This window comes from Triturus cristatus, chromosome 6 (genome assembly GCF_964204655.1).
Source record: "Triturus cristatus chromosome 6, aTriCri1.1, whole genome shotgun sequence".
NCBI lineage: Eukaryota > Metazoa > Chordata > Amphibia > Caudata > Salamandridae > Triturus > Triturus cristatus.
This window is the reverse complement of record NC_140589.1, coordinates 1,838,324,956-1,838,901,671: the sequence shown is the minus strand read 5'-3', so window position 1 is coordinate 1,838,901,671 and position 576,716 is coordinate 1,838,324,956. Positions and strand designations below refer to the sequence as shown.

At 46.6% G+C, this 576,716-nt stretch overlaps 1 protein-coding gene across 1 annotated transcript; it reads right to left on the bottom strand.

The window, feature by feature from the left end:
- Window positions 1-90,320: 90,320 nt before the first annotated feature.
- Window positions 90,321-561,094, bottom strand: MPV17 (mitochondrial inner membrane protein MPV17). The gene is made up of 8 exons (XM_085613272.1): window positions 560,967-561,094; window positions 480,772-480,849; window positions 295,441-295,556; window positions 282,986-283,078; window positions 276,599-276,694; window positions 152,381-152,413; window positions 104,593-104,645; window positions 90,321-91,176 (listed from the first exon to the last, which is right to left on the bottom strand). The coding sequence occupies exons 2-8, from the start codon at window positions 480,842-480,844 to the stop codon at window positions 91,107-91,109; spliced, it is 534 nt and encodes a 177-aa protein (XP_085469398.1). The 5' UTR covers window positions 480,845-480,849; window positions 560,967-561,094; the 3' UTR covers window positions 90,321-91,106.
- Between the last annotated feature and the right edge of the window lie 15,622 nt (window positions 561,095-576,716).

The following is a 576,716-nucleotide window of genomic DNA, read 5'->3' as shown; positions in this document are numbered from 1 at the left end:
GAGTGACTGCTCTAGGTACCAGATGAATTTCTGTAAGCTGCAGAGTGACTGCTGTAGGTACCTGATGTATGACAAATGTATGATTATATGCTGCAGAGTGACTCCTATAGGTACCCGATGAATGACTGTAAGCTACAGAGTGACTCCTATAGGTACCAGATGAATGACTGTAAGCTGCAGAGTGACTGCTCTAGGCACCAGATGTATGACTGTAAGCTGCAGAGTGACTGCTCTAGACACCAGATGTATGACAGATGTATGATTAAAGGCTGCAGAGTGACTACTCTAGGTACCAGATGAATGACTGTAAGCTGCAGAGTTACTGCTCTAGGCACCAGATGTATGATTATAGGCTGCAGAGTGACTGCTCTAGGTACCAGATGAATGATTATAGGCTGCAGAGTGACTGCTCTAGGTACCAGATGTATGACTGTAAGCTGCAGAGTGAGTGCTCTAGGTACCAGATGTATGACAGATGTATGATTATATGCTACAGAGTGACTGCTCTAGGTACTAGATGAATGACTGTAAGCTGCCGAGTGACTGCTCTAGGCACCAGATGTATGATTATAGGCTGCAGAGTGACTGCTCCACGTACCAGATGAAGGACTGTAATCTGCAGAGTCACTGCTCTAGACACCAGATGTATGATTATAGGCTGCAGAGTGGATGCTCTAGGTACCAGATGTATGACAGATGTTTGATTATAGGCTGCAGAGTGACTGCTCTAGGTACCAGATGAATGACTGTAAGCTGCAGAGTGACTGCTCTAGGTACCAGATGTATGGCATATGTATGATTATAGGCTGCAGAGTGACTGCTCTAGGTACCAGATGTATGGCAGATGTATGATTATAGGCTGCAGAGTGACTGCTCTAGGCACCAGATGAATGACTGTAAGCTGCAGAGTGACGCTGTAGGTACCAGTAGGCTGCTGAGTGACTGCTCTAGGTACCAGATGGATGACTGTAAGCTGCAGTGTGACTGCTCTAGGTACCAGATGTATGACAGCTGTATGATTATAAGCTGCAGAGTGCCTGCTCTAGGTACCAGACGAATGACTGTAAACTGCAGAGTGACTGCTCTAGGTACCAGATGAATAACTGTAAGCTGCGGAGTGACTGCTGTAGGTACCAGATGTATGACTGTAGGCTGCGGAGTGACTGCTCTGATTACTAGATGAATTACTGTAAGCTGCCGAGTGACTGCTGTAGGTACCAGATGTATGACTGTAGGCTGCAGAGTGACTGCTCTAGGCACCAGATGTATGACAGATATATGATTATAGGCTGCAGAGTGACTACTCTAGGTACCAGATGAATGACTGTAAGCTGCAAAGTGACTGCTCACAGTACCAGATGTATGACAGATGTATGAATATAGGCTGCAGAGTGACTGCTCTAGGTACCAGATGAATGACTGTAAGCTGCGTAGTGACTGCTGTATGTACCAGATGTATGACAGATGTATAATTATAGGCTGCAGAGTGACTGCTCTAGGTACCAGATGAATTTCTGTAAGCTGCAGAGTGACTGCTGTAGGTACCTGATGTATGACAAATGTATAATTATATGCTGCAGAGTGACTGCTTTAGGTACCAGATGTATGACAGATGTATGATTCTAGGCTGCAGAGTGCCAGCTTTAGGTACCAGGTGAATGACTGTAAGCTGCAGAGTGACTGCTCTAGGCACCAGATGTATGACAGATGTATTATTATAGGGTGCAGAGTGACTGCTCTAGGTACCAGATGTATGACAGATGTAGGATTATAGTCTGCTGAGTGCCTGCTCTATGTACCGGATGAATGACTGTAAGCTGCAGAGTGACTGCTCTAGGTACCAGATGTATGACAGATGTATGATTCTAGGCTGCAGAGTGCCAGCTTTAGGTACCAGGTGAATGACTGTAAGCTGCAGAGTGACTGCTCTAGGCACCAGATGTATGACAGATGTATTATTATAGGGTGCAGAGTGACTGCTCTAGGTACCAGATGTATGACAGATGTAGGATTATAGGCTGCTGAGTGACTGCTCTAGGTACCAGATGAATGACTGTAAGCTGCAGAGTGACTGCTCTAGGCACCAGATGTATGATTATAGGCTACAGAGTGACTGCTCTACATACCAGATGAATGACTGTAATCTGCAGAGTGACTGCTCTAGGCACCAGATGTATGATTATAGGCTGCAGAGTGGCTGCTCTAGGTACCAGATGTATGACAGATGTATGAGTATAGGCTGCAGAGTGTCTGCTCTAGGTACCATATGAATGACTGTAAGCTGCAGAGTGACTGCTCTAGGCACCAGATGAATGAATGTAATCTGCAGAGTGACTGCTCTAGGCACCAGATGAATGACTGTAAGATGCAGAGTGACTGCTGTAAGTACCTGTAGGCTGCAGAGTGACTGCTCTAGGTACCAGATGAATGACTGATGTATAATTATAGGCTGCAGAGTGACTGCTGTAGATGCCAGATGTATGACTGTAGGCTGCGGAGGGACTGCTCTGGTTACTAGATGAATTACTGTAAGCTGCCGAGTGACTGCTGTAGGTACCAGATGTATGACTGTAGGCTGCAGAGTGACTGCTCTAGGCACCAGATGTATGACAGATGTATGATTATAGGCTGCAGAGTGACTACTCTAGGTACCAGATGAATGACTGTAAGCTGCAAAGTGACAGCTCAAAGTACCAGATGTATGACAGATGTATGAATATAGGCTGCAGAGTGACTGCTTTAGGCACCAGATGAATGACTGTAAGCTGCAGAGTGACTGCTCTAGGTACAAGATGAATGACTGTAAGCTGCGGAGTGACTGCTGTATGTACCAGATGTATGACAGATGCATAATTATAGGCTGCAGAGTGACTGCTCTAGGTACCAGATGAATTACTGTAAGCTGCAGAGTGACTGCTGTAGGTACCAGATGTATGACAGATGTATGATTCTAGGCTGCGGAGTGCCAGCTCCAGGTACCAGGTGAATGACGTAAGCTGCAGAGTGACTGCTTTAGGCACCAGATGTATGACAGATGTATTATTATAGGGTGCAGAGTGACTGCTCTAGGTACCAGATGTATGACAGATGTAGGATTATAGGCTGCTGAGTGCCTGCTCTATGTACCGGATGAATGACTGTAAGCTGCAGAGTGACTGCTCTAGGTACCAGATGTATGACAGGTGTATGATTATAGGCTGCAGAGTGACTGCTCTAGGTACCAGATGAATGACTGTAAGCTGCAGAGTGACTGCTCTAGGCACCAGATGTATGATTATAGGCTACAGAGTGACTACTCTACGTACCAGATGAATGACTGTAATCTGCAGAGTGACTGCTCTAGGCACCAGATGTATGATTATAGGCTGCAGAGTGGCTGCTCTAGGTACCAGATGTATGACAGATGTATGAGTATAGGCTGCAGAGTGTCTGCTCTAGGTACCATATGAATGACTGTAAGCTGCAGAGTGACTGCTCTAGGTACCAGATGTATGATTATTGGCTGCAGAGTGACTGCTCTAGGTACCAGATGTATGACAGATGTATGATTATAGGCCGCAGAGTGACTGCTCTAGGTACTAGATGAATGACTGTAAGCTGCAGAGTGACTGCTGTAAGTACCTGTAGGCTGCAGAGTGACTGATCTAGGTACCAGATGAATGACTGTAAGCTGCAATGTGACTGCTCTAGGTACCAGATGTATGACAGATGTATGATTATAAGCTGCACAGTGCCTGCTCTAGGTACCAGACGAATGACTGTAAACTGCAGAATGACTCCTCTAGGTACCAGATGTATGACATATGTATGATTATAGGCCGCAGAGTGACTGCTCTAGGTACTAGATGAATGACTGTAAGCTGCAGAGTGACTGCTCTAGGTACCTGATGTATGATTATAGGCTGCACAGTGACTGCTCTAGGCACCAGATGAATGACTGTATGCTTCAGAGTGACTGCTCTAGGCACCAGACGAATGACTGTAAGCTGCAGAGTGACTGCTCTAGGCACCAGATGTATGACAGATGTATGATTATAGGCTGCAGTGTGACTGCTCTAGGCACCAGATGTATGATTATAGCCTTTAGAGTGACTGCACTAGGTACTATTGCGTGCTAACAGGCCATCAAAGCGCTCTGAAGCATGCAAAGGTAGCTTCTTGGCCCTATGCCAAAGTAAATAAGTACGAAGGAAGACGTGGCATTCAAAAGGTGGAAATGGCGCTCCATGGGCAGCCTCGGGTCCCAAGATCCGTTGGGTGATTATCATATGACATGAACTGGTGTAGGGCCTTGGAAGGGGCAGGTGTCAGTCGGGAAAGGGAGGGGTGGCAGGGACGCTGCTTGTATTAGATCGTTCATAATTGTGTTTTCAATGATATAAATTAATGAGAGCGCCGCTGTAGGAGCCGAAAAGGGTTTGCAGGGACCGCCCGCTAAGATTTCCTGGAAAAAAAAGGCACTGGTATTAGCTGGCAAGATATCTCAGCGAGTTGCACTGATCTGATGTGGTCTGCAGGTCTATCCTCCCAAGGTCGGTAAACCTTGAAATTGGACAATCGCGACCTCGCCTATCTGCAGCGCCCTGAAACTGCAGAGGTGCTAAAGAGAAAACAGGTTACATCAGAGAGCTGAGATTATTAGATGTTAAAACACCCCAAAGACGAAAAAAAGTGGGGTAACAGCCCCGGTAATGCCTTCGTTCTTCAGACTGCATTGAGCGCCCCCCTGAATTCTCTGCATGAGGGTGATTACCGGGGGTACAACCCCCATGCACTGGCCCTTGGAGACTGCACGGGGCGAGCAGTCCTCAGGAATAATTTCCGTGGACAGCTGCATATTTTCCTTTACATGCAAGGTATTTTTCTCTCTTAGATATGTATTTAGAAGCGGAATCCCTTGACCCCTTCCGGGTTTCACCAGGAGGCATGCGTCATAACGTGTATTTGTAAACATGCGCATTTGCAAAGCGCATGCTCATTCAGAAGAGCATCTTGGCGCCAAATTACAGATGTGTATTTACCCAACTCAATGGTACTCATTTTATCAACCTCAGAAGGATGAAAGGCTGAGCTGACTCGCAGGGATTTGAACCTGTGACCATCAAGTTAAACATAGGCCCCAACAGTGGACATGTTAGTCCGATAAGAGCCAGGTGTACAAAATTCTCATTTTTGTAGGAATCGGTATTTAGGAAATGCAAAATGGAATGTACAACATTTAGAGTAGATTCGCTTTTAGGAAATCGCAAATTGGAAATGCTATTGCATTCCCACCTATGGGCTAAACAGGAAATCCAAACCCAAGGGGGCCTCGGGGCTTGAGGCCCCCCAGGAGGCACCCCGGAATTCATAGTGCAGATGTCACATTAAAAAATGCATTTATATGCATGAAGTAATTTTGCACATGGTTACCATTGACTTTGAGTAGAGGGTATTAGGAACTGCTTTGTACATGTGCTTTAGGAATTGTAAATAGGGAATCATCGCGGTCGCAATTTAAATCGCAAACTGCGACCGGTTTATGGCCTTGGACATATGAAAAGACAGTTTTACATTTTTAAGACGCCAAAATAGCGATTTGTCACGTTTAGAAATGCAAAAGGCTTTCATACATCTGGCTGCACGCCATCAGACCTGTCAGTCTAGATGCTTTTGATGACCAAGAAGTGTTTCATTCTTTGGCAGAATCACAGATTCTTGTAAATCATTAAGCGCTTTAAGCGCTAGCAAAACGTCCTGTCGGGACTAGAATGGGAAAACACCCAGCCGTACCTTTTGTTCCCCTGTGCGGATGAGCATAAACGATAGCCTGCCAGATATGAGCTGACCACGCCAAGTGAACGTCACGTTTGGTGCAAGTCCATATACAGTCGCCAACATTTATAGGGAAGTCAAAAAGTGCCTTTTCAATGGAAAGTGCTGCAGAACCAGAACTACGTGGTGGCGACTGCCCCGGTGTTAAGAATCCACTAAACACAATTAAAAGCCAAAGTACAGCTATGGTCAGTTCGTTGACAAGAACTTAGCATATATTTAAAAAACCTCTGAAATTCACTGGAAAAACAAGGATACATTGTAGTTATGGTTACAAAACCAACCCTAAATACCACTGAAATTCGCCAGTTGTGGTTAGATAGAGTAACCATAACTAATGTCGACGTCATGCACTACTTATGACCTCACATATGATATGTTAAATGACATCATCAATGTCATCTCAAATGACACAGGTGAATCACTGATGACGTCACCCATTATACTGCAGTTGGAATGACTCTACAAATCCTTACAAAAAGAATTGCAAAAAGGGGTCCTGTCCATGTGTAGGAGAGGCGGACTGCCCGCTGGCATTGGAGGGAAGGCTCGGCCATGGACCAGGCTGCGGATTCAACCCCGCTGCGCACAGCCTGTTACCTACATAAGAAGGCACAGGTGCAATTATTTGCCCTACTGTTTTTTTGTTGCCCCTAAGCATTCTGAGCTAAAGTGGACACCAGCATTATTGACATGTCTGATATTCACCCAAAGAATACATAGAATTGATTTATAAATGTATCTATAGATGTACATATTTATGTTTTAATCTGCCTTTTCCTCTTTCTCTGACTCATCTAAAACCTTCTACACTCCAACAGACTCCCAAACATGCTTTCCAAGCTCTTCTCTCTTTCTATCCAGTTCATCCAACCTACAGGTGCCCACGCCCACGACCACCACCATCTCAAATCATCCAACACTTCTCCACTCCAATGACTCTGTCCCTATTGAAGACATTGGAGTGAGTGCAAGAGACCTCAAGAGTGCAAGAGACCTCAAGAGTGCAAGAGATCTCAAGAGCACAAACTTACCACAAAGAGTACTACAAGGCAAGGGAAGCACGTGATACTAATCCAATAAGTCAGTGGTTCCTAAACTGTGTGCCGTGGCTCCCTGGGGAGCCGCCAAACCTAGCCAGGGGAGCCATGCACCAAGCACTTTAATGCATTTAATGTTGAAGGGTCTGTTGGCTTTAGTTAAACTAATTAGACTTAAACGCATGATGTCGATGATTTGTTAGTGACATGCCTAAAGCTGTAAACGTAGTACTTAATTGATGGCATGTCGAGGGAGATGATCTCCATATTTCACTGGATACCCACGTTCCAACACTCCCAAAGTGAGTGGAAGATGCCTGATTTATTTTGTTAGACTCGTTAATAGTTTCATTTTTTTCCAAATGCATTTTACACCAAAGCAAGTTATCAGGAAAGCACAGTTGTCCTGTCAATTAAACACACCAAGTATTATTAAGTATTGACATTTGTACTTGAATCATAGGTACTTTCAGTACACATTTCTTTCAGGCCTGGTCTCTCCTGGGGCACAGGGAAGTACAACACCATATATGGCATAATGCCAACATTTCGACGCAAGAAAGAGGGACTTTATAAAAAAAAAAAAAGAGGTATTTATTTTACTTTCAATGATTTGGAGGCAATTTTAGGGAGGGGACAGCAAAAATAAAGCTGCATGTGGTTTACAAAATCATGAGTCACGCTGCTGAGACAGGTGTGTTTGCACGTATGACATGGGTAGAAATGGAAGTGTATGCAAATATTCTTCAAACGCAGAAACACTTTGGCAATGGGGCCTATATGCATAGGGGTGCTAACTAGCACTGTAAGTGGGATAAAGTTTGAGAGGGAACTCTAAATAAGCCATGGGCAAAGAAGTGTAACTAAGAATATTTTATTAGGAGCGCCGCCTTAGTAATACGAAACACTCTGCGTATATGATTATAATACCTTCATCAGATTCATCCCAATAATTTTCAGGGAGAAAATGCAAGTACTCCCGAGGCCGGGCTTACAACACCCCACCCTCCCAAAAAAATAACAGTAGGGAGCCACGGGCAATAGCCAATGGGTCAAGGGAGCCACGGGTCGAAACAGTTTGGGAACCACTGCCATAAGTGTTTACCTCTAACCTCGGGTTCTGGAGTAGCAAGCTTCTCATCTCAAATCATCCAACACTTCTCCACTCCAATGACTCTGTCCCTATTGAGACATCGGAGTGAGTGCAAGAGACCTCAAGAGTGCAAGAGACCTCAAGAGTGCAAGAGACCTCAAGAGTGCAAGAGACCTCAAGAGTACAAACTTACCACCAAGAATACTACAAGGAAAGGGAAGCACGTGATACTAATCCCATAAGTGTTTACCTCTAACCTCGGGTTCTGGAGTAGCAAGCTTCTCATCTCAAATCATCCAACACTTCTCCACTCCAATGACTCTGTCCCTATTGAAGACATTGGAGTGAGTGCAAGAGACCTCAAGAGTGCAAGAGACCTCAAGAGTGCAAGAGACCTCAAGAGTACAAACTTACCACAAAGAGTACTACAAGGAAAGGGAAGCACGTGATACTAATCCCATAAGTGTTTACCTCTAACCTCGGGTTCTGGAGTAGCAAGCTTCTCATCTCAAATCATCCAACACTTCTCCACTCCAATGACTCTGTCCCTATTGAAGACATTGGAGTGAGTGCAAGAGACCTCAAGAGTGCAAGAGACCTCAAGAGTGCAAGAGACCTCAAGAGCACAAACTTACCACCAAGAGTACTACAAGGAAAGGGAAGCACGTGATACTAATCCCATAAATGTTTACCTCTAACCTTGGGTTCTGGAGTAGCAAGCTTCTCATCGCAAAGCACACCAACACATCCTCAGGGATAGTAAGCGCCATATTAATACCATTTACAATTATAATGACGTGTTTACAATGACGACGTTAGTGAACGGAGGTGGATAAGCGAGGCTCTGAGCAGATGTGCATCAGCAGCTGTGACGAAGGCTGAGAGACCCTGGGACGGGGGAGGGAGCCACCTTTAATGCTTAGAACCGAGTAAGTGCCTGAGTTGTGTATAAAATGTCATTTATTTTATAAAAACAAGCTCAAATCCTGGTCCATTAGGCCGTGGGCAGTACAGCCCAGAAATGTATTTGCACATTATTTACACACCTTCCGAGCACCCCCTGAAGGTCAGTCTCCCAAGACTGTGTTGAATGCTTCCTGTTGAGGTAGATTTGGGGGGGGGGGGGTCCTAGCCGACACTTTGAATTACTTTATTAATCCTGAGTGTGGTTCCCCCCCTCGACTCAACCAGTGCTCTGAAGCATCTATTGGTTGTACTAACCTTTAATAATCACAACTGAAAACACAAACAATAAATATATAAATATAAAAGTATGCATCTACTAAGTGTTTCAGCACATCAGCCATAATGTTGCACTTCTTAGGATTTATTTCCTAGTTGTTGGTACAGGTGCTTGCTGGGACATTGGCAGACATCCTGCACTTTTTAGGGTTTATTTCCTAGTTCTTGGTACAGGTGCTTGCTGGGACATTGGCAGCCATCTTGCAATTCTTAGGGTTTATTTCCTAGCTGTTGGTACAGGTGCTTGCTGGGACATTGGCAGCCATCTTGCAATTCTTAGGGTGTACTTGCTAGCTGTTGGTACAGGTGCTTGCTGGGACATTGGCAGCCATCTTGCAATTCTTAGGGTTTATTTCCTAGCTGTTGGTAGAGGTGCTTGCTGGGACATTGGCAGCCATCTTGCCTAAACCCAACTCTTCCTACAGAATCTGTCATTGCTCTTTGGCAGACCTGGACAAATTGCACCTTTGGGGGCTGCCTTATGTTGGATAAAGGCTTGCTATTCTCCGACTGCAACGATACAAAGAACCAATGACAATCTATAAATCTAATGAGACATACACTTCATTCATTTGCCTACTGGTTGTCAATCAAATCAATTTCAAAGACTTCCATGGCTTTTCTAGCAGTGCCTTGACCACCCCCACACTGCCTTTACTACCACTTTGGTTCCAGGTGCCCGAAGCTATCCGTTGGTGGTATGTGGCACTAGAGAAGACCCCATTCACATCAAATCAACGTCATGGGGAAGCTGCTCCGATGGAACAAGGCTTAATTCTGCACGGCAGGACCCCCCGTCTCAGCGGTCTTCCTTTAATGAGAGTAGACTCGCTGACATGCATTCCCATCAGCTCCCATCGCTCCTTAATAACTCCATGCAAGTTGGTGTTAATTCAAAATTAGCAGCACATTTCCTCAACATCTGGCTTCAGCTGGTCCCGCCGCTGAGCAGCTTGCTGCTTATGCTGGGTCTGTCGAGAATTCACTTGACAGACAGGATCACCAAGGAAGTGGCAATTACGAATGCGTGGGTGGGCAGGCGCGATTCGCGAAGAGTCGAGGGTGAGAGTGTCAGGCAGAAAAGATTCTACTTGACACTCCAGACTAAATCAATGTCTAAACAGGGTTTTTTGCATTAATTTCCAGGATTTCGGACACAGCAAAAATTGCTCAATCTAGCAAAAAAGCAAGTTGGAGGGCCACACACAGCCCTGCTACATTCCTCTTAAAATGCTCAGTTTATATAGCTTGCATCTAATAACACATTGTTTTTTATATTGTGCTTCGTACTGCTCTTCTGCTGCTTCTAAGTGTGAGAATGAACATAAATATAATGGTGGTCAATTTACCATCCTCAAAACAACGGCAGGATGGAAGGATGAGTCTAGCTTGCTGGGATACACAGTTGCAACCTTCATATTAGCACCTTTGTGAGCTGCGGTTATAGTGTTGGTGAACCAAGGACCCGCCCCACAAATGGTCCATCATCCTTGTCCCCGGCCTAACAATATAGTTTTTTTTACTTTAGTACATACCTGACCAACTTGTCCAAGGAAACACACTCTCTTTCTTCCCTAAAGGGAGAATACCTTTAAACGTGATCCCTTAGCCCGAAGCCTACCCTTCCTGAAAGACTAAAAGACAGAGGTGCATATTCACAGAGAAATGGCGCCTCGCCGTATTATTTAAAAAATGCCGGGATGCGCAGTATTCACAAGAATACAAGGCACCCCTGTGTTTTCCCTTACACTGGTGCTATAAAAAGCTGCCTAGCGGCAAAGCAGGCAGCTCTGCACCATGGCGCAAGGGTGTCGTTATTACAGGGAATAATTGTTATGTGCAGGTAGGGGCATCTTCCTGCACATAAATAGTCATCAAAGGTGATTTGCTCCTTCTATGTGGGCTGCAGAATGCCCCCGTACACCCATTGCACGCCCCTTTCATGCAAATACCTGTATGAAAGGGTACGATATTTACAAAGAGGCGTTAAGCCATGTAAAGTGGATTAACGTGCTTTGTAAATATGGAGCAGGGCATTGCGCTGCCGGAGCGGCCTAAAAAGTGATGCTCCGGTGTTGCAATGCCCTTGTAAATATGCCCCAGAGACTCCCAAACCACATCCTATTTCTCCTTCAATGGTAAGGATCAGTTTATCCAAGTAGATGGTAAGATGATGAGTTTCTACTGAACACTGGTTGTGTCCTCCTAGAGCGCCCACAGTTGTTACACTTTGGCGCTGCCTCAGATTACGCGTTTAGCAAATTAGAGGTTAAAACTGTTCTCTTATGCTCCCTTACCTGGTTTCGGGACCTCCTCTAGAGGTTCTGGAGAAGGAGAACATATTTCCCTTTGTGAATGGTGGGCTTGTCTTAGTGGACATGTTCTGTCCACATAGGATTCATTTAGAGTTGCACACACTGGGATGGGCCTTAGTGGTGCTGGTGCAAACAAATATTATAAAGTGGGGCCCTTACCTAGCTCGTAAACTCTCTACCGTGTAACCCTAGTGGGCGGGAGGTTTCAGAAAACACCTTCCTACTTCCTGTTAGTCCTCGTGATGACTTCCTGTCAGTCCTCGTGATGACTTCCTGTAAGTCCTCGTTGTGATGACTTCCAAATTTGGGATCAGGGCAAGCACACAGTCCGCATCCCCTGTCCAATCTCTTCTCAGGGATGTTCATACTCTCGCAGATTAGTTACAACAGGAGTTTGACCGTTCAAGTACCCTGTCAATAATCGAACAGATGGTTGGCTTTCTCCCCAATGTGCTATTTGATGATCGATGCCCAGCGGCAGCAGCACCCAGTTCCCTGATAGCAGCCAGATGACGTATGGTTGCAGGCATGGAAAGATGACACATCTCAAAAAGCTCTCCTTAGGTGTCTTTCATTGTCAGGTGCTGTTCGGTCAGCATATGGAAGAGGTGGTCAAGAAGTCAGCAGAAGACCGTCAAAAAATGGCTCCGGTACACCCCCTTTGGCAGAGTTAGAGTCTTTGGATACAAAAGACTTGTTGGTCGCAGGGGTCTTATTACTGGGGGGCGTGCCCCATTAGGGGGGCCTCAGGTGATCCCAGAGGGATAACAGTTCTATCTTTCAGCAGAAACATAAGCAGCAGTAACCCTCTGTAATGGGCCATCACTAACATGTCTATCCCGGCTGGGAGAAGGCGTCAAAAGGGAAGGGACTCCAAACACTCTTCAATTCCCCCACCCCCATTTCCAATAATCACATTTTGGATACTTTTAGAAATGAGTAAGGCCTGTGTGACCAGAATAGTATGTTTGGCAATCATGTGTTTCGCTGCATTTTTAAAAAGGCAACAGAACGTAACTGCAATGTTTAAAATAAACATTGCCAGTTTCATAGAATAATTGTGAAAACTTTGGAGGGGGGCCCAATGATTTTTCTCTTCACTGAGGGGGGCACGGCATAAAAAAGTTTGAATACCACTGCTCTACAACCTCAAAAGATTCACCACGTCCCTTTCGAGGCAGGGGGCATAGCTGAGGTGCCCATGTAGCTGACAGATCCCAGCAAGTTTCCACCTCCCTATTTGCCCCTACCACCAAATCCTGACTATGCCAGGGAGCTTTCTCAGGATGTTGGGGGTCAGCTCAAGAACTGTGCAACATTGCAATATATATATAGGGGACAGGAATCCGACAGTTGCTACCGGCTACACAGGTGGCATTGGAGGCGTGGGCCAAACTCACCAGATGCACCGGGTGGGTGAACAGAGTGACAAGAGAAACGCCTCTAGCGGAGGGGGCGATGATGCGGGAACGGAAGAAACTCTGGGGAGGTTGCAAATCCGCTGGAGCAGAAGTATATTCTCTTGGGTCTTCCAACTGACGCGGATGTCCCGCGGGCTAAACTCCTCTTTTGCAACTTGGGCTTGGTGGTGACGAAGAGGGATGTAGCAAAACACTCGGGGGGTGCCAGAGATCCGGACCCTGTGGAATGGAGGACGGGGATGGATATGTTCATGGCGGCGGAGAGGGTCACCTATGAGAGTAGGGAGTGCCCAAGTAAATCTTTCACAGTCTGGAAGAATTGGTGAAAGTACTACAACTTAGACCCCATCGAGGGCGAAACCAGGCCTTCGCTGTGACAAGCCTGAAGTTCATACCATAGTGCCTTTATGCTTTTTGCAAGTATAATTGTGATTCTACTCTGTTGTTGGACGCTGCACTATGTATGCCTATGACGATGCTGTGACGTCTTACTTCCCTCCACTGTTTTGGTATTGTTATGGGTCCAGGTTCGCATCCTCCTTTGTTGTTCGCACTGATAAACAAAATAAAAATATTGTTTTAAAAAATCATTGTTTTAATGTATGCAATGCCACAGTTTCAGACCAATGGGTGCCATGCATTATAAACTCAGGTTATCAGATTCACTTTCGAGAGCTTCCTCCAGATGCTTTCGGAATAGCTTTAGAATCTCGGTGGATGATTGGCTGCAGGCACTGCATCAGAGTCTTCAGGGTAGGATGGACAAGGCAGCAATCATTCCAGTTTCCGAAAGAGGCCGGGCCTGTTATTCAATTCTCATGGCATTTTCGACCAGTATTGGGCTTAAAGAAAGTCGGTATCTTTGTGATGCAAACATTCAAGATGGTGACACTGTATGTGATCATTTAATTGGTGAGGAAGCTTAGTCGCCTCTCTCAACGCTCTATATGCCCACCTCAACACTCCAACAGATCTAAACTCACAAAGATATCTAAGGTTCTGTGTCATGGAAGGAGAGATGCAATCAAAGTGCTCTGTGAGTTTCCACAAAAGTGCTGGCACCATTGATGAGTATCCTGCACTCTCAAGGTATGGGAGTGGGTGTGTCTGCATGTAGGTGATTGGTGATTGGTTCGTGTGTTCCTCCTTTGTTTGGAAAGGGTGTGGAAATGTGGCAGAAGTTTGCTCTTCAGTTCACTGGAGCAGTGTTCTGCACAAACCAGGCCAGGTGTTGCTGCCCAGTTATGGAAAGCAGAATCTGAGGATGGTGCTCTCCAGACTGTGGGAAAGGCAGCATGCTCCAGCACGAGACGGGCTGAGGGCGCAGGGCCACAGTGCACGTATGTCATGGTGGTCCATGGGCGGATCAAACCTTCTCCCACTGGTCCAAAGTCTGCTCCAGCGGCACTCTCCAGCATCATGGAATACAAAATCATGGTCCTGGTGAAGCTGAGAATCTATAATGGTGGGTGGAGGATGAGCATTTAGATCAGGGTGGTCTTTCAGATTCCCAAGACCTTTACTCATAAAGGGAAATGCAAGTGGTAGAGGATGGGGGGCTTCTTTGGAGAAAAACCAACTGCAGGACCTCTTGAGACAGGAAAAAAGACCCAACCCTTCTAACTGGAGAGAGATGCCAGGGATTTGGCAAGCTCTCCTCCAAGAGGCAGTAAAGACCAGAACAGACTGTAGTACAGCAATGGCACACAAAAACCATCTCGTGTCATATTCCAAAGCTGTCAGCACTTGCTCTTACAGCCGAGAGTTGGGTAGAAGCTTTTCCCATCTCTCCCCATTTACTTTCCAGGGAGGGATCATGGACATGTGGATCATCTAAGTAGGGTTTTTCCATCCTCAGCATCCACGTGTTGCATCAGATTCATTTTTAGGAAATAACAACCAGAGTTGGTATCCTGTGGTTGAACCTTCTGCCCTAAGTTTGTTCACTTGTGCCATCAGTAAAAGTTTGGAAGCTAGATGATGTCACTTCCAAGGCCAAAGGGTCCCCTACATGCACTTCCTCCATTTCCATTAGTAATCGCGTAATTATCGGTAATTCCGCATCAGAGAGTAACGCAGATATACCAAAATTACTTTAATTACTTTGGCATAATTGAAATTCTGCTCATGCCTACAAATAATCCCAAACCTCCCAAGAATTAGCAAAAATTTAGCAATTGTTTTTTTTTTAATGTGGAAGTCGTGCTGCGCAAAACAGCATGTTTTTTTAAAAGATTGGTATTATTTCATGCAACACGACGCAGTAAGGGAACTTGCTTGCTGCGTTGCGTGAAAGGGAGACAGCAGAAATGCTCTACATTTACAAAGATATCAAGCGTTTCTGCTCTCTCCTTGCACTGGCACACTCTATGTTGCCTAGCATCAATGCACGCACCCTTGCACCATTGTGCAAGAGTGCCTACACTACAGGCACAATTGTTTTTATTCAGGAAGAGAGACCTTCCAGTACAAAAACAATCCAAAGAGGCATTTTCCTCTTTCTATGCCTGGACCAGAATGAACCACGCATAGAAAGAGGAAATAATGAGGAGAAAAAAAGTTTTTTCCCCGCGTTACGCCATCCTCTAAGAGGCGTTCCGATTTGACTCAATCATAGGTTTACAAACCTTTGTAAATTTGGAATTGCGTCAAATCAATAGGCGGAAGCACAGGAATGCCCAAGATCCACCCATAGAACGCATTTCTGCTCAAAATGTAACATAACATAGTGGAAGCCGCTGCACTGTGTTACATTTATTTACGAAGCCATGCAAGGTCGCCCAAATTGCCCCTTGCGTTGCTTTGTGAATCTCACAGAAGCCTTTGCGCTGTACTTGCGTTGCATTGCACAATGCAAAGACAACGCAAAGGCTTAGTACACCTGGACCCTCATCTTTTGTAGCAATCCCCTTTGTCCATGTTTACACAGAAGCCATTGAGTGAGTACATTAAGAACCTTGAATCACTTTACCTTTGTTTCAGCAGCCACATCATACACCTTTTTCCAGTCACATCCACGACCATCCCTGGTTCTCAATCAATATCAATATGTATCTTTATTTGGTTACATTTAAAACTATAAAAGCGTAAATCTGAATAAAAACAAAAAATATCATAAAAACAATAAAAAGATATATTAAAAATTAGCCACTAAATTAAACTTCCGAGTGTCATGACAGCGTTTAAAAAACATGCGACATTAAAAAGAATAAACGCATCAGGTAACATCTATAAGAACGGGAGAGCTGGACAAACTTGTGAGAAGCCTCTATCTCTAAGTATTGGAACAGCGAAAATTATCCTGGGCACGGTGTCAAATTGGCACAACATAATAAAATCTATTGGGTCCTGTGGAAACTATTGTCGCAGCCGCAGGGACCAGGATAGGCTAATGATAGATGTAATACATTAAATCTAAACCTAATATGCAGAGATCTTTCCCTGTGTTTTTCACCAGTGCTAGATAAGGCTCCATGTCCTGGGTCGCAGTTAACATAACATCCTTTCAGATGGTGGGGTTCAGCAATTGTGACTCCTCTCTTAACAGAATATTCTGTTCTACAAAGCGGTCTCTCACCCATTTATAATCCGTCTTAAGTATACCCTCGGGGTTACCAAATAAGTCCATCCCTGGTTCAATTACTCATGAGCCACCCTTCCACACCCACAATGATATTAGCACAATGTCACAGCACCCATGTGTGAATACATATTTCTCACAGACTTCCTTTTCCCATATGTGTCAGAGCTCTTTCTGTATCTTAAAAACCATTCATAGGGCCCGCCAACACCTAGCGCCAGGAGTGGTGTAGTCCCGACATGAACTTTGGTTCTCCCTGACTGGAGCTGTCACTCTATTGAGTTCAGTAGCAGGTGATGATCATTCTAATAAGAATGACAGACAAGGGTTGTAGGTTCAAAGCTTTATATAATAAACTATAAACATGCTACAAAATATAAACCGTTGGGAAAATTTGGCAGCAAAGCACATGTCATAAGTACAAAGAACTCAGTACAGTTCTAGGTGAAATCTGGCATAGATGAACCTTCTAAGAGTGGGGAAAGGGGCGATCCCTTCCCATAGGACTCTATGTCCTTTTATAGGACTTTAGACAAAGACAGTGAAACATCCTACATGGCTACACATTTCTCAAGATATGCACCAATAGGGAACAAGCAATATGAAACATTTTATTACAGAATATTTTTGAGGATTTTTTCATGGTAGCACTATATGGGTGTGGCCGGGTCTGGTGGCTTAGTGGACTAATTCATCCACTGTAGTGGAGTTTGTTCGACCTCATGGTGACAGGTTCAAATCCCATCAGGTCCACACAGCATTTCATCCTTCTGAGGTAGATAAAATGAGTACCATTGAGTTGGGTGACCATAAACATCTGTTATTCAGTGCAAAGATACCCATGGGTGAATGTGTGCTTTACAAATACACGTTATGTTATGATGAGGAATTTGTAGACATTCTCACAGTTAGTTCGGCAGTACCATGGATACATCCTCATCACCTGGAAAAGAGTCGTTGATACATAGTGAAGAGGTCTCTAGGAAAACTTGTCCGTTTCTTTAGTATGAGCCTTGCAATTAGTTATTTGGAACGAAAGAACGACAACAATAACATGTGATATTGGTGATGTCGGTACAAGACGGGGTGCATTGTAAACACAATTTGAGTTAGGAAAGGCATTGAAGAAAGAAAGGAGATCAGCTCCCACAACTCCCCCCACTGATGATTTCAACTTTATTACAAAACGTCACTCATTAATTTCAGGTTCTTCTTGTTGGATTCTTCCCAATCCTTCATGGTGTCATAAGGGTCACATGGCATTTCTTCAACCTTTACATGAAGTCTCTTCCTCTTTCTTCCTCTTGTTGCTGACAGATTCTTGAACCCACAATCCATACCATTTGATGATGAAATTCTTTGCAAAATTTAAAGGAAACAAGCACACAAGCAACATAAGCAAAAAAGGGGTTAGAGGCAGTTTCAGAATTAAATCCCCCCCCCCCCCCCACAAACACACTACCAAGCCCTTCTCCTATCTTAGCAAATCTCTTTCCATTGGATCCAAATATTGCTCCTATTCCTTCCCAGGCACCTGATTCCTTCAGCTCAGTTAGTTCATGCATTATATTCGTAATGTTAGTGATGTAGTTGTCTGGCTGCTTATCTATGCATGGAATGTATGCACAACATTCCTGAGCGTGAATGACTGCAAACTCCGCCTTCCTGTGGGAGGAGCAAGTCCAATGCGAGGCAACTCTGCATAATCATAGCTCTCATTGCAAGCATCTCTGAATTTATTACAGCTAACGCACCTGTTGTGTTCGTGGCAAGCCGATCAACTAAGGTGGCTCATTTTCTAATCTTAACATCATTTAATGCCACTCCAAAGGAAGGAATGAGTGCTCCACAAATGTCACCAAGGATCTGAAGAAGGCTACACTAACCTCTGCTTATGTATTGTTTAAGAGGAAATTCGAACTCATTTTTAGTAATATATATTCTAGGGAAAACTAAAGCTACAGAACAGCTACCAGTCCAGTTACGTGGTAGCTGGAAAAAAGCTGATTTTACATACACATAATAGTTCACTTTTATACTTGTATGCAAGTTTGAGAAGGGCTACTCTTTCACCATAGTTTCTCATTGCGCTCTGGATGGCATATGATGCACAAAAATCACTTCTTAGCAACCTCAATATTCAATCTAAGGGGTGGTTTCTTTAGTCTCTCTTCACCTTTCCCAATAATATGTTCTGCACTAGTCTTTTCCTCCCCCATTCATCTATTTTTTGAATTTATTTATTCTCACATTCACTTTATCTATAAACACCTTCTCATCTTGGTTAATTTTGCATGTTATGCCATGCATGGTCTTTTTAGAAGTGCTCACATTAATTAAGAGGGTAAAACATTTAATCATATACTCCCACTGATCCGTTGACTTAAACCTTTGATAAGAGCAAGAAATATGTTTAGTAGTCCACAAATACAAATTTCAGTGTCCATGGATCATCAAAGTCAGAATAAAACAGTGTGATTTAACTCTGCCGATAGAAAAGGTTCAAGAATGCAGAGCAAGGGAAGGAATAGGACAGAGCTGAGTAGAAGTATGCGGCTCCCTCAGCTGCAGAGGCTGGAAGACAGGAGCAGGCACAGCAATCTTTCACCTCAGTGAAATTCACATATTCGGCTGACATTTGATAATATATATGAGAACTATACACACTCTCCTGCTGGTAAGGTGGGCCGCTCTATTCCGAAGGGAAGGTCTAGCTATAGGTGCAAAGGCAGTATTGATTGATACATAAGAGATATCCCATCCCAACAAATAGACATCCAACAAGCATCCAAGCATAGAAACAGAAATGGTAACCGCCATACTTATAAGTAAAGATTTGCAGCATGGCTGCACCACGTCAATCCAAATCAGATCAAGGAAATTTTAAGTGGAGTGGTTAGTTCTCTAAGTCCTGTTCTACCGTTCCTACCCTATCTTGAAATGTACTGGTATTTTTATTCTGCTTGAACCGGAGGCCTAAGGGAACTATTTTCCTCTGACTGTTGCCCTAACTCCCTATCCATCCTCTCAATGGTTGTCAATAGTAAGTCTGAGTAGGTTCCTGTTGTGATGTCCTTTTGTCTCAGGGAGGCTCGTCAACATCTGTGAGACAGTAGACAGAGTTGAACCTGATTTTGGCAAGGTATGTCCAGTCAGGACCTGAGTACTTCAGATTGACCTTTCTTTCTCGTTTAGGTTGCTTGATACAGGTCGAATCTACAATGTAGATTTGGTCAATCTGTTCTTGCTCATCTACCTTACTGTCTTCACTAATCATTCTGTAGTCTCTTTTTGGGTGTTAACAGTCTCTTCTGGGTTGCTGTAGGCGTTGGCCAACAGTCTTCAGCTGTATTTCGACCGTTAGAGGTGCATGAGCTCTCTGGTTCAGATGAGGCAGACTCACTCTCTAAGGTGGAGCTTCATTGTCCTGTCCCAGCCTCTACTCCTTGTGAGATTTGCTGTTGTTGATTGGTCTCATGCTTCCACGAGTTTTGGCTGTCCCGGTATATGCATAGCCTTAATCCAGTAAGGGGTATCACATTTGTTGCTGGGACAACAGCATTCTCACTGACCTCTTGCTCCGAGTGAGACTCCTCTGATGAGCACCGTGGACTATCAGTCTAGTTTCCCTCTTCTTCAGAGGTCTTAGACAATCCAAACCTGGGGCGACTCAAGCAATTAGTGGGTATTGGCTCCACTACTTCCTATTCGTGCCTTGCCCTCTAGGTAATGGAGACGTGAATCCAATTCGGCAGACTGGCACACTTGATAGCGGTGCTGGTGACCAGGATCACCTGGTAGGGCTCTCTCCAGTGTTCGTCCAGGCAGGACTTCTGGACATGCCTCTTGGTGTGAATCCAGTCACCAGGGTTCAGATCATGCCCTGGGAACCCTCGAACAGCTGGAGTAGCGGCATTGACCTGAAGAGAGATAGAATGCACCACATCAGACAATCCCTTGTAGTACTCGAGGACAGGTTATCTGTGATATTCACTAGGGTGGCTGCTGGGACAGGAGATATTCGCATGGCTATTCCAATTAACACCTCATGGGGTGACAAACCACTTCTTTTACAGCGGGTACTTCAGGTACTAATGAGCACTAAAGGAAGAGCGTCAGGCTACTTCAGTGACGTGGAGGCACAAGCTTTGGCCAATTTAGCTTGGATCATCCCATTCAGTCTTTCGACAGCATCTGATGGCTCAGATCTGTAGCTGCAGTGGAATCTATGGTCAATCCCTAAAGCACTACATAATAACTGCATCATCGCACTCTTGAAATGGGTTCCTTGAACCGATTCAAGATGAACGGGCATCCCGAATTGCAGTATCAACTTCTGCAACAGTAGCTTGGCGACTGTTAGGCTTTCACATCCCCTGGTGGAATATGCCTCAACCAATCATGAGAACAGGCACATAATGATGAGGCTATACCTCGATTTTTTACATCAGGGAATCTCCACAAAATGGCTCTGGAGATGGTTGAAGGTACCATCAGACTTCCTGATGTGACTCATGGCCACTGCAAATTTCTTCCCACATTCTGCTTCTGACGAGGAAGCAAAAGACACACAATTGATGGACGGAATGCAGAACAAATCAAAACATTAAAGAGATCTGGGTTAAATCCATCATTCTTTTTCTCACCATGCCACCCCAGTTTAGACTTGTCCATATACAAATCAGTCTTGACCCTGTGCCTCATGGGAACAGTCCAGCCCAAACTGCCAAACCAGGTCCTCCCTGGACCGGAATCAAGCATCCTAGGACTGATTTCAGAGTGTCACCCCTCATCAGCCAGGATAGCTTGAATCCAGTGGCACAGTGAGCCCGGGACCCACATCTGGGCCAACCTGGTGCACTTAGGAGGAGGAAGCAAAAAACACACAATTGATGGACAGAATGCAGAACAAATCAAAACATTCACCCCCAGTCAAGAGATCTGGGTTAAATCCATCATTCTTTTGCTCACCATGCCCCCCCAGTTTAGACCTGGCCATATGCAAATCAGTCTTCACCCTGTGCCTCATGGGAACAGTCCAGGCCGAAATACCAAGCCAGGTCCTCCCTGGACCGGAAAAAAGCATCGGAGGATAGGAAAAGGTGTCAGTGCGTGACAACTTCCTTAGAAGTACGCTCACATTGAATGAGTAGAGTAGCATACCGCTACAGAGCTTGCTCTAAGATGCTCTCCCCTCTGCAGTCCTGATTGAAGTCCCTTCGGGCTCTGTCCCTAACACCAACACAAAAATCGTAGGACACACCCATCTTCATATCACGCGCTCATCCCATCCAGCTGGACACCTCCTTGTAGGTAACTTTCCATGCAGCAACGGTGCTCCCAGGCTCTTGCTTGATGACCTTGATTCCCAGGCCTTCTCCAGGGAGAATGAACACCGTCCCACGTTACCAGTACCACTTGTTCAAATGTATCCTCTCCTCCCTAAGCCTAGCTTCTAAAACAAAAGCCTTATTCTTACTAACAATGATGAATTTCTCCACCTGCAACAGAAACGTGAGAAAAAGCAGACTGCATACACATTTATACTGGCAAACTCGTCTAGAGAGCCAAGGAAAATTACACATGAGTGTAAGAAAGTGGCTCTGTATATACTGAACCAAAGCAAGGTTCAGGGTGCACAGAGTCCACAGTCCCCAGAGGTTTGTCAGAGGCTAAAGTTAGATATAACCTTACTCTCTAAAGTGGTAGCTTGATCGAGCAGTAAGGCAGTACCAGAGGACAGTGTAAAGCATTTGTTGTACACACTCAGTCAGCAAATGGTCTCACACACTCAAGAACTGAACTCTAGGCCAATCGTTTTGTATATAAAAATATATAGTTGTTTTATTTTAGAACCACCAATAGGTATCAAAATACTTTCTCAGAATAAAATGCTGTAGTTGTATACTTTTCAATAAGCAATAGACTTTTAAATGCAATTGTTACAGTTGTTGCAATAGGTAACACAATTCAAACACAATTATAACATTGAACTCAATGGGAGTAAATGCAATTTCAGTTACTTTGCGTATGATTTTCTTACTCAGGGTTGGATCCTGGATTCAACCCTGGTGCATTTCCTGTAAACAGTTGAAAGAAATCGTTTTTGTTACTCAGGCGATTTTTAAGGAATATTTGTATGTTTCAAAAATCGACGCTTAGAAGAATTTCTGGTAAAAACCAGGCAATGTTATCCTATGGAGGAAAATCAAGTTATCGGTAAGTGCAGTTGTGATTAATTTACAGGGTCAAGGCTGGGCACCAACATCCAGCACTGGGATCTCTCCTGATAACAGGTGAGTAATTTCGTTTTCGTTATTCGGCTGATTTTTGGTGAATATTTTAAAGTTTCAAAACTCGACACTTGGTAGAAATTCCAAGAGAAACCAGTCAATGTTACCCCATGGAGAAAAAGTGAGTTATCGGCTTTCAGATAAGTACTCGACTGGCAGAGTTAAGGTTCTGGGCATAGACTCAGGGGTCTCCCAGGGTCAGGTAGGTATAGTTGTTACACCCTCAGCGGCACAGGGGCAGCCGGGTGCAGAGAGAGTTAGGTCTAATGTTAGCCTTTGATTGGTGGCTGCTAGCAGGCAGGCCACGCGGCTGTGGGAGCTGGACTCCTGGTCACTCACTCAAGGCAAGTGGGGAAGGAAAATAGGATAGAGGTTGCACTCCCAGGGGCACTCTGGCAGCTGGGTGCAAGGTGTTTTTGAGCCTTCGGGCACTCAATGTATTTCAATGGAGAAGCTACCAGATGAACACAGGTTGCAAGCTCGGGGACGAAGATTCTTCAGGTGCAACCACCACTTCGAGAGGTAAGTTGGGTAGCTGTAGGATAGGTAGGCACCCAGGAGTTGGGCACAGGGAGCCGCAGGGCGTCGGGTGCAGGGGTTCCTTTTGGCGTCGGGAAATCTTACGCTCTGCTGGTCGCGGTTGGAGGGGTCCCTGGTTCTGAGGCTGCAGGCGTCGTCAAGAGCGTCGAGGAGGGTGCTTAGGTACTTGATTCTTGGTCACAGTCGCCGGGGGACGTCTTCGTGGTCTTTGTCCACTCAGGCACAGGCCGGGCTCGGCGGGTGCAGAGTGTGCAGGAGTCGCGGTTCCTGGCTGGCACCAGGCGTTTGTTACTTGCTTTGAGTAGAACCACTGCTCGTGGGAGTCCCAGTCTCTTAGAGTCACAAGGCAGTCAGGTCCTCCGGAGTTTTCGAGGTTGCTGACTGTTAGAAGGCGACCTCAGAGGGGCCCGGAGGGGGCCCTGACTGTCCTGAGACCAACCCTCGAGGTATCGTAGCCGGGCACTGGCGGGAGACTCCTCAGGGAAGGAATCTCGTATCTAGGATCGTACACTCGGCACCACACGACAAAGAGACACCACACCGAGAGTTCTTAAGAGCAAATCTTTATCAGATCGGAGTGGTAAGATCTTTATGATCAGCAAGGCAATATATATACAAGTAGAGCGCGGGCTCACAAAGTCTTGGAGGGGGGTTAGGAGGTAGCGGGACAGTCTTTGGGGGAATGGATCAAATGCAGGAGCGTATCCGGCGCACAGCTCACAATCCTCGAGCTGGGGGTTACGCTTGTCGTCGTGGGGTCCGGCGGGACCAAGGGAGCCTGGGGGCGCTGCGAGATACTCAGCAGGCTCGAGTACAAGTTCGGAGGTCTTACGATCTTCAGGGAGCCGCGAGTCACTCAGCAGGGCTCAAGCACAAGTTCGGAGGTCTTACGATCTTCAGGGATCCGCGAGTCACTCAGCAGGGCTCAAGCACAAGTTCGGAGGTCTTACGATCTTCAGGGAGCCGCGAGTCACTCAGCAGGGCTCAAGCACAAGTTCGGAGGTCTTACGATCTTTCAGGGAGCCGCGAGTCACTCAGCAGGGCTCAGGTGTTTCCAAGGCGAATCTGCCGGACAGTCCCAGGGCACCCCTTGTTATAGGGCGACTCCTCTTTGATGTCCGGAGTCTGTGCAGGCAGGGGTCTTGTCACCTGGGGGTCGCTTGTTGGGGGTTTCCTGCCATTGTCCTTTGATCCTTTCAGGGCCGGGTCGGGAGGAGCCCCAGACACCCAGCAGGCGTGGAACCAGCCCTCGGGGAGGCCGGCGGGTCGATCGAAACCCACCTTCCCAGGGAAGCGCAGAGGTGTGATGGAAACTGCTCCTCCCTCTCTCATCCCAAGGGGAGCGCGATGTCCTCCAGCCGGAGTGGCGCCTGTAGGCTAGGGTCGCGCTGGGGCCGGGCGGCCATCTTGGTGCATGAAGTGGGCACGCGGGCCCGGGGTGGCCGAAGGAGGAAGGCCTACGGACGGGGGAAGTCCGGGTCGGGTGTGTGTGTTCTGGTGGGAAGGATCGGCCAGGCCAGGGGCTCGGGGCTGGTGTGAGGTGCAGGGGTCAGGTCTGACTATGTTACGAGGGCCGGGTCTAACACGCGTCCCCCCCAGCTGAAAGCCGGAGAGAACTACCCATCTTCTTGGGGGTTCTCTTCGCTGAGGCGGAAGAATCGGGAGAGGCCATCGGCGTTGGCGTGGTCCGTACCAGGGCGATGTTCCACGGTGAAATCCATCCCCTGGAGGGAGATTGACCACCGCAGAAGCTTGGGGTTTTCTCCTCGCATCTGCATGAGCCATCGCAAGGGGCGATGGTCGGTCTGGACCCTGAAATGGGTGCCGAACAGGTAAGGGCGTAGTTTCTTGAGGGCCCAGACTACTGCGAACGCCTCGCGCTCGATGGTACTCCATCTCTGTTCCCGGGGCAACAGCCTTCGGCTGAGGAAGGCCACGGGCTGGTCCAGACCCTGGTCATTTACTTGGGAGAGGACGGCCCCGATGCCATGCTCGGAGGCATCAGTTTGTACCACAAACTCTTTGGAGTAGTCGGGGGCCTGGAGGACGGGGGCCGTACACATGGCCGTTTTCAGGGCATTGAACGCCTCTTGGCAGGCAGGGGACCATTGTACCTTCTTGGGCTGCTTCTTGGACGTGAGCCCCGTGAGGGGACCGACCAGGCTGCCGTAATTCCGGATGAATCTCCGATAGTAGCCCGTGAGGCCCAGAAAGGCTCGGACCTCTGTTTGGGTAGTGGGAGGTTCCCAGGCTAGGATGGCGTCGATTTTCGGCTGTAGAGGGGCGACCTGCACGCTTCCGACCTGGTGCCCCAGGTAGGTTACCGAACCTTGCCCAATCTGGCATTTGCTGGCTTTCACGGTGAGGCCCGCCTGGCGTAGGGCGGTTAGCACCCTCCGGAGGTGTTGGAGGTGCTCGCTCCATTCGGAACTAAAAACTGCGATATCGTCGAGATATGCAGCGCTGAATTTTTCCAGCCCGGCCAGGACTCTATTTACCAGTCGCTGGAAGGTGGCCGGGGCATTTTTCATCCCGAAGGGCATTACGCGAAAGCGATAGTGCCCATCCGGGGTGGAGAAGGCGGACCGCTCCTTGGCTCCCTCTCTGAGCGCAATTTGCCAGTAGCCGCAGGTGAGATCGAAGGTGCTGAGGAACCGTGCAGCTCCGAGCCGGACAATGAGCTCGTCGGCTCGGGGAATGGGGTGGGCATCGGCTCGGGTGACCTCATTGAGTCCCCGGTAGTCCACGCAAAAGCGGAGTTCCGGGGCGACCCCGGGGGCGGCTGCTTTTGGGACCAGGACCACGGGGCTGGCCCAGGGGCTGTCTGAGGGTTCGATCACGCCTAGGGTCAACATTTTCGAGACTTCGGCTTGGATACAGGACCGGACCCGATCGGGGACTCGGTAGGCTCGGTGTCTCACTGGTGGGCTGTCCCCGGTATCCACATCATGGACACACCAGTCGGTGACCTTGGGGACCAGGGAGAAAAGGTCCGGAAACTGCCCTAGGAGCTGGCGGCAATCCTCACGTTGCTGGGGAGTGAGAGACGGGGAGAGGTTCACTCCTTCTACGGAGCCGTCCTTCTCCTTGGTGCATAGAAGATCGGGGAGAGGATCCGACTCTTCTTCGGACCCGTCGTCAGTGGCCAGTAGGAGGCTCAGCTCTGTCCGCACAAACTGGGGCTTGAGGCGGTTCACGTGGAGGACCCGGAGGGGGTCCCGGGGTGACTGGACGTCTACCAAGTACGTGACCGGGCTCTTTCGCTCAACTACTTTGAAGGGCCCAGTCCATTTATCCTGGAGAGCGCAGGGTTTCACGGGGGCCATGACCCACACCAGCTGGCCCGGCTGAAACTCGACTAGCGCGGCATTCTCGTCGTACCAGCGCTTCATCTCCTCCTGACTCGCCTCCAGATTGGCCTCTGCCATTTCCCGGAACCTCCTAGTCTGATTGCGGAGGGTCAGGACGTAACGGAACACGTCTCGGGGGGTGCCTCGGGGCGCCGCCTCCCACTCTTCTTTGACCAGGCTGAGAGGCCCCCTGACGGGGTGCCCGTAGAGTAGCTCGAAGGGGCTGAAACCCAAGGATTTCTGGGGAACTTCTCGGTATGCGAATAGGAGGCAGGGGAGCAGGAGGTCCCACTTACGCCGGAGGGGCTCTTCCAGGCCCGCGATCATCCCCTTCAGAGTCCGGTTAAACCGCTCTACCAGGCCGTTTCCTTGGGGGTGGTACGGGGTGGTGAACTTGTAGGACACCCCGCACTGTTGCCATAAGGACCTCATGTATCGGGAGATAAAGTTGGTACCGCGATCGCTCACGACCTCGCGGGGAAAACCCATGCGGGAGAAGATCCCCATCAGCGCCCGGCCCACCACGGGGGCCGTGACGGTGCGCAGGGGGATGGCCTCAGGGTAACGAGTGGCATGGTCCACCAAGACGAGGATGAACCGGTGCCCCTGGGAAGTTGGGGGTCCAGAGGTCCTACAATGTCGATCCCGACCCGCTCAAAAGGGGTACTGACGACAGGGAAGGGCTGGAGGGGAGCCTTGCGCTTCCCTCCACTCTTCCCACTGGCCTGGCACGTGGGACAGGACTTGCAGTGGGCTTCTACATCCGCTTTCATTCTGGGCCAGTAGAAGTGAGTCACGAGGCGACTGTATGTTTTGTCCTGACCCAAGTGGCCTGCGAGGGGGACGTCGTGAGCCAAGCCCAGGAGGAGGTCTCGGAAGCGTAGGGGTACCACCAGCACTCGGCCGGTCCCTAGCTCCACCGACTTCTGTTCGCTGTACAGAAGGTCATTCTCCCAATAGACCCGGTGCGTCCCCGTCTGGTGGCCTGCGGCCTGGGCCTCTGCCTGTTGCTGGGGCCCGACCAGGGAGGGACAGGTAGCCTGCTCTCGGCAGAACTCCTCTCGGGAGGGGCCCCCTTCGTGGCGCCACTGTGCTAATTCGGGCAGATCGCCTAACTCGGTGTCTGGGGTGGAGTCGGAAGGCGGTGGTTCGTCACTGGCGAGCGACTCTTCCGGTGAGGGGATGTGGGGGCCCTCGGCCGGGACCATCCCATCTTCAGGGGTCGGGGCGTCGTCGACGTCCCTCAGGGGGGTCAGTCGAGTCGCCATGGATCGAGTGGTGGCGCACACCCACTCAGGGAGGCCCATCATCCCTAGGTGGGTCTTGCGCTCAACTTGCCCCCAGGGGGAACTTTCCAGGTCGTCCCCCAGGAGACAGTCGACGGGCTGGGATGTTCTCACTGCGACCTTCAGTTTACCGACCACCCCTCCCCACTCGAAAGGCACCAGGGCTACCTTACATAGGCTTTCTGTGTTGTCGGCTGAAATGACAGGGCAAAATACGTTGGGGAGGACCTGGTCCTCGTGGACTAAATGGCTGAGGACACCGGTGATGCTGGCCCCGGTGTCACGGAGGGCTTCTACTTGGTGGCCATTGATCGTGACGAGCTGCCCATATTTCTTTGTGTTAGAGGGCAGGAGGCTCCCAGGGACCATCTCTCTATCTCCTAAGGACACTAGGGCCATAGCGGCGGGTTCCCACTCCTCGGCCTCCTCAACCTCCTCCCCCAGGGCTACATTGGCTATCTGTCTAGCGGGGGGTGCTGCCTGGTTGGTGCATGGGGCCATGGGGCATTCAGGGTCGTTGGCGTAATGCCCGGGCTTCTGGCATCGGAAACAAGTGATGGTTACCCGGTGCCCCCGTCTCAGGGGGGGGCCGGATACAGCTGGTGGGGGTGCCGGGAAAGGCGGAGGTTGGGACTTCGTGGGGCTAGTCTGGGGCTCTCTCTGCCCTCCCTGGTTTCCCCCCCCTCTCTGGCGGGGTGGTCCCTGACTGGCTCGGGGGTACTCTCCTACAGGGCCCCGGGAGACCCGGGTGTTGGTCCAGCGATCCGCCTCGACAGCCAGCTTTCTCGGGTCCGTGAGCTTGCTGTCGAGCAGATGCTGGCGTAGTTCCACAAAGCAGTTGGCAGCCAGGTGTTCCCATAACATAAGGTCAGTTAGTTCTTCCAGGGTGGTTACCTTGCTGCCCTTGATCCACCCATCGAAGGCACGGCTGAAGAAATTCACATATTCCACCCAGGTGGTACCCGGGATCTTCCGGCAGTCCCGGAACCGCTGGCGGTACATCTCCGGGGTGAGGCCGTACCTTGTGAAGAGGGCCACTTTCATGTGTTCATATGAGGGCTGCATGGAGGTGGGTAGGTCGAGCAGGGTGTCTCTTCCTTCGCTCAGGAACCGTCCCCATAACCCAGCCCCCCAATCCTTCTGCGGGACCCGGTGGGAGGTCATGGCGACCTCGTAGGCCCGAAACCACTGCTGAATGTCATCATTCTTGTAATATTCCTTGACCACATCCTTGGGGATGTGGACCTTCTGTTCGGTCGGGGCGGCCGCCTCCCGGTTCCCCGGGGGCCGCGCTTCTTCGCTTCTTGCTTTCAGTTCTATTTCCTTCAAACTGCGTTCATGTTCTAGTTGAAGTCTCCTTCCCTCGTGTTCTCGTTGGAGTTTCTTCTCTTCCAGTTCTCCTTGCACTCGCAACTGTTCTACTGCTAGCTTTTTCTCGGCTAATTTCAACTCGCCCTCAATTTTGAGTTTGGCTAATTCGAGCTCGTGATGGCGACTTTTTTCTCTGTCTGCGAGTTCCTCCGGCGATAGGCCCCCGTCTGGTACGAAGCCTCGCACCTGGTTGCTGCTGCGTTCTCCTTGGGAGTGTCCTGCTTCGTCGTGGGGCTCCACCGCTCCTTCTGGGCGGGGGGCTCCCGAATCCACCCAAGCTTTCAGTGCCTTTTGCATATCTTCTTTGGTGTTGAGACCAGTGGTAGCGATTCTGAGTTCCTTACAGAATTGCTTTAGTTCCCTGTGAGTGTACTCTTCCAGCTGTTCCACCTGGAACACGGTACTGGCGTCGTCTTCTACGAGAACCACGGTGTTTCCTTCTGCCATCTTTGTCGGTAGTGCATCAGCCGTTCACGGTACGATCTCTAGATTATGGGCCCGAATCCCGTCGCTTGCCACCAATGTTAGAAGGCGACCTCAGAGGGGCCCGGAGGGGGCCCTGACTGTCCTGAGACCAACCCTCGAGGTATCGTAGCCGGGCACTGGCGGGAGACTCCTCAGGGGAGGAATCTCGTATCTAGGATCGTACACTCGGCACCACACGACAAAGAGACACCACACCGAGAGTTCTTAAGAGCAAATCTTTATCAGATCGGAGTGGTAAGATCTTTATGATCAGCAAGGCAATATATATACAAGTAGAGCGCGGGCTCACAAAGTCTTGGAGGGGTGTTAGGAGGTAGCGGGACAGTCTTTGGGGGAATGGATCAAATGCAGGAGCGTATCCGGCGCACAGCTCACAATCCTCGAGCTGGGGGTTACGCTTGTCGTCGTGGGGTCCGGCGGGACCAAGGGAGTCTGGGGGCGCTGCGAGATACTCAGCAGGCTCGAGTACAAGTTCGGAGGTCTTACGATCTTCAGGGAGCCGCGAGTCACTCAGCAGGGCTCAAGCACAAGTTCGGAGGTCTTACGATCTTCAGGGAGCCGCGAGTCACTCAGCAGGGCTCAAGCACAAGTTCTGAGGTCTTACGATCTTCAGGGAGCCGCGAGTCACTCAGCAGGGCTCAAGCACAAGTTCGGAGGTCTTACGATCTTTCAGGGAGCCGCAAGTCACTCAGCAGGGCTCAGGTGTTTCCAAGGCGAATCTGCCGGACAGTCCCAGGGCACCCCTTGTTATAGGGCGACTCCTCTTTGATGTCCGGAGTCTGTGCAGGCAGGGGTCTTGTCACCTGGGGGTCGCTTGTTGGGGGTTTCCTGCCATTGTCCTTTGATCCTTTCAGGGCCGGGTCGGGAGGGGCCCCAGACACCCAGCAGGCGTGGAGCCAGCCCTCGGGGAGGCCGGCGGGTCGATCGAAACCCACCTTCCCAGGGAAGCGCAGAGGTGTGATGGAAACTGCTCCTCCCTCTCTCATCCCAAGGGGAGCGCGATGTCCTCCAGCCGGAGTGGCGCCTGTAGGCTAGGGTCGCGCTGGGGCCGGGCGGCCATCTTGGTGCATGAAGTGGGCACGCGGGCCCGGGGTGGCCGAAGGAGGAAGGCCTACGGACGGGGGAAGTCCGGGTCGGGTGTGTGTGTTCTGGTGGGAAGGATCGGCCAGGCCAGGGGCTCGGGGCTGGTGTGAGGTGCAGGGGTCAGGTCTGACTATGTTACGAGGGCCGGGTCTAACACTGACCACTGGAGATGCCGGGTTTTAGCAGGGGCAGGTTCGAGGGTCGACAGGCCTGTAGGGCTGGGGCCAAGTCAGTTGGTGTCTTCCTCTTGTTAGCAGCTGCACGGCAGGTCTACTTTCTTCTTGTTCTTCTTGCTTGTTTCGGAATCTCAGGAAGAAAGGTCCAGGGTGCCCCAAAATACTAAATTTAGGGGCGTTACAGGTAGGTAGAGGTCAGGGTCCAATGGGTCCCTTCTCTGGGGTGGGTACACCCCGTAGCCTGCCACTCTCCAGTGGTAGGGGGGCAGGAGCCTAGTCCTGATTGGGTAGGGCTCCCCATCCTCAAGATGGCGAGAGCCGGGACTTGTGCTTCACCTCGCCTCCCCCACCTGAAGGGTGGGGTTGGCAGAGGCTGGTACACCCCCTTTCCTCACTTAGGTTTTCCCGACGATCTTCCCGCCAGAGTGGGGGGTCAGAACCGGTGGGGGCCAGTTGCTGAGTACAGCAAGTGGCCTGGAGAAGCTCACAAAGGCGGCATGCCTATGAAGCTTCCCCTGCCCATCCTTGGGGAGGAGACCAAGCACCTCGCCCAGGATGTGCATTGTTGCAGACCCACGAGACTGGATGGCTCTCTACCCAGGGGTCCAGCAAAATGTCTGGGTGGCAGCCTAGGCAGCCTCTCAGGCAGGACGCTGGTTGTTGGTTAGGTTCAGGGGGCATCTCTAAGATGCCCTCAGTCGTGCATCTTACATTAAATCCCACACTGGCATTAGTGTGAGTTTAATGTGCTGAGAAGTTTGATATCAAACTTCTCAGTCTTCAGTGCCGCCATCATGGTGCTGTGGAGTTTGTGATGACGACCTCCCAGCACCATATACTCTTAATGGCAGCACTGCACTTACAGTGCCCAGGAATGGACCTGAGTACTGTAGGGGTAAAGGGCTCATGTACTTGTACCCACACCACTGGCATAGGGCACTCAGCTAGAAGGGTGACTGAGGTATGCCAGGGCAGTGTGTTTTGTGGGCATGGCACACAGGGATGTGTGCCATGTCGACTCTCTGTTTTGTTCTGCACCATGACACTCAGCCTGCAAAGGTAGTGTGTGTGTGTGTCAGGGTACAGGGCCTCTAAGAGTGGCACAATAAGTGCTGCAGCCCTTAGGGGTCTTCTCTGGTCACAGGGCCCTGGGTACCTAGGGTACCATTTACCAGGGGATGACATGTGGCCAGAGATGCCAATTGGGTTTAGGGTTCAATACAGTTTTTAGGGAAGGAACACAGGCCCTGGGGTCCTGATTGGCAGGGCCCCAGGGCACATCAAGTCAAAGAGCATCAGTAGTCTGGCAACAAAAAAAAGAAAGAGGGGGGTTTACTGCAACAGAAACCCACTTTCTCACAATGAGGCCTACAGAAATCGGATAACATAAGAATCAATATCATACTTCATTAAGGACACATATACATGAACATTATTACTGTGCACGTGCAAATCAATACGTCGCATTACAGCAAATTAATTTCTCATTAGTCACTTGTAAAATCAAAACATCAAGACCTCTTCATGTAGTACACGATTACAATGAAAATTTCTTCTTGTTATACAGACCCATCTCTATCACTTCACTTCACAGGTTACTACATTACACATCCTAATAATCAAATGTTAACACGACAAAGGATTATATGTGGGAGCGAACTACCCACGATTATAATGCACCCCTACAAATGAAAGAGCACAAGCGTGCTCTATCAAATGCATCAATAGGTGACATACTGCTGTGTTTCCCCCTCAAAAATAATCACAGAGGAGCTGGACTGGTGCTAGTTGTGATGTTCTCATGCTCACGGCTGTGTGCTGCTCTTGCAAACAGGACCGAGCCTGAGTGAGTTCTAGGCTTGTAAGATTTAAAATAGTGCAAAAGGGTATGACACTAAACTCTCCGGGAAAGGGCCAGATTATAAAGGGCCAGGATTCAGCTTCTTCGTGGTGGGAGCTGCAGAGCAGCACTGAGCAAAGCTCGGCACGGCAGGGTTCAAAATGTTATTGCATCACTGAGAATATGTGCAGTCTTGTTTACACACAGGCTGTGGAAAGAACTTCCTTGTTAAGTCCATTTCTGCAAAACAGGGAAATTGATCAGACTCAAGACCTGGCTCTTCGGCTGATCACAGCAAGAACAAAGCGCCTGCTTACCCTCGTGGTTGTTTAGCCGCTCTACAAATCCTGATTGTGTGATTGATTGATATCCCCCATACAGTAATGCAGATGTAATCCTCTGCAAAATGGGTACAAGTAATCCGCCCCAATCATATACTCTGACAAAGATGCGAAGAAGGGAGGCGATCTGAAGTTTCATCTGGCCAAATTCGAATTTGCAAAGATCACGTGCTCTCTTGCTGGACAAGGGGCTGCGCGTGGACTTTGCTTCCTACTTGCACCTTGACCGTTGCACGGTGTTACATGTATGATGCTGGGGTTCTCATAATGGTGGTCTCTTGTTTCATCGTTTGCGGCTGACAAATCCCCTACTTTGAAAGTTTAGTTATTTATTTTTTTTGTATTCTTTTTATTTGCATTTTTTTCCTTGTCACAAAACAAGAACAACCAAACAGACAGGTCATCACTGGTCATCACACCCATTTTGCTTGTCTCCCACCGCCCCCCTCCCCCTTCATACGAGGAGCCAGTTCAATAGTTGCTCCGCACCATTGCACCATCGTCCTTAATGTTCGTATCCGCCCATGCTTCTGGGCTATCCATGCCCTCCTTGGACCGTGTAGGAACCCCCTCTCAGCCACCCTTCTAGGGACCCCCCTCCAGGCCATGATATTTCCTCCACCTAGACCACACTCTGCTACATTTCTTGGGACATCCCCATGCCTTGTATGTAACCCTTTCTGCTGCCATGTAAAGGTCGAGACCCCTCCTCCATTCCTCCAGTCTGGGTGGCGCGGGCGCTCCCCAGTATTTCACCACGTCCCTTTTAGCTACCACTAGGGCCAGAACCAAGAAGGTCAGCAGTGGGCGAGTGAGATCTACATCGTTGGTCATGCCCAGTAACACCAGTTTGGGATCTTCCTGCAATGGAACCTCTAGCACTTTACCTAGTTCCCCCAGGATCCCTCGCCAATACGTCTGAATCTGTGGGCACTTCCAGAGTATGTGATAAAAGTCCCCCCCTTCCCTTGCGCATCGCAGACAGGTCGTGTCCCCTATCTTCCCCATTTTGTACAACCGTATTCTGTCAAAGTAGGTCCTATGCAGGATATTAAATTGTATCAGCCGCAGCCGAGACTTAATCGCCACTTCTCGTGGATGCATGAGAACTGTGTTCCAATCCACTTCGTCCATCTCACCCACTTCTTTCTCCCAGGTCACTCTAAGCGCCCCCAGAGTGTCGGGCATGTTGTACATGAGGGTCCGATTTGTGAGGGACACCGCTTTCTCTATCATGTGGTCCTGCAATAGGCGCCCCTCCAAGGGTGCGTATTCCGGGAGTGAGGCTGTCTGCAGCCCTCCCGCCCTCCATGCATGCTTCAGCTGAGCATATTTGTAGTATTGCGTGGGGAGTAAGCCAAATTCCGTCCTAAGTACCGAGAACGACTTCAGTTCCCCTCTTACTAGCACGTCCCCCACTGTCGAAATCCCAATGGTGTCCCAGTGTTTGAACCCTTTCAACTTATTCAGTTCCGGTAACCAGGCGCAGTGCCATAAAGGCGTTTGTCTAGTAACTTTCTTATCCCATCCAATCACCCGGTTCGCCCTTTGCCATATCGCCAGGGTGAGTCTAGTTGCCGTCAATAGCTGTCCCGTTCCTTTACCACCATATAGGTAGTGGTTGTATGAGTGTGTGCTCATGGCGAACCGTTCTAAAGCATATGTTGGGTGCGTGGCTGGGACATGGAACCAGTCGTTAATGGACACTAGGTGTTCCGCCCAGTAGTAGGCTTCAACGTTAGGAAGTGAGATCCCCCCGCTATATTGGTGTCGCTGCAGGGTCTTTAGCACCACCCTGGGTTGCTTGCCTAACCAAAGGAAGCTACGGACCTCTGAGTCGATCTCCCGGAAGACCCCTCTGGGAACTGGATAGTATTCATTTTGGAACGCGTACAGGAACCTGGGCAGCGTCATCATCTTAAACATGGCTGCGCGCCCCAGGATCGTAAGCGGCAACCGTCGCCATCTGTTCGCGTCCTCTATGAAGGTTTTGAAAACCCTCCCTACATTCCTGTCATATGAGACGTTCTGGTCAAGCGTTAGAAACACACCCAGATAATGAAACCCTTCCTTCGTTGTCTGGAGCCTGTCCGGAAGACACGGCCACTGCTCTTGCCCCTTCGGGTCGTACAATACCGACTTGTGACAGTTAACCCTGTATCCCGAGTGGGCTCCGTACCGCTCTAGCTCTCAAAAGATTATCGGGATCGTCGTGGCCGGGTGGGTAACATAGAGAAGGACATCATCCGCATAGAGGGATATTTTTTCCTCCATCTCATCCTGCGGTCCCTTTCGAAAACCCCTAATCCCTGGGTGTTGCCTGACTATTGCCGCCAGTACCTCTATTGTCATTGTGAAAAGCTGGGGGGACAAGGGGCACCCCTGCCGTGTGCCCCTGCAGATAGGGAAATCCCTGGAGGTGACCCCATTTACTCTCACTCGTGCTCTTGGATCCGTATACAGTAGTCTTATCCATTGGCGGAAGACGGGTCCGAAGCCCATTCGCCCCAGGACCCCCTCCAGGAAGGGCCAATGCACTGCATCGAATGCCTTCTCTGCGTCCAGTGAGAGAAACCAGTGGGGATCCTGCCTTCCGCTCACCTCCTGTAGCCAGTTATGCAATCTCCGCAAATTAAGTCTCATCGCTCTGCTTGGGAGAAAGCCCGTCTGGTCCAGGTGAACCAATCCCGGGAGCACCCTCCGCAGCCTGAGGGCCAGCACCATCGCCAATAGTTTCACTTCAGTGTTAAGAAGGGAGATCGGGCGATATGAGGTGTACTCCTCCGTCTGCCTCACTTCCTTACAGATCGGGATGATCGTGGCCAGTCGCAGGTCCGGGGGGAGGCTCCCCTCTTCTTGCGCTCCCTCGAAGAGCGCCAGCAAATGGCGAGCCAGAAGGTCCGCCGTCTTTTTAAAGAATTCCGCCTGGAACCCATTCGGGCCCGGCGCTTTCCCCACCCGGAGCCTGGTCAGCGCCTTTTTGACCTCGTCTAACGTGAGGGGAGCCTCCAGCTCTTTGAGGTCCCCATCTGCGAGCACTGGTAGGTCAAGATCTGCCATGTACTTCAGTGCGTCGTCCTGCGTGCCCAGGTCCCGTGCCGCATAAAATGCCCTAAAGTGCGCCACGAATGCCTCCGAAATCTGAGCATCGGAACGCACCAGGTTCCCCAGCGCATCTCTCACTTGCTCTATCCACCTCGCGTCCCTCTCCTTTCTACTTAACAACGCCAGCAACTTGCCCGACTTGTCTCCGACGTCATATAGACGTTGGAGCGTCGCCATCGCCTGTTTTTTGGCTTCTCTCGTGGCGAGATCCCTATATTGCCGTTGAACGTCGAGTAACTGACGGAGTGTCCCCCGTGCCTTACCAATGAGATAGTCTCTCTCTAACTGTAATATGTGACGTTCCATCATATGCAATTCCCTCTGCATTTCCCTATTCTCTTCTGCAATCCGATCCTGGACCCTACCCCTCATGACCGCCTTCATGGACTCCCAGAAGGTCACTGGTGACGATACCGAGCCCTCATTGTCGGCTAAGCAGACTTTAACATCCGCTCGTATGCCCTTCAGTACCTTCAAGTTCTGCAGGTCCCACGCTGATACCCGCCAGTGCCCCTGTCCTTGTATCCGGTTTCCTATTTTCACCACAAGAGGCGAGTGATCTAATAAACCCCTCGCTTTATACTCGGCTAAATCCCCCCTAGCCAGCATGTGTCGAGCCATGAAGATATAGTCCAGTCTGGAGTACACCTTGTGGGCAGCACCAGAGAAAAATGAATAGTCTCGCCGTTCCGGGTGTAACCATCTCCAAAGATCTGTCAAACCTATAGCCTCAATCATGTTGGCAAGGGCAGTCGGGGGTAGGTCTCGAAAGTTTAGTTTTTTAAATCTTACAGTAGGGGCGGGCACCATCTTTACAGCTCTGAATAACAGCAGCATTAACATTACTCTAACCCAACTGGACACATCTTCCCCAAGGACAGCAAGGCCTGGAAATTCCAGCTGACCAAGAAATGACAAGCAGGACCTAAACCAAGCAATACATATGAGCCCGCGATCGGATTGGCATTCATTAAACCCTAACCAGTTTCACGCCATTGACCGCAAACGTGCCGTCTGCCTCGCTGTCTCATTGCACAGACGGGGTGGACTTTAAAGCAAGGATACAAATAATCTATCCACGACTGAAAGTGATGTCATTCAACCAGCTTTATACAACCTTCAATCCGATCAATATGATTTATTTGATACACTCTTCTGAATTAAGCAGCTGCGACCACAATAAAATGTTAACTCGTCATCTCAGCTTCCATCCCGGCTCAGGAGGCAGGCTTTACTGTCTTCAGACACTTTTATAGGTCTATCCTGAGATAACTTAATGGGAACTTTCTAATAAGAGTGCCTCCAAGACCCAATCTATCTCCTTAAATGGCCACACCGGCCTGTTTACAGCGTCATTACCTCAGAACTGCTGTAGTAAAAGTAGCATTTCTAGGAAAAGATGGCTCCAGACGGAGACCTGTAAACTTGTCAAATCCTAAATTGTAAGTCACAGTCACTAGAAGAGAGGTCAGCCCCCTGCTCTCTGCTAATGTCAGGCTGCACATATATGCCTTAATAGTGGGAAGGGAACAGGTAGACACAGGCGGGCACAGTATGGCTCCCAGGTGCCATCTTCTTTCTAAGACATGGCTTTAGGACTATATGAATGCAAAATTGGCAACTTGTGTGGAGAGGCCTCCTAGAACATGAACACAGCTTGTGCTCCCATATCACGAATTCCTAATGACAGGGAGTGTCTACCAGGTCACACCGTGGAGGCGGGGCTAACACTTCATACAATGGGGCGGAGCTATCCTTAGAGCCATTATAAGTAAATAGAGTGATCAATTGTGCATTTTGAAAATATTGGTCAAACCCAGTAAAATGACAGCAAGCATGTTTTAGTTGATTTTACAATGTTTGTAGGCTACTGATAGAGATCTTTAAAGGAGGGGATCGAGTGATTTGACACCTAAAATCGTTTTCTACAGATATCAATACAAGGCGCACTAGAACCAGTTTTCGTAAAGTCATTTCAAGATGGCAACACATTTTACTAATTCTCTACAAATTCCTTCTGTGAAATGCCAATGAGCTCTTGAAATAAATCTAATTTCTTCTTCAAAAAGATGTCCCTGTCAGACTGAGCACAAAAAAGTACGTTTGCAGTCTTCTTGCCGCGACGTTGCAACATATGCTTGTTTGAGGCCACACTCACTGACAGGTCTAGAACTACTCAGCTTTGTGGGTTAATGCACCTGATTTCGGGATGTGTGACTGGCAAGTCTTGGGTTTGATTCCTAATGCATATTTCACTCCTCCCGAGACTGAATAAATGAGTAGCAATCATGAAATGCAATAGTACCACCTTTTTAATTATTCTGCCTGGAATTTGCGCTATTCGTAATACAAAATGAGATAGTTCTTGTTCCCACCCGACATCGGGTAGCTCTCAACCACCCGACATCGCGTAGCTCTCACATGAGATGACTGAGCTGCATCTCTGCAGGAAGTCATTAGGCCTAAAGAACTAGCAAAAGAGGTTGTTGCCTTAAAATGATTTTCAACAAATGGAGTTCTCATGTGCAAAGGATACAGGTATTCCTTCAAGCTCTGAAAGTGTAGAATGTGTGGAATGTGTGGCTAATGGGCAATGTTGTGCCAAGAGGTCACTCCAACAGAAACAGTGTATCTTGATAGTAATATGGTGTAATAACAACAATCATGCTTTCAATTCCGCTCTGAAGCTTGAACTAAAACTCGTCACCATCCCCACCAACAGGGCAGGACACACCCTTGACCCTATCTTCACAAGAGGTAACAACATCCACTTCAGCCACACCACGGAACCCCCATGGACAGACCACCACTGCGTACACTTCCACGTCGTCAAACCCACGGCGCCCAAACCTGCACCCTGCCCCCAACAATGAAAGTGGAGCAAAATCACTGAGGAGTAGCTCAACTCCACTCTCAACCGTGATGCCCCGCCACCTCGACCGACGCCAACCTCACAGCCAAAGAACTCCACAGATAGATCTCCAACTGCGCAGACGAGCTCACACCCCTATGTAACCTTGACAGACAGCGCCCCTGGAAGGCCACCTGGTTCACCGCCGACCTCCAAGAATCCAGGTGCACCTGCAGACGTCTCAAGAACTGGAGAAACAGCAAATCTTCAGAAGACCACACCACCTACAAGAACGCCATGACAGAATACCACCAACGCATCAGATCCACCAAAAGGACCTTCATCCAGAACAAGTTCCTCGCCAACTTCAGCAACTCCAAGGAACTCTTCAGCATCACCTAGGAATTCACCAAACCCCCCAGCAATTGAATTGATCAAAGGCCTTTAAGACAACTTCAAGGACCAGACATCTGACTCCGAAACCACTCCATCCTCCAGCAACGCCAGCCAGCCAGCCCACCATATCCTCCTGGGCCCCAGTCACCACTGAAAACACCGTATCGACCATGAAAGGCATCCACTCAGGAGCCCCAACAGACCCCTGCCCCCCACAACACATCTTCCACAGAGCCGCTGCTTCCATCGCTCCAGAACTACAATGCACCATCAACTCCACCTTCAAAACTGGCATTTTTCCCGAAGACTGGAAACGTACAGAAGTCAGACCCCTACTCAAGAAGCCCTCACCAGATCCCACGGACCTCAAGAACTACCGATCTCCCTCCTCCCCTTCTTGGCAAAAGTCACTGAGAAGACCGTCAACATCCAACTAATGAAATTCATCAAAGAAAACTCCATCCTGGACCCCTCCCAATCCAGATTCCACAGCAACCACAGCACAGAGACCGATCTACTTGCCGCCACAGACGACATCCGCACCCTCCTCGACCAAGGACACACCACAGCCCTGATCCTACTCGACCTCTCTGCAGCATTTGACACCATCTTCCACCGCACACTCACCGCCAGACTCCACGAAGCTGGCATACAGGGAACTGCCCTTGACTGGCTCCGCTCCTTCCTCACCAGCAGAACCCAAAGAATCAGACTTCTACCCTTCTTCTCCGAACCCACGGAAACAACTGCGGAGTACCCCAAGGATCAGCCCCACATTCTTCAACATCTACATGGCCCCCTTCACTGCCATTGTCAGACAGCACTGACTCAGCATAGTATCCTACGCTGACGACACCTAGCTCATCCACTCCCTCACCAAGGACCCCATCACCACCAGACTCAACTTCCAGGAAGGAAAGAAAGACGTCACATCCTGGATAAGAAGCAGCGGCCTGAAGTTCAACTCAGAGAAGACAGAGGTCCTTATCCTCAGGCCCTCCCCCTTGGCATGGGACAACTTCAGGTGACCCACTGCCCTCGGCAGCCCACTCACCTCCATGGATGATGCCCAAAACCTCAGCATCATGCTCGACTCCTCCCTATCCATGACCTGACAGGTCAACGCCGTCGCCTCCACCTTCTTCAACACCCTCTGCAATCTCCGAAAGACCTTCAAATGGATCCCCCCTGAATCAAGGAAGACTGTCACCCACGCACTCATAACCAGCAGAATGGACTATGGAAACGCCCTCTACAACGGGATCAACGAGTCTCTGCTCTGCAAACTCCAGACCATACAGAACAGCGCAGCCAGACTCGTCCTCACCCAGCCCCTGCATAACCTCCACTGGCTCCCCTTCAAGAAAAGAGTAACCTTCAAGATACTCACCCATGCCAACAAATGCCTCCACAACACCAGACCCCAATATCTCAATGACAGAATCTCCTTTCACATACCCAAGAGAAACCTCCAATCCGCCGACCTCACCCTCGCCGGACACCCGCGCATCCGCAGAGAAAGAAAAGGTGGAAGAACCTTCTCCTGCATCACGGCCAAGACCTGGAACGAGTTGCCGATCAACATCAGGCGCGCCCCACCCTGCACATCTTCAGGAAGACCCTCAAGACCTGGCTCCTTAACTGACCGGAGCTGCTTCTCCCCCAACCCCAGTGCCTTGAGACCCTCATGGGTGAGTGGCACACTTACAATTTCCCTGATTGATTGAAGCCACCAGCACATACAGTGTCAAATCTAATAAAATATTAATGTTGTTTCCAAATCCTGTATGTGCAATGTGCATTATAAAATGCAATATTTGTTACAAATTCTCTGAGATTCCTTTGAGAAGAATGCCCATATTCTCAATAAGGATCGGTCGTGAATGTATGGCCCAGGTCTGCCTTCTTTAAAAGGGGTCTGACGACCCCTTTCTTCCATCTGCTAGGGACATGAAAACAAGTGTTATGGGTGAAGGTAAGAATAGGGGTAGATGTGAAACTAAGGGCTTCAATTCGAGAAACACCCACCATAATTCTGCCGTGCTTTCGCCACACCAAACTCGCCGTTACCCTGCTCCTCGCCTCTATTAGAGTAGGCGGAAGGGCCCTGTTGACACTGGCTGAGCCTCAGCCGGCAATGGGGATGTATACCTCCATCGGCAATGCTGATGTCAATCTAGGACGTCAATGCTGACGTATACCTCTGACCTGGCAGCCCATCTGTCAAGGGGACACCAAGTCACAATGACAGCCGTCCCACTCTTTCGAGGGCGGGGCAACCATCACTCATGTTTCCTGCTGAGGCACGGTAGATAGAGATGGGGACAATGTAAAATGGCCCCCCGCATGCAGGGAGAAAGCTCCCTGCATCTCAGGCTATCTCTGTTTTGTATTGAGACAACAAACTCCAGCTTTGACAGTTTATTTTCTCAGTACAAAGAAGTCTGACAAGTGGGAGCTTTAAAAATGGTGCCTGCTTATTAATTTCCCTTATATCTTTCAATTCTCAACCCACTTTACCCTCTTTGCTATATCTTTATAAATATGTCAATGATACTTGCATATTAAAATAAGTGTACTTATAAACTTACTCTTTATATCATATAAGATGCTTTATGTAAATTTCTAATTTTCTACGTTTTATGTGAAAATGATATTCTATATGCTTAAAATGTTATTTGCAATTATATATCTTTATATATGTATTTATTACAAGTGTTTTCAATAAAAAATTTCGACACAAAAAAAAATGGTGCCTGCTCAGCAAGCCTGCAGTGCTCTGAAAGGGCGGCTGCTGCCACGGCTGCCCTCACGGCACAGAAATCCCAGCCAGGTAGGTGGGGATCTTTAGAAGGTTGGACAGTCCGCGCCAGAGTGGCGGAGGCCATGAGCTTTGTCCCCGTGGCAGAGAGCCAGACTGCGCACCAGTTCTAAATGCCCCCCTATGCATGGTCAGCACGGTTGTAGTAGGCAGGCAGTTGACATATCAAGCCAGTCTGGTGGTCTTTGTATATCGCCCATATCTATGCATGATTTTGAGGAACTATTGAGTTATCCTCTATGATGTTATCATAGTGCAAGAGCAAAGACAGAGCTGATGATTGTACTAAAATGAATTCATGGGTCACTCTAATCAGATAAACAAAAACAAAATGGTGCAAAATGTTGTGCGGGCAGCGAGGAGCCGCAGGGAGGTCATCGGAGCTGCAGAGGAAGCTGGCTGGAGCAGAGCCTCTGAACCTTTGCCAGAGAGTAAATGCTGCAGCAGTTCCAGTAAAATATAAATGTCAAGTGTTTTTATGTTCCGCCTAGTAATAAGCACTTTACGACTCAGTGGATGAGGGGATTATTTAAAAGGCAGATACTGTATCATTTACTTGTACTGTTTTTGTAAAACAGGATGCCAGAAGCTTCCATAAATCCCTTATAGACGCAGTGTGTTGTGCAGGTGCCCACACAAGGAAGGTCTCAGGGTCTTGCTTCGATCAAACACCGGGTCCAACCTTTGCATCACTCAGTATAGCACAACAGGCAACCCTGTGACCCAAACAGGATCAAGGTATTAATTATACCCAAGGCTCACATGGTTCCGAGGGCAATCATTCAAAACACAATCTTATCTAATGGAGCTGGAGTCCCCACCATCTGTAAGAACTTCCAACGGGTCAGCAAAGTCTTACATGACAAAAAGCTGCTCATATTTTATTTATATATATTATTTTACAAGGCAGTATATATGGTTGAGGAGATATATCTTGTTGCAGTGCAGCGGCAATATCCCTGAGAAACATCTCGCTGCTCAGTAAGTAAAGTGCATTGGAGGTGCAAATTAGATATTTTACAAAAGATAGCAAATTCTGAATTTAAAAGAAGAACTAGAGACTAAAATCCTCACTGGTTGACACTTGTTCTCATCCAGATACATTACAATGTCCAGTTACTTACTGAACTTTAGCCTAATTAGGTCTTGTTCTTAATCAACAGCAAATTAACGTTTCAGACCCAAAAGGCAACTTAATCGAGGCTTCCTCAGGGCTGATCCAATAAATTACAGTAAACACTTGGACTCCACTAAAACACCACAAAAGCATTTACAAGCGAAATTCAAATACAGTTCATTTAACACAGTAGTCATCATGCTTGAAAAACAGGTAGTCCCCTTCAGCTGTGGTTCCCGGGGCTTGCTGCGTGGTTGCTCCATGAAGCAAGCGATCATGTGAGAGCAGAGAAGTGCACCAGTGGAATGAGGAAAAGCAGCAGGTCACGTCAGGAGAAGGTATGAAAACCTACACTGAGACAGCGCCCAACAAGAGATGATGATCAGAAAGGGGCATCACTAGTGCCTTGTGCAGCAAGAGATCATGTGGAAGAGAAGCAGGTCAACATAGACCTGTGTGCAAAGAGCAATTCACCAAAGCCTGTGACACAGGATATTAGGTAGTGGGTCACCACGTTACTATGGTGATGTGCAGGAAGAGCACAGTACGGGTACAAAACGAACACGGGCTTGTGCAGCAGCAGATCATGCAAAGACGATGAGCTCATCTGGGTCCTGAACACAAAGTGCTCACTCTAGTTCTCTGCAGCAAGACAGCATGTGCAAGAAGGAAACCAAGGCCTTGGGCAGCAGAATACTATGTGCAAACCAAGATGGTCGCTAGAGCCTGTTGAGCGCGGGTTGGTGGGGTCTCCAGACAAATGGTAGAGCAATTGTGAGGCACATTTTGGTATTGCCAGAGGAACGGTTCACTCAATAATAGGGAGGGGGGGGCTCAAGATCTGAAGGTGCACCCCATCCTGGTGCCTACCTTGCACCCCTATAAGGATGACCATGTCACCATGAATATGGAGCAGAAGATCTGGTGAAAGAGGAGCAGTTAATTCAGCTGCAAGGTAAAATTGGCATCTAGAGTTCACTTCCTGGTTTCCACCATAAATATTCTGCTTGGTTAAGGGGGCCAGGGCATCAACAGAGAAGAGATGAGTAACTGAGCATGGGCAGCATCTGCATGGAGAGAGATGATAACAGCATCATTGTCCAGGAAGTCATCAGCAGTCACAGCAGGATGAGGGCCTCGGCATGAAGACATGATCACCAGGACTGTCCGTCGGACAGAAGCATGTGCAGGGCGAGGAGATCATGCGTGCCCTCGGAAGGAAAGCGAATCAGCAAGAAAATCTAACAGGGTAGCCATGGATCAAATGTAGATAGGAAACATCAACAGGGCCTGAAGAAGGTACACATGACCCTCTTGGTATCAGATGTGTTCACATTGAGATCGGGCTGGTGCTTTCAGTTGTACCCATCTTGCAAGGTATACGTGCAAGGCTTAGAGGCTCAAGGTTTGTTCACTCTCCTGCTCTGCGCTATGATGCTGGAGCTCATTGTAGAGAGGGAGGAGAAGGTATGGCTACCTCCACAGCCTCCCTCAATTCATTATGCAGCAACACACACATGGTACACAGAGTACTGCCATCACACCCCCTCCCCCAATGAAAGTTCAACAGTGAGCCTTTCTTTAACGGCATTGAGCTGGGCCGTGCTCCCTGCTCAGACCTTATGGGCAGTGTCATCAACTACTGTACTTGTACCTGTCTCCTCTTAGGCTTCCAACTTCTCCTGGATCTGCAGCACGCTGTGTTCGGCTGCCCCGTCCATCCCTTAGTGCCCGATGTCCACCTGTAGTGTCCTGCTGCCTATCACAGGCTGTGTCTCTCCTCCACTCTAAACAACAGTGCCAGCCGGGCCCCACCTACTGCTCGCTGCACTGGCTGGGAGGCCATGGGCTCCTAGACCCTGCAGGACCTAGGACACAGCCAGTGGAGTACATAATCCCAAGTTGCCCCCACACGTCCTGTAGAAGAATGTCAACCAAGCATCCTTCCACAATAAATGTGAATGTTACTGCACAAATTGCATCACTCATAACATGTTAAATGACATCATTCATGACAACACTGATTAAATCTCAGATAACATCATTGATGACACCACATTGAACAAGTTTTAAAGAGAAACAATATAACAATGTATTTGTTTCTCCGTCAATCACAGCCTCCAAGGGCCCTTTGAATAGTGGGTGCACCCCCCATGGGAGAGAGGGTCATCCACAGGCCTCTGCTCATTTGAAGGGGCAAGAGAGCATAGGAATAACTGGGGTGCAGGAGTGTGCAAGCCCGGCAATAGGACCAGAGGCTCTGCTGGGATGCATTGGAAGGTACAGCCTAGAGCTGGAATGTTGAATGAGTGGTAATGGACTGCATGTGGGTGATTGGACATAGTGCAACAAAGTGTGTGGTGGGTCAGAGGTAAGAGAGTATATCTCCTCCCACAAAACCCACCTCTAACAGTGACCTTTGTCAATGACTAGCACAGCTACACCTTGCCCTGGGATCTGAGTTTTATCAAAGGTGTGGTGGAAGGGGACAGGGGGGTCACATTTATTTTCATAATTGAACCCAGGAAGGTATTGTGGACGGACGTGATTTATTTTAATCCACCCAGATGCATTGCACAGATAACAGCATACCTCACTCTGAATGTGAACTCCCTTGCAATACAATAATGACCACAGCATGCATGGCACATCACATACATATACATTAATTTCCCTCAGTTTTTAGGTCGAGCCTAGAACAGCGCATGCGCTGCTTGCTCGACTTTTAGTAAGGGGGTTTTCAAAGTGCTACCTGAGGCTTTTGCTGGCCTCAAGCTTGCATTCACGCGAGCATGCACGCGCGCAGCCGCCATCTGTCTTTTCTCCGTCACGGTAATTAAGTGCATCGCGATCACTTTCACCAACTAAGTGCATCGCGATGCACTTTCACTTTAGGCACCCGCACGGCCAATGCTTTTCGTGCGCGCTTGTTACTTCTTCCACTTTGTTCTCAATATCTATCAGTTCAGTTATTTTTTGACTGAGCCAAGGTGCTCTATAAAAATATTACTTTCTCTCTTCAACAACCCACTCATCTCCTGGACTTCTGTCACCACTTCTCCTGCCAACTCTTGCCTGTGCTGCTTGTGAATATTTTCCTTTCCCTCCTCCTACCTTCAGAAACCCTTTTGTCTTCCTCTCCACATCAGTCTTTCATATTTTTCTCATGCCATAACTCCTCTTAAAACACACCTGCGGCCTCTCATGATCTGCCCGCCCACTCCTTGTAAACAGCCGCTCGTCTGCGCCTCTTTCATGCATGCAATTAGGTGTGAAAGATTCCATTAATGGACGGAGAGCACTTTGGGTAAAATGTTATTTACATGTTCAATGATAAAAGGCGCTCAGCACACAATTTGCGCTCTCATTTACTGTCTGAGCCCACTCACTTTATCCAGTTGGGCGAGTTTTTCTCTTCTTTGTTGAAGACGTTGTTTTGTCATGGAGGCCGACGGCGACATGGATAGAAGGTGGGTACACAGTTCGCGTTTTTGGGCACATTGCCACCTAGTCATTTAGCGCAACCTGATATTTTGACCTCCAGCAGTACACTTCTGGTTACTGAGTACATTTTCTTAAGATATCTGCATCACTGATTTGGTGCATTGGTGCTTTATCAGTATTTATTCAATTGTAGCCTGGTGCCAGAAAATGCCACTTCACAGCACTACTTAGGTCATCGGACTGAGCGCAGGTGGAAACAGTGTCTTTACCAATGTTTGGTCGGAGCACGTCTCAGTGTTGGCAGATGCAGGGGCACTGTGGAGGGTGGTCTATCTGCTTGGTCCGCATTAGATAGAAGCCTTCTATTGATGTGCATGCTGCCAATGCGGTGGGTTTTAGGATGACACTTGTTATTTGAGGGGTTTGGTCCCAAGATCTGCGTGGCATGTTCATGTTCTGCCACCCTTGTTGAAAAGGAGGGTTTCAGGGCTAAAGTTGCTGCCAGATTGCTCCATTAGTGGGGCATTGATAGAGTTAATGTTTCTGCCGGCATGTTTCTGCTGTCTAGTTGGGCTCAAAAACGTGGCCTGGTTGTGGAGGCTCTGGGAAAATTCTTGAATTCAAAGATTGTCCAGAAGTGGGCAATAACACGTTTCCATCGAACATTTTAAAGATACACTGTCAGGAAGCTCTGTATTTTGCCATCGAGTAGCCTGGTTTTGATTGTACCAGCTCACCAGCTATGACATCATCGCACCTTGCAACCTATCGCACTACCAAGCTCCAAATGGGTCACAAAGCAAACATGGCTAAACCCTGAACATCTCTGAGAGAAGTTTGTCAGATAAAACCCTGTTTGCCCTGTGCAGTTGTGGGCATGGTTAAGAAAGAACAGCAAACAAACTCCATTAACAATCTGAAAAGGGAAGCCAGTGTTAGAATTTTGGGCACACTCCAGTGTTCAAAGAGGATTCTCCTACTACGGTGGTAAATTGTTTTGCAATCTGTTGGAGCTCCAGAGTGAAGGAATCAGCCAGGGGTGTGTAAAGATTACAAGCTGCCGTCAATCCAAAGGGAAGTGACCCCCAAAATTTGGGGTACCATAATGCTCTCCCTGTCATCAGCAGGGCATCCACCACGTTGGACGTCAATTCACCAAAATGCAAGAGGTAGCGGAAGGTACGTCACATGCCCCTTGACCTTCACTTTCACTCACACATACATATGCTTGTACATACACTCACATTCACACATACACACACCCTCTGCCTACACACGCACACACACACACACACACACACTCTGTCTTACATAAACACACTTAAACGGCAAGTACGCACACAACATACATACATTTAAAAGCATTTTTTTTTTACTTAAGCTGCCGGGGAAAGTCATATTCCCGCTATTTGCAAATAATGTAATGTTATTTACTACTAATATAATAAGAAATTGACAAAATAAACGAGGTGAGTGAAGCCCCCACTCACATCCATAAGGACGAGCTGCTTCTGTCCTGCCACTGATTTTGCCACTGGTGTCGCTAGGGGTCGCAAAGACAATGCAAGGGGTCACAAGGGCAATGCTAAGGGTGCAGTAGCGACACCTAGTGGCCCCTAAATGACGTCCATGTCGAGCACTGGGTGCTGCAGGTGGCTCGATTGGTTGTTGCCGTGGCTCATCTTCCAACAGTCATCACAGAATTGACCGGAGTTCGTGTCAGAGGCGTTGCATTGAACAACCACTCTTACTGGATCTCACTTATAAGGTGCCACCACATTATAAACAAGCATTGGCAAAGCCAATAGGTCTCGCCTTTGGGACCTTATACGTGTTTAGCCATGCAACAGTTAATGTTGTTGCAGTAAGGATATTGTGCTGCATAACTAAATACTTATAATGTCCCAAAGGCAAGACCTATTGGCTCTCTACCTCTATCTCTACCTCTCTCTCTCTACCTCTCTCTTCCTCTCTACACTCCTCTCTCTACACACCTCTCTCTACACACCTCTCTCTGCCCACCTCTCTCTACACACCTCTTTCTCTCTCTCTACACACCTCTCTCTCTCTCTCTCTCTACACACCTCTCTCTCTCTCTCTCTCTACACACCTCTCTCTCTCTCGCTCTACACACCTCTCTCTCTCTCTCGCTCTACACACCTCTCTCTCTCTCGCTCTACACACCTCTCTCTCTCTCTACACACCTCTCTCTCTCTCTACACACCTCTCTCTCTCTCTCTACACACCTCTCTCTCTATACACACCTCTCTCTCTGTACCTCTAAGTGGCAGCCGGAGCCTGATAGCACTGCTTGTCCTTTAAAAAAAAAAACAAGCATTGGCATAGCCAATAGGTCTCGCCTTTGGGACCTTATAAGTGTTTAACCATGCAACAGTTAATGTTGTTGCACCAAGGATATTGTGCTGCATAACTAAATACTTATCAGGTCCCAAAAGCGAGACCTATTATCTACGCCAATGCTTGTTATTATATGGAATGTTTGAGATACACCGAGCAAGACTCTCAGAAGAAAATCAATTCCACCTTGGGTCTGGGGGTCCAGGGAAGGTAACAGAGGAAATAAGACCACTGAGTGCTTGAGATGTGCAACGAAGGCCCCATTCCTTTTACAGGCTGCACTACAACGATGGGCCCACCAGTACTGGGATTGCCAGGTCCTTCACCCATGGGCCCAGCCTATGAAGGGTGGCGGGGGGCATAGTACTAGAAGACAAGGCACTGCTCCACACTGTAAAGAGACAACACCTCTGCACTTGAGGAGATGAAGCCTCGATCCCCACTTGGCCACAGATGCACAGTGTCATTTCAGACAAGATGCATTCGAAGTTGTGGGATGAGCATGGGCCACAAGATGCAAAGTTACACAAATTATCAACAACCCAGTGTGTATCAAATCTCAAAGCTAACACGAGCTCTGCTTGTAGAGGAAAGATGAACGATGGGTTCCTGCTCCTGAGTGAGCTGGTCTTGGCCACAAAGGGATCCTGTCTCTCTAAATGCAGCCTTCAGACTCTGTGATACCTCCCATAACAGATAACACCTGCCATCTCCTAGCCCTACCTGGTCCATAGGCATGGGGTGCCAGGGTAATGTGGCAAGGCCTCAGCACATTCGCCCACATGCCAGCAACGCGCCGTAGCATAAAAGAAATCAGAAAACGTGGACTATTCTGCAGGTAAATGCCCTCGAGTCAAAGAGAAGCCTTTGCAGTAGGAATGAGGCCACTTTCATCAGAGGCAGACTGACCTATAGGGAAATCCAGAGGTTTCTCACAACAGGCCGGTAGGTCTGGTGTCGAGTCATTCATGTCTGGCAGATGCTTCCACATGAGTTACTTTGCCCCAGCCCTACCAGCACTTCAGTGGTATCAATCTGCCATTATCGACAAAACTTACTGGAGACTCACCAGCAGTGCTACAAGGCAGGGGGAAGGGACCTCTCTTAAGGAGGGTTGGGTTGGCCCCGTGTGCTCTGGTTCAAATGAGGGGCATTTTAATTTTCTGCCTACCCCCTTGAGTGTAACTTGTCTGCAGAAGTTCTCCTCGACACAATGATGGTCAGTTAGGCGTGCTCCTCCATTCGCCTTTTAAGCTAGATACGGTTTACACACTCTGGAATTGTGGAAGCTAACATGATAATGTGTGCTCTACAAGGATACCTTGCAGAATGGCATGCTGACAATACCTTTAATCTGAGGGATAAATATGCAGCCAAAGGAAACAAGCATTTGCAATGCAATAGGTCTCGCATTTATGAGAGTTTGATCTATTGGAACTGTAAATGCCAATACCTTTTATTTATGTGTTTTTTTTACACAGATAAATAAAGGGCATTGTCATTTACAATGCCAATAGCTTGAACTCTCGCAGAGACCTATTGCATTTGAAATGCGTTAGGGGAGAGCATGTCCTGTCTTTTCCTGCTGGCAACAGCCGGCAGGACAAAGCACTTTGAGAAAATAGTGCTCAGAGGCTGTAATTAAAGCCTACTAGCAACAACACACATAACAGGCAATGTCCTCGTGGGAGGTTACGAAATGGGAAAAGGCGGTACTAAGGAGGGAATACTAATCTTATTGACTAATGAAAAGCCAAACTTTACAATGGACAGTGGCACAAGCCAATGTAACAAGAAATACCCCAACTGGGCAGTGATTGGCTGGCACATAGGCTATCGACTGTCTGTCAAACGCGTTAACTGGCCGATTGGATGATATGATGATTGGCTAATTAGATGGCAGACTGACTAGCTGGTTGGCTGACAGACTGAATGGCCACCTGCCTGGTTGAATGACTGCCTAGCTAATTGACTTGCTAACTGACAAACTGAATGCCAGGCAGGATACTGGGATGGCTGACTGACTGTCTTACTGGTAGACTGACTGGCAGGCTGACTATCTGTCAATCTGGCTGGTTATCTGGGAAGTTGGCTGACACCCAGAATTACTGCATCTCAATATATTAGACTGACAGGCTGACTTACAGATTGTCTAGATATTTCTCTAGCTGGAAATTCTGGTGTAAATGCAGAAGCTCACCAATCTCTGCCAAATCAAAGCCAGGTAGAATAAACAGGGAGGAGGCGGTCTCAAAGTCTAGACACCCACTTCCGGAACGAACCAGAGCTATGCTCCTCAGATCAGCTTAACCACCTGAAGTTCAGGAAAGACCTCTATTTAGATGAGAGGATGTAGCCTAATGGCTAGAGCGGGCAACCTCGAAGCTGAGAAACCGGGTTCCAGTCTCGGCAGGGACGTTCAACATCTTGTGATTTTGTACAAATCAGTTAATCACCCCGTGCCCAACAAAAATGAATGTGTCCGTTTGTAACGTAACTGGTGCTCATGTACAGCGCCCTGATACCTTGAATCGAGTGCGCGCTATATAAAACTCCCAAAAAGAACAATGCCTTTAGCTCACAGGTGACTGATCAAGAAGACGCTCCTCCTGGTGCATAGCTCGACCCCCTCCCCCCTCACAAGGACACCAAGTTTCCACAGGTCGGAAAAAATGTCCGCACGGCCCCCGTCACCAGAGCTTGGAATTAACCGAGTCGCACACGGAGTCCACCTCATAGCGCTCCGAATAAGCTACAAAGCCCCGGGTTTTAGCGCTATACGAAACTCCTTCTAAAAATAATAATGACACCTAGAAATAGTGACTCTGGTGCATGGGCGTAGGAAGTGTGGGGGACGCGGGGGATATATCCCCCCCCAGATTTTGGAGTGGGGGGGACACGGGGGACAAGGGTGGGGGGGACGAGGGGACAAAGGAATTTCCCCTCTCCCTTCTGTTATCGCAGGGCCATTAGCACGCGAAACTGACCTCAGGCTTCAGCAGTGCACACATGCAAGCGCAGAAAGGGCTGCTGGCCTCTAAACTGCCATGCCCTATTATATTCTAGGGACTTAAAAGTAGTTCTAATCCCCCTGCCCTATTATGTACTAGGGCCTTATAGGAGAGGTCATGCCAATCATAGGGGTACCCTAGCCCATAGTGCACCCTAGTGTATGTAGGTGTTTTCACTGTATTTTTAAGTGCCTCTTTCAGAATAGCACTGGCTGTTTAGGCAGAGGCCAGGGTCAGTCAGTCAGGTACCAACAGTACCAGTCAGCAAAAAGTTGGGGAGTGCCTAGGGCGGCTTTGCAACACTAGAGAAACACAAACTCAGAATGTAAAACACAACACCATGGTTGGGGGGTTCTCTTCAATAATCAGAATTGATTTCTATCCTAATGAACCCATTTTCCAACATTAGGATAAGGAAAGACTGGGGAAAAATCATAACGTTCTAATCTATACATTGAAGTTTTTATGCAGCTCTTTGATGACGGTTAATAGCTCACTGTTCAATGTTAGGATTTTAACTTATAAACTTCAAATACTAAAAGAATATCTCAGACAAAAGCAGTAACTCACTGACCTTTCGAATTAAAACTTTCACTAGACAAGCCTTCGATCTCTCTCAAAAAAAGAACATTAATCACCAAAGTTATCTTCACATTTTTATTGTTGCCTGAAAATTGCTGGAGACCAGGAATGCAGCAGCAGGTACTTTTCAAACCCTAATGCACTTGCAAACATGACGCCCCCACCCTAAGTCAGCGGCCTTGGTTTGCTTTGCGCATTAAGATGCAAGATTCATATATATGTTTTTTTAAACATTTGGTCTCATTACTATATGAATGTAAATAACAATAAAGCATACATGCAAACTGTGACTACATGCCTGCTTTTCTCAATATTTCACTTCGAAAGTATGCGATTGTATTTGTTTAATGGGCGGTGATTTGTATAGGGTCACTGGAAAGTGCACAAGGTTGTCCCTGTCCCCCCCCAGAATTTTAGTGTCTCCTACGCCCCTGCTCTGGTGCAAAACACATCGTGAGGATGACGCTGTTTAACTTAAATGTGTCTGAAACCTCTCAATGTCTCCACATAGAACAAGACAAAAAACGTACGTGTTCCCTGAAAAGCACTTCCATATGAAGTGTTTTGTTTACTTTTATGGGTGTTATTTCAGACGTTGGATCTCAGTCGCAGGAACACAACTCTGTGGTCAGTGTGCCAGCTGCAGAGAGGTGTGTGTGCCCTACAGCCGCAGAAAGCCGGGTCACACGCACAGTCTGGCTTCAGAGGACGCACTGCACATCCAAAGCTGTTTCGCACCCCCTTTTTGCACTCAGGACCTCGGGGTGCGTCTTGTGTGAATAGTTTTTGTGTTGTTTTTTTTTTGTTGACAAACCCATGGGTCTCACTGTCGAGAAATCAGCGATCTGCGCGCTTTCCACTCCAGCGTCACAAGTCCCGATACAGTGTTCAATTCACAGCACCGCCCACTTGGTTACGTCGTATTTATTTATTTGAGTTTTGTGCTACACTCGACCCGAAGGTATCAGAGCGCTTTACACGAGCACCAGTTGCATTACAGACGACACATTCATTTCTAGACATGCGAAGAATAGGTGATTTGCCCAGAATCACAGGATGTGTGAGCCTCCCACCACACTCGAACCTGGCTCCCCAGCTTCAAGGTCGGCGGCTCTGGTCGTTAAGCCACCCCACCCCCCCTTGAATTATATAATATAATATAAAATTTTACTGTTCGTTCTCTGCGTAATGCGGTTTCTTCGGTGTGTGATTATCTCTGTGAACCTTACATGCTGTACGTGAAGCAGAGCAGTGAAGGATTTGAAGACTAACAACTGTCATTGACAACGCCTAGAAATGAAAAGGTGCCGCATGACGCCAGGCGCGCAACACCCATTGGACTCAAAGGGCTTCAGGCCCCCCCCCCGTCGTGTGTGGCAGCCCAGGATGAGACACCTTCCCGGGCAAAAAAGCAGCCGCACCCGAGCACTTCACAGGTCTTTAAAAGACCACTTGCATGTTAATGAGGCCTCGCTGTTGTTTCACCCCTTCTAAGAGCCCCTGCAGCTCCACTCTGCCTATTGCTTAAAGATTCAGCCCCCCCCGAAATTTGGCTATAGTTGCTACACACTGCATCGCTAAGCGTGAGACCTAAAAAGTGTTATAACAGGACCCAGGCAAAAATAATGCCAAGCAGGCTGACAGATTGTTACAACCCACTTGGAATTCTTATATTTTTAAACCCTGACCTCTATGCTCAGGGAGTTTTTGTGCTTACCAGTGATGGGCAATGTTGCAATTTAAATGCCTGGCACATCATACCCTGGCAGGGGTCTGAATTAGGAAACTCAGCTCAAATAGGGCAGACCGCCTGACGTATTAGTGGTAAGCGCATTTTGATGGCTAGACCAGCGCCTATTGTCAACTGGCAGGCAAGGGCCCCTCTTGTAAAGTCCACCATCTGGAGTTACAGGTACCGCTGGTATCAGTAACTTGAGGAGGCGGAAATACCAGAATAACCACAAGGTGCACCATGGCACTCAGAATGGAAAGGGAAACTGCTGGGTTCTAAAGGTTTATGGTAGGGCAACCCACCCTCCCAAACTATAAATGACCCTCATAGGTTTTACATTTTGGTTGACAGATTTAATTTGCATCAGCACATCCCTTATAAACATTCTCCTTTATTCAAAAGTCAGTGACAACAACATAGAGTCAGACCCTTCACTTCAATTCTGTAAATAAAAATCATTACTGAGGGGCGTGGCTGAGCGAGGAAACAAGATGGCAGGCATCCTAGCTCGACACCTGCACTAAGCGTGTAATATCCCCTAAAAAATCCTGATTAATATCCGCCAATCAGCTCTAGCGGAGAGTACAATTGCAGCGTGGTGGCCCCGGGACTGCTGGGGGGCTCCTTTGATCGCTGTAACGTTCCCAATCTCAGAAGACTCACGGCGCGACCTGGATTGGAAAGTCAGACAAAATCAGCGACCTTCGAGGTTCAAAGGCTGAAGGGGGTGCGGAGGGCATGAGGGAGAAGCGTTCGCCCCACCCCCACCGGCGATTGGCTCCTCGTGTGAGCCGGTCGCCACAGGGAGATGTATCCTGCTATGGTCTTGGTGGTCTTGGCGGGACCAGCCGCCGCCCTCCCATGGTCTCCGGTTGAAGTGTAGCCCTCAGACCCAACCACCCAATGCGGGACGGAGCTGCCCGAGCACGGAGAGCCTCGCTGCAGGACCTGTGTACCCTGGCACTGCGGACTGAGGGAGCTCTGTCTGGGGGAGTGGACAGCCAGCGAGAGTGACTACTACCCGGGCTGCTCTCGGGGGGGGGGGGGTTGGAGGGGGGGGGGTTGTGGAGTGGAGCCCCTCCTGATGAATAGACTACTTGGGGAGAAGACAAACGGGGGGGTCACCCTCGCTGACTTCCAGGGACCCGAAACTGCCCTAGTCCCCCCTCCCCACGGTTGCAGGATACTCTGACTTCTGACTTCATGAACCTAGGGGTCGCATGGATTGGCATCAAAATAGTGGGCACAGCACACGGAGCGAATAGACTATGGGAGTGTGTGCTGGCATTGCTGGGGGCATGAGCTCATACGCTCTCCTAACAGGCCTGGTGGAGGGTGGGAAACCTCCCCTCAGACAGGCGCTGACGAGGGACTGGTGACATCTTTCCTCCCCCCACTCCTGCAACAGGTACTATACTTGAACGCGCAGACACATGAGACTGGGCTTCGCCCTTAGGCTCGACTAGAACTGCGGTGGGGGATTAGAAATTACAGCCACTCATATTTGGAGTTGTGTGGCTTGACTGGTCGGACCCCACCAGGGCAACAGATTGGATCAATATGCTTTTCTCATGGTAAGCCAGGAGACCCCATTGCAGGTACCAGTTAGGGGCAGGGGGGATTGAGAAGCCCCCACACTGCTGGACTTGATACGGGTGGTCCAGGACAATAAATTGATCTTGGAGTTCAAAATAGACAATGTCTCGGTGGAGATGGCTCTTTTGCGAGTGGACCTCCGCAAAGTCAGCAACAGGGTGAAATCAACAGAAATGGCCATCTTCGCCCTGAAGGAGGAAGTCAAGGCACTTAAGTCAACGTGTCCATGCTTCAAAATGATGCTACTGTTCCACTTGTCCGTGTGAAGGATGTGGAGGGGCGGACACGCTGCAATAACGTGCATCTCATGGGATTGCCGGAGAAGGAAGAGGGCCCTAGTGTGGACCTATTTGTGTAGGATTTGGTCCATAATCATGTAAAACAGAAAGACCTCTCCAGGTTTTTCTCTGTGGAACATGCCCACAGGTCACCGATCCCCACTTTTTAGGACTGGGCAGTCTCCCTGTATGATAATAGCGAGGATATTCAACTATCGAGATGTCATCCAACAAACAGTCTGCCGTCTCGGAGACCTGAAATACAAAAATACCACCATTCATATTTTTACAGATTTTACTGTGGTGGTCCAAAAGCAACAACGCTCCTTTGATGAAGTTAAATGCCACCTGCGAGTCCAAGTATATGATACTCTATCCTAACAAATTGCGCATCATCGCCAACAGGAAAACATGGAACTTTTTGACTTCAAAGGAGACATGGGACTGGCTAGAGTTTACTATTGTGATCAGTTCTTGATTACTTGGTTTCACTTTTATTGTTGAACTAGTTTAGCTCATCATGTTTGGGGCGACAGGCTCCTAACAAATTGAGGTGGCAGGTGTTTTACAGCTGCAATGCCAAGAGGCGGGGTGGGATCAGGAGGGAGAGGGTTGTTGGTGGGGAATGTTGGAAGTTTCTTCAGAATGTTTTGTTCTGTGTGATGGGCGTGTATGCTGGAGGTATGCATGATGATGATCCTAGAATACATACTTTAGATGTGCAATGAATGATACAGACAAATGACTGACACCAGTGAGACTCCGAGGGAGAGCCTTATGTCGATCCCTCCTGGAATGTTAATGGATTGGGACGTGAAATCAAACAGGGTTAATTTTCCAATGCCTTAACCCCTTCGCTGCCAGGCCTTTTCCCCTCCTGTGCCACGCCCTTTTTTGGCTATTTGGGGTAGTGCGCGCTTAGACCCCTGTAACTTTTTGACCACATAAGGTATCCACGCCAAATTTGCGTCCTTTTCTTCCAACATCATGGGGATTCTAAAGGTACTCAGGGTTTGTGGATTCTCCCAGAGGGGTCACAGAAATGAGCCAAAATACAGCAAAATTATGTTTTTTTTCGGAAAAATTGGAAAAACTGGCTGCAATGAAAGCATCTGGGTTTTTCCCTGCAAATGTTATCAAAAAAGGGTTTGTGGGGTTGAAATCACCATTTTCCCAGCTTTTCGGGGATACCAGACTTTTGTCAGAAACCCAACATTTTTTACACAGTTTTGGCATTTTTCTGGGACATAGCCTAATTTTGCTATTTTTTGTGCTTTTAACCTCCTTCCAGTTAATGGCAGAAATGGGTACAAAAGCAATAATGGATCCTGGAGAGCTATACATTTTCGAGAAGAAGAAAAAATTCTGAATTCAGCAAGGGGTCATTTGTGTAGATCCATCAAGGTTTTTTTATATAAACTAACAGTTAAATATAGGATAAATTGAAAATTAGTTGAAAAAAAAAGCCTTTCGTGTCAACGTTTTCACCTGTAACTTCTTCTAATTATGACAGCTCTTTGAAAGCAATATACCATTACATCCGCTGGACATTACTGGTTGTGGGGATAAATAGGACTTGTAGATTCACCAAGAACCCGACGAACCCAGAGCCAAAAACTGAGCAGCAACTTGTAATGGTTTTTTTATTATGTACCGGGTATATAGTAATTATTCTGTAAAAATGTGTACATGGAAAAATCGGTATGAAAGACACCTATGTATTTCTGAAATGGGAACAAAATATAGAGTTTAGAAACAGTAGATATTTGCACATTTCTGAAATGGGAATACTCATACTAGCATGAGAATTATCAGTCATTTTTTAGAATGACTTATTTTTTACACAATATCTTTCATCTGGAAGGCAGAAATGCATCGAAAGTCAATAGATAATAACAGTTCCTTTACAAAACTGAATTACCCTAAGTCTCCCGATAAAAATGGTACCTCACTTGTGTGGGTAGGCATAGTGCCCGCGACAGGAAACGGCGCAAAACGCAACGTGGTCACAACTCAATATCGCAGTGAAAATTTACCCTTTTTTGGCAAAGTGCCTAGCTCTAGTTTTTGAACCCTAGCTCTGCGGGCACCTTGGGAAACCTAGCAAACCTATACATTTTTGAAAACTACACACCCAGGGGAATCCAGGATGGGGTGACTTGACGGCCTCCCACCAGGGTCTGTTACCCAGAATCCCTTGCAAACCTAAAAAATTGACAAAAAAACCACATTTTCCCCACATTTCTGTGGTGGAAAGTTCCGGAATCTGCGTGGATCCACAAATTTCCACCCACCCCGTGTTCCCCAAAGTCGTACGAGAAAAACGGTACCTCACTTGTGTGGGTCGGCCTAGTGCCCGCGACAGGAAACGGCGCAAAACGCAACGTGGTCACACCTCAATTTCGCAGTGAAAAATGACCCATTTTTGGCAAAATGTCTAGCTGTAGTTTTTGAACCCTAGCTCTGCGGGCACCTTGGGAAACCTAGCAAACCTATACATTTTTGAAAACTAGACACCCAGGGGAATCCAGGATGGGGTGACTTGACTGCCTCCCACCAGGGTCTGTTACCCAGAATCCCTTGCAAACCTAAAAAATTGACAAACAAAACACATTTTCCACACATTTCTGTGGTGGAAAGTTCCGGAATCTGCGTGGATCCACAAATTTCCACCCACCCCGCGTTCCCCAAAGTCTTACGAGAAAAACGGTACCTCACTTGTGTGGGTCGGCCTAGTGCCCGCGACAGGAAACGGCGCAAAACGCAACGTGGTCACACCTCAATTTCGCAGTGAAAAATAACCCTTTTTTGGCATAATGTCTAGCTGTAGTTTTTGAACCCTAGCTCTGCGGGCACCTTGAGAAACCTAGCAAACCTATACATTTTTGAAAACTAGACACCCAGGGGAATCCAGGATGGGGTGACTTGACTGCCTTCCACCAGGGTCTGTTACCCAGAATCCCTTGCAAACCTAAACAATTTACAAAAAAAACACATTTTCCACACATTTCTGTGGTGGAAAGTTCCGGAATCTGCGTGGATCCACAAATTTCCACCCACCCCGCGTTCCCCAAAGTCTTACGAGAAAAACGGTACCTCACTTGTGTGGGTCGGCCTAGTGCCCGCAACAGGAAACGGCGCAAAACGCAACGTGGTCACACCTCAATTTCGCAGTGAAAAATAACCCTTTTTTGGCATAATGTCTAGCTGTAGTTTTTGAACCCTAGCTCTGCGGGCACCTTGAGAAACCTAGCAAACCTATACATTTTTGAAAACTAGACACCCAGGGGAATCCAGGATGGGGTGACTTGACTGCCTTCCACCAGGGTCTGTTACCCAGAATCCCTTGCAAACCTAAACAATTTACAAAAAAACCACATTTTCCACACATTTCTGTGGTGGAAAGTTCCGGAATCTGCGTGGATCCACAAATTTCCACCCACCCCGCGTTCCCCAAAGTCTTACGAGAAAAACGGTACCTCACTTGTGTGGGTCGGCCTAGTGCCCGCAACAGGAAACGGCGCAAAACGCAACGTGGTCACACCTCAATTTCGCAGTGAAAAATGACCCTTTTTTGGCAAAATGTCTAGCTGTAGTTTTTGAATCCTAGCTCTGTGGGCACCTTGAGAAACCTAGCAAACCTATACATTTTTGAAAACTAGACACCCAGGGGAATCCAGGATGGGGTGACTTGACTGCCTCCCACCAGGGTCTGTTACCCAGAATCCCTTGCAAACCTAAACAATTGACAAAAAAACACATTTTCCACACATTTCTGTGGTGGAAAGTTCCGGAATCTGCGTGGATCCACAAATTTCCACCCACCCCGCGTTCCCCAAAGTCTTACGAGAAAAACGGTACCTCACTTGTGTGGGTCGGCCTAGTGCCCGCGACAGGAAACGGCGCAAAACGCAACGTGGTCACACCTCAATTTCGCAGTGAAAAATGACCCTTTTTTGGCAAAATGTCTAGCTGTAGTTTTTGAACCCTAGCTCTGCGGGCACCTTGGGAAACCTAGCAAACCTATACATTTTTGAAAACTAGACACCGGTGTGCTTCCAGGGAGGCATGGCTTGCGTGGATCCCCCAACGTTTCCTTACCCAGAATCCCCTGCAAACGTCAATTTTAGCTGAAAAAATCACATTTTTCACACATTTTTGTGTGGGAAAGTTGAGGCATCACCGGGCTGACACAAATTTCCTACCACCCAGTGTTCCCCCAGGTCTCCCGATAAAATCGGTGCCTCACTCGTGTGGGAGGCCCAAGTACCCGCGACAGGCAAGGCCCCAAAACGTATTGAGGCGACATGAAAATTGCCTACCTCAAAACGACCTGGTTTTGCAAGGGGGGTCACCTGGGTTTTTGGCCCCGTGCTCGGCGGCCACCTAGGGGAACCTACCAAACCCACACATTTCTGAGAACTAGACACCCGGGGGATTCAAGGGAGGTATGGCTTGCGTGGATCCCCCAACGTTTCCTTACCCAGAATGCCCTGCAAACCTCAAATTTAGCTGAAAACATCACCTTTTTCACACATTTTTGTGTGGGAAAGTTGAGGCATCACCGGGCTGACACAAATTTCCTACCACCCAGCGTTCCCCCGGGTCTCCCGATAAAAACGGTGCCTCACTCATGTGGGAGGCCCAAGTACCCACGACAGGCAAGGCCCCAAAACGTATTGAGGCGACATGAAAATTGCCTACCTCAAAACGACCTGGTTTTGCAAGGGGGGTCACCTGGGTTTTTGGCCCGGTGCTCGGCGGCCACCTAGGGGAACCTACCAAACCCACACATTTCTGAAAACTAGACACCCGGGGGATTCCAGGGAGGTATGGCGTGCGTGGATCCCCCAACGTTTCCTTACCCAGAATGCCCTGCAAACCTCAAATTTAGCTGAAAACATCACCTTTTTCACACATTTTTGTGTGGGAAAGTTGAGGCATCACCGGGCTGACACAAATTTCCTACCACCCAGCGTTCCCCCGGGTCTCCCGATAAAAACGGTGCCTCACTCGTGTGGGAGCCCCAAGTACCCGCGACTGGCAAGGCCCCAAAACGTATTGAGGCGACATGAAAATTGCCTACCTCAAAACAACCTGGTTTTGCAAGGGGGGTCACCTGGGATTTTGGCCCCGTGCTCGGCGGTCACCTAGGGGAACCTACCAAACCCACACATTTCTGAAAACTAGACACCCGGGGGATTCCAGGGAGGTATGGCTTGCGTGGATCCCCCAACGTTTCCTTACCCAGAATGCCCTGCAAACCTCAAATTTAGCTGAAAACATCACCTTTTTCACTCATTTTTGTGTGGGAAAGTTGAGGCATCACCGGGCTGACACAAATTTCCTACCACCCAGCGTTCCCCCGGGTCTCCCGATAAAAACGGTGCCTCACTCGTGTGGGAGGCCCAAGTACCCGCGACAGGCAAGGCCCCAAAACGTATTGAGGCGACATGAAAATTGCCTACCTCAAAACGACCTGGTTTTGCAAAGGGGGTCACCTGGGGTTTTGGCCCGGTGCTCAGCGGCCACCTAGGGGAACCTACCAAACCCACACATTTCTGAAAACTAGACACCCGGGGGATTCTAGGGAGGTATGGCTTGCGTGGATCCCCCAATGTTTCCTTACCCAGAATGCCCTGCAAACCTCAAACTTAGCTGAAAACATCACCTTTTTCACACATTTGTGTGTGGGAAAGTTGAGGCATCACCGGGCTGACACAAATTTCCTACTACCCAGCGTTCCCCCGGGTCTCCCAATAAAAACGGTGCCTCACTCGTGTGGGAGGCCCAAGTACCCGCGACAGGCAAGGGCCCAAAACGTAGTGAGGCGCACTACGTTTAGGACCCTTGCCTGTTGAGGCGCACTACGGTTTGGACCCTTGCCTGTCGCGGGTACTTGGGCCTCCCACATGAGTGAGGCACCGTTTTTATCGGGAGACCCGGGGGAACACTGGGTGGTAGGAAATTTGTGTCAGCCCTGTGATGCCTCAACTTTACAACACAAAAATGTGTGAAAAAGGTGTTTTTTTCAGCTAAATTTGAGGTTTGCAGGGCATTCTGGGTAAGGAAACGTTGGGGGATCCACGCAGGCCATACCTCCCTGGAATCCCCCGGGTGTCTAGTTTTCAGAAATGTGTGGGTTTGGTAGGTTCCCCTAGGTGGCCGCCGAGCACCGGGCCAAAAACCCAGGTGACCCCCCCTTCCAAAACCAGGTCGTTTTGAGGTAGGCAATTTTCATGTCGCCTCAATACGTTTTGGGGCCTTGCCTGTCGCGGGTACTTGGGCCTCCCACACGAGTGAGGCACCGTTTTTATCGGGAGACCCGGGGGAACGCTGGGTGGTAGGAAATTTGTGTCAGCCCGGTGGTGCCTCAACTTTCCCACACAAAAATGTGTGAAAAAGATGTTTTTTTCAGCTAAATTTGAGGTTTGCAGGGCATTCTGGGTAAGGAAACGTTGGGGGATCCACGCAAGCCATACCTCCCTAGAATCCCCCGGGTGTCTAGTTTTCAGAAATGTGTGGGTTTGGTAGGTTCCCCTAGGTGGCCGCCGAGCATGGGGCCTAAATCCCAGGTGACCCCCCTTGCAAAACCAGGTCGATTTGATGTAGGCAATTTTCTTGTCGCCTCAATACGTTTTGGGGCCTTGCCTGTCGTGGGTACTTGGGCCTCCCACACGAGTGAGGCACCGTTTTTATCGGGAGACCCGGGGGAACGCTGGGTGGTAGGAAATTTGTGTCAGCCCGGTGATGCCTCAACTTTCCCACACAAAAATGTGTGAAAAAGGTGATGTTTTCAGCTAAGTTTGAGGTTTGCCGGGCATTCTGGGTAAGGAAACATTGGGGGATCCACACAAGCCATACCTCCCTAGAATCCCCCGGGTGTCTAGTTTTCAGAAATGTGTGGGTTTGGTAGGTTCCCCTAGGTGGCCGCTGAGCACCGGGCCAAAAACCCAGGTGACCCCCTGTTAGACCTGTCAGCCCTTTGGCAGTTCCCTCCTCATTTTATTATTTTCGTCCCTTTCCCCCCTTCTCATTTTTTCTGTCTACCAAACTTTTTGGGTGCTGATGTAGAGGTTCTGGGCGCTTCACTCTCACTACCTGAGGGGGAGGCGCAAGGTGCTCCACTGAGGAAAACTAGAGAAGGGAGGTGAGATTCTAAAATGGTGGCACCAACTGTCACCTCAGCACCTGGACCCTGACTGCCATGGGAGGTTCCGGAACCTTCTGGGCCCCTCTGGCAGGTCAGGCCCAAGGTGATAGAGGTGACAGGAGGGTGGCCATTTTAGGATAGAGCTGAGCAGCCGGTTCGCCAGGAGTAAGGCACCTGAGTGGGGAGGTGGCTGCGCTAGTCAGGGAGTGACAGGTCTCTGGGCCTGCGGTGTTTCCCTTGCCAGTGATAACACCCCCAACCTGTTGACCGGTCCCTGGGTGCTGCCAGTGATTTCAGTTATCCCAGCATCTGTGGAGGACTTGAGGAGGAGCGAATCCCTGTTCTCTTCGTCTGAGAGAGGGCCATTGCAGGGGGCTAGCGTCTGACAGCTCCGCCGTCGCCTGGGATTGTCACCGTTACCGATGCTGGGAAAGATGTGGGTGCCCCTGCCCTGAGGGTCCTATCAGTTTCAGCCCTGGTGCGTGAGAGGATTGGCACCGTGTCACTTCCATCTCCCCTCCTTCCCGAGTGCTGCCTCAACCCCTGGTTGCCCCCCCTCCCCCCGATTGCCCGGACAAGGGATTACCTGCTGGACTTCGGCCGTATCTGCCGACAACGTGAGGCCCGAAGTGAGGGATCGGCCCCGGGTGTGCGGCGGCGGTGGTGCATCGCGTCAGGAGAGCGGTGGAGGGCCTCTGGCGGGAAGTGCATGCGGGGCAGCTGTGAAGCCGCTGCCCGAGTCACCTGTGTGGGGGCCGGAGCGCCGGCCGCTGATTGAGTAGGAGCGGAGGCCGCGCCTCCACCAGACGTGCTTTTCCCGGCCTGGAGCGCAGGAGTGGTGGGCGGGCCAACTGCGTAACCTCCCCGTCAGGTGACCGGAGGCGAGGAGGAGGTTCCGGCTCAGGAGAGGGGGTGTGCTCATCGACGACGAACGACGGAGGTTTCCGTCAATTGAAGGAAGAGCCTGAAAAGGGGAAACCTGGGTGGGAGGTGGCCCCGTGGGGACAAGTTTCGCATACCAAGGGCCATGAGTGGATCTCCCCTGTGATTCTTCCCCCCCTGCGACCCCCTTGAGGGAGAACATCGCGCGATCTCGCGAGCTGCCAGGACATCGGATGGACAGTAAGGAGAGTCACTGTGCGCTGAGGGGAGAGTAACTGTGCGCTGAGGGGAGAGTAACTGTGTGCTGAGGGGAGAGTAATTGTGCGCTGAGGGGGAACTTTGCCAAAGCTTTAAGGAGGGCAAGACCAGCAACGCCGGTGTTAGTTATTGGCAGTATAGAGCCCCCATGTGCCTGACTAGAGTGAGGGGAAAGGTAGAGCAAGCTCCAGTCACAGAAAGCACTGGGAATTTGAGTGTCCCAGAGGTGGTGTAGAATCAGTGTAGAAACTCCCGTATAGCTACCTGAAGTAATCCCTGGGTTGTCAACGGTACTACTCATGCCCCGATAAGTGGTACTGGGCCAGGACAGTCCGATAACCCTCCTGATTAGTTACGGATTACCCTGGGTTTTAAAGAGGGGTTAGGCGTCCTTCCAGAGTCCAGGTGTTATGCGTAACCCACATAGAGAGTGTTAATGATAAGCCAAGTTCGAAGTAATTTTTCATGTAAAATGTTGTCAAGAATTACTTGGAAATGCTAAACTGAAATGTAACTGTGTGTTAAATTTAAAAAAAAACATTGGATGAAAAGTTAATGTTGATCTGTAAGGTCCAGTTGTGCCTTAAGCGATAGAGGAACGTTCAAAGGAAAACGAAATGGAATGTTTCATGCTGTAATGTCAAAGTGAACATCCGATTTTGATGAGAAAGAGATGAGATAAAGTCTTGGAGTAATCTTTAAAATTTGATCGGTGTAGTGTCCTTTCTTTTGGGTGGTGCTGCGCAAGATTGCGAGCTGGGTAGGATGCAAGCATGAGAGGCCAAGTGGAGATGTAAGCCTGTTGACCTGAGCCAAGCTACCCCTAGGACATAGGTCCAACAAATTGGTGCTCAGCGGTGGGATCCTTATTCAGTGCTTGCATCCGCTTAGTAGCAGTTTTGCGTGCGTCACCACCTACACCTGATTGTTTTAACTGGAGTTTTCTCCAGATTGTTTTCCTGATTGGAGGTTTTCAAAATTGTCCCGTGTTATACTTCCTTTCTAGGGAAGGTCTTCCAGTGTGAAGTTCTTTTTGACTGTGTTGGGGTCCCATCTGGTAGGATGGAGTTTGAGTTGGGTAGGCTGGAGGAATATACGGTGACCCAATTGAAGGAATTCTGCCAGGAGAGGGAGGTATTCTTTAAGCAGGGGGCGAGGAAAATAGAGCTCCAAGCTAGCTTAAGAGCCTGGGTTATGGCCCACCCTAGCGGGAAACGGGAGGAGGAACCAGGACTAGACCTCCCGGAAGAAACTGAAGTCCTTTTTCCCCCTGGGAGCGGCAATATGGACGTCAGATCTAGGGCCCCCTCAAGAGTGGGTAGTAGTGCTTCAGGGGGGAGCCTGTCCTCTGCTGATCTAGTTGACCGAAGGGAGGAGAGGCAGTTCAGAATGGATCTGGCCCGGTTGGAAAAAGAGAGAGAGGAGGTTCCTCCATGAACTCCATTTAAAGGAATTAGAGCTCAAAGCCCTACAGCTTGGAACCCCCAGCAGTCCTGTTGGTGGCAGCATACCGAGAGAAATCCCCAGAGAGTCCAGGCCTTACCTGCCCAAAGATGTAGTCGCCAGCTATGGTGTCGGGGATGACATCGTAAAATGGCTGGCTGCCTATGAGGTCTCCCTAAGAGCCCATGGGGTCCCCGAAGCTCAGTGTGGGGGGTGGCCTATATAGGTATATGCCTCCGGTGGGGAGGGATGCCTTGTTAGCATTTGAACAGCAAGATCAGACCACTTACCCCATCATGAAGGTCGCCCTAGTGAGGAAATTTGGGTTGACCCCTGAAAAATTCAGGCAGAGGTTTCGGGGCAGTCAAAAGTTGGCCACCCAGAATTGGGTAGACTTCTTGGACTATGCCAAGAAGGCCTTAGAGGGCTGGGTGCAGGGCAGTGAAGTCAAGGACTATGAGGGACTGTACAATTTAATTTTAAAGGAGCACCTCCTCGAGAAAAGTTTTCCGGAGCTGCGTCAGCACCTGGTGGACAGCAAGCTAACTAATCCTAGGAAGCTTGCAGAGGAGGCGGATATCTGGGCGAGTACCAGGGTATCCTCAAAAGGGACTGGAGGGAATTTCCAAGGGACTGGACAGGGCGCCCCCCAGAAGAAAGAGGGGGGAGACAAAAAGAAGGAGTTCTCCAAAGGCCCCCAAAAGAGTTCACAAGGGAAGGGAGTAGGATTCCCTCCTAAGGTTGGCCCCCACAAACCCCCTTATCCTGACCGTGGTCAGCAGCCTAGGGTTGTCCGATGTTATGAGTGTGGTGAGGTTGGGCACTATAAGGGAGATGCCAAGTGTCCCAAGAGACCACACCCTCCCATTGGAGGAAAGACCCCTGGGGTGGCAAGTGTAGTGCTCGGGGAGGAGTTGCCCCTAGATGAGGGAGGTGAGCGGGCAGGGCTAACCTTAGTGTCCTTAGGGGATTGTGAGATGGTTCCGAAGACCCAGGTGCCCTCGAATACTACTAAGTACAGGCAATGGGTCACCATCAATGCCCAGAGGGTGGAGGCTCTGAGGGACACAGGAGCCAGCATGACTATGGTAAGGAGTCAGCTGGTGTCCCCAGAGCAGGTGGTTCCCAATGTAGTCCACCAGGTTGTGATGGCTGACAACCGAGAGGGTCACTATCCGGTGGCCCAGATTCCCTTTGAGTGGGGAGGGGTTGCGGGTCCTCTACGAGTTGCGATAAGCCCCGCCATGCCAGTCGACTGCCTGTTGGGAAATGACCTTGAACACTCGGCGTGGAAGGAGGTCGAGTTCAGGGCCCACATGGAAATGTTGGGGACCCCTGAGTGGACATGTGCCAATACCCGGTCCGTGACTGCCCGTAGAGGGGATTCACAGACGTTGGAGCCTGGGACAAAGGCCCACCTAGCTGCCGGAAAGGGTAAACGGGGACGGGGGAAGCCTGCCCCGGCATCTGACCCTCTAAAGGTGGATGGGGCAACTGAAATGGTCCCGGAGTCTACGGAGGGGGATGTAACTTCCCTGGAGGGCTTACCGACCCCTGCAGACTGGCAGGTGGAGGGAGGACCTACTAGGGAAGAGTTTTGTCGGGCCCAGAAGGAGTGCCCTACCCTTGAGGGTTTACGGCGGCAGGCCAAAGCCCAGGCAGCGGGTAACGATTTGGGGAACTTCCACATATATTGGGAAGATGGACTCCTGTATAGCGAACCCAAGGCTCCGGTGCATGGTTCATCCCGGGCCTTGGTGGTTCCCCAGCGTTACCGAGCCTTCCTATTGGGATTGGCTCACGAAATACCCTTGGCAGGACACTTGGGACAAGACAAGACCTTTGCTCGACTTGTCCCTCATTTCTACTGGCCTCAGATGAGGATTACGTCCGATACTTTTTGTAGGACGTGTGTAACCTGCCAAGCTAGTGGGAAGACAGGGGTGAAGCTGAAGGCTCCCCTGGAACCACTGCCTGTCGTTGGTACCCCCTTTGAGAGGGTGGGCATCGACATTGTCGGGCCATTGGATCCACCAACGTCTGCCGGTCACTGGTTTATCCTGGTTCTGGTGGATCATGCCACACGGTACCCAGAGGCCATCCCTCTGAGGACTATTACTGCACCTGCAGTGGCACGGGCCCTTATGGGAATTTTTACCCGGATGGGATTCCCCAAGGAAGTGGTGTCGGACAGAGGTACCAACTTCATGTCGGCCTATATGCGGGCTATGTGGAAAGAGTGTGGAGTCACTTACCGGTTCTCCACCCCTTATCACCCCCAGACCAATGGTCTGGTGGAGAGGTTTAACAAAACCTTAAAGGGCATGATCCGGAGTCTGCCCGAGAGCCTGCGGAGGAAATGGGACATCCTCCTTCCTTGTTTGCTGTTTTCTTACAGGAAGGTACCACAGAAGGGAGTGGGCTTCAGCCCCTTCGAGCTGTTGTACGGGCACCCTGTGCGTGGACCCCTCAGCCTGGTGAAGGATGGATGGGAAAAGACTCCCAGAAAACTTCCCCCGGATGTGGTGAGCTACATGCTGGCCTTTCGTAGCCAAATGGCTAGGTTGTGGAAGCAAGCTTCTGAAAACCTAGAAGCCAGCCAAACGGTCATGAAGGAATGGTATGACCGAAACGCTCACCCGGTGGAGCTGGAGCCTGGCCAGAAGGTGTGGGTGATGGAACCTGGAGAGCTTAGCGCCCTCCAGGATCGCTGGACAGGCCCCTTTGAGGTGGTTGAGAAGAAGGGCAAAGTCACCTACGTGGTAGATCTTAAGACCCCCAGGCAGCCCCATCGGGTGCTCCATGTCAACCGCCTCAAGCCTCACCAAGAGAGACCCGAGGTCACTTTAATGATGGTAACTGATGGGTCAGAGGAAGAGGAGAGTGAGCCCCTTCCTGATCTTTTTGCGTCCCAAGAGAAGGATGGGTCGGTGGAGGGAGTGATCCTATCACCATCCCTAACTCCTGAACAGCGGAGAGACTGCCACTGCGTGTTGGAACAGTTTGCTTCCTTGTTCTCCCTTATCCCGGGAAGGACTCATCTGTGTACCCATGACGTGGACACAGGGGACAGCCCACCTGTGAAGTCCAAGTCCTACCGACTGTCGGATAAGGTGAAGGCTAGCATCCATGGAGAAGTTACCAAGATGCTAGAGCTAGGAGTGATTGAGCCTTCGAGTAGTCCCTGGTCCAGTCCGGTGGTACTGGTACCAAAAGCTGCCCCACCGGGCACTACCCCAGAACTCCGGTTCTGTGTGGATACAGGGGACTGAATTCGGTGACAAAAACAGATGCTCATCCTATCCCGAGGGCGGATGAGCTCATTGACCGGTTGGGAGCTGCCCAATATCTCAGTACCTTTGACCTTACATCCGGGTACTGGCAGATTTCCCTGACAGATGGAGCCAAGGAAAGGTCAGCCTTCTCCACACCTGAGGGTCACTACCAGTTCTGTGTGATGCCCTTTGGGCTCAAGAACGCCCCTGCTACGTTCCAGCGGTTGGTGAACCAGGTCCTCTCTGGAATGGAAGCCTTCTCGGTTGCGTACCTGGATGACATCGCTGTCTTCAGCCGCAACTGGAAGGACCATTTGTGTCACCTTCAGGCTGTTCTTCAGGCTTTGCAGCAGGCAGGTCTGACGATCAAAGCCAGTAAGTGCCAGATCGGGCAGGGGTCGGTAGTGTACCTCGGTCACTTGGTGGGTCGGGGCAAGGTGCAACCCCTCCAGGCCAAGATCGAAACCATCATGGCCTGGGAACCCCCCAAGACTCAGACAGAGGTCCGGGCCTTCTTGGGCCTCACTGGTTACTACCGACGCTTTGTCAAGGGATACGGTACTATCGTGGCCCCCTTGACTGAGCTCACTTCCAAAAAGCATCCTCGACGGGTAATCTGGACCGAGGGATGTCAACAAGCCTTTGACACCTTGAAAAAGGCCATGTGTGAGGCACCTGTTCTCAGGGCCCCTGACTTCGCCAAGGAGTTCATCGTCCAGACAGATGCGTCGGAGCACGGTATAGGGGCAGTGCTGTCGCAACTCAATGACGAGGGTCTAGACCAACCGGTGGTTTTCCTGTCTAGGAGACTACTCCCCCGGGAACAGAGGTGGAGTGCAATTGAGAGGGAGGCTTTTGCGGTGGTGTGGGCTCTGAAGAAGCTGCGGCCATACCTGTTTGGCTCGCACTTCCTGGTTCAGACCGACCATCGGCCCCTCAGGTGGCTGATGCAAATGAGGGGCGAGAATCCCAAGCTATTGAGGTGGTCCATTTCCCTACAGGGAATGGACTTTAGGGTGGAACATCGCCCCGGAGTGGACCACGCCAATGCTGACGGTCTATCCAGGTATTTCCGACTTAGTGAAGAGGACTCCCAAGGGGTTGGGTAGATCTCCCCACTTTCAGCTGGGGGGGACACGTGTTAGACCTGTCAGCCCTTTGGCAGTTCCCTCCTCATTTTATTATTTTCGTCCCTTTCCCCCTTCTCATTTTTTCTGTCTACCAAACTTTTTGGGTGCTGATGTAGAGGTTCTGGGCGCTTCACCCTCACTACCTGAGGGGGTGGCGCAAGGTGCTCCACTGAGGAAAACTAGAGAAGGGAGGTGAGATTCTAAAATGGTGGCACCAACTGTCACCTCAGCACCTGGACCCTGACTGCCATGGGAGGTTCCGGAACCTTCTGGGCCCCTCTGGCAGGTCAGGCCCAAGGTGATAAATAGAGGTGACAGGAGGGCGGCCATTTTAGGATAGAGCTGAGCAGCCGGTTCGCCAGGAGTAAGGCACCTGAGTGGGGAGGTGGCTGCGCTAGTCAGGGAGTGACAGGTCTCTGGGCCTGCGGTGTTTCCCTTGCCAGTGATAACACCCCCAACCTGTTGACCGGTCCCTGGGTGCTGCCAGTGATTTCAGTTATCCCAGCATCTGTGGAGGACTTGAGGAGGAGCGAATCCCTGTTCTCTTCGTCTGAGAGAGGGCCATTGCAGGGGGCTAGCGTCTGACAGCTCCGCCGTCACCTGGGATTGTCACCGTTACCGATGCTGGGAAAGATGTGGGTGCCCCTGCCCTGAGGGTCCTATCAGTTTCAGCCCTGGTGCGTGAGAGGATTGGCACCGTGTCACTTCCATCTCCCCTCCTTCCCGAGTGCTGCCTCAACCCCTGGTTGCCCCCCCTCCCCCCGATTGCCCGGACAAGGGATTACCTGCTGGACTTCGGCCGTATCTGCCGACAACGTGTGGCCCGAAGTGAGGGATCGGCCCCGGGTGTGCGGCGGCGGTGGTGCATCGCGTCAGGAGAGCGGTGGAGGGCCTCTGGTGGGAAGTGCATGCGGGGCAGCTGTGAAGCCGCTGCCCGAGTCACCTGTGTGGGGGCCGGAGCGCTGGCCGCTGATTGAGTAGGAGCGGAGGCCGCGCCTCCACCAGACATGCTGTTCCCGGCCTGGAGCGCAGGAGTGGTGGGCGGGCCAACTGCGTAACCTCCCCGTCAGGTGACCGGAGGCGAGGAGGAGGTTCCGGCTCAGGAGAGGGGGTGTGTTCATCGACGACGAACGACGGAGGTTTCCGTCAATTGAAGGAAGAGCCTGAAAAGGGGAAACCTGGGTGGGAGGTGGCCCCGTGGGGACAAGTTTCGCATACCAAGGGCCATGAGTGGATCTCCCCTGTGATTCTTCCCCCCCTGCGACCCCCTCGAGGGAGAACATCGCGCGATCTCGCGAGCTGCCAGGACATCGGATGGACAGTAAGGAGAGTCACTGTGCGCTGAGGGGAGAGTAACCGTGTGCTGAGGGGAGAGTAATTGTGCGCTGAGGGGGAACTTTGCCAAAGCTTTAAGGAGGGCAAGACCAGCAACGCAGGTGTTAGTTATTGGCAGTATAGAGCCCCCATGTGCCTGACTAGAGTGAGGGGAAAGGTAGAGCAAGCTCCAGTCACAGAAAGCGCTGGGAATTTGAGTGTCCCAGAGGTGGTGTAGAATCAGTGTACAAACTCCCGTATAGCTACCTGAAGTAATCCCTGGGTTGTCAACGGTACTAATCATGCCCCGATAAGTGGTACTGGGCCAGGACAGTCCGATAACCCTCCTGATTAGTTACGGATTACCCTGGGTTTCAAAGAGGGGTTAGGCGTCCTTCCAGAGTCCAGGTGTTATGCTAACCCACATAGAGAGTGTTAATGATAAGCCAAGTTCGTAGTAATTTTTCATGTAAAATGTTGTCAAGAATTACTTGGAAATGCTAAACTGAAATGTAACTGTGTGTTAAATTTAAAAAAAACATTGGATGAAAAGTTAATGTTGATCTGTAAGGTCCAGTTGTGCCTTAAGAGATAGAGGAACGTTCAAAGGAAAACGAAATGGAATGTTTCATGTTGTAATGTCAAAGTAAACATCCGATTTTGATGAGAAAGAGATGAGATAAAGTCTTGGAGTAATCTTTAAAATTTGATCGGTGTAGTGTCCTTTCTTTTGGGTGGTGCTGCGCAAGATTGCGAGCTGGGTAGGATGCAAGCATGAGAGGCCAAGTGGAGATGTAAGCCTGTTGACCTGAGCCAAGCTACCCCTGGGACATAGGTCCAACACCCCCTTTGCAAAACCAGGTCGTTTTGAGGTAGGCAATTTTCATGTCGCCTCAATACGTTTTGGGGCCTTGCCTGTCGCGGGTACTTGGGCCTCCCACACGAGTGAGGCACCGTTTTTATCGGGAGACCCGGGGGAACGCTGGGTGGTAGGAAATTTGTGGGTTTGGTAGGTTCCCCTAGGTGGCCGCTGAGCACCGGGCCAAAAACCCAGGTGACCCCCCCCTTGCAAAACCAGGTCGTTTTGAGGTAGGCAATTTTCATGTCGCCTCAATACGTTTTGGGACCTTGCCTGTCGCGGGTACTTGGGCCTCCCACACGAGTGAGGCACCGTTTTTATCGGGAGACCCGGGGGAACGCTGGGTGGTAGGAAATTTGTGTCAGCCCGGTGATACCACAACTTTCCCACACAAAAATGTGTGAAAAAGGTGATTTTTTTTAGCTAAATTTGAGGTTTGCAGGGCATTCTGGGTAAGGAAACTTTGGGGGATCCACGCAAACCATACCTCCCTGGAATCCCCCGGGTGTCTAGTTTTCAGAAATGTGTGGGTTTGGTAGGTTTCCCTAGGTGGCCGCCAAGCCCGGGGCCAAAAACTCATAGGACCACCTTTGCAAAACCAGGTTGTTTTGTGATAGGTAATTTTGATGTCTCCTCAATACGTTTTGGGCCCTTGCCTGACGCGGGCACTATGCCTACCCACACAAGTGAGGTACCATTTTTCTCTGAAGACTTTGGGGAACGCAGGGTGGGTGGAATTTTGTGGACCCACGCAGATTCCAGAACTTTCCGACAAAGAAATGTGAGGAAAAAGTGTTATTTTGAACACATTTTTAGGTTTGCAATGGATTCTGGGTAACAGAACCTTGTGAGAGCCAGTGAAGTCACCCCATCCAGGATTCCCCTTGGTGTCTAGTTTTAAAGAATGTACAGTTTTGCTAGGTTTGCCTACGTGCCAACTGCGCTAGGGCCCAAAATCCACAGGTATGCACATTGCTAAAAAAAAAATCAGAGCCCAGTGGGCTTTCTGCCGCCCTGGGGGGGAATCGGGGAAGGGGGTTTCATCCTGATATGCCCCTAAAGGGGCAGAAGACTGTGGCTATTTTTTGTGGGGGTGGGGGCATTGGTATGACCATTTTGGGTAGCCCCCACCCCCCCGCATAAAAAAAATCCTGCATACTCGCTGGCGCCTACTGGGCTTTCTGCCCCCCCAGGGGGCAGATCAGGAGCCACTGCCACCATCTGCCCTCCCGGGGGGCAGAAAGACTGGAATTTCTCTGGGGGTGGGGTATTGTCATGCCCATTTTGGGGAGCCCCTACCCCTACACTAATAAAACAAAAAAATCCATGGTTTCTAGTCGGCATTCTGCGCCCCCAGGGGGGGCCAGATTGGGGGCTACAGCTCCCATCTGCCTCCTGGGGGGCAGAAAGACTGACATTTTTGGGGGGGGAGAGTGGGGGCATTGGCGTGCCCGTTTCGGGCAGCCCACACCCTAAAAACACCCTAAAAACAATTGTCCGCACCAGAGGGATTCCCTAGGGTATGCCTCATGACGAGCTGGACTCGTCATGGGCACAGCGCGACTGTGCTCCATGACGAGTCCAGCTCGTCATGGGCATACAAGGGGTTAAATACAGAGCTCCGGATTTGGTGCTACTCTAGGAGACCCACTTGATGGTAGTCAAATGAAAGATGTTGACCAGTGGGGGATATTGCTTGGAAGTTCATGCAGGTTACACCTCTGGCTCTACAGGGTTTGCTATATTACTGAGACAAACCTTTCCCTGGAGTGTGCCCCGTGTCGGCCAATGACCAGGGGTGCTTTGCCCTGGTGGTTGGGAGATGGACTGGCTTAATCACGATAATGAGCTGCGGACTTAACAGACTTGGGGACCCTACTTCTGTAGGTTCCTAGCGGGAAGCTTGTCGTGGGGGGGACTTAAATCTGGTCAAGAAATGAGGCCATGGACCGGGCAAGAAAGGGTGGCCCCAGAGGCTGTCCGCATTTGAAGCAATTTCTGGTGATGTGAGGCCTAGTGGACGCATCAGGACACTGCAACCCTTCTACATGACAATACTCCTTCTACTCAGAGGAACACAACTTATACTCGCAGTTAGATCACCTACGTACATAGGGTTTACACTTGCCCATTGTCTCGAGTACCTGCTTCTTGGCCTGAGGGATCTCAGATCACTCACCACTTTATGTGGAAGTGGGTATACATAGGCGTAGAGACCTTAGAAGCTGGAAATTAAACCCTTGGTTATAAAAAACAAAAGGGAGTAGTAGACAAACTGCACATACCACTGAACACTATTTTCAAGAAAATACTAATAACAATGCAGCCGGAATGTTACTCTGGGAGAAAATGGTGCTGCGGGGGCTGGCATCATCAATGGCAGCGGCCATGTGAAAGGACAGGTGGAAACCGACGCAGAACATCAAAAAACACCCATTACGTTAAGAAAGGCAAAATGTGGAGCAATCCAGCAAGAGTTTGCTACTGCACCTACAACTCACCCGGCCGGAATACCATAACTTAACCACCAACGCAGCATGTAACCACTATATAGCGTTCAACGGCGTCTTTAAGAGGTGTGCAACAAAGTAGGGAATCTAATGGCATGGAAGCGTAGGAGGACGGAGACAGCACGAGGGTGGGAGAAATTATATATATATATATAATGACCGCCATTATATGGAGCCCCCATACATCAGTGCTGACAGGTGACTTGCGCAGCCAAGATGGCAGACGCAATCTAACATGGCTCTGACAAAGAACTCTATTTATGCACCTAAATTCTCTTTTTTCGCCAGCCACTGACACCTGAAACAATGATGATCGTACCCCTTGTGGCACCTTGCACAGGTGGAACTGCCCCGTTCACTGACACGACCCTGTGGCCACTGGAGATGTGCTGAGACCATGTCACCCTGCCCCTTGCTTTAATTGGGCCTAGACTTGCTGTAATGCCACTATACTGCACCAACCAGTGTGGCATTCACCGACCGGCCGCTTCTGCCTGCAGGGTCCTAGCCTGGACATCGGCAGTGACATCATTGGAGCAAGAGGGTGCCCCAGCCACGTAAAACAACCCCTGGCTGGAGCACCGAGTCATGGTAAGGCCTGCACACACTTAAGGGAGGCGTTGTTGCCCCCTTACAAACGCAGCCCTGGTCTGGCCACTCTGATGCGTGTGCTGCCCGGTGCACTACACGGAGGCTGCTGCAGTACATGGCTCGCTGCGGGGCAGCGAGGGCCTGAGTGATGCACTGCTGGCAGCAGACTGAGCCCCTAGCCCTGCCTTGACACCAGGCTTGCTGTGAGGATCACCGGTGGCAGTAGGACTTGAGCCTCCTCAATGCTCCGTTAAACAGTGCTGCCAAGAGACCCCCACTGGAGCACAAAAATAGCCTGGAGGCATATGCTGCATGACTCAGAGACAGGGAGAGACATAATCCCCCTAGGCAGTGCCTCGGACGCTCCCTGGAGCTGGGCTGCTTCGTGCTCCACACACTAGCCAATTGCTTAGGCCTGAAGGTTTCCTGATCTACACCTGAGCCCACCATAAGACGAGGGAGTGGGGCCAGTGTTTTGCAAAGGACTTTAACACCCCCCGGTCAACACTGAGGAAAGTGATGTTCTCTGCTGCAATCAGATTTGCTCTGTGCCGTGCCCACACTGGTATCCCTTTTCACCTGTTGGCTAACTGTACCCCAGGTGGCCATCTGCAATTGAGTGTAGCACACTTCGTTCTCCAGTCTGCATCCCTCTGTCCTCTAAACAGCTGACTGCACTGGCACCCTTGCTGTAGTGCTACACTGCCTGGCCACACTGGGCTGCTCATGCTTTGGTGCCTGTGTGGGTCGACAGGCATCAGGAAGCGGGTTCTCCAGCGCAGTAGTCTGAAGTTCTCTCCTGGAACTCGCAACCGTTCTGCACTACCATGGGGGGGGGGGGGGGCTTATGCTTGGGCACCCAGAATACACCTTTGAGCACGTCCATGACTACCGGCATGGCGACTAGTGGCCCTAATTTCTCGGATATCTCTGGCCATCCCCTCTCCATCAGGGACAAACTGGACATAGTTCTGGAAGCCATAGAGAAAACGTGCACTTCTCTAGAGAGCACCCCATAAAAACAAGATAAAAAATGTGACAATGAACCTCACACTGCTTTATGGGGATCACTGCAAACTAGCCGATAAAGTTCACAACAAGAAGTAAGCCATTGTTGAACTTCAGTCACAATCCCAGAAAATTGAAGTGTCCCCTGCAAACATTTACATACTGGGTTCATGCACTGGAGTGCAGGACAGAAGATGCAGAGTGTCATTCCAGGAAAAACAACGTCCACGTGGTCAGCCTCCCGGAGAGAACTGAGGGACACGACGTGGTAACCTACATTAAGCGCTGGATGCGAGACCTGCTTCCACCGGCTGCTCTTTCACAGTTCTACTCAATTGAAAGGGCCCACTCAGAGCGTCCCAGCGAGGAAGCCTCTACCTGGCTTTAATCCCACACCGTTGCTGTTCCGCTTACTTCATTACTGTGATTCCATTCTGTGGGAAACTCAGGAACTCAAAGACATTGTTGTTGAAAATGCCCGCGTGATGTTTTTCCCGTATTACACTGTGGCGGTGCAATAACAAAGGAATTCCATCTTGGCTGTCAAACGTCACCTCCGTGAACTAGAACTCCGAAATTCACTCTTATTCCCTGTCCACCTCAGAGTAGGCGCCAATGGGACAACGCGCTTCTTTGAATCCCTGGGGGATGTGTGAGATTAGCTGGAGACATTAGGACCTATAGCCACTCGCCGGTCTCAGTCGGAGACAGCAGCGCAGCATGACACTGCCGGGGACCACCATCAGGGATGCTTGCCAAAGTGATCGCCCAGGTCAAACACGGCCCCCTATCTCGAGCAGGTTATACTGGAAAGACGCCGCGCTCTGCAGATAGCAGCCGCGATACGAGAGGCCACCCAGAGTTCAGACCATGAAGATTGCTCTACCAAATCCTTGAGTGATGACAGCTCCTCTGTCACTTGGCCCTCTGGGATGGACTCGGCAATTTCTCCTGATGTCACACCGCAAACATCTGAAGTATACTCTGCAATTCAGGGACAATCCATTTGATAAGTCACCATTCTCTAATGCCTATTGTTACTTAACCAGTATTTCTTACATTGTTTTTCTTTGCAGCAGACACTTTCTTGATATATGTTTCAGCAGTTCCTTGCGGTGCTTTACTATCACAGTGTACTAGTCTCAGACCTTAAAGCTGCGCCCCTGAGGGTGTGCCGATCACCTACCTCTTGCTAGCGCCCACATGTCCTCACTACTACTGACACGTGATCGCACGGTCTCTGTGCCTCCTTGTCATGTTTCACTGACAAAATTAAGTTGCTCTGGACCCTGCCGTGGCCCTCAGGTGGGGAACTGCTCACCTATTCTATTCTCCAGAACTTATACTGGCAACCCAAATCGGGCTTCCCAGTGCTATCATAATTAGAGAAGTGAGTGAATTAAAAAAGAACAGGACAGAGTTAAGAGAAAAGATGTGTCTTCAGTTTTTTTCTGAACCTCGCAAAGTTGTCCTCCAATCTGAGGCTGGTAGGCAGAGAGTTTGAAAGCCTAGGTGCGAGGTAGGCAAAAGACCTGCCCCCAATTCTATTTTACTTAATTCTGGGGACAAACAGCAGTCCACAATTGTTAATGCTAACTGGTGCATACACAGCTTTATCACATGGGGTACCCCATCCTTGGTTGCTGGAACCTCAGTCTTTTTTCCCTCTTTGTAGTTTGCATTGCCGTCTTTGACGCATACAGTTCGGCAGTTTGGGCGGATACATGTTGTCACTCTGCTCTAATGGTATTAGTTGTTCTGTCTTGGTTTTCTTCTCAGTTGAACGTTTCTGTTATATGGGACCTGGCCAGATCACCCACACCTACATGATGCTCGCATTGCCAATGCTCTGTGTGAGGTAGCCAATATTACACCTTCCTCCATTGACAACATGAACCACCCTAATGTTATCACCTGGAATGTGTGGGGAATGCATACGCTCTCATGCCGATATTCTGTTTACTCATATCGCAAACACTGCTTCACCCACGTAGCATTACTGCAAGAAAAACACTTAACACTCCCAGAAGCCACAAAGCTCCATAAGCGATGGCTCGGCCAGGTGTTTGCCACCAACTTCTCCTCCTATGCTAGGGGCGCTCTGATCTGGGTTAGGCCAGGGGTCCCCAGCCATGGCAGAAGATGTCGTTGCAGATAGAGAGGGTAGCTATACATTTATTGAAGGGCGTTTAGACAGTAGCCATATCCTCATCGCCACCACATAGGCACCTAGCACAGACCAAGTTTCATTTCTACACAGCTTATCTGACACGCTCTCCCGCCGGGGCAGGGTTCCATGGCTTATAGGAGGTAATTAATTGCATCATGAGTACTGATCTTAAGCGTACCTTCCTTCGTTGCCATGCACAACTGCAACCTCCAGCACCCAGGCATTGCAAGACTGGCTTCTGCACTGGCAGCTAGTTGACTTCTGGTAACTGCGCAATGCAAGAGTGTACTCCTTTTTCTCCTCAGCACACCACCTACATTTTAGGATCGACTGGTTGGTCGCTACGCCTAAGCTACTTCCATCACACATATTGACTACCTAGGCCACACTCACTCAGATCATAACCCTTAATACTTACAACTCACATGGGACACTGCCCCCCCCACCTGGAGACTGCAAACAGCAGTGTTAGAAGATCCCCCCTTCCGCACGTCACTTAGCCCTGCTATTAATGATTATTTTGAGCATAATAACGGAATGGCAGCCACCAGAGTGATCGAATGAGACGCATTCAAGGTGGTGATTGCTTAGAGGTAAATGGGAACATACATATGCAGCTTGACCAAGACATATCCCAAATCAAACGCAAACTCCTAGACCATGAAACTTGAGCGGCACGTAACGTGGCGGAGTCTCACCGCCTAGCAGTGGCTCAATGCGAACATGCTTCGCTATTAAAGAGAATGCGCTGTCTTAACTATGCTGCTCATTCGACTCATACCCACGCCACTGCTGATAAATCTGGTTCATGGCTGGCATAGCTGATACGTTAAGATCAACCATGACATCCCATTATGGGGTTGCGTTCTGTTGCTATGCTCCATACGCACAATATACACGAGCTGACATACCACTACACCTCGTTATACCCGTCAGTGTCGAGTGCCACTTCGAGATGACATCAGCCCCTTCCTCACCAGTGTGCCACTACCCCCATCATGCCAGATCAACAGACGGAACTTGATACCCCCATAACTATCTTTGAAATACAGGAAGCAATACACGCCCTTGACGCAGGAAAGACCCTGGCCCAACACGGCCTGCCAGAAAAAGTTTACAAATCCTATACCCCCCTCCTTGCCCGCAAACACTGTATGAAGAGGCCTTATCAGACTCATACATCACTGCCTCCCTTCTCAAGGCACTACGAATATCCCTCCCCAAGCCAAACAGGGTTCACAATGCACAGGCCTCGTATAGAGCCTTGGTGTTGCTTAGTGCTGGCCAAAGTTCTCATGGACAGGCTGGCACCTCTGATCCTGATACTGGTCCATCCAGACCAGAACAGATTTATCCCGGCCAGCAACATCTCTCTTAACTTACAGCGTTTCTTTTGTGTCCTGAAGTATGCTCTGCATCAGTGGCCCGAGCAGGTTGCCTGATACTAGACCTAGAGAAGGCTTTTCACTCCCTGGAGTGGGCCCTTCTGTTTGAAACACAACCGTGTTATGGAATCTGGAATTATTTTATTCGATTGGTCAAACTGCAGTACAACCTGCCACTAGCTAGGGTTTAAACAAGCTTCCTCATCTCGGAACCAGTTAACATATGGAAAGGCTCCCGCCAAGGCTGCCCGCTCTCCCCACTTCTCTTCTCCCTGTCAAAAGAGCCACTGGCAGTTGCCCTTTAGAAGCAGGGAGGTGAATGGGGCATTCCCCTTCGTGACGGCGTTCAGTCCATCTCGCTTCATACAGATGACCTGCTATTTTACCATAGAGATGTGCACTCAATTCCTGCAACGATCGCCCTGACACTCAATTGATTTGCGGACCTCTCTGGTCCAAAAGTCAACTGGGCTAAATCTTGTCTGTTCCCCTTCACACCCACCCTCCCAAACCCAGACTTTAATTTAAACAGGGTTCCAATAACCTGGCAACATGCCACATTCCGGTACCTAGGTGGCCAGGTATATCACTCACCTATGGACCTGTTTGACTGCAATTTCGCATGAGCTACCACATCGCTACTGGCCCAGGTGGCCTTTTGGCAGACATTACTGTCGTTGGCGGAAGGACGAATAGCCCTCCTTAAGATGGTTGCCCTCCCCATTCCACCACCCTTTTTTCGCTACTTCGAGAAATTAATGAGGGAATTCATTTGGAACAAATCTCCCTGCAGGGTGGCCCTTTTGAAGCTTTACTTGCCCACAGACCAGGATGGACTTGCTGTACCAAACCTCGAACATTACTATCTTGCCTCCCAGCTCCAACGGGTGGCTAAATGGCTAGCAGCTGACTGATACTGCCTCAACACTGCCCGCCTGGAGCTTCCCCAACACTCTTCACTAGTTCCATCCTTGCACCTGGGTGACAACACCTGACCCTATGCTACACCCAGGGGACACAGCATCATCTTGCCAGCAGAACACGCTGCCTGGCACACAGTGGAGTTTCACACCTGGGGGATCTTTACCGTGATGGTACCCTCCTGTTGCAATCAGAACTTTTTTTTACAAATTTTGGTTTGCAGAGATGGTTCCCGACTTCAGTTTTTGAAGGTTCTGGTCTGTGTGAGTGAAGGGGCGACCCTTTCCGGTAGCCACGGTGCTGCGGACAACTAGAGCAGACTGTGCCTTTCAGAAGGAGTCCCAAAGAGGAAAAAGCGTGAAGGGAAAAAACCTCTTACTGCAGATGGAGACTACAGAAATGAAAAGGAGGCGAAAAGGAGAAGACCAAGGAAAAAGGCCAGAAGACCTCAGCAAGGAAAATAGACCAACAGGAGCGAGGACACACTAATGGAGCAAAGAGTGTTGCAATGCTCGGAAATAAAAGCTTTGGCTCTTTATAAACCTACAGCCAGGAAGTGATATAATAGGAAGTAAGTACTCGCCATCTTGGATAGGGAAATGGTAGTGAAAAAGATAGGAAAGGTCACCATCTGAGTATGGTGTAATAAAACCCCTCCTAAAGCCTTCTTGGAGCAAGGCTGTGGAATCATGGCACGAAGAAAGGCAATCACATGGCCCCATGCAGAAGTAAGGCTATTCTGATATCTCTCTTCTTCCACAGGCCAGTGGTAACAACTGCAGCGCTAATTATATATACTACAAGAGGTCGCTGTTCCAGAGCTGGAACCGCAACATCTCCTGAACATTTCAGGCTGCCGTACTACTTTGCGGTGTGCCTGAAAGGGAAAAGAAAGTGAGGGCGTTGCAGGACGTACCCGTGACATTCTAATACCTATACAGGGCCGTTGCCCTGCGACTGCGACGCACCCGAGCAGAAATGCGAGGCACTGCGGCGGTGAGGAGAGGGGCGCTGTGGGCTGACACACAGCCCGCCCCAGTGTGGAGGAGAACACCACGGGCGACCACACAGCCCACGGGGTGTGGAAGAGAACGCCCCAGGCGGCCACATTGCCCACAGAATTGTGGAGGAGTATGCTGCGGGCTGTTGTATAACCTGCCGCGTAACACCTCCACCCATACGAGTCATTGATGGAGGACGATGGCCTGTCTCTGGCCATTTCCTTCTATACAATTCCCCGATCATGACGTTAGGGAACAAATGGGAAGATATGGCACACGAGCACCCGAAACACATGTGATGGGACTGGGCCGATACCTGATATACTTGTTTGCTAATTTGTTGGGAACCAAGGTCGTAAAACAGCTCACACCCCTACACCATCACTGGGAGGTAGACAAGGCTTGCCCCTGCTCGGACAAAGAATGGGCTGCGTTCTTGGAAAGCTCAGTTCAGATTCCACACAACGCTCGTTTCCGGTTTATTCAAATTTGCATCATACAAAGAGCCTACCTTACCCCCAATAAAATAAATAGTTTCTTTCACCACACTGATGCTGCCTGCCCTTGCTGTCATCTGGTTGATGCAGATCTACTCCATATGCTGTGGGCCTGTCCATCCCTTCACCGCTACTGGCAAGGCGTTACACTTCACTTATCTACTTGTACTGGCCGCCCTGTATTACACACATGGGAAATATGCCTCCTGGATCTCTACCGTAGAGACAGAAAACAGAGTCGCCTCCTGCTTCCTTGACCTAGGACTGCTGACAGCCTAACAGCTCATTACACAGCTGTGGAAATCACATGAGCCCCCAGCTCTTGCAGCCTGGACACAATCCCTCATTGCATGGGCCCAGGCAGAGACTGTTGCCCTGCACAGGGAAAATAACCTAGGGATGAGCAAATTTCCCACAGCCACCAACTGGGACACTCTCCTGATCGATCTCCAGACCACCATACAACACGCCACTAATGCCCCAATTGGCCCTTTAGAGGATGGAGCGTTAGCGATAGTTCACCAGTCTCAACTAATCACAAGGCATTCCCAAGTCATCTGGCCGTTCCCCACCCACTATGTTCCAGGATTTCAAACTGTTGCATTAACTAGCTTCGTCATGTATTCTCCTGACCAATTACAATGTATGTGGCTGAATTGAGGGGAGGGCACAGGCTCAGGTTTCTTTCTTTGATTGTTATTTCACTCAAAACTAGAATAGTTGATCTATTTCTCAATAGAGGTGTAGCCCTATCAGCGGGCTACTATACTTGTATCAACCTTGTCTCCTGCATGGTTGTGTTCAGTGTGACGGACATTTACATGTTAATGTATGGCCAGTTCCTTTCGACACTGTTCTTGTTTGTAGAATGAAATTTGTGATATGCAATAGCACTCAACGGGTGGGGAGCTATACTACTCATGTAAATGTACCATGACTCGTTTTTACGATTTGCTATCAACCAAGGAAAAAACTAATAAACAGATTCAAACAAAAAAAATCAGGGCGGCCAGGTGACAGACGAGATACAGGCCTTTCTCCAAGATAATCTCCTTCCTCAGCTCTCATGGGCTAAGGCGGATACATAGTGGCCATCTATGAAACAAAAGTATCCTAACAGGCCGACACATATAAGAAACGTGCTCCAGATATGAGACAAGGCTCTTCACCAGATGCGGTGGCCTGCAACGCTAACAAGGGTCACCCCGCTCTGGAACTCCTGGGGATCACCCGAGCTACCAGACCTGTTGGGCTTCCATTACAGGGATCTAATAGGGATTGCCTCCCTTAGGGACATCTTGGGGGGGATCCTCCATGAAGACCTCCAGAGAACTCAGGGAGGAGTACCGGAAGCCCGAGGAGAAAGTCTTCCACTATCTGGGCCTTCAACATGCCCTTAATGGGGGCGTCCTGAATGGCACTCAGATACCAGATGCCAATCCGCTGGATGATAGGATACTGGCGTAACCAGAGATGCAAGGTGATATCTTTGATATACAGAAAACTCATGAATAATCTACCTAATACCCTGGAGCCTCTGCAGGAACCATGGGATCGAGATCTGGGTAGGATGCTTGGACGAGAAATGGACCGAGGCGCTCATGGGGTCGAGAGAGGTGGCAATCAAGGCTGGGTTCCAACTTGCTCAACTAAATATCCTACACATTACTCCGTACACGAGGGTGCTGATGGCTAGGATTGGTAGAGCTGACAGAGATGATGCTGCCGGGGCTGTAGGCAGGGCGGAACCTTCTTACATATACTGTGGGAATGCCCTGCACTACAATCATATTGGAGGAGGGAGGTGCAGACCCTGGCGAGTGTAGAGGGTATTCCACTGACACCGGAAGCGAATCTGTGTGTCTGGAGCATGAGGGGGGATAAGGAATGTACAAGATATCAACGCCTGTTCTGTAACTGGGGTGTGATGATAGCTAGATGCAATATTGCACAATTATGGGGTGCACAGACAATACCCCAATTAGAACGGTGGAGGACAGACATGGACTGGTGCATGGGAAATGAACAAAGGGCCCAATTCACAAAGGTAAAGTTAGACCAAAAGTCTAACTTTACTCGTAGTAACTTCCCTTTGTGAATACAAAAAAGAAGTAAAGTTAGGGCCCGATTCACAGATTTAACTTAAGACAAAATCCTAAACTTACTACCATTTTGGTATTCACAGAATGCACTTACTACTTTTGGAATTCACAGAATGGATTTACGACTACTAACTTTACGTCCGCACTCGGGCCGGAAATTCCGGGCCGGAGGCGGAGCTTCCGGCCCGGAGGCGGAGCTTCCGGCCCAGAGGTGGGGATTCCGGCCAGTGGCGGAGATTTAGCCATGTCCAAAATCTCCACCTATGGGCCGGAAGCTCCGCCTCCGGGCCGGAAGCCCCGCCACCGGGCCGGAAGCTCCGCCTCCGGGCCGGAATTTCCGGCCCGAGTGCGGACGTAAAGTTAGTAGTCGTAAATCCATTCTGTGAATACCAAAAGTAGTAAGTGCATTCTGTGAATACCAAAAGCAGTAAGTGCATTCTGTGAATACCAAAATGGTAGTAAGTTTAGGATTTTGTCTTAAGTTAGTTCTGTGAATCGTGCCCACAGACTTTTGGTCAAAGTTAGACTCTTGGTCTAAGTTAGACTTTTGGTTTAACTTTACCCTTGTGAATCGGGCCCGAAGTGTTTATGAAGGGAGGGGGTGTCGGAATAGATTTTTAAACATTTGGAAACTGTGGAGGAATTCTGTGGCTTGTTACTTGTAATCCCGAACTCGAGATGTGGCCCTGGTGGAGTGAATGCTTTCCCATTGGGCCCCGAGAGGGAATGATGGACTTGTGCTGCTATATATGAGTTCTGATGTGGGCATTTCGTCCTGGACAGACGCATGCTTGAGAGCAAGGTCACGCCTCACGCTGGACGAGGCATAATGTTGGTGATTTGCTATATGCTAATAAGCAGAACTTTACAAAAATGTGTTATTGTTGAGTAACTTTAGAACCCCCAAGCATGCATTTCTTTTTGCAAGGCAGCTAACAATTTTCTATAAATCAAGAACGGATGTACATTATCTCAGGATTTACAGAGCCTCTTTTCTCACCTAAAGGTCACCTTTGACTAAGTAAAGGTTGTTGCAAGTGCTGAATAATAGTTCCTTGCCTTTGTTGTGATCGCTGCATGAAACAAGAAGCATGTTGGGCATTATTAGGGCTGGATTCTCAGAACTACATAAAAGCATTCTTTCGTCTTGCCTTTATTCTCCTCCCTAACTTTCTTCTATTCTTTCTTTCACTAGTCTTACTACTACTCTTAATCCTACTTACTCTTACCTCATCATATTTGTATTTACTCCTTTTATTACTAAAACCTACTCATGTTCTTAATCATATACTTACTTTTATTTCTACTTTTACTCATACACTAAGTGCCACAGTAGGGAACAAAATCATACCCAGAAAAATTGTTCAGGCGAGACCCAGGCTGCAGGAGCTAAACCTAGTACTGGGCAACGGAGGCTTGGCTCTGTCATGGCAACCCAGCCTGCTATGAAAGATGCCCCAATGCCCCGAACCTGCCTCCCGCCGGGAAAACAGCAGTCACCATTCTGCCCCACCAACACTTACACAAGCTGCTAATTATGCGGCGTCTTACTCTTATTCTCACCTATTCTTACTTCATTTCTTACTCCTACATAATCTTACTTACTCCTAGGAAGTTATTACAAATCTTACTCCTACTCGTCAATGCTTAGAGTACTCACAACTGTCTATCAACCAGCATTGAAGCCTATATAGGATGCTGGATAGGTGCATTAAGACCTCATGTGGTGAACACCACTAATACCAATGGAGTAAATGAATCTCTTCTTTAGAGAATTCTTGATGAGCAGGAACGTAAAAAATGTGACCTTCCCCAGTCAGTAGTGGAGTACCTATGGGCATGGACAGAGGTTACAGAGGAGGGGTAGGAAGTACATGGTATAGCACAGCAAGATCTACGCACAGGTAACCACATATAGAAAGTGGCTGAGAGCAGCCAGGTACAGAAGGTGGCTGAGGGCCAGCCAGGTACAGAAGGTGGCTGAGGGCCAGCCAGGTACAGAAGGTGGCTGAGGGCCAGCCATGTACAGAAGGTGGCTGAGGGCCAGCCATGTACAGAAGGTGGCTGAGGGCCAGCCAGGTACAGAAGGTAGCTGAGGGCCAGCCAGGTACAAAAGGTGGCAGCAGGCCAGCCATGTACAGAAGGTGGCTGAGGGCCAGCCATGTACAGAAGGTGGCTGAGGGCCAACCAGGTACAGAAGGTGGCTGAGGGCCAGCCAGGTACAGAAGGTGGCAGCAGGCCAGCCATGTACAGAAGGTGGCTGAGGGCCAGCCATGTACAGAAGGTGGCAGAGGGCCAGCCAGGTACAGAAGATGGCTGAGGGCCAGCCATGTACAGAAGGTGACTGAGGGCCAGCCATGTACAGAAGGTGGCTGAGGGTCAGCCATGTACAGAAGATGGCGGAGGGCCAGCCATGTACAGAAGGTGGCTGAGGGCCAGCCAGGTACAGAAGGTGGCTGAGGGCAGCCATGTACAGAAGGTGGCTGAGGGCCAGCCATGTACAGAAGGTGGCTGAGGGCCAGTCACGTACAGAAGGAGGCTGAGGGCAGCCATGTACGGAAGGTGGCTGAGGGCCAGCCATGTACAGAAGGTGGCTGAGGGCCAGCCAGGTTCAGAAGGTGGCTGAGGGCCAGCCAGGTACAGAAGGTGGCTGAGGGCCAGCCATGTACAGAAGGTGGCTGAGGGCCAGCCATGTACAGAAGGTGGCTGAGGGCCAGCCAGGTACAGAAGGTGGCTGAGGGCCAGCCAGGTACAGAAGGTGCCAGCAGGCCAGCCATGTACAGAAGGTGGCTGAGGGCCAGCCATGTACAGAAGGTGGCCGAGGGCCAGCCAGGTACAGAAGGTGGCCGAGGGCCAGCCAGGTATAGAAGGTGGCTGAGGACCAGCCATGTACAGAAGGTGACTGAGGGCCAGCCATGTACGGAAGGTGGCTGAGGGCCAGCCAGGTACAGAAGGTGGCTGAGGGCCAGCCAGGTACAGAAGGTGGCTGAGGGCCAGCCAGGTACAGTAGAGGGCTGAGGGCCAGCCAGGTACAGAAGGTGGCTGAGGGCCAGCCAGGTACAGAAGGTGGCTGAGGGCAGCCATGTACAGAAGGTGGCTGAGGGCCAGCCATGTACAGAAGGTGGCTGAGGGCCAGTCACGTACAGAAGGAGGCTGAGGGCAGCCATGTACGGAAGGTGGCTGAGGGCCAGCCATGTACAGAAGGTGGCTGAGGGCCAGCCATGTACAGAAGGTGGCTGAGGGCCAGCCAGGTACAGAAGGTGGCTGAGGGACAGCCAGGTACAGAAGGTGGGAGCAGGCCAGCCATGTACAGAAGGTGGCTGAGGGCCAGCCATGTACAGAAGGTGGCTGAAGGCCAGCCAGGTACAGAAGGTGGCTGAGGGCCAGCCAGGTACAGAAGGTGGCAGCAGGCCAGCCATGTACAGAAGGTGGCTGAGGGCCAGCCATGTACAGAAGGTGGCCGAGGGCCAGCCAGGTACAGAAGGTGGCCGAGGGCCAGCCAGGTATAGAAGGTGGCTGAGGGCCAGCCATGTACAGAAGGTGACTGAGGGCCAGCTATGTATGGAAGGTGGCTGAGGGCCAGCCAGGTACAGAAGGTGGCTGAGGGCCAGCCAGGTACAGAAGGTGGCTGAGGGCCAGCCAGGTACAGAAGATGGCTGAGGGCCAGCCAGGTACAGAAGGTGGCTGAGGGCCAGCCAGGTACAGAAGATGGCTGAGGGCCAGCCAGGTACAGAAGGTAGCTGAGGGCCAGCCAGGTACAGAAGGTGGCTGAGGGCCAGCCAGGTACAGAAGGTGGCTGCGGGCCAGCCATGTACAGAAGGTGGCTGAGGGCCAGCCACGTACAGAAGGAGGCTGAGGGCAGCCATGTACGGAAGATGGCTGAGAGCCAGCCCCTACACCAAGAGTCTTTTGGGAACAGCCATCGCCTGCACCATGTGACCTCTGCAGACCTGGGGAGTGATTGGAGAGCATGACAGAAAGTCTAGTCACATATTCCCAGGTCCAGTGGCGTAGCTTTAGGTGGGGCGTTACACTCCCCTAATATATGTATTATTTAATAAATAGTTGGGTACGTGAGCTTTCAGTCGGGTAAGGTGCCTGTCAGATTTCACAAATAATGTGAGCCTTTAGACCTCTTATGAGCTGCTTCCCATATAATGATATGTCAGCATGATCGTCAGAAAATCTGAAGCTCACACCCACCCAGTCTTACTCATCGAGCTATACCACCTGCTCAGGTCTTAACGAAGGATGGAGGCGGAAAGAGCAATTTCTCAGGACAGAGGTTGACTGCGCATTGCCCCTTATCTAGTATGTCAAAAAACAACAAAAATACAGAGCACCTCGCTGAGGCTTGAACTATTACATGTTTCGATCCATTCCGAAACAGCTGTTACTGAAGGAATATGAACCCTCACCCTCCTAGGGTGGCATGCTTCACCAGCTGGTCCCTATGTAGCACTGGGTGGCACCCTGACAGCTCTCTTCACAACTAGACTCCTGCTAAGTACGCTGTCCATTGGAAAAAGGATGTGTTATGTCTCAAAATAGAAAGTATGTATAGAAATTTAAATTGTGTAGGGTTGTGCTATCAATTGGCAGCTCTAGTCACAAATGTAACCATTGATAACATAACAGATGGCATTATCACTTCGGCATTGACATCGTCAACGTCACTGACAACTGGTAGTTTGCACATATGTTTGCTGACACTGGAAATACACTTCTCTAGCTATACATATATCGAATGTTAGGATACATGGATTCTGAAGATTGTAAACCATGTCTACTCATGTCTATGAATATTTTCTAGTAACTGCTTCTCCAACAGTCATTAATAACTACATCCGCACAGATGATCTCAGAAATGACATGACGGTGATATGACTGATACTACATATCGCATCGCCAAGCAAATTATCAATTAAATCACAGAGACTGCACACAACAACACTTTTGTACATCAGTGGAAATACAGCCGAGTCCTCTGTGAGGACATCTGTATGCAGACAGTGGTACTGCAGACTTGTGATCGTAATCAACATAAATGAGGGTTTGTATTCCTACCTAACTGAGTAAACCATCTTATTTGAGGTACACGCAAGGATGAAAGGTATAAAGTCAAATGTCAGGGATGGACTGAGAGGAAGGGAGCTAATGAGGTGATTGCACCTTGTACGCTAATAAAGCTTGCACAGATGAAGGAAAGTATTACATGGGGCCCCAAAGTTAAGACAAATACAAAAAGTACATGGGAAGTAAAAGGTAACAAAACAAATCAGCAAGACTTTAATGCATTACATATGTTTGCACATAAATCAAGTTTGATGGTTTGTTTGTCTGCCATAGTCATATTTATGCATGATTCTGGCCGTACACAGCAGGAACTCCAGTCACGCAGTCGCTGGGCTTTCTCCGCACAACAGGAAACAGGCCGTGCTGGTGCCACAGGGAAGTGAAGGAAGCCAACTTCTATTGATAGAACTGGAAAGGATACTCAGTGTTCAGCACTATCACCATTTACTGGAAGATGACAGATGAATCATCCCCTGGGGGACCAGCAGGATCAAACTCCTGCCACTGCCAACTGGGTCTCACCTGAGCCTGATCGCAAGCTCGCAAAATCAGTGCCAGCAGTAGAGCCTCTCGTCGCCAGATGGTGGGCCGAGTTTTACATACTATCTCGTACAACCTCTTAAAGCAAAAAACAGTAAAGTCATTATTTTATTATGTTCTCTTTTGTTCAAATTCTACACAATTTAAGTTTGAAAACAGATCAAACGGGATGATAAATACAGGTACAAACCTAGGGAAGGTAGGCAGACATACAAGATAAAAAACAGACTGCCACCTACTTAAACATAAAGATTATGATATGTGCATGTGAAAAAGTCAGTGATAAATCGAATATGCATAAAATGGCGACTGGTTCCACATCATTTATTTAGTAACAAATGAATTGTACTAACAGTGATAACACATTCCAAAGATGGAAAACCCGTAATTCCACGTTAAGTTGCGCAGTACCCCTGAGTGCGTACAGTTTTACACCTTGTTTGCCTTCCACGACAGGTAGACATTCCAGAAAATAGCAACGACTTGTACAACGGCTAGCCTGGAAAAGGAGACACAGAAAAAGAACCTTCTTAGAAGATGATTCTGAAACTACAGAAAGTCACAGATGCTTTACATGGTTATAATTGACCCCTTCTGTCTGCCAGACGCAGTGCAGTCCTGTCACTTGCTTCTTGGTTTCATGCCATTCTCCTTGGCTGATCTTGCATGCTTAGCCAGCCCCTTGTCTTCAGTGTCCCATTGCATGCCCCTATCTCTTCAAACCCCAATCCCACCTCTTCATGATCCCTTCCTGATCCCACCACACACACCTTTGGGTGTTGTCTGCATTTTATAAAACTAAAAATAAATTCATACAATAACCTTTGATAGACACAGCATCTCAAGGACAATAGACGTGAGGGGCACAGTTTCTGATACACCCAGCATTTGTAGAAGACATCTTCAAGGAGCACGCCTCTAAGGTTCAACGAATCTGAAGGAGGCGGATTCTGCTGGACACATTAAGGGTACAGTGTTTTAATGCTCACAAAAAGTACGTTCTCTAAAGAAATGTACGTCCTAGGGACAGCTTGTACATTACAATAAAGTATCTGAAAATGTCGGTCTAGTTGGGGATAAAGAAAGACCTTTTCTGTAAGGACGAGAACACGCTATGGCCTCCGTTACTTCCCCTTTTTAGGTCTCGCCTGACCCAGCGCATGCGCTGGTCTGGCAAGACTTATTGAGAGGGCTCCAAAAAGTGCTACCAGGTCAGCCTAGAGCTACAGTGCATGTGCGCGGGCGCGCGGGCCACTTTTACCGCGATTACTTTCACCTTAGCGGCCGCATGGCCGCTTTGATGTTTGATCGCTATCACTTTCACTTTTGCGGCCGCAAGGCCGCTTGGCATAGCCAATAGGTCTCGCTTTTGGGACCTTATAAGTGTTTAGTTATGCAACTGTTGCATGGCTAAACACTTATAAGGTCCCAAAGGCGAGACCTATTGGCTATGCCAATGCTTTTTACTTTGTTCTCACGGGGTCTCTTCCTCTTGCCGGGACCCCGTCATAGAAGGAAGGACTCAGACCACACCACGGGTGAGGGGGGCCCAATGAATACAATAAGGGAATATTAGAGATTTGGTCTAGGCTTTTTTCTGTGTGGGTGGAGGGTCTGAGTCTCCATACCCTTCCCTAAATACGTTCCGCACTCGATTATTTTGTATTTGGGTGTCGGAGTGCCATCCCATATTGGACTGACAATGACTTCTTATTATTGGGTTCCCAGACCCCCGTAATACTTAATGCCCCTAAGGTTGGTGCGGCTTTTGATAACGGATATTCTTCTTTTGATTAGAGGAAGGAATGGAGTTTTTTATGATTTACATGCTAGATAGAGATAATTACCCAGGTATGGCTTTTCAGAGAGACCCCATTGAATATAAAGCAGGGCTCTCCTTCATTGACTTTAACTATATATTTCATGCACGCCATGCATGCAGTGGCAGCCGCTCCATTAGGGCGTCGCCCTACTGTTTTCTCGCTGCGCCAGAAACAGAAAATAAAACGGTATTTAAAATACCATTTTATTTCCTGCTTCTCGCGCTGCGAGAAAGCAGATGTCAGGGGTATGCCTGGTAGGGGGTGGGTGGGAGGGATTGCCTGGTTGGGGCAGGCGTGTGGGCGGGTCAGAGAGGAGTGGCTTGCACCACTCTAAGTGCCCAGACTGCTTGGCAGTCATGCGTCATGTGCCTTTTCTCTATGTAGGCTGCATGCAGCCTACATAGAGAAAATGGCATCCTTACTGGTGCCCGGCTGGACGCCGCCCGGGGCTCAGCGCCAATCACAACGCTGCCTTCACAGGAGGGGAGGGAGCAGCATGCCTGTTCCTGTGTTTGAAAGCAGCAGAGGCGGCACGGGACCCGGCCGAGCAGCAGAGGTAGACCCGGACCCGGCCGAGCAGCAGAGGCAGACCCGGTCAGGTAAGTTACTTTTCACATCTTCCCCCCTCCCCCCTCCAATACCCGCGCGACCCCCACCCCAACACCCGCGCGACCCCCCCCCGAATATTAAGTGCCGCGAGTCGCGACTGCTTCTTTGAACCGTAGACTGTAAATCTAGTTATGCCGCATTTCCTCATATCGAGGACTGTGGGCAAGACGTTGTCCTGTGCTGCTCTCATGTGTAGGCAGACGAATGGCCTTCTTCTGTTGCTGGAAGAGTTTCATAGTTTAGCACTCAGGGCACGTGCTTTCTACAAACCTAACCGCCCCTTTCTGGTGCAACTAAGCACATCATTGCTGCACTTATTTAATTTTTGCAGTTTGACATTGCGGAACGGTATTGGCGCACTTTACATGAGCGCCGGTTACAATACACAACAGCGCATTCATTTTTCTACGGCACGGGGAGATTAAGTGATTTGCCTCATAATCACAGGATGTTGAACTGAAACCGAGACTTGGTTCCATAGCTCAAAAGTCAGCAGGTCCGCCCCATCCTCTCTCTTGCAACAAAGCGAGAAAGAAAGTGATTTGGGAAGGAATGTTTCTCCTTCCTGAGGAATTAGTGGTAGAAGGTCAAAGTTAAAATGCGTCACAGCAGAAGTGCATACATGTGTGGGGGAATGCCTGCTGAGTTGAATGTCTAATGTGTGTCTTAATGGTGTGGTAGTCCTCTAATTCGCCTTCCGCACTCAGTAATTCCCTTTGGAGCCTCAGGAGGTTAATCAAGTGCGATGCTCGTTGCCACATGACTAAAGTCAACAGACACCTGCGAACTAAACATACTGTAAAACCACCTTGCTAAAGAAATTGAAGTACAGTCATGTGAGTTTGTCAGATATAAAAATAGAAGCCGTCCGCACTCATGGGGTTTGCCGGCACCCTGCTGAGCATTTCCCCTTAAACTGTTGGTTGATGTGTCTCCGTGCTCCCCTGGCAACTGAAATCTGGCTGTATTTTGGACTCATGTATTTCATTTACACGTTCACTGAGTGCCAGCACTGGGCCAAGCTTCAGAAACATAACGATAGAAATGTTTCTGACGCTAAGCCCTGCTTAATGGTATATTGCTTAGAGGTTTGTGGCACTGGCAGGGCCTAGCTTCAGAAACATTTCTATCTACATGTTGTTATATGACATCCCTTTATTAATGTAATAGCTGCACTTTCACAATTGCTTTATTAACCTTCTTGCTTCTCAAATTTGCTTAAAAATGCACCATTTACCCACTCTTTTTTCAAATTTTTCACGGGGGAAAACCCCCGAACCCTCCTTAAGTTGTTTGAGTTCATTTGCTGCGCTCGCTCGCCGCTGTGTACTCAGACAGAACGTTTACGCCCCACCACTTTCAAATGTCACCAGCCACCACTGCATGCATGCCACTCTGTTTGATTTTTACATGAATTGCACATGATTGCCTTGGTCTACACCACTGCCATGTGTCCCTTTGTTTTTTTTCACTAGCCGAGTTTTAAGTGGGGTACCTTATGGCTGAAGAGAGGTAATAACATCCTTCTAATCAGATGACACACACACAATTTGTTTTGTAGGTGCCCGTTTTCAATTTTACACAAATGTTGGCCAGACTACAAATGGATCATAATGCTATGGTTTTTTTTTACAGATGAGATGGTGTATTCATCACCCGCTATATATACGGGCTACAAACCTTTGACGGCCAGTATAAACATCTGTGCTGAGCATTTGTTTTATTATTATTTTTGACTTTCTATAAGCAGAGTGACTAGATTTTCTATTTGGTCCTCAGGAATGCCCATGAACTCCGGTGGAGGTCGATAGAGGGCAGAAACATGTTGACCTCTAGTAGAAGTATATTTGTTGATAACCCCTAGTCCTCTTTGGTTTTAATCTTGTACTAGGGTACCACTGAATAAAAGTTATTGGGTCCCCTGGAGACAGTTTTAATATTTTCACATTTACACATTACTTTTTCATTTGCACTCTGCCCCTTACTCACCGATTCCTTCTGCCTCCTCTATTCAAAAACACCTCAGGTCCTCTTCAGATCTTCGTCTGAAGAGTTGTAGCCCAAACCTGGGACCTTGCGGCCTGGGTGTGAGGAGGGAGCCCCATGATGAGGCATGTCACCTTCGGGTGAGTGAGGGTTCTCGTCCTTAAAGAAAAGGTCTTTCTTTATCCCCAATTAAACCGATATTTTCAGATACTTTAGTGTAATGTACTCGCTGTCCCTAGGACGTACATTTCTTTAGAGAAAGTACTTTTTGTGAGTTAGAACTTATACAGGGAGTGGTACACTCTCCTACTGGGGCTTCTGCCCCAGATCGTTAGTGTGTATTTCTCCATTAAACTGGTATGTCAGTGGGTGGCACAGCAGATGCAGTCAATGAACTGTGGTAGGAACAGCTTCAGTGGCCGCTTAAGCTTATATTTAATAGCTTCCTTGCAACATACAAAATACCACACTCAAAGGTGACATTTTGGAACCTGTGCCCAGTACTAGCCCTATTATAACCCTCCTCCCACAACCATCAACATGAATTGAAGCTCCTGGGGGTATGGCTAGTGGCCGAGAAAGTTGGCTGCATCCTAAGAGAGCTCTCTGTCAGTCGCCCTAATATCTCCTGCCTAGAATCCATCAGCGGGGACGTCTGGAGTCTCCCCTGTGGATGGGGCCGGTGATCCTGGCCTTGGTGACCCCACCATAACACAATGGCGGTGGCCGCCTTTCAGCACAAATCTGTCTCCATCGGGGAACCCTGACAGGTATCACAGCTCGGCATCCGAGGAGGACCCGCGGCGGGTCAGATGTGGCATGTGAGAGGGCGGCACAGGTGCCGGTGGCGGGCTGATCCAAAGAAGGTGACAGTGGTGCGGAGGTTTTGCCGGTCCTGTGCGCAGGGCCGCGGCAGTTCCCTGGGGAAGAAGCAGATTGCTGGGCCCTACTTCTAGGACCTGACTGGTAGCGCTGGTGAACCCACTGGAGGGCGCGGGCTGAGGTTGCTGTGTTGTGGGGGCCCCGGAGCACGCATTAGCCTGGAGGCACGCTGGTTGAATGCCTCCATCCAGCAGACAGGGCCCCGGACACCTGGGGGCCGGTGTGTGGACCTGTCTGGGGCTCCCTTATACCTGGACTGTTGGTCCCCTGAGGGGTGTCAGCGGCGCGACTGCGGTACCAGATGAGTGGTGCGATTGGCAGCTGCTGGGGATCTGCGCAGTGTATCACTGCCTGTGGAATGTCTTCTGCTTCAGGCCGGCCGACCGGCCACTGCCATCGCGGTGGTACCGACTGTTCATAACTAGTGCTGTGCTCCTACCTGGTCTGATGCTGCGAGGGGACGATAGCTGTTTCCCGTGTTCTTCTGCTAGGCCCGCCTAGTTTGGGAGTCTGACCACCGGTGCGCGCTACATTTTTGGTGCACCCGTTCAGTGCTGGCTTTGACTGTGAAAGGCCCTCTCTCTGAGCCCGTAAAAGCGTCTACTCCTGCGACTGCTCTCACTGGACATGGGAAAGAAGTAGAGCATTTCGGGAGCCAACGATGGGCTCTAGGTCTGGCCTGGAGTACACCCGCTGCAGGGCAAACTTCCAGAGGGGGTAGCAGAGGGCGCTGGAAGGCCCTGTGCTGGGGAGACTGCTGACACTACACTAGTGCAGATCCTGGAGGCCATTAACAAATCCAGAGATTCCCTGAAGCACAAGATTGAATCGCTGGTCATGCACCAAAGACCCTTGTGATGACCACTGCAAGCTGAGCGATAGAGCAGTAGAGACTGAGGCAGCCTCCACGGCGATCCTACCACGCTTGGATGCCCCAGAGACAAAAGTATGTGACCTCCTCGCTAGGAGGGTGAAGACACCGTGGAGATGCAGTGATGTAGTGCTTCATTCACTGAAGTGAACAGGGAACTCAGAGATGCGATGCTCGCTATATGCTACTGTTCTCGGTCCGGCTCAAACTTATGGTGGACTACAACACCTTCTTCTTTGACAGCCCTGCGGCTTCCTGGGAATGCCTTGAAACAACATAGGGCAGGTACGGATGACGTCCCTTGTAATGGACCCCCATGACTTAAGATAAACAGGAGCAGATGCCGTAGTTGACCTCGAGTGGTCAGGTCCTTGGAGGCTCAGGTCAAGCGAGGCCTCCAGGTAGCGCTCGAGATTGCCAACTCATTTGCTGCAGGTAAGACTAGCAGATGCACATCTGGGTCGAGCCAGATCATCACAGACTCACTCAGAGGATGAGCAAGATGTTGACCTGAGACCTAGGCCAGAGGTTATTGATTGACAGGTCACAAGTGGGATGGCTTATAGCCTGCAGACAAACGCGCAAACAGGAAACCTTAGATCAATCCTACAGATAGGCGCAGCAACACTACAATGGTCAAGGGAGATTGGCCCCAATAAAGCACGCACGCCCGGAGGGGGTATGCACACTCCTAAAACACCATAAAGTCAGATGCCACACGAGTTAGGATCAGGATACAGCACACGCACTGATCATGCGCTCTCCATGCCAGACATCTGGACACGTTACCCACTGGCCACATTGTGTCCACGATAGGTCGAGGCCCACCTGCATTTCCCATTAGACAATTCATTTTGGACTCCAAAGGCAGCACATTCTGCACTATACATGGATTACCGGAAACCTTGTATTATGTACGATGAACTGTATAAAAGGAGGCCGCAGTCCCATTGTAAATTGAGACAGACTCTGTGCCTGTAACTGTTCTCCCGCCACTATGTTTAATCAAACAAACTGTTCCTGTTTTGCCAAACGCCTCTTGTTTTTTCAAGGTATTTCATGTTCAAGCGACAACGTATCTCGGCCAAATCTACCTGGAGGCTGACTTAGAGTCCACTTTCAGAGAACCTCTACCAACTCTTATCAGTGACTATGTTGATGACATTGCGGGGTCAACAGGGAATGTGGCTACTGAATAGGAGGTGTTCGAGGTAGTGGTCCAGGGATTCGGCATTGGGCAGTCGGTGGGACTGTGTAAGTTGCTGACAGATCGGCTGACAGCACTGGAAAATGATCTGGTGGACGTAGAGCGCCCCCTCCCCACTGATCAGGCGGCATGCCCTAGACTGCTGGAGCAAAGAGAAAAGATTATGGTAGTCGCTGAGCAATTGCGCTCCCTCAAATGGAGAGACTACTTGGACAGCTCGCATGTGGAGAGAGGGCGTGTAGGTAGGCTTCTTGCTTGACTGATTCGAGAGGACCAGCGCATTCATTACACTACCCACATCAGGCATAGCCAGGGTCACCGAGTATACTTGCAGAATGAGATTCTTGATGTCTTCACATCTTACTATCGGGATTTAAATGGTGAACAACTGGAGACCTCGGCTGCGGTACTGGATGGGTTCCTGGGATAGAGCACAGCTCCCGCACCTGGACGCTGAGAACCAGGAGACCTTGGGGGGGGTCTTATCCTAGAGTAAGAGATTAGGGCCGCCATAGCAGACCTGGCAGGGAGGGAAACACCGGGTACCAAAGGCCTATGTGCTGAGTTCTATCAGACTTATGCTGTGGACATGACCTCTAGATTTGCTGTGCTCTATGCCCACTCATTGGAAGTGGGACGCCTGCCAGCTACCCCTCGGGACACTCTTATTGTTTCGGTATCCAAGCAAGGAGGGGATCGTTCCGAAGTGGGGGCATATCGACCATTATTGATGTTAAACATTGATAACTAAATACTGAGCAAAATATTGGCGGGTGCATGCATAACCAACTGGCCACACTTGTCCATAGTGATCAGAATGGTTACAGTGCAACACCTCATACAACATCCGTAGATAGTTTTGCCTCCAGGATGAGATGCCGGAAGAATATTCCTGAGGTGCCCTGGAGAACTCTGTAGACTTGTGCAAAGCCTTTGAAACGCTGGGCGGGTCCTACTTGCAGGAGGTGCTGTGGAGGAGGAATCTGGGTCCTCGTTGAATGTGCGAGCCTGTATGAAGGTGGGGGGCAGCATCTCGGAATCCTCACGGGTGTTTCAGTGAAAGTGTCAGGGTTGCACCCTTTCCCCAATGTTCTTTGCATTTGCTGTGAAACCCTTTGCCAGTATAATGAGGATTGAGGGCATCCCCTGAGGTATACCATTTCAAGCAAAAGTACATGTAGTGTCCCTGTATGCGGACAACATGTTAATTTATCTGTGACATCCTGACTTGGGTATTCCGTGGTGCATATCCGCATTGGAGGATTTGGGTTAAGCCTCGGGACTTACAACAAATTGGGAAAAAACATATGCCTTCCCCCGGTCCCTGATTGGACGGACACACTTGTTCTGTATCGGACCGACACATTCAATGGGCACCAACTCAGCTGGAGAATTTGGGGGTGCATCTATTCCACAGTAAAGAGGGCATGCAGGAAGTTAACCTGGTGACTACGTTGCGGGCACTTAGAGGTGGTGTTAAATGTTGGCGATCTATTAGGTTTCCCATTTGGAAAGATTTGCTCTTAACACGATGGTGGTCCTTCCAAGGGTCCAAAATGTCTTCACTAATCTCCCGATTTGGATACCCAAGGGTTGGTTTAAGTCCCTTGATGCTGTACTCCGGAAATTAGTCTGGGATGGAGGGCGGAATTTTGTGTTCCTTGCCACCTTACCAGAAGCTGTGGCCTTGGGAGTCCCTGACATGCAATTGTACTTCCTCTTAGTGCAGTTGCAGTAGCTGGCCAGATGGTTAGTGGGTACAGATGCTCAGGATCTTGGGGTGTTTCCAGGCAGGGGTGCCCTTGCGGCTTGGCTGCTGGGACGGGTTCACGTGGAATGCCCCATCATCGCAACTTTTGCCTTTTGCGAAGAGATGTTGAAGTGCTCTGGCGGCGAGACTGCATCATCCAGTACTCTATGCACCGGTGATTTCACTGGTGGTAGTTCCTGCCTGTAAGGAAGGATACTTCAAGGAGCGCAGATTGGAGCAATGGCTTGAGGTTGGTATAGAGGCTGTAGGGGATTGCTACGCTAAGGGCACGTTGCCTATAATGGAGTCTTTGATGCAAAAGAGTGGTCTCCCTGGCACCCATTTCCTCATGTATGGGGTGACCATGCGGAGCTTGTGGGCCAGACAGAGCCCCGGACCCTTGAGTTGCTGCAGGTCCTTCTAAGTTACGGACATGGGCGCAAGGTGGTCTCGTGGCTTTACAAACTAGCATTGGAAATGGTCATGGGTGATCTGTCACGTAGACGTGAATGCTGGGAGGCAGTACTGGGACGGTGGTTTCAGGATATGTAGTGGGGTTTGGCTATGGAATAAGTCAACAAGGTCTTGCAGAACACTCGCGTGAAATATACGCAATTTAACTACATCCATACCACATTATCTGACCCCCCCCCCGAGAATAAATGTTATGCAGCAGACGGACCACATGCAATGTCCTAGATGTGCCCTGAGAGATGTTGGATTTTTGCATAAGGTGTGGGAATGCCCTGCAATTAGGCGATTCTGGAGTGCAGCGACAGCTGATGTGGAATGTACACTGGGTAAGAGGGATGTTGGCTCGATGGCCCTTTGTTTGTTGGGCATTTACCCACGGAAAAGACAGCGTAGAGTGCATGACAGATTTATTGATCTAGCCATGGGTCTTGGTGATAAGGGTAATCGCCCTTCATTGGAGATTGTGGGAAGGTCCCCGCACACTTGTTGGAGCTCATCTCTGGAGCTATGGGCCAGGGAAGAGGCTGTGGCTCTACGGTGTGAGAAGAGACGTGTGTCCGGAGACAGCCTTTGCGGGACTCTGGGTAGAAGTGTTAGAGGCATTTCTCGCTTGTAGCGAGAAGGAAATCCTTGCCCCATATCACCATAACACATGAGGGCCTAAGCGGGACACACATCAGTGTAGCGTATCAGCATATTTACTCACACAGCCAGGACAACCATAGCGTATGCCTGGCCATTATATGGCATTTTTTTGCCTCCCTCTCTGCCCATTTGAGATGTTATCATTACTTATGTCCACCCGCTCTGCTGAGTCTAGTGCACAAACGGTTATGAGTAATCTCTTATGTCTGCCAAGTTATGAGTCACAGTTTCAAGTTTATCTTAGTTTCTCTAAATGTTTCCTCCTATGCAGGGTTGGGTTGAGACGTTGATACCCAAAGGATGGGGGGGGGGGGAGTAGGGGAAATGCTGATTGTTTGTGTCTATATTAGGGGCTGTCTCCACTGTTCAGCTATATGTAATATTTGATGTGGGAGGGCATTGCTTCATGTCTATTTTACAGCTGCTCATACATACATGCCATGATGGGGCGTGCCAGCCCTGACCTGCCACTGTATTTGAAGAAATGTCAATAAAGACATATTTAAAATAACATTTCTCCTGAGGATTGAGGTGGAAGTAGCACCCTACTAACAGCCCCAACCTGACATCTTTCATTCTTAGTTTGTCCATCACCTCCTAACAGGATCAAGTTCTACTAACCTCACAAACCTGCTCCTTTTCAAATGATCCAACCCATTCAACCCCTCAGCAGGCAGGGACCTCACCACTTCCTGCCATCTCTGTATTTCAGTCTCTACGGCTCTCTCAAAAGGAAAGACCCCAAGTCACCAATGCGCCCCTCTTCTAATACAGCCATATGTAACATCTATTGAACTAGTCCTTTGCAAGCCTGGTATCCTCTGTTGCACCTAGTCACCAACTAACTCCATCCCTTTCAATTATTGCCCTGTTAAATTCCTCCCTTTTTTGTCAACCAGCTTCCTACCTTAAAAAGAATGCACCCACGTATTAGACTTTTCTCAGAATACTCTCCACGGAGGGGGCTAACTCTAGATTAAAAATCATTAACTACCGACACGTAAATACCTAGTGCAGGAGGGTACTTTGGAAGTTCTTAAAAATGTGATTCTCGTCCTCGGTGTTCTGGGTTATGTTAACATTGGGTGAGTGACTCAGAATATGAAACATGAGTTTCCAGGCAAGGGGCCTAGCTCTGGCCACATCCAGCCAAAGTCCAGTAGTTTTGAGAATGTAAAGAAGGCTGCTCATACCTTAGCCATAGCTACTGAGTTTCCACCACACCATCCTTTTGAGGCCAGAGGTCAAGCGCCCCAAATAAATCACAAAACTCAAGTGGAAATGTGGACCACGTGGAAGTGCGCGTGCATCGCTGACAGATGCCCCAATAAACTCCAGAGCTATGAAAGATTTCACAATATGCAAATCTGTGACATTGGGAAGGAAGGAGTACTGGGTGGATCCTGATTGAACATATGGCTTCTGACATCTAGGAGTTGGGTTGGGAATTTTGGTCAATTACCACTGCTTTCTCAAGCTGTCCTCCAGCAACAAAGCTAGACACTCCTCAGATGAAGACGTAGAATGACTAGAGGTCGGAGGAGGGTCAACCGCCTGTCACGCACTTGCCCGTTGGCCCGCTGGATCAATATGCTCAATGTCACATCAGTCTGTCGCACCTCACAAGGGGTATGATTCTTTGTCTCTTCTGCTAAGCACCATATAAGTTTACTACACAGACTCCTCTCGAAAGATGTACGCTCCACCCCAGAACTGTATGTTCAGGGTACTGTACGTATCCTACCGAAAAGGCACACCACGGTGTGTGGTGTAGCTTTGAAGGTGTGTGATCAGGAATAAGTGAGGTCTGGTTGTTTATGAAGTGTTGTACACAGAACAGCATGGTGTATGGCTGCCAGTTGATACCGGACAGCGGGTTACTAGTGTGCGATTGGAGGCTGGAGTCAGCAGGTAATTGAAACTGCGCTGGACTGCATGTGGAACAGTGTTTTTTAACATATTTACATTAACCATATTTACAGCCTGAGGCAGCAGTTGTAGCCAAGTCACACCAGTTTGGCTAATTGCTAAAGCCACAATTAGAGCCCAGGTCTCCAGTGTCCAAGGTCAGCAGCTAATTCACTAGGTAAGGTCGCTTCTCACCAGATGAAGGCTGGGTTTGGCCATGAATGAGTATTAACAGGGTGGGGCATGTGCCACAAGATTTGGGTGCAGGGGCGGGGCTTAGACTGGATGTGGGCGTGGCCACCCATCATTTTTAGAGCTTGACGAAATGTGTGTTCCTAGTAGTACAGAATAATTTAAAGTTAAATACAAAGAACATGCTGGAGACCAAGGGTCTGATGTATCGTTGTGTTGTAATGGAAAATACTTTGCATTGTGATGGAAGAGTAACATGTATCCAATGGCAGAATTCCCTCCACCCGGTGTGGTGATAGAAATCCCACTGCGGTTCTCGTTTGGATCCAGCACCTCGTTCTCAAGTCACATGATTTTGCTTCCTCTTCAATCAACTCTCAATAAGTCCGTCAATAGACTTTATGTGAGCCAAAGGGAAACAAACCGCAGACTCGATGGCGTGGACAAGAGCTATGAGACGGAGTGTGGTCTGCACTGAACACACGCACAGATGCGACAAGTGTAACTTGCTATATTGTTACTATGAGGGTATTGGTGCCCCTCGCTTCCCTCATCAATGGTAATGGATGGCATGCTCCACTCTGTCCATCTCCATATGTACCATCAACCGGCTAGAAGTGGGGACCATGGACTGTTAGAGATGTGACTCCAGATCAAAGGGTCATAAGAAGAAAAGTCTCAGGAGAGTCACAGTAAGAAGGCAATAAAGTCACCCACAGGAAAGTTGATTACCACATGAAACGATTTTCTAGCAATGTCAGTATCAGAGTTCAGCCAGGCTCATGGCACACGCAGGAGAGGGCTCGAAGTTTAAAATTAAAGACAGGGCTTTAAAATATCTAGATTCTTTTGAGAGAAGTAGCAGGCAGGGAGTAGGCAGACTAGATGGGCCCGGCGGACTCTGGCTGCTGCCAATATTTAGCCCTCTTCGATGTCTTTGTCACTCTGTATATATCGCTTTGCTAAATATTGCCTGTGATTCTTTAAGAAATGTCACCCAGTCAAAAGGTATGTGGCCAGGTACATCATCTGACTGAGGCCCACAGCTGTGGTGGTCGGAGGGGAGACTATAGAGGTTTTAACTGTCCAGCGCGTCAGGGGACATGAAGTCGTCGTACAAGTCCACAGATGCACACGCAGGTACACACATGCGCAAACATACACTTGAAACACAGAAAGACAACAAATTAGAGATAGCACTGACCGCATCAGACAAATTACATGCAAGATAAAGCCCCTCATCCTGGAGGCGCACAGATAAAGGAGCTGTCACGATGGACCAGTGGCCAAATGCATGCTGATTGACCAACGTGGTGTTCTGGAGGACTTGAGTCTGAATGCTGGCAAAGTAGACTCAGCTTTCCATCCTTCTGGGATAAGTAAACTGAGCACCATCAATTGGATTACAGCAAAATCGGTTATTTGCAGTGCTTAGAAATGGCAGAATTGTGTCAGAAAACGCTTATTATTACTAAAGCACAACACATGGACATATAATAACAGGACCTTGCCTTATGTGGAGGCCTATTAACGAGTATGACATGAGGAAGGTTTCAAAGTGGTCCTACCTGTAATGCAGAGGTATGAAATAAAAATTAGCCATCTGTACAGCTGGCCAGATCTAAAAGAAAAAAAACACAAATTAACAAAGCAAAATATATACAAAAACAAATATGGTGAGTGAAAGAAAAGGAACAGCTAGATTACTAGTAACATAGAATATTCCTAACTTCGGTCTCCCTAGGAGGAGACATGTATCTTATGTTTTTACAAAAATTGTGTGTCATGTAGTTGTATTGATACTGCAGAATACACACTCTGAGCCCGATTCACAAAGTGACTTACGACTCGTAAAGCTATGACTGCGGAGTCTCTTCACTCATGGCTGATCCTCCACACTGCAGAATACACATTCTGAGCTCGATTCACAAAGTGACTTACGGCTCGTAAAGCTATGACTGCGGAGTCTCTTCACTTGGGGCGGATCATTCGCACTGCAGAATACACACTACAGACCCATATCCTTGATTGATTCGGTTGTTAAAGTTTTAGGCAAAGTTATTTTAGGTAAGATCACAGATTGGGCTGACGATAATAAAATTATAAGTAACTTACAATATGGATTTCGTAAAGGTCGAGGTACCATGGATCAATGCTTGAATCTTTTTATGCTAATAGGAAAATATACGATGGCTAAGGAGGGCACGCTGAAGTTGGCATTTATGGACTTGACCTCAGCATTCGACCTGGTTAACAGGTCGAAGCTGTGGTCTATTCTGTTAGTAATGGGTCTGGATCCGCCCTTGGTCTATTTTTTAGTAGATCTTCATCGTGATCTTACCGCCTCGATTAGGTTGTCCCAGGATGGTAGGTGTTCCAAACCCTTTAAATCCAGGAGAGCGGTTCGACAGGGGTGCATTATGACACCCCTGCTTTTTACCTTATACATTAATGCCCTGGATAAAACTTTGGTTAAAGCGAGTCTGGACATTCCGCGGGTAGGAGACACTTTAGTTCCAGTTCTCCTATATGCAGACGACGCTGTACTACTGGCCAGAACGGCGGTAGGTTTACAGCGTCTATTAGATGCATTTGGAGAGTTTATGCTGTCCCTGGACCTGATTGTAAACATAGGTAAATCGCATGTTCTGTCAACAGGCCGTAGAGCTACAAAATCAAGAACTTTTTATTGTAATGGAGGCTTAGTGTCTTATTTAGGGGTAGTTTTCGATGAAAAGAGTACTTGGGCCCCACAGCAAAAATTAAACAAGAACGCAGTAATTAGATCAACCTCTGCTGTATTAGGTTTTGCTAAACGATTGGGGGCAAGACCAATGGAGGCCATTATTAAAATATACACTTCTAAGTGTCTGGCCATAGCAGGATACGGCTCCGCTATTTGGGGATATAAACCCCAACCAGATTTACAGGTAGCAGAAAATAGTTTTTTGCGGAAACTCCTTTCACTACCGCAATCTACCCCTAATTTTTCTCTGCACGAGGAATTAGGATTGGGATTTTTATCTGATACTCTGAGCTTGGCGCCGTTACTCTGCTGGCTCAGAGTGTGGCTTAATCCAGATTTAACCCTCAATCAAGAGATACTTCGGGATTGTGTTAAATTGGATAGAGTGAGTAATATTAAGTGGCTGGTTTATGTCAAATCTATGTTCTCTCAACTGGGACGCCAGGAGCTATATGATCTCCCAGAAAACATTAGGAAGGATGATCTGAAATGGGTGAAAAGTAATTTTACAAAAATGATGATGATGGAAAGGGAAGGGAATGAGTTACAAAAACCATTAGTAAGGGCTCATTCTCTAATAAAAACAACCTTGATAATAGAACCCTACCTGCTTATAGTTACTAAACCATTTCATCGTTGGCTCCTGACTAGATTCCGATTTAATCTAATACATTTTACCCTGGGGGACTATCCGATTTGGTCTAAACCTGAGGATGCAGGATTATGTACCTGTGACAATCACTCTATTCAAGATACTCTACATTTTTTATTGTTCTGTAAACACTATTCTACGATCCGGAAGAAGTTTTTGGTTCCCTTACTATGTAAGAAGGGCTTTCTTCAGGCCAAACCTGCCTTACTCTATTTATAAATGTTAACCAATACCTGGGAAACTTTTTGTATAGCGTCTTTTTTAGTGGCCGCAGTTAGGTTGAGGGGTAGATTCATAGCCAATAGAAACTTTTCGTTTGTTTAGATACTATAAGATCTTTATGGCTCGGTACTCCTTCTGTGACCATGCTTTTATGCACTTTAGCTTTGCGAGCAATGTAATAATTTTTATGAATGGTTTTATGATGAGCTTAATAGTGTTATTTATTGTATTTGTATATGAATGTAAATGTTGTCTTGTACTTTTATGATTTTAATTAATCGATTAAAGTGGATTGATGATGATGACTGCGGAGTCTCTTCACTTGGGGCGGATCCTTCGCACTGCAGAATACACACTCTAAGCCCGATTCACAAAGTGACTTACGACTCATAAAGCTATGACTGCGGAGTCTCTTCACTCGGGGCGGATCCTCCGCACTGCAGATTACACACTCTGAGCCCGATTCACAAAGTGACTTACGACTCGTAAAGCTATGACTGCGGAGTCTCTTCACTCATGGCGGATCCTCCGCACTGCAGAATACACACTCTGAGACCAATTCACAAAGTGACTTATGACTCGTAAAGCTACGACTGCGGAGTCTCTTCACTTGGGGCGGATCATTCGCACTGCAAAATACACACTCTGAGCCCGATTCACAAAGTGACTTACGACTCGTAAAGCTATGACTGCCGAGTCTCTTCACTCATGGCTGATCCTCCACACTGCAGAATACACACTCTGAGCCCGATTCACAAAGTGACTTATGACTCGTAAAGCTACGACTGCGGAGTCTCTTCACTTGGGGCAGATCATTCGCACTGCAGAATACACACTCTGAGCCCGATTCACAAAGTGACTTACGACTCGTAAAGCTATGACTGCGGAGTCTCTTCACTCGGGGCGGATCCTCCGCACTGCAGAATACACACTCTGAGCCCGATTCACAAAGTGACTTACGGCTCTAAAAAGCTACGACTGCGGAGTCTCTTCATTCATGGCGGATCCTCCGCACTGCAGAATACACACTCTGAGACCAATTCACAAAGTGACTTACGACTCGTAAAGCTATGAATGCGGAGTCTCTTCACTCATGGCGGATCCTCCGCGCTGCAAAATACACACTCTGAGACCAATCCACAAAGTGAATTACGACTCGTAAAGCTATGACTGCGGAGTCTCTTCACTCATGGTGGATCCTCCGCAACTGTAGTCTCAGTGTGGAGAATCTGCCACAAGTGTTGCGACTCCGCACTCATAACTTTACGAGTCGTAAGTCCCTTTGTGAATCAGGCCCGCAATAAATGTGAATTATGCGAACTCCTATCAAAATTTGTCTTATGACGTGGCAGAGAAAGCCAGAATCAAAACCTGAAGGGTTTTGTGGTTTCCCTCCTTTTTACCCAGTTCTTCCCGTTGGTCCCCAGTCATGGCAAGCGCTGCCAGGCTTACGCAGCTTTCCTCTGCAGACACCACCATTAACTGAGGATTTTGGTATGTTTTAGGCTCAAGTCTGCCAAAAGCCTGAGAGCAGGGCTAGTCAAGGAGAAGTCCTCAAGAGTAATGGCAGATACAAATACATTGATTAATGGCTCCACCATACCTCGGTAACCCATCAACATATAGCCACATTTTTCACTCTTTATTAATAAAGTCAACACTAGACCCACAAGTCCAGGGGTATGTTTGGTCTGTCCAATGAAGTCTAATTTCTTGATTACTGGAACGAGCATCGTCTGCTCAGGTGCAGAGTTCAGCATCCTGGAAGCCTTCAGGTTGGCCTCTGGCCGAGCTTCAGCACCACACTGGTGTCTGCACTCGGATGGAAGTGGACAGCAGAGTGATCTAGGCCTTCATGCCTTTTAGCAACTTTCAACATGATCAACTATCTGCTGCTCCCACAGCCCCTTTCTCGTCTTGGCATCAAGGGTCGAAAACCAGATTACCCCAGATTACTTCATTTTTTTCTAATTGGCTCAATGTAAAATACTCAGTGAGCTCTATGGCAATCTACAAATAAACTTGTATCCTGGGGATTTCCACAAGCCACAACATGCCATCCTTCTTTCCAATCGCTAGATACAGCTACTTACCGAATGGCTCAACTCTATGGAGCCCTCTTTTTATGTAAACCAACGATACAGGGATTATCCTGACCCTAAAACATTGTCTGAAAAAGCTGACAGGGTATCAGGACACTCCTGTCTGGCAATGATTAGGTTTTAAATGGCTGGCGACAAACTTCTAACAAACAGAACTCTGACACAACAAATACACTGCTGACCACCACCGCCCCTTAAGGTTGATGTATTGTTTATTATTTTTCCCTATTGGGTCCTTCTTGATGGACATTGTTTTAATTCTTCCAGGTGGACTTTGGGTTTTTGTTGAATTACAAGATACTTTGTGGTTGTTCTGTTTTTGGCTTTCGCTCATTTCTTCTCATACTTTTTTACCCCATGATCATCTGCAAGGCATTCTCAACTTCAGCTCACATCACACACCCGCGTCTTATCATTCACGCTTTATATACATTTCAAAGAGTAATTCTTCATCCTATAGAGCAGACATTATTTGGGAAACACTTTATGTAGAAACCAGACATGGGTCTTACAGGTTGATGCTGCTCAGGCTTCAAGTCTAATAATGGAGGAGTGCTCTGTGGCCGGTTCAAATACTGAGGCAGCATCCAAGGGTGAGGATCATGGATAGAATGTGAAGCGGTTATTCCACTGGCAGGTTTCCATCGGATGATGCCTTCTCTTTAGGTGACTCTGAAAATGTCCATGCCGCACAGCGAAGCAGTCTTGCTGTTCCTTCACAAGCCCAATCTGTGTCATGAGACAGTGGTGTTGGAGCACAATCCACAGGGAACAGAGATGCTATGCAGAGGCCAGAAACCTAACAGTGACCAGCCTATAATTTCTCCCTTTACTGCAGTTGCTGGAATTAAAATCAATACTGGACATTTTTCTACTATTGGCTGCTTACAACTTTCTGGGGATGACGTGCTCCTTGAAGAAACTGAGCAGCAAACTAATTTGAGTGCCCACCAGCTTTTGGGGGTAGTATGAAGGAACCCTGGATTGCCACCTCACACAGAGAGTACAAGTAATTTGGGGGCTTATATTGCTCATGGAAATATTGCACAAGTCACCAGTACAGCACTGGCTTTACATCTGACGCACACAATGCGTGAGGTGTCCATCATCAAAACACCGCTGGAAGACGGATGTCCTTCGTGGGCTTTGACTTGGTCAATATCATCATCCCTCATATAAAGCCGGACGGTGTCTTGACTTTATCTATTGAGGATGTTGCAGTATCAATACTTTGCTGACCTCATTCCAGAAAGAAAGCAACAGTTGTGATGTCCCTTCACAAGCACAATCTGAGCTGTGAGACACAGTGGTGTCGGTACACAATCCGCAGGGCACAGAGATGCCACGCACAGCACAGAAAAGGTCCTAATTTAGCAACCTAATCCTTTCCAGCTGGCGGTGTGCAAAATTTACATTATTTGCTTTTGCGTAATTACGCAAAATTATGGCAAAATAACGCCAAATTACATTTTATTACGTGAAACGCAAATCTGTAATTTTTAGCTATGATTTAGCACGATATACATCCTGGCATCAACTTTAGACATCTGGGCGCCATAACATAAAAACACAGCGAACAACAGCTGACTGCTTTCTGTTATTCCTGTGGATGTGCGGGAAATTGTTACAGCGAATGGCATGTAGTTACGCAAAGTTGCATAATGTCAGGGATTTCATGTGACAAGAGTAAAGTGGAGTTCCAAAATTACGCAAACTATGCCAGCGTATTTTTAATTTTGCCCAGGTCTATTTCCAGCTTCTAATTCCTCCTTTTACTGGAATTGCTTGATCACTTTGCTGACTTCATTCCAGCAACAAAGAGTCAGCCACAGAGTTTGAACTCAGCAAAGAAGGTTGTGGGAGGAGGGACTACTCTTCCCAGTGTTGCTTCACTTTGTACCACACAAAGGTGAAGTTCTGGGAGGTTAATTGATGTTGAACAGTCAGTTAAATTCACAAACTGTATTTTGTAGTATGTAAATTAGTACTACAGCAGTACTACACTATGCTATTCACTACGGGTGGAGTACTTCACCTCTCCTATCTTTTCTGTGTGTAGATGTCTGCCATGGTGGTGAAGATCTCCACGCTCGTAAGCATATGTTTTAGTAGTAAATGTTGGAAACAGAAGAGGGAGTTGCTGGAAAATGGGGAATACTTACTATAAAATGGGACGGGTTCAGGGAGGAGTAAGGAGGGGTTTAGGGACAGATAAACACCTACCCAAAAGCAGTAAGACCACTGCTAGTTACAATCTGTCCTTCTATAGTTACTACAGACAACAAGCATTTTTAATGCAATAGGTCTCACATTTACGCAAGTTTAATCTATTGGCATTGTAAATGACAATGCATTTTATTTATGTTTTATAAACCAAAACATAAATAAAAGGCATTGTCATTTACAATGCCAATAGCTCAAACTCGCGTAAATGTGAGACATATTGCTTTGCAAATGGTAGGCATCACGGATAATGGGAGGGTGGGCGGGCAGGAGGGAGAAGGCACAGACAGCAGGCGGGCGGGGGGAGGGGCGGGAGAAGGCATGGACAAAAGGGAGGAAGAGTGGGAGTAAACGAGGCACAACAACAGGGGAGAGGGGGTAAAGAAGGCACCAAAGCACGTTGTGAAGTAGTAAGAGAAACTGAATAAAGAAAATAGTGCTCACAGTCTAAATAACATGTACTGTGTAACAACCAAATTAAAGACCCCAGTCGCCATGGGAGGTGGCAAATGAAGAGGAGGGACAAACAAGCTTTATTTACGAATCAGAAGCCATCATTTAGGACAGACAATTACACAAGCCAGTGGCCAAATATGGGCCTAGAGTGGGCGGGCCTTCTATTCGCTACTCCACCACAAAAGTCTTGCAGAGCAGCGTATGCGCACTGGCTCTAGGCTCGACCTAAAAAGGACGCAAAACAGCAGTATATGTATTCCAAATCAGCCTTGAACTACGTCCAGCAGCACACATAGCTACTCAAAGGTCCTGCAACAGACTCAAAAAGAAAATAATGGAGCCAACAAATAACCATACAATATTTTACAAACTAATTGAACCTTTTTTGCATTATGAAGTTCCTAATTTGTGATTTTTTTAATTAAATCCTGTGTAATGTTGCCTCCAGTTTTTTTACTCCTGGATACTCATCCAATGATTTTTGAAAGAAAAGACAAATAAATGTTATCAAAAAGCTAATATTGTTTAAGATCCTATTTTTACTTAAAAGCAAATCCTGTTGAATTTTATAACATGGTTAAATAAAATGTCAAAATCAAAGTAAATCCTGTTAAATTTTATAAGAAGGCCTACAACACTTACAACACACCTGGTTATGTAAGGAGTGATTGTTCGAAACTCCACCACCCATCTAGAGGTAATACACCAACCAACCACACCCAGCCTGACCATGTAAGAAATTAACTCACACATCAAACAACTTTTTCTGCCTTCACTACAAAAAAGGCCTTGTGACAGATGCATGTAGGCCGGCCACCATTCGGGTGACCAGATGGAGGGTGGAAATCCCGTATAATAATCTCTGTCTTGTCTCTATTTAGCTTGAGCTGGTTAGACTGCATACAAAGAGCATCTGCAGAAAAGCAGTAGATTTCACTACATTTTCTTACCCAGTATTACAGCTATGCCTAATTAAAGAATTTTCTTTTCATTTCCAGGGGAGACTAATGCAGAATTTGAGTCCCTTGTTGCCCGCACCCAGGGAACTGTGCCAATTGGGGGCATTTCTGAAGACTAGCGACCTACGCGAATCAAGGGTGATGTGGCTTGCATGGATCTCCATACATTTTCTTACCCAGAATGCCCTGTAAATTTAAAAGAATGGATGAAGAAAATCAATTGCCACATGTTTTTGTAACAGACAATTCGGGGACATACAGCCAATGACAAAAGTCTAACCGACCTAACTTACCAACTTCTTACAATGAAAATGGTGGCCCACATGTGCGGGTGGCCAGAGTGCATGTGGCAAGAAAGGACCAAACTGTGACCCTGAGAAATACAGTGACTTCGCATAATTACCCTTTTCCTCCATTCCAGTCCGGTACAATGTAGTTTTCAAAAAATGTCCGGGTCTTGGAGGCAGCTAACCGCAGGCCCAATTACGGCAGCTGTCCCCATTCACAAAATTGATGTAACTCAAAATATATAGCTGAGCTGGATGTTTCCATGATGTGTTTTGGGCCTTTCCTGTCCAGGGAAACTCCCCACCCACACAGGTGGGTTAGAGTTTTTGTCAGGATTGGAATTCTGGGTGGTAGGAGTTTTTCATTTCCCACATGTTCCAAGTTTGCTGCTTGCAGGGCATTCTGCATAGGAAAACATGCCAGGATTCACGCAAGTCACACCACCCTGGATTCTCCTGGGGCTTTACTTTTTAAAGTTTGTAGGATCCTTGGGCGAAAAACAAAACTGCCATTTGGCAGCACTGAAAACAGGACTGGCACTCACCTATAGCCTTCAGCTGTGGGTTTCAAGTGGAAAACGACTCAGTACCTAGAGTGCATTCTGGTCAGTGCAGCGCATCAATGTAAAGCTGCAGTTCTTCCAGTGAAGAAAAACTTCAGAACTTTTCATCTGTTTCACTAGTTTATTTTCTTAGCTTGTAGCTTGATAACTATCAATTTATATCAATCTTTCAATTTCTAAGCCCCAAACACGTGTTTCGGTCTTCATGAGCATTTATGTGGACAGCAGGTACTGTCTGCCAAACTTGTTTGCAGGATAAAGTCCAGTCCCTTCTCAACTCTTCAGCAAACAGCACGGTACTGCAAGGGTCATCTCTCTCTGGTGCATAACCATTGGCAGTGGCACTATTTTGTGCAAAAAACAAAAACCTCCATTTGGGTAAGAAAATTAATGAATGGAAGAAATTAATAGTATGAAATATTGGCAGAAATTAATAGTCGTACAAAACAAAAATGGAGAGAAAGGGATTTTCACAATAAATTGGAGGGGATACTCCTGGTCCCCTTGTAAATATTACAACAAACAAGAATAAGGAGTATACCCAATCGACAGAGCCCTGTCTTAATGGTATTTTGAAAAAAGGAGAGCACAGAAAAGGAAAATGTATTTTCTTAAAAAGACCCCTCACTCACCAACCTAGTTCATCATTGGGGTCCCACCCGAATGGCCGAGTGCCATCCAGGTGTGCTGCGACACCTGAGTACAGTGGAGCTGGTTATTTTGATTGTGAGGGTGAGTGAAAAAGTGTTGATTAAAAATTGGCCAGATTTAACCCATTCAAAACATTATTTATTCTAGGGCAATTGGACAATATTAAAAGGGTTGTTAAGATACCGTACTAGGTTAGATTGACCTACAGTATCTTTCAGTGGATAAAAAGTGCAAAAAAGTGCAGGAAAAGCGGTCTACATGTTTCAACCATCAGTTGTTACTACCAGGTTTTCGTCAGGACTAGTGAAAACGTGACCCGGGCGGTATACACTTGCTAAGGTGTACCCTACCCTTGGTCACTGTAGCCTAACCATCTACTCACGGTTAGGTGTCCTTCACCCTCGACCGACAAACTCATTGGCCAGATGAGGCTCCCTCTCCTAACGGCCAAACTGAAGTAGTGAAAAATCTGTGTGTCAAGATTGCCAAACTACTAACTTTGCAAATCCAAATAAATTTGGCAGTCGGTACATGTTTTGGACTACTGCGCACGGCCAAAATGTTTCTGTGAATCCTCTCCTTGCTTGTTAGGATCACAGTTCTTCTGCCTTTAGTGGTGTCTTGACTGGATCATGCTAATGCCCTTTATGTAGGACTTCCACAATATCAACTACAGAAATTACAAAGAGTTGAGAACGCAGCTGCTCGCCTGAGCTTACATCTACCCAAGAGAGCCTCTATTACTACTTACTGGCTCTTATGCATAGGGCGCTGCACCAGTCTGGCTCATATTATCTGTCCTCTAGAATCCAATGCTACTCTCCCTCTAGATCTTTGCACTCTTCAGTTGGCCAAAGGTCCGAGGGTAAGACAAGCCAGATCCGGAGGCAGATCTTTTTCTCTTTTCGACTCCCAAGTCTGGAACAAATTGCCTGTTAAAATTCGCCAAGTGAACAATGAAGAATCATTTAGAAAGCAACTTAAGACTTGGCTTTTCACTTTTTAATGAGTTTTTTAAAAATCTTCTGACTCTTATTTCCCATGTAGTGCTGGGACACTTCTCTGGGTAGCCGGGCGCTTTACAAATTCCATTCATTCACAAAAGGTGATGGAAGTTGTTTGCCGTAAGTCTAACCACTGGCAATTGCTTGGGGTAGCATTCCACCCAACTGGTCTTTTACCCACTTTGCCTCTTCAGTTTGGATCCAACCATATATTTGCCAGTCCTCTTTTGAATATTGCAAAATGAAGGTTTTTGTTACAGTTATGACTGCTTTCCTTGGCACTGGAAGGCGTATGGAATATCAACGGCAGGAAGTGCGACTTTCATGCTTGAGGAGGATAAGGAGTCAGACCTCAGGAGAACATGTCTGAGACCTGCAGCCTCTGGGCCAAACAAAGAAAGAGCTAGTCACACAGGAGGAGAGAACACCCTGGCCAATGCATACTGCAAACAAGTTCACCTGGTCAGTTGGAGGTGGACCCAGAGCCTTTCAGCCAAACAAACGGACAAGTATTCACAGAGGAGCATAGACTACCCCAGCCAATGTTCACATGGTCAGGTTCTTATGTTCTTCCCTTTGTACCAACAGACGTGTGATCAACAGTGAACACCTCTGTCTCAAGAAGGTGTGCAGAAAACTGTAAGAGCCTCTCTCACAGCAAGGTTCATCATTGGTCACATAAGACAGTGACGGTAATACTCCGGTCTTGGATATATCTCTCGCAGAGGAAGCTTACTAAACTGAAGCAGTCACAGCAGCATAGCTTTGAAGTTCTTCAGCCAATTCACAGCAGGCTGTCAGAAGGCAGGGCAGTCTTCCTCCTTCTCCTACATGTCACACCAACAGCAGGCCTTCAGTCCTCAAGTGTGATCTGAGTTTATGAGACGGCAGCCAACTTTCCTGTGCCAAATTTGATCCTTCCTGTGCCAGGTGTATGAAGCTTCCACTCAAAGTCAAAGAAGAACATGAATACCTGGCTCACAAGACCGGCAGATATGGCAAACAGTGTCTGTCGGAGTCCTTTACGGCACCTAAGGCAGCCAGCAAGGAATCCCCCCACTCGGCTGAATGGACCAGCCAGGTGGTCCGATCCTTCCATGATAAGATTGTGATGATCCTTCAGTCTTTTCTTGGGGAGACAGAGGGGGACTTGCCCTCACCTCACATTTCCGATGGAATAACCAGGCTCCAGTTTCCTCCGGCCCTTTCACAATTCCCGTCACTGTCACAATTCCCGGGTATAGATTTGGATGAATCACTTGCATACCTCAAGTGCCTTAAGTTGTGCTCACCGGGAGACGCTTGCCCAGCTAAATTATTACCCACCCTAGTCTTTAGTATAAACCACTTAGTTAATAAGGTGCTCAACTCATCTCTTTCTACGTGCATTGTGCCATCCCTCTGGAAGCAGGCAAAAATCCTGCCACTCCGTAAAAAAACCTAGCACGAACCTGAATGGTCCCACGAATTATAGGCAAATTTCCCTCCTCCCAGCGTTCTTCAAGGTGTTGGAGAAACATGTCAACTGGGCGATCTCGGATTATGCTGAAAGGCACAATCTTTTGCATTCCACTCAATCTGGCTTTAGGGCTAACTACGGCACCGAGACACCTCTGTTGGAGGTGAGGGAGCACCTCAAGGAAAAGATGGATCAGGGGGGCAGAGCGATTCTCATACTACTTGATCTGTCGGCGGAGTTTGACATGGTGCCACACGATATGCTCCTTGATAGACTGAGGTACATTGGCATCGAGGGTCTGGCATTAGCCTGGATAACATCCTTCCTGAAGGATAGAAATCAGGAAATATGGATCACCCTTTTGCAGCACCCATGCCCAACATGAAGGCAGGAGACCCTCAGGGCTCTATTCTGAGCCCGACTCTTTTTAATTTATATATGTCTCCCCTAGCCCCCCTGGCTGAGGCAAACGGCGCCAAGAAAATTTTGTATGCTGATGATACTCAGCTTAGCTTTTCTTTTGGCAAAGGTGCAGACTTTGACGGGGACGCAATCAGATCCTGTCTCATGATGGTTTTTAAATAGATCCTGTCTCATGATGGGTTTTAAATGGTTGAAAGTAAACCAGCTTAAATGCAACCCTGACAAATCAGCGGTAGTTTTCTTTGGCCAGCCTTCTGTGAGAAACTGGAGTCTCTGGTGGCCGGAGGAATTGTCACCCCCAAGCGTTGCCCAAATCACAGTAAAAAACCTTGGTATCTACATTTATAATGCCCTCTCTACAAGAGCCTAGGTCCAGACCCTGATGGGTACTTGTGTTGGCATACTTCGCATGCTTAAAAAATTCCTTGGGCTCCTTCCACCTGACTCCAGGAAGATAGTCGTTCAGGCTTAGGTGGTGTCTAGATTAGACTATGCCAATACTTTATTTGTATATATGTAGAGAACAAGGGTACCCCAATAGTAAGGCCAGGGGTAATAAATATAGTTGAAAAAGACAGTGGTCTGAGGTGAGGCCAATAAGGTCCTCGGGTAGCCAGGGCTACTATTATTTCAAGTGTAGCCTTCGTCTAGGTTTTGTTAGTGAAAGGAGAGTCCCAACAGGACTGGAAAAACAATATATGCGGGGACACAAGGTTGTACGAATGACATCACATTTATTAACATCATAAACGGAGTATCATTCACATTTAGGAACTAGTCCCGGTGCTCACACAAGAGGTCAAGGTGCGTGAAGTGATAGGTGCTAGTGACTTAAAATTTACATTGCATTGACAACATTGTACAAAACACCGGAGGTCTTAAGTTATGTAAAAGGAGTTTCGGTTGTGAAAGTCGACGCCGTTTCGATCTCCTTAGTTAGAGATCATCATCAGGACGAGAAAACGTGTGAGCTGGTAGGATCTGGCAGCGTGACGCTACTTGCTAGGATCGTCGTAGGGTTGTTAATAAAGTAGTTCCGTAGAATATGGTACAAGTATGAGAAGGGTCCAACCAGCCAGCGTGGTTCGTACTATATGCTTTGAATCCGTCGGGTCAATCACAGAGGACCATGGTGCCCGTGGGGGACAGTTAGAAGAAGAATCAGGGTAGACTGGATCCTGGTTACAGCCGGTACACTCAGCATTCAGTTAATGGCGCTGACTAACCCACGCCGGTCGACTGCAGCGCCATTAACTGAATGCTGACCTCTTTCCTAACTTGAAGCATGGCTGGGCGATCATGATCGATACCGATAGATACAGGGATGCTGTTCCACCCTGGGTGGGGTGTTCTCTTCTACCAGATTCACCACACACTCAGCACACCCCCCTAGACTTTGTTAGGGTGTTGCTTCTTCCAGGCCACATGCTGATCTGTTCAAACTGGCATGATCTAGGGAGGTGGTCACAAAGAGTCCTTTAAAAGGCTTGCTGATACATAACCTGGCTGTAGTGGCCGCTCCAGCAAGGGGACGAGGAATGAGCTGCAGAGGGAACAAGCGATGCAAGGGAACGAGGAAACAAACAGTCTCACAGGCTATTCTGTCAAACTCAAACAATCGATCAATAAGGACTTGTAGAGTGCGGCTAAACACCTGTGAGGGTATCCAGGCGCTGCGATCTTGCTGCTATCAGTCGAGGAGCCATGTCTTGAGTCCCTTTCTAAACTCCATGAGTGAAGATGCTGTTCGGAGGTGGAGGGGAAGGTCGTTCCAAGACTTGGCTGCGAGGTAGAAGAAGGGGCGCCCTCCCCTGTACCTTTGACAATGCATGGAGTGTGTGCGGGGGTGAGGTTAGCAGAGCGCCTGATTCTCGAGGGTTGGTGGGAGTTCAGGTAGCTCAGAGACCTAATGACTATCAATAGGGTGCCAACAATAGCCATGTAATAATTTGTATATGGGGTGGTAGACACCAGGTTTACAGGTGGCTTGCTAGGTCTTTTTAGTGATGCTGTACGAATATTCCCCGCTCTTCTATATAACGGTGATTGCGGTATGCTTTATCGTGACGACCGGTCTGGTACTCGGATGGTTTGGTTTGGATGTTCCTGTTATTTTAAGGAATTCCAAAGAACGGGAATCAACAACCAAAATATCTGAGAAACGTATGAGAAAAGTGAAAAATCCGTTTGGCTTGGGAATCGCTGACCCAGCGACTGCATCATTGAAAGGATGCCTTGGGTGAGCTGACTGGCCACAACTGAAGGTCCGACTCTTCCTGTGCGGGGATATTAACTGTTGGGACTGCGAGGACCAGTGTGCTTTGCTGCATCTTTATTGACCGCACCTGGGTCCTCTTCCCGGCTCCTCCTCCCTCCTCCCTCGGCTACATAACGCCTCGCGACCCCGCTTCGCGGGCCCCGCTCGCAGGCGAGGACATTGTTCTTTTACCTTCTTTAATCTGCAGGATGCCTTGGGTGAGCTGACTGGCCACAACTGAAGGTCCGACTCTTCCTGTGCGGGGATATTAACTGTTGGGACTGCGAGGACCAGTGTGCTTTGCTGCATCTTTATTGACCGCACCTGGGTCCTCTTCCCGGCTCCTCCTCCCTCGGCTACATAACGCCTCGCGGCCCCCGCTTCGCGGGAGCCGCTCGCAGGCGAGGACATTGTTCTTTTACCTTCTTTAATCTGCAGAATGCCTTGGGTGAGCTGACTAGCCACAACTGAAGGTCCGACTCTTCCTGTGCGGGGATATTAACTGTTGGGACTGCGAGGACCAGTGTGCTTTGCTGCATCTTTATTGACCGCACCTGGGTCCTCTTCCCGGCTCCTCCTCCCTCCTCCCTCGGCTACATAACGCCTCGCGGCCCCCGCTTCGCGGGCGCCGCTCGCAGGCGAGGACATTGTTCTTTTACCTTCTTTAATCTGCAGGATGCCTTGGGTGAGCTGACTGGCCACAACTGAAGGTCCGACTCTTCCTGTGCGGGGATATTAACTGTTGGGACTGCGAGGACCAGTGTGCTTTGCTGCATCTTTATTGACCGCACCTGGGTCCTCTTCCCGGCTCCTCCTCCCTCCTCCCTCGGCCTCACGTCCACTTAAGTCACGCCTAGTCTCGCGTGAGCGGGACGCGTGCGGGGCGCAGTCCGGGGCTAAGCCCGGGCAAAGGGCGGGCCCTCTGTGGCCCTCAGAGGCACGAGGAGACCGAACCGGGCCTATATATTAACGTATTGTTGTAGACTCCCTGGGTACATATTCTAGTTTGTTGTAATATTGCTATGGCTAAATCTGTGGACAAACATTTACCGTTAAATGTAGGGGGTAGTAACAAGGGGACACTAGACGATTATTTTCCTAGGGTTGCTGTAGATAATGCAAGGGAGAGTGTACTTGCAGAGCGCAGGGCGGAACGGCGCCGCTCCATTGAATGTATGAAAAATAGATCGTCTGTGGAATCTATGCACCAAACTTTGCCCCCTAATGTAAGTTACCCTATTGGAACTCAGGATTTATTATTTACAGATAATGTTCCCATACTTTTACGAGATTCTCCCCCCCTCTTTGACATTCTCATCAGCTCATATATAAATAATAATGTACCCTTCCCTAGCAATCCCACTATTGGTGGTTAAGGTTGCTAAAAAGAAGGTTGGGAAAACTGTTAAGTCTAAAATTCTAGGACCTCCGCCTACTAAAAGAAGGAAGAGGGTAGGTGTTCCACAAAGATGTAAGATCAACCATTCTGAGTTTGGTAAAACATTAAGGGCCCCTATAACGACTGCACTTACGTCAAAGTCCAGCGTATTGACTACTTCACCTTTATTGGTTCCCTTAGAAACAGCTATAGCCCCAAAAGCTTCAGCAGTAGTCGAATCTCCTTCATCTGGCCCAGCCATTTCTTCACATTGTCCGACTAAGGAAATATTTCCTGCTGCTGCCCTCGAGAGTATTGAATGTTTAATAAGGTCACTTGTATTACCCATATTAGAGAGGCTAAAAAAGATGGAGCAACGGTTGGGGGACCTAGAATTGGCTATTAGCAATAATGTGGGGTTACTTAAGGACTTTGTAAATTTGGCGCCCCCTTCTGTTGCACCAGTGATCCCTTCTATGTCAGATATTCACAATGGCGTAAGCATAAATAGTAATTCCATTACTAGTGCTCAACGTGGAGCTATTCCCCCCAAAATAGCTCAACAACTGGTACAGCCTGACTCTGGCGAAGCTTCAAAGGGTAGGAATCGACCTCCTATAGGAATTTTGCAAGATGAGAGGGGAAGCACCAGCCCTGTTAGGGCTGTGGATCACAAGAGGCGCCAAGTTCAACTACCTCCTGAAGCGGTTCCCTATGTGATAGTGCGTATGGGAGTTCCGATATTGGAGAAGGGTAGGAGGGAAGGGTTCTTTCAGTTAAAAAATAAAGCCATGTATTGGCTTAGCCAAAATAGACCCCTTCCTCCTAATGTTAATGGCGAGATTTTGCACGTTCGGCGACTCCCCTGGTTGGGATGCAGAGCCAAAGACATTGAGGGGGACCTAATTGTTATCAACTTTAGAGATCCTAGAGCAGTTAATTACATTTTAAATTATATCCCAGGGAAAACTAGCACTTCAATTCTCCCGTGTGATTTGACATATTTTTATCCGAGACCCCTAGCGACCCCTATGATGTACCCTGGGGCTACAGTGCGTCCGCAGTTATTACTGCCTGCTCCATTTATACCTTTAAATAATTGGCATACAACTTATGCACCCAATCTCGTGCCTATTGAAAATGCACCTGGATGGGATACTGTACCCCCCAGGAGCTATAGATATAGTTCTAGGAGGGCAGACTATCGGTTACCATTCACCCCGTTGGAAGTTACTAACAGATTTGATGCCTTTTCAGGCTTCGATGATTGCGACTGACAGGGGGGATCCCCTAAGGGTATGCCGCCCACTACCGAGCATCAGGCTCTAAATGACAAGTTAATCCCCCCAGTGCAAACTTTGTTATTGGAACAATTTATCCATCCTGTAACTGCCCCCTCCCCTACTGACCAACTCTCACTGACTTGTGAGAATGAGCCTGCAATAGAAATTAGTTCTGTAGTGACTAATGATGTTTCTGATTCCTTGGACTATGATCCAATTAGTCCAGAACTGCCGTCTGCTTATGTCAAAATTCTTTCTTGGAATGTGGCGGGACTCAAGAGCAAATTGCCTATTCCTGAGTGGGGCTCTTTTATGGCCCTACACGACATCTGTATGCTGCAGGAAACTTGGGCATTAAAAAGAAGTATAGCCCAGGGATTTGCTGTGTACGATATTTTGGCAAGTAAGGGTGAGAAGGGCAGAGCTATGGGGGGATTGTCTATATGGGTCGGCACGCACTTGGGAGCTAAGGCATCGCAAATTCCAACTTATTCGTTGGATGTCCAGTGCGTATTGCTGACAACTCTAAAAGGGACAAATATTGCCATGATTAATGTATACTCAAGGCAAGTCAGGCGGGGCCTTGTGTCTGAGGCTATTGAAACCTTGCTGACCCTTATCCAGTCAATGGACTCTTCCACTGTGTTAATAGTGGGAGGTGATTTCAATTGCCATTTTGAACCACTTATGGACACGAATTCGGCCGGCCTGGATGATGTTGATTCATTGTGGATTATCCCCGAGCCATTGACTACTCGGGTTAAGGCTTGGACCCCCTTAGTTTTACAATTACAGTCATTTGCGCTCATCACTTCTCTACGAGCATGTAACGGGAGGGTTGAACCCGATAGACCTGGGAAAGCCACATTTAATCGACTAAACCAGTCCTCAATTATTGATTATATCGTTGTAGAAGCTAGACATTGGGATAGGGTGCATGAGTTTAGGGTCACTGAAAGATCTGACAGTGACCATAATGCCCTGGTACTCTCATTAAAGATGGGGAGCTTCGGGTTGAAATGTCAAACATTGGGTGAAAATTGTGCCACAGCGCCTCTTATTATCTCAAATAGTAGACGTAGGGTTAAATGGCCAGAATTCCAGATGTCCGACAGCAAACTTGCTGCATTATATGAGATCATTATTCCATTCATTGAAGAGATGGGGAATATCGGTCACTTAGGTAGGGCATCTGATATACATAACAAACTGGTCATAGCAATTAAAGATATTTTCTGCACAGAGAGAAGGGAAAATCGGTTGCGGACTACGTCCGCTCCGTGGTATAATGCCTCTTGTCGCAATGCAAGAAGGGCACTCTTTAGAGTTTTAAAAATTAATAATAGGGAGGCTGTTAAAACACAACGCTCTGCGTATAAAAAGGCACTTCTTAAGGCAAAGAGAGAATGGGAGGCCACTAAGTGGGAGAATTTGGGATCCGCACTTACTAATAAGAATCCTAAACTATTCTGGACCCTGGTTGCAACTGGACTTGGTGGGCATGTCCCTGCATTTGTCCCCAATATAGCCCCTTCTGCTTGGGAAAGTCATTTTTGCGCTCTTTATGGCACTTCTGAATCTGGTGGTACGTTTGTTAATACTACCGAACCCCAGCGATCCCAAAGGGCTAGCGGGGCAGCAGATCCTGGGCGGTCAATTATTGACCGTCCATGCTTTCCTGCAGATGAACTAATTACCTTGTCCGAGGTAGAGGTAGCATTAGGAACTTTGCTCCCAAACAAGGCTCCAGGCTTGGACAAACTGCCAGGAGACCGGTTTCGCACACAACCAAAAATATGGGCCCCTTATTTGGTTACACTTTTCAATGGCATTTTGCAGGGTGACGACTTGCCTCCCACATGGCTAGGAGCAGAAATCGTGCCTATTTTAAAAAAGGGTTGCCCACTAACTCCCTCTAACTATAGACCCATCAGTCTTATTGATACATCGCAAAAGCTGATGGGGAGGGTTATTCTTGATAGGATCCTTGGGTGGATTGAGGAAAAGGGGATTTTATCTACATTCCAGGCAGGATTTAGGTCTGGCACTTCCACCTTAGACCAGATATTCCACCTGCAGGTCCTTTATTGGAAAACAGCAAAAGTGGAGGGTGTCAGCCTCTACCTTGTGTTTGTGGACCTGCGGGCTGCTTTTGATCTGATCCCGCGTGCAAAACTATGGAAAGTACTGGCAGATTTAAGCCTCCCACCCTACCTGCTAGCTATCCTCTCGAGGCTCCACTTAAACAATTTTGCGCGGGTTAGGAGTGGGAGGTATGGTGAACTTACAGACCAATTCCCTGTCCTAAAAGGAGTTCGTCAAGGGTGTGTGTTGGCACCAACCTTGTTTAGCCTCTACATAAATGGCCTAGTAGATCACTTGAATGGTGTGGCAAATAACGATGCCCCTAGATTGGCCACAGGCAGAGTGCCCGCTCTGATGTTTGCAGACGACACTTTGTTGCTGTCTAAAACATCAACGGGCATTCAAAAAATCCTTGATGGTTTTGTGGAATTTTGTGACCTTCGGGGGTTGGAAATCAATATAGGCAAAACAAAGTTTATGATCTTCAACCCCCCCAAAAGGGTGCGTCCAAATCCAGTACTTCATGATGCACCCTTGGAAAGGGTCAAGACATTCACTTATCTGGGTCTTACTCTAACTGAGAATTTTGATTGGCACAAGCAGATTGCCAAATCTACGCTTAGGCTATCTCAGCTGGCGGGGGGACTGAGCAAAGTTTTTAAGGAATCTACTTATAGGCCGGTTTCCCCTGTACTTGAAATATAAAGTCGCCAAGCAAGAATGGCAGCAATTTATGGGGCTGAATTGTGGGGGCATAAGCAGATTGTGGATCTTAAAAAGGTGGAGCAATCTTTTGCTAGAAACTTAGTTGGACTACCGCCTAGCACGCCATTGATCCCTCTCAGATTCGATCTTGGCCTGTCTCCAATAGAAGAGATCATAAGTGCTAGACCAATTATGTATTGGAAGAGGTTGTGGTCTGTTCCTGAATTAGCTGATTACAGAGCAGAATTTTCTGAGATTTGGCCTATTCTTAAACACAAAACTATTCCAGGGCTTCAGTATATTAGTAGAGTTAGTGCCCGGCTCGGTTTTCCTGGACTAGGGGACACTCCTGAGATCTGTTGCACTGGGATATCTAAGAATACACTCCTCTCTCAGCTACGCTCGTTAAACCATCAAACATTAATGAGCTCTACATTATTGGGTAGGTTGACATCCGAGTTCCTCTCTGTAAAACCAGAACCTAAGGCTGAGGAATTCATGGATTTAATTGAACCCCCAGCTGCTCGAAAGCTGTATATTCAGCTAAGGCATGGTACCCTTCCTATAGGGTCCTTTACCTCTAAATGGTCCAAGTCTAGCATTGATACTTGCGCCACATGCATCCATACAACCGAGAACATCTTCCATGTATTGTTCTTTTGCCCTGCCTATTCTGCAATCAGGAAACGTTGGCTGATTCCTATCTGCAAGAACTTGGGATTTTTGCATTTTACACAGGCTTGCAGAATACTGATCTATGATACCTATCCTCCCATCGTGTTTGTGGTTTCTCGCTATTTGCTTTATATGTGGCGTATGAGGCAGAACTTTTTAAGTTAATTTTTGTGTTCAATGTTTTTTCTAATGTTATGTGTTGTATTAACTTATAGGTGAACTTTCCCTTTTTTTCTTGTTGATACAGTTTATATGTACTTTTTATGGTCTGTTGACCGAAATAAAGTTATTACAACAACAACAACAGCTAGGCAGTTTGATAAAAAATTGTAGAGCTCCTGCCAGAAGACTCGTGACATGAGTCTCCTCTGCTGAAAACATTAGAGATCAGTCACAAATGTTGAAACGAGGACTAGGACAACATAGGGATACCATACCAGGGACATTCCACCCTACAGTAGCCTTACCGGGTCTCCAAAAATTAAATGACTTCTATGAAAAGAAGACATCACAAATTACTTCCACATCATCAACCTCAAGATACTATCACATCCATCACGACAGTTGGAGATGCATCCAACGAAGATCAGAGCACGTGGCATACTGGATGAATGCACGGAGAAGGAAGGTATAAACAAACAAGGACTATATGGATCACATGCTCAATAACTAAGGAGCAACAGAACTGAGGGGTCAAATTAGTGGTAAAAAACATTAAGGAAGGTAAACCAGAGGCAAATAATCATCAAAGCATCAACTACAGCAGGGTTGGTTAAAATGGCAATGAGAGGCAGACTTCAGTAACCGTGACCGCAGTGTCTGCTGGGCATGGGGTGTGCTCTGCGATCATGCCCTGTGTCCAATGCCCCTTCGCTCAGTGTCCATAGGGCACAGGGTGGGCCCTTTTGCCACATCTAAAACTCACTGCCTTTTTCCGCGAAGCCTGCTGGATATGGTCTTTGTGAAGTTTTTGGCTTTGTCACTTTACAAGGATTCCTTATCAGAATTTCACAGGTAAATAAAAATGTTGGGAATCCCCATAAATTCTACTATGAACAATCTACACGCAACTTCCAACGCTTAGGCCTGAGAGGTATGTTGTTTTTGGAAAGCTTTGTGCAGATTCATCTTATGAAGCTGAAGTTACAAGTAATCCAAAAAACAGCTGTACTGATATGCACTGGTACCAATGGGTACTGGGAGAAGGGCAGGTCTGGGGGTATATCCTACAAGGAGTACATACTCGTACCAGCGCAGGGTTACGGTTAGCGTCCGCATCAAGGCTAGGATTAGTGGGTGCAGTGGGAAGGAAAACTCACTCTAAGTGGGGCATGGAAGGAAAACAGTCTCCCTCTGGCTCAAGTTCCTGAGTGAATCCTTGTCAATGCTGCTTTGGCTTTTCAAGCCCATCTGGCACTGCAGCGGACCAGCTTGAGGTGGTTTGTGTGCGGGCTGTTTTTGTGGTCTTATATCGGCTCACGAGACCAAAACAAAATGGCCGACATTAGCCCTTCCAAGCTGGCCAATAAGGCAGGGCCAGGTGCCTGGAAGGTCAGCCCTACACTGCTCTTTTTGCATGGCATATATACTCGCTGTACTATAGAGAGTAATCAGTGACGAAGGTTCCCCTGCCAGGTTCTAGACCTCCGAAGGCGCCCCGAAAGGAACCGTGGAGGAGGATGGGAGAACCACTGTGCACGTCACATGCTTATGCAAGGCCAAGGTTAACAAACTCAAGCAGGAAACCCACAAAAGTTTGCTCCATAAAAAAAATGTTCTGCATAGAAAGAGAAAGCAGATCCAGCATCCGTGCCATCATATAACCGTGTGAGCTGTCCCGCCATTAATGCACATGGCATGCTTGCTTGAAAATGTGTAAATAAATGCAGTAACACAAGAGTGGCGCCACGTAAAAGCGGGGCCTGAGGAGGAATTACCCCTGTGCCCTTCCTCGCCCCCGTTCTGGGGAAGGGGGTTGTATACCACCAGGATGTAGGTTTGTCCCAAGGAGCGTATGGTCATCCGTTCCTTTCATTCTGTGTTCATTAGTCCTTTCTTTCTTTCTCTTGTATGGCTGATGCTTTATTTGGATTCACAGTTTCTCGGCTTCGCTAATGCAGATTGGTAATGAGAGGGGTGGGAGTCCAGCTGGAACATATTTTAGTGTGAGGGTGCTGCCATCAAAATGACATCAATGAAGTCATAAGAGTTTGTGACACAAAGAACAAGTGTAGCAAATGAGCCACAAACATTCAGCAACAGTAAGGGTGCAGTATGTAGCCAGCTGTGTATTTTGGAACACACTTCTGCAAATATATTACTGAAGCATGGTGTGGGAGTGCCCCGTCATTTACAGAACACACTTCTGCAAATATATCACTGAAGCATGGTGTGGGAGTGCCCCGTCATTTACAGAACACACTTCTGCAAATATATCACTGAAGCATGGTGTGGGAGTGCCCCGTCATTTACAGAACACACTTCTGCAAATATGTCACTGAAGCATGGTGTGGGAGTGCCCCGTCATTTACAGAACACACTTCTGCAAATATGTCACTGAAGCATGGTGTGGGAGTGCCCCGTCATTTACAGAACACACTTCTGCAAATATGTCACTGAAGCATGGTGTGGGAGTGCCCCGTCATTTACAGAACACACTTCTGCAAATATGTCACTGAGGCATGGTGTGGGAGTGCCCCGTCATTTACAGAACACACTTCTGCAAATATGTCACTGAGGCATGGTGTGGGAGTGCCCCGTCATTTACAGAACACACTTCTGCAAATATATCACTGAAGCATGGTGTGGGAGTGCCCCGTCATTTACAGAACACACTTCTGCAAATATATCACTGAAGCATGGTGTGGGAGTGCCCCGTCATTTACAGAACACACTTCTGCAAATATATCACTGAAGCATGGTGTGGGAGTGCCCCGTCATTTACAGAACACACTTCTGCAAATATATCACTGAAGCATGGTGTGGGAGTGCCCCGTCATTTACAGAACACACTTCTGCAAATATATCACTGAAGCATGGTGTGGGAGTGCCCCGTCATTTACAGAACACACTTCTGCAAATATATCACTGAAGCCTGGTGTGGGAGTGCCCCGTCATTTACAGAACACACTTCTGCAAATATATCACTGAAGTATGGTGTGGGAGTGCCCCGTCATTTACAGAACACACTTCTGCAAATTTATCACTGAAGCATGGTGTGGGAGTGGCCCGTCATTTACAGAACACACTTCTGCAAATATGTCACTGAAGCATGGTGTGGGAGTGCCCCGTCATTTACAGAACACACTTCTGCAAATATGTCACTGAAGCATGGTGTGGGAGTGCCCCGTCATTTACAGAACACACTCCTGCAAATATGTCACTGAAGCATGGTGTGGGAGTGCCCCGTCATTTACAGAACACACTTCTGCAAATATATCACTGAAGCATGGTGTGGGAGTGCCCCGTCATTTACAGAACACACTTCTGCAAATATGTCACTGAAGCATGGTGTGGGAGTGCCCCGTCATTTACAGAACACACTTCTGCAAATATGTCACTGAAGCATGGTGTGGGAGTGCCCCCTCATTTACAGAACACACTTCTGCAAATATGTCACTGAAGCATGGTGTGGGAGTGCCCCCTCATTTACAGAACACACTTCTGCAAATATGTCACTGAAGCATGGTGTGGGAGTGCCCCGTCATTTACAGAACACACTCCTGCAAATATGTCACTGAAGCACGGTGTGGGAGTGCCCCCTCATTTACAGAACACACTCCTGCAAATATGTCACTGAAGCACGGTGTGGGAGTGCCCCGTCATTTACAGAACACACTTCTGCAAATATATCACTGAAGCATGGTGTGGGAGTGCCCCCTCATTTACAGAACACACTCCTGCAAATATGTCACTGAAGCACGGTGTGGGAGTGCCCCGTCATTTACAGAACACACTTCTGCAAATATGTCACTGAAGCACGGTGTGGGAGTGCCCCGTCATTTACAGAACACACTTCTGCAAATATATCACTGAAGCATGGTGTGGGATTGCCCCGTCATTTACAGAACACACTTCTGCAAATATATCACTGAAGCATGGTGTGGGAGTGCCTCGTCATTTACAGAACACAATTCTGCAAATATGTCACTGAAGCATGGTGTGGGAGTGCCCCGTCATTTACAGAACACACTTCTGCAAATATGTCACTGAAGCATGGTGTGGGAGTGCCCCGTCATTTACAGAACACACTTCTGCAAATATATCACTGAAGCATGGTGTGGGAGTGCCCCGTCATTTACAGAACACACTTCTGCAAATATATCACTGAAGCATGGTGTGGGAGTGCCCCGTCATTTACAGAACACACTTCTGGAAATATATCACTGAAGCATGGTGTGGGAGTGCCCCGTCATTTACAGAACACACTTCTGCAAATATATCACTGAAGCATGGTGTGGGAGTGCCCCGTCATTTACAGAACACACTTCTGCAAATATGTCACTGAAGCATGGTGTGGGAGTGCCCCGTCATTTACAGAACAAACTTCTGCAAATATATCACTGAAGCATGGTGTGGGAGTGCCCCGTCACTTACAGAACACACTTCTGCAAATATGTCACTGAAGCATGGTGTGGGAGTGCCCCGTCATTTACAGAACACACTTCTGCAAATATGTCACTGAAGCATGGTGTGGGAGTGCCCCGTCATTTACAGAACACACTTCTGCAAATATGTCACTGAAGCATGGTGTGGGAGTGTCCCGTCATTTACAGAACACACTTCTGCAAATATGTCACTGAGGCATGGTGTGGGAGTGCCCCGTCATTTACAGAACACACTTCTGCAAATATGTCACTGAAGCATGGTGTGGGAGTGCCCCGTCATTTACAGAACACACTTCTGCAAATACATCACTGAAGCATGGTGTGGGAGTGCCCCGTCATTTACAGAACACACTTCTGCAAATATATCACTGAAGCATGGTGTGTGAGTGCCCTGTCATTTACAGAACACACTTCTGCAAATATATCACTGAAGCATGGTGTGGGAGTGCCCCGTCATTTACAGAACACACTTCTGGAAATATATCACTGAAGCATGGTGTGGGAGTGCCCCGTCATTTACAGAACACACTTCTGGAAATATATCACTGAAGCATGGTGTGGGAGTGCCCCGTCATTTACAGAACACACTTCTGCAAATATATCACTGAAGCATGGTGTGGGAGTGCCCCGTCATTTACAGAACACACTTCTGCAAATATGTCACTGAAGCATGGTGTGGGAGTGCCCCGTCATTTACAGAACACACTTCTGCAAATATATCACTGAAGCATGGTGTGGGAGTGCCCCGTCATTTACAGAACACACTTCTGCAAATATATCACTGAAGCATGGTGTGGGAGTGCCCCGTCATTTACAGAACACACTTCTGCAAATATATCACTGAAGCATGGTGTGTGAGTGCCCTGTCATTTACAGAACACACTTCTGCAAATATATCACTGAAGCATGGTGTGTGAGTGCCCTGTCATTTACAGAACACACTTCTGGAAATATATCACTGAAGCATGGTGTGGGAGTGCCCCGTCATTTACAGACTGCACATTTCCTATTGAAATTGTCTCTAAATGTACACATTCAGTTTTACTGATAAAAGTGTTTCTATTAATATTCATCATTTGTGCACCAACTATATGTCTTGATTTGTTTGCTCCTATTAAAATCTTTCCATTATACTTCCGAATCACCAACATTTGTGCTTAATTTGTGCTGGTATATTTTGAAATATGTATATTGTTTATTTATAGGTATTCAGATGGTGTGTGTTTAAAAAAATTGATACCCTACAACCCGTCCTTCTCCCCCCCCCCCCGCCCCAGCGCAAGATTGTCATGTAGTTGCATTTTACGAAATCCTCTCAATTTGCAGTCAAAGAAAGAAAAGTAGGCAGCAATTAATCAGGAGACATAAGGTGGGATGTGACCTCTATGTTTGAATGCGCAGCAAATGTGACAAGATAAAAACAAAAAAATTGAAAGGCCTTTTTTGGCTCATTGATTTTCTGAACTCTGCCATGGTGTTTTTTCCGGTGCTGCAGCCCCCACTCCTCTCACTTCCAGCGCCTTTAAGGAGGGGAGACTTAGCAGACACAATGGGGTGTTAATGTAATGAGAGGCTGCTGTCTCCCATGGCGTGTTCTGCTTACTTATGGGTGAGACGTGATTGCTGTTGACAGCGCCCTCATACAAAAATCGTTCCGCAGGCATTCGTTGACTTGAAAGAGAGGAACAGAAATAACGTACAGTAAGTGACGAAATGAACACGTATATTCTTTAAATAATAACTCGGAAATAACAACACCCCTGAAACGCCAACATCACGAACGCACGTCTCGATGGATAAAAGGTCACTGAACCGAGGATATGACCCGGAAGGCATCATGACAGGTGACTCGTGACGCGCCCTGTTATGGTAACCCCAGAAACACGTGGGAACTCTCGGAGCTCGTGGGCGTGCCGTGGGCCATACCAAAAGAACAGTGGCACGACGAAAAGGGCACTACTAGAATAGTACATGGAATAATGAATGGGTTATTCTTTCTAGGATGCTTTTGTTTCCTTATAGGAGGCTTAGGAGCAATCGGCTCCGAACCCTGTGGCTTTCCCAAATTTACCCCCGCCCCATTTTCACCGGACATCTCCATGGCCCCTAATGTCACCTGAGCGGGGGACCCTGCCCTGGGTTATTTCTAGGTCTCACAAATCACAGCACTGTAAATGCGTGCTTCCGCCCCTCTTACATAGTGCCTAGCCTGCTCGCTTCTCTGCTCCCCAGCCGATATCTAGGCCCCCACGTGGCCCGGCATAAGTGGCGACAAGAACAAGTTACTTACCTTCGGTATCGATGTATCTGAAAGAGACATAGGTTAGTTATAGATTCCTTACCTTAGAATTACCCCCAGGCGTCAAACTGGATCCGTAGAATTTCTTCTTAGCAGTACCCTTGCGCCTCGGTAGGTGGCGTCGGTCGACTCCACGTCCGTCGTCGGCGTCATGTTCACCGGGACGACGTAACAGTGCCTATTTAGACGCTGCTCCTGCGCGCTGACTTCAGTTCTGACACGACTTTCCACGCCGAGAAGCGCAGAGACATGCAATACACTGACCACTGTTGAGCTAAAACTATGGCCCTGCAAGGGAGTCCCTGTCCCTAGAAGTCACTTCGCAGAGCGGGAAGGCTGGGTGGGGCAGTAAGGAATCTAGAACTAACCTATGTCTACTACAAATGCATTGTTACCGAAGATAAGTAACTTGTTCATCTGAAAGAGACAGTTAGTTATAGATTCCTTACCTTAGTATAGATACCCAGCAATACCAACGCCGGAGGAGGGTCTGAGTACCAAGTTCACACAAGAAAGTCCTGGAGGACAGAACAGGCAACATAGCTGTTCCTCCGGACTTGGCTGTCCGGGCAGTAATGTCTGGTGAATATGTGCAAGGATGCCCACGTGGCTGCCTGATAGATATCAAGGAGTGGAACTCCACGTGCAAGAGCAGTGGTGGCAACCATAGTTCTGGTGGAAGGAGCTCGGAGCCCCACTGGAGATTCCTTTTTTGCCAAAGCGTAACAGATTTTAATACAAAGGACAAACCATCTAGAGATGGTACGCTTTTGAACAGCCCGACCTTTCTTGGCACCTACGTAGCCAACGAAGAGTTGATCATCCACCCAGAAATCTTTTGTGCGGTCAAGGTAGGACTGCGCACATTTGAGGTCCAGACGGCCAGACGGTGGAGTCTCTCCTCCTCCTTGGAAGGGTGCGGGGGTGGGAAAAAGGTGGGCAAAGTAATGGTGTGCCCAATTGGAGGGAACGAGAATCTTGTCCTAAGCACCACTTTGTCCGGATGCACAGAGAAGAAAGTGGGCTTAGAAGAAAGAGCTTGAAGCTCACTCACACTGCGAGCAGAGGTGATGGCAACAAGGAATGCTATCTTCAGAGTGAGGAGCCTGAGAGGACAGTTGTGAAGAGGCTTGAATGGAGCACACATAAGATAAGTTAAGACAAGGTTCAAGTCACACTGGGGCATTACAAAGGGCGATGGAGGAAAGAGATGAGTATTGCCCTTAAAGAACCTATTCACAATAGGGGACTTGAACAAAGATGGCTGATCTGTTAGCCGAAGGAAAGCAGAGATGGTCGCAAGATAGTCCTCAAGAGTGCCTACAGCAGACCCTTGCTGGGCGAAAGAAAGTATATACCAAAGGACCTCTGAAAGAGGGGCGGAATGGGGATCCACAGCCTTTCCTGTGCACCATGCCACAAACTTATTCCATCAACAGGAGTATACCATTTTAGTGGAGGGACGCCTGGCAGCCAAGATGACATTACAGACTTTGGGTGGAAGGACAAAATCTGTCAACAGTCACCGCTCAATCTCCATGCAAGGAGGTGGAGGCTGGACAGGTTCGGGTGAAGAACTCTTCCCTGCTGCTGTGACAGAAGAGCCTCCCTAAGAGGTAGTCTGAGTGGAGGATCGATAGCCATGCTCAGGAGCTCTGGGTACCAGACTCTTCATGCCCAGTCCGCAGCCACAGGAATAACATAGGCCCGGTAGCACTTCACCTTCTTCAGCACTTGGGGCAGAAGTGGTACAGGCGGAAAGGCGTACAGGAGGTAGCAATTCCACACGTAACAAAAAGTGTTGGTAAGGGAGCGCCGCCTCGGAAACTCCAGCGCACAGAATTGCTGATATTGCACGTTCTCTTCGGTGGCGAACAGATCTAACCAAAACTCTCCCCACCGCTGAAAGAGACCTTGCACCAGCTCAGTGAAGACGCCATTTGTGATCTACCAGGCACCGGCGGCTGAGTTTGTCCGCCCTGGCGTTCAGAGACCCTGCCAGGTGTTGAACCACCAGGGTCATGCCCTGATGTTCCAGCCATGTCCAGAGACGAAGAGCCTCTTGACATAGGTTCCACAACCCCACCCGCCCTGTTTGTTGCAGCACCACATGGCAGTGGCTTTGTCCGTGAACACATGCACCACTTTCCCCTCTAGAGAGGGAAGAAATGCCTTCAGTGCCAGGCGGATCGCCCGGAACTCCAGAAGGTTGATATGGAGCCCTGACTGTGCCGGAGACCAGACGCATCTGATCTCCGCCTCTCCCAGATGGCTGCCCCATTACAGGAGTCACGCATGTGTCACTGCTGTGACATCTAGGTGGGGAAGGGAGAAGGATCTGACTCAGACCCAAGCTTGATTCATTAGCCACCACTGCAGTTGTTGCACATTTCCCTCCGAGATCCGGACATAGTTGGAATGATTCCCCTGATGCTGCGCCCACTGGAACTTCAGGTCCCGCTTCAGAGCCCGCATATGCCATCTGCATTGATCCATCAGCAGGATGCAGGAGGCCATGAGGCCCAGCAACATCAAAGTCACTTTCAACGAAATCCAGGATAGAGGCTGAAACATCGGTAACATAGCCCTAATATCCCGGACTCGCTGCTCGGGAGGCTAGGCCCTAATCTGCACTGTGTCCAGACCAGCTCAGATAAATGGGAGCATTTGAGAGGGAGTCAGGTTTACTTCAGCACGTTGATAGTGAACCTCAGCGAATGCAGGAGGTTCGCCGTAGTCTGGAGGCGGGAGATGAGCCATACCGCCTGTATGTATTTATTTCTTCCTGGCACAGTGTACTATTAACGACATCGGTCCCGATTTACGGGCCGTTTTTTTCACAGCTGCCTTCACTGCTATTTGGCGAAGCTGACGAGGCCTGACCTGGAATTAGGGAGGGTAGGCACAGCGTTGTTGTGTTTTTCGGCATACTCACCCTCATAGTACATGTGGCTTTAAGAGCACAGCAGATCACTTATGATCACACTCATGAGTCAAGATTAATGACATTTGGACACCTCTCCCATATGCACACTAGTCACACCATAGACCCGCGATGTCACTTCTTAGTGAGCATTCTTGCCACCCAGTCTAGCCTTACACATGGACCACTTGACCACCACTTATTCTAGTTTTAAGCATTCCAGGGACATTCTTGCCCCTCTCCATCCACTTGCATGCTTGTGTCTAGTTAGGTTCCCCACCGAGGCACTTTCCGACACACCAGCATGCAGAGATATACTATCCACATGACATTAGACTGTTATTAACGGCCTTGGAATGTGTTCTCTTCCCCTTTTCTCCCCCTATGTGTGCTTTTTGTCTCCTCTATAGGCCGTAACAAGGGACACGATAGACGACGTGTCTCCTATCTCTTGCTTTGCAACTACTTTCCTACAATTAGGACTCATGGGTTTATAGGGTGTCTCTTTCCCGACTCCCATTTGACATACCTTACTCTTTTGGTCCTGATGAAGCGCCCCCAGATCCACTAGGGACTATCTATGGCGCGAAACATGTCGACCCCCTGACACACTCACTTTATTCACTACACGGGTGAGAGAAGAGGGATTGTATTTGTTCCTTTTCCCCTCTCACACAGGCAACTGAGATTGCTTCTCCATCCCCGTGATATATTTTACCTGGACCCCGAGGACACCCTCAATAAATTGCAAGTGTCCTTGGGCTCTTTTTAGAACTCACTCACCACACCACTTACACTTAGCCCCACACACCCCCATGCACAAATGCGGCAAACTCCTTGAAGATCTCCGACAAAGAGCCCCGTCAAACGGGCCCGTGAGGGACTGCAGCGCCACCCCCACGAGGAGCATAAGCCCGATGATGATGCTATACACCTGTTTGGGTGTGTGAGGGCACTTACAGATCCACATAGGAGTACCTTCACTCTTTCTCGGCACACTCTAACCATCTTGGAGACACTGCACATCCTTCTTAAGCCTAACTGGCTGTCTGAATCTCTCTTACTTTATCCTTTAGGAACTGTTACCATCAGACTGCTGTTGCATTTAACTTGGGAGCCCTGGTACAGGACCTTTTCTAATAGCTCCTCGTCCCCCCCTCCTTTGTTGATATGGCGGGAGATGACAGCCTGGGCCAAGCACGCCTTCTCTAGCCAGTCGTCTAGATAGGGTAAGACTGGAACCTCTGATCTACGCAGATGAGCTGCCACCACCGCTATCACTTTCATGAACACCCGAGGGCACTGGTAAGGCCAAGGGGAGCAAGGTGAACTGAAAATGCTTGTGGCCTACAGTGAACCGCAGGTAGCGCCCGTGGGCTGGCAGGACGCGGATGTGAAAATAGGTGTCCTGCAATTCCAACGCTACCATCCAGTCTCCAGGGTCGAGGGCAGACAGGACGTGAGCCAAGGTTAGCATTTTGAACTTCTCCTTCCGGAGGAAGCGACTGAGGGTCCTGAGGACTAGAATAGGACGCAGGCCCGTGTCATTCTTGGGCACCAGAAAGTAGCGGGAATAACAACCACAACTTACTTCTGGCGTATGAACCTTTTCAATAGCTCCCTTGGCCAAGAGAGCTAAGACTTCCTGGCGGAAAAGCGCAAAATGATCCTCCGACATGCGATCGAAAGACCGTGGCATGGAGGGAGGGCAGTCTCTAAGGGGAGGGAGTAGCCCCTTCGGACTATCTGTAAAACCCACCTATTCGACGTGATAGTTTGCCAGTGGGGAAGGTGATGACGAATCCTGCTGCCCACTTGCCTTGGTGGTCCTGAAAAGTCGGACTAGGAAGGTTTGGAGGCCGCTGCAGGGGGGAAAGAGTGGACTGGCCCGCCCGCTATCTCCCAGACCCATGTCACTGGGTCCCACGTCCGCGGCCACGCAGAGACTGGGCAGCTTGCGTGAACCGGTGGCTGGACTGGGATGGACGTGGTGGGGTGCCCCTTCCGTAGCCACGAAAGGGGCAAAAAGCAGACTGAGGTGGACGGGACGACGCTGCAAGGCCAAAGGATCTGGCTGTAGGTCGAGAATCCTTAAATCGCTCCAGTGCAGTGTCTGCTTTGTCGCCAAAAAGGTGACGGCCATCAAAGGGCATATCCAGGAAAGTTGACTGGACATCCCCTGAAAAGCCAGACTTCCTCAACCAGGCATAGCGCCTAAGGGCTACCAACGTGGCAATTGTTCTGCCCAGTGAGTTGGTGGTATCCAGTCCACAGCGAATAGTGAATTTTGCTGCATCTCTTTTATCTGCCACTGCTTGGGAGAGAACGGCCGAGGCCTCCTCCGGGCACTGAGGCAGCACCGGAGCGACCGTATCCATGATGGTATGGGAGTATCAGCCCAAGAAGCACACGGTATTCACGGACCGCAGTGCCATGCTGGAGGAAGAGAACATGCACTTCCCAAGATGATACTGCTACTTGAATTCCCTATCCGGTGGAGCAGAAGGGAATGCGCCCTTGGAGGATGAGGCTTGGACTACCAAGTTTTTGGGGGAAGGGTGTTGGGTGAGGAAAACTGGGTCACCTGGAGCAGGGTGGCGGCGGGCAATCGTCCGTTCCACAGGAGCCCCTGTGCTGGGCTTCGACCAGGTGCCCAGAAGAATGTCAGTGAGGGCTTTGTTGAACGGCAAAAGAGGTTCAGAGGAGATTGCCTCAGGTTGAAGCACCTCTGTCAGGAGATTAGTCCTCACAGCCACTGAAGGAAGCTCCAGGCCCAGGGCTTCAGCTGCCCTTTGCACCACCACAGAGTAAGACGCTCCCTCCTCTGTAGCCACGGTAGGGAGAGAAAGCATGGCAAGGTCTTGGGAAGTGTCCAGACCACTGCCGTCACCCAGGTCCTCTCTCCAGTCCGGCTCTTCAAGCTGATCTATTAAAGGGTCAGGTGACCCCTCCCAATCCTCATCACCACCTTCTGGCCCATAGGAAACATCAGGGATAAAAAAGGGGAACAAAAGTACCCTCCAGCATTGCATTTGACATCGGCCAACGCCGATCTGGCTCCAACACGGGGGTGAGGTTGGGGACGGCGTCGGTCGGGGGGGGCACGACAATGCCAGGGTCGCCCGAAGGCACGCCGGCGGAGTCGGGCTGCCCAAAGATTGAATGGAGGGCTTCGTAAAATGCATAAAGCTAGGCAGGGGACGCTCCTGGAAACGGAGCGAGGAGCGGAGCCGTCCCAGAAGTGGGCACCGAAGACGGAGCATTGGAGCGACGACGCTCCAGGTCCCGTGTCGCGTGAGCCGACTGACGGGGAGAAGGCGCAGAGTGCCGGTGCTTCTTCGCCTTCTTCTTGTGCTTCGACTTACCCTAAGACTTGGAGGACTTTGAGTGCGACGAGGTGTGGGGGCTCCGCACCGGGTCTCAAGACCTTCCTCTCGAACGAGACCAGGAACGACGTGAAGCCGACTGCTGGGCCTCAAAGAGCTTTCGGGAACGCATCGCAAAGACTTTGGATTCATGGCCCGGTAGTCGGAGCACGACTTCAGATCATGATCGCGCTCCAAGCACCAGAGGCACACGTGGTGTGGGTCCGTCACAGACATCAGTTTGTGACAGGCCTCGCAGGGCTTGAAGCCCGTCTGACAATGGGACATCACTCGTGCATCAGGAGTCGAAGACTCAAAAAAGAAGTCGAAAAAAGCTTAGTCAAAAAGTGACTAAAGGGGTAGCTTCCTCCGGATCTGCGCTGGGCTGGCACGGAAAAATAAAGAACTGACGTCAGCACGTGGGGGCGGCATCTAAATAGGCACAGCAGCATCATCCCGGCAAACACGAATCCTACGACGGACGCAGAGTCAACTTGCGCCACCTACCAACAAGCAGGGGTAATGCTAAGAAAAAATTATCTGGATCCAGTCTGAAACCTGGGGGTAATTCTAAGGTAAGGACTATATAACTAACTGTCTCTTCCAGATCATCGCGGTACACACAGTAAATGCTACAGCGCGGGGCACGGTATTTCCCGGTTGCAGCATAACCTCTCCACATGTGGAAAATAGGGAACAATGTGTCAATTTCCTTCATTACGAACGGCAAAACATAGAAATTTGCTTTTCTAGCAGCACAAATATCACCTGGTAAAATCTGTACGCGGAAAAAAATACAGACTGTGAATTCTGCACACAACTTGGAATCCCAATTTGGGAAAATGCTGACACCTAGAAAAGGCCTTCCTTTGTGCAGCTTCTTAGATTGTTTCCTCGTGGTCCTAGCATACTTCTGACTTCATGCCTTGCTTAAACTAAACTCTCAGGTGACTCCTCCCTCCATCTGATGTCAATCACTCAGGGGCCTGATTCACAAAGTATTCTTTCTTGGCAGTATCTCATGGCCTGGCAATATTCAATGGCAATATTCTGCACACCTTATTTAAACTTGGATGTGCAAAACCCCACCAGCACCCACACATAATTACCTATTTCTTGGAAGAGGTCTAGTGGAATTTTACATGTCCATTCGCAAATGGTGAAAATCTGCCTTTCTGCACTTAATAGCCCGTATATGCAAATATAACATTAGGATTTATTTGTGCCGGTTTCTGGTTGAGCCTGCCTGCAAAAGCAGGAGAACACAAACAAACTTATGAGTTTCTGTGTACAAGTGCCACATGCCAGGCATTCCCCACTGTACGAACAGACTCAAATTTACAGTGTTCAAAGGTGGTAAGACACCAGTTTCTAGTTTCTTTAGGCACTTGAATTCACAAGTGGCCTAGATGTGCATGACTGCTCTAGGGATTCTCTGTGAATCCTATGAAAGAGGGAACTTTCTACCACACTAAGGCAGTTTGCAGTTCTATTTTAAAACGTTAATCGTAAGGTATAGGTAGATATATCTAGGGCCATGTATATTAAACTCACCAGGTGTGATGTGGTACCAAGGTCAGGCGCTAGCCCCAACTGCGGGATTAAAACTCAAACATACAGAGACTCTCACTCTGATTAACCTCGGCTCCATGACTGCCTGTCTACCGCGGTCGTGTAGATGAACAACTACTGCCTCGAGTTGAGTTTGGGCAACAGTTAATAGATGTAGGTCTCCCATCTTTCCGGACCTCAGACAGGTGGCTGTCTACTCTTGGGTATGGTCCCAAATCTAGCTCTTGTGTCCATAATCCGGGTCCTAATGTGTCCATCATCTCAGCTGTTCCTCCCATTTGGAACAGTTGCTTTCACCTCCTTTTTTTTAAATCGGCAGGTCCTTCCGAAAATCTTAAGACTAACTCCCTGTGGACGCTTGCTGTATGTTCATCCAGGCAGTGGTTGGTTCCCTCAGGAATTACAGCACTGCCCTATATCAGGGCCATCCTCACTCCCAACTTCATCGACTCCACCTGGTGCAGAAAGCGACAGCCCATCCTGGCCATGCCTTGAGTTCCCAACATCTCAGATATCTGCATTGGCTCCGTTTCTAAAAGTCTTTGCATTTTTGACAATAGATGAGTTTATCAAGAACTCATTTATTGCTTGAAGACTATCCGTTTCCTTCACTATTTCATCTCCTATCTACTCCTGTTTTCAAATGTTTATAGAACTCATAAGGGCAGAACTCTTTCTTCTATCTTGTTGCCAGGATATGGAATTTCTATCCTTTATCCATTCGCTTGACTTTTAGTCATCTTGGCTTCAGAAAATTCTTAAACATGGCTATTTGGTCAGTAACTCCTTCAGCCTTCTGCTCTTCTAGTTCCCCTAGATGTCAGGAAGTCCTAAAAGATAATTGTATGCTATCAATAAATTAAAATAATAAAATAAATATGGAACACACAGACACTGATGGATACATGCTGCCTTTTCAGGCTTACCGCAGATTATTGAAATTATTAATTGTATGTAAATATATATTGCATGGATGTCTTACAATTCTATCATGGATTTATTGTAAACACCCTCGCACTAAAAAGACTCCACGGAAGCACATGAATATGTACAATGGGCTACACGATGAATCAGTCGCTCATTATATCCTTCACACTTTCGGAAGACACACCGCATGAATGCGGCTCTCCCTTGAACTCAAGAGATGTCCTACAAAAGGAAGCCAACAGACAACAGGTTGTGGTGCTTATGGGTGTTGTAAAAGTTACCAAAACGGCTAGAAGTTACTGCTAGGCTCTAGCGGAGCCCAAAGAGGCTGAGCATTTCTCAGTCACGCAAAATGAAGTGTCTGGATCCCATCAGTTCATCGTGGCCAGCCAGGTTTAGGTGAGGGTTCAGCTTGAACTGCTCAGTTGGGGCTGGTTGTGGTTCCATTTTAGATCCACATGTTGATTCTCAATCAACATTACAATGAAAACACCCTATCCTAATTTTACTGCGAGGATCCCTTGGACGCATGAGGGTGGGTGAAGACTGGGTAGCTCATTTTCTGAAGGTATCTCATGTATATCCTTCCGAATAAATCTGATGATTGTACAGGATTCCTGGGGCTGTGCCCAGTGACAGAATAAAGGTGCCTGGGCTTGAAGCTTGACCTTTTTTAGAGCTTTGGCGTTGCAAATGGACAAGCTTTGAAGACCTGAAATGATGGGAGAGCATGCACTGGGTAGGTTTGTAGCCATGACTGTATTGGCCGGTTGGGCAGCCAAACAACGTCTACAGGGGCTGCAGCATAGGCGGCTGATGGGGCGCCTTTAACCTCTGGTTACCAGCTGGATGAACTATTGCAGGTGCCTGATGAAAATCTAGGAAAGGTGTGAAAAGTGGAAATCAGCATGGCTAAAGGCTGGTGATGGTAAACGTTTAGAACTTCAATTGAAAGCCACCTGTCACTCTTGTCTGCACATCAGCACCAAAACACGCTCAACACATACTGCCTGTGCTTTTTGAATGTACCACTCTGTGCGCCCCAGCTCCCACCCTGTGCACTGTACAATGTTCTCACTATGCGTCATTTCTGACCTCAATTACCACTTTACCTGTTGGAAATGTGGGCATCGGTTTTCTGTCAATAAAAAGAGCATTACGAAGTGAGCTTTGCTAACATTAGCCTGTGTTTACACTGTCCTCCATCTTGCCTCAGCATCCAATATATCACATGATAACTGCTGCTGAATAAAACTTGTCTAGTTTTCACTCGAGTAAGCAGAAAGTGTTTTCAGAGAAATTTCCCTTGTACTAAATCAAGGACAGTTCTCACTGTCCCAGGCTTAGGTTAAAACAATGTATCAGCTTAACTGTGCAGCTAAGACTGTGCGAATTGTTGAATCTCAATGGACAACTATCCAAAGAGGATCCTCAAAGGTGTCCTGTAGTAAAATGTTTCTTCTGCTTGTTTCCTTTTGTGCCAAACCTTGAGAATCGTGTATTCCCACAGAATGAATGAAAGTTTATATCTAAAGTCCTATACACGTGTGTGGATTGCTGTAACAAGAGAGACTTCCCTTTTCCCCATCTTAGAAGGCGAATCTATGACAGATTTTACTCCAGAACTTTACTTATTTCATGTACTTATGACGTATATGCTTTGCTGTTAAACTTTTTTATGGCACTTTTTTGTAATTTGCCTTTTAATTCTTATATAAAGCATTGAAACGAGAATCTTTGTCTGTCATTCTTATGCGAGAATGTTTCAGCATTAGTGTATGGGTTCCCGTACCTAGAAAGTGACAGTTTTGTCTGGGAGCACAAAAGTCTGTATCGGGACTACACCGCTCCCTCTCCTAGATGCTGGCCTGCCCCATAAGTTAAAAATGAACACAGATTTGTGCAGACAGATCAATGCTTGTGATTTACAAAATGTGTAAAGGTGTAATTACGTCTAAATGTTTCTCACGTTTCTATGTGTGATAACATTTATTTTATTTGTTGCTTTTGTTTAGTGCTCAAACTTTCAGCAGAATGATTCTGAGCACTAATAAAACATAGCATGCCCACACAAGTTGATGGAAAACTGCTCTCATGTACAATGGCCCACTTTCCTAATGTGACAAAGATAATGTATAGGTTAGTCTTTAAACATAAGTAAATATATTTACAGACAAAAGAAGACATATACATTAATGTTTGGATTATATGTGGATACACACATTGCAACCATATAGTGGTATTCCACTGACCTTCTAGTGGACTGCTCCCTTCCCTGCACAGCTCCACCTTGGGCAGTATTACAGAAGGTACCCTGGTGCCCCTGGGGAAGTCAAGCTAGCCTGGCTGATGAGGGGTGAAACCCCGAAACTGGTCCTAGGATGCTTGTTTCCAGTCCAGGGAGGACCTGGCCTGGCAGTTCGGGCTGGACTGTTCCCATTGGGCGCAGGGTCAAGACTGATTTGCATATGGCTGGGTTCAAACTGGAATTGCATGGGGAGCACAAAAACGATGGATTTAGGCCCAGAACTCTGTACTGGGGTGAATGTATGACATTGTTCTACATTCTGTTCGTCAATTGCTCTTTTCACATTTGTCACCCCGAGTGGGACGGGTATGCTCAGACGTGGGTCGTGGGCTCTCCATGCCACTTGAGTCAAGCTAGACTGGCTGATGAGGGCTGAAAGCCCGAAACCGGTCCTAGGATGCTTGTTTTCAGTCCAGGGAGGACCTGGCTTGGCAGTTCGGGCTGGACTGTTCCCATAGGGAGCAGGGTCAAGACTGATTTGCATATGGCTGGGTTCAAACTGGGATGGCAAGGGGAGCATAAAAACAATGGATTTAGGTCCAGGACTCTGTATTTGGGTGAATGTATGACATTGTTCTGCATTCTGTCCATCAATTGTTCTTTTTGCACAACGTAGGACCAGCAAATCTGAACCGCCGCCTTGCATTCCATGTACCCGCCAGATAACTTCACTCCACCCAACTTGCCCTGACCACCATCCCACAGATCCACAAGACCAGAACTGGCCAAAACCTGGAACACCCTGCTCCTCCACCTCAGGCAATCCCCATCGCTGACCCAATTCAGGAAGGATCTCAAGATCTGGCTCTTACGTCTGGGTAAGGGGGTTCAGTCAATCAGCAGCCCCCCCCATGCCATGAGACCCTTACGGGTGAGTAGCCATGCTATACAAACCCCTGATTGATTCATTGATATACTTGTATGCTTATACATTTAATGTAGCGAACTACACCCGTTTCTATCTTGAAAATAGACACTTTCCTATTAATTTGAATATTATGAATAGCTTTAAATAAACTTTCTCTGATTTCACTTTATGGAAAACATTGGTGCTTTGCCTATTTTTTAAGGCTGGTGACTTAATGATGCTTAATTTCATAGCTCTCTACCTCAACCTCCCATAACAGAAAAACAGGTACAGAGATGGGCCAGGGAAAGACATGGGAGGGGAACAAGAGGAGAAGAACAAGTTACTTACCTTCGGTAACGCTTTTTCTGGTGGATACAGTATCTGCCTGTGGATTCCTCACCTTGTGAATATCCCCTGCGCCAGCAACATTCGAAAAAGTTTGTAGCTCTCCACGCCGACGAGGACGACGTCACAATAGCATGGCTCCGCACACAGCTCCGCTGACGTCACTGGAGCCATAAGAGGGCCTCATCGGCATGATGATGTCAGTTCCGCCCTTTTTTTCCGTGCCTTCGAGGCACACGGACAGACCAACAACAATATATATACAGTATACACAGTACATAATATTCAAACCAACACACACAGTGTGAAGTCAATGCAGGAAAGCAAAAGAAATAACACACTTCCTTTGACAGTAACAGATACAATGGGCCATATGTAGATAATTTCTATTTACCGATTCATAAATACCGAATTTTACAGATTCGGTATTTATGAATCGGTAAATAGAATGTAGGTAAACATTCGGTAATTATTACCGAATCGGTAATATTCGGTATTACTGATTCGGTATTTACCGAATCGGTAATAATGCATCCCTTCCAATTCATTCCTATGGGCCTGGAGGCCCATAGGAATGAATGGGAAGCCATTCACTATTACCGATTCGGTAAATACCGAATCGGTAATAGGGGGAGCATATTCATGGGTGGCAGGGTGTCACATTGACACCCTGTTGCACCCCTGAATCGTGCATGTGTGCACATGTGGCGCACATACATGCCCTAAGGGCATGTATGTCTGCCACATGGCACTTTTCAAAAAGCACAAAATTGCTTTTTAAAAGGTATTCGTTATTTACCACCAACTTGGTGGTAAATAACGAATCCAGAAACCAAAAATGCACTCACTTGAGTGCCCCCTACATAGGATTTCAGGATTCTGTAATTTACCGAATCGGTATTTTACCGATTTCTTAAAATTCCGATTCGGTAAATTACCGAATCCTGAAATCCAGCCACCATACCAGTCGGTAACGGGATATTTACCGATTTTCGGCCGTTACCGACCGGTATTTAGGTACCTACATATGGCCCAATATCACTATTGTTGGTATACAAGGGTGGACAACGGGGAGGAGGGTGGGTCAGTGAGGAATCCACAGGCAGATACTGTATCCACCAGAAAAAGCGTTACCGAAGATAAGTAACTTGTTCTTCTGATGGATACATCTGCCAGTGGATTCCTCACCTTGTGAATAGATTCCCAAAGCAGTCCCACTCCCAGAGGAGGGTGTCCACCCTTCTATACCAAAAAGTTCTGAAGGATGGAACGTGCAAAGTGTCCGTCCCTCCTCACCTCGGTATCCAAGCAGTAATGCTTCGCGAAAGTGTGGAGGGAGGTCCAAGTTGCCGCTCTACAAATGTCCTCCACAGGAACACCTCTAGATAAGGCAGATGTAGAAGACTTTGCCCTGGTAGAATGAGCTCTTATACCCTCTGGAGGTTCCTTACCAGCCAAAGAGTAACAAATCTTGATGCACAAGATAATCCATCTGGAAAGGGTGCGCTTGTGCACCGCTCTGCCTTTCCTGCAGCCAATGAAGCCCATGAAGAGCTGGTCATCCACTCGAAAGTCTTTAGTTCTATCAAGGTAAAAATTCACCGCCCTTTTAGTGTCCAAGCGGTGAAGCTGCTCCTCCTCCTTGGAAGGGTGAGGGGGAGGATAGAAGGTAGGAAGGGTAATGGACTGCCCCAGATGGAAAGGAGTTACCACCTTAGGCAGAAAAGCAGCCCTGGTCCTGAGTACCATTCTTTCAGCATGAATGGTCAAGAACGGGGGTTTTGAACTTAGAGCTTGAAGCTCACTTACCCTCCTTGCCGAGGTAATGGCAATGAGAAAAACTGTTTTAAAAGACAATAGCCTTAAGGGACACTTGTGCAAAGGTTCACAGAGAGAACCCATTAAGTAAGTTAAGACAAGATTTAAGTCCCACTGAGGCTCAATAAATGGAGTTGGTGGAAATTTGTTGGTAAGGCCCTTAATGAACCGTAATACAATAGGTGAGTTAAACAAGGAGGGCTGATCCGAAAAGCAAAGGAATGCCGACAAAGCCGATAAATAACCCTTCACAGTAGCTACAGCAAAGCCTTGATGAGCTAGAGAGAGAGCAAACTGAAGGATGTTGGATAAACGAGCCCTCAAAGGGTCAATAGACTTCTCCCCACACCAATGGACAAATTTGGACCACCTATAGGAATAGATAGATTTGGTGGAAGGACGCCTGGCAGACAAAATCACGTCTACCACGTCAGGCAGGAGAGAAAAAGAATTCAGGTTGCCCCGTTCAATCTCCAGGCATGAAGGTGTAAGCTCTGGAGGTGGGGGTGTAGAACCTGCCCCTGCGACTGCGAGAGGAGGTCTGCCCTGAGAGGGAGACGGAGCGGAGGGCACGAGGAGAGGTGGAGAAGATCTGTATATCACACCCTTCTTGGCCAATCCGGGGCAATCACGATGACTTGGGCCCGGTCTTGGCAAATCTTCCTCAGAACCCAAGGAATCAAGGGTATGGGAGGAAACGCGTAAAGGAGATGTGAGTCCCATCTCAACTGAAATGCATCCCCCAAAGCTCCCAGCATCAGATACTGGAGACTACAGAATAACAGGCAGTGAGTGTTCTCGTGAGTGGCAAACAGGTCCACCCGAGATTGCCTTCCACGCTCCACCAAGACAGATCCGCTGCAGCTTCTTTGGAGATCCTCACAGACTCCCTGAGATCTCCATTGTGCTGATACCACTGCCTGCGGAGGCACCACTGGAGCACCCTCATGTGCCAGCGTGCATGGTTGACCAACAGAATGCAGGAAGCAAACAGACCGAGCAGACGAAGGACCTTCAGGACTGGAACGACCGCTCCATTGTAAAACAAGGGAATCATTTCCTGTGTGTCGAGAATCCTTTGTGGAGGTGGGAATGCTCGACACACAGTAGTGTCCAGTACCACCCCTATGAACAGGTTGCGTTGAGAGGGCACCAGGTGAGATTTGGGCACGTTTATCGAGAAACCCAATTTGTACAACAGCTGAGTTGTAACCTGCAGATGATGAAGCACCTTCTCTGGCGACTCCGCTTTGATCAGCCAGTCGTCCAGATAGGGGAAAACTGGAATCCCCAATCTTCTGAGATGGGCTGCCACCACTGCCATCACCTTGGTGAAGACTCGAGGTGCAGTAGTAAGACCAAACGGGAGAACTGCGCAAACTGATAATGTTGCGACCCTACCGTAAAACGGAGCTACTTCCTGTGCGACTCCAGGATCGGAATATGAAAATACGCATCCTGCAAGTCGATCGACACCATCCAGTCCTCCTGTTGCAGCGCTTGAAGAACCTGCACAAGGGTGAGCATCTTGAACTTCTCTTGCTTCAGAAAAAGGTTCAAGATCCTGAGATCCAGGATTGGACGTAGCCTGCCATCCTTCTTGGGTATCAGGAAATACCGGGCGTAGCCAAACTGACCCCTTTCCCGCTCTGGAGCCACCTCTATCGCACCTTTTTTTAGTAATGTTAGGACTTCCTCCTGCAGGAGAAGAAGGTGGTACTCCGAGCAAGCACCTTGGCAAGGAGGGTAATTTGGAGGGAATTCTCGAAAGGGAAGAGTATATCCATTTTCCACAAGATTTAGAACCCAAAGATCTGTAGTGACCGATTCCCAATCTTGCAGAAAATGGGTAAGCCGACCCCCCACAGGACCAACATGATCCAGAATGGTGGATCTAGGGCTGCTTTGCATTGGTAGGAGGGAGGGAGGAGGAGGAGGAGGGTTGACGACCTCGAGGGAGACCTCTGTTTCTACCCCTGTAGCTCTTATACAGGGTATTTTGCTGCTGCTGCTGAGGCTGTCTGTAGGTCCGAAAGGACGACCTCCCAAAACCTCTGAACCTTCTGAATGAAGAACCTCTAGGCTGAGCCTGCAGGCCCAGAGACTTGGCTGTGGCTTTGCTGTCCTTAAACCTCTACAAGGCTGCATCTGCTTTCTTCCCAAACAGTCCAGAACCATCAAAGGGTAGATCCAGAAGTGTAGCCTGCACATCTGGAGAGAACTCCGACGACTTAAGCCAAGCACTTCTTCTAGTGCCAACCTGAAGAGCCCATGATCCTGGCAACAGAGTCCGCATTGTCCAAACCACTCTGTCGAGCTGCAGCTTGAGTGTCCAAAAAGACCTCATTAAAATTCTGCCTGTCCTCCTCTGACAATTTAGGAGTCAACAGTTTTGCAGAATCCATCAGGGCGTGGATGTAATGGCCCAAAAGGCAGGTGGCATTTGTGGACTTCAAGGCCATACTTGCCGAAGAGAACACCTTCAGTTCTTGGCCGACTGGTCAAGCTTTTTTAGACTCTCTGTCGCCAGGAACTTGAGGAAAAGCTCCAGAAGACTTTCTCGAACAGGCAGCCTGAACCACCAGACTCTCAGGAGAAGGATGGGAAGTTAGAAAGTCCGGATCTCCTGGAGCTGCCCTGTACCTACTAGCAACAGATTTAGACACTGCCGGAGCCAAAAAGGGCTTACGCAAAACCTCCATAACTGGCTCAGTGATGGCATTGTTAAAAGGAAGCAAAGGTTCTACCACAGTGGAGGGGGAATGAAGAACCTCCGTCAAGATGTTTGACTTAAATTCAGCAGTTGGGAGCTGCAAGTCCAAGAGCTCCGCCGCCTTCCTTATAACTGTGTGGTAAGGAACCACATCCTTAGAGGGAGCATCTGATGGAGGAGAAAGCTCCCATTTTGGGGACATATCAAGGCCACTTGCCTCCTTTAATTCTTCAAAAAAGTCACCCGACTCCTGAAGTTCACCCTCTTCAATTTCCTCTGCTTGATACCTCTGTTCTTCCAAGATCCTCTGCGCCTCCCGCCTGGATCTCATCCTCGGAACCGGCGTCGGTGGCGCCGCACACGACTCTGGCGGAGCCGGAGCCGGCGTCGAAAACGGATCCGGAGGCACAGCCTGAGTTGAACGAGGTCGAGCTGGAGTCAGAGAAGAAGGGAGTGGCGTCGACGTCCTCGGCGCCGGGAAATGCCAAGACGGCGCGGCTGGAAAGAATGGCATAAAGGGAGCCTGAGCATAGGCCTGAGGAACCCCCAAATTAAAGGCCATTGGACCCACGGGACCCGAAGGTGCTCCAGAGGGGTACATAGCTCTTGAAAAGACACCATACATGGCATTCAAATAATGCGATGGGTCTTGTCCCGGGCCAGGAAAGGGGGGGTAAGGCTCAGACTGAGGCATTACCGGACTCGGGCCAATCGGCGCCGACGGTGGAGCCAATGGAGTCGACGACTCATCAGGAACCGGAGCCTCTTCCACCGGAGCCGGAGAATGCATCGGCGTCAGAGATGGAGCCGGAGAACACTACAGAGAAGCTGCAGGCGAAGCCGGGCGAACAGGTGAAGCCAGATTCGACACAGAAGGTGAGGGAGACACATAGTCCTTACGACGTCGAGGAACTGGTGAAGTCGATCTCGGAGCCGTCTCCTTATCTGAACGGCATCGAGAGCTATGCCTCTTCTTCTTTTTATGTTTCTTTAACTTTGAAGCATGACCCGACGTCAACTTCGAACCCGACCTCGACCGGGACCTCGAACGCCTTCGACCTCTCTTCTCCTTTCTCATTTTCGCTATGAATAGCTTGGCTTCTCTCTCCTTTAAGGCCTTTGGGTTCATATTGCGGCAGCAAGAGCACCCCTTGACGACGTGATCCGATGACAGGCACCAGACACAATCTTCGTGTGGATCCGTGATGGAAATGTGTTTACCACACTCTCTACAGGCTTGAACCCTGACTTCTTCATCGACATCTTTAAGAAAGAAGCACGATGAGACCAGAAACACAGCAGAAACACTAAGTAACTAGAAAAGCTACGGAGAGTCCCCAAAAACCGTTAGCGTCGACGGCGCGGAAAAAAGGGAACTGACGTCATCACGCCGACGCGGCCCTCTTATGGCTTCAGGGACGTCAGCGGAACCGCGTGCGGAGCAAGGCTATTGTAATGTCGTCCTCATCGGCGTGGAGAGCTACAAACATTTCGGAATGTTGCCAGCACAGGGGATATTCTCAACGTGAAGAATCCACTGGCAGATGTATCCATCAGAAAGGGCAAAGCGGCAAAGAGCAGAGGCAATGATGTAATAGGTCCCAAAAATGGAATGAGGAAGATTCCGGTGGATAGAAAAAGAAGAGAGAAAGAGAGAGAGAGAGGGAGAGGGAGAGAGAGAGAGAGAGAGAGAGAGAGAGAGAGATGAAGTGGGAAGAAACACGTTACACTGCTATAGGGTCCTAAGACAGCTACCGGAGTATTGTGCCACGGCTGTGTATGGTTGTTAGTCTGGCCCTATGTGCCTGTACCATGAAAGAGTGAGTGAATGAGGCTGTGAGTAGATGAGTGAATGACGTCACATATGCCAGCTCTATGCTGCTAGTTAGTTACCAGGTGCTCAATATACAAGTTTTACACCTGAATGCTACATTGATAACCATGTCTTCTGAGAGGTTGGCCTAAGGTTGGCAATCTCTGCCAAAAGGGGTAACTATGGGTGCAGTTTTGCAAGTCATATCCCCCAAACGATTAGCCCGCTGCAAATATTCCTCTGCCAACTGAGTGGTCTCTATGTAGCATGGCATGATAGTGAGTTGAGAACTGGGTGTTTACTTTCCAGCTGCTCATCCAGGCAGAACGCATCATAAAATGTCCAATTCTCAAAGAAAGCTATGCATTTACTCCCATGGGCACACGACTATATCTGGAGTAAACTTTGGACATTTTTAGAATTCACAACAAATTCCAGAAGTACTTCTAAAAAGTTGCTCCTAGCAGAAGTACGGGGGGGATCCTTTTGAGAATTCAACGAGTTTTACCTGTGGATGACATTTTCATGGGTAACTATGATAAGTGTATATTTAAGAGTGTACATTCCATCCAAAAGTCTATTTCCACTTCACATCTTTTTTTCGACATGCAGAAATTATTTTCCCTCTTTTTGTAGGGTGAGTTCCCTGCACGTCCCCACTCTACATGGGAATATAATTCTGCCTTTTGAAGGAGTAAATATTTGACCTTGTCTAGTGTGGAGACTTGTATTGAAGAAGTTATGTATATCTACAAACTTGAATGTTAGTGGGTGTTCACATCTTCACACTGTGACGCCCAAAACACGTCCGTTGGAGCAAACGATGCAATATTAAGTTAATATACATATAAATACACAACTGTAAATACACAATTGTAAATACACAACGCGAGATTACAGGCTTAACTGCAAATAAGCCTAAATTCAACTTGGCTGCGCCCATAAGTTTGTGAATGGTACATATCTTACAGAGACAACCCCACAGGTGCAAAGTATTGTCTACATTGAAAGATATATTCAGATTTCACGCAACAAAACTCTCCAGAGAAAGAAAGATCTCTCCCAAGTACAGAGTTTAGAAAGACTTCGGAGAGACATAAAACAATGTTTATCCCTTGACAGAAGGTAAACAGCGCACTATGATCAGGACGCAAACTTCCAATCATAAAGTGCAGTTTACAGTGCCGTCGTGTGAACCACCCCTCCCCCCCCCCCACAGTTTTACCACACACCCTACATGTTGCTTCACATTGGCACATAAATAAAGTAAAGAAACTCCTCATTCCTCGCTTCCCCAGTCAGTGACTGCCAGGGCCACGCGCTGTCACGTAAGAGAGAGAAACAGAAGCGAGGAGGAACAGAGAACTCTGCTGGAGAGAAACACTGCTCCTGGGCACAGTACATTTCATCAGGTGCCCTTCAGAACTGCAAGTAAAACATCTATGGATCGGCTGCCAAAAAACACTTGAAAATATACCAAGTTAAGTGCACCATTAGGCATTAATTGTGGCACATATCTCCGTGGGCAGGAGAACCCCCTGTGTCCAGTGGTGGAGTTGGCCTGCCTTTGTACACTTGCTCGCACTGTATCGCTTGGGATGGGGTGAACTTTTTGTTCCAGGGCTGTTTTCTGGTTCCCGCTGGCCACGCACTCCCACCCAGTCCTGTTAATCTCACTGTACTCACATAGTAGTTGGTGATGAGGGCATCGGGGTAGTCCTGGAAAAGAGAGAGTTGGAGAGGTTAATGGAAGTACCCTTCAACACTCACTTGGATCAAACAGACATGACTTGTGCTAGGTCACTCGCATGATTCCCAAACTCACCATCTGCCCCACAACCAGCCCCAGATTCACAGTCACCCACTTCATCACAACTTCCCCAGTCCTGAGCCAGGCATTTTCATGGATACCTGAAGCCTACCTCATCGTATTGAGGCCATGGTAATGGGCTGAATCTAGGGCCTGCTATGTTCCGGGTGGACCTACTCCAGGTGCATACTTCACCGCCAATGTAGGTGATACAGAACATATCACCCCAGCACCAAAGTAAGCTAGGGTGGGTCTGGAGTGTGCTTGAAACCTCTGTCTTAAGATCATGTTCTGTTATGAGAAGGGCCCCCAGCTTCATTGCACGAAGGAAGACAGTTTCAGTCACTGACGGAAACTCTCATCCATTGGGCGGTTATCGGCCCAGAAAAGAACAAGAAGGTCAGGCGTGGGTCAAAGCGGTTATAGCCCAGCATAGAACAAGAAAGGTCAGGCAAAGGTCAGGGTGGTTACTGCCCAGCTAGAATAAGGAAGGTCAGGCAAGGGTTAAGGTGATAATAGCCGAGCATAGAACAAAAAGGGCCAGGCAAGGACAGGTTGGTTATCGCCAAGCGCAGAACAAGGAAGGTCAGGCGAGGGTTACGGTGGTTGTAGCTCAGCACAGAACAAGAAAGGTCAGGTGAAGGTCAGGGGGGTAAATGCCTAGCTAGAATAAGGAAGGTCAGGCAAGGGTTAAGGTGATTATAGCCGAGCATAGAACAAAAAGGGCCAGGCAAGGACAGGTTGGTTATCGCCAAGCGTAGAACAAGGAAGGTCAGGCGAGGGTTACGGTGGTTATAGCTCAGCACAGAACAAGAAAGGTCCGGCGAAGGTCAGGCTAGTTACTGCCCAGCTAGAACAGGCCAAAGGTGAGACAGGGACATCTGTTTGAATGAACATGTGCTGTAAGCAGAAGGACCCTGACATAGGCGAACATGTGTAAAAATAAATGACACATAAAACATGATTAAATCTTACTGAAAACAAGCATAAGGTCGTTAGCAACAACAGTGCAAGCAGTGGCAATGAATGGTTGCAGAGGTATGGTCAGACTATACAAATGAAGTGAGGTGACAAGCAACACAGTGTCAGAAGTGCAGCCAGATATGAGAACAATCTGAGACATTCACCGGAACAACTAAGAGATCTCTCTGAATGGATACATGAATAGATGTAAAATGCCCCTCTCAGCTACAATATTCTTAGTTAACGAGAGGTGCCTACACACCTGGGCACGCTGAGTGACTGTCTCATACAGTGTATATCCTGATTTGCTCAGCAGGCAAACTCACTGGTCTCCACTTACATACCCACCTCCATTTTCATAGTGATGTAAATGTAATTTATCTGGGGCGCTAGGTGGCGCACGACCGAGATGGCCGCACCCCAGTGAGGCTCCGGCTGCTTGGCTCCTTATTCTTCATTAATCCTTAGTCCCCTGCACCTTGATCAGCAGTGGAGCGGTGCGATTTATCCTCTCTGCCTGCCTGCTGCCTCCGGTGAAGGTTTGGCTGGTGCGTGGCTCTCCGGATTGCTACCGAAGCTGCTCGTGCTGCGAGGCGGGCTCTGTTGGGGGACTTGCCTGGAGCCCTGCCCGGCGGCAGCGGCCACTCGAGTGCCGCTGCGCCCGCGTGGCTGATAGGCCGCTTTGGAGGAGACGGGCCCCGCGGAGCGTGATTCTGATGCGGGTGCTCCTGCTGGCCGCTCGTGCTGTCCTGAAGGTCATCGCTGCCTGCTGCTGCCTGTTGATTGATGTGGGGACGGTGAGTGTGGCGCCGGCGGCTCCTGGTCATTTCATCGCGGCCTGCACTGGCGGACTTCGGCGGCGCGGTGGTGATTCCTGTGCTTGTCTGGAGTGACTGCTTGGCCTGGTAGCGGGAGTCTGAGACTTCGCACTCCCTCCCCCCACGCGCTGCCTCTGTGAGCATCTTTGGACCCTTCTGGTGCTGCCGGTTTGCTGATCGGGCCCTGTGACACCGAGCCTGGCTTCTTTTACACCCCGTGGAGCTGGGTCGGGCCTCTGGGGAGTTGCCAGGTTTATCCTTGGCCCGCGCCTGGGCTCTTGCTTTCTTCTGCCTTTTCAGTGACGTTGTTGGCTCCCCGTGTGGGCCCTGGGGGGTCCCCGGGGCAGTGCTGTTACAGTCTGTCTCTGCGGTGCCGCCTGACTGCCTGCGGCTGGTGAGTTGGCCCCCCTCGGCATCAGACTCTACAAGTCTGCCTTGTTGGTGCTTTACCCGGCCTACATATTCCTGCCTGCCTGACCCGGGGGTTACATCGGATCTATACCTCCACATCTGCCGACTGGCTGGGGTTCGTGGCTTGGACTGCCTGCTCATCGGTGGGGCCCAGATGGGACTGGTTTAGTATAAGTGGCTGCCTCTGCAGGGGAGTGCCCCGCTCTGCCTCTATTATATTAGCCTCTGATGGGTTGGTTGGCTCCCCATGTTTGCCCCTGCGGGGGCTTGCATTCTCTCCCGCCGCTTTGGACTGCTTGAACCGTCCGGAGCTCTTGAGAGGGTGCGGTGGTCACTAGGCGCCCCAGGCATTTTGGTGCTCCTGGTTGCTGGCCGTGGCGGATCCTTACCCTTGTGCGCGGACTGCAGGTCCTTCCTGCTGCCATGGGGAAGTCGGACAGACGTCAGTCCCGACTGGTTTTTGATACCAAGAAGGCGGCCACGCGATCGACGCCGGATGACTCGACCCTGGAAGCTGGTGCGGCGTCGCAGTCACAATTATCGACCCACGGTGATGATGTCAAGGCGTTGCTCCTCGCCTTACAGCAGGGAATGTCTGACTTGTCAGGCAAGATGGACACCATGAACTCTCGGCTGGACTTTCTTGTCCAGAAGGTGAATAAACACGATGGGCAGATTAAGGAGGCTGAGCGCCGCATTTCGGACAATGAGGATGCCACCGCACAGATGCAGAGACAGGTGGCACAAATGGACAAACTCCTCAAGGTAATCGCCGCTAAAAATGAGGACTCAGAGGCTCGCAGTCGCCGGAACAACTTTCGGATCATGGGCATTCCGGAGACCACCAACACGGGCCGCATGGAGGAGTATGTTGAGCGGCTGCTGCGCGGCGCCAGTGATGGGAATCCTTTCTCTGCCCAATTCATCGTGGAACGGGCTTATCGCTCTCTAGGGCCGCGGCCTCCGGTTGGTGGGTGCCCCAGGCCTATTGTGGCCCGACTTCTCAACTATCGCGATCGTGATGCGGCCCTGCGACTAGCGCGAGAGCAGAAGTCCTTACAATATGATGGCGTGGAGTTCACTATCTTCCCGGACTTCACCGTTGCGGAGCAGGAGACGTGTCGCAAATTCCTGGGAGTCAAACAGAAGCTCCGCAGGGCCCATATTGAGTACGCCCTCTTGTACCTGGCGCGCCTCAGAGTTTCACACCGAGGGAAAACCATCATCTTTACTAACTCGCATCAAGTAGATGAATTCCTAAAATCGCTCCCCCGACATTCTCCAGGTGGTGTGTCGAGTGGTCGGGCCTCTGGACCGGCTTCTCCTTCAGCGGACTGAGGTCTCTCGGGCGTCTGTGGGCCGAGATGGCGACTCCTGGGCTCCTCGCAGTTCTATCTCTGCTCCCTCTGCCGGACGGCTTTTGTGACTGTGGTGGGTCCTATCTGGTCGCCCCGCACTGCTCTCTTGCCGGGGCCCTTGAACTTTCGCCTGCTGGATGAGCGCAGATAGAGGCCCACTTGAATTACTTTAGCTGGGACAGTTCTACTTACTCTTTAGTTGTTTTATGACCAAGTCTCTTCAACGCAAAGGATAACCCTATACGCATAGCCAAGCACCCCTCTCTCTCCCTTTGCCTGGGTCTTCCCCCTTTGGGACACTGAGTCGTTGGTTGACCGGGCGGAGAGGTTTCTGTGTGGCCCCGGTGACCCCCCTACACGGGTATTCCCCCCTTCTTTTTTTGTGGCTCTTCCAAGGGCTGCTTGTACAATCTCCTGTTGTTTGTAATGACTTGTTCTGGTTTTTAGACATTTGTTGGGATGGGGCTCTTCCGGCACGATTGGGGTGCTGTTGTGGGAGGGGGTGGGTGGGGAACTTTTACTGCGGGTTCCAGGTTCTAGTACTGTCCATCTTCAAACATTCTTACTAGCATACGTCGGCACGTATTTATGCCTTTTTCTTTGTAGGGTATCCACCAGTAGCGCATTCACTACCATGCAATGCCGTTGACTACTGCCCCATTACGCCTACACCTACTCACGTGGAATGTTAGAGGATTAGGGGACCCCCGGAAGCGTCGTCAGCTCTTGGCCTATCTTGACAGACATCATGTTCATATAGCGATGCTTCAAGAGACTCATACTGATCCCCATAGGTTGACTTGCTTTGGAGGCAGGTGGGCTGCAGTTCGGGTCTTCTCCTCTTACTCTACATATTCCCGTGGCACCCTTATACTAATCAAAAGGGGCGTTCCTTTTGTTCTGGGGGGCTCGTTAAGTGACCGCTCCGGCAGGCATTGCATACTCTGGGGTGTCTTGGAGACACAATCAGTTACATTGGTCAGTTGTTATGGTCCAAACGTGGACAATCCTGATTATTACGCTACACTTTGGGGGCAAATCTTGAATGTGGGCTCGACTCATATACTCTGGGGCGGGGACCTGAACACAACCCTGTGTCCTGGACTGGACCGTTCTCAAGCCATGCCCCACCACTATACCAAAACCCAGCGCGCACTCTCGGAACTCCTCTCTGCACATGGGCTCATAGATGCGTGGAGGCAGCTTCATCCGGGGAAGAAGTAGGGCACGCCTTGATTACTGGTTGGTCTCCCGGGGGGTAGGCCCATGGCTTGTTGCCATTACCCACATGGCCAGAACACTCTCGGACCATGCACCCGTGCTCCTACAGGTGATGCTCCTGCACTCTGTCGGCCCCCCCCCCCTCCCCTTTAGTTGGTGGTTGGTGCCGGAGGCAATGCTTGATGCTGTGTTCCGAGCGGAGCTTGGCGCGGAGATAACCAATTTTTTTTATCGTAACAGAGGATCAGTTACCGGGGTGGGCACCCCCTGGGACGCTTTTAAAGTCACAATTCGCGGTTTTTGCATGTCAAAGAGCTTTGGTGTCCTCCGGGACATCCGGCGGGAGCTGCGCTGACTGGAGGGGGAACTCAAACAGTTGGAGGTGGACATGTGGCGGGACGCGTCGGGTGCCCAGGCGGCTGTGCTGCGTGATCAGCTCACCGAATATACGGAGGCGGCCGAGCGTGAGACTTTCTTTCGGGGAAAATATTTCATTGTGTGCCGGTACGGGGAGGGGGAGAGGCCGGGGAGGGCGTTGGCCGCGGAGGTGCGACAACCTCGCTTCTCTAATTATATCCTCGACATCTTGGATGCTGCGAGAACGCGACACAGAGAGAGCCGTGATATATTATAGGTCTTCACCTCCTTTTACGAGGACTTGTACACTTCGCGCCGGGACTGCACCTCTAGACTTCGCTCCTTTCTTTCAAAATATCACTCTTGGCTGGCTGGGGAACTCCCAGCGTGAATTTCTGGATGCGCCTTTTGAAGGAGATGAGTCTCGAGAGGCAATCATGAAGATGAAGTCGGGGAGGGCCCCGGGCTCTGATGGTCTGCCAGTGGACTTTTACAAGGCCTACATCGAGCGGTTAATACCCATATTACGGGAGGTTTACGAGGAGGCTTTGGAGGCTCAGCTTCTTCCGGACACTATGAGGGAAGCGCTCATCGTCTCACTCTTAAAACCTGGCAAGCCTGCTGACCGATGCAATTCGTACAGGCCCCTGTCCCTTATCTACACCGACGCAAAGATTCTCGCGAAGCTCCTAGCGAACCGGCTCAGTCTCCTGATGGGAGTAACTGGTTTTACCTGACCAGGCGGGTTTCATACCGGGCAGGGCGACCTCCCACAACCTACGCACCCTATTCTCCATCATGCACAACGTCGATCCCCAACTGGCGCTCGTGGCGGTCTTTTTAGATGCCACGAAAGCCTTTGACTCGGTGGAGTGGGACTACCTGTTCACCACTCTTCAGAATATGGGCCTTTCTGTTCGGTTTTTGGCCTGGATACGCCTGCTCTATAGTTCCCCCACTGCTAGGGTGAGAATAAATGGGCATATCTCTCCGTCCATCAGGCTCACGAGGGGCACCCGGCAGGGCTGCCCGCTCTCGCCGCTTCTTTTTGCCTTAGTATTGGAGCCACTCGCGGCGAAACTCAGGCAGTATCATCAAGAGAAAGCCCTTCGGTGCCTGCTCCATCCCATCTTGATTTCTTTATATGCGGATGACGTCACCCTTTATGTGAAGCATCCCCAACATAACCTTAATCCGCTGTTGCGGGAATTTGTGCGCTTCGGTGGGCTTTCAGGGAACATGATCAACTGGGCTAAATCCCAGGTATTTCCGCTCACCGCTGCGGCGGTGCCATTTGACATTGACTACCCAATTGAATGGTGTACGGAGGAGGTGCGGTATTTGGGGGTGCAGATCGTTAATGATCGGGAGGAGCTCTTACGTTGTAACTATGGTCGTGCACTGGAGCACATTACGGGCTGCATTAACAGGTGAATAGCCCTTCCCCTCACTATCGCGGGGCATATATCACTCATCAAAATGATTATCCTCACTAAGTTTTTATACTTATTCTTAAATATACCATTGTATCCCGGCAAACCCTTTTTTAAGATGCTTCGGTCGGAGCTCATTCCACTAGTATGGGGGGGGGGGGGAAACAGCTACGTCTGCAGTGGGATATCCTTACTCGTCCTTACTCGCAGGGAGGATTCGATATCCCTAACTTCGAACTTTACTATCTGTGTGCTTAGGCGCACTTTGCGCGTTATTGGTTCCATCCCACCCGGTACATGCCGCAGGTGGCTACGGAGCACTGGCTGACACATCCTCTTCCACTGGACGGGTTCCTCCTGTCTTGCCCTGCGGGACGCCCGGAAGGCCTATCTTCAGTAGACTGCACTGTCAGGGCCTGGCAACGTCTCTCCCACTTACTCAGGGTGCAGATGCTCTGCTCTCCATTGCTGCCTCTCACGTATCATCCCAAAATGCCCCTACTTCAAGAGGGAATTTTCTTTCAGACCAAGACTTAGTTTGGCATTACTTGTTGGGGAGACCTTTATTTGAACGGCATATTCAAGTCCATGGCGCAACTCTTTCAAAAGGCCCCGCCCTCCCCTATGGATGTCTTTCTCTATGTGCGCTTGCGACAGGGCATAAGGGAACACACACCCTCCTATCCACAGGAGCCCCCCACGGTCGATCCGCTTCACCACTTACTGTGCGCACCTGAGGCCTCGCACCTTGTGTCCACTCTATACCATAGCCTATACATGGACATGGAATACGCTCCGTGCCCTGCGCGTGCCAAATGGTGCGCTGACCTGGGACATGACATTACTGACTTGCAGTGGGTCTATTGTTGCAAACAGACTGAGCTCGGGTCCTCAAATAGCCGGTTGCGCATTACCCACTACAAATTTCTCCATCAACTGTACTATACACCCATCCGTTTATATCGCTATGGGCTGCGGGACAGCGCACGATGTGATAGGTGCAGAGCAGATAATACAGATTTTTTACATTTGTCCTGGGATTGTGGGGAAGTGCACACATATTGGCAACAGGTATTTGATGATTTGGAGCTTATGTTACCGCTGACGCTTCCGAGATCCCCCTTACTTGCACTGCTGGGTTACACTGCTGAGCTGCCTGCAGCACACAGTAGATTCATCACTGTTGTTACGTTGTTAGCCAGACGCAGGGTAGCTTGTAGATGGGGTAGGGGCAGGGCACCTAAGTTTAAGGACTGGCTCAGTGACATGATCCTTTGGCAGGAGCAGCTGACCACCTATGCGGATCTCCTCCCTGCGCCCGCTAGACCCCATGACATATGGGCTCCCTTCACCTCGTATCTCCGGGAACATCCTGTCAGCCCTGCTGTTGATTAGCACCCACTCTACTCATAGTCTTACACAGTTAATTCCGGATTTACTCCCTGTACGCTTTTGTGGGACACCCTGCCGGGGGAAGGTTCTTTTTTTTGCCTGTTTTCTTACGCTTTAGCGAATGGGCACCGTTGGATCATGGATCTGTATCGGCGCATTGGTGCTGATGCCGGCACTTGCATTGGTCTCCATTGAACTTTGGACAGTTTACCTCCACGAATTTACTGATTTGGTGTATGTGATTGGAACGCTTGTACCATGTTGATTGTGCTCCGATGGTATTATATGTACTGGAACCCTACTGTAGATGTAGTTTGTTTGAAAAATTGATAAATAAAGTTAATTTTTTTTTTATAATTTATCATTTTTTAAACCAGCTCTGCATCTTTGGAGAGCCACTGATGCTAAATTAACCTTTGGAGGCGGGTGTGATGGCGCGTAGATCTTGGCCGCAGGTATGAAAAATACACTCATGGGCATAAGTCTAGAGTCGACTGATCTTACGCACTGCACCGTCCATGCCTCAGTCCCCTGTTCCTGAACTAAAAACGAATCCGATACCACCGGAGAAGAACCTGGCAGTCAGCAACGTCAACGCTCCTTCCAGAGCCCTAAGTCAGTAAGGAGAGGAGGTCGGGGCTTCTCTGCACTAGACCCAGTCTATGGAACCATCTGCTAGTCGTCTGAGAGGCATCACCAATCTGAGCTGTCAATCCAACGAGTACTTCTAATCTGTCTCTCACCTAGACATGTCTGCCTAAGCCATTAGTTCATTATTGTGGCAAGGAATCCATTGAGGTGACTGACTGTGAGCTCAACAAGTTAGATAAATCAATTAATGGAAGAATAAAGAGGAAGCAAAGGCCGCTGGTTGGATAAAGCGCTTTACTACAAGGTGAGCAGTTGTGCTCAAAGATACCTTTAGGCGGAAGAGAAATCAGCTTGGCGCATCACTGAAAAAAGTGCACTTCTTGAGTCCAGCTGCCGCGCACACCTGGATCCAAGTATTGCCTGAGCCAGTTTTCCAGTAGGAACAGATCATGGCAAGCACTTGTCTCAGAGACAGATAACCATGACAGTAATTGTAAGTGTGTAACAATGCCATGTGGTTTGCAAGAACAGTCGCCTACACTTCGTGTCTAAGGTTAACTACTGCTCGCGAACAACCATCAGTGCAGATGAGTCAATCCCCGGTCATTCCAGCGCTAAGAATATAGAAATGTTCCAGCAGACTTGTCAGTTACAGCACAAGCCTCTTGCTCATACTCTAGTCTCACCCACCATTTTTGGACTTCGCTATGTATGATGGGGGAGATCCATTTGTCTCCCAATGGATCTGCGTGACCTTTGCACTGACCTTGAGCTGACCCTTGACGCATGATAAATTGTACCAATCACTACAGTCTTTACACAGACTCAAGGGTCAGCCAAGGTGCCCAGTATTTTTATTGTGGTGTTGACTTGCTGTCAAGACCAAGCACCATGTATAGCGCAAACCAGTGTCTACTTAAGAAGCTGGGTTCTAGTACAGCTTACAAGACCAGGCAACAGAAGAGCTCATCTTTTTAAAGAGATTTTAAGGCTGATTTAGAGTTTGGCAGGGAGGATACCCCATCGCAACGGAGTACCCTCTCCGGCAATCCCTCGGTCCGTGTACCTGATGTTGAGTCAGGTGGACCAACAGTGTGGCAGGGACAGAGCCTACTCCGGCTCTGTCGTCGACACACTCCTCCGACAGACTGACGAAGTATGGGCTGTCGGAGTTAAGCCGTTCTATTATCCCTTCAACTTAGAGTGAGTGGTCGAACTGCTTGTTTTGCTCTCAGTCACTGCCAGGTTTTAGCAGTGAGGAGCAGCACAATAAAAAAATTACCCCATGTCGTGTGGAGGCCATTAGTTTAAAAATTTTCAAAAACAAGCTCCCGCTTTAGGAGTTTGTTTTCTAAAAAAGTGAAGTTTTGTAAACAATTGACAGCAGTCGTTATGTTTGACAGAGCCATCCGTCAAACGTTTATCGCATTGACAGACACTGCTATGATGGTGATTCCTGACAAGGTTAAGAGAGATCCTCAGGGCCAGCAGACATCTCCAAATTTGGAGAAGGGAATTTCTGTTAAATCAACAAAGTAGTTTACTCCATCACCCTTATGAACATTACTCTGTCCTCCAAACTCTAAATCAGGCACCTTGTCATAGTCACATGCCACAACTTCCACATGATTAGCTCTCTCAGTAGATGCTTGCACTGTCACACGCTTGGCAAACTGTCCACTGTCTAGAACAGAATTTGTGGTTAATTGAAATGTTGCGCAAAGGAGTGTCGGCCGAACCCTGCTTTTACACTTCTCGGAACAGCATTTAGGGATTATGATGTGGATTTCAGGTCTCTTGAGGACTGGACTAGGGAACAGATGTGTCTGTGTATCTACTTGTAGATTGAAATAAGAGTTCAAGATGTCCACAAGAGGGTTAATGGTTGGAGTAAGGACACACGGTGTTAAAAGGTAATCTTATGGTTGAAATAAGAGTATATTATGTCAACATGTGGGTTTATGGTTGGAATAAGGGTAAATGTATTAAGAGTTGGGCTTATGGTTAGAATAAGGGTAAATGATGTAAAAAGGTGGGATTATCGTTGGAATAGGGGAATATGATGTCAAGAGGTGGGCTTGTGGTTGCAATAAGGGTAAATGATGTCAAGGGGTGGGCTTGTGGTTGGAATAAGGGTAAATGATGTCAAAAGGTGAGCTTATTGTTGGAATAAGGGTAAATGATGTCAAGAGGTGGGCTTATTGTTGGAATACGGGTAAATGAAGTCAAGAGGTTGGCTTATTGTTGGAATAAGGGTAAATGATGTCAAGAGGTGGGCTTATTGTTGGAATAAGGGTAAATGATGTCAAGAGGTGGGCTTATTGTTGGAATAAGGGTAAATGATGTCAAGAGGTGGGCTTATTGTTGGAATAAGGGTAAATGATGTCAAGAGGTGAGCTTATTGTTGGAATAAGGGTAAATGATGTCAAAAGGTGGGCTTATTGTTGGAATAAGGGTAAATGATGTCAAAAGGTGGGCTTATTGTTGGAATAAGGGTAAATGATGTCAAGAGGTGGGCTTATTGTTGGAATAAGGGTAAATGATGTCAAAAGATGAGCTTATTGTTGGAATAAGGGTAAATGATGTCAAGAGGTGGGCTTATTGTTGGAATAAGGGTAAATGATGTCAAAAGATGAGCTTATTGTTGGAATAAGGGTAAATGATGTCAAGAGGTGGGCTTATGGTTGGAAAAAGGGAACACAATGTCAAGAGCTAGGCTTATAGTTGGAATAAGGGTTCAACATGTTACGAGGTGTGCTTATGGTTGGAATAAGGGTAAATGATGTCAAACAGTGAGCTTATGGTTGGAATAGGGGAACATGATGTCAAAAGGTGAGCTTATTGTTGGAATAAAGGTAAATGATGTCAAGAGGTGGGCTTATTGTTGGAATACGGGTAAATGAAGTCAAGAGGTTGGCTTATTGTTGGAATAAGGGTAAATGATGTCAAGAGGTGGGCTTATTGTTGGAATACGGGTAAATGATGTCAAAAGGTGAGCTTATGGTTGGAATAGGGGAACATGATGTCAAAAGGTGAGCTTATTGTTGGAATAAAGGTAAATGATGTCAAGAGGTGGGCTTATTGTTGGAATACGGGTAAATGAAGTCAAGAGGTTGGCTTATTGTTGGAATAAGGGTAAATGATGTCAAAAGGTGGGCTTATTGTTGGAATATGGGTAAATGATGTCAAAAGGTGAGCTTATTGTTGGAATACGGGTAAATGAAGTCAAGAGGTTGGCTTATTGTTGGAATAAGGGTAAATGATGTCTAGAGGTGGGCTTATTGTTGGAATACGGGTAAATGATGTCAAAAGGTGGGCTTATTGTTGGAATACGGGTAAATGATGTCAAAAGGTGAGTTTATTGTTGGAATACGGGTAAATGATGTCAAAAGGTGAGCTTATTGTTGGAATATGGATAAATGATGTCAAAAGGTGAGCTTATTGTTGGAATAAGGGTAAATGATGTCAAGAGGTGGGCTTGTTGTTGGAATAAGGGTAAATAATGTTAAGAGGTGGGCTTATTGTTGGAATAAGGGTAAATTATGTCAAAAGGTGAGCTTATTGTTGGAATAAGGGTAAATGATGTCAAGAGGTTAGCTTATTGTTGGAATAAGGGTAAATGATGTCAAGAGGTGGGCTTATTGTTGGAATAAGGGTAAATTATGTCAAAAGGTGAGCTTATTGTTGGAATAAGGGTAAATGATGTCAAGAGGTTAGCTTATTGTTGGAATAAGGGTAAATGATGTCAAGAGGTGGGCTTATTGTTGGAATACGGGTAAATGATGTCAAAAGGTGGGCTTATTGTTGGAATATGGGTAAATGATGTCAAAAGGTGAGCTTATTGTTGGAATACGGGTAAATGATGTCAAAAGGTGAGCTTATTGTTGGAATATGGGTAAATGATGTCAAAAGGTGAGCTTATTGTTGGAATAAGGGTAAATGATGTCAAGAGGTGGGCTTATTGTTGGAATAAGGGTAAATAATGTCAAGAGGTGGGCTTATTGTTGGAATACGGGTAAATGAAGTCAAGAGGTTGGCTTATTGTTGGAATAAGGGTAAATGATGTCAAGAGGTGGGCTTATTGTTGGAATATAGGTAAATGATGTCAAGAGGTTGGCTTATTGTTGGAATAAGGGTAAATGATGTCAAGAGGTGGGCTTATGGTTGGAAAAAGGGAACACAATGTCAAGAGCTAGGCTTATAGTTGGAATAAAGGTTCACCATGTTACGAGGTGTGCTTATGGTTGGAATAAGGGTGCATTATGTCAATAGGTGGGCTTATGGTTGGAATAAGGATACACAGTGTCAGGAGATGGATTTATGCTTGGAATAAGGGGGCTACAAGATGCCGAGAGGTGGGCTTATGGTGTGGAATAAGGGTACCAGTTGTGAACAGAGGGTTAATGGATTGGAATAAGAGTACGAGGTGTGAATAGTGTTTTGGGATTGGAATGCAGGTGGGTTTCTAGAATGTAATACGGGGGGACGTTGCAAACAGAGTATTTCATAAATTGTAATAAACGGTATAACGTGTAAAAAGGTATATCCATGGATTAAAATTAATTGAATCCCCCACCCCACCCCCAAGAATACAAGCGCTGAACCTCTTTACCTACTAAAAGCGAGTTGAGTAGGTGGACTCTGAACCCTGAACAATTTAAGAAAGAAACATGAGACACTCTGAGGAGAGAACCTGTCTATGCATCTTGTAAAATATCTGTTGCATGTACCCTGGGAGTGGGAAGATTCCAGATCTGATGATGGGGGAAGGGAAGAACAGATGTGATCCGGACAAACACAGTAACGGGAAAATATACTGGATAAAGAAAGCGATCTGAGTAAGCATGTGCGTGTTGTACCACACACTTAAAAAACTAATAAAAACGACGTTATTAAAAAAACATGAAATAAACATGTCTGTTCAGTTAATGCTTGTTACAAGGCATTAGAAATGTGTGTTCAAGGTCCTGGAGTATGGATGCAAAGAGTGAATAGGTTAGGGACAGATAAACCGTAACCAGATCCAGGGTAGCACTGGAGGAAGGTACAAGGCACGGACTGTTGAGGAAGGCGCAAGGCGAGGACACTGGAGGGAGGTACAAGGATTGGACACTGAAGGAAGATACAAGGCACGGATACTGGAGGAAGGTACAGGCCACAGGCACTGAAGGAAGGGTACAAGGCACGGACACGGGAGGAAGGTACAGGGCACGGACTGTTGAGGAAGGCGCAAGGCGAGGACACTGGAGGGAGGTACAAGGATTGGACACTGGAGTAAGGTACAGGACTCGGACACTGGAGGAAGGTACAGGGCACAGGCACTGAAGGAAGGGTACAAGGCACGGACACGGGAGGAAGGTACAGGGCACAGGCACTGGAGGAAGGGTACAAGGCACGGACACTGGAGGAAGGTACAAGGCACAGACACTGAATGAGGTAGAAGGCACGGAAACTGGAGAAAAGTACAGGGCACAGATTGTTGAGGAAGAGGCAAGGCACGGATACTTGAGGGACACTCGAGGGAGGTATAAGGCGCGGATACTGGAGGGAGCTACAAGGCGCGGACACTGGATGAAGGTACAAAGCGCAGACACTGGATGAAGGTACAAGGCACGGACACTGGAGGGAGGTACAAGGTGCAGATACTGGAGGGAGGTACAAGGATTGGACACTGGAGGAAGATACAAGGCACGGACCCTGGATGAAGGTACAAGGCACAGACACTGGAGGAAGGTACAGGGCACGGACACTGGAGGAAGGTACAGGGCACGGACACTGGAGGAAGGTACAGGGCATAGGCACTGGAGGAAGGGTACAAGGCACGGACACTGGAGGAAGGTACAAGGCACAGACACTGAAGGAAGGTAGAAGGCACAGAAACTGGAGAAAGGTACAGGGCACGGACTGTTGAGGAAGAGGCAGGGCACGGATACTGGAGGGACACTGGAGGGAGGCATAAGGCGCGGATACTGGAGGGAGATACAAGGCGCGGACACTGGATGAAGGTACAAGGCACAGACACTGGAGGAAGGTACAGGGCACGGACACTGGAGGAAGGTACAGGGCACGGACACTGGAGGAAGGTACAGGGCACGGACACTGGAGGAAGGTACAGGGCATAGGCACTGGAGGAAGGGTACAAGGCACGGACACTGGAGGAAGGTACAAGGCACAGACACTGAAGGAAGGTAGAAGGCACGGAAACTGGAGAAAGGTACAGGGCACAGACTGTTGAGGAAGAGGCAGGGCACGGATACTGGAGGGACACTGGAGGGAGGCATAAGGCGCGGATACTGGAGGGAGCTACAAGGCGCGGACACTGGAGAAAGGTACAAGGATCTCGCACTGGAGGAAAGTACAAGGCACAGGCACTGAAGGAAGGTACAGGCCACAGAACCTGGAGGACGGTACGAGGCACGAGTACTGGAGGAAGGTACAAGGCAAAGGCACTGGAGGATGGGTACAAGGCACGGACACTGGGGGATGATACAAGGCAAGGACACCGGAGGAAGGTACAAGCTACACACACGTCTACTCAAGGATTAGAATTTGAGAATAACCTGTAAACAAGGATGCTCAGGGATTACAAGGACTGGGAGGGACTGAGTAGAAAGATATGTATTGCATACTAAACTAAGGCAGTCATGGGGCATGCAAGGCTACATAGTCTTGAATCCACGTCATGCCTCTTTAATCCATCACCAGACCCTCCCACACCCGTTGTCCCTCTTTTGCAGGTTCCTGCTTTCGCCCTTTATCACTGGTTTCCAGTTTTACTTCTCCTCCTTCTTCTTTCCCCTTTGTGAATTTTCCCCTCTCTTGCTCTCAGTAAATGTCTGATGAGGAAAAACAAGTGCTGGTCACCAAAAATGAGGGACCCCCCCCCCCGACTGAATTGAAGCACTTCATATCACACCCCTTAGTTGAAAAATGACATTTCACGCCGCTAGTTCATTTTTGTTTTATGATCAATCTCCAAAGTTAATTTCTACTCCTGTTAGAAGTACAAGAAAACGATTTTCTCATAATACTTATATCTTTTCTTTATAAATAAATTACATTTCATCTTTCATACATCTTTTAATTAGTCTGTTCTATGTCAGAACCAATGCTCAGTGCCTTTCAGTAATAAAACCTTCTCCAAAGTATGTTATCTAAAAGAAATCAAATGAAAACCAAAACATAGCTTCATCCGCACTTTAAAAAAACATAAAGGGGCCGATTCACAGAACTAATCTGAGATAAAATCCTAAACTTACTACTTTTGGTATTCACAGAAGACATTTAGTAGTAGTAAAGTTTGGAATCCTCAATGCCTTCTGTGAATACCAAAAGTAGTAAGTTTAGGATTTTATCTCAGATTAGTTCTGAGAATCAGCCCCAAAGTGATTCACTTCTCTAGGAAATATCTCCACTTTAACCCCCCTTGCTGTCAATATATGCACAGCTATTGGCTGGTAGTCCTTATTGGCAGCATGGAAAGTCAAAGAAGGCCTACTTACTGTTTACTATAATTAAAAATAATAAAAAATCAATAATTGTTATGTTAGAGTAAAATTCAGCCATCATAGAAATCTCAAAACCTTAATCACGGACATCTAACTGGACAACCCAAAGGAAAAAAATATGTAAAATGTAACTGCCGGAAAAATACTCTCATAATGTAAGAGCAAAAAAGTGTATATCCTTAGGTGCCAAACATCAATTTCTTGGCTTTACTGGTATGCACATAGGGCCTGATGCACAAAGGTAGGCTTATACTTTTGTATAGGTTTACGATTTTTTGCAATATACAGTGGATTTTTACGAGTAGTATCCTTACGACTGCGTAGACTACGCACGTAAAAAGATAGGCAGTCGTATAGATGCTACTCATATAAATTGCTTTGTGAATTGCAAAAGATTCGTAAACTTCCAAAAACGTGAATGAGGCCCATAATGTTCAAAGAGGCAGAGGCTGGAGGTAGCAACGTAAAGCAGGTTCATGTACACATAGGTAGCTTACATGCTAACAAAGGAGCAGTAACATGGATGATGGACTCAAACCCTATGTCTGACTGCAAGAGAAGGAGGGGGCAGGAGGGGTCTGCCAGCTCTCCACGGGCGTCTAATGAATAAATAATCATTGTAATTCTCTCCGGAGGTCCAGTTAATTGGTCTCAATGTGGGGCATTCTAGCGCTTCATCTCCTGAGACGCTGGTTTCTTTGGCGCCATGTTGGGGATCCGGATAACTAATTAACAGGTACAAGTCAAACGGAGTGGGCAAGAGCTGGGCACCCAGTGTACCTGGCACCTCCAAGGGTACCACGTCAGCTCACCTTCACCTGCTTCACTAATCACGACAACTGTTTCTTCTCTCACAGGACACGTCACATCTACTTGTACACACTGAGGCTGACTGGTGTGGAATAACCGCAAAAGAACATGACATGGGTGAGGGATGACAGCAAAACAACATCAAACATGGTTGAGGGATGACAGCAAAACAGCATCAAACATGGGTGAGTGATGACAGCAAAACAACATCAAACATGGTTGAGGGATGACAGCAAAGCAGCATCAAACATGGTTGAGGGATGACAGCAAAACAGCATCAAACATGGTTGAGGGATGACAGCAAAACAGCATCAAACATGGGTGAGTGATGACAGCAAAACAACATCAAACATGGTTGAGGGATGACAGCAAAACAGCATCAAACATGGGTAAGGGATGACAGCAAAACAGCATCAAACATGGTTGAGGGATGACAGCAAAACAGCATCAAACATGGGTGAGTGATGACAGCAAAACAGCATCAAACATGGGCGAGTGATGACAGCAAAACAACATCAAACATGGTTGAGGGATGACAGCAAAGCAGCATCAAACATGGTTGAGGGATGACAGCAAAACAGCATCAAACATGGTTGAGGGATGACAGCAAAACAGCATCAAACATGGGTGAGTGATGACAGCAAAACAACATCAAACATGGTTGAGGGATGACAGCAAAACAGCATCAAACATGGGTAAGGGATGACAGCAAAACAGCATCAAACATGGTTGAGGGATGACAGCAAAACAGCATCAAACATGGGCGAGTGATGACAGCAAAACAACATCAAACATGGGTGAGAAATAACGGCAAAAGAAAATAGGACATGGGTGAGGGATGACAGCAACACAACTTCAAGCATGGGTGAGGTATGACAGCAAATCAACATGAAACATGGGTAAGCAATGACAGCAACACAACATCAAGCATGGGTGAAGTATGACAGCAAATCAACATGAAACATAGGTAAACAATGACAGCAACACAACATCAAGCATGGGTGAGGGATCAAGCATGGGTGAAGGATAACAGCAAAACAATATCATGCATGGGTGAGAGATGGCAGCAAACCAACGTCAAACATGGGTGAGGGCTGGCAGCAAACCAACATCAAACATGGGTGAGGGCTGGCAGCAAACCAACATCAAACATGTGTGAGGGATAACAGCAGAACAACATCAAACATGGGTGAGGGATGACAGCTAAACCACTTCAAACATGAGTGAGGAATAACAGCAAAAGAAAACAGGACATGGGTGAGGGATCAAGCATGGGTGAAGGATAACAGCAAAGCAATATTATGCATGGGTGAGGGATGGCAGCAAACCAACATCAAACATGGGTGAGGGCTGGCAGCAAACCAACATCAAACATGGGTGAGGGATAACAGCAAATCAACATGAAACATGGGTAAGCAATGACAGCAACACAACATCAAGCATGGGTGAAGTATGACAGCAAATCAACATGAAACATAGGTAAACAATGACAGCAACACAACATCAAGCATGGGTGAGGGATCAAGCATGGGTGAAGGATAACAGCAAAACAATATTATGCATGGGTGAGAGATGGCAGCAAACCAACGTCAAACATGGGTGAGGGCTGGCAGCAAACCAACATCAAACATGGGTGAGGGATAACAGCAAAACAATATCAAACATGGGTGAGGGATGACAGCCAAACCACTTCAAACATGAGTGAGGAATAACAGCAAAAGAAAACAGGACATGGGTAAGGGATAACAGCAAAACAACATCAAACATGGGAGAGGGATTATAGCAAAACAACATCAAACATGGGTAAGGGATGACAGCAAAACAACATCAAACATGGGTGAAGAATAACAGCAAATGAAAGCAAGACATGGGTGAAAGATGACAGCAAAACAACATCAAACATGGGTAAGGGATGACAGCAAAACAACATCAAACGTGGGTGAGGGATGACAGCAAAACAACATCAAATGTGGGTGAGGGATGAAAGCAAAACAGCATCAAACATGGGTGAGGGATGACAGCAAAACAAAATCAAACATGGGTGAGGAATACAGCAAAAAGAAAATAGGACATGAGTGAGGGATGACAGCAACACAACTTCAAGCATGGGTGAGGGCTGGCAGCAAACCAACATCAAACATGGGTAAGGGATAACAGCAGAACAACATCACACATGGGTGAGGGATGACAGCTAAACCAGTTCAAACATGGGTGAGGAATAACAGCAAAACAAAAAAGGACATGGGTGAGGGATGACAGCAAAACAACATCAAACATGGGTAAGGGATGACAGCAAAACAATAGCAAACATGGGTAAGGGATGACAACAAAACAAAAACAAACATGGATGAGGTGTGACACCAAAACAACATCAAACGCGGATGAGGAGTGACAGCAAAACCACATCAAACGTGGATGAGGAATGACAGCAAATCAACATCAAGCATGGGTAAGGAATGACAGCAAAACAACATCAAGCATGGGTGAGGGATCAAGCAAGGGTGAAGTATAACAGCAAAACAACATTATGCATGGGTAAGGGATGGCAGCAAATCAACGTCAAACATGGGTGAGGGCTGGCAGCAAACCAACGTCAAACATGGGTGAGGGATAACAGCAAAACAGCAAACATGGGTGAGGGATGACAGCCAAACCACTTCAAACATGGGTGAGGAATAACAGCAAAAGAAAACAGGACATGGGTGAGGGATGACAGCAAAACAACATCAAACATGGGTAAGGGATGACAGCAAAACAACATCAAACATGGGTGAAGAATAATAGCAAATGAAAACAAGACATGGGTGAAAGATGACAGCAAAACAACATCAAACATGGGTAAGGGATGACAGCAAAACAACATCAAACATGGGTGAAGAATAATAGCAAATGAAAACAAGACATGGGTGAAAGATGACAGCAAAACAACATCAAACATGGGAGAGGGATTATAGCAAAACAACATCAAACATGGGTACGGGATGACAGCAAAACAACATCAAACATGGGTGAAGAATAACAGCAAATGAAAGCAAGACATGGGTGAAAGATGACAGCAAAACAACATCAAACATGGGTAAGGGATGACAGCAAAACAACATCAAATGTGGGTGAGGGATGACAGCAAAACAACATCAAACGTGGCAGAGGGATGAAAGCAAAACAGCATCAAACATGGGTGAGGGATGACAGCAAAACAAAATCAAACATGGGTGAGGAATACAGCAAAAAGAAAACAGGACATGAGTGAGGGATGACAGCAACACAACTTCAAGCATGGGTGAGGTATGACAGCAAATCAACATCAAACATGCGTTAGGGATCAAGCATGGGTTACGGATAACAGCAAAACAATATTATGCATGGGTGAGGGATGGCAGCAAACCAAAGTCAAACATGGGTGAGGGCTGGCAGCAAACCAACATCAAACATGGGTGAGGGATAACAGCAGAACAACATCAAACATGGGTGAGGGATGACAGCTAAACCAGTTCAAACATGGGTGAGGAATAACAGCAAAACAAAAAAGGACATGGGTGAGGGATGACAGCAAAACAACATTAAACATGGGTAAGGTATGACAGCAAAACAATAGCAAACATGGGTAAGGGATGACAGCAAAACAAAAACAAACATGGATGAGGTGTGACAACAAAACAACATCAAACGCGGATGAGGAATGACAGCAAAACCACATCAAACGTGGATGAGGAATGACAGTAAAACAATATCAAGCATGGGTAAGGGATGACAGCAAAACAACATCAAGCATGGGTGAGGGATCAAGCAAGGGTGAAGGATAACAGCAAAACAACATTATGCATCGGTGAGGGATGGCAGCAAATCAACGTCAAACATGGGTGAGGGCTGGCAGCAAACCAACATCAAACATGGGTGAGTATTAACAGCAAAACAACATCAAGCATGGGGTGAGGGGTGACAGCAACCATGGGTGAGAGGTGACAGCTTACCAACATCAAACATGGGTGAGAGAATGTGATTGGTGCCATGCCACACACATCTCAAAATGGATCTTGTGGCAGAGAAAACAGAGAAAGCTACTTCCTGAACAGGAGATGGGTGAGGGATAACAGCAAAACAATATCAAACATGGGTGAGGGATGACAGCCAAACCACTTCAAACATGGGTGAGGAATAACAGCAAAAGAAAACAGGACATGGGTAAGGGATAACAGCAAAACAACATCAAACATGGGAGAGGGATTATAGCAAAACAACATCAAACATGGGTAAGGGATGACAGCAAAACAACATCAAACATGGGTAAGGGATGACAGCAAAACAACATCAAACATGGGTGAAGAATAGTAGCAAATGAAAACAAGACATGGGTGAAAGATGACAGCAAAACAACATCAAACATGGGTAAGGGATGACAGCAAAACAACATCAAACATGGGTGAAGAATAATAGCAAATGAAAACAAGACATGGATGAAAGATGACAGCAAAACAACATCAAACATGGGAGAGGGATTATAGCAAAACAACATCAAACATGGGTACGGGATGACAGCAAAACAACATCAAACATGGGTGAAGAATAACAGCAAATGAAAGCAAGACATGGGTGAAAGATGACAGCAAAACAACATCAAACATGGGTAAGGGATGACAGCAAAACAACATCAAATGTGGGTGAGGGATGACAGCAAAACAACATCAAACGTGGCAGAGGGATGAAAGCAAAACAGCATCAAACATGGGTGAGGGATGACAGCAAAACAAAATCAAACATGGGTGAGGAATACAGCAAAAAGAAAACAGGACATGAGTGAGGGATGACAGCAACACAACTTCAAGCATGGGTGAGGTATGACAGCAAATCAACATCAAACATGCGTTAGGGATCAAGCATGGGTTACGGATAACAGCAAAACAATATTATGCATGGGTGAGGGATGGCAGCAAACCAAAGTCAAACATGGGTGAGGGCTGGCAGCAAACCAACATCAAACATGGGTGAGGGATAACAGCAGAACAACATCAAACATGGGTGAGGGATGACAGCTAAACCAGTTCAAACATGGGTGAGGAATAACAGCAAAACAAAAAAGAACATGGGTGAGGGATGACAGCAAAACAACATCAAACATGGGTAAGGTATGACAGCAAAACAATAGCAAACATGGGTAAGGGATGACAGCAAAACAAAAACAAACATGGATGAGGTGTGACAACAAAACAACATCAAACGCGGATGAGGAATGACAGCAAAACCACATCAAACGTGGATGAGGAATGACAGCAAAACAATATCAAGCATGGGTAAGGGATGACAGCAAAACAACATCAAGCATGGGTGAGGGATCAAGCAAGGGTGAAGGATAACAGCAAAACAACATTATGCATGGGTGAGGGATGGCAGCAAATCAACGTCAAACATGGGTGAGGGCTGGCAGCAAACCAACATCAAACATGGGTGAGTATTAACAGCAAAACAACATCAAGCATGGGGTGAGGGGTGACAGCAACCATGGGTGAGAGGTGACAGCTTACCAACATCAAACATGGGTGAGAGAATGTGATTGGTGCCATGCCACACACATCTCAAAATGGATCTTGTGGCAGAGAAAACAGAGAAAGCTACTTCCTGAACAGGAGAATGATTTGGTTTAAGTTATTTCATATTTAAAGTACAGCATACGCATGAACAGGCTGCTCACAACAAGAAAATGCAAAGCCCGTAGGTCTAGTCTTTGGGACCTACTGGCTTTGACAGTCGTTTTAGCATTGCTTTACAGTATCTGTAATGTTATGCAGCATGGCTAAAAAACAGGAAAATAAATCCTATGTGGACAACTCTGTTATTTTGTAGTTGCAGGCGCACAAGCATACACACCCCTAGAATGTAATTCTTTATTTATATTTAACAATTGGAGATTGTTGAGGGGACGGTTATGGGTGGAGGAAAAGAACTTAGGTGAGGAAAGCAACATAGAGGGCAGAAGCACGAAGGGCAGGAAAGCAACAGGAGGGTGAAGGGGGGCAAGCAGAAGCAACTCTTGGGTGTGCGGGGGTGGAGCAGCATAGACGGGGTGGGTTGGAAAAGCAACAAGGAAAGCGCAGGGAGGGAAGCAGAGACAGCAACATGCAGGTGGTGGAACAGAGTGAACAAGAGAGAGTGCAAAGTAGTAGGGGGCGATTTTCAATGGTAGGGCAGAGTGGGGGATGGACGGATGACGAGACAATAAAAAAACACTTACCTGCCGTATCGCGCTCCTCTCCACTGCTAGCAGAAGCCCCGATAGTTCACCGGCGCGAATCCTGGCGCTGCTTTTAGCAGCATGAAAGCGGCGTATAATTTGGCCTGAGTGCCCTCGATTTGTGCTCGCAGTGAGACTGGGAGCCTGTGCCTGCTCTCTACAACCTGGCAACACAGCTGGGGATGGAGAGAGCTTCAGTGCGCATGACGGTTCGACTGTCATGAGACGGCCGGCCAAACTATCATGTGCACTGATAACAGTGCAAAATACTCCCCCTGGCCCCGACCCCAAGCCTCGGCTCTGAGAGCCAAAATAAAACAAGAATACGTATAAACAAGGGTTTATTTTGCATTTTTTTGGCTGCTTGCGTGGGGGTGACGCTCCACCACCATAGCAGAGGAGCCGTCGTTGGTGCACCGTCTAGTTAACGCACACGGGGGGGGGGGGGGGTAAAAGGGCAAAGTTGTTTAAAAGTGAAAGTGTACTAAGAGTGATTTGAAGGACTAAGTAATGGTAAAAAAACTTTTTTTTTATAATGCAGAGATAAGTGGGAAGGCAGAGAAAGGGGCAAAGGAGTACTCTCATTCAGTGCTTTCAGACAAAGTAAAAAAGCAGACACTTGTGGAAGTATAACAGGAGATAATCAGAGAGATGTAAACAGCCGATGCTCCACGGGAGGGACGGAGATTAGACGGATGGGCGAAAACTAATACAACCATCGAATATAAAGCAAAATAATAAGACTGACAAAACAAAAAAGTGAATGGAGAGCAAAGGAAGGCTCAGAAAGCAACATGTCCCCAGTTACTCTTCAGCAACCAGACAGGTGCGCTGTCCGGCAGGCTTCGACCTAAAACAGGAGTCATCAAAGACAAATAGTTGCAAAATAAAACAAGCATTGGAAATGCAATAGGTCTCGCCTTTGTTCAAGTTAAAGCAATTTGCTTTGCTAATGGTATTGTTTTATATCTTTGTATTAATCAGTGTATTTTGTGATATGTTGTGATTTTATGTTTTTAGAATTATATTTGTTAGCTATGTAGTAGTTTAACGCATAGTTTAGTAGGAGAGAAGCAGTGCTTAAGATTTGGGAAGGAGAATTATTAGAAGAATAGTATGAGGGTTAATGAAGTATAGTGAGGATTAGAATACTATGTGGCAGAAGAAAGGCGCGCGGGCATTAAATAGGGAGAAGGAATGAAGTGTGGATGAGTTTAGTGTTGTTTTGAATGTAGGAAAGTATGGAGAGCAGAATGAGGTATATTGGTATTGTAAATGACAGTGCTTTTTATTTATGTTTTTAAAAAACAAAACATAAATAAAAGGCATTGCCATTTACAATGTCAATAGCTCAAAATCGTGTACTTGCGAGACCTATTGCATTGCAAATGCTTGTTAAACCCAGAGATAATTATATTGACCATACATTTCGTGACAGGCTTCACTGTCTTAGAGAACTTATCATGGGAGCAGTTAAGAGGAGAAAAGGCAGGTACTGTTACAGAACCATTGGCTCTTGCACCTGCCGTAACTCTTTCACGTGGACAGGCAGTGCCACGCCAGCGCGTCTTAATACTGCGCATTTAAGGGTCTGCAAACTCCCTGGCTCCTTTAAGTGCCTCATTTGCATTGGTCAGGTGGGCCACGCAGTTAAAGTCGCCCTGTACGAAGAGGCTTCCCGAGGCTAGTACTACAAAGAGATAGTGTTCACCTTTCCCGGGGATTGAATAAACAGTAACCAAACCCCCACGGGCCTGGCAGGGCCGGGTCTAGGCCCATGCAGTCCACCGGAGGACACACCCATGCGCTGAAGTTACTAGCTCCCCTGACACGCAATACACCGTAGAGGGCGATGCTGGTCAGTATTTCTGAGAGGGAGGGAAAGGCAAGGCATTTATACTCACTCATAAATCCTTTTCACAGAGGCAGCTGATCTGTTAAAATGCGGAGACTCTTGGAGGGAGGGAGAGAGAGAGAGTCTCACCCTTCTACCATTATGGCAGAGGTTTTGAGAGAAAAAGGGCGTAGCCATCAGTAGTACAGAAGGTACAGTGGTATCAGAGCCAAGAGTTGTGAGGGGCTCAGTCCACGCAATTTTAGCTGCCGGGCAGGTTGGACTAGGTTAGAAAATAGGCCGGGCATCATAATTAAATTAACCCCCCTCCCCACCAATTACAGAATTGGATAGCTAAAAAAATGAAATAGCCTTAATTGCCAATCGGACTCGTTTTCAGCTTGTAGAGACGCTGTATAGGGGCTGTGCAGAGTATGGGAGACCGCGTTTATTGTGCTTGCTGCAGGCAATGTTTGTGGTAACGTGAGGCCCACAAACAGACGAAAAAACGGCCCACCAACTGACCTGTTCATCCAGGCCATCGGGAACTGCCCGACTGCCCTAAAGGCCAGTCTGACCCTGCAGTCGAGGGTCCAGGTCCCCTGTCCTTGCTTGCATTAGGGGCAAAAACACTCAGAAGGGTGTTTGTGAAGCGACCCTCACAGTGAATACCAAGGAACAGCCACATGGCACACAAGAAATACCAAGAACTTTTAAGATGACTATAAAGAAAACACCCAAGAAAAATAGACGCCTCAAATACAGGCTGGCATTCACACAGTCACGCATTAAAAAAATCAGCGACTTAGTGTCTATGTGGGCCGGAAAGCGCCTTGGGGTTTCAAGTGCTATTCAAATAGTGAAATACACCAACTCCGCCCCTTGGCCCACTATATAAACACATCTACTAGAAAACGTGATGGACTCCCAACATTAGCTTATGCCGAGGAATATGCCAAAGGTGAGCGGAAAGCGAGTCACCTGCACGGAGAGATCAATTCAAATTCAGTGAAAAGCATAACAAAAGTATTCTACTGGATGAAAGAGGGGGAGAGGTTATGCGTGACTTATATGAAAGGTTAGAGGAGTAAAGAATGTCCGAGACAGGGGTCGGCAGAGAGCGTCCCGCCCACAGCTGTCACTCACCCCATAAAATGTGATGGACTCCCAACATTAGCTTATGCCGATCTCTCCAGTAGCACGTGCATGAAGCTGTCCACCTCATCCCGGAGGCTGCTGTGCGCACGCAGCGGCATGGGCAGGAAGCCTTACACCTCTTTGTTGCACACGAACATCTGCACTTCTACATGTTCCCAGGTGAGAAAAGTAAGACAAAACAAGCTAGGAACACACCCCCCTACGTCACGCCAAACAAAGATGGTGTCGGCCTGTCCACATGGGCCGTCCTAAAAGTGGACAAGGCGGTAACCCAAAAGCCCGATGTTTAATCACGTGCCAGCGTTTAACATAAACAATGATGCAAGCCAATTGAAAACAAGGGCGTGGCATAAAGTCCCCTTCTGAAACCGTATCGATTCCAAAAGACACTCACAGAGCGAGTAGCGCAGGCGCGCTGCAACGCCAGGCGAGACCTAAAAAAGACACCCAGCTTTACTAAAAGCAATGCAAGAGGATATCACTGCTAACCACAGAGGTAGGTTGTTCTGTAGATTAAACCCTTGCAGCCTGAAGGTTCTTTCTCCCACGCGGAAGCGCTGAAAACTCAGGAGAAACATAAGTAAAAGAGACTACGAACAAAGAGAGAGCCCTTGAATCCAGGGCCCAGAGAGATGGGTAAGAAAAGAGTGAGCAAGTGTGGAAGACTCAATGTCCTAAACAGATACCTTGAATTTGAATCCTCAGCCTCAAAGCAGCCAGTGAAGATCTCAGCACACGTGACACACCTTGGGAGTAACAGTGTGCTATACAAGTGTCTCCTGCTCTCACTACACACTGAAGTTTAGCAAGGACACAGTACGGCAGGCCTAAGTAAATGCTGTCGCAGAAGTTCACTTTGCAAAGCACAGATGGAACTACAGCTGGTCTGTGAAGGTCTAATGCCCAATAAGGATGAGCTCTTGACAATAAACATAGCATGAATGTGGGCATAACCAGTGAACTCTTCATCTAGTACCATGCCCAATGGTTGCAGCCATATTTGAGGTTCATCCAATCCATGTCTGCAGCTCCTGATCAGCTGAGCTTGGGATTTTTGTAGTTCAGTTGAGATAGCAGTGTCCCATCCGAAAGGCAGTCATGGAGACTAAACAGAGATCACGCAGGGGCTATTGAGGCAGACAATGAATTGTGTGTCATCTGCATATGATATCCCTCTGCGGCTGAAAGTATGAATGATCTCGGGTAAGGGGTGAACATATACGGTGGAGGACAGAGTAGGTGGAGATACGTATAACTAGCGCACTCCAAAGGGAACAAAGAGGCACATGGCAAGATCTATGGCAACCTAAAATGGCAAGCGGATTTGTGGGCCGCGATCAGAAGATAGATATTGGATACATTGCATATCTGCATGGACATAGACTCCACGACCGCCAGAGCAGTGGTGAGTGCCCTTCCATCCCATTGGAAGGAGAAATGGCTAGATCTCAGCAAACTGGTGCACATCAGGCAACAGCATGGGTGTATATAGTGCTTTGGAGGCAACTGAAACAGGCTGGCTATAGGGACTGCAGTATCAGTTAGAAATGATGATTTGGACGTTCATGACTTAGCTGCCATTTGACAAATTCTCATGGCCATTTGTAAACAGCCTTCAATGTATATTACCAAACAGAAGAATAGAGCAAAGTGCCAAATTCACTGAAATAGACAGCCATATTCCATGTCAGAGGAGTGATAGAGAGAGGCCTAGAGATCTTTACCTCTAGGAAAAGAGCACCTAAGAAAGTGAGGATGAGAAAACATACGTTATTGTTATTTATAGAGGGTTGGTATGTCAACAGTCTCTCCCAAGATCTGTGCACGGCAATAGATCACCACACTAGTGCCGACTGCTTGCCCCAAGCAATAACTAGTGTGCAGACCAGCACAAATCACATATTTAGCCGCATCCTGACCATTTTGAATGGTTTAAGCCATGAAGGCTCTAACCTCTTCCAGGACGGCGGGTAAGATCTCGCTTGCCTTGTTACAGAGGGCCTGAGTGTAGAGGCAAATCGCGTGGACTCACCTCAGGGCTAGGTTGGCCTAATAAAATGTTTCTTTCCCAAATGCTTCAACCCCTTTCAACTCACTGTCAGGGAGGGATCATGGGGAATGAATTAGGACTCACCTTCCTGGCGTAGGAAGCTGAGTAAAAAAGTCAGGGTTGCCAAGTGCTGGTCTTTGCCATCTGGCTACCAGCCTGTTCCCTGGTGGGCAAGAACAAGGCTTAGACCAAGTGCCCATAAGGCTATCAGTTAGAGATTTGTTGAACTGCAGTAAGGGCCCAGAAGAAACAGGCAAAGGCTGTAGAAATCCAGTAAGGATGTTTGTTTTAACTTCAACAGAAGGTAGTTGTAAGGTACGGTACCTCAGCAGCACGTCTAACGACTACAGTAAAGGATGTACTCCCTTCGATTGGCGGCCCAAGGGCTGAAATCAGTTCTGTGTCAGGGGAAGTACCAAGCCCACTGGCCTCCAGCAAATCCACATATGCGCTGTCATTGTCATAATGTGGGGATAACTCATCCCCATCATCACTATTGTCTAAGCTGATGGCGCAACTGAGGACATCTTCATGGTGGAGAGAAGGTATTGTCTGAATCCGGCTGTACGGGAACTAGGTGCACCGGCGTGAAGTCAGAGTGCAACCTTATCGGATTAAGATGGATTCGGTCAGCTTCGAACACCACAGTCAGCAGCAGATCCCCTGCTGGCAGCAGTGACATTGTGGCCGGTGTTGATGGAAAAGGGACAGACACAGGTCTTGGATCTGGAATGGTGGTCGGCACTTGTGTCTGTGCAAAACATGAGGAGGGTTTCAGGGGCTCAGAAGGCATCGGAGATGGATCAGCTAGCGATAACCTGACTGGAGGCCCCTGCGGATACTTTGGGCCTGAAGGCACCAGAGGGAACAGGAAAAGTGACAAAAATATACAGCATGACCTCCTTAAAGACCTTAATGATTTGTAGCATCACTGATGGCCTGGGGAACTTGGGGTGCATCAGGATCAGCCCAGGAGCCCACGAGCGAGGATCAAGCGGTACCTTGACGCCCTTGCGACTTCTCTTCAGATAGAGAATAGTGGGATAGGGTCCAGTCCTACTTTGCTTTCTTGTGTTTCCTCTTCAGTTTGGACTTTGACTTACTGGATGACTTCGACCGTGAAGGAGACCTGTTGCAAGATCAGTCTCAAGAGCGGTAATGGGTCCTCCTCCTCGACTAAAAGCGGGAAGTGAAGTTCATGGTTGCTTTCCATGTTCTGTGACATTCAGCTTTCGGATGCATGAGGCCACATTCATCATATAACTTGAAGCTGTGCCGCAATCCCAAACACCAATGGCTCACCTCATGTGGGTCCGTCACAGACATCTGTTTACGACAGTCATGGCATGGTTTGAACCCTGTAGTTTTAGGTGGGGACAGTTATCCCTTGCACACTGGAATTCAGTTTGAATACCTTGTTTAACTGACAAAAAATGGCGTGGAGCTCTAGATACATGTTCAAAGACTCAGAAAGAAAAGAACTGTAGTCAGTGGGCATACATGCAACATGCTCCCTTACTTCTGGGGTGGAACAAAGCTGGCTCAGAGCCACACAGCGCCACCTAGTGGCGTGTAGGAGCACTGCTATGAAATCTTCTGGACACAGTCTGGTACTTTGGGAATATTCTTAAGGTGAGGAATCTGCAGTTAGAAGCGTCCATTAGAACTAAAAAGTCATAAATGGGTTATACAAATATCTCAAAACAAATCAGCAGGATGGAAAGAACAAATGGTGTTCCTTTGTAATTCTGAAATGTGATGGAAAAAACTATTTTAATAGGGTCAAAACAACCCAGACTCTTGGGTGATGCATAAATGCTAAATATGTTCAGATACTCGATTTCCAAATGTTATTGTTTGTGCACCTTATACCTTTCACAGTGAATCTGCGTGTCTGATACACATTTAGTAGCCATTTCAATGGAAAATGTGCTCTTTGGAAACGGCTCAACCCTACTAGGCCATGCTTTCTCATATATTCAGGGCAATGTACTCCAAAATGCACTGATAGGCATAAATGACATCCCTCGTGAATGGGTGTGTCTAATTTATTACACTTGTTCTTTGTGAGACACTTGGATTTTTCACTGTCCCTAAGGCTTCAGTGATGTAACAAGTGGTGTACCGAAAATTGAGGGGGCTTCCTTGCAAAGTATATGGAGGGGGCCCGCCACTCTCCCACCCAGTCACAGCTTTCCCGCCACCCATGCACAGTGCCAGGGGGCCCCCTGGAGCTGCCCCCATTCCCCTGGCATGGGCTCTCGTTACACAACTGGATGTAACACTCATTGCAGAACTCGCAATTTGAAAACCGTTCCAGCAGCACTGCTCAATACTGTTCACCAAGCCGCATGGACACAGGGAAGACTGTAAGGGGAAGGTGCCCAGCCCACCATTCCCACACCTGTGCCTCGCACAGGGCCAGACGAAGTGTGTGAAGGTACCTGGAAGTGATTTGTAAAGATGTGTGCACAACCCATCATTGCTACACCTGTGCCTCGCACGGAGGAAGGCGTGTGAAGATATCCGGAAAGGATATGTAAAGATGTGTGCGCAGCCCACCACTGCCACACCTGTGCCACGCACAGAGCCAGAGGTAGGTGTGTGAAGATATTTAGAAAGGGTTTGTAAAGATGTGTGCACAGCTCACCACTTCCACACCTGTGCCTCGCACAGAGCCAGAGGTAGGCGTGTGAAGATATCCAGAAAGGATTTGTAAAGATGTGTGCACAGCCCACCATTCCCACACCTGTGCCTCACACAGGGCCAGACGAAGTGTGTGAAGGTACCTGGAAGTGATTTGTAAAGATGTGTGCACAACCCATCATTGCTACACCTGTGCCTCGCACGGAGGAAGGCGTGTGAAGATATCCGGAAAGGATATGTAAAGATGTGTGCGCAGCCCACCATGCCTCGCACAGAGCCAGAGGTAGGCGTGTGAAGAAGTCCAGAAAGGATTTGTAAAGATGTGTGCACAGCCCACCATTCCCACGCCTGTGCCTCGCACAGAGCCAGAGGTAGGCGTGTGAAGAAGTCCAGAAAGGATTTGTAAAGATGTGTGCACAGCCCACCATTCCCACACCTGTGCCTCGCACAGAGCCAGAGGTAGGCGTGTGAAGATATTTAGAAAGGATTTGTAAAGATGTGTGCACAGCCCACCATTCCCACACCTGTGCCTCGCACAGAGCCAGAGGAAGGCGACTGAAGATATCCAGAAAGGGTTTGTAAAGATGTGTGCACAGCCCACCACTGCCACACCTGTGCCTCGCACAGAGCCAGAGGTAGGCGTGTGAAGATATTTAGAAAGGGTTTGTAAAGATGTGGCGACATTTTAACCTGCATTCGAGGCCAACACGCTCTGTCTCACCTGCCAGATTCCCTGGGTGCTGTTTCGCGACCTTCGTTGTCTCCCTCCCGCCGCCGCCATCCTCAACGCGGCCGCTGTGCGGAGGGGGACTACCCTTCCCAGGATCCTTTGCAGCGGACAGGAAGCGGAACCTGAACCCGCCTCCTGTATTCTCGCGCCTGGAGGCGCTTAAAAGCAACGTGAGCCCCCGCCTCGCGGGTCCGTGCGCGGGCAGCGCCGGGCTAAGCCCGGGCAAAGGACGGGCCGTCTGTGGCCGTCCGGGGCCGACAGAGGCCGGGCTGGGCCAACCCCTTTGGTCTTCCAATTAGATGGACTTGCTGTGTAGGTAAGATTGGGTGGAAAACATCTACTCGCGTTTGCACTTGAGAGTTCTGGTTTGCTTATGAGGATGGGGAAAATGGTGCCCACTAATGGACCCATCCGGCCTAATACCAGACAGAATACATCTATTAATACCCCTCTCCCAAGTCTAACAGCCATAGACCGCATGTTACAGAAAACCATCGGGGTTGTTGTATCAGCAATAGAGACCACTGAAAGACGCCTCTCACTCCCTATTGGATGTGCCCCTCCTGTATTGCCGGTTGATTCATCTACTACCGTGGCTAATTCCTGCGATTCTATGCTGTTGACCTCCTATATTGGATTACCAGGCCCTCGTAAAAGTACTGAATCTTCTACAGTGGCTCATATTGTACAACCTGATTTGTCACCCAGGGTAAGCAGACTTTCGACTACCCCGGATCTTCAGGGACAGGACTTAAGTACAGATTTTCAACCACCTAATGACATTATTGATCTAGATGGTAGTATTACCCATTTGTCACCTAATGTTTCAGACTCAGCAACAACTAATGTTGCTACTTCACCGGTTAGAACTAGAGGGCAAAAGGCCAAAAGCAAGTTAAAGCACATAGAGAAAATTCAGCCCGCATATAAACAAAGGGGCAAAACCTGCAGGAATTATTCTAAAAAGGCAGGTAACCTATTTGGCCGTAAGGGGGCGTTACCTGTAACTCAGCCAAATGCTCCTGTTGTCCAGTGTGATGATATCGTACATATGGTTGGCAAGGAGGGTTTTTGGGAGAAGATGGAATCTTTATTTTCGACACGCATAGGGCCCATTTTAGACAAAATATGTGATTTAGAAGTACGGATGGATTCCATCGAACAACACTTAACACAAATCCCCCACTTATTTAAGTCTACCCAATCGTTACTGGTTACCCCGCAAATGGAACCTACTATAAATAAACCTGCATCTGAAGCTGTTCCACGTATGACTGTGGGTGTTAAGGACAAACCAAGTGGCCCAGTCATCCAACATTCAGCCCCTAGTACTTTACCCCATAGCACTAACAACAACAGTTGTAATTTGACTGCTCAGGGGAATCATGAAGAGAATGGTATAGCTCCGCAGGAAAAAGCTGTCACCTTTATGGAAGGCACCGAGAAACATGGAGGCTCAGCAACAGATCAGTTAAGGGGCACTCGTCAATTTGATGATTTTAAAAGTAATAATGTCCCTCCTGTTATGAACCTGCCACCCGAGTGCGGAGCATATGTCGCAGTTTTGTGTAACATCCCCAGATTACGGAAAGGGCAATTGGAAACAAATGCTTCTCTTAAAAACAAAACCCTTTATTGGTTAAGCAAGAATTGTGGGTTCTCAATCCTAGATGCTGACCAGATCTTGCTTACTCAAAGAGTGGGTTGGATAGGCCCTACATCTAAAGGTTTTGAAGGGGACTGCGTCATTATTAATTTTGGATCACCTTTTTGGGTTCATAAAGGTTTATCTAGAGCCCCTCCGCCTTCTAGTTGGGAATATAATACTACCCTCTTGCCACTTGCCTATTTTTATAAATTCCCTGTCTTTAACAATTCAGTTTTTGGCCATAGGGCACCTCACGTTAGGAACAAGTGGCTGCCTATGGGACCTGTGGGTAGTTCTGTGTTCTCCCCTTTACCACTCTATAATAGGTTTCAATGTCTGTCACAATTGGAGGATAACGATTGACACGGAACTTCACTAGATAACATAGTGGGAAATTCAGATAAGGGGAATATGGCGAACCCCAACATATTTATGAGGCAAAGTGAAGTCATTGCCAATTGTCAGGAACCTATTATAACGAATGGGTCACTGGTTATAAATGACTCTAGTGCGCCTGATATTTTAACAGCTAGCATACTCAGCGAGCCCATCGTGAATTTGGAAGTACCAACAAACAGGTACAATGATAAGATCGCCAAGATCCCAGAAGGGTATTCATTAACAACCTGGAACATCGCAGGTCTTGGAAGCAAATTAGGTACTCCCTTTTGGCTGGATTTTATTAACCGTGGAAGTGACATAATTTGTTTCCAAGAAACATGGTGTACAGATTGCGTCACTGTGGAAGGTTACACCTCATATTGTGTTGATGCGATACCTTCTCCAATGGGAAGAGCTAAGGGAGGACTATTGTTGCTTATCTCAACTAAACTGATTGGATGTAAAGTTATCTCTTACTCTATAATTGACAGTTCTAGTCAAGTTTTGCGCCTAACATTCCCTGTTGGAAAGGATCTGGTTCTAATTAATTTTTATAATAATAACTTTCGCAGGGATAGGGGAGCTTGCTTAGTTTCACTGGAAAAAGAATTGGATAATGTATTAAATATCTCACCTAAGTTGACTGTTGTTGTGTGGGTGGGTGATTTTAATATCCAAGCTTGTCCCACCACATTCATTAACTCATGTGGTTATATGAACTCTTATTCATCCACTGTAGGGACTAAGGACGATATGATACATTTCCCTCATTGTGACTATGGCATGACCCTTAATGCTCTAATGGCCAAACTTGACCTTGAGCTACTGGATTGCACCGAGAGAAAGGGCCATATTAAATGTCCATCATTCACTGGCCGAGATGCAAACAGTAATATTGATCACATCTTATTAACTAGGAATAGTCCCTATGTGGACCTTTGGATAACTGAACAGGTGGTTAGTGACCACAATAGTATTTCCATAGTCCTGTTGGCATGGGGTAACAAATTGACTAATACTGATTCCACAATTACTGATATTCTACCCATCAGACCGAATGGAATGAGAATCAAATGGGATGGTGTAGACCCACATAAGATCCAATCGGTTGTGGTAAATAGTTGTAGGGACAGCATTAATTACTGTCTAAGGGATGAGGTTACCTCTGGTAAACTTTGTATGGAATTCACTAATATTAATAAGGTGATAAGCGATGTTTCAACCCGGAAATCCAAAGGCCCAAAACATGATGGTAAGAAGTGGTTCAATTCTGAATGCACGGAGATATTAACTAACTTAAAGTTAGCTTTAAAGTCCAAACCCCGTGACAAAACTTTAGTCCGTAAATTACGATATGCTTATAAACAAGCTGTCCTTGCCCATAAAAAGGCGATGAGATCAGATGCCTGGGATAAGCTAGGCTTCGCAAGTGAAACCGGAAATATAAAATTATTTTGGGAAATTATAAATAGTCCCTTTTTAAAGGATGATCATATCCCTGAGCTGACGTCCCATGTTAATTGCACGGAATGGATAGAACATTTTTCTAATATTTTTAATCCAGATAAGGTTTTTTTAGATCAGTTTTTATTAAATAATTCTATTTGGCCATTTGTGCCACTGATGATTGGCGTCGATGAGGTGCCGGAAGGGATGGCAAATAGTAAAGGGGGCAAGGCACCAGGCCCGGACGGTGTCCCGATCGACTTATATAAAGCCGAAATAGATCTATGGGCACCAATCCTGACAAGAATTTTTAATGCTGCATCTGAGGGGGATTTTCCAAAATCTTGGGCAGAATCATTGATTGTCCCTCTATACAAGAAGGGTTCTCGATCCGAAGCATGTAATTACCGCCCTATTTCATTGTTAGATTCTTCAATTAAAGTACTAAGTAGGGTACTATTAAAAAGATTGGAAGACTGGGCTGCAGATTCAGACATTCTAACCCCAGTTCAATATGGGTTCAGGAAAGGCATTGGGACTATCGAGCAATGTCTTAATCTGGATTTGCTTATTAATAAATATACCACAGTGAAAGGAGGTAACTTGTTTTTATGTTTCGCTGATTTGAGCAGTGCATTTGATTTGGTGGACCACTCGCTCCTTTGGCCAGTATTGCTTGACCTTGGTGCACCGGAGGAGATAGTATTCTTTCTAGCAAGACTTTATGAAAAACTCTCTTGCAGTGTACGCTATGGGCCCACTGGCGAGCGAACTCCCTTCTTCACCGTGCGTAGAGGTATAAGGCAAGGATGTGTTATGGCACCTTTTTTATTCTCTCTCTTTATTAATCAAATTGCTTCAATTTTAAACAATATTTCAGCTGATGCTCCCAAAATTGACAATATGGTCGTCTCAGTATTGTTATACGCGGACGACGCGGTCCTAATTTCCCGCACCCCTTTGGGCTTACAACGTCTTATTGATGCTTTTACTCATTTTATAAATGGCAGGAAATTGTTGATTAATAAATCCAAGACTTTTACAATGACTTGTGGTAAAAAATCAAAGTCACCATGCTCCTTTTTCCTAGAAGGCTCAAAGATCCAAGCTGTTAAAACATTCTGTTATTTAGGTATTAATTTTGATGGCAACGGTAAATGGACTAATGAGAAAGTAAATATTGGACATAAAGTAAATAGGAATTCTAATGGTATTTTTCGTTTTGCAACGAAAATAGGGGACTATAGAATAAAGGACATGGTCACCATATATAATGCGAGATGCGTTTCTTCAGCTCTATATGGAGCTGGATTATGGGGTTACTCCTCCACTGCCCAACTCCAGATAAATGAAAACAGCTTCCTCAAACGCCTGTTATGTGTCCCGGCTGCAGCCTCCACAGATTTGATTCACCAGGAAACTGGCCTCAATTATATTTCTGACCTGGCTGCAGTACGCCCTCTACTATTATGGCGTGCAATATGGCACAAGAAGGAAACTGCATTCACACAGTCTGTAATTAAAGACTGCCTTAAGCTAGATTTATGTCATCGTATTCCGTGGCTAAATTACATTACTTCTTGGTTTAATACTCTGTTTGGAATTAACATTCATTCAGAGTATATAATACCCCTTTCGAAGAAGGAAATTAAAGACACGTTCATACTGTATAAGATGGAAGAAAGAAGTCAGCTATTTCGGTCTCAAAAAACCTCTGTCTTTTATAGGCAGCTTAGCCTTAAGAGTGGGCTACAGTCGTATTTGGTGGATGTGACTATTAAATCGCACCGTTTTGTTTTAGTACGTTTAAGACTAGGCATTGTACACCATCTTGTTTCCTTCCCTGTTATAGGGGCAGGTTCCAATTCAAACTGCCCATGTGACAACGTTTCTAAACAAAGTTGCTGCCATTTCCTGCTATTTTGTAAATTTTATGTCTTTTTAAGGAAGTTTTATTTGAAACCTATCCTTTTAAAATACAATATTCGTTCTACAGCTGACGCAATGAACTTGTTATGTTCCCTCCAAAGCCCTGACGTCTGCTTCTATGTTGCATCTTTTATTCTGAAGTGTAGAGCTGCCAGGAAATCCATAGTTTTATGAATTGTGCAACGTGTTCTACAATGGCTATCATGTATACGTGTATAAGTTATTATGACTATTTTGTGGTGCCATAGATAGACTCATGTCCACCCATGATAATTTACATATATTTGTAATAAACTAGTGCAAGGTTATTCTGATACACTTGAACTTGTGCATTAGTTTTATTATGGCATGGGGGTGCCTTTTATCATGTCATGGATTTCACACCTAGGCACACGTCACTTTATTCTTGGTACCGAATGTTTCTTAGATTAGTGAATTTTTGCTTCTTGAATAACAATTTTCCATACCTAAACTTTGTACTATGCACATATCACTTTATCTGTAAGTGGAGTTTATAATTTGTTCGATTCCTAGTCCACTGTGCAACATGCAACAATTTTTAAAAAATGACATTTGTCGGATTTTTATTGATGTGTATTTATGTATGGTTCTTTTTCAGTCCGTGCAAGATACTGGTCCCGGCTCAGTGATTTATCATTAGTTGTAATTAAGTCAAATATGTGTCTTAAATTTTTAATATGTATCATTATGTGTGTTCAGCTTATGTGGTTGTATTAAAAGCTTTTTTGACTTGACGTGAGCACAGCCCACCACTGCCACACCTGTGCCTCGCACAGAGCCAGAGGAAGGCGACTGAAGAAATCCAGAAAGGGTTTGTAAAGATGTGAGCACAACTCCCACCCACACAAAAGGTGTCGGCAGAAGATGAACAGCGGGTGCTGTGAGGCATGCTGGGTCACTGTGATACTTGTGTAAAACATTTACTGCAAGAACACCCGGCGCACATAACACGTGTCCGCTGCGCACTTTCACACCGCTCACACAGATAGGGGCATAAAAAGGGCAAGAATGTGGAAACTGTACGTGCGGCGCTCTTGAATTTTACATTTTATGTGTACCGGGCGCTTTCACCACCACCTAAGAGCTAAAAAGTGCAATACCTAAGCAGACGCACTTTGCGTTCAGCTCACAAGCGCTACTTGTTTCGCGCCTATTTGAATTAAGTTACCAGAGGCAGGCGACGGGAATGCACATCGTTAACTTCTGCGAGAGAAGCCTGTCAGATACAATGCACACTTGTGAAAACTATACGTTTACTGTGACGTCTTGGCCAAACATGGCCACCGACGAAGGTAAGGTATTGTGACTCTTCTCTTAGCAGTCACGAGGGAGGAATCACGACTTCACGCCGCTAAGTGGGGGGTAAGAGAGGCCTGCCATGTCCTTTGGCGGGTAGAACTGGCCCTGGTGCAGACGGCCCGGGGCAGCCAGTAGCACCCTGTGTCACGCACAGAGCAGAGAACAGCTTTCACAGCCGTACCTGCAAAAGCGTGACGGGCAGCCAGCCATCGTGGGCACTGGTGCCAGGCTGGAAGGGCCCGGAGGGAAAGGGACACACCTGGGAGGCACGAGTGGGCAGGAGCTGGCGCGTACATACAGCCAGGCCTCTCGGTGCCAGCGGGCAGCCATGCGGAGGCACCCGTCCAGCTCTGGCGGGAATCCCCCACCTGTTCCCGGGAACCCGCCTGAGCTGCAACCCTGGGGCACACGCAGCCGCTGGCACCGGCGTGATGATGAGCCCGCCTGAGTGCCAGCTCTGGGGCGGCCGCTGGCACATGGGTGCAGAGCGCCGCGCTACCTGCTGCCACATCAAAAGAACATACTGGCACACTCCTCTCCTGGCTGTCCCGCGTCCTTATACCCATCTCGGAATCCTCCTGTTTCCCTACACCCCTCCCGCGTCCCTCGCGTGCCTCTGCTCCCCCCCCCCCCCTCCAGTTATCTCTCGCTTCCTCCTTTACAACCTTCACTTTTCCACTGTTTAAAGCTGCGCGCCCGTTTCATATCATCCTCCCACCACTGTTCTCTTCTCTCTCGTCTCTTCTCTGTCTCCCTCTTCGCTCCGCTCTCTGTGGTCTACATACCCCTTTCTTTCACGTCCCTACACTTCTGTCCATCGCGCTGCATACACACCCACGTCTCACGCACCACTCCCTCCCCTCCTCACCCTTCGCTTCTCGTCTCTCTCCTCGCCACCTTTTGTGTCCTCTCTCCTCCTTTCTCTTTATTCCGAGGGTGACCAGACGTCGCGGACCTCCCAGGACAGACCCTGTTTTCAGGGTCCCGAACCTTTCTACAGTTTAAATGCATGCCTCGGTTTCTGGGACAAAGGTCAGGTCATTCTGCAAAGCAGATTTGAAAAGTGCCTCTGCTTTCTTTCCCGGGCGCATCCGATGCGCGCGCGCGCACAGACACCCGCACGCACGCACACACGCGCGCGGTTTTTGCTTTTCAAAATCTACACACATATTCATGCCTACCCTTTCTAGTCTTATTATTTTCTGTAGATTTTATACGGCACAAACACGGCCCGAAAGTACTGGAGGCTTTACATGAGCATCAGTTACATTACATAAGGACACACCCATTCATGTTTGTTAGGCACAGGGAGATGAAGTGATTTGCCCAGAATCACAGAAAGTGGAGCTTGTGATGTCGTAGACATGATGTAATGGGAAGCTTCCTCGGAATGGTTAATTATTGTGGCCGTTTTATTCGAGATCTAACGACCCTTAATCAACCACTGTGGGAGCTCACAAAGGACTCCGTCCCGTGGGCCGGGACCGAGGAACATGTCAAGGCGTGCCAAGACATTAAGGCGGCCCTGTCGGCTAGCACCACCTTAGCCTTCTTTGATCACCGGAAACTGACGATGGTTGCTGTGGACGCTGGGCCGAAAAGATTAGGGGCGGTGCTGCTGCAACGAAACCACGCAGAAGAGGACTGGGCTCCCGTGGCCTTCGCCAGCCCCTCGCTGATTGACACGGAGCAGCGGTACTCAGATAGAAAAGGAGGCCATCGCGATCCATTGGGGTGGCGCTACTTTCATCCTTATGTATATGGGAACCCCTTTGTTGTTACGTCGGATCACAAGCCGCTGTTGGCCCTATTCTCAGGAACGTCGTCCAAACCGCCCCTAGGATAGAAAAAATGGATGTTGAAATTGCAAGATTACAACTGTCGAGTGTCATATCAACCAGGATCTCGAAACTCGGCGGACTACTTATCTCGCCATCCAAGGGCAGCGACGGCTCAGGAAGAAATAGACGCAGCAGACACAGAAGAGTACGTTCGCTGTATCACTGCGAGGTCGTGTCCCCTTCCGCTATCCATGGAGACGTTGAGAGAGGAAACGAGCAAGGATGAGTGCTTGCAGAGAATCAAGCAGGTTCTGAACCATCGGAACTGCCATCGAGCACAAGATGAGTGGAAGATACTCACTCAAGAGGCCCGACGCATTATGGAAAGCCTGTAACATATCAGGGAGGAACTGACTGAAGACCCCACAGGGTGCCTGCTGCAAGGTCATCATTTGGTAATCCCGTCTGCCCTAACAGCCAGGGTAATCCAACTTGCCCATATTGGCCACCAAGGAATGGTCAAGACTAAGTCACGACTGCCGACCAAGGTATGGTTTCCATTGATGGACGAACATGTAGAAGCAGTGGTCCGAGCATGTCAGTGGTGTCAGGCAACAGGAGAGGCCACTCATCCCGCTTCAATAATAACGGAGCCCCGTCCCCGTCGCCCCTGGACGTGCGTAAGTCTTGATTTTGGAAGCCTTCCGGACGGCAGACACACCTTCGTAGCCAGTGACGATCATTCAAATTACCCGGAGGTGGAGATAATCCCGTCGCTGAGTGCGACTGAAGTCATCCCGAAGATAGAAAAGGTGATGGCAACTCATGGCATTTTTCAAGAACTAAAAACTGATAACGGACCCCCGTTCCAGGGTCTGGAGATGGCTACATACCTGACCTCCTTAGGCATTAAGCACTGGCGAATTACCCCGAGGTGGCCGCAAGCCAACGGGGAGGTAGAGAGGTTTATGCGGACTCTGAACAAGGTGATACGCATAGCCCAGGAACACCGTCAGTCTGTAGAACTTGCTATTTTTACATTTCTACGAAGTTACCGACAAACCCCGCATTCCACCGCGGGGGTTGCCCCCAGACATCTGTCCATGGGCTAGGTAGTCACCGATTCAATCCCACATCACCCAAGGTGGCGCCCAGAAGGTCCGAATGATGAGCAGATTGATGCTCATAGGCAGAATGCACACGCCCAAATCAGCAGACGCCGGAGGGCTCAACCAGCGCGATTGAGAGTAGGTGACATGGTCCAGCTAAGGAATCAACTGACCCACAGCAAGTTCCAACTACCGTATGAGAAAAATCCATGGGTGATTGTCCATCTGAAAGGAACTTGAGTCACAGCCAGGAGGTGTGGTGAAACGGTGACACGGAACATCTCCTACTTCAAGAAGTTTCATCCATTACCTGATGTCTCGCAGGGCCTGAGTGTGCCCCAGTCTGGAACTGAGGAAAGACAGGAGTCTGAAGCTGGAGATGAAACTGCATCAGACAGCATCCTTAATCCTGCCTCTGGCGATAGCCTTACCCCGGATAGACCTTCCAACGCTGAGCGGTGTCCTGATCCCACACAAAGCCCCCCTGAGCTCATGAGAGTCCCTCAGGACAATGATGCAGAAGGAGAACAGAGTGGGCGTGGAAGCTCTCAATATCGCCTCCGGCAGAATCCTGAGTCGACCCGTAAGCTGAAGGACTACTTCACGTAAGACTGTTCTAGTTTATCTGAAATGTGTTCACTCTGTTTGGCATTAATGCAGTGGCCGCTATGTGTTTGTTTATTTTTGGGGAGGAATGTGATGTCGTAGCCATGATGTAATGAGTGCGGCCACTGGACTCTTGAAAGAGGACTCAGGGAGAGGGCTGTAGGCGCAGTATTCCCCATGGGCTTGATAAACCCTACTATGATCCGAGGTCATGTGACCCGTAGCCAATAAAGAGGCTCCCGCGGACGTGACGTCAGTTGGCGCGCGAACGCGGGAGCAGTAAGCAACTATAAAGGCTCAGCGTCGTTATTCCATTAGCGGCCCAACTCTACGCCGTGGCTGCAAGTGGTGGGCTTAAGCATTGCCCCACAACATAACAGAGCTGACCCCAAAACTTGAACCTGGTTCCCCAGCTCCAAAGTCGGAAGCTCTGACCCTAACACCAGATCCTCAGGACCTTTTCATTTAGGCCCATGCACTTCCCTCGATGTTCCCTGTCCATCGCTCCCTCCCCTCCTCACTCTTCTCTTGTCTCTCTCTTCGCCACCTCTTCCATGCCTCCGTCTCTAATCTTCAGGCCTCGTCTCTCATGACCTATTCTTACAGGCCCTACACTTCCCTCCATGCCTCCTGTCCATCGCTCCTTCCCCTCTTCACCCTTCTCTTGTCTCTCTTGTCCACCTCTTCCGTGCCTCCCTCTCTGCTCTTCAGGCCTCCTCTCTCTAGTCTTATGACCCTTCCTTGACGCCTGCGCACTTCTCTCGTTGAGTACTACTAGCAGTTGTATCAGTAGTAAGGAGAAAGTCTCAGTAGAAGCGCACCCAGCAGCTGTGGAGAAAGTTTTGAGTACTACTAGCAGTTGTATCAGAAGTAACGAGAGGAGTCTCAGTACAGGCACACCCAGCAGCCATGGAAAACGTTTCAAGTACTACTAGTAGTATAAGTAGTAACAAGGGAAGTCTCAGGACAGGCGCGCCCAGCAGCTGTCAAGAACGTTTCGAGTACTAGTAGTAGTAGTATCAGTAGCAACGAGAGGAGTCTCAGTACAGGCACACCCAGCAGCTGTCAAGAATGTTTCGACTACTACTAGTAGTATCAGTAGTAACGAGAGGAGTCTCAGTACAGGCGCGCCCCAGCAGCCGTGGAGAAAGTTTCGAGTACTACTAGCAGTTGTATCAGTAGTAACGAGCAGAGGCTCAGTAGAGGCGAGCCCAGCAGCCGTGGAGAAAGTTTTGAGTACTACTAGCAGTTGTATCAGTAGTAACAAGAGGAGTCTCAGTAGAGGCGCGCCCAGCAGCAGTGGAGAAAGTTTCGAGTACTACTAGCAGTTGTATCAGTAGTAACGAGCAGAGGCTCAGTAGAGGCGAGCCCAGCAGCCGTGGAGAATGTTTTGAGTGCTACTAGTAGTAGTATCAGTAGTAACGAGAGGAGTCTTAGTAGAGGCGCCCAACAGCTTGGAGAAACTTTCGACTAGTAGTAGTATCATTAGTAACGAGAGGAGTCTCAGTACAGGCACACCCATCAGCCGTGGAGAATGTTTTGAGTACTACTAGTAGTAGTATCAGTAGTAACAAGAGGAGTCTCAGTAGATGCGCGCCCAGCAGCAGTGGAGAAAGTTTCAAGTACTACTAGCAGTTGTATCAGTAGTAACGAAAGGAGTTTCAGTATAAGCACACCCAGCACCGTGGAGAACGTTTCGATTACTACTAGTAGTAGTATCAGAAGGAACGAGAGGAGTCTCAGTACAGGCGCCCAGCAGCTGTCAAGAATGTTTGGACTACTACTAGTAGTAGTATCAGTAGTAACAAGGAGTCTCAGTACAGGCACGCCCAGCAGCAGTGGAGAAAGTTTTGAGTACTATTAGCAGTTGTATCAGTAGTATCTAGAGGAGTCACAGTACAGGCAAACCCAGCAGCCATGAATGTTTCGAGTACTACTAGTAGTAGTTTAAGTAGTAACGAGAGGAGTCTCAGTACAGGCACACCCAGCAGCCGTGGAGGAAGTTTTGAGTGCTACTAGTAGTAGTATCAGTAGTAACGAGAGGAGTCTCAGTACAGGCACACCCAGCAGCCGTGGAGAACGTTTCGAGTACTACTAGTAGCAGTATCAGTAGTAACAAGAGGAGTCTCAGTAGAGGCATGCCCAGCAGCCGTGGAGAAAGTTTCGAGTACTACTAGTAGTAGTATCAGTAGTAACGAGAGGAGTCTCAGTACAGGCACACCCAGCAGCTGTCAAGAATGTTTCGACTACTACTAGTAGTATCAGTAGTAACGAGAGGAGTCTCAGTACAGGCGCGCCCCAGCAGCCGTGGAGAAAGTTTCGAGTACTACTAGCAGTTGTATCAGTAGTAACGAGCAGAGGCTCAGTAGAGGCGAGCCCAGCAACCGTGGAGAAAGTTTTGAGTACTACTAGCAGTTGTATCAGTAGTAACAAGAGGAGTCTCAGTAGAGGCGCGCCCAGCAGCAGTGGAGAAAGTTTCGAGTACTACTAGCAGTTGTATCAGTAGTAACGAGCAGAGGCTCAGTAGAGGCGAGCCCAGCAGCCGTGGAGAAAGTTTTGAGTACTACTAGCAGTTGTATCAGTAGTAACGAGAGGAGTCTCAGTACAGGCGCGCCCCAGCAGCCGTGGAGAAAGTTTCGAGTACTACTAGCAGTTGTATCAGTAGTAACGAGCAGAAGCTCAGTAGAGGCGAGCCCAGCAGCCGTGGAGAATGTTTTGAGTGCTACTAGTAGTAGTATCAGTAGTAACGAGAGGAGTCTTAGTAGAGGCACACCCATCAGCCGTGGAGAATGTTTTGAGTACTACTAGTAGTAGTATCAGTAGTAACAAGAGGAGTCTCAGTAGATGCGCGCCCAGCAGCAGTGGAGAAAGTTTCAAGTACTACTAGCAGTTGTATCAGTAGTAACGAAAGGAATTTCAGTATAAGCACACCCAGCACCGTGGAGAACGTTTCGATTACTACTAGTAGTAGTATCAGAAGGAACGAGAGGAGTCTCAGTACAGGCGCCCAGCAGCTGTCAAGAATGTTTGGACTACTACTAGTAGTAGTATCAGTAGTAACAAGGAGTCTCAGTACAGGCACGCCCAGCAGCAGTGGAGAAAGTTTTGAGTACTATTAGCAGTTGTATCAGTAGTATCTAGAGGAGTCACAGTACAGGCAAACCCAGCAGCCATGAATGTTTCGAGTACTACTAGTAGTAGTATAAGACGTAACGAGAGGAGTCTCAGTACAGGCACACCCAGCAGCCGTGGAGGAAGTTTTGAGTGCTACTAGTAGTAGTATCAGTAGTAACGAGAGGAGTCTCAGTACAGGCACACCCAGCAGCCGTGGAGAACGTTTCGAGTACTACTAGTAGCAGTATCAGTAGTAACAAGAGGAGTCTCAGTAGAGGCATGCCCAGCAGCCGTGGAGAAAGTTTCGAGTACTACTAGTAGTAGTATCAGTAGTAACAAGAGGAGTCTCAGTACAGGCACACCCAGCAGCCGTGGAGAACGTTTCGAGTACTACTAGTAGCAGTATCAGTAGTAACAAGAGGAGTCTCAGTAGAGGCACGCCCAGCAGCCGTGGAGAAAGTTTTGAGTACTACTAGCAGTTGTATCAGTAGTATCTAGAGGAGTCACAGTACAGGCAAACCCAGCAGCCATGAACGTTTCGAGTACTACTAGTAGTATCAGTAGTAACAAGAGGAGTCTCAGTAGAGGCGTGCCCTGCAACCGTGGAGAAAGTTTTGAGTACTACTAGTAGTAGTATCAGTAGTAACGAGAGGAGTCTCAGTAGAGGCACGCCCAGCAGCCGTGGAGAAAGTTTTGAGTACTACTAGCAGTAGTATCAGTAGTAAGAATAGAAGTCTCAGTAGTAGTAATATCAGTAATGAATGCAGCCCCAGTGCCGGCGCCTCCAGCAGCAAGTGTGCTCTTGGTCAGGCGATGTAGGGGCCTTTATTTCACTGTGAGGCGGGCGGGAGGCGTAGGTACAGCACGCTCTTGGCAGCAGGGGTTTATCATTGGGGGTTCCAGGGTTTTTATCCTGAAACCCAAGGGAGTGTATGAAGGACCCTCCACGGACAGGGGCTCTCTGTGGCCTGGGCTCTCTGGGAGGAAGTAAGGGCACCTGAGTGGGCACCGCCTGGAGGCCGCGGGGTGCCCCGAGGGCAGGTGCTGGGGAGAGAAGTGGGCGGGAGAAGGGAGGGCGGGGAGACAGACCGAGAGAGAGAAAGAGAGAGAGAGAGGGCAGAGACAGCGAGAGTGACAGAGCGAGAGAGAGAGGGGAAAGAGAGAGAAAGAGAGAGGGAGAGAGAAAGAGAGAGATGGAGAGAGGAGGGGGAGAGAGGAGAGAGAGAGGGAGGGAGAGAGATAGAGAGAGCGGGAGTGGAGAGAGAGAGAGGAGAGAAAGAAAGAAGGGAGAGAGAGCAGGAGAAAGAGGGGAGAGAGAGTGGGAGAGAGAGGAGAGAGGGAGGGAGGGGGAGAGAGAGGGGGAGAGAAAGAGAGCAAGAGAGAGAGCGAGAGAGAGAGCGCAAGAGAGAGTGAAGAGAAAGAGAGATAGAGAGAGGGAGAGGAGCGAGGGAGAGAGAGAGGGAGAAAGTGAGCGGGCGAGAGACAGAGAGCGGTAGAGAGAGAAAGAGGAGGGAGAGGGAGAGAGAGAGTTTGAGAGGGAGAGAGAGAGAGGAGAGGGAGAGCGCGAGAGAGGAGAGGGGGAGAGAGAGAGAGAGAGAGAGAGAGAGAGAGAGGAGAGAGAGAGGAGAGAGGGAGGGAGGAGAGAGAGAGGAGAGAGAGAGAGCGAGTGGGAGAGAGCGAGAGAAAGAGAGAGCGCGAGAGAGGAGAGGGAGGGGGAGAGAGAGAGGGAGAGAGAGAGAGAGAGAGAGAGAGAGGAGAGAGAGAGGAGAGAGCGAGTGGGAGAGAGCGAGAGAAAGAGAGAGCAAGAGAGAGAGAGAGAGAGAGTGAGAGAGAGAGCGGGAGGGAGAGGGAGGGTTGAGGAGAGAGAGAGAGCAAGAGAGGAGAGAGAGGGAGGAATGGAGGCAGGGAGGGAGGGAGAGAGCGAGAGTGAAAGAGATGGAGAGAGCGAGAAAGAGCCAGAGAGAGAGAGCAAGAGAGAGGGGAGGGAGGTAGAGAGAGAGAAAGAGAGAGAGGGAGAGAGAGAGAGAGAAAGAGAGAGCGAGCGAGAGAGATCGAGAGGAGCAGAGAGACAGAGTGGGAGAGAGAGAGAGAGAGAGCGGGAGAGCGAGCTTGAGAGAGCGAGAGAGAACCAGAGAGAGAGGGGAGCGGGAGCGGGAGCGGGAGAGAGCGGGACAGAGAGAGAGCGGGAGAGAGGCAGAGATAGCGGGAGAGAGAGCGAGTGAGAGAACGAGAGAGCGGGAGAGGAGCGAGAGAGGGAGAGGAGAGAGAGAGAGAGACATAGAGAGAGGAGAGAGAGGGAGGGAGGGGGAGAGAGAGAGCGAGAGAGAAAAAGAGAGAGACAGAGGGCGCTGGAGAGAGAGAGAGAGATTGGGAGAGAGAGAGGGAAAGAGAGTGAGTGAGTGAGAGAGAGAGCGAGAGAGAGCGAGAGGGAGGGAGAGAAGGAGAGAGAGAGCGCGAGAGAGAGGAATACATTAATATTTTACTACTATTTTTATACTGAACCAAATGTCTCCAGACGTCTGAGAGCTTTATCTGATCTGAAGAACATTTTTGAGATCAAGTATACGTGTTCCAGCAAAATGGAGCATTCGTGAGAGAGTTAACGTAATGTTCATATATTGTCAGCTACGTTTCAGCATAGTTAATATTGTGTTTTCCCTTTCACACATTTACACAGTTTACGTTATGGAATGAGTGTCACATAGAACAACCTCACGCCTCTGTGTGTGCAGCTCAGCTAGATATCTGCGTAGTTAGCTTAAGTTCCTGCTATACGTCAAGCTATACGTCACGGAGGTATAGAGAGGACGAACGAAACAGAGGGAATGAGATGAATGGAGAGACAGTGGGTGGATGGAGAAGAGAGTAGGACTGGGAGAAAAATGTATTACACTGGCAAAAAGTGAGTAATGCCCACATTTCACAGCATGAAATTTTGCATTACGCAAGTTTGCGTGATTTTGTCAAGCAAGAAAATTGTGTATGCAGAATATATATTGGCCAAGAACCTTTTTCGTCTGCCAGTATCTCACAAGACTTAGTTTACCCGAAGTGCAGATGCGCGTGGAAAGATCACTCAAAATGCCTGCAAACCACATTTTGCTCTAAAAGTACAATTTTGTGAAAATGTAAAGGCAATGCAAGGAATTTCGCAGGAATAATTCCGTTTTTGCCCATCATTAGAAGACACCTGACGCTGTTAGAAGTTAAGTGCCTCACCCAATCCAGACATCCCTTAGCATTCTGGTATACAAAGCTTGCATTTTCAATTGGTAATACAAACTACAAGTGTCAAACAACACAGACAAGCATTGGCAAAGCCAACAGGGTTTACTTTATTAAGTTAACACTAATATGCAGAGACTATTTCGGTCTCGTCTTTGAGTGACTGCCCCTCTCTGTGCCTTCTGGGTATGTATGTACCCTGTTTTTCAACCGTCTTGTAGCGCCATCCAGCAAGCTACACAGTGTCAAGGCACACAGACTGTGCACACTTGTGCACGCCTGCTTGTACAGGCATTAGCACATTAAAGTCCGAATATCTTGGATACATTTTCCATGCCATTTTGTGGAAAGACCAATGTTTCTATACTAGTTTCTCCACCTCAAACGGGCACGCCATTTCATAGTCCATGAGCCCAGGCGCTCATTTTGTGGCTATCCTCGGGATTCTACGCAGCGCTGAAATGAGTCCACGCATTTAAATTCACTATTATAAACACAGGGCTGCAAAGTGCTCTTTCATTCACTCTTTTCTTGAAATTCTGTTACATGAACACTGTTATATTCAGTGTCAACGGTAGATGCTTCCTTGTGAAAATACGCCACGCGCAAACACGCCGCGCGCAAACACCACCAGCTAATCCGCACCACAAAAAGGACATCGTTCCAAGAACGACTGGACAACAACGCACACAACAGCAGGGAACTCTTCAGCATCGTAAAAGAGCTCTCCAACCCCAGCGCCAGCAACAACATCACACCATCGCAAGACCTCTGCAACTCCCTCGCCACGTTCTTCCACCGCAAGATCGCCGACATACACGACAGCTTCGGCGCCCAGACCCCGCCTCCAGCCATCGAACCAACGCCACCTACCGCCACCCTCAATGCCTGGACACCCACCAGCACTGAAGTCACCACCCACGTGATGAACACCATCCACTCCGGCTCTCCCTCCGACCCATGCCCTCACCACATCTTCAACAAAGCCGACACCATAATCGCACCCCAACTCCGCAACGTCATAAACAACTCCTTCACATCCGCCACCTTCCCAGAGAGCTGGAAGCACGCAGAAATCAACGCCCTACTGAAGAAACCCACAGCGGACCCTAAAGACCTCAAGAACTTCCGCCCCATCTCTCTTCTCCCCTTCCCCGCAAAAGTCATCGAGAAGACCGTCAACAAACAGCTGACTGCATTCCTCGAGACAAACGGTTCCCTCGACCCATCCCAGTTTCCGAGCCAATCACAGCACCGAGACCGCCCTCATCGCAGCCACCGACGACATCAGGACCCGGCTCGACAATGGGGAAACGGCCGCTCTCATCCTCCTAGACCTCTCGGCCGCATTCGATACCGTCTGCCACCGCACCCTAATCATCTGCCTCTGGAACGCTGGGATCCAGGGAAAGGCCCTAGACTGGATCGCCTCGTTCCTCTCCGACAGAACCCAACGAGTCCGCCTCCCCCCCTTCCGCTCCGCGGCCACCAAGATCATCTGCGGCGTACCCCAGGGATCCTCGCTGAGCCCCACCCTCTTCAATATCTACATGAGCCCCCTCGCCGCCATCGCACGCAAACACAACCTCAACATCATCTCCTACGCCGACGACACCCAGCTGATACTCTCCCTCACCAAAGACCCCGCTACCGCCAAAACCAGCTTCCAGGAAGGAATGAGAGACATCGTGGATTGGATGAAGCTCAGCTGGCTGAAACTGAACTCAGACCAAACGGAAGTCCTCATCCTAGGTCCTTCCCCATCCGCCTGGGACGACTCCTGGTGGCCCACTGCGCTGGGCACCGCACTGACACCCACGGACCATGCACGCAACCTGGGATTCATCCTGGACTCCTCCCTCACGATGACCAAGCAAGTCAACGTCATCTCTTCCACATGCTTCAACACCCTGCGCATGCTCAGAAAGATCTTCCGGTGGGTCCCCACCGGAACCAGGAAGACGGTCACCCAGGCCCTTGTCACCAGCCGACTAGACTACGGGAACGCCCTCTACGCCGGAACCCCGGCCAAACTGCAGAAAAGACTCCAGCGCATACAGAACGCATCCACACGACTCATCCTCGACATCCCCCGCCACAGCCACATATCCCCCCACCTGAGAGACCTGCACTGGCCCCCCGTCAACAAGAGAATCACGTTCAGGCTCCTCACCCACGCACACAAAGCGCTCCACGACATGGGCCCCGAATACCTCAACAACCGCCTCACGTTCTACACACCATCCCACCCGCTCCGCTCCACCAGCCTCGCCCAGGCCACCGTCCCACGGATCCGCAGAACCAACACCTCAAGACCTGGCTATTCACGCAGTAGCAGCAGACCCCCCTACCCCCCATCAGCGCCTTGAGACCCGCACGGGTGAGTAGCGCGCTCTATAAATGTTTTGATTGATTGATTGATTGAAAACTCAGCCTCTGACCCCCCCTGGGTAAAACATTATGGCGTGGTCCCTTCAGTTATCAGCTCCATCGCCGAGTGTTTTAGGAAACCTTTCACAAAAAGCGCATTAGGCGCTTCAGGGCGCTGGCCTGTCACACGCCTCTGCTCCAGGCTGATAAGCACCTTTCTTCCAAGCTGACATGTACATATTGATTCCATAAGTGGGCCGTGGTCCCCCAGTGACCCCAGCTGCATCTTTTAAACTCCTGGTGTGCAATTACCAACAGCGGCTCACACTTTAGTGGGACTAATCATTGAATGTGCCTTCGCCTCTGCCCTTTGTCACGAGGGGGGCTCACTCTGATGGGGGTGCAAACAACCTGCGTCCTGAGGATGCCAGATGACAACAAAGACAAACCCCTGGGATGGGATGATTTCCTCATCTGGAGACGGCAGATCAATTCATAATGAGAGGGGCTCTTTGTGTGGCTTGGGTCAAGCCCACTCCTTTATTTACGTAATTACATCCCTGTAAGGGGAAAAGGCTGCAATGGCCCCAGAGGAAAACAAACTCAATACAGAGAGACGTCATTTTCATGTCAGTGGAAGGCCGGCTGTAACAGCAGTCCTGGGAAGGGGCAACTCCAGCTCCGCCCAACAAGGAGAGCTCGAGAGATTGATGCCTAAGCTGGCACTAAACAGTTATTTTAAGGTGTCAGACCTTTTCAGGCAGGTAAAACGTCCTTCCCTTCAATAGCAAACTGCCCCCGGGGCCAGGAGGGACGTAGCGTTCGCTCACATTCCTCTGGTACCAATAAGGGACCGTCATGCACTGGGTTGGGACATTATGTTGGGGTTTAATAATGAATAAACAGATTGCAACTCATTTGCCACGCAGTGGGCAAAAGGGACACATTAGGTCTTGTATCATGAGACATAAAATATTGAAAATGATTTTTATAAGTCTTGCAGTATCAATGGCTGCCTCATATGTTGGCCTAATGCTATCTTCGTCAGTGTATGAACATGGCTGGGGTGAGAACTCTGTAGCTCTTCTGGTGTCATAAATGGTTAAAGGATGGCCAGAGTTAAATGTTGATGCAAAGCTCTCCAGACAAAATCCCCCAATAGTCCTTTTTTATATGTCCTTTTCGTGCTCCAACCGGGTAGCGGGATAGGCACCAGCGCCCGACAAATATATGCAATGCCCAATATCACTGTTGATTCCTGGTGAGCAAGTGATGGATCACACATCAGGTCTTGAATGTAGTATCCAAAGATTATTCTTTCATTTTCATTAATTTCCTCCAGCTAACACGCGTTTTGTCAGGCTCCTTTTATCACAACTTTCTCAGGGCTAGAAAATAATAAACACTATCTAGAGAGGGGGGACTAGGAGCAGTTTTTGAAAGAAGGGGAAGGTCCTGTACCTGTGCTCCTAAGGCAATATTCTACAACAAAGTGGTAACAGTTCCTAAGAAAGAAGAGAACAAGGACTCTACAACCAAATCATGGTTCTGAGTGACTTGTGGATGTCTCTAAATAGTGTTGAGTGTGCTTGAAGTGGGGATGAACCTCCTGTTGACTCTTGTGCCCTCACACACCTTTGCGAGTGTAAAGCATCATCATCGGGCAATGCTCCTCGTGGGGGTGGCGCTGCAGTACCTCACAGGCCCTTCAGGAGGGCTCTTTGATGGAGATCTTTTTAGGAGGTGCCGCACTTGCGCATGTGGGTATGTGGGCCAAGTGAATTAGTGCAAGTGAAGTTAAAATTCTCTATGAGTACCCAGATACGTTTAATGTTGGGTCCTTTAGGTAAGTTAAAAAGTAGCGGGGTTTGGAGACTCTCCTTCAAACAAATAAAGGGAGGGACCAGTGTGTTCCCGCCGCTCTCAAACCGTAAGAAAAGTGTGTGGTGTACTAAAGGTGAATGGTGGTCGACATGTTTCACGCAACCTGTTGGTCCCTAGTGGATCCCTATGCGCTTCATCAGGACCGTGTGCATAGAGTGATAAATAATGGGAATCAGGGAAAGACAACTTATAATCCCACTTTACCTATCGTCAGGTCAAATAAGACGTCTCTGTGTCCAAGATACGTGTTATCGGTGTTCTCAAAAACCCAATCCCTCCCCACGTTGAAGAAGGGCCACGTTGGCGAGTGGTCAGGCTGCCGAGTGGAGAAGCGTCTCTCCCTCGTTGTGGTGCCTCTTAATCTGTCGTCTGATCAGGTTTCGCTGGTTTTTGAGGGAGAAGGGGAGAGGGTTTTGTGACTGGCAGGGGGAAAAAGCACAGGGGTAACTATACAGTAAATTAGTCCCATGTCGATGAGGACAGTATGTGCAAAATTATATATATATATCAATTCAGTGAAAGACCCATAGCCACAATACAAAATGTATATATATGTGTGCATGGGTAACCATATGGTTGGGATCTCCCAAATGAGGCAAAAATTGCCTAACTTGGAATTCCATACACCATGAATACTAAGTTAAAAAAATGGTCAATATTGGACAGGTAAAGATAATAATAGCATTCTAAAATAACCACCAGTTATATGTGCCTGTCCACATCCCCTGCGCGAAAGCATGGGACTAATTTACTGTATAGTTACTCCTGTGCTGTTTCCCTCAGCCAGTCACAAAACCCTCTCCCCCTCCCCGCCCTTTCTCGTCCCCCCCCCCACACATTTTTTCATTAAGGCTCCCCTAGGAAAGCACTACCAGATGGGAGATGTTTGCTTAATAGATTGACAATTTATGTTCTATATTATGTGAATCTGTTTGGATCATGTGATATCAACTTTCAGATTATTGTGGCTGGATTTGATATATTTGAACCCTTATTGTGGGGCTTCATCTTGAATTAATTTGGAATTTTATTGTGAATAAACCTCGGATAACTATATCTAGCACTTATAAGTGAGATTATTTACGTTTACTCTATGTCTTGTAACCCTGGGCCCCCACTCCATTATCCTTTCTTTTCCTTCTATTTTACGTAGCTCAATTGATTAATTTTCGATTGATTCTTGTTTATTGTATGATTCTTTCTCATTCTTTTCTATTTTTTCTCTTTTTCTTTCTTTCACTTTCTACTCTGACTGATTATTGCAATCCGAAAATAAATGTATTGCACTGTTCGTTTGATAATATAGTTTGATTTCATTTTGATGTATTTTGTGTCTACCCTATGACCCTTTTCTAGTATTTACTTTTTTTCTTTATCTCCCTTTTTCTCATCAACTCTTATAATCTAAATATGGAATGTACTGCACTCCATTTTGTATTATATATATATGTTTATAGGCATATATATGTTATTATTTGTATTGTGAGTTAGTGTAGTGTGTTGTTCTATGTAGATTGATTTAGTAATATGTCCTTGGCTATATGGTGTCTTTTATTAGTATGTTATAAGGATATTACTTTTGAATATTAAGATTTTTGTAATATGTGTATGTATGTGTTTAATTTCATGTTTATTATTAGTGTTGTATATATATATGTGTTGTGGGTGTTTATGTGCTGCCTCATGTCAATTTTTGCAGCCCTGATGAAGTTCCTTTGAAAGGAACGAAACGGGTTGGATGATGTAGCGTTTGTTTTACTAAGAAGAATAAAAGAAATTTAAAGGACTTCCTTAAAAGTTTGTGACTTCTTTCCTGGTGCACCTTCCATGAGTAAAAAAACATATACCCTGGGTGTACTTCTGTAACTTTCTTTAAAAACTTGCGTTAACCGAGAACTTTGGTTTTTATAAAAATTCTATCTACCTATCGGTTGGCTTCACCATGAGTGACAGCATTCTACTTTTATCAAAAGGAGCATATCGGCACACAGCATAGTTTTGTTCAGTGCCAGGGATTAATGTGTGCTTTTTGAGAGCAAAACTTATTTTTGGCACTATTTGCTATAATGGTGTGGGTCTGGCAGGTCCCACAGCAGTAAAGTTTTACAAAAACTATATCAAAATAAAACACATGTCTGAATGCCAATGTCAGACCTGCTGGGTTCGCCAATGTTTGTTTATTTTCACTTTGCCCATAATCTTGATGAACCTGGTTACACTGAGTTTCCATTATGAATATTTTTGGAAATACTAGCATGTAACAACATTTTTTATTAAACAATGCTTCAAAGAAATGGTACCTAAAATTTCACATTAGTTTAGCGAAACGTTTATCCTAGTAGCATTTTTTGAATATTTTATTTTGAAAGCAAAGAATCAACATTGCTTTCAAGCTTCTGCAAATATTTGCATCTAATCAGAGAACAGTCTGGGAGCATTGTACGTAGCCTCATATTAAACTTTGCAAATGTGTGTACACATTTTTATAATGGACCCACTGTCAGTAGTGCAATTTGAGCTTACATTTCCTTACAGTGCTCGCCCTAATAATAAACTTTCCATTAAGGAACCTTTAATACTAGCTGGAACAGTATTCATACATGGACACAAATGTTACCCTAACTGCAGACAATGGCCTTCCCAGATCCATAATGTGATACTGTAAACTGGTAGATAAAGGGCTTATGCTGCAGGGGGTTGGGCTTACTTGTCCCAAGTACAAAATAAATGTGAAAACTTGTTGTCCTTGACCCCAACAATATGTTCTGGGCGTTGGGCTATAGGAATTCCACACCCCTGACTGTCATACAGTGGAGTGGGGTAGACTGGAGAAGAGTGTCCTAAAGTGCAGTGGAACACAGTGTCATAAAGTGGAGTGGCGTAGAATGGAGTCAAAGAGATTGGATTGGAGTGTGGAAGAGTGCAGTGACATAGACTATCATGGAGTGGAGTGTCTTAGAGTCAGTGGAATGGCATATAGTGGTATGGCGTAGAATGGCGTAGAGTGGAGTATCGAATAGTGTTGTAGAGTGGAGTAGAGTACAGAGGCGTAGAAAAGTGTTGTAGAGTGGAGTGGCAGAACTTGAGTGGAGTGGTTAGAATGGAGTGGCATAGAGTGGTGCAGAGTGGCATAGAGTAGACGAGTGTCAGAATTGAGTGACGTTGAGTGGAGTAGTGAGGTAAACTGGCGTAGAGTGGAGTGTTGTGGAGTGTCATACAGTGGAGTAGAGTGTGAGAGAGGCTATTATAGAGCTGAGTGGCGTAGAGTGGAAGGGCATACAGTGCAGCAGGTTGTCATGGAGCGGCTTTGGGATGAGTGGCATAGAGTGGAGTAAAAATGTCATAGACTGGAGTGGTGTAGAGTGTTGTGGAGTGGCAAAGAGTCGCGTGGCGTAGAGTGGAATGTTGTAGAATGGCGTGAAGTGTTGCAGAGTGGAGTATCGCAGATTGGAGTATCGTGGAGTTGAGTGTCGTAGAGTGGAGTGGAGCAGAGTATCCTAGAGTGAACTGTTATAGAGTGGAGTAAAGTGACATACAGTCAAATGCATAGAGTGGAGCAGAGTATTGTAGTGTGGAGTGGCATAGGGCATTGCAGAATGGAGTGGCATAGAGTGTCATAGAGTAGAGAGGCGTACAGTGGAGCAGCATAAAGTGGAGCGGTGTACAGTGGATAAGAGTGTTGTGGCGTAACATGGCGTAGATTGGAGAGGCTTACAGTGGAGTAGAGTGTTGTAGAGTGGAGTGGCATAAAGTGGTGTCGTACAGAGTGTCATGGAGCATCGTAGAGTGCAGTGGAGTATAGTGTCATACAGTAGAGTGGAGTAGAGTGTTGAAGAGGAGAGTGGCTTAGAGTGGAATAAGGTGCAATGGAGTGGTATAGAGTTGAGTAGAGTTGCAAGGAGTGGCGTAGAGTGGAGTAAAGTGGCATAGAGTGGAGTGGCGTAAAGTGGCATACATTGGAGTGGCATAGATTGGCATGGCATAGGCTGGAGTGGCGTAGAGTGGAGTAGAGAATCATTGGGTGAAGTGGCGTAGTGTGGAGTGGCAGAAAGTGGAGTAGCTTAGCGTGGCATACAGTGGAGTGGCACAGAGTGTAGTAGAGTGTCGTGAAGTAGAGTGTCGCAGAATGGCGTGGCAGTAGTGTCGTGGAGTGGTGTAGAGTAGAGTGGAATGGCGTAGAGTGGAGTAAAGTGGCGTGGAGTGTCGTAGAGTGAAGTAGAGAAGAGTGTTGTTGAGTGGAGGAGAGTGTCTTAGTGTGGAGTGGCATAGAGTAGAGTGGAGTTGTGTGTTGTAGAGTGGAGTAGAAAGTCCAAGAGTGGTGTGGCATAGAGTGGAATATAGTGTTGTAATTTAGAGTAGAGTGGAGTCTTGCGGAGTGCAGTACAGTGGAGTGTCGTACAGTGGCGTACAGTGGAGTGGTTGCATACAGTGGAATAAAGTATTTTGGAATGGATTGTCGTACGGTGGAGTACAGAGCCGTTGAGTGAAGTGGCATAGAGTGCCATTGAGTGGAGTGTCGTAGAAAAGAGTAGATAGTCGTAGAGTGGAATACAGTTTCATAGAATGGAGAAGAGTGGAGTGACACAGAGGTGCCGATTTTGATGTGTGTGCTAAAGTGGAGTAAAATCAATTTTTGGAGGCTTAAGTATTTCATCCAGAATCGGTATTTCCATTCTGTTTTGTTCCTTAGAAAAGTGTCTTAAACCTGACCATTACTCCAAAAATATTGGAGGAAATTACATTTCCTCCACCGACAGTTCATCTCCAAAAATCCGGAGATCCTTCCATGATTACAACTGTTGGTAATTTTTACCCCCAAATGAGTTGTTATGCAGCTAACTTTGATCCCACTTACCTACAGTTTTCTAGTGTTATTTTTGGAGGTATTTTCCTCCAGGGAGAAGCTGGAGTTAGCAATTTCATTTTGCTTCTCTGACAAGGTTTGTGGTAATTTCATCTCGGGAAACTAGTTATATCTTTGTCATTTGTGTTTTATTATGATATTATGCAAGTTTATCAAAATGGCAGCATAGGAGCAGGTTTGTGGAACCACGTTTTATATCTTGTGCAGAGACAAGTGCCTGTTCAGTCTGCTGTTGACCCTCGACAGGATGTGGCATACCCTCATGCACTACAAACTACAAGAAGGTACAAGCAGCGCATCTGCAGATGTAGAGTTGATCTTTTTGCAATGTCAGATGAACACATTTTAAAAAACTGCAGGCTTGATTCTCACACAATATTATTGGCCTAACTCTAGTGTGGTTAATTGGGTCTGTTTGAGAGCATGGGTGAAGAATGGGCGGAGAACACATTCTGTCAGAAAATGCAGATTTTTGCCACAGACAAAGGAGTGCATCACACCATATGTACACCTTGATAGAAAAGTAAGAGCTAGGAACAAAAAAAATGGAATGTTTTGAAACCCTGTGACTGAACCCTGCAACAGCACAAATCCTACGATTAGTGTCATTTACACTCGGTAATTAGCTCCAGACTTCTTGGACTCCACAATACATGCCATAAAGCAACATAGCCAAAACATATGCAAGATATATACATTAATGAAAACCAGATGTCCAGGCTCCAACTAACACACGTCCACTTAAACTGCAGACCAGAAAGGAGGGCGGTCGTTTTAAAGGCTCTAACACGACCCTTGTTGTTTGACAACACAGAAATTACTAGATAAGAGGTTTGCTACAGACCATAGGCGGTAATTACAATAGTGAACTGAGTAACAGGAAAAATACAATTTGAAATTTGTGTTATTTGACAATGAGTTTTTTTAAAAAAAATAAATGTGCATCATATGTAAAGCTTGTGCAAATTTACACTGACTCACATATCAATGTGACCATAAACTATCCCTAGAAATTCACGTTTTTCCATATGTAAAACAACAGAGGCCTGATTTCTCTAAACCTGCTTCCAGCCCTCATGCATTACTGTGTACATTGAAATCATTGCCATCTTGCGCAGATCATGCTGGTAGTAAAAGTCTCATCTACTAAAGTGAGGCTCTATGTGAGGAATTAATTTCTGAAGCTTTAAAACAATGAGCAACCTTTCAAAGTGCAATGGAACAATGGCACTTCTTTCAAATGCCATATTTCTATAAAAAAAAATTTAAAGAGGTCAGCCCATAAATGCACAGTGGGCCTATAAATTAGAGAATTATAATGTAACCTCTTTGAATTAAAGGTCTAATTCTCTGAACAGAAAAATGTTTCTGTTATTTTCCTGAACCAGGCTTTTCCAGCAGCAGCTACATTTCGAATGATTTATTGGCAGCAAAGTTCACAGGCCAGTTGTCTGTCAGCTTACAAAAATGTAAACACCAGTGACAGGCTTTGCTTTAACTCCACAAATTTGACTCCGACACATTTGTGACAATTTCTAATGGTTGCTAGGCAAGCCCTTCTAAAATATCGACAAAATACCAACTCTCTACCGAGGACTTAATTGGAACCTTCAAAATAGGTTCATAAATAACATTACACTTCGGATGCTACACAGTCGAAAGAGAAATGGAGATAATTCATTGTTCTTCTCTTAGAACAAAATCGGCACCAGAGTGGACAAAATGGTTAGAACAGATCACACCAGCCCTCAAGATCCTCAGCTGGCTTCCCATCGAAGGAAGATGCATTTTCAAGACTGCCTGTATCTCCCACAAAGCCCTTCAAACACGTACCCCCAACTATCGAGACAACAAACTCACGAAAGCAGGAAGAACCAGAACTCTGAGAAGTGCCTTCTCACTTCCTCTCATACCTCCCAAACTAAAAAGGAAATCAACCCAGACTCACTCTTTTTCTGGAAATGCACCCTGCATATGGAACACTCTCCCTAGAGATCTATGAGGCAACACCTCCTTCTCTTGCTTCAAAAGAGACATAAAACTCCTTCTCCTCAACAAATACTTTAACACATAGGCGAACTGAACTATGTTTAAATATCTCTTTTTCTAGGATTACACCCTCTGTGATAGTCGGTTGTTTGATTGCTTCAACTGTCTGTTAGATCTTTCTCTCCCTTAACTCATACTGTTCTAATTGCCTGCATACGGTAACCACCCTAATTGCCTAACGATTCTCCTTGTATCTATTTATGCTTGTACTCGAATCAAAGTGTCTTGCATTATAAGTAAGCAACATCATTATATTGGTTTTTTCATGGTTATGTAAAGCGCTCTGATACCTTCGGGTCTAGCTAGCGCTATATAAAACCTATAAATAAATAAATAAATAAGGTGTCATGCGAGGATGTTCTTCCCCACCATGGTCAATGTAGACACTGTTGACATGAGTGAGATGATGAACGGGTGCAGTATGATGTTGCTGCCAGTAATCAGGGTTAGACTCCCATATGTGGCAAAAGTGAGTTACATGTTGTCTGTACTCGTACCCCAGTTGAGGGACTATGATTGTTTTTGCAGCCAAGGGCTCTCTGACATGAACTAGGATAGCACTGAGAGGAGGTGGCAACTCAGTGATGGTGGCATTTTAGTTTTCATCTATATTATTAAACTAATTGATGGAAAATGCACTCTTTTTCGTTATGAAACCCAAATGTTTGATGTGACCACTGCAGATGTCTGATTATATGATCAAAGAGTCACAGAATTGAATCCTGATTGGTGCAGATGGAATAGTGACTTATGTATTTATAGTAATATGAGGTCCAAACCTGTAACAAGATGCACTGTGAATATGTAAGAAATCATTTTAAATTTGTATTACACATAGTATAAGATAGGTTGCCTCAACATGATTTACTGCTTAAGTTAAAACAAGTGCTTTCAAAGTATATATTTTATTAATAAGAAATCAGACTGTACCTAGTGCATACATTTTTTTAAGTGTCCATTAAAAGTACGCTTTACAGAACTCAGCTGATAACACCCGTACATTACCTTTTAAAAAGAATACATCTTTGTTACCATAAAAACTCACGTGACTCCAACGATTAAAGCCTATACTGGCTTTCAAGCAGCATTTGCGTTTGGTGATTAACCAAATGCACACATTTACATTTCTTTCAGGTAGCAGGCACCCTGTTGAGGCCTGCGACTTCTTTAGCTCTTTGTCCTTCATTCATCTCCACAGCACAGGAGACCCCTGAACCTCCCCAATTGCGCTTCCTTCACTTTCACACAGGCCCCTCAAGCTTTAAATTAACAGTTCAGGAACGGCTGTTTTTTTCTAACAAAAGCATATACATTTGTTTTGTTTACATTCTTAGTGTGTTTCCTCGTTCTTAATTCTGTATGATGATAGTTAAGTGTTCTTATTGGAATCTGTTGTGTCATAACAGAATGTATCTTTTGAGTAGCGCAGACAGTTACTGGGATTGAGAAGAACTGTTTGTATGCTGGTCAGCTCTTCGACTTATTAAAAGGATATTACTATTATTCGTGATTCCTGCATCTTCATTACACTGGCGACGGGATGTCGAAGAGCGGATGAACCCACATCAACCTCGGAAGCATAATTTAAGAAGATTGGCCAAAGCTGTGATCCGAAGTTGCCGACAAATGCTGATTGGGAACATTAGAAGTTAAAAAAAAAATAAACCGGAGCAACTGGAGCGGACACGTGAGCTGAATCTTTAAAGAACTCGAACTTAATTATTATCAGATATTTAGGTATTTGACAAGAGAATCCCACCGCTGTGTCTCGAGCGCGCCTCCGCTACCGCTGTGTCTCGAGCGCGTCTCTGCTGCCTGCATCTTGTGCGCGATCATCAAGCTGCTGTTTGTGTCTGCCTCGAGCGAGTGAGCGTGATAGCAACGTGCGTGCGTAACCTTGCGTACGCGTTGCTAGGATACCGTTAATCCGAGGCACAACAAGAATATAACGCGTAGTCGAGAGGCAATCCAGGTTGGGGATGAACTGGGACAAGTCCACGATTTTACCATTAACAGACTGTACTCAAGAAAGTTCGCGCACTTTTGGTTTTTCATGCAGAAATATATGCCACATTTAGCTGTGGAGGCGGACACTGCATATCCAGGGAGGGAGGTAATTTGAGGGAAATTAACCTGGTTAGTTGCACTGTCTGGGCATGGGGTGCCCTTGCCACCCGTGCTAGGAGAGATCATATATATGCACCTGTTATCCAATCGTTGCCCATCCAGGAATCTCACGGTGCAGGAGCGTGGGCCCTTGACGACCTTCAAGGTGCAGGGATTACTAAATTAGGGGACACATACCAAAACGGTACATTCTTATATCTCACTGATTTTCAAGCCGGTCAATCAAATAAAGCAATGCACGGTTTCATATATGCCAGGCTGCGCGTGGCGGTGCGCTCCTTTTACCTGGACTTTCCTCAGGAACCATGCGGGCTAAAGGCATTACAAGCGGTGCCAAAAGGAGGTGAAAGCAGAGGGCTGAATGCTGTCTTGGAGGTCCCCCTTCCCGGGAAAACTGGGAGGTTTGCTGCAAACTGACTGCCAATGGTAATCTCCGTATTATTCATTTTAAATATTTGAAGCAGATATACTACACCCCAGGACAATTGTTGAAATTTGGGCTGCGGGATGATGCGAGATACCCTAGATGCCGGCAGGATGGAGCGGATTTCATTCACTTAGCATGGGATGCCCTGCTATAATGATTTTCTGGCAGAGTAGTGAGGGCTCTTACAGATATAACACTGGAAAAAGATTGAATGCTCGCCAGAGGTATGTTTGTTGGGGCTTCTAAAAAGAATCAAACCATGTAACTGACGTATAGTTGCTATAGCCACTCTGTTTGCTAAGCGTTCTGTTGCTATGCACTGGAACACCAAGGCAGTACCAACCTTGGTCAAATGGACTCGAGATCTCGTTTTCTGTAAGAAACGAATGAATGTTTACGCCGGAGACCTACAGGCCTAGAGACTTTTGGGCGCTACTCACCACGCACTTGTAAGAGCACCCCGACCTAGTATAAGTGTATTAATAAAATTAGCTATTGGAGTTACAATGCTGTGATAAGATATGAAGTTGCATTGCTGTACACTGTCGAACATGTGGCATGTTGCTTCCTTCTCCTTACCTGCTCTGCCATGGGGGTGTTGGCATGAAGGTGGGTGGAGGTAGGTTGGAGTTACATAAAACAAAAACACTGCTGTATATTATGTGTTTTTTTGTATCTCTGCTGCAATATGATTGTAATAATTGCTACTGTTTGCATATGGTGATTCAATCAAAAAAATTAAAAAGGAGACAATGGTAGGAAGGAGACCAGCAGAGTCACATTCTGACGCAGAGCCCTGATCGTCCTGAACCCTGGGGTCCCAGAGTAATGCCCATGAGACATAGGGAAGGATCTCTGTGTAGCATCAAATATATGGCACCTGAAGAGCGAGCACTATGTGGGGGCTAATATTTTTGCTTACAAATGGACAGAGCAGCCTCCTCAGGGACAGATGCCTTGAGGAAGGTGGGGAGATATCAGGGCCCGTTAATTTTATTTTATTTCATTTAAGGGCCATCACTACCATTAGTGCAGCAGCTGAGTGACCCTGGGGCCAGGGGTCTAGGGGGCCACTGCACCCCAAATATGGCTGTCTTATTAGCAAAAAGGGTTGGGGCCAATTTTCCTAGCTAGTATTAGGGCCCAGGTCACCCTTGCTGTACAGGGAACAGGGCCAAAACAACAGGGGCGAGATGTGGGGCTTCCCCCCTCCCTTTTTTAGGTCTCGCCTGGCTATCGCGTAAGAGATCGCTCAGCGAAACTTATGTAGGGGCTTCAGAAAATGCTCCCAAAGGCTTCCCAGGCGGATCGGGTGGCGGTTACTCGCACAACCACGCGCATTCCATTTGCCACCAGCTACTTCCTGCGCGTGCGCCGCCTCACGCATTCAGAGAGATTTAGTAAGGGGCACAAGACCTTAGGAATGCGGTTTATGGCCAGTGCATGTGAGGCATTCAAGCTGGCATCTGACTTAAAAGCAGCAGACTGCTTTTGCCAGTGCGCGCTCTGCCTCACTTCCTGCATCCCTTCTTACAACAATTAACTTTCGTTATAACTCACACCCCATATGCTCGTTCCCTCCCACTCTTCCTTTGATGTCCGCTTTTCTTGTTGTTTACGAACCACGCCACACACTGCTGCATGCCACATACTGCTGCACGCCACACACTGCTGCACGCCGCACACTGCTGCATGCCGCACACTACCGCATGCCACACACTGCTGCATTACACACTGCTGCATTACACACTGCTGCATTACACACTGCTGCACGCCTCACACTGCTACACGAAACACTTCTGCACGCCTCACACTGCTGCACGCCACGCCTCACACTGCTGCACGCCTCACACTGCTGCACGCCACACACTGCTGCACACCACACTGCTGCACGCCGCACACTGCTGCACGCCGCACACTGCTACACGCCGCACACTGCTGCACGCCACACACTGCTGCACGCCACACTGCTGCACGCCACACACTGCTGCACGCCACACACTGCTGCACACCCCACACTGCTGCACGACGCAAACTGCTGCACGCCACACACTGTTGCACGCCGCACACTGCTGCACGCCACACACTGCTGCACGCCACACACTGCTGCACGCCGCACACTGCTGCATGCCGCACACTGCTGCATGCCGCACACTGCTGCACGCCACACACTGCTGCACGCCTCACACTGCTGCACGCCGCACACTGCTGCACGCCTCACACTGCTGCACGCCGCACACTGCTGCACGCCGCACACTGCTACACGCCGCACACTGCTGCACACTGCTGCACGCCACACACTGCTGCACGCCACACACTGCTGCACGCCACACACTGCTGCACACCCCACACTGCTGCACGCCGCACACTGCTACATGAAACACTGCTGCACGCGACACAATGCTACACGAAACACTGCTGCACGCCTCACACTGCTGTACGCCACACACTGCTGCACGCCACACACTGCTGCACGCCGCACACTGCTGCACGCCGCACACTGCTTTCATGCGAGTTTATGCTACTGACATTGTAAATAACAATGCTTTTTATTTGTTTTAAAACCAAAACATAAATAGCTCAAACTCTTATAAATGCGAGACCTATTGCATTGCAAATGCTTGTTTAAGATAAAGCGGCTGACAGACAGCTTTAGGCCTCAGGCTGAGCAGAGGAGATAGGCTGTTTCGCAGGGCGGTAGGCATCATTGATGCTGCAGGTGCAGAACAGGAGGGATCCAGGGGTGCGAGGGCCAACCAGAACCCAATGAGGCAATTTTACTACCCTTCCTTCCTTCCTTAGGGCCCAGAGCACCATTGCTATGCCAGTCCTGCTTTGGGCCTCGGACCAATGGCTCAAGGGAAGGGAAACTTGTAGCAGAGAAGACACTCTAGCTGGGCCTGAGAGGGATGAGGCTAGATGGGGGCCGTTGTTATAACAAAGGGCTGAGGAGAGACAATTTAGCTGGGCCTGAGAGGGATGGCAGAGGGGGATGGGGCTAGATGGGGGCTGTTGTTATAACAAAGGGCTGAGGAGAGACAACTTAGCTGGGCCTGAGAGGGATGGCAGAGGGGGATGGGGCTAGATGGGGGCCGTTGTTATAACAAAGGGCTGAGGAGAGACAACTTAGCTGGGCCTGAGAGGGATGTCAGAGGGGGATGGGGCTAGATGGGGGCTGTTGTTATAACAAAGGGCTGAGGAGAGACAACTTAGCTGGGCCTGAGAGGGATGTCAGAGGGGGATGGGACTAGATGGGGGCCGTTGTTATAACAAAGGGCTGAGGAGAGACAACTTAGCTGGGCCTGAGAGGGGTGGCAGAGGGGGATGGGGCTAGATGGGGGCCGTTGTTATAACAAAGGGCTGAGGAGAGACAAATTAGCTGGGCCTGAGAGGGATGGCAGAGGGGGATGGGGCTAGATGGGGCCGTTGTTATAACAAAGAGCTGAGGAGAGACAACTTAGCTGGGCCTGAGAGAGATGGCAGAGGGGGATGAGGCTAGATGGGGGCCGTTGTTATAACAAAGGGCTGAGGAGAGACACTTTAGCTGGGCCTGAGAGGGATGGCAGAGGGGGATGGGGCTAGATGGGGGCCGTTGTTATAACAAAGGGCTGAGGAGAGACAACTTAGCTGGGCCTGAGAGGGGTGGCAGAGGGGGATGGGGCTAGATGGGGGCCGTTGTTATAACAAAGGGCTGAGAAGAGACAACTTAGCTGGGCCTGAGAGAGATGGCAGAGAGGGATGAGGCTAGATGGGGCCGTTGTTATAACAAAGAGCTGAGGAGATACAACTTAGCTGGGCCTGAGAGAGATGGCAGAGGGGGATGAGGCTAGATGGGGGCCGTTGTTATAACAAAGGGCTGAGGAGAGACACTTTAGCTGGGCCTGAGAGGGATGGCAGAGGGGGATGGGGCTAGATGGGGGCCGTTGTTATAACAAAGGGCTGAGAAGAGACAACTTAGCTGGGCCTGAGAGGGGTGGCAGAGGGGGATGGGGCTAGATGGGGGCCGTTGTTATAACAAAGGGCTGAGGAGAGACAAATTAGCTGGGCCTGAGAGGGATGGCAGAGGGGGATGGGGCTAGATGGGGGCCGTTGTTATAACAAAGGGCTGAGGAGAGACAACTTAGCTGGGCCTGAGAGAGATGGCAGAGAGGGATGAGGCTAGATGGGGGCCGTTGTTATAACAAAGGGCTGAGTAAAGGGCCCACTTTACAAGGCAGTAGCTATCCTGGTGAAGCAGCTGCCGTGGGCACGGGGACCAAGGGGTCTAAGGGGTCCTCTGCAACACATTTATGACTGTCTTACTTTACAAAAGGGGTACGGGCTCGTTTCCATGCTAGCCGTAGGGCCGAGGACATCCTTAGTGCGAAGATGGGAGCAACATGTGGAAGCTCAGTGTTTCTGAAAGGGACAGAGTCTGTTTCAAGACTGGAGTGAGGGCCAGGCAAGGTGGAGAAGGTATGAAGTAGGCCGAGATGGCAGCCTGCTACTCGGGTCTGCAGCTATCAGTGCAGCAGGTGCACCGGAGCCCACCACACCCTAATTATGAGCAGTAGTGTGTTTGGTCAATTTCTGTTTTTGTTTGATATATTTGCCCTTTTATAATTCTCTCATTTAGTGATTTAGTGTGGATTATGAGCGACAGAAAGAGTCCCCTGAAATGATGACGGAACCTGAAAACGTTTTGCTGAGGGGGCTCCCTACAAAAACATTTGAATACCTCTGCCCAAGAGACACCCCTAGGGTGATTCCGGGCATAAAGAAATTAGAGCCGTGGGGAGCAAAACAAGGGCGGTGAATGGAGCACACTTCGTGTAAAAGAATCGGTTATCCAAACCCTTATCAATGTTAAGATTATGCCATTCATTTTGAATCAGGACGAGTAAAGAAGGCAAAAGTTGCAATATAGGTAGAGCTTTGGCCAATGTGCTTAAAACCTGAGCATTCCCAAATACAATGAAGGCCACAACATTCCAACCGGCAGCCACTGATGGACTTCTGGAAGATGAATAGAGAGAGGAGATGGGCCTTGTACCTGCGACTTACAGATCCCACCGAGACAGAGCTCGTCAGCGACGGCTTCACTTTCCGCGCCATTCGGCAGCTAAGAGCAACTCCATACTAAAGAGAAAACCCTAAGATTAAACGGAACTGTGAAAGGACACGTTTGAACCACCTTCTGGGAAGCAGAGTGCGATGAGCCAGGCGTGATGTCTGCAGAGTGACCCAAACACGACCACCCTGGCATGACACCTCCCGGCTCGTGCTGACTCAACGCATGGCCTGGGGGCCCCATTTCTATACTTAACGTTGTCTGGCAAGCAGGGGGGCCCTCGGGCCGGCAGCCCTTCTGCGATCACGGCTCGCGCGGCCTCGACGCACGCGCCCCTGGGCGGGGCTGACTGTCAGCGAGCATCTAATGGCAAAGGATGGCTCTGCGGCACGACGGGTACCCCCCTCGCCTCCCCCGGATTCATGTCCACACGTTTACAGTGACGCCCTATAATGAGATCAGAGCGAGATCAACGGTGAGTGGTAAGATGGGCTCCGGGGTCAAAGGACAATCACCCTTACTACACACCACGCGCTGATTTTTAGTGTTTAATGTATCACATACGTTCAACTTGGCTTTTCATACTTTGTGGTCACACATCTGTAAGCGTCCGAATCTGGTAATTTTCAAGAAGTACCCGAGTACAAAACCCCTCAAAGAGGGTCCCCACCCCATCTCGAAACCACAGACACCGCCACCCCCAGTGGCGGCCGCTATTTACAGAAAGGGGCGTGGTAAATGGGGGGGGGGGCGGGGGAGGGAACACTTAACTGCAGCAGGCCCGGTTCTAGCGGGTGGGCCAGGCCCACCCAAACATGAGACTGGCCCACCAAACATGAGCTTTGGCCCTCACAGTGAGGGCTTGAAGGCAGGCGCGCAATGCCATGGCGCTCAAAGGGCTTCAAACCCCCGTCGTGTGTGTCAGCCCGGGCCGAGACAGCTTCCCGGGCGCGCGCACACAGTTTTTTTGAGATTATCGCCGCCGCACCCGAGTACTTCACAGGTCTTTAAAAGACCATTTACATGTTAACGAGGCTTTGTTTATTTTTTCACCCCTTCAGCTCCACTAGGGGCATGGCAAAAGGCGACAAATCCTTTCTTTGGCACTGGTACCCTGGCCTTTGCCTACTGTCCTGCTGCGCGGATATTTCTTTTTCTATGCAGCGCAGGAGAACAGAAGTTTGTTTATTCTGATTCCCCTTTCCTGACCCCTGCAGCTGCTTATCACATCTGGCTGTGACACAAAGATGGACTAGTGGAGTAGGTAAGAGAATGTGTTACTATTTCTTTTTCTTTTTTAAATCTGCGCAGGCCCAGCAGGACACATACTTCGTGTGTGCTTCATTTAAACAGTTTTTATCATTATCATGGCCGATGCAGGACAACAATAAGACAATACAAAATGCCCCGATAACGCTGGTGATTAATGATCCCACTGGAGAGCAGTAATTTGTCTGTTAGTAGTTTTTAAATGCAGATGAACTGTATTTTATGTGGAAACTCAGTGGGTTACTGCCTTTGTCACAGAGATCCTTGTGTTACTTGCAGTTCAGAAGTTACAATCCTAACATAGGACAGTGACCAATGAACTCTCAACATAGAGCTGCATGCAAAAATGAATGGTATAGTTAGAACTTGCCTTTTTTTGTTTTCTGATATAGGGGCAGATGTTTTAGATGATAGTCGTGCACAGCTCCAAGGTAATCTTTAAGTTAAAGGCGTAAATCGTGCTCCTTCGTTTACTCCCTGCTTTGGAGTATGTGCTATGAACTGAGGAAAGCACTAGCGCTGATCAGTGCTAGTGTCACAAAGGGCACTGATTTTTGGTGTGCTGGATTCACCAGCAAATTTTGATCAATAAAGTTTTCCAAACTTGAAATTGCTCTTCATTGCAGTATTTTATTCATACTTATGAAAATATATTCATGGAAGTATTCAATAGTTTATACTTGGTATTCAATTCCTTTTACAACAATCCATATGTTCCCAACAATCCTTATATTCCTATTCCAATGCATTTCGGCCTGCTGGCCTTCATCTGGGAAATCTATGAAACAAAGAGTGGTATCTATCACTAATAATTCTTCAAAAACAAACAATGTTTAACTCACTAAATCTTTGTCACATATTATCTGGCAGCATCAAGTGATATACATACTATGCTACGTTCGACAATTGAAGTAGCCATTTACATTTACGCGTACGGATTATTTTCCGATGTTAAAACCAAATGCATGCGTGTTTTTTCTGCTGTTAACTGGAGCCTAGTAACATTACAAATTAATCTCGCAGTCAGATTGGCTAGCGCAACGCGTTAACTAACAAGCATTCGTTGACGCTTTAAACCAATGTTAGCAGTTCTAATGTTAAAAAGGTTCAAGTTGCCTCGAGTGGGCTGCAAGCATTAAACGTAACGTGGTAACGTTACTATTTCAACTTACAGACAGGTTAAGTGGCGTGGCACATTAGCCGACAAATGTTTGTAAGCGCTTAAAGCAAATGCTCGCGGTTCCGATATTAAATGAGTGCAAGCTGCTTCGGGTGGGTTACAAGTATTTAAACGTAATTCCTTCTTACCGAATATGTAGGAGACTGAATTCTATCAGCGCTGTAAGCAGAACGTTCTCAGCGCGATGCAAGTTGGCGTGTGACGCGTGTGGGCTGTACTACGATGTTTTAAAGTCGCGCATGTATCAGTTAAAGGGCCAGTGTCTATATGTGTGTTTCATGCTAAGCAATACTAACACTTAATGGCAATGATGATAGTTACAATATATTATACCACGGAAACAGTGTATCATAATGTACAATTAACATAATCATGACAGAATATTACTAGATTTATAAATAACAACTAAATTCAGTTCTTTCATTTATCCCCTGAGGACGCAGGGTTTGCAAGTAGAATATCCAGTGATTTTCACGTGTCAATAAAGTCTTTCTGTTATCTCTCTCTTCATTTTTTTCCACAATTTCCAATATACATGCTCTAATCTGGTTAATCTGATGATTTTGTTCAATGAAATGGTTGGCAACCGCTGATTTAAACACTTTTGTTCTTATATTACTTTTGTGTTCAGTTAATCTTGTTTTTAGTTTACGTTCGGTTTGTCCCACATAGGCTTTTCCGCATGGGCATTTTAGCATATAAATAATGTTTTTTGTGTCGCAGGTACCATTAACCTGTAGCTTGATTTTGTTGCCCCGCATGGGGTGAGTGATGGTGTTACCCTCCATGATATTATTGCAATTACTACAGTTTCTGCATGGGATAGTGCCTTTAAAGGTTATTAAAGGTTTTGTAAGAGTGGGTTTCTTTATGATTTCACCGAGATTTTTAGCTCTGGTAAATGCAAATGTGGGTTCATCCTGGAAGATGTTATTGAAGTCCAGTTCTGTTTTGAGCATACACCAATGTCTTTTGATGATTTTCTTGAATTGTGGAGTGATAGTAGAATATTTACTCACGCATGTAATTTTAGTTGTTTTTACACTTTTTTGAGAAGAGAGTAACATCTGCCTGTTCTTGGCTGTGGCTCTTTTGTGGGCATCCTGTAACACCTCATTTGGGTATCCTCTTTTCTTAAATTTGTCAATCATAATTAGTGCTTGTGTCTTGGATTCCTTCGGGTCTGAGACAATCCTTTGTACGCGGAGTAATTGTGAATATGGTAAGTGTTGTTTGAGAGGGGTAGGGTGGAAACTTTGGTAGGCAAGCAAATTGTTTTGATCAGTTGTCTTGGTGTATAGAGTAGTTTCAAACTTATCACCTATTTTAAGGATGGTTACATCCAGGTAATTAATTTGTTTCTCATGTACTACATGAGTAAATTGAATCCTTGGATCAATCAGGTTTAGTAGTTGGATGTTGTTGATCAATTGGTCTTCTGTATCTTTCCACAAGATACAGATATCGTCTATATATCGCAGATATAGACGTAACCCTTGTTGCCATTGGGGATTTTGTAGAATGTATTTATTCTCATACTGGTGCATGAAAATGTTCGCGTATGCTGGGGCTGCTGGATTTCCCATGGCGGTGCCAGACTTTTGTAGGAACCATTTATCCTCCCATTTAAAGAAGCTGTGCATCAATATGAAATTGAGTAATTCCAGTAGAAATATTTTCATATTTTCGTCATATTCCATCTGAAGTAAAGCAGTTTCCACGGCCTCTATCCCTAATGTGTGGGGTATAGAGGTGTACAGTGCTTGTACATCAATGGTACACATGAGTATCTTTTCGTTGGAGTCCAATTTCACGTTATCCAACTTATTTAGGGGCAGATGTATCATTTTAGCAGTTTGCGAGTCTTTGTTAAGGACTCGCAAAATGCTATGTAGGTAGGAATCGCAATAATAATTGCGATTCCTTGATATTCCTTAATTGCGAATTGCAAATTGCGATTCGCAATGAAGAAATACCTTCCCATTCATGCCTAAGGGCCTAGAGGCCCATAGGAATGAAGGGGAAGACATTCACAATTTGCGAGTACCCAATAGGTACTCGCAAATTGCAAATGCAATATCAAGGGTGCAAGGGTGTCAAAAGGACACCCTGTAGCACCCCTGAAATATATATGCGTGCACATGCCCTAAGGGCATGTATGTGCGCCACATGGCATTTTGGAAAATGCATAAAAGTGCATTTTTCAAAGAGATCGCAAATTGCCACCAACTTGAAGTTGGTGGTAATTTGCGATTTCTTACGTAGAAATCACACAACTTGGGTGCTTCCTGCATTGCATTTAAGGAATCGCAATTTGTGATTACTTAAATGCATTAGCAAAATAAGGAATCGCAAATTTTGCGATTCGCTATTTTGTGAGGGCCTTTTGGGATGATACATCTCAAAAGGCCTTTTCCCGTTCTCAAACGGGTCGATTCTGAGACTCAGCACGTGTGGGAGCAGGAAAAGGGCTTCATACATCTGGCCCATAGTTAGAACTTCCTCAGTCTTTCATTATTCTAATGTTGCTAACATGAGTATGTTTGGGCAGATATACATTTTTATCAGTAAAGCCAACCCCCAACCACTGGAGTACTCTTTAAATCCTGAGTTTGTGCTTCTCCAGACCAAACCCTCTTAAAATATACTGCCCACCAGTATGGATGACATGTGAATCATACACCCTGTATTTCTCATTGGCTTATGTGACATTCCCTGTAGACTGATTTACATACTTGTATGATTCGTTATCTCTGTATAATGTGTGCGTGGTGTGTAGTACTGACACACACTACACTGATATGAGTAGCGCTATACAACAAATGAAATGAATATGAGAGAGGGGCTACATAAAGATGAGGGGCACTGTTTGGAGGGTGGCAGTGAGGGAATCCGAGGAAGAGGTCATGGGGTGGAGGGGGGAGCTAGGGAGAGATGAGGGGCACTGGTGGAGGGTGGTAGTGAGGGAGTCTGAGGAGGAGGTCATGAGGGGGAGGGGCTATGGGGAGATGAGGGGCACTTGTGGCGTGTGGCAGTGAGGGAATCCGAGGAGGAGGTCAATAGGGGGTCCATGGAGGGATGAGGGGCACTGGTGGAAGGTGGTAGTAAAGGTATTTACGGAGAAAGAGGTTTTTGGTGCGGCGCCAAAAAAGACTTTCGCATCAGCACTAAAGCCGGCCCTGTCATGGCCTTTCTGTTTTTGTTTATTTAATTAGCAGTCGGGTCATAAGGGCTACTGTGGAACATACTTCAAAGTGCGTGCTAATTATATTTACTGCTATATTCAATGTTTTAAGTTTGAAGGTGATTTTACTAATGTTTTTAACGGGAAAAATGAAAGTGGAGCCCGATGGTGCCAGATATGGGGCTGGGGCCCAAGGTCAGCTGTGAAATAAGGTGCACTGGAGAGGGGTGGTAGAACAGTGGATAATCAAGCCTTTAAGGGAGTGTGTTGCAGAGTCCGAGGTCAGGTGGAGGTAGTAATGAAGAGGGATTCTCCCTGAAGACTCGCACAGAGGGAGCCCGAGAAGTGTCCCTTGCCTGATACTCCCACCTCAGAAACCTCCTCTTCCCATCAATGGAACATTACATGAAAAAAACACTTTTTGAGAGTGATAATAGTTAGAAAGAGATTTGGAAAAAAGTGCGTTTTACTGGGCTTTGTAAGACTAAGAAGAGATAACGAAGGGCCCTGAAGCAGGCCTGCCTAGACATATATGCGACAAATCGAGCCCGCAGTGGCCCACCCAAATGCACCCTTGGCCCACCCAAATAAAAATTCCTGGAGCCGGGCCTGAACTGCAGGCCGACCTGCCGCCACTTCGCGGTCTTCTTCAGCTCCTCGACAGCAGAAACCAGGAAGCACCCAGGCTCCTGACTCCCCTAGCCAATCACAAGGCTGCCTTACAGCAGCCTTGTGATTGGTTAGAGACTGAGTGGGAGCCTGGGCATGTTCCCCACCAGGCTGTGCATTCCAGCCCGGTGGTGAACATGCAAAGTGCGCATCACAGTTTGGCCGGCCCAAGACGGCTGGCAAACTGTCATGCACAATTTAGAGTGTGCTCACCACTCCTCCTCTGGCCCCGCTCAAGCAGTCCAGCCCCGCCCCGCACCAGGAAACGGAAAACTAAAATGATAATAACACTGGTTATTATCATTTTAGTTTTCCTTTAACTACTGCTTGCAGAGCAGTGGGCGGAGGAGACATCGCTGCCACCCCTCCTGCAAAGAATTAACATGGCGCTGTAAGTGCAGGCGGATCACCCGTGCTGTCTGCAATGACGTGCATGAGAGAATCTTTTCACTACAGACTCAGACCTGCCTTAAACCCACTAGAGGTTGGCCAACTTCAGTTCAGCGCACTGATCAGCCATACGAAGTTGCTAACCTTCCCAAAACAGCGCTCCGCCAGATAATGTAATAAATACATACATTGTCCTGATAGAGGGGTGCCATTTTTCAAGCACTAAACAGATGCCAATGGTAGGGTTTCTTTGGCATGGGCGATTGAGGATGGACTCCAGAGCCCTCTCATATACTGCCCATGGCCATCGATGACCACAAAATAGCATCCAGGGTCCAGGCGTGTGCCAGGAGGCTAGATGAACTGTCTGGATCGGTCCAGAATGATGGACATCCTGGGTGGCGGCATGCATCACGCATGCCACCCTTGTGAGAGAGTGTAAATACCAGAGCCTACGATCCTGGTGCTCCTCACGTGGTGCACCTGCGACCGCTCGAGGCCTGTTGCCTACTTCCCCATATATGAATGGAGGTTCCTGAGCCAGCATTGTTCACAAGGGTCACTACACTATGTCTGCCCCCACCCCGGGAAGCTCATTACCCATTTTTAAATTACTTTGACTCTGATATTGCATTCTAGGCGACAAAGGAGGAATTATTTCAATCCATTGCTTCAGAATGTATGGGAATCCATTTTTTTAAATTCAGGTGAGTTGGTTATGTGATTAATTCAGGTGAGTTGGTTATGTGATTTCTTTAGGTGGTATGAGCCATGTGTGTTGCGCAGGGATGTTCTTACCCACTGTTGCCAACGCAGACACTGCTGGCACTGAATGAGACGCTGAACAGGGCAGAATGATGGGGCTGCAGTGTTCAGGATTAGACGATCACGTGTGGGCTCCTGTAAGTGGCAACTTGGCCTGTACTTTTTTTTTTTTTGTCCTCATTAGCCTCTGACCCCAGCAAACTGGTAATCTGCAGGTCTCCACTGTTACTCACTATGGAGAGGTAGGTTTCTTAGCTCTAGAAAGAAAATTCTTTCGCCGGCCTACCAGTGGTACATCCGCATCCAACCTGTTGCTAACCTTTTATTGTATGTAAAAGGGTGGTCATGCTCCCTACTGATTCTGATAAAATCAGAGACCAGAAAAATGGACAGAACCCACCTCCAAACAACGTTAACTGTTGACCCAACGATACGGAGGGGGAAGCTGACCATCCCAGTCTAGGAGCTTTTCCGGGGGCCTAATCATTGGACACAGAAAAATGGGAAGGAATGAACTTTACCGATAACAAAAATAGGATGAATTATTTACTCTGTTGTTGTATGGACTGAATGCCATTTTAATAGAAAGTCTCAGATTGCTTTCTTCTTGCTGTTTTTCAGTCTAGCTAAGTCTATTATCGATGTTTTGTATAGCGATGAAAGCCATTCTGAATATGTGGGGGGGGGGGGGTAGCCTCTACCCATTTTTTACATATTTCTCCTCTCGCCAGCAAGATTGCGAAAAAGAGAAAACTTCTAGGATATCCAGTAATTTCAATATCAATTCCAAAAATTATTAAGCTAAGGGTGATATGAACTGATTGTTCTAAGATAGACGACAGGGTGAAAAAAACTTTTAGCCAAAATTCAGCAATTCCCGGACAGGACCAAAACATATGTATATCTGGTACACTTTCCTCATTGCATTTTTTGCACCTTGCCGGTGGAGAATTAGACATCTTAGAAAGTCTAGCAGGGGACAAATATGCTCTATGCGTTGTGAAGTAATGGTTTCTCCTCAGCCAAGCTGGCTTCACCATGGAAAACAAGGTGTTATATGAAATCTGCCATAAGTCAGTATTGTCCCCTTCAGCGATCAACTCGTCCCATAATTCCCCGGCCAATCAGAAGTCTCCATCTATTACACCCTCAATTGCCCAATAAAAAGAGGCTACCTCCTTCTTGCCCACCGGCTTTTTAACCAGAAGTTCTTCAAGATCGTTTCCCAATCCAATTGGCTGTTTGTAATTTTGGGACCAGCTTTTAAGCTGTATGTATTTGAATCTTGACATACCATCTACAATTTTATAATTTAAAGTTACCCAAAGCAGTAGAAAACCATCTTCAGATAAATCTCACCATGTTGTTAAGCCTGATGTTTTTAATGGTGTGGCAAGCGCATCTTTGAGACAACTAGGCGACCCTGGGCTGTTCCACCACGGGGCTAGTCTTGAATAATACCCCAGTCCCGTTAAGGTTCTTATTCTAGCCCACAATTGGGCGGCTCCCCTTAAAACCTTCAACCTGACTTTCTTGAAGAATTTTTTATCTCCATATTTGAAGAGAAAGCCTTCTTGGGAATGCTCCGATTGGTCCAACATTGCTTTAAACATTTTACCCCTGACCGAATCATCTGGGTATCTCAACAACATTCTTGAGTGGGTTAATTGAAATGCCCATGCATAATACTGAATATCTGGAAGTGTAAGACCACCCTTTTCTCTTCTTCGTCTGAGTTTTTTCCACGAAATCCTGGTTGCCTTGTAGGCCCATACAAATGAGTTTATAGCCTGCTGAAATTTGTCAATAAGTTGCTTATCGAAGTGTAAAGGAATGGTATTGAAGAGAAAAGTTACTTTTGGTAAAATAACCATTTTTATCAAATTTACTCTACCCAAGATAGTTAAGGGGAGGTGAGCCCAGGACTTCATTTGATTTTGACTCTCTATAAAAATATTTGAAAGATTCACCTTTGCTATCTCCTCGATATTAGAGACAATTTTGACTCCCAAGTACCTCATGTGGTCCTTGGTTTGAAAGGGGCTCCTCGGCAGGTTCCACGTCATAATTTCGGTTTTTCCAATGTTAACTTCATAGCCTGACACTCTGCCGAAATCCTCTGCTAACCTAATAATTTGAGGAAATGACATATCCAAGTCAGATGACAGAATTAAAATGTCATCTGCATACAGGGCTACCTTTCTCTCCCATGAGCCACACTTAAATGGTACTATAATTTGCTCCTCCCTTATTTTCTGAGCAAATGGCTCTATATATAGATCAAAAAGAAGGAGAGAGAGAGGACAGCCCTGTCGTGTTCCTCTTCTAATGCTAAAAGGTTTTGTCAGGTTACCGTTCACTACCAGCCTTGCTGATGGATCACTATATAGAAGTTTTATAGTTCGACAGGACTTCGGACCAAAATTAAATTTCTCCAAAACTGCAGAAAGATACTTCCAATTTACCCTATCAAATGCTTTTGTTGCATCGAGGGTCATGGCCGCCAGTGGAAGCGCGAAACTAGATGAAAAATCGATTGCTCCTATCAAGTCGTGAGTAAGATCAAAAAGATTTCTACCCTTCAGGAACCCCTTCTGATCTAAATTAAGGAGATCTCCGACCACTGCTCCTAGTCTATCCGCAAGGCTTCTAGTAAAGACCTTATAGTCAGAATTAAGGAGCGAAATGGGTCTATAAGACCCACACTCTATGGGAGATTTGCCTGGTTTTAAAATTAAAGTAATATTTGCTTCTCCCCATGAGGAAGGTGGTTTAGCCCCTTCTGAAAGAACTTTATTAAAAAGTGTAGTCATATATGGGATTATAACTTCTCCCACTGATTTATAAACTTCCATCGGAAGACCATCCGGCCCCGCTGCTTTACCAGTTTTACAGGCTAAAAGGGCCTTCCTAACTTCCTGCTGCGAAATTTCAGCCTCTAGATTTTGCCTTTTTAAAGCTTCTAAAACTGGCAGGTGAATTAGACCTAACCAGTCTGTAGCAGCAGTTTCATCTATATAATTATCTTCATCATAAAGTCCCTCAAAATACGTGTGGAACACTTCTCCAATTTCATCTTCGTTGGTAATTATGTCAGAGTCTAAATCTTGTATCTCCTTAATCAAATTTCGTACTCTATCTGATTTAGCCTTCCAAGCTAATAATCTTCCGGCCCCCTCACCATATTCAAAATGTGCTTGTTTACTAACCTCCCACCTGCTGGAGATCCTTGCCTGAACTATACCTTCTAAAGATGTTTTGAGGAACTCTAACTTGTCAATAGAGCTTTGGATTAGCGCCTGATCTACCCCGTAGATTATATCCTTTTCTAGCTCTTTCATTCGATCTTCTAATTGTGAGATTTCCTCCCTATATTTCCTGTTTTTATAGGAGGTTCTGTTTATAGCCAGCCCCCTCAAAAAAGCTTTTAAAGTATCCCACACAACTACGATATCAGCAGAGTCGATATTAATGTCTAAAAAAGACTTAATTTCTTGCGACAAAAAAGTGATGCCCTCTAAATCTAAAAGAATAGTTCGATCAAAAGACCAAACTCTTTGTTGGGGTTTCTTCATTAGCTCCCATTCCATCCAAACAGCTGCGTGGTCTGAAAGGTGAGGCGTCAGGTCGTCTATTTGTTTGATGTTTCCTCTCAAGTCATTGCTGATTAAGATGTAATCTATCCTGGATTTGTGTCTATATTTTTTATTTTAAAAAGACACTCCCAATTGATTGCCAGATCTCTCTCTCCAGATATCAGTTAGAGCATTTTGCTTCATCATAGATTTTAAGAAGGCTCTAGATTTGGATGGAATGTTAGCTCTGCAGATTGGTGATTTGTCGCAATGCGGGTTTAAAACTATATTAAAATCTCCAGCAAAGATCAATTTGTCTGGAAATTCCAATAAATGCGTGAAAATTGTTTTTAGTACTGAGGGGTTGTCTTGATTAGGGCCATAGTATCCAACTATGGTAAACAGAATATTTTCTACTAAGATCCTCACTATGATCCATCTGCCACTGGAGTCTGTCTTAGTATCTTTAACAATGACATTAGCTGTTTTCTTAATTAATATAGCAACCCCCCTAACATTGAATGGCTGACCAGAACAAAGACAGTGTTCCACCCACCTAAGCTTACAACAAATTTCCATAAGTTCCTTTTTAATAAGGTGGGTTTCCTGCAGAATAATTATTTGTGCTGGTGAATCTTTCAAATATTGCAAAATTCTTTCTCTTCTACCTCTGACTCTGAGGCCATTTACATTCCATGATAGACATTGTAATGTTTTCATAGCAACCTAACAAAACCGAAGTTTTGCCCCCCTCCCATCCTGTACAAAGCAAACCATTAACCTACAGCTATGAAAGACTAATGTCCAAGAGCATAATAGGGCTAGTGTTCTAATGAGGATTTTTTTTTTTTAATTTTATCCCTCTGCTCCCTCCCCCGTGCCCTCTCTACCTCACCCCTTGCACCCACCCTACCTCACTTAGAGAACCCCACCCCTATTTACCTGGAGTCTCCAGGTTTTGCCGGCCGGAAACCTCTGCTCTGCCAATTTTATGTATATTTTTTTAATTAATTTATTTATTTATTTATTTTCTTTTTGTGACAATACTAATGGCAGTGCTAATATATGTACTTATGTGATACTAAGTTCAATTCGTGACATTTCTACATATAATAACCGTAAAGAAGTGCTACTTAACCTATGATAGATAACTAAAATCCTATTGAAACATTATTCAGCATGTACTGGAGGACCCTTTTTTAAAGCTATCTAATAGGTCATCTGCCTCCTGTACTGTTCTTACATTGTGCATTGTATTACTCAACATGATTCTCAAATGGGCTGGAAACTTAAGTTGTACTGCTGCCCCAAATTTCCTGAAATCATCCATTCTTCTCCCCAGTTCCCACTGTCGATCCAAGGTGGCACGGGAGAGATCAGACCTAATCTCGAAGATGAAGTCTCTTGATTTCAAAGATTTTAACTTAAGGGCCGCCAGTGGGATTTTTTCTTTAATTTCAAATGTAAGAAAGTTAATAAGGATCTTCCTAGGCTTTGACCGATTTGGATTTTTCCTATAGGGGTCTCTATGTACCCTCTGAATGTCTTGCCTCAGTTCCTCTTCTGATGTATCTATCATAACCGCTTCTTTGATAAGGGCTATAATAAAGGATTTTAAATCATCTCCCTCTTTACCCTCCGGCACCTTCAAAATACGCAAGTTGTTGCGTCTAGAAAAATTTCCATTGGTTTTATATCTAATGCCTCCCTGACATGAACAAAGATGGCATTCGGAGGAGGTGGCAACTCGGTGCTTATGGCATTTTGTTTTTTGAGTGTTGTTAAATTGGCACCTTTTCTTTACTGTAAATATGTGGAATACAAACACCACCGTTCAAGGTAGTAGAATTGCCAATTAATCTCACAACACTGCCAAAAGTGAGAACATTTAAGACTTGGCAGACATAATAAGCACTTGTGCACTGCCCTTTCTATTCTTTTTGTTCTCTAGTTTCTTGTGTGCATTTAGTACTTCACCAAGATATTGGACATATGACAGCCAACACGTGTTTCGCCCCTTCTGGTGCACAGTCATGGAGCTTTTTCAAGGCTGTGATAGGCAATATCCTTATGTCGTTAATTCAAAGCAAAAGTTCCTAATAAGTAATGAGAGGTAATAACCTCATAAACTAAGGTTTTTCATGGCAAACTATTCGTAGTGATGCTGAAGCATGGGTCCTAGGCAAATTGGCAGAGAGTACATTTTAGTGAGGGAGATAAAATGAGAAACATCTTTTTTTAACCCTCTTTTCTCGTTTTCCCCTGCAAAGAAATGCAAGAAATTTGACCTGACGACCCTTGCAAAGTTTAGTGCAGATTCCGCAAATGGTGGCAAAGTTATTAAAAAACAAAAAATGCATTTTCAATATAATATACTGACTGTTTTTAAAATTTTACTGTAATTCTTTTTTTAGATGAATTGTGTTTTCATTTATTACAGGTTGTATTGTAACTTATATGGTTGCCTTGCATCCGAATAAAGAAATGTATATATATATACACTAATATACAGACCGTAAAAAATGCTGTTAAAGTCTACTTGCGGTCGCCAGTAGATAGAGTTAGGACCGTGTTTCCATAGGAAATCTCAAAATTCTATTTTGAATAACTTTGGCGCCAGTTGACGAATCCTCGCGAAATTTTCAAAACTAATGGGGCGCGCCGCTCAGCTCCTACCCTTAAAGTCTCGGGGTGATTCGTCAAGCGGGGGCCGAGAAAAAAGGGGGGTCCCAAAACGCGTTTTCCCCATGCATTTTCCCATAGGACCTTTAGTCGAAGGTACAGCCCGAACGGCTGAACAGAATTACTTGAAATTTGGCAGAGAAGTAGTCCTCAGGTCAGGCATGTGCCTTTTGCATATATGGAGTCAATCTGTTCAGTAGTTCCTGAGAAAATTGCAGTTAAAAGTACATATATGTCTATAAGCGCGCACCGTGCGCGCACCCTAACGTGCGCGAGCGTAATTCTGATTGGTGGTTACATGTCAGTCAACGTTCGAATCGGTCGAAATCAGGAGGTGTCGGCCGCCATTTTGTTTGTTTTGGGTGCGAGACTGAAAAAGAGAGGTGGCAAACGTGAAAAGGGGGCAGGTTAGAGAGTTCCTGACCCCCTAGCCTTTGTCAGGGGGTCCCTAAAGGACCCCGAAGGGTGAAAAAACATCTTTTTTTTTTTTTTTTTTAAATCGCGGTGAAAAACCTTAAAAAAATATATATAATAATACATACATAACTTAGCATTTAAAAAAACGTACAAATTCACTTAAAAACCATAGGTTTCACACACGTTATAGTTAGGAATTAGCATTTAAAAAACCTTGCAAATTCACTTAAAAAACCATAGGTTTCACACATGTTATAGTTAGGTGCACATTTCACTCGTAAAAAACCAATGAAATTCCCCCGTTATAGTTAGTTCAGATAACTATAACTCGCGCGACCGCCACTCTATCACAAGGATGATGTCATCAGTGATGTCATGAGTGATGCCACTGACCATGTCATGAGTGATGTAATATGTGACGTCATGAGCAGTGGATTGCGGGCGCGCGAGTTATAGTTACCTGAACTAACTATAACGGGGGAATTTCATTGTTTTTTTACGAGTGAAATGTCAACCTATCTATAACATGTGTGAAACCTATGGTTTTTTAAGTGAATATATATATATATTCACTGAAAAAACCATAGGTTTCAGGGGTGTTATAGTTAGCTGGACATTTCACTCGTACAAAACCATTGAAATTCCCACGTTATAGTTAGTTCAGCTGACTATAACTCGCGCGCCCGCAATGTACTGCTGATGACGTCACATATTACATCACTCATGACATGGTCAGTGACATCACTCATGACATCACTGATGACATCTCAAATTACATCACTGATGACATCATCCAGTGAATGTGTGTTTTTCTGAAAATTAAATATGTTTAATATATATAGGGAAAGGCCTGGTGATCACCGTATTTGAAATTTGAGGCGGGGAACACATATTTTTACGGCGTCCTGTTTAACAGGCGGTAAATGGACACCGATTCAGTTGGTGGCTAACGGAAAACGGAGGCCCGGGTTGAACAGATGGCAAGCACTATTTGAGGTAGTACATTCGAGAGTGCAAGCTCTGGAACGTTGAGATCGTCCAAATTCAGGGATTGGTTTTGAACCAGAGTGAGAGACCCTATAACGTGAAGCAGGCACATAGAGTGGTGCCTCACGCCCTGAGCTGTTGCCAGGAGTGGTGAAGAGTCCACCCGTACATATACGGCACACTTTGTCTCCTTTGACTGAACATTTTAGACTCCACCTACCTTTTCTCTGCCGTGAGGGAAACGGCCTGCTAACTGCTTTTCGCGCCGTGAGGGGAACGGCTTTTGTATCTCATCTGCTGCCTCCGCGACGCTGCTGAGAAGGGGACCACACTTCCCACGATCCCCTGCTGGCGCGGCTTTGCGACGCCAGTAATAGCGACGCCGCTGCACGGATAAAAGCACTCCCGCCCAACGCAACGCGGGACGCGCCCGGGCGAAGCCCGGGCCAAGGGTGGGCCCGTCCTTGCCCACCTTGTACAGTAGTTACAGTTGTTGCAATAGGCAACACAATTTGAAACACAATGCAACATTGAGCTCAATGGGAATTTCGATTAAAATGCAATTAGTTACTTTAGTGATTACTTTTCTAACCACAGGACTGGATCCTAGATTCAGTCCTGGGACCTCTCCTGTAAACAGTTGAGTAAAAGCGTTTTGGTTACACTAGTGATTTTTAAGGAATGTTATTGTATTTCAAAAGTTGACACTTGGAAACTTTTTCACATAGAATCACCAATGTTATCCTACGGGAGGTAATTCACTTAGCAGGTAAGTAGTTATCGTTACTTTTTCTTACTCAGTGGTGTATCCTGGATCCAGCACTGGTGCATCTCCTGTAAACAGTTGAAAGAATGCGTTTAAGTCATACAGGCGATTTTTAAGGAATATTTGTAGTTTGTGAAAATTGACACTTAGAAACTTTTCTGGTGAAACCCAGAAAATGGATTCCTATGGAAGGAAATGCAAGTTATTGGTAGGTTTGGTGGAATTATTTTTCAGGATCAGTGCTGGGCTAAAAGATGCAGCACTGGGTTATCTCCTGATAACAGGTGAGTAAATCGGAATTTGTTATTCGGATGATTTTAGGTGAATATTTTAAAGTTCCAAAACTCCACACTTAGAAGAATTTCCAAGTGAAACCAGTCAATGTTAGCCTATGGAAGGAAATTCAAGTTACTGGTAAGTACGGTTAGAATGACTTTTCTGGATCAGTACTGGGCTCAAAGATGCGGCACTGAGGTTTTCTCCTGATAACAGGTGAGTAAATCAGAATTCGTAGTTCGGCTGATTTTCGAGGAATATTTGTAAGTTCCAAAACTCCACACTTAGAAAAATTTCCAAGTGAAACTAGTCAATGTTAGCCTATGGAAGGAAATTCAAGTTACTGGTAAGTACGGTTAGAATTACTTTTCAGGATCAGTACTGGGCTCAAAGATGCAGCACTGAGGTCTCCTGATAACAGGTGAGTAAATCGGAATTCGTAGTTCGGCTGATTTTACTTTGGTCCACTATATATAGAGCCACTTTCCTACACCATCCCCTCCCTTCACCACTGTGTAAATGCGCCCTGTGTCCGTTTTAATTTGGGAGATTAAGTCCCCTTGAATCCTGAGTGTCCCTAGGGTCCAAGTAGCCCACTAGGTACCTCCAGTAAGCGCCACCGAGCTGCGTTGCAGAGAGGTGTAAAAAGGGGCACGGCCTGGGCCACCTCTCTGCAACGCAGCGCAGTGGCGCTTACTGGAAGCACCTGGTGGGCTAGTTAGCCCCCAGGGGCCCTCAGGATTGAAGGGGAATTATTTCCCCAACTTAAAACATGCCACAGGGCGTGTTTGCACACGTCACCTCAGGCCCCGTCCCCTCCCTTCGCCCCTGTGTAAACGCGCCCTGTGTCCGTTTTAAGTTGGGAGATTAAGTCCCCTTGAATCCTGAGGGTCCCTAGGGTCCAACTAGACCACTAGGTACCTACAGTAAGCGCCACAGAGCTGCGTTGCAGAGAGGTGTAAAAAGGGGCGTGGCCTCTGAACACCTCTCTGCAACGCAGCTCTCTGGCACATACTAGAGGTACCTGGTGGGCTAGTTGGCCCCCACGGACCCTCAAGATTGAAGAGGAATTAATTCCTCAACTTAAAACGCATCACAGGGCGCGATTGCACAATGGTGAAGGAAGGGGGCGGGGCCTGAGGTGACATGTCTGCAAACACGCTCTGTGGCGCGTTTTAAGTTGGGGAATTAATTCCTCTTCAATCCTGAGGTCCCCTGGGGGCCAACTAGCCCACCAGGTACCTCCAGGATGCGCCAGGGAGCTGTGTGCAGAGAGGTGTTCAGAGGCCACGCCCCTTTTTACAACACTCTGCAACGCAGCTCCATGGCGCTTACTGGAGGTAACTGATCGAAGAAATGTGTTTGATGCTGACCTGGCTGCGAACAAGGCTTCAGACCTTATCATGCGCCGCAACCATGTCCATGCTGCCTTCCCGCTGAAGCCAGGCTCAGTACTCTGCCACTTCAGTTTCCTACACATTTTAAGAAACCAGGGAAGGTCAGTGTAGACCAAGGACTTCTTCATGTGGAACAGCTTATAATTAAGTTTAAGCCGGAAGCTGGGACACATCAGCAAGCGATGCCCAAAATACAAGGCTTCTGTTGGGCGCCGGGCATTGCATCACAAGGCTCCACCGGGAAAACCTGTCACAGCAGATCACTACATTTGTTAGATAAGGGCTGTTCAACATTGGCTGATGAAGGCCGGATCTAACTAGTACTTCCTGGATAGCTGCATGGGCTATATTCACATATAATAAATCTGAATAGCAACCATTTACAAAGCCAGATGTTATTCTTAAACCTGGCATGGATCAAGCCCTCCTGGATCATCACTGATCACCCTGGTGCTCTGCTACTTGATGCAACTTGAAAAGGCCTACATCGCTAGAAAGTGAGTCCAGTGGCGCCCACGATCAAGGACTTATCATGAAACACCTACGGCAGACCTTCTGACCTTCAGAAGACTTCTCAAGACCTGGCTCTTCAAACAGTAGCAGCTTCCCCCCCCCTAGCGGCTTAAGACCCTCGCGGGTATGTAGTGCGCTTTACAAATGCCATGATTGATTGATTGATTGATCATGCCCCTGCACTTTACTCCCCTGAGCTCCTACAATGATCTCCATTTTAAGACCTGCATTACATTGAGATGTGTAATTTTACTAGCCCTCCAATAGCTCATCTTTCTTCCTACCCGCCACCACGGCCCAGATGATTAGCGGGGCTTTTATCCTACTCTTTGTCCACAACCCCTTTGTCCATATATGGAGCACATGAGCAGCGTGAAAAAGACTTCGGTCTTCCTGCATTATTGCCATTTTCCCAGTTCATTCCATGATCCACCTCTTGAAAAGAATGTAACATCAATTGCTCTTTCCTGTTGGGGAAGGGTAATACTGTCAAAAACAACAGAATTAATTGCTTATTCTACGGATATTTAGTACTCGAACACTGAAGAAACAAGCATTTGCAATGCAATAGGTCTCGCATTTGCGAGAGTTTAAGCTATTGCCATTGCAAAGGGATGCCTTTTATTTATGTTTTGATAATTAACACATAAATAAAAGGTATTGTTATTTACAATGGGAATAGCTCAAACTCTTGTAAATGCGACCGTCATTGTCCTGAGCTGCTTAGAAAGTGAAAGCACGCATTGCGTATTGAAAGTTGCAGGAAAGTATGTACACCCTATGATATCACGTGACACCACTTATGCACATCACTTAACCCATGCACATCACCTCACGTCACTCGCATTATGTAGAACCACTCACCTCACTTTATTTCACTTTACTGGTAACCCTGTAAGTACTCACACTCATCTCTTCACTCACACATCATCATACCCGCCCCAGTGATGTGACTGCAGCCCCTGCTTCCTCCTCGATGCCTCGAGGAGCAGGTGTGACTCAGCCCCAGCCCTCTGCAGCCCGGAGCCTCGGCAGCCATGGGGAGTGAGGTGAGACTGTGGGTCGGGTGGGAATGTGGGAGAATGGTGGAGGGTCAGTGGGGTGAGGGAACCCAACAGCACTGCAAAGCTGAAGATAGCGGCTTTGAAACCTGTAGGCATGACATCGAGGTTGAGCTTTGTGTGATCTTGGGCAAATGGGCAAGTCACGTTTCCCCTCAGTTCCTTTATGTGAACACATTACGAGCGCTGTTAAAAAAGTATTATAAAACTTCGATTCACAATCACACTAACTTACTTTAAACCACTAATTTGAGATCGCTTACAGCACTTTACCTGGGCAGACTCGGCTTTATATCCTTATGAATGGATCTCTGACTGCTTCATCACAAATCACAGCTAAGTTGCGATTCTTGGCAAGTAGAACTGTCGGAGTGAAGTTTATAGTTCTTTGCATGCAAGCATCACGGGTGGTCTATTAGGGAAATAAATATAAGGCCACAGCGATTGCTGCTTGTTACTGATTATGAGGTGGGAAGGGAGCCACGGCGAATGCTGCTCAATGCTGTTTGGGAGGTGGGAGGGGAGCGCGCATGCGCATTAAGAAAGTGAAACTGCAGGAGGCTTGCGATGATGGAAGGGGGACAGGAGATGTGCACATCGCGTGTCTGTACGCGTGCACATCTCCTCAGTAAAAAAGACGCCATACATGCGCCCAGTGATGTGACTGCAGCCCCTGCTTCCTCCTCGATGCCTCGAGGAGCAGGTGTGACTCAGTCCCAGTCCTCCGCAGCCCGGAGCCTCGGCATCTGTGAGAGACAGCAGTGGCAGCCATGGGGAGTGAGGTGAGACTGTGGGGCGGGTGGGAATGTGGGAGAATGGTGGATGGTCAGTGGGGTGAGGTAACCCAACAGCGCTGTAAAGCTGAAGATAGCGGCTTTGAAACCTGTAGGCATGATATCGGGGTTGAGCTTTGTGTGATCTTGGGCAAATGGGTGAGTTACATTTCCCCTCAGTTCCTTTATGTGAACACATTACGAGCGCTGTTAATACTAAGAAAAAGTATTATAAAACTTCGATTCACAATCACACTAACTTACATTAAACCACTAATTTGAGATCGCTTACAGCACTTTACCTGGGCAGACTCGGCTTTTTATCCTTATGAATGGATCTCTGACTGCTTCATCACAAATCACAGCTAAGTTGCGATTCTTGGCAAGTAGGACAGTCGGAGTGAAGTTTATAGTTCTTTGCATGCAAGCATTACGGGCGCTCTATTAAAGAAATAAATATAAGGCCACGGCGATTGCTGCTCGTTACTGTTTATGAGGTGGGAGGGGAGCCATGGTGATCGCTGCTCAATGCCGTTTGGGAGGTGGGAGGGGAGCACGCGTGCGCATTAAGAAAGTGAAACTGCATGACTCTTGCGACGATGGAAGGGGGACAGGAGATGTGCACATCGTGTGTCTGTACGCGTGCACATCTCCTGTCCCCCTTCCAAACTCAAGTCGGCAACAATAGATCTCGCTAGCGACAGCGCTTCGCGCTGCGTCGCTAGGCGAGACCTAAAAACTACAGAATTTCTGGCCAATGCCAGACAAGACTTTAAAGATTAAATTAGTGTTGGCCCGGAGACTTGGTGTGACTACCCCACCCCATGTCAGCACAGGTGCAGGGGTCGGACTGGTCTATAGGGCAATCAGGCAGTGCCTGACGAGCCTGTCTGACAGGTCAGTGTGTGGTCCTTTTTTTTCCGCTGTTGGTGGCCCTGTTTCGTGGTCGGCTGGCCTGTCTTTACAGTTGATTTCCCTGATATTGAAAGAAACATTGCTTGCAACAAGCTCAAATCCTTGCACTCTTCCATACCTTGCAAAGCATCTATAAAGAGTGTCTTTACAAGTTCAAACATGCCACAATTTTCAAACCTGGGCCACTTTTTTAGCTATCTGATTTACTAATGGGGGCTGCTTTTATTTTCATGCCTTTTTGATGTCCAACTCTGACGGAAAATGTTTCCAATTGAGGGCATTAATAAACTCTTGTATTTTAGACTAACATGCCTGATTTGAGGACTTAGAGCCGAGGCCTGGACACAATGTCCTTGATGACTTGTAGGAAGTGAGATAGTTACCCTACCCAAAAGCAACTTTACTGTTGTGTGGTCTACCGCAGGCCAACTTACAAACCTCTCTCTGTAAGCATCAGCTAGTTCCGTGCTGTAGTAAAACACTGCTGTCCCCAGGTATATTTGTTCTATGTGACTCCGAGAAGAAAAGCCCAAAGATGAAAGATCTGTATGTGTACCCGAAGGGACATCAGTAATGGCTCTAAATGTCAATGTTGGACATCCTTATTGCCTCATGTGTGCCTTTGGCACAGTCTAGAGGACATTGGGAAGTTTTGGAGGACTTTGGAAAGGAAAATTCTGACTGGATGCAGGATCCAAGGTTAAAGACTGAGGGCTGGCTGGATGTGCCCTTGGCCAGGAGATCTCAGGGAACTGGGGTCTTGAATGGTGGGAAGAAAGGCATTTGCTTCAATGCAGAGACACAAACCTGGCTGGCAGGGCCCCCTCCTAATGCAATAGCAGCAGGGTATTGGTCTTTCATTCTCTTTACTACACTCCACATACGAGTAACAAGGTAGGAGGCCTTTCGTCTGCAGCAATGGAGCATCGGCCTCCTACAGTCTGTATCCCACAACCTCCACCCGAGAGAGTGCAATTACTGCTCTTGTAGGAGGAAAGTAGATCCTCCTCTGGGGACACCTTGAGCTGAATATCCAGGGCAGCAGGTTCTGCGTGATCACATGATAATCTTCAGTTTGATGAACATCTCTTTCACATGCCAGGTGTTGGCAAGACAGATAGGCCTGAAAACTACATGCCAGTTTTTAGAACAACAGGATCCAGGATTTCAACTCCTTTGTGACTTTGGTATAGATGAAAGTGTAGTCGTGGATTCTAAAATCCTAGTGTCAGGACCCTAATCAGGTTTAGAACAGGCTTTTATCGATCAAGCTATTTGCTGAAGCAAAGTCAAAGAATGGTATGTTTTAACCACCTTAGTGATGTTGAAAACAAAGATGGTTAATCTTTCCTAGGTCAAACCAGGGTTATCAAACGTACAAGGGGCCACATCAACAAAGGTGCTCTGAGCGCCTGAGTACCGTTGTGCAAACTGATGGCCTCCAACAGCCAAAGGTCACTGGTGGGCAGTTATCGCATGGGGAGGAGGTCAGGGGTTTAACACAGGCCCCTGCAGCACAGTGAAGCCCTCAACCTTTCAGGGGCCCCAGATTTTTCAGATGGGCCCCATTCTGCCAAGACCAATTAATATATTTTGTGAGATTGGGGAGACTCGAGGGCCCCAATCATTTACATTACACCACTAGAGTGAGGCCTTCTCCAAGCTTGGAAAATCTGTATGCAATATCTCCAGATGTGATAGTCTGTAGCATGGGAGCCCAATCTGGATTAGAGGGTATCCTTGTAACTTTAAGGGATCAGCTGAGAAGAACCCTTGGGAGTCTCAGACAAGCAGCCTCTTCTTCAGGACCAGTCTTGTTGCAGTCCCACTGTGGGATACTCAAGTGTAACCAGGCCAGGTGTTATGGGGCATGCGCTACAGGGATTTGCTCCTATTTCGCTGGATGAGTCTGCTCACGTTCTCAGAGCTTGCAAATCGGGGTCCCCTGATAACCCTTGCCTTACTCATATTCTTGATTCCAACATTGAGGCAATAAACCCCCACATTGAATCAGTAGTTAAATCTGACCATTTGGTCGGCCATAGTCCCCAGCGGCTGGAAACAGGCCAAGCTCATCCCTCATTTAAAAAACCCATCGGCAGACAAATCCAACTTTGCTAACATTGGACCAATCTCTCTACTGCCAGCCTTCACCAAGACACTAGAGGAGGTAATTAATAAACAACTTGCAACCTACTGAGAACAGAACAAGTTACTTCACCCTTCTCAGTTGGGCTTTCGCCCGGGCTTCAGTAACGGGACAACCCTGCTGGAGGTGGCTGATATGATTAAGCTAGTGGTTGCTCAGGGGAAGCAGGTGGCCCTGATTCTCCTCGATCTATCAGTGGCTTTTGACACAGTCTTGCACACTACACTTCTACATCGTATTGGTGCCATTGGCGTCTGCGGCTCTAATCGGACCTGGTTCTCTTTTTTGGCAGACAGATCCAATCTGTCTTGATGACTCTATTCACCTCGGAACCAAGACCTTTGGGCATTGGGGTTCTACAGGGATCTGCACACTGAGCCCCACATTATTCAATGTATATATGACCCCACTGGCGACCTTGATAGAATCATTTGGAGTAAAAATTGTATCTTATGTCCATTATATAGAATTGCTCCTCACCCTGGATAAAAATGCCCCTAATGCACAGGGCAATTTTAAGGCATGTATGTCCACGGTGTTCCAATGGATGCACGATAGCTGCCTTCAATGTAATACCAACATAATAGAAATCCTTCTATTTGGGATCCCATCGCCCAGCTGGGATAACGACTTCTGGCCGAAGATGTCCGATTGCTTCCTGACTCTACCACCATGGCCTGCAATCTGGTGGTGAAATTTGATAGTGCTGTAGCTTTTTCCCCCAGGTTGCTGGCGTAGTGAGTTCCTGTTTTGGACTTTTAAAGCTGCTAATAAAGTTCCTCTTCCTTCTCCCCGCTTCCACAGCAAAAAAAAGTGATCCAGGCTCTGATCACCTCAAGATTGGATTACGCAAACTCGCTGTATTGGGGAATGCCGGTCTATCTCTTGAAGAGACTACAGCTGGCCCAGAACGCCGCTGCTAGGCTTCTGTTGTGACCCTCCAGGAGAATCCACAAACAACTTTATCTGAAAGAACTACACAGGCTGACTATCAAGGACCGTGTAAGGTTCAAAGGGCTGGTCTTGACACACAGAGCCTTCTACCGCACTGGCCATCAGTATCTGTCCAGCAGATTTATTCCCTACCAACCTTCCAGGTCACTCCGATCCTTTAACACCCCGCTTGTGGTGATTCCTCAATTCAGAAGGAAAAAGTGGGGTGGCAGCTCTTACTCCTACCTGGCTGCAAAGGAGTGGAATGCCCTCCCGCACCAGCTCCATGCCACAGGGGACATCCAGGCCTTTAAGTGTTCCCTCAAAACCTGGCTCTTTGGGTCTGCTCTCTAGAATCATGTTAGCAGGGGATCAGGTTTACTGCCAGCGCCTGGACACTCACAGTAGCTGTTGCACACTATAAATCCCCCTAATAAAAAAAAATGGAGTGCATGAATTACAGAAAAAAGATCGACCTGGAGGCATTTATCTAGAATCAGGGGTTTATTGCAGCCACTGAGAGAAAAGACACAGAGGGAGTCTTGGCTGGACTGGCCTACGGAACATATTTTTAACAGCTGGTGTGCTGGAGGCAATGGGCTGCTTTCAGGGCTGGATGGAACGAGTGACTTGAACACAGTCCCACAGGAGCAGTTCACAATTCTCTCAGATGCACATACATATCTCACTGCACCCTAGCCCGCAGACTACATGACGCAGGCTTCCGGAACAAGGCCTTCGACTGGATCCGCTAATTCCTCTCTGGCAGAACGCAGCGGGTCAGACTCCCTCCTTTACTCATGAAACCCACACCTACGGAGTCCCCCAAGGATCCTCCATCAGCCCCACCCTGTTCAACATCTACATGGCCCCGCTCGCATCCATCGTCAGATCACACGGACTAAATATCGTATCATACGCAGACCACACCCAACTCCTCCTCTCCCTCACCAACTAACCATACATCTCCAAACACAACTTTCAAGAAGGAATGGAAGCATTCGCAGGTGGATGAAGAACAGCTGCCTGTAACTCAACACGGACTAAACCAAAGTACTCATCATGGGCCCACGCCCCGACAGCTGGTGGCCCCCTGCCCTTGGGATCCCTTCCTCCCCCGCAGACCACACAGGCAAACTCAGAATCATCCTAGTCTCCGAACTCAAAATGGGCCACCAGATCAACACTGTCACCTCTTCCTGCTACAACACCCTCCGCCTTCTCTGAAGGACCTTCAACTGGATTTCCCTCTAACACAGAAAAACTGTCACCCACGTCCTCAGCACCCCAGCAGCAGACTCGACTACGGCAACGCACTCTAGGCTGGGATCAACAAGATCCTCACCCGCAAACTCCAGAACGTCCAGAACGCCGCTGCCAAACTAGTCCTCAACCTACCGGGCCACAGCCACATCAGCCATCACCAATGGACACTAGACTGGCACCCCCATCGAGAAGAAAACCACCTTCAACCTTCTCACACACGCCCACAAAGCCCTCCACAACACCGGACCCGCCTACATGAACCACTGCCTCTCTCTCCACGCACCCCAAAGATCCCTCCACTCAGCCCAGCTCTCTCTTGCGACGGTACCACGCATCATGAAGTCCAGAACAGGAGGACGTTTCTTCTCCCTCCTCGTGGCCAAGGCATGGAACAGCCTCCCTCTCCACCTCCAACAGACACCAACACTCTCCAAGTTCTTGAAGGGCCTCAATACCTGTCTCTTCAACGAATCACTGAGCTTCCAGAAGCTGCGTGCTCCCCCCCCCCAGCGCCTTGAGACCCTTTTGGGTGAGTAGTTGCGCTTTGCAAACTCGTGATTGATACATACTGATGCCTGCAGAGAAAGAATGCTTCCATGCCAAGACATTAATTATTGGAATATTTCATTTGTTTTACTTACGAAATGCCTGTAAACATGTCACTTTATCCTATAGTTTTAGAAACGGTTGAAAATTACATTTTGCCTCTTTACTTTTAAAAATGTAAAGTCTTGGGATGGGAGAGACCCATCCAAACCCGCAGAGAGAGGGAAGAACATGCTGGTCTGCTTGCTTGTCCGGTACAATAATGCGGCTGCGGTTAGAACATTTTCCATGGTTGCATTGGCTGTTGGTCCACTCCTGGTGACAGCAGCATCTGGAGTACTTCAGTGAGGAACCAGTGAACGCCACCCTCTGCAGTGGCATGAACTAGAGAGAGGGCAACACCAGGGGCAGCCTGCAGCAGTCTGTAAGGCTGATTCCGAACAGCAGCCTTTATACACCTGTTGTGCACACATGAGAATGTCTGGCTGTCTACCTATGATGCATGTGGCGACTATTATAATAATCAAACTGGAGGGAGAAGGAAGAACTTCTGATCCACTCAGCTTCCTTGTCACAAGTATACAATAAATCAAAAGGGAGTGGATCACTAGTCCCAAAGAACCAGGGTGTGCAAAAGCAGTATAAGGTACTGTTTAAAAAACCCTCAATCACGTTATAAACGTTTCGGATGTTAGCGGTATATTTTCATTCTCCGCTTCGTTATTGGTAACGTGACAGCATCATCATTGGGTTTGTTGTAATGCTTTCTCCACCTGGAGATCGTACCACTGGTTGTGTTGGTAGTGATCGTAAATGAAAAAGAGTGAGTTTGGTGAAGTGTTCAGTGGTGAAAAAATTGAAGTATTTAAAATCCAACAGAGCTAGTAAAAAATCTTTAATTGTACTTGATGTTGGAGAGTTTTGTAGATTCCTCAGTGTGCACTCAGGGGTGAATTAGGACCCTGTGCATTCTAAAAAAGTGTCTTTAAAAAAGGTCGACATGTTTCAGCCCTTGTTATGCCCCAAAGGGTCACACGGGCTTTCTTCAGGACCTAGGAGGTGAGATAAAGACCTGAATATTCACAGGATCTTTAGGGTGAAAGGATTTGGGTTAATTAATCCCAAAGGTAACTGTTCATTTGAACCTGTTTCCCGTTTCTGTGGGCAACAGCGGGTATAAAGTACCGGGTCAACTAGGGCAGAGTCAGCACAGAAGCTTCGTTCAGCGCCGAAGAGAGCGCGAGCGACCGCCCTACTTTATACCCGCTGTTGCCCACAGAAACGATTACTTTCACTTTCGCGGCCGCACAGCCGCTTTGATGTTTGATCGTGATCGCGATAACTATCACTTTCGCAGCCCCACGGCCGCTTTGCATAGCCAATAAGTCTCGCTTTTGGGACCTTATAAGTATTTAGTTATGCAAGTGTTGCATAGCTAAACACTTATAAGGTCCCAAAAGCGAGACCTATTGGCTATGCCAATGCTTGTTTTAAACAGGGAGCCCCCGCATCCCCACCCTGGTGCCCACCACTGCCCTCCCACTCCTCCTCTGTGCCCCCATGGAATTTCGCCACGTACAATTGCATCGCTGTTTAATAGGCGGTGCGGTGCAGGGGACGAAATGTGCAGCACCTCATAAATTATTTCAAGGCCAACTTTGGTTCGCAGACCAGCTCTGTTGGGAATCCCTGGGGGAATATCATCATGTTTAAGAGCGTTACCATCAAAGTCCGACTGAGGACAGACTAAAAAAGTTGACGCAAACCAAATGAAGGCGGGCTCCATTAACCTGTGCGATCTCGAACAATAGCTGGAACAAACAGAGAAGGCCACACCCTGCAGCGGACCAGAGGCCAGGATGACCACGCGCCCTGGATCTGCAGGGACCGGACCAGCTTTTCACCATCTGTCCTGGCAACTTTCAGCATATTTAGCACATGCCCTGGTTTTCAGAGAGGGTCGACTCAGCACAGACAAACAAATGTTCATGTGTTATGATGCAGGATTAGTAATAAGACCTCATCAGACGATGTTGTGTGTAAAACTTTCATTTTTAATTTCCCTTGGTTATTTGTTGTCTGTTTTCTGCGTTGGCGAGAGCGGACAATTAAATTGTTCAGTACCCCACGGTCGATGCAAAACTGGAGACCCCTATTTATGTTTTTGGAATGTCCCAGTTTTTTTGGTGTTTACAATCTGGTCGCCCTGCCATAGGCGGGTGTGTTGCTCACTCATTTTTCCAGATCTCCACCCCTTGTCCCTGTGTACTCATGTATTTATTTCTATATTCCATGCGTGGGTCTCTCTGTTGCGCTCTTCTATGAGCGTAAAATGTATCATTTTAATGACCTGGGTTTTCTTCTAATCACTTTCTGATTCCGTTCTGGCCCAATTATCACTTCTGCACTTCCACTTGCCCCCTTAGGCTAGGATGTGATTAGCACCCGACAACGGAAATGGCGGTCCCAGCACGCCACTTCCGCCGGCTGGTCAATTTCAGTTCTATTTTTACCACCTTCCTCCCCAGGAATCCCGCATCCCTCCGCCAAGCCTCTAATGCAACTGTGGCGGGTCGCCGCCCCCCCTCTGGCTGCCCGGCGGACCGGGGTGACCGCGCTTGTTCCTTCCCCGCTGAAAGAGGCCGAGATCCCGGCCTCTCTCCCTTCTGTAATGGAGGCGAACTAACTGAATGTGCGCGTGCGCCCCTCCCTTCATGCCAGTCAGCTTTGGTGCTCTGTACAATTAACAAAATTGTATCTGTACATAAAAGAAATATACAAACAAATTTCCCCCTCTTTATATTTATTTAGTTATTCAAAAATGTTTTTTTTAGAAGCACTTTAGAGAAAGTTATCCCGACTATTAAAACAGCAAAAAATACAGTGAATAAGCACGCCTGCCCAGAGTTACCACCAATTAGGAGAGTGCTTAGGGGGGTGGGGGGGATAAAGAGTGAGACCAGCAAAATAGTTTTCATATAGCACACTTTGTTTAAACATAACACAATCATCACCATTATAACAGCAAAGGCAATAGGACTAGTCTTGGTAAGCGAGCAATGGTCCAGATGTACAACCATTCTGTTTTGCAGGTCGCAAATTGCGATTTCCTGTGACTCGCAACTTGCGACTCACAAAATGGAATGTACTAATGTGTCCCATTCCTGTGTTTGCTTTTTAAATAAAGCAGACACAAGGAGTTGATGGACGGAGCGCTGAAACTTTTCAGACACTCACCCCCAGTCACAGACCTGGGTTGAATCCATCATCGTTCTTTAGCTCACTTTGCCACCCCAGCTCAGACCCAAACATATGCAAATCAGTCTTGACCCTGTTCCTTATGGGAACAGTCCAACCCGAACTGCCAAGCCAGGTCTTACCTGAACCGGAAACAAGCATCCTAGGACCGGTTTCGGGGTAACACCCCTCATCATAGAGCTAGCTTGAATCCAGTGGCAAAGTGAGCAAGGGACCCACGTCTGGGCATACCCTGCCAACTTCGGGCGAACAGTTCAGCCTGAACTGCCAAGCCTGGTTTTTCCTGGACCGGAAACAAGCATCCTGGGCCTGGCTTGGCAGTTCGGGCTGGACTGTTCCCATAAGGAGCAGGGTCAAGACAGATTTGCATATGGCTGGGTCCAAACTGGGGAGGCATGGTGAGCAAAAGAACAATGGATTTAACCCAGATCTCTTGACTGGGGTAAATGTATGATTTATTCAGCATTCCGTCCATCATTTGTTTGCATGTCACTTTTCGCCCTAAGTGGGACAGGTATGCCCAGATGTGGGTCCCTTGCTCACTGTGACATTAGATTCAAGCTAGCCTGGCTGATGAGGAGTAATTCCCCGAAACCGGCCCCAGGATGCTTGTTGTCTGGTCAAGGGAAGACCTGGCTTGGCACTTCGGGCTGGACTCTTCCCATAAGGAGCAGCGTCAAGACTGATTTGCATATGGCTTGGTCTGAACTGTGGTGGCGAAGTGAGCTAAAGAACGATGGATTTAACCCAGATCTCTTGACTGGGGGTGAATGTATGATTTATTCAGCATTCCATCCATCACTTATTTGCATACTGCTTTCAAATAAAGCAACATTTTTTTATCAAAGGCAGCCCGTTTTCCTTAAAGGAAAACTACATGAGTTTAAAAGAAACAAATAAAAAGTTTTCTTTTCATTTTTTAAGGGTAGGCAGTGGCCCGTGGAACCACTGCCTGCTCCTAAAAATATTTTTGCTGCCAAACACAAAGGGGAAGGGGTCCACTCTCCGATTGCGACTGACTTACCACCAATTTGAAATTGCTGGTAACTGCAATTGTTTTGCGACCACAATCCCCCTGCAACTTGCTATTCGGAAGGGACACCCTTGGCACGCCCCTTTGTAATAGCGACTCGCAAACCCTATTTTGCGAATTGGTAATAGGTTACCGACTCGCAAAATGGGGAATGTACATGCGGCAACTCTTTTTAACAGTTGCAAACATCCCGATTTTCCACCAACAGCTGTTAAAAACAGTTGCACATCTGGGACAATGATTTTTGTTATTTTTACAAATATATGCAGTATGCAAAAAAAAACACCGCCAAAAATTCTAAAAAACATAAAATAAAATAAAGAGCCCAGCACTAGAAATGAAGTGCTCTCATTTTCAGGCAGCTGTGACATGATCAGTTAAAAAAAACGTCACTCACAGCGCAAGACTTCCAGTGAAGGAAGTGGGCTGAGCTGCTGGCCCATGCACCATGCTGTGGTACACAGAAGCAAAATGCGCATGACTTTTGAATAGAAAGTGGATTAAGATGGTTGACAAAAAGCCCATTTACGTGTGTATAAATAGAGGTATTTTTGTTACGATTTGTTTTCGTGAACATGAGACTAAAAAAGTTCACATAAGTTACTGTACACTTATCAACAGTATTGTGTCTACTTAAAGCAAGATTTAACCACATTTCATCATACCACCATAAAGCTTCTGAAAACAGAGCGATTTAATTCCTGCATATTCAATTCATTGGTCCCAAAAGTTATTGATGGTGTAAAACAATAATAAAAACAAGCTAATTAAAACAGTTTGCAAAATATATATACATATTATCTACTGGCGGTCGCCAGTAGATAGTTATAGTTAGGACCGAGTTCCCATAGGAAATTTGAAAATTCTATTTTGAATAACTTTGGCGCCGGTTGACTTATCTTCGTGAAATTTTCAAAACTAATGGGGCGCTCCGCTCAGCTCCTACCCTGAAAGTCTCGGGGTGATTCGTCAAGCGGGGGCTGAGAAAGAAGGGGGGTCCCAAAACGCGTTTTCCCCATGCATTTTCCCATAGGACCTTTAGTCGAAGGTACAGCCCCAACGGCTGAACAGAATTACTTGAAATTTGGCAAAGAGGTAGTCCTGAGGTCAGGCATGTGCCTTTTGCATATATGGTGTCAATCTGTTCAGTAGTTCCTGAGATCATTGCAGTTAAAAGTACATAAATATCTATATGCGCTCACCGTGCGCGCACGGTGCGCGCACCAAATGTTCGCGAGCGTAATTCTGATTGGTGGTTAGATGTCAGTCAACATTCCAATCGGTCGAAATCAGGAAGTGTCGGACGCCATTTTGTGTGTGACAGTGAAAAAGAAAGGTCGAGAACGTGAAAAGGGGGCAGGGTAGAGAGTTCCTGACCCCCTAGCCTTTGCCAGGGGGTCCCTAAAGGACCCCGAAGGGTGACATTTTTAAAAAATTTATTTTCAAAAAATCGCGGGGTGCGCGCACCCACCAGCCGCCATTTTGAGTTTTAGAGGCAGAAGAGAGCTAAAAACACAAGTGGAGAACGTGAAAAGGGGGCAGGGTAGAGAGTTCCTGACCCCCTAGCCTTTGTCAGGGGGTCCCTGAAGGACCCCTAAGGGTGAAAAAAACATTTTATTTTTTTTCAAAAAATCGCGGGGTGCGCGCGCCGTGAAAAACCCTTAAAAAAAAAAAACATTTTAAACTGTTTATAAGTTTATAGAAAATATTAACTATGCTGTTCAACTTTATCCAAATTAAAAAAAAAAAGAGCTGAGCCATTCCATATTACAGGATACAGTCAATTTATAACTATATACATAGGTAGTTTATTGTAAAATAAGTATATAAAAAATATAATAATACATACATAAATTAGCATTTAAAAGACCTTACAAATTCACTAAAAAAACATAGGTTTCACACACGTTATAGTTAGGAATTAGCATTTAAAAAACCTTGCATATTCACTGAAAAAACCATAGGTTTCACACATGTTATAGTTAGCTGGACATTTCACTCGTAAAAAACCATTGAAATTCCCCCGTTATAGTTAGTTCAGCTAACTATAACTCGCGCGACCGCAATCCACTGCTGATGACGTCACATATTACATCACTCATGACATTGTCAGTGACATCACTCATGAAATCACTGATGACATCTCAAATGACATCACTGATGACATCATCCAGTGAATATGTGTCTTTCTGAAAAATAAATATTTTTTATATATGTATATCTAAAGGTTAATGGAAGAATAAATGGGTAAATAAGTGTCTAAATGGATGGGTTTTTTTGTAAAATTAATTGTATAACTGACTTATTAACAGTATCTTAGTGAATACAGTAATGTAATATGTGAAGTCATCAGCAGTGGATTGCGGTCGCGCGAGTTATAGTTAGCTGAACTAACTATAACGGGGGAATTTCAATGGTTTTTTACGAGTGAAATGTCCAGCTAACTATAACATGTGTGAAACCTATGGTTTTTTCAGTGAATATATATATATATATATAATATATATATATATATATATATATATATATATATATATATATATATATATATATATATATATATATATGCTTCACTGTCTCCGTTTCTGCTTTCCCAACGAAAACTCACGGCACCATAGACAGTAGGTTTCTTCTTTTTTCTTTTTATTAAATACATCATAGTGCAAACACATAGATGGATGTCTACGCGTTTCGGCTCCCAGCCTTCTACTGGAATATATATATATATTATCTACTGGCCAGTAGATAGTTATAGTTAGGATCGTGTTTCCATAGGAAATCCGCAACATTCTATTTGGAATAACTTTGGCGCCGATTGACGAATCCTCACGAAATTTTCAAAATAGGTGGGGCGCTCCGCTCCGCTCCTTCCCTGAAAGTCTCGGGGGGATTCGTCAAGCGGGGGCTGGGAAAAAGGGGGGGTCCCAAAACGCGTTTTCTCCATGCATTTTTCCATAGGACCTAGTCCAAGCAACAGCCCGAACGGCTGAACAGAATTACTTGAAATTTGGCAGAGAGGTAGTCCTCAGGTCAGGGATGTGCCTTTTGCAGGTCTGGTGTAAATCTGTTAAGTATTTCCTGAGAAAATAGCATTTAAATCAATATATATATCTATAAGTGTGCTTCGTGCGCGTACGGTAAAACTTACCGTACGCGCACGCTGCCGTGCGCGAGCGCGATTCTGATTGGTTGTTAGATCTTAGTAAACATTCGAATCGGTCGAAACCAGGAAGTGTCAGCCGCCATTTTGTCTCTCGCAGTCTGAGGGGGTGAAAAACAAAGGTGGAGAACGTGAAAAGGGGGCAGGGTGGACAGTTCTTCACCCCCTAGCCTTTGTCAGGGGGTCCCAGAAGGACCCCCAACGGCCAAAATTTCTTTAAATTTCTTTAAATTTAAAATCGCGGAGTGCGCGTAGCGTGCGTGCACGGTAGAAACGGAAAAATTCCGCGAACTGTGTAATGTGGGCGCGGGGTGCGCAAAGCGCACCGCACGCCCACAGCGCGCGCGCGAAGCGCACCGTGCGCGCACCGTGAAAAACCTTAATAAATAAATAAATAAATAAATACATAACTTAGCATTTAAAAAACCGTACAAATTCACTGAAAAAACCATAGGTTTCACACACGTTATAGTTAGGAATTAGCATTTAAAAAACCTTGCAAATTCACTTAAAAAAACATAGGTTTCACACATGTTATAGTTAGCTGGACATTTCACTCGTGAAAAACCATTGAAATTCCCCCGTTATAGTTAGTGCAGGCAACTATAACTCACGCGACCGCAATCCTCTGCTGATGACGTCAGGCTCGACGCAAGGCTGCTACAATTGACTGGCGTTTTGAACCTTGTCTATACCTACGAATAAAGGCTGGTGACCTTCATCTTTGTTCGAGTGCTTCTCTAGCAGGCACCATTGTTTTTGAAAATATGGGCGGCGACCTGGCCGCCGAGTTGAGCACCACCCCGTGATCACAGGGGGTCACAAGGACTAGATACACTGATCCTGATGTGGAGCAAAGTTGTAGGATGAGGACTGGTTCGGCGCTGGGGCTCATGAGGAGCTTTGATTTGCAGTTATAAGTGCGCCATATTTAGGTGGATATTTGGTCACTACAACTCCCAGAAGGCTGAAAACACCACATTGATGGGAGGAGCCCCAATAGGGGCGTGGTATGTTATGCTACAACAGAGGGGATGAGTGACCACCGCAGCACGTACCTTTCGTCATTTGCCTCAGATGAAGAGAATGTCTCGAAACGCGTCAGGCTCGACGCAAGGCTGCTACAATTGACTGGCGTTTTGAACCTTGTCTATACCTACGAATAAAGGCTGGTGACCTTCATTTTTGTTCGAGTGCTTCTCTAGCAAGTCAAGTCAAGTCAAGTCAGAGAATTTATATAGCGCACTACATACCCAGAGGGTCTCAAGGCGCTTAGAAAGGGGAGGAGGATTACTTGTCAAATATCCACGTTTTAAGTTGTTTTCTGAATGCCAGGTGGTTCTGGGTGAGGCGAAGGTAAGCGGGGAGTGAGTTCCATGTTTTAGCAGCCAGGTATGAGAAGGATCTGCCTCCCATGGTGGTCCTGTTGATGCGAGGTACAGTGGCGAGGGCTTGGTTGGAAGAACGTAGTTGGCAGGAGGGGGTGTAGAAGGACAGTCGTGAGTTGAGGCATTCTGGTCCGATGTCGTAGAGTGATTTGTGTGCGTGAGTTAGCAGTCGGAAAGTGATTCTCTTATTGACGGGTAGCCAGTGGAGGACTTTCAGGTGACTGGAGATGTGTTCGTTGCGCGGGATGTCTAATATGATCCTGGCTGAGGCGTTTTGGATTCGTTGGAGTTTCTTCTGGAGTTTAGCGGTAGTACCTGCGTAGAGGGTGTTTCCATAGTCCAGTCGGCTCGTGACTAGAGCATGAGTGGCTGTTTTCCTTGTTTCGGTGGGGATCCAGCGAAATGTTTTTCTGAGCATGCGAAGAATGTTGAAGCAGGATGAGGATACGGCGCTGACTTGTCTGTTCATTGAGAGTGAAGAATCCAGGATGACGCCTAGGTTCCGTGCGTGGTCTGTCGGGATGGGTGCTTTTCCAAGGGCTTCCGGCCACCAGGAGTCGTCCCATGCAGAGGGGGATGTACCTAAGATGAGGACTTCTGTTTTGTCTGAGTTCAGTTTCAGACGGCTTTGTTTCATCCATTCGGCAACTTCTTTCATTCCTTCGTGTAGGTTAGTTTTGGCGGTGCTGGGGTCATTGGTGAGAGAAAGGATTAGTTGAGTGTCATCCGCATAAGAGATGATGTTGAGGTTGTGTTGGCGGGCGATGGCCGCGAGGGGGCTCATGTAGACGTTGAAGAGGGTGGGGCTGAGTGATGATCCTTGTGGTACGCCACAGATGACTTCAGTGGCCTCGGACTTGAATGGTGGGAGGCGGACTCTCTGGGTTCTTCCGGAGAGGAAAGAGGTGATCCATTCAAGTGCTTTTCCTTGTATTCCGATGTTATTGAGGCGTTGTAACAGGGTGCTGTGGCAGACTGTGTCGAATGCTGCAGAGAGGTCGAGGAGGATGAGGGCGACTGTGTCTCCATTGTCCAATAGAGTTCGAATGTCGTCTGTTGCTGCGATTAGGGCGGTCTCAGTGCTGTGTTTTGCTCGGAAGCCAGATTGTGAGGAGTCGAGGGATTTGTTGGCTTCGAGGAAGGCGGCGAGCTGGTTGTTGACGGCTTTCTCGATGACTTTGGCCGGGAATGGAAGGAGCGAAATGGGGCGGTAGTTTTTGAGTTCGGTGGGGTCCGCTGTGGGTTTTTTCAGAAGGGCGGTGAGTTCAGCGTGTTTCCAGTTTTCCGGGAAGGTGGCGGAGTTGAAGGAGCAGTTGATGACGTCTCGGAGGTGCGGTGCTATGACGGAGTCTGCTTTGTTGAAGATGTGGTGAGGACATGGGTCTGTGGGGGATCCTGAGTGGATGGAATTCATCAGGCGGATTGTGTCCTCAGTGGAGATTGGGTTCCAGTCGTTGAGGGTGTTTACGGTGGGAGAATGTTCAGCAAATGGTTGGGTGGGTTGGTCTCCGGGTTGGTTGTCGAAGCTGTTGTGAATGTCTGCAATCTTGTTGTGGAAGAATGAAGCTAGGGAGTCGCAGAGGGCTTGAGAGGGGGTGATGTCGTTGGAGTTGGCTGAGGGGTTGGAGAATTCTTTGACGATGTTGAAAAGTTCCTTGCTGTTGTGGGCGTTGTTGTCAAGTCGATCCTTGAATGCTGTTTTCTTGGCCTTTCGGATTAGTTGGTGGTGTGTGCGGGTGGCGTTTTTGAAGGCGTCCTTGGTGCTAGTGGATGGGTCTTTTTTCCAGGCCTTTTCAAGGGAGCGGCAGAGTTTCTTGGACTTCTTAAGATCATCGTTGAACCATGAGGCCTTCTTGCTGCCAGGTTTGCTTTGACGTTTTTTCAGTGGTGCTAGGGTGTCGGCGGTGTTGGATAGCCATAGGGTGAAGTTGGCGGCGGCTTGGTTTGGGTTAGAAGAGTGGGCTGGGGTGTTTAGAAGGAGCGATGCGGAGATCTGGTCGGTGGTGATTTTGTTCCAGTTTCTTTGCAGAGTTGGTTGGAGGTGGTTGGTGGGTTTTGGCTTGTTGTAGGTGAAGTGAACGCAGCTGTGGTCAGTCCAGAGGAGATCCGTAGTGTGGCTGAAGGAGACATGGTTGCTGGAGGTGAAGATGGGGTCGAGTGTGTGCCCTGCGATGTGGGTGGGGGAAGTGACTAGTTGTTTAAGTCCGGGGTTGGCGAGGTTGTCCAGCAGGGTGGTGGAGTTGCGGTCGTTGGTCTTTTCAAGGTGAAAGTTGAGGTCTCCCAGAAGGATGTAGTCTTTGGAGGGGAGCGCGTGTGGAGTGATGAAGTCCGTGATGTCTTCACTGAATTTTGCGCGGGGTCCTGGTGGTCTGTAGAGGAGGGTGCCTCTGAGTGTGGTCTTGGGGTCGATGTGGATCTGGAAGTGAAGGTGTTCGGAGTTGGCGAGGTTGGCGTCAGAGCTGGTTGAGATGCGGATAGATTTCTTATGGACGATGGGGATGCCTCCTCCTGTGTGGCTGGTACGGTCCTTGCGTGTGATCTTATATTCTTCAGGGATGGCAATGGTGATGTCTGGGGCGAAGGAAGCGTTCATCCATGTTTCTGTTAGGAAGGCGACGTCTGGAGAGATGGTGTCTAGTAGGTTCCATAGGTCAATGGTGTGCCTGTGGACCGAGCGGGTGTTGAGAAGGATGCATTGTAGGTGGTTGGGGTCGGGAATCTGTGGTGTGGTCGTAGCGGAGATGTTGTCGGTGCCGCTGAATTTGCAGGAGTAGCAGGAGAAAGGTCCATGAGTGTGTCCAGGAGCGGCTTGGACGCAGTTGGGGGCGCGACCGGGGTTGAGGGCTAGGAGGGTGGCGGCATCGTAGGTGATGCGGGAGGGCAGCGCAGCGCGAGGGGCAGGGGGTCTGGCGCTGGGCGCGGTCCAGGCGCGGACGGGCGTAGACGGGCTTACCTTTGGCGCACCTTCGGCGCGGGTTGGGCGCGGGCGCTGCGCGTAAACGCTGCGCGCGGGAACTACTGTCATATATGGAGAGTGGAGGGGGAGGGGCGAGGGCGGTTCAGCTGGGAGGCGTGGCGGGCTCAAGGGACGGAGCACAACAACAACAACAAGCTCAAAATGGAGGGGAGGGCAGAGCAGGGCGCCGGGGGCTCACACAAACAATGCACAGGTCTACTTAAAGTGAGCGAGTAATGGCAAAGAAATGCACACGCTTTAAAATCGCCAAACAGTGCAGCTTTGAAATAACGATACCACGTTGCACAGAGAGCGCAGGCAGGGGAGCGATCACTCGAGGAGGAAGCGACGAGTGAATCACAGCGCTGCGTGGTCAGAGGACGCGCTTTAATGCTAGTGGGAGGGCGGCTCAGCTGGGAGGCGTGGCGGGCTCAAGGGACGGAGCACAACAACAACAACAAGCTCAAAATGGAGGGGAGGGCAGAGCAGGGCGCCGGGGGCTCACACAAACAATGCACAGGTCTACTTAAAGTGAGCGAGTAATGGCAAAGAAATGCACACGCTTTAAAATCGCCAAACAGTGCAGCTTTGAAATAACGATACCACGTTGCACAGAGAGCGCAGGCAGGGGAGCGATCACTCGAGGAGGAAGCGACGAGTGAATCACAGCGCTGCGTGGTCAGAGGACGCGCTTTAATGCTAGTGGGAGGGCGGCTCAGCTGGGAGGCGTGGCGGGCTCAAGGGACGGAGCACAACAACAACAACAAGCTCAAAATGGAGGGGAGGGCAGAGCAGGGCGCCGGGGGCTCACACAAACAATGCACAGGTCTACTTAAAGTGAGCGAGTAATGGCAAAGAAATGCACACGCTTTAAAATCGCCAAACAGTGCAGCTTTGAAATAACGATACCACGTTGCACAGAGAGCGCAGGCAGGGGAGCGATCACTCGAGGAGGAAGCGACGAGTGAATCACAGCGCTGCGTGGTCAGAGGACGCGCTTTAATGCTAGTGGGAGGGCGGCTCAGCTGGGAGGCGTGGCGGGCTCAAGGGACGGAGCACAACAACAACAACAAGCTCAAAATGGAGGGGAGGGCAGAGCAGGGCGCCGGGGGCTCACACAAACAATGCACAGGTCTACTTAAAGTGAGCGAGTAATGGCAAAGAAATGCACACGCTTTAAAATCGCCAAACAGTGCAGCTTTGAAATAACGATACCACGTTGCACAGAGAGCGCAGGCAGGGGAGCGATCACTCGAGGAGGAAGCGACGAGTGAATCACAGCGCTGCGTGGTCAGAGGACGCGCTTTAATGCTAGTGGGAGGGCGGCTCAGCTGGGAGGCGTGGCGGGCTCAAGGGACGGAGCACAACAACAACAACAAGCTCAAAATGGAGGGGAGGGCAGAGCAGGGCGCCGGGGGCTCACACAAACAATGCACAGGTCTACTTAAAGTGAGCGAGTAATGGCAAAGAAATGCACACGCTTTAAAATCGCCAAACAGTGCAGCTTTGAAATAACGATACCACGTTGCACAGAGAGCGCAGGCAGGGGAGCGATCACTCGAGGAGGAAGCGACGGGTGAATCACAGCGCTGCGTGGTCAGAGGACGCGCTTTAATGCTAGTGGGAGGGCGGCTCAGCTGGGAGGCGTGGCGGGCTCAAGGGACGGAGCACAACAACAACAACAAGCTCAAAATGGAGGGGAGGGCAGAGCAGGGCGCCGGGGGCTCACACAAACAATGCACAGGTCTACTTAAAGTGAGCGAGTAATGGCAAAGAAATGCACACGCTTTAAAATCGCCAAACAGTGCAGCTTTGAAATAACGATACCACGTTGCACAGAGAGCGCAGGCAGGGGAGCGATCACTCGAGGAGGAAGCGACGAGTGAATCACAGCGCTGCGTGGTCAGAGGACGCGCTTTAATGCTAGTGGGAGGGCGGCTCAGCTGGGAGGCGTGGCGGGCTCAAGGGACGGAGCACAACAACAACAACAAGCTCAAAATGGAGGGGAGGGCAGAGCAGGGCGCCGGGGGCTCACACAAACAATGCACAGGTCTACTTAAAGTGAGCGAGTAATGGCAAAGAAATGCACACGCTTTAAAATCGCCAAACAGTGCAGCTTTGAAATAACAATACCACGTTGCACAGAGAGCGCAGGCAGGGGAGCGATCACTCGAGGAGGAAGCGACGAGTGAATCACAGCGCTGCGTGGTCAGAGGACGCGCTTTAATGCTAGTGGGAGGGCGGCTCAGCTGGGAGGCGTGGCGGGCTCAAGGGACGGAGCACAACAACAACAACAAGCTCAAAATGGAGGGGAGGGCAGAGCAGGGCGCCGGGGGCTCACACAAACAATGCACAGGTCTACTTAAAGTGAGCGAGTAATGGCAAAGAAATGCACACGCTTTAAAATCGCCAAACAGTGCAGCTTTGAAATAACGATACCACGTTGCACAGAGAGCGCAGGCAGGGGAGCGATCACTCGAGGAGGAAGCGACGAGTGAATCACAGCGCTGCGTGGTCAGAGGACGCGCTTTAATGCTAGTGGGAGGGCGGCTCAGCTGGGAGGCGTGGCGGGCTCAAGGGACGGAGCACAACAACAACAACAAGCTCAAAATGGAGGGGAGGGCAGAGCAGGGCGCCGGGGGCTCACACAAACAATGCACAGGTCTACTTAAAGTGAGCGAGTAATGGCAAAGAAATGCACACGCTTTAAAATCGCCAAACAGTGCAGCTTTGAAATAACGATACCACGTTGCACAGAGAGCGCAGGCAGGGGAGCGATCACTCGAGGAGGAAGCGACGAGTGAATCACAGCGCTGCGTGGTCAGAGGACGCGCTTTAATGCTAGTGGGAGGGCGGCTCAGCTGGGAGGCGTGGCGGGCTCAAGGGACGGAGCACAACAACAACAACAAGCTCAAAATGGAGGGGAGGGCAGAGCAGGGCGCCGGGGGCTCACACAAACAATGCACAGGTCTACTTAAAGTGAGCGAGTAATGGCAAAGAAATGCACACGCTTTAAAATCGCCAAACAGTGCAGCTTTGAAATAACAATACCACGTTGCACAGAGAGCGCAGGCAGGGGAGCGATCACTCGAGGAGGAAGCGACGAGTGAATGGGCGGCGACCTGGCCGCTGAGTTGAGCACCACCCCGTGATCACAGGGGGGCCACAAGGACTAGATACACTGATCCTGATGTGGAGCAAAGTTGTAGGATGAGGACTGGTTCGGTGCTGGGGCTCATGAGGAGCTTTGATTTGCAGTTATAAGTGCGCCATATTTAGGTGGATATTCGGTCACTACAACTCCCAGAAGGCTGAAAACACCACATTGATGGGAGGAGCCCCAATAGGGGCGTGGTATGTTATGCTACAACAGAGGGGATGAGTGACCACCGCAGCACGTACCTTTCGTCATTTGCCTCAGATGAAGAGAATGTCTCGAAACGCGTCAGGCTCGACGCAAGGCTGCTACAATTGACTGGCGTTTTGAACCTTGTCTATACCTACGAATAAAGGCTGGTGACCTTCATCTTTGTTCGAGTGCTTCTCTAGCAGGCACCATTGTTTTTGAAAATATGGGCGGCGACCTGGCCGCCGAGTTGAGCACCACCCCGTGATCACAGGGGGGCCACAAGGACTAGATACACTGATCCTGATGTGGAGCAAAGTTGTAGGATGAGGACTGGTTCGGCGCTGGGGCTCATGAGGAGCTTTGATTTGCAGTTATAAGTGCGCCATATTTAGGTGGATATTCGGTCACTACAACTCCCAGAAGGCTGAAAACACCACATTGATGGGAGGAGCCCCAATAGGGGCGTGGTATGTTATGCTACAACAGAGGGAATGAGTGACCACCGCAGCACGTACCTTTCGTCATTTGCCTCAGATGAAGAGAATGTCTCGAAACGCGTCAGGCTCGACGCAAGGCTGCTACAATTGACTGGCGTTTTGAACCTTGTCTATACCTACGAATAAAGGCTGGTGACCTTCATCTTTGTTCGAGTGCTTCTCTAGCAGGCACCATTGTTTTTGAAAATATGGGCGGCGACCTGGCCGCCGAGTTGAGCACCACCCCGTGATCACAGGGGGGCCACAAGGACTAGATACACTGATCCTGATGTGGAGCAAAGTTGTAGGATGAGGACTGGTTCGGCGCTGGGGCTCATGAGGAGCTTTGATTTGCAGTTATAAGTGCGCCATATTTAGGTGGATATTCGGTCACTACAACTCCCAGAAGGCTGAAAACACCACATTGATGGGAGGAGCCCCAATAGGGGCGTGTCATGTTATGCTACAACAGAGGGGATGAGTGACCACCGCAGCACGTACCTTTCGTCATTTGCCTCAGATGAAGAGAATGTCTCGAAACGCGTCAGGCTCGACGCAAGGCTGCTACAATTGACTGGCGTTTTGAACCTTGTCTATACCTACGAATAAAGGCTGGTGACCTTCATCTTTGTTCGAGTGCTTCTCTAGCAGGCACCATTGTTTTTCAAAATATGGACGGCGACCTGGCCGCCGAGTTGAGCACCACCCCGTGATCACAGGGGGGCCACAAGGACTAGATACACTGATCCTGATGTGGAGCAAAGTTGTAGGATGAGGACTGGTTCGGCGCTGGGGCTCATGAGGAGCTTTGATTTGCAGTTATAAGTGCGCCATATTTAGGTGGATATTCGGTCACTACAACTCCCAGAAGGCTGAAAACACCACATTGATGGGAGGAGCCCCAATAGGGGCGTGGTATGTTATGCTACAACAGAGGGGATGAGTGACCACCGCAGCACGTACCTTTCGTCATTTGCCTCAGATGAAGAGAATGTCTTGAAACGCGTTAGGCTCGACGCAAGGCTGCTACAATTGAACGGCGTTTTGAACCTTGTCTATACCTACGAATAAAGGCTGGTGACCTTCATCTTTGTTCGAGTGCTTCTCTAGCAGGCACCATTGTTTTTGAAAATATGGGCGGCGACCTGGCCGCTGAGTTGAGCATCACCCCGTGATCACAGGGGGGCCACAAGGACTAGATACACTGATCCTGATGTGGAGCAAAGTTGTAGGATGAGGACTGGTTCGGCGCTGGGGCTCATGAGGAGCTTTGATTTGCAGTTATAAGTGCGCCATATTTAGGTGGATATTCGGTCACTACAACTCCCAGAAGGCTGAAAACACCACATTGATGGGAGGAGCCCCAATAGGGGCGTGGTATGTTATGCTACAACAGAGGGGATGAGTGACCACCGCAGCACGTACCTTTCGTCATTTTCCTCAGATGAAGAGAATGTCTCGAAACGCGTCAGGCTCGACGCAAGGCTGCTACAATTGACTGGCGTTTTGAACCTTGTCTATACCTACGAATAAAGGCTGGTGACCTTCATCTTTGTTCGAGTGCTTCTCTAGCAGGCACCATTGTTTTTGAAAATATGGGCGGCGACCTGGCCGCCGAGTTGAGCACCACCCCGTGATCACAGGGGGGCCACAAGGACTAGATACACTGATCCTGATGTGGAGCAAAGTTGTAGGATGAGGACTGGTTCGGCGCTGGGGCTCATGAGGAGCTTTGATTTGCAGTTATAAGTGCGCCATATTTAGGTGGATATTCGGTCACTACAACTCCCAGAAGGCTGAAAACACCACATTGATGGGAGGAGCCCCAATAGGGGCGTGGTATGTTATGCTACAACAGAGGGGATGAGTGACCACCGCAGCACGTACCTTTCGTCATTTTCCTCAGATGAAGAGAATGTCTCGAAACGCGTCAGGCTCGACGCAAGGCTGCTACAATTGACTGGCGTTTTGAACCTTGTCTATACCTACGAATAAAGGCTGGTGACCTTCATCTTTGTTCGAGTGCTTCTCTAGCAGGCACCATTGTTTTTGAAAATATGGGCGGCGACCTGGCCGCCGAGTTGAGCACCACCCAGTGATCACAGGGGGGCCACAAGGACTAGATACACTGATCCTGATGTGGAGCAAAGTTGTAGGATGAGGACTGGTTCGGCGCTGGGGCTCATGAGGAGCTTTGATTTGCAGTTATAAGTGCGCCATATTTAGGTGGATATTCGGTCACTACAACTCCCAGAAGGCTGGAAACACCACATTGATGGGAGGAGCCCCAATAGGGGCGTGGTATGTTATGCTACAACAGAGGGAATGAGTGACCACCGCAGCACGTACCTTTCGTCATTTGCCTCAGATGAAGAGAATGTCTCGAAACGCGTCAGGCTCGACGCAAGGCTGCTACAATTGACTGGCGTTTTGAACCTTGTCTATACCTACGAATAAAGGCTGGTGACCTTCATCTTTGTTCGAGTGCTTCTCTAGCAGGCACCATTGTTTTTGAAAATATGGGCGGCGACCTGGCCGCCGAGTTGAGCACCACCCCGTGATCACAGGGGGGCCACAAGGACTAGATACACTGATCCTGATGTGGAGCAAAGTTGTAGGATGAGGACTGGTTCGGCGCTGGGGCTCATGAGGAGCTTTGATTTGCAGTTATAAGTGCGCCATATTTAGGTGGATATTCGGTCACTACAACTCCCAGAAGGCTGAAAACACCACATTGATGGGAGGAGCCCCAATAGGGGCGTGGTATGTTATGCTACAACAGAGGGGATGAGTGACCACCGCAGCACGTACCTTTCGTCATTTGCCTCAGATGAAGAGAATGTCTCGAAACGCGTCAGGCTCGACGCAAGGCTGCTACAATTGACTGGCGTTTTGAACCTTGTCTATACCTACGAATAAAGGCTGGTGACCTTCATCTTTGTTCGAGTGCTTCTCTAGCAGGCACCATTGTTTTTAAAAATATGGGCGGCGACCTGGCCGCCGAGTTGAGCACCACCCCGTGATCACAGGGGGGCCACAAGGACTAGATACACTGATCCTGATGTGGAGCAAAGTTGTAGGATGAGGACTGGTTCGGCGCTGGGGCTCATGAGGAGCTTTGATTTGCAGTTATAAGTGCGCCATATTTAGGTGGATATTCGGTCACTACAACTCCCAGAAGGCTGAAAACACCACATTGATGGGAGGAGCCCCAATAGGGGCGTGGTATGTTATGCTACAACAGAGGGGATGAGTGACCACCGCAGCACGTACCTTTCGTCATTTGCCTCAGATGAAGAGAATGTCTCGAAACGCGTCAGGCTCAACGCAAGGCTGCTACAATTGACTGGCGTTTTGAACCTTGTCTATACCTACGAATAAAGGCTGGTGACCTTCATCTTCTCTAGCAGGCACCATTGTTTTTGAACATATATACATAGATATATATCGTGAAAGTGGAGCACCATCTGGCGAGCAACGGAGGCTGGGGCTTGGAACACTTTCGGAGCCCATTATCAGCACGAGCCTGCCACTAGTAAAAAATAGCTGCCCCAACACCTGGTTTCCTACGAAGGAAATGGACAATATCTTTTATTATTATTATTTATTATTATGGACGCTTTTGAACCCACCGAGGGAATAACATTGTTCTTATTGGACCACATGTCCCAGCATGCAGCCTATTTAGTCAGCCTGATGAAGAGGCATCCCTGCCTCAAAACACGTTGGGAGATCTTAAAATTACCGGGATGTTGCGGTGTCTTGAAAGAGAAAAGCTGGATAGCAGACAGGCTCGGCGAGTGCCCGCTTCAAAGCTACGGGCATTTGTTGGCACATATATATATATATATATATATATATATATACATACATATATATACATACATACATATACACATATATATATATCTTCTTTTCTCTTTTTCTTTTTCTTCTTCTTTTCATTCTTCTATGCTTGTCTCCATGCTTTTTCCTTTTCTTTTACTCTCTTTTTTCTCTTCCTTGTCCATTTCACTGCTTTTTCTCTTACTTTGTGTGAAGACACAAGGAATTGGAATACACAAATATTTAAGCTATGTGTAGTATATATATCCAGCGTAACGTCACATAGTGTTAATACCACATTACATGTGTTTGCCCATTCAGGGCTCAATTGTGTAAATTCAAGCGCTTCCATTTTTGTATCCTTCAAACATAATACATGTCTGGTGAGATATAGACTGCTTAAAATTGAACACCATTGACATTTCTCTATTGAGATAAGAATTAAATATATTGCTAGGATGCACTCATGTAAATATATTTTGTTTATCATTTGAAATTAATTCGTGATTACAAAATTTTACGTCTTTGGAAGCACTGACTTAATGAAATCAAAATATTTTCCTTCCCTGAGATAATGTTTTAATAGGCCGCCATGAAATGTGCATTATGCTTAAATCAAATCAAGCCATCTTTTATTTCACAGTTTTTAACTTATGTCATGATTTTACATTGGTAAAAGGGTGTTTCTAACTTGTTGTCATTGACATTGAAGAAGGCAGATTGCCGAAACCCGTCTGTCGGTGTAGGGGGGTTCCAGCAAATTAAAAGATCACTGAAACAAGAATTCCTGTGAGTGCCGTCCTTTGTATGCCAACTGAATGATTGGGAAAGGTGGAGAAATATATCAGCTCCCAACTTGTCTCTCCTGGAAACAAGACGACCGCACACAGCTTCCAAGGGGTAAATACAGTTACTTCATTTTTTACTGAAAATCAAGTGGGACAGGACGCGTTTCGGCATTGCGCCTTTTTCCACTGCAAAGCGGTACCGGTGCATTTTAAATTCGTGCATAAACATAGAAACAAGACAGTGCAAATCTACAATGCTCCTTCTATCAGCATAAACATAAGTGAAGGACAAATATACTCTCACAATGTTTAGCGCCATCTTGTCAGTGGTATTTCAGTTGAGTTTGCAAATAGAGTTTTTACATGAAGTATGCCATGTGATATAAATGTATAGAAATTGTACGACTTTGTTTAGCTCTGGATGAGCAATTAATCACTATAGAGCAATCAATCTATATAACCAATTTCTATACATCTGAATTTTAGTCTCAACCACTGCATGATTTAGCTCTCTATGAGTACATAAATTAATATTTATAATCATATTGCAAACTCATTAGTCTGTGCAGGCATGAGCATAACACGAACACATTACGGTAACATGCCCTTGCACTAAAAATTACGATTAAAAAAAAAAGGAAAAGAAGAATTATTTATATATTAAAGGACTAAATGATTTGTTTATCATCACTGTATCCTGAAACTAAATTATTGTTGTCTCAGACATATTTGTCATGAAAAAAACAATACATTGTTAGGAATTTTAGCGAAAACAGTGATGAGACAGAAAATGCGCGGCGGACAGTCTCATGGCATTTCCTACATAATAGAGCAATGGATGGACAACGGTACATCACATTTAGTCCAAATCAATCTGAAGACTACATTATGTGATTAAGCCCTGGATAGGCAACAGTACTTCACATTTAGTCCAATTTAATCTGAAGACTACATTATGTAAGCTCAAATGCATTCAAAGTAGATTTAGTGCTTCATATTTTCAACACGACTTAACCTTAAATCAACTTCTAAAGGAAATCAAATTAATCTAATTTCTCTCATCCGTCGGGATACAGATTTATTACAGACCATCAATCTCACTTTATTGCTTAATAGCTTGACTAGTCGAAGGTTTTGAGCCTATCCCAAGTGGATTGCTAGCTCTTCCTCTGTATTCAATCCCCAAGGGGCTTTGGCTTGCAACTCCACTATTTAACGGGACTCTGTTAGACCTGGCACCTTGGCGTGAGTCTCCCTTCCACTTTTTATCGCTGTGCCTCATGTGTTTTGCTGGTGTTTGCTGCTCAGAGCACTGTGCCACTGCCAACCAGTGCCACAGTGCAAGTGCTCCCTATATAAAATGTATATGTTGGTTGGATTCCATGATTGGCTTATTTGGTTTACTGTCAGACCCCAGTAAAATGCACCAGGAGTGCCCAGGGCTTGTACATACAAATGCTGCTGGTGGGCTTGCAGCACTGGTTGTGCCACCCACAGAAGCGGCCTAGTAAAATGTGTCTAAGGTCTGCCATTGCAGAACCTGCATGCAGTCTGGTACTGTCATGCTGACTGGGCAAGTGCACCCACTTGCCAGTCCCTAAACCTTCCCTTAACTTCATATTAGTCACCCCTATAGTAGGGCCAAGGGCAGGGTGCATTGTAAGCATACGGTAGGACAAGCCCTGATGTGTGTGGCATGTCCTAATGAACAAGTTACTTACCTTCGGTAACGCTTTTTCAGGTGGATACAGTATCTGCCTGTGGATTCCTTACCTTGTGAATATCCCCTGCGCCAGCAACATTCGGAAACTTTTGTAGCAGTCCACGCCGATGGGGTCGAAGACGACGTCACAGAGACACGGCTCCGCTCGCGACTCCGCTGACGTCACCGGCTCCATAAGAAGACCTCGTCGGCGTGATGACGTCAGTTCCGCCCTTTTTTCCGTGCCTTCGAGGCACACGGACAGACTGACAGCAATATATACACCATATACACAGTACATGATATGCAAAGCGACACACACAGTGTGGAGAATAAATAGCAAGGCAGAAGAAATAACATAATGCCTTTGACAGTAACAAAACACATTTGAAACACCATCAATAGAATTACAGGCATAGAATTACAGGTATAGAAGGATGGACAACGGGGAGGCCGGTGGGTCAGTGAGGAATCCACAGGCAGATACTGTATCCACCAGAAAAAGCGTTACCGAAGGTAAGTAACTTGCTCTTCTGATGGATACATCTGCCAGTGGATTCCTCACCTTGTGAATAGATTCCACAGCAGTCCCCACTCCCGGAGGAGCGTGTCCACCCTTCTATACCAAAAAGTCCTGAAGGACGGATCGCGCAAAATGACCGTCCCTCCTCACCTCGGTGTCTAAGCAATGTTTTGCGAAGGTGTGGAGGGAGGCCCAAGTTGGCGCCCTACAAATGTCCTCCACAGGAACACCCCTAGACAAAGCAGACGTGGAAGACTTTGCTCTAGTGGAATGAGCTCTCAAACCCTCCGGAGGTTCCTTACCAGCCAGGGAGTAGCAAATCTTGATGCACAAGACAATCCACCTGGAAAGGGTGCGCTTGTGCACCGCTCGACCCTTCCTTCAGCCAGCAAAGCCCACGAAGAGCTGGTCATCAACCCTGAAGTCCTTTGTCCTGTCCAGGTAGAAGCTCACCGCCCTCTTAGGGTCCAAGCGGTGAAGCCGCTCCTCCTCCTTGAAAGGGTGAGGGGGAGGATAGAAGGAAGGAAGGGTAATGGACTGCCCCAGATGGAAGGGAGTTACCACCTTAGGCAAAAACGCAGCCCTGGTCCTGAGTACCATTCGTTCAGCATGCACAGTCAAGAATGGGGGTTTTGAACTTAGAGCTTGAAGCTCACTTACCCTCCTTGCCGAGGTGATTGCAATGAGGAATACTGTCTTAAAGGACAACAGCCTCAAGGGACATTTGTGTAAGGGCTCGAAGGGAGAACCCATAAGATAAGTTAATACAAGGTTTAAGTCCCATTGAGGCATAATAAAAGGAGTTGGAGGAAACTCGTTTGTAAGGCCCTTTATAAAACGAAGAACAATAGGTGATTTGAATAATGACGGCTGATCCGGCAAACAAAGGAAAGCTGACAAAGCCGATAAATATCCTTTCACAGTAGCCACAGCAAAGCCTTGCTGAGCCAGAGAAAGGTCAAACTGTAGAATGTTAGACAGACGAGCCTTCAAGGGATCAATGGACCTCTCTCCGCACCAAAGCACAAATTTAGACCACCTATATGAATATATAGATTTGGTGGAGTGTCGCCTGGCCGATAAAATAACGTCCACCACATCTGGCGGGAGAGAGAAAGAATTCAGGTTGCCCCGTTCAATCTCCAGGCATGAAGGTGTAAGCTCTGGAGGTGGGGGTGTAGAACCTGCCCCTCCGACTGCGAGAGGAGGTCTGCCCTCAGAGGGAGACAGAGCGGAGTGCACGAGGAGAGGTGGAGAAGATCTGTATACCACACCCTTCTTGTCCAGTCCGGGGCGACCAAAATAACTTGGGCACGGTCTTGGCGAATCTTCCTCAGAACCCGAGGAATCAAGGGTATGGGAGGAAACGCGTAAAGGAGTCGTGAGCCCCAACTCAACTGAAACGTGTCCCCCAACGCTCCCTGCATCGGATACTGGAGACTGCAGAATGACGGGCAGTGAGCATTCTCGTGAGTGACGAACAGGTCCACTCGAGGAGTTCCCCACATCCGGAAGACGTGACGAACCCCCTCCGGATGAAGCCTCCACTCGTGGTCGGCGGAGAACTGCCGACTGAGACTGTCCGCACGTACGTTCAGAACCCCAGCCAGATGATTTGCCATCAGACAAATCTGATGGTCCTGAGCCCAGGACCATAGACGCAGGGCCTCTCTGCAGAGACAAAGAGACCCCACTCCTCCCTGTTTGTTTATATACCACATCGCGGTCGTGTTGTCCGTCAGGACTTGAACAGACTGACCGCGAAGGGAAGGGAGGAAGGCCTTGAGCGCCAAACGTATCGCCCGTAACTCCAGAAGGTTGATGTGAAGAAACCTTTCCTCTGGAGACCAAAGACCCTTGATCTCCAGATCCCCCAGATGAGCACCCCACCCAAAAGTGGATGCATCCGTTATCACCGTGGCCACCGATGGAGGTAGATGGAAGGACTTTCCTTGGGACAGATTGCCCTCCACGCTCCACCAAGATAGATCCGCTGCAGCTTCTCTGGAGATCCTCACAGACTCCCTGAGATCCCCTTTGTGCTGATACCACTGCTTGCGGAGGCACCACTGGAGCGTCCTCATGTGCCGCGTGCATGGTTGACCAACAGGATGCAGGAGGCGAACAGACCGAGCAGGCGAAGGACCTTCAGAACTGGAACGACCGCTCCGTTGTAAAATAAAGGAATCATTTCCTGTATGTTGAGAATCCTTTGAGGAGGAGGGAATGCTCGACACACAGTAGTGTCCAGTACCGCACCTATGAACAGGTTGCGCTGAGAGGGCACCAGGTGAGATCTGGGCACATTTATCGAAAAACCCAATTTGTACAACAGCTGAGTTGTATCCTGCAGATGACATAGCACCTTCTCTGGCGACTCCGCCTTGATCAGCCAGTCGTCCAGATAGGGGAAAACCGAGATTCCCGACCTTCTGAGATGGGCTGCCACCACTGCCATCACCTTCGTGAAGACTCAAGGTGCCGAAGTAAGACCAAACGGAAGGACCGCAAACTGATAATGTTGCGACCCTACCGTAAACCGGAGATACTTCCTGTGCGACTTCAGGATGGGGATGTGGAAATACGCATCCTGCAAGTCGATCGACACCATCCAGTCCTCCTGATTCAGAGCTTGAAGAACCTGAGCAAGGGTGAGCATCTTGAACTTCTCTTGTTTTAGAAAAAGATTCAAGATTCTGAGGTCCAATATCGGACGTAACCTGCCGTCCTTTTTCGGAATCAGAAAATACCGGGAGTAGCATCCCTGACCCCTCTCCTGCTCTGGAACCATCTCTATCGCACCTTTCTGAAACAACTTCAGGACTTCCTCCTGCAGGAGAAGACGGTGGTCCTCCGAGCAAACTCCTTGGCAAGGAGGGTAATTTGGAGGAAATTCCCGAAAGGGAAGGGCGTACCCATTCTCCACAAGATCCAGAACCCAGAGATCTGTAGTTACAGATTCCCAATCTTGTAGAAAATGGGTAAGCCGGCCCCCCACAGGACCAGCATGATCCGGAATGTCGAATCTAGGGCTGCTTTGCGGTGGTGGGAGGGGCTGAGGAAGAGGAGGAGGAGAGTTGACAGCCACGTGAGCGACCCCTGATTCTTCCTCTGTATCCCTTGGACAAAGAACCTTGCTGTTGTTGCAGCTGCTGTTGCTGGGTCGGTCTATAAGAGCGAAAAGTCGCCCTTCCAAAGCCCCTATATCTTTTGAAAGATCCTCTCGGCTGGGATTGAAGACCCAACGACCTAGCCGTAGCCTTACTCTCCTTGAAGCGTTCGAGAGCAGCATCCGCCTTCTTACCAAACAAACCAGACCCATCAAAAGGTAAGTCCAATAAAGTCGACTGCACATCCAAAGAGAATTCAGAGGACTTTAGCCATGCACCCCTCCTGGTGGCGACAGAAGACCCCATGACTCTGGCAACTGAGTCTGCTGTGTCCAGTCCACTTTGAATGACTTGGCGTGTCGCCGCCTGGGCATCAGTCAGAACTTCATTGAAGCCGGCCCTATCCTCCTCCGATAGCTTTGGTGCCAACTTCTTCGCTGAGTCCATGAGCGCGTGGATATAGCGCCCCAACAAACATGTTGCGTTTGTCAACTTAAGAGCCATACTGGCTGATGAAAAGACTTTTGGCCGATTGGTCTACCTTTTTGGCCTCTCTGTCCCCTGGAACCTGAGGAAAGGCCCCCTTGGACCTTCCCGAACAAGCCGCCTGAACTACCAAGCTCTCAGGCGATGGGTGCGAAGTTAAAAACTCAGGGTCCCCTGAGCCGCTCTATATCTCCTTGCGACTGTCCTGGAGACTGCAGGAGCTGAAAAAGGCTTGCGCCATACCTCTAGTACAGGGTCCATAATGGCCTCATTAAAGGGCAACAAAGGCTCCGAGACTGCAGTAGGCGAATGCAGTACCTCAGTAAGAATGTTAGACCTGAACTCCGTGGTTGGTAACTGAAGGTCTAACAACTCCGCAGCTTTCCTGATGACCGCATGATACGGCACTGCATCTTTAGAGGGTTCATCTGATGGTGGAGTGATTTCCCACTCTGGAGACAAATCCAGTCCACTTGCCTCCTTTAGCTCTTCAAACACTTCATCAGATTCAACTAACTCTCCCTCTTCAGCCTCTTTCAAAAGAAATCTTCTCTCATCCACCACTCTCTGTGCTTCTCTTCTGGAACGAATCCGCACCAGCGGCGTCGGCGGCGCCGTGTTCGAATCCGACGGCGCTGGCGTCGAACGCGGATCCGCAGGAGCAGCCGGCGTCGAACGAAGTCGAGTCGGCGCCGGCGAAGAGGGAAGCCTCGTTGATGTTCTCGGCGCCGGTAGCTGCCAAGACGGCGTCGCCCGAAACAATGGCATGAATGGAGCTTGAGCATAGGCCTGCGGCACTCCCAGATTAAGAGCCATCGGACCCATCGGACCCACAGGTGCACCAGAGGTATACATGGCCCTTGAAAACACCCCGTACATGGCATTTAGATAATGCGTGGGGTCCTGACCTGGACCAGGGAATGCAGGATACTGGTCAGGTATCACCGGACTCGGGCCTGCCGGCGCCGACGGTGGAACAAGCGGCGTCACAGTCTCACCCGGGGCTTGAAGATCCTCAACCGGGGCCGGAGACGGAGCCGGAGAATAAGCTGGAGCCGGAGATGGAACCGGCGTTGGGGATGACATCGGCACCGGAGATGTAGCCGGAGCCGGCGAAGTCACCGGAGAAGAAGGAGCTGGAGGTGAAGTCGGGACTGGAGAAGGAGACACGGACTCTCTCCGACGTCGAGTAAGCGACTTCGACGCCGAACCTTTATCGGAGTGATGATGTGAAGAATGCCTCCTCTTCTTCTTATGCTTCTTACTTCTCGAAGCATGCCCCGAAGTCGATTTGGACGCCGACCTCGACCTCGACCTGGATCTAGACTTCCTTCTTCCTCTTTTTTCCTTCTTCATCCGAGCGATGAAGAGCTTCGCCTCTCTTTCTTTAAGAGCTTTCGAGCTCATCTTGCGGCAGCTGGAACAACCATCCACATCGTGGTCGGATGAAAGACACCAAACACAATCTTCGTGTGGGTCGGTAATAGACATGTGCTTGCCACATTCTCGACAGGGCTTGAAACCCGACTTCCTTGTCGATATCTTCCCGAAGAAAGACAGATAAATCCAGAAAATACACAAAGTAACAAGTGAAGCTACTAATAACGATTCCCGAAATCCGTTGGCGTCGTCGGCGCGGAAAAAAGGGAGCTGACGTCATCGCGCCGACGAGGTCTTCTTATGGAGCCGGTGACATCAGCGGAGTCGCGAGCGGAGCCGTGTCTCTGTGACGTCGTCTTCGACCCCATCGGCGTGGACTGCTACAAAAGTTTCCGAATGTTGCTGGCGCAGGGGATATTCACAAGGTGAGGAATCCACTGGCAGATGTATCCATCAGAAAGTGAATTACAGCCAATTTAGTTTTTCACTATTGTAAGGCTACCTGTTCTCCATAGGCCAGAATGGGCTGTTGGAATTGTTACATCCTATGATCCTAACAGACCCAGGGAACATGGTAGAAATTCGAGTTTAGAATGCCTGAACTCAGAATAATAAAATACATCTTTTAGTAAAGTTTATTTTAATATTCTGTGTTTGGAAATGCCACTTTTATAAAGCTGGCATTTGCTTGCCTAACCATTTCAGCCCGCCTCTGCTAGGATGTGTATCTGCTGTCTGGTTTCTGTGAGTGACAGGGCTGGGGAATTCCAGGAGACAGGCTGGGGCAGCCCGGTAGTGAATAGAGAGATCTACTTCCAGATGGGTGGGAGGAGTACACCTGGACTCTGAATAGGGCTGTGCTCTGCCACCACAATGCTGGCTCCACCTCCTGTGGAGCGGCTGATGTCTCTGCCCTGCACCCTGAATCGAAAGTCAGAGTCGTGTCAACAAAGTGCTCAGTAACTAGTTTGGACTGGGCAAAGGCCCCTCTACCCCAGAGGAACAAAGGAATTAGGGGTATAAGTATTGGAACCCTGCTCCCAAGAAATTAGATCCTGCTTGACAAGAAGAACCTCTGCCTGAGGAGAAGGAACTGGGAAAGCTGTAAGGAGGAGTACTGTCCCTGACCTGGGGGATTGGCCTGCAGTGGTTGCCTTGCTGCTGAAGGAGAGGAGAAAGACTAAAAATACTTTATTTAAACTTGTGCTTAAAAAGATCTCCAAGGGCCTGAGTAGAGCTGGCCTCCTGTTAAGAAGTCCCAGGAACAAAAGGACTTCACCCCCAGCTTACCCCTGAACTCTGCTGTGTGAGTTCTGCCCTCCTAGAGTGCTGGAGCCTCTGGGAGCTGTGCCTGCTGTTGGGAAGCTGGCCAAGAAGAAAGAAACTAAAGATCTCCACTTTTTCACGCACAGCCGGCTTAGCGAGAAAATTTCCGTCGCACCGCTTGTTAGCGTGCAGAATTTTATCGCTGAGGACATCGTCGCAGAGCCTGCTGCCGCTGAGCCCGATCAGCGCTGGAAAACTCATCGCCCCGCTCGCTAGCGGACTGAATTTGATCGCTACCAGCCCAAGATCAGCGCTTCGCCTGTTAGCGGGAAGAATTCTATTGCTGCGAACATCGTCGCAGAGCCTGCTGCCGCTAAGCCCGATCAGCGCTGGAAAAATCATCGCCCCGCTCATTAGCGGACCGAATTTGATCGCTACCAGCCCAAGATCCGCACTTCGCCTGTTAGCGGGAAGAATTCTATCACTGCGAACTTCGTCGCAGAGCCTGCCGCTGCTGTGTGGAATCGTCGCAGAACAAGCCAAGATCATCGCACCGCTCGTTAGCGTGAGTAATTTTATCACTGCGAAAATCGTTGCAGACTCAACCAAGATAACCACTGGTGAAATTGTCGCCCCGCTCGTTAGCGGGCCGAATTTTGTCGCATTGTGCCTTAGCGTGTAAATTTCTACCGGATAAGCTACACCTTGATTTTCAACGCTGAAGTGCCGCTAGGAACTTTTTATCGCATCATAAGGTACTGTGGGTTAAAACGGACGCTAAGGTGAATGACTTTGTCGCTAACCTAAGAACTCTTTCTAAAAGCATATTCTTGAACTGTGTATGTCATTTTTGTCGTTATTTGGTCTTGTGCTAAGCCTTTATATAAAAGATCACTATTTTTTATATAAATCTAGTGTGGTGTCCCTTTGTGGTGTTGTCACTGGGTTACTGTATGTGGTCACAAATGCTTAACCTATAACGCTCTGAGATAAGCCTTGTCTGCTCGCGCCTGTAAGTTATTTGTGGACGCTCGGCAAGACTTTTGCCTATTATGGCATCGGATCTGAGAATGATCCAGTTGCGTGAAATTATGGCTCTAATGTCATTGGAGTCACTCGAAAAGGTCGTAATAAATCTCGGTGTATCTCCTTCCCTACTAGTTGGGTGTTGTTTATCTTTGAGAAGGGTATGCCGCGGGATTTTCTCTACCCTGCTTAAGTTTTTCTCTAGTAGTGTGTGGGCGTATCCTCTTACGACAAATCTATCCATGGACTCCTTAGCTGCCTCTTGGAAATCACTCTTGTTAGTACAATTTCTCTTCAGTCTTAGAAGTTCCCCATAGGGGATGCTGTTCTTAAGAAATTTGGGATGATTACTATGGGCCTCTAAGATCGAATTGCCTGCCGTTGTTTTTCTAAAGAGTGCAGTGCAAATTGACCCATCTCGTATGAAGACTTTCAAGTCAAGAAAATCGACTTCAGTTGCACTGATGTGCCCACTGAAGTGAAGGTTAACTGTGTTGGTGTAGAGTTCTCCAAAGAAGGAAAAGGTAATCAATGTACCTGTACCAGCCTACTACAGGCGAGACCCAGCAGTTCTTACATTCAGCCCAGGCCACCTGCTTCTCCCACCAGCCCACAAACAAGTTTGCGTAACTGGGGGCGAAGCAGGTGCCCATCGCTGTGCCTTTGGTCTCTCTGTAGAGCTGTTTTTGGAAGAGGAAAATGTTGTTTGTTAGGCAGAAAGTTAAAAACTCTCTCTCTCTCTCTCTCTCTCTCTCTCTCTCTCTCTCTCTCTCTCTCTCTCTCTCTCTCTCTATATATATATATGTCTATATATACATATTTTTTTTCATTGAACGTACATAGATATGGAATCAAGAATAGTAAATATATTCTTACAATTATACACTTATCTTCACAATAGTTTAGTTCTTGATAGTTAGTACTCAATATATTTTCCTTGATATTTTCAATTACAGTCACAGTAGGCATTTATGGGAGGGTGTTGCTATGTTGCACACCTATTTTTTATTTTTTTTTGCAGAGTTTTATATAGCGCGAACTTGACCCGAATCCAATCAGGTATCAGAGCGCTTTACATAGCACCAGTTACGTTACATGAGGACACACATTCATTTTTTTTTTCTTTGTTAGGCACGGGGAGATTAAGTGATTTGCCCAGAATCACAGGATGTTTTAGCGTCGTTACCGAGACTCGAACCCAGTTCCCCTAGGTCCAAGGTCGAGCGGCCTAGCCGTTAGGCCAACTCCTCTCCCCTATAGTTCATTACACATAAAAGGACTATCTGTGCATGTCACGACACATTAGGAATGTAATCATTTTTGAAAGTGACTTACACTAAACTGAATATAATATTTTTGCAACAAATTATTATTAGCTGTATATTAAGTGTGCTCAACTATAGATTCTGAATTTATTCTACATATTTGCAAAACACATGGGCACACCCACTTATGCATGCATGCACACGCACACATACACACTAATCCCCCCAAACCCGCCTTATTCACTGAGTTCAATGCACAGAAATCCCCCGGCCCTTTCTTGAGGTTTTCGGGCAGAGCAGAAACTCAGGGTATGGAAATGGAGGGAGACCGCACATCCATGAAGGCGGGCCATGACTCGGGGAGGGGGGTGCCACCCGTATCTCATAACTTGGGGCATTCAAGGGATCATGTCTCCAGGAATGTATTCATTTGTTGGTCAATACATTTCTGTTGTGAACACTTGTAATAAATAAGATAAACCCTCATCTCTCACTCCCTTTGGCATCTCATATCAACACTCACTCACTCAGACCCTCCAGAAAGGGTAACTTACTCGTTTCAGCTTGTCGCAGATTTGCTCTTTGGAAAGTCCGTTCAGCACACAAGCAATGGTCAAAAAACAGCCCAAAAAGACAGGGCACAATACAACCTACAAAACAAACGAGAAACGAGTTACAAAGGCAAGGCTGGATCAGAGGTGAGTAATAAACAACTCATACTGCTGGAAAATATGAAATGAGGGGGGCATCAGCCATTCATTACAGCCCTCACGCAATCGCGGATGGTGATACTTTACTAATAAATGCTGATACCGCTGGCCGAGGGATTTGCTGGGTTCAGTCATAGAGATCCAGTAAATCCCTCACATAGTCATTCCACATTTTCTCTCTTCTCAGTGCAACAAACCTGGAATTGGGGGTTTTACTTGCATGCATTCGTCAAGGTTTTACCTGGTGAATATTACGCAGGCAAAAATCATGTGTGAAGTAATTAAATTACCACAAGCCTCAGAATCCTGATTAAGGATCATGAATCTGGATTTGTGAGGCAATCAGATGGAAGGCCTAGTTGGAATTGTTAGGTAGGCCACTAGGAGTGGCTAGTTGGCCAAGTTCCCACTCAAGGGTTAGGCTAACGGCATCCTTGCAAGAGGTGCGTACTGCCCATATCTGCTGAAGCCCAATCGTCTAGACTCGCCTTATCTTAAACAGGAGACTTTCAATTGAGACATGAGCTTATTTTTAAGGTTCTTATTTTTATTTCTTTATTCGTTTAAGGAGTTTTATGTAGCATGAACATGGCTCAAAGATATCAGAGCACTTTACGGTAGAAAGCACCTAGGTACTACAGAAAGCGAGTCGACCACAAGGATACAATGAAAACTGCTGGTAAAGGCAACAGGTTAAATAAAGGGAAGAAAGTAATATGGGGAGCATAGAGAAGTACAGGAAACAAATGTAACTCTTCAACTGAGTTAGACCATAGGCAAGGAGTTGAAGTTAGGAAATATCCAATTAGGAAAACACCAGAAATCAAGGGAGATGAGAGGCGTGAGAAGCAGAGCACGTGGAGGTAGAACTGAGACTGCAAAGGTAGGATATGGAGAAGTAGAGTGGAAGGAGAAGATTCAGCTACTTTACATAGGAGAAGGATGGAGAGAAGAGGAGGGAGGCCATGGCTAGATACCAGAGAAGAATGAGGAGTACGCTTGAGAAGGTCAGAGAAAGGAGGCAGGTCCTGTTTTTGGATAAACTAACAAAGCGCCCAAAAAAGTCGCAGTTAAAAAAAGCACAGTGATTCTGCCACAGATTTGCATTTGAAGGTGGAGTCTTTTAGCAAGAAAGGCAACCAGGGATTTGGAAGTATCAATGATAGCAGGTTTGCAGTCAAGGACCCCACTCAAGTCAACCATGAACTGGTAAAGTCAACTGTGGGAATAAGGAGAAACTCAATTTTAAGTGGGTTGAGTTTCAAACGGTGAGAAGTCATCTAGTCTTATCTGTCTAACTTAGGTGAGAATTAGGATATGAGGAGAGAAAATCCTAAAAAAAAACCTGTGAATCATCTGCATATTGACAATAGTGGATCCCTGTGTTGTTATGTAGGAAACCATTGGGTTTAATATAAAGACTAAAAAGAGTTGGAACCCCCTGCATCACAGCGACCAACTGCAAAAGCAACCGTCAACATTGAAATACTGCAACTGGTTCATCAGATAAGAAACAACCCATTTGAGGACTACGCCCTTGATACCCATATGTTCTCTGAGAATCCCAGTAAGCATGGAATGGTTCACTGCATCGAATGCAGCTGGTATGTCAGGAAGAACAAGATGACAAAAGTTGCCAGAGACAAGAATGCAAAGTGTGTCATCCCCCACCTGGAGCAAGACAGTTTCAGAGCTGCAGCCTGTCTGAAACCCAACTGAAACTTTATCAAAACTATAATTCTCCAAGATGAGTTGTGTAAGTTGTGCTGCAATCTGGGACAGGAAGAAAGTTAGAGAGATCCCCGTGTCTGCAGAAAGTTTCTTCAGTCAGGGAGCAACTTGGCCAATTGTGAGAAGCTGGGAACACACCTTGCCGAAGAGAGAGATTGCTAATTTGTTCCCATGAGGCTAAAGCTAGCAAGAAAGGTCTTTAGCAATTATCCATAGAACCAGGTCTGTAAAATGGTTAGAATGTTCAACTTGTAATGGTTTTAAATAATTCAACTTCTAAAACTATGCCAAAGGGAACCATTTCAGAAAGGACTTGCATGTGAGATTCAAGTTCTTCTGTGGGTCAAGAAGATGGGAAATTATTGTTGAATAGTTTTGACTTTTTAATTAAGGAAATTATTCAGATTTAACAACAGGGCCTTAAAAGAAAGAAGAACATTTTCTTCAATGAGTTGCTTCAGGCGGATCTTGGTAGTATTGCTAAATAGATTGACGTGGGCCTTAGCACTGAAACTGTTTATTTTTTAAAGTCTTCTGACCACACAGAGGAGATCAAGATAGGAAGAGAAGGATGACAGTTTCTTTTATTTTCCAGCGACCTTAAAGATTTTCTTTCCACAAAGACATACATTCATTAAACTCTGGGTGGAGGCGCTGACATCACCATTAAGACTCATAGGAGACAGGTTGTTCACAGCAAATATAGCCATGCTTTTAGGGACACCGTTTGTGGGGGTCCACAGGGCGAGTAGGCTTTGTTTGCCTCTCCCGTGCCTGGGTTCATCCTAATATGGCTCTGCAAACTGGCCAAGTACAACTCTTTCAGCACTCAGTGGTAGCGATGGCGAGCAGTTACTACTTCTCTGGGAGGTTAGTGTGGGGGCTCATAGGCTCAGCAATCAACATTACACCCAGTAGCACAATAAGATAATCGTTCAGCCCAGTGATTCTCGTGTGAAATGACACATACTTTAGTTTACATAACACAATATTGTGGAAGATAGCCAATATCTTGGGTGCGAGTCCCATGTGCTTCGAGGTGGGGACCCTGCTGGGCACTCTTCTCCCCCTCTCCCGCCAACCTATGGGCTTGGGGTTCTGGGGGCGCAGCCTCTAGCTCAGGTGCAGCACTTCACTCTCTCTTAGCACATTACTTACTCTGCGGCCTTACAAGCCCATATAGTCTCTCATCAGTTTCTGCTCCTTGACGGCACAGAGCCACTATGGGCCTCCCGCAGGAGGGCGGATTCACTGGTGGCATGCAGGCCCAAGCTCATGGCTCACACCAGTCCTGTTCAGGTGGGGTGGCTGTAGGCCATGCAATGATTCTTCAGAGGGCAGGAGCGGCAGCTTCTGGCATCTGCCCTCTTCTGGGTTCTAGCAGTTCTCAGCGCTGACAAGCTTCACAGGCTCGGCGGTGCCAATGCTCCAGTGAGTACACTGTCAGTCGCGCTCGTGAGTCCCTTGTAGAGGTGCTTCACCACTTATGATTCTTCAGAGGGCGGCGGTATGAGTGGCAGCTTCTGGCATCTGCCCTCTTCTGGGTTCTAGCAGTTCTCAGCGCTGACAAGCTTCACAGGCTCGGCGGTCCCAATGCTCCAGTGAGTACACTGTCAGTCGCACTCGTGAGTCCCTTGTAGAGGTGCTTCACCACTTATGATTCCTCAGAGGGCAGCGGCAGGAGCGGCAGCTTCTGGCATCTGCCCTCTTCTGGGTTCTCAGTGCTGACAAGCTTCATAGGCTCGGCGGTCCCAATGCTCCAGTGAGTACACTGTCAGTCGCGCTCGTGAGTCCCTTGTAGAGGTGCTTCACCACTTATGATTCCTCAGAGGGCAGCGGCAGGAGCGGCAGCTTCTGGCATCTGCCCTCTTCTGGGTTCTCAGTGCTGACAAGCTTCATAGGCTCGGCGATCCCAATGCTCCAGTGAGTGCACTGTCAGTCGCGCTCGCGAGTCCCTTGTAGAGGCGCTTCACCACTTATGATTCTTCAGAGGGCAACGGCAGGAGCGGCAGCTTCTGGCATCTGCCCTCTTCTGGGCTCTCAGTGCTGACAAGCTTCATAGGCTCGGCGGTCCCAATGCTCCAGTGAGTACACTGTCAGTCGCGCTCGTGAGTCCCCTTGTAGAGGAGCTTCACCACTTATGATTCTTCAGAGGGCAACGGCAGGAGCGGCAGCTTCTGGCATCTGCCCTCTTCTGGGTTCTCAGTGCTGACAAGCTTCATAGGCTCGGCGGTCCCAATGCTCCAGTGAGTACACTGTCAGTCGCACTCGTGAGTCCCTTGTAGAGGTGCTTCACCACTTATGATTCTTCAGAGGGCGGCGGCAGGAGTGGCAGCTTCTGGCATCTGCCCTCTTCTGGGTTCTAGCAGTTCTCAGCGCTGACAAGCTTCACAGGCTCGGCGGTCCCAATGCTCCAGTGAGTACACTGTCAGTCGCGCTCGTGAGTCCCTTGTAGAGGTGCTTCACCACTTATGATTCTTCAGAGGGCAGCAGCAGGAGCGGCAGCTTCTGGCATCTGCCCTCTTCTGGGTTCTCAGTGCTGACAAGCTTCATAGGCTCGGCGATCCCAATGCTCCAGTGAGTGCACTGTCAGTCGCGCTCGTGAGTCCCCTTGTAGAGGCACTTCACCACTTATCATTCTTCAGAGGGCGGCGGCAGGAGTGGCAGCTTCTGGCATCTGCCCTCTTCTGGGTTCTAGCAGTTCTCAGCGCTGACAAGCTTCACAGGCTCGGCGGTCCCAATGCTCCAGTGAGTACACTGTCAGTCGCGCTCGTGAGTCCCCTTGTAGAGGCACTTCGCCACTTATGATTCTTCAGAGGGCGGCGGCAGGAGTGGCAGCTTCTGGCATCTGCCCTCTTCTGGGTTCTAGCAGTTCTCAGCGCTGACAAGCTTCACAGGCTCGGCGATCCCAATGCTCCAGTGAGTACACTGTCAGTCGCGCTCGTGAGTCCCCTTGTAGAGGCACTTCGCCACTTATGATTCTTCAGAGGGCGGCGGCAGGAGTGGCAGCTTCTGGCATCTGCCCTCTTCTGGGTTCTAGCAATTCTCAGCGCTGACAAGCTTCACAGGCTCGGCGATCCCAATGCTCCAGTGAGTACACTGTCAGTCGCGCTGGTGAGTCCCCTTGTAGAGGCGCTTCACCAGTTATGATTCTTTAGAGGGCAGGAGTGGCAGCTTCTGGCATCTGCCCTCTTCTGGGTTCTAGCAGTTCTCAGCACTGACAAGCTTCATAGGCTCGACGATCCCAATGCTCCAGTGAGTACACTGTCAGTCGCGCTGGTGAGTCCCCTTGTAGAGGCGCATCACCAGTTATGATTCTTTAGAGGGCAGGAGCGGCAGCTTCTGGCATCTGCCCTCTTCTGGGTTCTAACAGTTCTCAGCGCTGACAAGCTTCAGGTTTAAAGGGTTCACTTTCAGGTCAGGAACACATGACATGGAGTTCACAGTGCCACAGTCCAGGGTTGCAGACAAGCAGTGGGTGCCACAACACAAATATCAATGCCGGTTCTACTGGAGCCTACAGACTGGGCCCACTCCCTCAAGTGCCATGGCGGCAATGATGGGGATGACACAGGCGGCTGCTCAAACACACTTCAGAAGTGCTACTGTCCTCCAAGGATCTCTGGGACTGGTCTGCAATATTGATCATGCCAGTCACAGTCTGTGGGCGTCTGGTGGATGGACCCTTGAATCAAGGTTAACTGCTTCTAACCCCATTCCAACAGTCAGCTCATCCTGCAGGTTGGGCTCGCTCCTTCCCGTCCACTTAGGAAGGACTCCTTGGGTTCCTAGGTCAAGTCATGCAGTCAGGCAGTTCTTTCTCTAGATTCGACTCTAGCTGATGTCCCCTCAACTTTGAGAAGCTGGCTGTTAGGCAGACACCAGCCCTGGCTCCGCAGTACTTCTCTGGGTATTCTTTGGAGCACCCCTTGTTGATCAGAGAGAACTTGTAACTGGAACACTATGTTCAATGTTCCTGCTGTCTACTGTTTGTGTGTCTTGCTCCATAAACAAGCACTGCACTGTGTCCTTCCTCTTCATGCACATGCTCCATTGTGTTACAGCTCTCTCGATGCATGCTCTCTGTTAACATGCGTGTATCATTCATGCACTACTGATGCACATCATGGTGAGCCCTGGTGCACATCTACATGCAAGCTATTAACTGTGTTATATTATATGTAATACTGTAGTTCAAGGACATTTTTGTACAACATGCTCAAAGCTGGTGCTCCTGTGCTCTCATGCTCTCCAGAATCTCCTGCCTCCCTTTTTTGCACCATCAGTCACATGCCATGACCCTCATCTTCATGCAGCACAGAGAGGAGTTTATCATGCGCAGCATCCATGTAACTCCCACTAGCTCTGATTGACACATGAAGTGATATCGACCTGGTGTCGTTCCTGAAGCATTACCGGGTCAGCACACAGAAGTACATAGAGGCACCTCATTACCCAAAGAATTACATTGCAAGTAAGTGGCAGCATTCCATATCTCACCTGATCAAGCAGCATCTTTTTCACAGCCACTGTTTTACTGCTTCCCGGAACCAGTCGGTCTAGACTCTTGTACCACTTTCCTAGAACAGGGCCCTGCAGGGAAATAACACAGCAGTAAATAAAAGCACAAGGAACTAGCAACGTAAAAAAGGAACACACATAGAAAATACTCCAGCACCCTACGCAGGAGGTTTACCTTCACAACCAGAGTAGTGGTGGGTAGCTGCTATGTACCACAATGTGTCCTGGGACCTCAAAAGCTTAAAAAATCCCAGATTGGGGCATGGAATGCTTCAATTAGATTCAGGGGAGTTGATCTTCAACTCGAAAAGTGGCCCCACATAAAAAGAAGATGCCATACACGATAATGCAGGCAACTAAACCACTGCCCAAGCGGTTGCACTAGCCAGGTATATGCTGATCTAGCCGTAAAGCAGTCCGTGTGCTGCTCAGCGGGGTCCTAGCGAGGGACCCACAAGGCTGAAGAGAGGTATATTATTATGAGTCCCAATGTGCCCCAATCTAGGCCTAGGAAGCTCTACGAGCTTTTACCTGCATTGTCCTACCATGCTCTGCATAACGGTTCTGGCACTGACCTTTCACCCAGTTAGATGCTGAATAAATGTCTCCAGGAAATTATCCTCACGTATTATGCATGAGGGTTCCTAGAAAAGTCCCTGCACATAACAGCATCAACATATTCTGTGTAAAAGTCATGGTCATCTTCATCCTTAGGGCACAAGAACTGCTTTGCATAAACGCAGGTATTGTTCTAGGTTCATTTGCATAATCGTATTCACCCCACGTCGATTATGTAAGGTACCTTGAGGCCATCTTTTTCGCATAAAAGAACCATACCAAGACTAGATAGGCAGAGGAGAAAGCTTCCACGCTGACACGAGACGCTGAGGTCCTGCACGCAGTGGTCTGACATGCCTTGTGGGGTGTCCAACTCAAGACCAAGATGGGGTCATACATTCTCTCCCATTAGGTAATGGGGTAGGCTCTTTCCTAGGGGATTCTTGGCTTTACACCCATATACATGCTAGGTACACTTAGGTAGGGTTAGCATCTTAGGAGTACACCCAATTACTGTCATGTTTATATGCCTGCATATATTCACTGTTTTAAGCACCATGATAGAACTCTATCTTTTATTTACTCTGTTGGTGCTCTAATCTTTTACATTGGTGTATGTCTAATGATTGTCGCAGCAAACACGTTTTACACTAGAATGACGCTGGTTCAATAAATGCTTATTGAAAACGTCCCCATCATTTATTCTTTGTATCTCTCTGTGACTAAGTGAGCACGAGTGACTGAGCGAAAAGTACTGCACTGCTTTCACGATCCCTGAGGGGTTCAACAGTTATGTTCAGTGGTTGCCAGAAACTATTCGCTCCTTGGTAAGGGTTGTGGGCTTATAGTGGCACTGTGAGCAAGCTGGCCTACAGGCTAACATATCCTGTGGGGGTGTCCGGAATCAGTCTAGACACCCAACCCTGTTACCCCGGCTAGTTACCGCCCAATTTCACTTCTTCCGGCGGCAGCTAAGGTGTGTGAAAAGACTGTGCATAAACAGCTCTCGGAGTTTGTTGAGAGCTCTGGCGCTCTCCACCCTGCCCAATCGGGCTTTAGGGCCAACCATAGCACTGAGACAGCCCTAGTGGAGGTGTCGGAGGCTATTAGACAGTGCCTGGATGCTGGTGGCAGAGAGGCTCTGGTTCTCCTAGACCTCTCTGCCGCATTTGACACCGTGCAACATCGCCAACTTTTGGCACGGTTGTCTCATATTGGCATCTCTGGCCAGGCGTGCGAATGGATTAAATCTTTTTTAGCCAATAGAATGCAGCAAGTTTGGCTGCCGCCCTTCGCCTCATCCCTGCGAAGCCTGTCTACAGGGGTTCCTCAGGGCTCAACATTGAGCCCTCTTTTGTTCAAAGTTTATATGACATCACTTATCTATTTGGCCGAGGAGCTGGGTGCCAAGATCATAGCTTATGCTGATGATACCCAGCTCTTCTTCACGTGGAAGAAAACTGATCTCTTCCCAGTGATTGCTAAAAATTGTTTGGCGGGAGTGTTTAAGTGTCTAGCCCAGGCCCAATTAAAATGTAATGAAGAAAAATCAGAGGTGCTTCTTTACGGATCCTTCCCCCCCATTTTAGAGAAGACATCTGGCCGGTGGGCTACCCCTTGCCTAAATCTACGGGGAGCCCGGCAAACAATTTGGGGGTATGGTTCAGTAAGGAATTGAGATTTTTGCCCCAGATCAACAGGCTGGCCGGTGTGTGCTTTGGCACACTGAAACGCCTTAAAAAGTTTCTTCCACTTTTGCCTAAAATGGCTAAAGAAATGGTGACCCGTGCCCTCATTCTCTCACGCCTCGACTTACATCGGTCTACCGGCATATCAGTTAGGAAAACTGCAGATTGTCCAGAATGCGATGGCCAGAGCCTTACTGGGTATGCCGGGAAGGTCCAGTGCGAGCCAGCTTCTTCGGGATCTGCACTGGCTTCCGGTCGACCAACGCATACTGTTTAAGGCTCTCACGTTGGTCCATGGTGCACTTTACAAGTCTGGATCTCATTATCTTAGAAGTCGGTTCACGTTTTATGTGCCGCCCCGACAGCTACGTTCTACTGACCAATGCCTTGCCCTGGTTCCCATGTATCGCCTGGCTAGAATGGGAGGCAGCTCCCTCTCTGTCAGAGCAGCCGTGGCCTGGAATGCCCTACCCTTTGAATTGCGGAACACCGGCGACCTCAGACTGTTCAAATAACACGTGAAAACTTTGCTGTTTAAGTAAGCTCCCAGTCTGGTCCGTCCATCCCTCCCTCTTCCATTTGGCTTCCGCGCCGGAACACTTCCGAGTAGCCGTGCGCGCTATAAATGGAGGATAACATAACATAACTAACAATGTGCACATCCTGCAGATTTGTAGGAACTGCATGACAATATGAATATCATCTATCAGATGAGACGGTGTACCCTTTTAGCAACCATCCCTGGGCCATCGCTCATATATACAGGCCATTGTTACGTCGTGACCAGTACACTTTTTTAATGTAATTTTGATTACCTGAATGCAGAGTGATTAACCCTTTTGGTCCTGAGGAATACCTCTGAACCCCGGCTGGGGTCACTGATAGGCAGAAACATGTTGACCTAACTTATGGTATATTTGCTGATAATCCCTAGTGCTTTTCCTTTTTAATCCTGTCCCAGAAGACCTATAATAAAGATATTTGGTCCCCTAGAGACAGTTTTAATTTTTTCCTGCACTTTCCCCCTCACCAACCCGATCTTCGTCCCCTTCCCTAAAACACCTTAGCTACTCTTCTAGCCCAGAAGAGTTGTAGCCCACAGCAGGGACCTTGTGGCCTGTTGTGAGGAGTGAACCCTATGATGAAGCATGTCACCCTTGGGTGAGTGAGGGTTCTCGTCCTAAGAAGGGTCTCTTTCTTTCTCTCCCCCCACGAACAGGGCACATCCTTCTCTGGACTTAAAACATTGGTATTTCATCAGAGTAAGGATCCCTCCTTTTCGGTTTTCCCCCTCTGTTGAATCTATGTTTATTTGAGAGCATACTTTTAGTGAGTTTACATTTAGATAGGGAGTATTACGGTCTCCCATTTGGGAAACTCCCTTTGATTCTTTGTGTGTATTAATAATATGCTGATCTAGGTCAGTGATGACTTTTTAACACAAAGCTCATGCAGAAAAGGAAACAAGCACACCACCAATAGGTCCAGCAGTCTCACACCTACACTGTGTTGGAAGAACGCCACCTTTGACATGGGGCCAGAAATGTGCCTAAGCTACAAGTAGTGAGATCAAAGGCACGCAAGAGGCTCTCTTATGCCCCTGAGCCCACTTCCGGGGTGTTCCATGCAATCCTCATACCTCAGTTTCTTCAGCACTTGCCAGCGGGCTGGGATTCTAGCTGGAGGAGCGGGACAATCAGACTCACCTCTCTCTGCTGAAGCATGTACCACTGTCATAAAAGACTGGCTGGAGCTTCCACACAAAACATACTTTAATCAAGCACCTTTTGTGGAAACAAAGGAGAAAACTGTGCCACGCAGGCATCAGAAAAAAGTGATCCTCACCAGAAATTGCAGGAAGTTAGGAAACCACATTAGGAACCCTGTGCTGTATAACCAACAGTGAAAACTGCTATTCTAATGCACATAAAGTATGGGCCATGAATAAACTGAATCATATGTACACAAATGTATACCAATAAGGTTTCAGCCCAAACATTAATAACAGTCTTCATCAGGACAAAGGTGTTGTTGAATATTTAAAAAATATTATATGTGCAACTGGAACCAATCTGCACCCTACTGACAAGGCCCAAATAGACCAAAAACGGTCTGTTCTAAGGGGACCTGGCCTGGCAGTTTGGGCTGGACTGTACTTTTTGGAGCAAGACCACGGCTTATCAGTATATGGCTGGTTCCTGTCTGAGGTGGTATGGTGAGCAAAAAAAAAAATGGACTGGGACGTGGCTCTGACTAATTATCAGTGGCTGAGACTAATTAAAGCATTCTACCCATCACTTTTTTGTTTCTTCATTGCAATGCGCTAACTGAGACAGGTGTGCCCAGAAGTGGGTCTTTTGCCCACTTTGCCACTGGAACCAAGCCGTACTCTACGGACGAGGCCCAAATAGGCTGAAACCAGTCTGGAATTGCTTTTGTTACGGTTCAGAGGAGGCTTGGCATGCTAGGTCATGCTGGGCTGCTTCTATTGAATCAGGACAAAGGCTGAATTGCATATGCCTGGTTCTTGTCTGGTTTGCAGGGGTGGCTTCTCCGCAGAGTGGAGGAGTGTTGCCCGACACTAAATCCCCCCAATCCTCAGGGGCGTAACACAGGCCCCCGCAGCCCCCGCGGTGCGGGGGGGCCCCGTGGTCCTGGGGGCCCCCTCGGCAGAGCAGTGTTATAATAATGACAATGGCCTGCCGCCCATGCACTCCAATAGCTGGCTCTCTGCACGGGCGACAGGCCATTATTAAAACGGGCCCTCGGCCTCAGACACAGAGGCTAGGCATGCGCAGCTGCAGTGACGCACGCACGTTCAAATTTTGTGCGCCGACTGCGCGCCATCAGCAGTGGTCTGCACGGTGAGTAAATAACTGCACATGCAACGGCAACAGCCGTCTGAGCCTTACCCCCATGGACGCCACCGAAGCAGCCTGCAGCAAGCAACTAATTAAAGTCAAGTCTCTCCTCAGGTAAAAAGCTTTCCTCTATTCATTCTGGTGTGCAGTGAATATTCTCGGTTAAAAGGGTGGTATGCCAAATAATCTGCGCCCAAGCATATTAATTATTTTAAGCCAGTCTCTTGCTCGGACTAAGTTTTTTCTTTTTTTTTTAATCTTCTGCGGACACTTTTAAAGGGGAAATTGTTAAGCAATAACTGAGCGTTTTTATGCTTTGCAACAGAATTGTGTGTCTTTTGCAACAGAATCGTTCATCAGTTCGCAAGCAACAAAAAAAACCCCTCTGTTTAATATTTTTGGTAAAGATTTGAGATATGTGGCACATTTACCTCCGCTCGTATTCATTCAGGGTGTACCTTCCTTATGCAATTTTTTTTATTCAGTGAATTATTCGGCTTCAACACCTACGTCTCAGGTCTCAAGTTTCTGCCTGTTGATGGCAGGCGGCTTAGATTTCAGCGCTGGGCCTATAATACAAATTAACTTTTTTATTAGACCTCATAAGCCACAGACTCGGATTGATAAAGTGGGCAATCGGCCGATTGGCCTCTGGCGAGGCCAGTTGGTGGGCCATTTTTTTTTTCCTACCAAGGACTCTGCCCCTAGTGCACAACGAGAAAGGCTGTTGTTTGTTACAGCTTTAACAAACATATCCTGAGCGTGAACACATCCACGTGAAGTCAGACCAGTGGGCTATGTCGGAGGCAGAATGAAAATGGGCTGCTCCATCTGTCACTGCCCGAGGTGTGCCTGCTGTCTGGCTTCCTCCAGGTGTGAAAGAGGCCCCAAGGAGCTGCTGATGGGAAGCCTTTAGCACGTGCTTTGCGGGAGACTGCCACAGAGTAGAGGAGTGGTGGGGATGGCGAAGGCCAGCCAGTGAGCTCCTCAGTTTATTTTGTCCTTTTCCACACAACAGGCAGTGATAAATCAGTTTATGCTCTTCTTTTTTTGTAAAATCTCAATTACTGCAGACAGCGGGGAAAGGTGTGGCATTGGTTGTCTTTGAAACTGGGAAACAAGGTTTAAGTCCCAGCGTCTGCTCAACTTCCTGTGATTCTGGGCAAATCTCTTAATCTACATGAACCTAAAAAAATGAATGACTCTAATGTGTTATCTGGTGCTCATGTAAGGTGCTCCAGTGCCTCTGAGCCAAGTTCTTGCTATATAAAACTGCATGTTAGGAAAGTGACACTTTTTATTTTTTGAAGTTGCACACTAGCATCATTTCCTTTTTTACATCGTACATGTGATGCGAACAGCAAGCAAAACAAAAAAACTTCTTTCACCAGCCTCTAAGCATTGGAGGGGAGGGCCTCTTAAATACTGCAAAAAATAAAATGAATATCTAAAAAGCCTTGGGTGAGTGTAAAAGGCAGTCAAGGTCTATGCCATGCCAGGTCATGTTTCCCAGCGAACATTAATCAAAACATCAACAGCAAATGTATGGTTAAAAAAAACAAATTAAGTGAGTTCCTTGTATGTTTGATAATTCTGTGCTTCCAAAGTTTATTTTTCATTGGGAATGTTAATTTCCAATGTAAGTCTGGCCCTATAAGCTTTAAAATACTTTATCACCACAAATTTCATATTCCACCATACTAATTCACCACTAATCCCTTATGGATCCCAGAGTAGCGTGTTACTCGCCAAAAAAGCGCTTAAACACCTCATCAGATGTAAGCAAGCATTATATAAATGCAAACCTTTTTTCCCTCTTCTATCCCTCCGCTACCTTTTTCTATCCACCTGAATAACACATCCACCACTCAAACTACTTTCATATTTCACTATGCTAATCTTCAACACTAATCCTTTATGGGTTCCGGAGTAGCGTGCTACCCACCAATAAAGCGCTTCAACACCCCATCAGGGTTACAAGCGCTATATAAATGCAAACCTTTCCCCTTTTCTACCTCTCTCCAACCCTTCTCAATCCAAATAACTGACTAACCTATCCACCACTTCAAATTTACTTGCATGTTTCACTATACTAATTCAACACTAATCCTTTATGGGTCCCGGAATAGCGTGCTACTCGCTGAAAAAGTGCTTCGACGCCTCATATGGTGTAGTAAGCACTATATAAATACAATTACAATACAATCAAGTGAGTCCGGCATGCAGCTCCGCGTGGCACCTTGCGCACACTGAAACCAATCCCATATTACAGGTAGAATAAAAACCAATTTGAACTCTTAACTAACCCTCCACACAAAGATTGTCCTTTCAGACTTATCAACTGCCTTGGGAAATGCTGGTTGGAAATCCTGGCTTGATCTACGTGTCACCAAAGGCAAAGATGGAGTGTGCTATGGAAATGTCCAGATGTGTACTATGCACAGTTGTTTGCCTTAGTGTCTGGGTAATCCTCCTTCATTTATTGGGGTCATTTCGGCTGCACTGTGAACAGCATGAAATGATCAGGTCACCTTTGATTGGAAAATTATGTAAACTTCTTCCAATGGGCTGGATTATATTAGGCATACTAAAGGTCCTTTAAGATGCATACACATTTCTGAATATAGAGAGCGTGTACTTTTTGGAGAATGCTTGACCGTGCAGTGTTTTGTTTTGTGGTTTGTTGTGGCCATCATTTACATTTTACCATATGTTTGTATTTACTAACCCTTTATTTAAGTTAAATTACTTACTGTGCATTGAAAGTACGTCTGGGACTCTCATGTCATTGATCTGTCTCAGTACTGAGTGTAATATTGATTTTACAAACCATACAAAAAAAGAATGAATAGGGTAATAGTGTCAGTCAAAAGAGGACATTTGATGCACAACAGGTTTAAGGGTTAGAGTGCATATACATGGGTGCCACTTTTAATTCGCAAAGATTTACAGAGTGTCCAATTGTTTCCATTTGAGAAGCTTGCAGTTTCCCATTTCAATCCTGCAAAGTTTGTCTCTGCATAGTGTAATCATGTTTACTGCATAGCAATATATTTTTTCACTTTCAACAAAGCTAGCAAAGATGAAAAATGTGTCTGCGAGTTTACCTTTTGCAGAACTTTTTAATGTGTAATGGCATTGCAGAGGGGAAGATACAGGCCAATATCTCCGAAGGTTTTGTTATGGCTTAATTTTGTGGTACTCCTGGCTTACTCTTGAATTATGTGAGCAAGGCAGGAGCAAGCTCCGAACAGTCATCCTTATGTCTACTATTCATGAGTACGATAGGAGTACTAAATGTGTAAGTCTCACCCATGTCCTGCAAATCTTTTGTGAATTGGCTCATGAAGCTCAATTCACACACGGCCTGATTCACAAAAGGTTTGTCACAAGTAGGTATGACATATTCTTGCAGTACTCCTGGCTTTCTTCAGAATTTTATTAATAATCCAGGAAAACTCCTGGCTTACTCTTGGCATTCAGCCCCAAGAATACAAACCATTCTCTGGTCCTCTCTTACGACATCGGAACCCATTGCCTCTAATACCCCCTGAAGCCCTACCCACCCTACAAAGGCTGACCTGGTCCTGCACCCATTTATCACCTCCTAATAGCTGGTGGTGAATCGAAGCAGATTTATCCACAGAAGGAAGGCTCCACATGCTGTTTTGGACCAAGTAACTCCCAGTCCATGTGTTAATTCACATTCTAGGGTCCAGTACTCAGTACAGCAAGATTTAAATCTGGATATACCATCAGGAATCCCTCTTTCTGGCTAGACGGTATCATGGCATCTTAATCCAAACCACTTGTAGTTGGGGGCCCAATGTTTCCTTTGATTTAAACAGATTCATTTTCTCTGCACCATATTTGGTGAAATATTGAATTGGCTTCTCCTGAGTGCCTACCCAATGACCCTTAACTGCTGCATGTTCTGCTTTTATAACCATAGCGAGAAATACAACTTTAGCATTCAAAAGAGATTACAAAATATTTTAATCTTGAAGGGAAATATTAGTGGACCTTTTTTAGCAGGAAGAAACTCAAAATAGACAATAAAGTAAGATGAGATGATATAGAAAACCTAAGTGTTATCTCAATTTATGATACCATGCCCACCGGCTCGAGGAGAAGAGTAACACGCTATTTGCCTATATTATTATTATGGTTTCAGGGAGAGGTTTTCGAAACCTACAATCAAGATCTTGATCCTGGCATGAAATGCCTTAATAATTGCATACAAATGACTTTTCCCCCCTAAAGAATCTATCTATCTATCTATCTATCTATCTATCTATCTATCTATCTATCTATCTATCTATCTATCTATCTATCTATCTATCTATCTATCTATCTATCTATCTATCTATCCTAGTTGTCTGGATACCTATTGCTGATTTTTTTGTAAGAGATCATGCAGGTGTGTCATGAGACAGGCCTGTCTCACGGAATGTGGTCTTGTTGGACCAGGAGGAGCACCCAAAGTGCTATCCTCATAGTGGCGGAAGGCTACCTTCTTCACCAGGAGTTAAGCAGCACAACGGCGTTGGGGGTAGTATACTGTGTAGTGATCAGTAGTAGTGAACAGGTCCTTTTAACCCTGTGTCATTGGAGTGAGGCCTACAGGCTCACTCACGTTTTTGAAAGTTGACCTACTTTAGATAGATGTGAAGTGCTGCGCAGGAGTAGTGACTCTGCTCTAGATGTGTGTTTGTATCTGTGTATGCTGCTGCCTGCTGTACCTGTTATTGTTTTAACGGTCACTTTGAAATATTTGCACCTTCATGCACAAACCAAAGGGGCATTGGTTGACTTAACTGGTTTGATTTTTGTATGCTGCTAACTGCTGTACTTGTAATTATTTAAAATGTCACTGTGAAATATTTGCACCTTCATGCACAAACCAAAGTGCCATAGTCTGATTAAGCTGGTTTGATATTTGTATGCTGCTGTGCCTGTTATTGTTTGACCAGTCAGTCTGAAATATTTGCACATTCATGCACAAACCAAGGGGGGAATTGTTTGACCAACCTGGCCTCCTTTCTGCATACTGCTGGACTTGTTTTTATCATGCACTTTGAAAGTGTTTTCACCTTGATGCAAGAAGAAAGGGGTATTGCTTTACAAAACACGCTTGAGTTTTGTATATTGCTGGATTGATTATTGTTTTATTATGCACTTTGGAAGTATATGCATTTTTTTCTTTGGTTCATCAGCTACAGTTAGTATAGACCCTGTCATTAGGTACTTGCTGATATGGTTTGTTTTTATCCTTCATAATGTGTTCTTTATGGTGTTGTTTGCACCTGTCTATAACATGTGCACCTTAAATCATGTAATTGTTTACAATACAGAAATGATAAATACAGACAAACATCTGCATCAGTTTTCTGAAGCATCCAAGCAGTTTTCATCCTCAGCCTTGTTTGCCTGCCTGTTTTTGTCCTGCTTACTTTGCAGGGGGGCCCCCTCAGCTTTCATTACGCCACTGCCAATCCTCTGAAAAATAAAATGGTATTTTATTACCATTTTTCGTAACTTATTACCATTTTATTATTCTTCCCTGTCCCCAACAGAGCGTCAGGATGGGGGCAGGGACGCTGCTGAGTGACAGTAGCATGTCACACAGCAGGGAGGAGGGCGGGCTGGCTGTGCACTGTTTAAAGTGTGCAGTCTTTTTTCGCCGGCTGTGTTGTGGTGGCCGGCCACACATGCGCACTTTAAACAGCTCTAACCCAGCTGTCTTAAGACAGCTTGGTTAGAGCGAGCCAAAGCCTCAAAGCGCAGTGGAGCGCTGAGTGAGGCCGCTCCCTCCAATCAGGGCGCTGCTCTCATGCTGAGCAGCGTCATGATTGGTCAAGGAAGTTGCTGCTTCCAGTGCCGGTGGTGAAAAGAGGACCGGAGGACGTAGCGTCACGTTCAGGTAGGTTTTTATTATATTTATTTTATTTTGCGTGCGTGGGCCTACCTCCCCTCCGCCCCCTCGTAGATACCTGCCGCCACGGCTGATTTGACACAGTGGGCAAAAAGACTGATGGACTGGAATGCTGCTTCAAGTAGTTACAAGAGGCTGAGATTAATTCAATCATTCCACCGTCCATTGTCTTGTATTCCTTAATATATTCTCAGCAGGAAAAATGAGCTCCCATGGTCTGATTGTTTCACAATAATTGTCATTTATCCCAGGGCCATCTTCTACACCACATTTTTTAGTGCGCTGCAATCCACTTCCTTGACAGGCTGTAACCCGCATTGCTCTAGGAGTCTGATCTCTTCTAGTACAAAAAGGACACTTAGAGGCATATCATCCCAATATTATTCTTACACTACAATGCTATCAACCTCAGACTGAATCATCACCTTTAGGTTTGAGGGCAAGTTGAAGGGCCTGTGCATTCTAGACCCACTTCTGCATCTTCTGCCTTAACCCAGGAGCAGCCATACAGATTGTACAAATCCTGACTGAACCCTATTACCAAATACAGGGACCAAAAACAAAATAGCCAAACTGCTCATTCATTTCTTCAGGATCAACAAAATCAGAAAAACTCAAATGTCAAATGCATCTCCTCTTTCATACGCTATCTATACTGGAGGCCAATGACATGCCCATAGGAGTGTGTGGTCCCTGCAGTACCTGATGCCGCTCCATCTCCTTCCCCAGTTATCGGTAGCCATGAATGTCCGCTCACCCCTGTCTGAGTGCACAGGAGAGAGGCTCTACTCAGGGCCACCCGAGAAGGGCTTTTGGAGCCCTGGACAGGGTGGAACTCACTTTTGCATTCCGTTGAGGCCCTGCTGTACTCTTGACTCTTGCGCCTGCCACCCTGTAAGGAGGGGTAATAACCAACCATGTCCTTCAATTCCCTGGCCTTTCATCCCTTTTCCATCCAGAAATATCTGAAAGTCCAAGGGCTGTGGTAGCTCATGTCTAACACTGCACTAAAGGATGACCTTTCACTGACCAGACAAAAAGGACAAGTGACAAAATGTCTCCAAGGGAGACAGATACCATAATAGGATAATTGGGCTTTTATTCAGCAAGGACTAGGATGGGGATCACCAAGGACAGGGATGAGGATGCAGACCTAGGCGGCAATGATGAAAATCACAAATTGGGGACCGGTTCAGATGTACACTGCTCAAGAAGATAGAAATCCTGAGGTAACTGGTTTATTAGAAAGCAAATTTCAGTCTTAGGCATTGACATGTGTAGGACCTGTGCTGTCAAAAAACCTGGCAGAATGAGCCCTCAAGTCACGGAAGCATATCGGCATGGACTAGCAAATACGGCTATCGAGGAGGCCAGGGCCAGCACAAGACTCACCACAAAGAAGAACCCGATGCTCATCATTTTTATCGTCCTGGTTGTGTCGTGTTCTTTCAGACCTTTCTTCTCAACCACTTGCTGGGAAATCACATCCCCAACTCCCATCAGGGTACCTGCGAGATAAGTACTGTCGATGATTATTGAAGGAGAGGAGGATTCTTCTGCAATATACACTGCATTCCATACCCTGAAGATGCTACAAACAGCAACCAGCAGATAAGAGTCAATGACACAATGAAAAGGACACAAAGTGCTGGATCATATGGGGTTGTATGTCAAAATATCAAACACAAACAAATCTACTACCAAACTATCAGAAAGAGAAGTACATTAAAATAGTATAGATGTATTATTCTTGATGCCACAACTACTAACCTAGAAGATATGTATATATATCCTTAAGGAACATGTATGTGGAGTTTAGTACAATATACCACTACTTACCAATACATACTTCCTGTCGCGATATTTTGAAAGTCGATATTCTGGCCATAATATTTGGTCGCACAATATTTACAACTTGATATTCCTCACATAGAAAAAGATTGTGAAATACCGGGGAAGACACAGATAGCTTTGACCCCACTAATGTATATTTAGTGGATGAACTGTTGTGAACAGCCATTTCTGCAGATGTAATGGGGCACATGGGTTTCTGCAGATAAAAGCCTATATAAAAAGAATAGCTAATTAAATTATGTTCCGTTTGTTGTCCTACAGTGAATAAATGGTACTCACCCCTCATTAGAGGTACACAGGTATGAATGTATCAGGCGTGCAAACACTGGCCGGAGTGTCCTGCCGGTGGATTCAAGAAGAACAAGCATGCTAGTTCCTCAGTTATCCTGCTCAATATGAATGACATATGAGAGAACACAGAAATGTGGAGCTCTAGTTGTAAAAAGCCATGAGTGATTCATAGCAGATAAAAGGTCAAGAAGAAGACCCTAGCTGCGTGTAGGCGAACAACGCCTTTCGATACAGGTTTTTTTAACTGATGGAACTTTAAGAAGAAGGTTCAAATTCGGTAAAGGACTTTTGTTAGGCTGGTAGAAGGAAAATACTGGCAATGAAAGAAGGGCCTTGAGCGAGCAAGGCTTTATGACTTTTGGTAAGACTCTTAAAGAGAACCTGGTTATTATTGGGCAGCCCGCGCAGCTGCAAGAGGTGGAGGAAGACAGATGCTCTATGTGGCAGTCTCAAGACCAAGCAGGATGTGAAGGAGCTGCAGGCGGTGAAGCAAGTACTGGTGAAGATCAAGGAACCGTCTGTTGCCATAATCAAGAAAGGAGCAGACAAACACTTGAATCGCCAAAAATTTAATTTTGCCCTGGATGAAGGAAATGGTTTTCTTTTATATTTTAAGGTGGTGGAAACACGTGAAAGTGATGTTATCGACTTGGGTTAACAATGTAAGGGTTTGGTTGAACATAAACCCCATGTTGTGCACAGAAGCTACAGGGATAAGCAGTCATCCAGATTAGAAGGCCAACAGGCAGAGGAGCTGAGAGAAATAACCCCTTCAAAACGAAAACTCAAACCTTACACAAATACAGTTTAAGGCCATGCCCTATTATTCTCAGACCTAACGTGGTGAGACATAAGTTAGTTTTAGCTGTAGCCGGGCCTTCATCTTACTGCACAACCAGCTGGGTCACACTGGTGTAACAGGTGAAAGAAAAGCCAAAGTGTCTAAAAAATCTGGTCAAGGGGACAACATACAGATTAATAAAAAGGGTGATGATCCATGCTGAACCCTGAGTCACTCCATCAGACAACCTTATAGAGCAAGAATGAAAAGGGCCCATACAAAATGTTTGGGACATTTCCAAGAAACCTAATGCCCACATCTGACACTGGATACCTTCAGGCTAAAAATCACAACTACACAGAAGACAATGTCGAGGGCGCTGAGATTCAGAAGACTAAGAGCGACACTGCTTCCCTGACCTAACTTCACGCATAGCTTATCTAGGATGGAAGCGACTCCAGTGCAACGGCATGGTCTAATCCCCACTCGTGCAGTTTCTAGGAGGGAATTTTCTTTAATAAAGATTGATAATTTCCTCTTGACTTCTCGCTCAATTATTTTAGCTGCAAAAGGGAGAAGATAGTTACTCAGGACTAAAGGTTCAACTGAAGGTTTGTTCAACAGGAATGAAAGGAATACTCAGGCTTGTTCCAGGCATGCGGAACAATCACAAGTTTGAGGGTAGCAGATCACTGGCTAGGTGTAAAAAACAAGTTGGGCAGGAGTCAAGAAGAGAACTCGATTTCACATCCATAGCTATGACCCTTAAATGGAACCTTTAATGGAGTGAATTCAAACAAGTGTTTGGGAACTGTTAATCTCAGACACATTATCTGTAGCCAAATCTGCACTCAGGCTATCCATTAGAGGTGCATCAGGGGCAATAAGGAGCATTGAATTAAATACATCTTAGTGGGAAAGAAAGAAGCAAGAGATTCACAAAACTTAGCTGAAGGGGGGCTATAAGTGGTGCAGCATCTAGAGTCGGCATATTCTTCTCCGACGGTTACATGCAGCGATGGGGGCAGATGTAACACGGGAAGCATTGTAAGAAGGATGTGCTCGTCTAGCTTCTTTTTGTTTTCAAGGATCTAGCATATAGATCTTGATCTTCAGGCTCTCTCAAGGCTTTACAGGCTCTTTAGGTTATAGAAGCCAATGGCCTATTGTGATGCATAGTAAATCATTTGAATGGAGCAATGGCATCCACACCTGTGGTAACTAATACTGTTGTTTTCGATACTCGTAAGTGCTCAAGGAGGATCGGCTAATTTGTGGGGCCAACTGTTTTTTATTGATTTTAGTGTCTATGGTTGTCACTGTTGGGCATTAGCCGGCACTAATAGGATGGTAAAATTAAAAATAATGTCCCTATGGTAAGATGAATCAAAGCTTCATTTTTAATATTAGAGATAAGGTTGGGAGTTGAAAAAGTGAGGTCAATAATAAACCCTGCTCGTGTGTGGGAAGGATGGCCGGTGGTGTACAGCCTAGTGTAGTGCAGTTCTCCATTAAAGTACGAGCAGCAGAGGCAGAAGGTCAATCTGTCCGAATATTGTAATTGCCTGATATAATAGTCCTCATGCTATGAACATGATGGGAAGAATGAAATTGGAAATTTTTCATCCAAATAGGGACACTACACCCGGTGTACAATACACCAATGCTATTCTGCATCTAGAATAAGTGGGGCGATCAAAGTGATACATTTTTTAGGTAGTTGTGCTTGGAGAATTTTTAGGCCAGGGGTATCATTAATCCATGTTTCAGTAGGGGGCATGAATCTCAGAGAGCGGTTTGGCCTTGGGATAGTGACACACTACTGTTATTACCAGTTCTGTAAGCCATAAAGAGATTGGGCTTGTCTCCTACAATGAAGGTTCAGCGGCTGACAATGTAGGCGTACAGGTAATGCTGAGGGGACATGGCACAATAATGGGGTTGTCTCTAGACTACAAGGGTTTTGGGGGTACAGTGTCCTTTGTACAAGGCCATGGTTTGCGGCTAAAGAGGCTTCAAACTTTCACAGTAAGAAGACGATTATACTCCTTGTGTTCTTTCCCGATCCAGTGCCTCTAGAGATGCCTCTTTATTCCTTTTGTGTCTGTTGGGCTGTGTAATTCATTTGGTATGGATATATTTTATTGTGCATACATTTTCAACTGATAAATAAATTGCCTTTTAGTTTGATTTCTTTACCTAATCTGAAGTGTTTTTAGAAGTTTCACACTTGCCTTTAATTCTACAAACTCATAGGCTACTTTTCCAAAAACGTAATGTTGTTCAGTCAAAGCCAAGACCTCCTTGTTGACGTTCCTGGTGCTCCTTGGGTGTTTGTGACACGTGTTGCCATTGCATCCAACACATCATGAAGACCACCAAGGCACATCTCAGTTCGCACATCTCTGTCAGCGGTGGTGAGTGCAGTTTACACTGTAATAAGTTCATCTTACTTCCCAGGGTATACCACAGAGCTGTTGGGTTTTGAATATATCCTGTTTACAATACGATAGAGTTTGTAGAGTACTGAAACACAGACAATATCCTTAATCGTAACAATTGTTTTACTTCCTCACCATAAAAAATTGCCCTGCTCTCTTTACATAGCTCTGATTGTAATTTTACAAACATTTGTTATCATGTTCTTCTGTTTCAGAACTGTTGAGTGTGTGCCACCACACAAATACAGTGATGTAGGAACCACCCTGACAATACCAATGGTGCTATATTTGTTGCTTGTAAGTGCAATCTGCAACCATCAACTGGTGGCCGCCTGGCAATGCTCTGCCACAAAGCACCAGGCATGAACGCCACAAGTGAAGTCTCTGCCAGCACCACGTTAGACGCAGATTTCTGCAGTTACCATGGACCCAACTTGGAGAATGGGATGGAATCGAAGGGTTCATGGCCGCAGTCACGGAACGGATAAGCTGATCCTTATGACAATGCGGGCGATTGAGGGTCCCTGTAATTGCTCTCAACCCCCGAGTGAATATTTTCAATTCAACGACGCTTCTCGAAGACCCAACAGCCATCCATCTTGTATGGATTTCACTTCATCCGCGCACTGTGAAGGAAATGCCTAATAAGTGCGAATTGCTAAACGATGGGCGGACAACCAAAGGTCAAGTGGTCCCTGGAGTGTCCACTGGGCATGAGGTGCACACTGAGTGATCAGGCGGCATGGAAGCGCGCCTGATCTTTCACGAAAGCAAGTTCAGCCTTCAGTTCGTTTTGCTAAGTGAATACAAGGAACAGAGGGAGTCAGAACCCTACAAGAAAAAGATAAACAGAGGCACAAAGAAAATAACACATAGACAAAATAATACAGTTAAAAAAATACAATTTAAATAACATCAAGAGGTTCAAAAAACATACAAAATGAACAAAATGGTTCAAGTAAAAATAAATACAAGGTATGACTGTAGAGAACGCCCCCTTAAGAATATGTTTTATTTTAAAGCATATGTTCACAGAGAGATCCAGTTGCTCAGTGCTGGGGATGCCAGCTAGCTCTCTGTCGGTAGAATAGATCAGTGGTTCTAGACCTTTTGACTCTGTGAACCACCTCTAAAGCACTACTGAAAGCCGGGGGCCCTGGCCTGAGCAACGTTAACGTTTTGAACCTGAAAACAATATTCAGAAATATAGAAAAAAGTGTACATCAAACAAATACAAAAAACGACCAAACATTTTATTTCATTTGCAAACAAAAAAATAAACAAAAATCTAACTTTTAATTTTGATGAGGTTGGAGCATTTCAACATGTGCTTTTATTTCTAAAAGACAAGGCAATATGCTAGACTCTAGTCTTTTTTGCTCCTTTTTGTCAGCATGTTCCAGTTAAGGCCATCAATCATATAGCTCCCAAATAGCTCCTCGAGACCAGGACTCCGACCCAGTCCCTGCTGCCGCCAGCTCGAGACCGCTACTCGCAGGCCCACCGGCCTACACTTCTCTCCGTTTGGTCCATATTCAGCCTGGTCATTGTTTAAGGTATTCTGCCCATTACTTTACTGGGGCTTTGATTACAGGATCCTCTGTTGGGAGGTTCTCTGGGTAAGCAGCCTTCGTTGCTCCCGCCTGTTTCCAGCTGCTTTTCTTCCCGCCCCAACGGTGTGCCCGCTCTCCGCCTCCCTGACAGCTCCTCCCACCTTCCAGGACTACTTATGCAGGCTGCATTGCGCCCCCAGCGAGTAGTCCTCAACCTTTCTGGTCATGTTCAACTCTCCCGCTGCCAAATGGCTCTGCGAGACCGGGACTCTGGCCCAGTCCCTGCTGCCGCCAGCTCGAGACCGCTACCCGCAGGTCCGCTGGCCTACACTTCTCTCCGTTTGGTCCTTATCCTGCCTGGTCATGTTTTTTGAGGTACTCTGCCACTACTTCACTGGGGTTTTGATTACAGGGTCCTCTTTTGGGAGATTCACTCGGTAAGCAGCCTTCGTTGCTCTCACCTATTTTCCTGTGTTTTTCTTCCCGCCCCAACGCTGTCCCCGCTCCCTGCCCTCCCACCTCCTAGGACTACTTGTGGAGGCCCTTGCGCAGCCGCGCCTTTGGCACGTCAAAGGCAAGCCCATCTGCGCTCATCCACGTCTGGACCGTGCCCAGGATCCCAGGCCCGCCAGACAACCGCCGCTACACAGCTCCTGGTCCTCCACCCCAGACACCAAAACAACAGATACTTCACATCCTACCCGCTATCTACCAAAAGACCTTTCACCTGCCGCCAGTGCCACTACTAATGCAACACAGACAGTGATGGATCCTGCGCAGCTTCCGCCCAGAGGACCACAAACAACTCTGAATCCCTCAAAGGCATCCTGCTCAACGCCCGTTCCCTATGCAAGCACACCACGGAAATCTTGGACACTATCACCTCCCTCACCTCCGACGCGGCATACATCACCGAAACTTGGTTCAACCCCATCTCCAACCTCGACATTGCAACCACAACACCCGACAGCTATAAGATGATTTACCGAGACCGCACAGACAAACACGGAGGGGGCATAGCCATAATGTTCAAGGAAACCATCCAATGCACCGCCACTGACAACAACCCCACACTGATGATGGAACACATCAACTTCCAACTACAGACTGACACAAAGACCACGGTGTGAGGCACCGTCGCCTAAAGACCCCTGGGACCCCGACCAGCCTTCGGCGACATGATCTCGAACCTCATTACCCCACCCCCCCACCCCCAGCCATCGAATCCCACCACTAAGTCCTGCTCGCCAATCTCAATTACCTCGTTGATGATCCCAATGATGCCCACTCTACCTCCCTCCTAGAGAACCTCAACAACATAGTCCTCACCAAACCCACTCACAAAGCTGGTCACAAACTCAATACCATTTTTACCTCATGCGACAGAAGCAAATTCACCCACATCACAGAACTCACCTGGACTGACCACACCATTGTTCGTTCACCTTACCATCTCCGATGCCTACCATACCATTGCCAAGCACCACCCACCGCACCAAGGGCAAGGTAACTGAGACTCAATGGGCACAGGCCCTTAGCACCACACTACTCAAACCCTCAGCAGACCTTGACCAGGCTGTCCAGAACTTCTCCGGCTGGATCAACAAATGAGCCGAGAGAGTTGCCACAATGAAGCCAGCAAAAACCAACAAAACCTCAAAACAAGCCAACTGGCACACCCCGGAGTTCAGAACACTAAGCACTACTGCTACCGACTCGAGAATCGATGGTGCATCACCAAGGGCCCTGCCATCAGAGCTGCTCACAAACCAGCCCTCATCAACTACCACCTGCGCATCAAGGACGCCAAGAGAGTAGCCTTCAATGCCTGCATCAACACTATGACCAATCACACGAAGGGACTCTTCAAAATTGTCAAGGAATTCTTCAACCAGACAACCACAGAGAACACCATCCACCAATCCCAGGAACTCTGCAATACCCTTTCAGACTACTTCCACAGCAAGATTGCAACCATCTACAACAACTTTGACCCCCAACTCACCACTCTCTGCCACAACAACACCAATCAACCTGAGAACCCCAGTCGAACGATACCTACCTGGTCTCCACTTACCACTCAGACCACCACAGCCATCATGTTGTCCATCCACTCCGGGGCGCCCAAGACCCCTGCCCCCACTGTCTCTTCAACCTCGGAACCAACCCAATCAACACAGAACTCACCAGCATCTTCATCACCTCCATCTCCATAGCAACCTTCCCAGACAGATGGAAACACGCAGAGGTCAGACCGCTCCTAAAGAAGCCCTTGGCCGACCCCAGCGACCTTAAAAATGACCGACCGATCTCCCAGCTCCCCTACCCAGCCATAGTACTCGAGAAAGCCATCAACCAACAGCTCACCTAATACCTGAAACAAAACTACCTACTCGATGCCACACAATCAGGATTCCGTGTCAACCACAGCACTGAGAGAGCGCTGATAGCCGCCACAGATAACATCAGAACTCTCCTCGACCTCAGAGAAACTGAGGCCCTGATCCTCCTCGACCTCTTTGCTGCGTTCGATACCGGCTCCACCACACCCTCATCAACAGACTCTACAACATTGGTATACAGCAAAACACCCTCAAGTGGATTGCTTCCTTCCTTTTAGAATGCATACAGAGCATCCCACTGCCTCCGCACCCAAGAACATCATATGCGGCGTACCCCAAGGATCATCCCTCAGCCCCACCCTGTTAAACAACTACATGAACCCCCTCCAAGACGTCGTCAGATCCCATGAAATCAACATAATCTCCTATGCTGACAAGATTCAACTAGTACTCTCGCTCACCGAGGACCCCTCCAACGCTAAAGCCAACTTCTGCAACGCCATGACCAACATAGCCAGATGGATAAGAGACAGCTGCCTAAAACTCAACTCGGACAAAACAGAAGTGCTGATCTTCAGGAAAAACAACTCCCTATGGGACCACAGCTGGTGACCAGCAGAACTTGTACCAACACCGACAGACCATGCACGCAACCTCTACATCCTCCTCGACAGCCAACTGACCAAAACAGTCGTGTCCTCTTGCTTCCACATCCTCTCCATACTCTGCAGAATCTTCAGATGGGTCCCAATCAACACCAGAAAGACTGTCACACACGCCCTCATCACCAGCCACCTCGACTATGACAACGCTCTCTACGCTGTAATCTCCACCCAGCTCCTCAAAAGACTCGAGACCATACAAAACACCACAGCCAGACTCATCCTGGACCTCCCCAAACAAACATCATAAATCACCTCAGAAACCCTCGACTGGCTCCCCAACCAGAAGAGAGGCCAGTTCAAGATCCTCATGCACGCATGCAAAGCCCTACATGATCAAGGACCGGCCTGCTGTCCTCTGTCATTCTTTGTCACCTCACCCCCGCTTGTGTGGCACCTGAGGCAGCTTCCCTTCCCGGGCACACACACAGCCCCACCCCAGTACTTCACAGGTCTTTAAGAGACCATTTGCATGATAACAAGGTTTTGTTGTATTTCACCTCTTCTTAACGCCCCAGCAGCTCCACTCGGACTATCACTTGAATCGCCCGGCCCCCACAGAGCAGAGTCTGTGTTTGCTGACACTGTAAAAAAAAAAAAAAAAAAACACCGGTACGATGTCTGCAAGGTCCGCGGGCCGCCAAGAAAGGCTTGCCGGGCTGCTGGCGGCCCGCTGGCCGTACTATGAGTACCCGTGGTCTAGAATGTGTTTTTTGGGAGATCATAGTAGTAAAATGAGGTTTGGGATGAGTTAAGGAGAGATTGGGGGGGGGTGAGTCTTTAGAAATGATGTCTGCCTCTTCAGACCCAGACTAAATAGAGCAGCCTGATCCTGTGTCCTCTGAATCCTGGCAAAGAGTGTTTTTTGTGTGACTCCGGTGTACTCGATGTTGCAAAGAGCTGTGACCAAAGCTTGCGTCAGCTCCACCAGGAGATCCTGTGCGGTGACTGGGAGGGACAGAAAGGAGCACACAGGTCACACCCAATCTGTGAAAAAGCAAGGGATGCACGGGCCATGTAAAGAAGGATCTTGGCTTCCTAACACCCGAGTGTTTATGATTCACAAATGGCTTCAGGTTTGTCTCGTTGCTGAAGTTAGACTAGTCTTATGTGCTGTGACAGTAGATCACTGCTGAGGGTCACCATTAACCAGATGGAGGTAAATAATTTATCGGAACACCCTCCATTGGTGATCACTGTTGAGTAAAGACACCTTTTAACTAAAAGGCCAAAATAACCTCATTAACCTACCAGTGACTCAGACACGTACTTTCTATCAGCAGCACATCCTATGTTCCGCTGAGATCATTTTTAACCATGACAGGCAGTAATTTGTAACAAAATCCTAAATTTAAATGTGTAGACCATTCCTGAGTCACAATAGATGTGACCCTGTGTGGGCTTGTATGCAGCATGGATGGAACGTGGAGGCAGCAGAGCCATGGCGGATGGATACATGCAAGGACCTCATTACTCCATTGTTATGTACATCTCTGGTAGAGAGCCACTGGGATGAATAGTCAAAGTCAGTAACTCTCAGCTATGACATAAAATGACATAAAATTAGTTGTTAACAAAAGCTGTTACCCACTGTTGCTATGTCATAAAGGAATTCAAGGCTGCTCCGGCCGGGCTCTCTGAAAACCTGTCAGAGCGGCTCTGGAAAGCAGGGGGCACGGTTTCTGGAGAAGAGGAAGGGGAAGGCAAAGAGAGTGGTTGGGATTCGGCGGTATGAGGCCACATATTGCTTACTTTTTTTGGGGGGGTGGACAGGGAGCGGAGGCCATGTTATTTATGGCTCCCTCATTACTGCTCTGCTCTGCTCCACCTTAGCAGTTGAAAGCAGAAGCAAATGATTTTGGGAGCCATATATAACTTAAAATTAATGATGGGTAAAAAGTGAATTGCGGGATGTTTTTCACCTCAGCCTTCTGAGTGACATCATAGACAACTTGAGGTTTGCTCCTGTCTTCTTGATGTCACTCAGGACCCTTCAGTAATTCACTGTTACCCATCTATAATTCTAAATCCTTTTATCCCATATAAGGACACGTCTGTAGAGAAAAACCTTTTCCAAAGTCCCCAACTCTATTCATGCAAGCTTCCTGCAGAGAGATAAATGGAGTTTTGTTGATGATGTGTTTTTGTATCACAAAGAGCAATATATCTTCATTAATTGCTGTAATGAGATGCGTAACTGATTAGAAAAACATATCAATTTAGTCTTTCATTTCAACTGAGGCTCAATTTATTACTTGAATATTTAATTCACAAAGGATTAAAATCAGTTGATACCATCTACATTGGAGCAGCTCAGGGAAAGAACATATGTCTTCATTCAAATAGGCTTTTCTGCTGCTCAATTTAAGAGGGAGCCGCGTGGCTGATCATTTCGGAATCAAGCAAACAGACGTGATGGGGGAAAAAATCAAGCACCATGGTCCAATATGATTCCAAAAGACTTATGACCCAAAGGAGATTGAAGGACGCCACAAATAAAACGATAACTGAGACTCGGGCTAATGTACTCAAAAGATCAGGTTAAATCAACACAGTCTAATTGATTGCTCTGTGTTACCACATGCAGCACTGTTCAGCCAGATTAGCAGGACAGCAAGAAAATAGCAACACAGAAGAGGCATGAATATTTCATGCTCATCACCGTTCAACAGTTTCCTCATACCCTGAGTGATGTTTCTATGACTTAAAACTAAAGTAAGATTCGCACAGCGGCTATGCAACGCTCACCAAACGGAAAAGTTATAAGCGGAACAAAAAATGCCCTTTTAATAAAGTTACACCTAATCACATATATCAACGTTACTCTTGAAACTCAAATAAACACTGAAATTCACCAGTTACAGTTCTCTCTAGTAACTATAACTCGTGCCCTAAAGGCAACTATAATTTGTGGTCCTGCGATGCACATGCTTGTCATCAATGATGTTATTTCAAAAGTTGAGGCGCTGTTATCAATGATCAGGGGTGTAGCTTCGTGGGGGGGGGGGGGGGTGTTTGGGGTGTTACACCACCCTAATAAATGTATTCTTTAGAAAATTGTTGGGTACAAGAGCTTTCAGTTGGGTGCGGTGAGGTGTCTGTGGGATTTCACCTGGGATTTTTAAATACTCACTCAGACAAACAAACACACACACTTGCTCTCTCTCTCTTCTCTCCCCTGTTTTGAAGGTCTTAAAGCATGGGTATTTTACAAAACATTGAATTTTAAGTACCCCTCACAGCCCGCACTCCTTTCCATTGGCCCTTATCCAACCTCATGCGCCGCTTCTCACGTAATAGTTGACATGATATGCCAGCGTCATTGTCGGAAAATCTGAAGCTCGCACCCCTAATCTTACTGACCAAGTTAAGCCCCTGCCAATCATGTTATAGAACATGTCATGATTGATGTAATAAGTGGGGTAATTAGTTGTGCATGGCAAGGGCGTGAGTTATAGTTACATGAGGGCACAAGTTATAGCTACTAGAGATAACTATAACTGGTAAAATTCAGTGTTTCTTTTAAATTTAAAAGAACAAGTTACTTACCTTCAGTAACGCTTTTCCTGGCACATACAGTATCTATCAGAGGATTCCTCATCTTTTGAATCTCCCAATGCGCCAGCATTCCACAGAAACATTTACTAGAGATAACTGTAACTGGTGAATTTCAGTGTTTTTTTACATTTTATATTATTTACGTTGTCACTGAAATGTTCACCTAACTATAATGTCGCTTTAACCTTTTTGTGTGTGAATTTCTAGGGCTTTATTAAAGTAATAATGTATTACCATACATAAAAATAACCTCCCCTCATGCACAGCCTTTGGATGTGTCCAATCCCGGGGGTAGCCAACCCCATCCTACGCACGGTCTTTGCGGCCAGGCCCAACGTCCAACCGACTGGTGAAACCCTCCTCCCTAAGCCACTTCAAGTCCCAGGGACCTGACCCCCGGGGTCTTTGTTTTATTTAAGAGGAGAGGCACACTGCCACCCTCCCCAATCCACTAAGGGCCAAGGGTAGCCCGTCCCCGTCACCTTATATTTACATTAAGGGAAGGGGGAGCGCTTTCCCACTCCACCTGCCAATAGAGGCCCCTTGGACCACATCCCCCATGGCAAAATATATTTGTAAATGGGAGGGGATGTAGCCATCCTGCCTGAGACACAATGGGCTCTGGGGGGGCCAAATCTCCAAGACAGAAACATATTTTAAGAGGAGGCAGTATGTGCCCCCCCACGAGCCACTATGGGCCCAAGGACCCCATCCACTGGGGTCTTTTGTTTTTTTATAAAGGAAAGGGAGGGCACGCGTTTCCCGTCGCAAGCCTATAGTGGCTTTGGGGTCCCTCATACCCCAGGGCTTTGGGTGAGAAAAAGGGGCTTGCGTGAGCAGAAATGAAGCTCCCGCCGAGCGGGAGCATATTCACTATTGCCAGCTTCCACTGGCACCCAGGAGGGGTGCTGGCGGGGGAGCTGGCGAGGCCGCAGGGGTGGAGGGGCTCCTCCCACACTCCCCAACCTAAGAATATGATGAGGTGCCCAGAATCGGATCGGAGCACCCACCAAAATTAAGAATGTGGCAAGCACCCACCGGCACCAGAGGAGCTGGTGGAGCCGGCGGGGACCTTGTGGCTCATTCCACCGCCCACAACAAAACAGTATATTGTGGGTGCCTCTAGTGTGACAGGGCACAAAACAATTTTAAAAAAAGATACACAGCGCAAGACCGCATAAACATAAGAAAGCAGCTTACCCACTCATCAACTATTCACTGCTCTAGAGAGCAGCGCTCCATAATGCTCTGCAAGGGGTTTATATAAGCATTTTTCTCTTTGTTGTGGTGTCCCAAAAGAGGGGCAGAGGCACCATCAACAGTTTATTGAAATGTTGTAGGGGGCTGCAGGGAGCGCAGCAGCCCCATAGAAACATTTAAAGAAAACTTGCACTTTACCTCCTGAATCATTGAAAACATGACCCCAGGAGAGTTTGCTATCGTTTGCAAAGCACTCCGAGCTGGAACTGAATGTTCTTCAGCTGAAGCGTAGAGACCCCTTGTGGTTGGTCCTATGGCTGCATTCTGTGTCCTAAAGCATGTTAAAAAAAGCCTCAAACACATGGTTATGGTTGTTTTGAATAAAAGTGTTTTATTAAAAATATTTTCGTTTTTATTACTCTAATGTATGTATTAATAATGAATGCATTGGATAATGATTACATTAGTTTTATTGGTAAAACATGACAAATGTACTAATGTGTTGACCTTTTGACAAAGTCAATAGGCCTGCTCTATATATGTTGATGTGATACACCCCCCCCCCCGAGAAAGCTTGTAGGCCTGCCCTTTATTGATGTTCTAAACCTTTGACAAAGCCACTAGGTCTGCCTTACTTAGAATGACACCTCTTATATTGCAATGGCCAGGCCCTGCGACCTTTCCCACACCGCGCACGGTCAAAGCGTGAGCATGGCGTGCGGCCAGGCCCGGAGGCCAACCCCATGCTGCACATGGCCAAAGGTCCTGCCCGACGGAGGGTTGGTATAGTTGGGTAAGGTAATAAAATATTACTTTAAAAAACAAAAAACTAGCAATTCACTGTAAAAACAAAGGTTAAAGTGACGTTTTGATCAAGAAAAGTGGGTTCCTGATTCAAATATAGGCAGAGTGGCCGGTAATATCGTGAAACGAGAAAAACCACCTGGAAAGGGGGACAGATTGTCACCTGCCTTTACTATTATACTATTATAAGAGCGGAAATATCTCGATACAAAATAAAGAATTTTTTAACAAAACCCGGTATGGATCGAGAATTCAAAAGATACACTTCATCATACTATTAATTCTTTTACAATTTATTAGATCATTCAAATATCATATCAAAACTAAAGTATATTATAAATAATTTATAAAACAGTAAATGTGCCAAAATATATATTAGATTTCTTCTTTTTTCTCCCTTTTTTTCTTTTCTTTTCTTTCCCCCCTAATATACTTCTCTATTATCCCACAACATTCATACTCAATCACTCAAACCTTAACCAACAATCTCACTCATCCCACATCTCTAGTCATACCACTTAAGGCAAAAATACATATGTACACCAATATGAACAACAGGAGCAGGAACAGTGATGGTGCATATAGCTGTGAAAGATTTGCATAAAGGAAAATATTTACATCAGTCCATGCAGTCAGACCACCTGTCTTGTGTATATTTTGTCTCAAGTCAGTTAACTCTGATAGAAATAGTACTGTTTCATATATTCATTTGCATATTCATGAGATATTATTTCATATTTTATTCCTTAAAGAAGTTACAAATATTCCTGTTGCACCATGAAAACTGTGCCGACGCCTGTTTCGGTAGGTGCCGATAGTGGGGCCAAAACCTTCCTCAGGGCTCAATAGTTTATTTAAATTCTGTAAGAAACGGAGGGTAAGGGGACTACTAATGAAGACACAATACTTGATTTTCCTTGAATAGTCAAGTCTTCTCATATCATAAGGTTTTAGAAGAATGGAGCTGAAGAAATTAATCAAAAGAGGCTTAAAAAGACAAACAGCCCCATCTGAATCCTCCAAAGTTGTTTAAATGAAAAAAGATACAGTTGACTAGGGAAGACTAGAGCTGGCAGGTCCAATACCAGCACACCTGAATACTCTTCGGTGTCGGCGTGAGAAATCGGTGCCGGTGGTATTCATTACCTCTGGCGTATCCATTTAATCCATTGTGAGCCGCAGAGATGAGGACATGACTATGCATTTATAGGATATTCAGAGCTTTTCCATTTTATGCCGACACGAACTTAGGGTGACAAAAGCAAAAACAACAAATGATGAACATAATACTGAACAATGCAAATATTTACCCTCAGTCACAAAGATGTGGGTTTAGTCTATCGTTTTTTTTCTCACCATGCCACCCAGTTTGGACCCAGTCATATGCCAATAAGTCTTGACCCTGCTCCTCATTGAAACAGTCCAGCCCGAACTGCCAAGCCAGGTCTTCCCTGGACCGGAAAAAAGCATCTTGGGACCAGTTTCGGGGTATCATCCTTCATCAGCCAGCCTAGCTTGAATCCAGTGGCGCAGGGAGCACAGGACCCACATCTGGGCATACCATTCCCACTTAGGGCGACAAAAGCACTGATGCAGCGGCGCAAGTTATAGTTAGCTTCGATAACTATAACTGGTGAATTTCAGTGTTTTTTAGTTTAAAGGAAAAAGCTACTTACCTTCAGTAATGCTTTTTCTGGTGGATACAGTATCTATCTGCGGATTCCTCACCTTTTGCGCCAGCATTCCACAGAAACTTTTCTTGTCAGCTCTCCCACATCCACAAGGGTGTCATAATGCCCATGGCTCCGCACGCGGCATCGCATGACTTCTTTAGAGTCACAAGAAGCCCTCGTCGGTGTGCTATCAGTTTCCACTTGTTTTTTGTGCCTCTGAGGCAAACAGGTGAAACCAACATCATGAATGCAATTACAGATTCTAACTTTAAATAAAACATTTATATATATATGTATACACATATATGAAAAGTGAAATACATACAAGATATAGAAATAAACTTCTTTCTGGTATATGCAGACAAGCAACTGGGAGGCGGGTGGGTCAGTAAGGAATCCGCTGGTAGATACTGTATGCACCTGAAAAAGTGTGACAGAAGGTAAGGAACTTGGTCTTGTGATGGATACCACTACCTACAAGTTCCTCACCTTTGGAATAGAATCCCCAAGCAGTCCCGCACTCAAAGATGGGTGCTTGTCTGCCTATACCAAAAAATCTTGCAAAACAGAACAAGCAAAGTGACTGATCCTCCTCGCTTCGGAGTCTAAGCAATAGTGCTTTGCAAAAGTGTGGAGGGAGGCCCAAGTTGCCGATTTAAAGATGTCAAATACAGGGACCCCTCTAGCTATAGCAAAAGTAGAAGATTCAGGTCTAGTGAAATGAGTGCCAATACCTTCTGGAGGTTCTTTGCGAGCCACGGTGTAGCAGATTTAAATGCAAAGGACGATCCATCGTGACACAGTCCTTTTATGCACAGCTTTTCCTTTCATCTTGCCTACATATCCAACAAACAGCTGATCATCCAGCCAGAGACCACAAGTTCTGTCCACATAAAAGCTAACAGCCCTTTTGGGATCCAATCGATGAAGCCTTTCCTCCTCTTTAGGTGGATGTGGAGGTAATTAGAAAGTAGGAAGGATGATGGACTGGCCCAAGTGGAAGGGTGTAACCCCCTTTGACAGGAAAGCAGTCTTGGTTCTCAAAACCAGCGTAGAAAGTCGTGAAGGGGGTCTTAACATTTAGGACCTGCAATTTAATAACTCATCTAGCAGACATTATAGCAACTAGAAAAGTTGTCTTAAAAGTAAGTAATCTTAAAGGACAACTATGTAAAGGTTTGAATGGAGAACATATCAGATAAGTAAGTACTAAATTAAGATCCCACTCAGACATAGTGAACAGCGTGGGAGTGTATTTGTTAGTCAGTTCCTTAATAAACCTTAACACTATAGGGGAATTAATCAGAGAAGGTTGATCAGGTAAATAAAGAGATGCCGACAGGTCAAATAGCCCTTAACTGTAGCAACTGCACAGCCTTGCTGCGCCAAAAAAAGAGCAAATTGTAAAATATCGGACAAATGAGCCTTTAAGGGGTCGACAGAATTCTCACTACACCATTTTACAAACTTAGCCCATCTGCAAGCATTACCAATTTGGTGGAGTGTCTTCTGGCCGATAAAATAACATCCACCACATCAGGGGGGGAGAAAAATAACTAATTTTGTCCCGTTCAATCTCCAGGCATGTAGGTGCAGGCTCTTGAAGTGGGGGTATAGAACCTGCCCCTATGATTGAGAGAGGTCTACCCTGTGAAGAAGACAGAGCGGAGGGCAGAGTGATCGGCCAATCCAGGGTTATTACTATAATCTGGACCTGGTCTTGACGAATCTTCCTCAGAACCAGAAGAATCAGGGGAATGGGGGAAATACGTAAAACAGCTGGGAGCCCCTGTCCAATTGAAACTAGTCCCCCAATGCTCCCTGCATCGGATACTGGAGGCTGCAGAATGATGGGCATTACATTTTCTCGCGAGTGGCAAACAAGTGTATCTGAGGGGTCTCCATAGCCAGAAAATGTGAAGAACCACTTCCAGATGTAGACGCCACCAGTGATCGGCTGAGAAAAGCAGACTGAGACTGTCCGCATGCACGTTTAGAACTCTGACCAAGTGATTTGCTATGATGCATATCTGATGATCCTGAACCCAGGACCGTAGAGCTTCTCTGCAGAGAAGATACAACCCTACTCCTCCCTGTTTGTTTATGTACTACACAGCAGTAGTATTGTCTGTCAAGACCAACACTGACTGACAGCAACTGGAATGGAGGTAGGCCTTGAGAGCCAAAGGTATCATCTGCAATTCCAACAATTTGATATGATACAATAATTTTTTCGGAGAAAAAAATCCTTTGACCGCCGGATCCCCTAGATGAGCTCCTCACCCTAGAGTGGAGGCATCTGTTATCACTGTGGCCACTGGAGGAGGAGGGTGAAATGGCTTCCCTTGTGACAGATTGCTGGACACACCCTACCATCGAAGACCCGCTACAGTGTCCCTGGAGATCCCGACCGACTCTTTGAGATCTCCATTGTGTTGAAAGCACTGCCTGCGGAGGCACCGCTGGAGGGCTCTCATGTTCCATTGTGCATAGGTAACCAACAGAATGTAGGAGGCTATCAGACCTAGCAGGCGCAAGAACTTCAGGACTGGAACCATAGCTCCCTTCTGAAGCATCGGAATCATAGCCTAAATGCCCAGAATACTCTGAGGAGGAGGGTACGCTTGATTCACCATAGTGTCCAGTACTGCCCCTATAAACAGGGTGTGTTGTGGAGGCTCTAGGTGGGATTTGGGCTTGTTAATGGAAAAGCCCAGGTTGAACAACAACTGAGTTGTCAACTGCAAGTGATGCAACACCAACTTTGGAAACTTGGCTTTTATAAACCAATCATCCAGGTATGGTACCACCTTCTGAGATGTGCTGCGACCTCTGCCATCACCTATGTGAAGACTCAAGGTGCGGAACTTAGACCAAATGGGAGGGCCGCAAACTGATAGTGTCGAGCCCCCGCGTTGAAGTGGAGATATAACTGTGCAACTGCAGAATGGGGATGTGAAAATACGCATCCTGCAAATCAACCGAGACCATCCAGTCTTCCTTCTTCAGTGTAAGAAGCATCTGTGCTAGGGTCAGCATTTTGAACTTTTCCTGCTGAGGAACCAATTCAAAATTCTGAGGCCTAGGATCAGACGCAAATGACCATCCTTTTTGGGCATCAGGAAATACCAGTATCCTCCACCCCTTTCAAGCTTTGGAACCAACTCCACTGAACCAATTTGAAGCTAGGATTGGACGACCTGTTGGAGGAGCAGAAGATGGTGTTCAGAAAAGAAACCTTGGTGGAGAGGAGAGGGTGGGGGAAATTCCTCGAAGGGTAGGGGGTACCCTTTTTCTACAATATTTAATACCCACTGAGCCGATGTTATGGATCTCCACTGTGGTAGAAACTGGGACACCAATTCTCCCACTGGAAAAGCATGCTCCAATATGGGAAAACTGGGGCTGCTTTCCAGTGACATTGGCAGAGGAGAAAGACGAGGAGGAAGAAGATGGCTGATAGATGGCTCCTCATTCTCTACCCCTGCCCCGCCCCCTATAACTTCTATATAGGGGATTGGACGGTTGCACACACACACACACACAAACACACCCACCCATATATATTTAATTACACTAGTCGCTGCTTTCGCTGCCCTGCCTTCACGGGAGTGTCGTGTTTTGCCATGCGCAGTGCCCGTCTAAAATTATGCAATAACTTGGTTTCATGTCGTGCAGAAAAACAAACGCGCACTCAGGACCTGATTATGCCACAAGATTTATTCCGAAATCAGCAGCTCAGCGACGCATTTCGGCTCCAAAGCCTTGCTCACGATACGCGCACACTGTTGTCTCAAAAGCTTACTGTCCATTGCACCTGTTACTAGTGTTCAGCAGCTATCACAACACATCAAACTCTTGGCATCTCTAGACATCAGCCTAAAGGTGTCCTACGTACGCTAAAGTTTCAAGACAACCTCTGACTATCCACATGATTTCCAGTGTGATCTACTGTACGCAAATCAGTGTTAAGTGGATGTCTTGACATTTTTACATTGATTTGATCAATCTGCACCTACGTTTGACTCTTTAAGACTAGTAGCTAATATTCAAACGACTTAACAGCTGTTTTTTTTCAGGGCTAGCAGCACAGTATAGAAAGGCACCTGAGTCCGGCAGGAGTGCATGCCATCAGACATATGAAATACCCTAAAAAAGAATGATTACTACCAAAGGGCTTGAAGCTCCCTAAAATAAATATTCTAAACAGCTCCACTAACCAAGGACATAAACCTTTACTGCTTGTTCCAATATAAGGAGTATTTGAGTGCACTCTGGAACACCTGGGAAGTTATTTATTACAAGCAATGTTCCACATCCATTGCTTGATGTAGGGCTCTTATTCTGCATCCTCTTACTCTTTGAAGATTGCTGTACAGTGCAACGATGTAATAAAGGCAATCAGCTGATGAAGTGTTTTCGTAAATGTACTCAGACTAGCTTAGACGATGCTGCTGATGAAGTCTCCTGGCCATGGATAGAACTGACGAGTCAGCATCAATCCAAAACTGAAGTATGTTTGAGCTTCCTGGATGCAGATGACTTCAAAGATGCAACAGGTTCTGGACAGGTGCTGAAGGGTTTAATAAATCCTCCTCATAAAGATACCTAGAAAAGGGGCTTGAGGGTGCCGTGTAGGCTGAAGGTGGTGAAGGTACTATCCCACTGTGGATAAACCAGCATTACAATCAATACCTGTTGCTAATGTGCATTTCTTAACTCAGCAAATGTTAGCCCTGTGGTTGGTGTCTCCACGTATTCCTGGGGTGATTTCTATAGGTTACTTTAGTGTTTTAATGCATGTGATGACGCAAAGAAACCACAACCCTCCTTACCTGATCTTAAATTGTGTCACTACCTAATCTTGCACCTTGATAACTCAATGCTCAGTCCTCTGTTGCTTTTATCTAGGTTTGCACTATATAAGTAATTTAGAGAACAAAAAGCTAACATAAACTCCTGCAATTTGATGTCATGATATGCAATCCAGAATGTACACTGATGGCGGCCAAGTGTTCATGAATTTTTTGCAAATTCACATGTTTATCGCCCAATATACCTCTGAACCTGTCTACTCCTCATTGTGTCCTAGAATCCTTTCCCATGTGACAATTTTTTCCCCACTGTATTTTTGCAAATTTGTGCATTTTTTTAAGATGCTAAAAAAATAACTGAAGCCCTTCAGTAGAGAATCATATTTCGCAAACATATACATTATAATTGATGTCATATGTGAGGTCCTAAACAGTGCCTGATGGGGACACGATTTATGGTAATTTTAATAAACCAGAACTGGAAAATGTCCGTGTTTTTTGTAACCTTTACTATGGTTTTTGATCATATACCACGTCCAACTGCTCTTTGAACTTAACCTGCTTTTCACGACCAGCCTTCGGCAAGGCCCTATGGTCAACCTGCCACTGACGCCCTTGCTCCTTCTGCCAGATCCTGCTTTTAAAAAAATAAAAAAAATAAGTATGGATCATGGTTGGGAATCCGCAGCAAGCTTCATGACCAGGTGCTTCAAAGCTACGGCTAGCTTCATCGGTCTGTGCTGGACCTCTCGTGTCTGAGTCTAGGGACACCACAAAAGGTCCCGCACAGGTCCATAAGGCTTGCCTTGGGATCACGGCTCCTGGCCATGAAACCTGTTGCCGGTTAGTGGTCCCTCTGCCAGGGTTCGCAGACCTGCACTGCCACCAACACAGCCCACGGACCCATAAACCCTACAAGAAAATCTGTTTTCTTGTTATATTTTTTCACAGGGGTGGTGGTGGTTCCCTAGGTTCCTCCCACACATGAGATATTTGGCCAGGAGAGGCTCCCTCTGTCTCCCTCCGACTCTGTACATTTTTTTTCAGGATGCCTGAAGTTAACCTCTGTGTCCTATAATAGCAGCAGCACAATTTTCTGAAACTGCAGCCAGGAAATCAGAAAGCTTCGGATCCACAAGGCCAGATTTTAGTTCACAGGCCCAAAAGCTTGCTTCTTCAATTAAATTTGAATATTGTTTGTGTCCATGGAGGGCCTCAAACCAGGTTTTGTAGATCTCTGCGAATTAATAATCCTGGTATCACTGTAATTTAGCTCTTTCATGTCCACAACATTTTTTTGTTAATAGTTAGACGTTCATTTCTCGAAAACTACTAGTCAGATTTATACTAAACCAAGTAAGGGAACTTCATGACACGTTTGCAGCAAATTCGCTCAGCCTTTTTTAGATCTCGCCTGGTGTAAGACTGCGCAGACATGCGCAGTCTCACTGGCGAGATTTAATGTTTTGGTTAGATTTCTCTAGTGGGCTTTAAGCCCCGCCCCTACTTTCCATTTGCTGGTGTCACCGTTTATGCTAAACGGTGGCCAGCCATTGGAAAGGAGCGTCTCGTGACGTACACTTTTCGCTTTTAGAGCCGTCCTAGTTGGACTGGCTGTCCCGACTTACTGCTGGCGTAAAAGGTTTTCTTATCTTTATGGGGCCAAACACATGGCCCCATAAAGATAAGAAACCAGTCATGCGAGTCAGTCCAACTGGGACGGCTCGCGAGCCAGTCCAACTGGGACGGCTCTAAAAGAGGAAAGAGAAAAACAACGTAATTGCGAGCGCTTGTTTACCTGCTTGCCGCTGCGTTCTATCGGGACCCCGGGATGGGGCTGCAGAGGTTCATGTCGCCCAGCTCCCAACTTCTTGGCGCAACCCCCTCTCCCGGCCCTCAGCTGTCCCGGGCCCGGCCTGCCCGCTCCGCCTCGGCCGCTCGGACATAAACAAAATGGCGGCTGTTGTTCCTCTCTCGGCTCCGCTTCGGGAAAGCAGCTTCGGCAGCAGCGCACAGGTTAGCAGCTTAGCTCAATCGCTGGCGTCGAAGAACTCTTGATGTCACTGAGAGAGTGCTGTGTGGCGTCACTTTCGAAATCGCAATCACCATTTAGCAGTGTGTTTCAAATAAAAGTGTTTTGGTTATGAATTCAGAGACATTACATACAGACTTGTGCCTTATCCTTATAACAAATGCTCACTTTGACCCACACACTTTCCTTCTTTTCATTCAAAATCAACAAACTAACCGTATTTTGCAATGTGGGCAGGTCTGGTGCCATACAGTATCACCTGGGAACTCACGCGCTCTTTATGGGCACCAGGTGGCACATCACCTGAACAAAAGATGGGGTGGTGCGGAAGGGGGGTGGGGCTGGGGCAAGAATGACAAGCTGTCCGAATTGTTACTAGTCTTTTGAGCCATGCAAAGTTTCTCTGTAAAAATTGTTTCCTGCCTCGGCTATAAATGTCCCCAATCTTCACCCTTGTACCCCTTTTAATAAACAAAAACAGGCTTGCAGGGAAAGCTCTAGAGACAGATGCCTGGCGTATACTGGAACGAAACTCAGTACGAACTTAAAACCATAAATTACAGCAAATTGCATTTTTATTTCGCAAATAAGCGCCATTAATGAAGTGCAGCTTCAGACGGGTTTTATTGACTCGAGCTTAGAGCTCGCCTGATATCCTGGGAGCAAGCTGCTGCGCACACACACACACGCGGCCTGACTACCAACGTGTTTCAGCAGTTAAGTAGAACTTAGAAAATACGTATAAAAAAGCATTGAAAATGCAATAGGCCTCGCCTTTTATAGTTAAAGCCATTTGCTTTGCTATATAATACCATTAGCAAAGCAAATGGCTTTAAGTTAATAAAAGGCGAGGCCTATTGCATTTTCAATGCTTGTTCCTGTATTGGACATCAAAGAATCCTACAGAAAATGTCACTTTTTTGGGCCACTTTCTTTTTGCCCCTGTTAGATGTCTTCAAATAATTTGACAAGCGATGAACTTTTCATTGTAAGGTTTTGTGCAATTTCATCAAACGGCGCCAACATATTTAAGAGATCAAAAATTGCCTTTACTATGGAAACTCTGCACTATTATTTATATATTACATTTTTTTGCTTTCACTTCACAAAATAAATTGGTACTAAATCCATATATCACAGAGAACTGTGAAATATAGAATATATTTTACAATGACATGTCAAATATTCATTTCATCCTCATAATCACAGCCCCCAAACAACTAGAGAGTGTTAACGCTGTAAGGACTACAAGGATTATACAGCAAGGATGACCAAATTATGCGGCAAGAATATCTAAATTATGCACCAAAAAAAGCAAGTCATGTACCACATTTTCTGACAGTATTAATTTAATCCTTTTGAGCTATAAACCGCATTTTTGTTGAAATCTGCAAATGTAAATTATGAGGTAAATATTGTAAATCCATAATTATGTGGTAAACACGTCTCTCACAGAAGCGCCTAAATTGATAGACCCTCACCATTGCCCATTGTTTTATCAACATGTATTCAAGACAGGTAAACAGAACCTACACAGCTGAACTTTTTCAAATTACCTACTTCAAAATAGGCATGTAGTATAAAAAAAGACATCATAGGTACCATGTTTAATATGGTCCAATATTGCTATCTCCGGGCCTGATTCTCCAAAGGCCTCGGCACTCGTGGCGGCGACCCCGCAGTCACGGGGAGTCTCCGCCCTCAGGCGGAATCTCTACAATGAAAATTGTCATTGTGGAGATTTTGCCACGAGTGCGGAGACTCCCCCGCGACTGTGGGGTCGCCGCCACGAGTGCCGAGGCCTTTTGTGAATCAGGCCCAGAGGGTTCTTGTGACATTTACAAACCACTTAGCCTCCATTGCCTGTTATGCATCATTTCTCTATAGATACATACTGAACGAAACTGCAGTTACCGTAAAGTAATGGTCAGACTAGTTAAAATGTACAGCATACCACATGCCCCGCATTGGACCCCAAGCCACTGACAGTGAGTGGCAGCGATACATTTTAGTACTAAACTCTCACTGTGTACTGCTCTCTTCCTCGCCAAAACAATAAAGTGGGAGACAGAGAAGTTTAAATAATGTAGTAGGCTTAACCAACAATGTAACAAAGTTCTTCTCCCCCACATGTAGCAGGCCTAGAACCATTGAAGCCCCCTTCTCTGCTCTGAGACAGCAGAAAGCATGTGACCTGGCTGTTCAGATGACCGCAGCTGCCCGAAACCCGTCTCCCCCCATTGCCTTGAGACCCTCACGGGTGACTAGTGCGCACTACAAATCCCTGATTGATTGATTGATTGACCGGTTCTCAGAGATGGAAACTGAAATGGTGTCCACTGGGAACTCAAACTGGTTGGAGCAGATGTTGCAGTTATTTTGGGCAGGACTGAGGAGTCAAGTCTGTTTGGAATCTGAGAGGCTGTCTTATTGTCTCAAGAATAAATGTTAGAAAGCATCCCTGCTGAACAGCACCTACAAGTGCTCTACCCTCTTGACGCTAGATGCAGTTAAAGAACATTATTTAGCTGGGAAAATTTGATTACATGTTCTTATGTCCATGGTCTGACTGCCTGTGGTCTCCCGATCCGTCTCCCTGCCTAGTCTTTGTGTCCATATATTAGTGTCCCTATGACCTAATGTCAGTGGCCACATGAACATTTTAGTGCCTGTGTTGGTGCCTGCCTATGTCGCAGTGTCAGTCTCCCAATATCAATGCCAGTCACAATGTCCCTCTGTTAGTGTCCATATATCAGTGTCCACCAATCAACGTCCCCATGTTATCACTGGTGTAACTATGTCCACAGGTATCGCCAGTTTCAGTGTCCCTCTCTCATTGGCCAGTATCCATATCCCAATATATGTGCCATTTTCCCCGTGTCAGCATTCCAATGTCAGATCTTCTGTGTCATTGACTATGAGTCAGCGTCAGTATCCCAATGTCCCCTGTTCGGTTCTGTGTCTATATGTCTGTGTACCTATGCAGAGTCACTGTGGCAGTCACCCATGGCAGAGTTGTGGTACCCAATGTCCATGTTAGTGTCACAGAGTCAGTATTAATACTGATGTCCCTCTGTGAGTGTCTCTGTGTCACCACCAAACACTAAGGTCAATTCCCCAGTGTTGGGTCCTCCCTGTTACCCTTCTGTTACTAATATTTACAAATGGTAGTGGTGGTCTTGTTGGTAGCACATCACTCTCTATGTGCATTATACATTAACATCACGGTATTGGTGCCCCTCAAGGTTAAGAATCTACACCCCACTACCTAAGGTGTCAGCCCACTGTGGCCCAAATGAACCCAGTGGTAATGTCAAAACATATGAATAAACCTCGGCACTCTAATCAATTCAATATTGATTCATAAATACTTCTCTATGCAAGTCAATTTAAACACACCAGCAAACAAAAAGTTTTTTACTTGCTGTTCAATTTAATATACATATGGAACATACAGCTTTGACCATATATTTGGAAGCAATAACATTGTATTCCAAAGACGGAGGGCTTGGTACAATGATCCTCCTGTCAGACGTTGGACCGGCAGCCGACACGTGTTTCGTTACAAAGTAACTTTTTCAAGGCTTCAATAAATAATGGATAAGTTCCAAAATTATTCCATAGACATTCGGGTCTTCCAGTAGAAATGATCAGTCCCCAGAACGGAAACTGCGCCCCACTGTTTCAAATGAATCCAATATTTAGTCATAAATTGGTAGGCGAAGAATGTAGGGCTATGATATGCCCCTGTCCATGAGCATTCTACAGTGTATCAAGGCCGTTCCGAGTGGCTGTTCCAGTGTTTTGTCAGTATCTTAGTGTCAGCATTTCCCCCCCACACACAGTCAGTGTCTTTGTATCAGTGTCCCTAGGTTGTGTCACTGTTGTTGTATTGTGTCCTAGTGTCTCTAATTTGGTGTCAGTATTCTTATTTCTTAGTGTTCTTGTGTTGGTTTCACACTCCAGTGCCCCACCCATTATTGCTTGCCCCTAATGTCAGCGTTCCAGTGTGACTGTTCCCATGTCAACAATTTCAAGTCAGTGTTAGTACCCCTGTGTCAGCGTTCTCGTAATTGCAGTTTCTCCATATCACTGCCTTTGTTTCATCACCTCCCTGTCAGTAGTCACGTAAGTGCACTAGTGCAGTGTCCCCACCGTCATTGTGCCTGTATCAGTGCCCATAGGTTGTGTCACTGTTCTGGTATTGTGTCCCAGTGTCACTATCTTGGTGTCAGTATTCTCATTTCTTAGTGTTCCTGTGATAGAGCCTCAATGAAACTGCCCCGTGTTTGTGTCCCACTATTAGTGTTCATGTCCCATGTCAGCGTTCTACTGTGACTGTTCCCATGTCAGTATTGGTGCTCCTGTTTCAATGTCTCCCATGCTAGTGTCTAGGCAGTCCTGCTTTCAGTGTTTATTTCTTGTGGATTTCAGTGGTGTCTGCTCAGTGTTTTCCAAACCATTTTAAATCAGTGCTTGCTTGTGTTTATGCAACTGCCTAATCCCCAAAATAGACAAACACTGGGTTTTATCAGTATTTACAGAACATGTTGTTTTTGCAGTGATGGTTATGAAGCACATATTTAATTTAAAGAAGGAGTAATGCAGGGTCTGTAGTGTCTTCCCAGTATCAGTGTGTCGAATTAACTAATGTTGCACTATTTTAAGCACAGCAAGTTATGTGTATTTTACTTTCATTCACACTCACTTCTCACTACCCTCTATCTCACAGCATTACCTCTGAAACTCACTCCGTTAAGACTCTGTCTGGTTTACAGGACTATTGATGGATCAAACATATAAAAGTGTTATGTTCAAATGTTTTCATAGCAAACACAAGGAGATGATGGACGGAGCGCTGAAACTTTTCAGACACTCACTCTCAGTCACAGATCTGGGTTGAAACTAACATCTTATTTAGATCACTTCACCACCTCAGTTCAGACCCAGCTATATGATCAACATTCCGTCCATCAATTGTTCTTTTTGCATGTCTCACCCCGAGTGGGACGGGTATGCCAGGCGTGGGTCCTGTGCTCTCCATGCCACTGGAGTCAAGCTATCCTGGCTGATGAGGGCTCAAAGCCTGAAAACGGTCCAAGGATGCTTGTTTCCAGTCCAGGGAGGACCTGGCCTGGCAGTTCGGGCTGGACTGTTCCCATTGGGAGCAGGGTCAAGACTGATTTGCATATGGCGGGGTTCAAACTGGAATGGCATAGGGTGCAAAAATAAAACGATAGATTTGGGCCCAGATCTCTGTACTGGGGCGAATATTTGACATTGTTCAACATTTTGTCCATCAAATGTTCATTTTGCAAATGTTTTCATAAACAAATTCCTGGACTCAGTTGGGGGGTCAGTCACCTACTCCTTACTGAATATTAAGATACTGTTTGGGTGGTCAACCTACTAACGGCATAGTACATTGTGAAACCTTTAAAATTCTGAATTACACCAGATTAATTTGTATCTCTGCACCGTACGTCACTTGAAACGGACTTTGCCAACCATGCTTGCCACTGCCATTCTGCACCCCTTGCCTAACTATGTTAAGGTGGTGCCGCTATTGTGTGGCTATTCATAGCTGCCAAGTGTCCCGATGTCATATTTCTCACTTTAACCCCTTGTGTGCCCATGACGAGCTGGACTCGTCATGGGCCGCGGTTGCGCTGTGCCCATGACGAGTCCAGCTCGTCATGAACCCCGCCCGCTAATGTAACGGCCGGCACAGGGCGGGGAAAGGGTGTGGCACACAAGGGGTTAAGTGAGTTCTGACCTTTTAATAGAAAACATGTTGTATTCTGGGCCTTGAAATTTTGCTGGTAACATTGTAACTAAGGGCTCAAAACCTGTAGCAATATTGTGCAGGTGGGTAAAAAGCCAAGATTAGCTGAAGGTATTACACATAACAATGGGACATCCTGCAGCTTTGAATTATGTTATCATGTCAAAAGTCTAGTCATGTTTTCACCACTATCCTATGTGCATGGTGACAGCACTCTTTGCACAGGTACTACACCTTGCATTGAATGTTTAAAGCCTGGGTTGTTTGGCAGGTGACCTGCTATGAATACTGACTTGTTAGAAAAGAGGGCTGATGTATCACAGGGTTGACCCATTCGATGCCTTCAGATAACTGTGATAATTCGTATTGGCCAAGATTCTTATGAGCCAGCCACTTCACGAATCAGTGATAGAATTAAACATTGCCAAAAGATCCAACATGATTTTAGTATTCCCTGATTGTCTATAGTGTATAAAATAAATAGATCAGAACTAAAACATGCTTCTAAACCCTGTGCCTTTAATCAAATCACATAAAACTGGAGGAAACGAAAGGAAGGAGAAACAATATTTTGCTGTCATCCTGAAACAATAAAACTCAAGCAGAATATTCTGAGAACAGTTTTCTTGCTGCTCTTTGAATAACAAAGTTACATTATGTTGGCACCTTCAGAAAGTAATACAATTATTCACTCTCTCTCGCTTTCCTTTGTTTGAATGGCATTTTAGTTTGTGGTTATGCTGTGTATATCAGTGTTTCTATTTCTACACTGATAAGGGCTGTTTCCCTTTCGGTGGAGTTTTATCAGTTATTATAGGTTTTAACCTACAACAGGATAGCCTACCTATAACCTTAAAACAATTGTGAAATAGTGGAGTGTCAAAAAAGAGGGAGAGCTGACAAGTAAAACATGCATTTCACTAATGCATTTACAGTGACTCATGCAGCACTGTGATTATCCACTAAGTTACACAGTTTTTGTAGGTGACCATGCAGGAGCAGTTTCACAAAAAAATAAAGAAATGGTTTGAAGTTTGTTCTTGTGTACCACAACAGAGTGCTGGTCTTTAATTTGACCATGCATACTGAATTTAACCAGAGGTGTATAAAGTGTTAACTTGAACTAAGCGTTTGTTTTAAAGTAACCTCTTGACTACCAAAACGCTCATTACCACTACAGTTTAACATATTTCATGAACTGCATTACGTGGGGTGAGGTGGACTTATGTTTTTTAACACATTTTGTTTTACGCATCAAAAGGTTGGCAGCCCAGAACGTAAGATTGTAAAGTAAAAGCTCAGACAGGATTATGTGGTACCAGGTGGTAGTGAGCAAGTCCTAACCCGCCTATGCTCATGTGAGCTGTAACATAACTCGCACTCTGTATCACCATCCTCTTTGCTTTATGATCCTCCTATCCCAGTACCCTAAAGTGTTATAGACCACTGAACTGTCACAGGCCCAACACACTTAAGTGCTACAGATCATCAAACTGCCCCTATCCAATACCTCAAAGAGTTACAGATTACTGTACTGTCACTGTCCCAACACCTTAAAGGGTTGTAGATTACTGAACTGTCCCTGTCCCGGCACCCCAAACGGCTAGAGATCACTGAACTGTCCCTGTTCTAATACCCTAAAGGCTTATAGATCCGAATTGTCCCTATCCCAGCAGCGAAACAGATTAAAGATCACTGAACTGTCCCTGTCCCGAAAACCTAAAGGGATCCTATCACCCAACTCTCCCAATCCCAAGACCGTAATGGGTTAAAGATCACTGAACTGTCCCTATCCAAACACCCTGAAGTGTTATTGACCGCTGAACTATCCCTGTCCAAACACACCTACGAGTTACTGTTCACAGAACTGTCACTCTCTCAATATCGTAGAGGGTTACAGATTACAGATCAGTGAACAGTCACTGTCCAAACACCCTGAAGGGTTATAGATAGCAGAACTGTACCAGCACACTTAAGGGCTACTGATCACCAACCTGTCACTGTCACAATACCGTAAAGGGTGACAGATCAGTTAACAGTTCCTGCCCAAACACCCTGAAGGGCTACAGATCACTGAACTGTCACATCACTGTAATCGACTAGAGATCACTGAACTGTCTCTGTTCTAACACTATAAAGAGTTACAGATCCCAACTGTCCCTTTTCCAATACCGTAACGGATTACAGATGGCTGAGCTGTCCCTGCTCCAATACCTTAAAGGGTTGCAAAGGGTTACAGATAAGAAAACTGTGCCTGTCCCAACCCCAAAGGGTTACAGATCTGAACTGCCCTTATCCCAAAACGGTAACGGGCTACAGATCACCGAACCGTCCCTGTCCCAACAGCCTGAATGGTTGTACCCTGAAATGTCCAGGTCTCAACACTTTAACAGGTTACACATCACCAAAATGTCCCTGTCCTAAAAGCCTACAGATGCAGAGCACTAAACTATCACTATCCGAGATTACTAAACTATCACTTCCCCAGCTACAGATCACTTAACTATCACTATCCCAGATCACTAAACTATCACTTCCCCAGCTACAGATCACTAAACTATCACTATCCCAGATTACTAAACTATCACTTCCCCAGCTACAGATCACTTAACTATCACTATCCCAGATCACTAAACTATCACTTCCCCAGCTACAGATCACTAAACTATCACTATCCCAGATTACTAAACTATCACTTCCCCAGCTACAGATCACTAAACTATCACTATCCGAGATTACTAAACTATCACTTCCCCAGCTACAGATCACTTAACTATCACTATCCCAGATCACTAAACTATCACTTCCCCAGCTACAGATCACTAAACTATCACTATCCCAGATTACTAAACTATCACTTCCCCAGCTACAGATCACTTAACTATCACTATCCCAGATCACTAAACTATCACTTCCCCAGCTACAGATCACTAAACTATCACTATCCCAGATTACTAAACTATCACTTCCCCAGCTACAGATCACTAAACTATCACTATCCCAGATTACTAAACTATCACTTCCCCAGCTACAGATCACTAAACTATCACTATCCCAGATTACTAAACTATCACTTCCCCAGCTACAGATCACTAAACTATCACTATCCCAGATTACTAAACTATCACTTCCCCAGCTACAGATCACTAAACTATCACTATCCCAGATCAGTAAACTCTCACTTACCTTACTACAGATTACTGAACTGTCACTATCCCAGCCACAGTTCACTAAATTATCAATATCCCAGCTATAGATTGTGAGAAGGTGGCCTGGTATATGCTGTCCACTAATTAAAGTGGGCACCTTGTACCAGTCCACACGACCCTCATGATGTATGAGGTCACAGATAAACTTATTGAAAGCTATCCTAGTGGTAGCTTTGGAGCAGTCTTCAGGCTTAATCTTAAAGGAATGTAAAGCAGCTTGTTTTGCCAGAATATCACCTCCTGAATGACTAAATGAAGGAGAACCACACAGTAGTTATATAAACATATGTATTTATTAATAAAACACTCTCTACTATCCTCTACACGAGGATAGAACACAAAGCACACAATACGAATTCAATAGAACAGTTGTAAGTAGCACAATACACAGTGGGCTCCAGGGGGAGACCAAACCATATACTAAAATAGTGGTACAACAGTCACGACTGAGATCAAGACAAGGTCTAGAGCACGTAGAATCGCTGGGACCCCAAGGGACCATCCAAGGTGAGTAGGCAGGGACCCCAAGGAGGCCGGGTGCACGACCAGGGGCTCCGTACAATTCTATGGGAAAGTCGCGGTTACACTTTTAAAGTTTAAGGACCCTTCTAGGAGGTCTTCGAGCGAACCCTTTGGAACTTAAGAGTTTGAAGAGCCACCCGTGGATACTGTGGTACCCAAGTTACCTATCCCAGGGGAGCCGGGTGCATAGATCTGAAGTGGGTCTAAAGTGGCGTCGGAAAATCTCTTGTAGTTCTCAATGGAATGCTGTGAAGAAGTGCTGCTGCCGTGAAAGTGAAAAAGGTCCGGTGGAATCCAAGCCGAGGGGACAGAGTCTGGGTCACTTCAGAGTGACCAGGGGCTCGGGAGACCAATGCCCACCGATGTCGGGTGCTTCAAGTGCGAAGATGGGATGAGCGACTCTGCTGCAACGAGGACCATGAGACATCAAGGACGACCAGGAGTCGTAGGTGAGCTGTCCCACGAAGGATGTCGAGTGCTGAGGGGTCGGTGTCCGGCGGGAGCACCAACAAGCCTTGGCAAAAGCAACCCACGCAGGAAGGTCAAGCAGATTACGGTGTGGACCAGCAAGGTCCAGGAGACTCACCAAGCAATGGGGAGTCAGGACACTTCTGCAGCAACCAGGAAAGCCCACGAGAAATCAAGATGACCCTTGGGAGGACCCACAAGCCGAATGACCAGGAGTCGCGAGGGGACCTCGAGCAAGACTGCAAAGCACCAACCCACGGAGCACACAGTGCGAGGAGGCCAGAGTTCTTTGGTGCAAATACTGCTCAGGGTCAGGACTACACGGAGTCCAATGCACAAGCTCAGGAATCGTCAACAAGCATATACTCTTGAAAATAGATGCGGTGCACAGGGGTTTGAGTTACGCAGCCCCCATGAGGGACACTGGCCTAAAACTCAGTGAAAGGGCAGATCGGCCTCAGGGACTTTCAGGAACCCATCTCCTGTGTTGCTGAAATCTTCGGAGTCCGCAGGAGCTCAGGAGCAGCAGACTGGTCAGTTGCGCTTTAGGTGCCTGCGGAGCTGGGGAGTGACTCCTTCACTCCAAGGGAGATTCTTTGGTTGTCTTAAGTGCACCACAGGTCCTGCACAGAGCCTGTATGGAGCAAAGGCACAAACTAAGCTTCGGACAGAAAGGGGGACGAAGTCGGGCCCAGTCGAGGTCCAGCGAAGTCCAAGTGTCCAGACGGTCAAAGGTCAGTGGTTTCTTCTTTGTAGAATCTTGTCCAAGTAAAATCCAATGTCCTGTAGCCAGGTAAGGAGTAGTTTCTTTTCTGTAACTCCGGTTCTGTAGTAGGGGTATCTCTGTTATAGTCATAATCTAGTGAATAGTCCCGCCCATGTGCGTGGACCCCGGAGCAATAAAAATAATCTCTTAAGTTGTCAAGCCATGCAGACCTGCATCTACACTTAAGAGAGAATTCAAAGACAGATAATGCAGCCTATATCCACAGGCTACACTGTCCAGTACTTCAACTAGAAAATTCCACTAACATCCACCAACAACACTGCCTGCCCAGCTTTTTCCACAGAGAAAAACATGCCTCTACCAGCAAAATCCTCTGGAATGTTAGAGAGGGAGGAATGGACAGACAAGCCCCATAGGCTGCCATTATGTGGCTCAGAACAGGATACTGTGCCTTTAAGAAAACCTTCCAGAACTTTTCCAGTATCCCAGAATGCACAGCAGGTCCCTTTTACTTTCAGTTCTTTTTGAAGGCGTACCACGCCAGACCTGTAGCATTCCTTACATTAACATTTATCTCTCCACCGGGGAGGAGGGCGGGCGCTTATGACTATAACAGAGATACCCCTACTACAGAACTGGAGTTCCAGAAAAGAAACTACTCCTTCTGTAGTAGGGGATCTCTGTGTATAGTCATAATCTAGTGAATAGAATGGCAAGCCCATCCCCACACCAAAATGGCGGTGGAGAAGACTACAAAATAATACCACTACTGTGCGAACAAATTTCGCAGCGAAGCCTGCCCAACCTGAGCATCTGCCCTGGCATTTGAGTCCAGACAGTAATGCGCAGCAAAGGTATGGACCGACCTCCAAGTGGCCGCCTTGCAGATTTCTGCAATCGGAACATTACACAGCAAAGCAGTCGTGGCAGCTTTGCCCCTGGTGGAATGAGCCTTAGGTTTACCCCCTAAGGTCTTATTAGCCTTTTGGTAACACAATTGTATACAGGACACAATCCACCGAGAGATGGACTGTTTGGAGGTAGCAAGACCGGTCCTGACTGATCCATAATTGATAAACAATTGGTCTGACCTACGAATATCTTTGGTCTTATCAAGATAAAACTTCAACACCCTCCTAAGTCCAGGGAATGTAGAGACCTTTCCGCTGGAGAAGGATTCTGAAAAAAACGTAGGTAAAGTTATGGTCTGGTTGACATGAAAATCAGATATAACCTTAGGAAGAAATTTAGGGTGAGTACGCATAACAACCTTAGCAGCATGAAATACCATATAAGGTTCTAGGCAACACAACGCCTGAAGTTCACTCACCCTGCGGGCCGATGTAATGGCCACTAGGAACGCCGCCTTCCAAGACAGGTGCTGCAACGAAGCCTTGTGAATAGGTTCAAAAGGCTGCTTCATCAATCTGGACAGCACCACATTCAATTCCCATGAAGGCGAGGGAAGTCTGACAGGAGGGAACACTTTCTTCAAGCCTTCCAAAAAATCCTTGATCACAGGGATCTGAAAGAAGGAAGTCTGTGAAGGGCATTTCCTGTAAGCAGTCAAAGCAGCGAGATGGACCTTAATGGAATGGAAATTAAGGCCAGACTGCGCCAAATGCAAAAGGTACGGAAGGATGACATCTTCCTTACATGTCGTCGGGTCAAAGTGCTTGGACTTGCACCAGATGCAGAACCTCTTCCACTTGTAAGCATAGGACGTTCTAGTGGAAGGTCGCTTAGCCTCCTTCAGTATGTCCATACAATCTGCTGGTAGATTCAAATGGCCATATTGCACTATCTCAGGAGCCATGCCGCCAAACTCAAAGACGAGAGGTTGGGGTGCATTAACTGCCCCCCGAACTTCGTGAGAAGGTCCGGCCTGCACGGCAGCCGTATGTGAGGAAGGAGAGACCGGTGAAGCAGGTCCGTGAACCACCACTGTCTGGGCCATTCCGGGGCAATCAGGATCATCCGCGCCCCGGACTGGGACAGCTTGATGAGCACCGCCGGAATCAGGGGAATGGCTGGAAACGCGTACAGAAAGCTGTTCGACCAGTCGATCCATTGCGCATTCCCCAGCGTCCCCCGCTGGTAGTACCTGGATGCGAAGTCTCGGCATTTGCTGTTTTCGGCGGTGGCGAACAGATCTACGTCTGGAGTTCCCCACCTTGCGAAGACGTCCCCTAGTACTTCGTCGTTTATGACCCATTCGTGGTTTTCCTGAATCAGTCTGCTCAGTGCGTCCGCCTAAACATTCTGCACACCTGGCAGATGCGTGGCCGTAATCGTCAGTCCTCGGGCCAGAAGCCAGTGCCAGATCGACTGCGCCTCCTGCGACAGAGTGCGTGATCTCGACCCCCCCTGCTTGTTGAGGTAATACATCGTGGTTGTATTGTCCGTCTGTACAAGCAGCGAGTTGGTCTGGAAGGACGGATGGAAGGCCTTCAATGCCAAGTAAACGGCTCTGAGTTCCAGGAAATTGATGTGGTACGTCGACTCCAACGGGGACCACTTTCCTTGTATCTGTAAGTCTCCGAAATGCGCTCCCCAGCCGTGGAGAGACGCATCCGTCACGATACTCTGCGTGGGAATGTCCTTGTGGAAGGGAACCCCCCTGAGGAGATTGTCCGCCGAACACCACCACTTCAGCGACTGAAGAGCATGCAGAGACAGCCGTATCTTGTCGTCCCAAGAACCTGTCCTCTGATCCCACTGATCCTCCAAGCACTCCTGCAGTGGTCTCATGTGTAGCCGTGCGTGAGGCGTGAGGAAGATACATGAGGCCATCGATCCCAGCAGCGAAGACACCTTCCTCACTGTCGTCGATGGAGCGGTCATAAGAGCCTGAGCCTTTCGAAGGAGTGATAACCGTCTCTCCTCCGAAGGAGACACGCTTGCTGACAGCGTATTGATGGAGGCCCCCAAACACTGTATGCACTGGACCGGAGCCGGGACAGACTTGGACATGTTGACGTGCAACCCCAGCTTGTTCAAGAGAACACACGTCTTCTGGAAGTGCGCTTGTGCTTCCAAGAAGGAGAAGGCCTTGATCAACCAATCGTCCAGGTACAGGTAGACAAACACCTTGTTCCTCCGCAGGTGTGCAGCTACCACCACCATGCACTTCGAGAAGGTCCTGGGCGCAGACTTTAGCCCGAATGGCAGTACTGTGTATTGATAATGATTGGCGCCGACTTGGAATCGCAGGAACTTCCTGTGCTTCTGTGCAATGGGCACATGGAAGTACGCATCTTGTAGGTCTATGGCACAGAGCCGGTCTCCTCGTTGCAGCTGAGGGTAACTCTGGTGCAACGATAGCATGCAGCATTTTTCTCTGCGAATCCATTTGTTTGCTTGCCGCAAATCCAGAATGGGCCTGAACTCGTTCTTGTCCTTCTTGCGAACCAGGAAGAACCGAGAGTACAGACCTCTTCCCCTTTGAGACAGAGGTACGTCTTCCACCGCCTTTTTCCTCAACAGGATGTCTGCCTCCGCCTGGAGCTCTCGCAGTTGATACTGTGAGCTTACCGGCGGAATCGCTGGAGGCGGGCTGATGAACCGAAGACTGTATCCATTGCAAACAATATTCAGCACCCACTTGTCCTGAGTAATTTTTCTCCACTCTGCCAGAAAAGATTGAACGCTTCCCCCCACTGGAGTGGGTAACGGTTGCAGGGGAAGTAACCGTTCAGGGCCGAGACCCAGACGGGCCCTTGGTCGCTGCAGCGGACTGCTGGCCCCCTCTACCCTTCTGGCGCTTCTGGAAGGGTTTCCGGAACTGTTGCTGCTGTTGGTGCTGCTATCCCGAGGCCTGCCCACGCCCGCTGCCTGCAGCCCCGAACCGTCTCTGGAATGGGCGCTTTTTCTTCTCAGGCTTCTCTAACCCGACAGCAGTCAGGGTCTCTGCCTCCGTCTTCATGCGGGCCATTTCGTCGTCCGCATGCTGGCCGAACAGGGTTTCCCCCGAGAAGGGCAGGTTGGCCACTCTTTCTTGTGCCTCCGGTTTGAGTGAGGTAAGGCGAAGCCAAGCGTGACGCCGTTGGTTGATGCCATGACAATATCCATGTGCCGCTAACAGAGACACATCCGCCGCCGCGCTGATAATCTGATTTGACACCAGCATCCCCTCACGCACAGTCTCTAGAAAGTCCTCCTTCTTGTCGCGAGGCAGCAGCTCCGCGTACTGCTGGAGAGACTCCCATAGGGCACGGTCGTAGCGCCCCAACAGAGCCCCGGCACTCGCCGCCTTCATGTTGGTAGAAGCCGTCCGACAGACCTTTCTGCCCGCCGAGTCTAGCCAACGGCTATCCTTATCAGGCGGCACTGTCGAGGAAGGAGTGGTAGCATGCTGCTTCCTTGCCGCTGTCACGATGACCGAGTCGCGTTTCGGGTCCATCCTCAGAAAGGTCGGGTCCGATTCCGACGCCCGATACTTCTTCAGGAGCCTTGAGGGGGCTGGTTTTGTCACCGCCGGAGTGAGGAACAACTCCGTAGCGGGCTCCACCAATCCCTGCACTAGTGGCAGCAGGGGGCGAGACAGGTGCTTCTTGTGCAGCGTCTCGAAGATCACGGACGTCGTAGGTGTTGGCACCGTCACCGTGATCCCTAGCTTGGCCGCACCCCTCAGTAGCACCTCCTGGAAGTAAACTATATCGTCGACAGGCGATACACCCGTCACTGGCGAGTCCGACAGCATCGGTGAGTAGTCCCTGGTAGACGATTGGGTGCGGGATCTGGCTCTGCGCCTCCTGCGGTGTCGCCCAGATGTCGATGACGACCGTCCACGGCTCCATGATCTTCCTCTCCGTCCGGAGCGGGAGCACAATCTGCTTGTCTTCGGCCGCCCAGCCGGCCTCACAGGCGCAGGCGGCGTAACCTGGTGCCGCGGCCTCGGAGTTCTCTTCGGCGGCGTCGGATACCTAGGCAATGACACCGACCGTGGCGGGGCCACAGGTGGGCCCGACGGTGTGTGATGCGCAATGGGAGGAGGAGGAGGAGGAGGAGGAGGCGGTGTATACACCACTGAGTACACCGAGCCCGGTGACTCCGTCCTCTTTCCTTGTGACCCCGAGGGACTCCCGGCATCAGGACTCCTCCTGCGCTGCCTCGGCGTCGACGAACGCCTCCTCGACGGCGAACGCCTCCTCGGCGGCGAACGCCTCTTCGACGGCGAACGTCTCCTCGACGGCGAACGCCTCCTCGACGGCGAACGCCTCGACGGTGACCTTCTCCTCTTTGCCGACGGCGAACGGCGACCTCGCCTCGACGGCGAGCCCCTACGCCGGGACTGGTCTCGACGTCGATGGCTCGACGGAGAAGTCGACGGCGTCGACGAAGATGCTGATGTCGTCGACGGTGGACTGCTCAGCTCCCTCGACGGCGAGCGTCGACGCCGTTTCTCCCCAGAGCCCTGGGGAGATGATGAACAGACTGCAGCCATCCCCCTCGATGCCGTAGTCGACGTCGACGGAGCATGGGGACGTTTGGTGGGCTTCCTGCCCCTGGGGAGCCCCCCAGGGGCCTCAGCATGTCCTGACCCACCTTGTGCCCTCAGCCTTCTGTCCTCCAGGCCGTGGAGCCTGATCTTCATCCTTTCTCTCAGGGTCCTGGCTGAGAAAGATTGACAAATGTCACACTCCTGTGGGACATGGGACTGGGGAAGGCAGACGATGCACACCCTGTGTGAGTCCGACTTGGCCTTCTTTCTCTCGCACTCTGGGAACTTGTCAAACAGGCCAGGCATGTTGACAACACAGAGCACACACAAGAAGGAAGGCAACAAGGTACGTAATAAGCACTTGAAAAGTGAACAAAATCCAAATAAACCCTTGAAAAAGGGAGAGCTCAATGCTCCAGGGTCCTGCTAGCAGGAGCCGGAAAAAAGAACTGAAAGTAAAAGGGACCTGCTGTGCATTCTGGGATACTGGAAAAGTTCTGGAAAGTTTTCTTAAAGTCACAGTATCCTGTTCTGAGCCACATAATGGCAGCCTATGGGGCTTGTCTGTCCATTCCTCCCTCTCTATCATTCCAGAGGCTTTTGCTGGTAGAGGCAGGTTTTTCTCTGTGGAAAAAGCTGGGCAGGCAGTGCTGTTGGTGGATGTTGGTGGAATTTTCTAGTTGAAGTACTGGACAGTGTAGCCTGTGGATATAGGCTGCATTATCTGTCTTTGAATTCGCTCTTAAGTGTAGATTCAGGTCTGCATGGCTTGACAACTTAAGAGATTATTTTTATTGCTCCGGGGTCCACGCACATGGGCGAGACTATTCACTAGATTATGACTATACACAGAGATCCTCTACAACAGAACCCATTTTATACCCACGGGAGAGGGTTGGACAGATTCAGGGGACCCTCCTAGGGGAGGGGCAGGACAGAGGGGTGGCTAAACCCACGTCCTTTGTCCAGTTTCGTGCCAGAGCAGGAGCAAATGGCTCCCAGAACTGGTTTGAGCTGGACTATACACAGGGACACCAAATATGGCCCAAGTGCAGACTTTCACGTACTCTGAGTGCACCCACCTAGCCCCAATACACTAAATCCTGTCTGGAAGGTGGTCACACCTCCCTGTGACAGGATGCCTATTGTGCTGCCTTCCTCTGCTTGAGCTTGGCTCAGCAGCAGGAGGGCAGAAATGTGTCTCTGGTCGGCAGCATCCATTATGTGCTGTCCGGGTCGAGAAGGTTGGCACCGGTAAGACCAGTGACCCCATTAAGCTTGCTTCAGAAGGGTGGAATCATACCTCCCACACTCTGTGGAGGTATGATTCCAAGGTGTTTGATACCTAACTCGATATGTTTCTATGGAGCAGTTTTCGAACTAGCATTTACCGCGAGGTTATAATGCACCTCTACCCATATGTCCGGCTGAGTCACAGACAACCCGGGAGAATGGTCTCCGAAGTCTGCAGAGAGGTTCTGCTCATGCAGGGCCACCCTCTCACATAAAACCACACACCCTGCCTTCAGGATTGTTAAGGCTTGCTATAGGGGTGACATAAGTTTTAAGTGTAGTGACAATTAGATATAGTGTACCTATATCTAATGTTAGGGGTGCAAGCACCATCTTACACAGGCTGCAGTAGCAGACCTTGAGTTCCATTTTGCATGGCCTCTCGTGGGTGGCATAATACATGCTTCAGCCCATTGGAGGCCTCTGGGGTACCTATGCCCTGGGTACAAGTGTACCATATACTGGGGACTGATAAGGGTACCCCAGTATTCAATCTGGAGCGTACCAAAGTACATGCAGGACAATTTAAGGGAGAAAGCAGATAGACTGGGGTCCTTATTAGCAGGATCCCCGTCAGACTAATCAAAAACAGTGAGACATCAAGCAAAAAGTGGGGGTAACCATAAGGAGCAGATACTAATTTCTTACACAGATCACTAAACTATCACTAAATTATAACATAACGTGTATCTGTAAAGTGCACATTTACCCTTAGGCATCTTGGTGCTGAATAACAGATGTTTATTTTTATCTTACTCAATGGTACTCATTTTATCGACCTTAGATGGATGAAAGGATGGGTGGACCCGCCGGGCTTTGAACCTGTGATCATGAGGTTAAACACAGGCCACTGCATTGGACGCATTAGTTCGCTGAGCCTCTAGACCCAGCGTAATTATCATTATCCCAGCTACAGATCCCTAAGCTATCACTATCCCAGCACAGAGCACTGAAGTATCACTATCCCAGGTACAGATCACTAACCTATCACTATCCCCAGTACAGATCACTGAACTGTTACTATCCCAGCAACAGATCACTAAACTATCACTAACCCTGGTACAGATCTCTAAACTATCACTATTCCAGATCACTAAACTATCACTAACCAAGGTACAGATCACCAAACTATCACTAACCCAGGTACCAATTACTAAACTATCACTTTACCAGGTCCAGATCACTGAACTATCACTTTCCCAGCTCACTATACTATCACGATCCCAGGTATAGTTCACTGAATTATCACTTTCCCAGCTTCAGATCAGGAACTATGACTTTCCCAGATCACTAAAGAATCCCTATCCTAGCTACAGATCACTGACCTATGACTAACCCAGCGAAAGATAAAAGACCCATCACTATCCCAGCTATAGATCACTGAACTATCGCTATCACTGCTACAGATAACTAAACTATCACTATCTCAGATCACTAAACTAGCACTATCCCAGATCACTCAACTATCATTATCCCAGATCACTGAACTATCACTATCTCAGCTACAGATCACTGAACTATCACTGTCCCAGATCACTAAACTATCACTATCACAGCTACAGATCACTGAACTATCACTATCACTACCCCAGATCACTAAACTATCACTATCACAGCTACAGATCACTGAACTATCACTACCCCAGATCACTAAACTATCACTATCCCATATACGGATCACTGAACTGTCACTATCTCAGCTACAGATCACTAAACTATCACTATCCCAGATCACTAAACTATCACTATCCCATCTACAGATCACTGAAATGTCACTACCCCAGTTACAGATCACTGAACTGTCACTATCACAGCTACAGATCACTAAACTATCCCATCTACAGATCACTGAACTGTCACTACCCCAGTTACAGATCACTGAACTATCACTACCCCAGATCACTAAACTATCACTATCCCATCTACAGATCACTGAACTATCACTATCACAGCTACAGATCACTGAACTATCACTATCCCAGATCACTAAACTATCACTATCCCATCTACAGATCACTGAACTGTCACTACCCCAGTTACAGATCACTGAACTATCACTATCTCAGCTAAAGATCACTAAACTATCACTATCCCAGATCACTAAACTATCATTATACCAGATCCTTAAACTATGACGATCCTAGCTACAGATCACTGAACTATCACTATCTCAGCTACAGATCACTGAACTATCACTATCCCAGATCACTAAACTATATCAATCACAGCTACAGATCACTGAACTATCACTATCCCAGATTATGAAACTATCACTATCCCATCTACAGATCACTGAACTATCACTATCCCTGCTACGGATCACTGAACTATCACTATCCCAGCTACAGATCACTGACCTATGACTACCACAGCTACAGATCACAAAACGATCACAATTTCATATCACTAAACTACCACTACCCCAGTTACAGATCACTGAACTATCACTATCTCAGCTACAGCTCACTGAACTATCACTATCCCAGATCACTAAACTATCCCAGCCCCCATTTGATTACCAAACACTCTGTTCTATCTTAAAGTCCTATGTCCATCTGGGCTTTGAATGCCCTATTGTTCCTATAGCAAGTCCCTATAGGCTGTAGCCTTCCTCCTCTCCCTACTGCAGTCCCCTCTGGGCTGTAGCCTACCCCTACCCTCACTGCACATCCTATGTGCTACAGCCTACCTCCCTTCCCTACTGCAACCACCTATGGGCTATACCCCCCCTACTGCAGTCAACTATGGGTTTTAACTTGTCTCCCATCCCTATTGCAGCTACCTATAGGTGATTGTCTACTTCCTCTCTCTATTCGAGCCACCTATAGGCTGTAGCCTACCCCCTCTACTACTGCCACCTATAGTCTATAGCCTACCCTGCACCTCTACTGCTGTCACCTATGGGCTATAGCGTACCTCCACCCACACTGCAGCCACCTACGGGCTTTAACCTACCTCCTTCCCTACTGCAGGCACCTAAGGGCTATAGCCTACCCCCACCCTCACTGCAGCCACCTATGGGCTTTAGCCTAACCCCCATTCTCAACTGCAGCCCCCTTTGGGCTATAGCCTACCCCCACCCTCACTGCAGACACCTATGGGCTATAGCGTACCCCCTATTCTCAACTGGAGCCAACTATGGGCTATAGCCTACCGCCCATCCCTACTGCAGCCACCTACGGGATATAGCCTACCCCCTCACTGCAGCCACCTATGGGCTATAGCCTACCACCCCTCCGTACTGCAGCCACCTACAGACTATAGCCTACCTCACTTCCCTACCACTGCCACCTATGGGCTAGAGCCTACCTCCCTCACTGCAGCCACATATGGACTATAGACTACCCCCACCTCCCTACTGCAGCCACCTATGGGCTATAGCCTACAGTCCCTCTGTTTTGCAGTCACCTATGGGCTATAGCCTACCCCCTCTCTACCGCTGCCACCTATGAGCTATACCCTACCCCCCTCATTGCAGCCACCTATGGGCTATAGCCTACTCCCCTCACTGCTGCCACCTATGGCTTATAGCGTACCCCCCCCACTACTGCTCCCATTTATGGGCCATAGCCTACCTCCTTCCCTACTGCAGCCCCCTACGGGCTATAGCCCACCCTCCCTGCTACCACCTATGGGCTAAAGCCTACCTCCTTCCCTACTGCAGCCACCTACAGGCTATATCCTACACTCACTGCTGCCACATATAGGCTATAGCCTACCTACCCGCCCTACTGCTGCCACCTGTGGGCTATAGTCTATCCCCACCCTCACTGCTGCCACCTAAGGGCTATAGCCTACCTACACCGCACTACTGCTGCCACCTATGTGCTATAGCCTACATCCTTCCCTACTGCAGCCAGCTATGGGCTATAGCCAACCCCCCTCACTGCAGCTACCCATGGGCTATAGCCTACCACCCCTCCCTACTGCAGCCCCCTATGGATAATAGCCTACCCTCACTGCAGCCAACTTTGGGCTACAGCCTACTTCCCTTCCCTACTGCAGCCACCTACCTGGCTATAGCCTACCCCCACCTCCCTACTGTGACTATCTAAGGGCTATAGATGACCCTCCATCTTTCTACTGCTGCCACCTATGGACGAAAGCCTACCTCCCCTCCCTACTGCTCCCACCTATAGCCTACTTAGTGCACTACTTTAGCCACCGACAGGCTATAGCCTAACCCCCTTCACTGCAGCCACCAACGGGAGAAAGCCTACCTCCCTTACTGCAGCCACCTATGGGCTATAGACCACCCCCACCACCCTACTGCTGTCACCTATGCGCTATAGCCTACCTCATTCCCTACTGCAGTCACCTATGAGCCATAGCCTTTGCCCCTCACTGCAGCCACCTACAGGCTATAGCCTCCCTCCTTCCCTTCTGCAGCCACCTATGGGATATAGCCTACCTCCTTCCCTACTGCAGCCACCATTGAGCAATAGACTACCCCCAACTCCCTACTGCAGCTAGCTACGGTCCATACACTACCTCCAGCAGCTCCTACTGCAGCCACCTACAGGCTATAGGCTACATTTTCACCCTACTGCAGTCACCTATGGGCTATACATTACCCCCACCTCCCTACTGCAGCCACCTATGGGCTATAGCCTACCTCCTACCCTAGTGCAGCCACATATGAGCTTTAAACTACCCCCACTTCCCTTCTGGCCACTTATGGGCTATAGGCTACGTTTTCACCCTACTGTAGTCACCTATGGGCTATATATTATCCCCATCTCCCTACTGCAGCCACCAATGGGCTATAACCTACCTGCCATTCCTACTGCAGCCGTCTAAGGGCAATATACTACCTCCAGCTCCTACTGCAGCCACATACGTGACATACACTACCTCCAGCTCCTACGGCAGCCACCCTCGGGCCATATACAACCTCCAGCTCCTACTACAGCAGCTATAGCTGACGTCCCTTCCCTCCCTCCTTACTGTAGCCTATATAATATGGGCAATTACAGTCTCCTATGAGATATAGCTTACCTCCCCACTCTACTATAGCCCCTGCAGGCTCTTCGGTACCCCGCCATCCCTATCGCAGCCCCCTATGGTCTATAGCATGGGTACTCACAAACATTTTCCCAGGGGCCGCAAAGTTTGGTCTATGGTGTGACCAAGGGCCGCACTGATGCCAGCGGGGGGTGTAAAGTGGGTGTTGCGGAAGCAAAGCATGTATATCTAGTGTCTTTAAAAATTAAGGTGTTCCTAAATTTAAGGGCTAAATTACTTCCTTTCCCTAACTGCAATTCAAATCTAAATAAGTGTTTGCTGTATATTTAACATTTTTTTCCATGTTAGTGCTGAGTCGAGTAAACAGCAGCCCAGTGCTGTTGCTGCCCAGGGGGCTGCATGTAAAGGTCAGGAAGGCCGCATGTGGCCCCCGGGCCATACTTTGAGTATCACTGGTCTATAGCTTTCGCCTCCTCCCTACACCTGACCACTCGTGGCAACACATTACAGCATTATCCCTATTCCAGGGCCCAAACAGCTCCCCCTTTGGCCTTACTCCAGCATCCACGAGCTATAGATTATCTCACTACCCTTACTGCCACAGTGTCCTATAGATTATCTCACAACCCTTATTCCCCACTATGTACTATAGATTACCTCCCTGTCCCCACCCCAAGCTATGTCCTAGAGATTACCTCCCTTTCCCTACCCCAAGCTATGTCCTATAAATTATCTCTCTCACCCTACCAGAAGCTATGTCTTGTAGATTACCTTTCTGCCTGTTCCTATCATATGGTCTATAGATTATGTATCTGCCCTTACTGCCCACTATCTCCTATAGAGTACTTTCCTGCCCATACCCCAAACCATGTCCTGTAGATTACCTTACTGCATGTTCCTATCATATGTTCTATAGATTGTCTCACTGTCCCTACCCTCAGCCCCAGGGGTATGGAATTGAATAAAAAATCAACTTGTCCATGGGACAGGCTGCATCACAAATCTATTTGTCCTGTAACATAATCCACTTGTTCCTTTGATGCCATGTAGTGTGGCGACAAATTATGGCAGCAATCGGGTTTGAATACCAGCAACCTTATCTTGCCACCTTTTCCGCAGTCCAACATACTGTGGCTGAAGGAAGCGGGAAATAATAGTTTCCCATGGATGGAATGCCATTTTGAGTCTGTGCAAAGCTACTAATTTGCATGTTTTATGGGTTTTCATTAGCTCATCTCTAATATTTTCCGCTACAGGGAAAGGTTGGGAATCTACTCCTGACAAGGGGAGGAATAAAACTTTTTTCAGGGTTGGGGAAAAAGGTGGTTGGTGGGAAAGTGAACTTGTTACTGCTCAATAGATTTTCGTATGAGACAATTCACACATACATATTTGCTTGTGCTAAAATGCTGTTGACAAATATTTTCTAGGTGTACGATTTCCTGATCTAGATCTGTACATTCTTGTCAAATCATGAAAACTGTAAATCTGCACTAAAGCAAGGATATACCACAGATGCACTTTTATGACGTTCTTTAAAAACTGGGCATTAACCAGGAACTTTTGTTTTGATTAAAATTCTACCTCTCTCTCTTCCTATCTACCCGCTGGATTTACTGTGACAGCTTTATGCTCTTTCACAAGGAGCATATCAGCATGCAAATTAATTTTGTTCAGTGCCAGGAACTACTGTGGCAATGTGTGATTTTTTAGAACAAAAATATTTTGGCTTTTACCAATGCTTTTGATAATGATGAGGGCCTGGCACCTCCCACAACAACGTTTTACAAAAATCACGTCAAAACAAGACACACATTGAAAAAACCAAAAGACTGACTACCACTGTCATATCTATTGGCTTTGCCAATACTTGTTAATTTTGTTTCCTATAATTTTGTCAAAACTGGTTACACCGATTTTCCGTTATGAAGATTTTTTTTTAAATACTAGCATGCATCAACACATTTTACTAAAATATACTTCAAATAAACGGTACCTAAAATTTCACAGTAGTTTAGCAAAATGTTTTTTACTAGTTTCATTTTTTTATGAACATTTTCTTTTGAAAGCAAAGAATCATCAATCTTGCTTTCAAGCTTTTGCCTATATTTGCATCTAATCAGGGAGCATCCTAGAAGAATTATATGTAGTCTTATATTGTTAAACTTTACAAACATATGTACACATTTTTATACTGGAACTACTGTCAGTTGGGCAGTGTGAACTTACATTTCTTGAGAGTGATGTATTTATTTATATATTTCTATAGCGCAACTAATACCCTAAGGCGTCTAGGCGCTTGTCGACCAACATCCTGCCAGCCATGAGGTCAAAAGTGTTGAATAATTGGAATTGAAAATATAACCGAAGTTATGCCTTAAAAAGCCAAGTCTTCAGACCCTTCCTAAAAGAGAACAGGTCAGGTGAGTATTTAAGTGTGAGTGATCACTCTAATAATAAAGCCTTTGTATTAATGAACTACAGCATTAACATATGAACACAGATATTAGCTTATCTGCAGACAATGCCCTTCTCCGATTTATAATGTGGTACTGTAATCTCGCAACCAAACAGTTGGACTGCAGGGGGTTGGGCCTACTTTCTGCAAGGTCAAAATAAACATGAACACTTGCTGTCCTTGACCCCAAACAATATGTCCTTGGCTATAGGAAGTTCACACCCCTGCCTCAGCCCCCAGGGTCCTATAGAGTTGTGGAAATGTGCCTTTTAATGGGCACACCGGTGCAGGAGTCACCCTTCTCTGTCCACGGGTCCGTAGACCAACAAAATAGAGATTGGCACTGAAGCTGGAATTCAAATAACAAGTTTATTAATCACTCATGAGTGGGACCACGTCCATACAACACCCTCAAGTGTTCGAGGAGGTAGTACATTGAATACACAGACCATGGTGCTTATATACTCACTTTGTTGAAGAGTAAGCATGTAGATACAAATAGAAGGTACAGGCCTACACAGGAATAGTTACCGACAAACATGGGCACATGGGAGATCACTTAGTCAGCAAAGTGGGAGGGGGAACAGAACTGTTTACAACAGCAGAAAATAGTTGACAGTTACATCTTTAACCAGGTGCATCTCAGCAGCTACAGACCTTTGCTCAGCACATACATTGCTTTGGCTCAGTACAGAAGGAGTTAACTAAAGCTGATGACTCAAGCAGAATAGAAGGGCAAGTAACAGTGAAGACAGAAGAATTACATAGTTAACAAAATGGACGCCACAACCAAATGGCTTCAGCTTATGCTAACGGACATTATTTCAGATTTCCACAGAGTATCTTACTCACCCTACCTCCTGCAGATTAGATCAAATCCCATCCTATAAAATAACCTTGATGCATACCAATATGTACAACAGATCATGTCCGGTCCCCCATATCCCATAAATAATCTGGGTGTATCTATCCCCAGTCCCCAGGTTTGACAGATTCCTCTCCTATACCCATAGATCCTAAGGAGTATTGTACTGAACCTTATCTGATTCCTTTTTGTCCTGTAGATTATCTCATTGTCCCTACTAGCAGGGTCTGGTGGCCTAGTGGACAAATGCGTCCACTGCAGGGGCCTGTGTTCGACCTCCTGGGCACAGGTTCAAATCCCGGCGGGTCCACTCAGCCTTTCATCCACCTGAGGTCGTTAAAATGAGTACCATTGAGTTGGGTAACAATAAACATCTGTTACTCAGCCCCAAGATGCGCTTTACAAATACACGTTATGTTATGTTACTAGAGATCCTGCTGTCCTATAGATTACCATCGGCCTTCATACTCTACAAATGATTGCTGTGTACCAACCCATATTCCTCTGTGTACTGAAGGTGATGACCCTACGTCCTATAGATGTTTTCACTGCAACCTTTTACATGCACCCATATCCTATAGATTAACCCTACTACCCTCAGTCCACGTCCTATAGATTAACTTGTGCTCTGCGTATGCCTATTTATGATGTATCTGACTGTATTTTATGCACTATTTAAGATTGTTGACGTATGATTGGATTAATTGCTGTAGTTGTGCTGTGGTTTACAGGCTATCGATCTCGACTGCACCTTGCTGCTGCAGCGGCTGCCACCTCTGATCTTGTTAGAGTCTGCACTGTCTGCGGCCTTTAATTGATTACTGTTTAAACACAAACAGTGTGGGCACGCGGTGTTGTGCTTTACGGCCAGCACCATGCTCCACGGGGAGCCGGAAACCTGCGAAGGTAATTGATTAGAAATCAATAGACATAATAAAAAATAAATTAAGAGAACAATGAAAGAAAGAAGGAGATGATTGATTGGACGGTTGCACAGAGGGACAGAGGAATGTATGGGTGGGAGGAAGGGAAGGGCAAATGAGCATAGGAAGGAAAGGAATGAAAGCGGGGAAGGGGAAGGAGCGATTGGAGAAATGAAAGAAGGAATGATTTAGGGAAGGAAAAGAAGAAGAGCGAAGGCGAAGAAGGACATTATGAGAAAGGGAGGGAGGGGAGAAGAATTTGCAAAGGAAAGGAAGAAGAGCGTAAAAAAGGATAAAAAAAGCAAGGAAGGAAGGATGGAAGGGAGAAGGAGAGAAGCAAAGAGGTGAAGAAGCAAACAAACAAGGAAATGAGTAAGGAAGAAAGAGTAGAAGAAAGAAGTAATGGGGTGATGAAGGAATAAGGGAGGAAGACGGGAGAGAGGAGTAGAGGAACAAGTGAAGAAAGAAGGGAAGGAAGGCAAGGAAGTAAGATTGGTGAGAGATCGGTGGGAGAGAAGGTGTTATGGAGAGAGAACAAAAGAGGGAAAAGAAGGTATATGAGAGAAGGTATGGAATCAAGTGATGATAAAAGTAATGATGGAGAAAAGTAAAGGAGTGGTGAAGACGAATGTGTTCTGGGGAGAGGAGAGGAGAGCAAAGCGAACAAGCATTGGCATGGAAGGGATGACAGAGGGAAGTAAAGGAACAGTGAGGTAAGAAAGAAAGGTTTTAAGGAGAGAGGGTAGGAAAGAGGAAGGAAGGAAGGAACTAGAGAGGAAGTATGGAATGAAGAGAAGATGAAAGAGATGAAGGAGGGGCGTAAGAGAGCATTGAGGGTGGAAGGGAAGGCTTTATGTAGAGAGGTAAGAGAAAAAGAAAGGAAGGAAGAAAGAGACCTGGGAGAACATAGGATATCAAGAAGGAAGGAAGAAAGCAAGAAAGGGAGCAGTGAGGGAGGAAGAGAAGGTGTTATGAGGAGGGGAAAGGAAAAAGAAAGAAAGGCAGGAAAAGACCAGGGAGGACGTATGGAATCAAGAGGGGATGGAAGGGATGAAGAATGGAAGTAAGGGAGCAATGAGGGAGGAATAGAAGGTTTTATGGAGGGAGGAAAGGAAAAAAAAAGAAGGTACGTAATGAAGGCACCAAGAATGGGGTATGGAATCAAGAGAGAATGGAAGGATTAAGGAGGGATAGCAAGAAGAACAGCAGACAGGAAGAAAGGCAGAGAGGAGTTTGAGGGTATAGAGTTTTATGGGGTGGAGGGACGAATAATGATGGAAGAAGAGAGAGAAATGGGGATGCATGAATGGATTAACGGAAGACTGGAGGACAGAGGACAGAAGATGGATAGAAGGAGAGGGATGCAGGAATTAAAGAATAGAGCAAAGAGTTAAAGGAGGTGGGAAGAATATTGTGTGCTGAAGCAAGGAGTGACGATAGACAAATAGATGGCTGGCTGGCAGATGGACAGGCAGATGAAAGGAGAAAAACAGACAGCAATGACAACGGCAGCCCTTTCTATGCGCTTTGTGTGAAGGCACAGTCTTAAACCTCGGCCCCTTAACATGATGCTTCCAATAACACTCAAGGTAGTGCAGAATGAGCAACAGGCTACTATACTGAGGAAGACCAATGTCAATTACATGAAGACAAGCTAGAAGGAAGACCAAGGTCAATGAATTATGACAAGCTAGAAGGAAGACCAAGGTGAAAGACATGAAGACAAACAAGCAAGTAGGAAGACCAAGGTCAATGACATGAAGATGAGCTAGAAGGAAGACCAAGAGCAATGACATGAAGATGAGCTAGAGGGAAGTCCAAGATCAATGACATGAAGACAAGCTACAATAATGGAAGATTCTCAGTAAGAGCAGAGGGTGTATCTTTTGACCACTACCCTGCAGACACCAGCAAGGAGAAGCACAGGCTGCGAAGTGTGTCATTCTTGGGATGGCTCCATGCGAGTGACGCACGGTCACGCCACAGCCTTGGCTCGTGCAGCTCTAGAACCAGAACCATCACCGGATTCCATTAACCTAAAAATCCGAGGCTCTCTTCTTACATTCCATTACCAAGCTTGGCCCCTGACCAGTTGAAATCAAGCCCTTTTAAATTAATGAAAGAGTCATTAGGAGATTAAAAAATGTACCACTGCAGGAACTCTGAGCTACGAGCAGAGAGGGAAAGTACTTCAAATATCTGTTTCCCACGGGCTGATTTCCCATTAACTTGTCACCCAATGGCCTTCACTGCCAAGGGGCAGGCACGGGGCAGACAGGTAGACTGAGGTGAGTGAAGAGGGATCGGCTTGTTTTTAGAGCTACTGCTTGCGGGAGATCACGGTACAAAGTTTGACTGCATGTGAAAGATGAAAGAAGCATTGTAGGAATGTCCTGCTAGCTCAGGAAGAGCGAGTGACATGTTATACTCCTCTTCTAAAGCTGTAGCGAAAAAGCTCCAACCATGGTCCATCATTTTGAGGTGCATCAAAGGATGCTTCACCGTGCGATGAGGTTAGCTCCTAAACTACTGTAACAAATGGTCCAAATACAGTGAGGTATTGTGACGCACTCTGGAGACCTACTCAGACCAGTATACAGCCAGTAAAATAAATAACAGAAAATAAAATGTTTCATGCAAAGAAGGTGGTGATGTCCGCTCCACCTCCACACACCTGTTGTTAACATCACTTCATCAGCCGCCCTCCCAAACATGTCCTCATCCATCAAAGTCACTCACCGCACAGTTTTTAATCTCTCTGTGGAGGAAGAAGGAAGGGCACATGCAGTTTATTTAATGAGACTTGAAGCTCATTTCTCACAGCTTCTCCCGTTCAAATTCGGCCATCCACCACCATACAGCAGGCCTGCCCTTAGAGAAGAACTGGTGGCAACAAACTGTAACATGGCCAAAAACACAGCGTTATGAAGTCTTGCTGTATTTAACGTGCCATACGCTATTTGACCCTACATGAACACCTTACGGTGCAATTTTAGTGGGAGGTATTGTGGAGAGTTCTTAGAATGTCGATTAGTGCTTGAAAATCTATATAAGAAGAAGGATCTACATTGCTGGGGTTGGCATCTGGGTCTACAATAAATTACTTCCAATCTTGCATGTTCACTGGAAGTATTCTTAACAAAGCTGGCGACGAACTGAAAATTGAGTACAAGCACCCTAGATGTATCAGTTTCAGGAGTGAACCTTCGCACTGTACCTCGGATACAATCCGAAAACTCGACGGATCTACACAAGTGAACAGGAAACCTCTTGGTTTAAACGACATGGGGTGTATTTTAGGTAGGGAGGTACAGCATTGCATCGGCGTATGCAAATGTTTGTATGAGTTCTAAGTGACCTTCAATGTACGGATATCGACTGTTACCTTTCAACGGTAACTCGAATCCTCCGAGGCATCTCCACAACGCAAACAAGGAGACATCTACAGGGAGTCACGCGCGGCGCACAGCAACTGTCACGCTGAACACACTTTGGATGCGTCAGTGATGTCAGTGCGTGACGTCGGTGTAACGCATGCGACCAACCGGGTCACACAACGTGCCGCCATATTGTTTGTAGATACCACTTCCGCACTATCAGGTACACCAATTACCTATCGTATTCCTGAGGGGAAGTACTTGATACACTCTGGGAAAGGAAACACCTCATCGGAGGTGAATTACTACAATTTTTAGAAGACTAATATTGCACACCCACACAATATATGGGTAAAGTACCCAACTGATACAAATTGTCAGTTCTTAATCAGATCATATATGCCTGTCACAATGTCAAGAGAGATAGAATCAATTTCTTCAAATCATTAAGCTGTCACAAGTTAAATCCAGGACCCTTGGAGCAACAGTTGTTTTTTTCCATTCTTTCTTTATTGACACATGATAGTGAGTTCCAAATACACGGACCAGCCGACACGTGTTTCGTCTTACAAAAGACTTTTTCAAGGCTGGAAAAAGTAAATACAAGAACTGAATGCAACCATTTTTTTTTTTTATATATTTTTTTTTTGTGCAACATCTTAGAAAATGATGAAAGTTTCACTTTTCACAATATCATAACTAAGTGTTCACCTTAATGGGTGATAGTCGGAGAAAGAAGACGTGGGTAAGAAAAGAACCAAACTTCCCAAAATCAATTGTTTAGTATAAGAATCCAGCTAAAGATGAAAAGAACAATGATTCACAAAGCATAAGAACCCTGTTCACGACACCCAAAGTCTGTAATAGCAGTGGGTAAATATTAACAGAACGAAAAATGAAATAAAAGTGTTAGACGTGTGTCTAAACAAACAAAAAGTAGAGACTCTAAAATACAAGAATATAAAATTTAATATATCAACCCACCAATAAGTTCAACGAGGTAGTTGATAAAGTATCCAATCATGTGGTTCGTAAACACGAATTCTCATGTAAAATCATCCAGTGTGAGATCACACCATCTAAAAGACGGACAGAGCAATAGAAAAAGGCTAAGCGTTCACAATAAAGGATCATATATTAAGGCTCAATTGTGCATGCGCACAATAGTATCCCAACATGAGTACACTTAACTAAGCGAAATATGCATAAGCAATGTTGATAATCAGTAGCAATATATCCTCTGTGAATAATCAACAAACAATGTAATTCGCTACAAGGCCCCCAGCGCTCCTCTGTGTTACGGCATTCTCAGGTATACACTACATGTCTGGTTAGTGTGACAAGTTGTCCCCATGAAAGCTTATGGTGTGAATTAACGGCAAATTGTTTTTTTGAAATTACAACAGATCTAACATTACATGACTATGTCCTCATTCTCATTGCCATGTATGCCATGAATTATTTGTACCTATCTGCTCCAGAAACATTTTTACCTGCTAAGCGAAATGGGTTGGCAACAGTGGAAAGAGTACTTTTGCTGTTACGTAACAACTTTCGAGGAGGATGGTTTCACCCCAGAAAAGAAAAAGAAAATATTATTATACTGTTTGGGTCTGGGGGCGGGGGGGGGGGATTAAAAACTTATAATCTTGCTATCACCTGTTGATTTGGAGCACTGCATGACAAATGTATATATGATCAAATTATCATGCATGCCAGCAAACCAAATATTCAGCACGAATTGTGGGTAAATGGGGAATCGCCATTAAAGGATGTTATTGCTCTGGTAAAAAAACAAAAGCAGAATTAACTGGGTGTTGTGCCAACGTTGTTATTGAAGAATTTGCAGAGTATGGATGATATTAACAAAATTGCTATTTCTATATATGAAAAAAATTATTCATCTAAAAACATTCTTCAGTGTAATCTTACCAATAAAACAAGAATAGAATCTGAGAAAAAACATGATGGTGGTGACGTTAAAAAATGCTATAGGCGGGGAAGTATTGTGCATTTAGCTTGCGACAAAAAATGTCCTGCCAGACACCAAAAATGTTCATGGTGTGGTGTTGTTGGTCATATGCTAGGGTATGCTAGAAGAAAAATTATTCTAAAATAAAAACGTCTTCAGGATGAAGAAGACCAAAAATCTGATAGGGATGAGGATGTTGATGTGGGATGTGTTTTCTGCATTAAGTATGGTGTCTTAGTTATTGGTCACACTAAGAGAAAGAAATCCATTTGTGAATTAAAGGACAAGTTACTTACCTTCTGTAACGCCTTATCTGGTAGAGCCATTATCTAGCCGCAGATTCCTTACCTTTGAACTTCCAGGCGTTAGGCTGGATCCAGAATATTTTTCTTAGCTGTACCCCTGCGCGCCAGTAGGTGGCGTCGGTCGACTCCGTGCGACATGGTGCTGTCGGCGTTGTCAACATAACCGCCACTGACGTCAGTACTTTTCACGACTTTCAACGCCAGAAACGCGGAGCCATGAAGTGACTGACCATGGTGTGTTAAGAAAGACAGCTAGGGCGCTGAGGGGAAGAGCCCTGACATTAAAAACTATTTGGCAGGGTGGGGAGGATGAATGGGTCAGTAAGCAATCTGCGGCTAGATAATGTCTACCACATAAGGCCTTACCAAAGGTAAGTAACTTATCCATCTGATAGATACATCTAGCTGCATATTCCTTACCTCTGAATAAATACCCAAGCAATACCTTCCCCGGAGGTGGGACTGCGGAAAAGTTTTAGACCAGAAAATCCTGCAGAACAGAGCGGCCAAACAGGCCCTCCCTCCGAACCTGAGAGTCTAGGCAATAGTGTCTGGCAAACGTCTGCATTGAAGCAAATGTGGCCGCTTGCCAGATATCAACAATTTGAACTCCACGTTGGAGGGCTGTGGTGGCTGCCTCCGCCCTGGTAGAATGGGCCCTAAGGCCTTCAGGAGGCCGCTTCTTTAGCAAGGCTTAACAATTTTTAATACAGAGGATAACTCAGCAAGACATGGTCCTCTTTTGAACAGCACGCCCCTTCTTTGCTCCCTCGTACCCTAGAAAAGAGTTGGTCATCCACCAGAAAATCTTTTGTGCGATCAAGGTAGAATGATAACGTTCTTTTTGGGTCCAGATGGTCCTCTTCTTTGGATGGGTGTGGAGGTGCATGGAAAGTGGGCAGAGTAATGGACTGTCCTAGATGGAAAGGAGTCAAAACCTTGTGCAGAAAGGATGCCCTAGTTCTTAGTACCACTTTGTCCAGGAAGACGGTTAGGTAAGGAGGCTGTGATGGCAGTGCCTGCAGTTCCCTTACCCTCCTGGCAGAGGTGATTGGCACCAAAATGCTGTTTTGGTAGTGAGCAACCATAGAGGGCAGTTGTGTAGCGGCTCAAAGGGTGCGCACATCAAGAAGGTAAGGACCAAATTAAGTCCCACTATGGCAAAGGAAAAGGGGGGGAACAAGTGGGTTAACCCCTTCAGAAATCTCTGCACCAGAGGGGATTTAAAAAGTGAAGGTTGATCTGGCAGCCGAAGAAAAGCTGAGAGTGCCGAAAGGTAGCCCTTCAGAGTGCCCAAAGCAGAGCCCTGCTGGGCCAAAGAAAGGATAAACAGGAATACATCTGACAAAGAGGCAGATTAGGGGTTAATAGACCGTTCTGTAAAATATTTACAAAATGTGTACCATTGGCAGGCGTATACCGATTTCGTGGAGGGATGCCTGGCTGCCAGAATAACTTCGCAGACTTCGGGAGAAAGGTCAAAAGCTGTCAGCTGTCGCTGCTCAAAGTCCACGTAAGGCTGCGGAGAGTAGACAGGTTCGGGTGGAGGACTCCCCCTTGCTGCTGTGACAGAAGATCCTCCCGAAGGGGCAGCCTGATTGGAGTACCGATGCTCATAGCCAGAAGCTTGGGATACCAGGCTCTCTGTGCCCAATCCGGAGCCACAAGAAAGACTTGTGCCTGGTCAATCCTGATCTTCTTGAGCACTCTGGGCCGGAGTGGTATGGACGTACAGGAGGCCTGAGCTCCACTCACGACGAAAAGCTTCGCCGAGCAACAGCTGCCTTGGAAACTCCAACGTGCAAAACTGCTCACATTTCGCGTTCTCTTCGGAGGCGAACAGATCTAATCAAAGCTCTCCCCACCACTGAAAGAGATGTTTTACCACCTCCGGATGGAGACGCCACTCGTGATCCGCAAGGCACCTTCGGCTGAGTTTGTTCACTCTGGCGTTCAGAGAACCAGCCAGATGTTGAACCCACCAAGGAAATGCCCTGTTGTTCCAGCCAAGTCCAGAGACACAGGGCCTCTTGACAGAGTCCACGACCCCACACCGCCCTGTTTGTTGCTGTATCGAATGGCGGTACTGTTGTCTGTGAACACCTGAACCAGCCTTCCCTTGATGGATGGTGAAAAGGCTTTCAGTGCCAATCGGATTGCCTGAAGCTCCAATAGGTTGATGTGGAGCTTGGCTTCCGCCAGAGACCAGTGTCCTCTGATCTCCACCTCTCCTAGATGGCAGCCCCATCCCAGAAGAGACACATCTGTCAATACTGTGAGATCTGGGTGTGGAAGGGAGAGGGGTCTGCCTTTGACCCAAACGCGGTTGGTCAGCCACCACTGCAGGTCTTTAGCAGTGCCCTCCGGTATCTGAACGAGGTTGGTGAGATTTTCCCAATGCTGTGTCCTTTGGAACCTCGGGTCCTACTGCAGAGCCCGCATGCACCACCTTGCATGTTCCACTCGCAGGATGCAGTAGGCCATGAGGCCCAACAGCCTCAGAGTCATTCTCACCGAAATCCAGGATAGAGGCTGAAACATTGGTATCATAGCCTAAATATCCTGGACTCGCCATTCGGGAGGATACGCCAGAAACTGCACCGTGTCCAGAAAAGCTCCAATAAAAGGGAGCGTCTGAGAGGGAATCAGGTGTGACTTCAGCACTTTGATAGTGAACCCCACTGAATACAAGAGGTTCACCATAGTCTGAAGGTGGGAGACGACTGCTTGGGACGAGCCCGCTTTCAACAACGAGTCATCGAGATAAAGGAATAATGGAACCCCTGATCTCCGCAGATGGGCTGCGACTACCGCCATCATCTTGGTGAACTCCAGAGGGGCACTAGGGAGGCAGAAGGCGAGCACAGCAAACTGAAAGTGCTCGTTGCCCACCCTAAACCTCGGGTAGCAACGATGGGCAGGCAGGACAGGGATATGAAAATTGGTCTCCTGCAAGTCCAGCGCTACCATCCAGTCTCCTGGTTCCAGGGCAGATAGGACCTGAGCTAGGGGAGCATCTTGAACTTCTCCTTTTTGAGGAAGTAGTTGAGGGCTCTGAAGTCGAGGATAGTACGAAGGCCTCAGTCCTTCTTTGGGACCAGGAAATAGCCGGAGTAACAACCACAGCCTATTTCTGGCCCGGGAACCCTCTCTATAGCTCCCTTGGCCAAGAGAGTTTTGACTTCCTCGCGGAGTAGGGCAAGGTGATCCTCCGTCAGCCAATTGTACACTGGAGGCATGGATGGAGGGGTAGTCTCAAAGAGGAGGGAATAGCCCCTTCCGACTATTTGCAACACCCACCTGTCCAAGGTAATGTCCCACCAGGGGAGGAGATGATGGCGTATTCTGCCACCACTGGCCGTGAATGATCCTGAGGGATCGGACTAGGAGGGTTTTGTGGTGGAGAAGGGCATTGTGGCGTGGCTTGACTTCTGGCCTCCCGACCCACCTCAGGGGGAACCACGTCCACGGCCCCGCAGAGGTTGCTGAACTTGTGTGGCCCTCTGGCCAGAATAGGGTTGGCGCTGTTGGTAGCCCCTTCTATAGCCATGAAAGGAGCAAAAAGCATAGACAGGCTGGGATGTTGTGGTGAGACCCAAGGACTTGGCCTCAGCCCTGAGTCTTTGAAACGCTCAAGTGCGGCATCTGCTTTGTCTATGAAGAGATGGGAGCATCAAAGGGCATGTCCATAAGAATAGCCTGGACATCCCCTGTAAACCCAGACGTCCTCAGCCAGTTGTGGCGACGTACGGCCACCGTTGTGGAAAACGCTCGGCCCATTGAGTCTGTCGTGTCCAAGCCAAATCGAATGGTGAACTTCGCTGCATCCCTCCCGTCTGAAATAGCTTGGGAGAGTAGAATCTGGTCTTCCTTCGAGACTCTGGGGAGCACCTGCACAATCAAACGGCCCAAAAGGCATGATGTGTTCACCGACCGCAATGCTAGACTGGTGGAAGAAAACATCTTCTTCCCAAAGCTTTCCAGTCTCTTGGATTCCCGGGCCGGGGGTGCGGAAGGGAATGCACCACGGGAAGGGGAAGCTCGAACCACCAAACTTTGTGGGGTGGGGTGGTTGGTGAGGAAAGCTGGGTCGCCCGGTGCAGGGCGATGGAGGCGGGCAATCGTTCTGTTCACAGGAGCTCCTGTGCTGGGCTTGGGGTAGGTGCCCAGAAAAACGTCTGTCAAGGCCTCATTGAAAGGCAGCAAGGGTTCTGAGGTGGAGACACCAGGCTGCCGGACCTCTGTCAAGATGTTAGTCTTGTCTGCCACCGCTGGGAGCTGTAGGTCCAAGATCTCCGCAGCCCTACACACCACTATAGCGAATGATGCCCCCTTCTCCATAGCCAGATTAGGGGGAGACAGCATGCCAGAATCTGGGGAGGTTTCCAGGCCACTGGCATCACCCAGCTCCTCATATGAGTCCATGTCCTGAGGTTGCAGAATTTCTAAGAAGTCCTGCTCCTCCTCCTCATCCATTCCTAACCCTTCAGAATAGGGCAGGTTGAACGGCATGGAGCCGTACGGCTCCGTTGACGCCGGTCTTGGCATCGGTGGATGCCCAACTGGCTCCATGTCGTCCGGAACAAGGATTAGGGAGGAGCCTCCGGTGGGCGACACCAAGGACCTTAGCGGCAGACGCAGCGCTGGAGTAGGTCGCTTTGGGTGTGTGGGTCTGGGAACGGGTCCAGTAGGAGGCCGTGGCCAGAGCCGAAGGCACGGAACCCACGGGCACTCCATCATTCGAGCCTGCGGGGCCCAAGGGCATGCCGGTAGGGTCAGGCTGTCCAAATATGGTGGACATGTCGTCATGGGGGGTTGCTCCCGGCTCTGAAAAGGGAGGGAAATGACGACCCAGGCACCCCTCTGCAGAGAGGGGCCTCAAACGCAGAGGTTTCCCCGTCTCGTCATGCAACGGACGTGGCGAAGTCGAAGTACGCTTCCACTTCTTGTGCTTTTTGTGATGCCTCTTACATGATGACTAAGAAAAGGAGGACTTCGATCCCCTGTAACGGTGCTCAGACCTTCCTCTCGACCAAGACCTGGACTTGGATCAAAACCAAGATCAAAAGGGTGACCTCCGAGTTGCCGGGCCGTGATTAGCTTTAGGGACCGCTCCCTCAAAGCTTTTGGTGCCATGGCCCGACAATCGGAGCACGACTTTGTGTCCTGGTCGTGCTCCAGGTACCAGAGACACACTAAGTGGGGGTCCATGACCGACATGGCACGGTGACAGGCACACAACGGCTTGAACCCAGAGGTCTTCTTGCTAGACATCCCTAGCACACCAAAAGAAGTTGACAAAAAGTTGAAAAAAGCCTGTCAAAAAATGACAGGGGTAAGCTCTCTCTTTGACTGATCTGTGCTGGTTGGCGCAGAAAGAAAAGAATTGACATCAGCGCGCTGGAGTGGCGGTTATATTGACAACGCGGACGTCACGACAGTGACCTCACGTGAAGTCGACTGACACCACCTACCAGCGTGCAGGGTTACTGCTTAGAAAAATCTTCAGGATCCAGCCGGACGCCTGGAGGTTCAAAGGTAAGGAATCTGCGGCTAGATGTCTCTATCCGATAGTTAGTGATATAAGAGTGTGTGTTTCAGAATTTAAAAAAAAGAAAGCCCAAATGCAAATTGTATGTATCTAAGAAGGGTCCTTCAGTTCTTAGTTGGATGTATCAAGACCATTTTGGGCTAATCTTGAACCCCAATAGTCCAGAACCAGTTTTGACAGTTATTGATTAAGATAGTGTTGGAAGAAAATTGTAAGAAGAAATCTCCAAAGTATTTTCAGGTAATATAGGATTACTTAATAATTTTCATCATAAAATTGAGTTGAAACCTAATGCCAAACTTTGTGTACATAAAGTCAGACATATTACATTTTCTATTAGGGAAAAGTATCGCAAGAGTTGAGAAACTTGACAAAAATTGGAAATATGGCACCAGTTGAATCTGCTGAATGTTTTTTCCCTTGGTGGTGGTATATCGTACCAATGATAAAGAGAGATGGTGTTTGACTTGAGGGAGCTAAATAAAAACATATTAGTTGATCAATGTCCACAACATAGAACATATCACCAGATACCACTGCATCTGATTGCACATAAATGACAACATTTATCACACCTATAGGATGTTTTCACTTTTTAAGAGTACCATTTGGCCTGGCATCTGTTGCTGCGAAGTTTCAAAGACTTATGAGTAACCTTGTAATGGGAAAAACCAGAAAGTGTGCAATATGAAATTAAAACAAGTTTTGAAGATTCTAGAATCCAAAGGTCTAACTCTGGCGTTCAGCAACTGTAAATTTGCTAAAGAGGAAGTTAAGTATCTGGTGCATTTATCAGCAAAAATGGTATTAAGCCCAAGAAAGAACTGGTCCATGCTTAATGCTCCTGCGCCTAATGTAAAAATTTATGCTAGAGCATTTCGTAGACTAGTGGAATTCTACTCAAAATTTGTGCATAATTTCTCTCAAAAAAACATATGCCGTTCAACAACTTCTTAAAAATAAGCAGAAGTTTGTTTGATCTGATGAGTGTGGAAGTGCATTCACTAAATTGAAAGAAGAGATTTGTTCTGCACCATTTTTAAATGTAAATTTATTGTGACTACAGAGGCGAGTAAAGGAAGGTTTGAAAGCTTTTTCAACAAAGCATGATGAAAGCAATAATGATGTTTTCTTGCTTGTGCATTACATGCATGGTCTCTTGCTGAAGAGAAATATTCAGTCATTGAAAGAGGAACGTTTGAGCACGGGGCCTCAATAATTTTCAGCATTTTGAGTGGGGGTACTGCATTGTGCTGATATCCGATCACAAACCCTTAAAGGTAGTCACTTCCACTGGATTGCAAAACGCTTCACGCATATTAGCAAGAATGTCTTTGAAGCGTCTTGATTTTAATTATGATGTGCTTTATATTCTAGAGTCTAGAAATAGAGTATCAGATTTTCTCAATCGTATGCCTTTACCTTTAAAGGAAAATGATGTGTTCTTGTATAACGGGTGTGTAGCTGGGTCATTTGATGATGATCAGAGCTGATGATGCCAATAAGTGGAAGGAAAATATATACAGGGATGAAAGTATTCCAAGAGTTATGCAGTTTGTTAACTAGGGTTGGTCAGAGAATAGAATTCTTGATAAGGATTCATGTGTATTCTGGGAAGTGAAAAAGAGGGTATGTTATTAAGATGTGGGACGGTGGTACCACCTGAAAGCTTGAGAGTAAAGATTTTAGATTTATGTCAAGAGGGTCATTTAGGTATTACATAGACCAAACAGAGTAAAAATATGTATTGGTGGCCTGGTGTGGACAATGACATTGAAAGGAAAATACAGGAATGTACTGAATGCAACAGTTCAGACAAGAGTCAGAAAACTTTAAGACACCCATTGGTTTTCACTCTTTGTCCCAGTATGTCAAGGGAAAGGATTATTATTAATGTATTGGGACCAGTGTATGCTGACAATGACGAAAGTAAATACATTACAGTGTTAGTGGATCGTTTTACTAATTGGCCAGAACTGGAAATTGTCAGGAAGGTCAATTGTGAAAGTATCATGCGTTTCTTGGACAACATCTTTGTGAGAGAAGGCTTACTGAAGTGTATTATTTCTGATAATGGATCTCAATTTTTGTTGGCTAATTCCCCAAAATGCTTAAAGAGAAATGGAGTTATTCAAAAGGCAACCTCTGTGTACTGGCCCGCAGAGAATGTTATGGTAGAACGCTTTAACAGGGTTGTAAAAGGCATTAGAACATGGGAATGTTGGGCGCTCCATAGCAGACAATAGAGTGCTCCATGCTTTTACGGGCCGGTAAAGGCCCGCAAAGCAACATTCCGATGTTGTTTTCAAAGGCCTCTACGACGGGCTAGAAGGCTATATTGTACAACTGGCCAAGGACCATAGAGAGAAATGGGAAGATGAGGTTATGAAGATGTTATGGGCTCATAGAACCACACCGTGTGGGATTGAGGATCATAGTCCATTTGATTTGATGAACGGACGAGTGCCTTTCAGTAGAGATATGTGTTGGTTGTCGACAGGTTGAATGGTCTCCTGAGAACGTCAGGAAGAAAGCTGCTTTGGCACAGGTTACCTATATGGCTTGGTATGACAAAAAACGTGGAGCTAAGGAGGTGTCACTGGATGTTGGTGATTGGATTAGACTGAAGAAACATAAGAAAGTGCGTGAAGGGAAGTGTAGGTTTACTCAACCCTTGAAAGTAGTAATCAAGCTATTTTGTAACTGCACTTTTGACTGAGGGCAGAGTTTGGCACATGAATTGGTTGTCTAAAGGAAGCAGTGGAATGATTGGGACATGAGCAACAGAACGTAATATGAATGAATGGAGGATGGCATGTCATCCATAGTGCCAGATGGTGGAAATGAGTATGTGACGCAAGGGAGCTCAACGGGTGTTGATGAGGGCTCTAGTCATTCAAACGCTGAGGTGTGGTAGAGTTATAAACAAACCAAACATTTTTAAAGATTATATTTGTATCTAGGTAGTTTATGTATTATCTGTGCTTCTATTTCTATATTATATATAGGCTTTCCTGTTTTCAGTTTCTATTTTTGGTAAATTCTGGTGGGGTTTTTTCAGTGTTTTCCAGTGATTTCAATACCTTAAAAAAACAGTGGTTATCAGTGGTTAGACATTTTCGCGCCATTAAAAACTACACAAACAGTGTTTTACCGGTGTTTATGAAACGTTTCGCTTTTATTATTGCTTGCTTTCTGCGCATGGTATATAGACATATATTAAACTTATTGTAGTTACACCATACAATACATCTTTAGTGATTCTTTGGTCATGTGCGCTCGCTCTTTCCTACCCATGTAAACTTCTGTGAAAAGCCCCTCTCAACATTCGCACTTGAGATGGGCAACTCAAAAACAGCCAGTACACAATTTGTTAACTCTGGCCACTGACATAGCTTTCCATGCCAATACTGGTTCACTTGAAGATTGGGATTCTCAGGGCAGGTTCTGCAACATTTGCGCTGATCTGGACCGGCGCTTATGCCCTCAGAGTTACTGAAGCAGTCAAAAATGAAGAGGCACTTTTGAAACTACAATGGAAATTCCCCTTTACGGAAGGGATCTAGAACAGAGTACCACAGTGAGGTTTCATTGACTTCAAATGCCATTGGCGGTGAAGGGACTTTTCTAAGCATCATTGCAAGCCATTTCTCATACATTGTAAAATAAAAGTTCCTGAATTGCTCTTCACCATTGCTTTGCTTACCAAGTGGCAAGCACTCTAACATAGAACATGTTGCAGTGCCAAAGTCACTAAAGGTATCACCCAGCCTACTCTCAAGGAGATGTTTTACATCTACACCAATTATGCTGAATACTTGGCAGACAAGGGTGTTTTCAGACTCTAGTTTTTTATTATGTCCACTACAGCAGTCATGTTTTCCTGTAAAAATCTAAGAATGCAGTAGAGTGTACTTTTTTTCACATCACTATCAATATGTAACCAAAGATCCTCACATTTCTTGCGTTTGGCATCATCACTCAGCAAAAATTCTGTAAATGTTTGCCACATGGATTATATAGAATTCATAGCCCCTTGGACTGAGAACCATAAGCTAAGTGACACAGTTGGGATGACTCTTTCTTTGATGCCACACAAAGCACAAAATGATAAATATTTGCGTTTTAGTTCCTGTGCATATGAAAAGAGTGCACCAGAATGCACTAAAAATGTCAATAGCATTCCTCATTCACTCTGAAGATTGTAAAGATGCTTTCAGCATACCATCTAGCAAGTGGCAAGGATCTCTTACAGGAAAGCACTTAAGCTCAGGGGTCAATTTTGACAGGTCATCACACAACTTTTTCATATACATAGCTGAATCACAGCAAATACAAACAATATCACTCAAATCTTTGTTGAACTTGGAAAGAACCTTTTTTGCAGAGCATTCCAAGTGACACTGCAATCCGTGTTTTCCAAAAGTCTGGTGTCATGTTTTAACCACTATCCCAGATGCTTGGCGATAGCGCTCTTTTCACATATACTTGTCACTATACCTTGCATTGAATGTTTAAAGCCTGAGGTGTTGGTAATTTGCTTACTATCAATACTGACTCACTAGTAATTAGGGGCTGATGTTTTAAGGGTGTCTACCCATTCTCTGTGGGTAAATGTTATGACACATATTAGGAAAGATTCTTATGAAACCAGCCATTTTGCCTATCAGTGAAAGAATCAAACACAGCCAAAAATCAAATATGATTTTGATATTTCCTGATTCTCTACAGTTTATAAAATATTTAAACAAGGCCTAAAACATGCTTCTAAACCTTGTATCTTTAGACCAAAGACCACAAAACTGAAAAAAACAAAAGGAAGAAGAAACAATATTTTAGTGGCATCCCTAACCAACAAAAAAAATGACTCTTTCACTCTCTTCTTCCTTTCTTTGAATGGCATTTAGTTTGTGGTGGTGCAGGTGTTTTTTCAGTGTTTATATGTTTTCACTGGCGAGGGCTATTTCTCTTTCAGTGGGGTTTTATCAGTTATTATAGGTTTAAACCTAAAACCGGACAGCCTAATTATATATATCATGTGATCAAGGCCCAAGGTGGGCTGAAAAGCGTCATGGCTGTAGAGGTCCTGGAGCAATAAATAACATTTTTTCTGCACAACGCTGTGGTCCGTGCCCGTTTTTCCAAGAAGGAGTGTGTAAGACAGAGTAAAACGAATATATATATATATATATATATCCCACATCCGAAATGGTGGCTCCAAAATCGCCTTTTCCCTGCCTCTCGCGATGGCGGTCCGTAGCGAGGAGGTGAGGCTCAAAACATCAACAACGCTGTTGTATTAAAGTTTCTACACACAGCAGCCACGGACTCTTGAAGCTTTTAAACGCGGGGAACTTGTCCCGAAACGCGTCGAGTTGGTCTTTGTCTGCTAATAAATCACTGCGTTTAAAAGCTTCAAGAGTCTGTGGTTGCTGTGTATAGAAACTTTAATACAACAGCGGGGAGGGTGTGTGTGTGTGTGTGTGTGCGTGCGTGTGCGTGCGTGTTAGTTACATGAACACCATGCTGTGGAATCTTAGTGGAAGGTATTATGGAAAGTTCTTAGAATGTTGATTAGTGCTTGGGAATCTGTATAAGAAGAACGATCTACATTGGTGTTCGTATCTGGGGCTGCAATAAATAGTTTACTTCCAATTGCGTATTCACTGGATGTATTCTTAACACACCATCACATTCAAAGAGTGGATAGGCCCATTCAGTCAAACCTGTCATCAGCCCTGATGTCAGACTGCAGGCACGCCGAGTGCCCATTCACTCGCCTACCCACAAGACTGGTATGCCCCAAGGGGAACAATGTAATGTTCAAGTTCTCTCTCCATGCCCATTATAGCTCCCACTACCAAGGCTCATGTGTCCACTAATGGACGTTATTCATTATCATGTTGTCATGCAAGGTCGCCATGACCATACACACTCTCTCACAGTGCAGGAAATGAGGGAAATCTCGCCAGATCTAAGTTCTTTCAGCAATCTAAGCCAGTGAAATATGCAGAATTTGTTCTGGTCTCACTTTCTGACACAGGGATAGACTTCAGCAACGCCTGCACATTGTCTGCTTTATGTTTGCAACAGCAACCTGCAGGCAGATAGGGGGCTTACTTGTTTTCATTAATTTCCAGCAGTGCTTAATTTGAGCCGGTGGATTCTGGTGCTCGTCACCAGCACTTAATGTTCCACACGAGAGCTTGTGACAGTCTGCCACAAGGTGCTGCTGTCTGGCTAATTTAGAGATGACAACAGCAGTTAATTATCAATTAAATATACATTAAAATTACTATTACCTGCCGCCCAAGCAATTCTTACAGCTTTGGAGGTCTGGAATAGTCCAAATTGTCACACTTGTAGGAGTGTGATAATTAATAGTTGTGTTGTTACTGTCACTTGCAGCAAGGCAGGGGCAATGTGTGTTGCATGACGCAGTGGCCTCCTGGGGAGAGCCCTAGAATGTACTTTTTCTTTACAAAATACTCACTACAGCGGTGCCCAAAATAACCTGATTTAAAACGTCATCAGCCCTACATTTGTTTGAGTATCATCCTGACTGGGAGCCATGTGGAGCCTACCACCAATGCAGTGCAATGTAATGGAACAAAACAAAGGCATAAAACTTGTTATTACTTCACAAGTACTTAAGAGAAACTACTATTTAGAGGCAGGTTTTTTACTTTGTACGGCCGTTATGTGAATGAGATGTGCTTGCAATGTAAGAGTGCCAGCTGTATCTATCTATATGAGTGACTACAAAAATAACAATATACCTGGCACTTACCTAATTCTTTTTTAATTATTTTATAGCGATACTCATCCCAGTAACCTTGATGCCGGTTAATAGTAGACAGTGATATTAGAAGGATTGCAACTTGTGAACTAAAAGTAACTGCATGATACAAGATGTGCTTTGCAGCAGGCACATTAAACCCCTGTGCTACTTTACGAGTCAAAAATATGACTAGACAAAAGACGAATTTCCTCAGCAAGTGCATTACCCACCAGAGTTATCTTACCATTATTATTATCCCCTGAAATTTCCTAGGCACCCAAAGATCTCTGGAGCAGATGCCTTAGCCTATGAGATATTTTAAAATGCAGCCTCTTTATTCCTAATTTATTAAGCAGAGCAGATTTACTGTCACAATATCCCTGTTGCCAAGTTCTTTGTGGCATGTTTTAATAAAACTAAATGCATAAGTCTTCGCTTTTCATTACACCTTGCCTCATGACTTCACCCACTTTCCTCTGCCACACCTTCGCCCCCAATTTTTGTGTTCGGAGAGCAATTTCTTTCCCAATTTCAGCACTGCTCCCTCCCACAAGGTTGATATGCCCTCTGACAGGTTCTGTGTTATTGCCATGTTCAAACATCATGCCCATTCATATTCCCACCCAACATGGATGATATGCCCATGAAGGGCCTTATTTCTTTCACATGTTGTATAACATTGTGCGTTTAAGCTCCCACGCACGACTAACAAGCCCATCGAGGGGCTCTGTCGTCACCATGTTTTACAATCATGTTTTAAAGTTCTCGCTCCTGTGGCTAATGTTGGTCGCATATGAAATTACAGTAAAAAAATTAAACAACAAGAGGCGTTTGGCAAAACAGGAACAAATTGGTTTAATTAAACGCAGTGGCTGGGAGAGCATCAACAGTTGTGTCTGAAGACTCTCTCTCTGTACAGAGGTTTTAGCCAGTATTATATACTGTTCTTGAGGTACAATAACATGATCACACTTTCCTGCAAAGCATGTAAATCTGGGCCTAGTCATGAACCATAAATACAACCATCTGATAAGGGGACACAGGTGGTTCTCGTCTTTGTGGAGACCTAGTTTGGGCCAGTGTATATGTGTCTAAATGTTGGGCATGGGGAGTGCGTGATTACTGCGTGTAGTGTGCATGCTCTGTTCTGATTGGCTGAGTGCTCCTATGTGGCATCTGACTTTGTGGTATTTTGGGAACGTGCGCCTTTGGCCAAATGTGTTTTATTGGGGCCAATCTCCTCAGACCTGTTGTGGTGTAACTGCCCATCTGTGGGATCGATCCGGGTTTTCCTGCTTGCACGTTTGTCTTCAGGCTAAGTGTAATCTCACGTGTTATGTTATGTTCTGTTAATAAACTTGTAGAGCGCACAAATACCCGTGGGTGTCTTGGCACTATATAGGGAATTGCAGTGGGGCGGTAATCAGGAAGAGAAAACAGAGCGACTAGACATTAAAAAGGCAGGTTTTTAACTGTTTCCTAAAATTCCAAAGAGTGGGTGCCGCTTTGATATGTATAGGCAGAGTGTTCCAAGGTGTCGGGGTTTCAGAGGAGAAACAGCTGCCCCCCCATTTAATTCTCTTGAATTTGGGGTGATTGATCATCAACGTATTTTTTGATTGTAGATCTCGATTAGGAATGTACCAGGAGAGGGAGCGTCTAAGGTAGGCAGGTCCTGAGTTGTGTAAGGCCTTATACGCAAGGCAAAGTGCCTTGAACTTAATGCGAGAATCTACCGACAGCTAATGGAGTTTTTTTTATGGATGCTGAGATAGGATGAAATTTGGGAAGGTCAAGGACAAGTCTTGCCGCAGCATTTTGGACGCTCTGTAATTTCCTTTTGTACTGCTTCTGGAGCTTGACATATAGTCCATTACAATAGTAAAGTTTTGAAAGAACTAACAGAGAGATTACTGTTTGTCTGGATGTCAAAGGAATGAAAGGGAGAACCTTCTTAATTATTCGCAACAAGTTGAACCTGGATGAAACCACGAAGCAAGTATGCTTGTTAAAATTCACTTTGTCATCAATGATTACGGCCAAATTTGTTTGCTTTTTGGACCGGGGTGGGAAGAGTTCCCAACTCTTTAGGCTAGCAGGCTGGGTTCCAAAAAAGGGGTTTATTGCCAAAAAGGACGACCTCTGTTTCAGGCAATGTTTACCCATCCAATTACTGACTGCTCTCATACAATCGTGAAATTGAGAGATGGTAGTATCCAGGTTGTTTGAGACCAACACAAATATCTGCGTGTCATTGGCATATGAGGTGGAGGAGAACCCGAAAGATCTAATCAAGGCAGAAAGTTCAACCACATAGATATTAAAAAGTAGGGGGCTCAGGGAAGATCCCTGAGGGACCCCACAGGGGAGGGAGAAACATTTAGATGTAGCATTCTCCATCATAATCAACTGCTCCCTGTTGGATAAAAAGGAACTAAGTAGGTCAAGTGCTTTGCCAGTAATGCCCATCTTTTTTTAGGTGATCAATGAGGATGGCATGATCGACAATGTTGAACGCCGTCGTCAAGTCGAGGAGGACAAGAGCTGCAGAGCCTCCTTTATCGAGAATGGTTCTGAGTTCGTCCGTAGTTTTTATTAAGGCCGCTTCTGTACTATGTTCGGCCCTAAAACCGAATTGGGCGAGGTCCAATAACTGATTGTCTTGCACAAACTGAGACAGTTGTAGATTGATGAGTCGTTCGACTATCTTATCTGGAAAAGGCAGTCTAGAGATAGGACGATAGTTAGCTGTATTTTCGGGGTCTAAGTTCGGTTTCTTGAGAAGTAGTAGGATGGACGCCTTTTTCCATAGTTTTGGAAAAGGTCCAACACTGAACATCCCATTAAAGATGTTGGTGAGATTCGAGGTGATGGGGATAGGGATCATTTTGAGTATTGAGGGTGGGCAGGGATCAAGTGGTGACCCTGACTTGGTGGACTTGATTAGGATAAGAACTTCTGTGTCAGTAACATAGGAGAATTGGCTGAGTTTAGGTTGAAGATTATTAAGCGGAGAAATTAGATCAGGAGTGGAAGCCTGTACTTTAGTGATGCTATCGATGGGATCTGAATTTTTGGAGCATGTAAACTGATTGTAGATTTGTTCCACTTTATCCAGAAAATAGGATGCCATCTTCTCTTAGAAGGAAGAGCTGTTATTATTGCTTTTGTTACTGATTTCAGGAGAACTGGAAAGTTCGTTTATAACTTGGAAGAGTTCTCTAGTGGAATTCTGGGATGTCTCTATTTGTTGAGTAAAATACACCGATTTTTCCTTAATAATTGTGGCTTGTAATTAGCCAGAGTCTGCTTGTAGATAACTCTATCAGAGGGATTATAGTTTGCCCTCCATTTTCTTTCCTGTCTTCTACATTTTTGTTTTTTTAGACAAAGTGTTTCAATGAACCAGGGTGCAGATTTTTTTGTTTTACGAGGGCCCTTACTACTTTTGGGCATGGCTTTAGAAATAGCAACATTTAATCTGAGTGTGTAGTTCTTAGTGGCCAGGATAGGATTGGTAATTTAAGTGTGATCTGTAGGAAGGTGGAATCTGACTGCATGGTTACCCCCACTTTTTTTCCTGGTGTTTTGCTGGTTGTTGACTAGTCTGACTGGGGTCCTGCTAATCAGGACCCCAGTGTATCTGGTTTCTCCCTAAATTGGTTGTGCATGTACTTTAGGTACACTCCAGATTGGATACTGGGGTACCCTTATCAGTCCCTAGTATATGGTATACCATGTACCCAGGGCATAGGTACCCCAGAGGCCTCCCAGGGGCTGCAGCATGTATTATGCCATCCCTGAGAGACCATTCAAAGTGACACCACAGGTCTGCTACTGCCACCTGTGTAAGGTGGTGCATGCACCCCTTACTTAGATATAGGCTCACTATATCTATTCTAAATCACTGCACATATAAACCTATCAGTCACCCCTATGGCAGGCCTTATCAATCCTGAAAGCAGGGTGCTGGGTTTTATGTGAGAGGGTCCCCCTGCATGAGCAGAGCCCCTCTGCAGCCTTCAGAACCTATTTTCCGGGGTTATTTGTGATGCAGCCAACCATATATATTTAAGTGCAGTATAGCCTCACGGTAAATGGTAACTTTAAAACGACTGCTTAGAAACATGTCGTGTTTGGTGTCAAACACCTTGGAATCATACCTCCACACTAGTAACTGGTGTGGGAGGTATGATTCCACCCTTCTAGAGGAATTTATGTGAAACACCGGTACCCCCGGTACCAGCTTTCCGGACCTGGGCATCACAAAATGGATGCTGCCAGCCACAGACACGAGTCTGCCCTCCTGCTGCTGAGCCAAGCTCGAGCAGGGGAAGGCATGACAATAGGTTTCCTGTCACAGGGAGGTGTGACCACCTCCCAGACAGGATTTAGTGTATTGGGGCTGGGTGGGTGCACTCAGAGTGTTTGAAAGTCTGTACTGGGGGCACATTTGGTATCCCTGTGCATAGTCCAGTTCAAACCGGTTGCAAGAGCCATTTGCTCCTGCTCTGGCGCGAAACTGGACAAAGGACATGGGTGTAGCCACCCCTCTGTCCTGACCCTCCCATAGGTGGGTCTCCAGAGTTTGTCCCACCCCTTCCTTGGGTATAAATTAGGATCCCGGACTACAGGACTTTAGATTTTACCTGGACTAAACTCTGCTACAGAAACCAAGTACTTCGACGATCTACACTACACTGGATGACTGAAGAATCTCCCTTGGAGTAAAGGAGTTACTCCCCTGCAAGGCAGGCACCTTTAACGCATCTGACCGGTTTGCATCTCCCGAGCTCCTGAGGGCTGCAAAGATTTCTGCAACACAGGGGGTGGGTTCCCGAGCGTTCCTGAGGTCGATCAGTTCTCTCAGCAATCCTGAGACCCGTACCCCTCGTGGGGACCGTGCAACCCGAACCCCTATACACCGTGTACTTTTGCATCAGCATATGCTTTTTGGCGATCCCGGAGGTTTTGCTTTGGGCTATGTGTAGTCCTGACCCAAGCAGTATTTCCACCGAAGATTTCCGGCCTACACTCCACAAGTGTTCTCTGGCCTGGTATTTTGTGATTCAGCTCGAGGTCCCTTCCCGATCACTGGTCCGTTAGCCTGTGGGTCCCTGTGAAGGTAACTTTGCCTTTCCTTGGGCTTTCCTGGTTGCTCCAGACGTGCCCTGACTCTCCATTGCTTGGTGAGTCCCCAGGACCTTGCTGGTCCTCACCGTAGCTTGTTTTCTCTGCCCGCGTGGGTTGCAGTTGCCAAGACTTGTTGGTGTTCGATCCGGATACTGACCCCCAGCACTCGACATCCTTCGTGGGACAGCTCACCTCCGGACTTTGGTCATCGTTGACATCTCCTGGTCCCCGTGGCTGCAGAGTCAAGCATCCTATTTTCTCACCTGAAGCACCCGAGATCGGTGGGCATTCGTCTACTGAGCCCCTGGTCACTCTGAAGTGACCCAGACTCTGTCCCCTCTGCTTTCAGGTTCTTCTCACCTCGGATCCAGGCTTGGATTCCACCGGACACTTCATCTTCCCGGCAGCAGCACTTTTTCGCATCACGCCAATGAAAACGACGAAGGTTTCCGACACCACTTGACCCCTATGCACCCGGCTCCTCTGGAATAAGTAACACAGGTATCTTGGTATTCTCAAGGGTGCTGGCCTTAGAACCTTCTATGTTCCAAGGGGTTTGCCTCAAGTCCTCACCGAAGTGTCCTTAAACTCTAAAATTCCAACCGCGACTTTCCCATAGGGTTGTACGGAGCTCGCGCCTGTGTTCTCACACTGCACCCGTACTCCGTGGGTCCCCTGTGTCACTACTTTGGGTGCTTCCTTTGGGTCCCAGCGATTCTATGTGCTCTAGGCACTGTGTCTAGTTAAGTTATGGTTGTTATACCACTTTCTTAGTATATGGTTCGGCCTCCCCCTGGAGCCCGCTGTGTATTGTGCTATTTACTGTCGTTCTAGTGATTTAATATTGTGTGCTTTGTGCGCTAATCTCATAAAGAGGTTAGTAGAGAGAGTTTAGTAATAAATACATATATTTTATATATCTCGTGTGCAGTTCTCCTTTCATTTGGTCATTCAGGAGGTTCTGATCTGGTAAAACAAGCTGCTTTACATTCCTTCGAGACTTAGCCTAAAGGCTGCTCTCCACAGCTACCACTAGGATAGCTTTCTATAAAGGTTGTCTTTAACCTAATCATCATTAGGGGTTGTATGGACTGGTTCAAGGTGCCCACTTTAATTAGTGGTCAGCATATATCAGGCCAATTTCTCACATGATCTTCCTGAGGAAGATGTTGCTGCAGAATATCAAAATTGGGTTTGGACCAGATATAGTGTGGTGTGGGGTTATAATCTGTTTTCCTACTTAGCTCAGGAGAGGGAATAGTTAAATTAAAGGTGATGGCTTTATGATCGGACCAAGTAAGAATAAGACATTCTTTCACTGAGATAAGATCATTATTAGAGAAAATTGCATCTAATATGTGCCCAGCACTATGGGTCGGTAGAAGTTGGGAGAGATTGAATGCCTTCATTATATTCATAAAAGTTTCTGTGTCTTTATCCTCAACTGAGTCTAGATGAAAGTTAAAATCACTGAGTACTGTGAAGTTACTGTTGCAAACCCCTCCCTCGACCAGAGTTGAGATGGAATGTAAGAAATCACTTTTTGGGCCTGGTGGGCGGTAGCTAGGCAAGCCTTTAAAGGTATAGTTGTAGGTCAGTTCAAGACTGAAATGAAGAAATTCACAGTCTGATCTAGGTGAGGGCTCGGTTTTACACTTGATAATTGCTTTTGTAAATTAGTTCTAAGCCACCACCTTTTTTCCCCACTCTATCCACCCTCGTCACTGCATACCCTGGAGGGGTTGCTGTAAGTAAATCAGGGTTGGAGTGGTTGGTTGCCCATGTTTCTGTGATGAACAGAACATCTAATTGGTGACTCTTGATAAACTCTGCAGCCTCATAGGCGTGTTTAACAAGGAACCGAGCATTTATCAGTGCAAAGCAAAACTTGGAAGTAGCTGTGTGTTTTTGAGGAAGGGATGTCTGAATTTACTCAGCGTCTCAGGACCCACAGTTGACCAATCAATTGGTAGGCTTGGGTCGGAGGGCCTGTCTGACCACGTACTTCTAAATCTGGGTTGATGGAGAGGCAATCTGGGGTGAATTTGACAGCAATGATAAGAGTTTGTTACTAAGTGTACACATAACATAGCAGTCATTGATATCACATTTACGGACATTCTCATTATTATGCGTACATTTGTCATAGCATACATCGACATCGTATTTACTGGTATTAACCCGTTCAATGTTCAAGACGAGCTCAGCTCATCATGAGTCACAGTGGAGCTGTGCTCATGACGAGCTGAGCTCGTCATAACTGCCGTGGCCCGCCTGTGTGGGAGAATTAATCAGTGGGCAGGGTCATGACGAGCTCAGCTCGTCATGAGCACAGCTCCACTGTGAGTCATGACAAGCTGAGATCGTCACGAGCACAGCCGCGCCGCGGGCCCCCCCGCACCGCAGGGGAATTACCCCCACAGAGAAGGGGTTAACATTGTTATTGGAGCATATATTATGACGTACATCGATATCGTAATTACTGGTATTGACATTGTTATGCGTGCATATATTACGGTGTACATTGACATCGCATTCACCAATATTAACACTAACATGCTTACTGTGGCACAGAGGAGCTCTGTCTCCATGCCCATTCACTCCTATCCACGTGGCAGGTATGCCCACTGAGGGGCTATATGTCATGTTCAAGTTCTGCCTCTGTGCCCATTCAAGCTTCCGTAATCACGGTTCATTAGTGTCCCATAAAAATCTCATGGAGTCCCATCTACATTAAAAGCAGACCAGAGAGCAGGAATAATGTGTCGCAGAGCAACCGGTAACCATCCGCACCCTGCTATACTTCTAACAAGGGAGGTGATTGACATCTCATCAATCAAAAGCAAAGCAGGCACTGTTAAGACTGCATTCATTTCACATGTATATGGAATTCAGCCAATCCAGAATAAAAACCCGTCTCTGAATTACTTATTATTGTCAAGCTGTGACGTCTCTAGTCGCTTGTAATAAAGAATTGGCGTAGCTGTTAAACTGTCATAAGTTATTAATAAGTTATTACAGCGGAGTTGTGACGATGTCACCATGCCTGCTGCCAGCAGCGAAGGCAAAAGGCAAGTTACAGAGCATCATTATAGCTTAAGTTTAAACAAACAAAACAGGACAAGTCTTTCCATTCTCATGATATGTTTTTGTAAAATTTCCAGTAATCAGCTGAAAGGATAGACTTATAGCAACATGTTTATTTTTTCACACAGTTCAGCATAGGGAAGGAATAATCTCTGCATGTTACTTCACAATACGACCGCCAGCCCTTTTTAAAAAACTGATTTACATTGCATTGGTTGTATCATATTTTTGCAACAAATTACTAACAGCATTTTGGTGAGTTTTATTTCGCACTTCCTATTCCATTCTTATTCTTCATGTCTACCTCCACATTATCGCTTTCATATGAAGGATCAACAGTGAGTGAGCGATCGTCCATGTATTATAAGTTTTAAAATACACTCTTCCCCTGCATTAAAAAAGAAATTAAATTAAAGTACGCCAGGTATGCTCAGACGCGAGTCCTGGGCACACTGTGCCACTGGAATCAAGCTATCCTGGCTGAAGAGGGTCCTAGGATGCTTGTTTCCAGTCCAGGGAGGACCTGGCTTGGCAGTTCGGGCTGGACTGTTCCCATGAGGCACAGGGTCAAGACTGATTTGAATATGGCTGGGTTCAAACTGGAATGGCATGGTGAGCAAAAAAACGATGGATTTAGGCCCAGATCTCTGTACTGGGGTGAATGTATGACATTGTTCTGCATTCTGTCCATCAACTGTTGTTTTTGCATTTGTCACCCCGAGTGGGACGGGTATGCTCAGACGTGAGTCCCGTGCTCTCCATGCCACTGGAATCAAGCTATCCTGGCTGAAGAGGGGTGAAACCCGGAAACCGGTCCTAGGATGCTTGTTTCCAGTCCAGGGAGGACCTGGCTTGGCAGTTCGGGCTGGACTGTTCCCATGAGGCACAGGGTCAAGACTGATTTGCATATGGCTGGGTTCAAACTGGAATGGCATGGTGAGCAATAAAACGATGGATTTAGGCCCAGATCTCTATACTGGGGTGAATGTATGACATTGTTCTGCATTCTGTCCATCAACTGTTGTTTTTGCATTCAGTGAATAGCAGTGGCACAGTGCCCAAAAGCATCTAAACCAGCAAAACATATTAAAAAAACAGAGGAGACATCAGCAAAAAATGGAAGGGAGACTCACGCCAATGGTACCAGGTCCAGCAGTACATCATTCACAAGTTATATTCCACTCGCTTCAAGCACCCATCCTGTGACCATCTACCTCATGTCGTCATCTTGACATTATCCTTGTGCTAACATCGGACCTCTCCCATGTCTTCGCAACCAAGTCTTCAGATCTGATCTCAGCTCTAGTCTATACAAATGACCATCTCACTTCTCCATACTTTTCTCGCACACTCCCCATTTACATGTCGGACACCCCTATCTCATTGACATGTGCCTCATTCCCTGCAACTGGGAGGAACTTTCCCAGAGGCTGACACATATCCCATGCCCATGGCAGCAGTCTCCTTGGTGGCTGACTCTGAAGTTGCACAGTGTGCTGCTGGCAGCAGACATGACAAGTTCGAATTCTTAAAGGGTACTGATCGACTAGATATGAATATTACATGTTGTATGCTAGCTTGTGATCATCCGTGTTGGCAAGTTTTCACTTCATTTTGACCACTGTGATATCTGCATTTATTCTGCCTCTGTGTAAGTCCACTCTTCTGTGGGGGGTAGTTTTGCCCATGGCATAACAGGAGTTCCCTCTTCTCACTCCACTGTCAATCAACCACTACAGCTGATCCTACAACTGTAATGCTGTCCACACAGACTCACAAAACAGCGACCATGGTATTTTATTTGGGTATTTGTGAAGACCAGCACATTCTGTTGTCCAGAATTCAGTGCAATCTGTTGTGGGGACCCTGACCAATGCAGGGAATGAGTGCTTGGAGTCTAACTGGCAAGGTGACAATTGGCAACTGGTGGTTGGAAAGTGCACTGAAAAGACAGCCTCTAGGAACCCAACTTCAGTTGGGTGCCCCCTAGCACGGCACATCAAGATAGCCTGCCACACAGTTCAATCAATCAATCAGTATTTGTATAGAGCTACTAATCACCCGTTAGGGTTTCCAGGCGCTGAGTTGAAGGGCTCAGTCGAAAAGTCAGGTCGTGAGTCTCTTCCTGAATTCTGCCAGAGAGGGTAATTTCCAGAGGTACAGGGGAAGTTTGTCCCAGACTTGGCGGCGAGGTAGGTTAAAGAACGGCCTCTTCTGTAGCTTCGGCGTATGTGTGGTTTCTGTGCAAGGGCCTCATCCCAACTCTTTATCCCAAATCTTCAGAAGTCCTCTTTGAGTCTAAGGAGGGGAAGAAGGGCGTATTGGAGGACTGATTCTTCTAAATTTAGAGATATGTCACTACTAAAGGCAGTATGAGGCATTAAAGAGGAGAGGAACATTTAAAGTGCTTTGCACAAAAAGTTTGGAATCATGTAAAACACACGAAAACAGCTCATTATGCTGTACTGTCCAGCAAAAAAATTAGGCTCAAAGAAGTTGGCTTCCAGCATGAAGTTTGTAGAGTGCACCCAAAGTAGTGATCATGGGGGACACTATGATATGAGTGTCAAAAACAATGTGATTCTTCAATGAAAAACAGCAGGTTTGGGCTCTATACAGGATGATACAAAACAACCTCCCATAATTTGGAATTAAGCAAGCCAGTAATCTTGTAATGTTGCACACGTGCATCCCACGAGCCCGGCCATCACAGTCAGATGTCTGCGTGGAAGAATAATAAGTCAGTGCACCTCTTAGGTAAATGGCAGCTAGCCTCCCGCGTGGAGCTTATAACGTATTGCTCCTGCCTGGGGTTATCGATCGCCTAGCAGTGCTGGCGCTGAATTAAACTCGACGTTCATTGTTCATTGTCGGAGTGACGTCGCTGGCAGCGAATCGTTCTACATTTAGTAAGATACCCATACGCTTAACCTTGTCCAAAGGAGGAAGACATGGAGAGCGGCCAGAGATCCATCACGTCTAGTTGTGAAAGAACTCAATCAGATTATTAGGCCAGCCACTGAGAATCTCGCATAACCTGTAGGCCACAGGTTCGAATCCTGGTGGGTCTCACTCAAGCCTGCCACCCTTCCTAATTAAATAAAACACGTAGAATCACTTAACATCTGTTATCAATGGTAAGTGCTATAATTGTAATAAGGATAACACTATATTGGATTTCCCTAACAAATAATGCAGTCTTGGTAAGCTCTTACATTAAAACAACTCAATTATGGTTGAAGTCAATACTGGCTGTGAAGGGAAGCTAGTCTAATTTGACAAGGGAAAGGATAACTTACATTTATTTGGAAGCACCAGGGACTACACTGGCTATTGCCCCTGTGGGTATTTTGAACTCAAGACTGCAGCTTATGCGTGGATCTGGCAGAAGGACAAGTGTTTTTGCCAGCATTCTTCTGAGTTGGCTGTTCGCATTCTTCTAAGATATTTTAGACTGAAGATGCAGCGCTCGGTGGTTTCATTTACCTGGTCTTCCTTAATCACAGTGTTGATGAGGTTGTACCTGGATGTTTTTAATTTCAAAACATTTTTATTGAACATATTGACAAGGATCATAATGGGTGGTGTCAGTTCCTTCAAAGAAAGGAAATTACAGCCAGCAGATAAGCTGTAAATGATAGAAAATGTCTCCATGGGATAAGTGAGTATGCAGAGAGGAGAGAAAGTACTCCTATGTATGGTATGTGGTGCCCTCACACACCCTTGCGAGTGTATAGCATCATCATTGGGCAAAATTGCTCCTCGTGGGGGCCGCGCTGCAGTCCCTCACGAGCCCTGTTCACGGGCTCTCTGGCGGAGATCTTTTCAGGAGTTACCGCATTTGTGTCTGAGGGTATGTGGGTTGGGAAGTGATAGTGAGTGCAAGTTAAAATGAGCCTGGAAGTCCTAGTTATTTTATTCGCAGGACCCCTGGTTCAGAGTAAAAAAATTCACGGGGATGGAGATGCACCGTAGTGCCACTTGGAGAGGGGAGACAAGACCAAATAGAATCCCGCTTCTCTCAACCCGTGTAGTGTGTGACTAAAGTGTTTTTAGAAGAGGGTCGACATGTTTCGCGCTGTGAAATGGTCCCTAGTGGATCCCAGAGCGCTTCATCAGGACCAAATAGAAAGCTGAAAAACGTGAATCAGGAAAAGACAACCTGTATTCCCGTGTGTAACCTAAGTCAGGTATGCTTGACGATTATGTCTAGGGACCCGTTTTTATACGTAAGTCCTGTCCTCAGCCCTCCCCGAATTGAAGATGGGCTTCGTCAGCCGTACCGTGGAGTGAGGTAAAGGTCCTTCCTCAAGACACGGGAAACCTACCCGTACTGCAGTACTGCCGGTGACTATTGACAAGGAAACAGATATAAACATAAAAGCAGAATGAAAGAGATAAGATCGTATATGTGTACATCATATTGTAGAGTTTAGGTACAAGCGCCTTCCTCATCAATATAATGTATATGTCCTATTGTGCATTAGTTTGATTGACAATGCATGTTAAAACAATCCAGTGAATTATCTGGATTATTAATGAAACATGTTTTAGAATAAGCTTTATACAGTGATATCTGTGTGAAAAGCAGATTCAAATATATATATATTCACTGAAAAAACCAAATGTTTCAGGGGCGTTATAGTTAGGAATTGGCATTTAAAAAACCTTGGAAATTCACTGAAAAAACCATAGGTTTCAGGGGTGTTATAGTTAGCTGGACATTTCCCTCGTACAAAACCCTAGAAATTCCCCTGTTATAGTTAGTTCAGCTAACCATAACTCGCGCCTCCGCAATGCACTGCTGATGACGTCACATATTACATCACTCATGACATCATCCAGTGACTGTGTGTTTCTGTAAAGTTTAAATATGTTTTATATATTTATAGTGAAAGGCCTGTGGAAGAATAAGTGGGTGTACAAGTGTGTGAATGGATGATTTTCTAGGTGCGTAACTGACTCTATAAGTGAGTCATTAAATGTATCTTACAGCAGACTAGTGACTAAACTGTGTGAATGTCTGTATGTGTCTGTGTGTTGGTGTATAAGTGGCTGCATGGTTTTGTGAATAGCTATATGAGTGTCTATATGGGTTATTGATTGGTTGTCTGAGTATCTGTATGGGTGCCTGAGTGTTTGTGTGGGTAGGGTGTGTGTGACTCTGTGCATAGATGTGTGAGTGGGTGTTTCTATGGGTGCATGGTTTTAAGAGTGCAACTGTGATGGACTGTATGGTTGGGTGAGTGTATGTATGGGTGTCTTAGTGATTGAATGTATATCTCAGTTGTACATGTGTCAGTAACTACATATGTGAAACGCAGTGTATATGTGTGTAAGAGTATATAACTATCTATATGTGAGAGTGTGTGATTGCGGGAGTGGCTGTATGAATGAGTGTGTGCTTGTATCAGTAATTGTATAAGAGCGTCAGAATTTGTTAGTATTTTTATGAGTAAGTGAACTTGAGTGTGTTTAAGTGTATAGGTGAGTAAATTGGACTGTGATTAATTATTTGCAAGACTGACTAGGTGTGTCAGTACCTCAATGGATGATTGGCGGTGTGTGAGTGTCTATATAGGTGTATAAATGCATATGATAGTCCTGTACGGAGTGACTTTAAGTATGAGTGACTGTACAGGTGAGTGAGTGGAGATGTATGTAGACCTAAGAGTCAATGAGTGGGTATGTAGTTTTTGGTATTGGAGTATCTATGGTTTTCAAAATGGCCGTCTGAAATTTTGAGTCGGTGTATAAAAGGTTATATTAGGGTGTGAGAAGATGCACTAATTTATCACATGGATGACGTCATCAGTGATGTAATTTGAGATGTCATCAGTGATGTCATCAATGATGTCACTGACCATGTCATGAGTGATGTAATATGTGACGTCATCAGCAGTGCATTGCGGGGGCGCGAGTTATAGTTAGCTGAACTAACTATAACGGGGGAATTTCTAGGGTTTTGTACGAGGGAAATGTCCAGCTAACTATAACACCCCTGAAACCTATGTTTTTTTCAGTGAATTTCTAAGGTTTTTTAAATGCCAATTCCTAACTATAACGCCCCTGAAACCTTTGGTTTTTTTCAGTGAATTTCAAAGGTTTTTTAAATGCCAATTCCTATCTATAACTTATCTCTGAAGATATCATGTTTAATGATTTTGATTGGATTTGTATATTTTTCAAATTCAGTGTGTCAATTTTATTAATTAAATTGTTTTTTAAATACTTTTTTATCACCATTTTTTAAACTTATTTTTTCCAATTAATTCTTTTAAAAATTAAAAAATATTATTTGAACTTAATGGGTTTTTCAAACATGTTTTTTTTATATTTTTCAAAATATTTTTTTAACTATATGTGCAAAACTTTCTTTTATATATTTTTTTCAATGTTTTTGGGTCCGCGCACCCTAAGTGCACCATTCTCGATCCCTAGGCGTTCGCATCCGCGCATAGTATGCGTTGGGTACGTGGTTTAGTGCGCGATCGCAATGCAACCGGTACGTGACTTCCAGCCTATACGCGACACTTTCGATGTACGTAACGCGACGTTTACGCGCTTCCGCGATGCGTCATCTGCTTCTATGACGCGGTAGGTGCGCGCGGATCCCGCAAAATAGTTAACATTTAAAAAAACATATATATATGTATTTCATGTGAATATTAATTGAAGACAAACTCTAAACTAGTCTAAACTAATATCTTTTTACATCTAATCCTATAATTTTTTTTAATTCAATTTCGCGGATGCGTGCTGGGTGCGTGCTGCGTAAGCGCAGGGTGCGCGGATCCCATGTGACCTGCAAAAAAAGAGATTTGATTGGTTCATTACACTTCCTGTTCTAACTATTGAAAGACCCCACCCATTTCAATCATTCTTCTTTGACCTTCTTTGGAGAACCATCTCTTTGGAGAGAAGAAGATTTTTTAGACTAAGTTTACACTTAGCTCTAACTTTTTTCAACCAAAAATTGCTTTAGGGCAGCAGGCATCACCTGCATCTCCTCATATTTCTGAGGATGAATTTTTGGAGGAGGCACCACCCAAAGAACGTTTTACTTCAGTGGTGTGGACATTTTTTACTTTTCCAGAGGGGCAGAATAAGACCAATGCCACCTTGGTCACGTGCAAGATTTGCACAAGAGTCCTGTCGCGAGGGAATCCTAACAAGAAATACTCGTGTGGCACGGCAAGTATGATGAAGCAAATGAGGACCCTTCATCCGAACAATCTTGCACGAGAAGAGTGCCGACGGATGAGAAACACTCCTGCTCCTGCGCCTTCCACCTCATCGCAGCCAAGCACATCAAGAGTGCATCCATCAGCCCAAACCTTGGACATCCGTCCTCAATTTCAATTTTTAAAAGTGCTCTGCACTACGTGCAATAAGACTTTGTGCTATGGTGAGCAGTCGATCGATCTGATCTGCCGCCGGCAAGAAAGTCACATTTGCTAGGTTTTTTTTGCTTTTTATATATTGTTCCCTGAAGTTCATTGTTTGGTTTCTCCTGTTTTGTTGTTTTGTTTTTTTTGCAGAAAAACCAATTTTTTTTTTTAAATTGTTCAGAAAACCCAAAAAAATTTATAAAAGAAGAAAAAAAAAAGTTCTTGTAAGAACTAACTTTCCTGGTTTAAAAAAAGGGCTAAATTTCTTTGTTAGTGTTACTTTAGATTAATGTATGTGTAGTACGTAATTGACTGAATGAATGCATTAGTAGCGTATGGTGAATGTAGAAGTGCAGAACTATGAGGAAGTGCTGCAGCATCACACAGTAACCTCTTTAACTGCAGTGTGCTGTAGTACTTCCAAAGCACAGGGATGCAACATATGTACATAAATATGTTGCAAATCTATGCTTCTGTCTGTACGGCTGCTTAAACTGCAGCCATGTGGTGACACAGGCACCCTTGCACCATAGTGCAAGGATATCTGTGTCATGTGCTGTTTGTTTTTCAACAGGAAGACACACCTTCCTGCACAAAAACAATGAGAAAATGCATTTTTCTCCTTCAATGTATGCTGAACATTTCAGCATGCATTGAAGATATAAAAATGTGGAGAAATTAAAACAATTCTCCTTGGTGTGCTTTCCTACACCAATTTTAGAATGGTGCACCATTCACACACATATCGAGATTTATGATTTCTGATAAATCTAGACATGAGTCTTGTTCTATGAGTATTCGTACAATCATGCACAACAACACTTCTAGAACACCCTTTCAACACAAAGTGGTCTGCATGATGAGGTTGTATTTACATGGAGTATAAAAAGTACACAGAGTGCCTTTTCCTCTCTTTGTAAATATGAAAGAGTATCTTACACAATAACTATGTTACAAAAAGTGACATATTTCCGTTTTTAAAATTCCTTGCAAATGAATAAAGGTAAGCACAGAGTTTTGTCTGCAAAGATGTTCAAAGAAGAATGATTGAAATAATTGCGGTCCTTCAATAGCTAAAATAGGAAATATTATGAACCCCTCAAATCTCTTTTTTTGCAGGTCACATGATATCTGATTATGGTCAGATTTCAAAACTACATAGGTATAAACAGAGTGTTTTTAGAAACATGTTTCAACTTTGTAGCTTCTTGCAGACCTCCTCATTCTGCATATTGAGAGTTAGTTAAACTTACCTTCACAGTAATAGGAATAAAAAATGGTAACACGTTTTTTTCACATTTTCATTCCAATCTAAGTCCATAAAAATTGCTTATTTTAAAATTTAGATCTGTGAAAGAAAAGGGAAAAAAATTATAACATGTAATAATAAATCGTTTACAACACAGCTTAATTTCCACAAAGTAATATTTTTACCTTTTTTGCTGTTCTCAGAATATATTAAATTTCACTAAAAATAGTGATTTCAATCGTACTCATCACTTAACAGCGGAAAAATAAAACAATCTCAAAGATTGTTAAAAAAAAAACCAACATGCTATTCTCAAAAAAAAAACAAGATACAAATCAGATATATAAAATGCATACAGCTAACAAAATGTTATAAGTTTAACTTACAAAACCTGTAAATGTTGTCGCTTTAAAATATTCACCGAATCTAAGGATGAATTTTTGGAGGATGCACCACGCCCACAACGTTTTCCTTCAGTGGTGTGGACATTTTTTACTTTTCTCGAGGGGCAAACAAAGACCAATGCCACCTTCGTCACGCGCAAGATTTGTAAAAGAGTTCTGTTACGAGGGGATCCTAACAAAAAATACTAGTGCGGCACGGCAAGTATGATGAAACACCTAAGGACCCTTCATCCACACAATCTTGCACGAGAAGAGTGCAAACAGATGAGAAACACTCCTGTTCTGTATCTGTAAAAAAGAATCACAAATAAATGTATATTAATAACGTTCAAATTTATACTATTCCATTACTGTACAAACACATTTTATATAAAAACTGACTTAGAAACACAATAGCCCTGAACCACAAGTGTGACAATGGTTAAAACACTACATGCATAGTGCATACTACTTTGAAGCAGTTCATGCCCTAAAGCCTACCTCACTAAAAGACTACATGCTAACTGACTAAATGATTACAGTACTATAAGGAGACACACTGGGTGAGTGACAGGGTGTTTGCTAGAAGTGTATGAATACTAACTAGGGAATTCAAGGTGTGAAAGACAACTGTGTAGGTGATTAGAGGACTGCATCCATACTGCATAGGCATTAAAAGCAGTCCATGTGCTAAGGCCTGGCTCACTGCATGACTACTTGGGTACTGACTGAATGATTAGAGTACAGCAAGGAGAGTGCCTAGGTGAATTTATAAGTGGTAGGCTTTTCGCACAGGGAATGGATTAGTACTTGGTACTGAATGGGTCACTAGAGGAGTGCCAAGGGAGTGACAGGATGTTTGCTGGACTGTATGGATACTGACTAGGGAATTGAAAGTGTGAAAGACAAGTGTCTAGGTGGTTGGAAGACTGCATACATAGTGGATAGGGGTTTGAAGCAGTCCATGTGCTAAGGCCTGGCTCAGTGCATGAATACTTAGGCACTGACTGAATGATTAGAGTACTGCAAAGATAGTATCTTGGTGAATTTATAAGTGTTTGAGTTTTGGCACAGTGAATGGATTAGTACATGATGCTGAATGGGTCACTAGAGGACTGCAAAGGGAGTTACAGGGTGTTTCCTGGAAGTGTATGGATACTGACTAGTGAATTGAAAATGTGAAAGACAAGTGTATAGTATGTTAGAAGACTGCATGCATACTGCATAGACATTTGAAACAATCTATGTGGTAATGTATGGTTCACAACATGAGTACTTGGAAACTGACTAAATCATCAGACTACTGCTAGGTTAGTGCCTGGGTAAAACCTTTACATTTTCAGTTCTGGCACAGTGAAGAGAATAGTACATGGTACTGCACTTTAGTGTCAAACCCTGACTCATTTTATCAATGCATAAGCAAAGAATAGCTTCTAAAGCTACTAAAACTTGACAACATGACCAATTTTAAAACAGTTATCTGTCATCAAATACACTATGTTACCAAATGCTTCTCTCACAATCCTTACCCAAATGTACACAGACTCACAGTGTGATTTTAGACAAGCAACACTATCCCCAGCAGTTTACCAAAACTCATTCACTAGTCTAGAAGAGGTAATGGTACTGCACACAATCTACATATTTAAGTACAGCACATTAGTGTCAAGGCATGACTCATTTAATCAATGCATAAGCAAAGACTGGCTTCTAATGCTACTAAAACTTGACAACATGACAGGTTTTAAAACAGTTATCTGTCAGCAAATACACAACGTTACCAAATGCTTCTCTCACAGTGGTTCCCAAATGCACACATACTCACTGTGTGATTCTAGACAAACAACACTATCCCTTGCACTATACCAAAACACATTTCTTCATCTAGAAGAAGTACTACATTTTAGTATAGAAACATAACATAACTCATTTCACAAATTCATAAACTAATTCTACCAAAATATAAAAACAGCACAGTTATCTGTCTGAAACACATGAAAAACACAAATGCCTATCACAGAATGGTTTCTACATGCACACACACACTGTCAATAAGAGTGTAGAGAAAAAAAGTACTCCCTACACTTTAGCAGGAGAAATACATTAGTCTGATTAAAATCAAAATAGTCTACATACATCCCCTCACAATTAAATAACTCACCTTTCAAGTTGTTTTATAGATTAAGAAGTATATCAGTCACTCACCATATTTTCTTTTACAGAATCTCTGCACTGTGCACCTCTCAGCAAAAACAAAGAATGGAAAAGTTTCCCTTTCATTTTCCACACATATACATGTAAACATCAAATCACAATCTTTCACACATAAACTGAAAAGCAAACACACATTTCTATTGGTTAAACATTTCAACCCTTTCCAACTGAAATACATTTCAACCCTTCCCCCAATCTGCCTTCTGCCTGTTACCATAGAAACAGGTCATGGAACACTGCACTGAGCTCACAGGTCACAAGTTCAGCACACAATGTTACTAAACAAGACAGGAAGTGTGCTTGACTTTTCAACATATCAGCTTATCATATATAATGTTCCTTACAATCTGTTTTTGTTAACCAATAAGAATCATACCTTTAAAAAACAGAAATATACACAATACCTTTCAGTGTAGAAAGTAGTCATACAACCAATGATTTCTTATCTTTTTTCAAAAAACTTTTCCGTGGATCCGCGCACCCAACGCGAGAGAATCCGTGCACCCAGCGTGTTAGGATGCGCGCACCGTGCGTGCACTTTGCCGTTTTAAAAAAAAGGGGGCCCCAGGGGGTCCTTCTAGGACCCCCTGAGCACCTCTAGAGGGTCAGAGTATTTCCACTCTGCCCCCTTTATATGTTTTACACACTTATTCCCCTTGCTTCTTCAGCCTTGCTTCTACCGAGGCAGAAAATGGCCGCCAACAGTTCCTGGTTTCGAATGTAGACAGACACTCGACAGCCAATTAGCATTCAGCGCGCGATCGGGAGGGTGCGCGCTTGGTTCGGGGAGGGTGTGCTTACGGTGCGGGTAGGGTGCGCTTACGCTGCGGGTAGGGTCCGCGGATCCTCCCCGGCCATAGATATTTATGTACTTTTAACTCTAATATTCTCAGGAACTACTGAACGGATTCACACCATTTATGCAAAAGGCATGAGTCTGAACTGAGGACTACCTCTTTGCCAAATTTGGTGTCATTCCGTTCAGCGGTTCGGGCTGCAGCTGCGACAGCAGATCCTATGGGAAATTGCATGGGGAAAACGCGTTTTGGGACCCCCCTTTTTCTCGGCCCCCGCTTGACGAATCACCACAAAACTTTCAGGGTAGGAGCGGAACGGAGCTGGCCAAAAGTTTGGAAAATTTCGCAAGCATTCGTCAACCGGCGCCAGACTTATTGGGAATAGAATGTTGCGGATTTCCTATGGAAAATAGGTCCTTACTATAACTACCTACTGGCAACCGCCAGTAGGTAATATATATATATATATATATATATATATATATATATATATATATATATATATATATATCCAGTAGATAGTTATAGTTAGAACCTAGTCTCCATAGGAAAAACATTTTTTGATGTGCTTATAACTTTGGCGTCGTTTGACGAATCTTTACGAAATTTTCCAAAGAGTTCCCCTTTTCAGATTAGCTCCTATCTTGAAAGTTTGGGGGTGATTCGTCAAGGGGGGGCTGAGAAAAAAGGGGGGTCCCAAAACGTGTTTTCTCCATGCAATTTCCATAGGAAACTTTAGACAAGTCTACAGGTCAAACTGCTGAACGGAATTACACCAAATTTGGCAGAGAGAAAGGTCTTGGTCCAGAAAGCACGCTTTTGTTGAAAATATGTAAATCCGTTCAGTAGATTTTGAGGTATTAAAGGAAAAAAATATATATATATCTGGGTGGAGCCTAACTCCCGAGCACGAGCTTGCCTCTGATTGGCTGCTAACACTTCAAACCAGGAAGTGTTAGCAGCCATCTTGTGCCTCGCATCGAGTGAAAATAAAACAAAGGTCCCGGGGGCAATTTAATATACCGGAGCTCTGTCTGTGCGAGATACCCCTTTCACGCTCCCTCTCCCCACATCACCAGCTTGCAGCTATACCTTTAGAAGCCAGTCCATCGGCTCACAGCTCTCTACCTCTGCGACCCAGTACGCTGCTGCATCGGCTCGCAGCTCTCTACCTTTGCGAGCCAGTACGCTGCTGTGCCTTTGCGACCGGACGGACGGTAGCTCTCCCTCTGCGAGTCGAGCACATGGGCCGCAGCTCTCCCTCTGCGAGTCGAGGCCACGGGCCGCAGCTCTCCCTCTGCGAGCCTGTGTGCGAACTGTTGAAATTAGGAACTGTTGGCAGCCATTTTGTGATTCAGTCCACGTCAGCTCGCATCGAGTCCGTAGTTCTACCTCTGCGAGGCAACTCTGAAAACATACCGGAGCTCTGTCTGTGCAAGATACCCCTTTCACGCTCCCTCTCCCCACATCACCAGCTAGCAGCTATGCCTTTAGAAACTAGTCCGTCGGCTCGCAGCTCTACGTCTGCGAGCTGTCGGGACCGCAGCTGTACCTTTGCGAGCCAGCCCATTAGCTCGTAGCTGTGTGTTTGCTAGCAGGCCTGTCGGCCCGTTGCTCTCTCTGTGCGAGTTAGACCACAGCTCTCTGAAACATAGCCCCAACAACCTTCTCAGGCCCGCAACTCTCCCTCTGCGAGCCACCGATCGGCTTGCAGCTCTTTGTGTGTGAGTTCTCGGGCCCGCAGTTGTATCTCTGAAGCCAAGACTGGAAATATACCGCAGCTCTCTCTCTGCGAGATACCCCCTTCACGCTCCCTCTCCCCACATCACTGTCCCGCAGCTATCCCTTTGCAAGCCGACGGCCAACACCTTTCCCTATACCAGTCGGCCCGCAGCTGTTCCTCTGCGAGCCGGCCCACAGCTCTCCCTCTGCGAGCTGACGGGCCACAGCTCTCCCTCTGCGAGCCAGCCAGTCAGCTCGCAGCTCTTCCTCTACGAGCCAGCTCGCAAGTCTCTGTCTGCGAACCACCGGTCAGCTCTCAGCTATTCGTCTGCGACCCAGCCCATTACCTCGTAGCTGTGTGTCTGCTAGCAGGCCCGTCGGCCCGTTGCTCTCCCTCTGGGAGTCAGACCACGGCTCTCTGAAGCATAGCCCCCAACAACCTTCTCGGGCCCGCAGCTCTACCTCTGCGAGCCAGCCCATTAGCTCGCAGCTGTGTGTCTGCTAGCAAGCCCTTCGGCCCGTTGCTCTCCCTGTGCGAGTCAGACCACAGCTCTCTGAAGCATAGCCCCCAACAACTTTCTCACACATAAGCCCCAAAAAGAAAGGGAATAGACAACACACATACACATCCACTCCCTTTCCACACACAAAAAGAGGTGAAAAAAAGAACACACCACAACAAACCCCATAGTCAACGCGGGACAATGACCCATGCTGTAAGAGAAGCAGGAAAGGTAGGAGAAAAACACAATAAAATGTTCAGCAGAACCGGAAAAGCTGAAGGTGAAGCGACATTCACCTACCAAGCACACAAAAGTGGTAGATACGAGTGACCCAAAAACATTGTCAACTCTAACCAATGCCCACAAGGGAGACAAACCTAAGTCTCCCCACACCCACAAAAAATACTGGTAGGCCAGAGTGGCTCCAAAACATAGTCCTCTCACATACACACCCCCAACAGTGAGAGGTAAACACATTCCCACAACAACCACAAGGGGTCAATTACGAAACATTGCACACAAAGGTAACACACCAATGTCACTCACAACCACGAAAATAGTGGTAGGCTAGAGAGGCTCAGAACCTAAGAGCCAACTCATACACACACCCCCAACAGAGAGATATACACTCGCTCAGAACACAACGGGGGATGACCACGAGGGACTTGATGTGTAAAAGTGAACTCGATAACACATACTCAGGTGGTAACAAAGAGTGACCTAACACCAAGGATCGACTCAAACACACCACCCACAGGGTGACGTACCCACGATACCCACACAGACCTTAACCTGAAATAAAGTTATCTAAAGATACTACTTAGAGTGGACCTACTTTTGATTACAACACTCTCCCTCTGCGAGCTAGTGCGCTGCTGTGCCTTTGCGAGCCATCTCACAGCTCTCCCTCTGCGAGCCGAGCCCACAGGCCGCAGCTCTCCCTCTGCGAGCCTGCCCGACGTCCCGCAGGTCTTTTCTCTGCTAGCCGGACCGCAGCTGTCACTCTGCGAGCCGATATTGGGAATATAAGGCGGCTCTAAAAAGAGCCCTTGTGTTTATTAGTTGGAACTACATGTAAGTGCGGATGCACAGCTTCAGATTATTCAGAAAAACTCGGTTTCCCTCATCTGTCAAGTGTACTCCATCACTTCTGTAGGTATGAGCCATATCAAAACGTATGTTGTTGTAGATCGACCCTATTCTATGGTCTCTGAGGTATGCAGACACAGCTTTGTTGACATTCTTCCTGGATTTTTCTATCTTATGACAAAATTGGTTTGACCATTTTCACTTCTGTCTTTGGCATATGTTGGAATATACAAAGACAGTTTGAGGTAAAAGCAACATCAATTCTCCAAAGGTATCCTTAGTAAGCATTTCCAAACCTACCCCAGTCAATGTGCCTAGGTCGATACCACCACAGTGGACAATCATGAGGTCAGGGTGTTGGAGATGCAAACAGGTTTTAACCAAAGGCAGCAATTGGTGCCACTTCAATCCTCTCTCTGCAAACCATTTAATGTTCACATTTTGTAAACCTAGGTCTAAGTCAATACGTCTCTGTTCTGCATACCTCTTGCACCAGAAAACATAGCTATGTCCTACGATCCACACTAGCATTTTGAAGGTATGGCTGAAAGATATGTATAGATGTCTTTAGCTCATGCAGCCTATTCGTAGAATAAGAGATATGTTTAAAGATGGGGAACTACTTTTTTTTTCCATTAAAAATGTTAACTGATTGGGAGATGAAAAGCATTGTTTTGTAAAAAAACGTAGGGAGCATATTATTTTTGAGGAAATGCATGTGTGTCATTGGTTATTAAAAAAGCTGTTTAAACGTGGAATACATATTATAGGATAACATTTGCTCAGTTCAACCGCACCTGCTAATTGCATTTAGAAGGTACAGTTCAAACTTAAAAGAATGGAGAACTTTTAACCTGCACGTGCCGTTAAATGTTCGAAAAAATGTTGCAAAAAAAAATATTGTTAGGTTTAAAAAAAAATGATTAACTTTTAACCTGCACGTGTCGTAGAATGTTCTAGAAAGTGTGTTGATAGAATCCGTTGAACTTTTCATCTGTATGTGTCCTTCAATGTTAAAAAAATACTATTTATAGGGAAAGTTCAAAAATAACCAATAGAGAGAAGTTTTGCAATCTAAAAAAATCAAGGAACTATTCTGATTTGTTCTTTACATGTATTTATGTGTGGAGCAACAGGAAAATTGTGCCATTACTGGTTCCATTCTTGATGAAAGCGGTGCATTGCATGTACTGTGTGACACAGAAAGAATTGCATGCGTTTCTGACATATGAAATCTGCAGACCAACTACGAAGGTAAGTTAGAAATTAAGAAGGTGTGATATGTGTTCTGTAGTAGTGGTTAAGTATTTGAGGCGATATTTTTAACTTTGAAAGTATTTTTTTTAAAAAATAATATAGTGTTAGTAAAGTCTGGTGTTTCACATTGGTTCTACAATATGCATAGAGTGTGACTATTTAGTAAACAAGTACTTTATATATGTTTAGGAGTTTTTCACAAAGAAAAGGTGTAAGCTGTCATCTGTAAAGGACTGTATGGTTTTGAAAATGATATGTAGCGTTAATTTGGATTTGTATATCTATTCTGCCGAGATAAACAGAATATCACACGTTTGTAAATTTTGCTTAGTCTGGAACTAGTGGGGAAGGGGTGAGAGTAGAAAATTCATGTGTTATTAACTTAACAGAGATTAAACAAAAACCAGAAATGGTAGGTGCACAGTTTGTGGTCTCATTTTTTACACTGAGAGGTAGATTTCAATATCAGTCAAGGCTGGTGTGGTACTGCGAGGCTTTGGATTTGGGTGTTCTTAGGAAATCTAAGTTGTTGGGGAGCGTTTCTTTAGAAGACATTGTTTATAAATATGTGGGAGATAAAAAAATAAATGAAAATGTTCTCTGTATATTTTCTGTACGATTTTGTTCACAGTGCTAAAGTAAATGTGATTATTAGTGATAGTAATTGTCAGGGTGTGTTCCTCTGATAAATATACGCAGGCCTTTAAGTGGTCCAGATCTTATGGTACTGAGCTCCGTCACTTCTTTAAGACAGCCGCCAATTTTTTCATCCCAATTAAAGCTGTTAATATACGTATAGTAAAGGGGCGATACAGATATTTTATAAATGTGTGAGAGATAAAAAAAAGAATTATAAGTGTTCTTAGTAAACTTTCTGTATGTTTTTTTCACACTACTAAACTAACGGAGATTATAAGTGATGAAAATTGTTAGGGTGTGTCTCTGCTGAATATATGCAGGCCTTAAAGTGGGCCGGGTCTTAACACTGGTACCCCTTTCAGACACCTGCCATTTTTTTCATCTCACTTAAAGCCCTCAATATACATATATTAAAGAAACGGTACAATAAAAGTTTAGGAATTACACCTCTGATTACTCTCCTCATGTCCCACCCCCATTTTGTGCAGCCAACAGTAGTGTTTATAAAAATTAAGTGATAGAGATTTATCTAGTATGAAAATAGCACTTATACCTTTATTGCTATGTACGTGGGATCTGTAGTGTAAAGAGAAGGTTGTAATCAGTTTCAATGGTACAAAAGTGACATGATATACGTTTGAAAGATTACATGGTTTTAGGAGTAAGGTATAGAGGTAACAAATAAGAAGTATAGTTTGTTATGTTTAAACGAGTATGTCATTTTGTAAATCAGGTACAGCGTTGATTTGTGTTGAGAAATAAATGTGTCCGAGATAAAGAAAATATTGCACGTTTGGAAATTATGCTTGGTCTGGAAACAGTAGTGAAGGGAAGGGGGGGAGGATTTATCTGTTAACAATTTAAGGCAGATAAAACAAAAAACAGACATATTATGTGTACAGCTTGTGGGCTCATTTTTCACACAGAGAGGTATATTTGAATATATGCCAAGGGAGGTGTTGTACTGCAAGTACGTTTACAATGTGCAGACATTACATGGAGAGCAAATACGCAAAGTAAATATGTACCTTTCTTTGGATATGTTTCATGGTTTGAATAATTAGATGATAGTTTTAGATATAGTGTACAATGCCCGGTGATGTGGGGCAAGAGAGGGTGAACGAGGTATTCCGAAGAGACAGCTGTGGTATATTCTCAGTATTAGTTTGCAGAGGTATAGCTGCGGGCTGGTGTTGTGTTGTGTTGCAGAGGGAGAGCTGCTAGACGTTGTCTTGCATAGGGATAGCTGCGGGCTGTTGATGCGGGGCGAGGGAGGATGAAGGGGGTATCTCTTAGAGGGAGAACTGCAGTATATTCGCAGTGTTGGCTAGTAGAAGTAGACGAAGAGCTGCGAGCCGACTGGTGGTTCACAGAGGGAGAGTTGCGAGCCGGCGGGCTGGCTCGTAGAGGAAGAGCTGCGAGCCGACTGGCTGGCTCATAGAGGCAGAGCTGCAGCCGGTCGGCTCGCAGAGGGAGAGCTGCGGGCTGACTCGCAGAGGAACAGCTGCGGGCCAACTGGTATAGGGAGAGGTGCGGGTCGTCGACTTGCAACGGGATAGCTGCGGGACGGTGATGTGGGGAGAGGGAGCATGAAGGGGGTATCTCGCAGAGAGAGAGATGCAGTATATTTCCAGTGTTGGATTGCAGAGGTACAACTGCGGGCCCGACGGCTCGCAGACAGGGCTACCTCTGTAAGCCAACACTGGAAATATACCGCAACTCTCCCTCTGCCAGACACCCCCTTCACCCTCTTTCGCCCCACATCACCAGCTAGCAGCTAAGCCTTTAGAAGCTAGTCTGTCGGCTCATAGCTCTGCGAGCCGTTGGGCCTGCAGCTCTACCTCTGCGAGCCAGCCCATTAGACCACAGCTCTCTGAAGCATAGCCCTCAAAAACCTTCTCGGGCCCGCAACTCTCCCTCTGCGAACCACCGGTCGGCTCGCAGCTCTTCGTGTGCGAGTTCTTGGGCCCACAGTTGTATCTCTGAAGCCAAGAATGGAAACATACCGCAGCTCTCTCTCTGCGAGATACCCCCTTCACGCTCCCTCTCCCCACATCTGTAGTGAATGAGCCACTTTTGTGGTCTGACACCCTATGATGACCCTCAACCACCACCATTTTGTACTGACTTAAGTGTGTTATGTTGCCCTAGCCTTAATGTAGTAATGAGACAAGTAGGTAGTAGTGTCCCTGAAAACAGGGAAAGACGGCACACCAAAATGCAAGATAATATAGTCAGTGAGTTTTAGGCGTCAACAATTGGTAATTGAACGGGACGGAAGGCTGTGACACCACTCGACCGCCAGAAACTAGCAGTGAGTGCACTCGTATCACGGAGTTAGCACGTCACTTAGAAGATACTATTTGATGCACGTATTTACATTTTATTGAACTTTGGAGACGGGAGAAGCGCATATACTAATATTGGATGGTGTGATCGCACATATGATGATTTTATATGGGAATTCGTGTTTACGAACCACATGATTGGATATTCTATCAACTACCTCGTTGAACCTATTGCCTTGAAAAAGTCTTTTGCAAGACGAAACACGTGTCGGCTGGTCCGTGTATTTGGAATTGACTATCATGTGTCAATAAAGAAAGGATGAAAAAAACAACTATTACTCCAAGGGTCCTGGATTGAATTTGTGACTGCTTAATGATTTGAAGAAATTGATTTCATCTCTCTTGACATTGGAACAGGCATATATGATCTAATTAAAAACTGACAAACTTGTATCAGTTGGGTACTTTACCCATACATTGTGTAGGTGTGCAATATTAGTCTTCTAAAAAATTGTAGTAACTAGCCTTAATGTAGGATGGGCTTGCATATGCCTGCTTCTCTTCTGTCTTTTAGTAGAATAGTCTTGCCAAGAATAGGAGGTGTGGGATGTCGAGGTGCAGTGGTGTGGGTGATGGTGCACACATGTGCTCAATGTGGTATACTGAGGGATTAAGTGTATAATGTTATTTGGGTTAGGTGAATTATGACTTTGACCTATTGGCTTTGACGTGGTCTAATGTCATTCTGCCTTCTGACTTTACCTTGCTTCAAACTTTTCTGTGTGCACAGTGGTGCTTGTAAGCTGTGTGGATGAGAATTATAGGTGCTAACTATTGCCCTTGACATGGTTTCATGTCATCCTTGCTTTTCTGATTCCATCTTGCTTTGGGCCTTTTTGTGCATTGCTTAACTAACTTTCTGTGCCTGCACGAAGAAGAGGGCATGTTCTGCTCTGCCTCCTGTTTTTCGCATTTTTCTGACTAGAGAGAACTGGTTCTTATCAGAGGAATGTACATGGTCTGGCTCGGAGCCATAGCAAGGGCCTGATCAACCGTTGCAGTGGCCTTGGAGCAGGCTGGTACGGGCTCTCATGAGAACAAGGGGGCGAGGCTTGCTAGAAGCTTCGCTGTGTTTGAATTTGTATTAAAAAGGGGAGCCTACACTGGCCTGGTGGAAGTTCACGCCGTGGAGCTGACGTGCTGTCACGGAAAAGAGTGGAGGCTGGTGTCACCTATGAGCTTTCGCCCGGTTCAAGCAATGGACTCCCCTTGAGCGAAGTGGGGTGAAATGATGGAGCAGTAGTTGAGGTGTCTCTGCTACTAACTGTCTCTTGATTCTTTACTGATTCTCTCCTTTCCTTCTTATTTTCTGATTCTTATATCCATACATATATATTTCTACATATATATTTGCCTTGATTGTGTTTCAACCATACTATTGATATGTTAGAGTCTGCTATGATAGGTGCATTTGGCTTACCGTGTGGTGCTATTTACTAATAAATACATCCCAGATATACCAATTCGTCTTTTCCTTGTAGCAGGAGGTGTGGACTCTTCTTGACCAAGTATTCTGTTGTAGAAGGATGGGTGAATTCCCTTCTAGCAGGTAATTGTGTTATAGGAAGTTGTTCTACTCCTGGCAAGTGATGTGGAAAATATACTTCGCTCTAGAGAAGTGTTGTGTGTGTTACCTTGGTCTAGAGGAGACTCATATGTTATATTGTTTTCTTGCCTTGCCTTTGGGGGAGTGGTGAAAGTTTGCCCACCTTAGGAAGTGCTGTGTATATGTTATATTCCATAAGTTTGGAACTGATATTCTCTCCCTGGGAAAGTGACGGTACATACCTTGGTCCAGGGGAGATCAAAGTTTGTCATTACAACATCACTGTCCCACAGCTATCCCTTTGCAAGCCGACGGCCCGCACCTTTCCCTATACCAGTCAGCCCGCAACTGTTCCTCTGCGAGCCGGCCCGCAGCTCTCCCTCTGCGAGCCGACGGGCTGCAGCTCTCCCTCTACGAACCAGCCAGCCGGCTCACAGCTCTTCATCTACGAGCCAGCCCGCCGGCTCGCAAGTCTCTGTCTGCGAACCACGAGTCGGCTCGCAGTTCTTCGTCTGCGAGCCGTCGGGCCCGCGGTTGTACCTCTGGAAACCAATACTGGAAATATACCGCAGCTTTCCCTCTGCCAGATACTCCCTTTACCCTACCTCGCTGCACATCGCCGGTCGTACGTATCCTTTTGCAAGCAGACGGCCCGCAGCTCTCCCTATGGAAGTCGCCCCGTAGCTGTCCCTCTACGAGCCGGACCTCAGCTCTACCTCTGCGAGCTGGCACGCAGCTCTCCCTCTGCGAGCCGACGGGCCACAGCTATCTCTCTATGAGCCAGCCAGTCGACTCGCAGCTCTCAGTTGTACCTCTGCAAACCAATACTAGAAATATACCGCAGCTTTCCCTCGTCAGATACTCCCTTCACCCTCCCTCGCTACACATCACCGGTCGTACGTATCCTTTTGCAAGCCGACAGCCCGCAGCTCTCCCTATGCGAGTTGGCGCGTAGCTGTCCATCTACGAGCCGGACCTCAGCTCTACTTCTGCGAGCCGGTACGCAGCTCTCCCTCTGCGAGCCAACGGGTCTCATCTCTCTCTCTACGAGCCAGCCAGTTGACTCTCAGCTCTTCTTCTATGAGCCAGCCCGCCGGCTTGCAACTCTCCCTCGGCGAACCACCGGTCGGCTCGCACCTCTTCATCTGTGAGTCCTCGAGCCTGCAGTTGTACCTCTGCAAACCAAGACTGGAAATATATCGCAGCTCTCTCTCTGCAAGATACCCCCTTCACGCTCCCTCTCCCCACTTCACAGTCCCGCAGCTATCCCTTTGTAAGCGGACGGCTCGCACCTTTCCCTATACCAGTCGGCCCGCAGCTGTTCCTCTGCGTGCCGGCCCGCAGCTCTCCCTCTGCGAGCCGACGGGCCGCAGCTCTCTCTCTACGAGCCAGCCAGTCGGCTCTCAGCTCTTCCTCTATGAGCCAGCCCGCCGGCTCGCAAGTCTCTCTCTGCGAACCACAGGTCGGCTCGCAGCTCTTCATCTGCGAGCCGTCGGGCCCGCAGTTGTACCTCTGCAAACCAATACTGGAAATATACCGCAGCTTTCCCTCTGCCAGATACTCCCTTCACCCTCTCTCGCTGCACATCACAGGTCGTACGTATCCTTTTGCAAGCCAACAGCCCGCAGCTCTCCCTCTGCGAGCCGGCACGCAGCTGTCCCTCTAGGAGCCAACGGCCCGCAGCTCTCCTTGTACGAGCCAGTCCGTGGGGGGGACGATTCACTCCCACTGTTTGCTATTTTTATACTAAATAAAGTTCTGTTTGATTAGTTTTTATAAGCAGTACTCTCAGGGGCACAAAGTGTTGGTTGCAGTACTAAAGGACACGTATATGTAAATTAACGTAATTATGAGGTTTTTGCTGGTGTTAAAGCTCCATACACGACTGGGCTGGCATATTACCAAAATGGGAATGACATCTCTCCCCCCTCTCCATCTCCATGTCGGTCATTTTTGTTGCTCTCCAACAGTTGATCTGTTTTTGGTTATGTACATCGAGAATGAAATGTAAGCCCTTACCATATCTTTGTTAATATGGTGCAGTGTTATGCTTGCTAAGTTGCCGATAGAAGTGTTACGGTAATATTGGTAACGTTTACATGTGCCATTTAGTTGAGAATATCAGTCTAATTATACAGATAACAATTTTTTAAAATAGGGTCTACAAAAGTTATCTGTACTGGGTTGCAGAAGAAGTGCTCTTGGACGGTGGGGTGCGTGGGGTGGTGGGTTGGGGGGTGGGGAGGGGAAAAGTAGGAGGTAGTAGATTCACATATAAAATGGGAAGGTGAATCTAAATAATTAAATACATGCTGTATGTCCGGTGACACTACCTGCCACCCTATTGTTCCCTTATTCCGCTCCACTGCCATACAGTATTCCCTCTGCAAGCCGCCAGTGGAACTTATCTAATTGTATGTGATTATTTTAACATATTGAACAGATATAATAAAGAATTTAAACTTTTTTTTCTTTCTCGGAAAATTATTTTGTTTGGATTAAAAATTGAAAATGCCTAGAAGAACTGAAAAAAAAGGAAAGACAAAAAGACCATCTATTTAAAGAGAAGTCAAAAATGCGGATTACAAGTAAATGAGAGTACTACAAAAAAACTTTCTTCTGGTAAAAACACTAGATACTTTTTTAAAAAAGTATTACGAACATTTAATGAAAATAACATCACACAAAGGAAAAAGAAGAATTTTTCCAGTAAGGAGAAGCAGACTTCGACTTCAAAATGCAAGAAAAAAAATCATGATAAGGAAAGAGTATTTGTTACCCGTAGACAAAAACAATTTTAAGAAATTGGTCAAAGACTTTTTTGAAATAGAGTAATTCAGAATTTAATAAAAGGATGCCGGAAATATAAAAAGAAAGTGTTGCAATTGAAACAGAAACAGCATATTGAAAGCATAGTGGATACTGCTTTTAAATTAAAACATAAAATATTCATTTGGATTTTGAAGAGGATGAAACTGTTGGATAAAACAATGAAGATTCTGAAAGACAAAAGTAAAAAAAAAGACTTGTGAACAGAAGCAACCTTTGTAAAGTCTTTAGTGGAGGATGGAAACATACATCTAATAGTGAACCTTTTTTTTCAATGAAGAGAGTTACTTCCAAGAAAATAGTTTACCATTTGCAGTTGATACTAGAGGTCGTTGCTACGAAGTTCAGAATGGTTGTCCTGTTCCAAAAGAGGAAATGGTTGGTATTAGTGCAGAACAGTTCATAGCTGAAGAAGTGCAAGGGAAACGCACACAAGCACCTGTGTATAAGTGGGGTTGTAGCAGTATTTGTAGTATTTGACAGGAATCTATCAATATAATGCGACATTTGTTACGAGAATATACACTGAAAAGTGTTAAACAGAAGATTAGGTTGTTACAAGGACTAGATCCATGTAATGTAAGAAAATATACTGAGAAGCATGGTCATTCTCTGGTTTGTCTTTCACGAAAAGTGTGTAAAAGTGTTTTTCATCACTTGAGGATGTTAGCAGTACACCATTCAGAAATGCGGAAGTTTGTAAGGAAGCTGTACTATGTAAAAAGTCCTGCATTATGTTTAAATGAACTGAATACAGCTCTTTTACACAGTTCTTTATCAGATGTACAAAAAAGTGTGATGACATTGAGTTCCGATATTTTGGTTCAGAAGAGCAGTGCATAGAAAGTGAAAGTTTGACAATTACAGATGTTCAAGAAGATGGGAAAGTGATTAGGATTGATCAATTTGAAGAAGAAATTGGAAAGTTTAACATAGTGTGCCCTGAAATTCCAAACTATGTTTGTGTTTGTTGTTGACGTACTAATTATAAAATTCAAATTAGAAATGTTGATTTGTATTTGAATTCTGAAAAGAAGAAGAATGATAAATGGAAGGAATTTGCAATGTACTTGTTAGTGAAAGGTCAATTTGAGTTACGCAGTGATCAATGTATTTATAAATATTGTTATAACAAATTAGAAGAGAACAAAATGCCCGCTAGAGCAGTACATAATAAGTTAGAATTAGTACCTATTCCGGAGGAACTGGCAGATTTGAATACATATGAGGCAGTTCTAATACAATCTATTCATCCATTTCAAACTATAATTCGCATGGAAACTAAAACAGGTAAACTGACACCAACAGACTTACAAAGAGGGCTGAAAGGAAGAGTGGTGTACTTACCTTTGGATTTTAAGAAAAATATTGAAATTGTTGGTGGAGACAAAGAGGAAAATGAAGCAGTAGTCATTCTAGTAAATGGAGTACCAACAAAGAGCCGGAAAATATGGCAAGAATTTGTGGATGTTAATAACCTTCAGAAGGCTAAGTTATATCTTGTGGAGAACAATATTTATTATAAAAGTGTAAATATGGAAGAACAGGTAATAAGTTTGGAAGATGAATCTGAAATTCCAAGTGGTCAAATAGAGAAAGTGGACAAGTCAAGGAGTGAAGAGATTTATGAACATTACACAATATGTCCTCTACATTCATAAGACGTAATAGGAAACAGCATTGAGTTATTTCAAATGAAAAAAGCAAAGGGAACTCCAATGAGTGTATGGGAGAAAAGCTTGTAAGCTCGTTGTTTTCCACAGCTGTTTCCTACTGGAGAAGGTGGGCGATATGATGACCGACCTGTACGGATTCCAGCTTCTGAATATCGCTCAACAAGATTATACTCTGAAGATCCTAGATTTTGACAGTGTATTACATATATATTTCACCTTTTGTTTAAAAGTGATCTGTCTTCTCTATCCTATGCAGTGAACCACATACTTAAAACTGGAGTTCATCAATCACTTCTTTCAGCGAAATAATTTGTGGAGAAAGTTCAACAAACAGATGAAAATTTAGAAGCACAGTTAATTAATTTGATGGCATGTCAACGAGGAACAAATAAGTATTGGTATCGTCATCATGGAGAACTGAAATGTATGTTACGGAACTTAGGTACCCCAACATGGTTTGTGACACTTAGCTGTGCAGAGTAGGCATGGGAAGATTTGCTTGAATTTCTACGAGAAGCAAATTCCAATTTAAAGAATGTTGAAATGAAGACACCTGGAGAACTGTGTTCTTTGCATCCTGTAAATGTGTGCAGATATTTTAATCATAGGTTTCAAGCTAGGATGTCTTTCATCTGCAATAAAAAGAATCCACCTCTTACCGATTTCTTTTGGAGAAAGGAGTACCAAGTGAGAGGTGCTCATCATATACATATGCTATTATGGATCAAGGATGCACCTACATTTGGAACTGATTCAGATGAAATAGTATTGTCTTTCATTGAACAGTATGTGACATGTGAGATTCCAAGAGAAGGAGGAGATAGAAGCTTGAGACAGCAAGTTTTACGTTTCCAAAGTCACCGTTGTGGAAAGTACTGCCGACGAAAATACAAGTCTAAAGGAAAACTTTATACCAAGTGTCGGTTTGGATTTCCACATCCAGTAATTTCTAAGGGAAGAGAAAATTCTTTTTTTTTCTTCTGTAAGGCACACAATAACTTGCAAATCTCCAAAGAATACATACCTACAACTTGAAAAGAACAGAACTGTCAAAGTATATTAATGACTACAATCCGGTTATTTTAAAAATCTGGAATGCAAACATGGCCATCCAGTATGTTGCAGACAACTCAATTGCTGTTGCACGCTACATAACATCATATATAACGAAATCAGAAAAAAACGAGATGAAACAATTGTGGGAAGAAATTGCACAAGAGAAGAGCCTTAGCAAAAAATTGTACAGCTTTACTTTGAAAATGCTTTCCCACAGAGAAATTGGATCCTATGAATGTTCATACCACTTGTCCTCTTCAAGTTTATATTCAAAATCACGAGGGATCATTTGGGTAAGTTTAGGTCTTGCCTGCTCACAAAATAGTGTGTTGAAATCATTAGAAGAATTTGAATACTTAGCAGCAAATGAACCAGACAGTAAAGAAATTCTTAAAACTAATATGTTGGATACATACTATCCGAAAAGGAGTGGACATGTGGAACAGCTTTGTCTGTATGAAGTACTTCAACATTACAGTTTCAAAAGAAATGTTAAACAAAATTTAAAAGAAGGAAAATATGCAGTAGTTGGATGTCATGGATGTTTAGTAAAACACACAAACGGTAACCTTATCAACAACAAGAAACTCAGCTGTGAAACTGCAGCTAAGCAAGAATTTTACTATTTAGCACTTCTCCAACTGTTCAAACCATGGCATAGCAAAAGTGATTTACTTGGAGATTTCGACTGCTACGAAGATTCTTTTAATGCATGTAAAGATAGCTTTGCATGTTCAATTTTCCCTACATAATTAAAAATGTTGAATGATAAAGTTGAACAGGAAAAGACTATTACAGCTGAAGTTGCTAATGAAAGTTCCCAAGATAGTCAAGTTCTGGTCCATGTAGTCAAGATCCACTTGGACAACCAATAGTGGAAAATGAAGCAGCGATTGCTATGCATGAAGTCGAAATTGCAATGCAACAAGTACAAGAGGAGGATATTACATTGGAGAAGTTAGAAGAACAAGTAAATATTGAACAGTAATGAAATATATGTACAAGTGAGAGAACAGATAGAACATGGTTTGTTACATGAAAAGAAAGAATGTGTATGTTCATCGTTTAAACCTATTCTGATGTACATCAGTGGTCAAGCTGGAACGGGTAAAAAAAATTCCATTAAAGCATTGACAATTTACCTTAAAACTACTGGTTCACATTTATCTTGTGTGGTAACAGCTCCAACTGGATCAGCTGCGCACAATGTTAAAGGAATTACTTTGCATAGATTACTCATGTTACCAGTTGAGCATGATAATAAATTAGAATATCAGAAGTTATCTGGAGAAGCTTCTTATGAAGTGTCAAGAGTTCTGAAGAAGATTAAACTTTTAATTATTGATGAGGTGAGCATAGTCTCAAACTTAATGCTTGCTTTCGTGCATTTAAGAATGCAACAGGTATTAAAAACAGAATACGACGTTCTCTTTGGAGGAAAACATTTAATTGTATTTGGAGATCTGCTACAACTAACTCCTGTAAAAGGAGAACTAGTCTTTTAAACTCTTCTACACAAAGAATCTAGGAAATCTTTAGGAAGTATTGGAAATGTGAATCTCTAGTTAAATTTTGACTATAAAGAACAGACTCAGAATATGCAACAAGCAAGTTATGAAGATTATGGAAATATTCTGAAAGATGTAAGAATTGGTGTTCTAAGCAAACATGGTAAACAAGCTTTACAAAGTTGTGTACTAAAGAACTTGTTTACAACTAAAAACACACCAGCAGCAGTACTCTACAAGAACATTGCAGGAAAAAAATCTATACTTTGCGTAATGCCTACAGTGGAAGAGTGTTATACATTTAATCAAGAACTTCTGAAATTGGAAAATCAAGAAATAGTTCACATTGAAGCCACTGATAAAATCGAGCATCAAGGAATAACAATTCTTCTTTCAAATAAACTACAGATTAAATTGGATTCTTTGGAAAAGTCTATATCAAAAACTGCTGGCTTAGAATTTTTTTTAGATGTGTGTTTAAACTGTCGGGTAATTTTGAGGAGTAATGTGAATATAGAAGAAGGTTTAGTGAATGGAGCAATGGGGAAAGTTGTTGAATTTGTAAAATATCAAAACAGAAATGCAATTGAATTCTTGAAAATTAAATTTGAACAGATTACAGAGGTAAAACAGATTGGGCGATGTGCTGTATGTTTTTTGCTGGTAAAAGACTTGTATGTTCGTAGAAAACAGTTTCCTTTCTGTTTAGCATATGCAATAACCATTCATAAATCTCAAGGTTTAAGTGTAGATAATGCTTTAGTAAATGTTGGAAGAACTGTGTTTAAAGAGGGAATGGCATATGTTGCATTATCTCGAGGTAGAACATTGTATGGTTTGTATTTAATTGATTTTGATGAAAACAAGGTTAGTGCTGATGTAAATTGTGTAAGAGAATATAATCGTTTAAAAAGACTTTATGCACCAACTTTTGGTGAATATCCTATTTATGAAAAATGTTTTTGTGTGTTCAAAACGGAAACATGTTGATGAATCAAGTGTGGTTGAAAAGCAGAAAAAAATTCAAGAGAAAAGATGCAAAGAAACAGAAAATACAAACAGGTGATGATGTTATGGGATACCAATTAGAAAATGCTCCTGTTGTCAACTGCTATGGTAATGTTATTCTAAACGTTATATTTTATATAGAAGATCTTTATGGTGAAATTATGGAAAGTCAGGAAAAAAGATTATGTTCTGCACTTTATACTTTATTTGAACAATTGAGAACTGACAGAAGTAAGATCCATACTGCTTCTGCTATTCGCCTACTCTTGGATACATGTACTGGATCTTTAACGTTCAGACCTAATATACAACATGCACAAGAGTTTCTGATCATTATGCTTGGAGTATTAGAAGATGAAGGATTCCATATTGAGAGTTTATTTGGACTCAGTTACAAATGGGATCACAAATGTGAACAGTGTTCATTAACTACAAGCACTATAGCTGACAGAGAACGATTTGTATATTTAACAATACCTGATGGCTGCAAATCTGTACCTTTTCTGAAATTAGTAAAAGAAGCAAATCATGATATGAAATGTTCTCGTTGTCAGTCAGAAATGTTATCTACATTATGCCTACAAAGATATGGAAAATATCTCATTTTAATGCCACAACGCTGTAGACCAATTGGAAGAAAAGTGGAAACGAAAATTATTTTTTTTGTTGCTACTCAAGTATCTATTTCTAGAAGAACTTTTGCAACACTGGCTATTGTTTTCCATGCTGGAGCTACTACCACATGTGGACATTATACTGTATATTTAAAATGCAATAATGGTTGGAGTCACTGCAACGATACACACTTGGAAATAAAACCGAGATTGCCTTATGAATTATCCAACTCATACTTGATATTTCTTCAACAAAAATTTTAGATACATTATTCGGCCTAGAGGGAGAATGTGAAGATGCTTTAAGGAATTCATACTGGATGATTTCGGATAAAAAATTCCACTCATTATTTGGCCTTGAGGAAAAATGTGAACAGAAACTACAGAGTAAAGGTAAGATTTAAAAATTGGAAATAGTATTGAATGTGTTATTTGTGTTGATTTTGTATTGTGGTTGCAAGAATTAGTCTTTTTTTTTTTTTTAACAATCTAGTTGATTCGGTTTTTTTCCCAGCTGTTTATGATGATACTACACTGACGTCACTGTGAATAGTGAAGTTAAGTAGAATCTGAAAACAGAAGAAAAAGGGAGAAAAATATGTTTTCAAAATGTTGAATTATGCTGTATTATTTGATAAGTAACACTGTAATTTCTAAAATATATTACATTACACAACAGTTTTACAGTTTATTTTATTTTCTGTAGCGGAGAAGTTGGAAAAAACAATACTAATGACAAATAGCAGAATAGTAGTTTAATATTTAAAAAACCTTTGAAATTCACTGAAAAAACCATAGGCTTTACAGACGTTATAGTTGGAAATTAGCATTTAAAAAAGCTTTGAAATTCACTGAAAAAATCATAGGTTTCAGGGACGTTATAGTTAATTGGACATTTCACTCATATAAAACCAGAGAAATTCCACCGTTATAGTTAGTTCAGCTAACTATAACTCGCGCCCCCGCAATGCACTGCTGATGACGTCACATATTACATCATTCATGACATGGTCAGTGACATCACTGATGACATCTCAAATGACATCACTGATGACATCATCCACGTCAAAATCTGATGCACCTCCTCACACCTGAATATAACCTTTTATACACCCACTCTAAAATACAGACTACCATTTTCGAAAAATAGACACATCAATACCAGTTACTAAATACGCACTGACTGGTTCGTAGGTCTACACGCCCATCCACTCATTCACCCATACAGTCACTCATTTTTTTTTTTAAATCTGTTTTTATTGTTTTAAAAACAAGAACATTCTTTGGCAAATGACACAATAGGTAAGCAGAGAGTTGATAGCATAGGCAAGGGAGCACCCCGCGACAGAACCCATAACTACTGCGTCAGGACTTGCAATCAGGCTTGTGTGTGAGCGGAGCCAACCACAGTCTCTTTGACAGTCTCGTAGTAGTCTCAACAGGAGTAACAGTATTAACCGTACCTCGGCTAGGTTCCGTGGCTATGCGAGGGTGCTACCCGCCTCATTTAAATAGTGAAGAACAGGCAAAATACCCGCAAGGCCCAAAGATTATACAGAACAAAACCTTAACAATGGCAGCATAAACTGTACATACAGGCCCAATACCCTCCCAGTTGTCAGCAAGCCCCCCCGCCCCTCCACACCCACCCATACAGTCACTCATACATGCAGTCACTCATCAATACAACACTATCATATGCACTCATACACCTATACAGACACTCACACACTGCCACATATCCAGAGTTACTCACACAGCTAGTCAGTCATGCAAAGAATCAATCATACTTCCTTTTACTCACCTATACAGTTATACAGACACCAGCTCACTTATTCATACAGATACTAACACATAAATACTCTGTTATAGAATCACTGATACAAATACACACTCTTCCATGCAGCCACTCTCACAATTACTGACTCTCACATATAGTTATTTATATACACTATCACTCACATATACTGCCTTTTACATATGTAGTTACTCACACATGTACCACTGAGACATCCATTTACTCACCAACACACCCATACACACACTCACCCACCCATACAGCTGTTTCCACATGCACTCTTGAACCCATACACCCAGTGAATCAACCACTCACACATCTATGCACAGAGTCACACACCTCCCACACACACACACACACACACATACTCAGACAGCCATACGAATACTCAGGCAAGCAGTCAATAACTCATATAGACACTCATGCAGCTTTTCACCAACCCATGCAGCAGCTTACACAACAGACAGCCTGATACAGACTTTCACACAGTTTAGTCACTAACCCATGCATTCAGTAAGACACGTTTAATCACTCACGTATACAGTCAGTCACGTACCTAGTAAAGCCTCCATACAGACACTTATACAACCACTCTTTCTTCAATGCAGCTTGGCATATATATAAAACAAATGTAAACTTTACAGAAACACACAGTCACTGGATGATGTCATCAGTGATGTCATTTGATATGGCATCAGTGATGTCACTGACCATGTCATGAATGATGTAATATGTGACATCATCAGCAGTGCATTGCGGGGGCGCGAGTTATAGTTAACTGAACTAACTATAACAGTGAAATTACTCTGGTTTTGTATGAGTGAAATGTCCAACTAACTATATAACATCCCTGAAACCTATGGTTTTTTAAGTGAATTTCAAAGGTTTTTTTAAATGCTAATTTCTAACTATAACGTCTGTAAAACCTATGTTTTTTTCAGTGAAAATATATATATATATATATATATCAGTGCCTTCTGTACACATAATAGAACTGACTTCTTATACTGAGGATAGTGAGTTGAGTGAGCAAAGAGGTAGAGAAGAAAGTAGCTAGGGGAAGTGAGAGGGTAGAAATGGGGGTAGGGAGTGTGTGGTGTACAACTGGGTAGGGTATGGTTTGTATTTGTGTGGTGATGATCTTGTGACTATAGGTGGGGTTCTTATTAGTCTTGGTGGCAGAAGGGTTTGTTGTGGGATCTTGTGGAGTAAAGGGCTTTGTGTTTATGATGCATGAGCCCATTATTTCCCAAATGTTAATTTTGGATGTGCAGTGAGGTAGGAAGGAGTTCACATTATTATCAGCCCCTTTTACAAAAGGAGTCCATGCAAACCCCATATGAACGGAGAGCTGTGTGAAAGCATTCTCCAGTGAGAAAACTGATTTTGTTAAAGGGTTAGAAGGGCGTCAAGTAGGAATATATTACAAGATTTAGAGGATGGTTCATTTCAGGTGGGAGGATCTCTAAGGTTATGATTGCCAAGTCAGGTGTCCATTTGAAATTAGAAGATTAGAAGATGCAAGCAGTAATATCATTCCAAAATCTTTTTGTCACGTGACACTCAAGTAGCAAACACACACAAACAAATAAATGTTCGGCCTGCAAAGAACAAGAAGGCACCCTAGAGGCTTTACTTTTTTGTGTCTTATTAGGAGCACATGATGTTTGTGATGTGGAGCTTCAGAGACCTCCTTGGCTTTTCAGCCCTAATTACATGCAATCCTCACACTGTGCAATAGCCTCACCTCCGGTCTCAAGTCACTCACAGTTACATATCCTTACAGCGCAAGGCTGTGAGGTGGCACTGGCACATCTACTATCTCTAGCTGGCATCAGCCCCTTCCAAAGACTGGGACCACATGCACTAATGCTAAAGAGCTGAGGAGCGCTGGCCCTCACTGGACAATCCCTCCCTTGCGGGTCACATAGTCATAAGCCTTCTCAGGATGCTCAGGACAAGCTATGCATCCACGTACTTCTAAACGTCCGCCCGCTGCCAGACTGCTTAGTTCGTAACATCATTACCACTAACGAGACATTTCACTTCATGTCCATTAGTCAACTGCTAAGTGGCAATTATCATTACGCCATGACACGTCAAGGTGCGGGGAGCGGCACTCACCTGGTATTAGTCAAGGATAGAAGCATCTCAAGGATTACTGTTTGGTTGAAGTGATGTGCGCTACCCACGTTTCAGTAGGTGTAGCCAGCTACAGCAGCGGAACTACCTGAATGTGCCTCCAGAAGAGGGGACTGCATCGTCTCAGAAAATTAGCCCCGGTCCTCCAGAATGGACACATCGGCTTTAATACAACTTGTCAAGTGACCTGATCTCATCATGCATGGAGGTTGGGTGCCGAGACTTGTATCCTCACTTATTCTAAATACAACAACAGCATGCCTATGTCAGGGCAACAATACAGCACAATACTAATCACTCACACCACCTGGCTGCATCCATATCATGTCCCTCACTCGACCATAAAACGTAAACAAGTTACTTGAATGCACTTTAACAAATGTAGAATTCTAAATGCCACTTCTATTTCTATTGATCTTTTACTGTTTCTGTTTGGAGATATTTCAACTGCTCATCAGACTTTATTTGTGTGCCCCTTTAAGGAAGCCCCCCACCCCGCTATGCAGAAACTTTAGGGCCGGCATTACGCCACTACTTCCTCCCAGTTGCCGTTCAATTCCTTGACACCGCTTGCTTGACGGGGGAACCTCCCAAATCAGACACTGTATTTCTGCCTTCCACTGCCGTACCAGGTACCCATACTGCTCCTACGCCCCTCTTTGATGTTCCACAGTCAACCCAAATTCTGGGTTTCTTCTTGGATCAGACTATTCCCCTTTACTTACATTGTGCAGTTTTTCTTGTTTAATACCTCTATTGTCAGCTTACTAACAACTTACAGTTGGCTTCAAGCTGGCCCATTGCTTAGTATTGGTTGGCTTTACCAATAGTTGTCTTTATTGCCACTCTTATAGGCTTGCTTCCAATTTGATGGCTTGCGTTGTCCATCTTGCAACGTGAATATTACTTATTCATGCTTTTAAGGCTTGTGAATCTCTCTACTAATTGGTTAAAAAAAAGAAGTTGTAAATAAAAAGGAATGAGAGGATAGGTGGTATATTACTCTATTCCCAATTGGTCATTACTGTTGATCCTGATTGGGTATCTTCAAGCTTTTTAATTTAAAGCAAGGTTTCTCTGTGGGCCTTTAGTCTTACCCAAGAGAGCAAGAGAGCTGCAAAGAGAAAACATCTGTCCTCAGATAACTTCTGATCCTGAAGAGGAGCACTTCCAGGCACTGTTCTCCAACTGACAGTACTGGGGCTTCAGGAGTTCATGTGGGCTAAAGAGATTCAGAAATTGACCCGGGAGGCAATTTCCAAAGAACTATCTGATGAAAGGGAGAAGAAGAGGTGCAGATGCATTGTAAGTTCCATGGGGTAGGAGATGACAGTGACTTATTTTCACCTGATAACGCTGAACCCAATACTCCTTCCTCTGGGAAATCTGAGAAGAGAGGGGGCGGCTTATATTTTAGATCACATCTGAGATCAGGCAGAATTTCCAGAAGTGCCATCAGTCCAGGATCCCCAGTGTTTTTCCCCTCAATGCGACAAACCATCTAGGCTATCTCTTCATGGCAAGATTAAGGCCTAAATGCGTAGGGAATGGAGAGATCTGGAGCATCTTAATGTTCCACATCTTCTGCAGAGAATGTATGTCTAGGAGGAAGAAAAGGATAATTTGTCCCACTACATTAAGAAAGATTCTATTCGCGCTACGCTAATTGGCTGAAGTTTAGTAAACCCTGAGGAATGTTTTTCATCAGACCCAGCAGACAAGAGAAAGGAACATGCACTGAAGAAATCTTATGCTGCTGCAACCTTCTGAGCACGGGGACCTATGCAGCTTATACTGCTCAATCCTTGATAGAGGATTTTGATGCATTGGTCAGGTGATGCAGAAGAAGACTGCTCAGATCTGCTGGTACAAAGGAGCAGCAAGCATGTTTCTCTTGATTCATCATTTTTTAAAATCACGTTTACTATGTGATACTTATTAGAGCAGCAGCCTTAGCCGTAGCCAAGTTCACTGCGACAAGGTGAGACACACCTCGAAGTACTAAGATCTGCAAATCAACCTTTGAACCTCGAATAATGCGACTCAAGCCTTGGTATCCGACATTACCCCCACAGTAGAAAATCTGGCCAACAGACTAGAATACACACACACATGTATTTGCCTAGTATCTGAGCACAAAACATGTTGTCCAAAACATGAATTTTTTTGAACTATGAAATAGTTTTGAAAGATTTTCTGTAGCAACAAAAAGATATAACGAAATAAAGTACATTGTAAATACATTGTTCAGTGGCTCATTTGAAATTGTTGGTAAGAGGTAAAGTGCTTTACTTGTGAACCAAAACATAACCAAGAAATATTAGTCATCATCTGGGGAAATAACAACCATCATCTGGGGAAATAAATACGTCATTATAGGAGTGTTTTTATGCTGATATCACAGTACAGTCCACATGAATGGAATAGTCAGTTCCTCGCCGTATTCGGTTAATAGTGAAAGTACTCAATCTGGCCGGGTTGGGTTATAATCAATGCTCTACCACGGAACCAGCAGTAGAAATACTGGATCAACTCTTAGTAATTTCCGAAATGTTTAAGTAAATCACTGCCATACATTTGAAAGTCTTTTTGAGGTAAAATTCTCTGTTTCCCATTGTAAGGATCACTCGTCCTTTTGCTAAACACTAAAATAATACTTCTGAATATTAGAGGAGAACACTCGACCCCGGTGAGCAAGGAAACCCTTGCATTTTAATTCTATTAGACCTCTCACCTGCACGACATACCATTGACTATAATAACTTGCATCTTGCCTACAAAATCACACACATCAAGTCAGTGTGAATACCTTCTTCGTCTCCTGAATAGTTAGCCTCACATATGGGCTACCTCAATAGTGGCCGAGTAACACTGCTTTTCACTTCGTAAATTGGATCTACTCACCAGTATCCACGACTTCTACAAAATCAGTTACCACATGTGCACCCAAAACAGTCAAATACACTTGAATTTACAAGACGTTTCTTGGATCTATCATATGTGCCTCATTGTCTAACATAAGTTGTGTGCTAGATGCAGAAAAATAGTCTGGCTTTACTAAAAATTTCAGAGAGCCTAGAACCATGCCACCGGCCTGTTGCTCAGTTTGACCAAGACCACATCACACTTCCACTGAAGGCATTCTATCGGCTGAGGATTAATGTAAGATTGCATAGGGATGACCCTTTGTCTCATACACAAAACTTTACCAGGCTATTTGGAGGGTTACAGGACCAGCTGTTTGTTGTTTATTATTCATCTAGAAATTCTAAAGTCTGCTGACTGCAATCTACTTGCCACTCTGGCGACCAGATGCAAGAAATTCTGCGAAAGAAGTTTCCATGTGCAGGGACTTTTCTCAGTGAAACACCCCAGCCTAGAGGCCAAAATGGCTTGCTTGAATGCAGTACGACACCAAAAATCCCCCTACCCAGGCCTAGGATAAGAATTCTCTCTATGCTGTGAGGTGCGCCAATGGGCACCTTTGCATTTATCTTGCATCCTCCTGGTCGGTATATCAACAGCATCCTTCTAGGCCAATTTACTATGATTCTGAGGATAATCCACTAAAACGCTTTGACATCATTCATCTGTACATAGAGGCAGGTTATTGCTGTCGACTGACGGCCACAGGCCGTTTTGTTGATCAAGATTGTTGAATATGTCCCCTCTGTTGTGTATTCCTACTTCAAAGCCCTCTGAAGCTACCATGAGATGGCATGAAGCCTTTTATAAAAATTAAAATAAAGGTATCTAATTATTCTCTACAAACAGCTATGAAGAAAGATGTGTTAAAGCATGTCTATAATCAAAAAACTTGAGGGGGCAAACAGCAAAAACATTTGGAAAAGGTCTACCATTGTCCAATGGCAACCTCTCATGACTAATCAAGACACACTGGCAAAGTTACTGTTTCAAAGAGCTAAATGAAGTCTTAGAGACTTAGTGTTAGATGTATCAAAGGGTTTTGTCCATTCTGTGTCTATGGAAAAATGTGTTGGTACATATGGCCCTTGCAGCTTAAAGTCATAGGGATGTTAGCAGACCATGATAAGGCTCCCTGCACTCTTTCGTCAAGGGACCAGACTCTTTCACACACATTACTACAATTTACCTATTGCAGAAGCTTTTACGACAGATTCATCTGCTAAGGGGTATGAGAACGCAATTACAAGACTGGGGTTCATGATATAAAGCTAAACCCAATAAGACATCATTTTTGAAAACGCTATTTAGAACACAAATTTGATGTCATTCAGCTTTTTGACAATAATATTCTGACATACTACAGACAACTGTGACACCCATGGACAACCAATGTACGACTAATGAAATATAATTAATATTCGACATGCCGCCTGAACTTAATATGCACACTAAAAGTTTTTACAATTAGAAAGGAGGCCTAAACCCCAACTGTGAAGTGTAATGGAGAAGAACATGAGCAGCAGGAAAATGCCGTACTGGAGGCAGGATCATCAACCGTTTCTGTAATTAGTGCTACTTTTGGTCAATGAAAATAATTCTTAGCTATTAATATTATTAGAGATGTAGTAGTAACCACGTCAGAAAAAAAACATTAGTAGCCACCATATGCAAGATTACCAGCATTGATCACCTCAGTACATTAAGCAGGATTGCCAGCAGCAACATAAAAAAAAGACTTTGCTAGTTTGGAATGCTTCCATATGGATAATACACAGCAGACATGACTACAATGATCATGGGACCAAAGTAATAATAATAAGTCGTCCTAACATCACATGATGTATTTATATCTCAAATATAAGCTTTAAATATATTTTGGAAATTCAGACAGTTATTTCCAAACATCAGCTTACACATTTTGGAAATATATACATTTTCATCATAAATACACACTCTCAATTCTGGTATACATCTATTAATTAGTCCAATCAAAAGCTTGTAATTTAGTAGACTGGCCTAAGAGAGCTACTTACTCTGGAGAGCTACCAGTAGCTCATGAGCTACTCGTTGGAGAAGCAGGCGTGAGGTAAGATGGCTGTACTGAGCTAATCTTAAAACAGGCCCATTTGCTTTTGGTGGGCATAAGGCCACATTTAAGTTTGTATGGATTATGACGAAAGCAGACTAGCAAACAGAGAATATTTACAAAAACTGACTTTAGATACATGTTAAGAATATACAGTCAAAATAGCCATGTTAGTGATTTTCAATCATACTGCTAACCACAACCAAGCCAAAGATACTTTGGTAGGAATGCTCAGCCGCAGGCTGGTGCGGCATGACGTATCTGCAGTGCACAGTGGTGCACTCTGGGAGAGCATTTATCAGAGGGTATTCCATGAATGGAGATTCTGGAAGTTGATTAGTACAGAAAGAAGAGTTGTTCATTGATAAAGTATTCGCCAGGCTAGCTTTGCGCTGACAGGCTGGCGCGTTGCTGAACGCCGTAAGAGTAAGCTGTCAGCGCAGCGAGACAAATGGGCCACAAATACTTGCTGACGGCCTTTAGGCACCTTTTGCCTTCATCTGCGGGAGTTCAAAGGTGTAATACAGAAAGAGAGGGGGTCAAAAGCTCCCCAGTAATGGTTTCCCGCCTTCATCCAATAGGAAGTGTGAACGTTTCCCGCCCGCGTAGCTTCTCACGGAGATTGATAACCCCGCAGCGGTGACTTCACTCTGAGCTTTCTTCAACAATTTGGTCTGCTGCCATTTTCATTCACTGCCTGCATCATTTCATCTAAATACAAGTTTTTTTGACTGGCTCCCTTTTAACTAAATTAAAGTTTTGCTCTCCAAAATGAGAGACGGGGAAGTTGCATCAGGCTACTGGTTGGAAATTTCAAGAACACTGACGCACACGTCGGCCAGCCCTAGGCTGCTCTCACCCACGTGGAAAACACCAGTGGCAGGAAGCAGTGAACACGAGCCAAAATGTACAGCTGCCCCCTGCCAGTAGGAAGTACCAAGCCCACCTAGTAAGACTCTTTCCTTCTTGCTGCTATATGCACGGCCCGCTCTAGGCCTGGGCTTGTTGCATAGATGTTACTCCTGTGTGCCATGATGTGTCTAGCTGTAACAAGTACAGAGTCTGTGGCTGTGGAAGCTGGGCTAGCTGAAACACATACAGAGACTGCAACATGTACAGAATTAGTGCCTATGGAGGCTGGCCTAGCTGAAACACGTACAGAACCTGTGGCTATGGAGGCTGGCCTAGCTGAAACAGAAACAGAACCTGTGGCTATGGAGGCTGGCCTAGCTGCAACACGGACAGAACCTGTAGCTAGGGAGGCTGCCCTAGCTGCAACACGTACAGAACCTGTGGCTATGAAGGCTGGCCTAGCTGCAACACATACAGAACCTGGGGCTATGGAGGCTGGCCTAGCTGAAACAGAAACAGAACATGTGGCTATGGAGGCTGGCCTAGCTGCAACACATACAGAGCCTGCAGCTGGGGAAGCTGGAGAAGCAGCCTGTGGCTGTGAAAATGAGGCTGGCGAGAGGAAATACAGATTCTGTGGCTGTGAAAGCTAGCTGGAAGCAACAGATACAGACACTTTGGAAGTGGGGCTATCAAAAGCAAATACAGAGACTGAGGCTGTGGAGGCAGCCAAGAGGTTGCAGAAAACAGAGCCTAGGGCAGATGAGTTGGGACCAGCTGCGGCTCATGCAGTGCCTCTGGGGGTAGGCTAGCAACAGATTCAAGAGCCTGTGGCAGTGGAGGCGAGCTATAGGTTACAGACCTAGCTGAGGAGGTGCGGCTGGAGGCAGCATATATAGAGACTGCAGCTGTGGAGGCATGCTAGAGGCTGCACATACAGAGCTGGCTGAGGGGGTGGGACTGGAGGCAGTATATAAAGAGTCTGGGATCGTGAAGGCGGATTAAAGGTTGCAGATACAGGGCTTCCAGCTGAAGAGGTGAGGCTAGAGGTTTAATTTACAGAGCCTAGGGCCATGGAAGGAAGTGGGACTGGCTGTAGCGGATACATTGCCTGTGGCTTCCAGATATCAACAGACACAAGAGCCTGTGGCTGTAGAGGCACAGCTAGAGGTAGTAGCTACAGAGCCAGACTGTGGGGCCAGTCCTAGCTGCAGCAGCTGCAGAACCCATTGCTATGGCTGCGGAACTTGTGACCCGAGTACTGACGTCTGTAGCTGCAACACAGGTTGTTGGTGAAGAAGTCATTGGCTCTCTGGGGTCAATAATGGGAAAAGAAGAGGGAATGGGGAGGCTCCTGAGATACACAGGCAATGTACGCCTTCTCGAAGAGTCCCCCTGCACACATGCACACTACATAAACCTCTGGGCATTTCCAGCAAATGCCCTACTGGGGTGTGCTTTGGCTTGTAAGGAGCTCTACATAGTACCTCAAATTGTGCAAGTGATTGGGCATCCTCGGATGTACAATCCACAATTTTAACAGGATCCCGATACACCAGAACCCCAAGGTCAAACATCAGATCCCAAGGTCACACCTCCCTGGGGCCGACTGAGGTACAGAATCACTGGTGCCTGACACACTGGCACATACAGATCTCGCTGGCCCAGTTCCAGAGTAAGGAAAGAACGATTCTAGGCCAACTTTTGCATTTCGTCTTTAATGACATGGAACTCTTTGAGGGTAAAAGCCCCAAATAGATTGTGCCAGCGGATCAGATGGTGATAAATTGTTGTCTTAGGAAGGGAGCCAAGATGCTTCAAGTTGAGGATGTTGAGACGCGCTCCATGAACTCAAGGCAGAGTCTGGAAGTGCCTTCAAGGACCATGCCCTTGGCGCTTTTACCAAGGCAGCTCCCGAGAGCTCTGGGTGGCCAAAGAACCTAGATAGTTTTTTGTTTTTTTTAAATATAGAGCATGACCATCAAATCCTTCGCGCTTTAGAGCTTTCCTTTGCAGTTGTGCAGGTCTGCAGGTCTGCAGGTCTGCTGTGGTGGGCTGGCCCACAGAAGAGTAGAGATAGTAAGCATGCAGAGGAGAGAAGGCAGATACCGAGAGAACATCTGTGTGTGAATGCATGTCATTTCAGACAGCTCGAACCCTAGGTACAAAACGGGGGGGTGCTGTAAGAAGAACAAGTAAACTTCCCGGGGGTGAGGAGTGTATTTACTACTGCAAAGTTGCACTTCCGTGATTACTGGCTAAATTTACCGATCACAAAAAAAGCATGCATGGAACAAAAGTGAGGCGATGGAAAAGCAGAGAGGTGCCGGGTGTGCCTCGTGCGGAGCTCGCCCTCCGGCTGTTCCGGGCCTCGGGATCTCCACGTCTGCACAGCACATTACGTCTCCGCATCTCCATAATCGGCGTCTCTCTCAAGCATCCCCCAGCGGCCATTAATCTCCAATTACACAAACCCGTCTTGAATTACCGCTCGGCTGAGAGAGGCTGGCCCGGTGCCATCCCTAATGGGCAGCGCCAAACAGGAGGGGACTTTTTCCTGCTTTTAGCCGCGTCATGACATCCTGTCGCTCCGCCCGGCGGTGCGCAGGCAGACAGACGGCCAGACACTTGGCTCCCGCACAGCCAATCCCGGCCCGCGCCGGAAACGTGCTCCCCTTGTCACAAAGGCAGCCTAGAGATGAACTTCAATTAGCACAAGTGCTTCCCTGTGTTCCTGCAGCTTCCTCTCGCCCTGCGCACAGGAAGTTATGGCATTCATAAATTACTCGGGTGCTGCAGGACTGCAGAAGAGGTTGTGCAGCTGGGGAAGGAGCACTGGCTCTGAGAGGCATGCAGATACTCAGGGCCGGCTTTAGGGCGGTGCGACCGGTGCCACCGCACCGGGTGCTGGCTTCCTGGTGGCGCCGTGCTTGAAAGTTTATTATGCTTTTGAAGCACCTGCTGCAGCGTTTCTTTCCACCGGCAATTACCAGGCTTCACATAAATGTCACAATAACTCCTGTGATTAATTATCGTCCTGGAGAGAGATCAGCATTTTGCATAGATGAGGTTTTGACTTATGTGAAGTTAGTGCAGAGGGTTAATATGCCTGCTGCAAAGAACGTGTACCAAGTAGATTATTTGCGTATGATGTAAACATCAGCAGGTTACTGCTTTCAAAAGAGACATCCTTTTGTTACTTGCAATTTATAACTTAAAGTCCTAATATAGAATAGTGAGTTATCAACTTTCATCCTAGAACTGCATACACACTGCAAAGTATACATTATTAGAACATTGATAAATGTTGCAAAAAGGGTTAATTGGGCTAGTAATCGATTCTTATTATTAAAGAAAACTCCCAACTATGCTGTTTCTTTTTCGACTCTGAGTTTGTGCTTCTCCACACCAAGCACTCTTAAACTATACTGCCTACCAGTATGGATGACATGTGACTCCTACGCTATTAGTCCTTTGGTTTATGTAACGTTTCCTATACACTGATTTACACACGTATGATTGATTGTCTCTGTGTAATGTGTGTGTGATGCAAAGTGCATGGACATCCTACACTGATATGAGTGGCGCTATATAACTAATTCAATGCATCTGAGAGAGTGTGGGTATGTAGACTTGGTCACTGTTAAAGGGTGCTAGTGAGAGAATCCGTGGTGGAGGTTGTCATTGGGGGGGCGCCAACAAACATTGTCGCACAGGGTGCCACCAGCACTAAAGCCGGCCCTGCAGATACTCGATCAGACATCGAGGGCCTGACCAAAGTGGCAAGCAAACCCCAGTTATGGCGACTGTGTCTAGAAATACCAGTGCAAGCACAGAGCACTAATCGTATTTTTTGAAGACTGACGTTGTCTCCCTGTGCCGGAGATGGATGAAGTGAGCCAGCTGGCTCCTATGTAAAGGCTGCCTTAAAACAAAAACCCAGGCACGCACCCCCCCCCCCCTCCATAACATACCTATAATATAAGGAGCGGCCATTGACCATAGTGAAGTGTGTATTTAGTATTCTAACTCCACACGCGCTTTGATAGGAGGGTAGGTTATAAAGCAGACCAAGGCAAATGTAACTGCACTTTTAGTATTTTGATACACTGACTCGAAAGTACCTAAACATACTACTTCGACAGGTTCTCACAATGCACCAGTCGTCACAAAGATAGTGTTTGACTGGTTCCAACAGGGCTAGCCCATGCTGTGAGAACCGAGCCGATCCCCACAGCGTGGGTTATTCATCAAAACCGTGTCTGTAAGCTGTAACTGGCCTCAGGGCTCGCTCTTTAAAGCCAGCCCTCATCACCTGATCCCAGTACGCCTGCCACGCTAAAATTGGGAAGACCGGTAAAGTGGAACCAAGGGGCAGGGTTTAGCTAAGGTGCCAGCTCTGTCAATACATCTCTAGTGCTTAATTTGTGCTGGTGATTGCTGGTGTTCATCAGCAGGAGTTATTTATGTGGACTAGGACTATCTGCTTTTGGGATGTAAGGGCAGTCATTGATCATTCTCTTACTTCATGTACTGCAGTATATGACAGGTACAGAATGCAACACCTTCACAGTGTTGTACAGAGACACTAGTGAAAAGAGAATTTATGTGTCAAAACTAAAGTGCAGCTGAGCTGAAGAGCAGGGCTGATGGGCACTGCCAGTTGTCTCGAGTGGCACTGGAAGTCACGAATGAGGGGCTTGACCATGCGGCTGTTGATGCAGGTCAAAACCAAAGCTCAATCTGAGGAGGAAACTGTCAGGATTCAGGTCCAGTACTTTTAAAGCGCTTAGACTCAATTGAGGGTAACTGTGCAATGGGCAAACAGATTTATTCCCCCCCCCCTCCCCCAAGCGTCAGAACGAACAATACGTTAATTCTTCATTGTTGCCATATATTTATAAAACATCATCAAATAGGTACACAATAAAAGGAGAAAAAAATAGCTGGGTTAAATCAGATACATTCAAATTACGCCATGATAGTTCGATACAACCATCTATACCCTGTGCCAATGAGACCAAATCCTTTCCACCTTTTGATTGATCGGGGTCCCCTGGCCTTGGCAACTGCAGCTTCACATTCATAAGTTTGACGGAGCATAGCCCAGAATTCAGTTATTCTGGGCGGTGCAGGGTCAATCCATACCCTAGCGATCCATACGCATGCACTAAGTATTATAATTGAGATAAGAGGGCTAAGACTGGACCCACCCTGGGCTTGTGGCCAATCAGTATTTCCTTGCTATTCAAGTGGATTTCAAGCACCAGTTGTACAATATCAATTGAAATACGCTATCCCACAATTCTTTGAGCCCAGGGCATTCAGCAAACGTATGGACTATATCGGCCGCATGGAGGCGACACTTGGGGCAGTATGACCGCGCAGGGGTTCCAGATGATGTCCACTTAAAAAATACGCTCAGGTGTATGATAGAGCATAAAACTGTCCTAAATTGCTGTAGCTTAAGGTTAACAGTAATTGATGACTGATCTAGTGTTGCAAAGGTATCCTGTATATTAGTGACCACTTTGAAGCCAATTGCACACTGTCATTCTGGGCATGAGACATAAACTCCAGGTACATTATTCTTATATTGGTTTTGCCTGATTCCCTTAGGGGTTGATACAGATATGAAAGAATTTCAGACGTTTCTTGATCAATATTAAACTCACACCTATGTAAGAGATAATCCCTCACCTGCAGATACTTGAAAAAATAACGTTGTGGAGGCCCATATGTCTCCTGAAGCGAGGCAAAAGTCTGAAACCCCTTTGTGTCATATAACTGACCCAGATTATGTACGCCCAATTGTCCCCAAGCTTGCCCTATGCTGTTGTGAAATATGTCCGGGGATGATGGATTGCCCCACAATGGCGTATAAACGTGAACTGCTGGTATGGAAAATGTACTTCTTATTTCACACCAAATCCGAACCACTTCTCTAATCACCTTGAATCTGATCCTCTATAAATTGTTAGGGTCCACAAATTTGTGCATCGAGCATCTAATATCGAAACCCAGTGCCATATGATACCCAAGTGCAACCAGCCCAGGTTTATTCCCAATCAATAAACTTTGAATCTGACCAATAAATGAGGCCCAAAGTATAGCTTGAAATCCGGTAACTTAAATCCTCCCTGTATATAAGATAGTTTCATAAAACGGAGAGATTGTCTGGCATCCCTATAACCCCATATAAAACTTCTAACTGCCCCTTCGAGACGTTTGAAAAAGAAATAAGGAAACTGCAGTGGTATAGAGCGAAATAAGTAAAGAAACTTCAGTAGAATATTCATTTTAATGATATTGCAGCGCCCCCAAGATACTTAAGGGGAGACGATGCCATTGCCGCAATTCAGCAATAACTGTTTTTAGGAGGGGGTTATAATTAAGCGCAAAAATAATTTCCACATGGCTGCTCAACCATATGCCGAAATAGGTAGCCGTGTCAGTGTCTCCAATTAACGGGTTGGTGTTTTAAAATTAAGGATTATCTGTGTTTTAGATAAGTTAAGTTTGTAACCAGAAAATGTTCCGAATTGTTCTGCCTCCTTAGATATAAGATCGATGACCACACTCTGATTAATAACGAAGACTGCGATAGAATCTGCATACACAGTTTTTTTCAGTTCCATGCCATTTACTCTTACTGGCTGTATGCCCTTATTCAATGTTAAATGTCTTAGATAAGGTTCTATATAAAGAGCGGACACCAGGGGGGAGAGTGAGCACCCTTGGCGCATACCCCTATATATTGAAAATAAGCTAGAGGACTTACCACCCGTCAAGACTTTAGCCACCAAGTTTTTATTAACGTCTGCTCTAGTGCTATAAATCTATCCCCTAACCCAAATGCACCCATGGTCATCCACAGTGATTCCCAGGTGACCCGGTCAAAAGCCTTCTCCGCATCCAGCATTATCATGCCAATCCGATCTTTCGTTTTCTTGGCGACATCAAATGCCGGGAACAAAACCGTGGTGTTGTTCTGAGACCAGGTCCTGAATGAGTGGGACGAGGCGTGTAGCTAGGATTTTGGAGACGACCTTAGCATCTGCATTTATCAAGAATATAGGGCGGTAAGAGCCTTTTCCCCCGATGGCTTATCCTTTTTAAGAAAAAGCACTATATTAGTCACCCCCATGAGGCTGGGCATCTCCCCCGCTGCAGATGTATGTTATCAAGTCTATGAATTCTGGGGTGAGAGTATGCATAAACACTTTATAGAATTCAAGAGGTATTGTGTCCTCTCCGGCAGCTTTCCCAGATGGTAAGGCGATAATAGCTGCCTCAACCTCCCCCAACCCGATGTCCCCTTGCAGCACAGAGTTCTGCTGAGAATCCACTCGGGAGATCCCGCTATCCCGGAAGTAATTTGCCTGAACCTGACAATCAGTGCTATCTGGCTTATTATACATCCTTTGATAAAAGGAGGCAAATTGCTCGGTTATCAATTGGAGATGAGTTTATTAACCCTCATCATTCCCCACAATACGCTTTATAGTACAGCTAGCCTTTTTATCAGGTATGCAAGGAGGCAACCAACTTTTTCACCATATTCATACTGAAATGCCTTGTTCTTCTGATAGCTAGCAGCTACCCTCTCGGTTATCCCCTGATTAAGCATTTGCCGCCTCTCATTTAGCTTTAGATGTATGGACCGCTACCGAGGGTCACTGGAAAGAATTGCCTGCGTATGATGTCATTCGAAATCCAGACAATCCTGCCGGCATTGGATCAGTTTGAGTTGCGTGTGTTTATTTTGGTTTAAAATAAACTGAAGTCTTACCCCCCTAATGTATGCCTTCATGCATTCCCACACAGTTGCAGCTGAAGAAGTACCTTTAGTAATTTGTATAAATTCTACCAGTAAGCTTTTTAAAATACCCTGGTACTCCATGTTGGCAAGGAGATGGCGAGGAAATGAGAATGGCCATTGGCTTTCCACCCCTTCATGCTCAATCCGCATAGTCAGTATGATAGCATTATTACCAGAAGTACTTTTAGGACATATCTCAATATTCGCCCCTTCTAACATCTGCCCTTTTACAAATATCATATCGATTTGTGAGTACTGCCTATGGCGAGAGGAGTAATAGGTGTACCCTGGTAATAGAGGGATTAGAGTTCTCCATATATCCTCTAGCCTGTGCAACCTCATAAATTCCGAGATTGAAGCCAGAGTTCTAATCATCCTAATGTTTGCTTGACAATAAGTAGAATCGATATTGTACTCCATTTCACAGTTAAAGTCACCAATAACAATCAAATCTCCAGGCAAATTCAGCAATTCCATGTTTAGATAATCCAACACAACTGGGGTTCATCCAGATTGGGGTCATAAACAACACAAATAGTATATTTCTGGCCATTAACTACAAGCTGAGCTATAACCCACCTTCCCCTGCTATATGTGGAGGTCATGATAGTTCTGACGGGAAACAGCCTTTACCACGAATGCTGAACAACGAACAGCCTTTACAATGAAGGCTGAACTACGCAAGCCCTACTGCACATATCCTTAACCACGCATGCGCGTGGTTAAGGCATATGCGTGGTAGGACTTGCAGACGGACGGAAGCAGGAAGAGATCGCGGTGAGGTAAGTGGGGCTGGGTGGTGGGTTGGGGTCAGGTTAAGTGGGGCTGGGGGGTTGGAGTTGTTTTGTGGGCTGGGGGTGGGTTAGAGTTATTTAAAGTTGGGCAGGGAGGCGTGGCCAAGATGGCGGATGGCTAGGACGGGTTTCCAGATTGCTACAAGCCGCCGCCTAGTAAAGCACACCATTCGCACCCGCAGTTCCACTTCCAGTACCCCCCGGGAGTAAATACAGGCACCGGAAGGAGGGAGGCGCAAGCAGACGTTGACGGAATCCCCCGGGGCCTGGGACTCGCCAGCCGGAGCACGGAAGAGCATAGCGAGGCGGAGGAGGGCGGCCTGCGGCGTACGGCTTACCCCGAGTCATAGGGGGAGCGGCTCTGCGGCAGCACGGAGGAACCAGTAAGGGGCTGCAGAATCAGGGGTGCAGGACGGCCCTCCCTGCTCTATGATGTAGCTCCGCCGGTCCCTGAGCAGAAGGCGGCAAATGGGACCCAACGCCTGCACCTTGGCCCAGATCCCGGAGGAGCCGTCCAGGTCAGTCGGGATCACTAACCGGAGCCCGGAGAGTCAACACGCAGCTGCAGAGCGTGGCCCGTGGGGTATGGCCACCCCTGACACAGGTGCCGAGTAGCACATGGTTCCGCAGAAGACCCCACAGGAGGAAGATGAGCACGAGGAGTGGGACGGCCTCCCCCCCATGGCGCTGGCTCTTCCCTCCGGTCCTAAAAGACGACAGTGACGGGGATCTGGAGATGAATCCCGGTCCCTGGAATATGACAGGGTGGAGGCTCGGGGAAAACCAGAGGCCTCCAGTGCACACCAGAAATAGGTGGGCCCAGCGCTGCGGCCTGCACCATGTGGCCTATCCCTGGCAACAAGGCGTTTCTCCTGGTGGCTGAGCAAGTGCTTCTCGAGCACAAAGGCAGATGGCAAGGAACGCTGCTACCAAGGCCCACTGTGCCCACAACAGCCCTGAGGTAGCCAACGTGAGTGGAGGCCCCCAGCAGCAGCAGCCGGGTCAGTGGACATGGTGCACGAGGTCTGTGTAGACAGAGGTAGGCCCAGCTTGTCCTCTCCATCCCCTACAAAGGCCCAACAACAGCCAATCCTCAATAGTTGCCATGGAGGTGGGGGTAGAGGCCTGCCACGACACGGAAACCGAATGATCCCAGAGGGAGTGGAAGGCTTAGCGCCCCTCGAGAACCCACTCACACTCCGGACCAGAATCCTGAATCTGCAGCCAAGGAGCAGATGGATAGCCACCAGTCAGGGCGAGACCTGCCTTAAAAGAGACTCTTAGCAACAAAGGCAGAGACTGGAGGGACGGCGGGACTTGGAACAGAGTGGGTGACCCTAGCACAACCAGACTAAACAAAGGGCCCGGGCAGACAATGCTACGGCTTCCTAGCCAATTAGCAGTTCGAAGCACGCCAGAGCATCCCCCCACCAGAGTAGACCACAATAAGAGACAGCATTCACATGTGGGCCTTGGGACTCGGCCAGCCGCACGGACGGCCGGAGCACCTAGAGTAGCACGCCCAGTGAAAACCACGACCTCAAACCTGGACATCATGGCCGGGAATAAGGCAAAAAAGGAGCGATACCTCAAAGAAATGTTCGGGAAAGCCGACACTTTAGGGACAGATGATAAACCTGCAACCTAAGGATCGGAGGCCTGGCTGGACTCAGATGATGGTGAGGGCCCAATCACCAAAGCCTACCTAGAATCACTATTCTCCTCCTTGCGCACAGACTTGCAGGCGATGAAAGCGGAAATCGCCTCCGATCTCTGAGAGGTGCAACCGGATATGGACGAGGTGGATGAGAGTTGCGGAGCTCGAAGACGGAGAATCAAGCCGAGTGGAGGAAGTAGCGCGGCTCAAACAAGAGGCCCTAAGGTTGAAAGATCAACAATTGGACCTTCAGGCACACAATGAGGATCTGGACAACAGATCTAGGAGGAACAACTTACGAATAAGGGGTGTGCCATCAAAAGCAGAAGGCCCTGACCTGTGTGAATATGTCACGGACCTCCTAAGGCATGTCTGGAGCCTCCTGGAGACCTCATCACTACAACAGGACCGGGTACACAGGGTGGGCCCTGAAAGACCCTGGAAAGGACCCCCAGCTGATATTCTGGGGTGTGTCCACGACTACCAGATCAAAGAAGACATCCTCTGAAAAGCCACGGACTCCCACCTAGTCCACGTTAAGGGCCACTCCCGGACTTTTTTTCAGGATCTCTCCAGGATTACTCTCCAGAAACATAGGGACTTTCGTCCCGTCACAGAGCACCTGCGGAAAGCCAATATACCTTATGCCTGGGGTCACCCATTCCGCATCATGTTCAGACATGAAGAAGTGTTGCGCCAGATCAGATCGGCCTGTGCTCTTCTACGCATCGCTATACAGGAGGATTCCGAGGAACCACCCACCTCTCCAAAACGCCTATGACCCGCTTGGCGGAAGGTGACAAACAACCGCTGCGGGCCTAGACCCGACTCAGACACCATCAACAAAGAGAGACAAGCAGTGCGGCAGGCCCTATAAACGGAATCCACCCTCTCGAAGGCGCATCTTGAGCTGGCAATAGCCATGCCCCCGGGGCTCAGATTGGGATCTGACGAGGCCTTAACTGAGGCGACAGATGGACAGTCGACCTCCATGATGACCCGTACCTCACACAATCAACGGACTAACCCTGGGTCTCCTGGAAGGGGCCTCTCCGGAGCAGTCCTCTCTTGGCCTAACACGCCTCACCCTGACTCGACGGACTTGACAGATTTTGGTCTCCTGTTGCTGGTTTTCCTTTTGTTCAGAGTATCCTTTACATTAATTTCAGGGGTCTTACTGTCTTCTTTCTCTTCTTCTCCTCCACACCAACCAAGCCTTATCATAGGCAGCAAGGGTAAAGAATCTCATACAATAGGCCACTCCGTTATGGCTCTGCTGCCAAGACAGGGGCCTATTGACCAAGTAGCATGGAAGCATTTAAATTGTTAGGATGCATAACATCCGACTGGTGAGCCTCAATGTACGAGGTCTCAATAGCCTAGTGAAGCGCACAGCGTTCCTATCCTATCTTGAGCATTCCGGATACGGAGGGGACATCTGCTTATTACACACAACTCACCTGCTGGCCAGGGATGTCCACCGCATGCGCTCTCCCAGGTTCCCTAGACAATACTGGACCTCAGACTCAGTCAAAAAGAACGGGGTAGCCATATTACTTGCCCAGAGCTTCATAGGAAAGGTCTCTGAGGTCATAGCCGAAGACAAAGCCGGGGCAATTGGACTTAGACTACAATGGGTTCATGCACAGTTCACAGTGGCGTTTTTATATGCACCAAATGAGAACCAAGAACGCTTCCTGCTTAACTACCTTACACAACTGTTGGCCACTCCTGACCGTGGGGTAGTGATTGGGGGGGACCTAAATCTAGTAATGAACACAGACTTCGACCTCTCCGGACAACGCCCAACACAAGCCAGGATTCTCTCACAGACTGGACACCAGTGGCTCATGAACAGCCCCCTCAATGACATATGGAGGCAGGCACACCCCTCTACTAAAGACTACACATACTTTTCCGCAGCCCACAAAATCTATGCCCGTATTGATCATTTCCTGATAACAGATACACTGGTGAGTAGCGGAGTTGAAGTAACAATTGAGACTCGTTCTCTCTCTGATCATGCCATGATCACGTTATCGTTGAACTTGGGCGCCTCCCGGCCACGCCCATTACGATGGCGTCTCCGTGATGCAATGCTACACCCAGATCAGATAACAAAAGCAATCCACGAGTCACTCACAGACTACCTCACTGATAATGACCGCGGGGAGGTCCATCCAACCTCCCTCTGGGAAGCTTTAAAACTAGTCATTCGGGAAGAACTTATAGCTACTTCAGCAGGAGAAAACAGGCTTCAAAAAGAGCACAGAAAGGAGATTGCAGAGGCAAAGGTAGGAGAGCTAGAATCCATACAGAAACGTACAAGAGCTCCCTGTATATGGAGGGAGCTAGAAAGGAAATGACTCATCCTCCGCAGGCTAGACCTAGACAGAGCAGAATCCGCCCTACTATGCCTGTGGCACAGATTCTTCCTCAGTGACAATCACACAGGCTGCATGTTAGCCCACAAATTGTGCCAAAGGGAGGTATCTGGGTGGATCCTGGCAGTTAGAGCCCCGAACAGGACAATAGTGCATGCAGATTCAGAAATCACAGAGGCCTTTTGCTCCTTCTACTCCAGGCTCTACGCGGAGACCTAGCCGCTTATCTCCAAGATGTGCGGCTAACAACGCTGCTGACTGCAAGTCACCAGCCCCAGATGGCTTAACCCCCTTGCTTTATAAGAAATTCTGCCAGGTTTTTGCTCCCATATTGACACGGCTTTTCAACTTATTTATTGACACTGAGGTACTACCCGATTGCTTTATGGAAGCTTCCATATCTGTGATCTTAAAACCTTCAAAAGACCCCCTGGACTGCATGTCCTAGCGCCCAATCTCTACTGAACGTCGACGATAACATATTTACAGGCATACTGGCTGCTCGCATCAACCCATACATGGCAGGGCTCATCGATCCAGATCAAGCCGGTTTTATACAGACGAGACAACGCGGGGACAACATCAAGCGCCTTTTGCATCTTACAGATCTCATTGACCGCTTCAAAAGGAGGCCCACCTGCTGTCAGTTGACGCAGAGAAGGCCTTCGATAGGGTTCACTGGCCATTCCTGGTGGAGACGCTCCGCCGCTTTGGGGAGACATTTCTTGGCTGGATAGGATGCATATATAAAACTCCCAGGACAACGGTCAGAGTCAACAGATATTCCTCCGGACTTTTCCCTATACGCAGAGGAACGCAACAGAGATGCCCACTCTCCCCCTACTATTCACCTTATATATGAGCCGCTGGCCCAGAGAGTTAGAGACAATACATTGATCTCCGGGATTCGCTTGGGGGCTGACATGCATGCTATCAATCTACATGCGATTCTGTCCCTGATGAACCCCGCGACTTCACACACGGCTTTAGTAGACGAGTTCTCTCGCTTCAGTGAGGTGTCAGGATTTAAGGTGAACCTGCACAAGTCGCAATTACTATACCTTTCTACTGCCACTGTGGAGGCCCTGGCTAGACAATTTCCATTCTCCTGGGCTAGCAATCATATAGCATACCTAGGGTTTCTCTTGGCGCGAACACTTGCCAAAATACTGAAAGCTAATTATGGCCCACTCCTAGAGCAGACTAGCAAAACTCTAGCCACATGGACATGGGCAGGTCTTTCTTGGGCGGGCCGTATTGCCACAGTCAAGATGACAATCTTGCCGCACATACTTTACATTTTTCAAACTATTCCACTAACCCCACCCCCAGCCACACTGCAGAACCTTTAACGCGCCATCAATCGCTTCATCTGGGGCTTGGAAGCAACCACGACTTGGCTTCTCACAAATAACAAAGCCTAAAACTGCAGGGGGACTGGGGGTTCCGGTTGTCTCACAGAATGTTAAGGCATTGCAACTACGCTTTATCTTGATGTGGAATTGTCCCCTCTCGGAGAAGCACTGGTCGTTCATGGACCAAACTATCGCAGGAATAAACGTCTGGCGAGAGAGTTGGCTCCAGCGAAAGCATAGGGCACAGAGACTATACTCCTCCCCAGTCACTGCGACAACCCTGAGGGTCTGGGATGTGACTCGTCTCGGTTTCACATCCTTTCTCTCCCCAATGACCCCGCTGGTTGATAATCCAGACTTCCCACCGGGGTGCAAATCGGAGCCATTTCAGCAGTGGTATAAGCAGGGCTGCATATGGGTAGGTTCCCTATTAGATCAGGATGGACTCATCCCTTTCGATCAGCTCAGGAAAGACTACGAGATCCCCGCCTCTGATCACTACACATACAACAAATACTGCATTGGGGTAACCTCACCAGAGATAAAACTAGGGTCTTCGAAAAGTGGCTCATTACTAAAGCAGACACCTTATAACAGAACTTTACGCCTTCCTCTCAGCGGACACTTCTCCCACAAAAACTAAAGGGCAACTTAGGTAGGAAGAGGAATTAGGCAGAACCCTCACAGACAAGGAGTAGCAGGAACATTTATTTCAGGTCACATCATACAGCACACGACATCCCGGGAACGGAAGCAGCATACAAAGTAGCTACATACTGGTATTTAACACCGGCCAGACTGAACCACTGGAACATAGACCGCGCGGCCTACTGCGGGCGAGGTTGTGGAGAGACAGCCTCACTAGTGCACCTACCCTGGCATTGCCCCAAATTAGTGAGATACTGGGACATGATACTCCAAGATATAAACCACGCCTTCAAAACTAATATCCCACGCTTTCCTGCCTATGCCCTACTAGTGCTCCCCAATTCTCTGACATTTCCTTAGCGCTCTCCGAGAGGGAGGCAGATAGCTTTAGCCCTGAACGCCGCGCGACTGGAGCTGTTAGCCGACTGGGGCACCCAATAGGGTCCCAGATCATGTAGCATGGCTGAGGCGACTGTGGTCAGCATTGGAAATGTAGCGTTTATCCATGTTAGCTGAGAACAAAGCAGATGCTTACCCTAAATGTGGGCGCCATGTATCACCATCCCCAGCAAGGAGCTTAGAGAAATAACCTACCCCAAGCTCTTGCAAATCCTGCGCCTTAGGGACACCACTCACCACATTGATACCCAATAGAGATGATAAAGAACAAACTGGAGTCCCTGCAGAAGGTGCAATAAAGGAACACTACAGGGTGCGGAGGAGTTGGGAGGGGCGGGAGGGAGGGCTTTCTTCTAGAGGGCTTTTCTTTCCTTATTGTCTTCTAAGTTCCCTGCTTATGTTCCCAGGTTTAGTTAAATGATGTTCTTCCCCCCTCACGTTCCACAAGACTTGACCCAAAGGAAATGAGATATCTATAAATACTTTGGATAAGTAGCCTATTACTGCCCATTGTTCTCGCTGCCAGCCTCCACATTGTAGGCATCCAGCTGTGGCAGTCATATACAACTGCTAAATTTACTGCCGGCTACTGTTGATGGTACTAATATGATAGCTTGCTGATTGATGTGAAATGTGTAAACCCAAATAAAAAGAGTTATTCCATAACGTTGGGCAGGGTCGGGGTACTTTTGTGGGCTGGGGGGTTTGGGGGTTGTTTTGTGGGCAGGGGGTGGGTCTGGAATGTTTTGTGGGCTGGGGGTGGGTCGGGTTATTTTAAGTGGGGGTGGGTTATGGTTGTTTTGTGGGCTGAGGGTGGGTAGGCGAAGTTTTCTGGGCTGGGGGCGGGTCGGGGACGTTTTTAGGGCTGGGGGCAATTAGTGGTAGTTTTCAGGGCGGAGGGGTTGGAGTACTTCAAAGGGCTGAGGGGGTTTAAGGTCGTTTTCAGGGCTGGGGGATTCGGGGTAGTTTTCAGGGCTTGGGGGCCATTTTAGGGCTTGGGCAGGGAGCAGGGATCATAATACCTCTTAGGACTTAGGGAGGCAGGGTAGCTTTTAGGGCTTAGGGAGTAGTTTTTAGGGATATGGTTAAGGCAGGAGCGAAAAACTTACTAGGGGTGGAGGGGAGTGGGGTAGTTTGGGAACTCAGGCCGGGGGCAGGGGTCAGGGTTAAGACTTACTTGTGAATTCTTATCCAGGGATATGTGTTTACCATATTTACCATATATACCTTAACAACGCATGATGTGTTGTAAAGGCATGAGTGTTAAAGGCATATTCATGGTTAAAAATGTTGTTGTTCAATCTACATGGAACAGGCATGCATGGTAAACACATGCATGGTTCCATCATACAACCAGTTCTGACTGCCAAGCTCAGACTTCATTATAGCCACACCGCGTATGGAGACTATTTGAGATGAACAAATGATGCTATCATACCCCAATTGATTTAAGACTTGACGGTCTTTGTACGCCAAGTGGGATTCAGCTATACCGAATATGTGTGGTATATAAACAGCAAGTCCCTCCCATATTTACTGCCGTTTTCGAGCTTGGTTTAACCCAGTGACATTCCAAAACATACATTTCAAGCTAAACATTGTGTTATCCTAATGTTAGCAGATCCTTCCCTATCTTTGGTATCAGATTGTCTCCCTAGCTCCAGGGTTGTATTATATTCTACATGCTGTTTCTGACTCTTAAAATCACTCCAAACCCACCCACCCTTGATATGTAATAGTTTTAACACAGAAGACTTCCAAACCTTCCACGACCCCCCTAGACCTACTCTCAAGAACGATCCCCGTGCCGTGCCTAGAAAAGGAATCATACACCCCCTTCACAGTCAGCTGGATTGATAGCCATCTGGGAGACCACCTCCATGATCCCCTCCCCTACACCCACCTCAATGAAAATACCAAACTGTCCCACTGATTCTGCCATATAGGACTTCTAGAGTTAATGTCTGGAGTATTTTCCCATTAAATGACAAATAAAAGAGGTAGCGAGTAAAAAAGATCATAGTTTGGAGCCCTACCCAAGGAGCAATGACACTAACGCCACTGACTCAGGGCTTGGGGGGCTCCAACTCTGAGTGAAATACTTGTGCCTGTCCATATTTAATGACATAAAGTTGTACTGGTTCTTGTAGAAACACCTGTGCCTCGATTGCCTTTAGCGGGTCTATTAACTGACACATCTTCCAGCTCTATCCATTGTAGTTTTGCATAAGTCTGATCGAATGAAAATGGACATAGAGTCAACTGTTAAAGGTGCTACAGGACGGGCTTTAAGATAAGTAGCTTGCCTCAACAGAAAATTACCAACAAAAATAAGGATAGGGCGGGGGTGCAGGCATTATGACTGAGCCACTTGTTTGTACCTAAAGGTAGTCTATGAGCCCGCTGAATATGAGAATCCATATCCCAGTCTGATCAATGTGGACATGCCTTCTGAAGCAAGTTGACAACAAAGGCTCTGGGGTTGCAGCCTTCTTTCCCCTCAGGTATACCAAAAAGCCTTAAGTTATTTCGCTGCGGTCTATTTTACAGATCTTCAATTTTGCTCTGAACAGAAGCCAGTCGACTCTCCAGCTCCTTGATTGTTTTGACAGTTGCTGATCCAACTTCTCCTGCCCCAGCCACCTGTTGTTGAAACTCAACTACCTCAGATGTAAGCAAGGCTACCCTGCTTGTGACTTCCGATAGAGCCTTGTGCATAGCTACATTGTCCGCCTTAAATTACGCGTAGTGATCCAGTGCCTCTGTCCGCTGGATCTGAAGAAATTGAAGAATTGTTGACAGAGAGGATTCTTTGGCACCTGATATGTCAGCATGGTTAGTCTACTTCAGAGCATTAGCACCAGATGTAACCGCCCACAGAGATGAACAGCCGGGTGAGTCCGTGTCACCACCTGAGCTGTTGCGGGGTTCAAGGCTCAGAGCGATATTTGCATTAAGACTAGGACTACTACCACGCACATTACTCGATGCTGTGATTTGTCAGCACCACTCTGTCTTTCTTGGGATATTGCCACAAACTTTGATGCGCACTGAATTTTCATCGTCATGTAGTTATTAACCCGACTGTACCCTGTCACTGGCAATCAATTTTCTTCCCCCCCTTTTACCATCTGTTGCATGAGTGATGCCCTACCTATATGTCTTGCTGTTACGTTCTTCGCATACTACCCAGTGCCGTATCTTGTCATCACCACTCCGCCTTTCTTGGGACATTGCCGCAAGCTTTGATGTAATTAATGCACCCTGAATTTTCATTGCCATATTGTAATTAGAAAAAGTGTACCTAGCCGCTGGCAATTCATTTTCTCCCCCCTCCTTTTTTTCTCATCAGTTACATGAGTGCTATTCTGACTGTATGTTTTATTGACCAATGTGCAAAAACAAAGAAAAAGGTTAATAAAAACGATTTAAACAAAAAAAAAAGACTAGGACTACTACCAATTGACATCTGAGCATCCTCTCCAGGCACTAATGGATGGGATTGTGAAGCAGAGCCTCTATTTGACAGGGATCAGGGCCTTAACCTCTCCTTTGCAAGTGACCCACTTACACAAGGGGCTATCCTTGGACCCCCCTTTTGAGCGAGTTGACATCGTGCAGTTCGATTGATCATTAACATGATGACCGTACGTTTTTTTCGAGCCACAAAGGCCCTTCGTAGTTTTGGCTTCGACTAGCTTCTTTTCTGAGGCTTCCCCTGTCCTGGTAGGACTATCCTCTAGGCGCACGATAGCCAGGTGTTAATTCATTAATTAGCCCTTGTTCTGGTCTTGTATAGGCTAATGCATCTTTATCTGATTCTACTGTATGATTAAGTACGACCTCCAGGCCCCCGGAGCGCCCCCAGAATGGATCTGCATTAAATCAGCTACTTCGCTATTACTGCCATTATAAGGAGCGGTGCAATAAACAGTGTTTCCCAAACCATCTGAGCTTGCTTTAAGCTGCTCAGCTGCTTCTGCTCCTATTGAGCCTTTCTGTCTGATATAGTCATCTTGTTCCACAGGGCCAAGCCCTGGACCGACACTAGCTGGCCTGAGAATAGAGTTAGTACATAACTTCACCAAAAGTAATGATTGCCACTGGGGGGGACACTAGGACACTATCATGAGAACCAGTATCAGTTGCCATTTTTGAAGAGTTACTCTGATTGTAAAAGTTACCTTGTGCTAGATCCAGGCCAGCAGTAGTTGTCGATTCCACAGGAGACTGTGCCTGTAACTCCATTAACGATTTGCACCGCACTTAGCAGGACATCCACCATTGACAATTCAGTTTTGTCCTCACTGCAGGCATGTAGCAGTCCGGTCACGCTGCCTGACTGGAGAAGTTTGTGTATGGGTCATCAACTCGAGAGTTAGATACTTTCTCTGTAGTGAGCTGGCGGCTATCCATTCCTCCAGCTATAGGGGCCGCCGCAGCCAGCTCGCCGCTTGTAGTTGCAGCTGCTGCAGCAGCACGGCCCTCCATCCTCGTCGCTGCACGTTCACTCGCGGTGGAGCCATCGCTGGGTTTAGGTTTTGCCGCTTAGAGAGAGAGCGGCTCTGCCAACGTGCCTCTCGTGCCTGCAGCAAGCAACAACACAGGATCTCGCAGAGCTGCCACTGCATCGGAAATACGGAGAGTTTTGAACTAAAGATGCTTCATTAACGATGCCGGACTAAGGATTTGCCCGTATGTATTGGGTTCAGCTACATATCCAGATGAAGATTCGGGTGGGACTAGGCCGGTTCCGTACTGTTGAAGAGGTAAATGGGGCAATGTGGTGGGAGCGGTCCTAGAGTATACTCACTTCAGCGGGGTCCGCTCGCCATCTTCCCTTCGGACAAACAGATTTATTTCTATATTTTCCATGAAAGTACTTGTGATACAGCAGCATCAGTATTGATAATTGAAACAAGGGTTCATTTGATTTCAGGAATGAAACTGCTACTGAAGCAAAAAGGGGAAGGTGAGACCTCTCCCTGACGCCCTCACACCCTCAAGCAGGGAGAGCCAATGGCTTACATCACAGTGTCACTAAAGTTCCTAAAGCGTGGAATGACCTGCTGCTGCACATAAAAGCTTCCTCCTCACCCCTTGAATTCTGCAAGATGCTGACGACCTGGCTTTTCGAGTAGTCACACTAGGCCCTAGGTCTGCCTAGACTCACACCTGCTCAGTGCCAGGACACCCTCCCGGGTAATAGTGAGCTCAACAAATGTATACAAGGATGGGTTCTTTTTGCTTGACTCCTGCTTCACCTTTCAGTGATTGTGAACAATTTGCCTAGTTTGGGATTGCCGTGGCTAGAGTCAGATTTATAATTTCAGCTACAAGGAAGCGGGGCGCACAGGTTGACTCATGGCAGGCAAGTAATTTAAGCAGTCATTCTTTTAATTCTCTGAATTATAGTACTTGTAGCTTGTGCTCTAGCAGAAATGTTGGACTACAAGTACCACAATGCAAAGGAAAACAGCACTAGACAATATATACAAGATACGGAACAGTGAAGGAACCTACGCGTGAAACGCTGTTCATCTGAAACAAAAGGCAAAATACACTGTATAGATTGGATTTTCTGTCATGCTACGCAAATGTAATTTCAGTTACACAACATAAGGTTGGATCCAGGAACTATGTCACAAAAAAGGCCACGCTGACAGCGGTGGCTAGGGTGGTTGAAATGGGAAGCACCAGCAGTGGGCCCTGCCGAAGGAGACCCCCAGAGGAAATCGTTAGGCCCGGGCAGTTATTTCTTTCAAATTCAGCACTTGCCACAGCACATTCTGCTATTATAAAATACACAACCAGCTCGGGTTGTGCACCTCATTCTTGCGCTACAGCAATCTTTGCATTCAAAGGAAAGTGTTAAGACTGCAGGTCCCCTGCACTCCCCAGGCACACCTTGTGCACCAGGACATACATCATACAGACTTCACACACAGAGAAATAACTCAAGCTGTAGAGTGTGGTACATATAGTCATTGATCAGTGTACACATGGGTTGGACTCACCGAGTGTTACTTCCACAAAGAGTACCAGAAGATATGAAAATGGAATGGGGTCATAAGATTTCAAGTTACCCAAGTCACTCTTAGTTAATTACATTGATACCACTGACTTACATATTCTCGTTACAAGTACACACAAGGGAATGCACGTGGCTTGCGTAAAGTAAGGAGAGGCTACAAAGAGCTCGGGCTCAGTGTGTGCTTTAGTAGTTTTGTCCCCCACTCCCTGACATCTCTTGCCTTCTCTTTGCCAGCTTTCCACTCAACTTCAAAGTCAAAATAGTTTTATTTTCGCCGTTTAAATGTATATAATGCTTTCTACTACAGAAATGCCATTTCTTAGCAATCTAAACAACATATGTTAATTTTACTTGGCTTATTGATATTACATTTGACAACGCTGGAAGTCTGAGATGATTTATGCAGGAATCCGAACCTATGACCCACTAGAGGTTGCCCCCAGATTTCAGAAGCAAGCACTTAGTTCACTGAGGGAGCTAACCAGCTACTAGTGCGTGCTTTACTTCAAAGCCACAATTTCAGTAGTTCAATTAGCAATATATCACAATTCATTAGATGAAAACTTGGTGGGAGGATGGGGCAGGCCTCACCAAGGATCAGAAGATTGCAGATGAGGTGACGAGTGTGGCAGTGTGGTCAAAGTGGAGAAGGACTAGTGGGGGCTCACCGGAGTGGCCAGCCTCAGTGGATGTGAGTAGTGTTTGAGGTGACCATATGGGTCTATGTCATCACTTTTCCATTTCTGGGCTTTTTTTACATATAAGTGCATTCGGGGAGTTGTAGTGTTCTTTCATTTTAATTGAGTCAATTGGACAAACACACCTGATAACATGATATGTAAAAACAAGCAATGGAAAAATGGTGTCTTGGTGGCATTGAGTCATCTGGTCAACCTAGAGATGCCTGTACTGTTGTCACTGCAGAGGGAACAATGCAGCTCGTACGATGTGTTGCTTCTTCTGCCCAGTCCCACTCAAGCCCTCTTCATCACCAAGGGTGAGGGTCCTCACTCGCTGGTGCAGTTTTCTTGAACAGTGACACATCACGGGTCTTTGTTGTGTGGCTTTGCCCGACTGTCACCATTGTTCCTTGGATGTTCTCTGCTCATCATGGAGTCCATGCTTCCTGCCGACCGGTCTTGTATGAGAGCCCAGTCACCTATGTCAAGCCGACAATGCCTAAATCTCCTCTCTCTGCTGGCATAGGAATTGTTTTGTTAAGCTGTACACGTTGGTTGTGTTGGACCACAGAGTCCCATCTGGTGTTGTGTAGAATCACATCTAGCACTTTGTAGTGCAGTAAGGATCGCTCACAGAAATTGGTGAGCTGCCTTTTCTATATTGGTTTGTTGTTCAACGCTTAATGTGATCGTTTTGTTGAGGATGTACCTAAACAGTTCGACGTCCCAGATTGCCTGTGGCCACCTGGGGATGATCTACCTTGTCTGATGCCTAGTTCCATCACGTATACTTTGAATTCAGTCCCTTGAAATAGTATGCCATTTTAAGTTTTAACTTGCACATGGATGCTGTACGCTCCAAATGCCTTCTCCTGTTTTTGGTTGAACTTGTATGAATGCCATGAAGCTTACTGTTTCTACTACTAGTGATTTTGTGTAGGCATCTATCACCATTAACAGCCGCTTCCCTTGCGGTAGTAAAGACAAGCCTGTGTTGATGGCTATCTACAGCTCCGTACCGACTTCTTAATCACCAGGGTAAGTGCATTGATACTATCAGTGGCTTGACAAGGTAGGCACGTGACATGTTTGTCCATGCTCAGATACCACGGTTTCTCTGACAGATGTGCTTTTGTTTTGAAGATGCCAGGGTGGCCTATGTGTGCTCAATCCGCTTTCAGGGTGGTGTGGGGCAGGGATGAGGAATTCCTATAGCACGACGCCCAGGACATATTGTTTGGGGTCAAGTGCAGCAAGTTTTCATGTGTATTTTGTCCTTGGGACAAGTAGGCCCAACCCCCTGTCTGCAGTGAAGGTAATATTTTTTGTCCATATGTTAATGCTGTTCAAACTTGTATTTATGGTTCATTAATTAAAAGCCTTTATTATTAGGGTGAGCACTCTAAGTAAATGTTGTAAGCTCTGACTGCATTACTGATAGTGGTTCCCGTATAAAATTGTGTACACACGTTTTCAAAGTTTAGCAAAATGGGGCTATGTATAATGCTCTCAGAATGTTCTCCAATTTGATGCAAATATTTGCAGAAGCATGAAAGCAAGATTGATGATTCTTTGCTTTCAAATAAAATGTTCATAAGAAAATGAAAGCAGGAAAAAAACATTTAGCTAGACTACTGTAACATTTCAGGTACCATTTCTTTGCAGCACAATTTAGTAACATGTGTTTAGGCATGCTAGTATTTTCCAAAAATATTCATAATGGAAAATCAGTGTGTCAAGTTACAATAAGATTATGGGAAACAAAAGTAAACAAGTATTGGCAAAGGTAGTAGGTATGAAATTGGTGGTCAGCTTTCTTAGTTTTGTCAATGTGTGAATTGTTTTGGAATGGTTTTTGTAAAACCTTATTGATGTTGGAGCTGCCGGGCCCTCACCATTATAACAAACACTGTCAAAAACAAAAATAGATTTTGGTCTCACAAAGCACACACTGCCACAGTAGTTACTGGCACTGAAAAAAACTACTTTGTGTGCAGATATGCTCCTTGTGAAAGAGCAGAATGCTGTCACTCACAGTGAAGCCAGCCGATACAGAGAGAGAGAGAGAGAGACAGAATTTTAACAAACGTAAAAGGTCATGGTCAACCCCAGACAAAATTAGGGGCCCAATTATTAAAGATAGTCTCAAAAGTGCACTCATGGTATATGTCCTTGCTTTAAGTGCAGCTATACGGCTTTTGTAAATTTCCCAAAAATGTACAGCAGCAGGACAAGAAATAGTACAGCTAGAAAATATTTGTAAACTGCATTTTAGCATGAGCAAATGTGCATGTGTAGATTTGCTCATGCGCAATCTGAGTATTTGCAAGTGCACTTTATTCTACCACTTTTTTTCCCAACTCTGGATGACGGTTTACGGCAGCCATTGTCAGGAGTATATTTCCAACATTTCCAACATTTCTCAGTATGGGAAAAGATTAGAGAAGAGTTGTTGAAAGCCCTTAAAACATGCGAGTTAGTAGGTTTGCACAGACACAAAAGGGCATTTTAACCCTGGAACTATTGCTTACCACTACCTTCAGTAACGTGGCAACATAAGGGGAGTGTAAGGTTTCAAACACTACTATGGTACGAGCACTGCCATAATCTGAGACGCTATATAAAGGCTCTTATATAATGAGATTGCTGCCATAATTTGTCGAAGCAATACATGGGGACAAGTGGATTTTGTTACAGGACAAGTAGATTTATGAAACAACCTGCCCCATGGACAAGTAGATATTTTAATAAATTTCACACCCCTGGTGGGGGCAACTATCTTGGGCCCTCTAGAAGGAGGCCATCAGAGGTTGTGCTGCATTCATCTCATTCTCAATAGGGCCTTCCCCACTGGTTGGCTGTCTGTTTCCCCGTCTTTCATTCATGGCAAGAATGCTTTCGAGGTGTTGTCCCATGCCGCCTTTATTGCCAAATCTGAAGGCATTAGTCCTGGGACATGGCATCTACTAGTTCCTAGCCCAGCTCCACTATGACGTTGATGTGTTTTTCGCACCCTCGTCCGGTGTTAGCTTCCTATTCTCTGAATGTCGTGACAAAGAATTGGCTGAATTGTTGCACCCTGGCAGATTGAACCCTTTGAACCTGCATGTTTGAAGGTGAGGAATACGCTTATCAGTGCGTGGGTGGGGGGGCTAGTTGCGTCATTCCTGAGAACAGGTGTATTAAAGGTTTGTGATCGAAGACAACCTTACTTTTGTGTCGTTAGATGTATAGTTGAAAAACTGAGCATCCCCGCTGGATTACAAGCACGTCTTTTTCTATCTATGAATATTGCATTATGGAGTTCGAGAGTGATCTGCTAGTGAATGCCACGGGAGCCAAGGGGACAGCTCCCTGGCATTGCAACAGAACAGTCTCCAGGCCCACAAAGCTTGTGTTAATAACCAGTTGTGTTTACAGCTCGGGTTGAAGTACCTCATTGCTGTGTCACTCAGCAGGGCATTTTTAAGCCTGGAAATGTGTTGCTGTGTGTTTAGGGCACTTTCATGGGATGTTCTTCTTTGTTAGGTCTCTGAGGGGCTCTGTAAGGGTGGCGATGTTGGGAATGAACATTCCACAATAGGTGGCCATCCTCAAAAAGCTTCTCACCTCGGTGGCATTTTGTCATGCATTGGTGCCCTGAATGTCTGCCACTTTTTCGAGGGCTATGTCGAGGCCAATAAGGTCTCTGAGGGGTTCTGTAAGGGTGGCGACATTGGGAATGAACATCCCACAAAAGGTGGCCATCCCCAAAAAGCTTCTCACCTCAGTGGAATTTTGTCATGCTTTCGTGCCCTTAATGTCTGCCACTTTTTGGAGGGCTATACCGATGCCACTTTTTGAGAATACATTTCCATTGAAAGATTTGCCACTTAGAATGGCACATTTCTGTTGATGAAGAGTTAGACCGCACTCTGATAGCCTTTGAAGGGTTGCCTTGAGTCTTTGGCTGTGTTCTTGCATGGACTTTGCATTTATTAAGATATCATCGCTAACATTTCGGATTCCGATTAGCCCCGAGAGCTTCCTTGATCATATTTGAAGACCTTTTTTACAGGGGAACTCCAAAAATGTAGCTTATTGTAGTAGTATAGACCTATGTGGGTGGAAAAAGATGTGATTATAGCAAATGGCCTTATATAACTGGAACTGGGGACAGCCGATGTTCAAGTCTAGTTTGGAGAACCAAAGTGACCCATTACAGTCGTGTAGATATTGATCAATAGTCGGAGTTGTGTACCGTTCAATCCAAAGGGCTTTGTTAGGTATTCTCAAGTCCACACAGATGTGCACAAAGACAGTTTGCTTTCCTGACACTTTTTCTATGAAGTCGATTTCTTCTAGTTTCTTGAGTTCCTGATCCACCGGCGGCCTAAAGTGGAAAGGGATCCGGCGGTGTGGGCTACAAGTAACCTAATGCACAGCCTCAGGGGACGTCGAGAAGCTGATGCACTTGCAAATGTGCACGGTGTCCAGGGGTTCCGGTTCCACGTCACTCACGAGGGCTGCAGATCTCAGCTTTGCTGGGGACTCGGGTCGGCCTCTGAGAAGTCTGGAAATCCTCTTCCTGGGCTGCAGGTACTTTGGAGTCCGTCAGGAGCTTCGGAGATGCAGACCGGCAAATGCTTCCTTGGTGCCTGCCAAGCAGGGAAGTCACTCCTTGACCCCAAGGGAGATTTCTTCAGTCCTCTAATCTTGAGTAGAGCGTCAAAGTTCCAGGATTCAGTTGCAGAGTTTCGTCCAGGGATATCTAAAGTCCTGTTGCCAGGGGTTCCTTACTTATACCCAAGAAAGGGGTTGGACTAACTCTGGGGACCCACCTATGGGAGGGTTTGGAAAGAGGGGTGGCTACACCCATTTCCTTTTGTCCAGTTTCGCGCCAGAGCAGGGGCTGATAGCCCCTGCAACCGGGTTGAGCTGGACTATGCACAGGGGCACCAAATGTGCCCCCAGTGCAGACTTTAAAGCACTCTTGGAGTGCTCCCACCCAGCCCCAATACACTAATGCCTGTCTGGGAGGTGGTTACACCTCCCTGTGACAGGAAACCTATTGTCCAGGCCTCCCCTGCCGGAGTTTCGGTCAGCAGCAGGAGGCCAGACTGTGGCTGCAGCATCCATTTTGTGACAACAGGGCTCTGTTAAACTGGTACCGGGTATACCGGTGCTGTCATGTATCTCCCTCTAGAAGGGTGGGATCATACTCCCACGCATGTTACTGATGTGGGGATATGATTCCAAGGTGTTTGACACCAAACACGACATGTTTCCGTGCAGCCAGTCCAAAGTTAGCATTTACCGTTTAGTTATAATGCACTTAAGAGTATATGGTCAGGCTGCACTACTGACAACCGCGTAGGATAGATTCCAAAGGCTGCAGAGGGGCTCAGCTCATGCCTGGGCACCCTCTCACATATAACCAAGCACCCTGCCTTCAGGATTGATAAGGCCTGCCATAGGGGTGACTGATAGGTTTCTATGTGCAGTGATAGGTGAGATATAGTGAACTTATATCTCTGTACGGGGTGCATGCACCACCTTACCCAGGCTGCAGTATCAGATCTGTGGTGTCATTTTGGAGGGCGTTCCAGGGGTGGCATAATACATGTTTCAGCCCCTGGAAGGCCTCTGGGGTATCTATGCCCTGGGTACATAGTATACCATATACTAGGGACTAATAAGGGTACCTAAGGTACATGGAATCAATTTAGAGAGGAAGCAGCTAGGCTGGGGTCCTGAATAGCAGGGCCCCAGCCAGACTAAGGTCGAAAAACAGTGAAACATCAGCAAAAAGTGGGAGTAACCATTAGAGGCAGATCCTACTCTCCTACATCCTACGCAGACAACACCCATCTCATCCTCTTTCTCTCAGAAGACACCATCACCACTAGAACCAACTTCCACAACGACATGACGAGTGTCGCCGACTGGATAAAGAGCAATTGCCTGAAGCTCAACACAGACAAGACGGAAGTGCTGATTTTTGGGATCACCACCTCCTCGTAGGACAACACCTGGTGGCCCGCCGAACGCAGACGCAAACCGACAGACCACGCTCGCAACCTCAGCATCATCCTGGACAGCAAACTCATCATGAAACACCAGATCAACGCAGTCTCCTCCACCTGCTTCCACAACCTCCACTTACTCTGAAAGATCTTCAGATGAATCCCTGTCCAGCACCAGAAACACCATCACTCAAGCCCTTGTCACCAGTCGACTACGGAAACAAGCTCTACGCCAGAATCACCACCCAACGTCTGAAGAGACCCCAGACGATACAGAACTCAGTTGCCAGACTCATCCGCAACTTCCCCAAATGGACCCACATCATCCCCCACCTGAGGAGCCTCCACTGGCTCCCCATCCAGAAGAGATGCCAATTCAAGATACTGACTACAAGGCCCTCCACAACCAGGGACCAGCATAAATCAACCACCGCCCGAACTTCCACCAACCTTCCAGATGCCTGCGCTCCGCTTCCCTCGCACTTGCACACACTCCCTGAATCCGCCGCAGCTACAGTTGAAGTTGTTCCTTCTCCTCCCTCGCCACCAAGTCCTGGAACGACCTCCACCTTTGAAAATCACCCTTGTTACAAAATTCAGAAAGGGACTAAAGACCTGGCTTTTTGACTGAAACCAGTATGATCTTAATACCTGGATATCCTCACTGGTGAGTAGCCGCGCTCTATAAATACTGTTTTGTTTGATTTTATGTGATTTACTCCAGGTAAGAGTACCCCCACTACATCCGATGATGCTCTCACAAGGCAGAAACTCGTACTCTGTTTCTTTCATATCTGGACAGGCACGCAAGAGTGGGACATGGATGAATCCAACAGTGATCACTGGCATCATTCAATTCCAAGTTCACATGGAGAGCATCACGTATAGAGGCCAAACTTGCTACATTTATTCTCCCAATAAAAATTCACAGCTACAGTAAAGATGGAAAAAGTTGTGCCATTAAAGATGAAGCGAGGGCTTTAATCCTCCCTGGCCCAGGAGCCGGACTGGATTTGCAGACTGGGGACACTTCAATACCCGAGGGAAGGACTCTGACCAGGGGGTTAATAGCTCTCTTTCCACAAGGGCTTTGCTGAAAGCTGAGTGCCACAGATCCACGGATAGGGAGGGCTGAAGATGTCACTTGCTGGGGAGGATAACAGGGAAAAGAAGAGCTGGCAAACACCAACAGGTGCCTTGTTCCCCCAGCGAATGTTATCTATGCGGGGAACAGATGGTCAATTTACCTCATTCGAATTCCCCCAAGATGGCGCACACCAGCCCCCGCCTGTTGTTTACAGCATGCGGCGACTGAGCGACACGACTATCTCTTCATTAATTAAACAGCAGCCTGAACTGGAGCCTAGGCACCTAATGAGTCAGCGTTCCTTGTGCCAGCGGTGTCTGGAGTAGGGTTGGCTCACACAGCTCTGCCCTCTTCAGGGTGGCACTTGTCTCATGCCCCCTATCTTATTTCAAGAGTGGCTTGACCCTCAAGCACAATCAGTGAGGTAAAGAAGGATGAAAACAGACAAGCTAAGTAAGAATCATACCTTGGAGAGATAGTGCGAGTCAACGGTAGTTGTGATAGGTCCAGAGATCTGGCATACATTATTAGTGACTGGTCATTTTCAAAGCTGGTCAGTGACTTTCAGCCACAGTTCAATATTTTGACTCTTGAATATGATCTGGACAAGTTCCAGGGCTCTGCAGTTTGATCCAATATTAGAGATTCGTTTGTTTTTCCTTAAAAAAAAGGTTTGCTTAAGAGGTTTTGCGCGTCTCCTTATTTTGATGGCAACTTTTTGAAGTTTAAATTGTCTTGCTTTGTAAAGAAAAGAAATTACATTTTGCCAATGTAGCCTCCTGATAAGCTTTTAAAAATATACCTTTCATTTGCAAATAGTTTTTTCCAACGAAAAGTGAAAAATAAAAATATTTTATAAAAGGTGCTCTATGACCCCGTGCAAGGGTGGAGTATTCTGTGGTTATCAATCAATATCAATGGTGATCCTCTGAAGGAGGAAAACATTCTTATCGGCTGGAAAGTACAAACTATTGCTCTTCAATAGAGGAATCAGCAGTGCAAACGTCACACCAGACACACAGAAGAGGCCCATCAGGAACATCAACAGTGCAAGCTTCACACCAGACACACAGAAGAGACCCTTCAGGAGCAGCAGCGGTGCAAGCTTCACACCAAACACACAGAAGAGGCCCTTCAGAAGCAGCAGCAGTGCATGGTTCACATCAGACCCACAGAAGAGGCCCATCAGAGGCATCAGCAGTGCAAGCTTCAAACCAGACCCACAGAACAGGCCCTGCAGAGGCATCAGCCGTGCAAGCTTCACACCAGACATAGAGAAGAGGCCCTTAAGAGGCAGCAGCAGTGCAAGCTTCACACCAGACACACAGAAGAGGCTATCCTGCTATCAAGCTATCCTGGCTGATGAGGGCTGAAATCCCGAAACCGGTCCTAGGATGCTTGTTTCCACTCCAGGGAGGACCTGGCCTGGCAGTTCGGGCTGGACTGTTCCCATTGGGTGCAGTGTCAAGACTGATTTGCATATGGCTGGGACCAAACTGGAATGGCATGGTTTGCAAAAAAACTATGGATTTAGGCCCAGATCTCTGTACTGGGGTGAATGTATGACATTGTTCTGCATTCTGTCCATCAATTGTTTTTGCATTTGTCACCCCGAGTGAGACGGGTATGCCCAGACGTGGGTCCCGTGCTCTCCATGCCACTGGAGTCAAGCTATCCTGGCTGATGAGGGCTCAAAGCCTGAAACCGGTCCAAGGATGCTTGTTTCCAGTCCAGGGAGGACTTGGCCTGGCAGTTTGGGCTGGACTGATCCGATTGGGCGCAGGGTCAAGACTGATTTGCATATGACTGGGTCCAAACTGGAATGGCAGGGTGAGCAAAAAAAAATAATGGATTTAGGCCCAGATCTCTGTACTGGGGTGAATGTATGACATTGTTCTGCATTCTGTCCATCAATTGTTGTATTTGCACATATAGAATTAACCATCTTTCTTTCCATCAGTGCTAAATGTATCTAAATTCTAGTAAACATGTTGCCATGGAGCTATTCAGATGAGACAGTGCGAATGGCCATTACAACAGTGCACATCATGAACTAAACAACATCGTGACGCGGGGGACTTTTCGGCAGGGCTGTCTCTCAAAGAATCGAAGATGTTCACCTTTGTTGGCTTGTTTCATATTCACCTCACGTAGAGTTTACAGAGCTGTAAACTCACAAAGTCTAGATTTGAAATGAATTGTTCACATTTGCTCAGTGCTAAAATTAACACACTTAATTCCATAGGTGCAAACTACAATCTTTTCTTCCTGGTACATGTTTTAGTTTTTCACGTGGGGAATCTTTTTATGTAAAACATATCAAGCAACCTGTTACTTGCCAGTAGGCAACTACATTTTGATTTTAATATAAACCCAGTATATAGCACAATTTATATACTTCATTGTTGGAAACTTTCTTCCTGCACTGGCAAAGTATTACTTTAAAATCAACTTTGTATCCACTGCTTCAGCAAATGTAAACTAATTAGTACCCACAGAGGATTCAATCAAAGACACGAAGGTATGCTCTGACATTCTACCATCACAGCCTCTCCCCCAACCCTCTCAGGGCCGTGGCATTATCAAAGCCTGCATCTGTGGGCGCGTCATGACTATATCTGGCGCCATATTCCCAACAGTAAGAAAGATTTACATGATGAATGGAAAAATGGTTAATAGAGATTTATTACACTGATGGATGTCTGCCAATCAGTTCTCCTAGTTGCTATGTCACAGCCTCCTGATAGTGAAAGAAAAAGTACAGATTCTGTCTCTTGTCTTGTTAGGTCTGACTACAGCAGTCCACTCTGGGTTACTTAGTTCTCATTACTCCATTTGATGTGGCTTTCCTCAAAGGTCTCTCTTCCTCATGAGTTCCCTTCTCTCTGGTGCCTCATTCTCATTGCTGACTGTGGTTATATTGTCTGTTGTTCAAGTCCCTGTGGCACCACTCCCCATACAAATAAGAATTCAGTATTTGTATACTTGAGTCACCAAAGGTGTACAAAGTTGGGTAACTTTGAAAAGCTGCGTAAATTTAAACAATGTTTTTCAAAACTGCATTATTTACCTTTTAATAGAAAGAAAACATGATAACCCTATATTTTTGGGACAGAAATCTCCCACAAAAAGAAGCTGAACAAGGAAAATTATTTGAAACATTTTTGTGGTATGGGTCTTCAAGCACTAGCAAAGTTATAATAACTCAACAAACATAAAAATTCAGAATGTCACATAGGTGTGAATTGTGAACACTACCACTAGTGAGAAAATATTTACATAAAGCCTTGATCACTACCATGGACACTTGAGAACTAAGGACTCTTCTGAAAAGTGGTCTGATCTGGATCTGAAAATAGTTGATCATTCCGCTTCCTCTGAAGATCACTCGACATTGTCTCCAGGGGACGGATTCATCATTTGTTGGGCCCTGATCCACAAAACTACCGACGCTGGCATTCCCCCTTCCGAAAGTCCTGATTCAGAGATTCAGGGCATCAAAGTAGAATTGTACAAACTTAGGCGGAATACTCGGTTTAGTACACAGACGTGTCATTTGCCTGAGCTCGGAAAGGGGATGTGCATGGAGAGGAGGAAAGTGTTATCCATGCTAAAGTTTTGTGCAAACCCACACAATTGTATTTTGTCGGCATTCTTTACAGTCACTTTCTCACCACAAAAACATACATGGACCTCTGTATACAAAAAACCTATGACTCACTGTGTATGTGGGAAAGGAGCCCTCTCACCCCTGAATAATTTCCCTGTAAAGTGAATAATGAATTAAATAAAGTGCAACTTGGCGGATTTGTTTATGGTGGAAAATCCATATAATTTACAGCCATATTCCATGAAAGAAGAGGTTAATGAACCGCAAATGTTGTGAGTTAGAGAGGACTGAACATAAGTCTCTTAGATTCAAGACTTGGTTTATGAAACAGCCACCGTGTTGTCATCTTGTATTCCCTCCTTCTTCCAGTGCTCGCCTACCATTTGTTTTTAATGTATGTGTTTATTTATAGTTTTCTTTAGCACTAACAACGGCCATGAGGGTGTCACAGTATTTTACAGATACCAATATCTGCACAGATGGACTGAGTCCTTGAAGCAGGTGAGGCAACAAGAGAGCATCACCGGGTGGGTGGGGTGTCCGTCCACAACTCCGGTCACGCCACAGTTGCTTGCCTAAGGGTACAAAGTCCCAGTCATTCCATGTTTGGATGCTTTGCAAAGCAGCTCAGGTCACACCACACTTGACCGCAGGTCCCGCATCACTTGCTTATTTGGAACTGTGACTTAAGTCACGTCACACGTGATTATTTGAGTCAGCAGCTAAAGGTTATGTTGTCATCGACAACTTCAGGCATAGCAGCTGGGCTGCGCCATATTCTCTCAATTCTAACCAGGAACTATATATAGGACAGTCTACAGCCCGCAAACACCAGGACGCACAGATGCTCTCCATAGTGCTCAGCTCCTACAGACCAACCGCATCTGGGTCGCTCTACCCCTCGCTCCTCCAGGACAGCCACTCATTGTCCTGCAGGGTTGGCAGGCTCGTTCCCTCTTTCAGGAGGCAAGTTGGCTTATAGGTGTTCTGGGCAGCTGATTAGCTGTGGCAGCGAGGGTAGACTTCAGGTGTTTGTTTCTCTTTCCCCTCTAGAAAGTGGTCTGTCATGTAGACACTAGCTCTGGTTGTACAGTCAGGTTCTGAGTACTCTGCAGAGCACACGCTTCCTCGGTCAAAGAATTTGGAACTGGAACAAGTGGATCAGTGGACCCCACTGGTAAAGAGGCAAAGCAGATAGGAGATGTGGGTCCACGGTCTGCACTTTCAGAACTGGTTTTGGGTGCTTCTCCTTTCAAGTGTCCTCTATAGTGTGCTATCCAGACACTGATTTGTGCAGAGTGATGTTTCTCAAAGCAGCATAGTCTCCAGCGTGGAGCACGCACAACACAGGAACAAAACGCTGTAAGCTTTCTGCACCTACTTGTCAGGGGATCTGTGAAAAGACAAAAAGCTGGTCCACCGAAGGGCTGCCTTTCACCTTGAACAACCGTTTGTGCAGTCCCACCCTTCACCCCCACTATCTACCAAATGTATGCGATACGGAAGACTATTAAGCAGCATATCTCAGTAAAAGGCGTAATTATTTGTCGCCTCTGTCCCTACTAAAGTGTCTAGGGCTCCTCCCACCTGCTTCAGGAATGTCAGAAGTACACTTCCACTGTCTCAGGAAACAACCTCAACTCTATCTAGTGCAGAAGGGCAATTTGGGGTATCCAAAATGGAACTCACAGGCCTCCATTCCTCCTGTTTACTCAAACACACCATGCATGTGCAACGCAAGCCACATAAACAAATATAATCAGAAAACTTGGAATGTTAGCTCTTGGATCTGAGTAAGCGCACAGAAGTGAAAATTTGCATGGTTGGGCCGGTAGGCCTTCACTCCAGAGACACAGATGAAGAAGTACGGCCAGAACTATCGATTCACAAAACACAGTACACTGCCACCATCTCTCGGTCCATGTGATAAACCCATGACAGGGACAATATTCTGCTATCAGTATAATTTGGACATGCTTGGTGCGCACCTCCAGGGTATAGGATGGGCCCAGGAGGGACCTCGCTCTTGACAGGGGACAGGCCTAAGCCTCCGCACCAGTGCAAGAACTGAGCTATTAAAATATTTGGCCTACAAATTGTGCAACAAAAATCACGTAAACAGATAATACAGTCTCTTCAAAACTGGCCAGTTTGTTTAAGGTGCTGACAGCAAGGATTACCATAATAAAATATAAATGGCAGGATCTAACATTTTCTACCCCCAGCTTGATGATTGATCCTATTGCATGAACATTCCTACTTATAAATATTACTGTTTTACTCATAACACCATACATGTTTAACTCATAGTGGACTAATTACATTCTCTAGTGATTTTATGGTCAGTTAGAATACTATTAAATGAACCAGTTGAGTTTTTCAAGAACTGTTCTCTAAAGCAACTGAAACCTGGTGAAAAACTCAGACATAAAAGGAATCGGCAATCTTTGCATTTTACAGGTTAGGCGTTTTACTGAACTGTGTTGTAAATTTTAGATTTTTATTTTTATTTTTCTCAACAACAAGACAAGTGGATGAGTTAAGAGCTCTAAACGAGTAGACACATTTTGGAAACTGATGCAAGGTACTGAAGAGTGTTGCGATAGGCTGAGCGAAGGGAGCCACGAACCAGGAAACAGAGAGTGCCGATATTAGTTTTATAATTGAGTTTCTGGAGACCAATGGAACCCACCCATTTTTGCACACTAAGAAAGGGACATCAAGGACATTGAAAGGAATCATGTGACAATAACAAGAAGTGCCACTGACAAGGACCTCAATGAAGGAACTAATTTGCTCTTTATGAAACGTGGCATGTTTGACCATGTATTTGTGGATATGCATTTGAGATCCCCCAAAAATGACATGAAATGCTGCACGGACTCTACAGACCCCTACTCTCATTGTAACGTGCATGTCAAGCAACCGTGAATCCGCTATTCACAAAGGGCGCAGCTTACAGAAATAATAAGCGAGCGGGTAAATGTTTGTACAGCACTGAACATTCTACTGAGCATGAGTGCCAACCTTGTGTTGCGCAGATTTTTCTCATGTGCCAATTGGTGGAGCAATCCTATGAACTCCTCACCTTCAAGAATGTTATGTCCTTGAAAGATATATGGGAGCCAAGGATGACTTGAAAAAGCGACTACAAGATAGAAAGATCAGTGTCAAATGCGACAAGACTCCTGGGGTTGAGGAACACTGTACTGAATGTTTTATTTGCATTCTGTACATTGCAGGGTGGCCACTGATTCCAGATACACCGAGCAGCGCAAACACAGTGCAAGCTCTGGACTAGCGCAAGCAATTGTGAGGGTTCTCACAGACTCAAACATTGCCTTGCAGAGCATTATTCTCTTTAACACAGATAATACAGCATAGGTGCTTACAACGTTTCAGACACAACCTGGTTGGCACACTTCATGAATCTTGTTGAGCAATCATTCCGGAAGCCTTGTGTTGAGCTGAATGCTTTCCCTTGATATGTCTTGCAAATCTTCTAAATGACTACTAGCAAAAAGTGAAGGAGCCTGCAACACCCTATAAATGGCCCACAGAATGAAACCACGCATGACGCCTGACACGTGCAGTACACAGCTGAATTCGTGGTTTGCTGCTGGGCATTCACAGGCACCTCGGCACATACCTGGATTTGTTGAATCTAAGGCGCAAAAGCAAATCTCCCTTGATTGCTAAGTAAATCTGCAGAGGAGTCTGAGCTGTGATACCAAGAACCACACTGAAGTTCCATTGGACACTGTGGCGAATAAATGCCAAAGTATGTTAAGGCTGAAGAATCTATTCCAGAGTCAGACACCTGTGGCACTGAAGGTATATGATTACCAGGAGGACCTCCAGATGAACTTGAGATACAATTCAGGCTTTACTCTGGAGTCACTACAACCATTCCTACACACCACCGGAGGAAAATAATGGACTCCCCTCCCTCAGAAAAAAACAGATAATGGCAGAGCTCACTGAAGCATCTGAGATAGCCCTTGAAAAGATGGGCAAGAACAGGGGTGAGGCCTAACCAGGCATCAAATTGTGCCTGTTAAATACTATCCTATCCCAAGACAAGAATACACCATCTATTCCTTGCTTGAGCATCTAGAGCGTCGCTTTTACTTTGAACTTTTAGACTCAAAAGCTGTTCTGGCAATGTTTTGCAGGAGACTGATATTGGAGACTTCTGGGTCTGAGGCCTGACCCCCTTGTCAGTTCTTTTATCGGCAGCAGCCGCGTACGGGGACTGTAGACGCTTCAATAAAACTTCAAATAGCCAAGCATGGCTCACTCGTGGATAAGTCCATCAGCGTGTGGGTGTTTTAGCTCTATTATCAGGAGTAGGATTTTGGGCTAAAAGAGTTAGAACAAAACAGCCAAGATGAAGCCTTGGCAACACAAATTACTGAAATAATTATAGCAAAATTAAGTGCTGCAGAAATGCTGCAAAATATTAAAGTGTGTGCCACTAATTATAATTTTGGGTGCCAGAAAAGTTGCCATCTAGGCCGCAGCATCCTGTGTGCTCCGGTTGAGATATAACTGGTGTTGCAAAGTCATCCTGTGCCCTGGGCACACCCCAACTTTTTGCTGACTGATACTGGTGGTAACTGACTCTGACTGACCATGGGCTCTGCCTAACCAGGCCCAGGGCCAGTGCTATGCTGAAAGAGACACATTAGAATACAGTTAAAACACCTACATACACTAGGGTACACAAAGGTATGGTGGGGTACCCCTGTGATTGGCATGACCTACCCTATAAGCCCCTAGTATATAATACGGCAGGGGGATTGAAACTACCTAGAAGTCCCTAGTACCCTAGGGCAGGGCAGTTTAGAGGCCAGCCGCTCTTTTTGCACTTGCATGTGTGCACTGCTGAAGCCTGAGGTCAGTTGGAAAGCAGCCCTGGCTGCCAGGACTGCTTTTAAAAAGTACATTGTGCCCAAACTCGACTTTGGGGTTTGGGGCATTTAAAAATGGATAACCTACAGTGTTTTGGCATATTAGGGACCCCCAGGGTCTCACCTAGGTATCCCAGGGGTGGGGGGTCGTGTATTTCTAAGGTACACCCTTATAAAATGAGTTTTTATATGCCTGGGTAAAGTGAAATTTCACATTTCACTATCCACATTGTGGTAAAGTGCTGCTCAAATTCGACTTTGATGCTAGGAGCACTGTGGAGGGAGGATCTGTAATATTTCTGCAGATTCAGAACCCCTAAAGTCTCCCCTGGTTGTCCCATGGGGTGGGGGTCTTGTAGATATAGGCAAAGTACTTAAAAATATGTTTTTTTAAGTCCTGGTGCTGGAAAAATGGCCCAAGTCATTTTTCCATTGCAAATCCCCTCCTACATAGGTTAACATGGTAGGAAGTTATGGATTAATAACTCTTGATAGGAGAGGGCTAGAAATGCCATTCAAAGACTTCCCAGAAGGGTATTCATAAATCCAACAATATCATATTGTTAAATTTCTCCTAAAGTGTACCTACAAGAAGTAATAAGACTTTCTTGTTTGTAAGTCCAAATTCAGCCTTCCAGTGGTCTGTCCCGATTGGTCAGAGTTGAGTGGATTAGCCAGGTTGCCTTGTATAGGTGATAAAAAGCCCCTGGGGTTAACCAGCTCTGCTGGCAGGGCAGTATGCTGTTCCATAGGAATGCCAGGCCAGGGGGAGGAGTCGAAAACTATGTTCTTCAAAGAGGAGAGCAGAGACCAGTGTCATTTACGACTTTGAACTTCCCACCTTAGGCAGATGGTAGGCTTAAGGAAGGTATAAGCAGATGCAGGGGGAGAGTAATTAAATTAGCCATCCTAGGCGTGTGTTTAGCCAGCTCTTACCTCCTTGCTGGAAAATCAGCCCTTATAGATTTGGAAGATTTGATGCACTCTGGAACAGAATAATGCCACACTCTACAGGATGTGGTCATATCTTTGAGGAGTTACTCTGCTCCCATTAGTCAGAATTGACCTCCTGTCTGACCCAGAGAACTTGGAATAAGTATCTGAGAGGGGCAGAGCCCTCCAGATCTGCTGCTTGAAACTTACTGAAGCAAGAAGTGCCCTGTTGAGAAGTTTTGCTGTGCAAAGATTTCTAAGGCCTGACCTCTAAAGACTGCACCATCTGAAACTAAAGCCCTGTGCATTATCTTGCTGAAAAAGAACTAAAGAGTGGACTCCCTGAAAGCTACAGGTTAAAAGAGCTCATCTGGAACATCACTAACTAAATCTACACCTTGGAGAACCAACAGTGAATTTGTAAGTGTTTTGTACCAGTGGATTGTGAGAACTGACGTCCTCAACTTTCAAGGACCGTCTTGGAGCTTTCAGACCCTTGAAGTAAGTTTGAGACACTTTGGGATCCCTTGAGGAACTTCAGGAAGAAGTTCAAGAATTTTGGAGCAACTTTGAAAAAAAGCTCCATAAAGTGACCGACTCAACCTGGCCAGCCAGGCCGCCTGCCTTCAACCGTGAGCCGGCCAAGGCAACCAGGTTCGTCCCGCTAAAAGCTCCATGGGTCTAACTTCCAGAGTTTGACCTGGACTAGAAGAAAACTGAAGCCAGCAAACCCTCACCGGATCCAGCTACATGAGGAACATCGAGAGACCCCGCGAGAAAAAGCTCCAGAAAAGTGTTAAGTCTGCTCGTAGAAAAGGTGACCGGGCGCAACTGCGAGAGCCAAACCACCTGCCTTCCATCGCGTGCCTGCCTGGATTCCTGGGAAGTTGACTGGGACCTCGTCACAAGTCAAGCCGGTGAACCCTCACTGGATCTGGACTGGCTGGGAGCTTTGAGGGCCCTCGGGAAGAAAAGCTCCAGAAAAGTTTCTAAGTGTGAAGGTAGAAACTGAGACCGGGACCTGCCACGAGCTGTAGATGCTCAGGGCTCCATCACGCCCGGCCTGAAACTTTGACTTTGGCCCGGTCTATCGCAAGCAGGTATCACAATATGGTGCTATAAAAGTGCTATATTTGATTAAATCTTTGAAAATTCATATCTCCGGTTCCCTACATTGGATTTTTGTCGTTTTGGTGTAATTTTAAAGATAAAAATATTTCCTATGTTTATAAATTGGTGTTGGATTTTTATTATGCGTTGTGTCTTAATTATTTACTGAAATTGTGTTTTTAAATTCTTTACATACCTGTCTTTGAAGTTAAGCCTGTCTGCTCGCAGCCACGTTACCAAGGGTTGAGCATAGGAATACATTTCTAAGACCTATGCTGAGTCCTATCATGTGATAGTGGCCTTATTTCCAGTGGCAGACCTACAGATGAATACACGAGACCAAGACGGACGTAAAGGACACGCCGCTGGTGTATTTTGAAAACACGTAAGAAATTCAAAATATCAAGATACCAATAGAAGGAATGATAACATTGAAATAGAATACTCCTACACGGCGTGCCTGCAAATAAATAAGGAAGCTCCTTATAAAAGTTAAATACTTGGATAGAACATTTGCGGTGGTGTCTAAATCAGAGCAAAATCAGAGGCTCGTCTTAAGAAACATAAGATAAAGAAAAGAAGGCAAAAGAAAATAGCCACACCAGAAACATTGTATTGTCGATCGAGTCTGTAGAGTTGAGAGGAAGATTAGAACGATTTGTTTCAAATTTTTAAGAATGAGAGGAAGAACACTACAGTCTTGATAAAGAAGGTTTTATGTGAAATACACCTTCGAAACGCGTCGACGCTTCTGACAGTAGCCACAAATTTACTTTTTTCATATCACTGAAGAGGCATATTAAGGATAACGCAACAAGGAGTATATGTTAAAAATTGGGTGTTTCTAGAATTGTGGCCACCAATGACAAATTTGAATTGTCTATTGTATACTCTCGTGTAACAATATATAGATTGTTTTGTATATGATATTGATGGTTTTATGTTTTTAACTAGGATGGAGTAGTCTGCATCTGAAATAGTTTATAATGTCCTCATATTGACTTGTGTAGGTCGATGATTTTATCAACCAAATGGTTTTTATGATATAATGTATGAAAAAACGCTTTGTTTTAATAAACACAATTGTGACTGTATTTACTAAAAACTTTTTGTGCCAGTATCTAGTGAATTGAATTGTTTGGACGTGGTGGATGTGACCATATTTGATAGTGTGTGATTTGAATTAATAACATATAGCTGTTCGTATAGATATAATTTCTCCCAGAGGACAATACTGCTGAAAAAAGACCTTCATTTGCCTCTACAAAATAATCCACTTTCCAACTGGCAACTAAACAGCACTTGTGTCTTTGATAACTTATTAAACTTGCCCTTATTGTAGGATTTTCTTTCATTTCCTGTGATGTCATCAGAGACAAATCTCACTTAATCTTATTTCCTGTTACATTATTAGGGCAGAGGCCACGGGGCATCGCATCCTGTAATGGGGCTACTTCTTGCTACCTGGCATTTCGATTAACGAATGCGCATTACAATCCTCTGTTTACAATAAGGCTTATGTAGGGACTTTTATGAACAGTGTTTACAAAACTCTGTACAGCAAACTCCAGAAGCGTAAATAAACCATGTCAAACTAAGTAACTCGAAAACACCGGATCACGACGAGTATTACTGCAAAGTCATATACATTTTGTTGCAGACGGGTTTTACCTTTGTCTCCTGAATACTGCTGCTTTGCGAAACAAATCCTTCCAGCAGCGGCACATGCCCCCCCCCCCTGTGTACATTGCAGGAGGGGCCCTAAATCTTTCGTTACGCCACTGGGTACATGGAGCCACAAACCATTACCCCTTTGTCCACTTCTAACCAGGAGAACAACATGAAGAGATTCATCTCCTATATGTGAGATTCACATCCTCCTCAGAAAGAGCGTATTTTAAGATTTAAGATTTCAAAACGTAGCTGCAAAAAAGCAACGTTTCCAGGCGTGTCCTTCAAACGTGAGCGTTTGCCGCCCTCTGCTGCTCACACTGGGGCACTGCGACTTTGTTTTGCTATTTGACTGATTGTATATATACACACAACATGCGTTTAAGACGAGGACTGCGAGGAACTGTATGCAGAGATTCCTGGAGGCCAAAATTTCTGAAACCGGCCGGAATCCCCGCATTTAATGTCTGGAATCCTAAATTAGCCCGACCCCCCCCCCCCCCCCCCCCAGAGCAGGGAATAAATGTGCAGACCCAGAATTCCACATGGAATTTCCTATTCCGGGGAGGTGTATCGCTGACACTTGTCACCTGCTCTAAACAGGAGTCCTGTGTTGTGTGTGTGAGGGGGGTGATGGGGCGTATGATAGATGTGGGACAGTGGGGTAGGGATGTGGAGAATGTCGCCTGCAGTGTAGCTCTTTTACTATGCAATTTTACTGGCTTGCTTTACAGGCCGGTGAAAGTGGTTCCAGTATTCCCTCATCCAGGAACCCCAGGTGCGGGAACACAGGCCACTTACAACTGTGCGGAGCAGCATTTCAGACGGGAATTCCACTCCCCACAACTGGTCTGTAGTGTTCACTCAGGCGCATGCTATGTGGATCATTGGACAGTCTGAAGTGCAGTGAGCGTCACGCGCTACGCAGTTATCGTTTAGCGGCTCTACATTTTGGCTGGGAGAGTAAGGTGAAATAAAGTGGCCCAAAGGCCACAACTCCTGCTGTGGCTATGTTTGCCACCTGGACATTTTTTAACCAGCATTACTGGCATTTTAATGTCCTGGTCGTAGGAAAATTAACAAAATCACTTAATGCTGGTATTTTCTCCTCTGATCAATATTTACTTTAAACAATAAACATAAGGTGAACTGAGTTTAAAATGAGGTCTAAATCCGCTTTAATGATCCATGACAAATAGTTAAAAACTAAACAAAGACAGAAAAGCCGTGTCAAGAAGGAATAGGGACATTTTTATTATTGTATCAAGAATCCTCTTTTATTATTATTCCAGCCTTTGCATTATTTTTGATTGTACTTTTAGCGTGAACTCGGCCCAAGGGCAGTGATTATATGAGTACCAGTTATATGAGTACCAGTCACATTAAAAAAGATCAAATTAATTTTTCTTCTAGGCCTTGCCCAGAATCACAGAATGTTGAGCTGAGGCTTGGAATCGAACCTATTTCCAAATTCAGAAGCTCTGAGCGTGTTACATCCTCTCGAATGTTCTCTCTGTGAAAGATGCCTCACAGCGAGGCCTATGCAAACATACACCCCCCTCTACCAAGGCCTAAAAGACTCTGGGGCTGAAGTGCCAGCAACACTGGCCCCTTCACTTACTCTTACGCCACCTCAGCCAAGTATAGTCTCAGGTCCACGGCCCGGCGGGGTGGGGGAGGGGGATTGCTCCAGGGGTGCTGAGGTGATAATGGCCCAACAGCCTCATAACCTGCTCCCAATCAGGCACCTCTGTTTAAGAGCACAGTAGGGAAGTAGGGCACTGCTTCTGAGTGTCTGCCCTGGCCCAAGGGGGCCAAGCTAAAGTCTGCAGCAGCCAGAATACTGACCGAGCGACGTTGCTGCAAGCTAACCCCTCCGAGTCTGCCTGCCCATGATCCTGGCTCCACATTACAGTGGCCGGGCAGGGAAGAGACTAAGGCTCTGTCGTTTGATAGAGCTAACGAAAACCAGCCCACAGGTGACCCAGAGGCACCGCCCATTGGCCAATGCCCAGCTGCCCGCCTTCCCAATCCGATGCGGAGTCCAAGCAGCAGCCAGTCGGATTGGGAAGGCGGGCAAGCGGACATTTTTGGGCCTCTGTAAGCGGGCCCAAGAGACTTCCCCAATCCCCGCCAGGCCACTTTAATGTGGAGCCAGCATCACGGGGCACTCCCTTGACATGCTATAACCTGAGGCTGGGGTCCAGGTGTGGCTTTTGCCTTTGGGGCCTTCTCACCTCGGCGCAGTGCCTCTGGTACTCAGCCAGAAGAAGTGCTATCCCCTGCCAGGCCATCACCTATAGACCATGGGGGGTGCAAAGAGGGTGTGTTGCATGCAGGGGCCTCGCAGGGGTGCAAGTGATATTTGGCCATTCTCACCTAAACCCCCTTGCCCACATCCCCCTGAGCAGCATCAATGTGCTTTGTGACACGTCCCCTGCCAGCTAAATGCCCTAAGGCTATAATGTATTGGGGAGGGGGTAAGAGAAGTTGCCTCTGTAGCAGCCAGGTGCCGTCACCTCAGCCGCCGCGTCTTTTAGGTCTTGTTGGGGGAGAGGAGAGAGTTGCATATAATTGAATGTAGCGCCATCATCAGAGTGGCAGTCCCAGTGTCAGCTCAACATCCTGTGTTTCTGGGCACACCACTAAATCTCCATACCGAAAATGAAAATTAATTTGATCTTGTGTAATTTAACTGGTGCTCATGTCTTAAATGACTTTGGGCTGAGGTCACGCTATACAAAACTATAACAAAAAATAACCAGCTAGACTCCAGTGAGACTAACCAGATGTGAGCAATGTCAGGGAATGTGGGCCACTTTTTTGGGAGTGCCCGTGCCTGATTGTGCCACTCAGATGTGCCACTCAGAGTGACACGTCAAGCCCATCCACACACAGGACCCTCCTCTGGCAGGTACCACCCTCTCCTCCATGATATCCATCCTCATGAAAAGGCCTCAACAGGGTCATCTTCTTTGCAAAGCCACATCACCTGCTTCAAATCGTTTTATCCTTCACTCACTTGAATGGGATCACCACGTCAAATATCAAACTCTGCCCTCATTTATGAGTTGACAGCTGTGGGATATTACATAGAAAGGCCTCAGTGTGGTTAATCGGGCCAGTAAAGGAATTTTGTTCTGCAAGAAAGCGGGCACTGCAATAACAGACAAACTGTCTCACCAAGTTTTTGCAGGGTGCTGAGGCAGCCGCGGCCCGGCCATAGGGCTGAGGGGCCATGCACTCTCACATTTTGCCCCTCAAGAAGAGTGTCTCTCAGGTTGCGCAAAGGTTAATTTTCAGGTCAGGTAGCAAAGAGCTAGACATGCTCCAGATGTGCAGGCTCCTGGCTGCCTGAGCTGAACTTTGCTGCGCTGACGATGTCACAGCTCTTGTGGGCATGACCTCATCAGCTTAGCAAATGTCCTCATGGCCTGCCACCCCCTTGTGGTGAGGGGGAGTGTCGCTCACTGCCCTGGACCTGAGCTCTTTAGTTTCAAACCTTGCAGTTGCCAGGGCCGAGAGTCAATCAGTAACACCTCGTCACAGAGTGGGGTGAGGTCAGCAGTCTCATTGACCCCATTCCACTCTGTGACGAGGTTGCGACTGCTGCCTTCCCTCATTGCTTGATCTAAGGTCAACCAATGAGGGAAGAGCAACTAGAGGGGGTTTGGCCCATAATCAGTAAGGCTAGACCTATTTAATATCAAAGAACAACACACATGCCAATACTGATATCTGTTCACAATCCTACTTGAAGTAAGATTGTGAACAGATATCAGTATTGGCATGTGTGTTGTTCTTTGATAACCAATGAGGGAAGGCAGCAGTTCCAACTCTCCTGGGACCTCCGAGGCAGAGCTGCAGGTAAGTGTGATTTAAAAAGAATTACTATTTGATGCGTGCATGCATGTTTGAATACTTGGTAATGACTGTTGTGAATGGATGTGTATGTGTGCGTGTGTATGAATGCACGGGTGTGAGTGAGCGTGTATCTGTGCATGTGTTCCGTCTACCACCCCTCCCTCTTAAAATTACCAATCGCCGCTGTGCAGAGATCCTGAAATTATTGGGGCCAGAATCCTTGATTCCAGCCGGCAATTCTACCTCTGCTCCATGCAAGTATGAGTTTTCATCCCCAGACTAGAGATAAAACATGTGGACATGAGATTACCACCTCCTTTTTAGGTTGAAACAAAGATTTCAAAGACACATTCGAGACATGCTGAAAACTTCCTTAGAAATGTATTCCACCCATTACTTACCATTGGCTTTGTGTTTTGTAACTCATATTTGCTTGATTTCAGTTTTTTGACTTTATTTGTTTTAGGCTGCCTAGCATGCCTTTGTCACAACTGTGGAGCACAGTCTGTTTGCCTCCTCTCTGACTGGCACCCTGTATTCTTCCACGAGTGTTCACTTTCTGGGAACTCTTTTATTCTTTTTTTGTGAGGATGCCACAAGAATACATGTGTTTTCTGTTGTCTCCTAATTCAGGAAGTAGTAAACGTGCTGTATTTCTTTGACAAAGTTTCCTCCCTCCTATCTTTCGGCTTGATTTAGTCTACTTATCTCTGCCACTACTAGTTCATTAATCTTGCATGCCTGTGAACAATGTTCTGTTGACAAGCTTGTTTGGCCAGTGATCTTTGCTTGTAGCATAACTTAAACAATCCTCTTTCTCAATTTCATGCCCATGTCATAGGTGCTGGAAGAAGGGGAGTGGGGCAGCTGAAGCATCCCCAAAATAACATTGCTGGAGTTCAAAAGTGAATGAGCAATAAACAGGCCTTTACATTTAGTTTTTTTCTTGTCACATTTGCTGTGCATTCAAAAACAGAGGTCAAATATTAGGATTTGCCTTCCAAGGGAGATTGGTGTTTATTTTTCTTTCTCTGACTGCAAAGTAAGAGGATTTATGTGACACTTCTGCTGGGTACTGGGCAAATGGGAAGGCTGTAGGATGTTACTTTTTCCAGCACACAACAAAATGTAAATGAGTGTAAATGAACTGTGCAAATATTTCAGAATGTTTCAGAATTATGAAAGCCTAAACAAAGCACTTTTTTGTAATTCTGAAGCATTGTGGAAACAAACATTTTAATACGATCAAAATAAATCAGTGCACTAAATAATGCCGATTTCCACACATTGTCGTTTGTGCGATGTATAGTTTTATATGTAAACTGGTTGGGTCAGATCTGAAGCTAAACCATAGGGCCTATCTGAAACTGAAACCCGTCTTTCTATGAAAATGTAATAAATTAAATAAACAAAGACCTAATAATCAAACCTCTGCCATAGGTTTTGACACAATATAGAAAGTACAAAACAAATATTTCAAAATGGTAGGAAAATGTATACAGATGTTAAGAAGAATTGGTATTAGAAATGAGTGGTGCAGGGTCCTCTGGTAGTGCTTTAGTTATCGTATAGTGTGCTTGTCAATCATGCAGCCCCACTGGGGAGCCCCACATGTCACTCTGGTTTTGGTAAGAGGGGCACCTAAACTCCACCCCCTTTCCTGAGTGGCGATGGCCCTCTCAGCGCAGGCCATGGAAGAGACTAATGGTGGGGCCAGCAGGATCAGAAGAGAGATATCAGCCTTTTTAACTGTGTCCTGGAAGGAGTCTGTTTACTGCCTCTCCCAGCATTTGGGTCTGACGGGTCCACATGATGATGGGTGTCTGGTATGAGTATGTGAGGCATGTGTTGTAACAGGTAGGGACTGGCGAACAGTGGTATCCCTTGTACACTATGTTTGTTTGTTGCACATTATGATATTCTCTTTTGTTTGAAGCTGGTGATGTCCACCTTGGACATCCCAGACTACATTTGCACCCTTCCAGTCACCACCTGGTGGGTGGGGTAGGTATTCAGCCCCCAACTCATCCCATCCCCAGTTTTCTGCACTGTGCTCCTTTCCCTTGGAAACAGGAGTAGATGAGGTGCTCAACCTGACGTGAACACATATAACACCATGACCAGTCACAACTGGCTTGACTGATGGGTCCACAATCTGGATTGGTGCATGCAGGCGGAGAGAACAATCTACCAGGCACGAGGTTCCCCAGAGATATTTGAAAAAATGTGGGCCCCCGGGAGGATCTATGCGATAAGGAGGCCTGAAGGCGGTTATCTGGAACTGAAGTTTATTTTATGCATGGCGCATGGGATGGTTGAGATACTAAGCTGCCGCCCTGTTCATGGAGTGGGAAGAGGGTTAGTCTCAGGGAATGGTTATATTCTTGATTTTTTTCATTTTGTGCTACAACACTAATAAAATGTAAAAAAAAAAACTACTGGCCTGACTGTGGACTCTAAACTTAAAAGTGCACAAAATCCGGCCACCACTAACGACAGACTGCTTTCCCAGGATTGTCAAAGCACAAAAACGTTTGAATGCTGCAGAACCCCTGGTTGGCTCTGGCATACCACCTTGATCCACAGCAGTTTATAATAACTCGGAATCTCAGTGTTGCAAAGTCGTCCTGTATTCTGGGCACCCCCCAACATTTTGCTGACTGGTGCTGGTGGTAACTGGCTCTGACTGACCCTAGGCTCTGCCTAACCAGGCCAGGGCCAGAGCTATGCTGAAAGAGACACTTAGAATACGGTATAAACACCTACATAAACTAGGGTACACAATGGGTTAGGGTACCCCTGTGACTGGCATGACCTCCCTTATAAGGCCCCAGTACATAATAGGGCAGGTTGGTTGAAACTACTTTTAAGTCCCTAGTATATAATAGGGCAGGGCAGTTTAGAGGCCAGCAGCCTTTTCTGCACTTGCATGTGTGCACTGCTGGAACCTGAGGTCAGTTTAAAAGCAGCCCAGTGTTGCAGGACTGCTTTTAAAATGCAAATTGTGCCCAAACTCGACTTTGGTGTTTGGGGCACTTAAAATCAATAAACTACAATGTTTGGGTATGGGAGGTACCCGCAGCGTCTCCCCTGGGTGTTCCAGGGGTGGGTGCTCAGGTATTTAATAGGAGAACCCTTATTAAAAGGTTTTTATATGCCATGGGGTTAGTGAAATTGCAAATTTCACTCCCCACATTGTAGTAAAGTGCTTCCCAAAATCGACTTTTGTTCTAGGAGCACTGTGAAATGAGGATCGGCAATAATTTGATACATTCCGAACCCATAAAGTCTTTCCTAGGTGTTCCAGGGGAGGGTAGTTCTGTTGGTATAAGCAGGGTCCTCATAAAACCTGTTCTATAGGCCCTGGTATTGGGGAAATTGCCCGGTTCATTTTTCCATTGCCGATCCCCAGCCCATAGGTTAAGATTGGAAGAGGTGATTAGTTAATAACTGGTGAAAGAAAAGCCACATAAAACTAGGATTAAAGGACTCAGTAGAATGGTAATGACAAATCCAACAATATGGTGTTGTTGAATTTATTCTAAAATGTGCAGACAAGATATGTTAAGACTTTCTTGTCTGTAAGTCGAAATTCAGCCCTCTAGTGCTCTGCCTTGATTGGTCAGAGATAAGTGAATTAGCCTGGCTGCTTTGAAGAGGTGATAAATGACCCCTGGGGTTAGGAAGCGTTTCTGGGAGGAGAGTTTGCTGGGCATAGGAATGCCAGAGCCAGGGGGAGGGGTAGTAAATAATGCTCTTCAATGGAAGGGGGAGACAAGCTAGAGAAACCAGTTTTTATTTACAACTCTCCTCTTTGAACCCAAGCATATTCGAGGCTTAATGAAGGAAGGAGCAGATGCACCAGGGAGAGACTATGGAGATTAGCCATCCTGGGGATGTGTTTAGCTAGTTCTTCTCTCCCAGCTGAAAATACTGACATATTGAATTTTGGAGAAGGAATATGCTACTTACCAGTATGCATCTGTTCTTGGCATGTAGAGCTGCAGAGTTGTACACTTAGCATAGGTCGCCATCTGGTGTTGGGCCCGGATGTTTGCAGTTTGTTTTTCTTCTTGGACCGTCTTTGGAAGTCACGAGTTTGGTGACTCCTCCTTAGGTCCGTACTGCGCATGGGCTTCGGCTCCATCCTCAGATTGTTTTTCGCCAACAGGGAAATGATGGAGCTTGGTAATCACAGTGAGAAACCCATGTGTGTAGTATCTAAATAAGATGTACTGGAACGGATACAGGTAGCCGGGGAGGCGGGTGGGCGTGTACAACTCTGCAGCTCTACATGCCAAGAACAGATGCATACTGGTAAGTAGCATATTCCGTTCGAGGCATATGAGCTGCAGATTGTACACTTAGCATAGATTATATAGCAGTACCCAACCTTAGCGGCGACCACCGGTATCCGTTGCAGCTGTTTGAAAAAGTGTCTTTAGTACAGCCTGGCCCACCCTAGCTTGCTGCTGGGAGTGCACATCTACACAGTAGTGTTTTGTGAATGTGTGCGGTGTAGACCATGTGGCTGCCTTGCATATGTCATCTAAGGGTATATTCCCTAGAAAAGCCATAGAAGCCCCTAACTTTCTTGTAGAGTGGGCTTTAGGGGGAACAGATAATGTTCTCTTTGCCTTCTGATAGCAAATTTGTATGCATTTTACAATCCACCTAGCTATCCCTGATTTTGAGATGGGGTTGCCTTTATGTGGTGGAGAGAAGGAAACGAACAACTGTTTGGTCTTCCTGAAGGGTTGCGTTCTTTGTATGTAGTATAGCAACGCCCTTTTCACATCCAGTGTGTGTAAGGCCCTTTCCGCAACAGATTGGGGTTGCGAAAAGAAGACAGGTAATTCCACTGATTGATTGAGGTGGAAGGGGGAAATGACTTTGGGCAGGAACTTCGGATTTGTGCGAAGTATGACCTTGCTGTGATGCATTTGTATGTAGGGTTCCTGTATGGTGAACGCTTGTATTTCACCAACCCTTCTAAGGGAAGTGATAGCTACAAGGAAAGCTGTTTTCCAGGTGAGAAATTGTAGCTCACATTTGTGCATTGGTTCGAAGGGTGGACCCATAAGTCGTGTAAGGACTAAATTTAGATTCCATACAGGGGAGGGTGGTGCCCTGGGGGGAATTACTCGTTTAAGGCCTTCCATGAAGGCTTTAATAGCGGGCACTCTGAAGAGAGATAAATGCTGTCTGTTTTGTAGATAGGCAGCGATCGCTGCTAGGTGTAGGCGTATGGATGAATATGCCAGGTTACACCTGTGAAGATGGAGCAGATAGCATATGATATGCTGTATGGATGCATCTAAAGGGTTGATTGTATTGTTACGGCAGTACATTACAAATCTTTTCCACTTTGCGGCATAGCATGCTCTAGCGGTAGGACGTCTGGCTTCCATGATGATGTTCATGCAATCAGGGGGAAGATTAAGGTACCCGAATTCTAAGATTTCAGGAGCCAGATCGCCAGGTTGAGCTGAGCTGGGTCCGGGTGCCTGATTTCTCCATGGTTCTGGGTTAGGAGGCATGGGGATAGGTACAGTTTTTGATGTGGTACCACTGATAGTTGTAGTAGCGTGGTGTACCACGGCTGCCTCGCCCACGTTGGAGCTACCAGAATGAGTGTGAGGGAGTGCTGTTGTAGTTTCCTGACCACTAATGGAATTAGTGGGAGAGGTGGAAAGGCGTATGCAAATCTGCCTGACCAGTTCATCCATATCGCATTGCCCTTGGACAATGGGTGTGGGTATCTGGCGGCGAAGCTTGGGCATTTTTTGTTTTCGTGGGTGGCGAAGAGGTCTATTTGAGGATGCCCCCACTGTTGGAAGAATGGGTGAAGAACTTGTGGATGCAGTTCCCATTCGTGTAGTTGTTGAGTCTGTCTGCTGAGCAGATCTGCTATGGTGTTTTGTACGCCTGGAACATGCTGTGCCAGGAGAAAGATGTTTTGGGGAATTGCCCATCTCCATATGCTCTGGGCTAAGCGGGAGAGCTGGGGAGAGTGTGTCCCCCCCTGTTTCTGTATATAATACATCGCAGTCATGTTGTCTGTGCGAATGAGGACTGCTTTGCCTGAGATCTGCTTTTGGAAAGATTTTAGGGCTAGAAAGATCGCCAAAAGCTCCAGATGGTTGATGTGGAGCGTTTTTTGCTGTGGCGTCCATAGACCTTGCATTGTGAGGTGTAAGAGGTGCGCTCCCCAGCCGGAGAGCGATGCGTCCGCTGTTAGAGTCACTTGAGGAACCGGGTCCAGGAACGGCCGTCCTTTGGAAAGGTTTGTGGTGTTCCACCACTGCAGAGAGTGATGTGTGCGGCCGTCCACCAACACCAGATCCGTCAGCTGACCCTGGGCCTGGTTCCACTGTTGTGCTAGGCACTCCTGAAGTGGACGCATGTGGAGTCTTGCATGGGGCACTATGAAGATGCAAGATGCCATCATCCCTATGAGCTTCATAAACACTCTTGCTGGGAGAGAGTGTTGAGGAAGGAATATTTTGCGTAAGGCTAGAATGCTTGTGATTCTGGCTGAGTTTGGATAGGCAATACCTTTTGAGGTGTCTATAGTGGCCCCGAGATATTGCTTCGTGTGAGATGGTATGAGGTGGGACTTTTGGTAGTTCACCGTGAAGCCTAGCTGATGAAGCAGTTGGATGGTGCTGTTTGTATGTTGCACGCATCGGTGGTAGGACGCGGCTTTTATCAGCCAGTCGTCTAAGTAAGGGAAGACGTGAATATGTTGACGTCTGAGGTGTGCTGCTACTACTGCTAGGCATTTGGTAAACACCCGTGGTGCAGTGGTGACCCCGAAGGGGAGAACCTTGAATTGGTAATGTTGCCCGTCCACCACGAACCTGAGGTATTTCCTGTGAGAGGGGTGTATTGGAATGTGAAAGTACGCGTCTTTCAGATCCAGTGTTGTGAGAAAGTCTCCCTGGCAGAGGAGTGGGAGGACTTGTTGTAAGGTGACCATGTGAAAGTGGTCTGAATGTATGTAGGCATTTAGAGGCCGGAGATCCAGAATGGGTCTGAGGGTCTCGTCTCTCTTTGGGATTAAGAAATATAGGGAGTAGACCCCTAGATTTCGTTGATTGACGGGTACCTGCTCTATAGCGTGTTTCTGGAGGAGCGAGAGTACCTCTTGTTTGAGCAGTGTGGAATGTTCTTGGGACATTGGGCGGTGCCTTGGTGGGATGTTGGGTGGGGTAGATGTTAGCTCGAGACAGTACCCTGACCGAATGATTTGGGTCACCCATTTGTCCGATGTTATGGACTCCCATACGTGAATAAAATCTTGTAGTCTGCCCCCGACCGGGGTGGAATGGTCTGGGGGGAGCGGGGGGGAGTCATTGTGCGGGTGGGGTGGCAGAACGGGTGTTGTTGGTTTTGCCCCTGCCCTTATTGTTGTTGCCTCTGTAACCACCTCTTTGGTTGCCCTTTGAAAAGGTATTTTGAGGAGGGGATTTGTAGGAGGTAGAGGCATTATCGGTGGAGGAGCCTCTACCTGTGCCACGAAAGGACGAGCGTCGAAAGGAACGCTTAGAGGCTTGTGTTTGGAGCGCTCCCATAGACTTCGCTGTGTCTGTATCTTTCTTCATTTTTTCTAGCGCTTCGTCTACCTTTGGGCCAAAGAGTGTTTGCTGGTCAAAGGTGTGATTGAGTATTGATGTCTGGACCTCAGGCTTGAACCCTGATATCCTGAGCCAGGCATGGCGGCGAAGCAGGACACTGGTATTTATGGCTCTAGAAGCAGTGTCTGCTGCATCGAGGGCACACTTAATGGAGGTGTTTGTGATTAGTTTGCCCTCCTGTATCAGGTCATGAGCTTGGCGCTTGTATTTTTCTGGAAGGTGCTGCATAAGAGCCTCTAGTTCGTCATAGTGTGCTCTATCATATCGCGCAAGCAGTGCTTGTGTATTTGCAATGCGCCACATGTTTGCAGCCTGGTAGGCGGTGCGTTTACCAGACGCGTCCAGAAGTTTAGATTCCTTGTCTGGCGGTGGGGCATCTCCTGAGGATTGGGAGTTAGCCCGCTTTCTAGCTGTGGAGACAACTAGGGAATCTAGGGGAGCAGGGCCCTTGATGTATGCAGGGTCTGTGGGTGCCGCCTTGCACTTCTTCTCTATTCTAGGGTTTAGTACTCTGGCTCTGACAGGGTCTTTGAATACCTCTGTAGCGTGCTTGGTGACACCCTTAAGCATGGGTAAAATAGCAGTGGAACGGTCTTGTAAATCAAATGTATCCAGTAGGAAGTCTTCTTCCACTGGTTCACTGTGCATGTCCACCCCATGGTAGTGTGCTGCTCTCTGCACTAAATGGTGGAAACCTAAAGAGTCCTCTGGAGGAGACGGCCTTGATGGGTATAGGTCGTCTTGAGGTGCATTAGGTATGTCAGGGTTATTATAATCCTCCCATGGATCTGGGGTCCTTGGTGGAGTGGAATCCAATGGGGCGTCCCCTGGGTCATTGTCCGGGTCCCCGTCATCCGGATCTGGGGATGGGGCCGGATCGTAGTGAGGTAAAGGTGGAGGGGGTGGAGGTGGGAGGGGGGTGGCAGTGGGGAGGGTACTCTGAGGGGAGAAGTAGCTGAGTCCCTCTTTTTGGGTGGAGGAGGAGGAGCCGGAGCCTCAAGGCGACGTTTCTTAGTGATTACAGTCAAAAGGCCAGTCTTGGGATCTCTGGACAAAGTCTTTTGTAAAGGGTCTGGTGTAAACAGAGCCAATGGCGCCGAGTCGTCTGTCGGCACCGGCGATTTCGGAACCGGAGGTTTCGATGTTCTGTGTACGCCATGCTTTTTCGAGGTCTCCGTGTGTTTCGGCGTCGAATGCTGTTTCGGCGCCGGAGCATCGGTGCCGACCGATTTCTGTTTGTGTTTGGTCGGCCCCGAGTGTCCAGGCTTCGGCACCGGTGGTTTCGGAGTCGAGCTGGATTTTGCAGGCTTTGGTGCCGGATGCTGTTTATCGGCACCGTGCGTCGGCTGGCTCGATCCCGAGCTGCCGTGAGACTTTGGGTGCTTCGACACCGGGCCCGAAGGTGGGGTGATCGAGGCTTTGGTTTTGGTTTTGCCCAGGCCGGCAGGCGAGGGAGTAACCGGAGTCTCTTTGGTTTTCGGTGCGGGGTTGGGAGGGGGCATAGTACTCACGGCCCGCTGTCCTGGTGTGACGTCCTCCAGGTCTGAGTCGTCGGCCTCGGAAGCGCTGACGATGTCTTCCCCCCGTTCGGTGTGTGTCTGCCCCGAAGCTTCGGCGTCGTCTCCGAAGATGTCCGGTGGAGCTGCAGAGGATGAGTGCGCCATGGTGCGTCGAGCTCTTCGATCTCGGATCGTTTTCTTCGATCGAAAAGACTTGCAGGCGGGGCAGTCTCTAGCCTCGTGTTCCGGAGAGAGGCAAAGGTTACACACCTGATGGAGGTCGGTGTGGGGAAATTTAGACCCACATTTTGGGCACTTTTTAAACGGAGTCCTTTCCATCGGCCGGGACCGGAGTCGCGGAGGGCCCGAAGGCCGGTGTCGATGTACGGGATGGAAAAGTGCCGCTTTGAGAGATGAAGATGATGAAGGGACTCGAAGAATCGAGGATTTTCCGTCGAGGCTGGAACCGTAGAAGTTCGAAGCCGGAGCACGAAGTATCACATCCGAGCCCGATAGCGGAAAAAAACAATCTGAGGATGGAGCCGAAGCCCATGCGCAGTACGGACCTAAGGAGGAGTCACCAAACTCGTGACTTCCAAAGACGGTCCAAGAAGAAAAACAAACTGCAAACATCCGGGCCCAACACCAGATGGCGACCTATGCTAAGTGTACAATCTGCAGCTCATATGCCTCGAACATAGTGTGTTCTGGGATATCACTGTGCCACACCTTGGAGGAAGCGGTCATGCTCTGGGGTGTTGCCCTGCACCTCATTGGACAGGAGTGCCCTCCTGCTTGGCCCCAGAGAACACTGAATAAGTCTGAGAGGGGCAGTGCCTCTCAGATCTGCTTTTTGAAACCTAATAAAACAAGAAGGCTTTACGCTGAAGAGTTTGATGTGCATTAACCAGGCCTGCACTCTGAAGATTGCGCTTCTTGCACCATCTGAAACTACAGCCCTGTGGATCAAACCTGCTTCAAAAGGACTAAAGAGTGGACTCCCTGCAAGCTACAGGTTAACAGAGCTCACCTGGACCATCACCACAAAGAATCCTCAGCCTGGAGTACTACCAGTGGATTTGTAAGGGTTTTGTCCAAGTGGATTGTGGAAACTGAGGTCCCAAACTTTCAAGGACCCTCTTGGAGATTCCAGACCCTTGGATTATGTTTTGGACACTTTGAACCTGCGAGAGGAACTTCAGGAAGGAGTTCCTAATGAAATTAATAGACCCCCCAGGATATTGCGGCATGGATTAGCAAATTTAGTGGCACAAATATAGAAATTTAGCAGCACAAACATGGAAATTTAGCAGCATTTGTGCAGCACTTTGTTTTACTCATAATCATTCATTTTCAGCCTGAAATCAATGGAAACTGTTTTGGCAGAGTATTCCACTTTGCAATAGGCATGTTTAAAGTGTCTGCAGCTCTACGGAAGCACAGCTCCAGTCCTAACCTCATGGAAGGAAGCTGTATTTCTCCCTGGGATGTTCTAGTGCCCATGTATACACCGCTGCCTCCCGGATCTGTGACGCAGGATACCTCTTCCTCAGGTACCCTAGGGCTCAGGATCATAGTGGCTGATCCAAATAAGTGAGACAGACTGCATAGGGAGGTCACCTCCTACTTACTCACTGTTCGGACATGAGTAATCAGATATGGTAGAAAAAGGTGAGGAGTGAAACCATCTGCTGTTTGATGACTTGTTTCCAGAGTTTCATGGACCTCCAGTCGTATAAGATAAAATACATAACCTTGAATTATAGGGGTGATCATATCCTCTATTATGTTTTGAAAGCTGGTTTCAGTTCCCCCTTGTAGGTGGAGACTTAATCATTAGCTCATCAAGATTCCATTTGAATGCAGGCAGGAGTGTTGTGATGGGAGTAAAAAATTTAAGGAATTCTCAGTAATATCTTATCCAATACCTCTCAGTAACATGTTACCCAATACCTGTTTTAGTAACATCTACCCAATACCCCCCCCCTCAATAACATCTTGCCCAAAATCTCCCACAGTAACATACCACCCAATACCTATTTCAGTAACACCACCCTATAAGTAACACCTCACCTTTTACATCTCTCTGTAATATCTTACCCAATACCCCCCTCACTAACACCTCACCCAATACCTCCCTCGGTAACATCTTACTCAGAACCCCCCTCAATAACATCTTACCCCGTACCTTCCTCAGAAACATCTTACCCAATACCTATCTCAGTAACATTGGCCCAATAACCCCCTCAGTAACATCTTATCCAGTACCTCTTTCTGTAACACTTCATCCAATACCCCCTCAGTCATATCTTACTGATACCTCGTTTATTAGCACCTTGCACAGTACCTCCAACAGAAACACTTTACCCAATACCTCCATCAGTAACACCTTACCAAGTACTTCCTTCAGTACCATCTTACCCCATATTTTTTACAGAAACTGACAGCATGGTGTTCTGTGCTCCCCAACCTACACCTCTCACCCTGCTAGTCACCTCAGACTTACCCACTCCCTCTAACATCATTAAGCTCTTCAGAGTATCCATGAAGTAGCTGGGGTAGTTTAGTAGTGGTCCTTTTGGAGTATTTTTGTCGTAGCATCTTTCGGAGCATCAAACTTGATGCAGAATTTATGTCGGGCTCGACAGGCTAGCTGTAGGTGCCTGCATGTTGTGTGTCCCGTCCCCCCCCCCCCCCATCAACCCGGGTGCCTGAACCTGTTTCTGTACACATGTCGGGCCTCCCATGGCTTTCCAGAACAGGAACGATTGTCAATCTATTCTGATGCATAGGGGGACAGGTTTATGCTCTTGTGTAGAAGACCTAAGTTGTTCTGACGTGTCTAGTATTTGAATTGAGTTACCATAAATACATGTACGGACATAAGAGTGCGTTCCTAGCATAGCCACTCGATGAAACGTGTAGTACTCAAACTCCAGACCATTTCTAGTGCCCCCACTTCTCTGGCAAGTTTCCCAGGTGTCCGTCTAGAATGTTCTATGCCCTTCCCTGGACATAAGTGTTAAAAAGTGGTCAGCAGGTGACGTGCCAGCCCCAAAGCACCTTGATATTTAAATATGTAAATTAATGTTTTACTTCGTTGAGTAATATGAGTTTAGTCTATCACACGAACAAAAACTACTAATATTGTGGACATCATAACATGGCCACAAGAGGTCCTCGTTTCCCAAAAGTTGGGAATTGAGAGGTGAAAATAGCTGTTATGTTCTCACTGCTTCGTCAAAAAAAAAAAAGATTGCATGTTCCAAATTTCGCAGACAGTTTTGTAAAAATCACAGCCTTTTTACAAAACTGCCGACTTCGCGATTTTTTTGCAAATCGCGAAATCCCGGAGGGTACGATTAAGCCTGCTTTAAGAGGCTGAACAAGTCTTGTGAGAAATCCCCCAGAAAAGTTGCTAAGTGGGAATTTGTCCCCGTCGGAGGCAACCACATGTCCAAAAGTGGCACTGTTGGTTTGTAAGCACTCAAAAGTGTCAAATCCTTAAAAAATCATCTCTCTGGTTCCCTACAGTGGATTGTTTTCGTGTCATTTTAAAGATAAAAATATTTCTTATTTATTATAAATTGGTGTTGGATTTTTATTGGGTGTTGTGTCTTAATTATTTACTGAATTGGTGTTTTTAAATGCTTTACATACCTATCTTTGAAGTTAAGCCTGCCTGCTCGCAGCCAAGCTACCAAGGGTTGAGCATGGGATTCATTTTCTAAGACCTGTTCTGAGCCCCTATAGCGTGTTAGTGGTATTCTTGCCAGTGGTAAATGCATATCTGCCACCACTAATGATTCACTTTCCAACACTCAGCCAGTTGTGACTCCCCTGCTTGGTACTAGGGAGGTCTGCAATCAGTGTAGGGAGAGAAGACACCAGACCAAGAGTAACATCTCTGCTCCATTCTTCCAGGCTGGGCCTAAGTCTGGTAAAACCTGTGGAATCACCTGGCTGCTGTGACCTGGGCAGTGAAGGAGGCCTTGCTCCTCCTGCTAGGTGCAGTCCATCCCTTCATCAGGTTGCTGTGACCTGGGCAGGGAAGGAGACCTTGCTCCTCCTGCTAGGTGCAGCCCATCCCCTCAGCAGGCAGGTGACTTGGTTCCAGGGAAGTTCTGTAGAAGGTCCATGTGACTGAAGGACCTGCGTGAGGACAGTTTCACAGACTAAGGTTGCCCAGGTGCCACAAGAAATTAAATTATATTTGTATATAGTGCACTACTGTCTGAATGCATCTTGGTGCCAAGGAGGAAGAAAGAAGACCATCCAGGTCAGGAGGATGCTGAATTGCCTGAATCCCCCCCCAGAGGCTCCAGGAGGCGGTTGCCCTCTCACCAGCACTAACAGAAAGAAGTCACCAGGAATCAGAAACCATCTGAATTATTTGTCTTGCACTTACAGTACTAGAGCTATTATCTGTTGAACCTGCGGTCATTATACTACCATAAAGGGTCAGTCTGTAGTTATGACTGGTGCCACAAATGACTGCAGCAGCCTCCCCAGGTCTTGTGGGTTCCCCCACCAGCGCAAGATCATCACCATGCCTGCTAGATTGAGAGACGCAGGCTCCTAAAGGAAAAGGAACTTGGGATTCAAAAGTGAGAGGTGACCCACTATTTCCATCATTCCCTGAAAAGCATGGAGACCAGCTGCATCCTTAGCTGATCTCTGGGCTCCAGGTAACTGTGAACTTTGTCCCTAACTGGACACTCAGTAAGCAGGGCACACAGCAGTAGGACTTTCACAGACTTTGCTCAGTTGAATCCTCGTTGTTTGGGTGGTGGGGTTTTGTTGTCTACCTTTTTTTTGAAACAACACCTTTTATTTTGGCCTGGATTGCTTTTAAGGGTCTAGTTTGCATTTACAATTGTCTGTATGTGGTCAGTGTATTTTAACATAGCCTGGGTGCTTCACTAACTACAGTTCCATTTTAAAAGTTACTTTGTGGGCTCTAAGATGCTTTGGTAGCATCACTGTCCTTAAAACTGAAAAATGTGTAAATTGGGAAAAAATATGCAAATCAGCTCAAGTCATAAAATGGGTCTAGATGAGCAATAAACCCTGCAGTTCAAGAGAGTACAGCTAAACAGTATGCACCATATGAATTGCGGATATAATTACCATTGTACCAGTGGTAATTAAATCCACATTTATGGGACGTGCTGGCTAAAAGAACAAGTTACTTCCCTTCAATTATGTTTTTTCTTGTGGCTACAGTATCTACCTACAGATTCCTCACCTTTTGAATATCCGAAATGTGCCAGCATTCCACCGAAATGTTTCTTGACAGCTCTACCAGGTCAACGAGGACGTCACAATGCCCATGGCTCTGCACACGGCTCCATGTGATGTCACTGGAGTCATAAGAGGCCCTCGTTTGTGTGCTGACGTCAGTTCCATTTATTTTCATGCCTTCAAGGCGAACGGGTGAAACCAACATCACAAATGCAATGACATACTCTAAAGTTTACATCAAAGATATATATATATATATATATATATACACACATATACATACATATGAAATAGGCAATACATACATAAAATACAAATAGGTTTCTTTTCGGTAAATACAAACAAGCAACGGGGAGGCAGGTGGGTCAGTGAGGAATCTGCTGGTAGTTACTGTATTCACCAGAGAAAGCATTGCGAAGGTAAGTAACCTACTTGTTCCTCTGATAGATACACCAACCTGCAAATTACTCACCTTTTGAATAGAATACCCAAGCTGTCCAGCAATCAGAGTTGGGTGCCTGTCTGCTATACCACAAAATCTTCCAAAACACAATGAGCAAAGTGACCGGCCTTCCTCACTTTGAAGTCTAAGCAAAAGTGTGGAGGGAGGCCCAAGCTGCCGCTTTACAGATGTCAACTACATGGAACCCTCTACCTAAAGCAGAAGTAGAAGACTTAGCTCTAGTGGAATGAGCTCTACTACCTTCTGGAGGTTTTTTGTGAGCCATGGAGTAGCAGATCTAAAAGCAAAGGATGATCCATCGTGATAAAGTCCTTTTATACACTGATTTTCCTTTCATCTTGCCCACATATCCAACAAACAGCTGATCATCCAGCCAAAGATCACAAGTTCTGTCCTCATAAAAGCTAACAGCCCTTTTGGGGTCCAATCGATGAAGCCTTTCCTCCTCTTTAGATGGATGTGGAGGATGATAGAAAGTGGGAAGAGTGATAGACTGGCCTAAGTTAAAGGGAGTAACCACCTTTAGCAGGAAAGCCGCCCTGTATCTCAAAACCAACTTATCTGCATGGAACGTTGTGAAAGGGGGCTTAATACTATGGACCTGCAACATGAGGAATCAAAGGTTTGGGGGAAACACGTAAAACAGCTTGGAGCCCCAATCCACTTGAAATGCGTTCCCCAATGCTCCCTGCATCGGATAATGGAGGCTGCAGAATGACGGGCAGTGTGTGTTCTCGTGAGTAACAAAAAGATCTATCTGACGGGTCCCCCATAGCCAGAAAATGTGAAGAAACACTTCCAGATGGAGACACCACTCTTTATTGGCTGAAAAATGCAAACTGAGACAGTCCTCATACACGTTTAGAACTCTGACCAAGTGATTTGCTATGATACAAATCTAATGATCTGAGTCCAGGACCAGAGTTGTAGAGTTTCTCTGCAGAGAAGATATGACTTGACTCATCCCTGTTTATGTATCACACTGCTGTAGTATTATCTGCTAAGATCTGCAATGACTTACCGCAAAGGGAAGGGAGAAAGGCCTTGACAGCCAGACGTATAGCTCGCAATTCCAACAGATTGATTTGAAACAATTGTTCTTCTCAAGACCAAATTCCTTTGATCTCCAGATACCCAATATGAGTTCCCCACCCTAGAGTGGAGGCATCTGTTATCACTGTGGGCACCGGAGGTGGCAGGTAAAACAGCTTTCCTTGAGAACGATTGCCGGACACATCCCACCATTGAAGATCCGATGCAGTGTCTCTGGAGATCTTGACCAACTCCTTGAGATCTCTGTTGTGCTAAAACCACTGCCTGCGGAGGCACCACTGGAGGGCCCTTATGGATCAGCGTCCATGGGTGACCAACAGAATGCAGGAGATTATCAGCCCTAGCAGGCGCAAGACCTTCAGGACTGGAACCATAGCTCCATTCTGAAACATCGGAATCATAGCCTGAATGTCCCGAATCCTCTGAGGAGGAGGAGGAGGAGGAAAGGCTCGACTCACCATAGTGTCCAGTACTGCTCCTAAGAACAGGGTGCCCTGTGTGGGCTCTAGGTGGTACTTGGGCTTGTTGATGGAAAAGCTCAGATTGAACAACAACTGAGTGATGCATCACCAACTCTGGAGACCTGGCTTCGATCAGCCAATCATCCAGGTAAGGGAATACTCCCCACCTTCTGGGATGTGCTGTGACCACCGCCATCACCTTCATGAAGATTCAAGGTGCGGAAGTAATACCAAGTGGAAGGACCACAAACTAGAAATGTTGAGACCCCACCATGAAGCAGAGATATTTTTTGTGTGATTGCAGAATGGGAATGTAAAAATAAGCATCCTGCAAATAGATTGAGACCATCTAGTCTTCCTTCTCCAGCGCAAGGAGCACTTGTGTTGGGGTCAGCATTTTGAACTTTTCCTGCTTGATGATCAAGTTTAAAATCCTGAGGTCTAGGATCGTTCGCAAATGCCTGTGCTTTTTGGGAATCAGGAAGTACTGGGAATATAATCCCTGACCCCTGCACTGCACCTTTTTGATGTGATTGGCCCGCCTGTTGAAGGAGCATGAGATGGTCTTCATAACAAAAACCTTTCTGGGGAGGAAACAGCGGGGGAAATTCTGGTAAGGGTAGGGAATACCCCTCTTCTAAAATATTTAACACTGACTAATCCGATGTTCTGGATCTCCACTGTGGTAGAAATTGGGACACCTGTCCTCCCACCAGCAAAGCATGCTACAAGATGGGAAAACTAGGGCTGCTTTCCTGTGAGGTTGGCAGAGCAAGAGGAGGAAGATGGCTGGTGGGCAGCTCCTCGCTGTCTACCCCAGCCCCGTCCCATATTGGACGGTGGCTGTTGCTACTGTTGTTAATATTGCTGCCTTCCTCGAAAGGAGAAGTTCCTGCCAAACCCACGGAGCCTCCCAAACTGCCTGTAATCCTAGGGCTGCGATTGAAGGCCCAAAGATATTGTTGTTGCCTTGCTATCCTTAAATCTTTCCAAGGCAGAATCTGCTTTGGTGCCAAATAGTCTTAATCCATTGAAAGGCAAATCCATCAGTGTATTTTGCTAGTCCGGCGAAACACCAGACCCTCTCAGCCATGCGTGCCTCCTTGTAGTGACTGAAGTCCCCATCGCTCTTGCAACCGAATCGGTGGTATCCAGGTTCGATTGAATGACCTGCTGAACAGCAACCTGACTGACATTCAACAGTTCGATAAAGCATCCCCGAACATCCTCAGGTAGTTTCGGGATCACTATTTTGGCAGAGTCCATCAGTGCATGAATGTAGCATCCCACCAAAGAAGTTGCGTTAGTTGACTTCAATGCCATGCTACCAGGGGAAAACACTTTCTTTGCTAACTGTTTCACTTTTTTAGATTCTTTATCTGCAGGGGACGTTTGAAAAGACCAAGGAGTTAACTTGGAAGAACAGGAAGCTTGCACCACCAAAGTCTCAGGTGAAGGGCGAGTGGGTCTCCTGGAGCCGGCTTGTACCTCTTCGCAATTGGTCTAGAGGCGGCAGAGGATGACATAGGCTTCTGCCAAATCTCTAGATTTGGTTCAGTCAACGCCTCATTAAAAGGCAATAAAGGCTCTGATGTTGAAGAAGTAAAATGAAACACTTCTGTGAGCAAATTAGACTTAAGCTCAATTGATAGACAAGCCAGGTCCAACACGTCAGCTGCCATTCTAATCCCTGACTGGTAAGACGTAACCTCTGGAGGCAGAATGCCTTTTGGAGACAACAATTTCCATACTGGGGAAGTGTCTAAACCTCTTGCCACTTCCAAACCCTCCGTTTACGGATCCAGTGACATTATTTGTCCCTCGTCTAGTCTAGGACCTCTTTCTCCAAAAAAGTACTTCTCCTCCTCAAGAAGCCTCTGAGCTTCCCTTTGAGATCAATGCCTCAACTTCAATAACGGCATCGGTGAAGCCAGTATCGGCAGTGACATTGATACCTGTGTTGAAGAGGCTAATGGAACTGGAGTTGAGTGATACGACACCAGAGCGGATTCAGCCAACATCAGAGAAGGTGCAACAGGTGCTGGTGACTTTTCCAGAACTTCTGCTGGCGAAGGAGTCACCTTCCTCAGCGGCAGAGGAGCCCAGGATACCTGAGCCATCAACATAAAAGGCAGGAACGGCGCCTGCTGATATTGCGCTGGAAAACCTCCCAATTGAATAGGATAGCGGACCCATGGGGTCCGCAGGTGTGCCAGATGGAGTAATCACCCTACTGAAAATGCTGTACATAGCATTTAAAAAATGTGAATGGGTTGAACCCTGGAACAGGAAAAGTTAGATACTCCTGCTCCTATGGAGGAGGTGAAAGGGGAGGAGGTGAAAGGGGAGGGGGAGAAGGAGGGGCAACTGGATCTACCTTCGGCTTCGGATCAGGAGGCTCCAGGCAAAGTCGGTGGTGGGCTTGGACTCAACAGCGACACTAGAAAGGCTACTGGAGATGGAGCCGGAGTCACCTCACCTCGATCTTTATGTGACTCAGGCGTGGAGACACTGACCTCGGAGACTCATCCCTCGAAGACCAACGTAAGGAACCATGACGCCGCTTCTTCTTATGTTTCCTCTTCAATGACTTCAAGGAAAGGGGAGACGGCGACTCTGAACGAGGACACGACTTCCGATGTCCTCTCTTCTCCTTCCTTACCTTGGCCAAGAAGAATTTTGCTTCTCGGTCCTTCAGTGCTTTGGGGTTCATCTCTGGTCATGATCAACAGGCATCAACGTTGTAGTCTGAATTAAGACATCAAAGACAATCATCATGAGGATCAGTGATTGACATTTGACCCTCACACTCTCTGCATGGTTTGAAATCAGATTTCCTCAATAGAGTCACTTTTCCTGCAACAACGTAGCAATTTCTGGGGAAAATGTTGAAAGACTCCTAACTCTATAGTGAGTCTATCAAAAAAAGTTATGCAACAAAGGCGCAGAAAAAGGGGAAATGACGTCAGAACGCCAATGAGGGCCTCTTCTGACTGCAATGACGTCAAGTAGGGAGGTGTGCAGAGCCATAGGCATTGTGACGTCCTTGTCGACGTGGGAGAGCTGCAAAGAAAAGTTTCCGTTGAATGCTGGCACATCAGGATATTCAAAAGGTGAGGAATCCACAGGTAGATATATCCATCAGAAATGGACGCCCTTAGATCCTGGGCAAAGGCAGCCCGAAGTCCCCACATCAGTTAAGCAGTATCAGGTACTGCAATAAAGGAACCAGACTGCCCTGCTTTATTCTTCTGGGATGTTAAACTATGGAGAAAAAGGAAGACTGGCCCTTGTATTACTGGCAAAATTAAGTGGACAGTAATGCTGTGAAATATCTCCAACTACCTCCCTAGGGGCCTTAAAAGATTCCTACCTATTGGGAATGCCTTATCCCACTTCAGCCTAGTTATGCCCGGCACAAATCTAGTCAGCTGAAGCTAGATAAAGCAATGTGTATATTAGCCTAGCAATAACCATTGTACCACAGAAGTGGGAGTAAACATAATGATACAAAAGGGGTACTGGGTAAGATGGCACAAAAGAGCCTGCTCATTAATACTCTCTGGTCTCCTGCACCACAGCACGATCCTGGACACCATGATCACAGTGAGCCTAGTCCATAAGGAACCTAGAGTAGATCTGCACAGGAAGTGGCATCACTGGATATCCCATCATCTATTTACACAGGAAGTGGAATCACTGGCTTCCAGCCCACTGCACCCTGCACTTCTCCCTCCCAGGACCTAAATTATGGTGGCTGCAGCGTGTACGCGCACAGCGGGCAAGCCAAAATTCAGCCCATCTGAGCTCCCAGCGCTGGACTGCTCTCAGCACCAGGAACCCTGGTTCTCTCCCTACCTGCCATGTTCTCAACCACAGCTGCCACTCGCCGCACTTCTACCACACCACACAACACGGAAGAGAATTCACATATGCCTTTTGCAAGTTCTCATGCACTCTCCCCCCTTACTTACACCCACCACTCCTCCATCAACAGCACCTAGCACCCCACTCGTTAATGCTCACAAAAACCAGCCACCCTCTCAAGCTCACACAGACCAAACACCACCCACGCTGCACGCCACACTTGCATGCATGCTCCTCAACAACAGTTTGCTCACCACACACACACCAAAGAGACATGGGACCTACTGCACGACCAAGCTCCGGACCTGCTTTTCCTCACAGAAACATGGTTAAACCCAACCTCTGCACCACACATAACTACAGCCATCTCTGCGGGCTCCAAGATCACTAGGCAAGACCGCCAACACAAGCTCGGAGGTAGAGTCGCCATTGTATTCAAAGATACCATCAGCTGCACCATCTACACGGACACACCCACCAGCTACATGGAACACCTCACGTTCAAGATAAGTATCACCATGCAAATCTGGGCCTTTACTTTCCCCAGATGAAACTGGAGAAAAAACCTTGTACTTTTTTAATCCATTCCTTCTTGAATTCCAATGGAATTGAGTTAAATATAAATGTATATTTGGGTAGGATAGCCATTTTTAACAGGTTTGACCTGCCTAGAAAGGATAAAGGCAGAGAGTCCCACTGCTGTAGTGGTTTCTTGATTTTTTAGGTGACCAAATCAAAATTCACTTTTGCTAGTAAGTCAAAGTTTTGGACCACTTCAATTCCCAAGTATCTAATCCTCTTTTTGATAAGGTCACTCTGGAAACTTATGTTCCACTGCATAATCTCGGTCTTGGAAGGGTTAACAGCATAGCCTGATATTTTACCAAAACTATCTAGATTTTCCCAGATAGCAGAAATTACTGGCTGTAGATGGCCTGTGAAAATCATTAGATCGTCGGCGTAAAGCCCAATTTTCTTTTCCCACTCATTGCAGGAAAATGGGATGATGTTTTTACATGCTCTTAGCTTGATAGCCAATGGCTCAATATATAGGTTAAATAAGAGGGGGGAGAGTGGACACCCCTGTCTGGAGCCCCTTCTAATTTTAACTTGCTCAGATAAAATCATATTTACTAATATCCGGGCTGTAGGGTTTTTGTACAGGACCTTGATTGCTGACTCAAAAACTTCCCCATCTTAAAACGCTGGATCACTTCATAAAGAAAGGGCCAGCTGACCCTGTCGAAGGCTTTCACAGCCTCACAGGTTATTACAGTTAGGGGCTGTCATATTTTATGGCTAGATCTATTGTACCTATTAACTCATGGGTCAGGTCTTGTAAGTGCCTCCCCTTCATAAAACCCTTCTGGTCATTGTGGATTATGGTGCCCGCCATCCGCTCCAACCTTTCAGTCATAATCTGTGTATATATTTTGTAGTCGCTGTTAAGCAATGATATCGGCCTATATGATTCGCATGCTCTAGGATTCTTGTTGGGTTTAAGGAGGATGATTATAGTGGCTAAGTCCCAGGATGAAGGGAGCTCCTGCTTTAAGATATAGGCTTAATTAAAAATATTGAGCAAAATCGGGGCCAATTCTTCCCTCAGCAGGACATATAGTTCATTTGGGATAGCATCTGGCCCTGCAGCCTTACCCTTTTTCAGATTATTAGAATTATTAGAATAGCTAAAATGGACAGGGCAACGCAGTCCACTAAGAGAACAACATTTTGGAGTATTTGGGTCGATTGGGCCAAGAAAGTACGTCCCTAGAAGTAGATATATCTTTTTACCTCTTTATCTCACGGTTCCTATTGAAAGTCTATCCCGTCTCAACCTTTTTCACCTCTTCTTTTCACTGGCCTTGGAGTTCCACATTTGAATTTATAATTATCATTTGAATTACCAGTTAATATTAGTCCAATGATTAAGTATCAGTAAAAACAGGCTGTTCTCGAGCGCTCAGAGGTTTTACCAAGATGGATTGGTATCACTGGGAAGAGAATCTATGTAAGTTCCTGTAACCTCGGAGAAAAGAGTCAGTCGACCTCGCAGAGAGGGATCCCGTGATGGAATCCATTCCCTCCCCAGTGGAGTGTCCGGGCATCACCTCGTATGGACGGCAAGAGACTAAGTCGGAAATCTCTTTTATCTCCATTTATATACTGTTCAGCCAAAGAAAAAAAAAAAGATAAGCATCACAGTCAACATCTCCCTGGCTGAAATCCTCATACACATATGACCAGGACCTCAAACAAATTTCACCAGCGACGTCAGACTTTGTCGCACCCCTCATGACTATCAGCAACTTTATCCTCCTTGGAGACATTAACCTTCACTTAGAAGACCGTACTGACCCTAATTTTACAGCCTTTCTAGAAAACCTCAGAAAACTTGGCCTCACCAGCTACGTGGAACACCTCACTTTCAAGATGTGCAAAACAGCTAACTTCGCCCTGGGTGGAACCCTCCTACACAGGCCAACTAGTCTGACACCAATTTCGACAGTGACATCTCGGACTTCATCACCCCCCTTATTTTCAACTCCAGCACCTTAATCCTACTCAAAGACCTTAATTTTCATCTAGAAGACCGCAACAACCCAAACTCTATGGCCCTTTTAGAAAACCTCAGAAACTTTGACCTCACCCAGCACGTTACTGAACACACTCACACCGCCGGGCATTTATTGGACCAGATTTTTTCCTCAATCAGCAATATCACAGTCGACAAGGCAGCAGCTTTGACCTCGAAATACCACAACATCATCAGATTTCAGCATACCCATCCTGCACCACCAAAGGCCTACCATGAACGGAACCGCCCATCGCAGATGGAAAAGCATCAGAGAAGAGGAATGGGCTTACACTCTCTCCGCGCACCAGCCTGAGCACACCAGCAACTTGCTGAAAGCCATCAAGAAGCTCAACAGCTGGATCACCAAATGCACCAATAACCTGCCTCCTCTCAAGCACAACCCAATGGCAAGAGCTGGATCACAGACCATCTGGTACACAGAAGAACTCAGGCTGACAAAACGCCACTGTAAGCAACTGGAACACAAATGGAGAACAATTCAAGACAATGCAGATAAAAACATCTTCAAATCAGCCCTAAGACGCTACCACCAGCAGATTCGGAACACCAAGCACACAGCTCTAGCAGATCGTATCAATGCCAACACTAACAGCAGCAAGAAAAGCTTCACCATCATCAAAGATTTTACAGCACCTCCTGCCACTTTCGGCAACATCACCCCCTCACACGAGCTTTGCAACAAGCTCACGGAATTCTTCTGTAACAAAATCACCTCCATATGCAGCACCTTCGACCCTCAACCAGACCTCATCACCAGCACAACTCAACTTCCCATCATAGCCGAAAACCTGACCTCATGGCCCACCATAACCACCATCAAAATCAGTGCTACAATGAATACCATTCCACACGGGGGTCCCATCTGACCCTTACCCCCATCACAGATTCACCAAAGGACTCCTACCGATCAGCGAAGCACTAACACCCATCCTAAATGCCTCCATCGACTCAGCCACATTACTGTACACCTGGAAACATGCCACCTTCATGCCCCTGCTCAAGAAACAGTTCGCTGAGCCAGCCATGTTTTCCAACTAGCGATCCATCTCCCTCCTACCATATCCAGCAAAGGTCTTAGAGAAACTAATCAACTGATGCCTTCGCAACCACCTGAGCAATCACCAGCTACTTGAAGCCACACAGTCCAGGTTCAGGCCTAACCACACAACTGAAACAGCACTATCGCCGCCACAAATGACATCCACCTGATCCTTGACAGAGGGGACACAGCAGCCCTTATTGTCCTGGACCTTTCTGCAGCATTTGACATGGTCTTACACCCATCCTCATCAAGCGCCTGCACAAGATTGGCAACCAAGAACCTGCTCTCTGCTGGATCTGCTCCTCCTTAACAGATAGAAGACAAGCTTTCAGCCTGGCACCTTTCTCCTCGAAAGCCCGCAAGCACATCAGCGGAGTGCCTCAAGATTCATCGCTCAGCCACACCCTCTTCAACTGATACTTAATCCCTCTGGCCAACGTCATCCACACACACAACATCAGCATCCTCTCCTACACGGAGGACAAGCAACTCATACTCTTTGGCTCAGACAAGACCCCCCCAACACCTAAAACAAGTTCACTGTGTGCATATCAGAAGTCGCTAGCTGGATGAAAACCAAGTGTCTCAAGCTCAACACCAACCACCCAGACACCGCTGCTCCGCAGGACTCCTACTCGCACACGTCCGTGCATACACAGAACCAGATCAGGAGGACGTGCGTTCTCTTATATCTCCTAATGCATGGAACAGCCTCACACTCCACATCAGAGCCGCCCCCTCTCTTTCTGAATTCCTCAAGAAACTGAAGACCTGGTTTTTCAATGAACCAACATAAGATAGGAAGGGCTGGGCACACACACCTGCTCAGCCCCAGAATACCCCCACGGGTGACAGTGCACATAACCAGTGCTTGAAATGGAGAAATAGAAGTGCAGGTACTCTGTAACGGGTACAACAGTGGGTGACTCCACAGCTGGATTTTAGGATGCCTCAATGGGTTCTTGCCAGGTCTGCTGCGCCCCTTTTGGTTGAAGGCATTATTCCAACACTGCAGTTCCACTGCGCATGCCCTATGTAGCGCATACTGGATGTAAGAGGGCGGGGCCACAACAAAAAAAAGACACAGAGCTGGGATACTGGAAGAAGCGTCTCTGCATCACTCCCGGCACAGTGCGCCTTGCCTTCTGCCCCCTTCACTCACCCGTAGCTAAGCACCGGAAATAGCTGCAATACAAGCGTGTAGGAAGTTCCCTTGTGTGTTAGTGTCACGTGACAGATTAGACAGTGCATGAGACAACTGGAACTCTTTATTGTATACTTTGAAGTGATATTTTAGCACACACGGCAGAATACACGCGCTGTTTCATAAATGAGAAAAAGTAGTATTACACAAGTTGAAAGTAAAATCCGTGGGTGTCTCTTACCAGCTGTCGCGATCTGAGTCTTCCAGGGATGTCTGGACAGCAGCTTCTGGTAGGCCCTCCAGAGACCCGCCATGCTCCCTGCGGGAAGAGACAGGCGTCAAGAGTGGAAGGCAGAGGTGCAGAGGACGCGCTGGGGCGGCAGGGGGCGCTGGCCTGGAGTGCAGGGTTCAAGGCCTCCGAGAGGCCTCCATGGTCCAGTCAGCTCCACAGACTGACTGGGGGCTAGCAGAGGCAACCCCTCCCAAAGATCTGAGGCCCGCCCGCAGGAGCATGATACGGCTCATTCCAGGAAAACACGCGCGTCGGGCGCCGCCTGGGCCGCCCTCGGGGCAAAGACAGGAATGTGCAGCGTGAACTTTCACCCGCATTTTACAAATTTAGAAAGGGCAAAGTGCAGCCTGACAGGTTCTCAACTCTCTCCATTAGATTAGAGTATCACAAATGTGTTGTACTGTTTGCAGCATATATAGCGCTTACGACCCCTATGTGAGGCGCAGAAGCGCTTGCCTTATGAGTAGCATGCTAGCCCATGTCGGGTGTGTGGTTGGAAGGATGTTGTTTTTGTTTTGATCCTACCTGGGAAGTGTTTTCATGTCGTGCGTGACGACCACTGAGGTGGGGTTTTCGTGTTATGGGACGCAGCGCGGAGAAAATGTACGTCCTAATCTAATAATGAGCATCAAGACTGGGGGCCACCCACCGCCTGTCTAACACTTAATACACATTTAAAGCATACCATTTAAAGGGTCTGAGGTACAGCTAAGCCATACTGGAAAACCCTCCACTCTGTACAGGAAAGTCGATCTGCAAACTAGTACCCATGGGCGGAAAATATTCCAACACATTCTCCTCCAGGCTTAGAACTTCCTCCAGAAATCACAGGGGCTTCTATCACCACCCAAATGTAGACCTTGTCTAACTATGTTTTATTTTCATTGGCACCCAGCTCTAAATCATGCCGTATTATTTTAATGTTTTCGTTGCCACCCAACACAAAATTCGACCTTATTGTTTTATACATCCAGTTACCACCCAACTCTAAATGACACCTTACTAACTTATACTTCCCATTGGCCCCCATGCCAAATCACTCTTCACAGTTTTCAATGTTCAGGTGCCGTCCAGCTGTATTCAAGCCTCAGTGCTCTAAGTTTTGATGAACCGCAGGTAATGCTGCCTGTAGCCGGGACCTGGTGAGAAGGTGTTTGGGATGAAGCTGTAAGGTTCAGACCTGGGATGAAGCCATGTGATTTTGTACCGGCCGGAGCTTGGTTGCTCAGCGGGTTGGACCAGTACTGAAGCCGGTGCCCGGGAGATGCCCACAACCAGGGAGGGAGCGAGACCTTATGAAGGAAGCAGAGAATGCGGCTGTGAGACAGAGGACAGGTGAAAAAAAAGTTCTTATTGAGGATGCTCATCTGGGTGGCAAGAGAAATTAGCCTCAAGAATGGCCCTCACTCTACAAAGGTTTGGGTGATAGTCAGAGGAGCGGGCATTGAAGGTGGCTTGCAGGACAGAGGTGCGATAGGATCTTTTGCTTCCAGTACCAACAGATAGGTCTTTGAGGAGTGTAAAGAAGGCCATAACCGATGCCTTCTCCAAGTATCCATCAAGTAGGTGGAGTCGCACACTACAAGGTGCAGTTTGTGAATCCGGCCCGCAGTCTCTCGTTTACAGCCCATGGCAGCAGTTGGGTCCTTCCCTGTTTTTAATTCAGCCACCCAGGTTCAAACGCACCGAGGGGCCCTGCTTGAACCCATGGCTATTAGGGCACAGGGAATATGCAAGCAAGTCACACACAAACTACTATATTGTATTTCTTTCCCTTGACAGGTTGGACACAGACAGTAGTAGACTACAAGTTACCTAGAAGGTGCTAAGAGTAGGGAACTCTTTTGCTGCATAGTATAACAGTAGCCATAGAACCTATGTTATAAAGCATGTATCTCCCAAGCGCTATAAAAGCGTTTTGGGCCTTATCTTGGGCCAAGAAAGCCCTAGCACCTTCTGGCTTTCTGTGTCCGAGTTTTAACTGCTTATTGTGCATGGCTATCAATAAAGTCACATTTACATTAGATGTGATCGTCACTGACATTGTGTGTATTCTGTATATGACAGTATAACCCTCACCACCTCAAGTAAGCCCAGCCAGCTCTACGTTGCAATCCCTTAGGAATCAAGCGTCCAATGGGAGTGCCTCCTTTGGAGTCGGTCAGTACCAGAGTCAATGGGACATCTGTGGACAATGACAGTTCCCACAATGATCAGAGCCTGGAAACCAAGCACTGCCCTGGAACCCCGTGCAGAAGGCATCAGAGTGGTGAGTGGCTGTGGATCACTACATCCCAGGCCACAGTAGACACTAAATATCAGTCAATAGAGTTCTGTCCATTTACAGACAGGCGGCCAGTTAAAAGACGAGCGATACACAGCTTATGGAGGAAGCTGCCTTTATGGAGCCTGCTGTAGATAAGCTGATGGGATAGTCCAAACCCTCAGATTCAGATACTAAAAATGGTCCACACCCCTCAGTTCAGGACTCCGCATCAGCACGTCTGCCCTTGAGACATCATCTACAGAGATCTTCTAAATCCCCAGAAGTCACTATTTCTAGAGTAATCCTGGGGATGAATAAACTGGAGTTTGCCCTCTTCAGACCACAGGTTGAGGAGGAGGAAGACTATCAGAGCAGAAGAAGCTCATGGTTCACCAACTAAATCAGGACTTAATTAGGTGCATTTGAGGGACAGGGAAGATGGGGATAGGGTCTTTGAGAAGGAAATGCTTGACAGTGCCCTAAAGCTCAAGGTGATAGTGCTGGAGACAACAAATGTGCCTGAAAATAGCCTAGGCCAGATGTTTATTGCTGACCCCTGCCGAGAATCACAAATATTTTAGGACAAGGCCAGTAGTTTCAAGGGAGACTTGGACACATTTGGTGAAACAGAATTTGGATGGCTAGTTTAATGGGAGTATGGGCAAAAAACTACACTACAGATATGCAATATCAGATGGGTAAATAGATAGCCAAGAAGCCAATGTAGTCACCATTGCATAAAGATGTGGCCTGATTGACGCCAACCTCCCCTCCTTTTCTCTCTCCCTAGCTAGCTCAGTGTGTGGCTGCTAACTAGTATTGACTCTGGAGATCTGTAACCTTGATTCATCCTCCTGCCCCCAACTACGATCCACGCTGAACCCCTGCAGTGCATTCACCAAATGCATGCCTGGCTGATCAATGCATGTCCTTAAGGCACCCCACTGTTATCAGCAAGAGTCCCCGGACCCCCAGAAATCTGCGCCCAAAATGCCACTGCACTTGGTGAACTGTGCCAGCTGAAGCCAAACGAATCTTTACTATTCTCTGACTGCACTCAGCTACCACAACCAGCCAGAATACGCAAGAGTCCCAGAATTTGCTGCTGCAGCCCGACCTGCCAAGCTACTGGTATCTGCGAGATAGCTAGTCTCCACTCAGGCTTGTGTACTGGAGTCTAGCAGTATCCCTGCCTTGAACAACCTAGAACAGCGGTTCTTAACCTGGGGTCCACAACACCCACCCAGGGGCTCGGCAACAGTTTAGACAATGATGTGTTGACAGATTAATACTATATATATATATATATATATATATTCACTGAAAAAACCATAGGTTTCACACATGTTATAGTTAGCTGGACATTTTACTGATAAAAAACCAATGAAATTCCCCCGTTATAGTTACTGTAGGCAACTATAACTCACGCGACCGCAATCCTCTGCTGATGCTAATACTGTATTTAGACACTTATTTGCCCATGTCTTCTTCCATTAAATTTTAGCTATACATATATTACAAATATTTTTTTTTCATAAAGACACATATGTCATCAGCAGAGGATTACGGTCGCGTGAGTTATAGTTGCCTACAGTAACTATAACGGGGGAATTTCATTGGTTTTTTATCAGTAAAATGTCCAGCTAACTATAACATGTGTGAAACCTATGTTTTTTTCAGTGAATTTGCAAGGTTTTTTAAATGCTAATTCCTAACTATAACGTGTGTGAAACCTATGGTTTTTTCAGTGAATTTGTACGTTTTTTTAAATGCTAAGTTACTTTACGCCATTCGTGGCGTGCGCGCCCACTTAACGCAGTTCGTTCCGTGCGCGCACCGCGCGCCCACTTTACGCAGTTAGTGCCGTGGATGGGCCATGTACGCACGATGCGCTTCGCGCACCGTGCGCACCTGGAGGACATATTATGCGCTTCGCTGTGAAAGGTAATTTTTTACATTTACTACATACGTATTATGCCATGCACATATGGTGCACTTCGGGCACAATTTGCACACGGGGTGGGGAGAGTGTGGATATTTTTTTTTTTTACCGTACGGTAAGCGTAATCGGCGAATTTTCGTAAAAAAAATAAAATGAATTTTTGACCTTGGGGTAATTGTGGGGACCCATTAGTCAAGGCTAGGTGGTAAGGAGCTGTCTAAACAGTCCCTTTACATGTTTTTTGCCTTTGTTTTTCCTCTCCGCTTAAGAGTGCGAGAGAGAAAATGGCGGCCGCCGCTTCCTGGTTTCGGACGATTCGAATGTTTACTAAGAACTAACAGCCAATCAGAATCGCGCTCGCGCACGTCACCGTACGCGTACGGTAAGCGCACCGTAAGCGCACCGTAAGCTGGCTCAGATATATATATTGATTTAAAGGCTATTTTCTCAGTATCTACTGAACAGATTTACACCAAACCTACAAAAGGCACTTCCTTGACTTGAGGACTACCTCTCTGCCAAATTTCAAGTAACCATGTTCAGCCGTTCGGGCTGTAGCTGTGTCTAAAGGTCCTATGGAAAAATGCATGGGAAAAACGCGTTTTGGGACCCCCCTTTTATCTCAGCCCCCGCTTGACGAATCCCCCCGAGACTTTCAGGGTAGGAGCGGAGCGTAGCGCCCCACCTATTTTGAAAATTTCGCGAGGATTCGTCGACCGGCGCCAAAGTTATTCAAAATAGAATGTTGCGGTTTTCCTATGGAAACAGGGTCCTAACTATAACTACCTACTGGCGACCGCCAGTAGGTAATATATATATATATATATATATATATATATATATATATACATACACACACACACACACACGCAGTCGCCAGTAGGTAGTGGTAGTTATAGTTAGGACCTATTTTCCATAGGAAATCCGCAACATACTATTTGGAATAACGTTGGCGCCGATTGACGAATCTTGGCGAAAGTTTCCAAACTTTTGGCCAGCTCCGGTCCGCTCCTATCCTGAAAATTTCACAGTGATTCGTCAAGCGGGGGCCGAGAAAAAAGGGGGGTCCCAAAATGCGTTTTCCCCATGCATTTTCCCATAGGACCTGTTGACGCAGCTACAGCCCGAACTGCTGAACGGAATGACACCAAATTTGGTAAAGAGGTAGTCCTCAGTTCAGACTCGTGCCTTTTGCTTAAATGGTGTAAATCCGTTCAGTAGTTCCTGAGAAAATTAGAGTTAAAAAGATAGATATATCTGGGCGGAGCCTAACCACACATCTCATCGTGAGATCTGATTGGCAGTCAGTACTTCATCCAAGAAGTGTTGGCAGCCATCTTGGGACCAATATACATGATAGCACCTCATTAAAAAGCATTGCAGTTAATAGAAGGTTTTAAGACTTTAGTTACATTATAAATCATTTTTTGATGGTACCATACTCATTTTAGGAATTGTGGTGTGTTCTAAGGTGACTTTATCATGTGAAAAAGCCTTCTGCTGTGATATCATGAATAATGTTTGAGAGAAAACTATTTTCTCATGCTTTTCCCACAGAGGTTTGGAAGGTGATCTATAAGCTAAACTGAGAGCATATTTTCTGTAAATTCACATTATCTTTTTCAGTCATGTGAGAATGGAGTCTGACATTCTCAGTAAAACATGTACATCCAACAAGGGCAGAGACTGTCAGTTGATTCCTTTGTGTTCTACTGCAGCTTCCCAGAGTGTTCCAAAGAACAACTAGAGCGCTAACAGTCCTACTTATGATAAACGTATGGCACACCTGAAGCCATCTTGATTGGAATAAAGTGGTAACTCTTAAAACATTTAATTTAAAAAGGAACAAAATGAGGGGGTTCATTTTGCCATAGAAAGTATGATTAGTGCTGCAGAAAGAACAATTAGGGCACATTTTGACTTCTCAAATCCTCTTCTATTTCATAAAGAAATTCTGACATGCAGACTGAAACATGCACTTTCAATACCAGCAGCAGACTTCCCTGGTGAGCAGTAGCTTTACTACAGTGATCTAATGAGCAACTCGAGTGCTAACATTCAGAATTTATGGCAAATGTGTGACACATCTGAATGCCTTCTTGATGGAACCAAAATAAAAAACTGAAAGTATTTCCTACTGAGGAGACTGCAGTAAATGAGGAAATTAGGAAACTTCATAACAAATAAATCTCCCAAGATGGCCACCAGAGACAAAAGAGCCCAAATGTAGCCCAAATATCACCCAGTTGTAGCCCAAGTATAGCCCAATGACAGAATGTCCCAGAGTGTTCTAACGAACAACTAGAGCGCTAACAGTCTTACTTATGACAAAAGTATGGCACACCTGAAGCCATCTTGATTGGAATAAAGTGGTAACACTTAAAACATTTAATTTACAAAGGAACAGAATGAGGGGGTTCATTTTGCCCTAGAAATTATGATTAGTGCTGCAGAAAGAAAAATTAGGGCACATTTTGACTTCTCACATCCTCTTCTATTTCATAAAAAAATTCTGACATGTAGACTGAAACATGCACTTTGAATACCAGCAGCAGACTTCCCTGGTGAGCAGTAGCTTTACTACAGTGATCTAATGAGCAACTAGAGTGCTAACATTCAGAATTTATGGCAAATGTGTGACACATCTGAATGCCTTCTTGATGGAACCAAAGTAAAAAACTGAAAGTATTTCCTACTGAGGAGACTGCAGTAAATGAGGAAATTAGGAAACTTCATAACAAATAAATCTCCCAAGATGGCCACCATAGACAAAAGAGCCCAAATGTAGCCCAATTATCACCCAGATGTAGCCCAATGACAGAATGTCCCAGAGTGTTCTTAAGAACAACTAGAGTGCTTACTGTCTTACTTATGACAAACGTATGGCACACCTGAAGCCATCTTGATTGGAATAAACTGGTAACACTTAAAACATTTAATTTAAAAAGGAACACAATGAGGGGGTTCATTTTGCCATAGAAATTATGATTAGTGCAGAAGAAGAGAAAAATTAGGGCACATTTTGAGTTACTTCTCAAATCCTCTTCTATTTCATTAAAAAAAAAAGTCTGATATGCAGACTGAAACATGCACTTTCAATACCAGCAGCAGACTTCCCTGGTGAGCAGTAGCTTTACTACAGTGATCTAATGAGCAACTAGAGTGCTAACATTCAGAATTTATGGCAAATGTGTGACATATCTGAATACCTTCTTGATGGAATCAAAGTAAAAAACTGAAAGCATTTCCTACTGAGGAGACTGCAGTAAATGAGGAAATTAGGAAACTTCATAACAAATAAATCTCCCAAGATGGCCACCAGAGACAAAAGAGCCCAAATGCAGCACAAATATCACCCAGATGTAGCCCACATGTAGCCCAATGACAGAAGTGTGCAAAGCACTTATTTTTTGTGTATTTGCAGTTTTATATAGTGCAGACTTGTCAGGTATTGGAGTGCTTTACATGAGCATTGGTTACATCACACAAGATCAAATTCATTTTGGTTGTAGACATGGGGAGATTAAGTGATTTGACTAGAATCACAGAATGTTGAGCTGAAGCAGAAACTCCAACCCGGTTCCTCAGTTGCAAAGTCTGCAGCTCTGGAAGTAACACCACATCCTCTTCCCTAGGTGCAACATTTAATCAAGTGGTCAGCTGGATAAAAAAAATAAAGATTACAAATAATTTAAAAGTTCTTTGTCGCTATTTGAAAACTCAGAAAATATGTCCTCAATTTAGTTTTTTAGAGCACTAACCATAATTTTGATGCAAATAAGACCCTCTCATATATGTAATTTCTAAAGGAAATGCTCTAGGTATTACAGTTTTGATTACATCAAGATGACGTCAGGAGTTCCACACTTTTGTAATAAATATAGAATGTTAGCAATCTAGTTGTTCATTGGGATACTGTTGAGGGGCAGAGGCCAGGGGCATGGACTCTGAAAATTGAAGGCAGGTAGGAGAGTGCAGAGGCAACAATTTGACCACACTGGGCAGGCAGGAAGGGCAATGGAAAGGGGGGCAGGGGCAACAAACCAACAATACAGGACTGGCAAGAGAGGCTGTGGCAATATAATAGACCATTGTGGGCAGAAGGAAGAGGCAGTGGTAGTACAATCATACATGCCAACAGACCCGTTTCAGCAAGGAAACGTCCAATGTTTTTAAGCTCAAATGGGCTTTATTTGATCTGTCTCCTGTCTACAATCTCCTCACAATATATGTAGTGTAATATGCACAGGGCATTGTTGTGTAACCTAACTAGTCTCTAAAGTTGTAATATAAAATATGTGCTGGGGAGTGTAACGTTGCATATGCACTGTGACAAAGATATGGATCCCAGATTGTAATATGTATGGCATAGCGCTGTGCGTTATAACATAGGCATCGAGGAAGGCACGTTAGATGGGGCAATATAACCCGTGCGAAGGCAAGTGTGGCATGACATATTCACGGGTGGTGTTACAGTGCACATGGGCTAGAGTGTGTCATAGCATACGCACTAGCTGGTGGAATACAACTCAGAGGTGTGTGGCAGTCGGCGGGCACTGGTGGGTGTAACACAGCATTGGGCTCAGCCAGGAGCAGGCTGTGATTCTCAAGTGAGGTTCGTCTCCTTTCCAGAGAGTAAAATAAAAAGTATTACACATCTGGCGGTGGATGTGTGTTTTATTAACCGTGAGGGGGGTTTCTTGCATAGTTGGGTCGAATTTTTGTTGAATCCCCTTTGAATGGCTTGGTGTGCATGTGTATTAAATGTGCCCGTCAATAGCTACCCATGTTTGTATAATTAGACAACAAGGGTGTCTACTTGGAGAGTACCCACCGGCGGGGGCGCCGGGATTAGGCACGGTAGGGCGTCAGACACGTCAGAGCTTCACTAGCGGTGTAAATACATTCCACGTGGATTCATTGTATGCATAGTCGCCTTTTAATGAATATCACGCAAATCGTCATGGTGATAGGTACATACGGTTTGTCCAGCATGTCCTAGGTGTTTCTATAAATATATATATTTTTTTAAATAATAAAAAACAAAGGCCGGCCCCGGGGGATGGGGTCCCCGGGGCCATAAGTGGCCTGAGGAGGGGGGCAACGCAGCCCCCCTCCTAAAAAAAAAAAAAAAAAAAAAAAAGGCCATGGCCCGGGGATGGGGTCCCCAGGGCCAATAAATTAGAAAAAGAAGGGGGTCCACACAGCCCTCCTCCTTAAAAAAATAAAATAAATAAAAGACCGGCATCGCGCCGGAGGCCACGCCCCCTCCTTGCAGCACTCTGCAAACACGCCCCCTGGCCAGTTGTAAGTTGGGGAATTAATTCCCCTTCAATACTGAGGGTCCCTGAGGGCCAACTAGCCCAACAGGTATGTCCAGTATGCGCCAGGGAGCTGCGTTGCAGACAGGTGTTCTGAGGCCACGCCCCTTTTTACACCTCTATGCAACGCAGCTCTGTGGCGCTTACTGGAGGTACCCAGTGGGCTAGTTTGACCTTAGGGACCCTTAGGATTCAAGGGGACTTAATCTCTCAACTCAGAACGGCCACAGGGCGCGTTTACACAGTGGTGAAGGGAGGGGACGGGGCCTGAGGTGACGTGTGCAAACACGCCCTGTGGCGCGTTTTAAGTTGGGGAAATAATTCCCTTTCAATCCTGAGGGACCCTGGGAGCCAACTAGCCCACCAGGTGCTTCCAGTAAGCGCCACTGCTCTGCGTTGCAGAGAGGTGGTGCAGGCCGTGCCCCTTTTTACAACTCTCTGCAATGGCGCTTACTGGACGTACCTAGTGGGCTATTTTGCCCCTAGGGACCCTCAGGATTCAAGGGGACTTAATCTCCCAACTTAAAAAACGTCCACAGGGCGTGTTTACACAGTGGGGAAGGGAGGGGACGGGGCCTGAGGTGACGTGTGCAAACATGCCCTATGGCGCGCTTTAAGTTGGGGAAATAATTCCCCTTCAATCCTGAGGGACCGTGGGGGCCAAGTAGCCCATCAGGTGCTTCCAGGAAGTGCCACTGCGCTGCAGAGAGGTGGTCCAGGCCGTGCGCCTTTTTACACCTCTCTGCAACGCAGCTCTGTGGCGCTTACTGGAGGTACCTAGTGGGCTAGTTGGACTCTACGGACCCTCAAGATTGAAGGTGAAATTTTTCCCCAACTTAAAATGCGCCACAGGGCGTGTTTGCACAGTGGTGAATGGAGGGGATGGTGTAGGAAAGTGGCTCTATATTTACTGGACCGAAGTAAAACCAGCCGAACTACGAATTCCGATTTACTCACCTGAAATCAGGAGAGACCTCAGTGCTGCATGTTTGAGCCCAGTACTGATCCTGAAAAGTAATTCTAACCATACTTACCAGTAACTTCAATTTCCCTCCATAGGATATCATTGCCTGCTTTTTGCTGAAAAAGTTTCAAAGTGTCGATTTTTGAAACTTACAAATATTCTTCTAAAATCAGCCGAACTACGAATTCCGATTTACTCACCTGTTATCAGGAGAGAACCCAGTGCTGCATCTTCCAGCCCAGCACTAACCCTGAAAATTAATTCTAAGCGTATTTACCAGTAACTTGTATTTCCTTCCATAGGAATCCATTGTGTGGTTTTCAGCAGAAAAGTTTCTAAGTGTGAAGTTTTGGAACTTACAAATATTCCTCTAAAATCAGCCGAACTACGAATTCCGATTTACTCACCTGTTATCAAGAGAGAACCCAGTGCTGCATCTTTTAGCACAGCACTGACCCTGAAAAGTAATTCTAAGCGTACTTACCAGTAACTTGCATTTCCTTCCATAGGAATCCATTGTGTGGTTTTCAGCAGAAAAGTTTCTAAGTGTGAAGTTTTGGAACGTACAAAAATTCCTCTAAAATCAGCCGAACTACGAATTCCGATTTACTCACCTGTTATCAGGAGAGACCTCAGTGCTGCATCTTTAAGCCCAGCACTGATCCTGAAAAGTAATTCTAACCGTACTTACCAGTATCTTGAATTTCATTCCATAGGCTAACATTGACTGGTTTCACTTGGGAATTCTTCGAAGTGTGGAGTTTTGGAACTTACAAATATTCCTCTAAAATCAGCCAAACTACGAATGTTGAAAACTAAAACAGCGATATGATTAAGCATTCACTAAAGACATGAATTCTCTCTAGTTAAAACATGTTTCTTGTCTTATGTTGACTAATGTCCGGACTCCATTTTGTATTGTTGTGTCTCCATGTGCTCAGCACGAGAAGATTCCTACCTTTTCGCTAGTTGCTCTTTGTCTGCCTAGTAACAGTCTATAAATAGCCCCTTTGTCCGTCTGGCGCATGCCCAGACTTGACCACATCTGTTATCAGTTAGTCCTTGCTTGACCATGTTTTCGCGGGCTTAAGGAGTGTGTTAACTCCGCCCACATATTGGTTCTGTATCGAAAATGACCATAAAAGGTAATGAATTCTGCTTCATGCTGTATCCACCCACTTATGAGCCCCTCTGTTGTGTATAAAAGGGGACTGTGTATGCAAGTTCTTTGTGCTACTCTATGCAATACTGAGGAGTGTTGTATAGGTTGTAGGACCACCCTTAAGGGTTAATAAACTCTGTCTTTGTATTTTGCAGTTTCCGTGCCAACCTCCTTCTAGTTTTTGTTACAGGAGAGCGAACCCTTGTACTCTGCGGGCCTAGCTGGGGCCTGTATTCATCAATTGGCGCCCGTCACGTGGGGCTCATCGGCGACTCGGATGCTCGAAGGACTGGTCGTGACGAAGGTGAGGAATTTTGCCGGGGATGTGATCACTGCCAGTGGCGTTTTAGTCCTGGCATCCCGAGGTTTTCTTCCTTCCCTTCCGAGCTGACCTTCTGGGTGGCGCCGGTCCTCGACTGAGACCTCGTCTGTCGGTTTGCCGTGACAGCCGTTTGGGCGAATTTTGGAACTTGGCAGTTGGAACCTGGACACTCTTGATTGGTAAGAACCGTTGTACGGTACTTGCTCCGAGTTTTGATGCCTGGGTTGGCTATTTGAGTTTGATTTGTGATGACCGGTCATATTTTGTATTGATTACTGTGAGAATATATGCGTTGCAACACATATAGGCAGGTAATGTAGAGATATTTCTCCGGAGTTGTTTAAATTTGAACGGCGCAAAGTTTAAGTGCCATTTTTGATAATACTGCATATTTTGCATTATTTTTGAGCATGCCTGCTTTTAGCGCACTCCATAAGTGGTGCTGCTGCTTTGGAAACCGGTTAAATCTTGAGGAATCTGCTCCAGCCCCCCCAGAGGGGACTCCTAATAGGGATATGTATGTGAAGCATGGTCTTTCCTCTATAATGTACAGCACAGTGTGGAGGAAATACACCAAAAAGGATCCTGAGTTACGATGGCCTTTGTATGGATCATTTGATATGCGTAAGATTGAGTATGTGGAACAGTGTATGTGTAAACGGCGTGCTCGGCAAGACATGTTTGAATGTGTACGGTTATGGGTGAAGGAAGTGCGTGAGCGAGAGAAACGTGAGAAAGCGCTGTTTGATAAAGAGCAACGGAAAAATGATCATGTGCGAGCACAGGAAGCGAAGCGTCGGGAGGAAAGAGAACTGGCGGAGAGACAAGAGAAAGAGCGTAGGTTGCAAGTCTCGGGTCAATATGCTGTCCGCCAGCCACTTTATCCTGTCCTTACTAATCTTGAAGATGATTTTTATTTATTAGATCGTTCTCCGCCCCCTTATGTTGGCGCGTCCGCCCCGAGATCGCAGGAGTCTGGATTAGTTTCGGATAAGGTAGACACGCGGTCTATGTTGTCAGTCGAGCGTATGAGTGAGCTTCGGAAAATTTCTCTTCGTGCACTTAAGGGCAAGTTATCCCTTGCTGAATTGTTGGACTCTTTGGAAAAGTGGCGGGATAGAGAGAAGTTGTATTTTCTTGAAACCTTTTCTGATGAAGTGATTACTGCCTTTCGGAAATATTCAGAAGTTTTTGAGCCTGATGATGTAGTATTAGATGCTAAAGCATTGCGTAACGGTGTTTTTTCTCCCTCTAAGGCATCTGATGCGGTCCGGCGACTGTTTGCATTGCGGGACACGGCAAGTGACCTTAAAGAGAGAGCGCGCCTAAAGGCAGGGGAGGAGGAGCAGTCGGATCCACGTATCAGCGATGACCAACCATCTACCTCCCACTCAGATAAGAGCGAACTAGTGCATGCTAACCCGATGCGAGAGGCGGCACCTTTGTATGTTCCTCCTAAAGGAGCGGGAACTAGTTCAGATATTACTTCCGCCGATGCTAAGGGATATTTTGTGTATAATTGGGTCTATACTCCCTGGCATAGGGCTGATGTTATGGCATTAAAGAATGCATTGCCTGACCCCCGCAAGAATCCAGCGGCCTTTTATGAAGAGGTCGAGGGGGCCTTGAATTCTTGTACTATGACTTTAGCAGATATAGACTTGTTTTTTGGGCTCATATTACCACCGGATATGTGGAGATCTGTGCGGAAGGTGGATGATGTTCCCGCTTTTAAGGCTAGGTGGTCCGAGATTGAGGATGAGGATAAGGAGAGAAAACCCGCACAAAAACCACCGCGGATTATTTTAGATCTTCCTGCTGCTATTTTGACTAAGCTGAAAACGATTATTCCCCCTAAAAAGATTGATTGGAATATGTTAGCCTCGTGTAAACAGAAGGTTGATGAATCAGTTTCAGATTTCTTTACACGCTTTGAGGAGACATTTCATGATTTCAGTGGTCAGTCGCTTACGGATGATACGGGCCGCCATCTTTTTGTGGATAAATATGTGGCAAACTTATTACCGGGAATAGCAGCTCGTTTAAAAGCGAGTGAAAGTTCTTGGTCCACTTCGTCTCCGGCATCCCTCCTGACTATGGCTCAGTATTATGAGCGTCAGGAGCAAGAAGCGAAGGGGCAGGAGGAGAAGAAATCGAAAGATTTGAAAACAAAGGTGATGTTAGCGCAAGTGTATGGTCCGCCTCGTCGGGGTGTCGATAGAGGTAGGGGAGGATTCTATGGTCCCCCTTCGGGTCGGTCAGATGTAAATAGAAATCAATGTGCGTATTGTAAACAGTCGGGTCATTGGGCCAGAGATTGTCCGGTGTTGTATGCATCTCGTCCGGGACGTGGTCAGGGACCGCCGAGAGGAAGGGGGGGCTTTTCGAATTATAGAGGGAACTCTAATGATCGTACTCGATTTGAGCCTAGCGTACAGCAACGGGATAGGCCTAATGTGTTTGATAGGCAACATCAGTATCAAATGTCTGGGAACGACCGTTCTGGGTATCATGACTCACAGCATGCATAGGATTGCGTTGGATGGGGGTTAGAATCAGTTGAAGTGCCGGTTGATCAAAAGGGTCCTTATGTTTCAGCAAATGTTTTGGGTTCTACTGATCGGTTCCTAGTTGATACAGGAGCTACCCGCAGTGCGCTGTCCAAGCAATTGGTTCCGAGGGCTCCCCCATCTGGCTTAATGGTTACATCGGTAGGGTTTGATGGTACACTCTCTCGAAGCCCTCTTTCCCGACCCCTTGCATTCCATGTTGCTCCCTTTTCTGCACCCTGTCCGTTTCTGCTTGCCCCGAACACGCCTGACAACATTATGGGTCTTGATATGCTCAAGCATTTCAGAGCTACGATCCGCTGTTCCCCCGCTGGAGTACGGGTGATTTTAAACGATAATCACCCGATGACAGACCGGATGTGTGTGGTTGCGGAGGATACTGCATTAGCTTCCCTCCCTCGTTCTTTGTGGGCCACTTCGGATACTGATGTGGGACAGATGGTGATTCCGCCTGTCCACATTAGTGTCTAGGAGGGTGCGGTGTTACCACGCCTCCCTCAGTATCGTATTTCCCAGGAGGGGGAGGAGGCACTCATACAGATTGTGCAGGATTTGATTAAGGTGGGGGTAGTGGAAGAAGTTCCCTATAATGTTTGCAACAGTCCTATCTTACCCATTTTGAAGAAAGATACGGATACCAGGGTTTATCGGTTTATCATTGATTTAAGGGAAGTGAACAAGATTGTGATACCTCAGTATCCAGTGGTTTCTGACATCACGACGCTACTCACTTTGGTCCCGCCAACAGCGACCACGTTTTCAGTTATTGATTTGAAAAATGCCTTCTTTTCGATCCCTATTCACCCTAATAGCCGATACCTTTTCGGCTTTACTCTGAATAATAGGTCTTATAGATTTTGTAGAGTTCCTCAGGGCTACACAGAAAGCCCTAGTATTTACAGTCAAGCATTGAAAAGGCAATTGGATTCCTTTGTTCTACCCGAGGGTGTCACCCTTATACAATATGTCGATGACATCTTGTTGGCGGCTGACACTCCTGAGCTGTGTGAGAAGAGTACGTTGTCCTTGCTTTCCTTTTTGGCATCTCACAATCACAAAGTGTCAAAGAAGAAATTGCAATTCTGTAGACCAAAGGTGACTTATTTGGGTCACCTTTTGTCTAAGGAGGGGTGTGCACTCACACCAGATCGTATTCACGCAATTTTGGACACGGCAGTGCCTTCCACACAGAAGGACGTGCGTGCATTTTTGGGTCTTGCTTCTTTTTGTAGGCAATGGATATTGGGGTTTTCACACATAGCTAAGCCATTGTTAGCACTTTTGACAAAAGACACACCAATTCCTCTTCCCTGGTCAAATGAGTGTGAAATTGCCTTTCAGCAATTACGACAAGCCCTTTGTTCAGCACCAGTGTTAGGTACCCCTGATTATACAAAGCCCTTTTCACTGTATGTGCATGAGAATGATGGATGTGCATTATCAGTTTTAGTACAGATGCACGGCGACAAGCAGCGCCCTTGTGCATATTTTTCGGCTGTACTTGATCCTGTTGCCCGAGCGTTGCCTGGTTGTTTTCGCTCGGTTGCGGCGACAGCTGTGTCAATACGCCAAAGCGAGGGAATTGTGTTATCCCATAAGTTGTTGGTATTAGTTCCCCATGCTGTTGATGCCCTGCTTAATCAGACAAAGACGCAGCATTTGACCAGTGCCCGTTTAACGGGATATGAGTTGACGCTTTTGGCTCCTCATATTACGTTAAAGAGGTGTGCAACGTTAAATCCAGCCACATTGTTGCCGTTCCCGGAAACTCAGTCTGAAGCACGAAAAGCACATGATTGTATTCTTGTGACTGAGGAACAGACAAAGGGTCGTATTGATCTCCAGGATACGCCCTTTACAGATGTAGATGGAGAACTGTGGGTGGACGGATCATGCCTGAAGCTACCAGATGGTACGACTTCAGCAGCGTATGCAATTACCACGCTGCAAACAATAGTGGAGACAGCACGCATACCGCAGAAATCAGCTCAAGCAGCGGAACTGATAGCATTAACACGAGCATGTGAGCTCAGTGCAGGATTGTGTGTGAATGTCTATACAGATAGCCGCTATGCCTTCGGAGTAGCGCACGATTTCGGCCTACTCTGGAAGGAGAGAGGCTTTCTAACGTCCCATGGAGCGCAGATAATGTATGGGGAGTTAGTTCACAACCTTTTGACTGCATTAACATATCCAAAGAAGATTGCTATAATTAAATGTAGTGCCCATAAGAAAGTGGTTGATAAAGTTGGAGAAGGGAATGCTCTGGCAGACCGGGTGGCACGAGAGACTGCGATGCAGCCTGGTGCTACTGCAATGTATGTTGTGAAGTCACAGGCAGAAAGATGGCACGATGCTAGGAGAGAAGTGCTGGAGATACAGAGGACCGCTTCTGATAAAGAACGGGAGCAATGGTCCAATGATGGAAAATTAGATGACGAAGGGTGTTGGAGAAATAAGCAGATGGATAAATGGAAGTTACCCACAGCCTTCGTACAACCTATGGTTCAGATGGCACATGGACTAGCGCATGTCGGAGCTTCCGCAATTGTTAAATTACTCACACAAGTTTGGGAGCATCCGGAGATCGCTAGTACGGCAAAGAGGGTAGTGCAGACCTGCATGATTTGCCTGAGGTATAACCCAGGAGTATAACCCAGGAAAGGGTACACAAACTCCAGCAGGAGGATTTGCAACACCTACTGCACCCTTTGAGGTTTTGCAGATGGATTACATTCAGCTTGAGCGCTGTAACAATCTGAAGTATGTTCTAGTAGTGGTTTGTGCCTTCAGCAAATGGGTTGAGGCATACCCTACGAAAGACAATACTGCAATGACTACAGCCAAGATGCTATTGAAGGAGTTCTTCCCTCGATACGGTGTTTGCAGATTGTTGTGGAGTGATAACGGACCTCATTTTATAGCAGACGTTATAAAGTATATCCTGAAGGGTCTAGGCATTACCCAGAAGTTCCATGCAGTATTTCACCCTCAGTCTGCGGGATTGGTAGAGAAGTATAACGGTACTCTGAAGCTTAAGATCGCTAAGATCCAAGCTTCGACTTCTTTGACTTGGCCAGACGCTTTACCGCTGGCATTATTATCAATTAGATCGATACCGCATTCTCGGACCGGTCTCACACCTTATGAGATCGTCTTTGGACGCCCAATGAATATTTGGGGTCCACCAAAACCTAAGTCACTGCATGATGTACCTTGTGTAATGATGAATGATTATCTGGCACAGTTAACGGATAATTTGGTTTCTATTCATCAACAGGTTCGAGAAGCGCTCCCTGATCGGTCCACAGGTGAAGGTCATAATCTCCGACCTGGGGACCAGGTGATGCTGAAGGTTTTCGAAAGGACGAACAGTCTGGAGCCGAGATGGGTTGGTCCTGAGCAAGTCTTGCTCGCAACGAGGACAGCTGTGCGGGTTTCTAATCGGAAGAACTGGATCCACTCCTTGCACTGTCGTAAAGTGCCGCCTGGATTGGTGGAGCCTGCTGTGTTGACCGACCATCGAGAAATCCTGACTGCGGAGAAAGGCCGTGCTGTGGAACCGAACGACACTGAGGAGCTCTTCCCGAACCAAACGATTCCTGGAGGAGGAAGATATCACCTCCGACCAAGGAAGTGATTGCTGTATCCAAAGTTGTCAGAACGGCTCTTAGGTTAGTGAAACGGAGAGCCAATGTGGCAAGGGGGGGGATCAGCCCTGCATTAGTGTAGCGACACCCGTCTTGGCCCGCTGGTGAAGAAATCAACGGCTGCCTAAGGGGAAGAGTTCTGACAACCCTTTTTAGTTTCAGGAAGATATTGACTTCTTACTACAAGATGGAGAAGAAGAAGATTCTTTGTGCGACAAGCTTTATTATCATTGTGGCTATTGTTGGTATAACCACATGGTTTGTTGAGGATGTGACTCCTGCCCGTGAGTTGCTTGTTTTGACCACCCCAGTGCCTGAGGAGCACTACTTTTATACCCTTCCGTATCAAGAATTGAAGCATCGTCAGTCTTATTTGAATAACACTTTCATCCAGATGTTGCATCACACCCATGTTGCTACTAATGCTACGAACTGTTGGATATGTGGTATGATGCCAGCTCATCAGAAGAAAGGAGGAACGCCATTCATACCTCTTCCCTTTTCTCATAATGGCTCTTGTAGAGCATGGTACACTTTGCTTTTTGCCACACGGAAGCCTACAGTGGGACGATTACTCTTCAGACTTAATAGGGAATGTTATCAAGATAAAGATGGTTATCCACAAGCGAATGGGACAATATGGGAATGGGAGGAATATCGACCAGACAATGAATCGATCCCCTACATTTTCACGAACACTAGAGAGACTGTAGGGAGAGAACGGTTTGTGATTCAAGTGGCACAAGCTCAAGCGGACCTGTGTGTCCAGAGTGTGGGTTATATTCCTGTTGGTGTTAGTGACTGTATCATTATCCTGAACATTGACGGGTTGAATAACAGTACTTTCTTAGCTTCCCATAACACATACTTCGTATGTGGGAATAAGGGTTATTATCGTTTGCCAGCCGGTTGGTCCGGAGTATGCTATGTAGCATTCCTATTACCTCCTGTATTTTTGGCACCTGCATCTTATCATAAAGATTTGAAGTTGTTGAACAATGTGACTGTAAATAGGTATAAACGTACTCTATCTATTGATGATGTTGACCAAACTGATACTAGTTTGCAGCAGTATATTGATTTTAATTTAGGATTGTTTTTCTTTGTTGGAGCTGCCCTAAATAGTAGGAACGTTCGAAGATTAACAAGAGTTGTAGAGGCTGTGACAAATCAAACCGCTGCTGCTCTTGGGAATCTTACGGAAGAATTACAAATTACCAGAATTGTTGCATTACAGAATCGTATGGTATTAGATGTTATGTTAGCTGACCGAGGTGGAGCATGTAAAATTATCGGAAGTAGTTGTTGTGTGTTTATTCCTGACCATACGCCATCAGTTTATAATGCTATCAATAAACTACATAAAATTGCAGCTGAAATCCATACAGAAAATGGCACTTGGACGTTGTCTGGATGGTTTTGGGCAATGATCACCACATGGGGGTGGAAGGTTTTGACTGGTCTTTGTATTATTGTAGCAATTCTGTTTTCTTGTTGCATTTGTGTCCAATGTGGTCCTTTACTTTGTTCCCTATGTGTGTCATTCTGTATTCCTGATAAGAAAGCTATTGCCAATGTTGCCTATCAGAAACATTTAACTAAAGAGGTAGAAGAGATGATGAAAATTGACATATAAAATGATTATCCTAATAAGCCGAATGTCTTCAGTAAATGCTGAAAGGGTCGTCTGTTGAAAACTAAAACAGCGATATGATTAAGCATTCACTAAAGACATGAATTCTCTCTAGTTAAAACATGTTTCTTGTCTTATGTTGACTAATGTCCGGACTCCATTTTGTATTGTTGTGTCTCCATGTGCTCAGCACGAGAAGAGTCCTACCTTTTCGCTAGTTGCTCTTTGTCTGCCTAGTAACAGTCTATAAATAGCCCCTTTGTCCGTCTGGCGCATGCCCAGACTTGACCACATCTGTTATCAGTTAGTCCTTGCTTGACCATGTTTTCGAGGGCTTAAGGAGTGTGTTAACTCCGCCCACATATTGGTTCTGTATCGAAAATGACCATAAAAGGTAATGAATTCTGCTTCATGCTGTATCCACCCACTTATGAGCCCCTCTGTTGTGTATAAAAGGGGACTGTATATGCAAGTTATTTGTGCTACTCCATGCAATACTGAGGAGTGTTGTATAGGTTGTAGGACCACCCTTAAGGGTTAATAAACTCTGTCTTTGTATTTTGCAGTTTCCGTGCCAACTTCCTTCTAGTTTTTGTTACAGGAGAGCGAACCCTTGTACTCTGCGGGCCTAGCTGGGGCCTGTATTCATCACGAATTCCAATTTACTCACATGTTATCAGGACAGACCTCAGTGCTGCATCTTTGAGCCCAGTACTGATCTTGAAAAGTAATTCTAACCGCACTTACCAGTAACTTGAATTTCCTTCCATAGGATATCATTGCCTCCCACCCCTGTTCCTGTTTAAAAGTACTTCCGTGAGTCATTGAGCTGAAGAGCTCATGGGTGAAGCACCCGCATGCCTGTGAGACGTACCGGACCTGAGAAAGATGTTGGCAGCCTACTCAGCAAACCCCACATTTGAAAGACTGTAAGCTCTACTGATGACGGTTAAAGAACCAGAAACACGTGTCTAGAGATCACCACTATCTGCGTCAACTGTGGTGAAACACTTGAACACTCTTGAAGCAAGCAAGTAACTGAAACTGCATTTATTACAATGCCAAGGGGAGAACCTTGCTGGGAGGTGAAGCGGTGTGCTCCCACCCTGTTCCTGTTTAATAGTACTCCCGTGAACATGGAGAGACCTCAGTGTTGCATCTTTAAGCCCAGTACTGGTCCTGAAAAGTAATTCTAACTGTACTTACCAGTAACTTGAATTTCCTTCCATAGGCTAACACTGACTGGTTTAACTTAGACATTTTTCTAAGTGTGCAGTTTTGGAACTTTAAAATATTCATCTAAAATTAGCCGCACTACAAATTCCGATTTACTCACCTGTTATTAGGAGAGACCTCAGTGCTGCATCTTTCAGCCCAGTACTGATTCTGAAAAGTAATTCTAACACTTATAAATTCACCTAGGCACTCTCCTTGCAGTACTCTAATCATTCAGTCAGTATCCAAGTACTCATGCTGCGAGCCAGGCATTAGCACATGGACTGCCTCAAACCCCTATCCACTATGCATGCAGTATCCTAACTAACCAACACACTTATAGTTCTGCACTTATACATTCAACAAAAAAACAATATTTCAGTTTCAATATTTTAAAAAACATTTTTATTTCCATTTATATTAAAAATATATAATGTAATTTAAAAAATAAAATATGTAAAAATAAACAGTTACAAAACTGTCAAAATCAGTATAAAAAAATACATATAACTATTATTACATTTAAAAATTATCATTTAAAAAACCTTCGAAATTCACTGAAAAAACCATAGGTTTCAGACATGTTATAGTTAGGAATTAGCATCTAAAAAACCTTAGAAATTAATTGCAAAAACCATAGGTTTCAGGGCTGTTATAGTTAGCTGGACATTTCACTCGTACAAAACCATTGAAATTCCTCCGTTATACTTAGTTGTACTCACTATAACTCGCGCGCCCGCAATCCACTGCTGATGATGTCACATATTACATCATTCATGACATGGTCAGTGACATCACTGATGACATCACTGATGGCATCACTGATGACATCATCCACGTGACAATCAGATACACCTCATCATACACTAGTATAACCTTTCATCACTCACTGTAAAATACAGAGTACCATATTTGAATCCATTGACACACCAATACAAGTTTCTAAAAACCCACTCAGTGATTCCTAGATCTACACACACATCTAATCACTTACCTATAGATTCACTCATACATGCTGTCAATGATCAATAGAACACTATCAAATATACTTATACACCTATATCGACATTACACACCAGCACACATCCTATTCACTTATGCAGTCATCCTACACATTTATGCAAACAACGAATCCTACTTACATTTACTCAGCTACACACATATACAAACACCACTTCATTTATTCATATAGATAGCAACTCATACTTAGTGTGTTATAAAATCACTATTACAAGTATACAGTTATCCATACAGTCACTCATACAATCACTGAGTCTTATGTATACTTATTTATATACAACAACTGTCACATACACTGCCTTTTATTTTTCTAGTTTGTTGGACATGTACCATTAAGAGATATATTTGCTCATCAGCACACCCATAAAGATATTCACGCACCCAAACAACTGTTATAACATGTAGTCTTAACCTCATATACCTACTGAATCAACTATTCACACATGTTTCGGCAGTCACACACCCCCCACCGAACCACACACACATTTACTCTCCCATACAAATACTCAGTTAACTAATCAACAACTAATATAGACTTTCACATAGCTAGTAACCAACTGGTACAGCAGTTTACACAACAACTGACAAAGTGATGCAGATATTCACACAGTTTAGTCACTTTCCAATATATTTAGTGAGACACTATAAAATAGTCAGGTAAACAGTTAATCACACTACTACTAAATCCTCCATCCAGATATTTATATATCCACTCATTCTACAATGCAGATTGCTATATATATCATACATATTTAACTAACGAACCAAACCACATTCACTGGATGATGTAATCAGTGATGTCATCAGTGATGTCATCAGGGATGTCATCAGTTGTTGGACTTGGCCCTTTTTGCAGGGTCATCCCTGAAATTTTTACCTTCTTCCTGTATTTTTTCTGACCTGTTGTTGGCTGTTCTATGACTCTGGGCACTTTACCCCTGCTGATCAGTGCTAAAGTGCATATGCTCTCCCTATTGTAAAATGTATATGTTGGTTGGATTCCATGATTGGCTTATTTGGTTTACTGTCGGACCCCAGTAAAGTGCACCAGGAGTGCCCAGGGCTTGTAAATACAAATGCTGCTGGTGGGCTTGCAGCACTGGTTGTGCCACCCACAGAAGCGGCCTGGTAAAATGTGTCTAAGGTCTGCCATTGCAGGACCTGCGTGCAGTCTGGTACTGTCATGCTGACTGGGCAAGTGCACCCACTTGCCAGTCCCTAAACCTTCCCTTAACTTCATATTAGTCACCCCTATGGTAGGCCCAAGGGCAGGGTGCATTGTAAGCATAAGGTAGAACAAGCCCTGATGTGTGTGGCATGTCCTAATAGTGAATTACAGCCAATTTCGTTTTTTCACTATTGTAAGGCTACCTGTTCTCCATAGGCCAGAATGGGCTGTTAGAATTGTTACATTCTATGATCCTAACAGACCCAGGGAACATGGTAGAAATTCGAGTTTAGTATGCCTGAACTCAGAATAATAAAATACATCTTTTAGTAAAGTTTATTTTATTATTCTGTGTTTGCAAATGCCACTTTTAGAAAGCTGGTATTTGCTTGCCTAACCATTTCAGCCCGCCTCTGCTAGGATGTGTATCTGCTGTCTGGTTTCTGTGAGTGACAGGGCTGGGGAATTCCAGGAGACAGGCTAGGGCAGCCCGGTGGTGAATAGAGAGATTTACATCCAGATGGGTGGGAGGAGTACACCTGGACTCTGAATAGGGTTGTGCTCTGCCACCACAATGCTGGCTCCACCGCCTGTGGAGCGGCTGATGTCTCTGCCCTGCACTCTGAATGGAAAGTCAGAGACATGTCAACAATGTGCTCAGGAACTGGTTCGGACTGGGCAAAGGCCCCTCTACCCCAGAGGAACAAAGGAATTAGGGGTATACGTATTGGGACCCTGCTCCCAAGCAATTAGATCCTGCTTGACAAGAAGAACCTCTGCCTGAGGAGAAGGAACTGGGAAAGCTGTAAGGAGGAGTACTGTCCCTGACCTGGGGGATTGGCCTGCAGTGGTTGCCTTGCTGCTGAAGGGGAGGAGAAAGACTACAAAGACTTTATTTCAACTTGTGCTTTAAAAGATCTCCAAGGGCCTGAGTAGAGCTGGCCTCCAGTTAAGACGTCCCAGGAACAAAAGGACTTCACCCCCAGCTTCCCCCTGAACTCTGCTGTGTCAGTTCTACCCCTCCCAATCAATCAATCAATCAATCATGGAATTTATATCGCGCACTACTCACCCGGAAGGGTCTCAAGGCGCTTGGGGAAGGGGGTCTGCTACTGCTCGAACAGCCAGGTCTTGAGCTGTTTCCTGAAGGCGAGGTGGTCCTGGGTCAGCCGTAGGTGGACGGGCAGGGAGTTCCATGTCTTAGCCGCCAGGTAGGAGAAGGATCTTCCTCCGGCGGTGGCTCTCTTGATGCGAGGGACGACGGCGAGGGCGAGGTTAGCGGATCGTAGCTGGCGGGTGGGCGTGTAGAAGGTCAGGCGGTCGTTGAGGTACCTTGGGCCCAGGTCGTGGAGGGATTTGTGTGCGTGGGTGAGGAGTCTGAACGTGATCCTCTTGTTGACAGGGAGCCAGTGCAGGTCTCTCAGGTGGCTCGAGATGTGGCTGCGTCGGGGGACGTCCAGGATGAGTCGGGCGGAGGCGTTCTGATACGCTGAAGTCTTTTTTGAAGCTTGGCTGTTGTACCGGCGTAGAGGGTGTTTCCGTAGTCTAGTCTGCTGGTGACGAGGGCCTGGGTGACTGTCTTCCTGGTCTCGGTCGGGATCCATCGGAAGATCTTACGGAGCATGCGGAGGTTGTGGAAGCAAGCTGAGGAGACGGCGTTGACTTGTCTGGTCATCGATAGGGAGGAGTCCAGGATGATGCCCAAGTTGCGTGCGTGGTCCGTTGGCTTGGGTGCGGTGCCTAGGGCCGGGGGCCACCAGGAGTCGTCCCATGCGGAGGGCGACGGTCCCAGGATGAGGACTTCTGTCTTGTCCGTGTTCAATTTCAGGCGGCTGATGTCCATCCATTTGGCGACGTCTTTCATTCCTTCGTGTAGGCTGGTTTTGGCGGTGTCGGGGTCTCTGGTGAGGGAGAGAATCAGCTGGGTGTCATCGGCGTAGGAGATGATGTTGAGGTTGTGTTGGCGTGCGATGGCAGCGAGGGGTTTCATGTAGATGTTGAAGAGAGTGGGGCTGAGCGATGATCCTTGCGGGACGCCGCAGATGACTTCGGTGGCCTCAGAGTGGAACGGAGGGAGGCGTACTCTCTGTGTTCTGCCGGAGAGGTATGAGATGATCCATTCCAGGGCCTTCCCTTGGATGCCGGTGTCGTTGAGGCGTTGGACTAGGGTGCGGTGGCAGTCAGTGTCAAATGCTGCGGAGAGGTCTAGGAGGATGAGTGCCGCTGTTTCACCGTTGTCGAGCAGGGCTCGGATGGCGTCGGTGGCTGCGATGAGGGCGGTCTCGGTGCTGTGGTTGGCTCTGAATCCGGACTGCGATGGGTCGAGGGATCCGTTCGTCTCGAGGAAGGCGGCCAGTTGCTTGTTGACGACCTTCTCGATGACTTTGGCAGGGAAGGGAAGGAGCGAGATGGGGCGGAAGTTCTTGAGGTCGGTCGGGTCCGCTGTTGGTTTCTTCAGCAGTGCGCTGAGCTCGGCGTGCTTCCAGCTCTCCGGGAAGGTGGCTGTGTCGAAGGAGGTGTTGATGATGTCTCGGAGGTGGGGTGCGATGGTAGAGGCGGCCTTGTTGAAGACATGGTGGGGGCACGGGTCTGTCGGCGATCCGGAGTGGATGGTGTTCATCATGCGTGTTGTGTCTTCGGGGGTCACCTCGGTCCATGTCTGGAGGATGGCGGTGGGGTGCGTAGGTTCGACTGATGGGTGCGGGGGTGGAACGCCGAAGCTGTTGTGGATGTTGGCGATCTTGCAGTGGAAGTACGAGGCGAGGGAGTCGCAGAGGTCCTGTGAGGGAGTGATGTCATTGTTGCCGGTGCTGGGGTTGGAGAACTCCTTGACGATGTTGAAGAGCTCCTTGCTGTCATGGGCGTTCTTGTCCAGTCGTTCCTTCAGGGATTTCTTCTTGGTGGTGCGGATGAGCTGGTGATGTCTGCAGGTGGCGAGTTTGAGGGCGGTCATGTTGTCGGCGGTCTTGTCGAGGAGCCAGGCCTTCTCGAGGGTGCGGCAGGCCTTCTTGGAGTTCTTGAGTTCGTCGGTGAACCAGGGGGCCTTCTTGCTTCTGGGCCTGGTGAGTGTGTTCTTCAGTGGGGCGAGGTCGTCGGCACAGGAGGTCAGCCACTGCGTGAGGTCGAGGGCTGCTGTGTTAGGGTCCGTTGTCCTGACAGGTGGGTTCTGGCTGAGGGAGGTGGCGAGCTGGTCAACGGTGATCTTGCTCCAGTTTCTGTGGGGAACCTGCTTCGGGTGGTGGTGGACCGTGTTCTTTTTGAAGCTGAAGTGGACGCAGCTGTGGTCAGTCCAGTGAAGTCCGGTGGAGTGGATGAAGGCGACGTGCTTGCTGGATGAGAAGAGGGGGTCGAGCGTGTGGCCGGCGTAGTGGGTGGGGGTGTTGACCAGTTGCTTGAGTCCGAGGTTGGCGAGGTTGTCCAGCAGGGCGGTGGTGTTGCGGTCGTTGTTGTTCTCCAGGTGGAAGTTGAGGTCCCCGAGGAGGATGTAGTCGGCGGAGGGGAGGGCGTGGGGGCTGATGAAGTCCGTGATGTCTTCGCAGAACTGTGCGCGTGGTCCCGGGGGTCTGTAGATGAGGGTGCCTCTGAGGGTAGTCTTGGGGTCGGTGTGGATCTGGAAGTGCAGGTATTCGGCGGCGTTGAAGGCGTCGATGGAGTCAGTCGAGATGCGAATGGTGATTTTGTGAACGATGGCGATGCCCCCTCCGGTCTGGTTGACGCGATCTTTCCTGATGATCTTGTAGCCGTCCGGGATAGCTATGGCGATGTCGGGGGCTGAGGAGGCGTTCATCCAGGTTTCCGTGAGGAAGGCGACGTCTGGAGATGTGGTGTCGAGGAAGTTCCAGAGTTCCACGGCGTGTCTGTGGACAGAGCGGGTGTTGATCAGGATGCACTTGAGGTGGTTGCTGTTGTCCGTCTTGATGGGTGCGGTGCCGGTTCGGAGGCAGGAGAAGTTGCAGGATCGGCAGGCGAAGGGTCCATGGGTGCGTCGCGGGGATGCTCGGTAGCACCCGGGGGCTCGGGCGGTGTTGAGTGCGATGAGTGTGGCGGCATCGTAGGTCCTGCGGGGGGGTTGGCGGACGCGGGGGCCAGGGGTTCTGGCGCAGGGTGTGGTCCAGGCGCGGACGGGCGCAGACGGGCTTACCTTTGGCGCACCTTCGGCGCACAATTGGCGCTCCCGCTGCACGCGTCCGCTGCGAGGTCGCTGGGTGGGCGTCATAAGTAAGGAGCCGGGAGGGAGGGTCAGCTGGGAGGCTGGGTGGCCAATGGGCAGGGAGGAGAGGCGGGACTGCGGGGTCAGCGGCAGGAAACCAGGAAGGAGAGTGACCGGGGCAGCGGCGGCGGAGAGTTGGCGAGGAGAATGGGCAGCAGCAGCAGGCAGTGAGCAGCGAGCGGAGGGCGGTACCTCCGAAATGCAGAGGTCAGCGCTGGTGAGGAGGAAGCGGCGTCAGCGGGAGCAGCAGCAGCAGGCAGGCGTCAGGCAGCAGCAGTGTGAGAGGAGCGACCGCCTGTGGGGGCACAGGGGGTCACACTGACCAGCCCGCCGCGGTCCCCTTAAGTAAGGAGCCGGGAGGGAGGGTCAGCTGGGAGTGCTGGAACCAGTTGTGGGACCTCTGGGAGCTGTGTCTGCTGTTGGGAAGCTGGCCAAGAAGAAAGAAATCAAAGATCTCCACTTTTTCACACACAGCCGGCTTAGCGAGAACATTTCCGTCGCACCGCTTGTTAGCGTGCAGAATTTTATCGCTGAGGACATCGTCGCAGAGCCTGCTGCCGCTGAGCCAGATCAGCGCTGGAAAAATCATCGCCCCGCTCGTTAGCGGACTGGATTTGATCGCTACCAGCCAAGATTCACGCTTCGCCTGTTAGCGGGAAGAATTCTATTGCTGCGAACTTCGTCGCAGAGCCTGCCGCTGCTGTGTGGAATCGTCGCAGAACAAGCCAAGATCATCGCACCGCCCGTTAGCGTGAGTAATTTTGTCGCTGCGAAAATCGTCGCAGACTCAACCAAGATGACCGCTGGTGAAATTGACGCCCCGCTCGTTAGCGGGCCGAATTTTGTCGCATTGTGCCTTAGCAAGTAAATTTCTACCGGATAAGCTACACCTTGATTTTCAACGCTGAAGTGTCGCTAGGAACTTTTTATCGCATCACAAGGGACTGTGGGTTAAAACGGACGCTAAGGTAAATGATTTTGTCGCTAACCTAAGAACTCTTTCTAAAAGCATATTCTTGAACTGTGTATGTCCTTTTTGTCGTTATTTGGTCTTGTGCTAAGTCTTTATATAAAAGATCACCATTTTTTATATAAATCTAGTGTGGTGTCCATTTGTGGTGTTGTCACTGAGTTACTGTGTGTGGTCACAAATGCTTAACCTATAACGCTCTGAGATAAGCCTTGTCTGCTCGCGCCAAGCTACCTAGAGGGTGAGCAGGGGTTATTTTAGGAGTGTAACTCCTTACCCTGACTAGAGGAGAGGGTCCCTGCTTGTCACAAATACCTACCTGTGCCAACCAGAGATCCCCAATTCTAACATCAGTGATGTCATTTGAGATGTCATCAGTGATGTCATCAGCGATGCCACTGACCATGTCATGAATGATGTAATATGTGACATCATCAGCAGTGGATTGCGGGCGGGCGAGTTATAGTGAGTACAACTAACTATAACGGAAGAATTTCAATGGTTTTGTACGAGTGAAATGTCCAGCTAACTATAACAGCCCTGAAACCTATGTTTTTTTCAATGAATATATATATATACATACATACGTATATACACATCTATACACATACATACATATATCTATACACATACATACATATATAAAAGAAAGGAGTTTGCCCCGAGTTGAGCTGCACTCAACTCGGGGCAAACTCCTGTTGGTTGAGACAGTGGAACACGGAGCAGGAGGATGTTAGCACTGGGGAAGGGGTTTCGAAGGTGAACCCCTTCCCCAGTGCCACTGTGAAAGAACGACATCCCACATGGGAGTAATTTTGATGGACTTCCAGTCCCATAATGCACTGTGATCTACTCCCCTGAGATGGATTACCGGATAAATAAATGAGGGAAGATACCGGAAGCCTTGGTTGTTCTTCATTGTGGCGCCGCTTTCCTTTGATAAAGGGCACATGCCCGAAACGCGTCAGAAACGGCGGAGGAGTGGTGACCTACGAGACCTTCCCTGATAGTTATTGGCCTCCTGGGAGTGCGGCTCAACTCGGGGCAAACTCCTTTCTTTCACATATTACGCCCAGTGCCAGGTCGTGAGCCGACACCGCCGCGTTATTGAGCGCGGATCCGCTGCTGTTGGTTGAGACAGTGGAACACGGAGCAGGAGGATGTTTGCACTGGGGAAGGGGTTTCGAAGGTGAACCCTATATGGATTGGACATGCCACTGTGAAAGAACGACATCCCACATGGGAGTAATTTTGATGGACTTCCAGTCCCATAATGCACTGTGATCTACTCACCTGAGATTGATTACCGGATAAATAAATGAGGGAAGATACCGGAAGCCTTGGTTGTTCTTCATTGTGGCGCCGCTTTCCTTTGATAAAGGGCGCATGCCCGAAACGCGTCAGAAACGGCGGAGGAGTGGTGACCTACGAGACCTTCCCTGATAGTTATTGGCCTCCTGGGAGTGCGACTCAACTCGTGGCAAACTCCTTTCTTTCATACATACATATATATGTATATATTGTCGCCATCCAGGTTCACCAGCGGCCGTACCACTCGCAACGGGTGCCGCTTCCACGTGGGTTAGGCCCACGTATAGCTGCTCAACTGTCCAACACCAGATAATAGTCGGAGTAATTGAAGCGCACTCTCGGGAGTTGCTGCAATATGTTTATTTCCAATACAAAAAAGCAGTGAACAGACGTGTTTCGCCAAAGTCGCCTTTCTCAAGGTCAGTGCACCCGGCGGCCTACAACATTTAAATAACCTTACAATTAATTGGTAATTCAACACACGTAAACATAAAAAACAGTTGGCTCCAGTCATTGACCACAATACGATTTTAGTGGTGGCCATCTTGAAATGTATCTGATTAAATCTACAACAATACATCATTTTTATCATTTGTCACCTTGTGTTTATAAGCACCATCATTTGCATATGCCAATTGATACAAAATTCATCATATTGGTACCTGTTTCAATTTAGTAAATGTATCCACATACATTGTTTCATGTTACATTGAAGCCTATGAATTAATTGTCATGGTTACTATGGTGCTTCAATAATGCAGCGCGGCCCCCTACGTACCACAGTTTCCCGAGTAAATACTAATTTCAGCTATTAAGCCTTGGATGGGGATTGAGTACTCAAGTGTTAAAATAATATCACTCAATTTAACCAGCGCTGTATACTTACTGGTGTTGCCACATTGTAAATCTGTTTGCCTTTCAAGCGTGGCAACCTTTAGATCAAAATACATCAGTAAATTATGCCCTGAATGGGCCGTAGCTGCTCACATTGCCTCAAGACGTTAGATTCTAAATCTGATCACCATTCTACTGTTGCAACCTTTGGAAAAATATATTTTAAAAATTATGCCGTGAATGGGCAGTGGCGCCTCATGTTTCCTCATCATGTTACCTCGTCTCATATATATACTCGCTATCCAATGGCACATCTGGATCATGGACCTGATAACATAGTTGGTAGTTGGTAATTAATGTAGACACAGGGACCTACAATCACATACCTCCCATACATCAATCGTATCCTGTAAAGGCAAGGAATAATCTTATTCACACTCATATATTTGTGTTCCATGATCAAGGTACATCCTATTTTCAAACCAAACCCTATAAAAAAAACCTTAATTAAACTACTCCTTTCAAGATATAGTAACAATTTATCTCATATGGGCAAACTCAGCCAATGTGTGTCCACAATTCTTCACATTGTTAAGTCCCAGTGCTTCGATCTAAAATGCACCTTGACTCTAGACCCTGTAACTTTGTAGTTCTAGCCTCTCCTCTCTCATCCTTCTGTATTTGATCCAAAAAATCTCAATAGATCTCGATTACTGTTATGTTGGATCTCAAAATGCCGGGCCACCGAATAGGTCTGATCTCTATTGTCGATTGCCCACACGTGCGCCAGCACTCTTTTTAGGTCTTGCCTAGCGATGCAGCGCCATGCGCTGCACACGTAGGCGAGATCTATTGTTGCTGACTTTCTTTGTGATGCGGGACAGGACAGGTGCACGCGTACGGCAAGTCCCGGACAGGAGATGTGCATGCGTATGGTGCGAGCAGGAGTTGTAATAATGCCGCAAGCCGTACGCGTGCACATCGACTGTCTGTGCCGTAGCTTAACAGACAGGAGATGTGCACGCATACGGGTCGCGTCGTTATCACAACTCCTGCTCGCACCATACGCGTGCACATCTCCTGTCCAGGCGCGGCGTGCTTACCACATCCAGCATGCCTCACCCCACTCACCGGCTCTTGTGGGGACTCTGCGCTGCTCCCTGGCTGGTCTTGCGTCTTCAGCCGGTCACTGGAGCAACACGAGGGGCTCCGTCTTGCTCACATTCACGAAGGCGGGGTGGGCTCCTTTGCTTTGGGCGCTTTGGCGGCCTTCTCCCTGGGCCGCACGAGCCGTGCAGCACTTATTCAAGCACGGCGAAGTCCGCAGGCGCCACCACTGGGCACGAGCCGCAGGCCACGCCGATGTGCACGCTCACGGCGTGCCTACAATGCGCGCATGGTGCTCTTTCACTTTCCCTTGTCATTCCAGCCACTGTAAAACAATGCGAGCAGTATAGCAAAGTCAGGAGGCTGCAAACATAGATGGCTGAGCCGTGCCGGGTGCCCTTCGTCAGTCTTCCTGCCACCCAGGTGGTTGTTGTGGACGATGACGTGAAGGTACAGGTCGGACAAGTGCTAGAAAAGCAGCGTCAGCTCTTCGTGACGTGTGCTGCGCCCTTGCTGGAACACGAGGTGGATTAAAGACGTCAGGGTCCGCTGTAGCAGCTCAAGGCACCCCAGCGCCAGCTCGACATAGGCTTGACGACACTGCCAGCAAAGAAGGCACCGCAAGAGGCATCACAACAGGCTGCCACAGGTACGCGAGCAGGAGGTACATCATAAGGAGCAAGCACGGTTAACTGAAGTTCTAGGTAAGGAGCAGATGGATAGTCACCTTGTCTGGGATCGTATGGTTTAGCATGACTCTATTATGTATTTAATTATTGTGAACGTTCTGCATGTCCGTAGTTTAACAGCAAGGGGCTCGAATTTCATAATAACGGATGGTCTTGGGCGTTCCTGTTGGTGTAGTGTCAGTGTACCGAGGACATCGGCTTAATTTCCTTATTTGCTTATTTTATTTTGCTTCATATTTCACGCTGACATTTGAGGCAATATTTAAAACTCTTGCATCCGAACTGTATTCTGCTTAACATAATAAAGGTTACATCCATGATTTCTGTGTGAGATAATGTTCCTTGACGTCTATTTCTGTAGAGATATGCTCTACAGAGAAGGTTGGAAATCGCTTTTGGTGCGTGTTCTGTCGTTAGTCTAATTTGTTTTTGTTTTGTTCATGCGTATGTAGTAGTTTCGTTTCACCAACAGCTGCCTACTTAAAGCACATCTTAGCAGGATATGTCCCCACCAATCACCTTCCACTCCTCGGGCCTAGGGACCTGCGAGGCTACAGGCAGCATCTACGATGTGCTTTAATGGAACGTTTATCTCCTTAAAAATGATTTACAAAATCCTCCTGATCCACACACGAGCAGCATGTGAACATACATTTGTGACTATTGTTTCCCTCAGCACAGGCAGGCACCCACAGCAGTGGGCGGGCAGATAGTTAATAAGTCCAGAATGGTAGTGTTTCCCTACTTGGCAACAGATGAGCATGGTTGGGTGTTCTCACTACTCGGTGCTCTTGTAATTTCTGCGCTAATACAAATTAATTCTAAATGGCGTTTCCACTCGCTGCCTCAGCAAAGAGGTCACCAATTGAATGAGCAGAGTGTGAACTTGCAGTGAGCAGGACCAGTGTACGTTCTGTTCCGCTTGGGGGCAGACACTCTAATTTCGCCAGATTCATAACTCTTTCACAAACGGGACAGAGAGACGCCTATTAAAAACACCAGTAGTACACCTAAACAATGTATTGCTTCATGCATAGACCCTCAAGCAATCAGGTCAATAGCAAATCCCGCGCAGTGTTCTCTGGGCGCTATACACCTGAAAGGCCATTACCAGTTACGGTAACACAATTCTAAGGGCCTTGCACAGATGTTGAGCGAGTGCTCAGCTGCCCATATACCACGAGTGACACTTGGAGCCACTGTCTTTTTTTTTTTTTAATTCAAAAGCAGTTTGCATTCTGGAATTCGAAGTTCCACTTTTTACACTGCACAGTGTGGGCCAGACATGCGATGCAGCCCTTACCTCCTGTTGTTTCGGATCCACAAGCGCTATGGGAGTCTGTGGGCAGCAGTTTGGACTGTGTTGATGCATATTTAGAAAGCCTGTTGTGCCCTGACTTTGCTGCTGTAGGTGAGCAATCCCCGAGCCCATTTAACCCACTATCTGCTGTATTCCAGCAACTGAAAGCTACAGATGACCTGTGAGGCACAGAGACCACAGAGTGGAAACCGATTATATTGATGAACGCACCTCACTTTTATTTGAAGAAGCGTTTTTTCCTGCCCTTGTTAAATCCTGCTGCAGACCAGTTCAGCTGTTCTCTTGTGTCCTTCTTAGAGCTGCCCTCCCCCCAAAAACACACAGCCTTTGTGCAAATCATGCCTCAGCCAGCAGGGAGCACAGGGCTGCCTCCAAGCAAGAGTGCCCATAACCGAGGCAGGAGGAGATGTGGAATCTCTACAACCCAACCCTCCTGACACAGCAATCAAATAATAATGCATAAACCCACCACGACTTAAAACCTAAGCTTGTCTCCTCTCATTTTCATACTTTCCATCGCCTTACACCTTATTTCTCTGAGCACAGCCTACTCCGGCACGTTTGCCTTAACGTCTGTTATTACATTTCTGCAAGTTGCCAACTCTTCTTTCCAAACAATGCAATGCAACACATCTTGCATTTACGCATCTTTAAGCTATTGGCATTATAAATCAAAATGCCTTTTACTTACGTCTTGAAAACGAAAACAACAAAAAAAAGGCATTGTTATTTGCGATGTCAATAGCTCAAACTCGCGTAAATGCGAGACCTATTGCATAGCAAATGCTTGTTTTCTACAGGATGTGTGGTACTTCCCAATTATCGGTTTTCGCATGGGCAGATCAGGCAATAAATGACAAAGTCATTATTAAAGTTAAGTAGCTTCGTAATTCTTCTGTGTTTTTTCATGCCTGGAATAGCATCGTCTCGTACCATGCTGCTGTATTTGCACGCTTTGCATCTCATACATGGAAAGAGCCCAGATACTGGTTTTTTCCTTGTAGGACTCATCCTTAAATGGCTATATACCATCCTTAAGTGAGGAGCCCCTGTCAATATAGTTAGGAAATATAACTTTTTTTAAACGTAGATATTCACTGTAAAAAACCAAGGATAGCGTCAGACCGGACAGGCAAACCAGGTCTTCCCTGGATCGGAAACAAGCATCCTGTTACCGGTTTCGGGGTATGTCACCCTTCATCAGCCAGGCTAGTTTGAATCCAGTGGCACAGTGAGCAAGGGACCCACGTCTGGGCATACCCGTCCCACTTAGGGCAAAAAGTGTAACTGCAACAAATGATGGACGGAATGCTGAATGATTCAAACATTCTCCCCCAGTCAAGAGATCTGGGTTAAATCCATCATTCTTTCGCCCACTACGCCACCCCAGTTTGGACCCAGCCATATGCAAATCAGTCTTGACCCTGTGCCTCGTGGGAAAAGTCCAGACTGAACTGCCAAGCAGGTCCTCCCTGCAATGGAAACAAGGATCCTGGGACCGTTTTCGGGGTATGTCACCCTTCATCAGCCAGGCTAGCTTGAATCCAGTGGCACAGTGAGTAAGGGACCCACGTCTGGGCATACCCATCCCACGTATGGCATTGTTCTGCATTCTGTCCATCAATTGTTCTTTTTGCATTTGTCACCCCAAGTTGGGCGGGTATTCCCAGACATGGGTCCCTTGCTCTCCATGCCACTGGAGTCAACCCATCCTGGCTGATGAGGGGTGAAACCCCAAAACCGGTCCTAGGATGCCTGTTTCCAGTCCAGGGAGGACCTGGCCTGGCAGTTTGGGCTGGACTGTTTTCATTGGGCACAGGGTCAAGACTGATTTGCATATGGCTGGGACCAAACTGGAATGGCATGGTGAGTAAAAAAAAATATGGATTTAGGCCCGGATCTATGTACTGGGGTGACTGTATGGCATTGTTCTGCATTCTGTCCATCAATTGTTCTTTTTGCATTTGTCACCCCGAGTGGGATGGGTATTCCCAGACGTGGGTCCCGTGCTCTCTATGCCACTGGAGTCAAGCTATCCTGGCTGATGAGGTGTGACACCCCAAAACTGGTCTTAGGATGCTTGTTTCCAGTCCAAGGGGAACCTGGCCTGGCAGTTCGGGCTGGACTGTTCCCATTAGGCACATGGTGATGACTGATTTGCATATGGCTGGGTCCAAACTGGAATGGCATGGTGAGCAAAAAAACAATGGATTTAGGCCCAGATCTCTGTACTGGGGTGAATGAATGGCATGGTTCTGCATTCTGTCCATCAATTGTTCTTTTTGCATTTGTCACCCCGAGTGAGACAGGTATGCCCACACGTGGGTCCTGTGCTCTCCATGCCACTGGAGTCAAGCTATCCTGGCTGATGAGGGGTGAAACCCTGAAACCGGTCCTAGAATGCTTGTTTCCAGTCCAGGGAGGATCTAGCCTGGCAGTTTGGGCTGGGCTGTTCCCATTGGGTACAGGGTCAAAACTGATTTGCATATGGCTGGGTCCAAACTGGAATGGCATGGGGAGCACGAAAACGATTGATTTAGGCCCAATTCTCTGTACTGGGGTGGATGTATGGCATTGTTCTGCATTCTACCCATCAATTGTTCTTTTTGCAAAAAAATTATTAAAGCAGTGCAATTATTGTGAAAATGCATTTTAAAGGTGGTTATAATACATTTTGCGGAGTTGCAACGTCAGCGCAACGTGGGCGCAACAGCGTCGCGACCCCATGTGACATAGGTAGAAATGGATCTCATTGGTTGAACAGCGTAATATGCTTAAAAGAGGAAGAAACTGTCCTTTCCTTCTTTTAGGTGTGTCTTTTGGGTTTGACACCTTTTGTATTGTCCGACATTTTTGTTTTTAATCTGGTGCTATCATTTACTTTTTGGGCTCTTCAAGATGGCATCTGGTGGTGAAGAGAGTCAAAAAGAGAACGAAAATATCTCCCAAGCGGAAGAGCCACCGAAGGCAAGGAAAGAAAGTATTGAGAGGGCCTCTTTACCATTCAGGAAGAGGAGAAGAAGGTAAATGCAAGGAAGGTAACTTGCACCTTTTGCAAGAAAATATTATCAACAAGGTTGGAGAACTGTTTTTCATGTGGGACGTCTTTTATGATGAAGCAGCTACAAACCCCCCTTCTGCGAGAAGAAACAGAGAGGGAAAGGAAAGAGCAAGCAGCTTGTGGCGATCGTGCACAACAGAACACTTAATCTGTCCAAGTGTTGACAATAGAACCGCCCTCACTTTTCCAGCAGCCGGCGTGCATTGCCAAAAATGCGAGACCATTTTATGTGTTGAGGAAAAATCAATCCCTGCAATTCTTCCACCTATTAACACTCATAAGTGTTAGTTTTTTTCCTTCAGTTGCTGGTTGAGGTTTTCTTGTTTTATTACAATGTATATTTTGAAATGTATTGTTAAGAAACGTCTTTTTTTTTAAACTCCAAAAAGAAGCAAAATAGTTGGAAAATAGAAAAAAAATCTCGAAACAGATAAAAAGAAAAAACTGTTCTTGTTAGAATTACCGATTCTGGTTCGAGAAAGAATAATAACTTGTTATATGTATGTTTATGACAGTGCAAATACATCTTGTTCTCTGTTTTGGTGTGTTAGAGTATACCTAATTGACTGGGTATTTGAGTAACTGTATTTGTGATTGAGTGGGTAAGTGAGTGGTTGTATGGATGTCTGACAGAGTGTGCGAATTCTTGTATGGGTGAGTGACTGACAGTGAGACTGGCTATATCTGTGACTGAGAGGGTGCATGAGTGAGTGGGTTTTGAGTGGCTGCTGAAGGTGAATGAGTGGGTGTGTCAGTGGTTGTGTGACTGAGTGACAGGATACGTGAGTGTATGAATGAGTTAATGCTGCATGAGTGACTGTATGGGTAAATGCAAGGGTGCGTGAGTGGCTGCATGAGTGAGTGAGTTTGGTAGTAATTTAATGGGTAAGTGAGTGCCTGTGTAAGTGGCTGTCTGAGTCAGTAAGTGGGTGCATGTGTGGCTATATGGGCGAGTCAGAGGGTGTGTAAGTGGTGAATGGGTAAATTAGTGTGTGAGTAACTGAATGAGTGAAAGAGTGTATGAATTACCGTATGGGTGAGTGAAAAGGTGCATGAGTGGCTGTACGGAGGAGTAATTGGATGCATGAGTGGCTATATGGGTGAGTAAGAGGGTACATGAGTGGCTGTATGAGTGAGTAAGCAAGCGGCTGTACGGGGGACAATGGTTACATGAGTGGCTGTATGGGTGAGTGAATGCTTGTGTGAATGGGTATATGGGTGAGAGACTGGGTGTGTTAGTGACTGTATAGGTTACTGACTACATGTGTGAGTGGTTCTATGAGTGAGTTATTAGGTGCGTGACTGGCTATATGGGTGAATGAGTAGTAGTGTGAGCAGCTGTGTGGGTGAGTTAGTGGCTATGTAAATGCTTGTATGGGTCTGTAAGTAGATACATTAATTGCTGTATCAGACAGTAACTGACTGTGACTAGCTGCATTGGTGAGTGTGTGGGTGTGTCAGTGTGTCTATGGGTGTATGGGTGTGTGAGTGGGTGCGTGAGGTGCTGTATCAGTAACTGAGAGTATGTGAGTACAGTATGGGTGGGTGAATGGGTGTGTCAGTGACTATTTCAGTGAACGAGTGGCGATGTGATGCACTCTATGAATGAAATAGTGGTTTTGTGAGTGTCTTTATGAATAAAGGTATTAATGTTGGCATAAGTTGTTGTATGACTGACTGTAATTCTCCTGTATCATAGTGAACGTTTTACTTCCAAAATAGGCCAAAGAAAGTTATGCTAAGCTATGGCAACAACACTTTATGTCTAAAAACAGTCTCCTTGATTATCTCTAAACAATATGTCTGTGGTAGAAAACACGTTTTGAGACATCTTAAAACGTTGAACTCTAGCCACTATTAAGAAAGAAAAAAAACATAAAGATATGTTAGTATTTCATCTCCAAATTTAGCCCATCATAACAATACTCATTACTTATTCTGTAGCACTGTATTACAATGTAGTAAAAATATAATTTTTGCTTTTTTGCTGTAGCTTTCATACTACTTCACCATACACGGTGGTCTGTATGAAGCATCATCCTCGAACAGTAGGGAAAAACAATAAATGGATTATAAACATTTTTTTAAAAAGCTGCATAGTAGCTCACTACAAATAAGTGATACTATGCACTCCACTCCCTACATTTCATTAAGCTTTTTCTGATGTTACTACAGTACTCTAAACAAACGTATGTTCAAAATATTTCGCAAACTATTATATCTGGTACAATATTACAAATAAATACTGAGCAACTTTCAATTTTGGAGCTCCTTTTGAGAACATCACCCCTGGTAGGCCAAATGATGTTTAAATGCTGATGATCCATAAAGACAATATCCCAATGTGTAGTTTTTTCCACGAGCAGGAAGTAGAAGTTTGGTTAATGAAACAAAAGGGGCCATTTTCAACTTAAAGCTGCTGTAATTGGATTATGTCCATTCAGTTTGTATTTTGAATTACACAGTGTAGTACGTAGATGTGGTGTTAACTCTTTTCTGGAAGATAAAAGGAATGTTGAATTTTGAAGATGTTTTTAAAGACATTACCCCTAAAAGGCTGAATAATGTCTAGAAGAGTGATGAACCATGTGTAAGAAATAAAGTGGAACACTTTTTTATCCTGAATTCCTCCTTAGAACTTTGGGTGAAGAAAGAAAAGATAAGAGTTTGGTAGTTTAAAAGGAAGTTTTGGTTCGAATTTTAGGTTGTAGTCATTATATTCCGTCCATCGAGTTTGACTTTTTAAATAGAGAATGTAAAGTCCAGAGGTTGTATTAATTACTTTGTGATAGATGGCAGCTAAATTAGTTAATGTTGATTCCTGAAATGGATATTTGTGCAGCTTTGTAGTTTGTAATTTGAGTTCTGAATTTGGAACCATCTCCTCTGTAACGTTGTAGAATACTTTAAGGTATTTCCAGTTCTTCTTAGGATTAGTGTAGAGATCTGCAGTTTAGAGAGGTCATATCTTGGGTAGCATTTTTCAACAATTTGTCAAAAGGTACATTTTTTGAATCTGATAATGCTAAATAGAGTATATTTTGGTGGTAGATGAATGATCACAATCTTCACAGTCATAGTTCCATGTGTAACTCAGTTTGAATAAATCATTGATATTTACATCATATCTTCTAAAACTCAAAACATAACCATAATACATTCTTGTGCATCTTGTTGACTGTTGAGAGTAAACGTTACTGATCCACTACATATATCTAAAAGGTCTTGAAAACCTAAAACAGAATCTGTCAGAGTTCTGTCAGTTAGTAAACATTGGAGCAAGTGATACAGTGTAGCACACAATCTCTTATCTGGTTTTTGTTCAACTTGGTTCACTAGATGTAGTAAATAAAACAGTACATTGAGAACAACATTTGCATAGCAGTTAATACCAGAACTGTTTTCCAACCGGTAACCTACACTATCACCATCATTTTCCAGTTTTCTCTTCCTAACAGCTTCTACTATGTCCTGGGATCCTCTCTTTTGTTCAGCATCTGTACACTCTTCTGTAATCTTCAGTTTTAGAAAGATTATCAGTTTCTCATAAGCAGTGTATTGGCCTAAACAAGGAGCATATCCACTTTGTAACCAATTGTACTCTCTTACACAACTTGCATCGGCACCAACTTTCTTTTCATCAAAATCAATCAAAAACAAACCGGACAATGTTCTAACTTGCGACAATGCTACATATGACATGCCTTCTTTAAATACAGTATTTCCTATATTTACAAAAGCTGTATCTACACTTAAACCTTGTGATTTATGAACAGCAACAGTATATGCCAGAGAGATTGGGAACTGTTGGCGCTGCACATATGTCTTTCACTAGCAAAAATGAACAACACAACAGCAAATCTGCTTTACACTATCACTCTGATCAAATTTTATGGCCAAGTGCTCAACCACATCTCTATTTGGAAAATTAATACAATCAATTACTTTACCCATTGCACCATTTCCTAACCCTTCCTCAACATTTAAATTACAGCGCAAAATTACTCAGCAGTCTTTACTGATGCATAATCGCTTTTCTAATCCTGCAGTTTTGCATACAGACTTCTCGAAAGCATCCAATTTTGCTTGTAGTTTTTCTGTCAGTAGTATTGTGACTCCCTCATGTTCCATTTTATCAATAGCTGTAATTTACACAATATCTTCTCTCTCCAGTTGTAGTAATTGTTAAACTTGGAGCCCTCGTCAAGTGTTGGCATTATACAAACTATAGACTTCTGTTCATTAATTCATTTGTACACTAGTTCAGCTGCTGTAATATTAGTTGGAAATAGTTTCTTAATAAGATGAGTTTCCAAAGCACGTTTTCCCTCCTGTGTTAGAAGTCCTACTCTAATGTCCATCAGGATATCTCCATATTCCATATTGGATGATTGACACATGTTCTTCAGTAGTTCCTTGTATTCAAATTTTAACCAAATATTTCCATTGCTAATACTCCCCAGAGAATTTCTAGTTTTAAAAACAGGTTGTCCTTTTACGGGGGTCAGTCGCAGTAGGTCACCAAATACAATCAAATGCTTACCTCCAAAGAGCACATCGTAGTTTGTTCTTAAAATCTGCTGCATTTTTAAGTGTATGAAGACAAGCATTACATTAGATACTATGCTGACCTCATCAATTATTAAAAGCTTCATTTTCTTCAATACTCTTGATACCTCATGGCAAGCCTCACCAGATAATATCTAGTATTCCATTGTATTGTTATGTCAAACTGGTAGAATTAGTAGGCAATGTAAAGTCATCACTTGTTGGTGCCGTTTCTACACATGACAAATTTGATTCTGTAGTCTTCTGTAGATAACTAGTGAGAACTTTAACTAGGAAGCATTTTCCAGTGCCAGCTTGACCACTGGTGTATAGTAATATTGGTTTGTACAAGGAACAATCACACTGCTTCCTCTTGTGGAGAAATCCATGCTCTTTTTTTTATCTTTAAATTCGTTGTAAATTTCTTTCTGTTCATAGTTCAGTTGGTTTGCTAAGTGTTCAAAATCCTCAGTTTCCTCTCTTGCTTGTTGCATTGCAGTCTCCACCTCATTTATAGCTATAGCTGCCTTATTTTGAATAAGTGGTTCTCCAAGAGGATCTTGACTTGTTGGTGCAAAACATTGGCTGCAATGGTTTCTTCCTGTTTATTCTCATCTTTCAACATTTGCAAGTAGGTTGGAAAGACTGAACAGTCAATGCCGTCTTTCACAGCATCCAAAGAGTCTTTGTAACATTCATTCTGTCCAAGTAAATGTGACTCTGCCCGCCGTGGCTTGAACAACTGCAAAAGTGTGAAGTAAAAAAAAAGTCTTCTCTCCACAGTTTGGCAACTAAGCTTTCGGTGGTTAACCCCTTGTTGCGCCTGTCGTCCAACGGCCGTCGCAAGCACTACCTCGGTAGTGCTGCGCACGTCCGTTGGCTGACGCGCCCCCCCCCCACTTAATGGAACGCCCCGCACCACGGCGGAATTACCGTTGCGGTAAACGGGTTAATTAGATTCCTTTTGTTGTGTCTCACCAAACAGCTGTCACACCCAAGTACTGAATACATTCCTTTTTGTATGTTTACAGTTACTTTACTTCTATAGGTATAGCGCTGAAGTACGTCATAGAGACACATGTTTTGAAGATGAGGATTCCTTCTTGGGTAGTATGTATCCAGCATGTTAGTTTTCAGAATGTCTCTACTTTCAGGATCAAATTCTGCAAGGTATTGTATTTCTGAGAAAAACATCAATACTCTATTTCGACTTCTTGCAAGGCCCAGACTTAGCCACACAATTTCTCTTGACTTGGAGAACAAACTAGCCAAGCTCAACCTCTCTGAACATTCGTAGGATTCGATTTCTCTGTGGGAAAGCATTTTCGAACTGAAACTGTGTAATTTCTTCGTGAGAATCTTTTCTGTAGAAATCTCCTCCCATATCTTTTTCATCTCTGTCTTCTCTGATTTTGTTATATACGAAGTGACATTGCGATCCACAGCGATGGAATTGTCTGCAATAAATTGTAGATCAATATTTGTAATCCACATCGACAGAATCACAGGCTTGTAGTCATTGATATACTTGGAAGCTTCTGTTCTTCTGACATGTATTTTCCATGTCAGGTTATGTCTGACTTCAGACAAAAGCTGTTGACTCTTCCTTCTGAGATGACAGGCCATGGGAATCCAAAACCACATCCTGTATAGAATTTTCCTTTGCATCAACAGTACTTCCCACATCTATGAGTTTGAAATCGTAGAACCTATCTCAAGGTCTTGTCACCACCATCGTTTGGAATGGCATATGTCACCTACTGTATGTTGTATGAAAGACAAGACATACTCATTACTGTCTGTACCAAATTTCAGGGCATCTTTTGCCCATAACAGCATGTGAATATGTGGAGCACCTCTAGCTTGGTACTCTTTGCGCCAAAAGGAATCAGTTACTTCACTAAGAGGAGGATTCATTTTGTTGCAGATGAAAGCTATCATCGCTTGAAACCTGTGGTTAAAATATCTGCAAATATTTGCAGGGTCCAATGAGCACAGTTCTCCTGCTGTCTTCAGATTTATATCCTAATATTTCTCCTAAACGTAGTGCAAGTGTTTTGACATAGTAAAGTCTTCTTACTAATGTTCGCATTTGTGAGTGATGCACAGCTAACATTCTCAAATGATGAAAAATGATTTGGCACACTTTCTTTGATAGATATGCTAATGAATGACCTTGTAAATGATACTTTCGTACCTTGCATGGATTTAATCCTTGCAAAGCCACAATTTTCTGCTTCAGACTTCTCTTTGAAAACGTACTTAGGAAAAATCTCAATATATCAATTGATTACTGTTGAACATTACAAATACTGCCACAGCTCCATTTATATATAGGAGCCACTTCGTAGGTGGTTCTGAGGGGTATTGGCGCTCCTGGGCAATACGCTGGTTAGTATACACCAATAATAAGTGAGGATTGCGTTGCATAAGGGTAGGGAGAGCCACCCTCCTCCCCTTGCGTGGATAACCACTGGTAGAACAAAACAACAATCCCCTGCACACACTAACAATAAATAGAGTGTATCAATAACAGTGTAACAAACTGCTTGAATCTTTGCTGGAACAATCACTTCAGTTTATTGTCGAAAGCCTTAGCGAACACGTGTTTCGTCACATTTTACGGTTGTGCGCCGCGACTTCTTCAGGGCTATAATCTTCTCGTGCAGATCCTTAATTTCGGTTGTATTTTCGTCCTGACAGGGATTCAAGAGGTCCAATCTTTGGTACACAGAAAAATCTGTATGTTATCCTTTATTCGAAAATAATAACTCCTATTCCGTGTATATGTATCCTTATTGTAATATCAGAGTACGAGTCCCTTATAAGAAGACGTAATAGTTGGACACGTCTTTCATCATGAGTTCTCCAGCGCACACACCGGAGGGAGTTCTGATCTTCACAGAGGTTTTACACAGATACCGGCATGAACATGGTTGCTGGTGTGTTGGGTTGATATAACCCTTATCGAGTGGGTTCACTTCACCACTGATCACATTTTCTTTACGTCTGAAAGACGTTTACAACTATTAAGTCTTCTTATAAGGGACACGTACTCTGAGGATTTGATTTAAAATGTGGGAGGAAAAGCACATACTCATCTTGTGGGTGGATTGCACAGTGTGAAACCAGAAGACCGGGATTAATCACAGCTTTCCCACTTGACCTAACTATGTGATTCTAGGCAATTGTTTTATTTCATTTTGCCTCCTTTTTCTTCATTGCCACATATGAGAGCACCTTCAAATGCATCACTTCATGAATTTGTGCTGTACAAAACCCTCTCTAGTGTATGATTTATTTAATGATCATGTTGCTCCAATAATAACAACCTAGGCCACACAGAGGGTGCACTTGACAAATGACTTGCCTCTTGGTTCACTAATGGCAATGTTGTCCAGAAGGGGAGGCATGAATGTTTCTAAGTTCATGCTTGAAAATGTTCACTTCTTATAAATGGATCTCAATGTTGTGATTAACTCTGCTGTACTAAGGTGTTCCTAACGATAAGATGGGCAGGGCACCTTCTTTGCGTCTTTTGCTTGCCTATTTTATAGCTTTCTGAATATTTGTGCTTTGTCAAGTAAACATCAGCTCAGTGCTGCTGATGACCAGGGTGTCTCATAAAAAGGTCAGGAGGGCAGCACGCAGTCCCCAGGCCGTACTTTGAGTATAACTGCTCTACACCATACAGTAAATTTGAAAAAAATCTGTTCAATCCTGAAAAAGTTGAAAGAGGAGTTATAGATCCATATCACAGAGCATGGAATAAGAGGAACACATGTCAGTGCAGATGGGTGGCGCCTCTGTGACCTCACATCTGGAGGTGAACAGGGGTTGCAATAGGGCTGATGGAGTCACCTGCCGGTTTGCAGGAGCTCTTGCACAGTTTTTCGGATTCATTCTGGCAACGGGGAGACTCAAGAGGTGCAAAATCGGTAGTTAGAAGTATCCAACAGAAAGAGCAATATCACAGTTTAGGCCTCCTTATAGAAGCGTTTGAGTGGTCCCTAAATGGCCCACAATGAAAAACAGTGGCCCCATATGGAGTGCCCGTTGGTGGGTACATCAGTTTAAGACTTTGAGGCTGTTAAAACAAGCATCTGCAATGAAATAGGTCTTGCATTTATGCAAGTTTGAGCTATTGGCATTGTAAATGAGAATGCCTTTTATTTAAGTGTTAGTTTTTAAAACCTAAATAAAAGGCATTGTCACTTACAATGCAAATAAGCTTAAACTCTCGCAAATGCGAGACCTATTGCATTCCAAATGCTTGTTTAAAATTGTGTGTTTGGGGGGGGGTTGCAAACAGTAGGTAGCAAAAGGAACACAGATGGGGAGGGTGAGGGGAAGCAAAACTGAGGACGAGGGTGTGGGGAAGCAAAAATGATGGTGCAGTGGAGGAAGGGGCACGAAGGGCCTAGGGAAGCACACAATAGACAGAGCAATGTGGCGGGCAGGGGGAGCAAAGCAAATGGGCGAGAGCAAAGTTAAGCTGGAGAACTGCTCAGTAAAGCGCTCAAATACCTTCCGGTCGGGTTCAAGCTTGCGGTTACGGGAGAGTGTGTCCAAAGAGACATTTGTACCAAAGAGTTTCTTTCTTATTTGGATCCATTTCACAGAGGAACAAATTGAGAAAAGTGGTTACGAGTCCTTTGTTGAAGTCATGGTTTTTAGCAAGTGAGCGGAGGAGCAAACCTAAAGCATATTCATGTTTAACATAGATGTTAGTTCAGAAATTAAACACGCCAGATCTAGCGGAATTTACATCACGCACGTTTTACCTCCCTAAAGGCATCGCTGAGTTGCTCCCTTCTGTCTCCCATGGCCCCTGAAGACCTCCGCGTTTGCTGCGAGTTAAACAAGGCGGAGGTCACAACTGCGCATGAGAGACCCTACTGCAGTTAGAGAAACTCATTCAAGAAAAAAGTGCTTACAGACCAAAGAAGACGAACCGTGTAACAACTGACGTAAAAGGGCCAGTCCTCATGGGAGGTTACAAATGAAGACAAGGCAGTACTAAGGAGCGACTAATCAGCCTAATAATGAATCAGAAGCCAGCATTTACGAAGGACAATGACACAAGCCAATGACAAATATGGGCGGAGAGTGGGTGGGGCTTCAAGTACATACTCCAATACAGCTTGGCTCGCAGAACAGCGCATGTGCTGCCAAGGCTCGACCTAAAAAATAGACATGCTAATGTGTGCCCTGTAAGGGGTATGGGACATCTTTAGGATTTGAGATCAACACTCAATAAATGTAAACATCACTGCGTTCCCCTTTCCTTTCACCCCAATACACCATACCCTCAATGTCATGCTTGCCATTCAGGAGGGTCATTTTAGGAAGTGGAAGGAGGGAGAATTCAGGATTTTGAAAGACTAGTTCTGTTCAGTAAGGATTCAATCCTTTGTCACTTATAAGAGACTTTTGTAACTATATCAATGCAATAGGTTATGCTATTTCCAGATCAGGAATTGGGATCTATCACCTGAAAACAAAGAAGCAAGAATGAGAAATCTGATCTGGATTGAACAATTGTTCAGACGATAATGGGACATATTATAATAATAATAATAATACTTTGTTTTTGGTTTTTCTCTCCACCCTCCTGATTGGCTTATATGGTTAAGTGAAAACAAAATCTAGCAAAGACTATATGTTTGAGCAATGGCACACTTTAGGGTCAGGTATAACCACATCCACTTACTCTATCCAAGTCAAGTCAAAACTAAATTGACTTTGTCCCCTTTGTATATGTCATATACCGTACATCTGATGTAATAGAAACAAATTATAATGCAAAATTAAATTAAAGTGCAACTTTGAAACCAGATAATGACCTATGCAATCTTCAAAAACATTTTGTGAATTTAAAATATGATAATATACTTTTCATTTGTGGGAGATAAAATTAAGGTTAAACGGTGTCCTTTGTTAAACATATCCAATGGAAGAAAAAAGGACCTAAGAATTCTGCATGATAGTGCACAAGCTTAAGACTTGTAAATAGAATACGATTCAGCTCCTGTAATCCTTTATTACAGAGGTGATAAATTCTCTGTTTCATAGGAATTCCTTGCAAAGCCCCTACCACAACCGTCAAAGGCAGTCTGTCAGCTCTTAACAAGAATATAGTTCTTCTAATAAAATGTGCAGAGGCCATCAAAGGATATGGTTGTGCGTTACCCACTATTGCCATTGTTAACATTACAACTTTTCAAAGACATACAATACTGTTTATCCAATGTAAAACTAATAGAGGGAATTCATCTTTTTAAAACAACCTTCAAGTAACTAGATTCCTTGGTAAAGAGATACTAAAGGAATTTCTAGCACAGCTAATTCACAGAGTAAGTTACCGTTAAAAACGCTTGCAGCTTTTTCTTTTTATCCACACTGGGATGTAAAATATTGAAAACCCACGCACTGTGGCAGCACAGAACAATATAAAGCACTCTGGATTCCTAATTCTAGTCACAGAACTTGAACTGGTATATTGAGAGCAACATTAACAAATGAAGGGAATATTTTCTTTTCGTTTTTTTGTACTGACGGTCAGTGTTTATGTGGGCTATATTTTATCCCATAGGACTGAGTTGGACGGATTTTAGCCATATGAATATAAGGTATTTAAAACATATTTATAATATTTGTTTATTGCGCCACTATGGATCAGGGCTTTCGAGCAATTATGGGAAATATGAACTTTTGTATCTAAATTCTAAGAAAAGATTCTAGCAAGATAAGGATAACATTTCTCATGAGCTAGACAATTATCCCCCGATTTCCAGTGGAATATGTTTTTCTTACTTGTAGCAAGAACAACAGTTTTTCTTTTCCTGGGAAATTTATTTTATACAAATTATTCTCTGTAAATTCATGGAGAGGATTTACATTTTTTTATAAGCCAGTGGGTGAAATCCAATAAAATTAAATCATTAGCATAAAGAAGTGAGTGGCACCTAAAATGATCCAATTTGGTGGTAAATTATTACTGGAAGTTGGGTGATCACTTGAGTACAGGATAAACAGTAAAGGCGCAAACAAAATACATCTCTGCTTTAAGCCACTTTCAATGATAATGGGATCAGTGAGACCTCGCCCTTTGGTAATCCCATATCAGCTAGTTTTTCAAATAGAAGGGAAAGATAAACCCAGCTGAAGGGCGTTGAACAAAATCTATAAAGCGGCAAAAATAGGCCGTTTTTTCTGCCTCAAGTATTGCTCCCTACCCCCAAATGAAAACAAAAAAACGTCAATCACCGGCAGGCAAACAGCGGTGTCCAGAGTGTGTTGGTGTTTGTCCTGTTGTGAAATGTCAGCATTTTGTTTCCTCTGCAGCTTTAGCTAAATCATGCCATAAGTGATCTGCTTAAGATTGTAACTGTTTTGATCTTTCTTTACTTTATTGTTTCTTAATTTGGTTAATCTTGGTTCTACTACCTTGAGAGACTCTGCTTCAAAGTATCTTGAGATCTTTTTAGCGTGCTGTCTGTTTGTTCCTAATTCATTTTCTTTTGGCAAGGAGCAGTTAAAGCTACTGTTGAATGAATTTGAAATTACGATTCTCTGTATTATTTTGATGCAGTTCTTGAGGACTGTATTTTTGTGACAAGAAGAAGCTCCACTGTCTGGAATATTACGTTCCTAGCACACTCGTCTTTGTAATCCATGACCTAGGGCCTGATTTAGATCTTAGCAGACAGGTTACTCCATCACAACGGTGACAGATAGCCCGTCCGTCGAAATATAAATACCTTGGTTTATAATGGGATTTATGTTTCGGTGGATGGGATATCTGTCACCGTTGTGACGGAGTAACCCGTCCGCCAAGATCTAAATCAGGTCCTGAATTCCAAAATCCTTTGCTCTCAGTGCTGTTTATTTTTATTTTTTTTAATCTTTCTGCTTTTGAGCAGAAAAGTGTGCAAATCACACCGCATGGCATCAACACTGACCAGTTGATAGATTATAATTTACTGACTTTGGATGGTATTGTTTACAAATTAAAAGGTAAAGATGGAAAATAATATCCACCAAAGCTTTGAAAAAACTCATCAGCAAGTTTTAGTCAGAGAAAAAATTGTGTTGGCTGATGAATGCCTGTGTTCACGTTGGAAGTCAGAAGAGCTGTTTGGAACACATTTACCCCCACATGCATCAATGTTGGCCTTTGCGATTCCTTAATTGCGATTAATAAGGAATCGCAAAACCTATGCATGTAGGAATCACACAAAAAATAGCGGTTCCTACACATTCCTTAATTGTGACTCGCAAATTGTGAGTCGCAACTAAGGAATGGCTTCCCATTCATTGCTACGGGCCTATAGGCCCATAGGAAGAATGGGAAGAATGGGAATTGCATGCGCATGCAATTTCAAGGGGGCCAAAAGGACACCCTATTGCACCCCTGAAATTGTGATGTGCACCCATGTTGCGCACACACATGCCCCAAGGGCATGTGTGTGTGTAACATGGGACTTTGAAAAATGCACTTTGGTGCATTTTTCAAAGAAATCGCAATTTACCATCACCTTTCATTTGACGGTAAATTGCGATTCTTAATTGCAAAATCAATTTCTTGAAAAATATTTTATTGCATTGCATTTAAGGAATCGCACATTGCGATTCCTTAAATGCAATCGCAATTTAAGTAATCACAATTTTGCGATTACTTAAATTGCGATTTTTGAATCCCAAATGCAAAAATACCAGTCGCAAAGGGGCAGATTCTGGGGGCAGATTCTGAGAATCTGCTCATTTGCGACTGACTGGTCTTTCCTTTGATGCATGTGGCTCTAAGAGAAAAAGAAAGATAACTTCACTAAACTTAAACTGTTTGGGAATATATATCCCTGGACTGCAGAAAAGAGAATGGTATGAACTGGTTCTGAATATCACATCGATACAGAACGGGGTGGGTAAGTTCCAGCAGGGGCCCTAGTAACTCACCAAGACCAGTTTATCATTGACAATAACTTGGTGGTTCCAATCTGGGAACTACAGACCAATATAGCAATACAAGCTTCACTGGTTTTCAGTCATTTTGCTTTTAACAGGGCCAGTTATTTTTTTCTGTAAACCTGCTCAAATGGATATCCTCATTCTCGGCTACTTCATTCAGCAGAGTTCTAACTTGGTAGAGGTTCTCGCTAGTCACTCTTACTGCGAGTGGTGGATTCTCTACAGTTTCTGAGATTTTAGATAATCTCATCTCTCAATACAAGAGAAAACACCTTTCTACTCATGCATTTCTTCCTTACATGGCGATGCGTTCAAGGGTTGGTGTGGGCTGGCGGTGTTAGAATGTATCGTGTGGGTGCGCAAGGGAGAGCTTCCTTCGTAGGTCTCGCATGAGCCAGCACGCATACGCTGCTCTGTGAGGCTTCTAGTAAGGACTTTCAACTCGGACCACACGCTAGTGCGTGTGCTTTTTTTTTTGCTCACACGCCATTGGCCTCTGCGTGCGCCTTTCTAAAAAAGACAGCATGCAATTGGCTAAAGACGGGTGCATGTCCCGCCTTCTCTCTCCCCTGACCTAGGGAGCTTGGAGCGAGCAGCTGCCCCGCACTGTGCCTGCTGCATTCCTTAAATTCTTTGCAGTGTGATCGGGGCTGGCAGCAATTACTTTAACGTCTATTGATGGCGAGGAAGTAAAACCGCGGGCCCTGCAGCCTTATCATTCGCTAATCTCTGCTCTTGGCGCAAAGGATCACACAGTGATGGAGAGGCGCGCAGGGTGAGCTGCGCACACAAGCTCACAGCCCCTAGCAGGATACCATCTTACTGAGAAATAACTTGTTTCTTCTTCAGCTGGGATGACCCCCGCGATACTACTTCTAGGCGCACGCAGCATTCTTGACCTACTGTGGGCTCGGCTGGACAGACAGACAACCGACACCTTCTCTCACCCTCTTCTAAGTGTTTCGCGGGTCTTTAAACAATCACTTTCTGCTGAACGAGGCTCTGTTTGTTTGTTCCCAGATCCCCTGCATTATTCACTCTGCATATTCATTCCAACTGTCTAGTACTTTTGCTGCCACCAAGGGTGGGGGATGGCACGAGGAGGGAGATCAGGGCTGAGGCTTTGTGGGTGAGCTGGGAGCGAGGGGTCATCTGCTTCAGGGTGGTCGGGATTGGTATGATGAGAAGTGGGCAACACTGAAAAAAATCGCCTCTCTGGTCCTAGCTGTGATTTTACAGGAAATGCTGACATGCTTTATGTGTAACTTTATTTTTATCACTGTGCACATGCTTGCAAATCTGGGCCAAAAACAATACACATGTCGCAATGCTAACGTTATAACCAAAAGGAACATTTATATTTCCCTAATTTTCTTTTCATTAAGTACCGATTGCAGCACAAAGCAACAACAGTGATCAAATAAAATCACGACGTAAAATCCCAACAGGCTGCTCCTATTCTCTCTGCCCTCCCTCTTCTGAAGCTTTGGAGTTGTTTAATTGTAGCTCTCTTTGCACCCCTCCCCCGCACCTATGCTTCGCCTGTCAAACTCCAACAAGCATTTGCAATGCAATAGGTCTCGCATTAGGAAAGTTTGAGATTTTTGTATTGTAAATTGACTCATTTTTTATTTATGTGTTGGTATTGAAAATATTGAAATTACTAGCTTTCTCATGTACAATGTCAATAGTTTTAACTGTTGCAAATGTGACACCTATAGCATTTGTAATGCAATATGTGTTGTATTTACGTGACTTAGATGTATTGATATTACAAATAACAATGGCTTTTAATTTTTGCAAATAATTAATACTTGAATAAAAGTTAATGTAAATTATAATGGCAATCGTTTAAACTTTTGTTAATAACTCTTGTGAAGATTATGTTTAGTGTATTTAATTGCGCCTAAAATCCAAGAACAGAAGTTAAATATTATCATTTTTTTGTGCCATCTGTAATAAAGCCTAAATATTGAGAGAACATATTAGAGCCAGTTGTTGTTGAATGGTTGTACAGATTGATACTGTGGTGGCGGTGAGTGATGTTGTGCTGGTGTCGAGTGATGCTGTGGCGTTAATTGATGCTGTGGTAGCGCATAGTGATGTAGTGGTGCCCTTGAGTGATGCTGTGGTGGTGCTAAGTGATGCTGTGGTGATATGATAGATAGATAGATAGAGTGCGATAGATAGATAGATAGATAGATAGATAGATAGATAGATAGATAGATAGATAGATAGATAGATAGATAGATAGATAGATAGATAGATAGATAGATAGATAGATAGATAGATAGATAGATAGATAGATAGATAGATAGATAGAGTGTAATTATGTAGAATATAATTATGTGGCACTGAGTGGTTTTGTGTGGAGTGTATGTTGATTTTAGTGGGGTTTGATTATGTGGCATTGAGTGTTATTTTGAGTGTATCTTGCATTGTTTGCATTGTAATTAATTGGCACTGAGTGTTATTTGGAGTGCATGTGTCATTGAGTGTAGTGTAATTATGTGGTGCGTAATTATGTGGCTCTGAGTGGTATTTGAAGTGTATGTGGCATTGAGCGCTGTGTAATTATGTGTTGTGTAACTATGTGGCACTGATTGGTTTTTGGAGTGTCTGTTGTATTGAGTGCATTGTAGTTATGTGGCATGTAATTATGTGGCTCTGAGTGGCATTCGGAGTGTATGTTGCCTTGCCTTGTATTTCTATGGTTCCTTAAACCCTTAGAGGCAATTCTTTTATTTTAACTAAAAGGATGGTAGTTAAATGGTGTTTACGGCAGGATGGTCGTTAAATGGTGGCTACGGAGAAGCTGTGTGCTGAAAGGCAAAGAGAACACGGGCATGAAAGTGAAAGCGAGGATGAAAATGGAATGAGTGTGGCAGGATGTTAGTTAAATGGTGGTTACGGGGAAGCTGAGTGCTGAAAGGCAAAGAGAACACGGGCCAAAGCTGGAAGAAAACACGAGATGCGAGAGGCATGTGTGTGTGGCAAACACTGGTGGGGCTCAGAGCATTCTGTTGCTGCCTTGATGCCTGTGTGTGTGAAGTGCCTAAAGTTGCAAGAAAACATATGGTTATTTAAATCCTTAGACGCAGAATTAATGGAGCTAATGTTATCGACCTTAGAAGGATGAAAAGGGAATGAGCTCGGCACATGTTAACTTTGTAAGCGCAGAAAGCGTGCAGGGCAAACTTATTATTTTGGTTGTTTGAGACTCAGATCTGGGCAAAGCTGCAAGAAAACACGGAAGGGGAGGGCGGGCTGTGTGCTGAAAGGCAAAGAGAACACGGGCATGAAAGTGAAATCGATGGATGGCAATGCGTCCGTGAGACTAGCCCTGTGGTGGGGGAGGGACAGTTGTGAGAGGCGCCATGAGGAAACAATCTCTCGGCATGCTGTGGCGGTGGCGGGGGAGCGCATTCCAGGCGGGGGAGCAGACCCTTTGAAGTATGATGCCGAGGCTGTGGCTACACGTGCACGCGCCAGTGGGCTGAAGCGCTTCCCCAAACGGATTGCATGGCGGCACGATGCACGTGATTGTGCGCGTGCTCGCCATGCAATCCACTTTTGGGAGCACTTTGAAATGCCCCTCTTACTAGAGTCTCGCATAGCGATTGCGTTTACGCAATAGCTAGGCAAGACCTAAAAACCAGTCCCCTTTGGCCTGTAAGTGTTAAGGGGTTGAAAAACAAATGTAATCCAGTCGTGGAGCTTCGGCTGTATAAACTTGGTAATGGGCAGGTGTTAGAAAATTACTTCACGGTAGAAAATGGTTACAATATTTAATTTAAATGAAGTGATAGTTTGTTTACTAGGTTTCTGTATTAAATGTTCTACTGCACATGTACTCATCTTAGTGCAGACAAGCTACAAATAGCAATAGTCCGATGCAAATACGAACACTCAACTGCAGACAAGGTACTTATATTATTGCTTTAAAAATGTTAGCTGTTTCACTTTGTAAATTGCCACATGCTGTGACTAGTCTCAGAGGGAGAAGTAAACATAAGTCACAACACTGTGGTGATGATGTCAGTGTTGTGAAAGTCAGAAGCATGCACTGCCCCTTCACTTTCCATTGCCAGTTCGTCCAGGGGTGAATCATGTCTACAGCACCAGCCGTTTGCGTGTAACACGAAAGAGCGCGCTGGTGTGAGATGCTCAACCACGAAGGACTCTGCAGTCAGAGCCCCGTTCCTGTAAGATGTATATAAACTGGATAATAACTGTTCAATCCTTTGGGTATGTAATATTTGTGAAACCAGAGAGATAGAGTGCTTTCATGTGAGACGCTCAAGCATGAAGAACTGCTCTGCAGGTCACAGCCTTGATAATGTGACATCTGTGTCATCTGCAATCTGTGTCCAATACATAACCCTATGAAATATTTGTAATCTAATTGATGGCTTGGCTGTCTGAAACTGACGGTGAGATTGATATAATATGTAACATTATTAATCTGTCATAAATCCGAGTCTCTACCGATACTATAACCTGAAAAGCTGCTCTAGGGCCTGAACCTACAACATCCCTGCAATCTGTAGTTTGCTTCTAGAGCTTATAACATATATATAACCCAAGTAACAGAGGCAATGTGGAAACTGCTGGAGAAGGTTTAGAAAGCTCAGCCCTGAGCTTGCAAAACAAGCAATCCAAGGCTGCAAAGTAATGTGCACCTACCCCAGCACCTTGAGTGACTGGCCTGGGATTCTGAGTGAACAATGTCATGCTATTTCTCCTCACAATAGATTACTGACTCCCAGTCCTTTCCATTGGGCATAGAGTCAACCCTTCTCCTGCATCACAAACATTTCTGCTTGCTAAGCACCCAAGGTTTTTTTTCTTCTGAAAGTTGCATTCATGAGGTGAAGGGTGTGGCTGGCTTTGGTGTTCAAATGTTTCTCAGAAGCTGGAAAGAGTGCCATAGTCTTTGCGGTAGTTGATAATAGGGTTTAACATTCTGGGCAGCTTATTTTATATAAGACAGATTGTTGTTGATTGTTTCCTTCATTCGTAGTACCTATCATTCAGTGTGCATGCAGCATTGCTGCACATAGCCTCGGTAACAGTTGATGTTGTAGCATGCAGGATAATGTGCTGCATGGCTAAACACTTATAAAGTCCCAAAGGCGAGACCTATTGGCTATGCCAATGCGTGTTCTTGCCTTCCTCAATAGAACTTACTGCATCTCTCACAGCATTGCATAGAAGGTAGGGTTGTGCAAAACGCTCGTAGTTTGCTGTTGCGTAATTACGCAACAACATTTCAGAAAAATTATGTGAAATGTGCATTTTTCATTTAGTCGTATATTTTAGCACGAAATGCAAAGCAAAGATTCGTTTTGCGCTACAGAGAATACAAAAAACAACAAGCATTTACAATGCAACAGTCTCGGCATTGTTAAAGTTAGAGCTATTGGCATTGCTCATGACATTATTTTTGTTTATGTTTTTGTTTTTAAAACATTTAAAGAAACGGCATTGTTATTTACAATGTCAATAGCGTAATCACTCACAAATGTGAGACCTATTGCATTTGCACCCACACACACAGCCACACACACACAAATAGAGCCACCCACACACACAGAGCCACCCACACACACACAGCCACCCACACACACACAGCCACCCACACACACACAGCCACCCACACAGAGCCACACACACAGAGCCACACACACAGAGCCACCTACACTGAGCAACCCACACACAAATAGAACCACCCACACAGAGCCACCTACACACACAGAGTTACCCACACACAGACAGCCACCCACGCATAGAGCCACCTACAAAAAAAGCCACCCACACAGAGGCACACACATATAGAGCCTCCCACACACACACAGAGCCACCCACACTTACACAGAGCCACACACACAAAGCCACACACACAGAGCCACACATACATACACAGAGCCACATACACAGAGCCACATAAACACACAGCCACACATACAGAACCACACACACACACATAGATCTAGACACATACATATTGATTTTGGGAGCCAAAGCAGACGTGGCACCGTTGTTTCTAGATCTTTGCATTTATCACTAAAAATTAAGTTGGCAGGTGTGCACCACAAACATTTTAATCTTACCTTCTCCGATTTGCATCATTTTTGTAACACAAAACGAGCACAAAATGTTTGTGAATCGTGGACAAACACTAAACTATCTCATAACCAGGGATGACTTGGTAGATATGCTAATGTTTAAAAATAACAGCTTCTAGCGTGATCGGGGCAGGCACGAATCTCAGAATTCCAAAACGGAATTGGATTAACGAGGGGGAGGAGTTTATACGCACTCTCGCCTCCAGCATCAAACAAATAACTGAAACTGAAGCAGAAGAGCACAGCTGATACAAGCCTTCGCCGAGTCATTCGTACAATTGAATCGCATTAAAGATATCTGTGGGTTAAGTAAATGGCCAGCAATCACCGATGTGTCGGTTTGGTTCAGAATCCAACTTGTAAACAAGTGTGCCTCATATACAACCTACCGCGTATAATGCTCATCACTTACCATCATTAAGTTATTTTTTAACTACAAGTATGTTTTTCATGGAGAACATACAATGCAAACTTTACACAATGCACCGAGGCACTCCCGTTTATTTTTGCCAGACAAGAGACGCGGGTCAGAGGAAGACAGTCGGGTAATTTGGGAAGGATCACACAACAGAAGCAACCAATTTGCAAACCCGGATCTCTGGTTCCCGAAGAGTGCAGTTTAGTTACCAGATCACTTCTTCTCATGATCATACGAAACAGGCAGACACGCTGTATTTTTGAAGACACGAAACGTGAGGGTTGTTCCGTAAAAGAGGACTCAGGTCAAAGCTTCTCCATGCACCCTTCTCACTGCCGGCCGACACGCTGCGGGCCCCCTTCTACCAGCGACATACCTTTCCACTGAGTGACTGACTATAAACATGCAAAGCACGTACACATAGCCACTGGGTCTGTGCACACCGAAAGTACAAAACAAGCATTTGCAATGCATTAGGTCTCGCATTTACGCGAGTTTGAGCTATTGACATTGCAAATAACAATGCCTATTGGCATTGTCATTTACAATGCCAATAGCTTTAACTCGTGTAACTGCGAGACCTATTGCATTGCAAATGCTTGTTTAAACTGGCACCACTGTTCTCTGCCCCGATCCATGCAAAGCACACGAGTGTGAAAGAGAAAGAGTTAGGCAGAGATTAAGAGTGAGGGGTGGGCAGAGACAGAAACAAATATATGGGAAGAGGAAACGGGCGGGGGGAGCACATTCCAGGCGGGGAGCGGAGAGCAGGGCTGCATTGTATAAACAAGCGCGCACTGAAGTTGACGAGGAGGGAGTGGGAGGGGGGAGTGGGGGCGGGCACAGTGGTGCGGGACATCAAAGGGGCCGCGAAAGTGAAAGCAAACGAGTGCTTTCAGGCCTCCAAATGGTGCGCGCGCCCGGACGGCGCACATGCACTGTATTTGGAGGCCTGAAAAGCCACTGTTTGCACTGCCAAAACTCGCTTACTATAAGTCTCGCCAGAGCAGCGCTAAAGCGCTGTCTCAGGCGAGACCTAAAAAGGACCAAAAAACAGCTGCTCATGTTCTGTTGTTCCGTGCGTTCGCAGTAAATCTTCACCACAAATGGTGCATTTGCAGGACATCTTTACCACAAATGGTGCACAATTACACACCATGACATAATCATATAATTTTGTGAATTTCGCATCATAAGTGTAACACGAAATTCTCAAAATTACGTGTGCGTAATTTTAGTTTTGCTTCTTCTAGCCTACTTGAAGGTAGGCTAGAAGAGTAGGTTTAGGTTGGTTAGCGGTGGGACTTATGGTGGGTCTAGAAGATAAAGTAGCCACAGAATTTAGGCTGCTGCATGAGGTGGGGGGGGGGGAGGGGATCTCCTGCAACCCGAGTGGCAGTGGCGGTACAGAAGAAGTGTGGATCAGGCCCAGGAGTTAAGCGGCGACGATCATGGCATAGGCGATAAAGGCATGCTTGCCAACGCATGACCAGAGTTCACTGATGAGGCGGCTGCTTCATCAAGAGGGGGTAAGCAGGGGTGGCAGCTTGGATATAGTTCAGTGGGGCAGCAGGGGAGAGCGCTGAGGCGCAGATCAGTGCCTGCAGACCTGTTAGGAGGCACGCAGAGAACTAGAGATTTATCAAGGATGAGAAGTGCTGAGCTGTCCAGTGGAGCATCGCAGGAGGACAAAGTGGCTAGAGGGTTCTCAATCAGCACCTGATCATGAGGAAAGGCTGCGCACAGCTGGGTACCTGCATGCATAGTGGAGTTTGCAAAGGATGCAGGGGCAACAAGAGATTACGTAGGAAGGCAGTTTGGGGCAGCCCAGCTGGTGGCGAGTGCCGCAGTGTGACACTACTGCAGAAGTATGAAAGAGGAAAAGGTGGAAGACTGAGAGATAAAGAAGGTAAAATAAGAAGGGGTACAACGGAAAGGGGAGCGGAGGGTAGGCCATTGAAGACAAAGCAGAAGCCGGGTGGGACAGGTTGGAGAGGAGGAAGGTAATAGGTCTAGACACCAAGACTGTTGGTGTGCAGAGCACATAAAGGGGGAAATTACATGGCAAGCGTGGACACAGGGGTGGGGATGGAGCCATAAATCGGCTGGTGTTGTGGTCACAGGGTAGTTGAAAGAAAGGGGCAAAAGGAGTGTCAGAGACAGTTAAAAAGAAAGTGGAGAATAAAAAAGGGTGGGGAAGTAAGAAAGGTGAGAGGGACAAGGCGGGTAATGAGAAGAAGAGCAAAAAGTGGCCTTATTTGCCATTATAAAGCTGACACTTGCCATTTTTGATATATGCCAGTTTCTACTGTGAGAGGCAACTGGAATGGTGCTATGCACTGTGTATATTTATGGACATTATACGTAAGACATATGTGAATTTGGCGGGACAGGCCTGGATTAGATACGATGAGGCGTTCAGGGCAAGGATGGTAGAGGAAAATTAGGTCCTAGGAAGTGAGTAGGAAAATCTGTGGCTGCAGTGGATGGCACCCATGAGGCCTCCACTGGCGGACCACACACACAGTGGTTTGATGTTAGCTTACTATCCCTTTGTGGGTATCAGTAACTTAAGGGCAAATAACGCCCCACCCTGCAGGACGAAGGTAAGTGGGGGCATGCTGAATGCTCAGGTCTGGACTGATCCTATTAGGACACAAATGAGGCTAAATTGCATTTGGCTAGGTCCAGTCTGAAGTGGCACGTAGGAGAAAGAAAAATCACAATGTACTGAGATGCCGTCCAATGGATGAGATTAATTCAAGCATTCCACCCATCACTTAATGTATCCCTCAGTGTGATGGGTATGCCCAGAGTAGATCCCGTGCTAACTGTGCCATTGGAACCAAGCTGCACCCTACTGAAGAGGCCCAAATAGACCAAAACTGCTCTGGCGTTGCTTGCATTCTAGTTCAGAATGAACCTGGCCTGGTAGTTTGGGTAGGACTGTTCCTGATGGAGCAGGATCAAGGCCGATTTGCATACAGAGGTCCTGTCTAAGGTGGCAGTATGGGCAAAAAAAACTATGGACTAATTACTGGGGGCTGAGATCAATTCAACTATTTCTCCCGTCACTTTTTGTATTCCTCAGGGCATTCAAAAAGGGCATTTGCAACAGGCCGTTTTGTAGGTTTTGACATAAGTGCTTCAAGTGTGAAGCGAGGCATCCTGTGGTTCAGTGCCAAGAAGGGTTGGGGGGGGGAGGGTTAGGGAAAGGAAGAAGTGGTAATAGCATTGTGGGGAAAAGGACATCTACTCTGGTTAGGCAGGGCAGATTGGCGACTTGGTTAACCAGTTAGGAAGGTTACCAAGGGACTAATGGAGAGTTCAGCACATTGTACAGGGGCCTCAGAGTATGATGGTGCTAGAGAATTTGAGGTTGACAAGGGACTGGCCGGTGGTGGTGAGGCACTAGTTGGGTAAAGGAGAAGGGAGGGAGGCTGGTCCCTTTATGGGTTGATCATGAGAGGGACTTACTCATGTCAACTTTTGGAGGTGGTGCCAAAAAGGTGACAGGACAGTTTCACATAATACGTCACTTGTCTTTGCCTGGGGTTTGTCGGTAAATGACTATTGCGAAAAAAGACAATTCAATGAGGTATGCTACCATGCATGATGCATTGATATTGGCCAAAAATACAGAGACGGGAGCTAAGGTGGCTGTGATATCAAACTGGCTTTTAGGTTGTTACCAGTACATCCAGATGATTTTCAATTGTAAGCAATGCAGTTTGAAGGAAGATTTTATGTGGACAAAGCATTGCCCATGAGGTTCTCAGTGCCATACACACTTCTTTTTTTTTTTTTAATCTGTTTTCATTTAACATTCAAAGAATTACATTTACTTGAATGACAACATTGTTTGTGCACTTTCCATACATGAGAACTAGACATGTTGAACATACAGTTTCGCCACTTACATGGTAGACCCTGCACTCGCCCTAGACACAGCCGCAGCGCCCGACTGAGCATAGGGGCAGCTGTCAGTTCTAATTACGTCTAGAATATACCTCTACTTGGGAGCTGCTTAGTGCCAGAAATTCAGCATTGTAGTCCTTCCATTAGTGCCAAATGGACTGTCTAACAGATGCATTTAAAGAAGTCAATTAATCCCCAACAGTCCCAACAATCCCAACTCAGTCCGGCATTAGAGGTGGCGCCCCCCAGTCCCCTCACCTTGCCTTTTCCCATGACCTCGTCCAGCTTAATAAAAAGCTTGTTGTCTCCTCATGGCGAGACACGTCTTTTCCCCCCCACATTGTTATTGACGCGAATCGATACATGCAGGGAACCTGAACCGTAACCCATGAAACACATGGAACCACACCAGTCCACCCCACTGAGGATTCCAGCACCTACCGTAAACCCATGTCGCTTCCTTCAGATAGTCTCCCCGTATGCTCCTCCTCGACCCCCTGGAGTGCCTGGAGCAGACCCTCCCATCGAGTGGCTATTGGCTCCTTCCTGAGACCCAGCGTTTCCTCCCTTCTAATGGCTGTCCCCTCTGCCCTCGCCCAGGCATAGATCGAGCGTCTCCATGCCTGTACATGGGGGGGTTCCTGCTCTTTCCACCTTTTTGTGAGCAACCTTTTGGCAACCGCCATTCCCAGGTCTAAGAACCGGGATGTCACCTTCATGGCCAGCATTCTACGGAATTGGTGTAATAGGTATACCTCCCATTCAAATGGCAAGCTACGGTCAGTACTTATATGCAGCAGCTCGCTTATCCTACTCCAATAAGTATGGATCCTCTGGCAACTCCATAGCATCTGGGTCAGCCCCACCCCAGGTTCCAGACATCTGGGGCACACCGCATCTGTACGGTGAAAGTACCTGTTGATTGCCTCCGGTGTGAGGTATGCCCTGTGTAGTATGAACAACTCGATCTGTCGGAGCCTCATATTCCTGGGGATACGCACTGGACTTTTCAGTACTTTTTCCCACTCCTTATCTTCTAAGGGCCTCCCTAGGTCTATTTCCCACTTGCGTCGGAGCGGCGCTAATGTGACCGCTGCATGCGTACGTAAAGACCCTGCGAACCAACGTATCAGGTGCCTGCCTCGTCCCATAACATGGAGGTACTGTATAGTGAGATGTTGCGTTGGTTCTGTAGACATGTTCCCCCACACGGCCGACAGCGTAGCAACTAAAGAGCGGGGCACAAGGAATTGTCCCGGTGGCAGCCCCCCCTCTTCCACCAGCCAGCCACACGGTGCTAACACGCCGTCCCGATACAGGTCTCCCAGAGTCTGTATATCCGCATCTCTCCAACACTCCAATGCCGACGGGGTAAGTGTTAGTACCCCGCTGGGGGAGCCCTCCAAGGGTAACGCAGGCGCGTAGGGGATCAGGGTTCTAGTAATGAATAAACTTCTACGATAGCATTTGTATGCCACTTTTAGGAGGAGTGGTGATGGTGTCGCGTGCCTGACCGCCGGGTGGAAGAGCACGAGGAGCTGCTCCAGAGTGTAGGGGGGCTGCAACGTCGCCGTGTCGTCCCGGCCTCTGTCCGCAAACCAGCGGGCTATCCACTGCAACTGCGCTGCTAAGTAGTACTGCTCGAAGCAGGGCACCGCTAGTCCCCCTTGATCCGTGGGTAAGTATAATTTTGCCAGTGACAGCCTGTGACGACTACTCCCCCGGATGAAATCCCGGAGCGATTTAGAGAACACAGCAAAAAAGGCCGCTGGTATGTATATTGGCAGGTTGGCGAAGTAGTACAGTAGCCTGGGAAGGACCACCATTTTGGCCAACGCCACCCTCCCCGTAACTGTCAACGGCAGCGTACCTCAGAAGCGCATCTGCGACTTGAGTGCCGCAACCGCTCGACCCACATTCCCGTCCAATATGTTCGGTATATCTGGATACCTAAGTATCTGAAGGTATTCTCTTTCCATACCACTCGTATCCCGTTGAGAGTGTATCCCGGATCTTGTCATCCCTCCTCAAACGCGTATTGGCAGGATTTGCTAGCGTTTACCCGAAGCCCCGAAATAGCTGCAAAATCCCGCAATATAAGGGCCAGGCGGACCGGGATATTCTGTATGTCCCTCATGTACACCAGCAAGTCATCTGCATATAATGACACTTGATGAGTTGCATCACCCAACGGTATACCTTCCCCCACCAGTGTGCGGAGTGCCGCCGCCATAGGCTCAATTGCCAACGCAAATAGTAATGGCGACAGCGGACACCCCTGCCTGGTGCCCCTGCACACCGGTACCGCTCCCGACATGACCCAGCCTGACCTGTACTGTAGGATTTCTTTACAATAGGCCTACCATTTGCAAAAATTCCTCTCCTAAATCATAGCGCCGCAGCAGCATCGATAAGTACCTCCATTCCAGACAATCGAATGCTTTTTCTAGATCCAGCATTAAGCAGCCTGCATTCGGCCAATCAGTGACACTGTCTGCCGCGACTCTGAAGAATCTCCGCAGGTTTAGGGACGTACTCTGCTTAGGCACAAACCCATTTGGGTCGCTTTGAATGAGGGCTGAGACCACCGGTGTCAATCGCTCCGCCAAGACTTTAGCAAATATTTTGTAATCGGCATTCAAAAGCGCCAGCGGTCTATAAGACCCCAAAATTGTCGGATCACGATCTGGCTTCAGCAGGGATATCAGGTACGCTTCAAGCTTCGAAGGGGAAAAACGTGCCTTCCTCTAGCGCCTTGGAGTAGACAGCATGTAAGTGTGGCACCAAAGACTCCCGGTAGGCTTTATAGAATTCGGCCGGGAGGCCGTCCAGCCCTGGAGTTCTCCCAGATGCCAGGGACGCAACCGCCTCACCTACCTCGTCTAATGTGATGGGGCTATTAAGCGTCTCCTGGCGCTCAGCCGAGGCCGCAGGCAACTGCATCCTCTCCAGGAATCCCTCTATTTCGAGATCAGTACAGCGGACCAGGGACCGGTACAACTGCGTATAGTGGTCCACCCTTACTGCATGTATCTCTCGTTGCGTGTATACCAGATCTCCCTGCGACGTACGTATCCGCTATCGGGGCTCGGTTTGTATCTGATCTCATCAACCATGCAAGTAAGCGACCCGCCCTGTCTGCTGCGGCATGCATGCGGACCGTGTGTGCTGCATAATTGTGGCAGCGCAGTCGTTCCAACAGCTCCGCTAGTTGTGTCCGGAGGGCCTCCAGGCGACCCGCCTGGCCACCTCCCCCTTTTCCCTCCCTTTCAAAATGCAGCAGCTGGGATTCGATTCGGGAGATAGTCGCCGACAGCTGCCTACGGACATTCCAGGAGGCACCTAAGCAATGGCCTCTGAGTGTTGACTTGAGGGCGTCCCACTCCACCAGCACGTCACTAGCCGTGCCTTCATTTATTTAGAAGTATGTCAGGATTGCCGTCCCTAGTGATGAGCCGAACTCAGGGTCTTCCAGCGCGTTAGGCTGCAGGCGCCATGTGGGAATAGGGGGCCTATCAGCTTCCCAGCTGATGCAAACCTGCAGGGGATTATGATCGGAGTGTGTCCGACACAAATATTCCGAGGTTTCCAGCAGCGGTAGGAGGGACCATGACCCTACCACCCTGTCCAGCCGGACGTGCAGGTCATGTAGAGCGGAGTAGTAGGAGTAAACACGGTCGACCGGATGGAGGGCCCGCCACACATCCAGTAGCGCCCAGTTCGAGAGCCAGTCCGCCAGCGCCTGCGCATTGGACCTCGCCGACATGACCCTGAGGGGGGGCAGGATCTATCCAGGTGAAGAGCAAGGACGGAATTGAAGTCCCCGCCGAACAACCAGGGGAGACCGGCATACGGAGTCAACACTCGCGACAGTCGCTCCAGGAATGCTCCTTGTCCCGCATTTGGGGCATAAATAGACGGCAGTAATATGTGTTGTCCATTAAGCACTCCGCACACTAGTGTATATCTACCTTCCAGGTCCACTACCGTTTCCATGCCTACGAATGGGACACCAGCCCTCACCCAGACCAGCGTGCCCCTAGCTTGCGCCGAGGACATGGTACCGTATACCTGGCCCCTCCAGCGTCTTCGTAGGTGGTCCAGCTCCAGCTGTGTTAAGTGTGTCTCCTGCAGTAAGGCTATACCAATTGAGTGTCTTTGTAGCTAAGCAAATATGGAGTACCTCCGTGTGGGTGTGTGCATGCCATGCATGTTCCATGTGATTACGTTAACTCTCGTCATCGCTAAAGTGTCGAAACTGCTGCGAGGTCAGGAATGGGGCGCCATTTCGTAAATACTGGGTATGCCGGATACATGTGAGCCGGACTATAGTAACCAAAGTAACTGGAAAACGTGGAGAAAACAGAACGTACAGGGCGGACATCCCGAAGTTATCCGTCCAAACTATATGCCCATGCATGTGGCAAAGTAGTGAACTAGGTCAATGTGCGACCGTGTGTGCAGTAACTGATCCACCCTGCTCAACCCCCTCGTTTCCCCTACTTACAGTGCGCCACTCAAGAATCCGATACCTTCTCCCGCCGTAGTTGCAGATTCCCAACACCCCTGTGCAGTGGTAGCCTGTGAATAAGGGTCGCTCCCTAAGAACCCCCTATTCTCATGGCCAAAACAGAACAATGCCCGAGCCTCTGCTAAGCAAGGAACCCGTATAGAATCCCTCTAATCTCCTTCCCAACCCCTTCACATCTCACACATCCCAACCCAGTCCTCAGTAGTGTACTTGCGTGAGGTAGACACCTCCACTGTGCAGTTCACTGAGCTGCTCAACCAATGATTTCATCCGCCGTCTGCGGCGTCACAACCGGCATACAAAGTTCTTCAGAAAGTTCAATGGATGGCGTCGAAGTTCCACTGGACACCTCCGCACGTTGCTCAGAAGACTCCCGGCACGCCCGTTTACTCGGGGTACCAAGAGTAGTGACCGCATCAAGCGCCTCCTGCCGTTCCTTTTGCATCCTCCCCGGACTTGGGGCCCCCGCTCTGGCCGCTTCTCCGCGAGGCATCCTGTGGCGCGGCCTGCGTCTACGTCTCCTGCCAGCTGCCTCTCCAGACTCCGGGTCTGGTGGCCGCTTCCCAGTCCATAACCTGGTCTCCTCCAGCCAGTCCCACGTCTCCGCGGGTGTGTCGAAGAAGTGTGTTTTACCCTTTGCGACTACTCATAGCCGGGCAGGAAACAGCAAGGAACAGGGGACCTCCAGTTCTCTGAGTTGACGCTTCACCATCATGTAATTGCTTCTGCGACGTTGTACCAGGGCAGATCTCACAGCCAGCTCTCTATGTATTGTTCAGGGCACTTGCCTTCTTCTCCTTCCGGCAGCCTAACCACTCTGATGTTATTGCGGCGCGAGCACCCTTCCGCATCCTCTGCCCTGTCTTCTAAAGCATGTATCCTGTCCATCATATCTTGCAACACGGCTGCATGACTACGGATGATCGGCTGAAGGTCTCGGAGCACTTGTTCTTGAGCAACCACCTTGTCTCTAAGCTGTGCAGGAGTGTAAAATCAGAAGTGACCTTATCGATCCACGTTTCCAGCGACGCTCTGGTGTGTTCCAGCGCAGTCCCAATTCTCTCCACCGCTGCAAGGACGGAATCCATCTTGGCTGTCAACGTAGTAGATGCGGGCTACGCGTCAGTGTCTTCCCTCAGAGTCGGAGAGTCTAGCGCGCCGGTCCGCAGCTGTCCCTGCTTCATTTTGGCTCACATGCGTCCCATCACGTGCTGCTGCGCTGAGGGCATTCGCAGCGTCTCCTTGGCCAAGTTACGCGGTGGACCGGACTCGAGTCAGTATCAACTTCTCCAGCAGTGTCTTTACAGCTCGCAGACCACCCTCTGTTTCAGGAGGCCCAGCAATCCGCTGCCTACCATATCTCTTTGCCAGCGTCCTGCACCTCCGTACCTCCAGTCCGATGCGTGTCTCCGGGGTTATTACTTCCTGGTCAGAGAAGTCCAGGCGGGCCCTAGGCAGCAGGGGACAGGCAGCTCTTTGGGTCGGTCCTGCTTCCGACGCATGTACGGCCAAGCGCATAGGTCTTCCACGTGACTTCCCGCGGCCTCCCACACCACAAATCCGTGCAGATCTCGCCACTTGTCTTCAGGTGGGCTTCCCACTTTCGAGTCAGCTTACCCGTACCTGCTGCTACTTTCTTTCCTGCTCCCAGAGTGCTGGACGTTCCTCCGGGCTCTCAATAGTACAATCCGGTGTGAAAGCCCGCAGGGAGGCGCTCCGCTGCTCAGGCCGTGCTCGCTCCAAATTCCCACCCTGCGAGCTGGTCGGCACTGCGATCGTCCATTGGTCGCTACGCGGCTCTGCCTCTCGTAGGCCGCAGGTCGCTCCCGTCAGCGATCTCCCACCCAGCCTCCGCAACGCCGCAATGCAGCAAGAGCACCCAGTCTTCTTGAGCCTCACTGCCCTCCGGGGCTCGAGCTTTCCGCTCACCTCAGTTCAGCAACAGATGAGCAAAGCTGTGCAGCACGTCAGGGCCTCCCGCTATTTTCGCCGGCGTCGAAGTAGCTGGTCGTCTCTCCTCCAGGGGCAGCTGCGAACGCAGCGCACCCCAGCTCCGTCCCTGATCTCCGCACAGCTGGCCTGGGCACTCCTCCGGTCCGGGTAGGCCGCCCCACCAAGCGCGTCACCACTCTTGTCGTCCCGGATCCAGCCACTCCACTGGTCTCAGATCAGCGGCGCGTGTCGCTTCCTCCCGTCCGAGCTCCTCGCCTTTCCGCGGCACCCAGCGCAGGCCGCGTCAGCTCCACTCCTGCCGCTGCGACCCCCACGCTCAAGTCGGCGTCGGGAGGGGTTCGCAAGGATACACCACTTCTTTGCTGGTAAGTGCCTGCGGCGGCGGTCCCAGATGGCGCACTTTAAGGGGAATTATGCAGGATTACTGGGGCCTTCGGTCGGAGCCTTACAAGCTCGCGTCCGCCATGATGGCCAGTTAGCCACGCCCCCCAGTGCCATACACACTTCTTGAGAGGTTAAGCACCTTTTTGGAATGGACGTTCATGACTGTGATGGCTCAGACAAGGTAATTCATATTGTGGATGATTTTTCTCTGGTAATACTGGGATGGGGAGTTCAGGGCTGCATTGGGGGCTTTCAAGCAATTGATGAAGTTTCTATGGGTACCACTTGCACCTGTGAAAACTGGTGGCCAGGACACAAGCATCATATCCTTAGGTACTGAGCTGGATTCAGTAAAGATGGAGGCACAACAGGTGAGAGAGAAGGTGGAGGTTCTACAGCTGCTAGATGAGGCGGTGAGGGAGGACAAGCCAGAGTTACGACTGCTGGAGCATCTGAATTTTGGGAGTATGGCGAGGGTGGGGAGGACCTTTTGTAGAAATATACTGCCAATGTCTGTAGTACCGTGTCTGCATCACAGGATGATATCAGGAGCAGCTGCAGTAAAAGCAGATATCTAAGTTTGGGGAGCATTTTTCCAATGGTTCAGTGGTGTCTCCATTTGGGGTTTAGGAGATGAAGCAGGTTGGAGGGACCAGATTTGTTCTAATACTGCAGAAGAAGGTGGTTTTTGGTTTGGCTGTATTGAAGCAGAAATGGTCACAGAGCGGTGGCCTGGAAAGTAGACAAAGCAGGGTCATAGCACATGACTTTTAAAGAAAAACAATTCTATTAGTAGTGGCTTCAGTGTTATGGAGTTTAGGGTTGGCAAACAAGTGTTCATTTTAACCTGGATAATATAGCAGTGGAAGAGACTGTTAACAGGCAGGCAAGCAGAGACGTGACTGTTGTGTGATTGCTGAGAGAGATTGTGTGGAGGGGATTTGACAAATAATATTGTTTTTTTATGTTGCCGGGTGTGGAAGATAAAATAGCGGATGCCTTGTCTTGTGTGCAGTGGCAGAGATGCCGCAGCTTGGAGCCAGAGGCACTGTGGACAAAGACATGGACGCTGCAGAGCTGCTAGCACTCGGTGAGTAGAAATGCTGCAGCCGATTGAAAGATTAGCAGAGTCTACCAGAGTGGCATAAAGGCAGGCATGGAGGGAGTTTTTAGTGGTAAGAAAAAGTGTGCTGAAGAATGAAGGGATGGGATGATGTGTTGTCTTTTGTATGGCCGGTGATACATGTATTTTGCTATGGACTATTGCAGGGATTCAATTCTTTGGCAAGTTTTTCTAAGGGTAACAGTCGGGATAAGAGGTTTGGGATCCTTCAGGGACGGACAAGAGAAAAAAAGGGGGTCGGACAGGATGAAACTCCCAATAATGACTGGGTTGCTAAGAGAGCTGCTGGTGGTATTGGACACTGTGTTTTAGTGAGTGGGAAGTGGTCATGTTCAGTTTGTGCACAATGTGGAATTTGGGAGGAAGACTGAGAGTAGGGTTATTAATAGTTTGTACTGCTTTAAGAAATACCAGGCGGGAGGAGGTAAAGTTTTTTTTTTAAACGGTCAGGCTCAGCGGGCTGTGTCTGCATGATTGTTTGAAGCGATTTCTGAAGTTGTGGGGCGAAGGTGGGGTGAAGTTTTTAGACATACTAATGGAGCAGGGGTGACTAGTAATGGGTTGTTGTGTGCTGTAAGGATGGTTTGGGGAGACTGGGTTTCCAATCTCAGGAGATCGAGGCTCACTTCTTCAGGAGTGAAGGTTATGAAGGTGGAGTATTTGTGACTTACGGGTAAAGGTAAGTGTTGTTGGCCGGTGGAGATGAACTTACGGGAGCAGATACTTGAGGATGGGGACTGCAGTGGCATTGTAAGAGGTTGGTTCAGATACTCGGGCTGTGGGACAAAATATTTTCCTTTTGTTTGAAATGCACGACGCTTTCAGGGTCTAAAGGAAAACAAGATAGTGGAGTGGATTTCCATGTATTATTTTGTTAAATGGGCAGCTTGTCAAGCAGAGAAGCAGGTTTTTGGGAGGTAGCTGAGAATTTGAGTAGGGAGGATAAAAGTAGCATGATGGGGTACAGAGGGTATGTGATGGGGTAGTTACTGCCCACTTTCGCAAAAGGGAAGAGGCTGTCCAGATGTACTGCTGTTGAATTTGGGCGATGATTCAGCTGACTGGAAGGCACTGTGAAAACAGATAAAGAAGAATCTGAGGGAAGTGTAGAGGCAGTCATTTGGACAAAGATGGTGCCCAGAATGATATGGGTCTGAGAAGCTGACGGCCATAAACACAGTACATAGGAAGATTAATAGAGAGATGTGTTTTTAGGTTGAAACCTACCAGGCAGCGAAGCTGTGTGGTTGTAAAGACATATTGGGGACATGCTGGAGGCTTACTTAGCATTCCACTGATTGCTTACCATTGCTTTGTGACTCACATTAGCTTGATTCCTATTTGCTGACGTTATTTGTTTTGTTCCGTCCAGAATATCTATGTCCCTCCTGTGGAGCACAACCTCGTAACCATCTCTCTGATTGTCTTCCTCTATGATTCCACCAGGGTCAATCAATCAATCAATCATAGGCATTTGTATAGCACACTGCTCACCCGGAGGGTCTCAAGGCGCTGGGGGGGGGGGGGAACGCTACTGCTCGAACAGCCAGGTCTTGAGTTGCTTCCTGAAGGCGAGATGGTCTTGCGTTGTCCGGAGGTGGATGGGGAGGGAGTTCCATGTCTTGGCTGCCAGGTAGGAGAAGGATCTTCCTCCGGCGGTGGCTCTGCGGATGCGGGGGACGGTGGCGAGAGCGAGGCTGGCGGAGCGGAGCTGGCGGGTGGGCTTGTGGAAGGTCAGGCGGCTGTTGAGGAACTTGGGGCCCAGGTCGTGGAGGGCCTTGTGTGCGTGGGTGAGGAGTCGGAACGTGATTCTTTTGTTGACGGGGAGCCAGTGCAGGTCTCTCAGGTGTCCGGAGATGTGGCTGTGTCGGGGGATGTCCAGGATGAGTCGTGCTAAGGCGTTCTGGATCCGATGGAGTTTCTTCTGGAGTTTGGCGGCGGTGCCGGCGTAGAGGGCGTTCCCGTAGTCCAGCCGACTGGTGACGAGGGCCTGGGTGACCGTCTTCCTGGTCTCGGTGGGGATCCACCGGAAGATCTTTCGAAGCATGCGCAGGGTGTTGAAGCATGAAGACGAGACGGCGTTGACTTGTCTGGTCATCGAGAGGGAGGAGTCCAGGATGAAGCCTAGGTTGCGTGCGTGGTCCGTTGGCTTGGGGGTGGCTCCCAGGGCGGGGGGCCACCAGGAGTCGTCCCAGGCGGAGGGTGATGATCCCAGGATGAGGGTCTGCTTTTCAGGAACTTTTTTCCTTTTCGTGAGGCACTCCATGAGACTGCATGTGTTTTTCAGCCTTCTCTCTTAAATGCTTCTCCCCATCCCACGGCTGCCCCCACAATGTGCTGCTTTCAAGCACTGTGTGCTTCTGTGCACTTCCTTACTGTTGATTTGTATAGCACTGACACAGGTCTGCAAAATTACATTAACGAAAATGGCAGCAGTTGATGTAGATTAGGCACAACGTGTATTAGAAAGATGATAGCATCTGAGAGAGCACTACAGCCCTGGGCAGTTCACAGACTTTTGGGGCCCACGGATACTTTGTCTGAATACTTTCCCAGGCTAGATTCGTGTCTTGCAGACAGTGCCGGCTCCGCCCTTCCTCTTCCCCCCATTTTCCTTTACTTCAAAACCTGGAATGTAAGATCTGAACTCATCAAACCCACAGGGCAGATGTTGCCCTTCTTCGGTGCCCGCTTCAGAACTGGGTTTTCTGCACCACGCGAATACACAATTATAAGAGCTACTCATACAGGATTTTTTACAGTATTCTTTTAAAGCTGCTCAGCAAAAAAATGCTTTTAGTTTACAGTGGTTGAGGCGCCTTACACATATGTAAATGTCCCACTTATCACCTTGTTGGCTACCCTTGTTATGCAGCAGAAGTGTCCGTGAACGGAATTAAGCTTTTAAAAATAACCTCGTACCGATTTCAAACTTCACCTCCATAATCCGTTCCTTTACAAATTTAAGGTTCCTTTTAGCAGCTTATGAACAGTGTCTTCACATTTAACACTGTTTGCTAAATATCCCAAAAGGCCCAATACACTGCTTGGTCTTTGCTACATCCTTATGAAAAACCAGGTTAAATTGTCACTTATTTAAAACTTATACCATAGGAATATAGCATTTGAAGTCTGATAAAGATGACCATTTCCTGTCACAGCCTGTATGGTCTCTAGAATGACTTTAGTCAGCTTGTTTAATGTTCTCCTGTCACAATATTATTAAATGCCTTTCTGAAAATGTGTGTGACTGGCACAGTTATCCCAGGTTCCATTTTTTAGATTTATATATTATATAAATGGTGTTTGAGCAATTTTCTTTGGCAGCAGGAGATGATTTGCCAGGAACAGTTAATGATTAACAGAAGATTAATTATGGTGGACTGCTCGAGGACCGGGCTTATTCTATCTACGGAGTGGAAACAAAAAATGACCTAGATATTAGTAAGATGCATTCTTGTTTGTTAGTAGCTTGACGTTATTTACTTTTACCAGATAGTGGTAGCTGTTTGGCTGTGAAGGACTTTCTGTGGGATTACATCCCGCCCATTTCTTACTATTGGTTGGCTTTACTGTCACCCTTATTTGCTTGCTTTCTATTGGATGGCTTTCCTTGTTTCAGCCTTTCTATCTTATGTTTGTCCCCTCCGTTGTGCATGCCTCTTACCCATATTTTTGATTAGCTGGCTTCTATGCGTCCTCTGCTCGCTTGCAGTGGACTCATTTTTCTTTTTCTTTATCCAATTATGAGAGTGCAAGTGCTTTCTAGCTCTCCTCCTCCATGTTGCTCTCTATTGCCCCACATGCTTCTCTCCTCTCCCCCGCACTCGTGTTGCTCTCTTGCACCCGTGTGTTTCTTCCCCCATCACGTTGTTTGCTTTCTCCTTGGTGTTCCTTCTCACCCGCCCACCGTGTTGCCTCTCACTCCACCCGTCTGTGTTACTTTACTCATGTTCCCAACCCGCTCATCCATTTACAATTTTTTGTTGATGTTTGTATTAGTGAGGAAAGTTAGTTTTAAGGCCAAGTTAAGTATAAGGCATGTCAGACCCCGTTCGGGGGAGGGAGGATGCCAGCAGAGTGAGCTGGGATCATTTGCCTCTAATATTCTGGGGTACGCCCCACAATGGCTGTAAAAACTGCGAAACTGGGTCAAGTACAACTCTTTCAGCACTTTACCCTCAGTGCTGGCAATGGCGAGCAGTCACAGGATGCTATGTGAGGTAGTGTGAAGGTGCTTCAAGCTAGGAACTCAACAATACCCCAGCAGAACAAAAATTGACTGTGCAACTGAGTGCTTGTGTTTTATAAAAAGATATGTACTTTGCAGAAAACATAATAATACATGCTACAAAATGCAGGTTCTGTAACTCTCTAATTTAACTGGCATGGGGCCATTGGTACCCAAGGGTCAATAATTCCTCCTTACCTCCGCTGTCTCCCATACTCCCAGGTCTGGGTCTGGTATGGGCAGGTATACATATACAACGAAAGAAGCGTACAAATCAAATATCACATTTATCAATCAATTATTATACATTATAGCAAATTAATCCAATCCATAGGCCAATGATTTCCAAATTCCTTTCGATGTTGAAAAGTTATTCATTCTTAAAAGTTCATTAAATCTTTTCCATATTCTTCATATGATGGGCAGGTATAGGTAACAGGCACAAGTGCAGTGCTACTCCTTCTCTCGAGAGTTTGTGAATTCAGTTACCTATCTTAGTTCCAAAGGGTATTTATATGTCATCACTGCAAGTCTATGTGGAGGCCCTGGTCAAGACAGGTACTTGTGGCACATGCTAAGCTTTCACTCCCTCGTATGGCTGCGAGTACTCTAACACTCGGGTGAAGTGCCAGTGAGCAGCAGAAGGCTTACAACTGGAATCTGTGCAGGAGCGCAGGTTCCGGCTTTATCAATAGTATTCAGCTGATTGCAGGGCCACTTCTGGGAGGCAGGTGAGTTGGGCTGAGATCTGCAGGGCGAGTGATCACAGGGTCGCCGCAGGGCACGTCATCGGCACACAACACCGACTTAGCTCATGGTGATGATATAGCGGTGCAGTCCCCTCAAGTTCAATCAGTCATCACAGCGGCACCATCTGTTTCAGGCACAACTTCAGGACTTAGCAGCAGCTCTGGCCAATCGGAACAATTTCTGGTTTACAGTGACATAGTCTGCTCAGGCAGACCTTCAGCATGGTGCCACAGAGGCCGCTCAGTCACAACTTCAGGATTACAGCTGCACAGCTCGCTTGGGCACAACTTCAGGACGGTGTCACTGTGCAGGCCACTAGAGAATCTAAAACTACCCGTTCTTGGATAACGCATTTCGCTCTCCTGAGTCTCTTTTTGTGGATGGACCCTCTGGTCCGGAGTCAACTGCATCTGTTTACCCTGGTTTTGCGCACCTCCTGCAGGGTTGGTGCTCTTCTTCACTCTCTGAGCAGACAGGTCAACTTCGAGGAACTTTAGGAGGCGGAGACAGTTTTTCCTTCCAAGTCAGACACCATGTGATGTCCCTTCAACTCTTGGAATATAGCTGTCAGGCAGACACCAAGGATTGCACAGCAGTCCTTTGAGTACTTTGCTGAGCACCCCTTTCCTTGGAACTGGAACAAGTGGGTCAGCAGCTCCCACTGTTATACAGTCAATTAGACAGGAGATGTGAATTCTCTGTTTGCACTCTCAGAACTAGTTTGGGTTGGTTCTTCTATCCTATTTTCTTTCCAGGCCAGGGAATTCCTGGTCTGGATCCGTCATGGAGTTCCCTTCTGCAGTACAGTGGTAGAGTTGGACTCCAAAGGCTGTTATGTACTGGTGGAGGATCAATTAACTTCTTCAGTGCCCATGACGAGATGGTCTCGTCATGGAGCGCGGTTGCGCTGTGCCCATGACGAGACTATCTCGTCATGAACCCCGCCCGCTAATGCAACGCCCGGCACAGGGCGGGGAAAGGGCGTGGCACTGAAGGGGTTAAATGGAAGACCTGCCCAACTAGGGAGTATATATTCTCTGAATGTAGAGCAACCAGCCTTTTTCTCCCGCCTATCCACTATACTTACACATTGGCCCACAAGCCATGGATATTGGGTGGGGACTTTTACTGTATCATAGATACGTAGTTGGACCGCTCCCACCCACCGTTACTATTCTTCCCGGTGGTGACAGCCGCTGCTTACCTGTCCCAGTAGCTTGCACATTGGTTGTTACTAGACTGCTGGCGCTCGCTGCACCCTGACAAGAAGGAGTACTCTTTTTTTATTTGCCAGCACATGATTTACATGGGAGACTGGACTGCATACTCTGTGACCCAGCCACTAGGCTGCAGGCTCTGGGAACGGAATATCTAGAAAATACATTCTCTGATCACAACCCATTGCAGATACTGTTGAAGTGGGCTGGCCAAGGCCGCCGGTTACTACTTGGCACTTGCAGCCAACCATTTTGGGAGGACCAGGTTTTCTTAGATGCCACTAGCGAAGCATTACTGCAATGTCTGACTTTGAACTGGGGCACACTGATAGACTGGGAGGCCTCTAATGCTGTACATAGAGAGCATTATATCCATGCAGTGGTGGGGGTCAGGGCAGACCTGCAGAAAGATTTGATACATATTGAAAGTTGATTGGGTGTACTAGAAGCAGCAGCTCAGGTTGACGGTGCGAAACAGGGAGAATTGAGTTACTAGTGCGACATGCCCAACTGATAGAACAACTACACAGCTTAGACTTTCGGGCGTACCAAGCCAAAATGCTTGCGGAAGGTGACACGTCAGGCAATTTATTAGCATGGCTCCTGCACAGTGCTATGCCACCTACACCTATCACTATGATCAGGATGACCCGACATTCATAGCTACCAACCAAGAGGACATACATACTGCATTTACCACTCACTATCAAGCCTTATATGATCCTCCTTTCATTGACCACCAGGCTGACATACAAAAATGTCTTACCTTGGTTACATTAACCACTATCGACCCCCTGGATAGGGAGGAGCTTAATGCACCCATTACAGTACAAGAAGTGAGAGGGCAATATGGAGTGCACCCACTAATAAAACCCCCAGGCTAGATGGATCCCCCATCGAATTTTACACTGCATACATGCACCAGTTGGCTCCCAAGTTGTCGGAACTATATAACAAACTGCCCTGTCAGTAGGTCAACCTCCATCATTACTCTGGGAGTCATTACTGGTGTCACTCCCGAAGCTAGGGAAGGATCCCTTGGAGCTCTCCTCGTATCGACCACTGTCCATGCTTCGGTCGAACTACAAGATCTTGAGCAAGATTATAGCAGGCCGACTATACGAACACATGCCACGCCTGGTCCACTCAGATCAGAATGGTTTTGTGCCCGGCAGGTCTACCACCCTTAACATCAGTCGCTTTCACAGGAGGATGAAGCTCTCTCCGATCAAGTGGCCTTATGCAGCATGCTTGGTACTGGATGTAGAGAAAGCATTTGACACAGTGGACTGAGATTACTTATTCTCGACCCTAACCACTATGGGCATCCCGGGTAGGTTACATAAACTTATCCGCCTCCTATATATGGAGCCAGCGGCTACTGAGAGGATTGGTCACTGTATCTACCCCTCATTCGGGGTAAGGAGAGGAACAGAGCAGGGCTACCCATTGCCTCCTCTGCTTTTCACTCTGGCGATGAAGCCTCTTGCACAGTGACTACCGCAAGATGGGCAGGATTGGGGCATTCCACTAAATGCTGAGCTCTATGTAGTCGTGCTATAAGTGGAAATCTTAATTTATATCCTTGACATCTGAGATGGCATACCAAGCATATTGAGCTTCCTGTGGGACTTTCAAGCTGCCTCTGGTTTGGGTGTGAATTGGGCTAAATCGTGTCTCTACCCGCTTCACCCTACATGTCCTCAACAACACATATTTGTAGACACTCTCCCCTTACAGTGGGAGCCTCGCACATTCTGTTACCGTGGCATTATTATCTATCATGTGATGCAAGATCTCATAGATGACAACCTCACTAAGGATATTGCCTGTCTACAGCCCTAAATGGCATTCTAGAGCACATTACCACTCAAGATGCAAGGTAGAGAGTCACTATCCAAGATGGTTATGATCCCCGCCTACTGTACTACTTTCGCATTCTCCTGGTGCACCTTCCAAAATCTATATTTAACACATTATACTCAGTCCTAGGGAGTTTCATTTGGAACAGAGGTAGGTGGAGAGTTGCACTTCGCAAGTTACAACTCCCAGTGGACAAGGAGGACTTAGGAGCCCCTAATTTTGAACACTATTATTTGGCAGCACAGCTCCAATGGTCCATACATTGTCTGGCGGGACATTATACAGAGGAATTAGGGCACCCCACTGTGGGAGGTTCAGCAGGCCATGCTTCCAAAAGCCAGAACACCATCAGATTATAATAGTCTATTGAAGGTAGCATGTGGTAGCCTTCACCATGGTCTTCCGATTATGCCTTCCATCCCGCAATATTCATCAGAAATCCCCTTAGGCTCCATCGCATTGTTTGCTGACATGGTAGGATGGGAAGGCTTAGTGTTATGGAAGTCAGCAGGGGTGAGCATGCTGGGTGCTTTATATGATGAATATGTGCTCCTGCCATAGGGTGCAGGAGGAAAACAAGCTAAAGGTGGGTCATTTCCTGGCTCATGGTCGTCTGTTAGCTGAGATGGCCAGACTATGGTACATCACGGAAACAGAGCGAGACCAGCACCCGTAGGTACTCACACTCCACATAATAGGTGTAGGGGGTCATTGACTGATCATGTGTTTTTTTTCGAGTGTTGACCTACTCCATGCACAACCTGTTGGCCGTGACCCGTAGGCATTGGGAGAGGGACATGGGGAGGGAACTGACGACAAAGGAGTGGGCACTACTGTACACAATAAAACAATCGCAAAATGCTGAGTTTCAATATATACTGCATAACATCCTGCATCATGCCTACCACTGGCAACACTACACCAGATGTTTGGGTCAATCTGTCTCGAACTGATGTCATACACCAGAGACAGACATGGCTCACATGTTTTGAGACTACCCAGTAGTTGTCGCTCTGGGGTGATGCTACTAACGCATTTGCGGAAGTAACCGGTCGCACCAATATATGTAAGATGGAGGGTGCATTCCTGGGACTGTATAAGCGTTGAAAAACAGCGAAGGACATAAATAAATGTATTGACTTAGCACTCCTTATAGTTCGCAGACTTACTGCCATGCACTGGAAGGCTCAGACACTGCTGAGTATTGTCCACTGGTGTCTGGTGACATTTAAGTGGGATAAGGCTAAGTCTGTGGAATTACAACGCAAAGATGCACATGGTCTTCGCAGACTTCCAATAGCAGCAGACTAGGAAGTCTTACTGCAAGGCTTACGGACTTACAAAGATGGGCTACTTTTATAGATTCCTGAAAATGATAGCTGCGGTGACCTCTAGGTGCTAAAAGTGCAAAGTGCGGGTTTCTTCTATGCCTTCTCTGCTTCCCCCTTTCAGGCCTCTGCAGACACTGGTGCATATATCTCTGACCATGAGGTTGTGCATTTGTGCACGTTATTACAGAGAAGTATGCCTCCTGATTAATGGTTACTGCCAAGATTTGGAGCGCACTAGTCTAGCCCGAAATGCTTGAGAATCATCTTACTTTTTTTACCATAATGAATACTATGTGACCAGTTGTTGATTATTACAAAGTATGTCTCCTGTTTAACGGTTACTGCCAAGAATTGGAGCACACTAGTCTAGCCCGAAATGCTTGAGAAACATCTCAATTACTTAGAATAATGGATACTACATGACCAGTTGTTATTACTTTATTGTTAGTTTGCAGAAACAAGAAGACGGGACCAATAACTCCTGTCAGTTATATTGTATTTCAACATTACTCTGGATCAAAGAATGGGTATGTAGCTCATGTTAATATCACAGTGAATCTGAGGCGATACTCATGAAACTGTGATGCGATATTGTTAAAAAATCTCCATTAACGTTGTTCGAAATGTTTTTTCTTTTCAGGATGCCTTCCAGGCTCAGCTTGTGTATAGAGTGATACTTATCACAGCAGGGTTTTTCTCCAATCCAATTTAGAGCAACCAAAACAGAGGCACAGAGAGGTGAGTAATGTCTACACCAAGCTATCAACAGACACACTAAGCTCTAATTAGAAAAGAGACAAAATGCTGACCTCGCCTTAACTCTCAACAGCAGACTACAGTTCCACCCTTCAACCACACTATCTACCAAATGGCAGAGCTCAGGGAGGCTAATCAGCAACTGCTCAAAGCAGAAGGACCTAATCTTCTAAAGCTACAGAGAGCCCAACCTCCTCCTCCATTTCAGTTTTTAGGTCTCCTCGTCCCAGCATCAGGAGTATCTGCAATACACTTCCAACTGCATAGGAAAACAACCTCATCTCCATATTGTGCATATGCAGAACATGCACTGGATGGCAGCATTGGGACCTGGGCTAGCACATAGAAGCAGAACTTCATTCGAGTGGACCAGCAGAGCTCCACTCCTGTGAATCAGATAATAAGATCTGATCAACTACTGATTCAGAAAACTGTGTGATTGCCACCACTACTCTACATGCTAAACTCATTTTTTTTTAAACACAATGGTCCACTGTACAATAAGGGCAGACTCTTACACCTTTCCAGGTTCAGGGCTTTAATCATGTCAAGGGACAGGCATAGATAGGCATTCATACATACACTATCCTAGCACGAGGCAGAATCCCAAATTCAAAAGCCAGGATATCAGATACTCTCCGTTTTGCACTCAGCGTGAGAACGCTGTATCACCCTGGTCTTAATATGGCATGGCGCCTGTTTTTATTAAAACAGACTTTAAGTCACTATAAAGAGAATCTGTCATGCTTTCGTGCATGTTACATTACAGTAAGTTACAAACATATTTTTAGGAACCTTGACATTAAACTATGTGCCGAGAATCACACGATGTGCAGTCAACACGAGACTCGAACCATTCCCCAGTTCCAAAGTCGGTAGCTCTGGCCACAACGCCACATTCACTTCACAGTTATGTAAAATATCTGTTTTCCTGTTTTCCCCATGGCATTTCTGTCCCTGTTTACATCAACTATCAGTCATGGAGCGTCTACTGAGACGAGAAAAAAATACGGGCTTTAGGGGAATTTTCCTAATTTGTATACGGATGGGCCAATAAAATATATTTAAAAAAAAATAAAGGCCAGGTGGGAACCCTTAGTGAGCGCCCCAGGGTTTAACGCGTCTTTCTTTTATGTCTATCAGCAACAGCCGCCTTGTTAAAGACAACGTGAGCGTGACATCACTGAGCGGAAACCGCCGCTTCCGCTCACAGGCGCGGGAGCGCGCGTGCGCAGAGCTTGGGAGGAGCGCACGAGTCAGCACGGCGGGTTACGCTACTCAGCCTACCTGTCGGACGGGAGGCCGCGGTCCTTTCGGGCTCTGCTGTTCCGTCACAGCACGAAGATGAACCGAGCCGAGTCTGCCAAGTCACGCGCCTCACGCGCGATAAGGCAGTTGGGTGGGAGTACAGAAGCGTCCTGCCTACGTAATGCACGGGGGCGGGAGCACAGTGAATGATTGACATTAGAAACCAAGGACGTGAATGTAACCGTGTCCAAGGCGAGAATAAGTTGTTCGTTTTATCTGCATGCACACGTGAATTTATTGCACTTACACACGTCACACGTGTTAACTGTTATCCGGGTCTTCATTGTAATCTTGCTATACGTTTCTCAGCTCTAACCAAACGTAATGGTGAATACAACGATATGGAAAAGTTTCACCAAGACCACCCCTGGCAGATATGATTTTTTTTGGGGGGGCATCTTTTATATAGCGCGGACTCGACCCGAAGGTATTGGAGCGCTGTACATGAGTATCGTTTACAGTACATATTCGGGCACGGGGAGATTAAGTGATTTGCCCAGAATCACAGGATGTGGACGTGACCCCGAGGCTCGAACCCTGGTTTCCAGCACCAAAGTCGGCAGTCTAGCCGACGTACCACATCCTTTTCCCCATTGGAAGAGACCCTCTAATAACTGTTAAAGAGAGCAGTTGTACAAAGCACGAGACTCGAGCATGTCAAGCCACAACCATATTACACACTAGCAATGCATGCATCACTTCAAACCGTACAACACAGTTCAGCACAGCAGCAACGCATCAATTCAAACTACAGTAGAACTGCAACATGGCAGCAGTGCATGACATCACACTACATCACAGCTGCAATGCAGAACTCCAGCATGGCAGCAGTGCATGACCCTCACCATACATCACAGCTTTAACCCAACAGAAATGTATAACTCTACTGTACAGCACAACTTGAGCAGTGCAGCAATGGATCACCTCAAACTGCAACAGAGCAGCAACGCATCACTTCAAACCGTACAGCAGAACTTTAACATGGCAGCAGGGCATGACCTCACACTGTACATCAAAGCTTCAACGCAGCAGCAATGCATCACTCCTGTACAGCACAACTTGTGTATAGCAGCAATGGATCACCTCAAACTGTGCAACATAGCAGCAATGCATCACTCTATTGCACAGCACATGAGTGCATCACTCCAAACTGTGCATCCCATCAACAATGCACCACCCTAAAATTGTGTAGCACATCGTCACGCAGACAGTTATAACCATTTGACTGCAAGCTTACTTTATGCACAACACAGGTAGCTGTGCTGCTCGCCTACATACACAGTTTTAGGAGGACCTGCACAATGAGTAGGGTTTTTAAAAGAACATTTCTGAATGACTAGCAAACGGGTATAACTGTCAAGATGCAAAAGAATACTGAGGGGTTTCCAGAAATTCTTTCCCCCTTAGATGTTATTGGCCCTTCCAGAAAAGCAAGATGTAAAGCAGTGGCCAGGGTATTTTACTGAGAAGGTGGCCACCTCAGGCTCAAGTAGCTGCATCATAAGGTTTAGACACTGAGCTGATACAACACAAACAGTGGCAATGCAAGGCTCACTCAAAACAGAAATGCTTTACTCACACAGTCTAGGTAGGAGAGAAAGGTGCTGACACACAGGCAACCCTCATGAAACCCAGCAACTTTTTACAGGGAGATTGTAGAAAGTGATCAGCTCCGGAAGAAAGCTGAATTCCAGAATTGTATTCATGAGTATGTTGGCCACGACTGAAAGCAGGAGGTCACTCCCAGGTCCCAAACGTGACTGAATCATCTGTCCCTGCAAGAATCGGACACCACCATTCTGTTCTAGAACATGAAGAGACTGTGGTATCCTAGGTTAAAGAACCACCTGGACAGCTGTTCTGTAACCTAGGAGTGATGCGTAGGGTGGCAACCAAGCCCGAGGTGGGAGATAAATGGAAGGCTTGGCTGAGAGCAGCTGGGGTGGACCTGTGCTCAGTCTGTGGATGGGGTCTCTGTTATTTACAAATCTCAAGAAAGATATTCAAAAGGCTTTGGATGGACAGATTGTCATTTACACACTGGTGACGATCGTTCTACGCGTAACCTATGTCAACCAATCCTCAAAATGGAAATGATTTGTATTTGTTGAGTTTTATATAGCGCTGGCTAGATCTGAAGGTATCAAAGCACTTTACATTGTGAATAGTAGCAAGTTACAACAATAATCATTTAAACATTTTACACAAACATTTCAAAGGGAATGCCAAATCGTAGGCGGCAGAGAGGGAGAGAGGGAATAAGAGTAAGACTAGAAGGATAGATGGGGGGGGAGGAGAAGAGACCCAGAGGGGACGTAGGCAGAGCGGGCAGAAAGAGAAAGACGTTCAACACGAGCAAAAAGAAAACCATAAGGTCAGGGAACAGTAATTAAAAGACAGAGTTGCGTGGCATTAACAAGGATAGTGGGCAAAATTGAAAGGGGGGGAGGGAAGGTAGGAAGGGATAAAAGTGATGTTATGAAAGCGGGTGCGGGAATAGGAGGGAGCCAGGAGAGGGAGGATGGAGTAAGGCAAGCCAGAAGGAGGGGGAAATACTTTGATGATATTGGCTGGACCCGAAGGTATCAAAGCACTTTACATTATGAACAACAGCAAGTTACAGCAATAATCATTTAAACATTTTACACAAACATTTCAAGGTGAATGCCAAATCATAGGCGGGAGAAGGGAGGATAAGAGTAAGACTAGAAGGATAGACGGGGGAGGGGGGAGTGACCCAGAGGGGGGAGGGGTCATAGGCAAAGCGAGCAGAAAGAGAAAGACGTTCAGCTCAAGCGAAAAGAAAGTATAAGGTCAGGGAACAGTAATTTAGAGACAGAGTTGCGCGGCATTAACAAGGATAGTGGACAAAATTCTAAGGGGTGGAGAGAAGGTAGAAAGGGATAAAAGCGATGTTATGAAAGCGGGTGCGGGGATAGGAGGGAGCCAAGAGAGGCAGGATGGAGTAAGGCAGACCAGGAGGGGGAAATACTTTGATGATCGTCTGAGTGAGAGCGAAGGGGAGGGAGGGAAGGACATGAGTAGAACAAGATGGTGGGTCCAAGTCCGAAAGATCTGAGATAGTCCGCAACAAAATGGCTGGCGGGTCAAAAGTCAGAGGGACAAAAGTCCACAATCCGAAGCAGGGGGTAAGAATTAAGCGCACCGAGGGAAGAAGTCAATGGAGGGTACACAGTTCCAGAGTCAATGGCAGGAGGCAGGGAGAAGAAGTGTGCAGAGGCTGCGGACCACAGGGGCATAGGCGATGATAGTCCTCCGGGCGTAGCTCCCACACCCCCATACCTGTGAAGGGCTCTCAGGTCAGTGAAGATGGGATCAAGGCGGAGTACATGAGAGTGGACGGCCAGCATGGGGGGGCAGCAGCATGAGCTGAGAGTATTCTTCGGGTTGGCAGACTGCAGGCTGGATACCGGGTACAATGGAGCAAACATCGCTGTGGCACTCACCATCGACCCAGGAAACGCTGCAGGTGATATAGCGTCGGGGCCAGCAGTAACTTGCGACCTGGTTGGTAGATGGACGGTACGGAAGAGTGGAATCTCGTCCTCGATCAGGCTGCCGCCTTCTGGAGCCATTCCGCATCTCACAAACTGAAGACACAAAGCTGAAGATTTAACTTCTTCGCTGCGGCGCAAATTCCGCCGCAGCGCTGCCGCAGCGCTGCCGCAGTGCTGGACATTCCAATCTCGGGCGTGGTCATGACGTCTCCCGGCCGTCGTCCGCACACGCCCATCGTGACTCATGACGGCCGGGAGACGTCATGAGCATGGAAGAGGATAAAGACTGCAGCTCGTTGGATCCCCAGAGACCCCAACACAGTACTCAAAAAGTCATATTATATAACAAGCATTTGCAATGGAATAGGTCTCGCATTTACGCAAGTTTAAGCTATTGGCATTGTAAATGACAATGCCTTATATTTATGTTTTAAAAATAAAAATAAAAGGCATTGTTATTTGCAATGTTAATAGCTCAAACACGCGTAAATGAGAGACCTATTGCATTGCAAATGCTTTTGCTACATTTGACCACCAGATGGCAGTCACAGCACACAGAGAACCACAGTTACACCCAGGGTCTGGCCCGGGGAGGGAACTAGAGGCGTTAAGGCACTAGAGAACAGTCAGCCTCCAACCAAAGCTATGAACCACAGAAAGGACCGTCCCTAGTTGTGTCTAAGAGATGCCCAATTTAGTGGGGGCAAATCACAAAAATTGACGGACTGGCATCACACACCACCAGGTGTCATGCTTCATCATCTGCCAGTCCTCGCCCTCTAAAAACCGCGTTTGATAGAGGGCGGGCATACACCTGAAGACAGGTATGCACTTCTAAACTAAGTGGGGGCCCAAACAAAAAAAGGAGTGAGTGAATTTAAAAACCATCATAGTATACCTGAACAATTTTTATTCTATGGGGTTACTATGTGGGATTAAAATATATAAGTGCGGTGAGTGGGGACCTTATCATCCCGTCGCCGCTGTGAATCAGTGATTGTTAATAGTGGGTCAACATGTTTCTGCCTGTATTGTCCACTTGGGTACGTGGCATTCGTCAGGACCTTAAATATTGGGCTCCAATCTTACCACTGGGGGCGTAGGCCTATAGCCAGCTGCCACCTGTTTAGAGAAACCCTATTGGAAAAACCTATTTGCCCCATGGGAGGGGTAGGGGGGAAATCCTTGTGGCCACATTAGTTCAAGGCATACTCCCCGCTAGAAAACCTAGTGCTGCATGCGTCCAGAGTGCAGCACACAAACAACCATTCTGTTTCCAGGTTAAAACGAAACACAAGTGGACTCGGTGCTGAGATAATTGATGTTCTTGAAAACAGGCCCCTTCCTCCCTCTAAAAATCGAAAGCGAAACGCCGTATTTTGTGCTCACAAGCCGTTGTCCTTTTTAGGGAAAATATGTGGAGCCTGAACCTTAACACGGCGGCAGTGTTAACCAGGCATTTCACGAGCCTTACTGCAGGTTCTGCAGATGGACATGCGTTGCCGATTTATGAATTTCACATAGAAGCCAGCGTACAAATACTGTTCTACAAACGAGCCGCTGTGCTGCCAGCAGTGAAGACATGTTTATTAACTGAGAGATTGTCACACAGAGCAGGCACGCAAGACCACCACAGGCGCTCTCCAGCCCTCCAGGAAGTCCGGGGTTCAAACATTCTTTAAAGTTTGTTAAAGATTAGCTAGGAGGGTTTCCTGAAGTTTTGTATTGCGACTTTAGTGGGGTAACAAAACCATTGTCTGATAATAGCAAGCTGTCGCCATTGCCAAAGCAGAATGAAAAAAAATAGTGCTTACAGACTAATGAATGCGACAGTGTAACACCGCAAGTAAAAGATCCAGTCCTGATGGACGGTCACAAAAGGAGACAGGGCGGTAACAAGGAGGGACTAACAAACCTCATTATCAATCGGAAGCCAGCATTTACCATGGATGATGATGCCAGCAATGAAAAAGATGGGCGGGGCTTTCACTCCACTTCTAAAACATACCCTACTCCAGCATGTCTCGCAGAGCGAGCAGCACATGCACTGCAACGCTAGGCTTGACCTAAAAAAAAAAATGATTACCGGATTCTTTGGGAGGTGGTTGGTCTTGAGCGACATTGCCTGCGCTCGTGAAGCATGACCCGCTAAGTGCGCCCGAGCACAACAATCGAGTGCTTTGCATGCTTCCATGACGAAGATATCCTGCTTCTGACACGTAACTGGAACTCAGCAGCAGGACGCACTGCGGCCATCTTTGAACAGAATTGGTCTTCGCATGTCTCGGTGATACGCACACCGATCTCCACACTACATTTTAGGTGACATGGCTTAATTCAAGGTTTGTCTTTGCGTGTCTCTGTGATACATACACCCATTCCCTCACTCAGCTTTAGTGATACCCACACAATAAGGGGTCGTAAGAGGCATCTGGACAGTGTATCTCAGTGACACGCTCACGTCTTTACAATTATAAGTGGAAGGAGCTACTCTATGGAGCTCCGGTGACATGCACACCAGCTTAAAGACAGAGCAGTCAATCAATCAGGGGAATCGTAAGCGCACTCGTGAGGGTCTCAAGGCACTGGGGAGGGGGGGTTAAGCAGCTCCGTTCAGTCTAAGAGCCAGGTCTTGAGTGTCTTCCTGAAGATGTTCAGGGAGGGGGCATGTCTGATGTCGATCAGGAGCTTGTTCCAGGTCTTGGCTGCGTTGTAGGAGAAAGCTCTTCCCCCTGTTCTGGCTCTGCGGATCTGAGGGATTTCAGCGAGGGCAAGGTTGGTGGATCGGAGGTTTAGTTTGGGTGCTTGGAAGGAGATCTCTTGTTGAGGTATTTGGGTCCAGTGTTGTAAAGGCATTTGTAGGCGTTGGTGAGGGTCTTGAAGGTGATTCTCTTTTCTATGGGGAGCCAGTGGTGGTTCCGCAGATGTTGGGTGATGCGCTCGTGTCGAGGGATGCCGAGGACGAGTCTGACTGCGGTGTTCTGTATGGTCTGGAGTTTGCAGAGCAGGAACTTGTTGATCCCGGCGTAGAGGGCATTTCCTTAGTCTAGTCTGGTGGTTAGGAGTGCCAGGGTGACGGTCTTCCTTGATTCGGGGATTCCATTTGAAGGTCTTTCGGAGGATGTGGAGGGTGTTGAAGCAGCTGGAGGCGACGGCGTTGACCTCTTGGGTCATGGAGAGGGAGGAGTCGAGTACGATGTAGAGGTTACAGGCGTGGTCCGTCAGGTTGGGAGGGCTGCCGAGGGCGGCGAGCCACCAGGTGTTGTCCAATGCAGAGGGGGAGGGTCCGAACACGAGGACCTCTGTCTTCTCCGAGTTGAGCTTCAGGCAGCTGCTGCTCATCCAGGATGCGACGTCCGTCATTCTTTCCAGGAAGTTGAGCCTGGCGGTGATGGGGTCCTTGGTGAGGGAGAGGATGAGCTGGGTGTCGTCGGCGTAGGATACTATGCTGAGTCCGTGCTGTCTGATGATGGCGGCAAGGGGGGCCATGTAGATGTTGACGAGCGTGGGGCTGAGCGACGATCCTTTTGGTACTCATCAGTTGATTTCTGTTGGTTCAGAGAGAAAGGGAGGCAGTTTGATTCTTTGGGTTCTGCCGGTGAGGAAGGAGCGGATCCAGTCGAGGGCGATTCCCTGTATTCCGGCATCGTGGAGTCTGGCGGTGAGTGTGCAGTGGGAGACGATGTCGAATGCTGCCAAGAGGTCGAGTAGGATCAGGACCGCGGTTTATCCATGGTCGAGGAGGGTGCGGATGTCGTCTTTGGCGGCGAGTAGAGCGGTCTCGGTGCTGTGGTTGCTGCGGAATCTGGATTGGGAGGGGTCGAGGGTGGAGTTTTCTTCGATGAATCTTTTCAGCTGGGCATTGATGGTCTTCTCGGAGACTTTGGCCGCGAACGGGAGGAGGGAGATGAGTCGGTAGTTCTTAAGGTCCGTGGGATCTGCTGCGGGCTTCTTGAGCATGGTTCTGACTTCTGCACGTTTCTAGTCGTCGGGATGGATGCCGGTCTTGAAGGTGGGGTTGATTGTGTGTCATAGTACTGGGGCGATGGCGGTGGCAGCTCTGTGAAAGATGTGTGGTGGGATGTGGTCAGTGGGGGCTTCTGAGGGGATGCCTTTCATGGTTGTGGTGGTGTCTTCGGTGGTGACTGGGGCCCAGTAGGAAATGTTGGGCTGGCTAGTGTTGCTGGAGGAGGATGTGGTTTCGGGGTCAGGCGTCTTGTCGTTGAAGTTGTCATAGAGGTCCTTGATTTTCAGATGGAAGTAGGATCCGAGCTTGTTGCAGAGGTCCAGGTAAGGGGTGATGTCCGTGGTTTCGCTGGGGGGTTTGGTGAATTCCTGGATGATGCTGAAGAGTTCCTTCGAGTTGCTGGAGTTGGAGAGGATATTGTTTTGGATGAAGGTCCTTTTGGTGGATCTGATGCGTTGGTGGTGTTCCGTCATGGCGTTCTTGTAGGTGGTGCGATCTTCAGACATTTTACTGTTTCTCCAGTTCTTCTCGAGGTGTCTGCAGGTGCGTCTTGATTCTTGGAGATCGGTGCTGAACCATGTGGCCTTCCTGGGGCGCTGTCTGTCGGGGTTACGTAGGGGTGCAAGCTTGTCTGCGCAGTTGGAGATCCATTTGTGGAGTTTCTTGACTGCGAGGTTGGCGTCGGTCGAGGTGGTGGGGGTGTCTCCATTGAAGGTGGAGTTGAGCTGCTCCTCAGTGACTTTGCTCCAGTTCCTTCGTGGAGGGCGTGGTGCAGGTTTGGGCGGTGTGGGTTTGTCGACACGAGTGTACGCAGTGGTGGTCCATCCATGGGGGTTGCGTGGTATGGCTGAAGTGGATGTTGTTACCTCCTGCGAAGATAGGGTCCAGGGTGTGTCTTGCCTTGTGGGTAGGTGTGGTGACTAGCTGTTTCAGTCCGATGTTGGCGAGGTTGTCCAGGAGGGTAGCGGAGTTGGGGTCGCTGGGGTTGTCGAGGTGGAAGTTCAGGTCTCCGATGAGTATGTAGTCCATGTAGATGATGGCGTGGGGGCGATGAGCTCGGCGATGGTAGTGGCGAACGGAGCAGGAGGTCTGGGGGGTCTGTAGGCGAGGGTGCCGCGAAGTGTGGTTCTGGGGCTGGTCTGGATCTGGAAGTGCATGTGTTCGGTACTGGAGAAGTAGGAGTCATTGGTGGTGGAGGTGGAGAGTCGGAGGGAGCTCTTGTGTGGGATGGCGAGTCCTCCCCCTGATCGGTTGGGTCTGTCCTTCCTCTGGATCTTGTATCTGTCAGGGATGGCGGTGGTGATGTTGGGAGTTGAGGAGGCGTGTTTCCAGGTTTCTGTGAAGAAGGCGACATCTGGTGAGAGGGTGTTGAGGAGGTCCCAGATCTCTATGGCTTGTCTGTGCAGGGAGCGTACGTTGAGGAGGATGCATTTCAAGGTTTCGGTGGTGTTGGCATTCGGTGTGGGGGGGTGTGCGGAGGTGAAGGTGTGGCGGCAGTGATGGCAAGAGAAATGTCGGTGGGTGTTGCTTGGCGTGGACCGCTGGCAGTTGTCCCTTCCGGTGGCGAGTGCGAGGAGGGTGGCTGAGTCGTAGCGGTGGATGGTAGGAGATGCAGAGTTCCTGGCGCTGGTCGTGCAGACGGGCTTGCCTTTGCGTGCAGCTGCAGGGGGGAGGGAAGCACAGCTGGGAGGTGGGCGCGAGAACAGCAGGGGGAGGGGCCGCGGGGGCAGCGTCGGGAAAAGGGCAGCGAGAACCGGCACAAAAAACAATGAATGGCAGAAAAGAACAGAATCACAGACAAAAACAGGCACAGTGAAAGAAACAGTAAAGACAGGAAAAGACACCACAAACCAAAACGGGCACAGCAAAGGCAGACAGACAGAAGTGGAGCAGCAGAAGAGCAAGGCTCTCCTACTGGACCATCAGGGATGATGCCCAGGCAGGAGCCTGCGGTTGGAGGAGGGCCTCAAACACCTACCAGGAGAGAGGTGTCTGGGGCAGCGGCAGGCGAGGCTACGTCGGAGCTGCTTGGGCGGAGAGTGGGACCCTGGCGAGTCGGTTAGAGGTCCTGCTCATACACAGGAGCAGCGGCTGGCATTAAATAGGGCAGGGGGAAGGGAAGCACAGCTGGGAGGCGGGCGCAAGAATGGCAGGGGGGTGTGGCCACGGGGGGCAGCAGCAGGAAAAGGGCAGCAAGAACAGGCAGGGAGGGGAAAATGGGGGCACAGGCACAAAAAACAATGAAAGGCAGAAAAGAACAGAATCACAGACAAAAACAGGCACAGTGAAATAAACAGGAAAGACACCACAAACCAAAACGGGCACAACAATGGCAGACAGACAGAAGTCGAGCAGCAGAAGAGCAAGGCTCTCCCACTGGACCACCAGGGATGAGGCGCAGGCAGGAGCCTGCGGGTAGAGGAGAACCTCGAACACCTACAAGGAGAGAGGTGTCTGGGTCAGTGGCAGGTGTGGCTACGTCGGAGCTGCTTGGGCGGAGAGCGGGACCCTGGTCAGTGTCAGAAACGGGTGCTCATTGAGATCTACATACTGGTCAACAACAAGTGACACGCACACTACTTTTCTATCTGCACATGTCAGTGGTACCTATAACACTTGCGTAATATGTAGACATTCTATGCTGTTGGTTGTATACAAAGTCTTCTTTATTACCTAATCCTTTATTCCTTAGAAATCTAAACTGGAGTAACTCAAGGAAAAATAAATTGAAGTGTTTTGTGTTGATAAGACCTGGTTTAGCTTTTATCAAATAAATCTTTTAACAAAGACAAACCATCATGCAAAATGTTCCTACACCATCATTTTTTTTAACTCTCATGGGGAACAGCCTATAAAGTAGTCAAAATGTGCAAAGGTATGTGGTGCCTCTGTAAGTGCAGAAAGGAAGACCTCCTTGTTATTACATTGTCTTGGGTCAGAGGGGCAAGAAGTGTTTGAACATCGACCAGAATTGTCTGAAAGCGATGTAGCAGATCTTAATGAATACAAGATTGCTATATAAATGCTTGATTTGCATTATCTACCTAAGTTAAGCACCATGCTTGAACTATACCACTTTGGAAAGAGAATGCAGCGCAAAAATGAGACTGCCGACCAGTATAACTGTGTTACGTAAGTTGGCGTCAACGTGTAACTTTGGTGGCTCAATCAAGGAACGTATAAGGGATCAGTTTATGTTGGGATGCAATTTGGAAAAGGCTTGAGAAACAATGTGGGAGAATAACAATCCTTCTTTGCATGAGGTCTTGACGATAGCAAAGACACTGGAACACTCAAAAGCATGTGTGGAGGTAATTCACAAAAATGCCTTATTAGCAAACAAGTGTGATGACACATCTGTTAAGGTTGTTGTAGAGAAAGATAAGGATGAGAAACAAACTCAGAGTTAGGATGATGTAAAGAGAAAATCGAATATAATGTTTGTGGGGAAATGTTACCGATGTGGAGATGCAGGCCACATGGCTAATAATAAGTTATGTTCGGGTTGGAAAGTAATATGTAAAAATTGTGGAAAAAAGGGTCATGTGTCTAAATGCTGTAGGTCTACAACAAAAAAAGTCAGGGAAGTAGACTGTAAAGATGATAAGGTAGAAGAAATAGTGGTTTTGCAAAACCGCAATGAGAAACTAGATGGACCTCTGGAAACTGTGCAAGTCAATGGTCAAAACGTTGAGATGTTTGATTCGGGAGACAAAATTACTTTAATACCTCTGGTCTTTTATGAAGAAAGACTTAAACGTAAAGTGAAGGTCTTGAAACCAGATATATACCCAAAGTTTATGGTGGGCAACCGATAAAATTGGCTGGATATTTTTTGGGGTTCGATAGTTTAAAGATCGTATCATTCCAGGGGAAATCTATGGGCCCGATTTACAGAACTAACTTAAGACAAAATCCTAAACTTACTACTTTTGGTATTCACAGAAGTTAGGATTTTGTCTTAAGTTTGTCTTAAGTTTGTCTTAAGTCTGTCTTAAGTCTGTCTTAAGTCAGTCTTAAGTCTGTCTTAAGTTTGTCTTAAGTTTGTCTTAAGTTTGTCTTAAGTTTGTCTTAAGTCTGTCTTAAGTTTGTCTTAAGTCAAACTTAGGACAAAATCCTAACTTCTGTGAATACCGTAAGTAGTAAGTTTAGGATTTTGTCTTAAGTTAGTTCTGTGAATCGGGCCCTATGTCTCTGTGAAAGGAGATTCACTGATAAATTGGTTTCACCAAAGTTATCTATATGTATTTTTTGATCCAAATGCCAATCTATGGTTTGCTTGAAGGAAATACAGACTGTCAGTAGTGTCCAAATTGGATGTAACGATCTGCTGGGTAAGATTTCAGAGGTTTTTAAGGATAAGCTTAGGTGTCTAAAAAAATGATGTTCACGAGATTGGGGTAAAAGAAAAGGCTTACCCGAAGGCAGCCAATGTTAGAAATGTTCCCATGGCAATTAGAAATAGTAAGAAAAAGGAATTAGATAAACTGGTTGCAAATGGCATTATTGAAGAAGTGGAGGCCTCAGAATGGGTTGCGCCTGTTGTAATGGCTCGCAAAGCCAGTGGTGAAGTTTGCTTGTGTGTAGACTTGAGGGAGTTTAATATGGTTGTGGTGGTGGATCACTACCCTCTGCCCAACATTAGTGATATGCTCAGCGTGTTAAATGGTGCTAAATATTTTTCATCTCTAGACCTCAGTTCAGCGTATCACCAAATAAAACTGACTGATAGATCACATGAGTTGACCACCTTCACCACTCCCTTTGGTACTTTTAAATTCCTAAGAATGCCGTTTGAGCTTATATCAACTGCCTCAGTGTTTCAGAGGGCAATGGAAAAAATATTAAAGGGAGTAGTAGGAATTAAAATATATCAAAACTATATACTGGTTGCGGGCTCAACTATGCAAGAGCACAACAAGAAGTTACGTGAGGTATTGGATAAACTGTTAAGGTGTGGTCTGACCCCCAAACTAGGCAAAGGCAAATTCTGTATTCATGAGATAGAATACTTAGGGCATCTCATCACGGGTTCTGGAATCAGACCCAAGAAAGCGTTAGTTGAAACGATTAATAAATCTGGCGTCTCTGATGTGCAAAGATGAATTAGTCAAATTTTTAGGCATGGCTGAGTTCTACAAAATGTGTGCCCAAATTTGCAGAAAGAACCGTGACCTTAAGATCACTGTTGAAAAAGGGTAAAGACTTTGTATGGTCTGATGTATGTGAAGCGGAATTTAGAGATGTGAAGTCTGGCTTGGAGAAAGCCTCAAACCTTGGGAGTTTTGATGTAGAAGATATTATTGTCATGACGTACGTGAGCTCAAAGGGTTTGGGGCGGTATTGTTGCATAGATCAGAGAGTGTGTATATTGAACTATTGCTTTCATCTCAGGTGGCCTGAAAGGTGCAGATGTCTATTACTCAGTCATTGAGAAGGAGCCCCTGGGGGTCTATTGGGCTGTGAGAAAGCTAAGAAAGTTTCTGTGGGGTCGAAAGTTTGAAATAAAACAGATCATAAACCCCTTAAAGAGGTCTTTGCGAAGAAAGGTTTTGATCAGAATTCGAGTCGTATTCGCAAATGGGGCATTGCGCTTCAGGAGTTTGAGCTGACTTATGTACCCTGAGTAGGTAACCTGCAAGCAGACTGTCTCTCGAGGTTGTATGCTGATTTAGAGGATGATAAGTCTTTACTAGAGGAGAGTGGGCCGAACTGGCCATAGCGGACACCGGCACCCGCCAGGGTGGGTGCCGGTTTTGGGCCCCTGGGGGGTCTTTTTTGTTAATGGGCCGGTTTTGCAGCATAGCTTTAATATCGGTCCCTGTAACAAAATCGGTTGAAACCGGCCCTGGCAAACTGCTCAGCTGAACCCACAACACCCCCCCAGAGGGGGCGGCCGAGCACTTTCCCAGGGCCCGTTTTGGTTCCCAGTCCGGCCCTGAGAGGAGAGCTTTGCTGGTGAAGACTATGATGAAAATATAAATGTCTGTATTGTTACTGAAGGTGTCATACAGGAAGAAGAATGGAAAAGAATGTTGGAGAATGATGTGTGCTTACAAAGCGTGGTAAAAATGGTTTTAAGGGGCTAGTTGGTCAAAGGCAAGTGTAGAAAAGACGTGCTAGGTTTTTCGAAAGTTTACAATGAACTTACTGTGGTGGATGGTGTATTTCTAAGACTTGTCCCTCCTGTGGAATAAGTGGCGTTTTAGTAAAAAAATGCCAAAGCAAGTCATATGGGTATAACAAAGACCAAGGAGAGGTTGAGAGAATGCTATTGGTGGCCCTCTATGGACTTGATGATAGAAAGAGAGGTTAGAGAATGTGGGAGTGTGTGAGTAGTGACAATGTATTAAAGTGCAGAACAGCCGATGGTTGTTATAGAACGAGCCACTGCACCATGGGTGGACATCGCGTTGGCTATACTTGGACCAGTGAAAGTTGATTCACAAGATAAATATGTATAGGCATGTTTGGACATGTTTTCACTGTGGCCTCAAATAAAAGTGGTCAGTTCTTTTGAATCTAAAGATGTATTTGGTTTCTTAGAGGAACTGTTTGAGAGGGAGGGTTTTCCCTCCAGTGTTCTCACTGATAATGGAGTTCAATTTACTTCAGCAGTGGTAGAAGAATTTTTAAGGACAAGAGGTGTGAAACATAAGAAGGCAGCGCTATATCACCCAGAATCTATGGGGTGGTAGAACGCTTTATTAAAGTGTTGAAGGACAGTTTGCAGCAGTCTCTCATGTGTGAAACCAACTGGGCAGAAAGTTTGAGGAATACAGTGAGAGAATACAGGCTGACACCACATTCTACGACAGGTGTGCCAACATTTCACTTGTTAAAAGGGAGGATGGCCAGTTGTGAAGTCAGCCCAACTTGGGTCAATGAAAAGAAGGAGAAGGTGGATGAGCATGTTGGTGAAATAATGGATAATGTATTGGGAAGCAAGAGAAAAAGAAACTGAAGTCCAAGGTGTTGTATGACAAAAGGAAGGCTGTTAAAGAAACAAAAGTGCAAGTGTGTGATGGGATACAAATTCGATCTCCAGGGAAGAATGGGAAAAGTTCCAAGTACAGTAAGCCTTGTAGAGTGAGAAAACATTTCAAGAATGCAATGAAAACTATACGATTTGGAATCTCAATAGGGCATCCAAATGCAGTTCTGACCTGGGTTCAGATGTTACCTCATTGGAGAAGAGGTTACCAGAGGAAATGAATGTGCAAACTTAACGTGTAAAGAGAAGACCTGTTCGATTTCATGACTATGTATAATTATAATGGTTAATGGTACTGGTTTTACTTTTGCATACTCCTTTGTTCTTTAGTTTGATAAGTGTGTAAGGGGGTCACAAGTTCAACATGTATCTATTATATATTTATGTTTATTATAAATGGGGAGGTGATGTGGTATCCTAGGCTACAGAACCACCTGGATCGCTGGTTCTGTAACCTAGGAGTGATGCGTAGGGTGGCAACCAAGCCCGAGGTGGGAGAGAAACGGAAGGCTTGGCTGAGAGCAGCTGGGGTGGACCTGTGGATGGGGTCTCTGTTATTTACAAATCTCAATAAAGATATTGAAAAGGCTTTGGATGGACGGATCGTCATTTCCACAGAGACATTCAAAGCCATACAAGGCAAGTGAAGCAATACAAGCTAAGTAAACAAAGTTAATTCTAAATAAATACAATGTGATAATGAAACTAATGAAAAGTTCAATACCACAAAGATCTGCAGCAGGGGAAAGCCTCCAGCATCCACCAGTACAGTCATACGATTGTCTTGTTGGGAAGCTCTGAACTCCATCACAGACAGAACTAACAATTCATGAGTGATTTGTTTCTCCTCGACTACACCCAGAACAAGTAAAACTTAAATTTTTAAAATAAAGGTAATTATTTTGTTTGTCAATTTAATCTCTATTTTTACAGACGTGATCGGGGCACCATAGGGCTGCTGGGTATGTGAATTGTCAAAGGTGAATTTGTTTTGCTTCATATGTGTGCAGCGTTCCTGTTGTTATGACATGCAGTGGACATGCAGTTGTAGTAGCCAACCCCTTTATCTTCCTCACTTTTCCAGTTTGTCTGCGGCATCACTCCAACGAATCTCCATCCAATGCAGTAGGAACGTGTGATTGTAGAATCATTTTCATACCAAGCCATGTTTAAAGGGAACTGGCACTTCAAGTAGAGGGTTAACAGACGGCCCACAAAACCAGTGAGTATGTTAAGGTTTATATTTGTTT

Coding starts and splice junctions, on each gene's coding strand:
- MPV17 (XM_085613272.1), bottom strand. CDS start 480,844: ATGGCGGGTCTCTGGAGGGCCTACCAGAAGCTGCTGTCCAGACATCCC. Junction 295,557..480,771: donor GACTCAGATCGCGACAGCTG/GTAAGAGACACC, acceptor CTTATCTCGCAG/GTACCCTGATGGGAGTTGGG. Junction 276,695..282,985: donor AAAAGATGCTGCTTGATCAG/GTGAGATATGGA, acceptor TTTGTTTTGTAG/GTTGTATTGTGCCCTGTCTT.